This window comes from Chiloscyllium punctatum, chromosome 2, assembly GCF_047496795.1.
Source record: "Chiloscyllium punctatum isolate Juve2018m chromosome 2, sChiPun1.3, whole genome shotgun sequence".
In the NCBI taxonomy this organism is placed as follows: Eukaryota; Metazoa; Chordata; class Chondrichthyes; order Orectolobiformes; family Hemiscylliidae; genus Chiloscyllium; species Chiloscyllium punctatum.
This window is the reverse complement of record NC_092740.1, coordinates 92,737,572-93,314,287: the sequence shown is the minus strand read 5'-3', so window position 1 is coordinate 93,314,287 and position 576,716 is coordinate 92,737,572. Positions and strand designations below refer to the sequence as shown.

At 40.2% G+C, this 576,716-nt stretch overlaps 1 protein-coding gene and 1 long non-coding RNA gene across 2 annotated transcripts; one reads left to right on the top strand and one right to left on the bottom strand.

Moving 5' to 3' along the window:
- Positions 1-108,015: 108,015 nt before the first annotated feature.
- LOC140493387 (uncharacterized) lies at positions 108,016-119,019 on the top strand. The gene is made up of 3 exons (XR_011963662.1): positions 108,016-108,132; positions 116,634-116,725; positions 118,953-119,019. It is a non-coding gene; the product is annotated as an uncharacterized lncRNA (long non-coding RNA).
- A 103,940-nt stretch (positions 119,020-222,959) lies between these two features.
- ntrk2a (neurotrophic tyrosine kinase, receptor, type 2a) lies at positions 222,960-480,763 on the bottom strand. Its single transcript, XM_072585809.1, has 17 exons — positions 480,098-480,763; positions 457,517-457,591; positions 457,350-457,421; positions 446,678-446,746; positions 443,636-443,793; positions 430,348-430,484; positions 429,814-429,949; positions 427,522-427,824; positions 423,042-423,074; positions 420,373-420,476; positions 410,342-410,441; positions 337,330-337,518; positions 318,426-318,556; positions 311,933-312,105; positions 290,235-290,475; positions 228,831-228,989; positions 222,960-227,241 (listed from the first exon to the last, which is right to left on the bottom strand). Exons 1-17 carry the CDS (start codon positions 480,316-480,318, stop codon positions 227,056-227,058), a joined length of 2,487 nt encoding a protein of 828 aa, XP_072441910.1. The 5' UTR covers positions 480,319-480,763; the 3' UTR covers positions 222,960-227,055.
- Positions 480,764-576,716: the final 95,953 nt, after the last annotated feature.

Below are 576,716 nucleotides of genomic sequence, written 5' to 3'. Positions count from 1 at the left end.
CCAGGGTGTCTATTTATCCTATTCATGCCCCTCATGATTTTACAAACCTCTATAAGGTCACCTCTCAGCCTCCAACACTCCAGGGAAAACAGCCCCAGCCTGTTCAGCCTCTCCCTATAGCTCAAATCCTCCAACCCTGGCAACATCCTTGTAAATCTTTTCTAAACCCTTTCAAGTTTCAGAACATCCTTCCGATAGGAAGGAGACCAGAATATTCCAAAAGTGGCCTAACCAATGTCCTCTACAGCCACAACATGAGCTCCCAACTCCTGTACTCAATACTCTGACCTTTCCGTTATTTGATTTTTCAATGCCCTTTTATTAGTCTGTTTCTCAGTTGTATTATTCACCTGCGATCATAAGCACACTTCTTTCCTTATTCAGAGATATCTCAATTTGATTGTTGTCTCTTTTCCCTTCATGGGAATATTCGTTGATTTTACTTAAAATACTTATTCATTGAAGATAGCCCATTATTCGCTTACAGTTTTTTCTTGCAAATCTTTGCTTCCAATTCATTTGGCCTAGAACTTGCTAGAAATCTTGTTAGAAATAAACTGTGGCATCACAAAAAGCTTGTGAGTTGATTGCCTGGTGAGTATTTCAGCTTTGTTTTCCTTCTTTCCAAAGTTTGGATGTTAGTCTCAGGAGTTGGGGAATTAAACTTTTTTTTTAGGATTGAGCAAAAATCCCTGTATTCTACAATACTGGGCCAAACCCCTGAACTTTTCAAAACTTTTTAAAGAAAGGGGGCAGCTGGGCTGAGCTCTGTGAAAAATACACTGACACAGAGATAGCTGCCTGGAACCATTTTTCAGCCCAAAAAGTCCAACTTACACTTCCAAATAAGAGAAAACCGAACACACTAGACTTTTACACCTGGGGCTACCCTTCGCAGACATTATGGACCTATACAGATACCAGACATTCAAGTTCAAGCAATATACATTCAGATGTAGCGGGCATTCAACTTCAGTCAAAATACATTCACAAATACTCTTAACTGTCAGGAAGCCAACTGACAAGTACAGACTTAGCATGAAGATGACAGGCCAATAATCAGTATAATTGTAGGCCCCAATCGCTCCAAGAGCTATCTCCAGATCTACCTCCAGAAGAGGTATCCTGAACAGCTATCTCACCGAGACCTATCCCCATAGCTACCTCCAGAAGAGGTATCCTGAACAGCTATTTCACTGAGACCTATCCCCATGGCTATCTCCAGAAGAGGGATCTCAAACAGCTATCTCCCTGACAGCAATCCTCCAGCAGCTACTCACAGGAGGTGTTGCAAACAGTGATCCCAGAAGACTTACAACAGCTAATTCCAGCAGCTATTTCCAAGAGCTATCTCTTGAAGGGGGATCTCAACAGCAATTCTGAAACCTACTGACATAGGCCTGTTCCATGCCAGGGGAACCAGCAATAACTAACCAAGACCAGCAGACCTAAGAACCGACAACCTCCGAAAACTTCCCAGCTGACAACACGAGGCCTCAGAAGTGTCCTGAAATGAGAAATGACCTGCAAAACCCCTAAACGTAAGCAAAACCAAGTGCTTACCTAATAAGTCCATTCCGCATCCTACCATATCATTGGACACAACCCACACATCGTCCGAAGTCTTTACCAAAGTATTGGGTATGGCAAGGGGGAACAGTCAGCTGTACTTCAAAATGACGCTTTTCCCCAGTGGTGAGCTTGAACTCCCGAGACACTAAAGCTTCTAACCTAGCTAGCTGGGAGGGGAAGGTGGGGTGGTGACAGTGTAGGAACCCCAAGGGTAGGAAGCCTGATTAAAGTTTTCTGCGATTAAAACTACTGTTTAGTTCTAATAGTGTTTAACCTGTATTTGATTTAATAGTGTATTTAATTACTGTCTACTGCATAGTTGTGTCAATTTCACTGTTTATTACATTTGTCTTTATTTCTTGTATTATACTGATCTTTTGTATTTGATAAATAGAGATTCTTTTGCCCTGAAACACCTGTCTACTGCCTTCTTCATTTCACAATCCTAAATAAACATCCACAATCCAGTATCATGATTTGAACCACTTAAAAGTCAGCAAAAATCTGATGGCAAACCAGAAACTTACACATAACAATTGTTGAGTAAAGCATTTCAATTGAGTGACAACAGAAGAGAAATGAGTAGCTTGTGAAATGTTTTTGTGTAATAAGTTTCATTATCTAGGTGGAGAGAGAGCATAGTGGTAATGTCGCTAGTGGCAATGCAGAGGTTCTAGAGAGGTGGGTTCTAAATCCCAGTGCAGCAGTTCTCCAGTTCAAATGCCACAGGGAGCAATGGCACTGCTGATTCTGCAGTTAGTTCCTGACAAAAACCAGGATAAGCTGGATGATGAGCTAACTCTGGTGACTTCATTGGGACTGTTCAGGCAGGTCATTTGGGTGACCAAGTGGAGAGGAGGGGCAAGGTAGAATAGTTATTTCAGTTGCTAGGGACCACTTTTGGGCTCAAGATGCAGGTTTATTGTCGCTTGGCATGGACATCATCCGTTGATGGCAAAATACCATCAGCGGTGGCACAATTAAATAACAACTTTAGGAGCTGTATTGGTTCAAGGTGCATGGGCTGTTTGATCCCTCCCCCACTGTTAGTAAAATTCCAATACAACTACTAGACATTGAGCAGAGCCCCTCATGCGATGCCTGCCCAATTCTATGCTCTCCATCTACCCACAGAGTAGCTAGAATGTGGAGCTCACTCTCACAAAGAGTAACTGAGTTGATTGACAGCTGCATTGAAGGAAATTCTGGACAATATCTGAGGAAGCTGAAAATGTGTTGCTGGAAAAGCGCAGCAGGTCAGGCAGCATCCAAGGAACAGGAGAATCGACGTTTCGGGCATAAGCCCTTCTTCAGGAATAAAGGCTTAGAAGGATTTGTCATTGAGTTTAGATGAAGATAGGTGAGGGGAAAATTCCAAAGAAGATTAAAAGCCAGCATATACCCAATGAGCTGAAAATCCTATTTAAAATTACTTTATAAGAACTTTGCTTCAATCTGGGACTACTCCTTCTACATACTGGGATGCGGTTGAAATGGTGGATAGTCCATTATATAACAGAAAAGTAGATGATCAGCTATTGAAGGTCTGGTGAGGGACTGATTTATTTATTTGCATTCCTGAATCAAGTTTTGAGTTTGATTATAAATAGGTACCCAGAACTCTTGTACACACCCGCTTGGAGAAAATAGGTTTTCTTCTAGAACTCTGACTTGCAACTTGCAACCATAGCAGAGGCTGTTTACCCATTGACAAGTCTAATGCTGAATTCTTTAAAAGAATTGCAAAAGTGAATGCAGTTTAAATCTAAAAATGTATGCTTTCTTAATAAAGATTTCAATTCCCATTCCAAATAACAAACTGTACTTCCTGGTTGGCTGTGTGCTGTTTGTTAGGCAGCTTTCCACTACATGAAACTGAATGGTCACAGCTCTCTTGAGAACAAAAAATTGCTGCTACAGAAGTGAACTGCTGTACTGCACAGTGTGAACAAATTACTGATGTTATGCTCAAACACCATTGTTGCTTGACAGATAGAAACCCTGTGCTCGGCTCAAAATAATCAGGATTTATTTTTGTTAAGATTGCACAAATACAGACTTAGCCATCTGATTTTTAAAATATTGCAGAGTCATTAATGAGGTGTCTCACAGTCACTCATAAGCCACCCACCCCTGGCCCCCCTCCACCCCCACACACAAGCATCTAAGTTTGTGGGGTGAATTTGTACTTGCAGAATTAAATTTTATTTTGCTCAAAAACTGCATGAAACTGTGTAAGAGCCTGTAAATCCCTTTTTAAAAAATAGAATCAGTCTGAACATTGGGGCACAGACAGCTTCACACAGGGAACCTCACACCTTCAATGCAGAACCTTTGCTGACATGGTACCTATTTTTAAAGTTCACTCAAGAATGTAACATTAAAAAAAGTTCTGGGATTTGCATAGGAAAGAACTGAAATCAACGTGGTCATTCTCAAAGATGAGATACTTAAAAAACAATCCAGATCTTTTTCAATTTATAATTTCAGTTGCATCACACTGTGAACCTTTGCTATAAATCCTGTGTTTTATGATCTTATACTCCACAACCACCTGATGAAGGAGCAGCGCTCTGAAAGCTAGTGTTTCCAAATAAACCTATTGGACTATAATCTTGTGTTGTGTGATTTTTAACTTTAATTGTCAGAGTATCGCAGGGAGTGGCACTATTACTAATTGGTGATGTACTTCAAAGTCCCAGTTTCATTTTTCATAATCCAGGGCTGTTAATGCTATATATGTATTTGGTCTCACCTTTTAACATCTTGCTGTCATTATTATACATTGATAAACCCGCGGTGCACTGTTTATACCTCTCCTTCTCACTCTCTGCAGCTTAATTCTCAAATCAATCCTCAGTTATGGCGATCATTACCAGCAAGTTACTGTTGACAAAGTATTGTTGTTAATACACAAGTTAAATATATTTCTTATTTGAGCCTTACAAATAAAAACAACATTGCATTTTTCAGTCAGCAGGGTAACAACCAGTTTGAATTGCTTGAATGAAAAGGTTTATATTGTGACAAAAGTTCTTAATTTTTAAAAAAATTATCTAAACTCATGACTTCATGATAAGTTTTCAGAAAGAATACTGTAAAATTCACTTTGAAAATGTTAAATTTCATTACCATTGGTTAATCTTGAAGCTGTGATGGGAAGACAATGATGAAAGCAAAATATTGCAAATGCTGGAAATCTGGAAAAAAAATGCTGGAGAATCTTAGTAGCTCTGGCAGCAACTATGGAGAGAGAAGCAGGGTTAACATTTTGAGTCTAATATGATTCTTGTTTCGATCAAGAGATACTGCCAGATATGCTGAGCAGTTTCTCCAGAACTTTTGCTTCAGATGGGCGGACAGATTTGATAGAGGTACAGTTTGCTGCAATGCACTCACTGAAACAGTTCCCAGGAAGAAGAGTAATGATATGGGGGTGTATGTATGAACATGACAGGGGAAGAGAGAGGTACGGGACAGAAGAAGCCCAAGGTACCCTTCTGAGGTATCCCTGCGCCCCTGGCCCACAAAGTTTTAAAAATGAAAAAGAACAAACATATCTTGGCATCCTGTGACCAGGACCACAGCATTGTTAAAGTAGTGAATGTGTCCGGATATACCACTGGGATGCAATACTACCTTTCCAATTCAACCCCACTTTTCTAGGGTAGATTACATTTCTGTACCGGAATTCAAGTAAGTCAAAATGATGAGACCAGGAGTACAGTTGGAATGCAATGTGAGTTGCTTCCCGAAATCCCTTTTGTCCACTATCACTTTACACATATCATCCAAACTGTTTTTACATCTTCATCTAGTTTTCTCATTATTCTTCTAATGTGCTGGTGAACTTTATTTTAGCATTATTACAACTCTGAAAAGTGAATATCATACTTCCACAGAATCTGAATGTTATGTGGTTATGGATATTTCATGTGATACTTAATTGGTTATTTGTTTTCTCCTGCTTTAAAAAAAAGTACTTTAGCAAATGGAGTTCTCGCACAGTGAATGTACTAATTAGCTTTGAAGTTGTAACAGAAAGTTGAATATCTAGTCAATTCAATGATTTGTTTCTTGTGACGTGTCTGAAATTGGGCCTGATAGGGGTCAGTTAGGAGAAAGTGAGGACTGCAGATGCTGGAGATCAGAGCTGAAAATGTGTTACTGGAAAAGTGCAGCAGGTCAGGCAGCATCCAAGGAGCAGGAGAATCGACGTTTCGGGCATAAGCCCTTCTTCAGGAATGAGGAAGGTGTGCCAAACAGGCTAAGATACAAGGTAGGGAGGAGGGACTTGGGGGAGGGGCGTTGGGAATGCAATAGGTGGAAGGAGGTTAAGGTGAGTGTGATAGGCCGGAGAGGGGGTGGGGGCGGAGAGGTCGGGAAGAAGATTGCAGGTCAAGAAGGTGGTGCTGAGTCCGTTGGTTGGGACTGAGATAAGATGGGGGGAGGGGAAATGAGGAAGCTGGAGAAATCTGCATTTATCTCTTGTGGTTGGAGGGTTCCTAGGCGGAAGATGAGGCGCTCTTCCTCCAGGCGTCGTGTGGTCAGGGTCTGGCGATGGAGGAGGCCAAGGACCTGCATTGTCCTTGGCGGAGTGGGAGGGGGAGTTAAAGTGTTCCGCCACGGGGTGGATGGGTTGGTTGGTGCGGGTGTCCCAGAGGTGTTCTCTGAAATGTTCCGCAAGTAGGGACACTCTGGGACACTCGCACCAACCAATCCAACCGCCCCGTGGCAGAACACTTTAACTCCCCCTCCCACTCCGCCAAGGATATGCAGGTCCTTGGCCTCCTCCATCGCCAGACTATGGCAACATGACGCCTGGAGGAAGAGCACCTCATCTTCCACCTAGGAACCCTCCAACCACAAGGGATGAATGCAGATTTCTCCAGCTTCCTCATTTCCCCTCCTCCCACCTTATCTCAGTCCCAACCCTTGGACTCAGCACTGCCTTCTTGACGTGCAATTTTCTCCCTTTCCTCTCCGCCCCCACCCCTTCTCTGACCTATCACCCTCACCTTAACCTCCTTCCACCTATCGTATTCTCAAAGCCCCTCCCCCAAGTCCCTCCTCCCTACCTTTTATCTTAGCCTGCCTGGCACACCTTCCTCATTCCTGAAGAAGGGCTTATGCCTGAAACATCGATTCTCCTGCTCCTTGGATGCTGCCTGACCCGATAGGGGTCTCCAATTTGGAAGGGAGTTATCTGTAAGTGCACTGGATCAAAAATCAATGCTGTTACCAAAAATGTTCTGTCTCAAGGATTGATTCTGTCTCACTCTCAAGCTATTCACTTTGATAGGAATCAATGGTTATAGAACTAGAAACTTGGCTGCAAAGCAGTCATTATCTAGGAGCTGAATAGTTTGCTAAACCTCCAGAAAATGCACATGCTTAGCAAAAATGCACCTTTCATTGCATTAGCATGAGCTTAAGTTTGGTAAGGGACACATATATGTGAAACAAATGTTGGACTTTTAGCATAATATTGTTGTAACTTGTGTTGCAGACGTTTCATCCCCTGTCTAGGTGACATCCTCAGTGCTTGGGAGCCTCCTGTGAAGCGCTTCTGTGATGTTTCCTCCGGCATTTATAGGGGTTTGTCTCTGCTGCTTCCGGTTGTCAGTTGCAGCTGTCCGCTGCAGTGGCCGGTATATTGGGTCCAGGTCGATGTGTTTGTTGATAGAATCTGTGGATGAGTGCCATGCCTCTAGGGATTCCCTGGCTGTTCTCTGTTTGACTTGTCCTATCAATAGATGCCTAAGGGAAATACAATGGAATGAGGACATGCCACAACCCAAAGGACTAGCCACATTACCATACATCAAGAACATTTCTGAACTGACAGCCAGACTACTACGACCACTAGGACTCATGACAGCACAGAAACCAACAGCCACTCTCAGACAACAACTCACCAGGACAAAGGACCCAATACCCAGCATGAGCAAAACTAACAAAATCCCATGCAAGGACTGCACAAAACATAGGACAAACAGGAAGACAGCTAATGATCCGTATCCATGAACACCAACTAGCCACGAAATGACATGACCAGCTATCCTTAGTAGCCCCACACGCAGATGACAAGCAACATGAGTTCGACTGGGACAACACTACTATTATAGGACAAGCCAAACAGAGAACAGCCAGGGCATGGCATGGCACTCATCCACAGATTCTATCAACAAACACATTGACCTGGACCCAATATACCGGACAACTGGAAGTGGCAGAAACAAACCACTATAAATGCTGGAGGAAACATCACAGAAGCGCTTCACAGGAGGCTCCCAAGCACTGAGGGTGTCACCTAGACAGGGGACGAAACGTCTGCAACACAAATTCCCAGCTCGGCGAACAGAACCACAACAACGAGTACCCGAGCTACAAATCTTCTCACAAACTTTCAATATTGTTGTAACATTGGTTTACACTAAGGGAAAAGAACCATTTTTAAAATTTCTGAAACATATTTATTCATAAAAATATCTTTAGTATGTATATAATACTAAAGCAGTTTGGTTCTGTACAGTAGCATATGAAGAAACAAACAAACATTGGAGTTTGGCTCTATCCAACAAACAAAACATCCTTACCTATACAAGACTATATTTACATACATTTGAGGCACCAGGAGGGCACAATAATTGATCAAAACCCATTTAAATTCTGCAGAAAGACCTTAGATGGAGGACTTTTCCCGTTGTGCCTTAGTGGCATCTGCCCCAAGCTTTAATGTGTCCTTCAGCGTGTAGTCCTGCACCTTGGAATGCACCGGTCTGCAACATTCAGTTGAGTTCAACTCTTTGCTCTGGATGACAACAAGTTTTGGGCAAACCAAAGAGTGTCTTTCACTGAGTTGATTGTCATCCAAGCACAGTCGATGTTTGTCTTGGTGTGCATCCCAGGGAACCATTGGTAGAGCACAGAGCTGCTCGGGATTACAAAAACCTTTTGCAAAGGCACACTCCAGAATGAGGTGTGTGACGGTCTCTGTCTCCTCTGCAGCCATTCAAGGGCAGCTTGTGGTGATGCAGAGTCTAGGCATACATGAAGGATCGTACAGGTAGTGCCCTTCTCACCACCAGCCAAGTAATGTCTTGATGTTTGTTCAAACGTTCTGGTGATAAGTCATTCTGCCAAATGCCAAACGATGCATCCAGTTTGCTGTCAGCCCCTGTGGCTCATCCATCTGCATCAATGATGCAGTTGAAGCCTCTGGCCAGCATGACTGGCCTGGATGAGGTCAGCAGCCATAGGAGCTGCTGCAGGATAGGCAACTGCTCCCTCATTACCAACAGGGCGTACACATTAATTAGTCTCAGGGAGTGTTTCTCTATGTAATATCTACTACAATGAGGCACCCACCCACCACCTCCTTATCTTCAGAGATGGTGAAGTTACCTCCTTGCAGCAGAATGCCCAGGCCAGAGGAATGGCAATTGTTTCCCCCTAACCAAATCAAAGGCCCATGAGCCCATGAGCTTGACCATTTCTTGTGACTATTGAGGTGCAGTATCCCACAATTCTGCAGAAACAGGAGGTCTGTTTTGACGTTGACCAGGTAAGTCAACATGGAAACACAACATGTAGTAGATTTAATGCTACACACATTAATATTGGCAATTTTAAAATCCATTTTGAGAGTTTATAGAATTATCTGTAGACCCATTGTTCATTGGCCCATGGCCTTGTGACTGGAGGACTCTCTGCTTCCCTGTGGTGGACAAAATATTTGACACTCTCCATGCTAAGGTAGCTGTCCCTTTCCTCCCTGGGGGGAAATGCCCTGATCTGGAATCTTTGGGGCAAGAATGAAGCCAGGAAGGTGTGGTTTGGAGTCCAACAGAAGGCCTGTTGTGCTCTGCTCCTGATTTGGAGCATTGCTGCTCCTGGTTGCCTGAGGTACCCCCGGTTCCCGACTGCTGGAAGTTGGATTTCACAGGATCTCTCACAATGTCCAGTGCTTCCAGATCAATCCTCTCCTTCTCCCCTGTGGAGCTGTGTCTTTTTTTTTTGTTGGTGGCTATCCCTCCACATGTCTTCATTGCCAGAGGAACTGTTGGTGTGCAGCTGCCTCTTTCTGTTTTGCTGTGGGCCTGTGGGGACTCAATATGTTTTCTTTCTCTGGTTGTTTCTCACTGGTATCTACTCCCCTGCCTCATTCATTTCCTTCTCCTCCATTGACTCCATCTGTTCAGGTGGATGTTGAGTCTGGAAGGTTTCATCAAGTACCTAATTGAAAATGAGTTGCTGTTTCTCAAGTTTATGTAAACCCATGACATTAAAGTCTGGAACAGAGTGATATGGAGCAAGGGATGGAATCCTGACTTACAATGTACCCTTATAGAAAGTTCCAAAGAAGGTCTTGCTGTAATGGTCCATTTAAACTTGTCTTACTTAGCCCCCCAATTCAAGTGTTTTTGATAATCCAGAACCTGCACCAATCAACTACAGAAAGGTATTTGAAAATTAAATGTTAAACTTACCACCTTTGGACTTAAAAGTCACATTGAAATATTTTAAAGCAGCAACAAAAGACAGTGCTATATCTTGTCTGGTTTAAAGGATATTACTAATCTCTCTGTACTTCACTTGAGAAAAGGCAAGAAAAATATCACATTTTGAAGTCTTTATATCTAGAAAGGGTCTGCAGCTCAAGTTTGACCATACACGTAATTGGAACGGATGAACCAAATTGTTTAATTAAGGATTTAGTAGTTACTTCTTTAGGTAGTTAAAAGGTGTATAAGATAATCAAAAAGACAAAACCATAAATGAAAACAGATAAATTGTGGCCTGGCTTGCTTGTACCACTATTCCCTTTAAAGATGATATGAGTCCATATCCTTCCTGGTGGTTTTGTGCATTCTTCTGTTTAAAATGCAGTTACTGCATTATTGATTTCCAGGATATGTTTTAAAAAGCATTTACCATCGGCCAATTAGTTACTCCTTAATGCAGAATGTCAAAACAGAGTTATTGATCCATTAATTGATCAATTGATTCATCATTTCCCCCATGTCAGAAGAGGTACTGAGGTTAAACGGTGGAAAGATCGACTACAGTGCTTTGTGGAATCTTGCACTTGATGACAGTTTTTGTTGGAAAACTAATAATATTGGAAGATTATGAATCTTCTCAACTCTATATGCCTGAGTGATAGAACCCTCACTTTAATTTATAAACTGAACTATAGTTCATCACATTTCTTTGTTTGCCTTGAGCCTTTTCAACACACAACTAATCCAATAAACACAAATAAAATGAACATTTACAACTAATTACGAGCACAAGAATGTTTCATGTTGCCATTTCCTTTAACTCTACATTAATTCCACCATTAGGTTCCTGAAATCTCTGACAGGAAGTTTTCAGTTTGTGTTATAAAGGAAAAATGTAAAGTTTGCTGAACATCACCTAAATCAATGTTTAAATCCAGCTCTGAAATTACTCCCTTCTAACTTTTACCATTTATGATTTATCCTAGACAGTTTTGCTTATCTAACTATATTTCTTGGTCTTTGGCCGGAAACTGGAGCAGAGGATGTAATCTTGAAGAGGTTTTTGTCAGCAACTATTTCACTTTTCTTTTTTTAAAGCACATTGAGATTCCTCTGCGACTGGATAAAAATGCTTCTCATTTCCTTTGTATTACTGATGAAAACTGGAGAACACATGCTTAGGTAACGAATATCTTTTCTCTTCACTACTGCTGGTAAACCGTTATATGTTCATTTCTTTTGGGTTACAATAGTGATGCAGCTGCTTATTCCAATACTGTGACAGATGAGTTACACGTGTTTGTGATAAATTTGCAGATTATCCAGAATATCTGATATTTACTGTTGTAAGAGGTTCTATTTCTTTCTGAGATATAAGTCGGTATTCTGAGTCCTGTTCCCTGAATAAGAGATGGTAGTCATGCGAGAGTGAAGTATTATGGCAAGTGAGTTACATGGTAGCAGGATGCAGGTTATTGAATCACTCTAATCATTCGAGTAAAGTTTGAGCGGTTTATCTGGACTCTGACATAATTGCCTTTTTGAACTTGATCTATTAATCAGAAAGCTTAGCCAAGAAAGAAAGGTTAGTGGAACGAGTTTGTATATCTTTTGATTCCATGGTTTGTGCAGAGAGATAGCATAGTTAGTATGTCCTTCAACTCAATGTGAAGTGATATGTACATTTTAATTTCATTATGATGTATACGTGATATGTAACCTAGCAAATTTCAAAGCATTGTATTATAAATCATGTTAATGTTTTTATCTCATTGTATCAACAATTTCCTTTTTTAAAAGCCAGTCTTAGTTTGAATAGAGAAAATCCCATGCTGAAGAAATTATTTAGACAGTCTAAATTTAATTTTAAAATTCTTCTGTATTTGCACTGAATAAAACGTGGCTATTTCAATTCAGTTCTGTATTTTAAGAGCAGGAAGCATACATTACTGGCTGAATTAAAATGATTGGTTGGGGCTCATGGTATGTGTTTACTCGCGTAGAGACGTGAATTTTATGGCTCCCTGGGGGTGTATTGAAGATGAGGACATAATATTGTCCACCACAACAGTGGTGCACTGGTTGTCTCCAACCCGTTGCTGCCTTCCTGACAGATATTTTAACTGCAGCAGGAAAGACATTGGGCAACCCACTTGTGTCTGACCCAACTCAGGCTCTTAAGAGGCAAACTACTAGTCATTCAAGGCCTCCTGCCACAATCTCTGGTATATCTCTCATGGCACCGCGATCAAACTCCAATAACCTGCCTTTTTCCTAGATCTTTTAGTGTCTTTGATTAACAAAAAACAATCATTCGCACATTTAAAATTTAAACTTAATCTATCACCAACAGCCAATTAAATAAGAGAGCTCTAAACCTTACCAGCCTTTCTATGATTTCACAACTTCACTCCTGAAGTTCGGGCTTTAACATTTTCAATCCCTTGCAGTTCTATAAATTCAGCCAGAGAAAGAAGGCTGGATTTTGCCATCCTGTGACTGGCCAAACTGTCTTGCCAGCTGAAAATGGAGAAGGGGTGACCATCAATTTAATCTCCCATGCTGTCATCTGTTTGACAATGGAAACAAGGTGGCGTCAAGTCAACAGTACAGTCAAAGTGATGTCAGTTCAACCAAAATTTAAATGTATGCATCAATTTTCAATTTCCATGCATTTGAAAGCTTCGATGAGGCAACGGGTTCCTGAAAGCTATGCAAAACATATTATGTTAATCAATGTACAAAACAAAGGGAAAATCTGTTGTGGAGTATGTACACTTTGGCAGGCAAGTATAGAATTTCTTGTCGAATTCATAATTACCTGTTACACAATGAGTTGAGTATGCATTAAATACAGTGATATTGAATCTATATTGTGGTGTATTGGAAGCTTATTATGGATGTTTGGTTGAGCACTAAAGAGGTTTATGAAGGTTTATTTCTTTATTTTGACAGATTATTGAACACTTAAGATGGGATTTCTTTCAACTAGAGTTTACGTGATTATGTGCTTTGGTAATAGTTTTATGAACATGCAAAAGGAAACTGTTTTTCAAAAAGGACTTTTAATTCATGATTTTTCTTAAATATTTTTAAAAGTTCTCATGGTGTTATACAACTCATAGGTTCTGTCAATAGTGGACAATGGCTGGGTGCGTACAGAGGATGCCCGACAGATATATACATAGAACATAGAACATAGAAAAGTACAGCACAGAAAATACCCTTTGGCCCACGATGTTGTGCCGAGATTTAATCCTATTGTAAAATATAGTAACTTAACCCAGGCACCCCTCAACTCACTGCTATCCATGTGCATGTCCAGCAGTCGCTTAAATGTCTTCAATGACTCTGCGGCCACCACCACAACTGGCAACGCATTCCATGCATTCACAACTCTCTGCGTACCTCTGATGTCTCCTTTATATATTCCTCCTAATATCTTCAACCTATGACTTCTTGTACCAGTCAATCCTGCCCTGGGAATATAAAGTGCAACGTGGTTGAAAGGAGAGTCATACAAATTATGAGGAGATAAAGGGCAGGCAGCATAGAGGGGAATGAGAGATATGACAGGATATAATGGTTATAGAGGGCCATGGAGATGACAACAGGGAATTAGAGGGGGCATAAAGGTGTAGGAGTTGTATGGAAGGAGTATGGAAAATATGATGGGGTTTGGGGGATAAGTAGTGGCAGGGGAGATTTGAGGTAGTATGAAGGTTGCAGTGGCATGTAAAATAAGTGGGAGATATAAGACTTATGGAATTGACTGGGAAGAGGGAGTGGAAAATATGAAGAGGAATGGTGATATAGTGGGAGCATGGGACATATGAAGGAGAGTGGGTGTGGTGAGAGTTACGCAATCTGACAGTCATAAATTTCAATTCTGTGCATTTTTGTCCAGCAAATGCAAGCAGGGTGGATGCTGGTCTGAATATGTGCCCACCTCTGTTCCATACTATCAACAATCTACAAACAGTTTCATGGATCTTCAACCATTTAGTTTGGCTTTTCTTTGTTATTGGAGGATGGTAGAAAATGATGAAGTGGTGGCCAGGCTTATTGTTGCATTCGTTCCTACGTCCTCACAGATTTCAGATGCTATCAGCCATCTGATCCACCGATACAACTTAACAACAGTTCTAAAATAATTATCCATCTGACACTGTTAGAAGTAGAAAACAGAGTGTCTGCATCAAGCATTTGACTTGACCATGCTGTGCATGCACTGTGGTAAATAATTCACCTCAAGTCTCCCCAGTACATGTTCATCATCTCCAAGGCACAGGTCTTATGTGCAGCTTGGTGGCTCAGTGGTTAGCACTGCTGCCTCACAGCGTCAAGGACCTGGGGTCAATTCTAGCCTTGGGCATCTTTCTGCCCGTGTCTGCGTGGGTTTCCTCCGGGTGCTCTGGTTTCCTCCCATAATACGAAGATGTGCAGGTTAGGTAAATTGGCCATGCTACATTGCCCATAGTCTCCAGGGATATTTGGTTAGGGGTATTAGTCAGGGAAATGTAGAATAATAGGGTCTGGGTGAGATACTCTTCGGAAGGTTGGTGAGGACTTGTTGGGCCAAACGGCCTGTTTCCACACTGTAGGAGATTCTATCAAGTCAAGTGTATAATTGGATACTTTGTATTTGCTTGGGTGGGTGCATCGCATCTCCAACACTGTTTGAGAAGCCTGACACCATTCAGGACAAAGTAACCCACTTAACTGGTACTCATCCATTCACCTTTGACATTTACTCCTTTTATCATCAACATAGCGTACCATCCATAAGATGCACTGCAACAGCTTACCCAGGCTCCTTTGGAAACACTTTCCAAAACTGCAACGACCCGGAAGGAAAAGGGCAGAAGATGCATTGGAAAAACACCAACTGCAGATTCTCATTGCAGCTACACACCATCCTGACTTGGAAGGAATTCTGGAACCCACTTACCAGCAGCACTGTGGGTGTACCTTGAGTCCAAGAACTGCAGCATTTCAAAATGTTTGCTCACCACCACTTTCACAAGGGCTATTAAAGATTGGCAAATTGATGGCCGAACAAGCAGTGTCCTCATTCTGTGAACACCTAAAAAAAGTCTTCAGTCGTGTGGAATGTTCTTTCATAATCTTGGCCAGAGAGGCTTTGATGCTACAGTCCTGATGAAAACCATGCTGATTAGTTTTGAACAGGGAAAGATAGATATAGAATTGGCCTGTAGTGGAAAGGATTGAAAAGTTAAAAGGTTGATTGTTTTGCATTTATGTAATTATGTAATGCATTCTGAGGAAGGGTCACTGCACCGACATGTTAGCTCTGATTTCTCTCCACAGATATTGCCAGATCTGCTGAGCTTTTCCAGAAATTTCTTTTTTGTTTCGGATTTACAGCATTCACAGTTCTTTCAGCTTTTCTTACATAATTATGTTGGGCTGTCATTTTAAGAGTCTGATCATGAGGCATGGTGTCAGTCTTTTTGGAGGGAAGCAGCTCCATAAATTGTACAGCATATAAACTGAAGAGAAAGGAACTGTTATTTTAGAATGTGAAATGGATCAACCAGCACCAAAGATTGTATGCAGAATAGGCAATGTCCAGAAAAGCAGCAGGAGAAATAAATAAATGCCTTAAGTGTGCCAACAGTTAACGTAATCAATGTCCTCTGGAGCTAACTGTTGTATATATGGTTATAAATATTGTTACTTATTTCATTTCAGGAATCTCTGATGCAAAGGAGGAGGAATGTTGCGTATTTCTGTAAATATGGTGGACTGTCACTTTAAGACTCTGATCACATGACATAATAACTGTGTCATTGACTATTTTGGAGGGAAACAGCTCAGTGTAGCTTGCTGTATTGTAGATTTAACACTTTATACACTAAAGTTCCTGCTGTTGTTAAATACTTTGGCCTCTTATCCTTGAAATGGAACAGTGATGACAATGGTTTTAAAGGGATAAGGTAATAACATCCCAGAATTTGTGCAGTTAAAAATGCCAGCAAGAATTGAGTGTTCTAGTTACTCTTTTTTCCATGTTTCAATCTGAACTCTACTATTAAAACAAGGAATATTTAGGGCCCTGTTTGAGGCATGGCAGAAGGAGCTTCACATACCTAGGGATAGTTCAGACACTAGCTGCATAAACTACAAAGGTGTTCTCAACACAGTGACCACATACTCCACTAGAACATGGATATTCAAAATTAATGAGACATCTTCAAGATTTCTGAACTAAAGTATATTCATCTGAGAAACCCAAATACACTTATAAATTAGAGAGAGTGGAACCTTCCAACAATTTTGAGATGCTTGTCTCTCACTTCACTGCACCGTACTGAGGAATTCCATTCTCAAGAAAACCAAGAAATCAGAGTTAACATGTCAGTGCAGTGTCCCTTCCTAAGAATGCATTACATAATTACAGAAAGACACGATCATCCTTTTAACTTTTCAATCCTTTCCACATTTGGTTATATTTGATCAGTCAGCCAAACTCTTTGGAACTATCACTGTGAAATTAATATTTCCTTAGAGACCTTCTGTGAAGTTGGATTTCAGTAACCGAGTAAGCCATGAATCTTCCCCACTTCCCTGTACCAACATACACTTAATACCAGCCCTAAATGTCTTCAAGCCCAATCCTCAATCTTCTTAACCTTGATAAGCACAAACATTACACCGTGAAAGTTGCTCATTTTAAAAAACAAGGCTTTTTCCAAAGTTGCATCATCTTTAGCAGAATTTAATGAGCACATTTGTATTTATTTATAATGTAAAGACCATAGCTTTTTTACTTTTCTGTATTCTTGATTGTGGACTGAAGTGGGGAAGGGACAGTTGTGAAAGCAAGTACTGTGGAAGCAATTGCTGCATGTTTGAAAAGAAAACTGACAAAACTGATTGGAAACTGTGTTTACACTGTTGCTTTGCTCACACAGTGGTGGTATTGTTTGTCGACTGGCCAGCACCAATAAACATACGCAGAGTGGGTTTTGGCCAGCAGCAGATTACTGATTAGTTTGTGGAGTTGTGACCAATTGTGAATGACAAAGGCCATCAGATTTACAATGATTATGTGATTGAGAAGCAGAATAGCTTATGGATATGCATGACACTGGTCGAAGCCTTCATCCTGTTGTAAGGGCACAATGGTGTGTCTTTCTTTCCAGTAAAATACAGAAAGCCTGAAGAAAGCCAATTTATTTTCTCTCACCAATTACTGTAAACTGTGTCCTTTAACGATAAATAGAGAGACTTTGCTGTTAGAGTGCAAATTGCGTGTGCCTCCTGTGAAGAAGCGAAAGAGACTGAAGAATAGAAAATTCTGTGAGTAAAAGGATCAGATTAGCTAGCCCTGTAGTCTAAGGTAATTGAACTGCTGGACGTTATACATTGACAGACCATAGCTGTTTACCTGCTGTTAGAATTTATTTATTCATAATAAATAGTAGTTTTTGTTAAATAATAATAATTTCCACATTCTTTCACTTGCTTTCAGAAGGTCAATGTGGGTCTAAAAGACAGGTAAATTGATGAATTTTGCATACTTTAAATTCTTTAATTTTTGTGACAACCCAAGGAACTGCAGACTTGATTTTCAGCATGTTACACTGGTGAGAATTAATAAATCTGGAATACTCATTCTTATTCTTAATGAGGAACAAAATGAGCTACTTTAAATTTTGTTACATAGCAAATAATGGCTAGAATAAATCATTTTAAATATATTTCTATCCCTCTTATAGATCTGAGTAGTATTCGTAAACAAATAATTGCATGTATTTTACAATTTAGATGGTTATTCTGTGATTGGGCCAAAAAGAGGATTTCCTTGACCTCATTGTGTGGTGAGCCAATTCCATTGGGGTTTGACAAGGTTTGCTAAATTTAAATAATTTATTTCAGGTCCTTGTATGTTTTCCATGTAGGCAGTGCTATGTCAACCTGACGTATGTTGGGAACTCAGGATATAGAAGTTTTTAAACGCATTGTACTTGAAGGGAGTTAGTATTTACTTGCCTGCATCTAGAGAAATCCTAAAACATTGATTATGAAGATTTTGCTGGAGAAGGTGGTCCTGGATAAAGCAGGACATGTTCAGGATGGAGTGGAGTCTGAAACAAGATCAAATGTGCAGCAAGTGCAGACAGCAAAGTCATGAAATTTCCAATGAGCAAAGGCATTTCTTAAATAAAGAAACTCATTCAGAGGAAAGGAATTTCTGTGTCATGGCAAATAATCTAATGTTGTTCATTTTACTTTATTGTCAAATGTTATTGTTCCCTGTTTGATGTTTCCTTAACAATCAATTGATTTGTCAGTCACTAAACTTAAATACGTAGCTTTTCTGTCACTGACCTCCTTCTAAGAACAATACATTTTGGAATTAAAAATTAAAACAAGTCTATAACTAGATTGGCATTCTGATCCTTTGCCACAACAATATGTAATCCTTACTCTCAGTTTTCTACCTCCTGAGGTGACGCAATGGCCTAGTGGTATTAATCCAGGGAACTAATGTTCTGGGACCAAATCCCACCATGGTAGACGGTGGAACATGATTTCAATGAACAAACAAAATAAGAGTTGAACTGTGACAGTTGTTGATTGTTGAAAGTACACTTTGGTTTACTAATGTCTTTTTAGGAAGAAAACTGCCAGCCTTACTTCATTTGGTTGACATGTAACTCCAAGCCCACAGCTGTATGTGGTTGACCCTTAACAGCTCTCTGGGCAATTAGTGATGACCAGTAAATGCTGGACCAGTCAGGATGCCTACACCTTGTAAATTAATTTTCAAAATGTTCTCTACCGATGCCAAGAGCTTGGTTCCAGATCCTTGCAAAGTAATGTTTGTTAACTATTTCTAAAATGGAATTTTATCAGATGCCTTCTGGAAATCCAGATAGTTAGCATCAAAAGGCAATCCATTATGTATGTTCATAATATCTTCATTAAATTCAAATAAGTTTGTGTCAAATCTGATCTGTTCTTATTTGTCCTAATGTTCAGTCACTCTGCACTTAATAACTAGTTTGCAGGCGATAAAATAATAAGTTTCCTAGTTTGTCTTTCCCACCCTTTTTAGATAATAGATTAGCTTTTTCTAATACTGGGGGAAAATTCTTAGATCAAAGGAATGCTGGAAGACCAAGACTAGAACACATACAATTTTCTTATTTATGTGTTTAAGTATCCTGGGGTGGAACCTTTTACATCCTAGAGTTGGCATCTTCAATCTTTTTTTTCTATTACCATATTGCTACTGATATTAAATCCAGTAGATCCTTGCCCTGGATTTATTTTTACTTTTCTTTCTATCTTTGGTACTATATCCTTGAGTAGCTTGTGAACGTATATTACTGTCAGAAGCTATGTGAGTGGAGTGAGGAAGCACCAATTAATGCACAAATTGCTAGCCATATGTAGCTGCAATACATTTAATGATCTTCCTCACCAGAACATGAAAGAGTTTGCGGAAATGTCACAGTTCAACCAATTTGATAGGATTATTTGATTACCTTAATAGTTAAAACACCTCTAGGTGCAATCAGATTATGATTAAATTTAACATTCAATTTGATGGAGTGAAAAATTGGTCCAAGACTACCATGTTAAACTTAAATAATGACAATTATAAGGGCATGAAAGCAGAGCTAGTTACAGTGAACTGAAAATTTCAGTAAAGGGATAGGTCAACAGACATGCTGTGGCAGACTTTTAGGGTATACTTTAGAATTGACAAAACAGATCTTTTTCAATGACAAAGAAAAAACGTCCATGAAGAAGACTCACTATTTGTGGTTTATTTAAAAAGTTAAAGATAGTATCAAATGTAAAGAAAAAGCACATAATTCTACAAAGAATTCTGGACTCAGCAGGGCAGAAGATGGAAAGAATGACAAAATTATTTGGAGGGAAGTAAAATACAAGAGAAAGCTAGCTAAAAAATATCAAAATAGATGTTAATAGTTTCTTTAGAAATTTTATAAATTTTGTAATTTATTTTTAAGATCATTTATTGTAAGTTTTGGTTATTTTACACCATTTTTTGAGGACTGGCTTTGGAATTTTTTTTGCAGCACTAATTAATTTGTGTTTACTTTGGATGACTTTGTGACTCTGCAAGATAAAAGCCTTTGGGGTCCGACGTCTTATCAGAGATTTCTGGAACTTGTTTGTTTAAGATTAGGCAAACACCCATAGTTTAGAGAGAGTTTTATTTAAATTTTGCTCTGAGTTTTGAGCGGTCCCTTGGATAAAGGGAGCTGTATAGACTGCAGAGAAAGAAAGGACATGATGAACTAGGCTACCTTTAACGAAAGAATTAATGTTAGTCCCAGATCAGAAGTGTTGAAATAAACCCAGAAGAGGTTGCTTAAAGCTGAGTATATTTAAACTCAGATGTATAATTCCTTAAGGTGTATAATTGCTTTTAGCAGTTTCAGTCTATATGTTAGTGGATGAGTGACTTAAATCCACTGAGCTATTAAAGACAGGGACTCCAGTGAGTATTATATGGATGGTGCTTTTGGATGCTATGTTTTTGAGGTACTGTGGAAAAGCTGTTGTTTTTATTTTTAATTTATTAAGTAGTCTTTGGGGATTAATTGGTTATACTTCTGTTGTGTTTATAAGACATCCTTGAATTTGTGATATTAGGTGATATTATCTGAATGGCGGCAGTTTAGGAAAAGGGGAGAAGCAACGAGACCTGGGTGTCATGGTAGGACAGTCGCTGAAGGTTGGCATGCAGGTGCAGCAGGCAGTGAGGAAAGCTAATGGCATGCTGGCCTTCATAGTGAGAGGATTTGAATATGGGATAATGCTGTCACTTTAAAAGGTTATTTGTCCCGTGTTCTTTTTTGGAGAAGTTGTAAGGTAGAGGTACCGAACTGGCTACTTGAAGACAAGTTAAGTGAATAGCTTATGATGTCTTAGGGATTTAGAGTTTTTTAAAAAGTTGGAACAATGGAAGCAACCTGAATGGGTCTGATCAGCTCTCACAGATGCAGATTTCTGGGTTTTGTTTTTTTTCAAGTAACATCAGAAGCTGTTTGGGGTCTCAAAAGCTTCAGTGAATACTTTGTGGCTGCTACACTCTCTGAATTTTCTCTTGATGTTTCTTTCTCCTGGTTTGGAGAACTGCATGTAAGAATCTGTATCTGAATTTAACTTTTTGCTAAGGGGTGTGTATTGGGATGTGACTACATTAGAACAGTTAATTAGTAACAGATACTGTACATATTATTCAGGTAAGTTTTCCAATAGTTAAGCTATTCTATATTCCTCTTTCTTTTGTTTGTATTTTAACGACAATGTTTAACTAAATATGTATTTTGCTTAACATCAAGTGGTTTGATGAGTTGCATCACATCCGCAACACAGCATTTCACCTCTAACCTTAAATTAAGAAAAAATTAGGGTCTACTTCTTAAAAATATTTCGAGGGGGTCTGGTCTGGTGCATAACAAGTATAGGAGTAGGAATAAGGCCTTGGTGAGGTCACATCTTTAAGCATTGTGTGCAGTTTTGGCCTCCTAGTTTGAAGAAGAAAATTCTTGTTATTGAGGGAGTTCAGTGAAGATTCACCAAACTGATTCTCGGCTGACAGGACTGACATATTAAGAAAGGCTGGATTGTGGACCGAAGGGTCTGTTTCCATGCAGTATGACTCTAAGATTGGGCTTGTACTCACTGGAATTTAGAAGAATGAGTGGGGATCTCATAGAAACATATAAAATCCTAATGGGACTGGATAGGCTAAATGTGGAAAGAATGTTCCCAATTTTGGCAAAGTCCAGAACTAGGGATCACTGTCTAAGAATAAGTGGTAAGCCATTCTGGACTGAGATGAGGAAGAGTTTCTTCACTCAGAGAGTTGTAAACCTATGGTTTCTCTGGCCAGTTCATCAGATATATTCAGGAGGGATCAAGGGCTTTGGAAAGAAACTGGGAATGGGATACTGAAATTCCACAATCAGCCACAATCATATTGAATGGTAGTGCAGGCTCAAAGGGCCAAATGGCCTGTTCCTGCACCTAGTTTCAATGTTTCTGTGTTAGTTTGGAATGTTCTATTTTCTCTTCATTTATTCTGTAAATGAACTTCTTTTTATTGTTAAAGTAAAATTTACAGCATTGCATGCTTATGTTTCAGTGAGAAATCACAATGTTAAATCCAAAACAAATCAATTTGTGACCTATCAATACAGGTTTTAGTCTGTGACTTGTCCAGCAATAGCATCAGCTGATTTCATAACAATTTTGAAAACAAGAAAGAATTAATGAAGTGAGCTTGAGCCGTATAGGAAGTGAATCTGAGGAATTAATAGTGAAACATGAGAAGATGGTAGATTAATTTAGCAGGTACTTTACATTGGTTGTCACTATATATGCAACCATCCAGAAATAGCTGGATATGAAGAAATGGAAGAGAGGGAGAAAATAAAGAAAATTGCAATTACCAGGGAAATACGACTAAGGAAATTATTGAATCTGCAGGTCCCAGTTCGTGCCATCAACTTCATAACATTTTAAGGAAGTAAGTAAGAAATAAATGTAAACGTTCTAAGTTACAGTGCTTTTTTAACCATGGGCCCACAGTTACTTTACACTGGCTTTCCCCATGAGGGCTTGATTTCTGGGCTGAATCTTTCAATCCCCTTGCCTCTGTGCTGCTGTCTTGCTGTTGACTGCCCACCTGGGCTCACCAGGTACCCCACCACAGGCCAGTAGACTCCTGCTCTGGTGCTGCTTCAGGCCCTCAGCTGCTTCCATGATGATGCCGACCTCAAGAGTTCTGCCCGGGTAAACCTACTGCATCGTGGCTGACTGACAAAGTCCGCACTCTGGGCCCCCAGCTTGCTGCCACTGCCTCCATGACCGAGATCCCCCTAGAAGGTAAGTAGAGTGAGTGATAAACTAAAATTAAAAATAAAATAAAGCGAGAAAGAAGAAAGTAAAAGGGTCAGAATGGACAAGGTCCAGCTTAGAAGCCCTACTCCACTGTCATCTTGGAACTGTAAGAAAGAAATGATGAAAATTCAGTGCAATGAACTTGTGTTGTCTAACACATAGAAGACTGTCAAGTGACCTTATTGATTCTTTTATGAGCAGGATGACAAGAGAGTATAAGTGCAAGGAATTGAGCTAATTGTGGGACTTTAGGCAAATGGAGGAAGGAGGCATTGCCTTGTCTTGTTCCAATCATTTTTTGCAAAGGGCTGCTTTGTGGTTGAGGTGCTGCTAGATAGATCTAAGAGTAGGCCTAGGTGAATACCAACTTTGTTGAGGAAGGCAAGTAGCAACAGGAAAGGGGAAGGTTTTTCTCCCCCAAACCATTAGTTATTAAAGGGGCAGAGATAGCAGCCAGTGGAGTGGTATGCTGCTCCTGTCAGATGTGGGAGATCAGAGAGAAGGTCGACTGTCCCTGGTGACAGTTCAGGATGTCACCCAGAAAGGGGCCGGAATGTCTGCAAACCAAATTCCCAGCTCAGCGAACATACCCACAACTACTGCATCCTTCCTATAGCAGGAACACCAGAATAGCACACAGTATTCCAACAATGGCCTAATCAATATCCTGTACAGCCACAACATGACCTCCCAATTTCTGTACTCAATGCACTCACCAATAAAGGCATGCATACCAAATACCTATCCTGTCTACCTGGGACTCCACTTTCAAAGAACTATGAATCTGCATTCCAGGGTCTCTTGGTTCTGCAACACTCCCCAAGACATTACCATTGGGTGTATAAGTCCTGCCCCAATTTGCCTTTTCAAAATGCAGGCCTCACATTTATCTAAATTAAACTCCATCTGCCACTGCTCAGTCCATTGGCCCATCCGATCAAGATCCCATTCTAATCTGAGGTAACTTTTTTTTTGGCTGTCCACGACACCTCCAATTTTGATGTTATCTGCAAACATACTAAGTGTTCTTCCTACATTCACAGCCAAATCATTTTATATAAATGATTAAAAAAACCCAGCACTGATCATTGTGACACACCACTGGTCACAGGCCTCCAATCTGAAAAGCAACCCTCCACCACTACCTTCTGTCTTCTACCTTCGAGCCAAATTTATATCCAAATGGCTAGTTTGTCTGTATTCCATGTGACTGAACCTTACAAGATCGAGTTTGGGCAGAGATTAAAAAAAAGCACAAGTAATAATTATTTCTTGGAGTAATTTATAGGACCCTTCACAGTAGCTGCAGAGTAGAACAGAGTATACAGGAAGAAATACATGAGACTTGTCTGAAAGATATTGCAATAATCATGGGTGATTTTAATCTTCATGAACTTCACAAATCAGATTGGCAATAGTGTCCTGCTAAATTAATTCATAGAGTTTATTCAGGACAAATTCAGAGGAGTAAATCTGTTGCCAACAAGGCAAAAACTTGACAGCTTGAATATAATGTGGGAAAATGTGTGGTTATGCACTTTAACAGAAAGAATATAAGAGCTAAACGATATTTAAGTCAGGAAAGACTGCAGAAAACTGCCACACAAAAAGTTTAAGGGGTTCATGTGCATGAAGCAAAAAAGCTAGCATTCAAGTTCAACAGGTAAAAAGTTAAGTAAATGGACTGTAAATGAACATGGAATATAAAAGTAGGGAAGTCTTGCTAAAATGATATATGGCACCAGTTAAGCAATGGACCAAATGGCCTATTTCTGCTCTGATATGTTATGATTTTGTGGTCAAGGAAGCAGATTATTTTAAACATGCTAATGTGCCTTAATTGAAGACTAATGGCCAAATGGTAAGGAAATTGCAACGCAACTGTGTGGATGCTTTTTGAAGTGTGAGTGAAACCAGAGATTAGTTATATGACGTATATCCTGCTGATTTATTAGGAGCCATGGGATGCAAGAACAAAACATTAGGAGTTAGAATGGCCCTTCAGCCCCTCAGGTTTGCTCCACCATTCAATTCTATCACGATTAATCTGATTGTAGCTTCAATTCCATTTCCTGGTTCTACTTCAGAAAGCTTAACTCTTTTGTCAGTCAAAAATCTGCCTAACCCAACCTCAAAACAAGGTGATGACCATAATATGATTGGATTTTATATTTATTTTGAATATGAGAAATTTTGGTCCAAGACTTAAACTTTAAATAAAGACAATTACAAGGATATGAGGCCACTGTTAGTTATAGAGAACTGGGGGAACAGATTTAAAATATGACAAGAAAGAAGTTGCAAGCATTTAAGGAAATATTTAATAATTGCCAGCGAGATACTTTACATTGAGAAATAAAGTATATGAAAAAGATTCATTATCCATGGCTAAATGTGGAAGTTAAGGATAATATTAGAATGAAAGAAAAAAAGCATACAATGCTACAAAGATTATTATTTGTGATTGGGAAAATGTTAGAATCTATCATTAAAGCAATAATAGCAAGATATTTAGAAAATCATAACATAAATCAATCACCGCCAATATGACTTTTTTAATGGGATATTGTGTTTGAATAACTTATTAGAGGGAGGTGATGACCCCATGGTATTATCGCTGAACTATTAATGCAGAGACCCAGTTACTGTTCTGAGAATGTGGATTTAAATCCCGCTGAACCAGGTGTAAATCTGGACTTTAGAGGTATCAAGATCACCATGGAACCATTGTCAGAAAAACTGATCTGGTTTTGTTATATCATTTAGATCTGTTGTATCTTTTTTTTAGATTAGATTACTTACAGTGTGGAAACAGGCCCTTCGGCCCAACACGTCCACACCGCCCCGCCGAAGCGCAACCCACCCATACCCCTACCCCTACATCTACATCTACCCCTTACCTAACACTACAGGCAATTTAGCATGGCCAACTCACCTGATCTGCACATCTTTGGACTGTGGGAGGAAACCGGAGCACCCGGAGGAAACCCACGCAGACACGGGGAGAATGTGCAAACTCCACACAGTCAGTCGCCTGAGGCGGGAATTGAACCCAGGTCTCTGGTGCTGTGAGGCAGCAGTGCTAACCACTGCGCCACCGTGCTGCCCTAGTCTGTCTGACGTGATCCCAGAATTAAAGCAATGGGGTTGACTCTTAACTGTCCTTTGGGCAACTAGCAATGGGGCAATAAATGGGTCAAGGCAGCAGACACCAGCATTCTGTGAATTATTTTTTAAAAATCAGCATCGGTGATAGTGAAAGCCTGGCACAGGCTCCCGTATGTTAACATCTTTCATTTCCAACTTTCATTCAGAACATGACTCCTATTTATCTGTTATTTCAGGGAGAGTTCAGAATCATTAATGTCATTACTAATCTGTTGTACTCATAAAACTATATGCTAACCCTTAGTTTTCTTCCCTTTTTCTAGATCATGTAGATGTGTAAAAAACATATTTGGCATGTACAGTGGGATGTGAATTGCATTTTTGTATCATTAATTTATATCCTTTTTTTGTTTATGGATGTTACAATTTAAAAATAATTGACAACATAATTTAATACTTTAAACAAGATCAAAGTTTTTTAAAACAGCTACTGCTAGAAGCTCTTTAAGTAAAGGTTATAAGCTAATAAACACAGATAGATTAAAAGTAAGCAAGAATTAAAGAAATTTATAAAAGTGAAAATTAAATCAATCTCTAAGATTGTTGAAGATCTATTGAAGATCTTGAATATTCTCTTTTCACAGAGATGGGGTTGAAAATTTGAAGTCAGAATTTAGCAGCTGTGACGACTAATGTAGTTGAATATTTGGAGGCTACTCCACAGGCAGACTGAGCAGAATAATTTCTGTGAGAGAGTGACGGCTTCCTTGCTTTGCTTTTATGATGCACAGGTTGGGTGACCTTTGGCAACGCAGTTCAATATAGCAATCCTTGATTTGGTTTGCTTTCTGTTGAAAACCTACCCTCTTTGACAATTTTATGCAATTGCTATATTCTGAATTAAATCAACCCAATAAAAGAAGGCAAATTGGACCGCACTACTGCAGATGACCACCAGCATCTCTTGAGCCGCAAAATCTTACCAAAGAACAGCCAGTGCAGGAAGTGCTAGAGAAGGCAAAGCCTACTATAAAGGAGCACTTCAGACAGGAACTGTGGGTCACATCAGGTGGTCAAATGATTTATCAGGCTTTCTATAGTTGCATAAGCTGAACATGATTTGAAATATTTCAAGTTTCTTGTCTGAATCTTCCAAGACATGACCCTGGCCTGGAATACCTTAGATGTCGGAATTGTATTGTTGATTATCAATAAATAGCCAACACCCAGTGTTATCAGGTTAAGGGAGGCAGGATCAGTGAGTAATTCATTGAGTGATTCCATATTGCTGATTCCTCTGTCCTTTTGTTTTAACATCTGAATTTTGAAATTCCTGTGACCCTGCAGAAATCTAATGATGAACTGAGTATGGAGCAGCAGCCTATCATTACTGACCAAATATCTTAGACCGCTCCATTGATTTCAGTTAGGCTTTTGCCTTAAACTTGCACTAGTTCTGAGGAATTTAGCAGAAACATAAAAAGATAGAAACGTTGCATCTTTGCTCCATGTCTTTTGATATATTTATCTAACAAAATTTTAATGATTTCAGCCTAAAAATATCAGTATTCACAGCCTTTTAGGATTAGAGACTTTCAGATGAACATGACCATTTGTGTGAAAAAGTCTTTCCAGATTTCTTTTCACAAAATTGAAAATCTAATTTTAATACAGTCATAACAATGAAATAGGAAATGGAATATTATGTTAATAAATTTTTGTTTGACTTTGAGGACACTATTTCAAAATTTTAGGTGAAGATGTGTTAATTATTGATTCCTAATCCAGATCATCATTGTTTTTGTCCGAGTTAAAAAGTGATTTAGGTTCCTTCATGTTTGGATTACTACAGTACAGTCAGACATAAACATAAAATTGCATCTTTCGGAAAATAATTTGAATAAAATTAGAAATTAATTGAACTGGGCACATAAAAGAAAATATCAAAAATGCCTTAAATCTGGATCAAATTCAGCTTTTAGAAAATTGATTTTACTTTATTTCATTAACAACTGTGAATTCATATGTGTGCAAGGCTGAATTTCTCAGCTATCTTCAAGACATGCAAAAAATTGAGTTCATACCACATTGGCTACATGTTATTAACTTTACATTTGATTGTATCATCTTTGACCAGGCATTGGGTCATTCAAAAGTCTACATTAATTAGTGATGAGGGCACTTTATTAAGTCAGCACATAGTCAGCGCATTTCCTGTTTCAGACTTACTGCCAAATGTAAGTCACCCATTAATGCACACCTGGTCATTTATTAGTACCTGACCAATTCTCAACTGCAGCTGTTTTGTTGATTTTCCATTGACTAAAAATTATTGTGTTACAAAGTGTATTATCATGTAGCTTTAGTAGACTATGTTCTTTGACCAGAGCACAGAGGGATGATTAATATCTTTTTTTTCTCCAATTATTGGTCAGAGTCTATATATGAAAATTCTTTGCTCCTTAACAAAAATAGTGAAGTTCTGATCAACTAACTTGCTTGAGTTTGATAGCAGAGACAGTTGATGAAAGTAATGTAACTGATGTAGTGTACGTAGACTTTCAAAAGGAACTTGATAAAATGCCACATAATCGACTTGTTAGCAAAGTCAAACTTCATGGACAATAGCAGTGTGGTTAGAAAGTTATTTGAAAAATAGGAAACAGTAGTTGACTGAAGGGAGACATATTATGATGTTCCCTAGGCATTGGTTCTCAAACTGATCTTCTGGATATACTTGGGTATACCAGAAACAATTTCAACATTTTGCTGATGATGCAATCCTTGGATTTCTTCTGAACTATGAGGAGGATGGTAAGCAACTTTACAAGTCATGCTGCTGGTATGGGCAGAGATGTGGTTAGTGAAATATAATGCAGATAAATGTGAATTTATATATTTTAGTGTAAAGAATGATGAGAGGCAATACAATATAAAGGATATAATCTTAAAGTGGTAAGGAATTGAGTATATGTGCTCAAATCATTAAGAATGGAAGGATACATTGAGAAAATGATCAATACAATATGTGGGATCCTGAACTTTCGAAGTACAGGCAAAGGGTAGGATCTTTTGGATGGTGGGATTTCCCTGCCTGCTACTAGTTACTTGATGTTTAAGGGTGTATTCATTGGCTGAAGTTGCACCTCAGAGTGGGTGACAGGTCAGTATTTCCATCAATGCTGGTGTCAGTAATACCACATAATAGACTTGTTAGCAAATTGAAACTTCATGGACAATAGTTGTATGATCAGAAATTGAATAACAGTAAACAGTAGTTGACTGGAGGGAGATATATTATGGTGTTCTCTAGGTATTGGTTCTCAAACTGGATATACTTGAGTATTGACTGAGACCACAGTCAATTCCCAGATTCTAAGTCCCAGAGTTCAGGATTAGATGAACTATGTGAGTCTCATGGCATGAGGGGCAGTGTGGCTCTTGGTTATGGGGATGTGTGGTGTGGAACTTGGTGGAATGGCTGATTATAAAACCATCAGGGAGCTGGCCTTGGGTGACTGGTGGATGTGCCCAATGTGGAAAGGGGTCATTCAAAGAGTTGCCTGAAGTCCAAACAGAATGACCATCCAGGTGTTCACCTTCCCCTGAACTTCTGCCAGCCTCAAAATGATAACTTTATAGAACGTGGATCAGTCTCAAATGGAATATTGTGTCTGATTTGGGGCACTACATTTTAGAAAGAACGTGATAACACTGTAGAATATATATCAGAAATACTTATGACAGTAATTTTAGGTATAAGGCACTGCAGTTATAAGGATAGAAGTAAAAGCGAGGGCTATTCTCTTTAGAGTAGAGAAGATTCAGTGGGAATTTGGCAAAGATAGTTGAAATCACAAGACTCTGGATAGAGCAATTGGAAACAAATTATTTTCATTGTTGAAATCGTTAAGAACGAGAGGGTACCAATTTAAGAGGAATGAAAAGAAATGAAGGCAACATGGGGAAAACATTTGAATGCTGTGAGTGGTTAAGATCTGGAATGTACTGCCCAAGAATGTTTTAAAGTTGGATTCATTTCTGAACTACAAAAGGGAATGCAAAAAATATAAGGACTATGGAAAGATATGAGGGATTGGGACAAGCCGAGTTGATCTTGCAGGGACACTATGATACGGTCATCATTTACTGGTGTCAGAATGACCTGCCCAAATCATCAAACAGTTGGTAAGTGAAATCATTTTTGTCATATGCATATGACATTATACTGGGAATGAGATGTTTCAGGAAACTTATGTGCATTCAACAAAACCCATTTTGCAGCTTTCTTCTCAAATTATGAAATGGAATCCCACAATATGTTATTAAATCATCAGTTGCCATGTCTAAATTCAGATATTGTTATGAAAATGAAAAATAAAATGAAAATGCTGAGATCTGAAATTGGAAATACCAGAATCTAAAGAATATAAACACGGTTTATCATTTTTAGGTATATATAATGTTCTTTTAGGTCTTATGGTTATTACATCAGGACACATTTCAATGCATGTGACTTGAGGGTATAAAGGTTTTCATCTTAGATTAGATCCCCTACAGTTTGGAACAGGTCCTTCAGTCCAACCAACCCTCCGAAGAGTAACCCACCCAGACCTATTTCCCTCTGACTAATGCACCGAACACTATGGGCAATTTAGCATTGCCAATTCACCTGACCTGCACATCTTGGACTGTGGGCGGAAACTGGAGCACCCGGAGGAAACCCATACAGACATGGGGCGAACATGCAAAGTCCACACAGATAGTCACCCATGGTTGGAATTGAATCTGGGACACCTGTGCTGTGAGGTAGCAGTGCTAACCACTGAGCCACCATGCCACTATCTTACACCAGGATCACTTGAAATGTGCACATCATAAGAAAGATGGAACCTTGTTGTAACCAACGGGTTAAATTCAGTCCAGTTGCTTATTAACTGTGAAATGCATCATTTCCACATGATAGCTAGCTGTAATATGCCTGTTGGAACATTTGGTAACACAATATCCACATTCAATATCTTATGCTTCAAAGAATAACACAAATTCTGTCACATCAGTAAAATAATCTGCTGGAGACAAAATCTCTTCGCACCATTCTTTAGAACCTTGAAACAGATTGCAGCAAAAACCTTTGTGCCTCTTTTCTTTGCTCTGCTGCTGATAGATATATTACATTTTTTCAGTTTTTTTTTAGTGGTTAAAACCCCTCAGCCCTTTCAGCATGTGTTTGCAGTAACTCGAACTGAGGTTCAACAGAAAGGATGGATTTACGGGTCAAGCTTAATGTTTAGATTTCAATAGGGCCTCTTGTTGGACAGATTCTCCATCCATTCCTTAAAAGGCCATGGATGAAGGACAGAATCACTGGATGAGTGTGACATTTTAACACCAGCATTTCTGGGTACTTGATTTTCAGAAGTAACCCAGTAAGACTGTTCATACAAGTGTACTAAGTGGTGTACGCATCTTTTGGCCCAGATCAGTAATGGTAGTAGAGAATGAGCAAATTTTGGATCATACTTTGGCTACCTAAGAAAGATCACTGAGATAGCAAGATGTTTCTTTTCTGGGGAGCTGCAAAACTCATTCATCCCTTGGGCTGGTACATGTCTGACACACTTTGTGGCAAAAAGTCAAGGTGGGTAGTTGAGATGCACCTGTAGGGTTCTGGGCTCCTGCCTGGTCTGTGCAAATGGAGTATTTTCCTATTGACCCCACAAACGCATGTATGGTCAATACTAGAGATGGCCAGTACTTGTGCCCTGTAATTTATGCATTAATTTCTATTTCCAATATTATTTCAGCTAGAATGTAAGCTAGTTTTAAGCAGGTGTTAGACTTAATAGACAAAGGTGAAAATGAATTTTCCTTCAAACACACAATCAAATGCTCCTGAATGCTATGTTCCAAACTATAAAATATCTGAACTATAAAATATTTGGAACTGAAACATTTTGATTGATTGTCATAAACTGGCTCCTCCTGTTTGCAATAGCTACTCTCCAATAGCAACCTCTTTTGCATTATATATAACCTTCCATAATCCTTGAAAACAGATGCTTTATCTTTAAATACTTTTCAATATTTTTTCCATGTATAATCTATGGATTTTGTAAGTACCACACAGAATTCATTGATTTTTTTTCCCTTAAAATATTATTCTACTGTCCAGTAATTTAGCAAATGCATTTCAACTCCAATTATGTTCCCTATAATATAAACTCAGTCTGGAAAAGTATTTAGGTAATCAAAAATTCAAATATCTAGTGATAAATATTTGATAATGACAAAAAGTCAGTATGACATGGGCCTAATTTTAGTTTGAGGAGGGAATTTTATTTTTATTTATGGGGTATGGGTATCACTGGCAAGGTTAATGTTTATTACCCTCCCAACTGCCCTTGAGGAGGTGGTAGTGAGCCAACTTATTGAACTACAGATGCTGTCATTGTGTTGATACACCAATATTGCTGTTAGAGAGGGAGTTCCACAATCTGGATGCGGGAATTATAGAGATGTGATGATATAGTTCTAAGTCAGAATGTTGTGGGAAACCTGTAGTTTCATAGCCTGTAAAGTTATGTTTCCATTCTAGAAATCATGGATTAGAGCTGCTGTCAAAGGGGGTTTAACTGCAGTGTGTCTCATAGATGGTACACATTACCAAGATTGTACATCAGAGTGGAAAGAATAAACATGCAATATTGTGGATGGGGTGTTAATAAAGTGGGCTACTTTGTCCTTCATGGTGTCAAGCTCCTTGAGTTGTTGGAGCTGCACTCATTCAGGCAAGTGGAGAGTATTCCATCGCTCTCCTGAATTCTTAATGGTGAACTGGTTTTAGGGATTCAGAAGGTGAGCTACTCTCTGCAGAATTGCTATCCTCTGAACTACTTGTGCTATGGCATTTATATACCTTGTCCAGTTAAATTTCTGATTAATAATGAGCCCTATGTTGTTCATAATGAAGTATTCAGTGATGATAATGCCATTTTAAGACCAGGCAATATGGCTAAATTTTCCTTGTTGGAGAATGCCACTGCCTAACAATGTAGTGCAACTAATACTAATCATTTATCATCACAAGCATGAATGTTGTTTATGCCTTGTTGCATTTGAACACAGCTTCAATATATGAGGCATTATGAGGAAAAAAGAGAATTTAGTAAAATTATCAACAATTATTACCGTTTATGAACTTATAATGAAGAAAAGATCATTGATCATTAATGAAGAAACGGAGTGTGATTGGTCTGAGGATACAACCCTGAGGAACTCCATGAGTGATTCAGGAACATAGGATCTAGGAGTAGGAGTAGGCCTTTTGGCCCTTCAAGCCTCCTGTTCCATTAATAAGATCATGGCTGATCTGGATGTAATTTTAAGTCTACGTTCCTGTCTGTCCTTCCACAATTCTTGACTCTCTTATCTCTCAGTAATCTATATAATTTAGGCTTGATAAAATCCAAGGATCCAGCCTCGTTATTTTCTGGGAAGCGAATTCTCTGATGATGACTCTGAGGGAAAAAGAGATTTTTCTCATTCACATCATAAAAGCAAGAGTTCATATTCTAAGACTGTGTCCCTTGGTGTTCTACTCTCTCCTACAATGGAAAAAACTCTTTAGAATCCATTATGTGAAGTCCTCACAATGTCTTGTATGCTTCAATAGGATCACCTTTTAAACTCCAATGAGTATAGGCTTAGACAGTCCTAATTTCCGCTTCAGCCCAGAAAATGAGTTGCTTCCAGTTGAATTATATCAATAGCTGCAACTATCTTCCTTTCTGCTAGGTGTGACTAACAGCGGCACGGTGGCACAGTGGTTAGCACTGCTGCCTCACAGCGCCAGAGACCTGGGTTCAATTCCCGACTCAGGCGACTGACTGTGTGGAGTTTGCACATTCTCCCTGTGTCTGCATGGGTTTCCTCCGGGTGCTCCGGTTTCCTCCCACAGTCCAAAGATGTGCAGGTTAGGTGAGTTGGTAAATTGCCCATAGTGTTAGGTAAAGGGGTTGCGCTTCGGTGGGTCGGTGTGGACTTGTTGGGCCGAAGGGCCTGTTTCCACACTGTAAGTAATCTAATCTAATCTAATCTAACTTGCCCTGATTCCCAAAGACTTCAATTTTGTTTGGTTCTTTGAGGCCACATTTGGTCAAATGCTTAAGATCAAGGACAACTACTGTTACCTCACCTCTGGAATTGCAATCTTTTCAGCCTTCATCCAAATATGTGCCATGAGGTCAAGTGGAAACTAAGATTTAATGAGCAGTTTTTTTTTGCTGAGTAAATGTCACTTGATTGCAATGTAAACAATACAAATCACTCAGTTGCCAATTGAGAGGAGAATGTTGGAGGCTTTAATTGGCTGCATTTGATTTATCAGATTGAGTGTGAACAGGATATACCTGGACAATTTTCTAGACAGTTGAGTCAGTGCCTGTGAATAGCTATAATGGAACAGCTTAACTAGAACCACAGCCAGCTCTGGCATAAAAAGATTACAGCACTACCCGATGAGATGCTATTATAACCCATAACCTTTACTTTAACCCGACATGGAGTAAATTGAGTTGATTGAAGACTGGCTGCCATGATGGTGATGATTGGACTTGCTTTTATCCCCAGACTCTCTATGAGCTTTTGCACAGAAAGTACTATGGGCCACACATTCAAAAAGCCAACATATTTGTTGCACATTATTGGGGTCTTACCTGGGCAGGGTAAAAAAATCTGAGTCTCTTTAACTTTTCAGACTGAAAAAAGTAAGAATGAGGACTTTGTGTATTAATATCCCCAACAATTAGTATTAAAAGAATGCAACTCCATATTCCAAATTTCAGTATTGGAGAGGTAGCTTAACAGTAAGTAAGTCTTGCAGCACTTTTAAAAGGTACTGAGACTAAAATGGTCAAGCCCTAACCTTTCTCAGAAGTTATTTTCATCTCTGAGTTAGGTACAGCAGTTTCTTCAAATTTAATGTATTTGAATGGTGAGTCAGGTGTGAAATGTCACTTTTGGTGAAGCAGAGAAGCTCAAACTGCAACCTACTGTGTTTAACCACAGTTGCTCTTCAATTTGAATATAATTAATAATCAGTGCTTAAAGTTTCACCATTTTCTTTTTAACAAAATCTGACTCAATGTTTACTTAGCACGAGAAAGAAGAAAGTAAACAAAAATCACAAACAAAAGGGTATTCTGCTCTCTTGACTCCTGGTCAAACAATGACTTGACTTTATAATTCTTATCTTCATGTTCACCTATGTGTATGGTCCAGGTCCTCTCTATCTCCATAATTGCCACCATTCCCTCAGTCCTCCAAGATATCTGAAATCCTTTAATTAGAGCTTCTTGCTCATTGACAACCATTGGTGGCCTAGCCTTCAGTTGCCTGGGCCCCAAGCTCTGGAATTAACTCCCTATACCTCTCCGCTTCTCACGACATTTTCCTTCCTTAAGGCATTTCTTAAAAGTAATCTCTTTGACTAAGCTAGTGACCTTCTGACCTAATATCTTTTTACATGATTTTACATGATGTTATAATGTTCCTCTGAAGCACCTTAGGACATTTCATTGTAGTAAAGATTGTGTAAATAAAAATTCCTCTTGTTGTGGCTTAATGTTTCTTTATGCCGGCTTTGATCAGGGAATAAGCTGACCGCCCTTGAATGAGGTCCAACCATTAAGACCAATTGGGCCTCCCACAGAAACTTTCAGATGGCATCTTTTATGTTCCAATGAAACTTAAATGTTCTCTTTGGAATAAACCTTGTGGCCTTTGCGTGTAGCACTTCCAAGCTTTGGAAGTTTCTCTTGTTTCTTTGGGGAAAAATAGTGTAGTATGAATAATAAAACAAATAATCGGACGCTGTGTCTTTGAGTTGATTATATATCTTTAGCAAATAATTCCTCTTCGCAGATCACAAATATACTTTGTGAATAACCTATTGTAATTATGTAAATGAGAAGAATATATCTAAAATAAAAGTACATCTTTTCATAATAACTTTTATGTATTGCTATGGTTTAGGAATAATTGTCTATATGCAAAAAAGCTACAACTCTATCAAGATGTTAAGTGTCACTTGGCAAGGACCAAGATATGAAAACAATATGAATATTTTTCCAATTACACAATATCCGTAAAACTCACGCAATAACTGGTAGTATGATGGCTCAGGTTACACCCAGTTCATTTGTATAAAGCCTGTTGAAAACATCTGTTCTCAGCTCTGCATCGGCGGGTTAGGAGTTCAAGTTTGAATAAGAAGGTTTGAAAGTGTACCTAATAACAAATCACTCAAAGCATGAGAAGATGCAACCACACTGTCAGAAACAATGACTGTTAGATGAGTTTTAATCAAAGATTCCATCTTCTTGTTCAAAAGGACTATAAATGTCCCATGACATTAACCATTAAGAGTGTATTTAATCCCAAAGTCCCAAAGAATATTTTTGGCAGAAAAACTATGTGTGTCTTGTCTTACCTAGATACACAATTAAAATAAAAAGTCAAATGCCTAAATCTTTTTGAATATTCACCAGATCCATATGGAAATCAAATTGATCTGGACTTTGGTACAGTTAGCAAGGTGAGGTAAACAATATGCACATTTCTCAATTAGGAGAAAGTGAGGACTGCATCAGGAATCCCTGATGAAGGGATTTTGCCTGAAATGTCAATTCTCCTGCTTCTCGGATGCTGCCTGACCTGTGTGCTTTTCCAGCACCATACTCTCGACATTTCTCAATTGCATGTTAGGCAGCAACCTCCCCTCCAAGCCACTCACCAACCAGCCTTGGAAACATATTGCCATCCCTTCAGTGTTACTGGGTCAAAAACCTGAAACTTCCTAATGATATAATGGGTCTACCTATACCAAATGGACTTCAGAATTCAAGAAGGCAGCTCACCACCACCTTCTCAAACGCAATTAGTGATGGGCAATGATTTCTGGTCCTACCAATGGCACCTACATCCCATGAATGAATAAAAGAAAATATCTGGCAAAGACATATTAACTGCAGTTAACTGCAAAAATGAGGTCTCGGTTACCCAGCTCATCCAGAAATTATACTAGAAAGTATTGCAATGAGAGTATCATTGTCGAACATAGAACAACATGAACTTAATTAACTTGGGCAAAAGACATAAACTGAATTCAGCAGGAAAACTTTGGACTTATCCATTCTAGAATTCTGTCAAGAGAGTGATGCTGGAAAAGCACAGCAGGTCAGGCAGCACCCGAGGAGCAGAAAAATTGACGTTTCGGGCAAAAGCCCTTCATGAGGAATAAAGGGTTTTTGCCCAAAATGTCAATTTTCCTGCTCCTCGGATGCTGCCTGACCTGCTGCTCTTTTCCAGCATCACTCTCTTGACTCTAATCTCCAACATCTGCAGTCCTCACTTTCGCCTCATTCTAGAATTCTGCCAAACAATATCTTTGGGACTGACAATGAACTTTTATAAATATGCGGTCTCATTCTTTTAAATGTTAATTATCATTGAAAATTTTAAAAATTAAAAGTAGGTTGGGGACCAGTGAGATTTTTCATCTGGTATGCAAAGTGTCCCATGCCATTAATCCTTAATTATAGTCTATGCTTAGCTTTTATGTAAATGGTGTAGTGCTCTGATCTAATTATGCATTCTATATTCCCAAGAAGTGTTGAAAGACCACTGGAAAATTTCATACAAGACATTATGACAGAGTTTAAATTTGTATATGTCATTCAATTTATATCTCCTCAATCCTATACAGTTTTCCCTCCTATTATCTCGAGATTCAGGCACTATCTGTTGATAATTCTAAGTAATGAGTAGCCAATAGACACTTAGGCACTCTTGTAGTGCAGGATGGTAAGGCCCTATCTCTGAGCTTGGCAACCTGGGTTCCAGTCTCACCTGTTCCAGAGGTGTCCAAGAAGATACGTAAGCAGGTTGATTTTTGAAAAAGATTGAATCCTTTAAACATTGCCTTTCTTCTCTATTTAGCTCTGAATCTCTGATCTCCTCCTGAAAAGAGTTTAACTTTGTTAAATAGTGTGAAGGGGATCATAGTGAAACAGCATTGATTTTACATCTCTCCTAATTTTATTTTTATTAATTTCATTCCAGACGATTATAGATCTGTCCTCAGTCATGATCTCAAGGTGAACCTCACCACAATATTGGCTTCCTGCTTAATCCTGAATTGATCTTCAAACTCCAAATTCACTTATTCCCAAGATTTTTTCCTTTGCAATATCTTTCTAGATCTCCACCTTTCAGTTGACAAAATCATTATGTATTCCTTTAGCACCTGAAGATGGCTCAAAAGTTCTCTTTAATAGCCAACCTCTGTCATCCTTCATAAATTGTACACAAAATATGTTCTACATTAAATAATATTGTATCATGTTCTATAATAAATGTCAACCGTAATACTTTCTTTTCCTCATAAATCTTACTTCATTCTCATTATGACTTCAAATTTAACATTTCCCACAGTCCTCTACTTAACTACCCTTGCTGAGATATTTGTGGCTTTGTGGAGGTTCCACAGCCTATTCAAGCTGGCACTGTGAACCTAGATCTGGAAGTCCTATTCCAATTTCCGACCTATCATGTTAGGGCAACAAGGGCAGGATGTAGCTCACATTTGTGAGAAACCTGAACTCAGGAGACTCATTTAAACTCATGCTGTGTTCAATGTTTCTAAAGTTTGGATAAGATCGAGATGTCATATTATTTAAATAGCCTGTCATATGAAAATTGGAAAACAAACTTCTGTCCTTGCATTTTCAATAGGTGTTTGACGACATAACCCTAACGGATATCAATACAGCATTAATACTGCTGAGCTGCAACCACAACCTATCATCATCACAGTGAGGCATTTTAATTTCATATAATGATTGACAGCTCTGACATTATTATGAAAGGAGTACCTGTCCTTGATTGGAGGTTATGAATTAAAAGGGTTGTATTTATAAAGGATTAAGGGCTTGAAGAAATGTAAATGAGCTTTCATGAGTGTATATCTTTTTCATATACTTTAGTCTGTCCTAGATATTTATGACTTTGTTTATTTCATCCCTGCATGCCCCTGAGATCTACACATGGTAGATATTGGATGAGTTGGCATGAAGAATGTAAGGTCAAGGGTGGTGTATAGAGTTCACGAAATGTCTAGAGATGGAGCTAGGTTTATATATTGGCTATAAGAGACCACGAGGATGCATATAAATTGGCATACGTTGACACTAAATTGGTACAGGGGCAATAAGGATCCAGTGTGTGGGTGAGGAGAATATATTGGCATTCAATGGGCATAGACTAAAGGTGGGTGCCTGATGGAATTGAGACATGAGCCCTAGAGGTCCTAATATTAAACAAAACAATTGGAATGGAATACCACAGAACCAGGCCTTTAGACTAGCCTACCTCAGCACTCATCAGCCTCTGTGGTCTCTTCCAATCTGCATTTGTGTGGCGGACCTGCCTGGGTCACACATCCACCAGCCCCTATAAAACTGGAATCAACAGATTTTTGCTCAGCAAAGGCACTGTGGATTACTGAACAAATGCATGTAGTTGCAACTAAGATGCCAAATGGCTTTAATCTGATTGAATGGCAGAACAAGCTTGTTCCTGTTAGAATCTAAAAGTACGTTTACCCTTGGCAACTGGGAGGCCACTGAGTTTATCAATTGAATAAGTAAATCGTAATCTCTGCCCTGTCAATTCACCCATGTAAGAAATAATTTAATGCTTTACCTCATCGAGCTTCACTTTGCCTTTGGAGAAATTGATAATAAAAGCATGCATAATTTTCAGTTTAGGGAGCCAAAAGAGTTCAATATTATCATTGTATGAAGGGATAGAAGACAATAAGTGTCAGGTCCTGAATAATATTCACACTGTTTAGCAGATGTAACTAACTTGAGTTCATGATAATATTTCTTGAAAAGTTTCTTACATTTTTGAAAATTGTTGCTATTATTGATTATAAATGAACAAATAATGACATTTTATGGTTTCTTGAATTTAAATGACACAGGTTATGGCCCATCTGAATGAATTTAGCAGTGCATATTGTTACTATTTATCCTTATTTTTAAAAAATCACAAATTACAATTTTGAAACACTAATACTGCTACTAATGATACTTTCGGCAAGCTCCCCCATTGCAAAGATGTCCATTCTACAACTTTAGTTCAACTGACAGTCTGCTTTTTTTTTTCTAAATATGATCTCTGTGGGCCTTACTGCCATATCCTGGAGATAAAGTAAAAAATTTTATGGTATTCTTTCCACCCTTGTGAATTGTAAAGTGCCTTTTTATGATCGGGAATCAAAAGGTTGCAGTTGTTGCAACTTTTCAAATTGGGCAATGATTCAAAGTCAAGCACTTTGGGAACCGAGCACTGGACTCTTTTGTTTCTGAATATAGTTAACAATCTGAAATTTGATTGACAAATGTACAAATACTTAAGATCTCTTCTGCAAATGCATCAGTTATTTATCATTTAAAGTAATGTTGATTGATCTGGCAAGAAGCAACAGCATTGTCACTAACTCTCAAAAATCCAAGATAAATAATGTTTGGCTTCACCAGAAAAATAAGGAAAGATTTATAAATGTAAGGATAAGTCATCTTAAAATATTACCAGTCCAATGCAGTTTGAGAACATGCTATGAACTATTATAATTAGAACTGGCATTTCCACAATAATGTCAACACATGTCTAGCCTAACAGGATTTTATTATTTTTTTACTTACATATTTTAATAAAGATCTAGCTTAAATATTTCACTTTAGTATTATTGTTTAAAAGAGCAGTGATTTGACTTGCATGAAAAATACTTACAAGGTTTGACCTTTTAGTTTAACATTAGAGACATAAAATCACTCAAAAAGCAACTTTGGGAAATAAATTAAGAGGGCCCTCTCAGGCTGGATAATATAACAGGATGAAAGGTAAGCTGGAGAAATATCTTTAAAACAGTTGTTCAACTAGTCATTAACAGCGATACTTACTGGCAAGCAATCAGGAAAAAATGTTAATTTTAGAAACCGTCATAAATTATTGATTTCTCCTTAGAAATTAATCTCATTTATTGCAGCCTTACAAACAGTTGTTGATGTATTAAATACGTAAACTATACAGAGTTAAGTTGCAATCAAGTCTGTCATTACACAATCTTAATGCAACATCAAAGTTTTGAGATAAAGGAGGACTGGTCCAGTGACAACCATTGGGAGACATATTTGTCAGATATTTCATCTTTTTTATACAAATATGCTTTTAATTATTTCATATCTTTGACAGTTTATACACACTCTATGACAGGCAACTGTTTTAATGCTCAATTTTCCAGTGATATTTCACTTTCTTCAGACGGTTCAGTAAAACTATGGTGTTAGAAATTCCTTACAGAGGGAATGTTCTGCAGTAATAGTTCATACGAAGCTTTGCTCTAATGGATGTAGTGAGGACATCATTTATCTGATTTTGCTGATATGCCAACCTGAGCAATGTTGAGTGTGAGACAGAGTGATATATTGGTTGCAGGCAGTTTGGTTTGAGAGGTATCTGACAGCGTCACAGGGAATATAGGCTGAGGTGTGATAGTAAGGAGCCTGGTATTAGAAGTGCCAATTCAAATGGATGGAAAGAAATGTGAAGATTAATTACCATTAAAGTGACAACACAGTCATGTAAATGCTCAAACCATTTGTCATTATAAAGAAATTAGGAGACAGCGTAATGGAATGGTAAATGATATGTAAAAGGTTACTGTGGGTAAGTTCAACAGTTGGAGTTGGATTCTATCTGCTGATAGAGGCAGAAATAGGATCAGGGAGAGCAAAGAGCTGTTTTGCAGTAAGTTCAAATGTACAATGCCTTCTTACTTGCTTGCTCTGAACTCACCCTCCTACACTGAATTGCACTTGTGACTTGACCCATCCCCACTCATGTACCTCAAGATAAAATAAAGCGGTAGGAATGCAACTTGGACGTGGCGTGAGTTTCAGAATTTGTAGCCATTCCCACCTATCATTTCCCAAGCCAGAAATAAAACCTCAGGCCATGCTCTGACTTTAAACAATACAAAGCACCAAGTTTGATTTTCAGTATGTGCTGATTAAATTGATTGCAGCATTGGAAGATGATACAATTAACATATCATCCCTGGATGAAGAGTGAGAACATTCAATCTGAGATCCTGCTTCTTACTTCCATGAACAACAACTTGCATTTATAAAGTTGCTTTAATGCAATAAAACATCCAAATATGCTTCAGAGAAGCATTATAAAGCTTTATAAGTCAATATAAGGGCAAAAGTGCAAAGATTTGGTTCAAAGTGCAGGGTGGAATCTTTTGAACCTCTGTCTTTGTCAAAATTATTAAAAGCTCATTTTTCCAACTCTTTTCATTTCTGAAGTAAAGTCATGCCAGACTCAAAACATTAGCATTGTTTCTCTCTCTCTACTGATAATGCTAGACTTGCTGAGTTTCTCCAGTATTTGCTATGCTTGTTACTATTTTGTTTGTCTTCTCATACCAGTTAAGTTCAGATTCCACAAAATGTTGCTAGGCATTTGTTAAGGCTAGCAATGGTATTTTAGAGTTATCAATAAATTTGATGTTGAGTATGGATTGTAAATAGTTGAACTTACAACATTGATCTTAGTGCCATCAACTAGTTACAGTTTGCCTGTCTGTAAATGACCAATTTATCTCAACTGTCTGTTTCCCATCAGTTAGCCAACCTTCTATCTATGCTCATGTTACCCCTAAATCAATAAGCTCTATAAAATAAGCTTTTATCTTGCACCTTATTAAATGTCTTTTTGGAACTCCAAGAACAACAAATCCACCAGTTCTCCTCTATCCACCCAACAGGTTACATCTTCAAAGAACGGTAATAAATTCATCAAACAAATTTCTTTTACGTAAAAAAAAGTCATTCTGCCAATTGTGTTCTGATTTTCTAAATGTCCTACAACTACCTCCTTAATAATGGATTCTAGAATTTTCCCAAATGCTGATGTCAGACTAACTGACTTATAATTTCCAGTTTTCTGTCTCCCTCCTTTCGTGATTATGGACTGTATTTGCAATTATTTTCAAGTTGCCCTTATTGTTAAAGCTTGAACATTCTTTGGATAACTTGTTGCATTTGAATTTGAACCTGAGATTTCCCCATCAGAATAGTAGGTTAACTGGCTATCTGAGGCACCACAAACATAGGCACTAACTCCAAATGTTCAAGTAACCTTTACTTAGATATGTAAATGATGGAGGACTCAACTGTCTTGAAAGCTGAGGATAGATCACAAAGAATAAAGTGAGTTATTTTGTCACAGTCATAATTACGAAGCATGTAATTAGTGATTTCGATAAGGGCTTTTTAAGGGTGAGATGAATGATTGGAAAATTTCTGAGAGATGGTATAAATTTGAAAAGTATGAATCAATCAAAGATAGTCAGCATGGATTTGTTAAGGGAAGATTGTGTCTGGGTTTGTTGAATGCTTTGAGGAAATAACAGGAAGGATAATGTATTTTGTTTTGATAATGGTAGCTATGAACTATCAAATTTTAACTTTCATCATTTAGTTAAGCTGAGGACTTTCATGGACTAAAATGACTTTTAAAAATGCCAAATACTGACCTAAATTACTTGAAAGTTCTTTTTTGCCTAGCACAGAAATGGTGAGCCACATGATCTCTGTCTATAAAGTAACATAAGATTTACACTCTTACTGGTGAACAGCAACAGACCCAGACTCCATGTCCATGTGATCCGACATCACTATAGTATAGCTCTTTCACGCATGCTCACTAACCTCACTGAAAATCAATCATTTTACTCCACATCACACCTCAAGTTCTGTTATAATGCCCATTTTTACCAATAATGTTTAACTATGAATATTGAACTATTTTATTCCATTGTCCCCATCCCTTCATGGATTTGAAATATGAACTCTGTTTCTCTTTCCATAGCTGCTGCCAGACCTAATAAGTTTCTTTAGCATTTTCTGTTTTGTTTCGAATTTGCAGTAGTTTGCTTTTATTTGAAGATTGCTGCCCTTCCTATCCAAGCTTTCCTCTTGAAACAGTAGACTATTGCTCATTAACAATACCAGAAAATTTTTCTTCAGTTAATGGTTCACTCTGTTCTTGGAGTTCTTAACATTTCCTTCAACAGTGTATCTCTGTGTTAAGACATTTGGGTGAGAACCTTGGTTGCTTAATGTTTGTAAACCTTCTGCAAGGCTCTTACTTTCAGCCTGCCAAACATAATTGTGCTGTTTGACTGCTAATAGCTGAACTTGTACTTCAGTAATCTCACTGAGAAAGGCTGAGCTAATTTTTCTTAAGCTTTGTTCTGTTCAAATTCATTTCAATGTTAAACTTTAAACTTTGTCAAGGCAGTCTCTGACTCCAGAAACTCAATATTTTGGTTTTATAGACTGTTGGCTGAACTGACTCTCGCTCCCGCAGCTTGCTGATGGGTTTGTCTTGTAGCCTCCAACTGCAGATCAACAATTTCATATTTTGCATATTAACATGGTCCACTTTGAACTTAATGCTCTCTTTTTCTCTGAATAGCTTTTAAATTAGCAACTTGCAGTTGTTGTACTTCTTCAGAGTACTGAAGGTTTCTTTAAAGGTGTGATGCTCACATCGATGTTCTTTGTGAATGATTACACAGAGTGTTCTATAATATTGGCTTCTGTCCATCCACATGTGGCTCCGTAAACCTTACTTGAACCTTCAATGGATCTGAATTTACTTTGTAGCTCTGAGACCTGTATCTTGCATGATTAAAGATTCCTTTCTAACTTCAATTTCTAGCAATCTCAAATATTGTGGCCATTTTACTAGCTGCAAAAATTTTGAAGCTTCCTTTGCTTTCGTTTATAATTATAAGGTTACTTCCTTGCCTCCCAGCAGTGATCTGGTTTTCCACACTGGGAAGAACTTCTTCATCTGTGATGCTGTAGTTTCTGAACTTTGTTGGCTGGTTTTGGCTATAACATTACTACTTCTTCGTGTTCTTCAAGAATGATGGCTGCCCCTTAGAAGAAGCAGCTGGTTTTCAGGGACAGTGCCATTTAAATCTAAAGATACAAGAAGGTTTAATTTTTCAGATGCTGGTAAATAGACAGATTGTGTAATTATTTCCTTCTCTGTAATTATATACTGAAACAAGGAACCACTGTCCAAAATACCCTCCAGTTGCTGGTCACTGTCTTTGGTGCCTTCTTTCCCTGCCATTTTCAGTTTCTGAATTGAGAGAAATGGAGGATCTGTCTGGTCTTCTTATCACACAATGGCTCGAGTTTCTTTCAAGTCTGCCACCCAAAGCACCTATTAAGCTATGCAAACAACCCACAAGATTATAATAATTAGAACCTATGTACAAAGTCTCTGTAGCCTCTCTTCCATTGTAACCAAGTGAGGCATACGTCTGGCCCCTCATCTTGCTTTTATTACTGTCCTGAGCACCAAAGGTGAATGGAAAATAGCCTAAGGGTTCTTGGCCTCAATCTAGCATAACATTCAAAAGGATCAATACCACACACCTCCATGGCATCTAACTTAAAACTACCTTTCCTGCCTTTACCTGAGTATTTGTGAACCAGATTTTGTTCTGTGTGTCTGCACCAACAGGAATGTCCAATTCCTACTCTGCGTCTTCCACATTCTTCCCTGTGAAGAGTTTATTCTGTACCTGTGATCTCTGCTGCTGGGATTCCCGCAGACTAAGTGGTCCGTGTTTAATTTTCTATTTTCAATCTTTGATCTGATGAGCTTCCATAAAACTGGCTGATGGACCACCTTATGGCTTCAACTTCACCAAATTCCTTCACACATTTGTTGTTAATGTACTCACTTTCAATTTCTGTAACATGTTACTTACTGTATTCATTTGAATACTCCCTGTTGCTTACTCGTTGTGGACCATCTCCTACATTTTTTTTCAGGTCTTGCACTGACTTTCTCATTTTGTGGTTGGTGCCTAGATGTGTTTTGAAGTCTGTCATTGGCTGGCACTTACCGTTACTGAGCTACATTTTTGGTATTTCCACCATCTCTGGTTTCAGATCCCTGGGTTGGCCTCTAGATTTCCTGCAATTGAGCTTCACTTTAGGCATTTACTGTCCATGTCTGGTTCCCTGGGTCTAATCACATTGCCACCAAATAGTCACGTTTGCACAAGGAAACATAGGTCTCATTGAACATTCCCTCCCACCCCCTCGCCTCTGAATTTACAACCATTCAAACAATAATTTGCTTTCTTCCAAATTTGTTGGCTGCTGCCCAGGAAACTCTGGATATATCTCTGGCAGCTGCCTAGAAGGATCCATAGGCAAATGAATTTTGGCTGACAGTGACATTGATAGCCATTGATAATGTGTGGTCATAATGTCAAATTGGCATTAAATCTTTTAACAGACTGTAGGGGTTAGCCACTATCTCACATCTCCCTGAGCTTCCTGCCACATTGCAGTTTGCACTTATCACAGATGCTCAGGACACCAAATCCATGGTTCCTTGAGAAAGGATATAGTGGAGGTAAGGGCTTGTCAAAATAGTGGGAAGCTAAGTTGGTTTGGCTCCGTGAGACATTCCCACCACCAGGGAGGTTTTCCAGGTTTAGACAGGAACAGATATACCGTAGAGGCAGGAAACCAAGCTAAATAATAAAATTCCCAAATATGTTATGGTCTCACCTCATTGGTATTTTGCACATGGCAGGACAGCCCTCCATTCTGTACCAATGTACCAGCTTTATGGAGGCAGTTTCCCTGATGCAATCCTTGGAGCCAATAGACAGAGGCGCTTTACTCCAGGAATCAGAACTCTCCACTGTATCCCAGTGATCCAAGTGAGGGGGCATTCCTTCCACATGAAGAGCTTGATGTCTTTTCACCTCTGAGGGTGCTGTTACGCCAAGACATCCTCATAGTTCCCAACACTACTCAACAACGCTCACTTCTCATTGGTGGTGCTGTCATGGCTTTTAGCTGTCAGTCTGGTGATTGAACCAGCAGAATCAAAACCTTATCTACTCGCTTTAACAGTCTGCTTCAAGGAAGATCATAGTGCACTTCTGACAGTGCGAGCTTGGGACCTTGACTCCATTTACTTTGTGATCCTGGATCTCACAGTAAAATCCTGCCTTCAGTTCATGCCTGTCCAGTGTATGCTCCAGACTAATTGCAGTAGACCCTTCTATGACCAGCTTCCCTATTTACTGTTCTTTGCTCTGCTTATAGAAAGTGAGGACTGCAGATGCTGGAGATCAGAGCTGAAAAATGTGTTGCTGGAAAAGCGCAGCAGGTCAGGCAGCATCCAAGGAGCAGGAGAATCAATGTTTTGGGCATAAGCCCTTCATAATGCCCCCTCACTTGGATCACTGGGATACAGTGGAGAGTTCTGATTCCTGGAGTAAAGCACCTCTGTCTATTGGCTCCAAGGATTGCATCAGGGAAACTCTCTCCGTAAAGCTGGTACACTGGTACAGAATGGAGGGCTGTCCTGAAGAAGGGCTAATGCCCGAAACATCGATTCTCCTGCTCCTTGGATGCTGCCTGACCGGCTGCACTTTTCCAGCAGCACATTTTTCAGCTTTGCTCCGCTGGTGCCTTCTTTGCTGTCTAGCTTAAGGTCTCTGAGCAGTAGGCTGCTACTGCTGGGACTAGTGCTGCTGTCATATGCTCTTATGTCCTTTGCTGAATATAAGGCAAACTAACATTATTCATCCTGATGTGATTGAGAAAATCTGCAAATGTGGGAAGCTGACTCTCAACAAAATAATGTAAACAAATCCTTTCCCACTCAGTTTTACAAAATCAGAAATGAGAATAAAAATTTTTTGTAGTATCTGAGTTTTAATCAGCCCCTTAATTACCGCTATACTCTGTGGCCTGTTGAGTTTCAGGAAGCAGGGAACCTGTGGATGCACTGTTGGATTTAAAGGTCAGTTTAAATATTGCTTCAATTTATTGATTAGCATATGTTAATAGACAACTGGCCTCTTATGAGGGAGTTAATAGTGAGAGTCTACTGATTCAAATTAAGCCTCCAATTTGGTGAGTTATTATCAATATTTTTCTGGTTTTAGCATCGCAGCTGCACCAAGTTCATGACATCCTGCAGGTTAAAATTCCATTCAGGATTCCTGAAATCCTGTGAAAATTTTTAAAATTTATGAACACATATCAGACATTCCAAAAATGGAATTCCCTTCAGTGTCACGATTTGGTGTTTGAGTTGTTGACATTGTGTCCTGCCGCTTATCCAATGATAAGACTTAGTAATTTGTGAAGGAAATGGTTTGAGACCATATGACTACAACTTTTAAGATTTGTAGCTCAGGTTGAGGTTCAGCTTATAAGTTTGCTCACTGAACTGGCAGATTTGTTTTCAGACATTTCGTCACCATGTTACGTTACATCATCAGTGAACCTCTGGTGAAACGTTGGTGTTCTGTCCTGCTTTCTATTTATGTGTCTTGGTCTCTTAAGGTGGGTAATATCATTTCTGGTTCTTTTTCTCAGAGGTTGGCAAATGGGGTCCAAATCGATGTGTTTATTGATGGAGTTCCAGTTTGAATGCCAGGACTCTTGGAATTCCCGTGCATGTCTCTGTTTAGCCTGTCCTAGGATGAATGTGTTGTCCCAGTCGAATTGGTGTTCTTTGTCGACTGTATATAAGGATACTAGTGATAATGGGTCATGTCTTTTGGTGGCTAGTTGGTGTTCGTGTATCCTGGTGGCTAGTTTCCTACCTGTCTGTCCAATGTAGTGTTTGTTACAGTCCTTGCAGGGTATTTTATAAATGACATTCGTTTTGCTGGTTGTTGGTATAGGGTCCTTTATAATGGTAGCCCACAAACCTATCAACATACTGAAACAGCTACTGATGAACCTAAAGGATCCTATACCAGCAGCCATCAAAATGAATGTCATTTACAAAAGATCCTACAAGGACTGTAACAAACACTACAGCAGATAGACAGGTAGAACACTAGCCACCAGGATACACAAACACCAACTAGCCACCCAAAGACCATGACTACTATCACCAGTATACTTACATACAGATGAAGAAGGGCACCACTTCAATGGGGACAACACTAGAACAGGCTAAATAGAGACATGCAAGGGAATTCTTAGAAGCCTAGTATTTAAACCAGAACTCCATCAATAAACACATCGATTTGGACCCCATTTACTAATCTCTGAGAAAAAGAATCGGAAATGAGATCACCCACCTTAAGAGACCAAGACACATGAATAGAAAGTGGGAGAGAACACCAGTATGTCACTGGAGGCTCATTGATGATGTTACCTAGCATGTTGGCGAAACGTCTGAAAACAAACCTTCCAGCTCAGCAAGCTAACGTACAACCTGAACCATATCATTACATTAGATTAATACATGCAGGTATTCACTTAATAACTAATGGCATAAATCAAGAACAGACTTTACCTATGTTTTTCTCTTGGTAGAATTCAGTATCTCATTTGTCAATCGCTGTTAGATTTCAATACTTTCTCCATACATTATATTTCTTGTTTTGACCTGAAAAAACGTTTGTGCAAATTTGCTGTTTTCAAACTCAGCGAGCAAAGAAACTAAACTGCATTGGTGGTGTTTCCTCCTGGTGCATCATTCCCTGTAGCAACATGTCTACCCTGATCAGTGAACAATCAAAACTGTTCAGCACCTTCCCAGTTTCATCTCAGTGCAACAGGCATTCTGTTATCTAAATACTAATCAGTCTAACCTATTGCTTCCTGCCTGGCATTTCAAAAGAAATGATACCTTAAACCCATCTGAGGCAGTTCATATGATTTCACCATTGGTCTAGCCGCTACTTATGCTTCTCCACTATTCCAACCCCTGCCTTTGATGTCAACACCTTACAGAAGACCATGGAAACCTTCTACAAATAATGTGGAATGGCAGCAACTTGTCTAATAGTTTCTGTTTATCCAATAAAATAAGCAATCTCCAATATTACCATATTATTATACATCAAGTCCTCCTGACGCAATTGTTTTCTGATCTACATCAGTAGCTTTTAGGTTTAAACATTATTAGGGTTGAATGATTTGTGATACAGGATGGTTAAAATGATTGAACAAGGAGTTTCTATTTTACTCCAATGTCCAATATCCCTTGAGTAAAATGACAGTTAATTTTGTTGAAGAAACCTTAATATAGTGGAACCACTGGCAGCAGGTGGTGATGATAAACAAAGACACCAAGTGGGGCACGTGGGGAGTTTGTGCCAGAACATCCAGCAGTGGGTGCCAACAGCAAGGGAGGGCACAAAGCAGGGCAGTTGGAGCAGTTGAATAAATGAAAGAGAGACTTAGAGGGAAGGAGGCCTCTTGGGGAGTAGGATAAGACAGACCAGGATTTTCTCAACCAGATATAAACCACAGCCTTAATTCCATCTATATGCTGTGTCATCCTTGTTCGACCTTCATTTCCCTGTATATTTGTAATGACTTACTATTGACAGTCTATATTAATGACTTGGATGCAGAGATAGAAAGTACTATATCCAATTTTTCCGATGACACTAAAATACTTGGGAGAGTAAGTTGCAAGGAAGAAATAAGAAATTACAAATGGATATGGATAGGTTAGGTGAATGGGCCAATCTTTGACAGATGAATTTGAATGTGAATAAGTTATCCACTGTGGTCGGAGGATTAGAAAGGCACAGTATTATCAAAATGGAGAAAAAATTCAAAGAGCTTCAATGTAGAGAGATCTGGATGTCCTTGTGCATGATTTGCAGAAAACTACTCTTCAAGTACAGCAAGTGATAAGGTAGGCAAATGGTATTTGAAATTTATTGCTCAAGGAATAGAGTATAAAAGTAGAGAGGTGTTGCTGCATCTACACAAGGTATTAGTGAAGTGACACCTGGTGTATTGCCTACAGTGTATTGTCCCTTTTACTTGAGGAGGGATGTCGCTGTATTAGAGGCAGTTCAGAGGAGGTTCACTAGATTGATTTCAGAGGTGAGGGGTTTGTCTTATAAAAAGAAGTTGAGTAGTTTAGGTCGATACTCTCTGGAGTTTGGAAGTATGAGAGGAGATCTACTTGAGGTTTATAAGATGGTAAGGGGGATTGACAAAGTAGATGTAGAAAGGATGTTCCCTTATGTGGGGCAATCGAGAATGAGAGGACGTGAAACAGAAGTTGCTATGCAGATCTGGCAGCACCTGTGGAGAGAAATCAGAGTTAACATTTCAGGTCGAGTGGCCCTTCCTCAGAATACAAATGCAAAGGCATAGTTTTAGGGTAAGAGTTTGCAGGATTAAAATGGATGAGGAGAAATTACTTTTTTCAAAAGACTGTGAATTTGTGAAATTCATGACTCAGATGTGGGCTGGATGCCTGGACATTGAATAAGTGTAAGAGGGAGGGAAATAGATTTTTAATTAGTATACGTTTAAAGGTTATGATGGAATTGAGGCTGAGATGAAGTTAGCCTTGATCATATTAAATGGTGGTGCAGGCTCGAAGGGCTGAATTGCCTATTCCTGTTCCTAGTTTTTATGTTCTTATATTTATGTTTATCAATATTTGTTGGGCCTAACTTTAGTCATAATGTACAAATGAACAAGGTGAAACCAATGAAATGTGAAATATTTCCAGTGCAATTTAATTTTAAAAATCCCTTGTGCCGTCCTTGTGCTTTTAAGTATTACATTAATGGTAATATACATGAGCAGAAAAACGATGGCCATGATGCAAAACCTCATTATTGGATGAGGAGGATTTTTTATAGCCCAGCTTTATTTGTTGCTTTGTTAGCTGACTGTGGGTTTTACATTTGAAAAGCTTCCCCCTTGCTGAATTGTAAGTGATTCCCATCGACACCATTGATGCTTAGAATTTTAATTGTAATTGTGAGGGGAGTAGGAAAGGGCTTTGTTCCAGATGGAATGTTGTGAACCATATACAGATGATAACATCCTAACCACTGACTTATATTCTCATCAATCTCACCCTCGAACAACTCACTGATTTCCAATATCTCTTGATTTGAATGTTGATTCTCGTCCTTGCCTCTAAATCCTTCCTCCTTACTTCCACAACCTCTTCCGCTCTATGTCCTATCATTGCATTCTCTGTATCTCTTACATTGCCCTCCTCTTGGTGTCTGTTCCATTTATGGACACTCCTTTTTGCATCCTTATACCAGTTTTTCTGAAACCTTCCCCAGCAATATTGCTTTCTTGGTCTTATAATACAACTTCTCATCATGTTTTTATCTTCTCTTAATCTTATACTTCATTTCTTCTGTCTGGCTTGATGCTTATATGTGCATTATCCTGCAAAGTGCTTTGTTACAATCCTTTGTATATGCAGTGACTTGGGAATGTAAAACATTTAAGTTCAAGATGTTCAATCTCAGCACATGGTTGCATACATATGTGGTTCACACAGTGCACAAATTGCATTTACACCTCTATGATCATTGTAACTTTTGTATCATTCCTATATTTTTTTAAAAATCAAACAACCAGAAATTTCAAAAATGATTTCACTTTTAAAGAATGTCTTGTGAACATTTGAAGTTCAAATTGTCAGAGTATGTGTTTCCAAAATGAACTTTCTTAACAGTGATTTGAAACACAAAGATTGTATGATAGATAAATGGTAACTTTTAAATTAACTCAACTAATTTTGTACCTATAACTTTCACACTAAAAATTCAGGTTTTTGATGTTTTGTTTTGTTAATAATCAGATGCAATGCCAAAATCCACTGTCAGTAGGTAAGAAAATGAAGGAGAAGATAGATAAAGGGAGAAGACTAATGGAAAAGGAAATAATTGGTACAAAAGAGAATGGGGGAAAATAAGAGTTTTTCAGAATTATATTCATACATTTTCCTTATTTGTTGTTATTTTGAAAGAACTGTAGTAACTAAGGATGCCCGACTGGAAAGGAACATCATTTGTTGTTAAAAACCAAAATAGAGCCCCTAGTTGTTGCATACATAGGCTAGTCCCAGCCCAAGACAGGTTATTTCTTTTTCTTTGTGTCCAGAAACGTTCTTAAACAAAACTGAGTGTTTATTTTTTATCTGACTAAATTACCATTTTTTTTGTCTATTACCCACAACCCAGTAAAATTGCCTGTGTTTCCAATTGTATAATTTACATATAAAACCCGTTAAGGGCAATGCAAACCATTATGTTGATGTTGGAGGGAGAGGGGGAAGGTGTTGAATCAAAATAGAGTTATAGATAGATAGATTGGAAAGGAAGATAAGCAATTGTCGCCTGCAGTGCCCACCTCTCTTTAAAGAGATCAAGAGTGTTGGTGGCCACTGCATGCTCTCTCTTCAAGGACACCTGGGCATGAGCGTAACTGCAAAAAAGGGGCAGATAGCAGCTATGGCTTCCTCCATAGCCCACTGCCTTGACCTCTGCTGTTTATAGCCAGCTGACTAGGCCCAGGAACAGGCCTACACCCTTCTGCACCAGATGCCCCCAGAGTGTAAGATTATAGGAAGATTAGTGTTGAAGTGCAACTAAAAGCAGAACAAAAGATCTCTCAAATAACTAAAAATGGGGTGTGATCACCCTCACCCAATATATACATGGTCCAAAGTGCCATAAATTAAACAGATAGGCTGGGAGACAGTGAACCACTGCAATCGGTGGTTACATGGGGCTGTTGCACGTAACACCCTCCATCCCAATGTCCCTGATGAAAGATGGGAGGACTCCCACATAGAGACCCCTCCACTGGGGATTAATTACCAATTCAATTCTTACCTGAAAAGTCTGTTAAGAACAATGCAAACCATCAGAGGGTGGGTGAAAGGTAGACAGAAATGGTAAGAGCTAAATCAAAACAGAGTTAGAAAGGGAGCTAAAGCACTGTATACTCTGTGGTGCCCAATGGGTCCATTTTATTTTAGTTTGTTTTTTTATTCTATCCAGAAGTGTTATCACACACAACCAAATTTCTTTTTCCAACACCAAATCACTGTGGCATTTTTTTTTTGTTTTCAGTGATTAACTGCCACCATTACATCACTCATGTGGCTAACTGGATATTTACATTCAAATCCCATTATGGGCAAAACAAACCATCAAAAATGAGGGAGGGGTAGGTAGAGGGAGAAGTGTCTAAATGCATTTAGATTTTGAGAGGGAATAAAACACTGTATACCCTACAGTGTCCACCTCTCTCCAAAGGCATTGGGAGCATTGATGGATAATACTCCATCTCCAAGGACACCCTGGTCTGAAGGTAACAGCAGAAGAGCAGACAGCTGGCATACATCTGCTTCATAAAGGACTCAGTTGATGAGTTCTAGCTAAGCAGGCTATTGCCTGTTACCAAGGGAACTCATTCTCAACAAGCTCCACACGGAGATTAATGATTCTACATGGACCTAAAATGGGTTATCACAAGAACTGATCAATTGTTTTGAAAAGTGGGTGGGATTTTCTTTTCTATTCATGACAATTTTAAACACAGGGCATTCAACAAGATGTCCAGTAACATAAATGCACATTCTTTCTTTCTTCTTAAGACTATGAAGTGCTCTATTTCTTCTGTGTGTAAAGTTTAGCTTCCATTTTTTACCACTATTCATTCTTGTTCTCGCCCCCATATATCCAAAGGCTGTAATGTGAAAAATTCTTGGAAAAGCAACTAAAATAAATTATGCAACATTCGACGTGGTGTAAAAATATGAAAATTGAATTCATGGGGCACAAGTATAACTGAGAATTTCACTAAAGACAGGCAACGTGAGTTTTCAAACCTTGAATCAACTGACAAAACTGGAATGGAGGAGTTTTCATGACCACAGCATGAATCCAGCAGCCATTGTTGTTCATTGCCAGTGATTTTTGAAGAGTAGGTGGTGCAGAATTGGAGAGATTATCAAATCTTTAAAGTCAGAATCAAACTATGTAACAATGAGAAGCCTCAATAGATATTGATCTCAATAAGTTCAGACACAGCCAAAATCATGTGTGTCATTTTCTCTACTATTTATTAAATTCATTCATTTGGATGAGAGCATTGCTGACTAGGCAAGCACTGTGGCCCATTTCGAATTGTCCAGAAGGTAGTTAAGAGTCAATTACATTGGTGTGGTCTGGAGTCACATCTAGGCCAGACCAGATAGGATGGTGGATTTCCTTCCCTCAAGGACATTAATGAAGCAGATTGTTTTTCCAACCTTTGACAATGGCTACATGATTACAACTAGGCCAGAGTTTTATTTTGGGATGGGAACCAGAGCTACAGATCAGAGGATGGGGTAGCTGGTGAACAGGCAGATACAGCCTGCAGAGAGATTGTGAGGAAGGATAGACAATTGATACGGCAAAGTTGCAGTCAGTGTGATGGGTTGAAGTGTGTCTATTTTAACACAAGAAGTGTCAGGAATAAGGGTGGTGAACTTAGGGCATGGATCAGCACTTGGAGCCACAATGTTGTGGCCATTGCAGAGACCTGGATATCACAGGAGCAGGAATGGTTGTTGGATGCTCCAGGGTTTAGATGTTTCAAAAGGAATAAGGAGAAAAGTAAAAGAGGCAGGGGAGTGGCATTACTAATCAGGAATAGTATCACTGCTGCAGAAAGGGAGGTCATCGAGGAGTTTTGTCTACTAAGTCAGTATGGGTGGAAGTCAGAAACAGAAAAGGAGCAGTCACTTTATTGGGAGTTTTCTATAGACCCCCCCCCCCCCACCCCCCATCCCCAATAGCAACACAGACACAGAGAAGCAGATTGGGAGGAAGATTTTGGAAAGGTGCAGAAGTAACAGGGTTGTTGTCATGGGTGATTTCAACTTCCCTAATATTGATTGGAATCTCCTTAGTTCAAATAGTTTGGGTAGAGCAGACTTTATCTGGTGTGTCCAAGAAGGATTCCTGACGCAATATGTTGATAGGCCGACTAGAGGGTAGGTAATATTGGATTTGGTGTTGGCAATGAATCAGGTCAGGTATCAGATCACTCAGTGGGACAGCATTTCGGTGATAGTGATCACAACTTCCTGACCTTTACTATAGTCATAGAGAGAGATAGAAGCAGACAGTATTGAAAAGTATTTAATTGGGGGAGAGGAATTACAATACTATTAGGCAGGAACTGTGGAGCATAAATTGGGAACAGATATTCTCAGAGAAATGCACAACAGAAGTGTGGAGGTTGTTCAGGGAGCACTTGCTGTGAGTGCTGAATAGGTTTGTCCCACTGAGGCAAGGAAGGGATGGGAGGGTGAAGCAACCTTAGATGACAAGAGATGTGGAACATCTGGTCAAGAGGAAGAAGGAAGCTTACTGAAAGTTGAGGAGACAAGGACCAGACAGGGCTCTAGAGGTTTAAGGTAGCCAGGAAGGAACTGAAGAATGGACTTAGAAGAGCTAGAAGGGGGACATGAAAAAGCCTTGGAGGGTAGGATAAAGGAAAACTCCAAGGAATTCTACACTTATGTGAGGAACAAGAGGATGGCCAGTGTGAAAGTAGGGCTGATCATGGATAATGCAGGGAACCTATGTCTGGAATCAGAGCAGGCAGGGGAGGTCGTCAATGAATACTTTGCTTTAGTATTCACTAGTAAAAGGGAAATTGTCATTTGTGAGGACAGCATGAAACAGGCTGATACACTCAAACAGGTTGACATTAAGAAGGAGGATGTGCTGGAAATGAGGATAGGTAAGTCCCCTGGGCCAGATGGGATATACCCAAGGTTACTACTGGAAGTGAGGGAAGCAATTGCTGCATCTTTGGTGATAATCTTTGCATCTTCACTGTTCATTGGAGTAGTACCAGATGATCAGAGGGTGGCAAATGTTATCCCCTTGTTCAACAAAAGGAATTACGGATGATTCGTTCATACCTTATGTAAGTGGTGGGCAAATTATTGGAGAGGATTCTGAGAGACAGGATTTATGATTATTTGGAAAAGCATAGTTTGATTAGAGATAGTCAGCATGGCTTTGTGAAGGGCAGGTCATGCCTCACAAGTCTTACTGAATTCTTTGAAGCACTAGCTTTTAGATTGCCGCTCCTTCATCAGGTGGTTGATGAAGGAGCAGCGGTCTGAAAGCTAGTGCTTCCAATTAAACCTGTTAGACTATAACCTGATGTTGTGTGATTTTTAACTTTGTATGACCCAATCCAACACTGGCATCTTCAAATCATGAATTCCTTGAGGATGTGACAAAACACATTGATGAAGATAGAGCGGTTGATGTCACATACATGGATTTTAGCAAGCTGTTTGTTAAGGTTCCCCATGGTAAGCTCATTCAGAAACTAAGAAGCCATGAGATACAGGGAAATTTGACTGTCTGGATACAGAAATGGCTGGCCTATAGAAGGCAGAGGGAGGTAGTTGATGGAAAGTATTCAACCTGGAGCTCAGTGACCAGTGCTGTTTCTCCCTTCCCCTTGGACTGACCACTGCCCTTTGTGATTTTTATAAATGACTTGGAGGAGCAAGTGGAAGGGTGGGTCAGTAAGTTTGCTGATGATACAAAGGTTGGTGGAGTTGTGGATAGTGTGGAGGGCTGTTGTAGGTTTCAACGAGACATTGACAGGATGCAGAGAAGTGGCAGATGGAGTTCAACCTGGAAAAGTGTGAAGTGATTTGTTTTGGAAGGTCAAATTTGAATGCAGATTACAAGATTAAAGATAAGATTCTTGGCAATATGGAGGAACAGAGGGATCCGGAGGTTCACATACATAGATACCTCAAAGTTGCCACCCAAGTTGATGGGGTTGTTAGGAAAGTGTACGGTGTGTTGGCTTTCCTTAGCAAGGGGATTGAGTTTAAAAGCTATGAGGTTAAGCTGCAGCTCAATAAAGCCCAGGTTAGACCACACTTGGAATACTGTGTTCAGTTCTGGTCATCTCATTACAGGAAGAATGTGGAAGCTCTAGAGAGGGTGCAGAGGAGTTTTACCAGGATGCTGCCTGGACTGGAGGGAATATCTTATAAAGAAAGGTTGAATGACCCAGGACTTTTTTCACTGCAGCAAAGAAGGATGAGAGGTGACTTGATAGAGGTGTACAAGATAATGAGAGGCATTAATAGAGTGGATAACCAGAGACTTTTTCCCAGGGTAGAAATGGCTATCATGAGGGGGCATAATTTTAAGGTGATTGGAGGAAGGTTTAGGGGAGATGTCAGAAGTCAGTTGCTTACACAGAGTGATGGGTGCGTGGAATACTCTTCTGGCAGTGGTAGTAGAGTCCGAGACATTAGGGGCACTTAAGGGATACTTGGATAGGCACATGAATGCTAGTAAAATGTATGATATGTAGGTTCGTTTGATCTTAGGGAAGGATAAAAGGTTGGCACAACATCAAAGGCCAAAGGACCTGTACTGTGCTGTACAGTTCTATGTTTTATGTTATTCTATGTTAATGGCTGGAATGGCTATAGTGGTATTTACAGGGACAGTCAAATATTTTTACGTGACAAGTGGCAGTGATGATCACCATTATCTTCAGGAATAGGACATCATTAACTTCAGTGTGTGTTCAAGCACCTATCATCATTGACATGACATATCTAAACAGGAAGTATATTATTAATCCACATGGAAAAGGCATGTAATCACATGTGATCAAAGGACAGTTGATTGGGAGAGTGCATGATGAATCAGAGAGCTCACTACACATAGTATCCATAGCTGATGACACGTCCCTCTAATCCAAGGACACGTTGTGAACTGACAGTCTCACTAAGTTATTATGTGTATAAGGTAACACTTAAATATTTTAATCAGCCAGTTCTTTCATGCTAGATAAAGTATCCATGGACATAGACCTAGCATTCCTGTCTTGATGGTGTGAGAGACAGAGAATAACTGGAAAATAATAACATATAGGAGCTGGCAGTAGCCAACAAACAACTACAAGCAAATGCATGAAGTTGTCAGTGACCAGAATTTTAGTGAGTTTTTCAATTAAGCTTGAATTTAAAGATCTGTTTCTATGCTACACGATTATATGACGTTGGGTTTTGGGCCTTACAGTATCATTAGTAGCATCATTGTTTCATTACCTGTTATGTACTTTTAACAGTGATCTGGCCTCAATGCAATCGTCTGGGATATGAAAGAGCTCAAAGCACACAAGGCGCTCCCTTTATATTTAATGTGTTGCTTCCTCAGCTGGTGCAGCACCGTTACCAAGTTGGTGCACGCACACTTAGGCTGAAGTTGAATGAATGATGGCATCATGGCCCTTATTATCAAAGTGCTGCATGTCTCACTGCATGGAGGAGTCTATGCTGTCCTCATCTGCAAGGTGTGTCATCACTGACTGTTCAGAGATTTAAGAACCTTGTCTGCTCCTGATGTTCCCAACATAACTGATTTCTACAACATCCCATGGCCTGCTGCTGGTTGGCTGACGGATGCTTTGACTGTCTTTCTATGAGGTGGATGCAGAAGGAGCATGGCGATTGTTGGGGAGGCAGAGGCTGTATAGCAGCAAGGGCTCTCAGCATTCATATGGAAGCCAGGAGGATCAGAGTTTTTCAGATCCAAATCCATTTCCTGGGAATGAGCAGTTCAACACAACTCTCTTTGTCCTGGCACTCTGTGATCGAACAATGTTGGATGCTTGAGCAGGACTTCAGGCCATCCTCTCCCAGTGGCTGTGAAGTTGACAGCTACTTCACTGTTACTAGCTCCTTCTGGGAAGTGATTTGTGTGGGATCTATCAGTCACACACCGATAAAGTGGCATGGTGGCTCAGTAGTTAGCACTGTTGCCTTATAGCACCAGGGACCCGGGTTTCATTCCAGCCTTGGGCGATTGTCTGTGTGGAGTTTGCACCTTCTCCCAGTGTCTGCGTGGGTTTCCTCTGGGTTCTCCAGTTTCCTCCCACTATCCAAAGATGTGCAGGTCAGGTGAAATGGCCATGCTAAATTGCCCATAGTGTTAGGTGCGTTAGTTAGGGATAAATATAAGGTAGGGGAATGGGTCTGGGTGGGTTAGTCTCTGGAAGTCAGTGTGGACTTGGGCCAAAGGGCCTCTTTTCATACTGTAGGGAATCTAATCTAAAATCCATCAGACCAGAGCCTGATGCCATCTGTGAGTGATTACACTACTTTATTTTGTTTCCTGATGACAAGATCAGAACTGGAAACCCAGGCAGCAGGATTTGAAACCATAGCTAGCTTCCCCCAGGTATGGGGTGCCATTGGCTGCACACATGTGGCACTGAGAGGTCATAACACAATACTACAGAATTAGACACCAGGAAGAGGATCTGTGATCACTGTTTTGACTTACTGGAGATGTGTGGCAGCTGTCATGACTCTTGTATTCTGGAGTACTAATTAGAGTGGTGCCGGAAAAGCTCAGCAGGTCAGGCAGCATCCAACGTCGATTTTCCTGCTCCTCGGATGCTGCTTGACCTGCTGTGCTTTTCCAGCACCACTCTAATCTTTACTCTAATTTCCAGCATTTGCAGTCCTCACTTTTGCCATTCTGTAGTACTATTGTGTATCCAACACATTTAAGGGTTTGGTTGCCTTACAGGGCTGAGGGGACATGGCTATTATTATCACCGTCCTTATGGCTTATGACACAATTGCATGAATCCTGACTGATGCAGAGCACAGATACAATGTTGCCCAAGTTTTAACCTAGCCCATGGTGGAGCAGAAACAGGGCTGCTGAATATGTTGTTCCACTGCCTGGACTGCTCTGCGGTCTCTTCTGTATAGTCCAGAGCGAGTGTACTGCATCATTCTGGTGTGCTGTGCTCTGTATAATTGGAGCAGGCAACAAGGCAGTGTGATTGATGCTGGGAAGCTGAGAAAATAAGGAAAGGAGAACAAGGACACTTGGGAGGTGGAAGATCTTCTTATGTATGACAAAGCTCAAATGCATCAGGCACTATAAGCCAATCAAGAGGTGACTGACAGCTGTCTCCAGTAAATGAGAACGGGGTGCATCATGCAATGTGAATTAGTCATATCATCATGCCAGCATTTTGTTTTCATTGAGAGGGTGAACTGTAGCCTGTATTTGTTTTGTTAGTGTTAGCTTTCACTGTGAATGAAAGCTCTTGTTTTGAATTGTCCGATTGCTTGTCTGTTTTTGATGGTCCCCCACTGGATAAAGACAAGATGCAATTTACAGTGGGCAGTGGGGAGAGAATAGTGCTTGCTTTGAGATGGCTTTGTGATTGCTGTGTCATTACATTGCCAGCACTTGTCTAGGTGCACATGAGCTTTCAAAGATGCAAGGAATATTGGGGTCTTTCTGTGGAAATCCAGACTGGTGAGTTATTTTGGGAATGGTGGTTGATGAGATTGGGGTGGAATCATACATAATAGATGTCATGGAGCAAGGGAGGTAGTTAATGAGGTGAGTTTGGTAAGATAGGGTGAGAAATCTCACCACACCTTACAGCAAAAAAAAACTCGACACAACTAACACTGAGCTAAAACAAAATACAAGATCCAGTCGAACATTTATGAAACAGAAACACATTTCCAAGGAGTATTCATGTGACTTGAACAGCTCACCTTTGTCATAATTATTGCAGCACAAAGACTATTGACAATGATACTGTCACCAAAAGAAAGAGTATTACTGGAATATTTAAAATATCCGACAGTGCACAACTAGGTCCAGTTATCCACAATGGCCTGCAATTAGTTATTCCCAGCGATTCCCTTCTTTGCTATTGATTTGCAAACAAATCAAAGGCCTGATGAATCCACAGACAGAGACATATTTTGTGGCATCTCTAAGGAACCCAACCTGTCAATAAAATAACCACCTCATCTCCAGACTGTTCATTTGGTCTCCTTGACATAGTGGCAAGCCTCATCATGCATTCTGCAGACAATAGTATGATATGAAATGACCCTGAGGTTTTATTAATTTAGCTTTAAACAAGGTCCTACAGCATAATAGATTTTAAAGAGATACAGCTTTTAAAGGAATAGTGGTTATCCAATTAGGGCACATGGGAAATCGTGACCCTATGAAATTAATTATTTCCAGCTACAAATAATGGAGGTAGCAGTTGTATTGTGTATGTCATTCTATTGCCACCCCTAAGTAAAATTTTAGAAATTTAAATGGTACAACTGGCCTCTTAAAGATACCTTGACCTCCTATTAAACATCTGTGTAATTTGTACTTTGCTAAGTCAAGAGGGAACTGACCTTTCAACTCTCAGCTAATTAGGTAAATTCTAAACATGATTCATAGTATGGAGATTTCTTAATGTATTACCAGAACTGTAGAAATAAAATGGGTAAATGTGAGGCCTAGTACATCCAGATTTCCAAGGAGATTTCGCCATTAGTCATCCCCTTATTTGATAATACCAATTATTTAATATCCTATCCCTGGTTGATAAATTCCTTTGCACAATTAATCTGTCGCTCAATTAATCTGTCACACACTTTTCTAGAAAACAATCTTAAAGATCCTTATATTTTACTTGGAGAAAATTCACATCTAATGTCAAGCACAGATAAAGGACAAGTTCCTTTGCATTGCCCTTGTACTTCCAAAGTTTCCTCAGTATGTGGATCAAATACTTTCAATTGTAATGAATTGAAATATTGACAGTTACGACACCACAACTCCTGTACAAAACCAAAAATACTCACATGTGTGAAATCTAAAATCACAGACCATATTTTGCTTGCGCAGAGACATCTCTGCCCTTTTATTGTGCCACATAGATGATTTTGATGTGTTATTCATATATTTTAGATAGTTAATAGAATATTACAAGTTGAATAATTCAACGGTACACCTGAGTGTAAAATAATAGGATTTATTTATGATTCCACATTATCACAGTCTTTTGAGACCCTGTGTTACTAATTAGCCAAAAGCAGTCGCAACAATTGTGATTTATCAAATACTCAACCTCAAAAAAGTTCTTAATTCTCAATAAGTTGTACCTTGGTTAATTTATAATATTGGAGGAGAAAGTGAGGACTGCAGATGCTGGAGATCAGAGCTGAAAATGTGTTGCTGGAAAAGCCCAGCAGGTCAGGCAGCATCCAAGGAACAGGAGAATCGACGTTTTGGGCATAAGCCCTTCTTCAGGAATAATTTATACTATTAAATGATATGATGATTTAACTCTGCTGCACTGATAACTCCTTGTTTGTCTATTTTAAAGCAATAGTTTCAGTGCTGCTACACATCATTACACAAATTGGTATTGGCCACAACCTAAATGGAAGTTATTTCTTTCTCTTACTTAGTATTGTCATTAAGTCTACTCAGCATATTTGTAACATTAGGCAATGGGAAAATGCCACTTGAGCCAACATTTAATTTAATTCATTTTTTCTAACTAGCAATTGACCTGTAATCACAAATTTCAGTTCTACAGCAACAATTATAAAATGATCTTCCAGACACAATTCAGGTTTTTAGTAACAAACACTATAACTGTATAGCTGGGCACCTTTCAAAACTCAAATGAACATAGCAGTAACGTTCGCACATTCATCATAATATCTTATTAGATAGTGACAGGACTGCTGCTACCTGTCTTTGAGCTGTAAATTCTAACATTGAATTATAGATATATACACTTACAAGAAAATTGTACACAAAATCATACCAGCTTTCTTTTTCTCTTTGTCTAAAACATTGCAGGGCTGATTTTCAGTTTGAATACCCATTATGTGGGCATTGAGCAGAGCTATTCATTTGGTGCTGTCTACATAGGCATGATATTCTGGACAGCCTCCTTTTTGAATCTTTTAAACATTGTGGTTAGGTTGTTCTACATACTGTGCTACTTACATTCTGTGTGGAAAAAATAGTTGTGCCAGTGTCCTATGTGCATAACAGGCACTTGCCTGCTTTCCCTGAGCACCCGCCCTGATAATGCAAAGGACCAAGGTAGGGGCAACCTAGACATTATCGTGCTACACTATTAGTTTTAATTGAGCTCCCACCTAATTCCTGATTGAGGAAGGAGATGGATGTTGCCAAGGGGCAGCATGGTGGCTCAGTGGTTAGCACTACTGCCTCATGGCGCCAGGATCGCAGGTTCAATTCCAGCCTTGGGTAATTGTCTGTGTGGAGTTTGCACATTCTCCCAGTGTCTGTGGGTTTCTTTCAGGTGCTCTGATTTCCTTCCATAATCCAAAAATGTGCAGGTTAGATGAATTGGCCATGTTGAATTGCCCGTAGTGTTCAGGGATGTGTAGGTGAAGTGCATTAGTCAGGAGTAAATGTTGGGGAATGGGTCTGGGTGGGTTATTCTTTGGAGGGTTGATGTGTACCTGTTGGACTGAAGGGTCTGTTTCCACACTGTAGGGATTCTATTCTATGAACCTTCTTGATTTTTGGCCACATGCTCATGTACAGAAATAAATTCAATCTATTAAATTAAAATGGAACTTGCAAAAACAATCATGAATGATTTATTCAATCAGAATGCTGTCTATCTTTGGAATCCTCTACCCTACGTTGTTAAATATATTCAAGATTGGGATTGAAATATTTTTAGACAGCAAGGGAATCAAGGAATAATAGGATAGGTGGTAAAGTGGAGATAATATGGAAATTCAACAATTAATTGAAGAATGGAGGAATGACAAAGCAAGATTGAGAGATAATTTGTTCTCCTCCTGCTTCTCTCTCATGTGTCCTTATAGCTTCATGTGCTATCACTTTTATAGGCTTGAAAATCTTCCACTAAAGATTGTGTTGTATTATTAAGACGAGGTAGAGAAGATTTTTGTCTTATTAAAGTAACTGTTTACGTAAAGCCTCTGACATTTTTATAAATATAAAATGTTGTAATTTTGACATGCTTTATGGCTTTGTCTTCAACATTCATTATAAATTCTGTACCCTCACTATTTACCCATCCTATTCAGGATGCAGTCTATTTACAATTTCTGCATCTTGGTTGACCTGGAGCTGAACACTTAATGTTGTTCTCTTCATTGCAAAGATCACCTATTTCCATCTCTGTATCAAGAAGGCAAGCCTAACAGATTTTCGGGTTTCCCAATTAGCACTGATGCTGCCTGGTGTGATTTAGCACTGAATGGCAATTCTCCTAACCTCAGTACTGCATACAGTGTTATAAAAAATTCCCTTTGTCACATCTTCTGTCCATAATCTCCTCCAGCTTCAAATCTTCAAAGATATCTGCACTCCTCCGATTCTGGTCTCTTGAGCATCCTCAATTTTCATTTTAAAAATCCATATTGGTGGCTGTCACATTTCAAGCTGAAAGTGCAGCACTCAAATCACAGATTTAACTGCAGGTCTCACATTATTTAATCCTTCATGGTGGCTAATGTCCTGCCATGTACGACCTAACCCACCACCACCAAGTCAGGTAACTCTATGTGAGTTCTGAACAAAGATTACTGGGCCTGTAAAGTTAACTCTGTTTCCTCTTCACAGATGCTGAGTTTTTCCAGCAATTTGTGATTTTGTTTCTGATTTCCAGCATTGATAGTACTTTAGTTTTTTTGTTTAGTATTCAACTCACTGACATACCTTTTCCAGGTTTGCCCACCTTGAAGAAGTTCATCTCCTCTCCCAGTTAGGATTTCCATTCTAATCTTTTGCCTTTTCATTGTCATTAATTTCACTGTTGCTCCTGGTGTTTGCAGTTATACAGAATGGAAACAGACACTTCGGTTCAACCAGTCCATGCTGACCACAATCCCAATCTAAACTAGTTCCTCACACCTGCATGCCCAAACGTCTCTTAAATGTTATAACTGTACCCACATCCACTACTTTCTCTGGAAGTTCATTCCACATACGAACCACTTTCTGTGTAAAAAAACCACCCTTCATGTCTTTTTTTTAAACTTCTCACTTAAAAATATGCCCCTGGTCTTTAAGTTCCTAATCCTAGGGAAAAGACATTGTCCTTGCCTTATCGGTACCCCTCATGATTTTAGAAACGTCTATAAGATCACACCTCAACCTCCAACACTTCAGCGAAAAATATCCCAGTCTATCCAGCCTCTCCCTTTAACTCAAACGTTCCATTCCTAGCATCATCCTGGTAAATCTTTCTGAACCCTCTTCAGCTTGATAATATCCTTCCTATAACAGGGTGACCAGAACTGAGCACAGTACTCCAGAAGAGGCCTCATCAACGTCCTGTACAACCTCAACATGCATCCCAACTCCTATACTCAATGGTCTGAGCATTGAAGGCATGCAAGCTAAATGCCTTCTTAACCATCCTACCGACATGTGAATCAAACTTCAAAGAATGATGCACCTGAACCTCTAGGTGTCTCTGTTCCACAGCACTACTAAGTGCCCTCCTTTTAATTGAATAAGTCCTGCCCTTGTTTGTTTTACCAAAATGCAATACAACATATTTATCCAAATTAAACTCCCATTGCCACTCCTCAGTCCATGGTATGGAACATCATTGATAATGGACGGCTTGTTTCCACAGCCACATCTCATTCCTCAGTGACTGCCTTCAGCTCAGACTCACCCCCAACTGGATTCCAACTCAAGTTTCATCCTTTGTGTTTTGAATTCACCCATGATCACAATTATTTCCGTAAAGTACAGCGTGTTCTGAAGAAGGGTCACTGGACCTGAAATGTTAACTCTGCTTTCTTATTTAAACATTTCTTATTCAAACAACTGATTCACATATCATAAATTCCCCACCTGGTAGCCCTATCCTTATTTATTCTACAAACTTGTATAGCTGGCACACAATACTTGCCACAGAAAAGATCATGCAACTTATGGGGAGGCTGTCTGATCCTTCTGTGGGAAATCACATCTTGTCAGTGTAATAATATCAACTGAGCAGCTACATTGTCATCCTTGCATTCTTGTAAAACACCTACATGCAAAACCCTCTACTATTTTTGAGTGGGTGAGTGAATTTACAATAAGTGTATATCTCTTCAATCAGCTTCAACATTTTAAATGTAATGGATCACCTATCTCCCCTCTTCTCCATAGTGGTAATACATGACCAACAGTTTTACCATTTTGAGCATGTTCTATATCAGAGCTGTCCCAGGAAGAAACTGGGTTAACAGTGGGGTCGCATGGGCAGAATGAAACCCTATATACTAGCCTGACAAACAGATAAAAAGGCAATAACATTTTGTTTTGCATTTCTCTCTCTGGTTCTCTATCTCCCACACTTCGTCTCAACAATTTCTCTAAGGAAAAAAGATACATGTAACAACTTTGAAAACTTTTCCTGACCTGAAATTTAAGTAATTCTGGAGCATGCTTTGAAATTATCTGAAAACGGAATTAGAATGTAGGGATTTATAGACCTAGATATACTTGTCTGTTGGGCATTAGTAATGGATGCAGATTGAAATGGACTGCATCGGTTGGGAACCCAGTCTTTTTGGTTCCTAGTTAAAGTTGATAATAGAAGCCAGCATGTCTCTATGAAGGTCTGTCCCCTCTGTGATCTTAGACCGGGATTTTTGAAGTTGCAATAATGGCAGAGAGGGAAAATGGCCCTTATGAAATATGTATTTTGAATAATTTAATTCAATAGCTTGATTTTATTTTTTAATAAATTTGCATCATCATTTAAATTCCAATCAAGAAATTTGCATAATGGCACATAAACTGTGTTGCATTTTTATGAATGCATAATGTAAATCAAGTCAACGTTTAACACAGAAACTGTGCATGGTTTTGCTTACATGCAATTATATGTGTCGGAAAAGTGCATGCAGTGAGGTGACTGAAATGTTACGGGCAATGTATGTTAGCAGTCACACTGTGGTTGACGAATCCGAGATAATCGAAGTGTATATTACAGACAGCCAGTAAGCTCCTTCCCTTTTTGTGCTCCACCCATGGTAAACTCTAAGGAAGGTCCCCCAAAGTGATTGCCGTGACATATTACTGCCCAACCCCTCCTCTACCTGCAAATTTGCCTTCCAACTCCTCTCAAAGGAATGTAAGTCAGGCCAGATTGTCTCCATTACCTCTGTGATAATGCATTGAGACTCCTTGCTGTTACCCACATTAAGTATATTTACTTTAAATGATGGGGCAGCACCATTCTTTTCTTCTACTGAAGCTTATCATTTATTGAACTGCAGAGACAAAAAATACCAACTTAGAGACTTCTGGGTTTGATTCTGAAGCCACTGTGGGTTTGTGAATCACATGCTGTGCTGGAGAATCAGACAACACTGTAGCCAACAGATTGATGGAGTTGTTATTCTGCCAAGACAGTTTGTACAGATATGTCTTGCTGTTGCCATTGGAAACATTGCAATGCTGTTTTCAGTTTTTTCCCCTTTTTTCAGGAACAAAACTGCAATTTGTTTTGAAATAGTCCCCACCACTTTCACCTATGTTTAAACTGGACAAATAACAACATAAATTATATGCTGTTATGGCTCACAAGAATATTGCCATTTGCTGATAAGCTCATCACTTATTATGGCAGGAACTGGTGAGTATTTGTACCATCTCATTAACATATTTCTCAAAGAAGCATGCTAGTTCTTTTGTGCACAGATCAGTGCAGAGGTGCAAGTGAGCAGTTTGTTGGTCTTTGCTGTGTCTCATTAGATGAGAATCATGATTCGTGCAGACATGGTGTAACGAAGGGCCTATGCCTGTGTATATTGTTCTATGTTCTATGAAGCATGGCAGAAGGGGCATAATGGATCAGAATTACAGGGTACTGAGTGCCATCAGTGCCTTCCATGTGTATGATCAGGATGAGATTGTTCACAGTCAAGCACTGCATTCAGTGGAACTCTTTGAAATATTCAGTTAGGAAAGATATTCCAGTCAATATTATAAGCAAACAATTTAAATTCATCTATGCCATTCATAATGTAAAGTGGCAAAATGCTGTTAGGATCGAGGTTCCCACTAAGAAGACTGTTGGACATATTAATGGTGATCTCTCACAGGTGAAGACATTTGTCTTCTATGAATCTGAGGATGGTTGCTGAAGATAATTTAGAATCTGCAGGCTTTATGGTGGGTAGGGTATTTGTTGGCACTAGTTTAGTCATATGTTATTAGTCTGGACACAATTTGCTTTTTTTTTCCACTTCTCCCACCATTCCTTTCCACTTCACCATTATTAGTTCTCAAGATACTGGGGTTCTTCACATAGACTCTGCCCTAATCTGGTTCAGTTCAGGATGATGGATCCCTAGAAGTTGATGTTGAAGTTTCATTTCTTCATGGTCACTTGTGGAACGTTCTTGAAGAGCTGCTTTTGTGCTCTATTGTGCATCTATCCTGACTTAGATGGGAGAAAAAGACCTGCTTTGGTGACCTGATATTAGACATCTGAACTCTGAACTATATGACCAGCATAATGAAGCTGATGGTGAATAGCCTTGAGGTTGTGATACCTGCTTGAGGACTCTGATGTTGATACATGTGTCCTCCCACTTCATATGTAGACTCTACGATGTGTAGTGTAGATGATATGATGCCAGTGCATTGAGGATCCTCCTGTACATTGTCCATGTTTCGACAATGTACTGTAAGGTAGGGATCACAATTGCATGACAGACAATAAGATTGGTTCAATTTTAATGTGTTGATCTTCAAACACTCACTTCCTTAGGAGTCCAAAGGCCATACCGACAGGTTTCAGACAATGTTGGATTTTTCATTAATGCCAGCTTTCTGTGAAGGATAACTTCTAAAATACTAAAAGTGTTCTGCATTTTCTAGGCACTCATCATGTAACAATCAATGGGACTGTGCCAATGTATGTGGAGCTCGCTGATGGAGGATTTTGCTCTTCTGAATGTTGAATATAAGTTCTATCCTCCCATCTGCTTCAGAAAATGCACTGATGCTTCAATGTAATTTGAAATGAAGAGCTGGCCTAAGGCAATCACATAACCACTAGAAATTATCGTAAAAACTGATCTGGTTCACTAAAGTCCTGCAGGGAAAGAAATCTGCTATCCTTGATCTAGCTTATATTTGAGTCCACATCCACAGCAATGTGACAAACTCTTGGCTATTATGGATGGAGAATAAATGCTGGCCAGCAGTGTTGGCTACATCCTCTGAACGAAGGGCAGCATAGTGGCTCAGTGGTTAGCACTGCTGCCTCACAGCGTCAGGGACCAGGGTTCACTTCCAACCTCAGGTGACTGTCTGTGTGGAGTTTGCACATTCTCCCTGGGTCTGCACGGGTTTCCTCTGGTGCTCCGGTTTCCTCCCATAATCTAAAGATGTGCAGGTTAGGTGGGTTGGCCATGCTAAATTGCCCATAGTGTTCAGGGATGAGTAGATTTGGTGCATAGGTCAAGGGAAAATATAGGATAATAAGGTAGGGGAATGGCTATGGGTGGGTTACTCTTTGGAGGGTCAATGTGGACTTATTGGGCCAAAGGGCTTGTTTCCACACTGTAGGGATTCTATGAATATAACAAAAGCACTGGAAATCAGTCTTCAACAGAGCACCTACTGTAGATTAATTGGTGCATTAGGGTTGAATGTCGGAAATGATCTAAGCTTTCATTGGGGGATTAAGTTGTTTACTGATGATTGATTAAATAAGCTTCACCCTGAAAGGGAATTTGTCTCTAGTCATTTGGAATATGGAAATTATGAACATTTGAAAACAGTTGAGACAATGATGTTGTTCTACATATTGCAATAATAATAGCATCAGGACTCTAATGAAAGTGCTCACTGATTGTGTTATTCGCTGTTTTATAATAGAGAATGGACATATATGTATTCTGGAGAAAGTGAGGACTGCAGATGCTGAGATCAGAGTTGGGAGTGGGATGCTGGAAAAGCACAGCAGGTCAGACAACAACCATGGAGTAGGAGAGTCGACATTTTGGGCAAAAGCCCTTCATCAGGAATGAGGAAGAGCTCCTTCCCGAAACATCGATTCTCCTGCTCCTCAGATGTTGCCTGATCTGCTGTGCTTTTCCCAACACCCCACTCCCAACTCTGATCTCAGCATCTGCAGTCCTCACTTTCTCCAGAATACATATATGCCCATTCTCTATTATAAAACAGCTCTATTATATACATATTCTGATTAACTGAAGTGCAGTTTAATGAAAGTCTGTTTAAAAATGTGGATCATACTGATTAGGTCATAAAATATATTTAGGAGAAAGTGAGGACTGCAGATGTTGGAGATCAGAGCTGAAAATGTGTTGCTGGAAAAACTCAGCAGGTCAGGCAGCATCCAAGGAGCAGGAGAATCGACGTTTCGGGCATGAGCCTTTCTTCAGGAATGAGGAAAGTGTGCCAAGCAGGCTAAGATAAAAGGTAGGGAGGAGGGACTTGGGGGAGGGGCGTTTGAAATGCGATAGGTGGAAGGAGGTTAAGGTGAGGGTGATAAGGTCAGAATGATAGGCCGGAGTAGGGGTGGGGGCGGAGAGGCTAGGAAGAAGATTGCAGGTTAGGAAGGTGGTGCTGAGTTTGAGGGTTGGGACTGAGACAAGGTGGGGGGAGGGGAAATGAGGAAACTGGAGAAATCTGATTTCATCCCTTGTGGTTGGAGGGTTCCTAGGCAGACGATGAGGCACTCTTCCTCCAGCCATCGTGTTGCTATGGTCTGGCGATGGAGGAGTCCAAGGACCTGCATGTCTTTGGTGGAGTGGGAGTGGGAGGGGGAGGGGAAGTTGAAGTGTTGAGCCATGGGGTGGTTGGGTTGGTTGGTCCGGGTGTCCCAGAGGTGTTCTCTGAAACGTTCCGCAAGTAGGCGGCCTGTCTCCCCAATATAGAGGAGGCCACATCGGGTGCAGCGGATGCAGTAAATGATGTGTGTGGAGGTGCAGGTGAGTTTGTGGCGGATATGGAAGGATCCCTTGGGGCCTTGGAGGGAAGTAAGGGAGGAGGTGTGGGCGCAAGTTTTGCATTTCTTGCGGTTGCAGGGGAAGATGCCGGGAGTGGAGGTTGGGTTGGTGGGGGTGTGTGGACCTGACGAGGGAGTCACGGAGGGCGTGGTCTTTTCAGAACGCTGATAGGGGAGGGGAGGCAAATATATCCCTGGTGGTGGGGACCGTTTGGAGGTGGCGGAAATGACGACGGATGATATGATGTATATGGAGGTTGATGGGGTGGTAGGTGAGGACCAGTGGGGTTCTGTCCTGGTGGTGATTGGAGGAGCGGGAAGTGGAGGAGATGCGGTGGAGAGCATCGTCGACCACGTCTGGCGGAAATTGCAGTCTTTGAAGAAGGAGGCCATCTGGGTTGTTCGGTATTGGAACTGGTCCTCCTGGGAGCAGATGCGGCGGAGACGAAGGAATTGGGAATATGGGATGGCGTTTTTACAGGGGGCAGGGTGGGAGGAGGTGTAGTCTAGGTAGCTGTGGGAGTCGGTCGGTTTATAGTAAATGTCCGTGTTGATTCGGTCGTCCGAGATAGAAATGGAGAGGTCTAGGAAGGGGAGGGAGGAGTCTGAGACAGTCCAGGTAAATTTGAGGTCTGGATGGAAGGTATTAGTAAAGTGAATGAACTGTTCAACCTCCTCGTGGGAGCACGAGGCAGCGCTGATACAGTCATCGATGTAGTGGAGGAAAAGGTGGGGGGTGATGCCAGTGTAGCTGTGGAAGATGGACTGTTCCACATATCCTACGAAGAGGCAGGCATAGCTGGGGCCAAGCGGGTGCCCATGGCTACTCCTTTGGTTTGGAGGAAGTGGGAGGATTGGAAAGAGAAGTTGTTCAGAGTGAGGACCAGTTCAGTCAGTCGAAGGAGGGTGTCAGTGGAAGGGTACTGGTTGGTACGGCGGGAAAGGAAGAAGCGGAGGGCTTTGAGTCCTTCGTGATGGGGGATGGAGGTGTATAGGGACTGGATGTCCATGGTGAAGATAAGGCATTGGGGACCGGGAAAGCGAAAATCATGGAGGAGGTGGAGGGCGTGAGTGGTGTCCTGAACGTAGGTGGGGAGTTCTTGGAATAAGGGGGACAGGACTGTGTCGAGGTATGCAGAGGTGAGTTTGGTGGGGCAGGAGCAGGCTGAGACAATGGGTCGGCCGGGGCAGTCAGGTTTGTGGATTTTGGGCAGGAGGTAGAAACGGGCGGTGCAGGGTTGTGGGACTATGAGTTGGAGGCAGTGGATGGGAGATCCCCTGAGGAGATGAGGTTATGGATGGTCTGGGAGATGATGGTTTGGTGGTGGGAGGTGGGTTCATGGTCAAGGGGGCAGTGGGAGGAGGTGTCCACGAGCTGGCATTTAGCCTCAGTGGTGTAAAGGTCGGTGAGCACCACTACCACCCCACCTCCCTTATCTGCCGGTTTGATAGTGAGGTTGGGGTTGGAATGGAGGGAGTGGAGGGCTGCACATTCCGAGAGGTTGGAGTGGATGACAGGGGTGGAGAGGTTGAGATGGTTAATGTCACGGCGGCAGTTGACTATGAAGAGATCGAGGGCAGGTAAGAGGCCAGCACAGGGTGTCCAGGTGGATGGGGTGTGTTGGAGGCGGGAGAAGGGGTTGTCAGAGGGTGGGCGATAATCCTGGTTGAAGAAGTAGGCGCGGAGGCGAAGGCGGTGGAAGGATTGTTCAATGTCTCGCCGCATGTTGAACTCGTTAATCTGAGAGTGTAGGGAGATGAAGGTGAGGCCTCTGCCAAGAACTGATCTTTCATCCTCAGAGAGGGGGAGGTCTGGAGGGATGGTGAAAGTACAGCAGGGCTGGGAGCTAGGACCTGGTGTGGGACTGAAGCTGGGAGTGGCGGCGGGGTTAGGCGTGGGGACGGGGTTAGGCGTGGGGACGGGGTTCGGCATGGGGGCGAGTTAGGCGTGAAGACGGAGATCGGCGTGGGGGCGGAGACGCATGCGGCGTGGTCGTTGTGCAGGTGAGTGATGTCACTGGGGGCGGAAGTGGCTGTGGCGAAGGCAGAAACAGTGTTCCCGATAGCCATGGAACCCGCGGAGGCCGCGAGTCTGTTGCCGATGGTCTTCCTAGCGATCGTGGAGGCGGTTGTCTGGGCGGTGATCGCGGAGGCTGCAACTATATTTACTTTGTTATGTTTTGAATGTTCCAACTGAGTTGGTTGATAGCAACAGTTTGAAAACAGACCTCTAACTAATACGTTTAAGAATAACAAAGTCCATATGGTTTACATTAGAAGGCAGGATGAGGTATCCTGGTGAATGAATGAGATAGTTCTTATCTTCTAGCCAACAGTGAGAGCAGAAATAAAAATTCAACCTACATCTTCCACTAAATTCTTAGTTTCAGCCAGAGAAGGTGCCAAACAGAGGATGATTCCTCATGTTGTTGCTGCCATTCCAATCTGCAACTTGCAAGGTGCTGAATTCAAAGCATCCTATTCACTTTGAAGGTCACTGAAACTATTGTAGGGATGTCGCACTAATAGCTTTTGAAACAGCAAAGCTGGGGAACGGAGACAATGAACAAACAAGTTTGGAAATGTTTTGAGCAACTGCGGTTTCAACTACTCTAGGATCACAATCAATATTTGTCAAGGCTGGTTGCACCGTTGTTTTCTATTTTGTTGCTGCTATTGACATAAGTGCCAATGTATCCAAGAGATAATATGGAAATAATAAACATTTCTCCATTTTCCTTCTAGCTATGCATAGAAAATATTAACTCTAATAATTTTCTGTGCTGTTAATAGCGGCCAGAAAATTACATACAGTGGATAGCAAACTTGTTAAACACAATTGAAGATAAAGGAGTGAGGTTCACTGAAAATTGGACTTTGGGTCGTGAGTGCTCAGGTCTAGCTTATTTGTTGGCGCTTTCTCAAAATTGTCCAGTCTGTTTCCAATAGGTTGCAGGTAAATGCTAGGAAGAAGGAAGGTGATAGGGCAACAGCCTGCAATGTCATTATAAGGCCAAAAGGAGCGGCCCTAATGGGAATTAATCTTTGAATGGTCTCAGTCATGAGTTTAGGTAGGTGAAAGTGAGGACTGCAGATGCTGGAGATTAGAGTTGAGAGTGTGGTGCTGGAAACGCACAGCAGGTCAGGCAGCCCTGATGAAGGGCTTTTGCCCGAAACATCGATTTTCCTGCTCCTCGGACGCTGCCTGACCTGCTGCACTTTTCCAGCACCATGTTCATGAGTTTAGGTAGGCATTGCCGACAGATGAAGGCCAGCACAAAAGATAGAAGGAAGCTGAAAATACCCTTCAGGTCAGCAGAAATTGAACAGCATAGTTCTAATGCTGGTTGAAATAAGCATGACCTCATCCTGTCAAGTATGAATGGGAAGCTAATTCAAACCAACAGTGTTTGCCAAAACTTGTTGGCAGCTAAGACTCTCCTATTAATTAAAATAGGAATCTATTGCTATCATCTTCTTTCCTAAACAAAGCATTACATTAATATTACACCTTTCAGGACCACCCGAACATACCTTTCAAAACGACTATCCCTGCTAACTAAAAAGGGCTCAGGCAGGAGGCAGATGGGAATACCTACAACTAAAAGTGCTCCTAGTCAATTCCCAGCCTGACCTGAAACACTGCTTCTTGAGTAATACTGGATCAAAATCTTGGAACTCCGTCCTTGACAGCAATACGGATGTACCTACCCCACACAAACGTCAGTGACGAAAGCAATTCATCTTCTCAAGGACATTTAGAGTGGAAAATAAATGCTGGCTGAGCTAGTGATGTCCATATCTCAGGACACAAAAAAAACTAAAATGAAAAGCTGTCCCAATTTGCTTTGCATTCTATAAATTACAGATCTTGTCATGTCCTAGTCAAACTTTTGCACAACTAATAGTTAGAAGAAATTGAAATTCACTTGCTCCCATCAGTTCATTATCATAATATTGTCAGGTCAGAAACTGTTCCCACTCACCCTATCTCCCAAAGTTGCACGAATGGAGCTCAAAGTATGAGTTAACTCAAGAAGCTGAGAGGTTGCTCCAATGATGTGCCATTCCATGACTTGATCAAACAGGTTTGCACCTGGGCAATTTGAATTCAGTGATGAGTAATGGTGAATATAAACAGTTTAGATGTTTTGCAGTATGATTTGATTTGATTTGATTTATTATTGTCACAAGTATCTAAGTACAGTGAACAGTTTTGTTTTGCATCCAGTACGGGCAAATCATACTACGCAAAGTTCATAGAGTGATTGAACAGAGCAAGAAGTACAAAGTTACGGCTGCAAAGAAGGTACACAAAAAATAAGATCAACATTAGATTTGAAATTTGAGAGTTTCATTCAGAAGTCTAATAACAGCAGGGAAGAAGCTGTTCTTGAATCTGCTGGTACACATGTTTAAGCTTTTGTAAATTCTGCCTGACAGAAAGGGGTTGGAAGAGATTATAAGTGGGGTGGGAGGGGTCTTTGATTATGTTGGTTGCCTTGCTGAGGCAATAAGATGTATAGATAGAGACATTGGATGGATGTTTGGCTTGCTTGAAGGTGTGGGCTGTGTTCACAACTCTTTGTATTTTATTACATTCCTAGGCAAAGCAGTTGTAACAAGCTGTGATGCATCCAGATAGATGCATCATAAAAAAAAATTCTACAAAGTTTGTGAGAAGATTTGTAGCTCAGGTGCTGGTTGTTGTGGTTTGGTTCGCCGAGCTGGGAATTTGTGTTGCAGACGTTTCGTCCCCTGTCTAGGTGACATCCTCAGTGTTTGGGAGCCTCCTGTGAAGCGCTTCTGTGATGTTTCCTCTAGCATTTATAGTGGTTTGTCTCTGCCGCTTCCGGTTGTCAGTTCCAGCTGTCCATTGGAACAGCCAGGGAATTCCTAGAGGCATGGCACTCATCCACAGATTCAATCAATAAGCACATCGACCTGGACCCAATATACCAACCGCTGCAGTGGACAGCTGGAACTGACAACCGGAAGGGGCAGATTCAAACCACTACAAATGCCGGAGGAAACATCACAGAAGCGCTTCACAGGAGGCTCCCAAGCACTGAGGATGTTACCTAGACAGGGGACGAAACATCTGAAACACAAATTCCCAACTCGGCGAACAGAACCACAACAACATTCCTTAAAAATTTGGTCATTGACCTAGTTGTTAGGCACAAGAGAAATTAATAACAGCTTTTGCCAAAAGTCAGGGATTGACTTGAACATGTGATCAACCACTCAAGTATATATCGAACATTTGAGCTGAAGTTATAACCTAGGAAATGCAGGAGCTAATTTGAACTTACAAAGATTCCATAAGGAATGATGTGATAAGGACCAGATAATCTGGCTTAGTAGTATTGTTAATGAGTAAATATTGGCCAGGGCAGTGTAAAGAATATATGAAAAAGGTCAATACTGTGAAGTTTGTTTTAAGCTTCATACCCTGTTGTAATAACGATAATCTTGATAAATTCTTTGCTCCATGGGGGAATGCTTTTTCAAGTTGGTTAACCTATTGCCTTTTAGTTCCTTCAATCAACATTGAACTAGAACATAGAAAACCAACACAAATGTTTCCTCCATCTCTTGTGCATGAAGGGTGATCTGAAATTAGACCAAGGTGATCGCAATCTAGTTTCTGGACTTCACTGAGAAAATCTGCCCAATACTTGTTAAGCTGACTTAATAAAATTAGTAAGACATTCTCTTGTCAATATGGAAGAAGGAGAGTTTCATGCTACAATTTAATACTTTAAATGTTACTCCAGATTTGGAATAACTCACATTAATGCAAGATGACACAAAGTGAAACAGTAATGCCATTACCAGTACATATTTCCTTAATGAGCACAAAATTAAACTAAAACCACAGTAGATAATAATTAATGGAGGGGATGGAGATCTGAGAGCCTCACTTTACCTTCTTCAGAAATACTGCTTAATTATATGCTACTCTAGTCAGCAATAAGCCATCCCTGAGTTAAGGACCATAGGAGGGGAAATTATTCCTGCTTACACCTACGAGCTATGGGCAGACAATGCTTTCTGCCAGTAGAACACCCTCTCAAGGTTTAGGGTTATCACTGGATCCCAAGTCAAAGGCAACGCAGACAGCATACCACAGGGCAGGCTGGCACCAAGGACTGGGGTGGGGCTCTGCACCCTCTTCCTTGGTTCCTTGATCAGGCACAGTGTCACCTGAAGAGATGAGACCCCTGCGAGGTCACACTCAACCCCACACTTGTTGCATGTTCCAGTGGCATAGCGAATCCTGCGTTCACTGTTGGGTTAATACCAACACCAGTGGGATGGACCCTGAAGTAGATATTAATTGCCAGTGAGGAAGACAATCCATAGGCCTTCCTGACACCAACTTGATTGAGGTGGAAATGGGATGGTGTCAGTATCCTCACATACTATCTCCCGTCTAATAAATGCCCATCACCACTAAACTTGTCTCAGGAGAGGACATTAAATTCCAACCAATGCTTCTACCTGCACAACACTCAATAAACATACTTTTGAAAACATTATCTGTGATTGTTTACCAACACTATCTAATCTAAATATGATTTGAAGGTGCTGGTGTTAGACTGGGTTAGAGCTGAAAATGTGTTGCTGGAAAAGTGCAGCAGATCAGGCAGCATCCAAGGAGCAGGAGAATCGATGTTTCAAGCAAGAGCCCTTCTTCAGGAATGTCTAACCCATTTCTTGGACTGAGTTAGACAAAGTTAAAGATCACACAACATCAGGTTACAGTCCAACAGGTTTATTTGGAAGCACTAGCTTTAAATATGCTATTTTGAGTTGGGAAATACCTCTTATTCATGCCTAAAGCAATATCTCACAAACATTGTAGTGCCTACATACTGATTAAGTTACATCAATTCATACTAAGAAAAAAAGTTCTCAAGTAATGTGAATTGTGAAAGACAGTGAAATAAACAATGATGAAAATTTTTGATTCAAAGAAGACCAGTAACAGTTTTGTATTTAAGTTATTGCAAACCAGATGCCAAGCCTGCCAGTCATTGAACCTTCTATCATTCTTAATCAAGTTGATTACTGAGATTATTTCTGAAAAGTGAGAAATGTTGCTGGAGCATTTTACCTTGCACTCATCAGTATAACTATAAGAATGCCAAATTTCAAATGATCACAGCAATATACACTACAGGAAGAGGGAGTGCTGATTGATAGGCAAGTCAACTCCAATTGACCAAGGGATTGCTATGGAGAAAGCAATAAGGAACTATTCCCGGCTAATTCAAGAAGATGAAAAATGTGGACATTATCTGAACTCAAACAACCTGCACTTGCGAAAACTAAAACAAAATATTTACTCTTAAACGTGGTCCTCTAATTTAGCAGCATTTGCAGAGCAACCCTGAGCTGCACTCACAATTAATTTGAGACAATCACTTGACATTGTAATGTAGCTCACTTACATTTGTTAGAAGTTACATATATTCATATAAAAAGAGGTATTCACCATGAGCAATAACAATGTTTAAAGCTTGCATATTTTTTAGTCAAGAGTGTGGTGCTAGAAAAGCACAGCAGGTCAAGCAGCATCCGATGAGCAGGAGAATCTTTATCAGGAATTCCTGATGAAGGACTTTTGCCTGAAACATTGATTCTCCTGCAACTCCGATGCTGCCTGACCTGCTGTGCTTTTCCAGCACCACAGTCGTGACTCTAATCTCCAGCATCTGCAGTCCTCACTCTCACCCTGCATATTTTTTAATTACTTCAGAGCTTGTAAAACCCCTAAAGTCCCATTGCTTTCCTTTTTGCTATACCTCAGCCAATAAGAGATGATTTTTCTCCTGTAGTGTGAATTTTTGGAATGTCCATTTTGAAATCTGCCAGTCTTGTGTTTGACCTGATGGGTTCAAGGTAAAAACGTGGGCAACATGCCTCTCTTTTCAGCAATAGTCAAGTTCTGTATTACCAAGTGAGTCAGACTATTCTTTGCAGAACCACAAAGGATGAATAGAATTTATCAGCATCTGATTTGATTCATAGAAAATGTTTATTACTAAATAAAAGTTCATTGGTATCAGGAGGAAGGTATATAGGCACATTTGTTGCTCACTTTATAACCATTTCTTATGATCTCTATGAAGCATGCTAGAAACTTTGTTGGGGAATTCCACACCCTACATGGGTAGGGAGAAGGGGGTAGTTGATGTGTGAAAACGGTATATATCATTTTGCCATTGCAAACAATCATTACTGCATACTCGTAGTTATTGCATTGAAAAATGATTTATTTAATTCTAGTTGAAGGTGTCAGCCAAAAGACAGCAAACAGTGCTGAAGCTTCTGTCGTTTAGCCCATCTTTGTAGGTGGGAGAGATTTTAGTAGTTTGGGCAGCCATGAGCACAGAACTTGGATAACTAAGTAATTAATGTATTATGACTGGTTTCTGAATAAGAACTACAGAATTACAGTATTGTCAGGTAACAGTTAAACATTATTGGAGAGCAAACACTTTCAGTTCATGTTGTTATGAAAAAGTTCTGTCACCTACTCTTACTTCAAAGGGTCCCTGTCACCTAGTCTCCATCAAACTGATGCCTGCATACCATAACAAAAGTTATCTGCTTAATGAAAATAAATCTGAGATTTCCAAATGCAATCTCTGGTAGGAGAATGGTGGAACTCTGGAAGTGCTTAAATGGCTGACCATGTCAATTTATGCAGATTTTCTGGATGTTTTGTTCATCACCCACTGAGGACACCGATGTTTGACAGATACTATGGAAATACAAGGTCATAATTAGCCTGTTTCTAAGTGCATTGGTGCTCATTGCCTCCAGTCTTTAAGATAAGAAACTTAGTTTGGGACCAAATCTAAGAAAGTGATCAATATTGATGTCCCTGAAACCAGTCACCAAAAATACATTGAACAGTTGAAGTACAGTGTTGAATGTTAAACCTTCTATTCTGAAACATCCCAATACCTGTCAGCCCTCAATCCTCTACAGAAAGTCTCCATGCTGTCAGTGGAGCCTTGAGGAATTAGGACTAATCTATTTTGTGTAATTTTGTTCTAAACATACATGAAGAGAAAAAGTAGAATATCACCTCCAAATAAAAGTCCTATGCAGCTTGGCTTTACACCCATCATGTATAAGCATATTTCATAACAAAGTTTTAAATCATCTTAGATCCCATGTCACCATTTGAAAACAATTAATCGAAGTTTGAGGCCGTAGGGAAAGGGATGCTAACAACCACATGGAAATCTTCCACAACAGTGGCATCAGCCCTCTTTTTATGGGAGAACAAAAAGATGCTCAGTTAAAAAACCTCTTAAAATGGAGGTCCCATCACTGGTCTGGACTGCTAAACTTGAATTCAGTTGGCAGGTCAATGTAACTGTTTTCATGGGTATTAATCTACAGCAACTAATGTAAGAGTATCTACCCCACTGTCCCTCTTCCCCACCCTCCTTCCATGCTGCAGGTTTTGTTTGATATGTACAGACGTTTTATCCCTAGCAAGGCAACTATGTTTTTCATGCCAAGACCAATTGTACATAAATCCTGCCTTAATATATATTCCTTCCACCCACATCCTGCTTGAGATTGCTCCAGAAGGGCTACAGATATTCAAATTGTGCATCCTAATTCTTTCCTTTGAAATTTCTCACATCTCCTCTAAATGGATCGATATTTCAATAAAAATCTTGGGTTGCTCTTAAGAGCAGTTCCAAGTTGATCAAGGCCTGTCTATCCTCATCTGCTGTTGCTCTCAGCAACTAGTTTAAATTTTTGTGCATTATTGATTGAAGCTAATGGATTCTGGCGTTTGAAAAAGAAACTTATTTTAATGTTTTCTATAAAGGTGTTAGACAATAGGCTTATTTGTTAGAAAAAGAAGAAAAAGATTGAGGGGTGTCAGGATAAGCTGAATCCTTAGAAACAATACTTTTCCTTGCACTTCTTGGGTTAGTCCTGCTCAGCTAATTATATGTAAAAACATATTTTACTGCTGTGCAGATTTCTTGTTAATGCATTGTATTTATTCCAAGAACATGTCATTGCCAAACACTAAAATGATTCACTCCACAACAGCAGTAACATTGCAGTTCCCAGAACACGAGAGAAATGCACCTCTGAAAGTGATGAGAGCTGAAATAAAGATTTTCATGTATTGAACTGCAGCTTTTCACCAAAGACTTCTCTTACCATCAAGCCAAGGTTAAATACCTGACATCATAAATATTTATTTGAAAATAAATGGCCTCACTTTACCTTTTGCTGATCTCAGCTGGCTGAGGAGTAAAGTCTTCCACTTCCTCAGACAATGCTCTTCGCCCTTGGCACAATTGCCATTTTACACAAAAATCAGCAGGGTCAATCGGGCACAAAAATTCTAGGCATTTGATGTACTTTAAGGGGTCAATAGTCTTACAATTAAAGCACAGTAAACTTACATTAATTAAAATGACTTAAGTAAGTGTAGTAGGCAATTTCAATTTCACTGCAGAATTTTGTACTATCTGGGGAGCAGGAGACATAGCACTGCATCTTCCATTTTTTAGTTATCACCTTAGAATAATTGCCATAATTTAAAAGTTTTCCACTCTCCCATTCTATTGATTTATAGTAGGGCTCCCAGCACTAAACAAATCTGGAGTGAGATTTTCACCACTTGCACTTATTTCAGTTTGTTCCATTTTCTTGCAGATCAGTGCTCATGCTGAATTAAAGTAGTGGAATATTCAGAATGCTTATGTTGATGATGCTTTCTCTCAAATTAGCAATATCTGGCAATTTCTTCTAATACTTGTGCTTGTCTGACAAAAAAGATACAGCTTGGATGTCCATGCAAAAACACTAAGATTGCACCAGGTTCACCTTGGAACATAAATGCCATGTGGTGATGGCCATCTCAATCCCAGAAAGCCTGTGAAGTCTTGTCATTCAAGCAAAAGGAGCATAAGACTAGGTTTAAGGGCACAAATTTCAGTTGCACAATGCTGCAATGGATGTCCACCTCTGTTTCTTGGACGTAGGATGTGCTGCTTCCTACACAATCTGTGCTGTATTGTTGGAGGACATTTGTTTTACTATTGTTGGGGCTGACTTAACTTAAATTGGCAGGAACATGGAATGTTGACTGGTGGTTGAGAGGGGAGAGAAACTGAAATAGAATTAGACAATAAAAAAAAAGGACTGTGAATGGAAGGCAGAGGAAACATAGGCAACATAGGAAAGAAGTAAGATTAACAAGGTGAAATAGAACATATTTTAACAATAGGAACCTGATGAATAAAACAGATGAGCTGAGGGAACAGATAGACACATGGGTGAATGATATCATAACAATGACTGAGATCTGCTGAAAGATGGACAGGTTTGGCAACACAACATTTCTGGTTACACAGTGTCAGATGAGAAAGAGAGGAGATAAAAGTAAGTGGTGGGATGGGGATGAGGGGAGGGGTTGACAGGGTGGGAGGGCTTGTGGGGGTTCACAATAATAATCCAGGAATCAACTACAGCAGTGAAGAGATAATATCTTGGAAGGGTTATCAAATGAGGCCATGTGAGTTGAAGTGAAAAAACACAAAAGGGGCGAGCACATTGTTAGTGAGTATTATAGTCCCTTAACAGTCAATGAGAGTTAGAAGATTAAATATATATATGTAATCACATTTCAGAGACAAGTGAAAATAATTAAGCAGTAAAGTAGGGAACTTCAATTATTTAAATACTAACTGGGATCGTTTAGTGTGAAATAAATGGGGGAGGAAAATTAGTTAAGTGGCATCCAGGAGAACGTGCTTTAGCCAGTACATAGAAAACACAATAAGGGAGAAGACAGTTATGGACCGAACATTTGAAAATGAGCTTGAGCAGGTGGAAGGCCTATCAGTAGGGGAGGTGGTGGATATAACTTAGTTAGATTGAGCATTGTTATGAAAAGGATATTGTTGATGATTGAGAATTAACTAGGTTGGATTTTTCTTGCTTTTTGTGGCCAGGCCATACTTGACTAACTTTCTACTTTGTTGGATGGATATGATATTGTAATATCACCTTCAGTACACTTGCCAGAATGTTATCAGAACCAGTGTTTGTAAAGTACAGTGCCTTCAGCCATTTCTTGACCTCACATGGAGTAGATTTAATTGGCTCAATCTGTGATGCTAAGACATCAGCAAGTGTGGTCATCCACATGGCACTTCTGGTTGAAAGTGGTTGTCTTGTCTTTTACACTGATGTGTGGGGCTATCCCATCATTGAACTTGGGGTTATTTGTGGAGCCTTCTCCACCAGTGAGTATTTTATTTGTCCACCACCATTCATGACTAGATGTAAGAGGAGAGTAGACCTTAGATCTGATTGGTTGGTCTTGGAATAAATTAGCGGTGTCTTTCACATGCTGCTTCTAATGTTTAGTCTTCCTGTGTTGTAGCTTATCCCATATCATGAGCTGCAATCTTGTGCAATATCTTTTTATATGTCACCTTTCTGGACATCCAAATCTCCTATATCTACTAGTTCCTCTTTATCCTCACTGCTTGTTTTCCTTGCTGTATCCTGGAGTTCACTCACAATGTGCTCCTGGGAAATTGCTCTTGGACTTCAATAAGTATTTAATTTTTGCAATATCCTTTATGCTCATACCAGGCAATTCCTTAGTTTACTGTAGTCTGAAATCCATGAATATTGGTTCAAATCCTATGGAGTCACTCGTGGCTCATCTGCCTCAAATTGTTGATCAGGCTGGAAATCTTTAGTTGCCTTCTGTGGTTGCTTGACTGATGAATTTGACTTTATTACATATGCAGCCGTATTACGGGAAGATTGCTGCTCCATCAGTATTGACCATTCTGCAATATCAATTTAGTTACCTGAACAAATAAATGAGCCCAACTGGGTTGTGTTGTTTATCTTGTTTTCAGTATTTGCTTCTTTCCACCAACTTTTTCAGTTTTATATTCTCATCTGTCTTCAGTGTTGACAGGGATGTTTTCCAGTTAGAAAATGCTGTAAAAGCACAGATTTTACAAGGGGTTATGCGATGATCAGTCTTTTTTGAGATTTCTGGCCACCACACTGCTGACTGCACCTGGCTTTACACCTGACAATATCTAAGTGTCCCTGCTGGATTCTTTCGAATAGATCTTCAAAAGGGAAGCTGCTTTAATTAGTCTTTTGTCATGCACTAGTAAGTTACCTATGTTGGTGTTCAAAATAAATTTCTTGGCTGACTCACTGGACTCCTGGTAGAACCATCCTACAACAAAATACTGGCAAATGATAACACAATCTCTTGGTCACTTATTCGTTATCGCTGATTTTATTTAACTTCTGTTGGTTTGTTATCCATTTTTGCATCTTGGCTATATGAAACTTTTATTTTGTGTTAATGTAGGTGATCTTTTTGTTTGGGTTCTGCCATGAACTTAGAAAGCTTCTATGGGTTGCCCTTTGACTGGTTGACTGGTAATGGTTTGTATCAACTAGGTGAAAGTGAGTACTGCAGATGCTGGAGCTTAGAGTCAAGAGTGTGGTGCTGGAAAAGCACAGCAGGTCAGGCAGAATCTGAGGAGCAGGAAAATTGAAGTTTTGGGCAAAAGCCCTTCATCAGGAATTCCTAGTGAAGGGCTTTTGCCCGAAATGTCAATTTTCCTGCCCCTTGGATGCTGCCTGACCTGCTGTGATTTTCCAGCACCACACTCTTGACCGTTTGTTTCTGGGCCACCAACCTGTTGATTGATAACTGTTTGTTTCAGTTGTTCTCCTGGACATGGTAGTACATTTGCTGCCTTCTTGATGAAAATGACCGCAAGACATTTATGCAAGTTTAAAAGTGAGGAATGCTGATTGTGAATTACATGAGCATTTTCACTCTCTTAAGCTACTTGTGATGCATTGTAACTTTTCCCATAGTTAAGCTATTGACAATTATTTCACTGCATCATGTGGTCTCATCTCTGTAGGCTGTAACTTCTCATTCTCCTTTAGTAAGTGAGCTCGTAGAATTATAACACTCACATTTTTATCAAGCTTAGAATTAACAGGATGTGCAATGACATAAACAAGCTAGGTGAATCTTGAGATTGCCAATTTCCCCTATGAATGCCTTAGGTATCTTTTCTAAAGGTGAAGAAGTGCCACTTTAACATCGTTTCTGAGTAAACACATAACATTTTTTCTGCTTTGAAACTGTGTTCTACTTCTGCATATGTTCTGGAAGTGATCCAGAGTCTTATAAGTGCTGCAATGTTTTGTCCTGGCTGGACATTGTCTGTGCCTGTGTCTTTGATTTTCTTTTAAACCTATTTTTCTAATCAACCTGTTCAGAGATGTTATTACACACCCGGACTTGAACATGGTCCTCCTGTGGAACGTGGTCACCTATATCGTGTGTTCAAAAAGAATGGGTACCCAATGAACTGCCGATTTTTCAGCAACAAATCCAAACAAGCAGACAAAACCCGTCCAGAAACCCTAGTCGCTCTCCCCTACATCAAAGACATCTCAGAAATGACTACCAGACTGCTCAGACCCCTTGGTATTGTGGTAGCCCACAAACCCACCAACACACAGAAACAGCAGCTAATGGACTTGAAAGACCCTGTACAGACAACAAGCAAAACTAATGTCATTTACAAAATACCATGCAAGAACTGTAACAAACATTACATTTGACAAGCAGGCAGAAAATTAGCAATCAGGTTACATGAACATAACTAACCACAAACAAACATGACCCTCTCTCACTAGTATCCTTACATACAGACAAGGAAGGACACCATTTTGACTGGGCCAACACATCCACCCTAGGACAAGCCAAACAGAGGCATGCACAAGAATTCCTAGAAGCATGGCATTCCAACCGGAACTCTATCAACAAACGCATTAAGTTAGACCTCATCTACCACCCGCTGAGAAAAAGAACAGGAAATGACATCACCACAGAAAATTACATCACCAACCCAAAGAAACCCAAACATATAAATAGAAAGCAGGAATTATCAGCAGTGCTTCGCCCAGACACCCACTGAAGGTGGGTGATGAAACATTTGGAAATGAACCTTCCAGCTCAGCGAGCAAACCTACATCCAGAACCTCAACCTTAGCTACAAATCTTCTCAAAGACCTGCTTATGGGATTAAACGTACTCTATGGGTATGATCTTTATGATGCAACAGAGATTGATGTGGCTAAATCTTTTCTGCATCCTCTCTAAAGCCTTCACCTGCGTACAGTAAAATACAGAGCCCAGAATTAGCAATATTGGACAGGATTTTATGGATATCTCTCCAACCAGTTGGCTATCCTTCCCTACCACTCCTAGAGAAGGTAAAGCTCTGTGGAACAAAGGTAAGAGATGCCCACAAAGTGCTGTTATTTGCTTCACAGAAGGTTGAGAGGAGATTTGATAAGTGTTCAAACTTTTGGGGAACCTATGCAGTGTAGATTGGAGTAGCTGTTCCAACTGGCAGATTGGTGAGAGCCAGAGGACACCAGTTTAAAGCAATTGGCCAATCAATCAAAGGTGACATAAGGAAAAACACCATGCAGTGAGTGATTAGGATCTGAAATGCACTGCCTGAAACTATGGCTGAGGCAGATCAAATTGGGGCTTCTAAAGGAAATTGGATAAACACCTGAGGAGAGAAGAATTGCACGGTTATGAGTGAATGGTGTGGGAATGGAACTAGCCGAGTTACACTTGCAGAGAGCTGGCACAGACACAATGGGTTGCGGAGCCTATTCTGTACTGTAATTACTTACGGTTCATTTGGTGCATTTTCTTAGCTTTGGATTTCTGTTATAATCAGGCCCAATACATCGAAACTGTGGCTTTTGAAGCTTGCTTTATGAAAGTAATTTGTAAAATTGGCGGAGATACATCACGCAGTGATAATTTTGTATGTTTCCTTTTTGGTAAGGGAACTACAATATAGTGCAAAATTCTATTCTGTAATCATTCATTACAAAGTTCTAATTGAACTGCATTGCAAAATGTTATTTAATTTCTTGACATCTCATTTTCATAAACTTCATTTGCTGTTTTAATTCACAAATGAAGAACAGTTATATAGGTGCCGCTGAGCATTTAACCATTGAGTCATCAAAATGACACATAATCTACTTTGAAATCAAGAGGCATTTAATCTTTTTAATTGGCTGTTCTAGTTTGCATCAATATCTTTTTAGCTCCTTATTATCCAATCTCCTGTGCTACATATTGTCCTGGGAGAAGTGACAAACACATGGTAGTGACTTTGAAGTATAAAAGACCTGCTTATAGGATTAAACATACTCTATGGGGATGATCTTTAAGATGCAACAGCGATTGATGTAGTATCTCTAAATCATGCACTAATCCCCAGTTCTGATGATCTGTAATGAAATCTCTCTGCACACTTATATCAGTTTTGCCTATGTTGACATTAGCAGGTAAACAATGGTGTTTCTCAAACATTTAGCCTGGTATTTAAAAATGCCCCAAAATCTTTTTTAAACTACATTTGAACCTTAAAAGCAGAAGTACTTGCTTCATTACTGAACATGTAATTGTATTTCGCAGTTTGCATCACAATAGTCACACATGTTAATTTTCTGGATGCATTTCCCTAATATGATTAGATTCCTAACTGTTTTATCACTTCATTTTATTACATGGGTATGCGGGGCACAGCAAGGCCAACATTTGTTGTCCAAACATAATTACCCATTTCAAGTAGCAGTTAAAACTCAGCCACCTTAATGTGGGTCTGGCATCACATGTAGACCAGGTAAGGATGACAGATTTTCTTTCATCAAGGCCATTGGTGAACCAGTTTTGTTTGGCCATATATGATACATCATTACTATTAGATTAACCTTTCTTCATACTAGAGACTATTGACATCACTATCTGCTAGGGTGAGGTTGGAACTCATTTGAACCCATCAGAACATTAGTCTGTGTCTATGCATTACTAGTCTAGTGACATTACCACTAAACAACTAGTTCTCCTAAATGAGTACTGATGAGTACTTTGGATAACCAAAAGAAGTGTTTATATCTGACAAAAATATATCATTGGTCTACATCTACTCTTTTTGTTTTCTGTAAAAATAAACATCAAACCTTTTACATCTTCCTTAGCATGTTTCCGTTTACCTATTTATGGGGATATTGCTCTCTAAGGCATACTATGCTGGTTCAACATTGACGACTCATCAACTATCTTTAGGAGGTCAATTTTCATCTTCATGCTCACCCACTTTTTCTTTTGCCAGGCAAGTTTGTTGATGCCATCCATCTGTTTCATGGGAAGCTACTGCTCACAGTGACATTTGCTGCCACCATCCCCTTAAAGTGGAGGAATATAACTCCTACTACTGCCTCTCCTTTGTGGTGGACAAAAATCACTTGCTGGTCGAACTAGAGGAGTCTGTTGTAGTTAGCAAGATGTAGGATTTTGCATGTTAGCAGCAAGTCACAGGTTACATTGAGATGTGAAACATTGTTACAGAGACTTTGATGAGAACCAGATGTTAGGTCTCACTCTTGAGATCCTTAGCTGTTGTGCCCAAAAGTCTATATGACATCATCACGGCAAGTGATGCTTACAGCACTTTTCAGTATTAACCCTTGCAGATCCTCTCAGACCAATGTTCAACAATGAGCAGTCTATCAGTCTCAGTCCATTCAGTCTTCTCTATTTGTGTGAATGACTGCAGCGCTAACATTAGCCAACAACTTCAACATCACTCAAGCAACCCATATGAATGGCACCCGAATTAATACCTTTAACATTCATTCTTGCTATCTGATGCCACAGTCTGGGCGGCACGGTGGCACAGTGGTTAGCACTGTTGCCTCACAGCGCCAGAGACCCGGGTTCAATTCCCGCCTCAGGCGACTGACTGTGTGGAGTTTGCACGTTCTCCCCGTGTCTGCGTGGGTTTCCTCCGGGTGCTCCGGTTTCCTCCCACACTCCAAAGATGTGCAGGTCAGGTGAATTGGCCATGTTAAATTGCCCGTAGTGTTAGGTAAGGGGTAGATATAGATGTAGGGGTATGGGTGGGTTACGCTTCGGCGGGGTGGTGTGGATTTGTTGGGCTGAAGGGCCTGTTTCCACACTGTAAGTAATCTAATCTAATCTAATCTAATAACTATAGAGTGTACCATCTACAAGATCCACTACTGCAACTCCCCACGGCTTCATTGACAGTATTTTACAAACATATTCCTTCTTCCATCCAGGAAAATGAGAGCAGTAGATACATAGGAACACCATCATCTCAACTTTATTGCCATTTCTCTACTATTAAGAGTAAAAGTCTTGGTATTCCTTCCCTAAGAGTTCTGTGACTGTGTATGCAGCATAAGACCAAGAACAATTCAAGAAGGCAGTTTGTCAGCACCTTCAACAGCAATCAGCAATAGGCTGGCATAGCGAATGGAATCTACATGCTATGAATGATTAAAGTTAGGAAAAAAATTAATCAATGATGACATTAAGTAACCACAATAATTGCACTTTAATCAAGTCAAACTGCTTATTGAGGGGTTGTTGTGGCACCGTGGCAATGTTCTTACCTTTAACCCTGAAATCCTGGGCTCAAGTTCCAGCTGTGGTATGTCATAGCACATCTGAATGGGTTGACTAAAAAAATCTGAAGCTTCTAATTGAACATGGTGATTCAAGAAATGAGGGAGAGAGAGACAAGAGGGAAGCTAGTCTGACAATAGTCATTGGGAAAATGCTGTAATCTATTTTTAACAAAGTTTTAAGTAAGCAGATGGAAGATCAAAATATGACGAGGCAGGAAAGACAACCAATTTCTGACAAATTTATTCAAGTTTCTTGACTATGTATAAGATGCCAGGTAATGGGAAACCATTGAATTAGCATCTATGAACAACTAATATACATTGAACAAGGGTGCCACACAAGATGAGATCTAATTGGATTTAAGGATGAAGTGATAAATTAGTCAGAAAAGTTGTGACATTTTCAAGATCTGGCCTGACTCTGTCAGATGTGTACAAAATTTGTAAAACCAGCATTCTCGCACTTTCACAATGCAATTGTCAGCATTTTGTTCGATCCTAACATTCCTGTGGTATTCATGATCTTAATCATCTACACTATAGATGTGAACATTGTTAGGTGTACCGATTGCTCATTTTCATCCTTTGTGTCCTTTGTCCCAGGAGATTGAACAAACTAAAAGATGTACAGAATGTTTCCAACAGTGAGAATTCTTCATCAAGCTTGATGTTCAAGCCCATTGCTGGCATCAAGTTTGATGAAATATTTTGCTCCTTGCAGTCCTGATGTGATCTCTTCCACTTTGCAAGAAGATAGTAATTGCTATTTATTCCTTGATGAAAATCATTGGGATCTAGACAAATTCTTAGCCATCCATTTGGCTTCTCTTTCACCACAATGATTAACTTAATCCAAAGGCTCTTTTACTGTGGTGATCACCCTATTTTTCTTCCATCTTATGGAGTCCTTTTTCAAGCTTAACATTTAGTTTAATCAATAATCAACATTGGGGATGAATCACTGGTTTTTCTGGGTCGACTGTATCATGGTACCCAAAGTATTCAAAGCATCTGACCATCTTATCAAAACAGCCTGGATACTTTTGTACCAGATGTTCCTAAAACATTAGTGGGCATTGTATGTAGATCCTCAAACCATAGGGACGATGTTGAGAATAGCATTAAACGGGAAATTAGAGACACATGCAAAAAAAACAAAATGGTGGAAGAGGATTTCCTGGAATGTATGCAGGATAGTTTTCCAGACCAAAATATTGAGGAACCAACAAGAGATCAGGACCTCCCAGACTGTGTATTGTGTAATGAGAAAAAAAAGGCAATCGAGTTGTTTGAGGCCCCTTGGGGATGAGTGGACATAATAGGGTAGAATTATTCATCAAGTTGGAGACTGGCGTTGATTCTGTGACTTGGGTGCTGAATCTAAATAGAGGATATTATGATAGTATGATGTGTGAGCTGACTTTGATAAATTGAGGAAACCTTCTTAAAAGGATGATGGTGGAAAGGCAATGGCAAACATTCAAAGAGTGAATGCATGAAATGCAACAATTGTTCATCCTTTTCTAGTGCTAGAGTAAAATGAGAAAGCAGGCCAACCCATGGCTTGTGAGGGAAATTAATGTAGTATTAGATCCAAGGAAGAGACATACAAATTGGCCATTAAAAAAACAGACTTGAGAGTGGGTTTTGAGTTCAGCAAAGAAGGACAAAGGGATTCAGTAAAAGGTAGAGCATAGAGTACAAGAGTAATGAGATGATGCTGTTACTTTAAGAGTTTATTTTGTCCTTTTTATTCAAGAGAGATTGTAAGGCAGAAGTAATGAGCTTTCTTTAAGAAAGCAAACGATTTGTGAGGTTTGGTGTTTTTTAAAGTTGTAACAATGGAAGCAGCCTGGATGTGGATAATTCTCTCAGACCAGGCTTTCTATTTTTTTTTTTGGTTCTTAGGTTTAGTTTTAAGCAGAGACCTTTGTGTCCTAAAAGAGTTGGAAGCTTCAGTGAATGTCTCTTAGCTGCTAATTCTTCTGAAATTTCTCTTGATGTTTTTTTCATACTGGATTGGAAAACTGCATGTGAGTCTTTTTCTCAATTTTTCTTGTTGCCAAGGGGTGTGTTTATGGGATATTACTATATTGGAACAGCTAATTAGGAATAGTATTGTCTCTAATATTCGGTTAAGTTTTCCAATCATTAAGTTATTCCAAATTCGTCTTTCTGTTGTTTGCATTTTAGAGTCATAGAGTCATAGAGATGTACAGCATGGAAACAGACCCTTTGGTCCAACCTCTCCATGCGGACCAGATATCCCAACCCAATCTAGTCCCACCTGCCAGCACCCGGCCCATATCCCTCCAAACACTTCCTATTTATATACCCATCCAAATGCCTCTTAAATGTTGCAATTGTACCAGCCTCCACCACTTCCTCTGGCAGCTCATGTCATACACTTAACACCCTCTCACCCTAAAGCTATGCCCTCTAGTTCTGGACTCTCCGACCCCAGGGAAAAGACCTTGCCTATTCACCCTATCCATGCCCCTCATAATTTTGTAAACCTCTATAAGGTCACCTCTCAACCTCCGACGCTCCAGGGAAAACAGCCCTGGCCTGTTCAGCCTCTCCCTGTAGCTCAAATCCTCCAACTCTGGCAACATCCTTGCAAATATTTTCTGAACCCTTTCAAATTTCACAACATCTTTCCGATAGGAAGGAGACCAGAATTGCACGCAATATTCCAACTGTGGCCTAACCAATGTCCTGTACAGCCGCAACATGACCTCCCAACTCCTGTACTCAATACTCTGTCAAGTAAATTGTGTTTTGCTTAACATTGAATAGTTTGACCAGTCACATCACATCTGGAATACAGCACTTCACATCTGCCTTTAAAACAAGAAAAAGTTAGGGTCTGGGCTACCTTCTTAAAATGTATTTAGGAGGTTTGGTCTGCTCCATTACAGTAAGCCTGGGGGGAACAAAACTCTGGCTAAAACATTCTATAGGTATGAGAAGAGAAAAAGGTTGTTGAAGACAATATAGTTCCCTTACAGTCAGAAAAGCAGAATTTATAATGGGGAACAAAGAAATGGCTGACCAACTAAATACTAACTCAATACCAACTAAGTTTGGTTGCGTGTTCACAAAAAAAGGACACAAGTAACATACCAGAAATGTTGGGGAATACAGGTTGAGTGAGGCGAAGGTACTGAAGGAAATCAATATGCAGTCCAACACCGGCATCTCCAAAATATGCAGAGGGAAATGTTGCTGTGAAAATTGATGGGACTGAAGGCTAATAAATCCCCGGGTCCCGATAATCTACTTCCTAGTGTATTTAAGGAGGTGTCCCTAGAAATAATGGATGCATTGGTTGTCTTCTTCTAAGATTCCATAGATTCAGGAGCAGTTTCTACTGTTTGGATGTCGGCAAATGTAATTTATTAAAGAAGGGAGGCAAAGAGAAAACCAGGAATTATATGCCAGTCAGCCTAATTGGAGAAAATGCTTGAGTCCCTTATAAAAGAACTATTAGCTGAGACTTGGAAAGCAGTGACAGTATTGGATAGGGTCAATATGGATTTGCACATGGGAAATCATGCTTCACAAATCTATTAGAATTCTTTAAGGACGTAACTAGTAGAGTTGATGAAGAGGAACCAATGGATGTGGTTTATTTGGACTTTCAGAAGGAATTAACAAAATCACACACAAGAGATTAATATGTAACATTGAAACATGTGGGATTTCATAGAATCATAGAATCCCTATAGTGTGGGAGCAGGCCATTCAACCCATCAAGTCCACACTCAACTTCTGAACAGTATCCCATCCCATACCTCTAACTATCCATTTCCCATGGCCAGTCCACCTAGCCTGCACATTCCTGGACACAATGGGTAATTTAGCTTGGCCAATTCACCTAGCCCGCACATTCCTGGGTATAATAGGTAATTTAGCTTGGCCAATCCACCTAATCTGCACATCTTTGGATTGTGGCGGAAATCAAAGTCTCTGGAGGAAATCCATGCAGACACAGGGAGAATGTACAAACTCCACACAGTCACCAAAGGGTGGAATCGAAACCTGGTCACTGACGCTGTGAGGCAGCAGCACTAACCACTGAGCCACCATGTCTCCCAATTTGATTCACGGTAATGTATTGTGAAGGATGAAAAGCTGACTGGCAGACAGAAATCAAAGAGTAGGAACAAATGGGTCTTTTTCCAAATGGCAAGCAGTGACTAGTGGGGTACTGCAGGAATCAGTGCTAGGACCCCAGCGATTCAAAAAATCTATTAATGATTTCAATGAAGCAACTAAATGTAATATTTCCAAATTTGAAAGTGACACAAAGTTGGTGGCAGGGTAAGCGGTGAGAAGGATACAGAGATGCTTCGATGCTTCAGTGTGATTTGGCCAAGCTGAGTTAGTGAGAAATTGCATGGCAGATGCAGCATCGAGTGGATAAATGTGTTGTTATCCTCTTTGGCAGCAAACTAGGAAGGCAGATTATTATCTGACTGGTCATAAAATAAGAAAAGGGAATGTACAACAAGATGTCGATGTTCTCATAAACCAGTTACTGAAGGTAAGCATGCAGGTGCAGCAGATGATGAAGAAGGCACATGGTTTGCTGGCCTTCATAGTAAGAAGGCTTGAGTGTAGAAGCAGAGATTGCTGCAATTACTCAAGGCCTCACTGAGACAACTCCTAGATTATTGTGTGCATCTTTGGTCTCTCTACCTGAGGAAGGATGCTCTTGATATAGAGGGAGAGCAGCAAAGGTTTACCAGACTGATTCCTGGGATGACAGGACTGAAATATGAGGAGAGGTTGAATCCTTTCAGATTATATTTGTTGGAATGAAAAGAATGGGGGGAGTGTCATAGAAGTATGTAAAATTCTAATAGTACTCAACAAGGTAGATACAGGAAAAAGTTTCCAATGACTAGAGAATCTGGAGTCAGTGGTCACAGTCTAAGGATACAGGGTAAACCATTTAAGACTGAGATGAGGAGGAAAGTCTTCACCCAGAGAATTGTGAGCCTATGGAATTCACTACCACAGAAGGTGGTTGAAGCCAAAACATTGTATGATTTCTAGAATGAATTGGATATAGCTTGGGGCTCAGTGGTGAAGGACGTACAGTTATCATCCTTTCCTTTGAGCGTCCAATTGATTTTTTTGAAATTCCTAGCTATTGAATTTCAGCTTCCCATATGCAGTTAGCATGACATTGCTCAGTTTCTGAGCTGTCCTTGACAAACCATTTGAGGAAAGATTCTTTGCTATTATCTGAACAAGACGATTTTACTCTGTGCTTTGATATCAAGCTCCAGTTTCAGACTTATGACTTATTTCTTACTCTCTGAATTTCTTTTTGCTGAGTAATGTGGTAGACTGATGACACAATGGCTTTAAGAGGTGTATTTTGTTCTTTATTTTAATGAAGAGAGGTAGAGACAGAGGCGCTGAGCAGTCTGATCAAGCTTATAAATTAAACAGCTTGTGAGGCCTTGTGTTTTTTTTTAATTGGAACAATAGAAGCAGCACAAATGGGTGGGGTCAAGCTCCCACAGAACCAGAATTTTATTTTTAGTTTTCAGCAGTTGCTGAGGTTTTGAAGTTAAATGTGGAAGCTGGTATTCCTCTGTCTGTTACAGTTAAAAGCTTGGGTTCTCTTCTTGCTACAAGAATTGCATGTGAGACAATATCTTTTACTGAATTTGCCCTTTGCCAGTGGTGTTTTTGGTGTGTTACTATATTGGAACAGTTGCTGTTTATAATAATTTATTCTTCAGCTAATTTTTCCAATAGAATTAAGTTATTCTAATTCTTCTTCCTTTTGTTTCTTTTTTACCTATTGTGTAAGAATAGTTTGTTTTGATTCAAGCCTGGTAAATTTAACTAATTCAATTGCATCCAGAAAACAAAACCTTTAAAAATAAAACAAAAGTTGGGTCTTGGTTATCTTCCTAATATATTTTGTGGGAGTTTGGTCTAGTCCATAACATACAATGAGTCATTTGATGCTGTTATATAGTTCATATGTCTATTGCATCCTCAAACCCAGAGCTTGAGTACTTTGGCTCTTTTCACTTCTCATTTGCTCAGTTGTTCTATCTTGGATAACTCATTTCCCATCTATTTCTTTGTTCTGCATATCATTTTGCAGTAAATGTGTTTTCTACACAATCTGCAGTTTGATCTGTATGTGGCCATTTCCATCTGTCTATGATCTCACAAGGTCATCCATAGCTGCTGCATATTTCATCCTATCTAGTGTGATGTATAAGTAATGATTCTGTAAAGATTAATGCCGGAGACTGCATTATCATCATCCAATCTGATTACATCATACGGCCTTAGTTTGGGAAATCAGGAAATTAGCTCTGGATCTTGAAGGGAGCAAATGTTTCAACAATGTTCCAATATGGTTTTAATAATAATGTCTACCTTGCCAATGTAACTTGTGCCTAGCTGCTATCATGCAATAAGCTACATTTGTTAATACAAGAACCCCTTCTTGCTAACACCCACATGTTTTTCACTCTTTCATGTGCCAGTTAAGGTGGACTACTATGGACTGCTTTGACTTCACTCTCTTCAGGAAAAATTGCTATACCTTAAAGATGGTAACATGAATATTGAGTAGATTGATTCAGGGTTGTCCAATAAGAGACAATAGTTAAATTGATTCTATGTGCTGAAGATTAGGACAGCTAAATGCTTGTTAGCTAGGTGCTGAGGATTTACTTTCCCTGGTTGCAAAGTCTAAAACTAAAGATTTGGATACAGTATTGGCTCAAGGGTAGAAGACAGAGGGTGGTGGTGGAGGGTTACTTTTCAGACTGGAGGCCTGTGACCAGTGGTGTGCCACTAAGATTGGTGCTGGGTTCACTGCTTTTTGTCATTTATATCAATGATTTGGAGGTGAACATAGGACATATAGTTTACAGATGATGTCAAAATTAGAGGTGCAGCAGACAGCAAAGAAGATTACTTCAGTGTTCAACAGGATCTTGATCAGATGGGCCAATGGGGGAGTCAGTGGCAGATAGAGTTTAATTTAGGTAAATGTGAGGTGCTGCATTTTGGAATGGAAAATCAGTGCAGTCTTATACACTTAATGGTAACGACCTCGGGAATGTTGCTAAACAAAGGTACCTTTAGAGTGCAGGTTCATAGTTCTTAAAAGTGGAACTGCAGATAGACAAGGTTTTGAAGAAGACATTAGGTATGCTTGTCTTTATTGGTCAGTGCATTGACTACATGTCTGATGAAGGGCTTATTCCCAAAACATTGACTCTCCTGCTCCTCAGATTCTGCATGACCTGCTGTGCTTTTCCCGTGCCACACTTTTTGACTCTGATGTCCAGTATCTGCAGTCCTGACTCTCTCCCAGGAGTTGGGAGGTCATGTTGCGGCTGTACAGGATGTTGATTAGGCCACTTTTTGAATGCTGCATGCTACTCTGGTCTCTCTGTTAGGAGGGATGTTGTGAAACCTGAAAGGGTTCAGAAAAGGATGTTGCCAGGATTGGAGGTTTTTAGCTATAGGGAGAGGCTGAGGCTGGAGCTGTTTTCCCTGGAGCATTGGAGGCTGAGGGGGTGACCTTATAGAGGGACAATGGATAGGAGGAATAGACAAGGTCTTTTCCCGGGGTGAGTGAGTCCAAAACTAGAGGGCACGAGTTTAAGATGAGAGAGGAAAGAAATAAAAGGGACCTAAGGGGCAACGTTTTCACACAGAGGGTGGTGCATGTATGGAATGAGCTTCCAGAAGAAGTGGTGGAGGCTGGTACAATGACAACATTTAAAAGATATCTGGATTGGCATATGAATAGAAAGGGTTTGAAGGAATATGGCCCAAATGCTGGCAAATGGAACTAGATTAATTTAGGATATCTGGTCAGCATGGATGAGTTGGACCAAAGAGTCTGTTTCTGTGCAATACAGCTCCCTGACTCTATGACTCTTTGATTACAGACCCAGTCTCAGGCTGTGGGGCATGGAAATATCTTTTGAACTATCTTACCAAACTATCTCATTTGTTATCTACCCTGTCCCTATGGTGCCATTTCTAGCTCGAGCTTCCCATATGCTATTGTTGGAAAAGACCAGCAAGCATGGTGCCTGTTCCATTTTAAAAGGAAACTGTGCACCCAGACGACAGCAGCATTCCAAAGCTTCTCTTCTCAGTCTGGGACATTCATTGAGAAGATGTTGGAGAAGAGACAATGGTGTTGTGATTCTCCAACAGGCACTTGGAGGTCCTGGTGAATGGGATAACCTCCTTCCAGAAGACTGGCAGAGGAGACCCCACAGCAGCAGATCCTGGCAGTTTGGAGTGATGTAATCACCCAGGTCTGTGCAATCTCTAGACACAAATGCTCTCCTTGTTGCTCGACCATGCCTCCTGGTCCAATGGACTCCACTGCGGGGCATATTCCCTCCACTCCAGCTGCAGAGCTTGCAAGTATATGAAGACATAATGGAAGAGGATGAAATAACAAAAATTTTGAATGCAGTTCAGTACACTGTATTTAAAGCATCACATTTGGATAAATTTTATTGATTTTGCACTACATCTGTTTGTTTGAGTTTTTGTATTGTCCCGAATATAGTTGGACCAGCATGATGTCTAACTGCATGTTCACACTGGATGTATCATGGATCAGTGGCTGCATTAAGAGGCTGCCACAGCACATGGAAGCAAGAGAAACATGGTGTCCATAGTGATGTACCCAAGATAACTTAAGGTTTTATAAAAAAAAGTGGCATCTCAGCTCAGACACCGTATTAAAGGTGTGAGGTTAGAGTCTGTCTGTATTCCAACCTTGAGTCAGACTGGTTCTATTTCCAAAGTAGGAATTTATAAAATGTCACATGGATTGCTGCCTACATTGACTGCCTGAAGATTGTGTGCTTTGTGAGCAAAATAGAATATACCTGCAACTACAATTCTGCGAATGTAAGTTCACCCCATACACTTATGTGTGTGTGCACGCATGTGAGGGACAGTGTGAGTGTGTGCATGCATGCACATGTATGTGTGCACACTTGCGTGTGCATGAGTGTGACAGAGTATAAGTCTGTGTGAGGGTGTGCATGTGGCTGTGAGGTCTCCATCGCCAGACCATGGCAACACGACGGTTGGAGGAAGAGCGTCTCATCTTCCGCCTGGGAACCCTCCAACCACAAGGGATGAACTCCGATTTCTCCAGTTTCCTCATTTTCCCTCCCCCCACCTTGTCTCAGTCAAATCCCTCGAACTCAGCACCGCCTTCCTAACCTGCAATCTTCTTCCTGACCTCTCCGCCCCCACCCCACTCCGGCCTATCACCCTCACCTTGACCTCCCTCCACCTATCACATTCCCAACACCCGTCCCCCAAGTCCCTCCTCCCTATCTTTTATCTTAGCCTGCTGGACACACTTTCCTCATTCCTGAAGAAGGGCTGATGCCTGAAACGTCGATTCTCCTGTTCCTTGGATGCTGCCTGACCTGCTGCGCTTTTCCAGCAACACATTTTCAGGTAAGTTGATGTTGTCAGGTACCTGCTCTGACTTCCAAGTTGAGAATTTTCAGCATCTAACTTTCTCACTGCAAGTGATAGGATGTGAAGCAGCATATTATTTAGGAGAGATATGCATTTAATAAGGCCATTAAGAAGCAATAATCCCCCTATATAGGCAACTCACTACTCCCGAATGAGAATCTTGTTTTGATGCCCAGAAAATTAGTAAAAAGATTCAGTGAGTTACTCCTGACGCTGAGATGGCCTTTGGCAAGACTCCTGATGAAGGGCTTTTGACCGAAACATCGATTTTCCTGCTCCTCGGATGCTGCCTGACCTGCTGTGCTTTTTCCAGCACCACTCTAACCGAGACTCTCAAGATTCAGCCACAGCCCATAGCCCATGTCTTTAGACTGTTATAAAATTTCACTCAAAGTGTTTATTATGCTTTCAGTAATATGTTTTTGACATTTGTGGGAATTGCAAAGTATTACATATTGTTGTTCATTTTAAAGGGCTGATTACATTTAGAAGGTACAGTGAAGGGTTAGCACTCTAATGTAAATATGTCAGTAACTATGTAACTGATCACATGATAGAGAGACTTTGAAGAGAGATGCTTCTGTGTTACAATCATAAATTCATAATGAGGTTATGTAGTTCATGGAATATTGAATAATAAGATCTTAGATTCCAAAAACTACTTCTAAGTGATATGAAGTAATTAGTATCTTCCAAACTTCACCATCGCAATAACAGGGATTTACATGATGATATATATACCAAACGTGTTATTAATTAATTACATATTAGTAATATTATGCTTTAAATCATTGATAATTTAGTATTAAACATCGTTAAAATGGGATATTGAAAAGGATTGATGGTTTATGCTACTAAAGCATGGCATTGTTATTTTTGACTCTACTAATAGAGTCATAGAAACAGGCCCTTCAGCCCAACCTGGTCCATGCTGACCAGATTTCCTAAACTGACCAGTCCCATTCACCTGTGTTTGACCCAATCATAAACCAAGGAAACAAAGACCACTGACATTTAAAGTGTAAATGGCTTCTTCATTAGCTGGGTACATTTATAATCAGTGCTAACCAGTCAATTAAAAGAATCTTATGGCATATCTATAGAAAAGGCTGAACTACTAAAATGTCTGGTTTGATAATACATTACTCATATTCGAAAACATTATTGCATTATTGTCTGGTATTTTGCACAATTTATTTTAAATTAGTTGCCAAATTGATAAACACTCTGAATTAATTGAACAGTTTTCAGCTTTTTTGATCAAATTCTGCCCTGTTTCTCTGGTAAACAGAATATTTCTGATTTCTTTGGAATAGAAAAATACTAACAAACTTAATAAACCACTTTTAATTTCTGGTATATTTTAAATCATTGCGACAGGTAGACTTCAGATGTTCCAGGCATAAATGGGTTAGTGAGCTAATAAAAGTCTAAATGATGTGCCTTGGCCAGGTTCCAAAATAAGTACTAGACTGGGACTGCTCATCTTTATTTAATCAAAGCCCTCTCGAAAGGAGCATGACCTCTGTTGCTCAATACATGATGATATCTGTTCATTCCGTTTTGTGTTTTTTTTTAATTCTTTGTTTTACCCCTGAGAAACAAAGCATGGGAAAATAAAGAATCTATTACATTTCATTAACAAATAGGATGGGAAGGTTTTCAGCTTAACATTTGCTTGTTCTCCTAGTTATTTCCCAGACCCATGCACACATAATTTATCTACTGGATAAAGTAAAATAAACCAGCAAACTGTTAAATCTGTTGCCAAGGAGACTGGTAAATGTTCATTATTGTTAATCTTGTTGAGGGCACCAATAAGTGGGTCACTGTGCACTCAATTGGTCATTCTCTGTTGAACAAGTCTGAAAGAGCATAATGTGTTAAGAGGAACCTGCTTCCTTATTCCTATTATTCATTCAGTTTTTGAAGTACTAGATTTCCACACTAAACGCCTCAAAATTTATGCAGATGGTTAATCCAATACAGTGAAACCTACTGATTTGTGAGCACAATAAATTCGAATGAAAAAAGACCATGTGGCCGTCAAGCATGCCAACCCAATGAATCGCCTGATGAGAGATTCTGGAAAATTTTGTCTTGTTCTCTTTGTGTTTAATACAAAATAATATAACCTTAGATTTCACTTCTTTCATTCTTGATTAGTTCCATATCATGGCATGAAATTTCCATGCTCCCAGCTATTTCAGAACAATCATGCTCCTCATTGTCTTTAAACAGATTTTAGTATTTATTTCATAATCTTCATTTACATAATTCAAAACTTTTCATTTTAAGCACAATCCTAGTTTTTTTAAAATTTAGTTTCAAGCATTGCTTGATAATATATTGACCCTATATTGTTGGGTCCAATTTTCAACTTGTCGATTTTTAACTCTTTTATCAATTAATCGCACAATTTTAAAATGAGCATCTTAACATTTTCAAAGAATTGATGCTGAATTCTGTCATTTGTTACACATAACTTCAAGCTGTAGATCTTCATACCCAATATTAATGTTCTTTTGAAGGTAAGGCAGCCAAAGATGCAGTCAATAGACAAGATCTCCTCTGCTTATTGGTTGTGAAATTTACAAACATGTTCTGATTCATTTGGTTTGTGATTCTGTGACAGTCAATACAGCATTTATTTTCTTAACATATCCAAGATGGATTTCATCAAATGGTCAAATATCATTGAGGGTATTTACTTTCCAACATAACCATCATATTTCACAAGCACTTTTCTCCTGGCTTTACAACTAAATTTTATGTTTCATTCTGTAGTACTTCCCTTCAATTCTCCTGCTCTTGATCAGGGTCATGTTGATGTTGATCATTAGCTTTGTGTGTGATCAGGAAGATGGGTACACTTAAAATGTACAAACATGGTAATAGCTAGAGGCTTTTTAGTAGTTGAGTGAGGAACTATTTTGTGACTGTGAAGAAAGTAATTAAACTTATGCTTTACTTACATTCAATACTGCTGTTCATGATTACTGTGTTTATAATTGCTTTTCAAAAATACATCAATATCTTTAGCTAATAGTGTGTAATGTTTTAATGAACGACTCTAAGGTAGTCTGCAAATTTACTGAAATAATCGCTGTTGTGGGGGGGCCCATTGTCACCCCCCACCATTTGAGGGACTCCAAACAAATTAAAAATTTATCAAGTTTTGGGATAACTGTTTTTGTCAAAATAGATGTAATCATTTTCATTACTGGGAATCTGCAGTACTGTCAGCGATAACAAGCAGGTGTGAGTCAACAGTAAGTCTGAGGAACCAGTGCTAACCTCACTTCATGGTCTGGGAGTTCATTGTGAAATTTTGAGAAGATCACATAAATGGATAAATGTAGAATGCAATGTTTAAAATATTACATTGCAAGAAGCTGGAGAGTTCTCTTGTGTAATAAAGATCATAAAGATAAATGTAACTATGGGGAATCTTTGAGTGATGTTCTATACTTGAAACCTAATAGTTAAATACAGTGAAACTAAAGATGGCAGGACAAAAGATATATTGCAGCTGTAAGGAAGCAGGGAGCAAGCAGGTATCTATGTTTTCCATGACAGCCACATCTGCAATACACTTTTCCAGGTCAACGGAAGTGCTGAGCTGCAGTCCAAATTTCAGGCATTGAAACATATCTGAGAGGGCCAAAGTTACCTGGACACTTGGTTCCAGGACAGAATCTTACACTTTAGGCTAGGATCTTCAAATTGCTCAATGGTCAGGGACAAGAGGATGTGATTCTATGAGAAGGAAGAATGAAAATTAAACAATAGCAATGGAGGAACCTTAGCCCTTGCATTTGTTCAACAGGTTCCAGGTAATTCCAAATGTTCATTTTTAAAATGAACACCACACCCCATTATTTCCCTGGGAATTTGAACTCAGCACAAAGTTGATGGGATTGAGGTCTTATTGCAACAAAATGGTCTTTCTTTTTAGGAATCGTCTTTTCAAACTTTGAGTTGTTTTCACTGTACAAAATGTGCCATTGTGAATATTAAGCTTTTTGTCTTTCAATGGTGTTTTCTTGTGAAAAGGATTTTGTCCGTGTTTCTGCACATGTGTACTGTTGCATGAGAAAACATCTGTGAGATACTATAATCTGCTTAGTCAGTAGGTAGACAGATTAAATGTAGATCAGAATATTGTAATATGCTTATTCAGTGCTTAGATGTATGTAATCAAATGACTATTCAATGAAAACATTGGCATTTGATTTACAACCTTAATAACAAAAAAGCTGTGGAAATTTATTTTTTCACTTATTCAATAAACTAGTCAAGAGTATATTTCTGTAATATATTAATCATTAACAATGTTCAATCATGAGCTCGCAGTTTTATTTTAATGATGCTTTAAATTAATAATTAATATTTTAAAAGCACATTTGATCTGTACTTCAGGTACATTTTGAAGTAATGATACCAATCATCAAATCAGATGGTTTGATATTTGACAGCGAGCCCAGAAATTGCAAAAAATGTATAAAATATGTAAAAAATATTAATACTGCAAATAAGGAAAATATATACAATAATTAAAATCTATTTGACGACTTTATTAAATATCTACTTTCAATCTTGTGAATAGTATTAATCACTTCACCAACTTAACAATGGCACTACAGTGTACCTATTAGGTTAGTACATAAGAAACATATCAGAGCCCATTGAATTGCTTATGTGTCAGTAATTTGAGGCAGATAATATTTAACAAGCAAGTTGGAAAAAGCTATGTTGATTAAGATGTCTCAAAAAAAGAGCTTGATAATACTCAGACTGTATGAAGATAAATGATCCAACATTGTTGTGCAGCTGTGGAGTAATAAAAAAGATATGGGATTCATTGAAAAGAAAGGCTTGCATTTAAAACGATTACTTCATGATTATTAGCAATCTCAGATCACTTTACAGCCAGTGACATAAGTTTGAAGTGTAGGCTGTGTATTACTATGGGACATGTACCAACTAATTTGTACACAGCAACGTCCCACAAACAGCAGTGCGATCATCTGTTGTTTTGGGGATGCTTGATGTATATTGACCAATGCACCCTTGATCTTCTTCAAAGTAGTGCCATGAGATTATTTCAATCTTCTGATAGGGCTGGTAGAACACCAGTATAGTGGCAACCAAAAGACAGCACCTCAAACTGTGCACCTTCTGGGCTAAGTAGAATGCCAGCCCTGATTTTTGTCCTCAAACCCTTGAAAGGGATTTGAACTCAGAACCTTCTAACTCCAAGGTAGGTGCACTATGAGCTAAGTCATAGAGCTGGAGCATTTTGTAATCTTTAACTGTTTTCTTGATGCTTCCTTATGGTATAATTAGGGTGACTTATTGAAGGTTTCGGTGGCCTTGGAACAAATATGAATAGCGTCCTTTGCTGGATGACTGCATACATCCTGCAAATAAAGTGAAGGGAATTTTGTGACGGACGTTGGGATGCCAATGTTGGAATAAACAGCAGGCCTCAGGCCTACACTTGTCAGAGTGAACTTGGTCAGTTGCCTCCTATGAGATGCCTTTTTGACTGCTGGTCAGTTATGGATGGTAGATAGGGTCAGGATCCTATCAGAAGGCTGGCTATATTGAAATCTCAGCAGTGCCATTGGAAGATGTGGTCACTGCAGTGGCAGTTTAAAAAAAAACAGTGTAAACCATTGAAAGGTAAACTTTTCCAGAGAATGTCAATGTACTATCTTCACTACTAACAGCACTTCGGTCCATCAGATATTCCCTCCTCGGTTACTGATGGCATAGTTCAATTAACTATGCAACAACAGCCCCTGCAACCCCACCCACATTACACATTTTGGGGCGGAGGAGTGGTCACCAATGGCAAAATGCCAACAGCAACATAAAATAAATAAAACAGTCCTTAATTGTGTCTTTAATTGCATAAGTTATTTGCTTAGTTGTTTGGGCTGGCAACCTCTGCACATCAGTGGTCATCTGATACCAGTGGCAATAAATACCAACATAGCTGGAATGTGAGGAACAGCCAATTTGACTCATGTCACAATGTTGTTTTCAGGCCGTCTGACTCGCACACTAGCTCCTTGGGCAGGTAAAAACATGACCAATAGTTTTATAATGTTCGGTTCATTCCTATGCTCTTCTAAATGATATTTTAATATGTACATTCATTACAACCTACAACCAAATGACTGTGGTGCATTCAAGTATTCAACTAAGACAACATTAAATGAAGGGATGCAAAGTGGTTTAATGGCAGGACTGTACAGACCCAATTTTATTGACTTTAGATATTAATTTACTGCATTTAAAATAAAAGACCCAAATCCAAGTTGGAAGTGGTGATTAAGATTACTTGCCACTTTTTCTCAAATAGTGATGTGGTGATAGCTCATTCTACTTTTCTTTAAAAAAATGAATTCACTGGTCTTTCCTGTCACACAGGTTACAGTGAGACAGCTATTGATGAATCACTGACAAGGAGAAACCACAGACACGACAACTGAAAAGGCAGCATTAGTAAGAAACCAGCAAACCAGAACAATTAGCACAAAACTTGGACTGAAAATTTGTTGGCTCAGTTTAATTGTTAAAATGATTGTTTCAGTGATGAGCATGGGAACAGCTTGACAACTTGTAGACAGAGCTGTTCACCATTGACAACTAAAAATAATGGAGCACAGGACCACAGACAAATTGGAAAATACTAAACTGACTTAACTATGACACAGAATTTAAATGATTGACATTTTCGTATTCACAATCAAATTACCAAATGTATCAAGTCAAAGGGAAAGTCACCAAGGGGGTTTGTCATCAGGGAGGGGATAGTGCCATTGTCAATCAAGGGTGTCCTCCAATCTATATCTCTCTAGTTTTTTTTGTGTCATCCTCATTATTTGTCTTCCCACTTCTTTTTGTCATTGAACATTTAATGATAGTACATTCATGTGCCTCATTCAAGCCATTAATACGAATTGTAAATAATAGTGGCTCCGGTACTGATGCCTGTGGCATCCTGAGAATCTCTCCTTTATCTCAACTTTCTGTCTTCAGTTAGCCAACCTTCTACCCATGCTAATTAATTACCCGCAACACCAAAGACTCTCATCTTATTAAGTAGTGTTACATGCAATACCTCATCAAAGACCTTTTGGAAATCCAAACACTGGTTTCACTTTATCTATCCTGCTTGTTAACTCCTTGATGAACCATAATCAATTTGTTAGTAATGATTCTTCCTTTATGAAGTCATGCTGACTCTGCTAGATTTAGTTGGATTTCTGAATACTCTGCTATTATATTGTTTATAATACATATTCTATACTTTTATAATATTATTATAACATTTTCTCCATGACAGATGTTAATCTAAACTGGCCTATAGTTACCTTCTCTTTGTTTACCTCCCTTCTTGAATAAAATTGTTACATCAGCAGTTTTATAATTCTCTGGGACTTTATCAGTACCTAACAATTCTTGGAAAATTACTACCAGTGCATCCACCACTTCTGTAGCTACTTCCATTAAAATATTAAGATTGAACCCATCAGGTCCAGATGGTTTATTGACATTTAGCCACTAGCACTATTTCCTAGAATTTTTTTTCTCATGATAGTTATTGTAGCCTTTACCTCCCTGTGCCTACAGGTCCTTGATTATTTATATTCTTGAGTCCTCCACCATGAAGACTGATGCAAAGTATTTATTTAACTGCCCTGCCATTTCCAGGTTCCCCATTAATATATTCGTAGTCTCATTTCTAAAGGGCCCTGTTCACTTTGACATCACTTTTCTTTTTATACATTTAAAGAAGCTTTTACTGTCCATTTTTATATTACTTTTTTTTCTCTTTTTTGTTCTTTTTTATTGACTTTTAAAGGTTTAGTAATCTCTGGTTTACCATTTATCTTTCTCATATTTTATGTTTTATTCTTTCAATTTAGCACTATCCCTTCCTGGAATCCTTCTTCTCTTAGACTGGAGGCCTGTGACCAGTGGAGTGCCAGAAGGATCGGTGCTGAGTCGACTATTTCTCGTCACTTATATAAATGATTTGGATGTCAACATAAGAGGTATAGTTAGTAAGTTTGCAGATGACACCAAAATTGGAGATGTAATGGACAACGAAGGAGGTTACCTCAGATTACAAGAGATCTTGGGCCAATGGGCTGAGAAGTGGTCGATGGAGTTTAATTCAGATAAATGCAAGGTGCTTCATTTTGGGAAAGCAAATCTTAGCAGGACTTATACACTTAATAGTAAAGTCCTAGAAAGTGTTGCTGAACAAAGAGACCTTGAAGTGCAGGTTCATACCTCCTTGAAAGTGGAGTCGCAGGTAGATAGGATAGTGAAGAAGGCGTTTGTTATGTTTTCCTTTATTGGTCAGAGTATTGGGTAAAGGAGTTGGGAGGTCATGTTGCGGCTGTACAGGACATTGGTTAGGCCACTGTTGGAATATTGTGTGCAATTCTGGTCTCCTTCCTATCGGAAAAATGCTGTGAAACTTGAAAGGGTTCAGAAAAGAATTACAAGGATGTTGCCAGGGTTGGAGGATTTGAACTATAGGGAGAGGCTGAACAGGCTGGGGCTGTTTTCCCTGGAGCATCAGAGGCTGAGGGGTGATCTTATGGAGGTTTACAAAATTATGAGGAGCATGGATAGGATAAATAGAGAAAGTCTTTTCCCTGGGGTGGGCATAGGTTTAGGGTGAAAGATATAAAAGAGATCTTACAGGCAACATTTTCATGCAGAGGGTGGTACGTGTATGGAATGAGCTGCCAGAGGAAGTGATGGAGGCTGGTACAATTGCAACATTTAAAAGGCATTTGGATGGGTATATGAATAGGAAGGGTTTGGAGGGATATGGGCCAAGTGCTGGTGTGTGGGACTAGATTGGATTAGGATATATGGTTGGCATGGATGGGTTGGACTGAAGGGTCTGTTTCCATGCTGTACATCTCTATGACTCTATGACTCAGAATACATCCCCTTCTTATATTTTAGCTCCATCAAACCATTAAATTTAGGAGCAGATACAGGTTATTAAGACTATTGAATCTGTTCTCCCATTCAATGAGCTCATGACAGGTTTGATAATCCTCATCACTGCTTTCCTGCCTTTTCCTTTGAATCTTTTATTGATTAAAAGTATGTCTATCTCAGCCTTGAATGTACTTAATGGCCCAGCCTCAACAGCCTCTATGATAAATAATTCCATAGATTACAACCCTCTGATGAAATTCCTCCTTGATTCTGTCTTAAATGGGCAACCCCTTCTTCTGAGATTATATACCCTGGTCCTCGACTCTATCACAAGGAGAAACAACATTTCCACATCTAATGGACCAAGCTCCCTAAGAATCTTAATTTACAATAGGGCTACCTCTCATTCTTCTAAAATGTAATGAGTACAAACCCAACCTCCTCATACTCTCCTTGTAAGACAGTCCTTGGTGTCAGCCTAGTAACCTTCTCTGGACTGCCTCCAATGCCAGTATATTTTCCCTTACATGAGAGGCCCAAAACTGTTCTTAGTATTTCAATTGTTGACCTTTATGGATTCTAGATAATCAAATCCTAAATCATTCCTTACTATTATATTTATTCCATCTCATACGAACCAAGTTCTGCCACCATCTTTGTCTTTCAGACTTTTCACATAGTCATATAAGCCTGAATATTCAGTGAGTAGCTTTGATCTTCTTGTAACCATGTCTCTGTAATGGCTGTATGATCATACTCATTAACTTCTACTTATAGTATAAATTCATTTATTTTGTTCTGAATACTAATGTATATTTAATCATGTTGTTGCAGAAATGTAGTGTTTTCTCAAACATCTTAAACTCCTCCAATTCCTGTGTAGTCATTGGCCCAGTCCACATTGCAGTCAATGGCTGTTGAGAATTGGACATGTCCTTAAACTGTGTTAACTCAGTATTCCTTATTTGGCATTACCTGTGTAGCATGAGACCTCATCTTATGGTGTCACATTAGTAATGAACATTCTGCAAATGTTAACAAATCTCTTTAGGAAAACAAAGGTGAAGTCATAAGAATTATCAAGGTCATGATTCATAACATCCTACTCCATTATCAATGCAGTAGTGAAAATGAGAAAGTTTTGGTCTTTGAGGCAATGAAAAACCAATCTCCCATTGAAGGTGGTCAAGGGGATAATGGTCAACTGATCATCATGTGTAGCTGTTCCATGGTCATTGGCCAAGAGGGGTTAGACAGGTGATTGACATAGCATTGACAGCCAAACCCCAAATAAGGTAAATGAATAAAGACATGAGGGGAGGAAGAGACAAAAAACTCGAGGGGAAAGGAGCCACCCTATCTCCTTCAGGGAAGACCAAGAGTTTCCTTTACATCAGCCTGAGGCAAGAACAAAGGTTGTTGGTACTGAGACAACAAAGAATATCACAGAGCACAATGAAATAGCACTGGACCACTGGGACTTGTGCACTGCCTCTATTCCTCCATTCTACAGAACAGCTCTGAGACCAGTAAAGCATTTTCATCAATTACAGGTTGTATATGTATTTTCTTTCCCTAATTAACTAATGTATTACATCGAACTGCTGTTTCTCAATAAACTATCAGAAAATAGTGCTAAATCATGATTGCCTACATTTGGTAACTGTGATCAACAATTGGTGTCAGGAATGGGATCATTCACAGAAAGCTTTAAGTTTGAGAATCTTGAAAGTAATATGTAGTTAACTTAGATTGTAGTTAAACACATATTGAGTAATTCTTAAGTTTCTTCACCAATAGCTTTTACGTTTGCTAAATAGCAATTCCTAGAAAGCTTGATTGTGAAAACCAGGGCAATGGAGCAAAAGATGCAGTAGGAATTATGGAAGAAAAGATAGAGATTATCATTCTATGTTTGATAGACTTTCTAGGGAAGTCCAGAAAGGAAAGATCAAGATTTAAAAAGCCTGGAATAAACTGGCCTACAGTCCCAATGTGTGTGCCTTGCAAATGTGTGCAAAGAGCCTAGGGAAGTTACAAATTTCCAAATGTAAAGTGACAACTTAGGCACTCAGTTACAACAGGCAATAGGAATGTGTAATAAGGCATGCTATAAAAATAAACAGAGAAAATATTAGAACAAAACACTGAGGTACAAGCAGAGAATACAAGATTGACAGGGGAACTAAAGGATGCAAATGGTGTACTAAGAGAATTAATTGGACAAAAAAAAGCATGGCCTTGCCTGAAGCAGATCACATCTCTCAAATAGATGAAATTTAACAACTCCAAACAGCACTTTGCCAAAGAAAAATGCAGTGATAGCTACTTTCTCTGCAAAAAGGATAAATGACCTTGATAGAAACCAGGGAAACGAGCACTCCTCTGCTCTGCCTCTCTGCTCCAGTGAAGCAAAGTCTGTGTGTGTCTAATCACAAAAGCTGTGCTGAAAACTGAGCAAGAGGCAGATGAGAAAGAAATCCTTGCTATTGTTAAAGAGGAGTTCACAACCACACGCAGGCCCCTGTCAACAGCTGATGCTAGGGCATTGTGGGAATAATTGGGTATTGCAATAAATATGAATTCCGATATCCTTCTCCTCATGCTGAAATGGGAAGTGTTTAGAATCTCTCACTGAGTTAGAGAGTGATGTTTTTAAATAGATCTTCCTTGCTATCTACCTTCTTCCTTGACTTAGAAGGAGAACTAAGCTGAGATATTACAGCAAGAGGCCTGCTTAAGGAATTAGAAGAGGACATAAGAAGGGCACTGCAGGAAGCAGATATTGATTTCAATCAAGTATGAGTATCAAATACTCCTGCACTAAAAATCCCAGTGTGTTAGCAGGGAGGCTTCTTGACTGCTATTGAAATGGCCAGTTCGAGGAAGGAGAAGACTCAAATGGGGGTAAATACTGTGACTCTCCAAGTTTCAAGAGCCTCTTTCTGAAAGGGATCCCGCCATCAATCCATAGTACATTGGGCGGGTGTAACAGTAAAACGGTAGTCTGAGATGAGTTGACCCATTATGCTAATATAGCCGAGGGATAGGACCATAATAACCTTTACGGGTGTTTTGGGAATTGTCAACACAGAATCTGTTGACAGCCACTTGCCCAGCCAGAATTCTGGGCCACATACAAATAGCTTGCAAAGAAAGGATATCCAAATTCACTGTTTCCACTGCAATAGGTTGGGTTACTACCTTGTGAGTGTTGTAATAATTACCCACTCCTCCTCCATTATAGGGAAACTCTTACCCAATCCAACAGCATCTGGAGATCATGAAGGCCATAAGACTAAGAGAGAAACTCGACAGTTGGTTGCAGTGACACACAAAATTTCAGACCATTGAATAAGAATGTTTTATAACTCCTACTGCCATCCCAGGGACAGTTAGTATCAGCTCTGTGGTACAATGACTATAGGAGACCAATAGTTTGTATTGTCAGTAGTGAAGGCCTTCAGCAATTAATGCTAGCTGACTCCCCCACAACCATTATCCACAACCCCTGCTCAGACTCTGCAAAAACCTCTCCACAAGTCCTGACAAAGGACAATATAGGGGTTTCTCGCCATCGAGTTGAACATAGATTCAGTCACCAAGAACGAAAACAGCATCAAGCAGAAATCTGCCAACAATAGACAGTTGGTTGCTATCTTGGGGAAAAAAACCAGGCAACCTTGAACATTCCTGGTACAGTGTGGGTGATTCCAGATGATATAGGGAAAAGATTGAAAATGCTCACCCCTGTCTGTCTGCTTCTAGGATGTAATGACGTGAAACTGATGTGCAAAGGTACCAGGGCAGGACTCAGACTGTGACAGATGAGGTAGGCAGAGATCCTCTGATTATGATAAGAAGTCACAAACCTGCATAGTAAAGTTAAAGAATAGCCTGTGAAAACTGATTATATCTGTAGGGTATTCCCATGAATGTTACAAAAACAGCATCCCTTACATTTGACTAGAGACTGTATTGAAACAGGGAATAGTCTGAAAGCGTCATTGATTCAAGACTTTTAAATCTTATTTAATCTAAAATGTTTAAAAAGAGATTTTTAAAACCTATGTAGAAAACTCAATGTTATGAAAAATAAAAGGATTAGCTTGTTTTCACAACATCATTAAGTTTCATTTTGGTAGACATCCAATTTGAACACAGGATTTGGAATGAGAAATAATTTGTTCATATATTCATAATGTTTATTTGAAGGTGGAAAAAAATAATTTTAAAAAGATTTTCCTTAAGACAATAAAAATCTAAAAGACCAGATTGAAACCAACAGAAGACCAACAGTTCTTTAAGCAGAGCACGTGACAGTATGAAATAATGTCACCTGGTGACTTAGCTCCAGCCCTAACTAACAGCTTTTTAAATCTTATTGCATACCTTCTAAGTAGTGAGATGTGTGATTGTGGACTGGACTAAATTCTGCATTTCTAAATTTACAGAAATATTTGAACATTATTAACCCATTGGGCTTCTTCTAGAGCCACATTGGACTTGGTTTTTGTGTTTTTAAACAGATGCAAGTGCACAGCAATGCGTACAGAGTAAAAGAATAATAAGGGAAAGAGAAGGGGTCATTAGGGATCGAAGTAGTAATTTATGTGTGAAGCCAAAAGATGTAGGTAGCATTTTAGATGAATATTTTGGGTCATATTTACTAATGAAAGGAACAATATCGGGATAGAAATCAAGGAGAAAGGCTGTGATATAATAAAGGAAATAAGCTTCGACAGAGAGGAGGTTCTGAGTGATGCTTAAATGTAGATCAGTCTCCAGGGCTGGATGAAATGTATCACAGGTTGTTGAGTGAGTGAGGCAGCTAAGGAAATAGCAGAGCCTCTTGCAAAAATGTTCACTTCCTCTCTGATCACAGGAGAGATGAAGGAGGACTGGAGGATAGCCAATGTAGTAGCATTATTCAAGAAGGGAATAAGGGATAAACCAGGAAATTACAGCCTATTTGTCTAACCCAACAGTAGGGCAACTATTGGAAGCAATTCTGAGGGGCGGAATTAATCTGCTTTTGGAGAGGCGGGGATTAATCAAGAACAGTTAACATGGTTTTGCTAAGGCAAGGTCAGGTCTGACCAACTTCTTTGAATTTTTAGAAAGATGACCAGGCATATAAATGAGGACAATACACTTTTGATTGAGTTAGCTTGGTCTTCAGCCAGGTTTTTGATAAAGTTACACATGGGAGACTGATAGCAAAATTAAGATCCCTTTGGCAAATTGAATCCACAATCAGCAGGAAGCAGTGGGTGATGTCAAGAGGTATTTTCTGACTGGAAGTCTGTGTCCAATGGATTCTGTGCCCTTGATTTTGTGGTTTATATAAATGATTTAGACTTAAACTTAGGAGGGTTGATCTCTACGTTTTCAGATGATACAAGAATTGGTGGAGTGACAAAAAGTGAGGAAGGCAGCCTGAGACTGCAAGTGGGTATATGTGATGAATTTGGACAAGACACAAGACAAGGGAATACATGATGAACAGTCAGATTCTGGAGAGCACCAAGGATCAGAGGGACCTTGTACATGTACATCAGTCCCGTAAGGTATCAGGACTGGTAGATAATGTGATTAAGAAAGCAAAAGGTATACTTGTCTTTGGGAGTAAGAGCATTGAGTTGAAGAGCAGGAAGGTTATGCCGGATCTGTATAAAAAGTTGGTTAAGCCACAGCTAGAGGATCCTGTGCAGTCTGGAGTCCACCTCACAGGGAGGATGTTAGAACTCTGGAGTGGGTGCAGAGGAATTTACCAGCATGTTGCCTGGGCTGGAGAATTTCAGTTATGAAGAAAGATTGGAAAGATTGAAGTTGTTTTCCTCAGAGCAGAAGAGATTGAGAGGGTACATGATTAAGATGTATAACACTTTGATGGGTATAGGTAGGGTTAGACACAAAGAAACACTTCTACTTGGTGGTGTGATGGGGGTATAGATTTTACGTCAGAAGCAGAAGGTTCGAGGAGATGTGAGGAAAGACTTTTCCCATAACTGGGAAAATCTGGAATCTGGAACTAACTTTCTGTAAGGGTAGTAGAGGCAGAAATTGTCATAATATTTATGAGGTATTTAGATGTGCACTTGCGATGTGAAGGCATTGAACACTATAGGCCACACACTGGTAAATGGGATTAGAATAGTTAGGTGGTTGTTTTTGACTGGTGTGGATATGATGGGTTGAAGGACTTTTTTCTGTGATGTAGATCTCTATGAGAGTCTTGCTGTGAGAAGTCTTTGAGAACAGAAGAAACCTGCACCAACTGTGATTACTAATGTCTTCAACATGGGCGGCACGGTGGCACAGTGGTTAGCACTGCTGCCTCACAGCGCCAGAGACCCGGGTTCAATTCCCGCCTCAGGCGACTGACTGTGTGGAGTTTGCACATTCTCCCCGTGTCTGCGTGGGTTTCCTCCGGGTGCTCCGGTTTCCTCCCACAGTCCAAAGATGTGCAGGTCAGGTGAATTGACCATGCTAAATTGCCCATAGTGTTAGGTAAGGGGTAGATGTAGATGTAGGGGTATGGGTGGGTTACGCTTCGGCGGGGCGGTTTGGACTTGTTGGGCCGAAGGTCCTGTTTCCACACTGTAAGTAATCTAATCTAATAAAAGCACTGTATAAAACCTTCAACCTTGGACATAATTGTTTCTGACACTGGGATTGATAAAATAACCTGATACAAGTTGCTTGTTCAAGCATACAATGTGAAATTTAATCAAAGTATAGAGGAACAAATTAGTTTAATTTTTTAAAGTTCAGTTTAAAACTTGTGTCGAGAGTGGGATGCTGGAAAAGCTCAGCAGGTCAGGCAGTATCCGAGAAGCAGGACAATCGATGTTTCGGGCATAAGCCATTAATCAGCAATGAGCTTATGCCCAAAATGTTGCTTCTCCTGCTCCTCAGATGCTGCCTGACCTGCGGTGCTTTTCCAGCACCCCACTCTCGACTCTGATCTCCAGCATCTGGAGTCCTCACTTTCTCCCAGTTTAAAACTAGTGCCAATGGAAACAGCGTAGCTGGTTTTAATTCGTATGAAAAATTGGGAAGGATTGTTTGGGAAGAAATTAATTGACTGCTAATGAAACCTGTTCGTCCAATAACACTGCTGAGGCTATACACAAAAGAACCCTCAAGTCTGGTGTTGCCACATTTGAATATGGGATTGTTTGAAAAGAAAGAAAAGTGTAACTCAACCTAACCACTTTGTTTTGAGAGAAACTTATCTTTTTGTAAGAAAGACCAAACGAGCAGAATTTGGTAATGTTTGAAACCCCACAGTATTATTTGTTGTTTTAAAGGTATAATGAAACTTGCTTTAATCTGTACTTCTCCAAAACTCCTGAATCAGATTGCACGGTAATTAGTGAGCTAGGCCATTTAGAATAAGAGAATAGTGACAAGTGACACAGTTATAAAATGGAAAAGGGAATGACTTATCTTCGATATAGTTAAATGGAACATATCAAGTGAAAGAAAAGTGTAGATGAAATTAAGTTATTAAGATGAAATTAAGCTTTCTGTTTGAGGCATTGCGTACTTTCTCTTGTGTACCATTGTGAATGTTTCTTTTAAGGGAATTGAACTGGATGATTTGATCACAGCCCAGGATATTGAGATCAGATGGAAAGGATACACAAGCTCTGAAAATATTGCCTGAAAGTCAAGGTATGACCTTGTTTTAAGCATGCAAAAATGATTTTTATATCTGAAATAAGAGACACGAGGAAATGCACGAAAGAATAGGTCTCAGACTTGTTCACCTATTGACAAAATGGTTATTGTGGCCAGGAAGAGCACAAAAACATAGTTTAAATAAGGCATTGTCTCATAATTTATTGAGAAACTGACATTAAAACAATCAAAGTGGTGTTGGTGAGATGGGATAAAAAATTTAAAAATTTGGGGTTGGGGCAATTGAAGACTGGGGGGAAATACTTAAGAAATATCCACAAGATCAGTACAAGTGAAATAAGATCTGGTGGGTGTTTTAAATTTATGGATAATCTGTTAATGTAATACAGTATAACATAACCAGCTGAAGATGAGCTAAAGTCCTCAAAAACTGACAATATAGTGTCAAAGCAGAATGAGGGTGAGAACAGGGAGAATTCCAACACTTGGATGTAAGAAAAAAGGAAAGCAAAGCAACAGAAAGACCAAGGGGGAAATACTCCTCTCATTTGGAAACTTATTTTCTGCTTCTGAGTCAACTATGATCGGAAGTTCTGTATGCAACATCACATAACTAAGAGTTAATATTATAAGAAATGGGATCCTCAAGGCTATTTTGCAATTTGATATCCAATTCCCCCTTTGCTTCTAAACCTCAGAACAATCCTAAATAGGATCAGTAACACATTTGGCTAAAATTGTCCAGCTGAACAAATAAATAGAAGAAGAAAGACAAAAGCTCGGAGATCATGCCGAGTATGATTTGTTGTATAATGCCAGTCAGATCCCATGGTTAAGATGCTATCTTCTTCTTTAGTTAGCCATCCAAAGTCTGATATTAATAGTTCTGGTAGCTGTACTATATATGCAATAAATTTAGGAACCAAACTTGCACCTTAGAAGTTAATAGATCAGTTAAATGTTAATTAATGTTAGCAAGATTATTTATTTATCAAAGGGGGCTCTCGAGAACTGGGTGTCCTCTTAAACTGTGGGAACTCAGCTTTCCATATTTGGGACTTCCAGTGTAGCTGTGCAGTCACCTAATGGTGTCACATTAGACACTGGCCTTCTCCAAATGTAACCATATCTCCATATGAAAATAGAGGAGAGGTCATAAGAATCATTAAGGTTTTGACAAACAATCCACCCTACTCCATTGTCAATGCAATATATTAATAGTAAAATGTTTTTTTGTCTTAGAAGGAATAAAAACTAGCCTTCAAATAAAGAAGGGAAGGGAGACAATGGTCATCTGATGTCACGAGTAGCTGTCCCATGGCCATGTGCCACGAAGTGTCTAACATAACCAACCCCCAAAATAAGGTATCTTAACAGAAGCAGGAGGGGAGGAAGAGGCAAGAAGATCCAGATAGATGAGACACAACAGCTCCCTGGGGGAGGGCATGGAGGTTCCTTCACAACAGCCTGAGGGATGATTGGGTCAATAGGGTTGACTTATTCCCTTTCAGTCTGCCTTTGGTTGTTAGCAGCGCCACAGAAAGGGTTGTCAACATTGCTGTCAAGCAGCACTTCCTCAGCAATAAGCTGCACATTGATGTTTATCTGGAGTTCTTCCAAGGCCACTCAGCTCCTAACTGCACTGCATGCTTGGTCCAGACATTCCAGTAGTGAAATGAGAATGACTGCCCTTGATATTCCAGGCAGTATTTGGTTGAATATAGCACCAAGGCATCCTAGCAAAACTGAAGTTAATATGAATAGTCAATTTATGTTCCAGGAGTAATTTGTGATGCTTAAAACAATTTGATTCCAATCTTTTCCCTTTAATGGCTTGTCCTATTAGCTGTCTTTTTGGAGTTTTTCTGGGGTACTTTCCTCTACCCTCTTTTGTGACAAGTTTCTGTTTTCACTCCATGAGATTGGATGTTTGCAAATATTATTCCCCAACATTTAGAAGTCATTAGCACCCTATAAGAGTTGAGCTCTCCTAAACTCAGTGGAGTAATTTTAAGGTAGGATCTCTATTATTGTAGTTTAAAATTGGCAATTGGTAATTTTTTTCACCATGGCTTATTTTTTAAAAAAATTTGATTGAATATCATTTCACAAAGCATTAGTTGCACATGGAAATGATAGCATTTCAAAGCATTCCACTGTGATGGAAAAACTTTGTACTAGATTAATAATTTGTTGTATTAAATTCAGAACCTTTAAAGCATTTTCTTATTAGATTAACTGTTTCTATTATTTGAAATAGTTCAATGCTTCATCGAGGAATCCATGGCATTCAGTGGGAGTGAAATCAGACTGAAATTCGTCACTTCACATGACAAAGTATGCATTATAATTGACTATGTTCAGAAACAATTCTGTTTTTACAGGGAGTACACCTTGGGAAATCAAAGATATTCAATGTTTGAGTTACTGTAACTCAATTTTAATTTAATAGACCACTCACTATGAGTGCTATTCCCTTCTTAAAATGATAGATTGCTGGACTTAACCCATGTCCTTTGGCATTGATCCTCATTATTATTCTCAATGATTTCTTACTATTGTCTGTAAATTTGTAAAACTAATGTATGTTGTTTTGGATTTTTTTCTGTGCTCTCAATAATCTTGAACTTCCTTAGCATTGTCAAATATGATGCCAAGTTAGTATGATAGTCAAGAGGGAATGGAGTGGGAGCAATGGTGGAGGTAAGGAGATGTCACATTATAACAGGTGGATCATCTCCTACTATCTATATTGCATCATTGCCAAAGTTAAAGTTTACCTCAGTCATTATATTTTGGAGTGTTTGTACAAATAGTACTATTGGAGGATGAACCTTTCACTCATTTCAATAGGTTCCCAGTATGCATGGAATCATTATTAGTAGTGTAACGCAGGAAATGAAAAAACCCAGCAAGACAGCAGTTGTTAAAGGAGCATTTTCCACTAAAGAGGAGGTTCTTTGTTTTAGCAGCAAAAGTGATTAATGTAAACAGTGATGTGGGCACAGTTCTACTTTTGATAATGATTCCATGAATCTTGCCAGGTATCAGAGGAGTTGATGAGTGTTGTCCTTTAAAGCAAAAGTTCAAATGCTGGAGGTTAATTAGAAAATGAATACAGCCTGCCAATCCATTTGACCATAGGGAAAATATGCAAGAAATACTCAGGTATCAAAAATGTATGAGCGCAAACATATCAAAATCCGGAAAGACTGTTAATATTTGGATAAAACATGCATTGAATGAACATTGACCCTAAGATTTGTCAATGTTCATCCAATCTCTCATCTTATTTTGTGACAATGATGAATTTGGAGCAAGTCAAAAAGAAGAACTGTTTTAGGGAATATTGATGAAAAAACCTTTATATAACACATTTTCTCCACTATTGTAGGCAAAGGGAGAAAGCACATTTATATATCATGAGGATGCTAGCTTTCAGTGTTCCAACTGAGACCTCAGTGACCATACTTTTAGTGAAGACCGAGAAAGGGTTGTGGGTTTCATGTACTTGCAAATTTATCATTTATTGGGCTTCTGCTATTTGTATAATTGTACATTAAGTTGGCACTCTGGTTGTTGCTATTTGTTAGAATGTCATGGAGATATGAAATATCCCAGTCCCTTAGAGGAAACCAATTTCCTCCATTTAAAAGTGAAACACGCAGCAATCATTGTAATTATCTGTTCAAGTTTTAAACATATTCCATTTGCCAGCAATTAAAAACATTTGCCACATTACCCCTTGAAGAGACATTCAACTGGAAAGGAAAAGAAAAATTGTAAAATCAACCCACCAGGCTGGCTTGGAAAGTTGTGTGCACATGAGCAACAATTTGGCTAAGAACCAAAAGAATCGTTGTGGCTGCAAATTTACTATACTCAGGTTTTTATGAAATCTTTCAATGTCAGGTGGAGGAGAGTTAAAAACAGCTAATGCATTCATGTCACAAGATCTTAGAGGTACCCCAGGTCTTCATTTACCTTTTGAAACAAACAGCAAAAGACCAAATTGACCCTACAATCTGAATTAATTGTCCATGAATTATTACTCTGATATTTTAATGTCAGCAGTTTGTAGATTTGTTAAATGATGGCAAATTTTATATAAATATATTAATTAGTTCTTAAGTAGTACAAACAGAAGAATTGACATTTCCAAGTGACCCTTGAAGAAAAGCAAATTTAAGGGGTAGATCTTAGTTAGCTAGTTTGGATGGCATCTATGTGGTGGTGCAGGGCAAATGCATAATGCACATGTATTGTTCTATATCAATTCAACACTCAAGAGTTAAAAACTCACAGGCTTCACCAGCACACCCACAGCAAATGTGCTGAAAGCCCCAATTGCCAGAAGGGGTGAGCTAAGGTTCAGGAAAGCAGAGACCAACAGCCTGCATCAACATGAGTAAGTCATGTGTTAATGAAGGGGATGTTTGCCTTTCTTTGTGAGTCCCAGAAAAACGTTCTTGCCTCGCTGACTCAACAAAGTCTTTTATTTTCCTAGTCAGGCTTCTTTACAGCTGATTTTGTTCCCTGTTCAGGTCAAGGTTAGAATTTGAGCAGGTCCCAGTGATTTTATAGGACCCAACAGTTTGCGTTCATTAATGAAGAAACAGAAAAAGACTTGCACTTATATAACACCTTACACCATCCCAGGATATTCCTTTAGTCAAATTAATATTTCTTGAAGTGTACTTGCTGCTTTAAGAAAGAAATGTTGCATAATGCCACATAGAAAGACCTAACAAAGGGATAGTGACGGATTTGTTCAAATTTGTAACATTGATTTATATCATTAGTACGCTCATTTATGAGCAGTTATTGACATCCTTCTAGGCATATCTCTCTGTTTTGAGTTTCTGGAAGTGGAGGAGAATTAGATGCTATCTGTCAGACAGGTGCATTTCCACTAGAGACTCAATTTACCACCGAAGTCAGACTGAAATGCAAAATAAAACTAGCTAAAAGCTCTACCTGTAATTTCCGTACATTTCCTCTTTTAAGATGTCATATGTGCAACGTTTTGTTCTCCTCCTTCGGGTTGCATGCTCTTGCCTTCTGTTATGTATGGCTGTCTCTTTCACTCAGATATAAGGGAGCATGTGTTGAAAGGAGAGATGTGAGACTTATGTGCTATCCAAAGGCTCAGCATCTGTGAGTGTGAACATGTAGCATAAGGGAACCTAGCACTGGCAATACACTTTAGGCTATATATTTCTGTCACAGAGTCATAGAATTGTTACAGTGCAGAGGAATTCATTACGCTTATCATGTCTGTGTTGGCTCACCAAATAAGCATTGCATTTAGTGCCATTCTCCATTTTCCCCATTACACTGTGCATTCTTCCTTTTCAGCTAACAATCTAATTCCCTAATGCTTCTGTTCAACCTACCCTCAACTTCAAATTCGGCCTATCTGCGATACCATTGACTCCCATGTTACTTAAGAATTTATCTACTTCTGCCATTACAATACCCAATGACGATTGGGGAAGAAAGTTTCAAAGATTTAAAACACATTAAAACAAAAAATCGCTTCTCCTCTCTGTCCTAAAAGGACGATCTCTGATAATTAAGCAGTGTCATCTAGTTGTAGTCTATCTCACAAAGAACAGAAACACACTTTCAGCATCCATCCTGTCAAGTCCTCTCAAGATCTTATGTCTCAAAAAGATTACTTTTCTCCTGAGAGTTTTCCTCCTGATTCCTATTAATTCCAGTTTGCTCGGGTTCCTCGATGTCATACTTGGTCAAACACTGACTTGATGTCATTCTCACCCGACATCAGAAATTCAACACTTTCGTCCATTCTTAGACTCAGGTTGTAATGAGATCAAAAGCTAAGTGATCCTGACAGCACCCAAACTGAGCATCTGTGAGCCACTTACTGCTGAGCAAGTGCTGCTGACAATAGTGTTGATTGCCCCTTCCATCTCTTAGCAGTGTCCAGTGCCTCCAACCATTTCTTGATATCACATGGCATGAATCAAATTGCCTGAAAACTTGTATCTAAGAAGGTGGAGTCCTCTGGAGGCGGTTGGGACAGACCAACCACTCAGCTGGTTGTGATGTGAATGTCTCAGACTTATATTTTGCACTGGTGTGCTGGGATCCCCAGTCAATAAAAATTTGGATAGTGATGGTGCTGGCTCCAATTGTACACCATTCATTCATAGCTGGATGTGACAGAACTGAAAATCTTCAATTTGTTGGTTGTAGAATCATGAAGTTCTGGCAATCGTGTCGTGTTTCTGTCATTTGGCATGTAAGTAGTCCTGTGCAGTTACTTCACCAAGTTGACACTGCATTTATGATATACCTGGTCCAGGTGGATGATCCAACTTGAGTATATTCTGCATGCTTGCTACTCTCTGCTTCTTTCAACTAATGTTCAACATGGAAGGCTTGAGCTATGGGGAGAGGCTGAATAGGCTGGGGCTATTTTCCCTGGAGCGTCAAAGGCTAAGGGGTGACCTTATAGAGGTTTATAAAATCATGAGGGGCATAGATAGGGTGTATAGCCAAGGTCTTTTGCCCAAAACTAGATGGCATAGGTTTAAAATGAAAGGGGAAAGATTTAAAAGGGACCTAGGGGCAACCTTTTTCATGCAGAGAGTGGTGCATGTATTGAATGAGCTGCCAGAGGAAACGGTGGAGGCTGGTACAGTTATAACATTTATTAGATATCTGGATGGGTATATGAATAAGAAGAATTTAAAGGGATATGAGCTAAATGCTGGCAAATGGGAGTAGATTAATTTAGGATATCTCGTCAGCATGGACCAGCTGGATTGAAGGGTCTGTTTCCATGCTGTACATCTCTATGACTCTATGACTGTATGTGAGAGTAGTGATTCTTTAGCTGGGAATGGGGAAGCACAGAGTGCTAGATGGTAATCAGTCTAAGTTTGACCTGAAAGTATGATACCTTATGAAGTATAGAATCTATATTGATGACACCCAGGGCAGCTCCCTCTTCCCTGCTTACTACTGTTCTGCCACCTCACAGTCTGTCTTGCTGGTAATGGTAGGACCTTGTCTGTAAGTATGGCCATGTCAAGTCTGTTACTTGGTTGATCTGGCAGAACTGTCTGATGTTGCTAAGAAGATCTTTACAGTGGGGTTGGGGGGTGTGGCGGGGGGGGGGGGGGGGTGTAGGGAGGAGAGGAGGGGGGAAGCTGGGTTTGCCTTTATAATTTCTTTTGCTTAGGCTAATGATGGTGGTTAACCACTTTCATTCCTTTTCATTGACTCCTTCGTGGTTTTGAAGCAATTAAGTGGCTTGCTGGGCCACTTCAGACAGCAGTTCAGAGTCAACCACACTGCTGTGGATAAGGAGTCACATTACAGCCAGACTAGCTAAAAACAGCTGACTTCCTTCCCTAAAGGCATTAGTGAACCAGATGGGTTTTTATAATAATTGACAGTGGTTCTGTCTAGCTTTTGACTACAGGTTTAGTAATCGTAGAAATCGCCTGGGCTGCTTGATTATGTATCCAAGGACACTGCTACATTACCAGTGCCTCCCCTATTTATACAGGGAATCTCTACGTACACCACTTCAACTACATTGTCTTCAGCAAATCTCTGTTACCTTTTTAAAACACTTCAGTTAATTCAACACATATTTTCCTTATGACATCCATGAGGGCTTTCTTTAATTAGCCTATATTTGTCCATGTGACCATTAATATTGTCCTGACATATTTTTTTCCAAATGTTTCATCAATGTCAAAATTAACCTATCTGACCTAAACTTGCTGGACATTTCTGTACACATTTTTTTTGAACAAAGGTGTAACATTTGTGATTTTCTAGTTCTCTGGCACCATTCCTAAGAATAAGGAATATTGAAAAATTCTGACTGCAGGACCTGGTTTCTACCTATGTTATTTTTACCAATGTTTTACCAAAAGCTTGCTGTTCATCCTTCTCCCATCAGAGTGGTCTGTAGCTGCTCAGTGCCAACCTTGACCCTGCCACCAGGGAGACACTATGCTATTCTGGATTCATGACTGCTTCTGCACAAACTCCTATCTATTCTCATAATTAGTGAATGAGGTCTCGTGCTCCGAAAACTTGTGATTTCAAATAAACCTGCTTTACTACAACCTGATGTAGTGTGACTTCTGATTTTGTCCACCCCAGTCTTACACTGGCACCTCCACATCTTTTTCAAGTGTAGTCACTGTTGTAATCACTGTTGTAATACAGGTAACAGCAGCCAATTTGAACACATTAAGCTCCTAATACATCAAGATCCTTTAAGTAGCAGGGAGGAGAAAGTGAGGACTGCAGATGCTAGACATCAGAGTCAAGAGTGTGGTGCTGGAAAAGCACAGCAGGTCTGGCAGCAACTGAGGAACAGGAGGATCGATGTGTTGGGCAGAAGGCCTTCATCAGAAAAGGCTTGGTAAAGGGCTGATGCATGAAACGTTAATTCTCTTGTTCCTTGGATGCTGCCTGATCTGCTGTGCTTTTCCAGCAACACACTCTTGACTCCTTTAAGTAGTCACATGATAATGACAACCTGTTTTTGGAATGCTCATTAAGGGATAAATATTGGCTGATACACCAATTATAACACCTCTGCTCTTCACTAAGACAGTGCCGTGGGATCTTTTGCATCCTGCTACTAACTTCAGTTGAGATTTGGCTATTTTCAGTACATCAAACAGAATGAAAGATATTACTCTTATGTTCAATCTGTTTTACAAAACCTCTGTAGGAACTTGGGTGAACATTTGCAGAAGTAAGCGTTTGTGCTATTGTGAGGCAAAAAAGTGAGATTTGTTTATCTGTCGAATATGTGTCAGTTTATATTTTTAATTGCTGTACATTTTTATACATTCGAGTTGTATGGGGCTCACCGGGTGGAGGGTGTTTGATTCCAATCAGTGCTGAGGAGGTCAAAAATGCTGAATTTCAAGACTGAGTCTTCCAATGAAAGATGTATCTGGCACACAATTAATTGGAAAATGTGTCAAAGGTGTGCTATACAAAGTATAAAAGTCTGAAGAATTTGCATCCAGCATGGATGTGACAGGACATTCAGATTCTGAAGCCTGATGTGAAAAATCATTGCTCTCAGCTTTGTCAGATTTGATAGGACAATGTGAGTCAAACTTGTGTTGTAATTCCACATGATAGTAATGTTAGTTCATTACCATACCTCAACCAATACTCCCCATGGTGCCAGAAAGTAAGCTGTGGCAGATTGCCTTTGCTACAGTCAAAGTGCTGCATTGTGCAGCCGGCCCCTCTCAGGATCAAGTTGCTGACCATGAGCATTTTCATAGATGTTATAGATAGTAGCAAGTTTCTACCAGGTATGGTGCAGCAATCTTATCGCAGTGTAATATTTTACAAAAACTAAATCAAAGGCAGCGATTACATACAGCACCCTCTCCAACCCCATTCCTGATTTCAGCCAGGCACCACCCAACTTGCATTGGGGCACAATAACAAATCTATTGTAGATTGTAGTCATCCTGAGTTTCCTCCATCCTGAGTGGATTGCAGCAAATTGCACCTTCCAGACCAACCTCCCCTCCTTTGAAAGCTCAGATTTCCCCTGCTCTGATTGTGGCACAGTTAATACGCTCCATCCAACGTGTGGCAACTCCCATCACCAGCCCTGATTGCAACTTCTAAAATGCGAAGACTCATCAAGGTGCCTCTTCATTCTATCGTTTCCAGATATCGACATCAATTGCTGCAGACAATTCCCAAGCAAATTTGGAGGATATGTGGAACTCTGAAAGGATATTGATGTATTAGTGGAATGGGTGCATGGATGGCAGATGCAGTCCAATGCAGAGAAATGTGAGATGATGCTCTTTGGTTAAAAAAAAACATAGTGAGACAGTGTTAAATGAAAGGGTACTATTCTAAAGGATGTACAGGAGCACAAAAACCTGAGTGTATATTTACATAAGTGGCAGGACAGTTAGAGACAGCTGTTAATAAAGCATAAAGTATATTCTAGACTTCATAGAGTAGATAGAGTACAAAAGCAGGGAGGTTATGCCAAACCTATGTAAGACATTGGTTAGACCTCAACTAGAGCCTTGTGTACAGTTCTAAGTGCCACATTATAGGAATAATGCAAACACGTCAGAAGTGTAGACGTGATTTACAAGAATCATGGAATTCCTACAATGTGGAAGCAGGCCAGTCCGCCCATCGAATCCACACCAATCCTCTGAAGAGCATCTCACCTAGATTCACCCCTACCTCATCCCTGTAACTATACATTTCCCATGGCTAATCCACCTAGCCTACACATCCCTGGACACTATGGGCAATTTAGCATGGCCAATCCACCAAACTTTCATATTTTTGGACTATGGGTGGGAACCGGAGCACTCAGGGAAAACCCAAGCTGACAAGGGGAGAATGTGCAAATTCCACACAGACAGTCATCCAAGACTGGAATCAAACCCAAGTCCCTGGTGCTGTGAAGCAGCAGCACGAACCACTGAGTTACCATGCCACCCAAAGAATGGTTCTACGGTCAAAACATTTCAGTTATGAAAACAGATTAAAGAAAGTAAGACAGCAGAAGCTTAAAAGGAGATTAGATAGCACTTTTAAAATCAGGTGGGGTGTGGATGACTGAATAGGGAGAAACTGTACCCACTCATAAATGGATCAAGAATCATAGGGCACAGTTTTAAATTGCTTTAAAAAGAAACAAATGCAAGACAAGAGAAAGCTTTTTCACTCAGGGAGCAGTTAGAATATGGAATACATTGTCTGCAACTGTGTTGGAGGCAGGTTCAATTAAGGCATTCAAGACAACATTAGATGACTGCTTAAATAGAAAGAATGTGCAGGCTCTCTGGAATAAGGCAGGAGATTGGCACTAAGTTGGAATGCTCAGAGAGCCAATGCAGACACAATGAGCCAAACAGCCTCCTTCTGCACTACAAAATGTGAGTGATTGTGTGAACTCACTTTTAATGAAATTGACATCGCTGTTCTGCAAATTCTGCTTAGTTTAGATTCATGTCAATCATTGGATAATGCCAATTTATTAACCTGACTCCCTGGTTGCACAATTAACATTTTTCTTGTTTAGGGAAATGGATATCTTCATTTATTAATACTTCTAAATGTGAGAGATAATCTTTGACTGGATAAAAAATGTAGCTCAATGAAGTTAATCTGTACTTTTAATTCACTGTTCAGACAGCATTATTAATGACCAGACCACCTTGCTCTACTTCTTTAAGTGAATTGCAACACCAGCATTTTCTCATTTTGCAAATGAATTAATTTTATAAATTTTTTCCAGACCTCACATAGACCACAGTGCAATAACTAAGTGACCAACAATTTTCTGTTTGCCGGATTTTGTTTGTCTATGAATGAATGAATGGGTCCTCTTCCATGATGGGTACGTGACTGAAGATGAAAACATACTCTGATGTACACGTGTCTGCTGAAGAATCCTTCTCACACTCAGCTGTGTCTTATGTTAATGTCCAACATATTTTAAACTAACTTAATAACTTGCTTGCAGTTCTGAGAACAACGGTGCATTCCTGAAACCTTCATTATAAAAATATCTTCGAATTATATGTCAAATAACAGCATCACAACTTCACAACTGCATCACATTCATTCATGGAATATGAGCATTGTTGGGAGGGCCACCATTTATTTTCTGTCCTTAGTTGCCCTTGAGAAGGTGATGGTGACTGCTTCTAGGTAAATCCATAATGGTGTTAGGGCAGGAATCCCAGGATTTTGACCAATTTGATTCTTTTTTATTTTCAAAAGAAAGTTCTCACACTGCCCTATGAGTACTTGTATAATGATATGACTTGGAAAATAACAATATGATTGTTATTTTTGATTGTTATTTATGATTGAATCTGGATACTCATGTCTTTTGCAACTACATTTCTTTGATCTTACTAATGGCAGACAACTGGCTGACCACAAGTCGAGGGAAGGTTTTACAAGGACTATTAAGCTTTCTTTTCCTTCAGAGTTAAGTGAACATGCATTTAGTTTGTTCAACAAATAGTTTTTATTTCTCTGGATGCTAGGATGAGAGGGGGTCAAGGAGTAAATTCTGGGATCTGTCTAGAGGTGACAATAATGAATTAGGAAAGGAAGTAATTGCTGGAGATATTTTTTTAGGATAGGAAAGCATCTCAGAAGGGCAATAAATGGATTCATGCTAGTGTTACAAATCTAACAGATGGAGGTTTGTGATAACAACACATTAAGTGCTCAACTGACAATATCAACAAGAGTAATCATTAGAGTTTAACGTGTCAATACTAAAATCATTCACCACAGTCAGTACAATGGTAATTCCTGATTTGTTCACCATTCTGTCCTGTTCCTAATTATAATGCACTCAGCAAAACAAAATCAAATCATTGATGTTTCTTGAGCAAAATGTACTTGTTGTTACAAGTTTTGGGCCTGCCCTAGATACTTTCTCACATTCAATGGTTTCAGCATTCTAGTAAACAGACTGACCGTGTTATCTTTCTGGAGAGATGCCTCACTGTGGAACTTGGAAAATGTACCAAATCCTCTGTATATCTTAAAAGGGGAGCAACAGAAGAAAAAAAATTGGTCAGTTGAGGTTCACATGAGCACTGTTAATTGGCCTGTTAGTCTCCAAAGGGGAAGATTGTGAAAATGCAAATTGAAGAACATTTCTGTATGTGATTCTTCATGTGACCACAGTCTTGATTTTGTAAGTTTCAGTTCCTTCCAAATTGCTCAGAATGGAAGGGGGAGATACACTTGGAGTACTCCTTGATACATTACTGTATCAATAACGTGGTTAATGCAAAATGTAGATGCCAGTGAGCACTGCTTTCTCATTGTGCAGGCTCCCAGTGGTGGTTGCTGTTCATGTTGCATCTTTTTGATGATTCTCTTTTTAAACATGTCATTGACAAGATGTATCATATTCACCCACAAACTCAACCCTGTAAATGTCTCTTCAGTAACATCTGAGGGCTGGTGCCAAGATTTGGAGGGCACTGATCAATTTCGTACACAGTATCTTCCAAACTCATGACAGCTACCATGTTGAAGGACAAATGAAGCAGAAACATCAAAACACCAATATATGCAGGTTCCCTTCCAAGTCACATGCTATCCTGACTTGGAAATATATCACAGTCCCTTCATAGTGGCTGGGTCAAAATTCTGTTACACCCTCCCTAACAATACTCTATCTGTACATCCATTATGTGGATAGCAGCAGCTTAAGAAGGCAGCTCATCACCACATTCTCAAGGGCAACTCGAGATATTGTAATAAACGCTGGCCTAGTCAGCGACACCCACATCCGCTGAATGAATAAAAATCTCTTAACCCAGTCACAGTACATTAGATGTAATCACTTCAAACAACAGGCTGTCAGTGAGAAAGGAATCTACCCCAGCCAGAATCCATTCACCTGGAATGCACTAACCATGAACATACTTGGGTTGCTGGTTAATTGAAGAGATTGATCATTTGATAAGTCATTATTTTTAAGCAACTGTTTTACCCAGACCAGAGGGATAATCCGAAAAGACGCTGAACTGGCAAGATGCCTGTGGAGGAGTGAATCTCTCTCTGTCAGTCCACCCATCTCAAAAGCTCAAATCCTGTCTGTCCATGTTTCACAGATAGAAATTTTAAAGAACTCAAACGGACAGCTGCTGTCTCCAGAAGAAAAGATAAATGGTCCATCTACATCTTCAAACTGCTGCAGTGCCAAAACTAAAAGGACCACCAAGCTTAGCCTGGATCCACTCAAATCATCAACCTATGCAAACGGTAAAAGTTTAATCCTTACCAGGCTTTACAATATTACCTAATCTACCTCCATATTCTGTAACATTTTGGAATGCCTATGTATTTGTACTTGAAGTATGCATGTATGTTCTTGAAAGTTGCAACATCTTTATTGTTTTACTTAGACTGGATTAAATCCAAAAATGTTATTCTCTTAATTAAAAAAAAACTCGAGAAAACCTATATTTGTTTTCATGGTGCGAACATAAAAGACTCAATGAAACACTTACTGAATTAACAAGCATGTTCTTGGTTCTAAAAGTGTTGCAGTCACAGAAGTTGTGGGGAAACAGGGAAGTTATTTGACCCTTCCTCCCCCCTTGTAACAGAAAAGCTAACAAACTTGTAGAATAGCCATGTAAATTGAAAATGAATTCTAATATAAGTTGCTTTGGAAGTTAACAAATCAATATAAGTGCAAAGCAAGCCCATATTGACGTGTATTTGTTGACAACAAAATCCGAGAGAGAGTAATAATGTTAAATTTAGGTTAGTAAATATTTAGAATTCTGGCCTCTACTTTTTAGATTGCTTACAGTGTAGAAACAGGCCCTTTGGCCCAACAAGTCCACACTGACCCTTCAAAGAGCAGCCCATCCAGACCCATTCCCCTACACGATGGGCAAGTTAGCATTGCCAATTCACCTAACCTGCACATTTTTGGACTGTGGGAGGAAACCCACGCAGACAATGTGCAAACTCCACACAGACAGTTGCCTGAGGAATTGAACCCAGGTCTCTGGCAGTGTGAGGCAGCAGTGCTAACCATTGTACCACCGTGTCACTTCTTATAGCTCACTGTAGAACCATCAGAAACTGCAAAGCAATAGACAAAAAATGATATCAGAACCGAATAGAACTTTTTGTGGTCTTTGGGTGGTGGCATAGTGGTAATAGAATGGACGCGTAGTCCAGAACCCTCAATGAATGTTCTAGCAACATAGGCACAAATCCCATCATTTGGAGTTTAATTCAATAAAAGTCTGGAATTTTAATAAAAACTGCATTAATGGTGAACATTGTTGTGAAAGCCCATCTGGTTCAGTAGGATCAGTTCACTGCTGTTCACTCTGCTTACACATGACTGTGTAGCGATGCACAGGCTGAATTACATCATCGAGTTTGCTGATGATACAACTGTAGTGAGTCTTATCAGCACGAAAGGGGAGTCAACATACAGAGAGGAGGTACAGCAGCTAACCAACTGGTGCAGAGCCAGCAACCTGTCTCTGAACATGGACAAAACAAAAGAGATGGTGGTTAACTTCAGGAGGGCACGGAGCGACCTCGCTCTGCTGGACATCGATGTCTCCCCCCATGGAGATCGTGAAGAGCACCAAATTTCTTGGTGTACACCTGGCGGAGAGTCTCACCTGGACCCTCAACACAAGCTCTATAGCCAAGAAAGCCCAGCAGCATCTCTACTTTCTGCACAGGCTGAGGAAAACCCACCTCTTACCCCCATCCTCACCACATTCTACAGAGGGTTCATTGAGAGTGCCCTGAGCTGCTGCATCACTGCCTGGTTCAGGAATTGCACCGTCTCGGATCGTAAGACACTACAACAGATAGTGAGGACAGCTGAGAGGATCATTGGAATCTCTCTCCCCTCCATTACAGGCATTTGCACCACACGCTGCATCCAAATGACCCACACACCCCTCACTCAAACTCTTCTCCCTCCTGCCATCCCACAGAAGATACCAGAGCATTCGGTCTCTCATGGCCAGACTGTGCAAAGGTTTCTTCCTCCAAGCCATCAGGCTCCTTAACACTGTATAAAGGGCCTCTTTTCCTATCTGAAATTCATTGCATGACTTTGAATTGCTGCTGGAAAACTGCCTATTATTTATCATTCTTCTATTACACTGTAACTAATGTGTTTTGCACTTCTTACGCAATTTATGTTTTGTGTGATTGTTTAGTTTGTGCTGTCCATGTAGCACCCTTAGTACTGGAGGAATGCTGCCTCGTTTTTACTGTATCTGTTGTATGTGGTAGAAGTGACAAATAAAAAACTACTCTACTCTACTAGGTGCTTTAAGGTAGGAAATCTGCTATTATTACTTGATCTGGCCGTCTTTACGGTATGACTCCTGACTCCAACAATGTGGTTGACACAATGTGGTTGCCCTCTGGGTAAATATGGATGGATAATAAATGCTGACATAAGCAATGACACCAATACAGATTGTTCTGCTATAACGCACATTTCGTTAATGCAAATTCGTTGTAATGCAATCGACAAATTGGGGACACTGTTTCTAAAGCACGAACTTTTAAAACATGTGATGACTGTAGCGTGATTACATCGTCAACACTTCAAGCACAGTTTCTAAAGTGTGATTTTTCTCTAACACAAGGCTTGCACAAGAACGCAACCATTGTGTTATAGAACTACCTATATCCCGCAGATGAATAGAAATAAAAATTGAAAGAGAACAACTATCAGGACAAAATGAACAGGTTGGGCTGTTTAAAAAAGACCTGATCAGGGTTAATAAAATTATAGAGGGTTTTTATAAATGCAATTGAGAGGTAATATTTCCACTAGCACAATGGTCCAAAGCCAGAGGCCATAGATAAATCATTAGGAAAATTTCCTGTATTATAGGTTAGGCAAGCAATCTGATACTTTAGAAACAGTAGAGGAGTTGAGAGAGGTAGTAGTGAAGTAGTGCTTAGTATCGTCAGCGAATATGTGGGAATTGATGCTGTGTTTTTGGATGAGGGACAGCAAGGAGATTAGAAATAGAAGAGGGCTAAGGATGGATCCTTGAGGCCACCAGTGATAATGCTGGGGAAGTGGGGATAATAACCATTCCAGGGGATCAATTGGAATAGGTAATGATGGAGCTAGGTGGTAGCAGCCCCACACTGCTGGATAATTATAGTGAGACATTGGAAGAAAATGGATTGGTCAACTTTGTGGAAGGTTGCAGACAGGTCTAGAAGAATGAGGAATGTTGGTGTAGACCACAGAAACTTAATAATACAACAATGTCTAAAGCACCCTTGCATATACCCTTGTGTATTACTGAGATGCTCTTGGCTGTCGTGCTCAGACTTTGGAGAAAATGAGGGTCCCGCTAAACAATGCTCCACTGTACAATGGATAGAAACTGAAAAATGAGGCAGCTTCCAATACTGACAGAAATAGGAAATGGGTGGGAAGCCTTTGAACCGAGTCCCAATCCAAATCGTCTTTCACCGTCAACCCTTCCATGACAAGTCATACTTGTTATGTCAGAGAACACTCTTTAGCAGATTGGTGGGATAATGAATGGTCAAGGCCATTCACATAAGATGGCATTGATAGAATGCAAGGCCTTGGTGAAAGCCTGTAAGGCTGAAGGCAATATTTGATGGTCTGTGCAGCTGTCCACACTTCTCTCTGAAGAAAAGATCAACTCACTCATGCTTGACATGGACACCTCCAATGTCTATCGAGCCATATCTGCTGTAATACCTGTCAGAGCATTGTACCTTTGCTGCTGCTGCTGTTCAAAAAGCATTGTCTTCATTGATGGCCCACAGGGACTGCATAGTATCTAGCTGAGCACACTTTGGAGAATCCTCTGCCCTACAGCATAGACTCTCCACTGCTGGGATAAAAAAAAGAAATGCAGATGTTTGAGACATGAGACAAACAAAAAAACAGATATTGCTGGAGAAATGCAGCAGGTCTGACAGCATCTGTGGACAGAAATTAAGACTTAATGTTTCAAGTCTAGTGATCCTTCTTGAGAACTGCTGGGCCTGCTTTTGAAATTGCTCACTTGTGAAGTGTGAATCATCATCTGATAATGGAATTATATCCTTAACAGTCCTATGGAAGTGTGAGTGTATGAGCTGGTGCACCGTATCTGTGTAAGTTTTGATGTCTCACCATCAGATGGAGTGAGTCCCTCCAAGGAGATGGGATCATTACCAGAGACCTCAAATAGCCCACTTCTGGAAACGTGAAGGCTTTATTGAGATGCATGCAGAAAACTGAATGCTGTGAAGATTAAAATACATAAAATTATCAGTATGCAGATTAAATTATACCAGCTGTTGACATCAGATCAACTTGGCTGTGTATTGTGCCATGTCTGACTGATAGTTAATTCTGTCACCAGTTAACAGCATGTCCTTACTTCCTCATTCTGAAAACCAAACACACCAAAACTTCATTCATCTCTCACACCTTCCCTACACTGTCTGTGAGCTGTGAGAACAGGAGGGAATAGAAAATGATTTTGTAGCCATTTCTGGTGTTGTCTGCTCCCTTCTGAGAGCAAGGAAAGTCAGGAGTGAGAGTGTGTGTTCACTTTATGGATGGACAGTCCTTGTTTTGGGACCTTACATTAAGATGAGTGCAATTCACTGACGTAGATGGACGGATGAGCATGTGAGAAAATGCACAGAGAGGGTGCAAGATGGTGAGGTTGATATGGCAAATGATGCATTGAACTAGCTTTGATATGGTGCACAGAGGAGGTTAATGCACTTCAGGAGATAGGCCAAAGTACCATTGATTTCACACTGTTTGCCTTGCTGCGGTCATTGATTCACATTTTGCATTGGGTTGAGAACTTAACACCATGGTCCTCCTCCAGACCTCCAGGTCAACATTGAACTTCACAATCATTGGCTCAGTTGCAGCCTTCTTCCTTCTGCCATGAAGGTACAGTATACCCTGGATATTGTTTTGAAGGAACATGCTACCTGAATGTTCCCAATAGTACTCCCAGAACAATCTATCCTGAAGTAATGACAGCTTTTGTCAGTCTCAACTTCAAAAGCACAGCCCTTTCAAATTCCTTAAATTGCACTGTCCCTTTAATTGCAGGAACTGAAATAGCATCATTATCACATCCAATGATGTTAAATTTGTCAAAAGTAGTCAAATTTGTCAACAGTAGTAGGGATCCAGGTTCAATTCCAGCCTTGGTCAACTGTCTGTGTGGAATTTGTGCATTGTCTCTGTGCTTGTGTGGGTTTTCTCCTATGCTTTGTTTTCTTTCCACAGTCCAAAAATGTGCAGGTTAGGTAGATTGGCCATGCTAAATTGCCTATAGTGTCCAGGGACGTATAAATTAGGTGGATAAGCCATAGAAAATGATGGGTTATAGGGCAGGGGTGGGTCTGGATGGGATGCTCTTTGGAGAGTCGATATGGACTTGTTGGGCTTGAATGACCTGTTTCCACACTGTAGGGATTCTGTAATGAGGTGGCTAAGTCAAATGCACCAAGAACCATGCTGCATGTATATCCAGATTCCACATATGCTCAGGACACCCTACCCTGTCCCAACTTGTAGTGTCTTGACATGGAAATCTAGACATTTATCATTTCTGGCAGCACAAAGAAAGGATATTTACTTATATTTTACGTCATTGTTCAGTGTCTATCAAGTTTTATCAGTCAGAGCAACTAAATACAGTAAGATCCCAAGTAGCATATGTTAATGAGGTATCTGCCTGAGTCTTTGACACAGCATCAGTACACCATGGGGTTGTATCAGAACAGTTTGATTTAAACTCTCAGGATAGAGAAATTAAAACTCTCTTCACCCCAGAAACCATGAATAGACTTAATCTTGGACAATTTGTAAATTACGTGCAATGAAAATTAAACAATATTATTGACAAATATGATATTCATTAGTATTTTAATTGCTAGTTAATATATGAAAATGATCTAACTGCATTGAGATTCTTTTCCCATTACTTAACACTGCAGTTAACAGATTTGGCATCTTTAGTGTTTTGTTTATAAAGCTACATGTAAACACTATTTAGTGTATATTTCAGAAATTAAAGAAATATAGAAACTTTGCTTTAAAGATTGGCATCGATGTAAATGCATTTTTTACCACTATCTGATCTTTACTGTGGTTATCTTCCTCCTGGTTACAAATCTATGGAGAACATTTTGTCCAAGGCATACCATTTTGTCACAATCTCTTGAGTTTTATGTTGTTCAGAAGGGCAATAGGGTACATCGACCATGTAATCATCAAGTTCATAGTCAGGTTTGATTCTCTCAGCGCTGTTTGCTGAGATGGCTCAACCGTGCTGTCAGATGAAGGATTGTACATTTCCAGAGTATTGAAAGGATAAAAGTTAAACAGCTTGGAATGTTCTTGAAGCTGCATGACTGTACCTGAAGTGCATAGAAACTATGGTAGAAGCAGCTCAGAAAATCTATCATTAGGGCATTGCATGCAAATTGCTTTGCTAATTCTGAGCTCATTTTTCCCTTGAGTCTTTTTCAATTAATTGATTGACACCACGCAATCTAATTCCTTTTTATAAAAATAAGAGGCAGTATTTTACACTGTCATCCAATTTTCCTGTGAATGAAAAGCCAGGAAAATCAGATTTTTCCAATTAGAATACAGGAGGATAATATATGAAGTATTTAAATTATACTCCAAATTTTCTTTGAGCAAAGCAATATGAAATTCTGTCACAGTTCTCTCACCAGCATCCAAATGAACTGAGTGCTGTATTGGTGTTGGCACTAAGGAAGCATTTCAATATAAAGTTTAAGTGGAAATACTCCATCCAGACAAGCATATGCAGGAAGGAGGAACGGTCTAGAAGAATATCTTAGCCTGATGGAGTCATTATGGTACAGATGGAAGTCATTCAGACCACTGGGTCTGTGCCAGCTCTCTAGAGAGCAATCCAATCAAGCCCATTCTCCACTTTATCTCCCTAGCCTTGAACTTATATTTTAATCAAATGCTCGTCAATTGTGCTTTTGAAATCTTTCATTGTCTTCGCTTCGACTGCCTTTATAGGTAGCAAATTCCTGGGCATAATCACTTGCTATCTAACACAGTTCTTCAAAGCACCCCCTCGCACCTCTTGCCCCAAAACTTAAATTGGTGTTCCCCTATCCTTGTGCTATTAACTTGTGGGAATAGATGTTTGTCAACTTCACATCTAAACTTATCATAATCTTGTAAATGTCTACCTAACCTCCCCTCAATCGCCTTTGCTACAGGAGAACAGTCCCAGATGCTCAGCATAACCATGCAGCTAAAATCTCTCATCTCTGAAACCTTTTTGGCAATTAACTCTGCAGCCTCTCTCAAATGGATCCATCATGTTCTTCCCAAAAGATGATGATCACTAAGCCCAATACTATGGTTACTATCTAGTCTAAGCTTTATGCTGAAACAGTGCTGAAGAAGCGTCACTACATATGAAGTGCTAACTCCTTCTGCTTGCAAATGCTGCTAGACCTGCTGAGTTTCTCCAGCAAGTTCTGCATTTGTTTCAGATCCTTAGCATCTGCAGTTCTTTGTTTTATTTTAAAGCTTTATACAGGTTTAGCATAGCATTTCATCTTTTGTACTCAATGCCTCTATCTATCATGCCCAAGACCTTATATGCTTTGTTAGTTGCTTTCTCAATACGTCCCTCACATCATGTTTCTCCATCCTGTATTCATTTTAAGAACTGTGCCATTTACTCGATATCACTTCTCCCCATTTTTGCAACAAATTACTTCACTTTACACCTCCTTTTCTACTAACTGCCATCTACCACTTGTCTTCACATTCTGATAGGCTATGCATATCTAGTAGTTGTGATCACTAGGCTTCCCTAATTGAAATCATCAGCAAATGTTGCATTCTAATATCCAAGTTATTTACTTCGATCAAAAATAAAGTTTAGTCCTTGCTTTGACCCTTGGGAAACACCACTGTCTCCCATCCTCCAGTTTAAAAAATAAACATTTACCGTTGACGTTGCCCACTTTTTTCTGACCTTAAGACAATGTATTATCCAATTTTGTATGTGACTTAATTTTGTTAACTAGACTTTCATATGGTATTTTGTTAAGGACCTTTTTTTCTCAGAACTCCCTTGGTTGTTAATGGCAGAATCTAAAGAATTGGCAGATTGCTTTTGGGGAAATTAGAAAAAGAATGCAAAGAATAAAACAATCAATATCATCACCAATCCATTTATGCAACAAGGGACCAAATTATTTGGGTCCTGGACCAGATATCGCTAAATACGACTGGAAGAATTGAGGAATAGTTAGAAAATCAGGTAGGATCCATAAGATGCACATTTCCTATTTGAAAAACAAAGCAAGCTCGAGAATAGGATGGACAGAATTTGTCCAATAAATGGCCTAAGTTTGAAAAATAAGTTGCAACCAGAAGATGATTGTACTTTCATTGTCATGTCGAAAACCTGATTGGAAGTCAATCATTTGGCAGGTTACTCACTTGCCACATTACTCATTTCCAGTCAGGTTTTCGACATTGCAACAAAGCACCTCCAGTGGTCCAGACTCTGGAAAGTAACCGGCGTTTAGATCACTGAAAGAAGAGCTCACAGGGAAGGTGAAACTTAAATCTTCATCTGATACTACTCAGGAAGGGAGCTGAATCAATAGTTTCATTTAGTCGGCTACATAGGGGGCAGATTGAGATTGGTTCATGAACTTCAAATCTGGACCCAAAATACTATCTTTTCATTCCACCAAACTTCACCTCTCTAACACCAGCAGGAACTGAAAAAAAACCTCATATAAGAATGGGCATCCCCTGCAATTGGTTAAATAACTTGAACTCGACCTTCCTTTGTATTCTCTGTAGAAGTATCAGTGATCTGTGATTCCTGTTCCACCGCAGTTCCAAAAGTGTCTTCGCGTTGTTGGTTTTTGGACTAGTGTTGTGCAAATAAGAAGAAAATATTTTTTGGAAGCAATCAAGGATCAAAATCATGTTGCTCAACAGTCAAAACACTTCATTGCTCAGATTACTGACTGTCCGAACAAGTCATTGCACTATTTGAACCTCTTTGATGCTTAATATCACATGCTTATAAAAGGTTTAAAAAGCGAAATAACTGCAGATGCTGTAAATCAGAAATAAAAATAAAAATTGTTTGAAAAGCTTATCAGTTGTGGCAACATCTGTGGAGAGAAATCAGAGTTAATGTTTTGGATCAAGTGACCCTCAGAACTTTTGTTTCTTACAAAAGCTTTGTTACTCTAAATTCAACAGCACTTTTTTTTAGAATTTCTCATTTTAACTTTTACTTAATTTCAAATATTAGGAAATTCATAATTTCTAATGCAAAAATAGTTTTGGATGCTAAGTTTAATATATTTATTCAGAAGGATAAAATACTGATCAGACAGAAGCAAAATTAAGCCTTCTCATCGAAGACATTGAGCATTTAACTAAACAATCTGTATGTAGTTTTTCTATGTTTTGCAGAACAAGGAATCAGTTTATTTCAGCACTGTATACAATACCATCATATTTGATATTTCTTCACTTACGACAATACGGAAACGGCTGACTAATGAACACTCGTATTTACGAATGCAAGCCTACACGTTGTTATAATTTTAAAGACCTAAGGATGCAAACAGTTCCTGTACTTTCCATGTTCTGCATTGTGTTCTGACTTGCGTACAAACCAACTTGAGAACGAATTCCAAGATACACCCTGTTTGCAAATCGGGGACTTCCTGTATTATCATAATAAATGGTAATAATAAACCATGTTATATTGGCATTTCAATTGATGCAAGAGAAAATAATGACTGATCAAAGATTGAGACAAGTTGTTTCTAGTGGTGCAGTTGTTTCTAGTATATTTTCTTCTACTAAATGTTTTAAAATGTAACAGAAAATCCATTACCCATCTCTGTAATCAGAGAAATAGCTACAAATTGTTCCAGATCATAACAGTTGAAAGTAAAGGCGAAAGTTGATTTATCTTCTTGTACAATATGTCAATTCATTGCATTATTTCAGGCTGCACACACTTGCACATAGGAAACCTGAAACAAAATACATATTCATTATGCTGAACAGTACTTCCGATACCAGTAATTCAGCTAATTAAGTTGATAGCCTATTGACATGCAGTATGAACAACATGAAACGTTGCCATAGGTAAACCAAGTAATTTTCCAGTTTAATTAGAAAGGCTGTAGTTAATTTGAAAACTAATATTAATTTTAGTATTAAACACCCTTCTATACGTATATAGTTTGGCGTTGGACACATGTAGTCTTTGCATTTCAGCTATTAACTTTTGCAAGCATGACCAATATTCTGTTTTCTTGCAACACATGATTTATTATGTCCTGCAAAATGGAACAGATTGTTCAGATCCTCTTTATTTGCTTCCTCCAATCTCTGATTTATCTGCTTTTCTGTTTCTCATCTGTCCTTTCTGTAATGAATGGGGTTGGAGGGTGGGTGGGATGGGATGTGTTACTCCCCAGGGTGGATTGAAATTTATCTTCCGAATTGCAGTAAAATATGTTGCCTGCAAAATACAACTCAGCAATATTATCAAATAGTGGAGTATCTTTATAATTTTAAATTTAATAGATAGCCATGATAAACATGGAATAACGGTTTTGTAGTTGCAAAATATGAAAAATAAAGGTTTGGTAATGAATATTACATCATACATTCACCCTTTGCACCATTACTATTCTAACATGCATTATTTCGAGAAATGTTTTGTATGATTCACCAATTCATGCATTTTATTATATGCAGAGAACATACTAGGCTCTTAATTTCCATAAGGTTCTGTTTTATAATCAGCACCTTATAATGTTGTGGTCATCCACTGGGATACCTTGGGTAAATTCACTGACATCAATCCTTTTTGGTGTGTCACTGTGGGAAGGATGCCTACACAGTCTTCTGCAGAAGACAGACTCATTCTTGGTGAGCAGAATAGATTTATTACTTATTACTTGATTGTTGTTTGATAGTCTATTACTTGAATATTGCTGAAAATTGATACATTTCTTAGAGTAATACCTTCACCAATTAGAGTTAATTTGCCTGCTTTACAATTAACAAAACTTAGCAGTTAAAAGTCAATCATCATCTAACTCATGCAAACTCCATGGCAATGCCTTTACGAATCAGAATACACTTGCCAATCAATCAGCACTTTTATCTCATGTAGCATTAATGGTGTTTTGTATTCTTGTGAATTTCCCTGAAGAGTGCGAGATGTAGAACTTCAACAAAATGTATCTTTTCCAGCAACATTACTTACTAGTCATGTTACATCTGAGCTACAGTATAGTCCCTTGCGAGACATCAAGTTCAATATAACAGTAAATACACATTGCTGCTACTGAAATATTCTAGAACTAAAACCGCTAGAAAACTGAGCAACTATGACTCTCATTAACTCCTCCCAGGAAGAATCCTATGTATCTTGATGAATGGAACTCATCTTGTATTGTCAATTAACCCTTTCAGGTTATAAGCACTCCCACCATTGAAACTACACAACATTGCCCTTGATATTTTATGATCTGGGATCCAGTTAACTCAGGTGCCACGAAGGCCAATGGGCCATTCAAAATAGCCCAAAGAGTATTTTAGCTGTGATAGACTTGGGGCCTGCCTCTTTACTGTGCTCCAGAAAGTAGAAACAAGGAAAGCAAACTATCACTGAAAATAATGGCTTGGGATGAAGACTCATCAAATGGTCAAAGACCTGCCTTTGGGCAGAACATACGTGAATTAATTTTTTTTATTTGCATATGGGATCTGGGCATCACTCGTAAGACCAATGTTTATTGTCCTAGAACTGAGTGGCGTTCTAAGCCATTTCAAAGGGAAATTAATAGTCCACCACAGTACTGTGTATCCAGAGCCACATGTAGACCAGACCAGATCAAGATGACAGACTTCCTTCCCTAAAGAACATTAATGAATTAGATAGGTGTTTTTAAAAAATTGGCAATGATTACATGGTTGACATTATGCCAGTTTTAAATGCTGATTTTGAAAAAAAAGACTCCACCATCTGTCGTAGTGGGATTCAAACCGACATCTCCAGGACATTAGTCTTGAATTCTGCTTTACTATTCAGTGGCATTACCGCTACCCCACTGCCTCCCTAATTGAATTTCATGATGTGTGCATTATTTTATACCTCTTCAAGCCTACATAGGAAGAGCCCTGTTCAACATACCAAGAAAAATTAGAAGCAAGATTAAAGTTCATTAAATGCCAAGAGAGTGTTAAAATGTGAAATAGTGTGTTAACATCAACATAGTCAGCTGAAACAGGAATTTCAAGGATAATTTTTCAGCTTTGCTCCCCAGATTAGGCCATTTTCCTCTTGGGTAACCATACAGAAATTTGAGGTGATATGACTTATTTTTTATTAGGTCCATTGAAATTAATAGTTGGAAAATTAAGTGCCTTAGATAGCCCAAACTTTAATATGTGTTTGACAGGGCTTACAATCAAGATATGGAGTTGAAAAATGACTCCTTAAGTACCTTAAACTGATATGAGCATAAGATTGTAGCTTGAAAATGCTGTTACATCATTTATTTTGCTCTCCGTTGATCCCTTTCCTGAAAAGAGCTGCAGTGTAAGGGACCAACAAATTAAAGAAACAAAAGGTGGAATTTAATGTTGGCAATAGGAGTCTAGATGGTGGATTCAGGCAGCATTGGTATCAGACAGAAGCAGCTGGTTGATCACAATCACAAGGTGGCTTGTCAGTTAAGAGTTAAAGGAATGTTAAGAATTAAATGGCCCCTTGAAACAGCAGTCAGACCTGTCATTGTAGATAGCACAGATCACCAGGCAAACCTCCAAAACAGAAAGTATCAAAGAGATCCTAGAACCTTCATTGGCCACGATTATACACTTCATCTCCAGGATGAGCAGCATTCAATCTTGGAAATAGAGCAAATGTCTGTCATCAGGCCTATAATGCTGAGAAATATAGGATGATCCTATCAGTTAGCGATGCCTCCCTGGACGTTCTCCTCCAGGTAGCACAAGAACAGTGGGAGCATTGATTCTCATGGACAGAAAGAAGACAGCCTGCTGTGTATGTATGCGGGCCTGTGTATCTTTGCTTTGATAGATCATAGATGGTCCAAAATGGAATGAGGTGCCTAGAGTCTCCTTCAATGTCCCTTCAACTCCAAAAGATGCAATTAATTGAAACAAAGAATCTAATAATGACCATAAAGCTTAGTGGATTGTCAGAAAGAAAAACATCTAGTTGACTAATTTCAGACACTCAGAAGGTAGACAGTCTGGATTACTGGGTGTTTTTCATGTCGGAATATGTAACAGGATCAGTCCTAGAGCCTTAATATTTACAATCTACAATAATAACTTGGCAGAGGAGGGCAGAGTGTAATGTATCCAAAATTATTGAAGATACAAAGTAGGTGGGAGGGCATGTTATGATGAGGACATAACAAATCTGCAAGGAGATAGATTGATTGAATGGAAAAAAACTTGGATAATAAAATGTAATGTAGGAAATTATGAGATCATGCAATTTGATAGGAAGAGTTAAAAGGCAGACAATTATTTAAATGGAGGGAGATTCTTAAAAAGTGTGTTGCAGCGGGTTTTGAATGTTCTTCTACATGAAGCACAATTAAGTGGGCAAGTGGAATTTTGGCCTTTATTGTTGGGGGTTTGGAGTTTACAGAGGATTCTTGTTACAATTGTACGGGATGTTAGTGAGACTACACCTGAAGTGATACGTACAACTTTTGTACTTGTATTTAAAAATGTATATACTGGCATCAGAGGCTGTTTAAAAGAGATTCACTAGGTAGATTCCAGGGATGAAGGGGTTGACTTATCAAGAAAGACTAAACAGGTTAGGCCTTTGTTCATTAGAATTAGAAGAATGAGGGGTCAGCTTATTGAAATATATAAGATTTTGAGAGTGCTTGACAGGGTAAATATTGAGACAATGTTTCTACCACTGTGGAAATTGTGAACTTGGGGACATAGTAACAGAATAAGGGGGTGCTCATCTAAAGTCAAGATGAGAAGGAATTTCTTCTCCTCCAGGTCTGGAATTCTCTACCTCAGAGAGTTGTGGAGGCTAAATCACTGAAAGTATTTAAAGACTAAGTAGATAGACTGTTGGAATATCAAGGAGTTGAAGACTATGAGAATTTGACACAAAAGAGGAATTGAGGCCTGAAACAGATCAGCTACAATCTTTAAAAAAGGCAGGCAGGTTTGAGGGGTCAAATGGTCTATTTCTGCTCCTATTTCTTATTTCCTTATGTGTCCCATCTGAGACCAATACTTGTTTGCCGAGGTTCAGTATTCAAACCAGCATATTGTGTTCCAAATATGGTCTGACCAAGGTGCTGTATGACTGTGCACAATCTCCTTACTTCTTTATTTCAACTCTTCCCCTCACCCTAATCTTAATCCTAACCCTAACCACATCCTTAAACCCAACTGAAACTTGTCATCGTCAGGTTTTGATTTGTTCTGCTGATTTGTGTATATGGCCTAAATCTCTCTGATTCTCTACAGCGAGAGGAATAGGAGTAGATCCTTCATTCCCTCAAGTCTGTTTGAGCTTTCCATTGAATTCGATCATGATATGTAACTCAGTTCAATCTATCCGCCTAACTCCACCATTAATGAGCACAATAAAGGGCAGATAGCAGGAAGTCAAAGAGGAATCAGTGACTAATTCTAAGTGCTTTATTTGCATAGAAATTAATTATGAATTGAGTTGCAACCTGTGGAAACAGCGTAGCTCTTCCTAACAGTGAATAATTAAGAACAACATGTTTTTCATATTAATGTAGTTTTAGCAATTTCACGAATTATTTACCAACATATTTATCTCTACTTCATGCATATATTTAAAAGATGAATGGAATATGAAGCAGATTAATTAAACTGTCACATTCATATCCAAATGTGCTTTTATCAGACATTGTGAGTGAACATTTTCAATGAGCAGTTCAAGAAGGAAACAGAGCCGGGGGGGGTTGGGAACTGGAGGGATACTGGCACTGGGGAGTGCGTCAGTTTCAAAGTGGTAATTCTGGTGCCAGAAGGTATCACCATTGTAGGGGCAGGGTGGCCACTTGACGCAATCTAAAAGTTCATTTAGTGCTTATGAAACGGGAAGATTGGGGTCTTTCATACAGCTCTGTAAGAAGGTCAGCAGGGCAAAGAAGACTGGGCATGGGTGCACTTGGTGTTGTACTGGTGCCAATGGGGGAGAAAGTACTTAGTGCCTAGACTTTGAATGTGATTGGTTAAGTGTTTATTTTGTGTTTGATTATGTCAGTCTATTTACCATTGATGCTCATTGGTGCTTGTTTGGTTATGTCTGGATGTTGCCTAAGAGAAAGAGAACAAAACTGTAGAAAGACCTCAGAGCCAGAGGTTAAACATGGAACAGATATTTGAAAGCATTGTTCTGGACCAGACCAAACCTCCTGTGAATATGTCAAGGAGATAAACTAGATCCTAATTTTTATCTTATTTAAAGGCAAGTGTGAGGCGCTGTGTTTGAGATGTAATTTGATTGGTCACACTGCTCGGCTTTATTCTTATCCACAGTTAAAATGCAAACAAAAGAAAGAAAAATTAGTATAACTTTAACTCTGTTATAAAACTTAACAGAATAATAACAATTTAACTACTAAACAACAACTATTCCAATAAACATGCTCTTGGCAAAGGCATAGTCATAAAATAGACTGTCTCACATGCAATTCTGGTAAGGACAGCAAACTCTAGGTTTTTAAAGTTGTGGTGGTGGGGGGGGGGGGGGGGGGGCGGTGTGTGGAGAGAGGGAGAGAGAGAGAGAGAGCAAAACAGTTTCCACAGCCAACTTCAAAACTCCAACAAATACTGGAAGCTAAAATAAAGCCCTGGTTTGGTAGGATATTTACTCCACACATTCATGTTGCTTCTGTTGTTTCAACTTTTTAAAAAATCCAAGGCCTCACAAGCTGTTTACTTTATTGGCTTTGAACAGACAACTCAGTACCTCTGTCTCAACCTGTCTTCATAAAAAATCCAGAACAAGGTTAACCTCTTATAGCAATAATATCTGCCCCCTTAAAACAAAGACTCATCAATACACAAAGATCACTTCATTTTTAAAAACCTTTTATCTAATTCTATCAGTACACTACAATACCTATACATTGCATTGACTCTAAGCATGCAAACATTCAAGACTATAGACCATTTCTGTTGATCAATATTCAACTTTTTGGAAAAGTACCCAATGGGTCTTTCTAGCTTCTTGTTGTCTTCTCACAAGAGTATGGCACCAACACCCATATCACTCGCCTCAATAGCCACGGTGAATGGCTTTGCGTAGTTAGGTGTAGCCAACTCACTCTTCCATCCACTGAAAGTTTGTGCACTTCTTCAACAAGTTGTCAGTGCAGCAACCACACCACTAAGATTTGGAATGTATTTTTGATAAATACCATTCAGTCCTAGGAATTGTAGTATTTCCTTCCTCATCAATGGTATGGGAAATTCCTTGAAAACCTTTGTTTTCATATTCAGTGGGGCTATCTATCTATGTCCAATGACAATGGCCTAGGAATATGACTTGGACTTTTGCAAACTCACTCTTAGCCAGGTTTATCACCAAATCTTTTATTGAAGGTGATCGAATAATTTCAGTAGATGCTCCAAATATTCCTTCTGTGTGTTAATAAAAATCATCAGGTCATCTACGTACACCACACAGTTGTGTAATCCTGAAATGACTTCATTGGTTCGTCTTTGAAATATAGCTGGTACATTTTTCATACTAAATGGTGTAACTTTAAACTAGTAAAGTCCGTTTGATGTCACAAAAGCTGAAATTTCCTTTGCTGTCAAAGGTACCTGCCAGTATCCTTTAAGTAAGTTCAGCTTCAAAATATAAGTTGCTTGTCCAACTTTCTCAATACAATGTTCCAGCAGTGAAATAGAATATCAATCAGTTCTTGTAACTGCATTGAATTTGCAGTCATCAGTACATATACATTGGGCTACATCTGGTTTTGGCACCATTACTATGGGTAAGTTCCATTTGCTGCAACTTACTTCGATTCTATTGCCTTTGAGCATGCTTTCAATCTCTTTTTAACCTGTGTCAATTTTAAAGGGTTAAGTCAATAAGGATGTTGCTTAGTTGGAACAGCATCTGATCTCAACATGATGCGTAATCGTGTTAGTACTTCCCAGCTTATTCCCACATGTGTCTCCATGTGCTTATGGGCAACACAGTTAGCACTGCTGCCTCAAAGTGACAGGGACTCAGGTTCAATTCCAGCCTCTGTGTGGAATTTGCACATTCTCCCCATGTCTGTGTGGGCTTCCTTCAGGTGCTCCAGTCTCCTCCCACAGTCCAAAAAAATGCTGGTTAGGTGATTGGCCACACTAAATTGCCCATAGTATCAAGGGATATGTAGGCTAGATGGATTAGCTATGGGAAATGCAGGGTGATAGGGGAGGGGAGTGAGCCTAGGCAGGATGCTGTTCAGAGAGTCAGTGTGGACTTGTTGGATCAAATGGCCTATTTTCACACTGTAGGCATTCTAGGAACTCTTTCAGGTCATTTCAATTTTCATCTGGAAAGTAACTAAATAAACTATCTCAATTTTTGAAAACTTCCTCATTGTGCAAGTTAATTTGTGGAATGTCCAATTCAGAATGCTCTGGAGTGGTTCTTCACTCTGTGTTGTAACCAATAACACATTCTCCTTTTGATTTCCTTCTCTATCAAAATGTTGTTTGAACTTATTCACATGACACACTCCGTGAGTTTTCCTTCTTTGCATTAACTACAAAACAGTAACTGCTCCAGTATAGTAGCTTCCCATAAACACACCTTTGGCAAAGGCAAAGTCAGTGAAATAGATTGTCTCACATGCGATTCTGGTGGAAAGCAAGAACCCAAGTATTTTAGCTGTAGGAGAGAGAGAGACAGCTTCCACAGCAAACATTGAAATCCCAACAACTACTAGAAGTTAAACTAAAACCATGGTTCTGTGAGAGCCTAACTCCACCCATTCATGCTGCTTCTATTGTTTCAACTTTTAAAAAGCCAAGGCCTCACAAGCTGTTTAATTTATTGGCTTGGAACAGACCACTCTGCACTTCTGTCTCAACTTTTCTTCATTAAAAAAAGAACAAAATATACCTCTTAGAGCCATAGAATCATCACAGAATTATTAATAAAAGCTGTTACATGCACAAAACAACTTGTTTTCTTTCTATAGTTCCCAGATATAAAATATACAACAAACTGCAACCCCTGAAAAGTAGGATATAAAATTTAGGGACCAGAATGATAAAGTCAAAAATATGGCTGTCCACCCTGAAGCAAGGTTCCAGTCATAGCAAACACAGTGGTCAGATTTTGTGCTGTAGGTTGATGAGAGGCAACAAAGTTCAGAGGATGGGTAAGTGGAGGGCTTGGGAAGGAAAAGGTAGAATGGGATCAGAGGTTACCCCACATTTTAGGATTCTTCATTCAAAATGAAGTTATCAGGAAATGACTGAGATCCAGTGTCGCAGGAGATTGTGACTCACTAAAGCACAAGGTTCTCGATATCTATAACCTCATTGCCAAAAAATGCTACAGATCACATCCTGTCATTACTGAGACCTTGAACTTCTTATTTCTGCCTGCTTCCAAGGGTCAGCTGTAGACCTTAATGGAATCTCAAAGATTGTTGTACACCACTGCATCTCACTTGTCATTTATATTTTATTTACCAGAACTTAACAGAACATTATTTTAATTATAGGCAACCTCACAGAAAGAAATGGAATTGAGTTTTGCCTCCAACACAAAATACCCCCAGATGTATGGCATTTTCAAGTTCATCCTTGGGGCCATCTTGAGACCCAACAGGCAGCTAAAAAGATTCATCAGTAGGAAAGATTTTTATTCCCTTGGCTTACAGCTGGTCTCAAATGAAACTGAGAAAATCCTGGACTACTGAAGGCATGGAATGTAATCCAGTTCAAACACTAATGTCATGTTACACCCAAAATGTTCTTCAAATAGTATAAAAACTAGTAAACCTGAAGCAACAATAGGTGTGAGGGACAAAGTCAAGGTGAAATGATACAAAGCCAAAATTTCACTTTGATAAAATTGCCAAGTCATAGCCAGAGCTGAGCATTGGACAACCAATCAGAGTTTATGTGTTCCACTTTCTCAACAAAAGTCATCCCATTGGCAATTTGGAATCTGGATGGAATAGTGGCCACCGGAAAAGTGGAAGAACAATATGCATATTTGCCAGTGGGAGTGCTGCACAATTGGTTGTTTCTGGATCATATTTTCCAGGGAATGGCAATCTATGCAGATTGCGACGCTGAGCCTTATTTGTCTACTAAAGAGAGGCTTTAGAGAGGAGAGTCCAGTCAGAGCTTTTTCTGAAATTTGGAGCCATATTTCCATTCAAATTTCCCTCATTCAGTAGAACTGTCAGGGGAAGGCAAACCATGCCTCTTTCCACAACAGTGAGCTGCCCAATTCTAAAGTTTATATGTCCACAAGCCACTTTGACTGCTGTCAAATAGTAAGTACATAAGGTAAATGTGAGGTCAGGGCCCTGAGAGGGTAAGGTGCTAGGTAAGTAGCATTCCAGCCGAGTAGGGGTATGGTGCCAGGTAATATGCTAAGTGATAGATTTCCAGAGGATAGGGTAGCAGATGCAGTGGATGCCAAGTGAGTAGGGGGTAAAGTCCTAGGGTACAAGGGAGGTAGGTTTGTGTTGCAGTGTTTGGGGTAGGTTGGGTGGCTGGGAGAAATTAAGTCTGGTGGGGATTGGGTGATGATGGCTATCAGATTTTGAGGATAGGTGGCAGGAGAATTTGAGGGGGGTAGGGAGGCAAATGCAGTCCAAAGCAGGAGAATGGGTGTGGGACCGAATCACGTAAAGTTTGTAAGGCCAGGGGTCTGTATGCCAAGACAGGTGTCAGTGAAGGAGGTTGGCAGCAGGAGAAGGGGATTGGTGTCAGGAACGTGTGCAGAGCAGAGGAAATTGAGAAGCAGGAATGGGTCTGGATTGGAGGAAACAAAGTCAGGTCTAGAGTGGTTGGAATGGGGGAAATCAGATCCACAGCAGGGAAAGTGGACACCATTCTGTTGCAGGGAAAAGGGGAGCAGGTCCAGAGACAGGGAAGGAGGATCAGGTCTATAACGGAGGAAAAGGCGGTCAGATCTGGACAGGGAGTGTCAAGTTAGGGTCTCAGGGGCGTGCAGTAATAGCTATGTGAGGTAATTAAGGGATTAGTTGAATAGTTACTCAGGAGTTAGACCATGTTTTGACAAGTCTAGTTTTCCTGAATTACTATTTGATTAATTTCATTGCAGCCTTCCTGTTTCTGTGATTTAAATGGATACTTTCAGAGAGCAATAAGTACAGGGGAATGCCAAAGTGGAATCTTCACTTTCCTCAGCAATTTCCTGGGAGTCTGCTATAATGGTGATTCTATAGTGCCCCCATGTGCAACTCCCATCTAAACTGAATTAATCATTGCCTGGCCATTGGAATAATCGGGCTATGAATACAATGCATGGATACAGACTGATGAAAATGGAATTGGCTGGAGTTGACTTTTTTTTTAATGAATGAACTTTTTTTAAAACATGCATATTGGTCAATTTATCTAATTTGTAATTGCAAATTATATTATGTGCAATTTATTTTGTTTTGTCTCTGAAAAGGGGTCTGTTTGGAGAAATGCAATTGTACCCTTAGTGTACTGGATGGCTTGCCATGTAATCTTTGCTTCTGCTGCAAGACCGTTTGATACGCAGTCTGTGACAACTGTTAAATACATATCACTTGTAATATCTGTTACTTAAAACATGAGCAAAATAGATTTCATGCTTTATGAATAACCATCAGGTCTCGATGCAATCATAATGCGTCTGTAAAGCGTTTGAATTGAGTGCGTGACACCTTGCTCAGGATCTTTTTCAAATTATTACTTGTGCTGTTTCACCTCAACTAGATATGGTTCTCGCCCATTCACCTCCTCCATTTTATAAAATTCTAAATGAAACAGTAAAATCAGAAAATGGTAGTAATGCTGCAAAACTTTAAAGCTATTTATTGCCAAGGCTACAATGCAGATCTTAAACCTGATGCATTTGGATGTGAAACAGAACAGAATGACAACTCTGCTTTTTTAAAATTACAGCTTACTCCATTGACAGCCAAGAAAATGATTTACTTCAGTAGTATAAATTCCTAACAATTCCAGTCAGTTTGTTTCCATAACATTCCAAGTACATGTACACATATAGAGTAAATATTTAGCCAAATCCAAATGAAAGATAGGTACAGTCTCATATCATGTGTCCACTACAGAAAAGAAAAAAAGTTTAAGCTAGGATTAGCTTTAACGTAAAACAATAAATGCCAGGGGCTTTTAAGTTATTTGCTTGACATTCTATTGTGGATATCACGTTAATCATGACATTATATTTTCCTCATCTTTCATTCCATTCTACTCTTAACAAGAAGAAAATATTCATTTGTTTATTGATCTAGGTAATTAGTTTATTCTTTTGTCAAATCAGAGATAAAATAAAAGTGAATTTGATCTTGATGATGTGCATGGGAAGAAAATGTGTACAATTTCCTCCATTCATTAATGTTCCTAATTATGTATTAAAGTGTAGTTTTTTTTTGCTTTAACATTCATGAAGGCATTGTCAACTTTTTCAAAGAAGAAATGCAGACTGTTAAACTTATATTGCTTGTTGCATACTTATTAAGTGCAATTAAAAGAAAATTAGGATGTTTACTGAGGATTGACTGGCAAATACTGTGTGCATGTCAGATATCAAGAATTCACTGCAAGACAGTGTGTTCACAGATTGTAAAGAACAAAGAACACAGGTCTGCAGGGGATGATTTTCAGGCAGGGTGGGATCAATGTACAAGGAGCTCGGGTAAACACAATTTCAGATTTCATGAATTCAGTCAGGTTGGCTAATTTTAATAGCATTGCCTCAATTACTTTGTATATTCCCAGGACCAGTGAAAATGACTTCAGCAACAGTGGGCAGAGTGAGAAATGATTAGAGTGGTGCTGGAAAAGCACAGCAGGTCAGGCAGCACGGAGGAGCAAGAAAATCGACGTTTCGGGCAAAAGCCATTCATCAGGAATAGAAGCAGGGTGCCTGCAGAGTGGAGAGATAAATGAGAGGGGGAGGGGGTGGGGAGAAAGTAGCATAGAGTACAATAGGTGAATGGGGGTGGGGATGGAGGTGATAGGTCAGAGTGGAGGGTGGGGGAAGGTAACAAGATACCTCGAGTGAGAAATGAGAGCAGGGGAAGTTGAATGCTGGCTGAAATCCAAAGGAACAGTGATCCGGCTACAAGTATATTCTGGGACAGGACAGGTTGTCCAGCTCTGATGCTGGTCGAGGAGAGGGAAAGGAACACCAGGACTGAGGGACTTCTAATTTACAAGATTAAATTTGAGGATTACTGAATAAAAGAAAAACTGCTGTTGAAGCTTTTTGTCATGTACTTATTAAGGCCAGATCCAAAAACACGAAATTTTAAATGTAGAAATAATTTGTAGTGTATGAGATAAAGGGTGCTGATTGGTTGATAGTTGGACACCGATTGAGAAGTTACCATGAAGATTGCACGAGTTCACAGTAAAAACAAGTAAATTCAGTACACATACAATGGGCCAAATGGCCTCATTCTGCATTGTAATCATTCTGTGATTTTCCCAAGCTGTTGATTGATTAAATGTAAAAAAAAGCCAGTCAAATCTGCTTGAGGTGTTGCTGTTGGAATTCACCAGAGAACAGTTACCTCCAGGCGATTGTTTGTTTGAAAAGGTATAATGCCTAAACATACTCCATCTGTTTGCAAAGGGCAGTGTATTGCATGTTTATTAGCTTTGTAGTTTTGAGTGAAGCACATTGTAACTTCAAATGGTAATTGTAAATTGGTTGTTAGTGTAATTCATAGCACATGGAATTGTTCAGTAAATGCTGTCTAAATATGGAACTGCTCCCACTATTGGACAGCATGGGTACAATATTCTCCTTCCTGAAAATGAGAAAGATGGTGAAAAGGGGAAATAATTGGGTGAGTTGGCCCTGGTAAGATATTCATCCACTTCTCATCACTCCAATAATTATGTTGTGTGTGAGAAGGTCCATGGATGACCTACTCAACCTGCAATCAATTAAGGTCCATATTTGGTCAATTAATGGCCACATAAGGGCCTCAACTCAGCTTACCACATTTTTAGTTACCTCCTGCCTATTGCACAATAAAGGTGGCAAGTTTTCTGACTGGGAAACTAAGGCATTCTGCCTGCCACGTTGGTGAAAACTTCCAACTGCCCAAGCTGGAAGTAATTAGAGACAAGGATAGGAGGGCAGGGAGGTAATTTCTGACCCCCAATCTCTCCTTCCATTGAAACCCTGACTCCATAAGAAGAGTTTAGAATTTACTTACCTTCTCCCCAAGGGATCCCCCAATGGGTAGGCCTTGAGTGACACTCATTCAGACCCAAAGCCTCAAGCCTTTGGTTGGCTGATAGAGCTTGGCAGTTTCTGGCAATCTGGGACAATGTTTTTATGGTCTGCAATAGCCCAAGAAGCATACCTATGCTGTGTTTGTCAGCTTTTGATGAGTTAATTGTCATATGATAGATAAGGTTTTCTGGGCTGTGGGAAGAGAGGCTAACATATTTGTCGCCACCTAACACACTTACCCACACAATTCAACAAAATGGAAAGTTGTGACTTTTCTTCTGACATTTGAAGCGTTGGACTGGTTGATTGAGTATGCTTAGGGCTTTTGCCTGAAACATCGATTTTCCTGCTCCTCGGACGCTGCCTGACCTGCTGTGCTTTTCCAGCACCACTCTAATATTGACTCTAAACTCCAGCATCTGCAGTCCTCACTTTCGCCTATGCTTAGAACACTGCCTACTGTGAACAGTAAGGGCCTTGCTGATTGATATGATCCACCGGGAAATAAAACAAATACTCCTGTTCTCATACTGACGTTACTGCGCTAAATAGAAAGTATTTTTGACTTGATGATGATGTCCTGTTAGTAAAGAATTCCATTTGTATTGCTACTCTGTAGTAGCAGATGAAATGACTAGCTTTCCCTTTTGAAAAGATGTTTGGGGTGGCACTGTGGCTCAGTGGTTAGCACTGCTGCCTCATAGCACCAGGGATCCAGGTTCAATTCCAGCTTCAGGTGACTGTCTGTGTGGAGTTTGCACATTCTCCCTATGTCTGTGTGGGTTTCCTCCCAAAATCCAAAGATGTGCAGGTTGGGTGAATTGGTCATGTTAAATTACCTATAGTGTTCAGGATCTATGGGTTAGGTGCATTAGTTAGGCATAAATGTAGAATAATATGGTCTGGGTGGGTTACAATTCAGAGGGTTGGTGTGGACTTGTTTGGCCGAATGGCCTGTTTCCACACTGTAGCGATTCTATGATTTGCCTTTGACAAAACCATGTTGACTCTGCCTAATTATCTTGAATTTATTCAAATGCCCTGTTATAACATCTTTAGCAATAGTTTGTAACTTTTTCTCTACATCAGATATCAAAGGAACTGACTTGTAGTTTCCTGCTTTCTGCATCCCTCTGTTTTGAATAAAGGTATTAAATTGGCTATTTTCCACTCAGAATGAATTTTCCTTGAATCTAATGTGTGTGTGCGTGTGTGTGTGTGTGTGTGTATGTCTGTGTGTGTGTTGTTTAATGTGATGCACCATTCCATTTTTCCTTCTTTTTACGTGAAATTGTGTCCAAGTGCTTTCGCATGCATGTTCTTAAGAGATTATATAGTAAAAGGTGGGCATGGAGAATTCTTGAGTGCTTTCTTGACAAAGTATTTCTTTGCACAATGTAAACACAGCTGATTCTGCCTGAGACCAAGATACAGCCTTTTGGGTTACAATTGGAAGGCTTCTTCTGACCCCTTTTCTCTTTTCTGGATATTATCAGCCGCCTGTTGTTTCCATCTTTCTGTTGATATTTTTGGGAGTGTTTTCCCTGAAATATTTTACTTTGTTTAAATGCTACTGATCATTTCTGTAAAAGAATTTCAGACGCTTTGAGGTAGAGTGTAGATTCATCTGCTCAATATCAGGTACAGAGTAGCAAAGATTGGACATAGAAAACTTGCCACTATTAGAAACATTGATTTATTAGAATATGTCATATTCTGTCATCTGATTCTCATCTTTTGTGGGTAGGCTGAATATCAACCATCAGGTGAAGGCAGGATTATTTTAAAAATGCATTTATTTAACACGTTAGCCAGTTGGTAGCACCTCAAATGCAAGGTTCCTGCAGTGCAAAGAAATGTTGTACTGTTGGAGATGCTGTATTTTGTTTGACATGCTAAAACATAATATTTTTGGGTAATTATAAAATATCCCATTGTGCCTTATCGGAGAAGAGGCAGTTCTTTTGAAAGAGTTAATATTTGAGCAATGCTGAGATCCGGCCAGTTTGATGACATCATACAGCCTCTGGGTGGAGAATCAGTTGGTTTCTAGCACGGTCTCCAGTGGAGACAGATCAGTATTATCTAATTGTATTAGTATTAGTAATTGTCAAGATGCCAAATAATTTATATAATCTGAATATCATTGCTGTGATGTAATAAACTACATTTTGTTGTTCTGCTGAGACTTAGTTTGGTCCATTCTCCACCACAGGCAAATGAACAGTCCCTTTGACTGGTTCAAGAAGGTAGTGGCATAGTGACAATGTCACTAGATGAATAACCCAGAATGCCAGACCAATGTTCTGGAGATTACTGTGGGAAAGACAAATTTGAATTCAATAAAAATTTAGAATAAAAAGCTAGTGACATGTAACTATTGTCATGAAAATCCATCTTGTTCACTAATGCAGTTTAGAACTAGAAATTTGCTTTCCTTCCTTGTGACCTACATGTAATTCCAGATATACCCATATATCTGGCCAGCATTACCCATATCCCCTAAATGAGTATTACAAAAAACAACTACAAGCTACCAAAAGTTTGTACTCAAGCATCGTATCAGAATACCTCATTGCTTTATCAGTGTGCAGATTCGGTTAATGTTATTAGCATGTGCGATGTTCTTGTTACTGGATTAGTGGTGCTGGAAGAGCACAGCAGTTCAGCAGCATCCAACGAGCAGTGAAATCGACGTTTCGGGCAAAAGCCCTTCATCAGGAATAAAGGCTTTATTCCTGATGAAGGGCTTTTGCCCGAAACGTCGATTTCACTGCTCGTTGGATGCTGCCTGAACTGCTGTGCTCTTCCAGCACCGCTAATCCAGTATTTGCTTTCCAGCATCTGCAGTTATTGTTTTTACCTCGATGTTCTTGTTATCCCTCCCAATATATGGTTGACAACAAAAGAATATCTGGCAATGGTCACATTGCTGTTTGGAAGAGTTTTCTAGGTGCAAATTGGCTGCCAAGTCTCCTATAGTGACTACACTTAAAAAAGTATATGAGTACAAGGTAAGAGTACAGAACAGCAGTTTGCTTAGAGGCTTAGAACAGTAAAGGGCAAGTCAGGGTTAGTAGGCTTTCGCTCTTGGAACTTAGAAATGTTCTGTGAAATGTCTAAGCCTGGACAGCTAGCCATGAATGTGAGTGATTCTTTTAATAAGTGTTAGGGCTATGGAAGATCATATACAACACACTAGACACTATAAAATACAAGAGCTAAGGACCTGACATCAATCTGGCAATACTACTAATGGTACATGTTCCTGACCTAATGACACCACTAGCCAAGCTGATCAAAAACAGCCACAATTCTGACATTTACCCAGTTACATGAAAGCTTGCCCGTGTATGCCCTATGCAAAAAAGCAGAACAAAACTAACCAAGCCAATTACTGTCCTATCCACTCTCGAACATCAGTAAAATGAAGGACTGGGTTGTCAAAGTTCTACCAAGCAGTACTTACTCACTAATAACCTACCCACTGACACTCAGCTCCTGACATCATGGACAAAAGAGCTGAACTCCAGAGGTAAGCTCAGAGTCATAGCCCTTGACATCAAGGCTGCAGTTGATCAAGTGTGACAGTAAGGAGGCCCAGCAAAACCAGAATCAATGGGAATCAAGGGAAATCGCTCTGTTGTCTGGATTCACACCCAGCACCAAGGAAGATAGTTTGGGTTGTTGGAGGTCAACAATATCAGGACCTCATTGCGCATTGTCTACCAAACCATCTTCAACTACTTCATAAACTTGGGTGGTAAATAATTTTTTTGTCAGATAATTGTCTGGCAATGATCATTTTAAGCATGAAAGAATGTAACTATCCCCCTTTGAGATTTAATGACACTATCATCACGAACCACACTACCACTATCCTAGGAGTTACTATTAACCTCATAACTGGACCAGCCGAATAAATACTGCTCCTATACGAACAGGTCAGATACTGTGGGAAGTATTTCACTTCCTGACTCACCCAAGCCTGTCTACCATTTATGAGATACAAGTCAGGATTGTGATGGAATACTTCCAATGAATGCAGCTGCAATACTCAAGAAATTTGACATTGTCCAGGACAAACTGCCTTCCTTGTTTGGTACCTACCACAATATTCATTACACCATCGACGCACAGTGGCAACAATGTGCACTGTTACAAAATACGCTGCAGTAACTCACAATACTCGTCTGTCAGTACCTTCCAAGCTCATGAATTCTACCATCTGAAAGGACAAGTGAAGCAAAACATATAGAAACAGCACCAGTTGTGAATTTTCCCTTCAACCCCACAAGGTCCAAACTGAGAACTATATCATCATTCCTTCACTGTCACTGGGTTAAAATCCTGAAACTAATTTCCTAACAGCATTGTGGATATACCTACGCCACATGAATTGCAGCAGTTTAACAAGGCTTCACACCACCACCTTCTTAAAGGTAATAAGGAATTGGCAATAAGTGCTGTATTGGTCAGTATTGGCCACATCCCATGAATAAAGCATTGGCCACAGGCTTCAGAAGATGCTATTCAGATTCCCAAACCGATTTGCTGAATTACGTCGAAAGGTTCTCATGGAATGTTTATGGTGTGCTATGTTCCTGGTATTACAGACGAGAGAGTAATCGAGTAATGAGCATATCATTGAGTGTTATGTCTCACCTAAAATGAGGAGATAGGAGAAAATAATGAACCGACACAAGATATTGCAGAGCGCCACAGGGAAGGTACTGTGCTTTACATATAAATAAAGGTCAGGACTCACAAATAAAGGGACAATTCACATGAACTTTACTGACACATTCATGCAATTAAATAAAGCTTCAATACTCTGCAGCCTTGCTGCTATGTCCTCTATTAACTTGACTATCTTTTTGATCCAATAACGTGGACACTGTTCCATGGGCAATGTTTTGATCTCCCACAATGTGCTCTTACCCATCAAATCCTAGGATGGAGCTAGGGTCCCCTGGTTCAAAAGTCTTCCAAGAGATACAAAGAGAATTTAGGTGTTACTACTAAAATTTTCTTCATGAATGCAAAATGAATCGTGCAAAAGTTCAGAATTTACAATGTAAATGTCAACCCTAGTTCTTGATAAATAACAGATCAACAGATTTGTAAGTCAAGATATTATTATCCTCAATGTAAATGTTGTCATGAGGAAATTAATTTTTTCATGCTATTATGTGTTTTGATGTACAATTCACACCAAGTTGGCACAAAAGTTTAAGAAGCATCAGGTCAGAATCAGGTGACAACCTCTCCTTGTATATAGCTCAGTATACACTCAAGGATGGAATTTTGGATTTTAAAGCAAGTGCTGGATGGTGGACCATTGAATTACTGTAATTCATTGTGTTTTTTTTTCATTATTCATTTAGAGATCAATTGGGCTTCTGCTAATGATACAATATTTTGGACTGTAGCATGAGTCAGTCCTACTGCCTACTGAGTCAGTATGGGTGGAAATAAGGAACAGTAAGGGAGCAGTCACCTCATTAGGTGTTTACTACAGGCCCCCCAATAGCAGCAGGGAAATTGAAGAAAGCATAGGTTGGCAGATTTTGGAAAAATGTGAATGTAGTAGTGTTGTTGTTATGGGTGACTTTAACTTTCTCAAAATTGATTGGAACCTCCTTCGAGCAGATGGTTTGGAAGGAGCTGTTTTTGTAAGGTGTGTTCAGGAGGGTCTCCTAACTCAGTATGTTGACAGGCTGATGAGGGGAGAGGCCATTTTGGATTTGGTGCTCGGCAATGAGCCGGGGCAGGTGTCAGATCATGCGGTGGGAGAGCATTTTGGTGATAGTGACCACAACTGCCTCACATTCTACATAGCTATGGAGAAGGAGAGAAGCAGGCACAATGGGAGGATATTTAATTGGGGAAAAGGAAACTATGATGTTATCAGACATGAGTTGGGAAGCATGGACTGGGAGCAATTGCTGCATTGAAAGGGCACTATAGACATGTGGAGACTGTTTAAGGAACAGTTGTTGTGAGTGATGCATAACTGTGTTCCTCTGAGACAGGCAAGAAGGGGTAAGATAAAGGAACCTTGGATGACGAGAGCGGAGGACCTTCTCGTCAAAAGAAAGAAGGCAGCTTTTGGAAGGTGGATGAAGCAAGGGTCTTGCTCAGCTCTAGAGGATTACAGGTAGGCGAGGAAGGAGCTCAAAAATGGTCTGAGGAGAGGCAGGATGAGGCACAAAAAAGGCTTGGCAGGAAGGATTAGGGAGAATCCAAAGGCATTTTACACGTATGTGAGGATTAAGAGAATGATCAATGAAAGAATAGGGCCGATCAGGGATAGCGTAGGGAAATTGTGTATAGAGTCTGAGAAGGTAGGGGAAGCCCTAAATGAATTTTTTGCTTCTGTCTTTACAAAAGAAAAGGAGCTTGTAGTGAATGAAACCATTCAGGAGCAGGTAAGCATGCTGGAACGGATAGAGATTGAGGAAGCTGATGTGCTGAAAATTTTGACAAACATTAAGATTGACAAGTCGCCAGGGCCAGACCAGATTTGTCCTTGGCTGCTTTAGGAAGCGAGAAACGTGATTGCTTCGCCGCTTGCGAAGATCTTTGCATCCTCGCTCTCCACCGGAGTCGTACCTGAGGACGGAGGGAGGCAAATGTAATTCATCTCTTCAAGAAAGGAAATAGGGAAATCCCCGGCAATTACAGACCAGTCACTCTCACGTCTGTCGTCTGCAAGGTATTAGAAAGGATTATGAGGGATAAGATTTATGAACATCTGGAAGAGCATGGCTTGATTAAATGCAGTCAGCACGGCTTTGTGAGGGGCAGGTCATGCCTCACAAATCTTATTGAGTTCTTTGAGGATGTTACGAGACAAGTTGATGAGGGTCGAGCGGTGGATGTGGTGTATGTGGACTTCAGCAAGGCATTTGATAAAGTTGGTAAAAACAATGACTGCAGATGCTGAAAACCAGATTCTGGATTAGTGGTGCTAGAAGAGCACAGCAGTTCAGGCAGCATCCAAGTAGCTTCGAAATCGACGTTTCGGGCAAAAGCCCTTCATCAGGAATAAAGGCAGTGAGCCTGAAGCGTGGAGAGATAAGCTAGAGGAGGGTGGGGGTGGGGAGAAAGTAGCATAGAGTGCAATGGGTGAGTGGGGGAGGGGATGAAGGTGATAGGTCAAGGAGGAGAGGGTGGAGTGGATAGGTGGAAAAGAAGATAGGCAGGTAGGACAAGTCCGGACAAGTTATGGGGACAGTTACTGAGCTGGAAGTTTAGAACTAGGGTGAGGTGGGGGAAGGGGAAATGAGGAAACTGTTGAAGTCCACATTGATGCCCTGGGGTTGAAGTGTTCCGAGGCGGAAGATGAGGCGTTCTTCCTCCAGGCGTCTGGTGGTGAGGGAGCGGCGGTGAAGGAGGCCCAGGACCTCCATGTCCTCGGCAGAGTGGGAGGGGGAGTTGAAATGTTGGGCCACGGGGCGGTTTGGTTGATTGGTGCGGGTGTCTCGGAGATGTTCCCTAAAGCGCTCTGCTAGGAGGTGCCCAGTCTCCCTAATGTAGAGGAGACCGCATCAGGAGCAATGGATACAATAAATGATATTAGTGGATGTGCAAGTAAAACTTTGATGGATGTGGAAGGCTCCTTTAGGGCCTTGGATAGAGGTGAGAGAGGAGGTATGGGCACAGGTTTTACAGTTCCTGTGGTGGCAGGAGAAAGTGCCAGGATTGGAGGGGTTGTTTGGGGGCGTGGACCTGACCAGGTAGTCGCAGAGGGAACGGTCTTTGCGGAAGGCAGAAAGGGGTGGGGAGGGAAATATATCCCTGGTAGTGGGGTCTGTTTGGAGGTGGCGGAAATGTCGGCGGATGATTTGGTTGATGCGAAGGTTTGTAGGGTGGAAGGTGAGCACCAGGGGCGTTCTGTCCTTGTTACGGTTGGAGGGGTGGGGTCTGAGGGCGGAGGTGCGGGATGTAGACGAGATGCATTGGAGGGCATCTTTAACCATGTGGGAAGGGAAATTGCGGTTTCTAAAGAAGGAGGCCATCTGGTGTGTTCTGTGGTGGAACTGGTCCTCCTGGGAGCAGATACGGCGGAGGCGGAGGAATTGGGAATACGGGATGGTATTTTTGCAAGAGGTAAGGTGGGCAGAGGTGTAATCCAGGTAGCTGTGGGAGTCGGTGGGTTTGTAATAAATGTCAGTGTCAAGTTGGTCGTCATTAATGGAGATGGAGAGGTCCAGGAAGGGGAGGGAGGTGTCAGAGATGGTCCAGGTGAATTTAAGGTCAGGGTGGAATGTGTTGGTGAATTGCTCAACCTCCTCGCGGGAGCATGAGGCAAAGTTCCCCATGGTAGGCTCATTCAGAAGGTCAGGAGGAATGGGATACAGGGAAGTTTAGCTGTCTGGATACAGAATTGGCTGGTTGACAGAAGACAGCAAGTGGTAGTGGAAGGAAAGTGTTCTGCCTGCAAGTCAGTGGTGAATGGTGTTCCACAGGGCTCTGTTCTTGGGGCCTCTACTGTTTGTAATTTTTATTAATGACTTGGATGAGGAGATTGAAGGATGGGTCAGCAAGTTTGCAGATGACACAAAGGTTGGAGGTGTCATTGACAGTATAGAGGACTGTTGTAGGCTGCAGCGTGACATTGACAGGATGCAGAGATGGGCTGAGAGGTGGCAGATGGAGTTCAACCTGGATAAATGTGAGGTGATGCATTTTGGAAGGTCGAATTTGAAAGTTGAGTACAGGATTAAATACAGGATTCTTAGCAGTGTGGAGGAACAGCAGGATCTTGGTGTGTAGGTACATAGATCCCTTAAAATTGCCACCCAAGTGGACAGGGTTGTTAAGAAAGCATATGGTGTTTTGGCTTTCATTAACAGAGGGATTGAGTTTAAGAGCCATGAGATCTTGTTGCAGCTCTATAAAACTTTAGTTAGACCGCACTTGGAATACTGTGTCCAGTTCTGGTCACCCTATTATAGGAAAGATGTGGATGCTTTGGAGAGGGTTCAGAGGAGGTTTACCAGGATGCTGCCTGGAATGGAGGGCTTATCTTACAAAGAGACGTTGACTGAGCTCGGACTGTTTCTTTGGAAAAAAGAAGGAAGAGAGGGGACCTAACTGAGGTGTACAAGGTAATGAGAGGCATCAATAGAGTTGATAGCCAGAGACTTTTTCCCAGGGCAGAAATTGTTAACACGAGGGGTCATAGATTTAAGCTGTTTGGCGGAAAGTATAGAGGAGAGGTCAGAGGTGGGTTCTTCACGCAGAGAGGTGTGAGAGTATGGAATGCATTGCCAGCAGCAGTTGTGGAAGCGAGGTCATTGGGGATATTTAAGAAACTGCTGGACATGTATATCGTCACAGAAATTTGAGGGTTCGCACATTAGATTTACCTTACATGAGAATCAATGGTCGGCACAACATTGTGGCCTGTTCTGTGCTGTACTGTTCTATGTTCTATGAATTTCAACCCCTCAAAATAGTATAATAGTCAATCCCATAAATTTAACCTTAAAAAATAGTCTAAAAAGATTGATATTTACAAGAATATATACGGTAGGAACATAAAATGTAGGCTGCTTCTGATTCTCCATGATGGTCCCACATGTATGCTTTCTGCTTGTGACTACTCAGATGTGGGACTTGAGTAGATTCAGCATGGACTCAAATGAGCTAAGCACGGACCTCATGGTGACAGTAACTAGTGAGTTCAGAGTGGACATGGGTGAGTCTTTAGTTTTCCATGACAAGCATGGGACCTGGCATTGGAATCGGCGGCTGCTGCATCTGTGTAGGTGATGCCAGTGAGGTAGGCCCAGCGGCAAAAGTAAGTGCCCGAGCATTAGCAACTTTGTCAGTGGTTGAGCCTGGTGCTAGTGGCTGTGAAGCGGTGGTGGAAAGGCATCTCAGTGACATCGATGAGGTGGGCCCTGCAGCAAGAGATAATGCTCTGACACTGGTGGGTCCAGTGCTGGCGGAGAATCAGCCCAGCAGTGAAAGATGGCACCTGAAGAGTGGTGTCTTCAACGTTGGTTGGTTCCAGTGTAGACAGCGGCAGTGGAGGAGGGATGGTGGTGTAGGCGACGTTGATGATGACTGTCCCAGGATTGTTGGACTCTCTTTAAGCTATATCTTTCTATTTCTTTTCTTATTCTTAAAACTATTCAAAATGGTGCTGAATCATAGTGTCAATGGAAAAGCTTTTCACTGTATTTTATTGTTTTTGTCGCTGTATAATACGTGTGACATTAAAATCACTAATTAATTCATTCAAAAGTGCCATTGAAGAGTCAGCTGACGGGACCAGATCTTACACTGAAAGACTGCAGTTCCTGCCACAGGCAATTAGAATCCCTACAATGTGGAAACAGGCCCTTCAGCCCAACAAGTTCACACTGACCTATTCCCCTATATTTACCCCTGACTAATAACCTACACCATGGGCAATTTACCATGGCCCATTCACCTGCACATCTTTTGGAATGTGGGAGGAACCTGGAGCACCCGGAGGAAACCCAAGCAGACGTGGGGAGAATGTGCAAACTCCACACAGTCACCCAAGGCTAGAATCAAACCTGGGTCTCTGGCACTGTGAGGCAGTAGGGCTAACTACTAAGCCACCATGCCACCCCAGATGTTGCTGCTTGGCTCTGTTATCAAACACTGGGTTGGCAACACTTTTCGAATGGCTTATCTCGCACATCACCATATACAAGATGCTAAGGAGAGTATTTGTGCAACCACATTGGCAGATTGCTCTCTCATGTGGCACTGCAGCTAAGTTCTAGGAAAGACTTCACAATTACTAACTCTCTCTACAATCTCCATTCTTATTCCCTTGTTCTGGTGGATAGGTCCTCCTATTACACCTTGCCCAGTAGCTTGGAGGAGAACCAGTATGGAGGCATTACTGAACTATGAACCCACCCAGAATCTTGTCTCTGCCACTGCTGCACCAATCTGTTTTCTGCTGTTTTCTCTTTCAGTTTATTTTACTGCAGTATCTAGTCAAGACTGCTGACACCACCAGTGGTGTGACCTCACATTACCACTGTCAGTGCTACCCTGTCAGTCATCCTAGAGGGGTATTAACACTGAAATATTGGTTTAGATCACAGTGAAGGAGATAATTTTTGCATTGGGAGCAATTGCTTGGATGATGCTAATGGGCTGACTGCTATTTAAAGTGGTAACTAATGCTTGTCAGCAATTTAAGAGGCAGCAGAATTTTTTTGATGAATAGCACAAGACCAAACTTTACTTTCGAATAACAACTAGCTGATAGGGAGTAAATAAGCAGGAAATTTGAACATTAATAAATAATATTCCACATTTTACTTCCATATGCTGCTGGAGGTTTGATGAAGATACTTGAAACATATTAAGAGACTTCCTAGGACATATTGTTCAGGCTTCATCAGAGCAGTCTTCTAACATTTATTCTAGATTTTCTCTGAGGACTGTGGCTAAAATGAGTGAATATTGTGCTCCTGCATCTTATTTGTAATTCTGTTAGAGTCACCAGATGATAAGGAGTGCTGGTCAGCAATATCTGATCCTCCTTGGTCTTCAGAGGAATGGGAGGAAACATGAGGCCAGAAGCAGCAACTTTGGCTGCTGCAGGAGAGGATGAGATACATTCCTGCTAACACATTCCTTTCCTTCTCTTGACCTGTTCCAGCAGGACCTCCAGTACAGTGCTATCAAGCTGTGCAACTTTCACACAGTCTCTGAACTATGGAACCAGCTGCTGTTGGCTAAACCTGCCACATGTTTTGGCAGCATGGACAAATTTTACAACTCCGTTCCATTGGTAGCAACATTGCATGTCCCAGGGTAATTTTACGAGAGACACTCAGTTAAGAGGCAGCTTCTGGCCTCACTGGCCAATGAAGGAGAGCATGTAGATTGTGGAGGTGGGAACGTGAGTTAGTGTGCATGACATCTTGAAGACATCCATCAGCATTTCGAGTGAGATTGTGACTGGTGCACGAAGAATGAAGGAGGGCTTGACAAAATGATGAGCAAGCGCTTTTACTTCCTCACTACCAACACTATCCTGTGCAGAGGATTAGATGGAACTTTTAAAGCTGATTCCTGCTCAGGTCTGTTCAGACAATCTCAGGTTTGCTAATTTAGTGTTCGAAGGAGAAAGTGTGGACTGCAAGTGCTAGAGAGTCAGAGTTGATAAAATGTGGCCCTGTGCTTTTTCCAGCACCACACTTTATCAACTAGTTTAGTGTTAGATTTGACTTATCTATTATGATGCTCTGACCAGTTGGTCTTCATGTGCCTTTTGTTACTGTGAATTACAACCAGATGAGGAGAAGAAATTGATACCTCTCGGGGAGAATTAAAGCTACATATTTTAAGAACCCCTAGAGACGTTGTGGTATTAGACTTTATACTTGGATCCACAGTTTGTTTGTGAAGTTCAGTGCAATGTTGACAACATTACCAGAAAAGTGCTGCTTTTTGGTTGCTGATAATCTCTAATCAGCTTTCCACTGGTTCAGGTCTACTGCCATTCCAACACTGGAACCACCTCTGGGAAGTGTGCAAGGAAGCCAGAAAACACAATTCTATTGACACACCCTCTTTCTCCAAATTTTCCCAGGCCTCTGCCTCAAAATATTCTTCCTAGTCCCTGAGAAATTACTCTTCACATGACACTCAGTGTATTCCACCCTTCGGCTGAAGTGAGTATGTGAAATCCACATAAACTACTCCAGGAAAATTATTTCTAATCAATGCCAAAGTGTTCGTCCTGCAGGTATCTGCTTTTCTAACTGAAGGCATGCTTAACTCATCAGGTAGCTGTTGGATTTGGAGCGAAAACCAGATGTTCAAATCGATTTGCCTTCTTAGCATGTCATCTACTTAGTTTGCACTCTAACACCAAAATTCACCCCCTTTATTTAGTGAAGTATCAACTTTTAATGTCAAAACAATTTATTTGGACTATACCCAAGAATAAAAGAATCAATTCCAAAACCAACGGAAATAAAAATGCTTAGTTCTTTTTCAAGAAAGTTGAGGACATCAAATTTCAGAAAGACTGAAGCTCATACAGAAAGATTTTTCCTCTATTAATGCAAATCAGAATCTTCCCTTCCATGGATTCCAAATCACACATGTGGGGTGACATTTGCCTTAACTCATTGGCAAAACGAGTAGCAGTGAGACAGTCATTAATGGATAAAAAAGTTCAAAAAGGTTGAAAAACGAGTTGTTGATTTATTATAGCCCCTAATGTAATACTGCCTAGTGTACCTTGGGTTATTGATCTCAATACCAGTGTTATGAATAGGAGGAAAATTGAATGAAACTCCATTCACTTCCTGTATCTGTAGTCTGCTGTGTAAGTATCACTACTGCTGTTCAGCAGCAGATTTCCAAAGCAAAATGCATTGCTGCTTGACCCCTGTTCAAATGGGTGGTGTGGAGTTATGAATTAATTAGATCTTTATTTTAGGAATAGCTACTGAGCATGTGCGAGAGGTCCTATGTTAAGTGATGTCACCTCACATGGAACTGAAGCTTGGATCAGTAGGTCCCAGAAAATGTCCTGTCTTATCATTCTTTGGAAATATTTATGTTTCCAAAATTATTCAAATGAGTATCAACCTCATTGAAATAACTCCACAGAGGCCAGTATCCTGTTACCAAGTCACCCTTTATTTACACATAAAAGGTGCTTGACTTCAGTCCTGCCTCTTCAAAAACAGGTCTCAGAGTGTTGGAATCTCTGATACTCCTTTTTATGTCAACGAGGGCTCCCTGTTTAGATCCGGTTAACGGCCCAAATAGGGAACTCATATGCTGGCTGACCTTGTTACACGCATTGCATCCCTCCCCCTCTGAGTCTGCAAACAGAGGCTGGTCTTTTCTCTTGGAGAGCCTCCCAGACATTTTAGCATTGGCTTAGATTCTTCCAATTCTTCTGATCCGGGACCTTTCCTCTTGAGCCAGGAGCACCTCAGTAGAATTTCACCCTCTTCATCCAACATCATAGGCATTGAGACGGCTACATTCACCATTTCCATCTCTGATTCTGAGGATTCGTCAACACCTGATGGAGAGGGTGAATTCATAGGTTCTGGCGGCCTTTCCTACTGTTCCAAGGGGTAGGGCCCATTTTGCTCCTGCATTGTTTGCAAATTCACAGCTTTCGTATGGTTCACATGCTTGTTCAAGAGCGTTATACCTACCCAAACGTTGTGCATCACTGGTCCTGACTGCACATTGACCATTCATCTTACCCATGTGGGGCCATTTTCATATTTTCATGATTCTTACACCCAACTTCACCACCCCCCCCCCCCCCCCCCCCCCCGCCGCCATATCAATCTGTCTCTCTCGCTTGGTGAAGTCTTGTGTCTGGTATTAGTATTCCTGATGCTGTTTCACCACCCCCTTAGGTCTGGGAAGATCAGACTTAAAGTGATGCGGAGTGTTCTACCAATGAACAATTCTGGCAGTGCTATCTCTGCAAATGGAATAGTCCTATAATCAAATAAGAACATTGACAACTTGATATCTAGCAAGGCTGTAGGTTGTTTCTTCAAGCAAGTGTTTAAAGTTTGAACTGATCTATCTCTCAGACCATTGGCTGATGGCTAGTGTGGAGCTTTCCTTATGTATTAAATCCCATTTGACTTTGGGAATTACCCAAATTCCCTGCTGGCAAACAATAATCAATTATCTGTGACCAATACTTCTGGGACTCAGAGTGTTAAAAAAGATGCATGTAGTTTTTCTATCCCTGTCCCCATATTTCATGAATGAAACCTATATACCACTTTGTGTGGGCATCTACAAAGACTAAGAACATTGAAACCATGATAGGACCTCCATAGTGCAATCAAGTCCAAGGTTTACCCAGCCATTGCCATGGATATTGTGGAACTGCTGGCTGTATTGTCTTGCCCCTGTTGGCACTCTGGGTACTGCCTCACCAAAGTCTGCATGTGGACCTTGTAAACATCTTCATTTTGGAGACCCCACATGACCTTGGTGTAGTTTAGCCAGTAGTTGGTGGTGACCCTTGCTTGAAGCAATCAGTCGAGCCCCCCATAATAACATGCTATCCTTTACTGTGAGCTGGTCTCTCTGGGCCCAAAAAGGTTTCAGTTTTAGTTACGATGGCCTTACGCATTTCCTGCATCACCACCAGTTGTTTCAGTTTTGAAAAGATTGAATCTTTCTGCATCCAAAGTCTTATGTTGTCAGTTGTGACTGGGGGTGTGTCCAAAAAATTTAATATCATCACAGACTCTTCCATTAGGGGATCCACCAATGGTGTATCCACTAATGAAAGGCAGCTCAATGCATCTGCATTTGCTACTCGGTCTCCTGGACGCTATTCTAACTTATAATTATAAGCACTCAGTATTAGAGTCCACTGCTGAATATGACACAAAGTTGTGGGTGACACTGGCCTTTTCCTCTTTAAACAGATGAAGTAGAGGTTTGTGGACCATGATTATCACAAATTTTTGTCCCTAAAGATATTGTGGAACTTTCTGACTCCAAATATAACCGCCAAACCTTCTTTTTCTGTCTGTGTGTATTTATGCTCTGTATTGGCCAAAGTCCTGAAAGCATATGCTATTGGGCGCTCCTGTCCATTGGGCCAACTATGAGCTGAGACCATGCTGATACCATACAGGGAGACATCGCATGTCAATACCAAATCTTTCTTGGGATCATAGGATGATAACTGTTCTCTACTTCACTGACAGCTAGGGCTTGTCTATGCAACCATTTCTAAGTCTGACTCTTTAGAAGGCCAGAGTAAGTGTGAACTTTCTGTAACAAATTGCCATTCCAAGGAATGACCTAAGCTCCTTGAAGACATGGGAGCTGGGACACCTTTGCTCTCTCTCATTTTATGTTCCAACGGGTGTAACGCCATTTTGCTGATTCTGTAGCACAAGTAAGTCACTTGGGGGCTTGGAACACACATTTTCTCCCTACTTAGACATACATCTGTTGTGGAAAAATACTTTAGGACTATCTCCTAGTTCTCTAAGTGTTCCTTATTAGTTTTCCTGTTATTAAAATTTCATCTAGGTAAATGGCGACCTGAGATGGACCTTGCAAAATGTTCTCCATCATCTTTTGAAGAATTGAATAGGCTGACAATACCCCAAATGATGGAGTTGTATATTGGTAAAACCCTTAAGTAACTTAATCTGGGAATCCTTGTCTAAATGCAATTGCAAGTAAGTGTGGCTCATGTCCAGATTCAAGAAGGACAGGCTCCTGCCAGTTTTTGCATATAACTCCTCCATCCAAGGGACTGGGTATTTATCCAGCTACAAAAGGTGGTTGACCTTTTGTTTAAACTCCCCACAAAGATGAATTGATCCATCAGACTTCAAAATCGGTACAACCAGTGCTGTCCCTTCCACAAACTGGACTGGTTTGATGATTCCTTCAGTTTCCTGTCTTCTGACTTCTGCCTGTACTTTTGCTCATAATGCACTGGGCAGAGCTTACAGAATCATGGTATAGCTTCCTAGTCAACATGTGAGGTAGCTTTGGCTCCTCTGATAGTCCCTCGATCTTTGTGGAAGACTTCCGGGTATTTAATTAGAACTTCACTCAGGCAGCTATTTTCTAATTGAAAAATGTTGAGCCAATCCAGATGAATTTCCTGCAACCAAATTTCACCCCATCAAGCTTGGGCCTGAATCTTTTACTACAATCAGTGGTAACTGGACCTGCTGCTTTTTATAAGAAACCGAAATCAAAGTTATACCCTTAATCCGTAAAGGCTTCATAGTATAAGTTCTCAGATCAGCCGAGATCTTGTGCAAATTTAATGACTGGAGTCCAGAGCAAATTTTGTTAAAAACTGATTCTGTGATCACTAATTCAGCTGCTCTGGTCTCGGCCTCCATTAGAACTGATAACCACTTAACCTGACATTTATTTTGATTGGAACTGATTTGGATGTTGTTAAGTACTGTAATTGTTCCAAACCAGACGTAGATGGAGTTTCCAAGATATGAACTCTCCTGCATACCGGCCTATGCGTTATCTTACTCAATTTAGGTCTAGTAGGACTCCTTTGCTGTTGTGAGTCCACATAACAGCAGCACCTGCAATGACTTACCAGCCAGGATTCTGAAGAAAATTTTAACTATTTGGATGAGGCATGGCTTTGTTTTGGGATTTTGCTGTGGGCCGACCTAGAGTTGCCCTGATCAGGATATGTCCTGAGGGAGGCTATGCCTGCACTCAAGTGATGTTCCCAAACTGACTCAGACTGGTGGGGGTGTCCAATTCCACCAAAATACCCTGTAACTCGTATGCTCCACTTGCCGCTTTTTCCAATGATAAAACTGGTTGTAGTGCCTCTTTGAAGTCCAGTTGTGCTTCAGCTATTACGCATTTTTGCGTAGTTACATCATTAATCCTACATATCAAATGGTCTCTGAGCATCTCATTAAGAGCTAAAACAAAATCACGGGCTTATGACAGTTGCCTTAATCTCGTCAAAAATCCCCTAGTTCTTGAATTACCTAGTAAAACAATAGAGTCTCTGAATTAGAGGAGGTTTGAGTCATTATATTCCTAAAGTATGTCCGTCATTCTTGAAACAGTTTATTTAAAAATGGCACAGAACTGATATAACTTGTATGGCTAGGTTGACTGTATTTACACTCTTATTATGAAAATGGATGCTTGCATGCTAAGTTTTGCCACAGGGTACAACATCACTTTAAAATTTGATGAATTTCAATATCATATAGTTTTAGATAAGATGCATTATTTGTTGCAATGTGACATTAACTCTCACATGCTGCATACAAGGTGAAGTAGACTTTGTTGAAAGACAGAAGAAAATGTACAATAGCACTTAATCGATATCATAAAAAATGAGATAAAATTACATTTTAGCTTGTCTTATTCGCCAGCTCCTCACAAAGGTTAAAGACCCAATACCGACATCCAATGGGACAAATGTATTCTACAAGATACCCTGCAAGGACTGTGAAAAACACTATATTGTACAAACAGGAAAATAACTGGCCAGGCGAGGGCACGAACATCAGCTCACCAATGCCAGACACGACCAGTACACTGTATTTCCAACTACACAGACAACAAAGGACACAAATTTCCTGATGAAGGGCTTTTGCCTGAAACGTCAATTTTCCTGCTCCTTGGATGCTGCCTGACCTGCTGTGCTTTTCCAGCACCACTCTAATCTTGTCAAATTCAACTGGGACAATGTAACCATCTTAGCATTGGCTAAACAGAGAGAATTCCTTGGATCCTGGCTCTCCAACCAGAACTCAATAAACACATTGAATTGAAACCCATATGCAGCCCACTCAGATACAGAACCAGAAGCACCAAAAGACAGAGACAGACAAATACCAGGCAGGACACCACCAATACCGTAGCGAAGACGCACTGATGATGTCGCCTTGCAAGATGATGAAACGTCTGCAGAAAACCACATCAGCTCAGCAAACGACTCTACAACCTCATCCATCATCTGAGCTACAAATCTTTGCAAATACTGTAAAAATTAATATTTTTAAACTTATGCATGTGCTTCCTCGGTTGTCTGCCCAAAATAAGGTCCAACCCACCGTACCATGACCTTCACCATGAGCAGGGCAAAGAGACCAATCCTGATTAAAGCCCAGCCAGAACAGGATTACCATCACTTTCCAAAGTGCTAGACTACAACATGCGTAAAAAAGTGCAGGTTGTTGCAGCAAAGTGGACTCCTCAGTGCTGCAACAACCAACCAGCACGTTTTTATGCATGTTGTAGTCTAGCACTTTGAAAGTGATGGTCAAAGTAGCAATTTCCTTTCCATCGCATGGATTATCTTGAATTTCTCCCACTTTTATTGTCTACTGTTGGCCAATGTTGGAAGGATTTGATAAGTTGATACTCAACCACTTTGGCCCCGTTATGAATGTGCCTTCTTGGCCATCAAGTTTGGAGTTGAGATATGAATCTGGAGCCTCTGGCTTAGAAGTAGGACTTTACTCATTGTACCAGAAGACCTCGACGCTTGTATGTAAAGATGGTTATGTCATGTCCCTTTTTGGCTGTAACTTTACCTGCCTGACTTTCCTAACTTGTCAGGATACTTCTAAAATACTCTTGTTATTTTTATCAAAAAAACCCCAAAGAACCACAGACGCTGGAAATCAGAAACAAAAAATATAAATTTCTGAAAAAACTCTGGTAGCAAGCATGGCAGCATCTGTGGAGAGAAAGCAGAGTTAACATTTCGTGTCCAGTAATCCTTCCTCAGAACTAAAATGCAGTTCTAAAGAAGGGTCACTGGATCTGAAACATTATCCCTAGTTATTTTTATGTTATTCTTCCTTTCTAACATGTCACAGATAAATTTGATTTATCAGTATGTTTTAACAAAATATACCTGACCATTACAACTTTGGATATCTTTATAATAATCATGACAACCATGTCCACATTTAGAAAATAATAGTGAGAATAAGAGAAAAGTGATGTTTGAGCTGAAGGAATTTTAGAGTTTGGTTAGCCGTAGGACTGCAGCTTTATAAAATGCTATAACTGACAGCGACCAATATTTTAAGAGATCTTTAAAGAAAAGTAAGAATTGAGGATGACGCCCAGTCTGCAAGGATACATGACTGGGAAACGATAGGGTTAAAGAGAAACTAAAGGGGAAAGAACTAAAAATGAACATTAGTGTGCTAGAAGATATTCTTTGTTACCAAGTTATTCATCACTGCAAAGATACATTCTGCTATGGGAAAATAAACTTCATTTATTTTAAATATGAAACTCTAGCCTTTTTCAACTTGTAAGATTCTGCTTACTTCTGTCTTTTTTGTGGGATTTGTAGAGAATTCCTTATTCTAATTCTAATCGGGCCAACTTACACAGCTTTTTTTCTGATATATCGATGACTGTATCTGTGCTGCTTCCTTCTCTCATACAGAGCTGAAAATATTCAAGAATTTTTCTTCCACTTCCCACTCTTCTCTGATCTTCACCTGTTCATTTCTGACTCTGGCCTTCCCTTCTTTGACATCTTTGTCCCTGTTCCAGGAATAGGCTGTTATGAACAACATAAATAATTATTTGACAGTACAGAGTTGTAAGATGTGGCGCTGGAAAAACACAACTCCAGGCAGCATTCGAGGAGCAGGAGAATCGACGTTTCGGGCATAAGCCCTTCTTCAGGAATGAGGCTGGTGTGCCAAGTGGGCTGACCTAAAAGGTAGGGGGGAGGGAATTTGGGGGAGGGGTTGTTGGGAATACGATAGGTGAAAGGAGGTGAGGGTGAGGGTGATAGGCCAGAGAGGGGGTGGGGGCGGAGAGGTCGGGAAGAAACGTGGGTTTCCTCCGGGTGCTCCGGTTTCCTCCCACACTCCAAAGATGTGCAGGTCAGGTGAATTGGCCATGCTAAATTGCCCGTAGTGTTAGGTAAGGGGTAGATGTAGAGGTAGGGGTATGGGTGGGTTACGCTTCGGCGGGGCGGTGTGGACTTGTTGGGCTGAAGGGCCTGTTTCCACACTGTAAGTAATCTAATCTAATCTAATCTAATCTAAAGATTGCAGGTCAAGAGGGCAGTGCTGAATCCGGGGGTTGGGACTGAGATAAGGTGGGGGGAGGGGAAATGAGGAAGCTGGAGAAATCTACATTCATCCCTTGTGGTTGGAGGGTTCCTAGGTGGAAGATGAGGCGTTCTTCCTCCAACTGTCGTGTGGTTAGGGTGTGGAGATGGAGGAGGCCAAGGACCTGCATGTCCTTGGCAGAGTGGGAGGGGGAGTTAAAGTGTTCAGCCACGGGGCGGTTGGGTTGGTTGGTGCGGGTGTCCCAGAGGTGTTCTCTGAAATGTTCCCCAAGTAGGCGGCCTGTCTCCCCAATGTAGAGGAGACCATATCAGGTGCAGCGGATACAGTAAATGATGTGTGTGGAGGTGTAGGTGAATTTGCGATGGATATGGAAGGATCCATTTGGGCCTTGAAGGGAGGTGAGGGGGGAGGTGTGGGCTCAAGTTTTGCACTTCTTGCGGTTGCAGGGGAAGGTGCCGGCAGTGGAGGTTGGGTTGGTGAGGGGTGTGGACCTGACGAGGGAGTCGCGGAGGGAGTGGTCTCTCCAGAACGCTGATAGGGGTGGGGAGGGAAATACATCCCTGGTGGTGGGGTCTGTTTGGAAGTGGCGGAAATGACAGAGGATGATACGATGTATCAGGAGATTGGTGGGGTGAAAGGTGAGGACCAGTGGGGTTCTGTCCTGGTGGTGATTGGAGGTGTGGGGTTCAAGGGCGGAGGTGCGGAAAGTGGCGGAGATGCGGTGGAGAGCATCGTCGACCACGTCGGAGAGGAAATTGCGGTTTTTGAAGAAGGAGGCCATTTCGGTAGTTCAGTAGTGGAATTGGTCCACCTGGGAGCAGATACGGCAGAGACGAAGGAATTGGGAATATGGGATGGCGTTTTTACAGGGGGCAGGGTTTATAGTAAATGTCTGCGTTGAGTCGGTCACCCAAGATAGAAATGGAGAGGTCTAGGAAAGGGAGGGAGGAGTCTGAGACAGTCCAGGTAAATTTGAGGTCGGGGTGGAAGGTGTTGGTAAAGTTGATGAACTTTGCAACCTCCTCATGGGAGCATGAGGTAGCGCCAATACAATCATCGATTTAGCGGAGGAAAAGGTGGGGGGTGGTGCCGGTATAGGTGCAGAAGATGGACTGTTCCACATATCTGATGAAGAGGCAGGTATAGCTGGGCTTGAGTATTGCTGGAGAAAACAACAGACTCTGTGGAAGCTGTTCATCTTACATTATGATAACAATTCATAAGATACTAATGCAAAAGGAAAACAGCATCAATAATGTTTTAGAAGAGAGTGCAGATTGGTATAGGTGTTACCAAGGAAAACGCTTCAGTAAGATGGTGACCAACAATTAATTGAGAAGCTTTGTTTAAATTTGAAACCAGACAGCTTGAGTTTGATTAGTCAAAGTATTTCCCTGGAAAATGAATCAGGAAATCATGGTGACCTATTTTCTTGAGCTGAAGTATGCACAATGTGTGTGCATGATCTTTTTATGTCTGCAAAGAAAGGATTCTGTGTACAAATATATGTGTATGATAGGTAGAACAAATGAGTATTATGAATATGAATTTCAGTGCAGGTGTGATGCTATGTTGCATGTCTTAACAACTGGTGGATTATATAAGATGGAATATTCTTTCATTTTTCACAATAAACAAGATCCTGACTGTATCTAACCAATCTGCTCACAGAAAACTCCTGACCATCTGTCCAACATTTATATGATTTCATGGTTAGACAGCATTTGCTAAGCAATCCTGAATGTGCAAAAGTGTGATACACTCGCACATATATTAATACTGAAGGTCTTGTTCCGTAAAATCAGAAACAACCTGTACACACAACTGGGGGGTGGGCAATGGCTTAGTGGTATTATTGTTGGAGTAGTGAAGAAGGCATTTGGTATGCTTTCCTTTATTGGTAAGAGTATTGAGCACAGGAGTTGGGAGGTCATGTTGCAGCTGTACAGAACATTGGTTAGGCCACTGTTGGAATATTGCATGCAATTCTGGTCTTCTTCCTATCGGAAAGATGTTGTGAAACTTGAAAGGGTTCAGAAAAGATTTACAAGGATGTTGCCAGGGTTGGAGGATTTGAACTACAGGGAGAGGCTGAACAGGCTGGGGCTGTTTTCCCTGGAGTGTCGGAGGCTGAGGGTTGACCTTATAGAGGTTTACAAAATTATGAGGGGCATGGATAGGATAAATAGACAAAATCTTTTCCCTGGGGTCGGGGAGTCCAGAACTAGAGGGCCTAGGTTTAGGGTGAGAGGGGAAAGATATAAAAGAGACCTAAGGGGCAACTTTTTCACACAGAGGCTGGTACATGTATGGAAAGGGTTCCCAGAGGATGGTGGTGGAGGCTGATACAATTGCAACATTTAAGAGGCATTTGGATGAGTATATGAATAGGAAGGGTTTGGAGGGATATGGGCCGGGTGCTGGCAGGTGGGGCTAGATTGGAGTGGGATATCTGGTTGGCATGGACTGGTTGGATCGAAGGGTCTGTTTCCATGATGTATATCTCTATGACTCTACTAATCCAGAGACTCAGATAATGTTCTGGAAACCAAGATTCAAATCCCACCACAGCAGATGGTAAAATTTGAATTCAATAAATATTTGAAATCAAGAGTCTAATGATGACCACAAATCCATTGTCAATTGTCAGGGGGAAGCCTAAATGGCTTGCTAATACTCTTTCAGCGAAGGAAACTGCCATCCTTACCTGGTCTGGCCTCCATGTGACTCTTGACCCATGGCAATGTGGTTGACTCTTAGCTGCCCTCTTGGAATGTAATAAATACTGGCCCAACCAGTGATGCTCTCACCCAAGGAATGAATATAAAAATAAAACACTCTATACCTGTTTCAACTCAACAAAATATGTGAAACTATTGCTGGGTTCATTTTTCAGTGCAGAGCCTTGAACAATCTGAATCAGCCTGCTTGCTTTGAAATTCAAACAAAACTTGGCAGTTAAATGTCAGTCAACACCCAACTGGTGCATTCTCCATTGTAATACAAAGAAACGTTGATTATCCGAAGGACATGGGCAGGGAATATTTTGTTCGGTTAATCAAATGCCGGATAATCGCTGCCGGATAACATAGGTAGCAAAGTATTGGGACCCTGCGATCATGATTGGATCATCCGAAACTGAATGCTGGATAATCAAGGCTCCTCTGTACTTCCACTAATCAGAGTCTACTTGCCAAGCAAAAAGCATTCCCTTTGAATACAGATTGCATGCTGCTTTCTCTCTATATTTGTATTGTTGTGAGCTGTCCTGAAGTTTACAGAATCTATGAAAAGCCTAGATAGAATTTGCTTTTTTTGTGTTCAAATACTATTAAATAAAAATTTAAGTTCAAGGGTGAGTGAAAATAAGTTTTCATTTGTTTTAGTTCAGTCAAGGTCAGAAAGTAATTTTGAACATTTACTTCAAAAAAGCATTAATAAGAAGCCATGTGATTTCAGCTAAATAGTCAGCAAGCCAACTGGAGAGTTAATTGCTGTTTTACAACCAACACAGAGAGAGAGAGAAGGCAGAAGTAGAAGTGGAGGAAGAGGCAGAGGTGCTGTTAAAAGAGGTTTCCAAGTATTTAGGTTTGGTAGAGTTGTAGAATTCCTACAGTGCAGAAAGAGGCCATTCGGCCCACTGAGTCCTGCACTTACCCTCCAAAGAGCTTCCCACCCAGACGTAGACCGCCCCACCCTATCCCCATACTCCCAGTTTCTCCTTCTCTGTCATACATGTACCAATGATGCAGCCCTCCACAATGGCAATTCTAGCATGTTTTCTTCTTTCATCAATGTAGGATCCCCTTAACTCGGGATGACGGGTCTTCAACTGTGTCCTTCAAATCTCTACATTTTGACCCTCACCCCAGCCCCTCTGTTCCAGAAGCACAATAGGATTCATTTTGTCCTTAATTTGGACTGCACCAACATCACTATTTAAAGGATCAAACTCTGCCACTTTTGGCATTTATCCAGCACCAAACACATCTTTCCCTCTCCTGTCAGCATTCCATACGAATCATTCCCTTTGTGGTACCCTGGTCTACTCTTCTGTCACCACTAACAGCTCATCCTTATCCCAGGGCATCTTCTCATGCAGTTGCAGGTGAATCATAGAATCCCTACAGTGTGGAAACAGGCCATTCAGCCCTACAAGTCCACACTGACCCTATGAAGAATAACCCAACCAGACCCATTCCTCTACTACTCTACATTTACCTGTAACTAATGCATAACCCTGAACATTATGGGCAGCATAGCATGGCCAATTCACCTAACCAGCACATCTTTGGATTGTGGGAGGAAACCGAGCACCAGGAGGAAACCTGCGCAAACACGGGAAGAATGTGCAAACTCCACACAGACAATCGCCCGAGGCTGGAATCGAACCAGGGTGCCTGGTGCTGTGAGGCAACAGTGCTCACCACTGAGCAACTGTGTCACCCTAGCTGGCATTTTATCTCCTCACTGCTGAAGGCCCCAAACATTCCTTTCAGTTGAAGCAGTAGTTTCCTGTACTTCTTTCAATTTATCTTACTTTACTCACCGTTTACAAAGCAGTCCCCCTATCTGGGGAGACCAAATACAGATTGGGTGATTGCTTTGTGAAACACTTCCACTCAGTTCATAAACCTGACCATGACCTTCTGCCTTTGTGTTGTTACAATTCACCACCTTGCTCTCATGCTCACACTTCTGTCCTTGGCCTGTAGTAGTGTTCCAGTGTAAGAGTAGGCCCTCAAACCTGCTCTACCATTCAATAAGCTTTTGGCTGATCTGCCCCAAGGTCTCAGCTCCTCTTTTGTGCCAGCTCCTCATAGCCCTCAACTCCGCAATATTTCAAAGGTCAATCTGCCTTGTCTTTAAAGGCTTTTAGTGATTTAGCTTCCATAAGTCTCTGGGATAGAGAATTCAAGGAGAAAGTGAGGACTGCAGATGCTGGAGATCAGAGCTGAAAATGTGTTGCTGGAAAAGCGCAGCAGGTCAGGCAGCATCCAAGGAGCAGGAGAATCGATGTTTCGGGCATGAGCCCTTCTTCAGGAATGAAGGGCTCATGCCCGAAACGTCAATTCTCCTGCTCCTGGAATGTTGTCTGACCTGCTGCGCTTTTCCAGCAACACATTTTCAGGGAGAGAATTCAAGACATACACTGCTCTCTGAAATGTAATTCCTGTACATTTCAGCTTCAAATGAATGTCCCCTTACTCTGTAACTATGTCCCCTAGTTCAAAATTCCTCCACTAGTGGAAACATCTTCTTAACAAGTCTACCCTGTCAAAAGCCTTCAGAAGCTTGGATGTTTCAACACAACCCCTCATTCTTCTAAACTCTAATGAATAAAGGCTGAAACTGTTTAGTCATTTTTGATAGGTCAATCCATTCATCCCAGGAATCAGCGTAGTGAATCTCTTTTGAACTGCGTCCAGTACCAAGATATTCTTTCTTAAATGCCGGGACCAAAAATGTACATCTACGTATGGTTCTACATACAGTCATCTGTGACACCTTTAATGTCTTGTTTCCATTACCCGCTAACTTTTCTTTGACATGCCCTGCTGTTCCATTTGCCTCTCTGCATCTTTCCACTTCTTTTCAGTTCTGAAGAAGAGCCATACTGGACTCAAAATGTTAATTCTGTTCTTCTCTCAATAGATGTTGCCAGACCTGCTGCATTTCTCCAGCACCTTGTGTTTTTATTTCAGTTCTTCAGCATTTGCAGTGATTGGGTTTTCATTAGCTTGTTATAATAGATAGTGCCAGCTGTGAGGAATAGCAGGGGGGTTGTTAACCTCTTGTGTTATAGCTGATATTTCGATTAATCAATATCACTACAATAGATAACTGCTCACTATCACATTGTTGTTCAACATGGCACAGTACTGATTCATTAGCCAAGGGAGGACACCACGTGGTAATCAGAAAGAGATTTCCTTTCTCATGTTCGACCTGAAGTGATAAGACTTCATGGAGTCTGGAGTCAATGTTGAGGATTCAAAGGACAACTCCCTCTTGACTATATATCATTGTGCCACCACCTCTGCTGGGTCTGTCCTATTGGAGGGTTGGGTAATGAGAAGGGTGATCAGGGTGATGTCAGGTCAGCTGGGTGTAGTTTTCTGGATAATCTTTGAGCAGAAGTGAGACAGAATTCTTAAATTCTCCAACTTCAATGGAGTTTTTTCACAGTGTTCTTAGTGCAGGAGAATTGAACATTGGAAAATTCAGTTTTCCTGGCAATTCCAATGGTGTCAGCTATGTCAAAGATTTTTGATGGTCCCAGTGTAAAACACAGTATCTGGCTATCAGAATCCCTGGCCTCATGTTTGAGTTTGGTAATCTTTCATCAGATGATCCACAGATGCTGTCAGCCCTGCAGAGCTATTCCAGGATTGTTTGCTTTTCATTTCAGAATTCCAGCATTTGCAGTATTTTGCTTTAAAAATGGCCATAGTGCAGGAATTTGTCAAAGTAAGTCAATACTCATGTCTTATCCTCACCCAACATCCTTGAACCTAAACTGTGCATTAGGAATGTTTAAATAGTGAATAAAAAAACCGAAAGAACTGCAGATGCTGGTAATCAGAAATGAAAACAAAAATTGCTGGAAAATCTCAGCAGGTCTGGCAACATCTTTTCTTTTAAGATTAGATTACTTACAGTGTGGAAACAGGCCCTTCGGCCCAACCAACTCTCTGAAGAGTAACCCACCCAGACCCATTTCCCTCTGACTAATGCACCTAACACTATGGGTCATTTAGCATGGCCATTTCACCTGACCTGCACAGCTTTGGACTGTGGGAGGAAACTGGAGCACCCAGAGGAAACCCATGCAGACACAGGGAGAATGTGCAAACTCCACCAGACGGTCGCCTCAGGTTGGAATCAAACCTGGGATCCTGGTGCTGTGAGGCAGCAGTGCTAACCACTGAGCCGCCATTCTGTGGAGAGGAGCCAGAATTAATATTTCAGGTCCAGTAGTTTTCCTTGCCATCAGGGTATGGAGACTAACAACTCCCCTGCCAACAAATGGATCATCACCTAAACAATCAATTTGAGGTGCTCAGAGTTTCAACCAAGAATACTGTGCAGTTTTTATTGAGAAACCTGGAGAATTAATAGTATAATCCCAGATAGGGAAAACTTAAATAAATTCAGAAAGAATGTAAGACTTCAATCATCATAGAGGGCAGATAGATTTTCAAAATAACAGGGAGATAGAAGAAGCTTTTTCCCCTCCACATCACTGCCAGCCCCCACATGGCTCAGAACAGATATTAGAAACACTAAATTCAAGAGACCAGGCTCTAACCCACATTATACTCCATCCCATAATCCCATTTCCAAATCTGCCTCCATCCCACATACAAATTTTTCACTCCCTTTTAAACTCCCTCCATGCTATCCATACCTCAACTAGGAGAAAGGTAAACAATTTTTTCATGCAGACTAGTGTACAAGGATAAAATTACTGCAAATGCAGGAAATCTGAAATAAAAATGTAAATTTATGTAATGTTCAGTTGAACTGGCAGTTCTACAGAAAGAGAAGCAAGCTAATACTTGGGGTCAGTGACCATTTTTGTCAAAATTGAAAATGTTTTGAGTTTTAACAACTTTTAAAGAATTAAAAATGAAGGAAAAAAGAGAGGTGAGGAAGGGATGAAAGGAAAGGTCTGTGCTGGGTGGAAGGCAGGAGAGATTAATTGGTGGTAGGAGAATTGTTCAAGGTAAAGGGCATAGTAATAGGACATACAAAGCAGCAAAAGATGAGATGTAAATGGCCGTAGCAGAGTCATTACCAACAACAGCCAAGAGAAAAATGTGAGCAAAGATTATGATCTGAAATTATTCCACTCAATATCAAGCCTGAAGACTGTAAGGTTTTGAATTGAAAAGATGCTGTTCTTTGAGCTTATGTTCAAATTTATTAGATCCGGACAGGGTACAAGAGCAGTAAGATCAGAGTGGAAGTTGGATGGAAAATTGAAATGACAGGAGATCAGAATTTTGGAATCCGACTTGCAGACTTAATAGAACTGTTCTACAGGCTAAGTTAGGTCCTCTCACTGTAAACGAGATCATTTAAATGAGTAGCAAGAACAATAAGTTAAATGAAAAATTGCAAATTACAATGCCATCATGATCCCTGGGTATGTCCTGTACCACTGGCACTCTAACCCTGACAGTGATATACGGCCAGGAGGGAGCTACTCTCAGTACTGACTGTGGACTTCAAGAAGTCTCATGACATCAGGCCAAACAGGGGTAAGGAAACGTTCTGCTGATTATCACATACTGCACTCCCACAACTGGTGAATTAGTGCTTTCCCAAATTGGACAGCACTTGGAGGAAGGATCGAGGGTGGCAAGAGTGCAAAATGTATTCTGGGTGGGGGAGTTCAATGTCCACCTTCAAGAGTGGCTCAGCAGCACCACCACCACCTGAGCTGGACGAGTCATAAAGGACAAAGCTGCTAAACTGGGTCTGTGGCAGGTAGTAAGGTAACCGACAACAAATCAGAACTGACGTCGCCCTTATCAATCTGCTTGCCACAGATGTAGCTGTCCATGACAGTATCAGTAAGAGTGACAACCGCACAGTTTTTGTGGAGACAAAGCCCCTTCTTCACATTGATAACACCCTCCATATTGCTGTGTGGCTGTATCCCCGTGCTAAATGAGACAGACTTAACAGGTCCAGCAATTCAAGACTGGGCATCCATAAGGTGCTGTGGCCATCAACAGCAGCAGAATTGTACTCCAGTACAATGTGCAAACACGTGGCCTGGCACATTGCCCATTCAACCATGACCATCAAGCTCAGGGATCAATTCTGGTTCAATGAAGTGTGCAAGAAGACATGCCAGAAGCAGCACCAGACATACCTAACCATGTAGTGTCAACCTGGTAAAGCTACGAAGTAGGATTACTTGCATGCCAAACAGCATATACTCAGCTCCAGAAGTCCTTTCAGCCTTGATGGGTAATAGCATGGAATTTCTGCAATGATGTGAGAGTGACTACACTTTACATCCAGCTGTTATTGACCAAATGTGGTAACAATGAGCTCCAGCAAAACTGAAGTCAATGAGAATCAAGGGCAAATCTCTCCACTGTTGGAGCCATAACGAATACAGAGGAAAATGGTTGTGTAGTTGGAGGTCAGTCACCTTAGCCCAAAGCCAATTCTGCAAGGTTTTCTCACATTAGTATCCTCGGCCCAACCATCTCCAGGTCATCGTTGACCTACTCCATCATAAGGTCAGAGGTGGAGATGTTTGCCAGCAAATGCACAATGCTCAGCATCATTCATGACTCCTCAGATGCTGAAGCAGTCCATGCCCAAATACAACAAGACCTGGACAATATTCAGACTTGAGCTGACAAATGGCAAGTAACATTTGCGCCACACAAATGCCAGGCATTAACTGTGTCCAAGAAAGGAGAATATACCATTGTCCCTTGAAATTGAATAGTATCACCATCACTGAATCCCCCTTCAACAACAGCCTAGGGGTTACCATTAGTACAGACTGTACTGGACTAATAATAGTGGTTGAAGAAGACAGCTCACCACCAACTTCTCAGTAAAACTAGGGGTATACAACAAATGTTGGCCCAACCAACAATGCCTACAACCTGTGAGTGAATTAAAAGTAAATTGCTGTTTCACTTTAAATGAATGCTTTGGTCCTAGATCGTAGGAAGAACAAAGAAAATTACAGCACAGAAACAGGCCCTTCGGCCTCTAAGCATGCGCCAATCCAGAGCCTCTATTGAAACCTGTGGCCTATTTTCTAAGGATCTGCATCCCTCCGCTCCCTGCCGATTCATGTATCTGACCAGATACATCTTAAATAGCGTTATTGTGCCCACCTCTACCACCTCCGCAGGCAACGCGTTCCATGCACCCACCAACCTCTGCGTAAAGAACTTTCCACACATATCTCACTTAAACTTTTCCCCTCTCACTTTGAAATCATGACCCCTGGTAATTAAATCCCGCACAATGTGAAAAATCTTCTTGCTATCCACCCTGTCTATACCTGTCATGATTTTGTAGACCTCAATCAGGTCCCCCCTCAACCGCCATCTTTCTAATGAAAATAAACCTAATCTACTCAACCTCTCTTCATAGCTAGTGCCCTCCATACCAGGCAACATCGTGGTGAGCCTTCTGTGTTACCCTCTCCAAAGCATCCACATCCTTTTGGTAATGTGGCGACCAGAACTGTACGCAGTTTTCCAAATGTGGCTGAACCAAAGTGTCATACAACTTTAACATGACCTGTGAACTCTTGTACTCAATACCCTGTCCGATGAAAGAAAGCATGCTATATGCCTTCTTGACAACTCTATTAACCTGCATTGCCACCTTCAGGGTACAATGGACCTGAATACCCAGACCTCTCTGTACATCAATATTCTCCAGGACTTTTCCACATACTGCAGAGTTTGCTCTTGAATTTGATCTTCCCAAAATGCATCACGTCGCATTTGCCCGGATTGAACTCCATCTGCCATTTCTCCGCCCAACTCTCCAATCTATTTGTATTCTGCTGTATTCTCTGACAGTCCCCTTCACCAACTGCTACTCCACCAATCTTAGTGTCATCTGCAAACTTACTAATCAGATCACCTATACTTTCCTCCAGATCGTTTATGTCTATCACAAACAACAGCGGTCCCAGCATGGATCCATGCGAAACACCACTGGCCATAGTTCTCTATTTTAAGAAGCTCCTCTCCACTCCTACTCTCTGTCTCCTGTTATCCAGCCAGTTCTTTATCCATCTAGCTAGTACACCCTGGACCCCATACAACTTCACTTTCTCCATCAGCCTACCATGGCGAACCTTATCAAATGCCGAAGTGAAGTCCATGTATATGACATTACAGCCCTTCCCTCATCAATCAACTTTCACTTCCTCAAAGAGATCTGTTAAATTGGTAAGACATGGCCTTCCTTGCACAAGACCATGTTGCCTATCACTGATAAACCCACTTTCTTCCAAATGGTATTATGAAGGTGAAGAGGTTCAGTACCTTTAAGAGAGTTGAAAAACTTGCAAAGACAAAGCATGGAAAGGCCATAACAAGTTAACAATGTGGCACTTAGTTGAAACAGCTGGCAGCATCTGGGTTGCCATGAAACAAAATAAAAATCAAATTCAGCCAATCCATTTAAATTATGCCCAAAGCTACTAGAATCCAATCAAATTTGAATTTAGTATTTTGATAATATTAAAACCAATGAAACAATCTGATCTTTTAGGGTACAAAACTGTACATTTTGAACAACTAGGGGGAAAACTGCCAAGCCACCAACAAGTGCAGACTGCCAGCTCTCTGAAAGGAACCTGTCCATAAGAAGTTTGCGCAGCAGAACATCGAAAAGACGACAGAGGAAAATGTACAAAAGAGAGTTGACAAAGCTGACTGGTTTTGCAACATGATTTTTTTTCATAAATCTTAATTGGGATTTTTTTATCAGAATAATAGTGTAGAGTGAGAGGTAAAAGACAGGCTTAAGAGAAAGTAGTTATAAATTTGTTGTTGGTTTTAATATTCTCTGTTGGACTGGGTGAATCTTTTCTATGTTGCTGGTTTAAATTAGCAGAGGGATTTACCCCATGTTGTAACAATGGGAATAAATCCTATCCCTCAGTATCTTCTCTAGCAGCTTCCTTACCACTGATATCAGGCTCACCGATCTATAATTACCTGGATTATCGCTGCTATACTTCTTATAGAAGGGGATAACATTAGCAGTCCTCTGGGACCTCACCTGTGTTCAAGGATGCTGCAAAGATTTCTATTAAGGCCCCAGCTATTTCCTCACTTGCTTCCCTCAGTAACCTGGGATAGATCCCATCAAGACCTGGGGACTTGTCCACCTTAATGCCTTTTAGAATACCCAACACTTCCTCCCTCCTTATGCCAACTTGACCTAGAGTAGTCAAACATCTATCCCTAACCTCAACATTCGTCATATCTCCCATCTTGGTGAATACTACTGCAAAGTACTTGTTAAGAATCTCATCCATTTTCTTTGACTCCATGTGTAACTTTCTTTATTTGTCCTTGAGTGGGCCAACCCTTTCTCTACTTACCCTCTTGCTCCTTTTTTAGAATAAAAGGCTTTGGGATTTTCCTTAACTCTGTTGTTGTGGTTCTGTTCGCCAAGCTGGGAACTTGTCTTGCAAACGTTTCGTCCCCTGTCTAGGTGACATCCTCAGTGCTTGGGAGCCTTCTGTGAAGCGCTTCTGTGCTGTTTCCTCCGGCATTTATAGTGGCCTGTCTCTGCCGCTTCCGGTTGTCAGTTCGAGCTGTCCGCTGTAGTGGCCGGTATATTGGGTCCAGGTCGATGTGTTTGTTGTTAGAGTGTGTGGATGAGTGCCATGCCTCTAGGAATTCCCTGGCTGTTCTCTATTTGGCTTGCCCTATAATGGTAGTGTTGTCCCAGTCGAATTCATGTTGCTTGTCGTCTGTGTGTGTGGCTACTAAGGATAGCTGGTCATGTCGTTTTGTGGCTAGTTGGTGTTCGTGTATACGGATCATTCCCCAGCTCCTACTGAATTTTGGTATAGTTGACCTTCTCCCAGTTTAGCTCTCTTCCTTTAGGACCACTCTCATCTTTGTCCATGATTATTCTAAAGCTTAAGGAATTGTGATCACTATTCTCAAAGTAATCCCAGACTGAAACTTCAACCATCTAGCTGGGCTCATTCCCCAACACCAGGTCCAGTATGGCCCCTTCCTGAGTTGGACTTCTTGCATACTGCTCTAGAAAACCTTCCTGGATGCTCCTTACAAATTCTGCTCCATCTAGGCCTCTTAAAACTCAGTGAAGCCCAGTCAATGTTGGGAAAATTAAAATCTCCTATCACCACCACCCTGTTGCTCCTACATCTTTCTATAATTTGTCTACATATTTGTATCACTATCTTACGCTCACTGTTGGGATGCCTGTAGTACAGCCCAACATTGTTACCGCACCCTTCCTATTTCTGAGCTCTGCCCGTATTGCCTCACTGCTCAAGTCCTCCATAGTGCCCTCCTTCAACACAGCTGCGATATCCTTTCTGACCAGTAATGAAAGTCCTCCACCCCTTTTTCCTGCCTCTCTATCCCACCTGAAGAATTGATACCCTGGGATATTTTTTCGCCTCAACAAAGCCTCTGTTATAGCAGTAACATCATACTCCTAGGTACTAATCCAAGAAGAGAAGCAGGTAAAATGGCAGGTGTTGCACTTCCTATGTTTATGCAAGAAGGTTCAGATGGAAGATGAGATGTCAGCACTTTATTCCTGATTCATTTAGAACCAGGCCAACTCTTTATTATAGTAAGATAAAGAGCAATGTGTGTAAGATTATCACATTGGTCTTTCCAGTTATTAGCCTACAGGTAAAGAAAAGTTGAGACAAAATTTACTTCATTCAACATACATTTCTGGCCATAATTCTGCATGGATATCTTTTAACGCCTATCGCTATTGCACTATACATGGCAGAATGATAGAATTTGGTTTTCCATTGAGCATAGACAATTAAGTAATTTCAAGCAAACATCAGAAATACTATTGAGCCAGATTTTCTATGCTTTCATGATTAAATCATGAATAATTAAAATCTATTTAATTACAAAATAAAGACTTGAATTTACATAGCACCTTTTATAAGTTCAGGACTTCCCAAAATGCTTTAGAGCCAATGAATTAGGTTGAAATGGGGCCATCGATGAGAATCAACTGGCACACAACAAACTTTTCAGGCAGCCATGTGATAATGATAAAGTCATCATAGACTTACTGCTCTCTCATTTGAGAGAGCTAACTAGTGGCAGTTTAATCTGAAGATCATCACACTTGAGGTGACGAGAGGTTGAGATATGAGAGGCCTTCAATATAACCTGCACTATTGGCAACACTCACCAGCCATCCAGCCAACTGAGCTAACTGACCCCTGACAGTCAGTTTTCAGTAATATTAATTGAAAGATAGCTGTTGGACAAAGGGATACCTCTCCTGCTCTTCTTCAAAATAGTGCCAGGGTATCCTTCATATTCACCAGAGACAACTTATTGGAATGCTGCTTATCTGAAGGAAGATAAATACTTCCCCTACACCCTACACCAAAGTATCACCCAATTACATTTTTGTGCTCATATCAGTGAATAGGACTTGAACCCATAAGACCAGAATGTAGCCACTAAACCCAATTTGTGGCAGAACTATTAATTCACTACACTGATTCTTAAAAATATTGTTGATTCCATGGAAAGCTAAACTAAATCTTTAAACAATGATGAATGGTAATGAAAAACTATTTCTAGACATTTCTTTAACGAAATGCATACCATGCATTGTGTGCTCATTCAGAAGACAAATGAGTTTTCTAATGGCATGAAAAATAATCTGTCCTTTGTTTCTGATGAGCTTTCACTAAAAGTAGCACACCAAAGCTCAGTCCTTTTATCTTGAAACACTGCTTTCTCTGTAATTTAATGACAAAATGCTAGCTTTGCTCTTAACAATTACAGTACAGTGAATTTAATGTTAATGCATTGTGAGTAAAGTATATGTTTTATTCTACTTTATTTTGTTGTCATTGATGTATTTTTGTTAGCTTATTCTTTTTCTTGATTTTACTGAAATGCTATGGTAACCAGTTTCTTGACAAGGCATGTACTACAGGGCACAAATTCAAAATAAGACACAATTAGATTCCAGATAAAGACAGCAATTTGTCCCATAAACTGACTGCTAACAATAAGTAAGTTTGAAGTGATACTTAATCTGCAAAATGTTTGTCCAAGTTGTTTAATCTAGAGATACATTTGCCAAGAAATCCTTTCCAAGTTTAGCTTGGATGCATGCACATAATTTAATAGCTTGTCAGTACAAAGGGTCAGAATCATTTTGATGAGGTAATGGTATTGCTTATATTGGAAAGGTTTCTAAAGTGGTCATCCTTCCTTTCTCTTAACTTTTTAAAAGCTGAAATTGTCTTTGTTTTGTTCTCTCTCAAATCCAATACATAGCTTTCGGATTCATTGTTAAAACATTGTCCACCTCAACCTTAATCTCTGCGCAGCTGTCGCAAAATGCTATCGCTATTTCTTAATCACTTCAAGGCTTTGTAATACCCTTCTTTCCAGTCTCTCCATTTCTATCCTGAAGGCCGATTTCCAGTGTAGACAGTTTGCACAACTGATGGGAAAATGAGGTTCCATGACCATCCTGACTTTCAATAAAGGCAGAGCCTGTGCAAAAGACAAGGTTGAAATATTTGCATTTGCCTTCAACCTAAAGTGCTGAGCATGTGTTCCATATTTGTCTCCATCTGGGGTCATTTTTTTTAAATTATAAGTCCAAGGGTTGTAAGTGTTACAAACTAGACCAGCATCCCATTCCCCATCCCTATTTGCCCTTGAGATGGTGGTGGGGAGGCTCCTTGACTGTTGCAGAGTCCATCATCTGCTGGCCCATCATCACAGATGCCAGGGTTCAGCAAATTCAATTCACTCCTCATGATATTAAGAAATGGCTATGACTATCCTGATGCAATAGAAGTTGACAGTTCCATTGTCATCTTGTTCATAGTCCTGAATGAACTCTGTCCTTAGCCAAACTGTTTGAGTACAGCCACAGCACTGATTTCTATCCTGCCTAAGAAGTAGGTTGCCCAGATATATTTGGTCCATAAAAGAACGGTGAGTCCAATCTATTCAATTATTGTCCCTTTCAGTATTATGACATTAATCAAGTGAGATAGAATATTATCAAGAGTTCTATAAAATGGCATTTACTCAGCAATACTTCTCTTAATTTTGGATTCTGTTAGGATTACTTGGCCCCAAACCTCAGTTAAGTCTTGGTTCAAATATTGGCAAAAGAGCTGAACTCAGAAAAGAGGTGAGAGTGAGAGCCTGAACGTGGCATCAAGTCTCTGTGACTCGTCACATATAAATACACTTCACATTTCGTGCACTTTCACATGAGACTTTCAGTGGTAAGTCAACTTTTTGTTGAAGTTGTGGTGAGTGGGAATTATCCTTGACAAAATTTGCAGTGATAACATGCTTAACAAGAAGGCTTTTCTAATAGACACAGGTAGAAGGTGGTCCATCAATGACTCCTCCTCTTCCTTCCTTCAGACGTCACTGTTTCCACTTCTGGTGATAGGATGTCCACCAATATCCACTACAAATTCACTGACTCCATCAGGTTACATTGAGTAGACTTCTTCACTCACTTTCTCTAAGGATTCCATTCTATTCTACCAGTTACTCCATCTCCATCTCAACTGTTCTGATGATACTACCTTCCCCTAGGATGATTCAGGTATGTCACCTTTTTTCTTCAACCAAGACTTCCTTCCGTTGTGAGTGACAGAGCTGTCAGCTGTATCCAACCCATTTCCTGCACATCTGCCCTAACATCTCTTCCTCCCTCCCAGAACAATAGTAGTGTCAGTTTATCCACACTTTCCAACCCACCCTTCCCCCCACCTCCTAGTTTCTGCATTCAAAGGATTACCAACACACCCCTCCACAGTTTGCATTCTACAGGGACCTTTCCCTTTGCAACACCATGGTCTACTCCTCCATCACTCTTAACACTAATTTTACTTCTTTCAAGTTGCTAAGCTACAATTCCAGTACCCGAGGCAGGGTTGAAGCATTTGTAGCCAGCTTCTACGAAGAGTGCTGAGTAGAAGATCCATCCCGGCCTGCTCCTTGGTCACAGCAACATAAATGCTAGATTTTAGTCAATTTGATTCATTCCACGTGATATTTAAGAAATGGCTCAAGGCACAGGATGCTCTGAAGCTTATATCCTGTTTCAAGATTCCAGGTTTAAAAATGTGCCGCAAATCTGGCCTCACTCCAGGCACAGCATTGCCATCCACTTCACAGTATGGAAAAATGATCAAACATGCCCCGTCTTCACAAAGCAGGACATATCCAATCCTGCTAATTACCATCCCATCTCTTTACTCTCAATTATAAGCAAAATGATGTAAGGGCTGATTGACAGTGCTACCAAGGAGCATTTACTTATCAATCACCTGCTCACTGATGTTCAGTTTGTGTTCTGCCATAGTCACTCAGCTCCAGACCTCATTACCTTGGTTCAAAATTGATCAAAAGAACTCCCAGATGTGAGGTAAGAGTGACTGTGTCTGACTGTGTGGAATCAGGCCGTAGGACAAAGCAGCCCAATGATTGTCATCATGTTTCCATCAAGACACAGTGGAAGTGAGTACACTTTAATTTCAACTGATATGAATGCAAGAAAAGTCAAAAATGAGAAAAATGATTTTCCCTTCATTCATTTAAAAATATCAATTTCCTCATCACGAATTGTAGTACTCATTAGACTGATCCCAATCAAACTTTCTTCACTCGTTCAAAAAGCAGTTTTACATGATTCAAGTTTTTCTGGTTTGCATTTAAATCCTGTCATCCTACTTCCTTGGTATACTTTGAAGTGTAATCATTCAAAGGTTTGCTACATGAAAGTGTTTAGAAAAATCATCAGACATTTTCCTGTTCACTAAACAAACAATTGATATCGAGCTTATCTTGTGGCAGGATATGAACAGGTTTGATATTGGAATAGACTGTTTGTTGTCTGGCTCTGTAAAATTAGTTTTTGACTCAGGCTTGCCCTTGCTCAAAAGATTGTTCTCTCTTTCCCATGCAGTCCCCACCTGTTCTGCAAAAAATGAGTTTACAGAATATACATAGCCTCAATTGCTAGTCTGAAGGAAGGACCACAGATGGTGCACTTGTTGGAGGAGGTTGGCACCCACCAAAAAACCCCAAACTCTAAATAAGAAAGAAAAGAGCTTCTGTTTTTGACTGAGTACATTTAAATAACTGCAAGACCACAATTAACTTAATGACAGTTGAAGGCTAGTTCATATTAATATTTTACTGGCAGTTGACATGTTCCATATCAATGTAAAATAATATATCCTAATCCTATAAATGAAATTCTACAGGCAAAAATATACAGATGCAGTATTACATTTGCTCTGTTACGATACTGCCTATATTTCAAAATACATAATTGATTATAAAGCACTTTGAAATGTCCTGAGTTCATGAAAAGTGCTATATGAATGAAAGCTTCTCATTTTTTATTACCTCTGAGTTCATGGCTTTGGTGTCAAGGCAGGCTTACAACCCAAATGTATGTTGACTTTAATCAAGTTTTAAATAGCACACGCAATGGATCATCGTGTGCAGAGAGAGCCTGCCACTTTGGCTAGTGACCATACTAACAGTTCAGTGCAGCCATCCCTACCTTTCAGAAAGGATGCTTTTTCACTAGTGGGTTTCACAGAGCAGGAATCCATAATTTTGTTTACAGAGTGCAGACATGAGATACTTGAAAAGAGGAGTCAAACAATATTCTACAATCAAATGAGATACTATAGCCTATGTCAGAATGAAGCAAGCATGCTTAGCAATAAAGTGTTTCACACTGCAGTACCTGACAGTAAGTTGTGATAATTCAATTATATTTTGAACATAAAACAATAACAATGATTACATTTTCTTTATCTATTGAAATGTAGTGTTGTATTTTAATATAGGAATGTAACGAGTTCTTGCTGTAGAAAGACCTGTCAGACCTTTATGTCATACACTCAATACGAGAGATGCAAAAATGTCAATTTTCACAAGGAGCACCAATTTATACTCAATGTAAAAGGTAATGCTGATTAGTTGAGAAGTAGATTCTGATTAGTCAAAGCGTCGCCATGGAAAATGTGCTAAGAACAATTATATTCTGACCTTTGATCAAAAGATAGGTCAACTCCAATTGAGGCACTGCCACAGGAATACACATACAAACAATTTTTCTCATGCTATTGTTTATTAACAATACCTTCCATGTAAGATTCTGTTAATTCATTTTTTAGATTAGCATCAGTCTAAACATTATGGCAAAGACAGCAGCACACAGTGGGCTAATACCTTCAACACTTTATCTGGGCTGACACCAATTGTTAAAGTTCACCTGAGAATGTAACTTTTAAAAAAAGTTTTGCGATTTACATATGAAAGAAGTGAAACCAACATGATCATTCTAACAGATGAGGGACTTAACAAACAATCAAGGTATTTTTCAATGTATAATTTCAGTTACATTGCACTGTAAACTTTTGCTATAAATTTTGTGTCTGACAGCTGTGTACTCCACAACCACCTGATGAAGGAGCAGCGCTCTGAAAGCTAGTGCTTCCAATTAAATCTGTTGGATGATAATCTGGTGTTGTGTGGTTTTTAACTTTGTACACCCCAGTCCAACACCTGGCATCTCCAATTCATGACTGAATTCCAAAGATGAGTTGAAAGTGATGGCTCTTGACCTCATTGCTGCATTAAATCAAATGTGGTATCAAGGAGCGGTAGCAAAACTGGAATCAATGGGAATCAGGAGACAGTCTCTGCTGGTTGGAGTCATGAGTGGCACATATGAATATGGTTGTGGTTGTTGGTTGATCAGCTTTAGTGGCTGACTGCATTTATGGTACACAGTGAGCAATGATCTGATTGGGTAGGCATTAACTCATAGGACAGTTTTGATGCACCCAAATTGGCATCAGTCATGCATGCTGAGTAACCTAAATATGAGGGTGCTTATAAAATCACTCTCATAGCATGCGGAGCTCTAGGAATCCAAACGTAACAATGATGGTCTGCTTCTGGTAGATAGTTGTAGAGATCCCCTTGTGGATTTCTCAAACAGGGCATTGAGGAAAGAAAAATCATTAGACTGCACCATTTCAAAGTTGAATATAAGCATTGAACAAAATCTGTTAGAGTGTGCAAGGGAGTTCTTACCCAGAGCTGCAGTTTCAAATCTAGCAAATGTATCATCTACATATTGGAAATATGCAAGGTGCACAAGGCAAGTGGTCATGTGGAAAGTGGTAATGCCACTGGTCTAGTAACCTAGACCAGGCCCATCCTGATCTTTTGGGCCATGAATTCAAATCCCACCACAGCAGCTGGTGGAAAATTAAACTCAGTTGGTAAAATCAGAAAACTAATCTACTGGTGAACATGACACTATCATTGATTGTTATAAAAATCCACCTGGTTCATGAATATGCTTTAGGGAAGGAAATCTACCATCCTTACCCTATCCAGGCAACATGTGACTCCAAATCCACAATAATGGTGTTAACTTTTGACTGTATTCTTAAATCACCTGGCAAGTCACTCAATTTCAGGGTAATTTGGGATTGTCTACAAATGCTGGCATCACCAGTGATGCTCATATTCTATGAAAGAAAGAAATTCCAGACAAAATACATTGATAAAAATGTTTGAGGGTTTAGAAGTGATACCATGACAACACCATGTATTTGAGCATCCATGGTGTTGTTAAAGATCATCTCTACTGTGTAAATTGCTAAGTTCCTTAATTCAATTAATGAAAGTTCAGACAATGATGACACTTCTAGATTGCCATGATATAGTGATGCAATGCAAATGTCAATGACTACTTTGAACAGTATGTTCGTTGCAAAGCTCAAAAACATGGTGTTGTTATCAATTTGCAGGATTTGTTTAGTCTTTGTGAAGGTCAAAGAATCATTCACCATGCATATAGAAAACCAGCTCAAAACTGGTTGTACCAACTCCACTTCTGGCCAATTTATCACTCAAAGACAAGTGAGGGGTTAAAGGGCAATGCATACACATATGGATGCAATAAAACATAAGGCCATTCCAGCACTTGGCAGCTAATTACTCTCTTGAGAGTCTAACAAACAATTTTTTTAAAGCTTTTGTTCAAGCAGGCCAATATTGGTGTGCAAAATTAATTTTGTGTCCAACATTTGGGGTGAAAATAGCCTAGTGGTGTTATCGCTGGGCTGTTAATCTAGACACCAAATAACATTCTGGGGACTTGGAATTCAGATCCTGCCATGGCAAATGATAGAATTTGCATAGAAAAGAATATGTAGGCTAGAGAGTTTAATGATGACCATGGATCAATTCTCAATTGTCAGAAAAACCCACCCGGTTCACTGGTGTCCTTTCGGGAAGGAATCTGCCATCCTTAGTTAGGCCTATATGTCACCCCAAATCCACAGCAATATGGTTGACTCTTAACTGCCTCTGGGTAATTAGGGATGGGTAATAAATGCTGACCTAACCAGCGATGCCCTCATCCCATGAATGAATGTGAATATAAAAAAGACATTAGATGTGATTTCACAATTAGACAGCACTTAATGATCTATCCAGAACATGCTAAGAATCACAACTCTAGCCAATTTAAGATTTTCAGTTCGCTGACAATGCAGCCCAAATATACTTACAAGAAGCTATATATAGATACACAGGATAATGTCCTCAGAAAGATTATGAGATTCTTGATGAGGAGCTTTTGCTTGAAAGGTTGACTCTCCTGCTCCTCAGCTGCTGCCTGACCTGCTGTGCTTTTCCAGCACCACATTCTCAACTCTAATCTCCTTACTTTCGCCTCAGAAAGATTATGTCCAGGCATAATGTCCTTTTCAAAAATAAAAGCGTGAGACAACCTGTTTCCTGGTACATTCTCCATGGCAATGCCTCAACCAATCAGAGTACTTCTGTCAAAAAATCAGCATCCCTCTTCTTGTAAAGTATAAATTACTTTTCCTTTGAAATTTAATATTCTTGTTTCTGTCCTGATAAGTGCAAGACAAAAGCTTCCACAGCTTGTCTCTTCATTTCAGCAATATGTAAGTTCTGTACTAACAAATGACCATAAAGATTTATCTTGAAAAATATTTTTACGACATTTTGTGCAAAACCCACAGCTCCAGTACTGTTTTAATGTGTTATGGCTATTCATTTGAAAAGAGGATTGTTGTAACTTTCTTTTTTATAAAAATCTTCCTTTTTTATTTCATATTTAAGAGCTTTATCATGCCATAAAAATAAGTTGTAACCTGATGCTGAAAATTTTGGTGGTGATGATTTATGAAAGTAGCTGTCAGCCCAAAACAACAGTGGGCAGCTGGTGGTTGGTTAAACCATAGGGTAATACTGGTATTGTTATTTTTATAATCTATTCCATATGAAGCCAAAAAAAGCTAAAATTTAAAATTAAACTGGGTTCAGCACAGTCAGATCATTGTACAAATAATAATAATTGTGCATGTTCAGGCATGTATTGTATTTGAAGTTTCAGATTTGGACCTGCAACAGAAGTACTACTGAATTGAATGGTTTTAAGTGTATTGACATAAGTACAATACTCAGCTGTAGAATGGAGCTTTGCAGTATTTAGCTGGTATTTTAGAATATAGGGGTCAGTTAGTTCAGTTGGCTCGCAGCTAATGTGTGCAACAGATTAATGCCAAATGCATGAAGTTCAATCCTGTTCTGCAGGGCGACTCAAGGCCTGCCTAACCATAATAAAATCAGGTCATGTATCCATGTTTGATTAAATGGTTGCCAAGGACCTGCGTTTGGACAAAGAACTCCAATAAGCAGAAGAAGAAGTTTATCGATACATATTACAAGCAATGAGCCTCAGCTGTTAGTGATGCATACAAGAACATTTTGGGTTTGTTACCCACAATTTCACAATCTCTGTAGTTCTACATAGAACATAGAACATTATAGCGCAGTACAGGCCCTTCGGCCCTCGATGTTGTGTCAACCTGTCATACTAATCTGAAGCCCATCTAACTTACACTATTCCATGTACGATCATATGCTTGTCCAATGACGACTTAAATGTACTTAAAGTTGGCGAATCTACTACCGTTGCAGGCAAAGCATTCCATACCCTTACTACTCTCTGAGTAAAGAAACTACCTCTGACGTCTGTCCTATATCTATCATCCCTCAATTTAAAGCTATGCCCGCTCGTGCTCGCCATCACCATTCTTGGAAAAAGGCTCTCCCTGTCCACCCTGTCTAACCCTCTGATTATCTTATATGTCTCTATTAAGTCACCTCTCAACCTTCTTCTCTCTAATGAAAACAGCCTCATGTCCGTCAGCCTTTCCTCGTAAGACCTTCCCTCCATGCCAGGCAACATCCTAGTAAATCTCCTCGGCACTTGTTCTCCTGCCTATTTTTAGAGAATGCTACCAAAAGCAAGAAGAATGGCAAAAAAATCCTTGTTGCAAGAGTCTTATTTCTGTTGGTGTTCCTGGGCAGATGTGGTTTGCATTTTCCTATTGGGGTAGGGAAGGGAAGGTTTCTTCAAACCTATTTTGCTAGTTCTCCTTGACTTCAGATATGGTCACCTAACAGGATAGTCATTGTGGACTTCCTAGTTAGGAGTGGATGAAAATTCCATCAGAGTGAATGTACACATATTAATGCACCCAATGCATTACAATTGTATATTTGTCTTCTTTGTGTGTGGAACATGAGTGACCAACATTTATTGCCCAGAGGGCAGTTAAGAGTAAACTAAAAAACTGTGGGTCTGGTGTCAAATGTTGACCAGAATGGATCAGGATGTCCAATTTCCTTCTCTGCAGGAATTAGCGAACCAGATAAGTTTTTACAGCAGTCAACTATGGTCACCATTAGGCTAGCACTTTTCAAGATTTTTGTTCAATTCAAATTACACCACCTGCCATGATGGAATTTGAATCAATGTCCTGAAACATTAAACTATGTCCTGAATTATTAATCTGGATTACTACCACTAGGCCAGTATCTCTGCATTAAGCAGAACAGAGTGAGAAATGAAACACACTATTCCTGCTTTTCTCACCCTCTGGGCAGGAGATAAGTTCACCTGCCAGTCTGTGTCAGAAGCTTTCTTTCATCTCATCTGGTTAGGTTAGAGTTAACCTGGAAATCTGTGCCAGCCAATTGAATATTGTTGTTAGACAGTGGTTTGTTTTGTTGTATTTTGCCTTTACTGTGGCTATTTGTAAGTCTATTAATATCACAGAACTTAACGTTCCGTGCAGAATAAGTATTGTTTTGAAATATCACCACAGATTTATTGTGAGTCTTGTCATGATTTTCAACCATTCAGAATTTCTGTTCATTCAATGTCTAATTGGATGATCATGTTTGATTATGGGAAGCTTTCTACTGCTGTTTTCAAGACAAACAGAAGTCAAATGAGAAAACTAGTAATCCCCCCAACCCTGCCAAGGCCCCCCCCCCCCCCCCCCCCCCCCCAACCTTAGTACAGCTGAAATTCACCAAAGATCCTCACACATCAGCTTCCAACACATGACCACTTCCACCTAGAAGGACAAGAGTAACAGATCCATGGGAATACTACCACCTTCAATGTCCCCTCCAAGCTACTCACCATTCTGACTTGGAAATAGATTGCCATTCCTACACTGTCACTGGGTCAAAATCCTGGGATTCTCTCCCTAATGGCATTGTGGGTCAACCCACTGCAGGTGGACTGCAGCAGTTCAAGAAGGCAACCCACCACCACCTTCTCAAGGGGCAATTAGGGACAGGCAATAACTGCTGACCCAGCCAGCGACACCCACACTCCACAAATGAATAAATAAAGTGGACTCAGCTCATTACTATTTATAGATTGGTCATTAGACTCATTGACTAAAAGTAATAAGAACATAATAATTCATAAATATTTGCTTATTCTTTGTTTCAGTCTACCAGATGCTGCAAAGCTAAATTCTAATTGTTAACTGGGCACATTACAGGAATCTCAATCAAAGAACACAACTGCAGGAGTTCCTCAGAGTAGTATCATAGGCGCAACCATCTTCAGTTGCTTGATCAATGTCCTTCCGCCATCATAAGATCAATGTCTGCTAATGATTACAAAACATTCAATACCATTGGTGGCTCCTCAGATAATGAAGCAGTCCACATCCAAATGTAGCGAGACTTGGATTGCTTCAATTTTTGGATGGTTAAGTGGCTAGTTACATACATGCCACACAAGTGCCAGGCAATGACCAAGTCCAACAAGAGAGAATGGGTGGGATACTGTTAAGAGGGTCAGTGTGGACTTGATGGGCTGAATGGCCCGTTTCCACACTGTAGTGATCTATAATTCTATACGAGCAAGGCAGCAGATCCTTGCGAGCATCAACCCCAACAATTTACCTGCAATCCTGACACACACCATCCTGAGTTGAAACAATGTTGCTGTTCCTTCACTGTCACTTAGTCAAAATCTTGAACTTCATTCCTAAGAGCACTTGAGTGTCCCTGCACTCAAAGGACTGCAGCAGTTCAAAATGGCAGCTCACTCTACATTCTTCAACACAATTAGCAATGGATAATAAATGCTGACATAGCCAGATACAGCCACATCCCAGGAGTGAATAAAAATAAATAAATAATTTGCAGTGGTTTTAGTGAAGGTTGGAAGCTCATCTCAGAGTCAAATATGATATCAAGGTTGTAAACGATGTGGTTCTAGCTCAGACATTTGCCAGGGAAATGGACAGAGTTGGGGAAAATAGTTTGTCTTGTGGACCAAAGACAAGGACTTTGATCTTCCCAGAATTTCATTACAGGAAATTTTTGCACAGCCAGTACCTGATGATAAACAAACAGTCTGATAATTATTTATAGTGTTCAGGGAAATGGTGAAATGAAGACAGGTATCATCAGCATCTCTGTGATATTTGATGTGTTTTCAGAAAAGGTCACTCAGCAGCAGAATGTAAATGGAAAATAGGAAGGGGCCAAGGGTAGTTCTTTGTATGACACCAAAGTTAGTAATGTAGAAGTGGAAAGAAAAGAAAGGAAAAAATGGGAACAGGGCCAAGGGAGTATGAGGTATGTCTCCGAGACAAGATGAGCTTGGGAAGGTCATGATGGAAGATGAGAGAGAAGCTAGAGAAAATTGTGAGTTCAGGGCTAGGGCAAAGAGGAGCTAGAAAGAAAGTCATATGTTGTGGAGTTGTGGAAGAGAAAACAGTGGCAGAACCAGCTAATCAAATCACAGCACAGGAACCAGGCCCTTCAGTCCTCCAAATAGTCTCAATCTTAGTGGCAAAAAATGTCATTAGCTCCTTACACTTATTGTTACAGGTGAGCATGGAGGAGATGGGGAGATGGGTTTAAAAAGATAGATTACAGTAGAAAAAGGAATGATGTGGAGGAGCAAGGGGTGGACAAAGTTAAAACTCACACAACACCAGGTTATAGTCCAATAGGTTTATTTGGAAGCACTAGCTTTCAGAGCACTTCTCCTTCATCAGAGAGATGTCAAGTAAGATCATTATAGTGTCATGCAACTGAAATGATACATTGAACAAATCTCAACTGTTGTTGTCTTTCAACTTTTAGAATATGTTGCAGGTTGAAGTTCATTAATAAATAAATCCTAGAACTTCTTTTAAGTCACATTCTCAAGATAACTTAAGGTTTTATAAAAAAAAAGTGACATTTCAGCTCAGACAATGCATTAAAGGTATGAGGGTAGAGTTTGTCTGTATCCCAATCTTGAGTCAGACTAGTTCTATTTCCAAAGTGGAAATTAGAAAATATTACATGGATTGACTGTCGGCAGGTTGTGTATTTTTTGAGCAAAATAGAATGCATCTGCAAATATATTTTCTGCAAATACAAATTCACCCCAAAGATTTAAATGTGTGTGTATGTGTGTGCAGGAGAGAGAGAGAAAGAGAAAGAGAGAGAGACTGTGCATGTGAGTGCATGCATGTGAGTGTGAATGCACATGAGAGAGTTTGTGTTTGTGTGTGTGCAAGCTTGGTAAAATGTGTGCATGAGTATGATGGGGAGTGCGTGAATGGATGTGAATGTGGGGGGTGTATGTGTGTGGCTATGACAGAGACTACGTGTATGAGAGAGGGTCTACGTGAGAATGTGGGTATGTAAGGGTGTGTGCATGTGTACTTCTGTGTGTGTGTGTGAGAGAGAGTGTATAGCGTAGTGGTGTCACCTGTAGTGTGACACGTACCCATGAGGATGACCTCAACTGGGACCTTGGGTTCTGTGTCTTATGGTCCTGATTCACAACTATCTGATGAAGAAGCAGTGCTTCCAAATAAACCTGTTAGACTATAACCTAGTGTTGTGTGATTTTTAACTTAGAGAAAGGAATTTAGTGGTTACCTCTGTATTCCAGGGTGATTGTGGAATAATGAACAGTTTGGCAGATGAGAACAAAATTAAATATTACTTTATGTTGTTTCACCAGCTCTGGCAGTGAATGACTAAACCAGTTGCCTGTCAGATTAGTAGAGGTCTGACTGCCTTGGTCTTAAGGGATTGGAAATGAGACCCTCATTAAGAACCTTCCATAACTGCTTCCAACACTGGGAAAAGATTCTTCCAAAGCTCATTAACCACAGCAATGAAGGATAAAGTTTCTTGGGTTAATAGGTACTTTCTGTTTTGGGATACAAGCTATAATTATGAGATCTAGTTTCTTGAGTCACCCACCGATTGGGGAAGGCTGTATTAATTTTGACTCCAATTGGGCAGTGGGTTCACATGAAGGTCAACCGTGGGAAACCTGCTGGGAGGCTTGTAACATTCTGCTCATGCGCACTGGTTTGGAAGTCAGAACAACTCTGGCATTGAAGATCAGTCAATCTGATTCGGAACTATCCAGCATTGTGCATAGAGTCTGCAGACTATAATAAGCCTGATTGTGTAAATTTCTGTGTAAATTTTGGTTAGACCAGCTAATAAACTTGCTATTCAAATGTTATATCTCATAGCGCAAGGATCAGGTTTTCCACCATTTCTGAAGGAGATCAGCGAAGATAATTTGCAGCATTAAGATAATATTTCTGTTTCAACAGAAATTTGCATTCCACAGATCCTCGAAGAACTCTATTTCAGCTTGTTAAATAAGGACATTTTATGAAACTGGGCAAGCTTCAAGTGTCTGCACACTCAGTACTTCTGTTAACACTATTCCTAATGAAAGGTTGGCAAACGATTGATGGAATATATTAGCATTGAACAAGGAAGAAAGCTGTAGGTGAAGTTAAATAGCATTCGGTGAGCTTGGCATTGATCTTAAGATGATTTCTATTGACATCATTTGTAAAGCTGCTATTTGAGTCAGCTGTTGACTGATGATTAAGTATAATTATTTAAATGTATAAGGGCCTGCAGTTTGCAGCTGTTTTAGCTGCAGGTGTTTCCTCTCGTCTACGATGGCTACCCTTCTCTTTCGAAGTATTAATGTATCAGTCTACACCAATATATCAAGATGTAACTGAAGCTTAGATTGTATACATTGTAGATTTTTTCATTCAGAAAACAATTATCTTCCCATTTTATTTCTGGAATGTCTGTAAATACTATTGTTCAATGTCTTCTGTTTCCTTTCGTTTCTGTCTGAAATGAAGAAACAGAAGAGCTATTTTAAATAACTTGGGAGAATATTAAAAATAATTTAAAGGAGTGCTGCCTTCATGATTCGCCTCACTGATAAACTCGTGCTAACACTGACAAGTGAAAAAAGGACCAGTTGTCTGGCCTCTGGTGTAAATCAGGCAGAGTACGACTCTACTGACCCTGACAAGAATGCAGATCAATTTGTCAGTTCAGCTAATTTTCATGCCTTGACCTTCACAGAAACATTCTTGATACTGTCTGAGCATCCCAGAAGCATCAGGGGAGGAGGAGAGTATTGTGATGCTGCATGGGAGAATCCTATTGAAACTGAGTGCAGTTCTGATCACATCACTACAGGAAGGATGTGATAGGACTAGAGGGGGTACAGAGGAGGTTCACGGGGATGTTGCCGAGGATGGCGAAGTTAAGTTATAAGGAGAGACTAAATAGGTTTGGATTAATTCTTTAGAGCAGAGAAGAGCTGAGGGGGGGGGACATAATTGGGGTGTATAAGATTATGAAGGGTATGGATAGGGTGAGTAGAAAGCAGCTGTTCCCCTTGGTTGAAGGATCAATCAGAAATGGGCAAGGTTTTAGGGCAAGGGACAAAGCATTCAGAGGGGATTTGCTCAGGTGGTGGTGGGAATTTGGAAACATTGCCTTGGAAAGTAGTGGAGGCCAGTAACCTTACAATTTGAAAAATGTATTTGGATGAGCACTTGAAATATCATAACATTCAAGTACATAGGACAAGTGCAAGAAATTGGAATTAGTGGTAGCTATGTTGGTGCCAACTCAGTGGGCTAAAGGGACGTTTCTATGTTGTATGACTCTACTGTTATAGGCCTGAAAGGTCTCCTGTCTGGAGATCTCTTTTTTGCAACAAGGGTGAAGAATTCTTTTCTCTCTCTCAACAAGTTGTTAGAGTATGGATTTCTCCTTTGCAGAAGATAGTGGAGGCTAGGTCTTTGATTTTACTCCAGGCTCAGGTATATAGATTTTTGATAAACACTGAGGGCAAGAGATTTTGGGAGGCTGACAGTAGTATGGAGATGAGATCACAACCAGATCAGCTATGATCTTATTCATACTGGACCAAGATTGAAAGGCCAAGCGGTCTCATCTAGTTCCTAATTCCTCTGCACTTATATCCCCAAACTTTAAGCTTTCACAAGCAGAGGCAGCGGCATCCTGGCAATCCCTGGAGAATCCTTGATGAGTACATTATGCTTTGTTTTCACTGAGAAAGATACAAGACATATTCCAGAATTAAAGATCCAATTAGGGTAAGGGAGAATGAGGGCTTGAAAGAAATTGATATTACTAAGAAGGTCATACTGGAGAAATTAATGGGACTGAAAGTCAAAAAGTCTCCAGGCCCTGATATTCTACAATCTGGAGTGTTGAAGGAAGATTTTTTTTAGAGATAGTTAATGCATTGGTGAGCATCTTCCAACACTCTATAGATCTCCTAATGATTCCTATGGATTGGAGAATAGCAAATGTCGCTTTGCTATTTAAGAAAGAAATGTGAAAGGAAACAAGGACCTACAGATGATTCAGCTTTACATCAGTAGGGGCTAGAATTTATTACAAACATCCTTGGACATAATCTGATTGGACATCAACAGCATGGACTTGTGAATGGGAAAACTTGTTGGAGTCTCTTTGAGGATGTTACTAACAAAATTGATAAAAGGCAGTAATAGTATACTTGAAATTTCAGAAGGCTCTTGATAAGGTCCCCCACAGAAGTTTAGTTAGCAAAATTAAAGCACATGAGTTAAAGATAATGTTCTGACATGGATTAAGGATTGACTAACAGATAGAAAACAAAAAGTAGACATAAACAGGTCATCCTCACAATGGTAGACTGCGACTAGTCAATACCACAAAAGCCTGAACTGTTCACTATGTATTATACATAAATATATCAATACTGAAGAGCTGATGATCAGATGTAATATTTTACCATACACTAATGATGCAAAACTAAGTGGGAATGTGTGTTGTGAGGGAGATGTAAAACAGCTTCAGGAGAATTTGGACAGACTTAATGAGTGGGCAAGAGCATGGCATATAATGTGGGAGTGTGTGAGATTTCCACTTTAGGAGGAAGTACAGCCGGTCAGAGGCTACAGAGTGTAGCTTTATAAAGTGACCTGGTGTCCTCATTGATAAGTCATTGAAGGCTAACAAGCTGCGAACCTTTAGGAAGACTAATGCAATATTACACTGTGTTATAAGAGCATTTACATTCGGGAGCAGGCAGGTTTTCCTTCAGCTCTGCAGAAGTTTAGTTAGACCATACCTGGAGTTGTCAAAATCATGTTTCATTTTATAGCACTGAGTACCACATTATAAATTTTAAATGTCAAAAAGACCCTTTGAAAGCTACTATGAGAGGGCAAGTACGCAAAACAAATGAGAGGGTGAGAGGGCAGTGCTGCATGCAATATTGAGCATGGTAGACCATGAGCCTTGATGGGAGCTGGCTACAATGGTTGAGGTAGAATGAGTGTGAGGTCACAGAGAGAAGATGGTGGCACTTCCCCTTGCAGAGTCCAGAAGGTCATTCTTTTTGCGGTCTTGCTGCACATTCCTCCAAACCATGGGCACCGCATGGACCTTGGTGGCTACTTCAGGCCAGACTGGCAGTGTTTGACATACTGCACAGGTGAATTTTATATCTGATATCTGTGCTGAGAACAGGAGAGAGGTGCCATGGTTCATGCCTAATGCGGTAAACAGTGAAAAATTGCAAGAAATAGCATGTGAGCGCAGGCAGAGATGAACTGTCCATGAAATTCTCTGACATTGACATTTCGCTGATTTTTAGGTAATTTTGAAATTTTGATAAATTTCAACCCAATATATTAGATATTCATTGAAATGAAAACATGATCTATGTTTTAAAGTGATTAGAGAAATTTTACAGCCCATTATAGGGATAACTACAGGTTAAGGGCTATGTTAAAAATAAAAAGGTGCTAGCCCGCCATCTCCTATCGACCCCAAACTACCCTCGTTCTTTACCGTGGGTAGGTAATCTATCAGCCAGCCAATCAACTTTAGGCCTAATGAGGCCCTTAACTGGTCAAATCTTGGCCAGTTAAAGACCTGTTCTGTCTCTGCCGTAATAACACATGTGATGAGAGAAGACAAGACAAAGGAGGCCTTTCTGGCACTTTTCCAACATGAGCTAAAAGGCAGGAAGGAATGAAGGTCTTCTGTGCCCATCATTATCTCTCCTCCTCTTTACGCCTTCCACACAGGCCCCTAAAACTCTCCCCCACTAACCCTGAATAGGGGAGCCTTACCAAAAAAAGCATATAAATCCCCAGGATTGTTTGTCATCTCAATAATTGCCAGGCAATTACTCAGCTGCTGGCCAATTAAATTAGCTGACCGCTCTCAGGCAGGATTTACTTACACTTAGGTTGGAAGTCCCACTTTCCCCTTGATGCTGCTGCCACTAGTGTATCATTGTGGCACAGCAGCCTTTTTAAATCCGCCTACTTGGGCCAATATTTGCAGCTGGTGGGAGGGGAGAGGATATCTAAGCAAGTTGTGCTCCCATGAAATTTATCCCATCATGAAAATATTGTATTGGACAATAAACTTTCTCTACAGCCTATGCATGAGGTAATATAGTAGCTATAAAATTAAATGTTAGAAAGTGATTGAGGGAATAGAATAAAACTGAACATTATTTCAAATAGATCTTTTTCTAAAATAATTTTTAGACATTATGTTTGATTAAAATTCTAGTGCCCTTCAAATGTTGCTCCAATCAGATTTAACTTCCACCAGCAAAATCCACCATGGTGACTCCTTGATCTGAAAATCTCTAAATTTCCCATTGAATCTATACTATTCATTCTAAACAAGAAACAAACTCTCAAAAGCGTACTACTTTTGAACATAAAATTGTCCTTCTCCACTCTTAACAGGAATAATTGTTTTATCAAAGGGCACCTGTGAAAAGCAACTGAGGAGCATTCTGGAGAAGTCGGCGCATTCATTATGACTGCTGATTTCGAGTAGAAACCTAATCTTGATCATCACCTAGAAAAGGGAACCAAAAAGGCTGACCGGAGCAGGTACTAACCTGAGCACAGAGCGTTGACTTGATCCATTTCACAGTGAGTGTTGTGGGAGCTGCACTTCATCACATTACAGGTAAAGAAAAGTAAAATGGATTATGAAAGGAAACTAGCTGAGAATATAAAAACAGATAGCCCAAGTTTGTACGAATATATAAAATGAAAAAGAATGGCTAAGGTAATCATTGGTCCCTTAGAGGTTAAGAAAGGAGATTTAATCATTGGAAGTAAGGAAATGGTGTCGAAGAGGTATTTTGTGTCAGTCTTCACAATGGAAGACACAAATAACATGATAAAAATAGATGACAATGAGGCACTGGCAGGTGAGGACCTAGAAACAATCATTATCACTGAAGAGGTAGTGTTGGGCAAGCTAATGGAGCTGAAGATAGACAAGTTTCCTGCCCTGATAGAATACATCCCAGGATACTAAAAGAGATGGTGGCAGAAATAACAAATGCACTCCTGGTAATTTGACAAAATTCACTGGACTCTGGGGCTGTTCGAGCAGATTGGAAATGTGACGCCACTGTTTAAAAAAGAATGCGGATAAAATACAGGTAACAATAGGCCTATTTAGCTTAACTTCTGTAGTAAAGAGAATGCTTGAATCTTTCATCAAGGAAGAATTAACAAGACTTCTGGATAAAAATTGTCCCATCAGACATAGGTTCATGAAAGGCCGATCATGTTTAACTAATTTACTGGAATTCTTTGAAGAAATTATGAGCATGATGGACAATGACGAATCATTGGATGTGGTGTATCTGGATTTCCAGAAAATATTCAACAAGGTGCCCTGCAAAAGATTACTGTGTAAGGTAAAATTGTGTGGTGTTATGGGTAACGTATGAGCATGGATAAAAGAATAATTAACTAACAGAAAGCAAAGAGTGGGGATAAATGGCTGCTTTTCGGGTTGGCAATCAGTGACTACTGGTGTACCTCAGGGATCAATGTTGGGACCGCAATTGTTTGCAATTTACACAGTTGATTTAGAGTTGGGGACCAAATGTAGTTCATAGATAACACTAAAATGAGTGGTAGAGCAAAGTGTGCAGAGAAGGCTGAAAGGCTACAGAGGGATTTAGATAGGTTAAGTGATTGAGCTAGGGTCTGGTAGTTGGAGTACAATGTTGGTAAATATGAGGACATTCGTTTTGATAGGCATAGCAAAATGGGCTATTATTTAAATGGAGAAAAATTGCAGCATGCTGCTGTGCAGAGACACTTGGGTGTTCTTGTGCATGAATCACAAAAAGTGAATTTGCAGGTGCAGCAAGGAATTAAGAAGTCAAATGGAATATTGTCCTTCTTTGCTAGAGAAATAGAGTTTAAAAATTGGGAGGTTATGCTGCAGCTGTGAGGTGCAGGTGAGGCCACACCTCAAGTACTGTGTACAGTTTTGGTCGCCTTACTTGAGAAAAGATGTACTTGCAGTGGAGAGGGTGCAGAGGAGGTTCAGTGAATTGATTCCAGAGTTGGCTTATGAGGGTAGAATGAGTAGACAGGGACTATATTCATTGGAATTTAGAAGAACTGGGGGGATGGTGGGGGTGGGGGGGGAGGGAAATCTTATAGAAACATATAAAATTAGGAAGGGAATAGATAAGATAGAAACAAGGAGGTTGTTTCCACTGGCGGGTGAAACTGGAACAAGGGGGTGAAGCCTCAAAGTATAGAAGAGCAGATTTGAGACTGAGTTGAGGAAGAACTTCTGTGGAATTCCTTGCCCAGTGAAGCAGTTGAGGCTATCTTGTTGAATTTTTAAAGGCAAAATTACATAGATTTTTGAACAGTAAAGGAATTAAAGATTATGGTGAGCGGGTAGGTAAGCAGAGCTGAGTCCACAGAAAGATCAACCATAATCCTATTGGATGGTGGAACAGGTTTGATGGGTTAGATCGTCCACTCCTGCTCCTATTTCTTATGCTCTTATTATGTTCTAAGTTTAAAAGAGATATTTTGGAGAGAAGGACTCCTGATCAACAAGCAGTGGTCAGGAATTTCTTTTTCTTTAGCTTCAATTTCAATCAACCCAATACCCACAAGGTTTTAGAGTAGGAGGATTTAGGTTAGTGGTAGAATATTATTACATCACTGGGATTTAGACTGTTGTTTACAGAATAATGTATTGAATATTTTGTAGTTAGAATCTAACACAAGAGACCATTTAGTTGGGCAGTCATTGGGTAGTGTGCTTTTCCAGCAAAATTTGGGAAATCAGAGATGGTGCAAATGTCCCAGACAACGACATCTGTAAAAAGTGTGTCCAATTGCAATTCCTGTCAGACAGCATGGATCAGTTGGAGAGGGAGTTGGACACACTTAGGAGTATGCAGGAGGTGGAAAGTTCACAACACAGAATTTTCAAAATATGGTCACAGTCATGGCTCAGGCAGGTGGATGGGTGACTGTTAGAAGGGGCAGTGCAGGAGTCCCCTGTTGTTATCACCTTCCCTAACAGCAGGGAGTGTCAAGTAAGTAGAGCAGTAGTAAGAGGGGAACCTATAGTCAGGGAGACAGATAGGTGTTTCTGTGCTTCAAAAGAGATTCCAGGATGGTGTGTTCCTCCTTGGTACCTGGGTCAAGCGAGGGTGAGAAGCCAGAGGTCATGGTGCACATTGAAACTAATGACACAGGCAGGAAGAGTGACAAGGTCTTGCAAAGAGATTTCCAGGAATTAGGTAGGAAGTTGAAAAACAGGAACTCTAAGGATATAATTATGGGATTGCCCCCTGTGCCACATGCCAATGAAGGTACGAATGGGAAGAAATACAGTTAAATAGTTGGCTAAAGAGCTAGGATGGAGGGCTTTATGTATGTGGATCATTGGGAGGTCTTTCAGGACAAGTGGACCTGTACAAGAAAGACAGATTGCACCTAAACTGGAGGGGCACCAATATCCTGGCAGGCAGGTTTGCTAGTGTCACTCGAGAGGGTTTAAACTAGTGACAGGGGGGTGGGAACTGGAGCAATAGGTCAGCGTGTGAAATGGCCGAGGAGGAGTCAGAGACTAAGGGGAAGAAGAGACAGGGAGAGGTTACTGAGCATGGCGAGACTGGTCGACTGAAGTAACTTTGAGCTTGGATTAGAGGAACAACTTTTTCACACTGAGAGTGATTTGTATGTGGAATGAACCAACAGAGCAAGTGGTAGATGCAGGTACAGTTCCAACATTTAAAAAACATTTGGTGCTTGATTAGGAAGGTCTTCCAGGGATATGGGCCAACTGCAGACAAATGGGACTAATTTAGTTTGGGAAACTTGATCGGCATGGATAAGTTGGACCAAAGGGTCTATTTTCATGCTTTATGATTCTATGACTATTATTCTAGTGCATATAACTATGATGTTGTAGCTATTACTGAGATTTGATTGAGAGAGGGATAAGACTGGCAGCTTAACATTCTGGGATTTAGATGTTCTGGTGTGATAGAGAGGGATGTAAAAAAGGTGGATGAGTTGCATTACAAATAAGGGAGAATATCACAGCTATTTACATTGGAGGGCTTATCCAACAAGGTCATATGGGTACAGCTCAGAAATAGCAAGGGTACAGTTCCTTTGAAGAGGTTTCACGACAGGTGTCCCAACAGCCAGTGGGAGACAGAAGAACAGATATGTAAATGGATTATGGAAAAACTTAACAACAACAGGGTTATTGCAGTGGGAGTGATTTTAACTTCCCCCCCAACACTGCCTTTGTGCCAGGGGCATGCATAGGGTAGGAATTTGTTAGGTGCATCCAGAATGGTATTTTTTTAAAAATCTGTAAATAATTCAACTAAGGAAGGGGCCATATTAGACCTGGTATTTGGGAATGAGCCTGGCCAGGTGATTGAAGTTTTAATGGGGGAGTATTTTGAGAACGGTGATCATAATTCCATAAGTGGGGGAAGACTAACTATGACAATATTAGGCAGGACTGGTTAATGTAGATTGGAGCGACTGTTTGAGGGTAAGTCAGCATCTGTCATGTGGGAGTCTTTTAAAGGCAATTTGATTAGAGATCAGGACCAGCATATTCCTGTGAAAATGAAATTTTAAAATGGCATTGTTTGGGAGCCATTGATGACAAGAGAAATTATGAGCTTAGTCACAAAGAAAAAGAAAGCATAAATAAGGTTAGGAAATTGATGACAGACAAAACCTTTAAAGAATATTAAGAAAGCAGGAAAGAACTTAAACAAGAAGTTAGGAGGGCTAGAAGGAGCCATGACATGTTCTTGGCAAAAAGGATTAAGGAAAATCCTAAGGCATTTTATATAGATAGAAGGAGCAAGTGGGTACCTAGAGAAATGGTAGGTTCACTCAAGGACAAAGGAGGGAATTTATGCACGGAGCTGGGGGAGAAAGTAGATGATGTCCTAAATGAAAAATTGCATTGATATTTACAAGGGTGAAGGACATGGTAGATGATGAGTTTCAGGAGGAGTATGTTGACATTCTAGAATATATCAATATAAAAAAAGAAGAGATGGGTGTTTTGAAAAGCATTCAGGTGGATAAGCCCCCAGGTTCTGATGGGATTCCATCCCAGAATACTCAAGGAGACAAATGATAAAATTGCTGGGATCTTATATGAAATGTTTGCATCCTCTTCTGTCACAGGAGAGATTCCAGAAGACTGGTGAATAGCCAATGTTGTTCCTTTATTTAAAAAGGGCAGCACGGTTAATCCAGGAAACTACAGGCTGGTAAGCCTTACATCAATGGTAGCGAAATTATTGGAGAAGATTGTTAGGGATAGGATTAGAAAACTATAGACGTATTAATAGCATTTTACATGGCTTTTGCGGGGAAGATCATATCTCACAAACTTGATTGAGTTTTTTGAGAAAGTGAGAAAAGATGATTAGGGCAGAGAGGTAGATGTTGTCTACATGTGCTCTCGCAAGGCCGTTGATAAAATCCCCCATGACAGGCTGAAACAGAAGGTAAAGGTACATGGGATCCGTGGTGAGCTGGTGAAGTGAAAACAGAACTAAGTTGGTCATAGAAGACAGGAAAGAGTGATCAAAGAGTATTTTTCTGACTGGAGATCTGTCACCAGTGGTGCGCACAGGGATCATTGCTGGAATCCCTATTGTTTGTAACTGAAGGATAATATAGGTTGTCTGATTAATAAATTTGCAGATGACACAAAGATTGGAAGAGCTGTGGATTGTGAAGAGGATATAGATAAGCCAGAGTCTCAAGCAGAGAATTGGTAGATGGAATTTAATCCAGACAAATGCAAGGTGACACATTTTAGAAGGTCTAATGCAAGAAGAAAGTATACAGTAAATGGCAGAAATCTTAGAAGCATTAACACACAGGTCCACAGTCACTTACAAGTAGCAACACAAGGGGATAAGGTGGTCAAGAAGGCATATGGCATGCTTCAATTTATCGGTTGGGGCATAGAGTATAAAAATTTGGAAGTCACGTTATAATTGTATAAAATGTTAGTTAGGCCAGATTTGGAATATTGTGTAGAATTCTGGTCACCACACTATACAAGGATGTGAAGGCTTGGAGACTGTACAGAAATGGTTTACCAGGAAGTTGCCTGATTTGGAGAGTATTAGCTGTGAGGAGAGATTCGACAAACTTGGCTTGCTTTCACTTCATCGTTGGAGGCTGAGGGACAACCTGATAGAAGTTTACAAAATTATGAGATAAATGGATAAACAGAGTCTTTTTTCCCAAAGTAAAAATGTCAATTACTTGGAGACATAGGTTTAAGGTAAAAGGGAAATAGTTTAAAAGGAGTTGAGTTCTAGATTAGAGTGGTGCTGGAAAAGCACAGCAGTTCAGGCAGCATCCAAGGAGCAGAAAAATCGACGTTTCGGGCAAAAGCTGTTCATCAGGAATAGAAGCACTATTAAAGGAATTGTGAAAGGGAAGCTTTTTACACACAGGATGATAAGTGCCTTGAATGCACTGCCAGGGGAGGTGGTGGAAGCACATACAATAGCAACATTTAAGAGGCATCTTGACATGATCCAAGAATAGGAAGGGAATACAAGGTTATGGACTGCATTGAGGCAAAAGGTTGTTAGTTTAGAAAAATGTTATTTATTGGCACACACAGGCTTGGTTGAATGTAGAGCCTGTTCCTCTGCTGTACTGTTCTTTGTTCTTATTTTTCATAACTCAAAATGCACCTTTCCTTTTCTGCAAGTCACTGTGGAAAGATGTGGAACCTTTCACCTGATATTTCAATTGGTTTCCATTTGATTTTCTCACACAATGGTGGCCATTTGATGGCCACCAGATTACATTTGTCTATCTCTGAGTGGAGGAATTTCAAAATATCGCTAGCTTGTGAAGTCGAGTGTTTGTCACAACGGTTAATTAGTAGCTTTCACTTGAGATGTTGATTTTCTTATCTGTATTGAACAATAAGTAAACTGCATTTTACAGCCTGGTCATTATTCAAGTTTAGCAAAGATCTCTAGACAAACCTACACCTCAATCTCTTAATACATTCACCAGAAATCCAAAAAATATTTGTGTCAGACTTCACATGAAACATGATATTAAAAACCTGTGACTGGGTGCAAGACTGTCTGAAACAATTAGCAACCAGATTGCAGAGTGAATTTGCATTGAAGAATATATCTCATCAATGCATAGATCTTGACAACAGATTAGATTTGCACCTTTATCATTTCATCTTTGATTGCTGATAAATTGAGCAAGGCATCTCAAAAGCATCTGGTAGCAATGTAACCCTCTTTTTTTGTACTGCATTGCTATTTTGTTTACTATGTGGCCAACTTAAAGAAGATTGTGCAGCAGTTCATAAGTTATAGACATCCTGCTGGGAACTTGCAGCTTGCTGTGCGGTTATATAGCTCAGATGGAACATGGTACCATCACATGAATAAGACAGATCTGCAGAAATTGAAAAAACACAAATGGAAGTCAGCCATTTATAATACATGAGAATACCCTTTGGTCCTCCTTTTGTTATGTACATTTCTTATTCTGCGAACATTTTTCACCCATTGCTCAGATTATGAACCTATATCATCAGTGTTGATCTTGTAGAATATAAGAACCTGCTTTCCAAAAATTGTAATTATGGGAAGGTCAGAAGTAAAAGAATTACTTTTCCTGCCATCTGTTAAAATATATACATATAAATAAAATTCACAAGGATGAATAAAATCTGTATAATCTGTATATTCTATTAATGAAAGCAGAGTCGGGATGTTTGCCTGGATCGATACGCTTGAGAAGGGATGAAGGAAAATCTGTTTTACACATTCCCGGCAACAAAAGGAACTTGAGAAGAAAAGAAAAATACTGCAAATACCAGGAACTGGAATAACTTATTATATTAGGAAAATCTTAATAATGGCTAAATCATATTAAACTAAAGCTAAGCTGCAGGAAGATGGATAGACTTTATTAGTCTAAGACAGCTGATAGCCAAGGAAAAATCTTGTGAGCTATGGAATTAGCAGAACAGAGTCTTTCAATATTGAGATAAGACACCATTAAACTGCAATGAGTGATGCACATAAACTTTAATCCTTCAGATTCAGTAGGAATTTTCTGTATTTCTCCAGACTATCCTAGGTACCCCATTTCTCGTTTCTTTCAGCCTGTTCACATTCCCTTGTAATTCTTCAAAAGTTCTCTCCTTTCTTTTTCTGTACTTACTGCAAAATAGCTTTGTTTCATATCTGTATTTGAACAAAAATGATGGAGTGGAACAATACTCAACTTGTTTGATGAAGTAGGAGAAAGTAAGGACTACAGATGCTGGAGATCAGAGCTGAAAATGTGTTGCTGGAAAAGCGCAGCAGGTCAGGCAGCATCCAAGGAACAGGAGAATCGACGTTTTGGGCATGACCCCTTCTTCAGGAATGAGGAAAGTGTGTCCAGCAGGCTAAGATAAAAGGTAGGGAGGAGGGACTTGGGGGAGGGGTGTTGGAAATGCGATAGGTGGAAGGAGGTCAAGGTGAGGGTGATAAGGCCGGAGTGGGAGTGGGGGCGGAGAGGTCAGGAAGAAGATTGCAGGTTAGGAAGGCGGTGCTGAGTTCAAGGGTTGGGACTGAGACAAGGTGGGGGGGAGGGGAAATGAGGAAACTGAAGAAATCCGAGTTCATCCCTTGTGGTTGGAGGGTTCCCAGGCGGAAGATGAGGCGCTCTTCCTCCAGCCGTCGTGTTGCTATGGTCTGGTGATGGAGGAGTCCAAGGACCTGCATGTCCCTGGTGGAGTGCGAGGGGGAGTTGAAGTGTTGAGCCATGGGGTGGTTGGGTTGGTTGGTCCAGGTGTCCCAGGGGTGTTCTCTGAAATGTTCCGCAAGTAGGCGGCCTGTCTCCCCAAGATAGAGGAGGCCACATCGGGTGCAGCGGATGCAGTAAATGATGTGTGTGGAGGTGCAGGTAAATTTGTGGTGGATATGGAAGGATCCATTGGGGCCTTGGAGGGAAGTAAGGGGGGAAGTGTGGGTGCAGGTTTTGCATTTCTTGCAGTTGCAGGGGAAGGTGCCGGGAGTAGAGGTTGGGTTGGTGGGGGATGTGGACCTGACGAGGGAGTCACGGAGGGAGTGGTCTTTTCAGAACACTGATAGGGGAGGGGAGGGAAATATATCCCTGGTGGTGGGGTCCGTTTGATGAAGTAGGCCACCCACTGTGTTCATTTGCAGTAAGAAGAGGATGGTCATCTTTGCCTTCCCCAGCCATCTTTCCCAGAGATCAGCCATTCTGATGGAAATAGCAACCAGGCTCAAAGAATGAATTTGGTGGTTCCCCTGAGTGTAGTCCTCAGTCGCAGCCCAACCCTCCCAGTTCCTGCTTTCCAGTTGCAAGTGGAGTGAAAGTTGCAAAGCAGTGACCAAAGTGGAAGCTAATTGTGTACTCAAGGGCCTCAATTGGCTGAAGGGTGAGTGGGCCGCCCAATGCTTTAATGTGGGGACAGGTTGGGGTCAGCAGGAAAGTAGTAGACTGGAACCCATTTTATTCTATGTGTCCCCAGTCTTTAAAAGCACTAACATAGTGAGAGGTACTTTGCTATTTCCCTTGAGTTCCAGCTCGTCTTAACAACAATGACAACCTACCTTTACATAGCAACTTAATGTAGGAAAATTGATAAGGTACATTATCGGAGTGAGTACCAAACTAAAATTGATACCGAGGAGCATTTAGGTTTAGTTGCCAAAATCATAGTTATAGTTGTACTTTTTAAGAACCATCTTAAAGGAAGAAAGAGTTAGAAAGTTGATAAGGCATAGAGAGGAGGTTCTAGAATTTAGGACCCAGGCATCTAGTACGGATGCCATTTTTGAACCAAAGAAAATAATCCCAATATTTCTGTGACAGAGCACATTACAATACAAAAGGAACTTTAAAGGATTGACATTATCCCTATCCCTGGACTACCCACTGGATAGTAAGAGGTTGAACACTTCCATGAGTTATGTGTGTTGCTCCTGAGAACTAAACAGTGAAATGAGAAAGGAATTCTCCATATTGGGAGTTATACTTTCTCGTAAGGAATCAATGTACTCTGAGGACAGTGAGATGAATAAGATGTACCAGCTTCAAGGGAGGTGCAAGGGTTTAATCAGATACATAGCAGGCCTGGCAGGCTCAACACGATTTTTATTAAATAAAATTGATGAGCTATCTTGAAAGGGAAAGAGTGAGCGACCTTTTGTGTTGCCAAGCATATAGTGTCCCAAGTACTGGAGTTACTGAATACATGGGAGAGGTATGTTTCAGAATGCATTTGAGGGTCACAGGGTATCTACCAAGCTCATGCAAACCTCAGATTGATGAATTTCAGCTCTCTCACTTCTCGTCTGCCTTTTTTCTGGTTGACTAATATTTTATAACATTTATTATGATGTTAGCATTTAGAACACTTTATTTTGCAAAATAGGTCAATGAGAAATATTTTCCATGCCTGCTAAACAGACTTCTGAAGACTAGGGTCGCAGCAGCAGAATTAGCAGAAAAAACTTTGACATTGCTAATGTGACAACAGGCCGCACTATTCATTTATAAACCGGAATATCATCTCTTATGTAATGGTTTAGAAATAATTGCATTAGTTGCTATTATATTTTCCGAAGAGCTAACATTTTAAAAAAAATACATGGATCGTCAACTCTAAAGATAAAGATAGCTTGTCAACCCAAAATTAACTAAATGATTTTTAATTAAACAGAGTTCTTTAAAAAATCCATCAGGAAGAATGGCTTATGATTGCAAGATAATATATTTGAATGAGTGTAACTTGATCAATTTGTGTATTTGTTTCTGAATTTCAACTTTTGAGAGTCACATACTCAGGATTAAAGTGCATTTATTATTCAGGGAAAATATTTGTAAATTGAGTGACCTGTAGAAGAAATGATAAGATGTGATAACTAAAAACAGTCTCTAAAAAAGTATTTGATTTTTTGCAGAAACTGTTAATTTGTGAATGGTGGCTTTGAAAAGTATTTGAGAACTTTTATCATTTGGTAATCTACTTTTATGTAAGAAGAAATGACTTGTAATTATATAACAACTTATTACAGTTGTGGAATGAGGATAAAAAGATCCCACACATTTGATCTTTGGAAGAAACCAGTTGCACCAAAGTTTAATGCAGCTATAACCTTGTTGGTCATAGGATGGACACCTGCCCCTGCAGCTAATGTCCCATTTCAGCAGTTGACACAATTCTGTAATAGTGTACTGGGACATCTTCAGTCTGGATTGACAATAACCCTCACTAATCTAAAGGAAATGGCATTGAGGATAATAGACTCTGAGCCTCCTGTATCTCCTTCATATCCTGAGGGGACTTTCAGTTGTGACTTCTTCAAATGGAGGCCATTTGACAGTCATTGGAAGTTACTGCTCCACCTGGGCTTGCTGGCGCATTTATTGTCTGTACCTTTGTAGCACACTGCAACTGAAGTGACGATCACCCTTGCTGTGGTTGGATGCATTATTCACATTTCCAATGAACCGCTGTGGGGGAATATCAGAAACAGAACACGTGCTTTGTAATATGAACAGTCAGCATTCATATTGCACACAAATGCCAGTCTAACATGGTTCTTGATATATGGAGCACTCCAACTAGAAGAACCATGGGATTCCTGTACATGGACATTTGACATAGAGGACCTTAGACAGAATATGAACAGCATATGCCATATCACACAAATACAGTAGGTGTTTGTCACACAGTAGGTTAGTGAAATGTTGTCTCTACCCCCACTCAATATCACCCAAGAAAGGTAGCTGTAATTTAGAGAATGTTGATGTCCATTTACAGTTTAAGGTGAGAGGAAATCAGTTCCATGCTCTTGTGCTGCCTCTGAGACCTTTAATTTTCTTTGTGAATTGTGGTCCATAGGTGACACTTTTAAGGTTTCATTTGGTTACTTTTGCTTCACAGAGTTGATTGTGATCAATTTGTAATGACCAATCGCATTGACAAAATTGTTTGCGGCCAGTATAGTTGGTTATTGCATGCATTTCACATGAAGAGTTTTATCATTACTAGATATCTTTAACCCATACTGTGTAAGTGTCTGCTGAATTCCATGAGCTATTTAAAGGGCCTCACATTGATCAGTCCACATTCACAGGGAAAAGTGCTTACAATACCGACTCCAGTTGTGATGGCAGTTATATTTCATTTCTATTGCGTATTTACAATTTAGATGAGGCTGCAAGGTAACACGTGTAGCACAGTCAGTCACTTCATCAGCTTGTTAGTCCAGGTAACTTGCCAAACCTTCATATTCTTTTCATCCTTACATTCCATGTTGAAACCCATCAATTCTGAGGTTCCATATTATCCCACACAAGTTTTTCATTTTGTTCAGTATTTGATCATGTAATGTGGGCTTCATTGGCTACTTCAGCACTTATTGCCATTCGCTTATTGCCAGAGGGTGGTCAAGAATCAACAATAATTGTTATGGGGTCTGCAGATACATGTAGGACTATCCAGGTAAGGAAGGCAAATTTCCTTCCCTAAACGACATTAGTGATCTAGATAGATTTATTGCAAATAGCTGCATGTTTGCTATTTGGCTAGCTTTTGATTCCAGACATTTTCTTTATTAAGATCAAGCGTCACCATCTACTCTAGTGGAATTTGTACCTGTGTACCTTCTGGATTGCTAGCCTAGTGACATTACCCCACGACTTCCCTCTTCATTTGCCAACATTACTTCTGAGTCCTGGACCTACAGCTTATCCTTGGCAATCATTGTGATTCTTTGTCTTCCCATCAAGGTCAGGGTGCTGCTAATCATTGATAACACACCCCTCCTACAGCAACCTGTGCTCTCCATTGCATTATTGGCTCCCATCCTTATATGTTGAGTCACTCCATGTCATAATTATTACCTGCTTCCCATCCTAGCATGCATCTTCAAATCCTCACGATTGACTTCCCCGACATTCCTACCATAGCTGTAGCCTTTGATAACATAGAACATAGAACATGACAGCACAGTATAGGTCCTTTGGCCCTCGATGTTGCACCGACCTGTGAAATTAATCTGATGCCCATCTAACCTGCACCATTCCCATTATTATCCTTATGTATATCCAATACCCATTTAAATGCCCTTAACATCAGCGAGTCTACTACAGTCGCAGGCAGGCCATTCCATGCCCCTACTAGTTTCTGGGTAAAGAAACTATCCCTTATATCTGTCCTAAATCTATCACCCCTCAATTTAAAGCTATGTCCCCTCATGTTAACCTTCACCATTAGAAGAAAAAGGCTGTCACTGTCCACTCTACCTAATCCTCTGATTATCTTATACATCTCGATACCTCCCAACCTTCTTCTCTCCAATGAAAAAAAACCCTCAGTTCCCTCAGCCTTTCCTTGCAAGACCTTCCTTCCATACCATGCAACATCCTCGTAAATCTCCTCTGAATCCTTTCCAAAGCTTCCACATACTTCCTATAATGCAGTGATCAGAACTGCACACAATATTCCAGATGCAGCCTTACCAGTGTCTTATATAGCTGCAGCATGACATCGTGGCTCCAAAACTCAATGCCCCTACCAAGGATAAGCTGTAGGTCCAGGACTCGGAAGTAATGTTGACAAATGAAGAAGGAAGTCGTGGGGTAATGTCACTAGGCTAGCAATCCAGAAGGTACACAGGTACAAATTCCACTAGAGTAGATGGTGACACTTGATCTTAATAAAGAAAATGTCTGGAATCAAAAGCTAGCCAAATAGCAAACATGCAGCTACATGCAACAAATCATATATCTTCTTAACAACCCTATAAACCTGGGTGGCAACTTTCAGGGATTTATGCACCTGGACGGAGATCTCTCTGTTCATCTACACTGCCAAGAATTTTACCATTAGCCCAGTACTCTGCATTCCTGTTACTACTTACAAAGTGAACTATCTCACACTTTTTCACATTAAACTCTGTTTGCCACTTCTGAGCCCAGCTCTGCATCTTATCTATGTCCCTTTGGACCCACAACATCCTTCAGCACTAACCACAACTCTAGCTATCTTAGTGTTATCCACAAATTACTAACCCATCCTTCTACCCCCACCGCCAGATCACTTATAAAAATGACAAACAGCAGTAGCCCCAAAACAGGTCCTTGCAGCACACCATGGTACCTGAACTCCAGGATGAACATTTCCTATCAACCACCACCCTCTGTCTTCTTTCAGCAAGCCAATTTCTGATCCAAACCACTAAATTACCTTCAATCAATAACCCTCGTGACGTTCATTGAACAGACCATCCATATTACCTGTTGCCCACCCCCAAAACTGACATGGAATGACAGTCTTGACTGATGAGTGACCAGATTATTGACTGATGGCTGTCTGCTGCCCGCAAACTGACTTCATGGCAATCCCTTTGCTGACTTCACACTGATTGTGGCTGGGCCCCTGACTGACAATAGTCCCCCTTTGCCTTGATAGACTATTCCCCTTAGACTTTGAGAAATGGCCATTTGGTCAAAGCACATGCTTGTAAGCTGTTGGTGCATGGTATAGATGTGGCAGTGATTTTACACAGTGCAGCACAGCAACATGTCCAATCCCTTGACTGACCACTGCTGTCAACAATTACAAGGTAATAGTCTTGCTGTGTGCTAAAAGGCAAAGTAAGACTGAAGTATAGTGAGAATGTAAGTTCTGAATGAGATAGAAAAATGCTAAAAGACAAGGGATGACATTGTCAAGTAGTTATGACCTGAATGAACACAAAGATTAGATTCACCCTGCTCTGATGCATGAACTGGGTGACTCACTGTGTAAAATGACCTAGTTGCAGCATTACAATGAATAGTGCTCCAAAGTGCAGCAGTTAAATGGATAACTGTATTCTCAGTCAGTCATCTGTGTAATAGTGTGTTGAGACTGGTCCGTACCTGATGCCAACCTTTTTGACTGCCCATGGATCGTACTCTGAGGGGTTGGGTACGGTTGGCCAAGATGGAGTCTGGGAGCAGCAAATGGGGAGCCATAAACATAAGGTCACTGCTTTAATGTTCATTTGGGAATTATTACTGTCTACTTTCTCTCTGTCAGCTGGGAGAATAGCAAATTGAAAACAATTGAGGCAAGCATAGGTACTAATAAACTTTTACTGCATGAAAATGGTCCTGTACCCACTCAGAGTCTCTTCTTGCCATTCAAACCTTGGAAGAAACATCAGACATGTTTTGTATTTGTCAAGAATCTCATTTTTCTGATCACTCAATAGTTTCCAGTGGATCTGTTGTGCCCACATTCTTCAGGGGCTGGGAAAATTCTGCCCAACATTTATGCCCAGATAGACAGGACCTTGATTTGGCATCTCAGCCAAAAGATGGCAGCTTTGATTATACAGCACTCCTCCATTACAATGTTGATACAGTCAAACACTGGAGAAAACTTTGAACCGATAACTTTATGACTCAGAGCAAAGGCTGTTACCATTGAAACTAGCTGTTGCAACTCCTTTATGGACTATTTTTGCCAGTGTTAATTTATTCACCTTTAAGATACTGTCACCATAATCCCAGCAAACTGTAGGGCTGTTCTCTTAGAAGAGAGAGATGGCTCGTGTGAGTCTAATTGAGGATCACCATGCCTGAGGGAAGAGGCAAGATTGAATAAGTGAGGCCTCCATGGTAACCTCAACTCATACAGGAATTGAACCCATGCTTTTGATGTCATATTGCATCACAAACCAGCTGTCCAGCCAACTGAGCTAACCGACCCCTTATTTTTCACATATAACCAAAATCTAATTGATAACATAACTGGTTCTTTAGCCCACAGTGACTTGCATGAGCATATGGACTAAGAATTTCCTCTGGGGACCTTTTGATCAGCCGCTGTAAGTGCAGTGGAATCTCAGTATTGATTATTTGGTATTATCGGAGGCTACACTTTATAATGTGAAAATTATGCATGACAGACACATTAAGACACAGGACTTTAAAATAATTGATTTATAATTTTTCATAAAAAAACAAAAATGCTGCAAATAGCCAACAGCATTGTGAGCATTTTCAGGGAGAAATAAGAGTTAACTTATCCTTTCTAAAAGAAAATCATACATTGAATGTGGGCATCGTTGGCTGAATCAGTATTTATTGGCCTTTTCCTGTTGCCCAGGCCAGACTGGGTTAGGACAACAGATTTCCTTCCATAAAGGAGTCCTGAATCAAATGAGTTTTACAATTTCAGCAAGCATGATGACCATTCGACGAGCTTTTCAGTCCAGATTTTGTTGAATTCAAACTTCACCCTCTGCCACTGGGGGATTCAAACATGTTAGCTGATGTCCACAGAAGAATAGCCTGGAACTCTGGATTACTCACCCAGTAACATTACCACAACACTACTGTTTCCCCATAACTTACAGTTTTCTGATTTCGAGAACAATAGTGCTTAGAGATATAACAGTTTTTAACTAAGCAAAGTACTCTCATGCCATAAAGGAGTACAAATCGAAAGCATTCATTCACGTTTTTCTCTCTCTCGCCCCCATGGGTGTTGGACACTGCTGAGTATTTCACTGAATTTCCTGCTCTTATTTCAAAGTTCATGGTACTTTGCTCTGGTATGTCATAAATTCAGAGGAAAATTTCAAAAACAATGAATGGCGCACACAATCTGCCAGTTTGTACACCAGTTTTAATGCTTGGTTGCTGTGTTCACACCAAGTACTGTATATGTTTACAGGCATATTATTTCATCTGCATATCTATATAAACTTTCCTCTAAACACAATTCTATTAAAACAGCACCAAATACATGTTTCTGATGGCAATGTTTATTGTAAGACAGAATTTTTCCATTGAATTTGTTGTATCACAAGAAAGTTTCCATTTCAATTTGAGAAACTGGTCACATTTCAACATACAAATATATAACACAGTTACTTAGGCATCATCTAAAAATCAGCCAAGTGCTACACAGACTATTCAAGAAAGAAATGTGTACAACAGACTGGAATGGAAAAAAACGGCAAAGCCTCCAATAAAACAACATCATGAGGCTGATTTGGGCAGCAGGCTGCTCAAAACCAGACATGTTCAACTTTTAAACTGATTTTTGTATAATTAGTGATCCTCCCAGCCCCACAAAATTCCACCTGCCACAGAGCTTCCTTGAGAATGCCTGTCCTCATTGTCATTCACTACCTGCATTGGGTGAGGATCATGAAGAATCTACTAGTTTTGCAGCCTTTGCCAACAACAATGGAGTCAAGGCACAAGTGTGCCAACTGTCATGGCTTTGGACCAAGCCCATCAAACAAGTGCTGGGCATGTTTCTTCTGGCTTGTGCTCCATAGAATCAGACACATGATGACAATCTTCCCCCTACAAGTCTTAATCTCAACATCTGTGTAAAGTTTTGTGAAAGACAACACAAAAATGCCTTCAGTGGTTTTGTTTTTTTAAGACAACACTGAAAAATATCATTAATCAGAACAAAAGAAGATATAAAATTATATTAAATATCAAGATGAATTTAAGAAAAACAAAACACCAGGTCACAGTTTCAGTTCCAAGAAGTTGGTAAAATTTGTCTTTGTGCATTAGGACACAAAAATCTGCCTTCCTAATGCTGTAAAGAGCGACAAGTAAATTCAAATAGAGGGAGGATTGGCTTATTGACACTATCCTGCCAATCACTACCAGTAAGAAATGCATTAAAACTGAAATATCTATCAATCTTTAAATTGTTGAAACTATGTTCGTACACATGATTAAAAAAAAAGAAGCTAAACCACACTGGGACTGTCTTTGGCCTGATTGGAAGCTACTCCCAGTATTGTAATGTTAAATTAAATTAGCTGTGGTTCACATATCCTTCGATGTTGCCTGTGCTTTCTCACCCAACAAAAATCCAATGTGTAAGAAGTCAGTTGCTTATTAACAGATAAAATATAATCACAGCATAAAACTTTTAATCAAGTGTGAATATAGCTAAAGATTTCTCCAGGCTCTGGTGACAGTATTTATTTTAACAGAAGCAATCCCTCTTTCAGTGCCTTTGTCCAAATGTTGCTAATGCACCAATCTCTGTAAAATGTTAAAATTAGTTGATGTCAGGCATGTGTTAGTAACGAACCTAAAGCACTGTCATACATTGGATGCCACACTTCAACATCCACAGAATGCACAAAAATGGTTCAGAGAAGTTAGCTCATTTGCTGAGTTATTTTAAACCTGTTATGACAAACATATGCCACAGTTTATGGCCGCTAAGCATTTTGAGATTTCATCAGCAAATGTTGAGGCTTTTATTCTTCTGTTTCAATGTTTACATCCATTGCTTTTTACAAAAGGATTTGTAAGAGCAGAAAATGATAAATTGTAAGAAAGAAACATGATTTTATTAGCATAATAGCTAATATGTATTTTTGAGTGGCATTGACATTTCAAATGGTCAGAAGTTTTGAACTTCATAAAAAAATCTTCTTGCTGAGTTCAACTTATAACAAAACTCACTAAATTCTTTATAATCTTTATACATCTTTACTAAGATTTGGAATCATTATAATGATGTTTGTGAGCCTAAATGTAGATGGAAGGCACACCCTTCATATCATTGGAACAAAATGATACTGGAATATATGAATAAGTTGAAGTAATTCAGTCCTTCAAAGTAGTTCCCCATTCAAATAGAGCATCACCAATATCTACATTACCTCCATTTACCTGTATTTGTTCCATACCCTTTAACACTATTGCCTAAAAAATCCATTGATCTCAGGTTGCTTGGTGGATCATCCTAAGAATATCTACAATTATCCGTTATGTTATCCTTCATATCTAGGGGATGTAAATGCCTTATTATATGCTGCTGAATTGCTGTAACTCTGTCAGTTAAGGATTCAGCTTAATGAATCTATCAAAATCACAAATGAACAGCAGGACATAGTGAAAAGTAATCTGTGCCATTTATATACAACTCAGATTTTTTTGCTAATTAACAGCCATTCGAATCCTCTTAATTAACAAAACATTAATAACAAATAATTAATAACTTATGTAAAAAAATAAAACAATTTTAAATGAAACTAAAGGTATTAAATTATTAAATATGTGGTCATTACATTTAAAAAGTTGAATGGATATCCTATATAGACCTCCTCAAATTTTTGAGAAAACAGAAACACAGACAAATTCTAAGAACAATCCAAGGCTTGTTGCTGAATGCAGTTACAAGTTACAACTGTGCCCCCTCACAGAGGGAGTATGGTTTTAAAGGAGGGAACATAAGGTTTTGACAGATTGGGTGCTTATTTTAGTGTGAATTTGTCAAACTAGACAAGAAATCTAACCTAGGGTTCCCCAGCATCACAAGATAACTGAGACTTATACGTCAACAAGCTAGACATGAGGCATCAACCATCATTCCACACTGCAATGCGTCCATCCTCTATCTGCCAGAATATTACTAGTGATAAAAAAAATTAAGCAAGCAAAGGACGCTGAGAATGGAGATAGCAACGCACCCTAGCTAAGGTTAAGTTTTATGTGTTAGTTATCATGTGTTAATTATAGAATCACTTCTGTCTACCCTAGGGACTTGATTTCACTGTTTCTTTACAGATTATATGATCTTTACAATTTTTGTCCATATTCCTGTATTTCTATCATCCCATCATACTGTTAAAGCATAAGACCATTTCCTGGAAGTAATGGTCTCCAATTGGGGTTCTAATTAAATATATGTAACACCATTATGGATAACATTCTACATCTAAAAGGTGTACAAGAAATGAGCAATATTTGTACATACATTATGGTATTAGGATCATGCACAATTATATTTCACTCACATACCTAAGGGAAAGAATGCTTTAGGATAAGTACATTTTCAGATGATTTGCCTAGACAACTACAAGTGCTGTGTTATTAAAGTCAATCACCTTCAGTATTTGACCCTGAAATTAATACTGAACATTGCAACACACTCCAGCCTGAAGCTCAGAAAGCCTGTCTGGAGGCTGCATTCACATATTGGTTGTTGCACATTGTTAGAGATGCCCAGTTCACAGCAAATTGTTGCATTACACTTGGTTCTTTGTGAGACATGTTATCCAATGCAAAAAAAAAACAGAGAAAGCAAGAAGCTGGGAACAGTTTCTGTACCATGGGCTTGAATGAAGTAGCTAAATAACAGCATGTATTCAAAGTAAGTTTTCGAGACTCCAGTAGCAAAGTTGAAGCCTATTAAATTATCAGTATGCAGTAAATCATGACATAATGCCTTCCTTCACTGAATTAAAAATATTTTTCATATACATTGATATTTCCTTAGTTTCAGCTAAGATTTGTTCATGGCCTGTGGAATATATGCAGTTGTATCAATTGTTTTCCTTGCTAAGTGTTGCAGCTGGGTATTTATGATTCACAGTCATCTGTTCTTCCCTTTTTTTCATCCAAATCAAAAGCAAGTCACTTTAAATATTTGTGAATTGCACTAAGAAATTTTGACTGTCTTCAGCAGAATTATCAGTTAGATTAAGGCCTGAGTTTAGGCAGAGTTGCAAATGAGCAAAAGCCAAATCAATTGGAGTGAGAATGATAAAACTCAAAGTCAATAATGCATCTACAAATGGAGAAGTTTGACCATGTTGCTCTTTAAAGCTTCTCCTCATTGCTATTAATACTGTCAGGAATCAGAGCACGTTTCTTCATAATGCAGCAACAATCTCGCACGCACACGCACGGCAACAATTGTGAAAGTGATGCTTAGCCAAGAATATCCAGATAGACTGGGGAGGCCTTTGCCAATGTTTGGAGGAGACTGTGAATTTCCTTGATGTTGAGCCTCATGTGTGGTTCACGCTGCCAGCAACCAAGCATTAGGTCATACACCTCTTTCGGGCAGGTTCGAGGGCGTTGAAGCACACGGCCTTGTGTGATGCATTCAATAACCTGGTGGAAATATCAGAGAATGTTTGCATTAATAATGATTTTATCTTCACAATTTGAGAAACGTTTTTTGCAACTTTGATACATTTGATCCATTATTGTCCTTTTTACTTCAATGTCAGGCTAGATGTCTGTAGCCTAGATACTAGACATAATCCTGGCTTGCCTACAATAACCACTTTAGCCAGTCCGAAGAAGTGACAGAAAGTATCAACCTCTCCAAATTCCTTTCCCCTAGTATTTGCTTACTATCTAGATAGAACACTGAGCAAACAGTAAACTTGCAATGATCACTACTGTTACAAAGTTGAAAGCATGTACTGTACTTTTAAGAGAGAGTGAAAGCTGGCAAGCACCTGCTGTTTTCACAGCAGATCAAATACAATCAGTTTAAATTATGCTTTAAGATACTATAACCCAATCGAATTTGAATTTTACTGTTTTGACAACATTGAACCTTATGAGACAATTCGATGTTTGGAGTGTAAAAAGCAGGCATTTTGGACAGTTAGCCAGCGAAACAGCACCATCTTCCATTGGAACGACTGCTATCTACCACACGCTCTCTTTTTCGTATGAAACATCTTTGCAGCAGAAGACCAAAGATGACCCAGGGAGATCTACAAACAGAGGAAAATCTGTACTGTCTGGTTTTGAAACTTGAGTTGCTGTAAATTTAATAGTGGCTTTATTGGATCAGTATATTGGATCAGTTATAGATTGGGAGGTGGTTTACAAACCTATAAGAGAAAGAAGGCTTAGAGTTCTAAATAGTTGTTGTTTAATGTTCATTTTAGAGTTAAAGAATAAAATTGTTATTTTTCCTTTAATAGTGGAGTTTAGGTAGTTCTCTGTCACTCATACTTTAACACATTACAAAGCAAGGTGAGTTTTTCTTTGTGTTTTTGCAGAAGGGTTTACTGCCATGTTGTAACACTACTCTTTGGCACCATAACACTGAGTTTTCCTTACTGTCTGTCTTATTTTGTTCACATATCATTCTGTCATCTAATTCGACCCACTATTAGGTTACACACTCAGATCATTATATGCACACTGTTCATTGCAATTACATTCAAAAAGAAAATAAAGGAGATAGATTTAAAGTGAAGAAAAAATCTTGAAGATTGCCAACATCATTCTTAAAGGAATTGGCAGACACAATATTTTCAAAACTACTGTCTGTCTTTTCTCAAGTCCTCATTTCTGAGAGTTGGGCCATGGACTGCCATTGGATTGGTCCAAGGTTATGTGATGTAGCTGTTTGCCACTGCCTTCTGCAGGATGGCTGACCAGAAAATTCACCTGCCTCAGGCAAATTGGCAGCATTTACAGGCTTCTAATTCACTTGCCTGGACATGTTCTTTGGCCCACAAGTCCTGACTTGGAACTCAAACCTGAGCTTCTGGCCCAGAGGTAGAAAGCTACCACTACACTACAATTCCAGCAACCTTAAATTGCTACAAACAATTACTAAATTCTGTATTTTCAGGTAACATATGAATTAAGAGAAACAACTGTACTACAAAGGGATGCTATAACAAAGAATGGCTGCTACCTTTTGACTAAAGTTCATAAAACCTAACACAAACCTCATTGTTTGATAGCTGATACCAAGGTTGTTTTCCATAGGTAAAGATTTCCCATAACACCACCCCCAAACTCCAGACATCACTTTCAGTGGTGAATCTCCTGTACATAATGCTCTCAGGGGGCATCCAGCGAATTGGAAGCATGGTATGACCACCAACCTGAAAAGGAACAAAATTAAATGTCATTCAACCTGAATAAGAGTTATTAAAGAGAATTCAATGCATCAAAACTGAGCTTGGAAAAACAGTAGTGAGTTGGGCAAAAATACAATCTACAACCACACTTAAGACATACTATGAATGGGTATGGCACTGATCTGAGACTGAAAGTTATACAATGTTTGTCTAGTTTTAGTCATTAGGACTATGAACTTGAACCTCTACCAAGGATGCCAAACTAGACCTCTACCAAGGAATATGATTCACACATTTTGGTTTAAAAACTGCTATTCACCACACACTCTCTTTTTTGTATGAAACATCTTTGCAGCAGAAGACCAAAGATGACCCAGGGAGATCTACAAACAGAGGAAGATCTATACTGTCTGGTTTTGAAACTTGACTTGCTGTAAATTTAATACGGGCTTTACTGAATTAGTATATTGTTATAGAGAGGGAGGTAGATAACAAACCTTTAAGAGAAAGGAGGCTTAGAGTTGTCAATAGTTGTTGTTTAATGTTCATTTTAGAATTAAAGAATAAATTGTTAGTTTTCCTTTCAATAGTGGGATTTAATTAGTTCTCTATCACTCATACTTTAACAGATTACAAAGTGAGGTGGGCTTTTCTGTGTGTTTCTGGCAGAAGGGTTTAACCTGAACTTAAAAATAAACATGGTTCTTTATGTTTAAATTGGTTTAGTGACCTGCCTGACCTTTCTTGACATTAATTTCACTTCTCATTTTCTTCCAATCTTAACAGCATATTGTTTTTATAAAGTGATTGACTTTGAAAAGTCATTTACTTTATCAGTATTTTTTGAATTTTGCTTAATTATGCAAGTTCTTCTACATTTCTGGAAATATGAGCTTCTGTAGAACAAGACGGACCAGGACGTTTTTTTAATACAGGCAGGATCAAAGGCCACCCAGCCAAACAGCATTTATCGAAATTACCAGCTATCATCTGTATCTTAGCAACACCAACAGTGAGCATGTATCTGGATTATTGAAATTGTTCAAAAATTGACATATTTTAGTGGTGTTTTATTGCCAAAAATAGGAGCAGTTTCAATGCTATGAATGTGGAACAAGTGTGTGCTGCAATTGTTTTCTTCCTTCTGACAACTTTGGATTAATATTTTGTGTACTGCCCCACACATAAATGAAAGGAGAATCTGCATACACTGAAGCAGTATCAAACATTCAGCCTAGCTATAAATGCTTAGAAATAAACACTCTACCGTTTATATGCAAGAGCAACATTGAATAAGCAAAATACAAATATACATTTTTCATTTTTGTTCATGCTTTTTTAAAAAATTATTTTCCTCATGTTCCTGGTTCCTTCCAAAGCTGGAAGAGCACACCAGCCAGGAATCTTCTCAGAGTTGCTTCTTCTTTACTGCCATCATTTGACAGATGTGTAGCAGAGCTCTTTCACAAAGAATTTCTAAGGTGTGCAGAAAGAACTATTTGACCCTCCAAAGAGCATTCCACCGAGCCCCAGCCTCCTATCCTATTCCCATAACCACACATTTACCAAGACTAATACACCCAGCCTACACATCCATAATCTCTACAAACAATTTAGCATGGCCAATCCACTTAATGTGCACATCTTTGAACTGTGGGAGGAAATCAATGGAAACCCATGCAGACATTGGAAGAATGCGCAAACTGCATACAGACAGTTGCTCAAAGCTGGAATCAAACCTGGGTCCATGGCGCTATGAGGCAGCAGTGCTAACCACTATGTCACCGTGTCATCCATCTTGCCAAATAATCCCACTAACCACCCTGCTCATACAGGTCAGCATCATGGATAGGCTCTGGATTAGTGGTGCTGGAAGAGCACAGCAGTTCAGGCAGCATCCAAGTAGCTTCGAAATTGACATTTCGGGCAAAAGCCCTTCATCAGGAATAAAGGCAGTGAGCCTGAAGTGTAGAGAGATAAGCTAGAGGAGGGTGAGGGTGGGGAGAAAGTAGCATAGAGTACAATGGGTGAGTGGGGGAGGGGATGACGGTGATAGGTCAAGGAGGAGAGGGTGGAGTGGATAGGTGGAAAAGAAGATAGGCAGGTAGGACAAGTCCGGACAAGTCATGGGGACAGTTACTGAGCTGGAAGTTTAAAACTAGGGTGAGGTGGGGGAAGGGGAAATGAGGAAACTGTTGAAGTCCACATTGATGCCCTGGGGTTGAAGTGTTCCGAGGCAGAAGATGAGGCGTTCTTCCTCCAGGCGTCTGGTGGTTAGGGACCGGCGGTGAAGGAGGCCCAGGACCTCCATGTCCTCGGCAGAGTGGGAGGGGGAGTTGAAATGTTGGGCCACGGGGCGGTTTGGTTGATTGGTGCGGGTGTCCCGGAGATGTTTCCGAAAGCGCTCTGCTAGGAGGCGCCCAGACCAAACCATCATCTCCCAGACCAAACCATCATCTCCCAGACCATATAGAACTTCATCACCTCAGGAGATCTCCCACCCACAGCTTCCAACCTCATAGTCCGGGAACCCCGCACTGCCCGGTTCTACCTCCTTCCCAAGATCCACAAGCCTGACCACCCTGGCCGACCCATTGTCTCAGCATGCTCCTGCCCCACTGAACTCATCTCTACCTACCTCGACACTGTCCTATCCCGCCTAGTCCAGGAACTCCCCACATACGTTCGAGACACCACCCACACCCTCCACCTCCTCCAAGACTTCCGTTTCCCTGGCCCCCAATGCCTCATCTTCACCATGGATATCCAATCCCTCTACACCTCCATCCGCCATGACCAGGGCCTCCAAGCCCTCCATTTTTTCCTCTCCAGACATCCCCAACAGTACACTTCCACCGACACTCTCATTCGTTTGGCCGAACTGGTCCTCACCCTTAACAATTTCTCCTTTGAATCCTCCCACTTCCTCCAGACCAAAGGGCTGGCCATGGGCACATGTATGGGTCCCAGCTATGCCTGTCTCTTTGTTGGCTACGCAGAGCAGTTGATCTTCCATAATTACATCAGTACCACTCCCCACCTCTTCCTCCACTACATTGATGACTGCATTGGTGCCACCTCGTGCTCCCGTGAGGAGGTTGAGCAATTCATCAACTTCACCAACACGTTCCACCCTGACCTTAAATTTACCTGGACCATCTCTGACACCTCTCTCCCCTTCCTGGACCTCTCCATCTCCATTAATGACGACCGACTTGACACTGACATTTTTTGCAAACCCACCGACTCCCACAGCAATCTGGAATACACCTCTTCCCACCCTACCTCTTGCAAAAATACCATCCTGTATTCCCAACTCCTCCGCCTCCGCCGGATCTGCTCCAGGAGGACCTGTTCCACCACAGAACACACCAGATGGCCTCCTTCTTTAGAGACCACAATTTCCCTTCCCACGTGGTTAAAGATGCCCTCCAACGCATCTTGTCTATATCCCGCACCTCTGCCCTCAGACCCACCCCTCCAACCGTAACAAGGACGGAACATCCCTGGTGCTCACCTTTCACCCTACCAACCTTCGCATAAACCAAATCATCCGCCGACATTTCCGCCACCTCCAAACAGACCTCACTACCAGGGATATATTTCCCTCTCCACCCCTTTCCGCCTTCCGCAAAGACCGTTCCCTCCGCGACTACCTGGTCAGGTCCACACCCCCCTACGACCCACCCTCCCATTCTGGCACTTTCCCCTGCCACCGCAGGAACTGTAAAACCTGTGCCCACACCTCCTCCCTCACCTCTATCCAAGGCCCTAAAAGAGCCTTCCACATCCATCATAGTTTTACTTGCACATCCACTAATATCATTTATTATATCCGTTGCTCCCGATGCAGTCTCCTCTACATTGGGGAGACTGGGTGCCTCCTAGCAGAGCGCTTTAGGGAACATCTCCGGGACACCCGCACCAATCAACCAAACCACCCCGTGGCCCAACATTTCAACTCCCCCTCCCACTCTGCTGAGGACATGGAGGTCCTGGACCTCCTTCACCGCCGCTCCCTAACCACCAGACGCCTGGAGGAAGAACGCCTCATCTTCGGCCTCGGAACACTTCAACCCCAGGGCATCAATGTGGACTTCAACAGTTTCCTCATTTCCCCTTCCCCCACCTCACCCGAGTTTTAAACTTCCAGCTCAGTAACTGTCCCCATGACTTGTCCGGACTTGTCCTACCTGCCTATCTCCTTTTCCACCTATCCTCTCCACCCTCTCCTCCCTAACCTATCACCTTCATCCCTTCCCCACTCACCCATTGTACTCTATGCTACTTTCTCCCCACCCCCACCCTCCTCTAGCTTATCTCTCCACGCTTCAGGCTCACTGCCTTTATTCCTGATGAAGGGCTTTTGCCCGAAACGTCGATTTCGAAGCTACTTGGATGCTGCCTGAACTGCTGTGCTCTTCCAGCACCACTAATCCAGAATCTGATTTCCAGCATCTGCAGTCATTGTTTTTACCATCATGGATAGGCTAACATCCTGCTCATTAAATATATTAGGGCCCCTTTTAATTCTGATCATGCTTCACAAGGGTGTGAAGTAAATCAATTCCAACATGGCAGTCTTGTCTGTAAACTTATACTGATGCCACAAAGCTTTTGCCCTTCCAAAAATATTATTATTAGTTGAAGACCCAAGACAATCTCAGCAGCAACAACGATGCTCAATTGATCCATAGAAATCTATTCCAAATGGTTTTAGTTATATCAAAGAGATATACTTTTATTTATGATTACAACATATATCAGGTCAATGTTATGTATTTGCTGTACTTTGTCTACCATTTGCACAAAGTGGAAGTAACAGTGTACGATTCCAATCACTTCATTTTACTTCAGTTTAAATAGTTGGATAAAAATGGGCTGATGTTATTTGGCTTGAACACCAGCAAACACTCGATTCCATTGCACAACTCAAAGGAGAAAGCAGCAGAGAACCATATTGCTCAGATTATGCACAACTTTTGTTACACTAGAACTTCTCCAGAAGTAAGATGGAATATTTGTGCTTGGAATAAGTGAGGTTCCCAATGTACATTCATGAATAAAGGTCCATTTCTGTATAGCAGCCAGAAGGACTTGTGGTCAGCCAATGTTACTGTCCTGAGAGATTGAGTTTATGGCTATATTTTTAGGCACAAAGCCTTATTAAAGGGTACTCATGTTCCAAATATATGTCGAGTCCATGATCATTCTGCAATAATGGCTCAAAACCCCAAAGTATTAAGACAGTTTTAACCATTAATACAATCTTGTTTTTAAAAAAAAGATGACTATTACAGAGATAAAATAACTGTAGGACTAAGTTCTGTGGTTTATTTGCAAAAAGCTTTATATGGCTCTAATGCGATGCAACACCTAAAGGTGTAAAAGGAATTTCAAACAAAGACGGTATGACTTGAGATAGGGATCCCCTGCTCAACAACATGTAATCCCTACATATTAGGTTGAAACCTTCGAACAGAGTTTGTATTTTTCTTTTTGAAGAATACAAATTGAAGGTTGGGGGCTCAAAGGTCAGTTTAGACTATACTGGGTTGTGCTAATGGGCAAGAATGCTGTTATGTGTACCAGCCTGTCATCATGTATTTATGTGCTGTTAAGGTAACAGTCAAAGAACTATCTCCTAGTCTATCCTATGTTACAGCTAGATGCCAGCTAGCTATAGCCAGAGAAAAGCACCTTGCATAACAAAATGATCCTTTCTTATGCTAAGTGCTAGAATTCATTCACTGTTGAAAGGAATTAAAACTACAAAATCTCAACCATTCTGTAAAACTAAGATTAATGTTAACACTACTGGTAAACTTCATTGGAAAGGCCACAACATCGTACTCTGTTCTTTGTGAACAATTCACAGACTGATTGGTATATCTTATGCTTAACGTTTTATCCCTTTGGATTCGCCTCTTCTTTTTAATTGATGTTTTTGTAGTAGCATAACTAATTCCTCTTTCATTTCGTAATTAATAACTCACTCACTGTTAACTCAGGAAAGCCTGGTTAAACTGGTTCATTTTTAAAACAGAAGTTCTCTTGCAAATGGGAGAAAGGTAACCACATGGGAAGGGATCCATTTTTAAATTCATCATGTTGCAATCATCCAAGGAAGGCAATTGAATGAAAATGTGGAGCCAGTTAGTCCCTTATCCCTTGGGAGCTTAACCATTTGAGTTATCCGGCATGGAAACATAACAATTTGGGGAAGTGGGCCTGGGTGTAACAAAACTGAGGTCTTGGCCAGGATCTCAAAGTCATAAAGTCATGTAGCATATAAACAGGCCCTTCAGCCCACCATGTCTATGCTAAGTAACAAACACTGAACTACATTAATCCCATTTACCTGCACTTCATCAATAAAATATTATTCCCTGACATTTTAAGTGCACATCTAGATACATCTTAAATGTTGAGACAGTACCTGCCTCATCCACCACCCTCTCAGGCAGTACTTTCCATAATTCTACCACCCTCTTGGTGAGAAAGTGATATCTCCAATCGCCTCAAAACCATTTGCTCCTCACCTTAAACGTATGCCCTCTGGTCTTAGCCATGAAAAGATTCTTGTGATCATCCAGGTTTATGTCTCTCATAATTTTGGATACCTCAATCAGAACCCCTTCAGCCTCCTCTGCTCCAAGAAAAACAAACCCAGCCTATCCAGGCTCTCTTCATAACTTTTCGTCACAGTGAATCTCCTCCATACCATCTCTAGTGCAATCACGTCCGTTCAATAGTATGACACCAGAACTGCGCACAGTACTCCATCTGTGGCCTAACCAATGTTTTATAAACTTGTAACCTTGCTCCTAAATTCTATGCTATAGCTAACAAGGCAAGTACTTTATATGTGCTGATACCTTCAGGAATCCATTGACTTATACATGAAGATTCATTTGTTCCTCAGTACTCCTTGGGACCAACCATTTATTGTGTATATCCTTCCATTATTAGTGTCATAAAATGCATTTAGAGAAAGTGAGGACTGCAGATGCTGGAGATCAGAGTTGAGAGCACGGTACTAGAAAACCACAGCCGGTCAGGCAACATCCAAGGAGCAGAAGAATCGACATGTCGGGCATAAGCCATTAATCAGTAATGAGGCCTGTGGGCTAAGGGGCTGAGAGATAAATGGGAGGGAGTGGGCCTAAGGAGAAGGAAGCTGAGAATGTGTTGGCCAAGGGGCTGAGAGATGCATCCCCTCACACAATTAACTTCCAGCTGCCATTGCTCCTGTAGCCTGGCAGGAGTGTAGCCTGAGAGCATACTCCTCACTATCATCAATATCACCAATTTTTGTGTTGTCAGCAAATTTACTATTTATATCTTACTAATTATATCCCGTCACAACAATCAAGTTAGATAAGGCAGAGCCACAGAAAATTATTCGCAACCTTTCAATAATGCGCTCACGTAATATATGCCCATAAGAAAAGAGGAAAAGAATTAGAACCCAGAATTCTTGCATTAAATCGCTGTCATATTCATATTGCTTGAAATCAACCTGAAGACTCTGGTCTTATGCAAGATTGCTATCCAAGATTGCGTAACATTGCTATTCCAGCATGGGTTTCACGAATTAAATCAAAAATGCATTCACTGATCGAATAAAACAAACCAAAATCTTTTCTTAGTTTTGGATTTAAACAGAGTTATCAGTTAATGAAGGGAAATCTGTGATCATCTATAAATTTGCTTCGCTATGATAGCCACAACACATTCATTTTCTACATCATATCCTCAATTTAAAGGAAACTTTACTTTAGAATTTTCGGGATATTTCTTTAAATAAAGTAGCAGTTTTTCAATGTGCTTGTACTTCCTCCTTCTGGAGGACAATCACCAACATACAGCCTTCAGGTCAGAATGTTATGGATTGTCAGGATTCCCATGTTAACTAGAAACTGCTCTATCAATGGTGGGCAAGAGAGAATGATTATTGTCAGCTTGTCACATGACCCCATTTTTGATACACCAACAAAAGCCTTTTATCTAGGCCCTGGCTGGAACCGAAAAAACATTCAACTGAGTAAGCAATCTTAAGATTTGAAACAGCCATCTTCATTTAATTGCCAAGAACTGAGTTACTTGATCTAAAGGCAGCTACACAGCTACAAAACAAGATGACTGCAGCACTGAGCAAGTGTGAGACTTGTATTTTAATTCAGATGAACAAACAACCGATTTAAATAGATACTGCGAAACAATCAAAATTGATTCTTCTTTATCATCACTGTAAAAAGATAAAATGCGATATCCCACAATCCTCCTTCATCCTATTGACTAACATTTATGTACATTCAGGAACTTAAATATAACAATAGCCTTGAGCCTTCACAGAGTGATTAATTGTCCAATGGCTCAAGCCTCATTAAAAATTAAATTCGAGCTCTCTGCACACTTTGTTATTTATATGTCAACCTAGTTTCAGCAGTTTTTGTGGCCTTAAATATTAATGACTGTCCTATAATCTCATGGAAGTTGCCCTTTTAGAATGAGCAGTGTCAATAATCTTCATTTTATCACTTCTCTTGCAAAAACCGCTACAACCAATGTCACTCTCTCGTCCTGAAGAAGGGTTGCTGGACCCAAAACATTAATACCGCTTTGTCTCCTCAGCTGTTGCCAGAGCTGCTGAGTTTTTGCAGAATTTTCTGTTTTTGTTTCACTCTAACCGTCTTTGCTGTAGTGATGAGAATAGTGCATTTTCTCTCAGTTGGTCAAAACATGTCATTTTGATTCCATTATCCTAACTAACTTGGAGAGAAAGGGCAATGAGCTCAACAACATTGCTGAAGTTTGCAGAGAACAGTGTTTTATTGGATTTTGCTAACTTTAGCAGTATCTGCTCTGCTTTATTTTGCCTTTGTCTGTGATCCAATACTGAAAGTAGATAGGACTAATGATTGCCGGGTTGCAAATGGCTACAGATTCACTTTGAAGTGGTGCCAGGAAATGATTTGATTATATCAAGCATATCTAAGTTTGCCTGCTGGTGAATGACCGCAGCTTTGCTGATAATATCAAATAAATCTACAGCTTTGTTGGGAATGGAACACACGATATGCACTAAGTGTCATCATAAATGATATCAGGTAATCGCTAAATTCCTTATTTGCAGCAGTTTAATGGAGTTGAGAAAATAAATTTATAGTTTAGGAAACACAGCATATCCAAACTAATTTATCCTTGTTATAAGTAACTGGCTCTGCTCGTAATGACTGCAAATGTTTGAGAATTACTCTGAGGCTATGCAGGAGTGTCAGATGGTGATGCTGTGGCTGTTTAAATTACCACACTGTTCAATGTCAGGTCACTAATGTGATGTCTTGGGAACAAGTTACAGTATCAGTTCCAAGTTTCACATGGTCCATACACTGGCTTTTGCAGCTCAGCAAGTCACAGCAGACAGCAAAGCTGTTTTAAAGTCACGTTATCCAAAAGAGCACTTTGTAATTATCTAAACAATTTTTCAACAGTTACTCACAAAATGTGGCATGAGAAATTTGTCTTAAAGAGATGGGCCATAAATTTGGGTGAAGGTAAAAACGAAGGTAATAATTTTCTCAACAGATAAGTCATCCTGGATGGCACGGTGACTCAGTGGTTAGCACTGCTTCCTCTCAGCACCAGGGACCTGCGTTTGATTCCAGCCTCGGTGTGAGACTGTCTAGATGGAATTTGCACATTCTCCCAGTGTCTGCATGTTTTTTTTCTGGGTGCTCCGGTTTCCTCCCACAATCCAAAGATGTGTAGGGTAGGTGAATTGGCCATGCTAAATTGCCCATAGTGTAGGCTAGGTGCATTAGTCAGGGATAAATGTAGAATAATAGGGTAGAGGATTGGGACAATGTAGGTTACTCTTCAGAGGGTCGGTGTGGACTTGTCAAGCCAAGTGGCCTTGTTCCACACTGTAGAGATTGTATGATACTAAAGGTTTAGTGACATTGTGGATAGTGTCATAGCTTCTGTGTCAAAAGTTGCAGATTTGATTGTTATTTTGGGACTTCAGGGTGATGAAAAATGTGCTCATAACACAAACAAATAAGTTGATTGTTAGCAGACAAATCCTTCCAACGTATGCAACACTAAGGGAATAAGAACAAGGTAGACTCCTGGCCAGCCTTGCTCAATGCAGAATGGCACCCCTCTAGCTATAGTGTCTTGCTTCAGGTTAGTGACCTGTTCCAGGAGGAATAAACTTCAGATCACAGACATAAGCAAGTGCTTTGTTGCCCTCATGCATCTCTAGACATGAGCAGCCTCCAAACATCTGCCTCCAGAAATGAAACCATTTCTGCTGAGACTAGTTGTATTACGGTATACTACTGGAATACTGATAAGAGAGCATATGAAAGCAGATTAAAACTAATTTATGCTGCTACAGGCCAGTTAATTTCTACCTGGTTTTGTACTTATCCATACTGGTTTTTCCCTCTGCTGCCAGGACTGAAAGCAATGGGACTCTGTGTAACATTATCAGCAGCACCCAACTGGTCAGCAGCCGTAGGGACCTTCTCTCATTCAGAAGGCCAGCATCTTAACTGCCTTGGCAGCAACATCCATAGGATTCAGGAAACTGTCCTTAATTTGTCACCTAATTAACAGCCATTCCACCACCACTTTTGAGATCTTCAACTTCCACTTCCCAGTTCACCTTTAGGAGGGCAGATAAAATATAGTCCAAATTCCAGTTCAGCACAGGAGTTCTTTATGTCAACAGAGAACACCTATATCTTCACCACTATTAATGTATAACGGATCAGAGAGACGCACCTATTGTATTGCTTCTACTTCTCTAGACTATCAGAAGTGCCAGAAACTAAGAATCCATTGTTGTAAGACTCTTAAATGCACAGATCATATTTCTGAAATGAGTAAGGAACATGATAATATATTGTTTAAGACTGCCAACCAACACATGTGCTCCAGCTTTTGAATTCATATCTTGATAGTACTCCCCTGAACACATATATACAACTGCTGCTGGTATTGGAGGGAAAGGTCAAGTATGTAGAGTCTATAAAAAGATCACTATGAATCTGACAGCAGACCTAGAAAAAAAAACAAATTATATAATGGTTAATGGAAAGCATAGCTAATTTGGTTCTGATCAGAGACAGCAAATAATCGTAAAGTAGCAAGTGTTAGGGCTTACTATTTATAAGGGTTTTACAAAAGTACACTTTGCCTCTTGAATATATACTCTGTGATGTCGAGGCCAAGACAAAAGTAGAGAAGAGACAGAGAACATTTTGCCTCTCTGTGAGTGAACAGCACTCCTTTAATTAAAAGAGAGAGATGTGTACCAATTTCATTGAGAAAAAGTAATCTATTATGAATTTGATCACATTAGATTGATAATTTGGTCTGATCCTAGTCCCCTGACAAAATTGCAGATTTGTGGGGGTTAAACAGCAGCAAATAAACACAACTCTCAGTGTTACACTTAGGCACTACAGATTTGCTGTGGAAATTCACTTCTGAATAGTTAGTGTGTTCAAAGTATCCTTCATTTCCAGAAGTACTGCAATATAAGTAAGAGGAGGATAGACGAAGTGCTGAAAATCGTCTTCACCAGATGTTACCACTGGGATCGTGTGAATGGACCACACTGCTGGCTATCTTTACGCCAGTGAGGATAATAAGCATTTCTACATGTCTAAGCACAAAAACAAATAAAATAGTGTTTGTGCTTTAAAATGTGATAGAAGCAGAATCAAATTAATTACCACAGATTCAAGAACAGCATCTTTCCTGCTATTATCAGACTTATGATCCAACCTTTCATATGTTAAAGTTGGTCTTTCTCTGCAACTGTAACACTAATAGTAGTCCCCTGTACCCACGGAGGATATATTCCAAGACCTACCACGGAAGCCCGAAATTGCGGATAGGTACAAACCCATTCACTCAAACGGGAGACATATCTACCCGGCAGCCTCCTGGTCCCTGGTTCTGGAACGTTTCCTTTTATATCTTTGTGCCACAGCAAACCACGGCTTACTGAAATCGTGGAAACCAGACCCGTGGATATGGGGTGGCACGGTATTCTGCATTCGGTTTTATTACCCTGATGTACTTATGTAAGGTATGTTTTGTCTGGATAGCACTCAAAACAATGCTTTTCCTTGTATCATGGTACATGTGACAATAATAAATCAAATCAAAATAAATTACTGGTGTTGGCATTGTTTTGATTCACTGAACTTATGATTGGCAAGAAGAACTGCATTCTGATGCCCAAAATCCAGGTCAGTGCATCTCATATATGCAGGCAAATCAGGGTGAATAGCAAAGATAAAATGAAGCCATTTTCAACTCTAACCACTGAGGCCAGTTGGTTTCTGCCAGTTCCCACATTTGCTCACAAATCATGGGCAGCTCGTAAAAACTAATGGGTAGCTAACTCTATTAAGGAAGAAAATCCTCAGATTCTTTTCGGGAATGTTAAGTGGGAACTTTAGAGGCTTTTTTTGTAGCAGGAGCTTGTCAGTTCAGAACTTTTGGAAGAATTTGTGCTTGATTCAGTAGTTATGGAGGCATGTTGACTGTTGTTCCAAAGTACTGTCTCTTTTGCGTTCCTGATGCAAGGTGCACTTTTCTTTGAAGATGCTACTGCAAACCCATTACAGCCCCCATCATACCCAAGTAACTGCCTTTAGAATTGGTGAGCACCAGTGGCACAGTGGTGAGCACTGCTGCCTCACAGCGCCAGACACCCGGGTTCAATTCCCACCTCAGGCGACTGACTGTGTGGAGTTTGCACATTCTCCCCGTGTCTGTGTGGGTTTTCTCCAGGTGCTCCGGTTTCCTCCCACAGTCCAAAGATGTGCAGGTCAGGTGAATTGGCCATGCTAAATTGCCCGTAGTGTTAGGTAAAAGGGATGGGTCGGTGTGGACTTGTTGGGCCGAAGGGCCTGTTTCCACACTGTAAGTAATCTAATCTAATCTTCAACCGGAAGCACATTGCTTACTGATTTTGCCAACCACATTTTAATAAATGCCCAGGAACAAGATCAATTGGATCTCATTGCAATTGCTTGGGACAGTCTTTCTATATCCAACTGATCAATATGGAACATTAAAATCTACTCCATCATCATCCAAATGTTTTTCTATCCTTTCTATCTGGAAAGGAATCCATAAGACTACATATTTTGAAATAGTGTATTATTTTCCAAAAATACCTATTCAAAAAAAAGGCTTCAAAAATCTGAAAAGCATTACAAAAATACAAATAGGAATAGGTCACATGATCCAAGGGGATAAAGCTCATCCTCATGATTTGTCATTCTCGCCATATGCCCAAATCTTTTCTCTCTTCACAAATACCACCCTTTCAACTCATATTATTTGAAGATTGATTCTACAAGTTCAGTATTCTTTTTTGTAAAAATACTTCCATTTTGATATTCCTATCTTCCCAATATTCATTTTGGATCACTTGGTATTCGATAATGAACATTTCACCTGGGGATTAGTTTTGCTAATCTGCTTTATAATTTTGAATATTTCAGTTAAGTCTCCTGTTTTCTAAAGAACTAAAGCTCTCCTTCAGAATTTATGTCCCCCAAAAATCTAATAAGAAATTATACATTTTTTCTTACTTTAAATGCTCTTTTCCCTGTTCCCTTATTTTTACCTAATCTGAGATTAGGGTGTATTTTACTATTCAATTACTAAACCAACATTGTCTTAATCAGAGAAAATTTGATGAGTCCCTATTCTCCAGACATCAATTCACCTTTTGCCCTTTATATCTATGCAACTGACACTTGTGTAAGAGCCATGGAAAATTATTCTCAATTCATCAATAATGCTCTTGACCCGTATTTAATAAACATTATGAATGTGGAAGATCTCACTAGCGGAAAAAAATTGCCTATTTACTGCAGATTCCAGTTAGTGATTCTGGGCTATAAGCCATTTTGTGTTAAAATCATTACTCAAATCTTCAGTTTTATGAAAACAATCTTTAACACACAATGAGTGTAAAACTGGCTTACATCATCCTACTTCGAGGCGAGGTGTCCACACCCTGCCAGTAAAAACAATTAGCATTCCAATCCAGTGTAGAAGAAATTTACAGTGTCTTTGTTGGGTGCTTCCCTTCATCTCCACCTCTGTATGTTTTTGTCTCAGAAAGATTTGTCTTAAAGAGGTATTATGTTAAAAAAGAATAGCTTTGAGAATGTAAAATTTTTGAAGTGGCCTGGGAGATTCTGCACCAAGTGTTCATCTTAAAGTTTCACATTTTGGTCATATTACTTTTGCATTGTAGTGTAAGCTTTTGCAATGCATTCAGGTAAATCTAAATAATCCAAAATCCAAATGAATCTGACAATTCAAAAATGCATTTTCATAGACTAAACTATTAGATACTCTTCTGTTAAAAATACCCACAATTTCTGTTTTTACTTTGTTGTACTTGAATACACCAGCTTATACAGCAATTCCTGATGCACCACTTTAAATACAAAGTATTAACCAATCATTTAGTAGTATTATTGACCACATGGATAATAGGCTGACTGTAAATTAGTTACCAATATCAATGTGCTATTTTTGGTCAGTGATGATACTGGAATTGCCTAAGAACATAGCATGAAAAGAAGTTGCTAATGGTTGCAGAATAGATTTAGAGTGGGCGAAGTTGTGAAAAATATGGGTCTGTATTTTCAACTGCCAACAAGGATGGGTATGAGGCTGAATTGGAATCTATGTTCCAAGAGAAGGTGGAAATGGATCCTGCTGTCTTGGGGATAATTTGTAATATTTAAAGACCTTTTGGGTCGGTGCAGATATCAGACATCCCCTCACTACTACTTAAGGTCTGTAAGGAACTTGCTAAATGGCCTGTTGGGAGCAGAATGGTATTTTAAATCCTTTTGCTGAGCAAAGCCAAATGGTCTGGTGCATGTTAGGGCAAGCTGTCAGGGTCCCCTCAGAGAAAAAGGAAGTTTGTTTCCATCTGTGACTTTTTTTTGTGAAACTTGAGGAATCAACCAACACTGGAACAAATGTTGCACCTCAACTTAATGTCTGTGACCAATTTGTGATATTTTTAATTCCCCGTCTTTTTCACAAACTGCAGTTTCCAACAAAGCTGCTGTCTGCCTTGCGAGTTGGCACCAGTCATCGCCTGCCTACCAGAAGTGTGGCTCTAGTCACTTTGAAAATCCAGTTACAGCAAAGGGGGTCTAGGGTTATACCAATATACAACAGATACAAAGTAGAAGAAGAAAAAGAAAAGGTGCTTGGTTGATGAAAGGATAGGGGATGTGATACCAACAAGGGAAGTGTGGCAGAGAGAAGTTGGCATTATACTGTTTAAATATGTAGGTCAGATGTCTAATGCCTGCTTCAACATTGTTTCCAAGGCAGTCAATGTTGACTGTCTCAAGACAATGAAAACTAAACAATACACAAGTGAAAAAAGACAGATAATTATCATCAGCGTGCTAATGACTACCAATCCAAAATTTGAGGTTCCTGTCTTCTGTCCAAATATTTAAACCTACCTACTTCGGCAGCCCTAACTTCTTTACCCAGGGTTAATTCCTGAAAATGTTGCATAGCAGTTAATTTCTATAGAATGCCATGTGACTTGGAGGGACCCTTGAAGATCAGAATACTGGCAAATCGCCTGCACACCAATGTTTCCATAGGTCATATAGTTCTGTCTCTGGACATGGCCTATTCTCTGGGGTCAAAGTCATTTGCTTTTTTAAGCTAGGCACTCTGACTATTTCCAAGCGGTTTGACTGAAAGGGGCTGTAGCAGACTGCAGAGACTCACCAAGGAACAGTGTGGTTAGCTGCCTTAGTGTTGACTGCAAAAAGTTCAAAATATTAATAAAGGTATGAGATATGATCAAGAACTAAACTTTGTTGTAAAAACAATGACTGCAGATGCTGGAAAGCAAATACTGGATTAGTGGTGCTGGAAGAGCACAGCAGTTCAGGCAGCATCCAACGAGCAGCGAAATCGACGTTTCGGGCAAAAGCCCTCTTTTGCCCGAAACATCGATTTCGCTGCTCGTTGGATGCTAACTAAACTTTGTTGTCCACTGCATCACAGTCATAGTTTATGGTGACCTCAAAATTGATTCAAATAATTGCCCTTGCAGCTTACTGCCAATTAATATAAATTTTGTATGCAAAAACCTTTATATGTTTCAACCTTCCCATAAACAAACAAAAACAGGAGAAATTAAATAGTGAAGATAGCTTTCAGTGAATCAGATTTATGGCTTGTTTTTCGAAGGGAAAGAGTTGCTTTGACCCATGATGACCCTAGCTAATTAAGCGCAGCCCCAGTGCAAACAACTCAATTTATTGACTTAAGACTCTCCCAATTATAGTATGGCTTGGCCACAAACTATACTGTCTTGCGCAAAATGGACTTACTGGATACAGAATTTCATTCAGTCTGGGGGGGGGGGGGAGGGGGGGAAGAGAAGGAGGGGTAGAGAAGGAGTGGGGGGGATGAACTGAACTGAAGAATAAACATTGACATTTATGTCTGTAATATGCGCCTGCTTGTTAATGAAGGAAACAAATTAGCATCAGCGCTCTAAAGTAGAATTTCATCATATTTTTTTAGCTTCATCACTACTTCAACAGTTGACAAAGTGAAATAAAAATGAATTCTGCAGAATCAGATCAAAGATTTCTTTAAACCAAGCTTAATGGGAGGGGTAAAACCTAATAATTAACTTTTGCAGGATGAGGGATAGATCCTGGAGTACTCAGAGATTCCTGGGATGAGGGGACAAAAGAACACATCCCCTAACCTGCTGTTTGCTTGTCACTGTGCCTCAAGTCACTGAATTTTAAACATCTACTTTCTGCTAACTTGCTCTTTCATCCAAGGTCGAATGTTGAGTGTCAGACTTCTAGATCCAAACGTGAACATTTTTTAAAAATAATTAAACAGACTGAACATGTCATATTGCTAATTATAGAATTATTTAATCAAAAAAAGTTACAATGATTATTTCATTAATTACAAAAACTGATTTAAGGAATTAATTTGCATATTTTTCATTGATTTTTCACCTAAAGCTCCTATAAAGAGCAAACTCTGAGCCAACGCCATTTTCTCTCAGTTATTTTCCTGTTTACACCATTTTTTTTGTGCCAAATCAGAGATACTGTACTTGTGAAGGAGTTTGATCCTCAGTGGGGGGTTTCTTTTCATTTTGAGTTGCCTTTGTGCTTTATTTAAATTTGCAGAGATCCCAACATAATTGTCCAAGAAACTAATTGCAAGTTTCTCGTGATTTAGAAGTAACTGGTGTTGAATGATCATTGATGGAGGACAGCAAATAAAATTGGACCTAGAAACTGATTAGATTTTGCAAGAATGATGCCACCTTGTTTTTTTTTCTTGTTAGCCTGGGAATTTACCCAACTTCTTTATTTCTTTGGTGAATGCTTTTTCAATTTTCCATTCACTCAAAGACTTCTGCGTAGTTCAATGCACCTCTTTGTCTTTTTATAAATTGCAGCATAGGTTCAAATTATTTGTTGTTTCATTTGTATTTTATTTGATTGCTTACCACCTTTCTTTAAGCATACTTATAGTCTACATTCACTTCTCTACTTATGTATCGGATTCATCTTGATTCAACTCTTTTACTCCACCAATCACTATTGCCTTTTAAATATATGTACATAAAGAATTGCACATTGATGCAATTTATCTATTTGGACTATTAATAAAACAAACACTTTATTACACCTCATTTATATGATTATTTTAAGTTGATTGCATGTTAATTCTATTACTGTCCCGGTTTGTACTCCGATTTTCATTTATCCTTATATGAACAGGGCAGCTAGCTCATCTGTTGCAAACTTTACCTTGCTTCCAAATTAGGTTAAAACAAGGACTGCAGATGCTGGAAACCAGATTCTAGATTAGAGTTGTGCTGGAAAAGCACAGTAGTTCAGGCAGCATCCGAAGAGCAGGAAAATTGACATTTCAGGCAAAAGCCCTTCATCAGGAATCTTGATGAAGAGCTTTCGCCCGAAACATCGATTTTTCCTGCTCCTCGGATGCTGCCTGAACTGCTGTGCTTTTCCAGCACCACTCTAATCTAGCTTCCAAATTCATGGTGTTCAGAAGTGGAGTGCCAACATTAGAAAGATAATCTGTATAATGTGCAGATACAATCTGCATAATGTGGAAGGTCAACATAGGGCATGTAAAGTCATCAAAATCTCAGAGGGCCATAGGCTGCTCTTGCATGATAGAGAGATGATTGGTGGTGAGTTTAAGCCGAGGATCACCATGTATCAGGTAAAGGGAGAGATTGAGATGGTGTGACCTTAGCTTGTGTGGCAAATTAACTGCGCTGTTGGTGTCACTCTGCATCACAAACCAGCATCCAACCAATCTAACTGGCCCCCTAACATATATAACTTAATTGTGACTAAATGTATTATGCAAATTACCAAAGCATGGCCTGATCTATATGATGGTTTATTTGGAAGCACTAGCTTTTTTGGAGGGTTCCCATGTGGAAGATAAGGCGCTCTTCCTCCAACCGTCGTGTTGCTATGGTCTGGCGATGGAGGAGTCCAAGGACCTGCATGTCCTTGGTGGAGTGGGAGGGGGAGTTGAAGTGTTGAGCCACGGGGTGGTTAGGTTGGTTGGTCCAGGTGTCCCAGAGGTGTTCTCTAAAATGTTCCGCAAGTAGGCGGCCTGTCTCCCCAATATAGAGGAGGCCACTTCGGGTGCAGCGGATGCAGTAAATGATGTGTGTGGAGGTGCAGATGAATTTGTGGTGGATATGGAAGTATCCCTTGGGGCCTTGGAGGGAAGTAAGGGAGGAGGTGTGGGCGCAAGTTTTGTATTTCTTGCGGTTGCAGGGGATGGTGCCGGGAGTGGAGGTTGGGTTGGTGGGGGGTGTGGACCTGACAAGGGAGACACAGAGGGAGTGGTCTTTTCGGAAGGCTGATAGGGGAGGGGAGGGAAATATATCATTGGTGGTAGGGTCCGTTTGGAGGTGGCGGAAATGACGGCGGATGACACGCTGTACTCTGGAGGTTGGTGGGGTGGTAGGTGAGGACCAGTGGAGTTCTGTCCTGGTGGAAAAGCGCAGCAGGTCAGGCAGCATCCAAGGAGCAGGAGAATCGACGTTTCGGGCATAAGCCCTTCTTCAGGAATGAGGAAAGTGTGTCCATCAGGCTTTGGAAAAGTGCAGCAGGTCACCACCCCTCTCCACTTCTCCACCCCTCTCATCCACTCTAACCTCTCACCCTCGGAACTCCCTCCATTCCAACCCCAACCTCACTATCAAACCGGCAGACAAGGGAGGCGCAGTAGTAGTTTGGCGCACCGGCCTTTACACTGCTGAGGCTAAACACCAGCTCATGGACACCTCCTCCTACTGCCCCCTTGACCATGACCCCACCTCCCACCACCAAACCATCATCTCCCAGACCATCCATAACATCATCATCTTAGGGGATCTCCCATCCACCGCCTCCAACCTCATGCTCCCACAACCCTGCACCGCCCGGTTCTACCTCCTGCCCAAAATCCACAAACCTGACTGCCCCGGCCGACCCATTATCTCAGCCTGCTCCTGCCCCACCAAACTCATCTCTGCATACCTCAACACAGTCCTGTCCCCCTTATTCCAAGAACTCCCCACCTATGTTCGGGAGACCACCCACACCCTCCACCTCCTCCATGATTTTCGCTTCCCCGGTCCCCAATGCCTTATCTTCACCATGGACATCCAGTCCCTGTACACCTCCATCCCCCATCACGAAGGACTCAAAGCCCTCCACTTCTTCCTTTCCCGCCGTACCAACCAGTACCCTTCCACTGACACCCTCCTTCGACTGACTGAACTGGTCCTCACCCTGAACAACTTCTCTTTCCAATCCTCCCACTTCCTCCAAACCAAAGGAGTAACCATGGGCACCCACATGGGCCCCAGCCATGCCTGCCTCTTCGTAGGATATGTGGAACAGTCCATCTTCCGCAGCTACACTGGCACCACCCCCCACCTTTTCCTCCGCTATATCGATGACTGTATCAGCGCTGCCTCGTGCTCCCACGAGGAGGTTAAACAGTTCATCCACTCTACCAACACCTTCCACCCCGACATCAAATTCACCTGGACCGTCTCAGACTCCTCCCTCCCCTTCCTAGACCTCTCCATTTCTATCTCGGGCGACCGAATCAACACGGACATTTACTATAAACCGACTGACTCCCACAGCTACCTCAACTCCACGTCCTCCCACCCTGCCCCCTGTAAAAACGCCATCCCATATTCCCAATTCCTTCGTCTCCGCCGCATCTGCTCCCAGGAGGACCAGTTCCAATACCGTACAATCCAGATGGCCTCCTTCTTCAAAGACCGCAATTTCCCCCCAGAAGTGGTCGACGGTGCCCTCCACTGCATCTCCTCCACTTCCCGCTCCTCCACCCTTGAGCCCTACCCCTCCAACCGCCACCAGGATAGAATCCCACGGGTCCTCACCTACCACCCCACCAACCTCCATATACAGTGTATCATCCGCCGTCATTTCCGCCACCTCCAAACGGACCCCACCACCAAGGATATATTTCCCTCCCCTCCCCATCAGCGATCTGAAAAGACCACTCCCTCCGTGACTCCCTCATCAGGTCCACACCCCCCACCAACCCAACCTCCACTCCCGGCACCTTCCCCTGCAACCGCAAGAGATGCAAAACCTGTGCCCACATCTCCCCCCTTACTTCCCTCCAAGGCCCCAATGGATCCTTCCATATCCACCACAAAGTCACCTGCACCTCCACACACATCATTTATTGCACCCGATGTGGCCTCCTCTATATTGGGGAGACAGGCCGCCTACTTGTGGAACGTTTCAGAGAACACCTCTGGGATACCTGGACCAACCAACCCAACCATCCTGTGGCTCAACACTTCAACTCCCCCTCCCACTCCGCCAAGGACATGCAGGTCCTTGGACTCCTCCATCGCCAGACCATAGCAACACGATGGTTGGAGGAAGAGCGCCTCATCTTCCGCCTAGGAACCCTCCAACCACAAGGGATGAACTCAGATTTCTCCAGATTCCTCATTTCCCCTCCCCCCACCTTGTTTCAGTCAAATCCCTCGTACTCAGCACCGCCTTCCTAACCTGCAATCTTCTTCCTGACCTCTTCGCCCCCACTCCACTCTGGCCTATCACCCTCACCTTGACCTCCTTCCACCTATCGCATTTCCAACGCCCCTCCCCCAAGTCCCTCCTCCCTACCTTTTATCTTAGCCTGCTGGACACACTTTCCTCATTCCTGAAGAAGGGCTTATGCCCGAAACGTCGATTCTCCTGCTCCTTGGTTGCTGCCTGACCTGCTGCGCTTTTCCATCAACACATTTTCAGCAATTGAGTAGACAGGGCAAGATCAGGAGGCTGAACCAATCAGTAATCAAAGAGAAGAAGGAAGGGAGAGATATATATAGAGAGAGAGACAGACACAAACAGACAGAGACACCAAATCAAAAATTTACAGATCCAGTTGAAATAATCATAAAATGGGGAAAATAAGAGTAAAGAAAAAAGGTGTGGTAAGAAAAGCAATTGATTGGAAGTAGACAAGACAAGCTGGTATGGCAAAGACATGGAAATTGTCCCACCAAAGATATGTATTATCTTTAATATAAAATGAAGGGGCATTTTCAAACATTATGTTATAGAAGAAACAACAGGCAGACCACTCAAAAAGAAAAACTTTTAAAAGAAAACTGAGTCAATTAAATAAAAGTTCCAACTAGATACTGAGACACCCTTCTTAGGAGGAAATTTTTTAAAATAAGTGAAAATTATTTCACTGCAGAGATTCTGGTAGAAGTTTAAACAAAAACCTTTACATTACATACTAGAGGAGCAATTTGAGTTCCTTCAAAAGTGGAGCAATTACAAACATATGAATTAGGATAGCAGAAAGCCATTCAGCAACTTGAGCCTGTCCGCCACTCAATCAGGTTACAGCAAATCTGATTCTGACCTGATAGCCCTAACTCCACATTCTTGTCTATCCTATAAACCTTTGACTCATTTGTTAGTCAATCATCATGCAAAAGCTACATGGTCCAAACAGAACAGAGCTGAAGATTCTGAGACAACTATCAACTATCAAAGCACACAGAGACAAAGTAATTACTGAAGTACTGTACAAATTCAAGATCAGAGTTATTCATTCATTCTTATGCAAAAAGTTGTATATTAATAGGAACGGTTTGGAGGGGTAGGGCCAGGAGCAGGCAGGTGGGACTAGTTTAGTTTGGGATTATGTTCAGCATGGATTGTTTGGACCAAAGGATCTGTTTCCATGCTGTATGAGTATGACTCTTTGAATTGAATCCAATTCACAGAATAGGTGAAGTAAAGAATTGTGAAAGGTTAATCAAAAGAGAAAACGAGTTGGTGCTCAGGAAAAAATAACAGTTGCATAAGAATACATTTTGACCTTGCACAATTCAACAAAGCTGTGAAAGGAGAGGTCCATCAAATAGCATCAGTAATTGACAGTTTAGCTTAATCAATGAAGAATTTAATATTCTCTAAGTTAACAGTGGATTCTATTAAATGCCATGAAAACAGCAATCTAAGCTTCTCACGACATGCATAACCCCATTTGAAAGATTCTGTTTTGACTTTCCTTTGGAATAATATCAACACCAGGAATCTTTCAACAAACAACTTCAAACATTTTTAGAGACCTTACAAGGAATTCTTTACCAAAAATGGTTAATGTGTTGATAGATGGGCCCACTCAAGTTGAGCATGAGGTGAGAGTTCAGTGCAGAAAAGACTAGAAGTGACAGGATTGACGGTTAACTGTATGTATGAGATTTCATTGTTGACAGTCAGATTTCTTGGTCACGTAGAGAGTGCATCCAAAATAAAGATTGGTCCGTTGAAGGATCATTAAATAACTTGCAGCTCCAATGAACATTATGGTGATTCAAAGGTTCATATAAAAAATGTTGAATCAAGTATCAAAATTTCCAAAAGAAAACTTAACAGAGCTCAACAAGCCAAGACACCAATTGTTACACAAAACAATGAATGCTGTTGAGAAGCAGCACATCAGACATCTTTTGAAAATTATCAAGGAGAGGCTGATGTAATCAGGGATAGTAACATATTACTATCTAAAATTACCTATAATTATTGCAGTCAATACATTCTCTGCAAGATTGAGGGCAAATGTTTTCAGGTTCAAAAAGATGGAAAACGCAGACCAGTCTATTACGTAGCATGGTTATTAACTGACATAGAGGAAAAATGCACAGTAATTGAAAAGAAGCATTCACAAATTGATGAACATGTAAAAATTTTGCAGATCTTACCTAGGTATCCACATAATGATAAAACAGACCGGAAATGTTTAGCCCCACGGTATCACACTTGAAAGATCTTATATCAATACCATCTAGCATTCAAAGTTTCAAATTAAAGTTGGTGAGGTTTAATATGTAGCACATGTTCAATGGAAACAACATAGAAACTTGGAGCAGAAGTAGGCCATTCAGCCCTTCAAGCCTGCTCTGCCATTCAATGTGATCATGCCAATCCTCAATCTCAATGCCATATTCTTACATTCTCCCCATACACCTTGATGCTTTTAAAATCATTTTTTCCCCTATCTGTTTCTTGAATATATTCAGTGACTTGGCCTCCACAGGTTTAAGTGGTAGTGAATTCTACTCGTTGAAGATCTTTACCTCATCATAATTCTAAATATTCTACTCCATATTGTGAGATCGTGTCCATGGGTTCGAAACTCCCCAGTCAGGGAAAACATCCTCCATGCATTCTAGTAGGTCCAACTTGGTTAGAATTTTATATGGTTCAATCAGATCCTCTCCCATCCTTCTAAACTCTGGTGAATACAGGCCCAGTCCAATCAATTTCTCCTCACAGTCCTGCCATCTCCAGTTTCCACCTTGTGATTTTACGATGCACTCCCTCTATAAGTATATCTATTCATAGGTAAGGAGATCAAACCCATACCTCCCCATCACCACCGTCCAAGGCCCAAAAGGATCCTTCCACATCTGGCAGAGATTTTCCTGCACATCCAAACACCTCATTTACCATGTCCATTGCTCTCAACATTGCCTCTACATTGAGAAGACAGGATGCCAACTCGCAGAACATTTTAGGAAACATCTCTAGGACATATGCACGAAACAACAATCCGTCCCATGACCAACCACTTCAACTTGCCCTCCCACTCTGCCAAAGACATGCAAGTCTTGGGCCTTCTCCACTGCCAAATCCAAGCCACCTGACGCCTGGAGGAAGAACATCTCATTTTCCGCCTTGGGACCCTCCAACCACTCAGCATCAATGTTGATTTCACCAGTTTCCTCATCTCCCCTTCCCCTACCTCATCCCAGATCCAACCCTCTTAACTCGGCACAACCCTCTTGAACTGTCCTATCTATCCATCTTCCTTGCCACCTGTCTGCTCTACCCACCCCTCCAACCTGTCACCATCACCCACTGACTTCCATCTACCTATTGCCCCACAACCATCCTCTTACTTATCTTGCTGCCCCCTTCTCCTCCCTCACATTCTCAATGAACAGTTCGTGTCCAAAAGGTTGGTTCTCCTGCTCCTTGGATACTGCCTGACATGCTGTGCTTTTCCACCGTCACTTTTTTTGTCTCTGATTTCCAGCATTTGCATGTCGTCTCTTTCTCCCAGATCAAACCTGCACTCAATATTTCAGTTGTGGTCTCAAGGCAATAAACAGCCATGTGTTTGCCCATTCACTCAACTTGTCTAAATTGCCTTGAAGCTGCCTGGCATCCTTCTCATAACAACACAACACCCGTTTGGGTCCTCAGCCAACTTGGAAATGTTGTATTTGGTTGCCTTGGAGGAGCGCAAATGCATTTTCATTTATTGAAATAGTGATTTCAGAAACAATTGAATTTGTGATAGAATTCAGGGAGTTTGCTATAATAACAGATTATACACTACCAGTAACTACATGAAAACTGAGTGAAATCAGAGACGCTCAAAAATCATGATGTGGAGGTGTCGGTATTGGACTGGGGCGGACAAGTCTTGAAGGCCATCTTGGATGAAAGGACACTGTACATCAATCACTAGACAGGAATGTTCCCTCCCAGTTGGGGAACATTTCAGCAGATAAGGACATCGGCCTCAGATCTTTAGGTAAGCATCCTCCATAGCAGACTTCAAGATAAACAACAACGCAGAATCACTGAGCAGAAACTGATAGCCAAGTTCAGTGCCCATGAAAACAGGCTCAGCTGTGATCTTGGGTTCATGTTGCACTACATGTGACCTCACCACACTGTTCTGTATCTATGAAATCTTTGTTACTGTCCTGTTCTGATACCATAACCTTGATAACTTATGATTCCTCTATGTTAAATAGATTGTACAATTTTGGATTAGACCCTCAGTCATTTGATTTGTCTTAAGTTATTTTTAATTTTTTGTAATTATCTCTATACCTTAATTAATTAGATGATAGATCATTCGTTCACTTGTTATTCAGTTGTTAACCCTTTACTCACACTGTTTGACACTCGATCACCTTCAGAGACTTAATATTCAGCCCGTCGACACTCCACTCACACCATTTGTATGATCGTTTGATTCTCTCGGATTATAAATTCTGTGCATGTGTGTCATCTCCTCATTTAACCTGACGAAGAGGCATCCAAAAGCTTGTGATTTCAAATAAACCTGTTGGACTATCATCTGATGACTTCTTACTTTGCTCAAAAATAAGACAAGGAATGTAAGCAGATTAAAGAACTTTCTGTTAGAGGTAGCCAACATGTATAAAGCATCCAGTCATATCTTGAAACCATATTTCAAGCAGAGAGTCCACTCAGGAGTGATTGACAATATATTTGATGATAGATTAGTAGTCCCAAGAATACTGAGTTTTGAGAATTTATGTTAAAGTCAGCAGGTCTGGCAGCATCTGTGGAGATAAATCAGAGTTAAGTGACCCTTCCTCCAAAACGTCAACTTTGATTTCTCTCCACAGGTGTTGCCAGACCTGCTGAGCTTTTCCAGCAATTTCTGTTTTTGTTTCTCATTACAGCATCCACAGTTCTATTGGTTTTAATTTACCTACATTTAGGCATTGTAAAGTGTAGAGTCAGAGCATGGTGTTTGGTTTGATGGTTGGGTCTCTTCATTTCTTTGGACAAAATGATATCCAAACATCTCACATGTTCAATTCACAAACAAGAATCAAAAGTACCTTCTACTTGTACAAATTCTGTTCAACAACATCCAGAAAACCAACGTTTAAATGAGAAAACCTTATTCTCCGCAAATGAGAGGAGAATTAGAGACAATAAATTTGTGAAGAGCCTCCAATGTTTAATAATGAAAGAACACACAGAGGAAAAATAACAAGAGGAGAACACAAAAAGAGAAAGTAAAATAAACTTTTTTCCCCTCCTGGGTTAATGTTAAATTTTCTACTGTAGGACAAAATACAAAGAAGTTTAGACTGACTCAAGAAATGTCATAAAGATAATGCGTATATCTGAAGAATGACTTCTACTCCTGTTTACTAAGATATATAGGCCAGCATTTCATTAGCCTTTTGATTATTTCATATATGACATGGGGACATATATTTTAGGAGCAGGAGTAGGCCATTTGGTCCTTTATGCCTTTGTCACTATTCAATATGATCATGGCTGATCAGGTTGTGTTCCCAACTCCACTTTTTGGTTTACACGCCATAACCATTGACTCTGTTATCTATCAAAAATTTGTCCAACTCTGGCTTAATTTAAATACCCAGCCTCCAATCCTTGCTGGGGAAGAAAGTATCAAGCACTAATAAGAAATAAAAATCCTTATTTTGATCTTGACCAGGAGATCTCCATCTTAAGCTACTTTTATTGAAGGCAGCTAACGTCCATTTAATTAATATTGTGTGACTTCCATCCATCTCCAGCACAACATTCTACCTCCTTGAGCAGCCTATCAGTATGAAACCAACTTTGCAGTGCCAGTGGGAGCAATGACCATTGCTAGTGCTAACAGTTGAACTAAGGCAGTGGTGTGCAGCGATAGACCCAGACATCTGTGACCTCACTAGGATAGGTTGGCAGCAAGGGAGAGTGAGGAGTGCTTGTTGGATGGGGCAGGGAGAATGTGGATGGTAAAACTATGGGAAGTGGTCTCTGACTAGCACCAGAAGGTCCACGATGGAGGCTTTCTCTGCTTCTTTAATTAACTAGAAGCCCACAGAGCTAAACATCCCAGCCTACATGTTGGTTGCTGATCTCTCACACCAACTGCTATATCAGAATTTCACCAGGATGCGGCTTTCAATTGGACGCTAGCGGCCCATTTGATGGCCACAAGCCTTTGGCAGGCAACCCACGTTAAACCACCCACACAGCTCACAAAGTCATGCAGGGCTGAAGGTCTGGTGGTGGGTAGGCCGCCAAAGGCATAGTGCCATTCGATTTTTGCTCACCCGCCTGATTTTCCATTCACAGGCAGCCTGTAAAATTCAGCTCCAAGTTGCTGTTTGCTACTTTGATATAGCCCAAAAATTTAGACTCTTATGAAAATTAATCTTTATCTTCCTTAAAACAGTCTCTACAATTTCTAGGTATTTGTTAAGGCAAGGAAAACAAGTTCTATCCATGCACCAGGCAGTATTCATGTTCTGTAAATATAACTGCCGATACAGAAGGTATGCTTGTGTGGTACTGCATACTAATCTGTAAGCTAGAAATGGTTTTCTCTGAATTGTCTGTTATATCCCTCTTCCTAGATGCTGAGATTCGCTGCCATGGAAACAAGAGCTCTAAATGCGTAACTGCCCAATATCAATACCACCAGCACATTCAACAAGTGGATTTCAAGGAAAATAGTTGGTCACCATCTAACACTGCTGCTGTTTCAAGATAAAACCACCAATAATGAAACAACTGGAAATAAATATCATTTCTAATTAGAATTAATTTTGTTACAACATTTCCACTTTATAGTACAGATGACAATTTTCAAACTGACAGATCATGTTTCTGTCTGCATGTACCAGGGAGAAGCCTTCCATTAGCAAACTATTAGTGGGTGTTGAGATAGGCTCGAGCTAAACAGGCTTATTTTGGAGAAAATATATAAACATATAACAAAAATATTCTGAATAAATCATATTTTGCAGTGATGATTATATTCTTATCTATCTGCTCTCAAACTTTAGGACATAATTAACCCTGTAAATTCAGAGGAACAAACAATAGTATTGCTTCTTAATGTGTAGATTTCAAATGATAACTTGTGTTTTATTACAAAAGCGTAAGAGGGTTGTCAGCAATTGCTGCTACTGAAAAACAAATCCCCTGACAAAGTATCCTGTTTCTAACTATGATACAAGTACCAATACCTGACACATTGACAGAAAAGTGGAACATTAGATAAATTAATAATTTTCAACTTCTTGGCCACGTCTGAAGCCATTTTTTTGAAGAGAACGAAACCTGCTGCTAGATCAGTTGGAACTACTCTAATGGCTTTTAGTTTTAAAAATGTTACAGAATTAACTCAGCTCAAGAAAATTTAATTATGTGCCAGATGTTTCAGTCTAACCAGAGGTCGCAAATTATACAATTCCATCATTATAGTCCTGAATTTGACATATCATGGCCAGGTGCTGTTAGTATAAAAACAAACTAGCCATTCTTAGCTCAATATTTGTAAACTAAACTAAACCAAAAGGATGATACTAGAGCTGATGTTACTCAGCTTCTGACCCCATTACAGGCTTGGTCCAAGCATGGATAGAAGAAGTGATTGCTCTTGATATCAAGGCCATATTTGACCGAGTGTGACATCAAGAAGTCCTAGCATAGAATCAATGGAAACCAGAGGAAATCTCTCCATTAGTTGGAGTCATACCTAGCATAAAATAGATGGCTAGGTCAAACATCTCAGCTCCAGGGCATTCCATTCCAACCATCTTCAACTGCTTAATCAATGATCTTCCCTGACCACAAGATCTGAAGTGGGATGTTCACTGATGATTGCACAATGTTCACTGCTCTTAAGATATCAAAGCATACTGTATCCATATGTAGAAAGATACAGACAACATTTGGAATTGCAAGGATTATTGGAAAGCAATATTTGCACCCAAAGCTTCAGGGAATTTCCCCACAATCTATGTCCTGTGGGTTACCATTGTTCAGAAACTGGATTGGAACAGCTATGTTAATACTGTGGCGGCTAAAGCAGAGTATAGGCTAGGAATCTTGTGATGAATAACTCATCTTCTGACTCCTCAAAATTCTCTCCATTATCCACAAAGCACAAGTCAGGAGTGTGATGAAATCCTCCCTACTTGCCTGAATGAGTGCAGCTCCAACAATACTCAAGATGCTTGACACCATCCATGACAAAACAGCCTGATTGATTGGCCCCACATCCACAATCATTCACTCCAACACACAGTGACAACAATGTGTACTATGAGATGCACTGCAGCAACTCACCAAGTAGACAACACTGTACAGCGTGTAACCTCTACTACTTATAAGGACAAGGTCAGCAGTTTCATGGAGCAGATACATGCTACAATGCAGTGCCATGACTTGCAGTTCGCAATGGCTCTTTCCCAGGAACAGATTGCCGTGAGATCATGATGGCTTCTGTCACATGATTGTATTGCTGCACAGGTATGGTAAACTATTGTTCAGAGAAATTTGCATATGAGAAACAATGGTACATATATCCACCCAGAAGAATGCCATCTCACTTCCGGTTGCTTTCGAGTTTGTTATATGCTTACTTCTGACCTTATAGAGGTTTATAAAATCTTGAGGAGCATGGATTGGATAAATAGACAAAGTCTTTTCCCAGGGTGGGGGAGTCCAAAATTAGAGGGCATAGGTTTCAGGTGAGGGGGAAAAGGTATAAAAAGAGACCTACAGGCAACTTTTTCATGCAGAGAGTAATGCATGTATGGAATGAGCTGCCATAGGAAATGGTGGAGGCTGGTACAATTACAACATTTAAAAGGCATCTCGATGTGTATATGAATAGGAAGGGTTTGGATGGATGTGGACCAAGTGCTGGTAAATGGGACTAGATTTATTTAGGATATCCAGTCAACATGGACGAGTTGGACCAAAATATCTGTTTCTGTGCTGTATATGTCTATGAATTTATGACTAAGTAATATTCAGCTCATTCATTCTTCCTCATATTTTCCCACATGAACTTCTATCTGCCAAGTTTCTATATCTTTTTACAGTTCCTGTCATCCCACCTCTAGCATTTCCAACTATTTTTGTTTCATCCACAAACTTGGCCCATTAATTTTCCTCATGCAAGAAATGACAGTTGACTAGTCATCCTGAAAATGCTCCCTTAAACAAACTTTCTGTCTCCTATTAGTTAGCCAATCTTCTGTCCATACTAATATCCTACCCCCAATATTAGGACAACAGGTCAGCATTCGTTAACTGCCTCTTATCTTAATAAGTAGCCGAACATGTGTGATATCTGTTCAAACACCTTCTGAAGATCCAAATACATCCACAGCTTTCCCTTTATCCATCCCGTTTGTTATCTCTTCAAAGAGTTCTAGTAAATTTGTCAGGCCTGATTTCTTCTTCAGGAAGTCATGCTGACTACACTGAAAAATAATATATTTCTAAATGATCTAATCTCTTTACAACTGATTCTAACATTTTCCCAATAACAGATGTTAACTGGTCTAAAGTTACCTGTCTTTTTTTTCCTCTTTCCTTTTTTAAATAAAGGTGTTACATTGGCAGTTTTCCAATCTTTTGGGACTTATGCAGAATCTAAGCATTCCTGAAAGATTATCACTATCTCTGTAGCTACTTCCAGTTATCTGTAAAGCCACAAGTGCAGTTAACTAATGCTGACCTCTCGTCCAAGTATTTATAGTGAGGTAAGAAGGAGCAGGAGAATGGCTGAAGAGCCTTTCATGCCCTGGGATACAATTTGGCAGGATTTTGTTCTCACATTTTGACTGGCTACCAGACCAGAAGCACAAGTGAATAAGGCCTAGTTGTCAATCCTTGGGGACATTTCCTGGTAATTTGGAGGTTCAGGCTACAGATCAATCTTGCCAGTCGGGACGGGTTGAGGGTGGGGGTGGAGTTGGTGACTTAACACACTCATGGAGCAGGTGATAGATAGGCTCTGTGCAGAGGATTTTTTGTGATTGCAGGGCAAGCTCTAGATTTTGGGTTGGTACAACAAATGACTAACCTCAGCAGAGGCTATAAGCAAGGCTACATTCATAAAAGGATGATTCGGAGGTGCTGGTGTTGGACTGGGATGTACAAAGTTAAAAATCACACAACACCAGGTTATAGTCCAACAGGTTTATTTGGAAGCACTAGCTTTTGGAGCACTGGTAGTACTGATAAAGGACCTGATGAAGGAGCAGCACTCTGAAAGCTAGTGTTTCCAAATAAACCTGTTGGGCTATAACCTGGTGTTGTGTGATTTTTAACTTTATAAAGGGAGGTTATCGACTTCCTTGTTCCTCTTGGTCCACAGGAAGTGTTAGAAAATGCACTGTACTTGAGTCAACAGCTCCTTCTCCATTCATAAGTAAACTGCCATAACCTTAGCAAGGACTTCTATGGGACCCTGATTTCAATATGTTAATAAAACCACCTGAAGGATTTCTATGGAACCCTAATTTAAATATGTTAATAAAACTTCCAAGCTGACACACGTGTACGCTTCACCAGTCACTGGGGTGAAATTGAAGGTAGGCATGTCAGATTCTGACTAGTGTCACATTTTGGATTTACTAGGTTTTCATGCCCCCTCCTGACTTTACTCTGCCCATCATGTTGTTGTGGAGAGACATTCATATCCAACCCATTCAGTTAGATTGTTATTCTTAGCAATGTCATATGTGGCACAAAGCATTGTGTTGCAGGTTGGGTACTGGATTGAAGGACTTGTCATTCATTTAAATGTGGGAGAAGAGTAATTAAAGCACTGGTGAGGGAGATACAGTGCGTCAAACAAGAGAGAATGTCCATTATGAAATGTGATCAATTGCAGCGGTTCTTGAGATTTCATCAGAGTGATACTCACCCTGACGGTCTCCTCCACATAGTGATTCAATCAAAGCAGCTGAAGCCACTTACCCAGGAAGATCCAGATCCAGGTCTTTTTGAATGACAAAAATGTACAAAGATCAGCAGAATACAGCAAAAATCAGTACCACTAATTGGGTCATGAACTGAAACTCACTGCAGAACTTCTCCCACCAGGTTCTCAAGAGCATAAAATCCTGTTTTAGTATCCGATTGAAAACTAGATTGATTATATGGTAAAGGCAGTTATAGCACTGCTCTGCCACTATTATGGAAGCTTTAATAGAGCGAGTATCAATGGCAGCAAAGGGAATATTATGTTGTCCCCAAACAATGGCTTTCTTCCTTCCAGGAGACTTTATATTCTATCACAAGCAGCTTACTTTTGATACTCAAAGAAATTAATCAAGTTAATTTTGACAGTTCCTTTTCCTGTGGCCTTAATCACTAAGAAAGGTGAAAGCAGTGTTATTTTGGGATCACCTCCAAGTCCCATATTATCCTGACTTGAAATACCCCATTACTTCACTGCTGCTAATCAATATCCTGGAAGTTTGTACCTCTCATTATTGCAAGAGAAATTTTGCTGCAACAACTGCAGTATCTTAAAATGAAAGCCAATTGGCATTACCTCAGGACAACTAGGGATTGGTAAAAAATGAAGTCTTGCCAATATTGCAAATATTCACAAAACAACTTCTTTTTAAGACTGAGCACTTGTTCAGTAAGACCAGATTGTTGACTACGAGAACTGACCAAGTTATGAAGGTGCCATCTATAGCAGCCTGAACTTTGGTTAATCTGGATGATCCAATTGTGCTGATATATCGCCAAAATGAAAACATTACCCAATTCCCCAACTTGCTTACAAAGTGTATCAGTACCTGACACATGAATGCAGAGTGTGCCCATAAGGAACCAGTTAGATTGCCTTTTTCTCAACTGCCCGTAAATTTAGCATCTAGCTCAGCGAGTAAACCTGTGCATGTTATTCCAAGTGTGGTTCCATAAGCTCTTTGGACGTATTTATTTTCCCTGTCTGTAATTTGTGTTTTATTTCCCTGGTTATACATGCTGGGTTTTTGCACTTCTTTCCAGTAATTTTATGTTTGGATCTTTCCAATCAAAATTCCATCTGTGCTCAGTTACCGAAATAGCTCTTTACAAGGTCATAACAATCCTCTGTGATTGACTGTAGTAAACAACCTGTCTATATCCCTCTTAACTTGCCTGCAGCCTTTGACATGGCACATACAGCTGGACGAGACTGCATTCACTTGGTTTCATTTTTATCTGTTCAGTCCATCTTATCACTGTAACCAGCTTGAGCACTAGAACACTCCAGGATTTCCAGATTTCTTCATTTCTAACCTCTTGGATATCTCCAACCTTGATTGCTCCACTATTGGTGACTGTGCCTGAAGCTGTCTTGGTCTTCCTTCTCAAGACTTCTCCACATTTCTACTTTTCCACATTTATGAGGCTTCTTAAAACCTACTTCTTTAACCAAGCTTTTGGTCAGCGCCTTACATGGTTAGGTGAAATGTTGAGCTTGATAAAAATCCTGTATTGTGTTTTGTGGCATTTTATGGCTGTAAATTGAAAGAGAGGAATGTTCAACAAGACCTGGATGTCCTTGTGCACCAGTCACTGAAAGTAAGCATGCTGGCCCAGCAGGAAGTAAAGGTTGCAAAAAAGGAAGTATTTTGGCCTTCGTAGTGAGGGGATTCAAGTTCAAGAACAAGGATGTCTTACTGCAATTATACACAGTATTGGCAAGGCTATACCTGGAATATTGTGTGCAGTTTTGGTCTCCTTATCTGAGGAAGGATGGACTGACATATGAGGAGAGATTGAATTGATTACTGTTATTTAGGAAAGTGGGGGGTGGTGGGTGGAGGAGGTGGGGAATCTCTTAGAAACCTATAAAATTCCAACAGGAGGAGACAGGTTAAATGCAGGGAGGATGTTTCTGATAGTGGGGAATTCCAGAACCATGAGTCCTAGTTTAAGGATAAGGGGTAAACATTGTGGGACTGAGATGAGGAGAAATTTCTTCACCAAAAAGTGGTAAGCCTGTAGAAGACATTACCACAGAAAGTGGTTGAGGCCAAAACACTATGTGTCTTCAAGAAGGAAGTACACCCAACTCATGCGGCTAAAGGAATCAAGGCACATGGAGGAGGGCAAGATTAAAAGTATTGTGCTCAATGATCAGCCATTACCATATTGAATAGCAGAGCAGACTCAAGGGGTTGAATGGTCTACTCTTGCTCTTATCTTTGTTTCTATGTTGGTCATATTAAAGACTTTATACAAATGATTGCTTTTGAGTATGTTAACTCTTCTTTCTGCTAAGCTTTTCATAAATAACTCCAGATCCCACATTATGTTATACCCTGTATCCCACAGAAATTTATTTTATACTCCTACCAGTTATTTCCTTTCTTTGATCTCAGTTGCACTGGATTATAGTATCTAATCTCTGCCATTCATCTGCCAGTTTCTTAATAACTTCTTATACTTAGGTAGCCTTTGATCTGCAAGTTATAACATATCCTTCCCTCAATTTATTACTATGATCAAATTTTTATTTAATTTCCTGTCTCCAAATCCTCTGATGTCCAGAGCAGCAAAACCTAGACTTAAGTCCTTGATTGAGTTTTTTAAAGAAGTAACAAGGAGGATTGATGAGGGCAGAGCAATAGACATAATCTATATGGACTTCAGTAAGGCGTTCGACAAGTTCCCCATGGGAGACTGGTTAGCATGGTAACATCTGAGCTGAAAATGTGTTGCTAGAAAAGCACAGCAGGTCAGGCAGCATCCAAGGAGCAGGAGAATCGACGTTTCGGACATGAGCCCTTCTTCAGGAATCCAACACATTTTCAGCTCTGATCTCCAGCATCTGCAGTCCTCACTTTCTCCTAGCATGGTTACATCTCATGGAATACAGGGAGAACTAACCATTTGGACACAGAACTGGCTCAAAGGTAGAAGACAGAGGGTGGTGGTGGAGGGTTGTTTTTCAGACTGGAGGCCTGTGACCAGTGGAGTACCACAAGGATGGGTGCTGGGTCCACTACTTTTTACCATTTATATAAATGATTTGGATGTCAGCATAAGATGTATAGTTAGTAACTTTGCAGATGACACCAAGATTGGAGGTGTAGTGGACAGTGAAGAAGTTTACCTCAGATTACAACAGGATCTTGGTCAGGTGGACCAATGGGCTGAGAAGTGGCAGATGGAGTTTAATTTAGATAAATACAAAACACTGCATTTTGGAAAAACAAATCTTAGCAGGACTTATACACTTAATGGTAAGGTCCTAGGGAGTGTTGCTGAACAAAGAGACTTTGGAGTGTAGGTTCATAATTTCTTGAAAGTGGAGTCGCAGGTAGATAGGATAGTGAAGGTGATGTTTGGTATGCTTTCCTTTATTGGTCAGAGTATTGAGTACAGGAGTTGGGAGGTCATGCTACAGCTGTACAGGACATTGGTTAGGCCACTGTTGGAATATTGCATGCAATTCTGGTCCCCTTCCTATCAGAAGGATGTTGTGAAACTTGAAAGGGTCAGAATAGATTTAGAATAGATTTAGAATGATGTTGCCAGAGGTGGAGGACTTGAGCTATAGCGAGAGGTTGAATAGACTGGGGCTGTTTTCCCTGGAGCGTCAGAGGCTTAAGGGTGACCATAATTAGGCTTATAAACTCAAGAGGGGCATGGATAGGATAAATAGACAAAATATTTTCCCTGGGGTGGGGGACTCCAGAACTAGAGGGCATAGGTTTAGGGATGGAGGGGAAAGATATAAAACAGGCCTGAGGGACAACTTTTTCATGCAGAGAATGGTACATGTATGCAATGAGCTGCCAGAGGAAGTGGTACTTTTGCAATATTTAAGAGGCATCTGTATGGGTATATGAATAGGAAGAGTTTGGGGGGATATGGGCCAAGTGCTGGCAAGTGGGACTAAATTAGGTTGGGATATCTGGTCAGCATGGATGAGTTGGACCGCAGGGTCTATTTCCATGCTGTACATCTCTATGACTCTATGCTGACCAAATTTCCTAAACTGCACTAGTCCCATTTGTCTGCATTTGGCCCATAACCTTTGAAACCATTTCTTTCCATGTATCTGTCCAAATGACATTTTAAATGTAAATTGTATTCACCTCTACCATTTCCTCTGGCAGCTTGTTCAATACATGCACCACCCTCTGTGTGAAGTAGTTGGCCCTCCGGAACATATTAAATCTTACCCCTCTCCATGCTGCCCAGGACTCTCCAGGAATGCCTTCCAGCCTACTTTCATGATTAGATTAGATTAGATTCCCCACAGTATGGAAACAGACCCTTCGGCCCAACAAGTCCATACTGACCCTCCGAAGAGTAACCCACCCAGACTCATTCCCCCGCCCTGTATTTATCCCTGATTAATGCATCTTACACTATGGGCAATTTAGGACGGCCAATTCACCTGACCTGCACATCTTTGGATTGTGGGAGGAAACCGGAGCACCTGGAGGAAACCCATGCAAACACAGGGAGAATGTGCAAACTCCACACACACAGTCACCCGAGGCTGGAATCGAACCCGGGTCCTTGTCACTGTGAGGCAGCCATGCTAACCACTGAGCCACTGTGCTGCAGGGGCAGTTTGGAGTGTTAACTCAAAAAAAAAATTTTGGAAATGTTGCAGAGTTTAATTTGGTGTTACTCAGTAATTAAGAGTGTAATTAATTCTGCACAACAACTGGAAATCCCATCACCCCTTCGATCTCACCCAAAGACATTCCCATGGGAACCGACCACTCCTAGAGCTGGATTAGTGGTGCTGGAAGAGCACAGCAGTTCAGGCAGCATCCAACGAGCAGCGAAATCAACGTTTCAGGCAAAAGCCCTTCATCAGGAATAAAGGCAGTGAGCCTGAAGCATGGAGAGATAAGCTAGAGGAGGGTGGGGGTGGGGAGAGAGTAGCATCGAGTACAATGGGTGAGTGGGGGAGGAGATGAAGGTGATAGGTCAAGGAGGAGAGGGTGGAGTGGATAGGTGGAAAAGAAGATAGGCAGGTAGGACAAGTCAAGGAGACAGTAACTGAGCTGGAAGTTTGAAACTAGGATGAGGTGGGGGAAGGGGAAATGAGGAAGCTGTTGAAGTCCACATTGATGCCCTGGGGTTGAAGTGTTCCGAGGCGGAAGATGAGGCGTTCTTCCTCCAGGCGTCTGGTGGTGAGGGAGCGGCGGTGAAGGAGGCCCAGGACCTCCATGTCCTCGGCAGAGTGGGAGGGGGAGTTGAAATGTTGGGCCACGGGGCGGTTTGGCTCTGCTAGGAGGCGCCCAGTCTCCCCAATGTAGAGGAGACCACATAGGGAGCAACGGATACAATAAATGATATTAGTGGATGTGCAGGTGAAACTTTGATGGATGTGGAAGGCTCCTTTAGGGCCTTGGATAGAGGTGAGGGAGGAGGTGTGGGCACAGGTTTTACAGTTCCTGCGGTGGCAGGGGAAAGTGCCAGAATGGGAGGGTGGGTCGTAGGGGGGTGTGGACCTGACCAGGTAGTCACAGAGGGAACGGTCTTTGCGGAAGGCGGAAAGGGGTGGGGAGGGAAATATATCCCTGGTGGTGGGGTCTTTTTGGAGGTGGCGGAAATGTCGGTGGATGATTTGGTTGATGCGAAGGTTTGTAGGGTGGAAGGTGAGCACCAGGGGCGTTCTGTCCTTGTTACGGTTGGAGGGGTGGGGTCTGAGGGCGGAGGTGCAGGATGTGGACGAGATGCGTTGGAGGGCATCTTTAATCACGTGGGAAGGGAAATTGCGGTCTCTAAAGAAGGAGGCCATCTGGTGTGTCCTATGGTGGAACTGGTCCTCCTGGGAGCAGATACGGTGGAGGCGGAGAAATTGGGAATACGGGATGGCATTTTTGCAAGAGATAGGGTGTGAAGAGGTGTAATCCAGGTAGCTATGGGAGTTAATGGGTTTGTAAAAAATGTCAGTGTCAAGTCGGTCGTCACTAATGGAGATGGAGAGGTCCAGGAAGGGGAGCGAGGTGTCAGAGATAGTCCAGGTAAATTTAAGGTCAGGGTGGAATGTGTTGGTGTAGTGACCCGGCCACTCTTCCCATTCAACCCCCCCCCGGCCACTCTTCCCATCCAATCCAATCCAAATTACAACACTAGCATCTCTATGACTCTATGACTAGCAGCCACTCAACTCTATCACAATAAAGTCTATTCTATTCTATTCTATTCACAGCACTATAAAGGGTTATACAAAGAATAAAATTGGATTGAACCCTGATTTCAACACAAGCAAGGTCACATCAAAGACTCATCCAGTCCCTAACTCCTTCAAAATCCTCCTCACAAACATCTGGGGACTTCTGCATAGACCAGGAGGGTTGTCCTACAACATGGTCAAACAGCCAGACATTGTTATACTCCCAGAAGCAAACCTTTCAGATAACATCCCAAATTCCTCCATCACCAATGCTGAGTATATTATATCCCACTGGCAGGACACACTCATTGTAGGTAATGGCACGGTGATACACTATAAAGAGGAAGAGGTTCTGTGAGTCCTCAATATTAACTCTGGATCCAAACGGAGTCTCACCACATCAGGCAAACATGGAAAAAAACCCACCCTGATCGTCATCTATCGCCCTCTTTCAGCTGACAAATCAGTGCTTTTACATGTTTAACACCACTTAAATGGAGCACTTGAGGGTTGCACAAGTTCAGAATGTTCTCGATGTCGGAGACTTAAATACTCATTACCAAGAGTGACACCACTATTGACAAGCTGGCAAAGTCCAAATGATAGTAGGTGCCAGACTGGGTGTCTGCAGCAGGTGATGAGAAAATCAATATAATGAAAAATCTACTTGACCTTGCTCTCACAAATGTAGTATCACAGTTATATCTGTTCATGCCAATATTGGTAGTACTGATAAATGTTCAGTCCTTGTGAAAACAAAATCCCATCTTCACATACAGGATATTCTCAATCGGAGTGCATTGTATCACCACCAGACTAAATGGATTTGAATCTAATTAGTAGCCCAAACTGGGAATTCTAGGGATGATATGAACCAGCAGCAACAACAGAATTGTATTCAATCCCAATGTGTCACATCATTACCATTCAGGTAGAAGATCAAACCTGAATAAAGCCAAATGCACTTCAAAGGTTATTGCCAGTTTATCATCCCAGTTGAGCAGCTAAAGATTTGTGTTCCAGAACTAGCCATACCTCTAGGCAAGTTGTTGCAGTGTAGCTGTTGACATCTATCCAAAGAAAAACACAAGTTGTCTGCAAAACATAGGACGAATCCATTCTGGCTAATTAAAGTCCCATCTGTATAAACCCAATCATATGCAAACTGTGTTACTGACAGACATTGTTAACAAGAGGACTTATTCATCAATAACCTAATACCACTGCACAATTCTGGGTTCCACCAGGACAAGTGATTTCCAGAGAGCACTTAAACTAGATCCAAAAATGAGCAGAAATGTAACATTTCAGAGTCAATGTGAGAATAACTGCCCTCAACATTGAGGCATCATTTGAACAAGGAGAAAGTGAGGACTGCAGATGCTGGGGATCAGAGCTGAAAAATGTGTTGCTGGAAAAGTGCAGCAGGTCAGGCAGCATCAAAGGAGCAGGAGAATTGACGTTTCGGGCATGAGCCCTTCTTCAGGAATGAGGAGGGTGTGCCAAGTAGGCTCAGATAAAAGATAGGGAGAAGGGACTTGGGGGAGGGGTGTTGGGAATGTGATAGGTGGAAGGAGGTTAAGGTGAAGGTGATAGGCTAGAGAGCGGGTGGGGGCGGAGAAGTCAGGATGAAGATTGCAAGTCAAGAAGGCAGTGCTGAGTCTGAGGGTTGGGACTGAGAAAAGGTGGGGGGGAGGGGAAATGAGGAAGCTGGAGAAATCTGCATTCATCCCTTGTGGTTGGAGGGTTCCTAGGCGGAAGATGAGTCGCTCTTCCTCCAGGCGTTGTGTTGCCATGGTCTGGCGATGGAGGAGGCCAAGGACCTGCATGTCCTTGGTGGAGTGGGAGGGGGAATTAAAGTGTTGAGCCACGGGGCGGTTGGGTTGGTTGGTGCGGGTGTCCCAGAGGTGTTCTCTGAAACGTTCCGCAAGTAGGCGGCCTGTCTCTCCAATGTAGAGGAGGCCACATCGGGTGCAGCGGATGCAATAAATGATGTGTGTGGAGGTGCAGGTGAATTTCTGATGGATATTGAAGGATCCCTTGGGGCCTTGGAGGGAAGTGAGGGTGGAGGTGTGGGCGCAAGTTTTGCATTTTTTGCGGTTGCAGGGGAAGGTGCCAGGAGTGGAGGTTGGGTTGGTGGGGGGTGTGGATCTGACAAGGGAGTCGCGGAGGGAGTGGTCTTTCCGGAACGCTGATAGGGGTGGGGTGGGAAATATATCCTTGGTGGTGGGGTCTGTTTGGAGGTGGCGGAAATGACGAAGGATGATCCGATGTATCTGGAGGTTGGTGGGGTGGTAGGTGAGGACTAGTGGGGTTCTGTCTTGGTGGCAATTGGAGGGGCGGGGTTCAAGTGCGGAGGAGCGGGAAGTGGAGGAGATGCGGTGGAGAGCATCGTCAACCATGTCTGAGGGGAAATTGCGGTCTTTGAAGAAGGAGGCCATCTGGGTTGTTCGGTATTGGAATTGGTCCTCCTGGGAGCAGATGCGGCGAAGGCGAAGGAATTGGGAATATGGGATGGCATTTTTACAGGGGGCAGGGTGGGAAGAGGTGTAATCCTTCTCCTTTGATGCTGCCTGACCTGCTGCGCTTTTCCAGCAACACATTTTTAAGCATAATTTGAACAAGTGCTACTTCAAGAAGCCCTAGCAAAATAGAAGATATTGGAATTAGGGGAAAAGCTCTTTAATGGCTGGAATCATTACTGGCATGAAGGAAAATGACAGTGATTATTGTAAGTCATACTACAGGAATTCTTCTGACGAGTGTCCTTAGCCCTATGATCTTTCGCTGTTCCACCAAATGACATTGCCTGTACCATGAAGTGAGAAATGAAGATGTCAAATGATAATTACAGAGTATTCAATTTCATTCAAGGGTCAAGTAATGACCATCTTCAACAAAACAGACTAAACGCATTACTTTAACATTCAACAGGATTGGATGGATCTCCCACCTTCATAAAATCACAAATCATTTAGGCACATTAGGGAATCATTTGACTTTTATCCCTAACAATTGTTTCTTGAAGCTTCTTATTGACTAAAAACCTATTTGGATCAGATATGTAAATATTGGGGGTACAGCATTAGGCCAGAAGCTGGCTACTCTGTGTAACTCACCATCCAACTTCCCAAAGTATTTTCATCATCTACAAGCCACAAGACTCTTTGCCTGAATGAGTGCTACTTCTCCAAAATCTAAAAGGCTTCAACACTATCAAAGACAAAGCAGCTCTCTTGACTTGCATTCTATGAATCAACACAGTGGTGGGGCAGGGTATACCATCATTAAATTCACTGGGCAATTAGCAAAGCTCCTTTTATGACACTGTCAAAATCTGAGCTCTCTATTGATTGAATGAACAAGGGCAACAGCCATATAGAGCCACATGTCACCTGTGAGTTCCTTTCCAAGTTTCTTATCATCCTAACTCGGAATGATATCATTATTCCTTAGTCATTTTTTAGCCAAATTGTACAAACTCTCTACTGAACAAGACAAGACTAATTTCAACTTATTCAAGAGCAGGAGGGATAGGCAATAAATGCTAGCCTTGCCAGCAATTCTGACAATCCATGAATGAAGAAATATAACAAAGACTCTGTTCACAACTATCTTCTGCTTGATGCTTTGTATTTATATAATTCCCAGAAGAAACTAAGCAACAGTTTCAATGATAAAACTAAGCCATGAGTGCAAGGGATATAAGAACCAGAGAACACATTGCTTTCTTGATAAAGATCTTATAAAATTGATGAGGAAATCATAACAATGAACTTACATGAGAAAACGTTTTCAAGTATTATATTAAAAACATCTGCAATTCTGTAATTGCCTTGGAATGAAACTGCTGTCTGAACAAATGAATTACAGATCTGTTACAGACAGTTAATTAGAAACTCAGCTGATTTCTGAAGATATGGGTGAAGGCGATGTGTAATAATAGATAACATAACATTTTATTTCATCTACATGATTGAAGCTATTGTGTGTTAATAAAGTTTGCTACTAATTTAAGAACTGAATTTTAAACACAAACTTTACAAATTTAATTCCACTTTTCTCCCTCAATATTACCTTATTCTTACTGCTGTTATTCCAGTTTCATATTTGACAGCCACAACATTAGTGGAATGGCAGGACAAACTTTTACGAATCTTCTACTTAGTTTGATATCCAAAATACAACCATTGTAATGTAGGCAATTGTCATTAGTATATAAAACATGGTAACATACTCCAACCTCAAATGGGGTCAGCAGGAGATATCAACACATCCACTCAAATACTACTTCTGGAAGAATATAGTCAAATGTTGTTTGTCTCAGCTGATTGTTCACATATAGTCACAATGATGAGCTATCCAGTTTATACAATAACTAGATCAGAAGATTACTGATCTGCCTATTTTATGACATATATGAGTGTGTTATCATGAAGAGAGTTTCATGACCAGTAATTTTGTTTGTAAAAGGTTTGTATTTCATCACTCACAAAGCAAATGTTCCAATTAAAAGCATTAAACAGCAAGCTTTTTCAGAGTTTTAAACTAAAGCTGATGATTTATTCTTACTACTTGTTATGGAATAATACATTTCATTCATTCATCTCGCACACATACACAGATTGGATACAAATAAAAGTATTAGATTGTTAATGCTTATAATTGTCACAATCCTTTCCTTCACTGGCCAACAATTTTGTGACTGAAGCTGATGTTTTTACTGAAGTGAAGGCTTAGTAAAAGAATGGATGACAGCTCACTACAAGATTTCCAGGAGGTTGATTCTTAGGTGAACTTGAAGTTGGAACTGGTTTGGGAGAATCCTATGCTATCAGGATCTTACTCTTTCAAATATTGCTTTTTGTTAACCATGACAGCTTGGAGTAGTTACAACAATATCAATGACTTTCAGTGGAATTCTCAATTAGCTGCAGAAAGCTTCTTGCTGATTTAAAAGCCCACAACAAAATAGCTTCCTCACTATGAAATTTCCACAGTTTCAAAGTCCTCTTTCCAAACAAAACATGGCATGTTGATGATATATCCTGTGTTGTATTTAACACCTTGAAAGTTTCAGGCAGCCATTTTAGGTTGCATGAGGGACAATCATAACATAATGGAAAGAGGGTAGGATCTATTCAGTCAACTTGCACATATTGAATATCAATGTTCTCTTTTGTCCAGGATGAAAAACAGAGAGACAGGCCAGCTAGAATACTAAAGTTTCTTTATGGAGATCTTTCCTGAATAAAAGGATTTGTGAATTTTCTGAATGGCTGTGAATGGCTGTAAAATTTATTCAAATAGAGGGTGATCTGAAGCTCAAAATGCCAAAGATCACATGATTTACGCTAACCATCTAGTAGCCTGTTTATGTCCAATTTCTGCAAGTATTGACTGAAAACTATAATATATTAGGACATGACAGTATCTAAATTCATCTAGAGTGAAATCTGTCAGTGAATTATTTTTGTCAGATTGGTGACGTGTTTGGATGTATTCCATTTTCTGTTAAGAGATATAAATTACATTGTAAAAGCAAAAGAAAGTGTGATATGATCTAACTAAGAGATTAAAAATAGCACACAGGTAAAACATTTACCCTGATAAAATTCTATATGACTAATTTAATGTCATTTTTAACACTTTGTTCCTGGATCTAATCAGTTCTCCTTCTTTCAGTTCATATGACAGCTCCTACAGACAAAGAGATTTGTAACCATTCTATCACTGGTGGCTAAGAAATAGACATAGCCTTAAATGAAGCAACAGATTCTCCTGGCAGACCTACAATTGAAATATATGTTATATTGTTATACTGATTTTGGTAAAGAGCCAGGGGCTGACTGTCATGTGAATAAATATCCCAGAGTGCCACATTCACTGTTGGACTGCAGTCTGGAGCCGAGTAACAATGTACCAGTCCCACCGAAAGTAATGAGAAATTCACTCAACAAAGCTCCAGCATTTCTGTGTCTAAGATGTAAATATTTTGAGTTTATTAGCAACCAGAAGTCAGAACATGGTAGCAGCAGTTGTCCAAGACTAAAACACACAAAAAAAATTAAATTTCAACACTGAGTTAAATTGAAAAACTCAACCCAAATTAGGTCCAAAAACAGATACTGAGCAAAATGTGCACAAATGAAATGGTCACCATCACAGCAATGAACACACAGCTCCAGCTCAGACTTCAGAGACTGATATTGCCCAGGCATTTGAGAAGTTTAAACAAAAGTGTAGATTAGCATTCGGTTGGTTTCTAAAAGGAACTGGGAAAGTAGAAAGGGTCAGTTACATTATTTTGTTAACAGGAAAAAAAGGTTTCCATTTGTTTAATAGCTGGGAGTTGAGTGAAGTTGACAGCAGAAACTCAGATAAGATCTTTGTAAATTTCGGCACACCTCTCCAGCCAAACTCAAAAAATCAACTCTTCAACATGAATTTCATTGCTTAAGGCAGGAATCAAGTGAGTCTGCTGAGAGTTTTACATAGAGGAAGCCATTGAAACATCAGCTCATAGGCCTCCCTATAGATCAATGGATATCATAAACAAATGACAATTTTGTGTGGTGGGGAGAGAGAAGAAGTTGCCTTTGCAAATGTAAACAACCATGGACGTTTGCAGAGACAGTCAAGTCTCGGATTGAAGAAATGTATCCCACAGCTATCTAAGAGTCTTGGGGGATTTATCCTGGCGTGATGAGAGGAAGAATACCGGTATGGTGATTTACTGATGGTACAGGAATTAGGTATTACAACTCACTGGATTAGTAAGCCCTGCTATTTCTGGAGTTGTACCAAATCTTAAAGCTTTTTTGTTCCAAGTATCTGCTTTTAGACTAAAGTTAATAGAAAGAATGTACTAAACAATAATTATTTATTCAATACAAGTAACTAGACTATATTGATAGGTAAACAGATATAAACCATTGGCATATAATATTACTAACTAAAAGTCCAATCGCGTTTTAAATCCACCCTCCCTTTTATGTACACACACACACACACACACACAAATAGGGAAAATATGTTATTAGTAGAAGCAGACAAATGGAAAGTCAATTCAGTATTCTTCGCTTCTCAGGACCGATACTGAAAAGAGCATTCTTCAGGCTGGCCAGATACCTTGTAGTTCAGATGTTCTTCCACTGCTGTCGAAGAAGTATAGAATAACTGGTGCACTTGGAAAATGTCTCTGATTTATCAAATCCCAGCTTGCAGCAACGGCTTAGAAAAGGTAAGTAGTTTTCTTCAGGTTTAAATTGATTTTTTGACTGCAGAAAATGGGCAGTTGTGGGCTGGGAGAAGATCTGTGCATGTTTTTACCTCCTCTGTCTCTGTAGCCAGTTTCCAGCTCCAAGCTGCTCAGCCATCCAAGAACCAATGGCACAGTTGTTGGCAAACAAAAAGTTTCTGTCATTGATAACTGTACTAGTTCGTAGACCAATCAACTTCTTGTTGCCAGCAGGAACTACTTTAGTGACCAATGCTCAGCAGCAGCAGTGTGTACTATCTACAAGATACACTGCAGAAATTCACTAAAGATCCTCAGACAGCACCTTCCAAACCAATGACCATTTCCATGTAGAAGGACAAGGGCAGCAAATACATAGGAACCTACAAGTTCCTCTCCAAGCCACCCACCATCCTGACTTGGAAATATATTGCTGTTGTTTCACTGTCACTGTGCCTATAGCAGTTCAAGAAGGCAGCTCAAGACCATCTTCTCAAGGACATCTAGGAACAGGCAGTAAATGCTGTCCAGCCAGCAAAGCCTATATCCCAATGAATAAAAAACTACACACCTTCAGCTCCCCGGTTGGCTCCAACCTGAATGTCAAGTACTGCTTGCTCAAACAGTTGTTTCCAATGCCTGCCATGGCTATCCGGTTACTTGCTTTCAGAACTGTAGCCACTCTTTTAAGCATTAGTTTTTAAAACAATTCTCTCTTATTTTAATACCCAGTTTTGAAAACAAAAAAACCATAAACCTTATGTTTGAAATGCTCCAAAAATTGAGTGAAGTGCCAAAATTGGTTACTCAGAGTAACCACTTAACAAATTGGGAAAATGCAACCCCCACTGAAAGCAGAGACCAATTGTGGATTGTTTGCTGAAGACTGTGATTCTGTTTAGGGTATAATGAATGATAAGTAGAAAAGGGGAACTTCTTTTACGTAATTCAAAATATGTTGCTGAAATAACACTTAACTAAGTGTTATTGGTAAATTATTACAGTAAAAAATCTTAATTCATCAAATTTTGCTGCATTATACTTTTAAGCCTTAACTACAAATTCAGATTTCTTTTGAATCACTGCTTGATCAGCTCATTTGGGGCTCTACATTCCCTGAGGTACAAAAAGACTTTATTGGAAAAGACAAGTCCAAATTATTGCAGGTTTGAGACACTGCCAGAGCATGGGAAGCAATGGGTAGACAGTTTGAAGATATTGACTATTTAAACAGCTAAATTTTACAGTTAAGTAAGGAAAAAATGTAGCAGAGTTGATACAGTGAAACAACCAAAACTTTCAGACAGTGAGAATGATGTGCAAGACTGTGGATGACCACAAGTTGACACAAATAAAAAAAACTATCCTGGATGTGGATTGAACTGCATACCTTATGGAAAGGCAAATCATTGGAAAATGATGTGTGGAACTACAAAAGATAGTAGACAAATTATAAGAGAGGGCAACTAATAAGTAAAAGGAACCACAGTGTCCATACCCTGGAAGATTTAATTCTGGGTATTAGAAATAAGTTATACATGTAGTGTAGATTATATAACTATTCTAAGACTGTAGGCAAGAATTTATTGCAGTTTATTCAAAATCTTGAAATCCTATGATTTTATTCTCCTAGAAGTCATCAAGAGCTCACCGTTTGTCTACTTTAAAAGTTACTGGTCACCAACCAGATCATAACATAATTTAGCGGTGTGCACTTGAATCATAAGTTTGACAATCTATTCTGGGATCATAACATAACATGAGAAAGTCATTCCTGAAAATGTGAATGTAAACGGATACCCAAGGAAAAGTACATTAAAATGGAGCAATATTGTGTTAACAGTAAATGGGAAAGAACTGAGATTCAATAGCGAGGGTCAATCCAAAGCAGAGGGACACAAAGGGAGAAAGTGATAACTGTTTTGTCCACCTCATTTAAACAGATGGCCCTGCTATCCGACAGTTGAGGAGTTGTGATATGCTGCAGTTTATCTCAGTAACACACGATGAAACATCAAGGTATAACAATCCATCATCCAGCAAAATTAACACCACAAAATTGAGTTCAATTAGAGATTAAATCATCAACATTGAAGAGTTGCAGATGCTCACTCAGCATGCAATTCCGACAGTCTGATAAAATATCAGAAAGACAGCGTGTAATACACATCGGTCTATCAGAGATAATGGATGAATTTTACTGTTTTTGGCTGACAATTCCATTGAGCTTCATGGCAGCCTTCTCCATGTGAGGTGTTATGGGTTCTGTCACTGCATCTTATTGAATTTGTCTTATATTATTATTACCTACCCTGCCCCCATGGCATCTCTCTCATTGATTCGTGCCCCATTGTACTACTCGCCATACCCAGGCCAACTCAAATTTGTCTGGATATCCCAGAATTGACTCGCACTGAGGCCATTTTCAGAAAGCTGCTGTTCACCCGTACAAATACCATAAGTACTTTTCCCAGATATGGCAGAAAATGGAAAATAGTTTTGAGGGCAGGCACATGAGGGCAGGATGGAGAAGTGCAGAGGCATGATGTTGTCTTCCCTCAGGACACTGGACCATGCCAACCTGCTTTAAGATTGTCACCTGAGTCAGCACAGTCTCTACCATCTAGAGGAAGGCACAGCACTGCAGCAAGGAGGTTAATGACTTTCTGCACTCTGCCAGCTTAAGTTCCACCATCTTACCTCCCATACTTCACGTTGACTCTATATGTGCTCCTGTACCCACCTCTAACCAAAGCTAATATTTTACCACTCCCAATATTGCCTGCAACAACATCTCTCACTCACTGTCAGCCACACCAAACCCAACAAGTACTAACCGTATATCTCATTTGTGCTGCCAACTCAATAGGCAGGGCCTGGTGTTGTGGCCTCCTTCCCTGGCACTGAGTGAAGTCAACATTGTACTAAAGGTAACAGCTGTGCCACCCACTTTCATCCATTTTAATATTCATCTTCCTGTAATTCCAGAAGGAAAGCAGCCCAGAAAAGGGCAGAAAGAATCAAGGCAGGTGGTTGGTAGCCTGACATTTCACTCCTGGCCTGTTACAAGGAGAGAATCCTGAATCTGACCATGTGGAACAGCTGACTGATCATGTTCAAGCCCATGGACTGGCATCAGATGCGGTCCTTCACTCGCCATGCTAGGACTCCATGAGCAAAGGCTATCTCCCTTAACTTGATTGAGGACTGCTAACAATCAAACTTTGTGTCTGAACAGCATGACAATACAGCAGTAATGAGAATCTGGAGCATCTGGTTGAGGAACAAGACAAAGTAGGGTTGCTGTGAGCATCCAGATAGGCTGAAAGTGAGCCCAGAGAGCAAAAGCACATCACTGAGATACAGCCTAGTGCATGTCCCTGAGCATAAAGTGTCCTTACTGAAGCATTACACTGACAGCAGAAACGTACTGAAAGTGGATTGGAGATATGCCATGACTGTTCTTAAAGGGTGGTCGTGAAAAATGGGGTGTGTGTGGTTGGTGTCCATGGAGCAAACCCTAAGATGCTGTTGTGTCATGACAAACATGGAGGCTGTCTGCAACCAGCAGATATCAGATGTTAGGTAATCAATCTGAGCTCTATGCTGGGAGTTCTTGGCATCTAGTTTGCTCACATTGTGTGGTAGGATAGCAAACTGCATATTAATGAAGTGAAACCTGCAGTTCATAAGATTGTTAGCATATATTGTTCAGGCTCCTGAAAAATTCCACCTGACACCTGACGAGATGATGGTGTTCTGGTTATGGATCTAGAGTCATCATGATGCAAAATGATACAAAATGATGCATGAGAAACTTCTCCAGAGGCCACGTGGGAATAGGGAAGAGTAAGTTCAGAACCAGATCCACTAAGACTGTGTGCAACTGATGTCTGCATGCAATGTATACCAGAAATACAGAAAACACACAGCCAATGAGAGCTACTGAAGTACCATCCTGACTATGCCACACTGAGAGAACTGACTCATTCACACACAAATAAGAATAGCATCTCATGTTGTATACTATTATCCTAAGTTCCCTTTATCCAAAAAGTGAATGACTGGACAGCTATAGCAATCATCTTAACAGCACTAGTCTGTCTTTCCAAGCAAGGGAGTCTTGAAAGAATAATCTGTTAATAGTTGCTTTGTAGAGAAGTTAAGGAATTCACAGAACAGTGTGGGTTGAAAATCATGATCTTATCACCTCATTAACTGTGTGAAGGCACAGCGACAATGAGGACACTCTCAAAATATGGAGAGACAAAGGACATCTTGCCCTAGTGTCTCTCTGATCAACACATCTCAAGGCTTACATGAAATCACCTGCAAGGAAGCTGAATGGAAGAAGACATAAGTCAGCCATTAATGTCAAGGTAAATGAAGGTCAAAGCATCTCCAAACATGTTAAGTTCTCGCCTGAGCAATAGAAATGTACAGAATCCAAGAATGAAAACCTAAAACCCAACATAAGTTGCTGTTAAACCTGAGACTCCATGATCTTACATAATTGAAAGCAAATTAAAGCAATAATCTTTCTTAGTTTAGAAACAAAAGTAATAACGATTGTAACAGTTAGACCAATCGAGGTTAGATGTAGAATAGATCTAGCAAATCGAAACTGGATGCATTTGAGGTGCCTAAAGAAGTAAAATAGTATTTGACCACAAATTGTTTATTGTGCTTTTGACAAGTTGGGTGAGGGGGCAAATGCAAGGCAGATGAAGTATAACGTGAATAAATGTGAGGTTTTCGACTTTGGTAACACAAACAGCAAGGTAGATTATTATCTGATTTGGTGATACATTGGTAAAGGTAGTGTTGCAATGAGAACTGGGTATCATTGTACACCAGCTGTTGGAAGTTAGCATTTAGTGTAACAGGCAGTGAAGGAGGCAAATGGTATTTTGACCTTCATAGTGAGAGGTTTCGAGAATAGGAACAGGGATTCTTGCTGAGACCACACCTGGAGTATTGGTCTTTACACCTAAGGAAGGATGGCCTGACTATGGAGGGAATAAAATAAAGATTTACCTGATTGATTCCTGGGATGGATGGTCTGATGCATGAAGAGCTTATGGAGAGTATGAACAAAGTTAGGACTTTATTCATTGTAATTCAGAAGAGTGAGTGGGACCTCATAGCAATCTATAAAATTCTAACAAACTAAACAAGGTAAATGTAGGAAGGTAAACATCAGGTTGTGTTCCTGTTGACCGGGAACCCAGAATTAGGCATCATATTTTCAGGAGAAACTGAGATGAGGAGAACTTTCTTCACCCAGAGAGTGGTAAGCCTGTGGAAATCTCTGTTGCGAAAATAGTGTAGGCCAAAACATTGAATGATTTCAAAGAGTTAAATATAATTCTTAGGGCTAAAGGGATCAAAGGGTATGAGGCAAAAGCAGGAACAGTGTACCGAGCTTGATGATCAGTCATGATTATATCGAATGGCTGAATGGCCTACTTCTGTTCCTATTTTCTATGTTTCTAACTTCATGGTCCAGTGAAACCCAACTTCATTATCACCAATAAGCTGGGGAATGAACCCTGTTCATCATGAGGTGCAGGACAGCATATCTGAAAATGAGGCGTCAACCTGATGAAGGTGCAACACTGAACTATTTGCAAACAGCAGAAGCAACAGGTGATAGACAACCTCACAACCAATGTGATCTAAGCTCGGCATGGTGAATAATGAAATTATTAAATCAAACTGAAGCTCCACAAAAACCCCCATCTTCAATAATAGTGTGCCCAGCATATCAATATAAAAGACACACCAAAAGCATTTGCAAATATCTTCACTAGTAATCTTCAAGGAGAAAGTGAGGACTGCAGATGCTGGAGATCAGAGCTGAAAATGTGTTGCTGGAAATGTGTTGCTGTGTGCAGCAGGTCAGGCAGCATCCAAGGAGCAGGAAAATCGAAGTTTCGGGCATCAGCCCTTCTTCAGGAATGAGGAAAGTGTGTCCAGCAGGTTAAGATAAAAGGTAGGGAGGAGGGACTTGGGGGAGGGGCGTTGGGAATGCGATAGGTGGAGGGAGGTCAAGGTGAGGGTGATAGGCTGGAGAGGGGTGGGGGCGGAGAGGTCAGGAAGAGGATTGCAGGTTAGGAAGGCGGTGCTGAGTTCGAGGGATTTGACTGAGACAAGGTGGGGGGAGGGGAAATTAGGAAACTGGAGAAATCTGAGTTCATCCCTTGTGGTTGTAGGGTTCCCAGGTGGAAGATGAGGCGCTCTTCCTCCAACCGTCGTGTTGCCATGGTCTGGCGATGGAGGAGTCCAAGGACCTGCATGTCCTTGGTGGAGTGGGAGGGGGAGTTGAAGTGTTGGGCTTCGGGGTGGTTGGGTTGGTTGGTCCGGATGTCCCAGGGGTGTTCACTGAAACGTTCCGCAAGTAGGTGGCCTGTCTCCCCAATACAGAGGAGGCCACATCGGGTGCAGCGGATGCAATAGATGATGTGTGTGGAGGTGCAGGTGAATTTGTGGTGGATATGGAAGTGTCCCTTAGGGCCTTGGATGGAGGTAAGGAGGGAGGTGTGGGTTCAAGTTTTGCATTTCTTGCGGTTGCAGGGGATGGTGCCAGGAGTGGAGGTTGGGTTGGTGGGGGATGACTCCCTCCCACCCCAGACAAACACACACAGACAAAGACCCACATGCACACAAATATTTTGTGTGGTGAATTTGTACTTGCAGAGTTACATTGCACTTTGCTCAAAAACTGCATACATTCATGTTGAACTCAGCTCAAAAACTGCATGAATTTATGTAAAACTCCATTATCTCACTTTTTAGATTAGAATCAATCTAAACATCAGGTCATAGACAGAGAACACAGGGGGCTAACACCTTCAACATATTGTCTAGCTACCACCATTGTTAACAGCTAACCTGAGAATGCAACTTTTAAAAAAAGGGTTTTAGTGATTTTCACATGAAAGAAGTGAAACCATCACCGTATTCTAACAGATGAAAGGCTTAACAGACAATCAATTTTTCAATGTATAATTTCAGTTACATCACACTGCAAACTTTTGCTATAAATTCTGTGTTACGAGCGAGCCCTCCGCAATCACCTGATGAAGGAGCGTCGCTCCGAAAGCTAGTGTGCTTCCAATTAAACCTGTTGGACTATAACCTGGTGTTGTGTGATTTTTAACCTAGTAAAAGGAAGATGACTGTGATAATTAGAGGTCAATCATCTCTGCCTCAAGATACTATTTTAGTCTTACCTCAAGGTAGTGTGCTGGGCCCAACAATCTTGAGATACTTCATCAAAGAGGTTACCTCAATCATAAAGTCAGAACTGGGGATGTTCGTTGATGTTTGCTCAATGCTCAACACCAATCATGATTTCCCAGATACTGAAACAAACCAGATCCAAACATAGCAAGACCTGGATAACATCCAGATTTGGACAAATAAGAGACACGTTACATTTGCGCCAGAGAAATTTCCCGCAGTGAACATCCTGGGAGCTATGATTGCCCAGAAATTGAAATGGACCAGCCATATTAATACTGTGGCTACTGGAGCACTCAGAGACTAGGAATTCTGCAGTGAATAGCTCACCTCCTGAATCCCCAGAACCTATTCACTCGTTACAAGGCACATATTGGGAATGTGATGGATTCTTTCCACTCGCTTGCATTCGTGCAGGTTCAACTTCAGTCAACAAGGTGAACATTATCCAGGATAAAGCAACCTGTTTGATTAGACCCCATCAGTATTTTAAGCATTTACTCTCTTCATCACCAACACAACATGGGAGTTGTGTGTTTTATTCATCAGATCACTATAGCTGCTTGATAAACCTCCTTCATTGGCACCTTGGACATTTACCTTCTACAAGGGCAGCAAGTGCATGGGAACATCAGTATCTGTAAGTTGCCCTTCAAATCATGCAGCATTCTAACTTAGAATTATATTGTCACTCTTCTTTTATTGCTGGGTCAAAAGCCTTGAACTCCCTTCCTAACAAGACACATTCCTATCCACCAGGCCTGACTGTCTGCCACCTTCCTTCCCACTCCACTGTCCTTACCAGAACCAATCTCCCTTCTCTCCAGTACCCTGTTCCCCACTGCTAAACCTCACCCCACCCCCATCCCTGCAATCAAATCTGACACCACCCTGCCCAACCCTGACATACCCTGAGTACACCATCACTTACCTGGCAAGTTATGCACTTGTGGCCTTCCACTTAGTATCCTGGCACCTTGCTTACACGGTACCCTACTCACCTGGCATTCTACCTGCCTGGCACCCTGGCCTCTCATTGCACTGTCACCCTAACTGCACGCTTACCTCTTCACAGGAGTTGTCACTGTCATCAGCTGTGTTGCTGGACATTTTAGTCATGAATGCAGCATTTACTGCCATGACAATGGAGGTGTAGTTTGATTTCTCCTGACAATTCTGGATTTCAGATAGAGTCAGGATTAGAATTACAGGCCAAGTTATTTGTTCAGAGAAATTATATCTTGTGTGTCATATTCACAACTGCACTGCACTCATGTGTTGAGCATTCAGCTGCCACATGGAGAAACTCCAGCATTCTGGAGTTAAAAATGTGATCATTTCCTTCATTTTGGAAACCAGAAGATATAACAATATGTGGATATGGGAAAGTGTTTAAGTTACATTAGAGTGCTTTTTTTAGATAGTATGATGATGAACTTCCCTTTAAGCTGTTTTACAAAGGTTTCCATCCATCTTCTGTTGAAACAGATGAATCCCATGGAACATTACTAGGCTAATACTACTGCAGTATTTCATTGAACATATAATAATAAAAAGTGTTTTAATTGCAGAAAGCCTGTAATTCCTGGGCTGTAGGAGAAAGGGACACAATGGCAATGACCATTAGGGGGAGTTGAATTTCAAGTAAAATCTGGTTGTGCCAGTTACCTGCCTTGTTAGTTTGAGCACTTCAAAACTTTGTTGGAAATGGTTGCTGTCAGATCATGTGTCATTTGGACAGAGTGGGATGGATAGTAGGTGAGCCAGAACTTGTGGAGAAAACACAGTTCTATACTCCATCCGACCATAGTGAAGCACCTCAGCTAAACAAAATCCTGATGGAAATGGGCCCCATACCTTTGGGAAATGCCATTCTCCCCATGTCAACAAATAATTTCAATTTTGGCAGGAACTGTCAGGTAACATGACACTAAGGCACCACTGTAAAGTTCATGACCCTTAGTCCTACCAAATCGGTCACCTTATTTTGGGAATTCGACGGGGTCAGTGATATAGAAGACATAGTTAGAGTCCCAGAATCAGAAAGAGCTGTACAGCATGGAAACAGATGTTTCGGCCCAACTCATCCATGCCAACCAGATATTCTAATTTAATCTACTCCCATTTGCCAGCATTTGGTCCATATCTCTGTAAACCCTTCCCATGCATGAAACCATCCAGATGCTTTTAAAATGTTATAATTGTACCAGCCTCTACCACTTCCTCTGGCAGCATATTCCATACAAAACCCACTCTCTGCGTGAAAAAGTTGCCACTTAGGTCCATTTTACATCTTTCCCCTCTCCCCTCTAGTTCTGGACTCCCCCAGCCCAGGAAAAAGACCCTGTGTATTCACCCTTTCCATGCCCCTTGAAATTTTATAAATTTCTATAAGGTCACCCCTCAGCTTCCGATGCTCCAGGGAAAAATAACCTCAGTCATTTCAGCCTCTCCTTAGAGCGCAAACTCTCCAATGCTGACAACATCCTTGTTAGTCTTTTCTGAACCTTTTCAAGTTTTATAACATCCATCCTACGGCAGGGAGACCAGAACTGATCACAGTAATCCAAAAGTGGCCTTACCTGTGACCTGTACAGCTGTAACTGACCTCCCAATCTCTATATTCAATGCACTGACCAATAAAGGCAAGCATATCAAATGCCTTCTTCACTGTCCTGTTACTTGTGACTCCATTTTCAAGGAACTATGAACTTGCACTCCAAGCTCTCTTTGTTCATAACCTTACCATTAGATGTATAAGTCCTGCCCTGATTTGCCTTTCCAAAATACAGTACCTCACATTTAAATTAAACTCCATTTTCCACTCCTTGGCCTACCAGCCCATCTCATCAAGATCCCATTGTACTCAGAGGTAACCTTCTTGCCTGTCTACTACAAGACCAACTTTGGTGTCATCTGCAAACTTATTAAACATAAAGTTCTAAATTGGTAAGGCCAATTTTGACTGTATAAGGCAAGAACATTCAAAAGTTGAGGGGGTCAGATGTTTGCAGGTAGAGGTAGCTGGTAAGTGGAAATCCAAATGTTTACATCCAAATCTTTTATAAAAATGACAAAAATCAGTGGACCCAGCACCGATCCTTGTGGCACACCACTGGTCACAGGCTTCCAGTTTGAAAAACAACCCTGCAGCACTACCTTCTGTTTTCTACCTTTGAGCCAGTTCTGTCATGTATTCCATGTGATCTAAACTTGCTAACTAATCTACCATGCGGAATCTTGTCAAATACCTTACTGAAGTCCACATAGATCACGTCCACTTCTCTGCCCTCAACAATCCTCTTCATTACTGCTTCAAAATTCAATTAAGTTAATGAGACATGAATTCCCATACACAAAGAAATGTTGCCTATCCTTAATTAGTTCTTGCCTTTCCAGCTACATATAAATTCTGTCCCTCAGGATTCCCTCCAACAACTTGGCCACCACAGATGTCTGGCTTACTGGTCTACAGTTCCCTGGCTTTTTTCCTGATCACCTTACATAAATAGTGGCACCACGTTCGCCAACCTCAAGTTTTGCGGCACCTCACCTGTGACTATCAATGAAACAAATATCTCAGCAAGGGGCCCAGCAATCTTTCCCCTAGCTTCCCAAAAAGTTCTAAGGTACACGCGATCATATCCCCGGGATTTGTCCACCTTATGTGTTTTAAGACATCTGCTGCAAGATGGACACTTTTCAAGATATCTCTATTTATTTCCCCAAGTTATCTAGCTTCCATATCCTTCTCTACAGCAAGCATTGATGCAAAATGCTCAATTAGTATCTCAGCCATCTGCCGCAGTTCCACACAGAGGTGGCCTTGCTGATCTTTAAGGGAGAAACTGAGGACTGCAAAGCTGGAGATCAGAATCGAAAAGGGTATCACCGGAAAAGCACAGCAGGTCAGGCAGCATCCAAGGAGCAGGAGAATCAACTTTTCAGACAAAAGCTCTTCATTAGGAATATTCTCTCCCTTGTTACACTTTTGACCTTAATATATTTGTAGAATCCCTTTGAATTCTCCTTAACCTTATTTGCCAAAGCTATCTCATGTCCCCTTTTTGCCCTCTCGATTTTTCTCGTAAGTAAACTTCTACTGCCGTTGTAGGAATTCATTTGATTTCTGCTGTCTATACCTGACATACACTTCTTTCTTTTTCTTGACCAAAACCTCACTTTGTCTCGTCATCCAGCATTCCCTTCAACCACCAGTCACACTGTCTCAGGATTCTCGTTATCTCATTTTTGAAGGCTTTCCACTTACCAGCTACCTCTGCCTGCAAACATCTGACCCCCTCAACTTTTGAATGTTCTTGCCTTATACAGTCAAAATTGGCCTTACCAATTTAGTACTTTAACTATTAGATCTTGCCTATCCTTTTCCATCACTATTTTGAAACTAATAGAATTATGATCACTGGCCCTCCTGACACTCAGTCACTTGTCCTGCCTTATTTCTCAAGAGTAGGTCAAGTTTTGCATCAAGTAGGTACATCCACATACTGAATCAGAAAATTTTCTTGTACACATTTAACAAACTCCTCTCTATCCAAGTCCTTAACAGTACGGCAGTCCTAGTCTATGTTTGGAAAGTTAAAAGCCCTGACAATTATCCTCCTATTATTCTTACAGATAACTGAAATCTCCTTAAACATTTGCTTCTCAATTTCATGCTGACTACTGTGGGGTTTTTGGTACAATCCTAATAAGTTGATCCCCCCTTTTTTATTTCTCAGTTCCACCTAAATAACTTGCCTTGTCGTATTTCCAGGAATATCCTCCCTAAGTACTGTCGTAACGATATCACTCGTCAAAAAATGCCACATCCCCTCCTTTCTTGACACCCCCCCCCACCACCTTTCTATCTTTCCTATAGTATCTATACCCTGGAACATTAAGCTGTCCTGTCAATCCCAGAGCTACGTTTCTATAATAGTTTTGATATGCCAGTCCCAAGTTCCCAACCATGTCTGCCTTACTGTCAGGCCTCTGGCGTGGACATAAATACACTTTAATTTATCATCCCTACATTGTCCTCTGCTTTGTTCCTGCCTGCCTTGGCTTTTTGACTCACTCCTTTTCCCAACTGCACCAGTCTCAGACTGATCACTTTTCTCACTACCTGCCTGGGGTCCCTCCCATCCCTTATTAATTTAATTCCTTCCGAGCAGCTCTAGCAAATCTCACTGCAGGTAGTAGACAGGTACATTACTCCCCTTCCAATTCAGGTGTAATCTGTCCTTCTCATATAGGTCACGACTACCTCAGAAGACATTCCAATGATCCAAAAGTGTGAACCCTTTTATCGCGCACCAGCTGCTCAGTCTCGCATTCATCCGCTCTATCCTCTCATTCCTACCCTCATTCGCTCATGGCACCAGGAGTAATCCAGATATTACTACTCTCAAGGACCTACTTTTTAAATTCCTGCCTAATTGCTCCCCTCAAAACCTCATCTTTTTCTTGTCCTACACTGTTAGCTCCAATTTGTACAATGACTTACAACTGGTCCCTCTCCTCTTTGAGAGTATTCTGCACCCTCTCCGGAATCTCCTAGCTCCTGGTACCAGGGAGGCAACACACCATTCTGATGTCTGGTTGACCACAGAAACATCTGTTTGTGCCTCTAACTAGAGCATCCTCTATCACAATTATTGCTTTGAACTTGTTGTACCCCTCATTACCCCTCATTATAGTCTTGCTACCAGAAAGTTGGCTATCGGAGCTACATTCCCCCTAGAGTCCATCATCCCCCAACATTTTCCAAAACAGCATATTTATTTGAGATAGGGATAGCCACAGGAGACTCCTGCATTACCTGCCTACCCCCTTTTCCTCGCAGTAACCCATCGATCTGACTGCATCTGTGGTTTTTCTCCCTTCTTGAAACTGCCTTCCATCACACCTGTGATTCCTGTAAATTCTTCGTTCCACTAACTGCCAATCCAAACGATACAATACAATTTGCAACCAAACACACTTCCTGTAGACATAATCATCAGGAATATTGAAAGTCTCCCTAATCTCCCACATCAGACAGGAAGAGCACATTATTCTACTAAATACCATCTTTGCAACTTAACAGTCTACAGATCTGGAAAATAGCAGTCTTACTGCTCTAGGATAGCTCAGTATCTACATTTTATATTCTATAAAGTTTAATCGAGAGACAGATCTCATTAAAACATATAATAAAAAAGAACCGTAGATTTACAAAAACAAAGTGAGGTTACATTTTTTAAAAAAGTCACTTAGCTGCTCCCCTGCTGTGAGCTTCCCCACACATGTTTCTCTAAGGTCAGCTGTGAATTTCACTGTATGTTTATTTTTTTCTTGGAACAAACTCTGATATCCAGAGTTTCTAGACAGCAGAGGCAGTCAGCTGTGCAGGTCTACTTCTCTGTTTGTTTCACCCTCCATCTGCTGTCTCTCTCTCTCTTCTTCCTTTTTTAAAGTACTGTTGTTTTGATCTCTTTCTTTTCCAAAGGTCTAAAACAATGCAACAGCTTGTAAAGCAGTAAGTGTAGTTCCAAAAATGTGAGAAAATCAGCTTCAATACTGATTATACCTCAAAAAAGAAGCAGCTCTTACAGCCACAACTTTTTCCCATCCTTCATCTTGAATTACCCAGAATCCTCTCTGTCTCTACAATCCCCTTCAGCTCAAAACAGACAGATATCTGCACTTCTCTATTTCTTGTTTTTTAAAGATTCCCACTGTTTCAGCTTTTATAGTAGTGCCTTCAGCTACCCACACCCTAACATCTGCAATACCTTCTCTAAAGTTCTCTTTTCTGTTCTTTTGTTTTTTTTTCCTTTTTTAAAGCCTATTTTGTTGATTAAACAAGCTTTTGGCCATCAACCAAAGGGTACTCCGAGGTTTGTGTGTAATTTTTCTTGATTAATGTCCTGTGAAGCACCTTGAGATGTTGCATTATGTTTAAGGTATGATATTGACACGAGTTCTTGTAGTTCATGCTATTCAAATGCACATGTGAGCATGTCCACTTCAAAGTTATGATTGTGTTATGATAATAGGATAACTCTCAATTGTTAACCTATCTTTCTTCTTTTCAGGCGCCCTGTATAGGTGACATTTCAATTTATTTTGTTTCTGATTTTCGTAGTAATTACATTCTAATCACATTAGTTAAAATGAACAGTGTTCGATTCTTTCCTTATTCTGATGTTATCAAACTACAAAAGTAGAGGTGATTATGGCTCAAAATCAATAATTGCTCAGAGTCCAGCCTGGAGTGGGGGTAGGTAGTATTGGAGTAAGCAATGGGGCAGATTCAGGTTGGAATTTTCCACTACTAAGTCCTACAGAGGCACAAAGAAGAATAATCACATGCATCAATTAGCTAAAACATCAACTTGAAATGGAAAACCATCACAGGTGAACATACCATATCTGAGGTTTTACAGTGTTCCTTATTTTGTTCTATTTAGATCCAGATGGAGGGTTGATCAGTTAAACGTTATTACAGTATAGTTTTGGTAATGCATCTAGCATAGGCTATAAAATACAAACTAAAGAAAATTCAGTATTTCAGTCCAACGTTCAGAATCTGGTTAATCCAATAAACACAGGTCTGCCAGTCAGCAAGTCAGAAACAATGGTTGAAGTGATGAATGAGTTAATTCAAATGATGATTTGGTAAGGTTCATGAATAAAGTATGGATGGTCAGCCTGACTGTGGTGATGTCACACAAGCTACTGCGGATAGCTTTTTTCAGTAACAATGGGAGATCTTTGTAATAAGCTGTAGAACCTTAGGAACATAAGAACATTGCTAGTTTATTAAGACTAACATTGAATTGCTCCAATCTGTTTCACTATTTGATTAAGTCAAAGCTGATTTATAAGCTTACTCATCCGCCCATAACCCTTCACAAACTTTTCAATGCTTGTTTACAAATTTTTAATTCAACAAGTCTCAGTAATCAAGAGTTCCAGATTTCCTAATATCCACTGTATAAAACAATATTGTAGGGGTAGAGAGACAGCACAACACAATAAGATGAACGGTTGTCTTCTGTACATTAACTCTCCCATGATTCTATAAAAAGTGCTTTCTGACTTCATTCCCTCATGGTCAAGCTGTAGTTTTAAAGTTCATTCCTTTGTTCTAGACATTGATACTGCTGTTTCTAGCATGTTGCAGATAAAGCCATTGCAAGGCCAGGAATACTATTACAGAATTAGAGTGATTATTTACCGTTCTAGAATATTTATTTAATTTAACCTATTAGTTTGTTACTTAGAGTCAGAGAGCACAGTACAAGGCCTTAGGCCTATTAATTCTACATCAGCATATCTACACTCATCCCACTTATTTCCAGAGGTCATAAAAGTGATTGGGATATAGTGAAATCACAATTTTCACTTACCCGATAGTAATCTGTGCTGTACACATCTCTTGACATTCCAAAATCACCAATCTTCACCAGTAGGTTTTCTCCCACCAGGCAGTTCCGTGTAGCCAAGTCACGGTGAACAAAGTGTTGAGATGCCAGATAGACCATCCCTGCTGCTATCTGCATTGCAATATGTAGCATCTGCGACTGAGTCAGCTCTGCCATTCTGTTGCACTGGCCATCATTGAGGAATACAGCATCAGGTCCATGAGACCTGGAGAGTAAGAAAAAAGGGAATTAAAATTGTTATTGTGAGCAAAGTAGTGTGATGGGATTGATGACAATCTGGAATTTACTCATATATAATCACAACTGTGATTGCACACTTTCACCCAGCAGTGCATTCCCCCTGCGCATGTTTCTTCACTTCACCACAGGACAGAAGATGGGTGTAAGGACAGAGAGTCATAGAAGTCTATGGAGAAGGACTCTTTGACTATTGAGTCTGTGCCAGCCAAAAACAAGCACCTAACCATTCTGATCCCATTTTCTAGCACTTGGTCCATAACTTTATGTGCTTTGGCATTGCAAGTGAACATTTAAATGCTTCTTAAATATTATGAAGGTTTCTGTCTCTACAATCCTTAAAGGCCGTGAGTTCCAGATTCCCACCACCATCTGGGTTAAAAAAATATTCCTCACATTCCATGCTCCTTACTTTAAACCTATGCCCCTTCTCATTAAATGCTTCACCAGGGGAAACATTTCTTTCTGTCTACCCTGTTTATGCCCCTCATAATTTTTTTATATCTCAATTATGTCAGCACCCCCTCCCCCCAATCAATTTCCTCTGCTCCATTATAATCAACCACAGTCTGTCCAATTTTTCTTCAAAACTGAAACTTTGCAGTCCAGGCAAGATGACTCTTCACCGCCTCCAGTGCAATCACATCGCTCCTATAATTTGGGTTTCAAAACTGCACACAATACTCTAACTGTGACCTGACCAACTTTTTATATAGTTCCAGCAGAACCTCCATACTCATAAACTTTATACTTGAGCTAATAAAAGTAAGAATCTCATATGCCACCTTAATCATTTTATTGAACTATTATACTAATTTAAGGGACCAATGGGTGTGCACACAAAGTTCCCTCTGATTTTGGTGCTTCCCAGGCGCCTAATGTTCACGTGTATTCCATTGGCTTGTTTGTCCTGCCTAGGTGCATCACCTTGCATTTACCCAGATCGAATTCCATTTGTCGCTGGTAAGCCCATCTATATTCTCCTGTAATCTAAGGCTAGTCTCCTTAATATTTACCACTGCACCAACTTTTGTATCATCTATGAACTTACTGATCAACCCTCCGATATTTGAGTCTAAATTGTTTATATATACTACAAACAGCAAGGGCACCAACACTGATCCCCACAGGGTCCCCACTGTCAACAAACACCCATTGGACATTACCCTCTGCCAATTCTGGAACCAACTTGCCAAATTTTCTTGATTCCAATTGGCAATTACCTTTGCTCTTAACCTCTTATTTGGGACTTATCAAAAGCTTTGCTGAAGTCCAAGTAAACTGCATCAAATACCTGCCCTCAAGTACACATCTTGTTACCTCTTCAATCAAGTTGATCAGATTTGATTTCTCGTCAACAAAACTATGCTGACTATTCTTTAATTAATCACTGCTTCTCCAAGTGCAGATGAAGTCTGTCCCTCAGATTTGTTTCCAACAGGTTCTCCACCACTGAGGTTAGACTGACTGGCCTGTAGTTTCCTGGTTCTTCCCTTGCTTCCCTGGTCCCACACTGGCATCCTCCAATCCTCTGACACCTCTGCTGTAGCCAGGGAGGTACCACAGAAGTGAAGATTTTTTGGCACTGTTTATATTTAGAAATAATAAAAATGATCTCTAATCACAGTCCAAGTATTAGATCTTCCTGTTCACCCGAGCAATTCAAAATGACATTGGATGCATATTAATTCAAGTTAAATAATCTCAGCAATAAGGATGACATTTTATATTTGAGAGGGAATGTACATTTGCTTCTTTGTGATTAATTCAGCAAATTCTTTTTCAGAATAAAATACAAACATGAATAAATATAATTTTATTTACAGTGTAGTGGGAACACAGAAAAAAGCCAAAATTGAAATTAATTATTTTTACATATCTCCAGGCATAGCATTAACTGGCATTTTGAGGAAAATAGTTCCAATCTTCGCCACTCTGTGCAGAAGAAGTGCATTCTAACAGCTCTCTTGAATGGCCTTGTCCTAATTCTGAGATGATGTTCCCTGGTTTTAGAATTGTCAACCAGTGGAAATAGTTTATCTTTATCTACCTTGCCTTTCTATTTTAATATCCTGAAGACCTTCATTAGGTCACCCTTTAACCTGTTACACTCTAGAGAATAAAGGCTTAATTGGCCAAATCTCTCTTTATAAATTCACACCTGAAGTCCAGATATCATCTTTGTAAGCCTGTATGGAATTCCCTCCAGGACCATAACATCCTTCCTGAAGTGTACTGCCTAGATCTGCTCACAGTTCTTGAAGTGGGATCTAATTAAGGTTTTGTATAATTGCAGCGTAGCATCTGGATCCCTATTCTCCAGCCCTTTAGCATTACATTAGCCTTCTTGACTATTTTCTGCACCTGTTCATGGCATTGAACCCCCATATACAATTGGATGCTGACAATATTCCCACTCTCGGCCTTCAGTGAGCCAATAGTACTCTTAACTACAACATCTCTCATTGCATTTTATGTCCCTAGTAAGTTTCCTTTCATAATCCTTTTTAACTGCTTTTGTAAGTTACGATGTGGCATTTTGTTAATCTTTGGATTTGCCTCATTCATGGGATTTGCATTTTTATAAGCCCTTTCTTTTAATTTTATGCTGTCTCTTACCTCTTCGATGTTCCTGACTATTTTTTGAGATAGCATGTTTCCTTCTCATGGGCACCTGAGGAACTCGAGCAAAGTGGTTCTACAGTTACCATTATTGGCTTTTATGATGCAAAGGAAGCTGGCTATACATAAAGTTTTACCACAGCTATTGGCCAATTTTCCCTGATAACTTCACGCATCACGACCATCTCTACACTACCAATGATCCCAGTTTTGCTCAGGTTGTTCCTGATATGGCTAAATTATTTTAATGGTGAAAAGGTTACTTTTCAGCTCTCCTTTGATATTCAGCACCTTTGGTCATGTCTGATTCAAGGTTGTAGACAGAAACCAGACTAAAGAACAGTAAGAACAAAAGGCTCAAGCAGGAATGAAAGCATTGCAACTGCTTCCTCACATATTTCCTGTGTCAAGGACATCTGCTTTAATACTTATGGGCAGCATCTGTTAAAAAGCAACAACCTTCTGACACGCTGCACTTTCCTATGATTAGTGATACAATAGATATTTAGGACAAAAAGGATTTATTTGTGAAAATTATCCTCTTGCTGAATTTTTCAGTCATGGTGGCGAGCTGGGAATGTGTTATAAGCCATTAAACACATAAGTGTATTGGGCAGAATCTTCCAGGCCTGTCTGAAGAGTTTAGCAAAGTAGAAGGGAAAAATAAATTGGGCAAGAAGCCCAATTCAGTTTGCTAGCACCATGTTAAAATTTGGCAATTTGGTGAGTCCGGTTTCCCAACCTTGACCCTGGCAAAGTCTCTTGCACTCATTAACATGTTATGAATATTCATTAACACTCAATCCACTGGGGTTATATTGATGGTCACAATTTTGTTACTACAAAGCAGAAAATATGTGTTCACATATCCAGGCATTTGAGGTCTGTACCTGGTGCGGTGTGCACTTTTTTTTAGCAGGGCCTCTGACAGCAGGTGGCAATAGTGGAGGAGAGCAAATCAGTTCCTCGGGGTCCCTTCCTGAAGGGGGTTACGTTTTTGGGGTGGGACTGCAGAGGATGAAGTGAGAGGCAATGGGCATAACCTATCAGTTGGAAGCTTCTGATAACTGGAGAACCAGGAAGGGGAATTAGAGCAAGCATGCAACTGCTGAATACTTAACCAGACAGATTGGTGGCATACTTAAGCTTCTTGGTGAAGAGAGAGACAACAAGACAGGAGTCAGGAGCTGAAGCTCCAGTTTGGTAAATTAGCATTGAAGAGCTGAGCTTAGGTGAGCAATCTGGGCAAAATCTTAAGTTCAAAGCTATGAAGAGAGAAAGATCTCCTGGGACACAAGGTAAAAATGGTGTCATGTGATCAGGGGAAGTTAGCAATAGGAGGTTCTCCAAGTGAGGCTTAGAAACATAAAAATAGGAGCTGGGTAGGCCATTCAGCCTTTGAAACCTGCTGCACCATTTGATGTGATATGGCTGATCATCCTGCTTTCTCACCATATCTTTTAGCACTAAGAAATATACCTAACTCCTTCCTCAAACCGTTCAATACTTTGATCTCAACCACTTTCTGTGGCAGAGAATTCTAGCTCTCTTGCATTCTCCAGGTTATCATAGTCCTAAATGGCCTACACATACCCTTAGACTCTGACCCCTGGTTCTTGACTCCCAGGCCATCAACAATACCCTTGCTACATTTATCCTTTTTAGTCCAGTTTTAGAATTTTATTGGTTTGAAATTTACTCCCCCTTCCCTACCCCACCTCCAATTGATTCTTCTAAACTCCAGTCCTAATTGATCCAGTCTCTCTTCATATTTCAGTCCTTCCCAGCTCAGGAATCAGTTTGATAAATCTTTGTTGCACTCCCTCCATAGCCAGAGCATCCTTCCTCAGATAAGGAGACCTAAACTGCACACAATACTCTAGGTGTGGTCTCGCCAAGGCTCTGTACGGCAAGACACCCCTGCTTCTGTACATCTCAGCATGGGTCCCTTAGAGTAGTGTCCTAAGCCTAATCATCTTCAGTTGCTTCATCAATGACCTTCCTTCCATAAGGTCAGAAGTGAGGATGTTTGCTGATGATTGTAGGATATTCAGCACCATTCACAACTTCTCAGATATTGAAGCAGTCCATCTTCAAATGCAACAATATCTGTACAATATCCAGGCTTGGGCTGACAAGTGGCAAGAAACAATCATGCCATATAGATGCTGGGTAATGACCATCTCCAAAAAGAGACAATCTAATCACTGCCCCTTGACATTCAATGGTGTTACCATCACTGAATCCCCCAATGTCCTTGGTGTTACCACTAATCAGAAACTCAACTGGACTCATCACATAAACACAGTGGCTACAAGAGCAGGTCGGAGACTAGGGATACTGAGGCGAGTAACTCACTTCCTGATCCCCCAAAATCTGCCCATCATCTACAAGGCACAAGTCAGGAGTGGAATGGGATATTGCCCACTTGCCTGGATGGGTGCAGCCCTAGCAACACTCAAGAAGCTTGACACTATCCAGGACAAAGCAGTCAACTTGTTTGACACCACATCCACAAGTAATCACTCCCTTCACCACCAACATTCAGTAGCAACAATGTGTACTATCTATAAGATACAATGCAGAAATTCACCAAAGATCCTTAGACAGCACCTTCCAAACCCTGACCACTACCATTTAGAAAAACAAGGGCAGATATATGGGAACACCACCACCTGCAAGTTCCCTCCAACCCACTCCGCATCCTGATGTGGAAATATATTACCATTTCTTCACTGTTTCTGAGTCAAAATCCTGGAATTCCATCCCTAAGGGCATTGTAAGATGACTCGCAGCTGCTCACAAAGGCAGATCATCACCTTTTGAAGGGCAGCTAGAAATGGGCAATAAACACTGGCCAGTCAGCAATGCCCACATCCCACTGGTGATTTGAAAAGAAACTCAAATCCTCTCATTTTGAAAGCCAATATGCTTTCATCACCTGCTGCATCTGCATGTTTACTGTCGGTGACTGCTGTACAAGGACATCCAGATTTCATTGCATTTTCACCATCCCAATCTATCAGATTTCAGGTAATCCACCTTCCTGTTTTTGTTGCCATAGTGGATAACCTTTTATTTATTCACTTCATCTACCATGCATTTGCCTACCCACTCAAGTCACACTGAAGCATCTCTGCATCCTCCTCACAGTTCACCCCCAACCCAATTGGCGATCACGAACTCATCACCAATTTGCTTAAAGATCAGGAGTTAAGTCTACAACATATTGATAGATCTGCAACTTGGGCAAATATCTATTGTGAATAACTCATTCCTCTAAGTTTAGCTTTCTCATTAATGTCTATTAAAGATTCTTTACCAATAGCATAAATAATCCCACCTTTATAATCTTTGTGGTGTGCATGTGTTTAAATTGCTTGTGACATGCTCTGTCATGCTACTTAATGAGATTTATGGTCCTTCAGAATGGGTCTTGGAAGGCTTTCTGTGGTTTTAGGATTGCCATCTAAGGAATGCAAATTGTCTGGGGAAACCATCCTCCTCAACATTCAGCCATAATGGCTCCTAGCAGGAAAGTTATCTAGGGCAGGCAGGACTGAGGTGTCTGAGCCATTAAAGCTGCTGGATGAATGGTACTTCTGTTTCATCATCAAAGTTAGAGCAACTGATAAAAATCTGATGCTTTATATAATATGTGACACTGAGATTTTCCTGAGAGGGAAGACAACTTTTGTGATTTTCTGTCTTATTCCATCCAATCCTTTGCTGAAAACTGCTCAGATTTCTAAATGTTCTCCCTGTTATAGTGAGGAGTCAGAGACCTGACGCTGGCTCATCTGAGTGTTTGTTTGAAATCTGTTTGTGTTTTCACTGTGAACTTTGTCACATGTGGGAGAGCCAGACTGTAGTGCACTATTGTGTGGCGGCTAATTATATTTATCATTCACCGTGCGAGATATCTCATGGAGATGCCTTCCACCAATTTCCTGTTTGCAATCGTGTGCAGTGGCAACCTCACAATGCTAATTCTGACTCATATGAGCATGAAGCATTAAGTAGATAGTGGTGCATATGCTGACAAAGCACAGGAGATCATTCTTCCTTTTGCATTACTGGAGTCAGGTTCTCTTTTGTCATCCCTAGGCAATGATCTTGGTTGTTTCTTTGGTCCTGGCTGGCTTTCCCAGTCAGTTTAACGTACTGTTACCATCCCTTGGGAAATTACATACCTACTGTCCCTGATGACTTACCAGAGAACATTTGGTGAGGTATTGCTGAATTGTGGGGTGACTTCCTGTCTGGTATCAGACATCTTCAGGGTTAGGTGGGGCAGCCTGTAGAGGCTAAGCAATTATCTTGACTTTAAGAGTAAAATGTCATCTCGGTGCCTTTAAAGGTACCTGTAAATTAAGGCCAAACATCCTGACAGGTGAGAACGTCTTGTCTGCCTGCTAAACTGTTCAATTTTTGACTTGCACAATTTTGCTTTTAAAAATATAAGCACATGAGAAATTCCAATCCATCCAAAGGAGAAGTACCTCCTGCTTTTAGACCTATGTGTACACTTGGTCTACAAAATAGAAGATTCTGACCAGTGACACAATAGCTGTAAAAATAGGCTATCAATTTTTGATCATCATTTGATTTAAGTTCCTGGTTCTGTTTACTGTACTAAAATGGTTTTATGAAGGGAAAATCATGGAAAAAACACTGGCTAAGAGAACTGCAGTGATTACCTGATCACAAAATTAAGCCAGTTCATTGAAACTACTATGTAATCAAAATAACTGAAACCAGTCTTTCAGAATTATATATCCTGCTTAATTGACCTATTGCTGGAAATTACACATTGGGATAAGAGTCACCTGCATTTTATTTAGCTTGGAGGAAAAAAGACAAAGCCAGACATGGGAATACACAAAGAACTATATTTCAGACAACAGCTTTTGGGCAGAGTGTGAAAAAATGGATTTTCTAACAGCATAACTGGAAGTTTGCTCACTGTCTCCCTGGTTTAATCTTATGGCTTGTTTGGCTAAGTAATAATTACATTAAGATACACAGATGGCTTTTCTCCATTGGGCAAAGTGAGTTTTCTTGTGATATCATCCTAAATTCACTTCGCTAACTAACCATCTAGCCCACTCCTATGACATCCCTCTCATCCAATGATAGCCCAGTTCTACCATTGTGTCTGGAAGAACTTGCTACTGCCAGGTGTCTGGGTGCTGGAGCAGCATCCCTGTCAGTTGCACTGTCTTTAAAGTGCTATTGCGCACCCTGTTAGTCTGGAGCTGTCCTGCATAGAACATAGAACATAGAACACTACAGCACAGAAAAGGCCCTTCGGCCCACGATGTTGTGCCGAACATTTGTCCTAGCTTAAGCACCTATCCATGTACCTATCCAATTGCCGCTTAAAGGTCACCAATGATTCTGACTCTGCCACTCCCACAGGCAGCACATTCCATGCCCCCACCACTCTCTGGGTAAAGAACCTACCCCTGACATCCCCCCATATCTTCCACCCTTCACCTTAAATTTATGTCCCCTTGTAACACTCTGTTGTACCTGGGGAAAAAGTCTCTGACTGTCCACTCTATCTATTCCCCTGATCATCTTATAAACCTCTATCAAGTCATCCCTCATCCTTCGCCGTTCCAATGAGAAAAGACCTAGCACTCTCAACCTATCCTCGTACGACCTATTCTCCATTCCAGGCAACATCCTGGTAAATCTCCTCTGCACCCTCTCCAAAGCCTCCACATTTTCATTAAATGAGGTGACCAGAACTGCACACAGTACTCCAAATGTGGCCTTACCAAGGTCCTGTACAGCTGCAACATCATCTCATGACTCTTGAATTTAATCCCTCTGCTAATGAATGCTAATACACCATAGGCCTTCTTACAAGCTCTATCCACCTGAGTGGCAACTTTCAAAGAGCTATGAACATAGAGCCCAAGATCCCGCTGCTCCTGCATCTTACTAAGAACCCTACCATTTACCCTGTATTCCACATTCTTATTTGTCCTTCCAAAATGGACAACCTCACACTTGACAGGGTTGAACTCCATCTGCCACTCCTCAGCCCAGCTCTGCATCATTTCTAAGTCCCTTTGCAGCCGACAACCGCCCTTCTCACTATGCATGCTTTGTGATATTTGCCGTGGACATGTCAGAGAAGAGAAGCTTTATGCCACTTTTCTGAATAGGTATCTGGAGGCTCCTCTGCATGAAGTGGTTTAGAGGAGGGTGTCCTCTTCCTCTAGGATGCCTGAAGAGGTCAATACACCATACGTTGTCACCCAGGTCAGTGCAGTCTCAATTTTATCTCTGCTACTACACCCACTTTGACTGAGGTTCTTGCTCTACCACTCTCTCAATTTGCTGTAACGTTTTACATCTCTACCTCTCACCCTCTCCAACCCCTCACACGACTGAACCTGCAGGGAGTTGATTGGCTAGATTTGCAATGCGAAGTGATACCAACAGCAAAGGTTCAATTTCCTGGCTGAGGTTACCATGAGGGTTCCACTTTCTCAACCTTGTCCCTTACCTGAGGCATGGGACTCTCTGGTTAAACTCTCCATCTATCTGATGAAAGAGCAGTCCTATGGTTCTTTGCTGAAGAAAACCTTGCAATGGGTTCCATAATTTTGACCAGCACTACACGTCATTGAACTGCGATAAAACTATGTATAAAAAAAAATTTATTGCAGCCAACTGAAAAGATTTAAAAGAGGGGAACTTATTCATCCGTCCTCATAAGAAGTAGGAAATTATACAACTGCTTTCACACTTTTGGATATTCCACAGTCAACATGTTACTTTTTAAGATGTACTGACTTTGGCTTTATCGGCAAACTGAATCATTGGCTTGTGCACAGCAACATAGTGAAAAACAATTAATCTATCCTTATGGTGTTGATCAAGGATCAGGGCATGGGAGAATTTCCTGTTTATTTTTGAATAGTGAAACAAAATCCTTTGCATCATCTCTAACTTTGATTTTTTAAAAATATAATTTATTCATTTATAGAATGTGGGTGTCGCTGGCTGACCAGCATTTATTGCCCATCCCTAGCTGCCCTTGAGAAGTTGTTGGTGAGCTGCCTTCTTGAACTGCTGCAGTCCACCTGCTGGGTTGACCCATGATATTAGGGAGGGATTTCTAAGATTTTGATCCACTGACATTGAAGGAATGGTGATATATTTCCAAGTCAGGATGATGAGTGGTTTGGAGGGGAGCTTCAAGATAATGGTGTTCCCACAAATCTGCTACCCATGTCCTTCTAGATGGAAATGGTCATGGGTTTGCAAGGTGCTGTCTGAGGATCTTTAGTGAATTTCTGCAATGCAGCTTGTAGATAGTATACACTGCTGCTACTATGCATCGATGGAGGAGAGAGAGGATGCTTGTGGAGATGTAATGATATCACCTTAAACAAAGAAATCTTCCTTCAGTACTACATCAAACTGACTTTTGAAATTTATAACACTGAGTTATCAAATTGAGAGGCAGCTTTAAGCTTACTGTTCCACACCAGCCAAGAGCAGATTCTCCTGTGTGAACATATTAATGAGCAACATGTGTAACATTTGCACTTCAGTAAAGACATCCTCATCCACCCTTTTCTGCAAGATACAATTGCAGCCTCAGAACTGGTAAGGTACATATTTCCAGTATTTGTGAAGGTGGCTGTGGCAATGAACTTTTATGTACCTGGCTCGTTTTTGGCTGGAGGTATCTTGCAGTTTGCCATTTAATGTTGTTGAATATTCAAACAGAGCTAATTATGTTTTCCCTTGCTGGAGCTAGTATGTAGCTTTGAGAGTTATAGCTTTCCTCCTGGTAATGGGTGCCACTGAATATCATATATTTGCTTTGTGGCCACTGGGTTTTAACTCTGCTCAATGCTACAATTAAAGTGCAAAATGTGGGTTGTTTGAGACCATACACAATACAATGTGCAGATCAATGCCTTGCAACCTGGTTGCAGTCATTATAACATCATTCTGCAACAGTCCACTGTGCCATTTCACTCATGATATTGAGAGCGTGCAGCATCACAAACCAAGACACATGCTCGGCTGACAGCTTGAGGGCTCCTCTAGAGCGGCCTCGGCTGTGGAAACTTTGTTTCAGCTTCCCAATACTGCATTATAACAAACCAAGTTATGGCTACTGGATGGTCAGAGGCATCTGTTGACCATTCTGACGCTGACTCTGAGGCTTAACCTATGTAAATATGCTCAGCATGCATGACATGAAATGTGACATAGCAAAGTATTGTCATGGTGAAATAATACTTGCATTGCCTGGACCAGTCAGGAGGAGGCCTGCAGTGATTGGCAGAGTAGGTTCTAATGATTTGTGATAGTCTACATGCTGCACAATCTCACCAACAGTAGGGGATAAAACTTGCAATCAGATCAATGGGAAGGAACTGAGCAGGAGGAGTGAAAAAGAAAGTCCATTGGAAATTTCAGCAAGCCCTTTCTGACTGACTCATCCAACTGCAATCTCAATTCCACATTCACCAATCTGACCTTCTATTTATTACTTGGCCAGTGTTGCTTTAGTCTTTTCAATCACAATACAAAAACATAAGTTAACAGGGAGAGGTTGAATAGGCTGGGGCTGTTTTCCATGGAGGCATAAAATCATGAGGGGCAGGGATAGGATAAATAGATGAAGAACTAGAGGGTATAGGTTTAGGGTGAGAGGGGCAAGATATAAAAGAGACCTAAGGGGCAACATTTTCATGCAGAGGGGGTGCATGTGTGGAATGGGCTGCCAGAGAAGGTGGTGGAGGCTGATCCAATTGCAACATTTAAAAGGCATTTGGATGGGTATATGAATAGGAAGGGTATGGAAGGATATGGGCCCAGTGCCGGCAGGTGGACTAGATTGGGTTGGGATATCTGGTCAGCAAGAACAAGTTGGACCAAAGGGTCTGTTTCCATGCTGTACCTCTCTATGACTCTCTGAGTCTAACAGAAAATAAATAGTTCAAACCAAATTTATAGACCAAATTATCTTGTATTTCACAGAAATGACAATTAATGCCAACATCCTTGTATAGTTAACACACACCACATGCCATGGTCCTGTTTTGTCTGGGTTCCTCCCAGCAAAGCCAATCCATTTTTAACCATTTGCACTTACTCTTAACATGTTTTCTTTTCTCTCTCTCTCTCTCGCACTGCCCCCCACCCCCCACCCCCCCGTCTGTCTCTCTCTCTCTCTCGCACTGCCCCCCACCCCCCACCCCCCGTCTGTCTCTCTCTCTCTCTCGCACTGCCCCCCACCCCCCACCCCCCCGTCTGTCTCTCTCTCTCTCTCGCACTGCCCCCCACCCCCCACCCCCCCGTCTGTCTCTCTCTCTCTCTCGCACTGCCCCCCACCCCCCGTCTGTCTCTCTCTCTCTCTCGCACTGCCCCCCACCCCCCCGTCTGTCTCTCTCTCTCTCTCGCACTGCCCCCCACCCCCCCGTCTGTCTCTCTCTCTCTCTCTCTCTCGCACTGCCCCCCCCCCCCCACCCCCCACCCCCCACCCCCCCGTCTGTCTTTCTCTCTATTAACAGCATAAAAACCACCATTTCTCAGCAATGTTTGATTCTGACAAAGGGTCACTGGACTTGAAAGCTTTTAACTCTGTTTTTCTCTCTATAGATGCTGCCAGATGTGCTGAGTTTTTCCAACACTTTGTTTTTGACACTTGTGTTATTCCCTTGTTACTGTTTTCCTCGAGGCTTTGTCTGACCTAGTGTTCAGCACAGTCTGAACCTCGTACCTACAGCATAGCTGTGACTTCAAGTAGGGAAGATTACAGATTAATTTGAATATTGACCTCTTACATTTCCAACTGACAGCAGTCTGGGCTGGTTGGCTGACAGGCAAAAGCAGGAAGGGCAGATACTGTCATGCTGAAAGAGGACAGCAGCTTATGCTCCACGGGACCACTACCATCCCCATATGGCAGTATCTCAACAACCCTTGCAATCTGGTGGATAGCAGGTTGCTGGATATTACAACAGTCCGGCAAATCCTTGTGAAATATTTGTAACTGCAGCCATGACAATATCAATCTGAGCTTGCAAGGTAGAAAATTGAGCTTGCATGGAAAGCTTCATCTGCAGCGCTCAGATATGAGGATGGATTTTTGTAATTCCAATGTTTGTGATTTTTACGATCCAAAATGACTGCAGGCATAAATGAGAGTCTGAAGAGAGAAACCAGCAGATTGTCACATCTAAGTGTCTAAGAAACTTTTAAAAAATTTATCTTGTGGGATGTGGGTATTGTTGGCTGGCCAGCATTTATTGCTTGTACCTCGTTGGCCTTCAGAAGGTGGTGTTGAGTTACCTTCTTGAACTGCTGCAGTCCACCTCAAACAAATTTGGCTGTGATCTCTTGTGACTACAAAGAATACAAAGGACTGATGACTCCTCCTCAATGGTAAGCCATCCATGTACATATTATGATGCAAACACGTTTTGTATTTTTGCCTTTGAAGGATACACAAAGGCAAAAATTAAAAAGTTAGTTTGGACTGTATTGGATTGGGTTATTGAGAACTGTGTGGTAATAAGTGGTAGATGTTTGAGTTGGAAGTGAATTGAACAGTTGTTGAGGGTTGCAACGCATTTGATGGGTTGCAACATTTAAAGATGAATGCACCAATCTTGACCACTTTGGTGCAAACAATGCACTGTTAGCAACACTATATCTAGAATCTTGGGTTTAATCCTGAGCATTGATCTCTGCCTATCTGGTTCCACTGCCTCCTGAGAGCTTGTCTGGAAGATCTCCTGGTTCTCAATGGATATAGTACATTTTTAATCCCCTGCACATTCTTGATCAATGTTCCCTTGGCATTTCTGAAATATCTCCCATGTTGGACTGTTGTCTATCTTTCAACTGTAGACTTACATCAGGGACCTGGACCAGCCACAGAGCAATTCATTGTCAAGAGCTGCAGCTTGACATTTGGTAGTGCAGGGTGGCATTACCTGACGCAAGCGGACAGTATGCTCAGTACCAAGTGCTACTTACATCACAAACAATGAGTGCAGGTAAATTCTCCATCATGGTCCCTCTGTTTATATTCAGAAACAATCAAGTTTAGACACCATGTAGATCAAAAGTTTTTAGCATCTGAATTTTCTTCTTTGATTGTGAATTTTATACCAAGTCTCTGGAAAACATTTTGCTATGTTGTAATTATTTGGTTGGATCAAGTGAGAATGTTCCTTTAAAGACGCCATGTGGGCTGCAATAAATTTCAGTAATTAGAAGAGCATGTGGTTGTCTTGTTTTATGAATATGAGGGATCATTTTTGGAAATCCCCAGATGCAGATCAAAGGGAAAATGATACCATTGAAATTTTATTTGCTTAATATACCATTCAGAGCTAGTTGTATTTTTCTGTAGGTTAGAAACTGGATCTTCCTGTGCTCTCATTTAACAGGCGCAAAATAAGTGCAATCCAAGCTGATTTTTAGTGACCTGCGTCAGAAGCTACCTTCAGGGTGTCCAACCTGATATATTGCGGATCCCTTTACCAGTGCCTGAGGCAGTCCCCTAAAACAGGCTTTGGGTCACTTACATAGAGAAATTATGGCTCAATAGATTCCTTGCAGAAATTAGATTGCAATAAGCGCAGTTTGCTCAACTCCAGATACATCAGTGACTGCTAATTTATTTTTAATAGAATTTTCAAAAACATCAAAAGGTGGAATCTTCTGGGCTGGGGACAGCAAGCCTGAAAGCAGGAGGGGAATTAAGTTAAGTGGAATAGTGGCTGATAAGAACCCTGTTGCCTTTGAAAGAATTAAGTTGTGGGTAAGAAGGCCCAAATCTCCACCTTCGCACCCCACTGCCAATTGAGAGCCTTAAGTGGTCAGTTCTGGAACAACCAGCCTGAATGGTATGCAGTTCCTGGTCAATTCACCCTCACCCTAGCTCATCCTTCCAATAGGAGAAAGTGAGGACTGCAGGTGCTGGAGATCAGAGTCAGAGTGGGGTGCTGGAAAAGCCTGACCTGCTGTGCTTTTCCAGCACCACACTCTCGACTCATCCTTCCAAAAGGAAACCCACCAGCAACTAAGTAGCTGTTGATTGCGAAAAGATGTGGTGGACTTTTCCATCTCCATAAGCCTTGGCTTTGCTTCTTTGAAACTCCTCCTCTTTTCAGATCTGTGTTAAAAAAAATGATAAGCTACCACCCATTGTTGTGAAACTAAGAAAAGTGGCAGTGCTCCCCTGACAGTATGTCTGTATTTAATATCAGAGTTTGAATGTTTACTTAATCAAACAGCCCTTCTAGAGCTATGAGCTCAACTAGTATATTTAAGACATAATGTACTCCTGGAGTGTCAATTGATTTCGATAGAAATGGTGTACAGGGATATGGACAAAAGGCAAGAGATTGGCACGTGATAATACAACTGGTGCAAGAACAATGAGCCCAATGGCTTTTTTTGTACCATAACAATTCTGTGATGCTGAGACTTTGTCTTGATAAAGTTTTACTTTTATTCTAACTATTCTATATCTAGATAGGTTTTTAAAAATTTTGTTTTCATCATTTGTGCAATGATGATCTATTGGTAAATAAGATCTGTTGCCTTGAGTGATTGCATTTCAATGAATGACCACTACATTAGTAAAATAAATATGACCTACCAAGCCAACTCTCATTCTGGGATCTGACTTGTCAGTAATAATATCAATGAGATCAGGACAATATATCTCTGTATTTTGGGTATTTGTAGTATGGGCATGCCAGCTTACCATAATGTTTGAGCTGCTGTTCATGATAGAGACAGTGACAGCAATTTCAATTAAGAAATGACAGGGCCTGCTTGGTTTCACATGGTAAAGAAAAAAAACACTTCCTGATCTAAGTGGAAGAATGTTTTGTAGTTAATAAGATTTGGGTTTTCAATTTCCCCCTTTCTTGGGCTGGCAAAAAGGGGAAATAATTGGGTGAGTTAGCACTGGGAGAAACTCTCACCCTTCTCACCACCACTGCAATTAAATGCTGGGCAAGAAGGTCCATGGGCAAGTTTCAACACTTGCCAGTCAACTACACCTCTTAAGTGTTCGATAGATGACCATCTACAGGCTTCAACCACATCCCTCTACAAATACTTGTCTTGCTGGTGGGTGAGAAAGGTAGCTGGTTTCCTGACTTAGATATCGGGGACCCGAATGCTGAGATTAGGAAGCGGGCCCCCAATTTGCACTAATCGGGAGACAATTGGAGGCATGAATGGTGGGAAAGGAGGTGGCCTCTGAAATATTAGATTAGATAACTTACAGTGTGGAAACAGGCCCTTCGGCCCAACAAGTCCACACCGACCCGCCGAAGCGCAACCCACCCATACCCCTACATTTACCCCTTAGCTAACACTACGGGCAATTTAGCATGGCCAATTCACCTGACCTGCACATCTTTGGACTGTGGGAGGAAACCAGAGCACCCGGAGGAATCCCACGCAGACACGGGGAGAATGTGCAAACTCCACACAGTCAGTCGCCTGAGGCAGGAATTGAACCCAGGTCTCTGGCACTGTGAGGCAGCAGTGCTAACCACTGTGCCACCGTGCCACCCACGTATTCTTTTATAAGCCCCCAACCTGCAAGAAGAGGAAAAAAATGATTTACTGCTTTGTTGTTGGATGCCTCTAGAGTGATGACCTTCACAGAGAATCAAATGCAACAATCCACAGAGTGCATCTGTCCCTAATTAATAGCGGCCAGCACATTCAGGATGAAGTAAAGATGGTGAAAAAGTTTGCATCATCCCATTCAGCCCTCAATTAAGTCCATCAAATAGCTCTCCAATGCTTGGATACCAGGGAAGTGTGCATGTGGACTCTAAACGGGAAGATGGACAACTGGAGCATGGAATAGGGGACTTTGTTCTGCCTCTGTGCTCATGCCAATCCTCATTCATAATGTCTTGTCCTATTTGACAATATGCCCTTCTGTGTTTAGGTGATGCAGCCTTTGAAGGGGATTTTTCAACCTTCCAAACAGAGGATGTCAGCTATGAGCAATTGATCAATCAGAAAGAGAAAGTACAAAGTTAAAAATCACACAACACCAGGTTCGAGTCCAACAGGTTTAATTGGAAGCACACTAGCTTTCGGAGCGACACTCCTTCATCAGGTGATAGTGGGGGGCTCAATAGTAACACAGAATTTATAGCAAAAATTTGCAGTGTGATGTAACTGAAATTATACATTGAAAAATTGATTGTCTGTTAAGCCTTTCATCTGTTACAATACAGTGAAAGCTTCACTTCTTTCATGTGTAAATGACAAAATCTTTTTTTAAAAGTTGCATTCTCAGGTTAGCTGTTAACAATGGTGGTAGCTAGACAATATGTTGAAGGTGTTAGCCCCCTGTGTTCTCTGTCTATGACCTGATGTTTAGATTGATTCTAATCTAAAAAGTGAGATTACAGAGTTTTACATAAATTCATGCAGTTTTTGAGCTCAGAGTTCTACATGAATGTATGCAGTTTTTGAGCAAAGTGCAATGTAACTCTGCAAGTACAAATTCACCACACAAAATATATGTGTGCATGTGGGTCTTTGTCTGTCTGTGTGTGTCTGTGTGGGGTGGGAGTTGTGAGTGTGAGAAAGTGTGTGTGTGTGTAGTGAGTGCAGAGTGTCTTAAGTCTGTGAGGGAGTGCATGTGTGAGTGTGGGAGTGTGTGTGTCTATAAGGGTGTGTGTGGGTGTCTGTGTGCGCGTCTGTGTGTACCTGTGTCCATGTGTATGTGAGAGTGTGTGTGTGTAGGAATATCTGTGTGTGTGAAGTATTCCCACTGAAGTGTTCCCCAATTGGGAGGGAACCCTCCTGTCTGTTGATTGTTGTGCGGTGCCCATTCATACGTTGTTGTAGCCTTTGCTTGGTTGCTCAGGACATTCAGCCTCGGACCTTCGGGTGACCATCCTCCAAGGTGGACTTCAGGACAGGCAGCAGAGGAAAGTGGCTGAGCAGAGGCTGATAGCTAAGTTCGGTACCCATAGGGAGGGCCTCAACCAGGACATTGGGTTCATGTCACATTACAGGTGATCACCATTGCACTACACACACACACAGATATTCCTACACACACACACACTCTCACATACACACAGACACAGGTACATACAGACGCGCACACAGACACCCACACACACCCTTATAATCACACACACTCCCACACTCACACATGCACCCCCTCACAGACATAAGACACTCTGCACTCACTACACACACACACACACACACACACACACACACACACACACACTTTCTCTCACACTCACAACCCCCACCCCAGACAGACACACACACACAGACAGACAAAGACCCACATGCACACATATATTTTGTGTGGTGAATTTGTACTTGCAGAGTTACATTGCACTTTGCTCAAAAACTGCATACATTCATGTAGAACTCTGAGCTCAAAAACTGCATGAATTTATGTAAAACTCTGTTATCTCACTTTTTAAATTGGAATCAATCTAAACATCAGGTCATAGACAGAGAATATAGGGGGCTAACACCTTCAACATATTGTCTAGCTACCACCATTGTTAACAGCTAACCCGAGAATGCACTTTTAAAAAGAGGTTTTGTGATTTACACATGAAAGAAGTGAAGCTTTCACTGTATTGTAACAGATGAAAGGCTTAACAGACAATCAATTTTTCAATGTATAATTTCAGTTACATCACACTGCAAATTTTTGCTATAAATTCTGTGTTACGATCGAGCCCTCCGCAATCACCTGATGAAGGAGCGTCGCTCTGAAAGCTAGTGTGCTTCGAATTAAACCTGTTGGACTCTAACCTGGTGTTGTGTGATTTTTAACTTTGTACACCCCAGTCCAACACCGGCATTTCCAAAAGAGAGAGTAAGCAGCCTGCATTGAGCTCTGCTAATTCCACACAATCTGTATCCCATAGCTGAAGTGGAAACTGTAAGTTAGAAGATCTTAGAACTCTAAGATAGGTTATTTACCTTACTTTTCAACACAGTGTTTGCATTGCCACATTTCTGTTTTGTAGGTATATGCCTGCAGCCTGATGTGTAGTCTTCTGCCTTGTGAAGAATGGTTTGACACTGATTAGTAGCAAGTAATCATTGACTGTGAGAGAGATGGATTACAGATTGTCGGATTGCTTTGTATTGATGACTAGGGGGCACAAAGGGTTCAGAATTATGTGTCAAGTGACTATACTCACTTAGTTTAAGCAAAGTATTCCTGAATCAGATTGTTCCAACATCCCTGAAGTTTTGGAAGGCAGCTATTGGTACCCTCACCACATTATGTTCCTGATCCCCTTTGTTAATCTTCCTGTTGTTCCTCCTCTTCTAAAGAAACAGAATGTTCATCATCTTCCACATCTGGAGTTCCAGTCTGCATTGCTGCTCAATATTGTGCAAGGCACAGCAGACCCCCATCATTCTAGAAACCATGACCAATGGATACTGACAGAGATCGATAGGGTTTTGTGGTACAAAGAGAATTTACGGATATGAGAAGCTGGAGTTGAGTCAGAAGATCAGTCATGATTGTATTCAAAGCTAGAGCATATTCAAATGGCTATCACCAACTCCAGTTTTATGAAGAGTTCTCCCAAATCTGTACACACAACTCGATCATAATACAGCAATGCAATTGCTTGCTTGAAGACAGCTCTGGCATTCACATAACTTTATTTGTACATCTCTTGAGTGTTTGTTTTTTGGGATTCTTAGTTTACATCAGCCATATGTCTGGAGAGTCTCCACAAAGATGATCACTGATACTGTTTTAAGATATGAATAGTTCTGGAAGACATGGCTGGCACAGATTGAATGCATCATGACAATTTCCTGGGATCTTGCACACAGACATACTGGATGACAGGTTGCAAATGAGCTAAACATTGATCAGTGGAAGCCTTTTGGTTGAAGATGACTTCAGGGTGATCTGGGACCAAATTGATAATCGTGTCTGCAGTGATCGATCCCTTAGACTTCTGGGAAGCCAGTCAGAGCTCTAAGTGCCAACTCATTTTACCTGCCCACATAAGTTGAAATATGTACCTAAATGTTGAGGCAAATACATAGCTCTGGTGAGATGCTTGAAGCAGCAGCTTGTGAGATTCTGCAAGTATCATCACCTTAAATACTGTGTGGCTGTAATAGATATGTCCACCTGGTCCACTTGGCAGGAGAGCTTCTTCCAGAAGGTGACAAATATCAGGGACCTTCTAATAAGAGTCTGAGTCTCTTGAGGAATTGGTGCTCAGTCCAGAAAACCTCTACTCTACCTGTCAACATTACGTTAGGAGTATTGTCTCCCAAGAGATGGGGCTCTCGCACGGAACATCTCTGGGGCACACGCACAAAACAACCCCCACTGCCCCTTGGCTGAACACTTTAACTCCCCTTCCCATGCCATCAAGGACATGCAGTTCCTGGGCATCCTCCACTGTCAGACCCTTACCACCCGATGCCTGGAGGAAGAACGCCTCATCTTCTGCCTTGTGACCCTCCAACCACATGAGATCAATGTGGATTCCACCAGTTTCCTCATTTCCCCTTCCCCCATCTTATCCCAGATCCAACCTTACAATTCAGCACCTCCCTCTTGACCTGTCCTACCTGTCCATCTTCCTTCCCTCCAATCCACTCCACCCTCCTCTCTGACCTATCACCTTCATCCTCAACTTCATCTACCTATCGCATTCTTAGCTACCATCCCTCCAGCCCCTCCCCTTCCCATTTTTCTCTCAGCCCCTTTGGGCCACCCCCTCATTCCTGATGAAGAGCTTATGCTTGAAATATTGTTTCTTCTGCTCCTCAGATGTTGCCTGATCAGCTGTGCTTTTCCAGTACCACACTCTTTGACTCTGATCTCCAGCATCTGCAGTGCTCACTTTTTCCCAGTTTAAAAATATACCTCCTAGCCTTGACATTCTCCACCCTAAAGAAAAGACACTTGTTATTCACCTTATCTAGACCCTTCATTATTTTATAAACCTTTATAAGATCACCTCTCAACTTCCTACTCTCTAGTTAAAAACGTCCCAGCCAATCCAACCTCTTTTTGTAACTCAATCCTTCCATTCCTGGTAACATCCTGGTAGATCTCTTGTGAACCTTCTTCAGCTAAATGTCCTTCCTATAACAGAGCGACCAGAACTGGACACAGTACTCTAGACGAGGCCTCATCTACTTCCTGAACAACCTCAACATAATGTCCCAACTCCTATACTCAAAAGTTCTGAGTAATGAGGTTTTTTAAAAGTCTTTAAACATAACAGTTTTTAAACTTAGGTACCTCCGTTTCTCAGGTCTCTTTGCCCACTGCCCTTTTATTTGTTTTCTGTAGCACGTTCAGGAAGCTGAGAAAATCAGTGAACAACATTGTCAGAATTCAAGATTGGAGAAACAGATAATGACCAGTTCATGAATATATGTAGCTGATTCATCTTTTTTCTAATAGGGTTTATCATGAACTGCAATCAAGTTCAATTTAAAGGTGAAAGTTGACAGGTTCCTGCTGGATTTTCATTAAATGGCTGCTTTCACTTTTAATATATTAATCAAATATTTTAATTTGTTGTCTGCTCGGAGCCCTCCCACTTTGAGATTGTAAAATTCTACCCATTTAACCTAGTGTCTCTTCCAGAGATGATGACTGATCTGCTGAGAATTTCCATTTTTGTTTTGGATTTCAGTATTTTTCTCTGTCCTGCTTTGGGGTAGTTTTTCAGCAGTAAAACATTAGTAGCATAGTAACAATTTAGAAACTTGCAGTTTTCTAAACCAACCTGAGAAATTTGTTGAGATCTCCATGCTTCATGTATTCAAAAACCATAATGAGGGGGTCACCTTCCACACACACACCATAGAATGTCACAATGTGCTCATGCTGCAGGTTGGTCAACAGCTCCGCTTCACGATGGAAGTCCTTGCGTGCGTTGTCACTGGCTTCTTTCAATGTCTGTGTGTGAAATAACAAGATCTCTTTCACAAATGCCTTTTTCAGTTTGTTGTTAGATGACACTAGATGATATCATGCAGCTCCGGACAACAAAGCGTACAATATGCATTTTGAGAATTTGGCACTAGCGAAGACTTAACAAACAGGAAGAAATGCCAGATTTATTCTGGATATCTGTTCTCCTAGTTCCAACTTAAATAGTCTGCATGTCCTTACCTGCCCTGTGTCATTTTTCAGCTGAAAGGGAGGACACGCACAGGCAGCTACGCATAATCATCTACTAAGTGTCCTAAATTTTATTAATAAATCTGATGGGAAGCAGTCTATAATATAGCTACACAGTTAGTGAATACACTGGTATGATGCTCCAAAAATGCTCAGATTCTGGAAAAGTTCCAGAGGACTGAAAAACTGGCAATGTAACACCATTATTCTTAAAAAAAGGAAGGACTCAATAAACAGATAACAATATACCATGGAACACGTTAGGAGTCGATTATATGGGATGTAATTGCAGATCATTTAGAAATGCATTATATGATCAAGCAGAGCAAGCATGGTTTCATAAAGGGGAAATCATGCCTAACAAATTAACCAGTATTATTTGAGGAGGAAATAAGCAGGATAAATGAAGTGGAAGTAGTGGATGTAATATATTTAGAATTTCAGAAGGTATTGGATAAGGTAACACACGTTGGATTCATAAGATGAGAGCTCATGGTATTTGAGGTACTATATTAGCATCGATAGAGAATTGGCTAATCAATAGGAGACAGCTGGGGTGAAGGGGAGATTTTTAGGTTAGCAACCCATAACTAGTGCACCGCCATAGGGCTGGGGCCACATAATTTACAATATACATTAATGACTTGGATGAGGAAAATGAATGTCTTATCACCACTTCTGCAGAACTCACAGAATTAGATGGGAAGGCAAGTAATGACGACGACAGAGTTTGTAGAGGGATATAGTCAGGTTAAGAGAGTAGGCAGAAACCCAATTGGAACATAATATGGGAAAAATGTGAGGTTATGCACTGTGGTAGGAAGAATAGAGGTGCTGAATATTATTTAAATGGAGAAAGACTGGAGAAAGCTACAGCAGAGGAACCTGCGAATCCCTATGCATGAATCACAAAAAGCTTGCAGCCAAATTGTGTGTATTAGAGAAAGCAAATGGAATTTGTTTTTCATTTCAAAAGGAAAATGGCATGTAAAAGTATGGAGATGTTGCTAAAACTATTCAAGATACTACTGAGACCACAGCTGGTATAGCTTTGTGCTTCTTATCTAAGGCAAGATATACTAGAATTGGAGGCATTTCAGAGAAGGTTAACTCGGCTGATACCAGTTATGCAGGGAGGAGAGATTGGGTAGGTTAGATTTGTACTCATTCTCACTTAGAAGAATAAGAGGTGATCTTATTGAAACATATAAAATACTTATGGGGAGGTGTAGGGGAGTGACAAAGTAAATGCAGAGAGGTTATTTCCTTTTGTGGAAAATTCTAGGACGAGCGGTCATACTCTCAGAGTAAGGGGTCACCCACTTAAGCCAGAGGTGAGGAGGAAATGTTTTTCTGACGGGAGAGAATTTGTGGACTGTCAAGGCTGGATCATAAGTAAACAGCACGGTGGCTCAGTGGTTAACACTGCAGCCTCACAGCACCAGGGACCCAGGTTCGATTCCAGCCTCGGGTGACTGTTTGTGTGGAGTTTGCACATTCTCCCTGTGTCTGCGAGGGTTTCCTCCAGGTGCTCTGGTTTCCTCCCACAGTCCAAAGATGTGCAGGTCAGGTGAATTGGCCATGCTAAATTGCCCATAGTGTTAGGTGCATTAGTCAGAGGGAAATGGGTCTGGGTGGGTTACTGTTCGGGAGGGTCGGTGTGGACTTGTTGGGCTGAAGGGCCTGTTTCCACACTGTAGGCAAATGTAATCTAAACTCAAGGCTGCATTAGACAGATTTTTAATCAGTAAGGGAATTGAGGGTCATGAGGAAAAAGCAGGAAAGTAGAGTTGAAGATTATCAGATCACTCATGATCTCATTGAATGGTGGAGCAGACTGGATGGGCTGAATGGCCTAACTCTGCTCCTTTGTCTTATGGTCAAATTGAATGTAAATGAGTGATTTGGGTTGGTACATGCTGCAGTCCCAGTTGAGACTGTGAATTAGTAACATACACTGGCACAGGTATCAAATATATCATTACTTTTTGGGATTATTATTCTAATTGCCTTGGTGTTAATATTTTTACCACAAGCACAACTCAACTTTTACTATGACTATATTTTGAGATATTTCATGTTCTAGAATTGCACAATAAATGCAATCAATCATTAAGGAAGGAATAGCAGCATTTTTGGAAAATCAGGATCTAATTAAGCACAGTCAGTATGGCTTCATGAAAAGGAAATCATGTCTAACTAACTTAGAGTTTTTCAAGGAAGACCTAAACCAGAATGGATAGTCAGGAACTAGTAGATGCACTGTATTTGGACTTCCAGAATATATTTGACAAGATACCTCACAAAAGGTTGAGTCGTAAGATAAGAACCAAGGTATTGGAGGTAGTATATTGACCATGGATAAATGTGGCTAATTGGCAACAAAAAGCAAGTAGGGATAAGGGGAGCTTTTCATGCTCACTTCCCATGACCAGTGGGATTCCACAGGGATCAGAGCTAGAACCACAAATATTTACAATATATGTTAATGTCTTGGAAGAAGTAGCAAATATATTGTAGCCAATTTTGCAGACAACACAAAAATAGGTGGTAAGGCAGGTTGTGAGAGTGATACAAACAATTTACAGAGACATATTGACAGGTAAGTGGGTAAAAAGTTGACATATGGAATATAATGCAAGAAAATGTGAAGTTGTTCATTTTGGAAAAGAGAACAAATGAACACAGTATTACTTTAAATTGAAAAACAAACCTGCAGAAAGCTGCAACACAAAGGGACTTGGGGGTACTTGTGCATAACAAACAGAAAGCTAACACACAGGTGCAACAGGTAGTGAGGAAGGCTAATGGAATGTTGGCCAATATTTCGAAGGGTTGGAGTTTAAGATTACAGAAATCTTACTGTAACTGTACAAGTTACTTGTGAGGCCATATCTGGAGTACTGTGAGCAGTTTTGGTCCCCTTTTCAAAGGAAAGATGTCATTTCATTGGAGGCAGTTCAGAGAAAATGGACTAGGATGATCCCTGGTATGGAGGGACTGTCTTATGAGTAAAGGCTAAACAGGTTGGAACTCAACTCACTCGAGTTTAAAAGAATCAGTTGATCTCATTGAAGCATATAGCATTTTTAAGGAACTTAACAGTATAAAGGTTGAGAGGAGATTTCCCCTCACGGGAGAATCTAGGATCAGTGGGCATAGTCTTAGAATAATGGGACACCAAATAAAAACTAAGATGAGGAGGAATTTCTTTTGAGATTGAAGCTAATAGGACTCTGAAGGGACTTGACTGGGTAAATAGAGTCATAGAGTCATAGAGATATACAGCATGGAAACAGACCCTTCGGTCCAACCCGTCCATGCTGACCAGATATCCCATCCCAATCTAGTCCCACCTTCCAGCACCTGGCCCATATCCCTCCAAACCCTTCCTATTCATATACCCATCCGAATGCCTCTTAAATGTTGCAATTGTACCAGCTTCCACCACATCCTCTGGCAGCTCATTCCATACATGTACCACCCTCTGCGTGAAAAAGTTGCCCCTTAGGTCTCTTTTATATCTTTCCCCTCTTACCCTAAACCAATGCCCTCTAGTTCTGGACTCCCCAATCGCAGGGAAAAGACTTTGTCTATTTATCCTATCCATGCCCCTCATAATTTTGTAAACCTCTATAAGGTCACCCCTCAGCCTCCGACGCTCCAAGAAAAACAGCCCCAACCTGTTCAGCCTCTCCCTATAGCTCAAATCCTCCAACCTTGGCAACATCCTTGTAAATCTTTTCTGAACCCTTTCAAGTTTCACAACATCTTTCCGATGGGAAGGAAACCAGAATTGCACGCAATATTCCAACAGTGGCCTAACCAATGTCCTGTACAGCTGCAACATGACCTCCCAACTCCTGTATTCAATACTCTGACCAATAAAGGAAAGCATACCAAATGCCTTATTCACTATCCTACCTACCTGTGACTCCACTTTCAAAGAGCTATGTTTCTCTTCATGGGACAGTCTAGGACCAGAGGGCATAACCCCTTGGTATAAAGGCCACCAATTTAAGATTGAGATGAGGAAGAATTTCTTGAGAGTTGACATTCTTGGAACTCCTTGCCACAGAGAGTTGTGGAGGCAGGAGCCTTGTATATATTTAAGGCTGAGATTCCCAATCAGTAGAGAATTAGAGGTTATGCAGAGAGTGCAGGAAAATGGACCTGAGGAATGTCAGATCAGCCATGATCCTATTGATTGACAGAGCAGGCTGGAGAGGATGAATGGGTTATTCCTTTACCATGGTCATATGGGTTACATACATTAAATCGCAAGGATACATACCAGTGAGTTCTTAAACTGAATGACAGGCTAGCGCTTTTATATTACCTTATAATGTCAAAACATTTCATAAACAAGTTGCTCCAAAGTAAATTGTTGATGTTTATCTTGACAAATCTATCAACCATCTAAAATACATCAAGATTTTTAAAACCTCAATGTGATAAATAAGCAGCCAACTAATCACTTGCCAGGAATATTGATGTGTGTCCAAACCTCTTGCTTTTTCTTCATACATTGCAATTGGATGTTTAGCAATTCCTGAAAACCCCAGAATACGTTCATAGGACTTGAATTTAATATCTCATTCGAATAACAGCAACTGTTACATTACATCACTTTTAACATTGAGCATCATCCAAGAGACTGGACACAACAACTTCTGTCAGTTGTATTATCAACTGCTCCATTTTAAAAAATTCAGTCATGAAATGTGGATGTCTCTGGCTGGTTCAATATTTTAATACCCATCCCTAAATAGCCTGATGGTGCTGAGGTGCCTTTTAGATCTGCTGAGTCTATTTTGTTCAGGAACACCCACAACGCTGATAGTTTGAAGAGCTTGTAATATTTATCAATAAGATATTGCAGATGACAATGTGCTGCAAAATAATTCAACAAACTTCATTTAACCTCTACACGTCTTGTTTGTTCTGTAATTCAATGCCATGTCAAAACATACTGCACAACAATGTGTTATTAGTTTTTTAAAAACATATACTTTGAAAAGAGTTGTATTAGATTCTTGGTCACAGCATAAACCGTTACATGCAAGATACATGGTAGAATCCATAAAGCTTGATTCTATTTCTCAATTCACTGTTAACAACTGTCACTGCAATTATTTATGTCTGTGCATGTCCAGTACATCCACAAGTTCCCTTCCAGAAATGCACAAGAGAAGGGATTAAAAAGCTAAGTGCAACCCAAGTCTATCTGCGCAAATCTATTCCAGCTCTACTAGGCTGCATTCAACTGGCTTCTTTGTGCATGTACATAATAAAAACAGTCTCTTGCTAAGTGCTGGAAGCTCATTGCGAATAAGCAAAGCACTAACTCCTACGTCTTATAGTCTACTAAACTCACAATTTCTTTCCTTAATTCAAGAGACCCTGGTCATATTGTCTTCTTTTAAAAGTAAAATATATTGGAACTGGAAAAGGTATCTTTTCAAGAGATAGTTTGCTGCAGAAATGTACTTATCGCACATCAGAGTTTTCACAAAAATGTTGGAAAGTATGAAGTCTATGTTCAAACATTTCAAATTGAAATGAAATGTTATGGAATGTTGCTTTATGGATTAAAGTTGCAAGTGCCTCAGCACAACAAGTTGTGCAAGATGCATCTTGAATGGCAGCTGTTGTATGAGCAATGACCACGGTGGAATTTGTAATCTGAACAATAAATTATTAATTTAACAGGAATGTACAGCAAAAGGGATACAGTAAGCAAGAATACTTACAGAGAGCAAGTGGGCCTGGTTTTCAATTTCCATTCAGCAGACAAATATTCAGAATGGAAGGCAGTCCACTAAGTGGAATCGACTGTGTGCATCCCACTATTCTCAGGTTCCCATGTTTTCCATGAACAATTTGGCCAAGCTGGTCTACTCTCATTGCCATATGAAACCAGGCCATATTTTTACATCTATGAGTGAGATCATGTGTCATGCTCTTTTGACATTGCATTAGTCCTACTAAGCCCAATTTAAAAGATAACTGAGACTGATAGCTAGACAAGCATTTATCACAAGGAGCTTCAGATCAACCCATAAATTAATAATTGAAATTCTATAGTACTATACCTTCACTGCCACCAAAGTTTTGTCATCTTCTGTGCAAAGGTTATGACATTCAGCAAGAAATACTTTGCCAAAGGCTCCTTCACCCAACTCCCTCTTCAGGACAATATTGTGCCGTTTGATGTTTCGGACAACTGTCAATAGATAAGAATTATTGTATTACTCTAATAGAAACTAAACAGCCATTTCTTCTAATGGTTTCTTCCAAGTATAAGAGGTAGACAAGTTTAATTGCTGTGCCTAATAGAAAGGCCCACAATTAAGAGAGGTGCAAGTCAGAAGATTAATCGAACTATGGATTTAAAAAATACTTCACTGGAGTAATTTTAATTGACTCACATTCCACATTAACTATTGCAGTAGTACCAATACTAGATACATATGGTACAACAGTAATGGCATCCTGTTACCTTACTCAGCAAAACAACACAAGTGTTTTACTCATGCTTCCATGCAGGTGGGAAGTTATATCATGTCACAGCTATTGCATGTCCACATTTTTCACTTTGTAATCATATTACAAAGTACCTGGGCAGGTTGATGCTAACTCCATGTTTTTAATTAATCATAATTTTAACTTGAATTGTGTAACTTACATTCCTGTTCACTTCATCAACACTATAGTTAAAGTGCCTTTGAAATAAATTCAAATTTAACAATGCCATGAAGATTTCTCCTGTTTTTAACATGGTGAAAATTCAGATACTGGCAACTAAAGGAAAAATTATCCTCACCATCTCAAAAATTCAGGAAATCAATTGCAGGTAAAGTTCAATAATTATTTGGTGCACTACCCCACACATTCTTTGATTTGTCCCCATTCAGAAATATTTCACAGAAATATGTTAGTGTTTCACATTACCAAAAGCAAATGCTATTTCCTTCTGAAAAGCATTGTAATGTTTACAACATAGTTAGCATGTTAGAATGAAAACAGACCTGAAATGTTATGATAAAGGTAAAGGTAAATGTTATAGTTTATGGAGTTCAATAAATAAATTCTTTTTTTTAATAGCTCTAAGATTACCATATGAAACATTTTATTTAATTTCTGGATCTATTTTTAGTATCATGTAGACCTATTTAGTTCCACTTCCCCGCCTCTTATAACATTTAGCCTCAATATTTTGATTGCATGAAAAACCTGGATGCTGCCTGAACTGCTGTGCTCTTCCAGCACCACTAATCCAGAAAGAAATTATTTAATCCTCGCCAAATGAATAACAGAAGACTTGTTTTTACAGACTATGTTCATTCCTGCTTAATACAAGGATGGACCTCACAAGGTTCCTCACAAAAGGTGAAGTCATATGATAAGAGCCCATGGTGTATTGGAGATAGTGTATTGGCATGGATATAGAATTGGCTTATGTGCAGGAAACAGCAGAAGGAGATAAAGGGTTTTCCTTCAGGTTGTGCAATTGGTAACCAAAGGGATTCCACAGGGATCAGTGCTAGAACCACAATTATTTATACTGTATATTAATGTCTCGGAAGAAGCAAGCAAATATACTCAAGGTTTGGTAGAAGATTTGTAGCTCGGGTGCTCGTTGTTGTGGTTCTGTTCGCTGAGCTGGGAATTTGTCTTGCAAACGTTTCGTCCCCTGTCTAGGTGACATCCTCAGTGCTTGGGAGCCTCCTATGAAGCGCTTCTGTGCCGTTTCCTCCGGCATTTATAGTGGCCTGTCTCTGCCGCTTCCGGTTGTCAGTTCGAGCTGTCCACTGTAGTGGCTGGTATATTGGGTCCAGGTCGATGTGTTTGTTGATAGAGTCTGTGGCACTCATCCACAGACTCTATCAACAAACACATCGACCTGGACCCAATATACCGGCCACTACAGTGGACAGCTCGAACTGACAACCGGAAGCGGCAGAGACAGGCCACTATAAATGCTGGAGGAAACAGCACAAAAGAGCTTCACAGGAGGCTCCCAAGCACTGAGGATGTCACCTAGACAGGGGACGAAACGTTTGCAAGACAAATTCCCAGCTCGGCGATCAGAACCACAACAAGCAAATATACTGTAGCCAAATTTGCAGACAACATGAAAATAGGTGGAAAGGAAGCTTATGAGAGAGATACAAACAGTTTAAGAGACATATTGATAGGTTCAGTAAGTGGGCAAAAAGTTTGCAAATGGAATATAATGCAGGAAAAAATGAAGTTGTCCATTGTGGAAGAGAGAACAAAAGAACAGAATATTATTTAAATGGGGGGAAAAAAACTGCAGAAAACAGCAACTCAAAAGGACTCAGAGTAATTGTGCACAAAACACAGAAAGCTAACACAGAAAGCTAACACAGAGGTGAAGCAGGTAGTGAGGAAGGCTAATGGAATGTTGGCCCATATTTTGAGGGGTTGAAGTATAAGATTAGGGATATCTTACCATAACAATACAAGCTGCTTGTGAGACGATATCTGGAGTACTGTGAGCAATTTTGGTCCCCTTTTCTAAAGAAAGATGTAATTTCATTGAAGGCAGTTCAGAGAAAGTTGACTTGGATGATCTCTGGTATGGAGGGTCTGTCTTATGGGTAAAGGCTAAACGGGTTGGAACTCAACTCACTGGAGTTTAAAAGAATGAGAGGTGATCTCATTGAAGCATATAGCGTTCTTAGGGAACTTGACAGGATAAATGCTGAGAGGATATATCCCCTCATGGGAGAATCTAGGACCAGTGGACATAGTCTTAAAATAATGGGGCACCAAATTAGGACTGAGAGGAGGTTGATAATCCTTGGAATTCCTTGCCACTGAGAGTTGTGGGGGCAGAGTCCTTGTCTATATTTAAGGCTGAGATAGATTCTTGATTAGTAGGGGAACTGAGGGCTGTGGTGAAGGTGTGGGAAAGTGGACGTGAGGAATATTGCTCAGCCATGATTGTATTGAAGAAGGCTTGAAGGGCTGAATGGTGTATTCCTCTTCCTATTTCCTACCGTCTTATAACTGAAAGGTAACTTAGAGCAGCCATTTGGAAATTTCTTGACTTTTTTTGATCAAAAAGTCATTAAACTGAAATATTAACTCTGTTTCTCGCTCCACAGATGCTGCCAAACCTACAGAATATTTCCAGAGTTTATTCTTCATTTTGACTTCCAGTATCTGCAGTATTTTGCCTTTGTATTCATGTCTCCATTTGTATATAAGTGAATAATATGGCTGCTGAGAGAAATTGGAGGGTGGAGCATAAATAATGAAAAGGTAAAGATACATTATTTAAACTAAATAATTTTAAACCTTCATCTGGGACACTGGGTGGCACGGTGGCACAGTGGTTAGCACTGTTGCCTCACAGAACCAGAGACCCAGGTTCAATTCCCACCTCAGGCGACTGACTGTGTGGAGTTTGCATGTTGTCCCCGTGTCTGCGTGGGTTTCCTCCCACAGTCCAAAGATGTGCAGGTCAGGTGAACTGGCCATGCTAAATTGCCCGTAGTGTTAGGTTAGGGGTATGGGTGGGTGGCGGGTCGGTGTGGACTTGTTGGGCCGAAGGGCTGTTTCCACACTGTAATGTAATCTAATCTAATTGTTGAAATGGCGATTTTGAATGTATTTTGGACCGTACTGATCTAATCAATCATGGATTCAAATATGTGGTAGCGGAAAGAAAAGAAAGCAAAGAAATAGAAAAGCAAAAGAAAATGTTATTGTAATAAGTGATCTTTTCAAGGATTTTCTCCAGTAGCCTAATGGTTTTGTTAACTCCGTTCTGTGGCACTGAGCCAAAAAGACCACAAAGATTCATCTTTGATCTGTGGTAATTTATTAATTGTGATGGAGACACAACAATTGGTTTCAAGTTTTAGGATTGGGAATATGCAATAGTGAGTGGATCCTCTTGGAGAATATTGTGAACCTGTTTGGATAGGATTAGGATGAAACATGCTGACTCTAGTGGTCACAGTAGAAGATTTATAAAACACAACCTGGGTGTTCACTTTCTATCTGCAAGCAATGAAGCTGAATTTCATAGATATGCCAACATTTTAGCTTGTACCAAATAAATCTCATAATTACAATGTTTTACCATTACTAGAAAAACCCAACTGATATATCAATGTTCTTCATGGAAGGGAACATGCTGGCCATATTGGTCAGGCATATATCAGACTGATTCAGATTGCAAGGTTGATTCTTAATACACTAGGGATTAATGTAACCCAAGTAAAGATGAAATCTATAGAAATTAGGTAAAATGTTCTCAATTGGCTGGAGTCATCACTAGTGCAAAGACAGATGAATGTGATTGTTTGAGGCAATCACATCAGTCTCAGTACATTAGTGTAGGAGCTCACAAAGCTTGACCATATTCAGCTATTTCATTAATAGCCTTCCCACCACTATTAGGTTAAAAATGGGGAGCGTTAGTAAATTATTGCACAATGTTCAGTTCTATTTGCAACCACTGTAATACTTGAGATCTGTGTTCATATTCAGCAAAACTGGACAACATTCAGACTTTGGCTAATAAATGACAAATGACATGGACACCACACATATGCTAAGCAATGAATACCTCCATTAAGTGTAAATCACATCTTCTCTCTGTGAAATTCATTGGTACTACCATCACTAAACTCAATGTTCCTGGTCATCATTGATCCAAAGATAAACGAAACCAGCCATATACGTCCTAGAGTTATAAAATCAGCTAGAGATCAATGGTAACTTTTACTCGGTTCAGACTGTGAGAAGTGAGATTTTTCTCTGGATTTCATAATCATGAGGTTGAATGCAGTAAAGTTTTTTTTAAAATCTAGACTATAACCCCAAATCAAAGACTATTCAATTTGAGTGCTGATTAGAGAAATCAAGTGTGGAGTCAAGAGTTTGCACAAGGTATTTGGTAGGATATTTCCTATTGAATGGAGTCTCAATAGGTTGGGGACTTCTGATAACTTTTCCAAATCTGTCCCAACTTCACGTAACCTAAGTGGGTTTGTCATGCATTTTAGACTCCTTGCATAGTTCGTATTGTCAAGATGGAACCCAGGTACGTAAGCTAATATTCCGACTGGTGTTGCAGCCCAGAAGAGAAATCCAGGAGCACCCCAAACATAAGATCCATTGCTTACCATTTGACTGTTCCAAGACAGCAGTGGAGGCAGTGTCATTGAAGATATTTTTAAGGGTCTCTGAGTTTTAAAAAAGTTTCTTAATTGTCAAAAGAATCAAAGATATAGACATAGGCAGGAAAGCAGAGTTGACACTACAGTAGATCAGCTATAATCTTCTTGAATGCTGGAGGAAGCCTGAGGGTCCAAAATGCCTTCTCCAAGTATTAATTCATTGGTTTATATGACACCATTCACTGAAACTGATACTTTCAGCAGGGAAGTGTTTGACCTGGTGGACTGGAGTGACGGGTGGTTGCCTTCTCCTACAATGATGAACTCAAGAGTTTCACTGTCTCTTTCTGAAAGTACTGCAATCATCGTCATGGCAGTCTAGTATCTATCCAGTTTGCAGAGGATCATTTTATTACCTCTCTTCTTTCACACTCCCTCTTTCCTGTTAAATACTCCTTTTTCATAAACAAGTAATTTATTTTTTAAAGTATTTATGAAATCTACTGAAAACATCTAAAATTGAAATTTAAAAATTTTAAAATTTACTTTGCCAAAAGTAGATCTGAGTGGCTGACTGTAGTGTTAATGGTAATCATTCTTTCAAATGTGTTATCAAGCAAACCTAACCTGCAAGAGGTAACTTCTAGTTTTTAGGTTGAATTAGAAGAAGTGTAACAATAAGGTTGAGGTTACTTACATTTTGGAATTTGGTTCAGTGTTCACTGCTCATATTGAATAATATCCTGATAATTTTTTGTGGTGAATTTCTTCCTCTCCTTGCCATTTCTGAATCCTGCCATTCTTGAACTCCACACTATGATACAAGTTTAGGATCCAAGGACACTTTTTGATTTGGTTTATTATTGAGATATGTACCAAGATACAGTGAAAAGTATTGTTTTACATGATATCCAGGCAAATCATACCTTACATAAATATATCAGCATAATAGAACAGAATGCAGAATATAGTGACACGGCTACAGAGAAGATGTTGAAAAAGAACTACTCTAATAAATGAGAGGTCCATTCATAAGTCTGATAACAGCAGGGAAGAAGCTGTTCTTGAAAGTGTGAGTATGTGTTTTCAAACTTTTGTATCTTCAGCCTGATGGAAGAGGGTGGAAGAGAGTATAACTGGATTGGGATTTATTACGTTGACTGCTTTCCTGAGGCAGTGGCAAGTATTGATGGAATCAATAGATGGAAGGGTGGTTGGCGTGATCTCATCATAAACCTAAACAAACTAGTAAGCTATTTGACTGTAGAGGCATAACAACTGAATCTACGGCTGTGGGTGGCACAGTGGCACAGCGGTTAGCACTGCTGCGTCACAGTGCCAGAGACCCGGGTTCAATTCCTGCCTCAGGTGACTGACTGTGTGGAGTTTGCACATTCTCCCCGTGTCTGTGTAGGTTTGCTCCAGTTTCCTCCCACAGTCCAAAAATGTGCAGGTCAGGTGAATTGGTCATGCTAAATTGCCCGTAGTGTTAGGTGAAGGGGTAAATGTAGGGGAATGGGTCTGGGTGGGTTGCGCTTCGGTGGGTCGGTGTGGACTTGTTGGGCCGAAGGGCCTGTTTCCTCACTATAAGTAATCTAATCTACTACACTAACATTCATGACTGCACAATTCTAGCCAAGATCTCCAAAAGGTAAAGGAACATAAACTTGTTTGTTTTGTCTCATTACCTCTGAACTATGTCAACAAATATTAAAAGAAAGCCTTAGATTTTGATCCTAGTTATTGATCAGTGGCTTCTATTGGAAATATTTAATATTTAATAGGAATACCAAGACTTTTTCATTGAAGAACACTTAACATCAAATATCAACAAATTATTTAATATTTATGGTTAATTATTATGATTCCATGTGCTGAGTAAGAGACATTGGCCCCTCTTGTTATATTGCCAATTACCAACTTATTGTTGTTTATTTCAAACCGCATTTGTGACCTTCAATGTCTATGCTCTGAGAGTGTGTGATCTATTTACAGTCTCCACAATCTGAATATCAGCACTCAAGTCTCAGATTTAGATACTAGTCACATACAAAAAGCTGTCTGCTACTCTAATGATGCTGCAGGACTTTCACATCCACATTATGCATCCCCCTTCCCCAAAGACCTGTGCAATTTTGTAAGTATGACATTAATGGAGTACTACAGAGTTCGGGGTCTGCAATATTTCATATTTACAGAGGCCATAAACATCATGTTCAGGCAGTAAAGATATGTCAACAAGCAGTTGAAGCCGCAAATGAAATCCTCCCAAGCTCTGACCTGCAATTCCCTTAATCACAGCCTGGTTCAGCAGAAAATGTGGTAGGGTTCTGTGTAAATTCTAACCATTGCAACACATGGAGTTACAACTCCATTCCACAGTTTCAAAAGAGCAGAGTCCAGAGTGAACTGAATTTTCATTGTAAATTGATTGAAAAGGATTTAATAGACATCCTCCAAAGTTATAAAAATAGCTAACAAGATACTAAATCCATCACAGCTAATGGCAATAACCTATCTCTCACTGAGATTCCATCACTATCAGTTAGAGAAGGCCTTTCTTTCACTGCAATAGGTGACCTCATTCTCCACAGGTTTTTTTTATTAACATCTTTTCGAGATATCTTAGCATGTTCCTTTTATTTCATGCCAATCAAATACAAGGCTGCAATTTGGAAACTAATGGCTCGCTTTTGAAAACAGCTAAGTAACACGACCCATTCCTACTGCCAACTCAAATGAATTAATGCCACTGTGACCATCACAGCCACTTAGTCCTTTGCAGAAAGGCTTTGGAATTTCATAATTGGTAAAGTATTCAATTACCAGCACATCTTGATAAAATTCCCAATGAGCAAAATAATGTGGGTCTCAATTGTCGAAGGAGGATTATAGTCCAATGTAATTATTTTAAAATAACTTGGCAACTTTACAGTCAAGGAGTTGTAATGATTTATATAAAGATGTATATTCGGTCATGAATGATTCATGGAAATGCTGTTGATTGGAGAAGTCTCTTCCCATACTAATTCACCTTCTCATCAGAAAAGATTTTACCACCATAATAATTCAATCCATTAGACAATTTGCATTTTAAACTTCATTCAAAAACTGGCATATGAGAGTTTTGTATATGGAATCACAAGTAGGTTTCAAAGTGAATATTTTGTGTCAGTGTTCACTAGTGAGAGAAACAATATGAGGATAGAAATCAAGGAGAAGGACTGTGATGTACTTAGAGAAAGTAGCATTGACAGCGATGATGTTCTGAGCAATTTGGCCAGCTTAAAAGTTGATAAATATCCAGAGCTGCATGAAATGCATCCCATGTTGAATGAGGCAAGGAAGAAAATTTAGGGCATTGGCAATAATTTTCAATTTCTCCCTGGTCTTGGCAGAGCTTCCAAAGAACTGGAGGACAACCAATATGGTGGTACCATTATTCAAGAAGGGAACAAGGGGTAAACCAGGAAGCTATCAGCCAGGCAGTGGTGGGGAAACTATTGGAAACAATTCTCAGAGACAGAATTAATCTGCAGTTGGAGAGGCAGGAATTAGTTAAAAACAGCACAGTTTTGTTAAGGGGATTCATATCTGACCAACTTGGTTGAAGAGATACCAGGTATGTAGATAAAGACAATGTATATAATGTAGTCTGCTTGGACTTCAGTAAGGCTTTTAAGAAAGTCCCACATCAGAGACTGATAGCATAGGTAAGAGTCTATGGGATCCAAGGAAATTTGACTAATTGGATCCAGAATTGACTGAGTGACAGGAAGCAGAGGGTAATGATTGAGGGGTTTTTTTAGTGACTGAATGCATGTGTCCAGTGGAGTTCAACAGGAATCAACGTTTAAACAGTTTGGACTTGGATGTATGAGGCTTGATTAGGAAGTTCACAGATGATGTGAAACTGGTGGGGTGGTAAATAGTGAGGAGGATAGCCTTAGATTACAGGACAATGTAGAAGGCTAATCAGCAGTAAATGGAAATTGATTTGGATCAATGCAAGGTGATACACCTGGGAATGACAAACAGGGCAATGGATTACCTGATGAGAGGTAGGACCCTGGGAAGCACCAGGATCAGACAAACATTGGTATACATGCCCATTAGTCCCTTAAGGTAGCAGGGCAGCTATAGAATGATTAAGGAGTTATGTGGAATATTTATCTTAGTTAGCCAAAGCATAGAGTTTAAGAGTAGGGAGACTATGTTGGAATTGTATAAACATTTTGGTTAGGCTGCAGTTAGAATACTGTGTGCACTTCTGAAATTCCCATTTTTAGGAGGCATATTTAGATTAGATTAGATTCCCTACAGTGTGGAAACAGGCCCTTCGGCCCAACAAGTCCACACCGGCCCTCCGAAGAGCAACCCACCCAGACCCATTCCCCTATATTCACCCCTGGCTAATGCACCTAATACTACTGGCAATTTATTATGGCCAATTCACCTAACCTGTACATCTGTGAACTGTGGAAGGAAACGGAGCACCTGGAGAAAACCCACGCAGACACGGGGAGAATGTGTAAACTCCACACAGACAGTTGCCTGAAACAGGAACTGAACCAGGTCCTTGGCGCTGTGAGGAAGCAGGGCTAACCACTGAACCACCGTGCCGCCCCTATAGAAGATCTTGGGGTTCAAAAACCTTGGAGTTAGAGATGATGCTTTGTATGAACCATGTGAGAATTGTCTTTGTTCTATCAATGAAAATGAATTGTACCATTTTCATTCAAACATTATTTGTCAGCTAATGTGTGTTTAACTTTACAATAATATTGCGTTTGACTCTTCAGTTCCTTTTGTTGCAGAACTCTTTCTTCTTTTGGTTTCTATAAGGATTTGAACACCTCGCTTTACTTGTTGATATGAAGTAGAGTGAAATACTCCTTTCAATCCTGAACACCAAATATCAGCAAGGAATACTGCCTTTGAAGAGAGCACAGCATGAGTTTACCAGAACAACAGAAAGACTCCAAACTTTGCATCATGAAGTGAACGAACTTAAAGTAGGATTGTATTTACTGAAATAATGATGGTTGAAGAATGATGTACTAAAATCCTCCAAGATATTAATGGAACCAGAGAAATCATTTTTCCTGATTGGAGTGTTGAGGACGAGGAAACAAAGTCTAAACAAGAACCAAATGGTGACAGAAATTTGGAATCCATTTGCAAATGGAAATTACATATTCTAAAAAAGTGCCATATTCTAATCAAAACATTAACAGTTTCACTCTGCACAAATGGTTCCGGGCTTGCTGAGTATTTTCAGCACTTCTTTTTTATTGCAACTAAAATTAATAGACTTATGCTAGCCCAAGGTAGTAAAAGATATGGGGAGAAGATAAGTGCATGGAGTTAGGTCACAGGTGTACCATCAACCCACCATATGATTGCACTGGAGACAGTGCAGAGAAGATTTACCAACATGTTGCTTGCTCTGAGAGTTTTGGTTATGAAGAGAAATTGGACAGACTGGATTTGTTTACCTTGGAGCCGAGGAGACTGAGGTGGGGAATGGGTGGGATCATAATTGAGATGTATAAAATTGTGAGGGGCATAGATAAGATAGACAGAAACTTATTGTCTTCGTGGGGTGGGGGGGTGGGTGGAATCAATGACCAGGACCCAGTTTAAAGGAAGCAGCAAGAGGTTTAAAGGGAATGTAAGGAAATGTTTTCATTTAGAGTGGGAATCTGAAACTCACTGCCTGCAAGGTTGGTACAGGCTCATAATATTTAAGAAATCCTTGGATCTCTTTGTGATGTTAAGGCTATGAGCCAAGTGTTGGGAAATGGGATTAGAATAGTTTGATGTTGGTTTAACCACTGTAGACTCGATGGGCCAAAGGACTTTTTTCTGTGCTGTAGACCGCTATGACTCTGTGGCTTTGATCAGCTTCCCTGTAGGTTATTTTTGTGAACATGTATCATGATCTTTCAAATCGCTTTCAGCTAAGATGGAGAAGAAACGATGTTACAGAGTGAAATATTGCTCAGCATTTTTGTTCTGAACTTTCTCCTCCACTGTTTATTTAATCTACTTTTTCTCTGCAGATTTAAGATTATTTAATACAGATTTCAAAGTTGAAAATGAAACTCAAGCAAGTACCAATATAAAATATAATGAAAAGATCTAACCTCATAGCACATGAAAAGGGCCAGTCATTCAAACAATTATTTTAAAATTAATTCCCTAGCAATTATCAGGATAAGGTCACTTCTCATTTTACAGACATGAAGTGTAGACCAGATGTCTTCATTCAGCACAAATCCTCCACTATTTTATATTTAGACTTATTGGCTAGAGAGGTTATAGTTGGGGCTTATGTTGGGACACAAGTTGTCTTTAAAAAATTACCTTTATATAATGCCTTTCATGACCTCAGACTGCCAAAGTGCTTTAAAGCCAATTAAGTACTGTTGAATAGTAGTCACTGTTGTACATAAATTTCAGCCCTAAGATCTATAATACAGAAGTAGAGAGACAGAAAACATAAACCAATCTGCATTACTTTCATTGAAAGCTTAATTTTAATGTGAACATTTTAGATTGATCCTGCCATAAACAAATCAGGCATATCTGCTTTGTAACTTTTTTAAAAATTCATTCATAGGACATGGGTATCACTGGCTGGCCAGCATTTATTGCCCATCTTTAGTTGCCTTTGAGAAAGTGGTGGAAAGCTACCTTCTTGAACTGCTGCAGTTCATGTGTTATAAGGTGATGCACAATACCCTCTGGGAGGGAATTAGGATCCAGCGACAGGGAAGAAACAGCTATGTATTTCCAAGTCAGGATTATGAGTGGCTGGGAGGGGAACTTGCAGTTGGTGATGTTCCCAAATATCTGCTGTCTTCTCCTTCTAGAGGGAAATGGTTGTGGCTTTGGAAGGTGCTGTCTGAGGATCTTTGATGAATTTCTGCTGCTACTACGTGTCAATGGTGGAGTGAGTGGATGCTTGTGGATGAGGTACCAGTCAAGTGGACTGCTTTGTCCTGGATAGTGTCAAGCTTCTTGACTGTTGTTGGAGCTGCATCCATCCAGGCAAGTGGGGAGTATTCCATTGCACTCCTGACTTGTCCTTGTGGATCATGAACAGGCTTTGGGGAGTCAAGAAATGAATAACTTGCCACAGTATTCCTAGCCTCAGTATTTATGTGGTGAGTGGAGTTGAATTTCTGGTCACTGGTCAATAGGATATTGACAGTGGGTAATGGTAACACTATTGAATGTCAAGGGGTGGTATTTAGATTGCCTCTTATTGGGGATGGTAATATACCTGGCATTTGTGTGACATAAACATTACTTACTGCTTATTAGCTGAAGTCTGCATATTTTCCTGTTTTTGATGCATTTGAAAATGGACTGCTTGATATGAAGCTGAATTTTAAAAACATTTGATCTTTAAAGGAAATGTTAAGCTTTTGTTTGTTTTGGAATGTATTTTAGAATAGACTACTATGAAAGTTTGTTGGTATTTTGCAGAAAAAAAATCAAAACACATGTGTTGAGAAAGAACTGTCTGCAACTCAGCGAGAGTATTTCATGGTTAAGATGAACAAACACATCATCCTCTAAGGTGGGAGGACGTGACCTTAACTCTCATTGGCAATGCCATCTCTGTCGATATCATCACAGTAAAGAATCTGAAACAAAACTTGTTGTTTGCTGTCTCTCAATTCAAGGATGGCTTATGCTCAGTGTCACAAGTTTCTGCAGTCTTCATGTGACTTTACAGGCCAATTCTCGACCCACAGATCTTTGTGTACAAGAGGCAGGATACAGTGGCAGAGATGGTGGGATCTAGAATGCACCATCTGCTTCCTTTTTCTTTTCTGCTGCCACTTTGTCTAATTATAAAGACATTGTGGCTCAAAGCAAGGTACAGCTTGATGGACAAATTGTCACCATTCTAGTCAATTAGTAGCAATCTCCTTTCAATTATTGATATCAAGGCAGTTATGTTTCAAAGAGAGCAGGATATAGGGCTCTATATCCTGCCTTATTCACTCACCCAATTTACCCAGGTTCAGGCCTCAATGATTGCACCTGTGTGGCCACTAAGGAACTGATTAGCTGTCCAGTGTCCAGAAGAATTTCTATTTCCTCAGAAAACAGGCTGCAATGATAACAAGATCTTACCCTTTGTGTGCACTCAATTTCCTGGCAGCTGCCATGACAGCTTCATTCCACACCAGCCCAGGCTGCCTCAGCACCTCATTCCAACTTTAACTTTGCACATCAACCCTAAGATCAAGGAAAATTCCTTAAAGGGATGGTTACTGACTTGTTTACCAGAGTTCCATTCAGGGGCACAGAGGTGATACATTCAATGCACCTGGTCAATAGGACACCCATTGAGATGCCCATCTAACTTCTGACGATGCACCTCCAGTTCCTCGTCCAGTTAGGTACGGCCCTACTGTACACTTGCGCTGCATTCTCTAACACATAGCCCTTTGGAATGATGTGGACCTTGAAGGCAATGAGCCCACAGACAGACAGTTGTTACGAAAGGAGCAAAAACAGGAGCTGAGCCAGGAGGAAGAACTGGAGGTAAAGGAAGATTATACTGAACAGAAAGCTGCTCCTCCTACCTGTGAAACATATTACCAACCTCCTTCATGGCCTGCACTGTTCCATCCAAGTCACCATCAATGAACTAGACATTTGGATCCCTCTAAAGTGAAGGCTTTGGAACTAACAACAGTTCTCTCCATCATGATACTTAATTGGGCCAGTTAGAATGTCTAACTAGAATCAGAAGTCTATGGCATGAAAAAAGGCCCCTCAGCCCATTAGAAATGAATCTTGCAATTCATCTGACTCACTTCCATTCCTGCTGTTGTTGGCTCTTTAAATGGAAAGTATTCCTGCTTCCAAAGCAGTTACTGGCTTAGTCCTGTGAAAAGTCAGAACTTTTAATCAATTTGTCACTAGGCAAAATCAAATGCAGTTCCTGCTTCCTGCCTCCATGAAAAAAATTTAGGAGATTAACTACTTCTGAATGAAAAGACAGCACTGACAGTCATCACTTGCCCATTATTTTTAGATTGAAAATAGAATTATGCTTGTTGAATGAAGTATTGCATTTGATCAGAAGAGCATTTCAGACATTCCCTTTTAAGCAAGAATGGTTTTGATTTACACATCATACTTTAAGGAAATTAAAAGCTGACTCGTTCTCCTCCTTGAATTGTTGCTGATAAATTTAAAAAATGGTGACCTGATATTGACCAAAACTTTTTCCTGTAGCTAACATTATTCTTTGAAGATTTATTTACCTCGTTCAATTTTAGGTTTGGTTAAAAGTAATAAAACCGGGTCTAGTGAAACAAAACAGTAAAGAATTCTTTTTACACTAATGGAGCTAATTGATTTTGTGTAAAATATTGCGACTGCACTGGATCTTGCTGCAATGTAGATACAGTGTTATTGAAATTCCTTTCATCTTCTCATCATCAATAACCACTCCATATGCAACCATCCATGCATGATTTACAGGCAGATCTATCAAACTGAGCTCACTTGTATTGGCATATTAAAACAGGGAATCATTAGAAGGATTCCTATCTTCTGCCTAGCCTTTAAACTTTGGATGGTGCTGATTTACATCTTGCCCTGACTACTGGTTTATGCATAAAGTTTTCAAAGAACACAAACTCAACTGTATCAAAAGTGTACAAATATTCAAGTTCTTTAAGGATTACGTTGTACTGGAGAGAGACTTAAGGCAAATCTAAAATAGCATGATATGCATGTTAATTCAAATGTTTTAAATTAATAACATTTAGTAGCTAAAATAGAGCCTCAGACCAAAACATTGTACTTGAATTTGCCCCCTTGCCGCAGTTGTTTTATCCATGTATCTTTCCAATTTATTAAAGGGAAAATATAAATATAAAAATTGACATTTGATAATGTGACATTTTGTTATACAATGTACAATATACAATAAAAAGTGTTGATAAAATACTTTTATCTATTCTGCCCTGCACTTTCCCACATTCTACAGAATATGCAATAAAAAAAGAGGGAAAAATCATTAGCCAGCTTTCCTCAGTTCCCCAGGAGCAGACAATGCCTGCAGACAATTACATGTGTGCAAGAATTTCTTCAGTGAAAGAGTCAAAGTGAGTTGGGTAGGTAGTCAAAGCATTGTCTGTTCTCAGGAAATTCGAGTAAGTGTATGCAATGCTGCTCATTAGCAAAATGTATCACCCTTCGATGAAATTTAACTTAACTGTGGACACTACTGGATTTACAGTCAATTGTATATAATGCCTTTTTTTTCTGTTGATTTAAATTTAACTGAATGTCCAGTACCAAAAGTAACCACTCACTCCAAAGATGTCAGACATGGTTCAGCCACTAGCACTATTGTTTCTGGGTCACAAGAGTCTCGGTTCGAGTACACTAAAGACAGAGTAATGCACTGTTGTATGTGCTGCCTTCCAGATGAAATACTAATCCAAGACTCCATCTACCTGTTTGAGTGGATGCAAGAAATCCTATGGCATTATACTTAAGAAGCACAGGACCATAATCCATGGTGCTCTGGCCAATATTTACCCTTTAATCCACATCACCAAGTAAATTATTTGGCCGTTATCACATTGCACTTCGTGGAGTTTTGTTGTGGGCATCTTGACTGCTATACTTTCGACCATACAACAATGACTACATTTTAAGAGTACTTCCTTGGCTGTAAATTGCTATATAATGTTTGATGGTCATGAAAAGTGCAAGAAAAAGTAAATCTTTTTTTTATCAAAGTCTCAAAAGCTTTGGTACAAAGCAACCTGCTTCATTAGTTCCCAAGGATGCTTTGGAGTTGGTGTAGCTACATCCCAGCAAGAGTGTTGTCTCTTTGAACAGAATCCTGGAGATAAAATGGGAAGTCATTGCAAGGGTAGCAGATTTTTACCTCGTTTTTACCTTAGCAGATTATTAGTCCAGAAGTGTTCAATACAATCAACTAATAGATGGTCCGAGTTTGATTATCTAAAGTTATTGTGGTTTCAGGCAGTATGCCACTTCCAATTATGTTACAGCTGCGGTCCATTTATCATTTCCTAAAAAGGTTTAGACATGTTTACACAGGGTTTGATTTAGAAAATCAACAGTGCAAGCACAACTTAAGCTCAAAATTGTGCTTTATCTTACCTTTTTGTCCAAATTGATCTGCATGTCGCTGGACATAAAATGTTGCCAAATATCAATTAAATTGGGAAGCATTTTAGAATGTTTCTTAAAACTTTTTCTTGTAAAAAAATGAACTTATGTTTAGGAATGGTAACTTGGTGCAGTTTATTAAAATGGGTATAACATGAAAAAAATCTTTTAGATGGTGTGATTAGTTCACCACCTGTAAGTAACCTCATCCTAAAATAACTTGAAATTACTTCATAGTTTTTCAAAGAGCTATTGAGTAGTTATACCAGTATTCAGAAATCAGTTACTTAGCAAATAAATATAACTTGCACAGTCAAAATCTTTTGAACATGTCTATTAGTTTCCTTTGCTGAAAATGTGTTGCTGGAAAAGCGCAGCAGGTCAGGCAGCATCCAAGAAGCTTTTCCAGCAACACATTTTCAGCTCTGATCTCTAGCATCTGCAGTCCTCACTTTCTCCTATTAGTTTCCTTTCACTTGAATGTACTAATTTAATCTTAAGAGCCTCCTTGAAGGATTGCAAACAATTGAAATTCGTGGAACTTTGTAATGGCGATTAACCTGATGAGAGGCCATGCCCATTTGAGGATAAAGTTAAAAATCACGCAACACCAGATTATAGTCCAATAGGTTAATTTGGAAGCACTAGCTTTCAGAGCATTGCTCCTTCATCATGTGGTTGTGGAGTATAAGATCATACGGCACGAAATTTATAGCAAAAGATTACAGGGTCATACATTGATAAATTGAACAAACCTGGATTGTTAAATCTTTCATATTTCAGAATGCAGGTTTCAGTTCATTAATATGTAAATCCAAGAACTTATTTTAAATCACCTTCCTGAGATAACTTAGGGTTTTATAACAAAAGGTGACATCTTAGCTCAGACAATACATTAAAGGTGTGAGGTCAAAGTCTGTCTGTATCCCAATCTTGCATCAGACTGGTTCTATTTCCAAAGTAGAATTTACAAAATATTACATGTATTGACTGCCTGTAGATTGTACATTTTTTGAGCAAAATAGAATGTATATGCAAATATAATTCTACAAATACAAATTCACCCTATAAACCTGTATGTATGTGTGCATGCATGAGACAGAGAGTGAGTGTGTGCGTGTGAGTATGAACTCAAGTAAGAGAGTGTTTGTTTGCATGTGTAAAAGCTTGGTAAAGCATGTGTGTGGGTGTGATGGAGTATAAGCCTGTGAGAGGGTATGTGCATGGGTGTGAGTGTGAGGGGTGTGTGTGTGTGTGTGTGTGCGTGTGTGTGTGTATGAGAGAGGGCCTGTGTGAGTGTGTGAGTATGTACGAGAGTGTATGTGTGTGTGTGTGTGTATGAGAGAGGGCCTGTGTGAGTGTGTGAGTATGTACGAGAGTGTATGTGTGTATGTGTGTGTACATAGTGTAGTGAGGTCACCTGTAGTGTGACATGAACCCAAGGTCCAGATTGAGGCCATCGCCATGCTACCGAACTTGGCTTTCAGCCTCTACTTGGCCACTTTGTGTTGTTGCCTAACCCAAAGTCCATCTTGAAGGACAGTCACCCGAAGATACAAGGTTTAAAGGTGAAAAGCAGAAGTGTAGGGAAGGTCTTGGTGAGGTGCTCATCCTCATTGATAATGTGTTGCAGACTGTGAAGACCATGGTGTAGTTTCTTGGCTCCTGGGCAGGCTAGTATTCGGCAAAGTGGCCGAGCACCCCAGAGGCTGATGACCAAGTTCAGTACCCATGGGGATGGCCTCAACTGGGACTCAATCTTGAATTCATGTTAAACTACAGGTGGTCCCTTTGTCTCTCTCTCTCTCTCTCTCTCTGTCTCTGTCTTTCTCTCTCTCTCTCTCTCTCTCACACATACACTCTCTCTCATGTGCACTCACACTCATGCACACACTCACTCTCTCTCTCTCTTTCTCTCTCACATGCATGCACATACACATACAAGTCAATGGAGTGAATTTGTATTTGCATAATTATATTTGCAGATACATTCTATTTTGCTCAAAAAATGCACAATCTGCAGTCACACAATGCAGGCAATCAAACAATGTAATATTTTGTAAATTCTACTTTGGAAATAGAACCAGTCTGACTCAAGACTGGGATACAGACAGACTCTGACCTCATATCTTTAATGCTTTGTCTGAGCTGAGATGTCACCTTTTGTTACAAAACCTTATGTTATCTCGGGAAGGTGACTTAAAAGAAGTTTTGGGATTTACATATTAATGAACTGAAACATGCATTCTAAAAGATGAAAGACTTAACAATCCAGTTTTGTTCAATATATCACCGTATGACACTGTAATCTAAAAATTATGTGTCTTATGAGCTTATATTTCACAACTACCTGATGAAGGAGCAGCGCTCCAAAAGCTAGTGCTTCCAAATAAACCCGTTGGACTATAACCTGGTGTTGTGTGATTTTTAACTTTGTCCACCCCAGTCCGACACAGGATCCTCCACATCATTCAAGGATAATGTACTTCGTGCTTAAATGTTCTGCTATCTGTTATGCTTGTTTTGATGATGTCAGGCATATTCCATTGAAAAAGCAATGTTACGTGGTGGAAACTCCTCTTCAGTGCAAGCATACACAATGGATTACATACATTCACACTTTGCAACGTGTTGATAATGAAATACTCACAAGTATCAGGTTTGAGTAAACCATGAGAATTCCTGAAGTACTGCGGGTTTTCAATCACAGGAATCTTTGTCATCCCAATGATAACTGCATCGGGTCCACCTTCTGAGGAGGATGGAGTGTTGCTGCCATTAGTTACATGATGTAATGGACTGGCTGAATCATCATCAGTGCTGATTACTGAAGAAGGACCTGGAAGTAGTTTACATTCATCAAACCTATATATATAACAATGTAAATACTTCAATAGCAGAATTAATGACAAAAATAGCTCAGATCACCAGTCTATAATTTTTGAAGAAAATAAATAGATTTTGTTTGTTGAATATCTGTACACTTTGAAATATTTCATGTAAATACTGGAGAATGAGATATTAATTGGATTTCTGGAGCAATACATTATCAGTCCTCAAAGATTAAGCTTTGCTATTCCCCACTTAGCAAAAGAACACTGTGATAGTAGCAATAAACACTCTCCATTAATATTACTATTAATAGTGCACAATCCAATTTAACTGCTCTACATGCCAACATATGGCATATAGTGGGCGGCACGGTGGCACAGTGGTTAGCACTGCTGCCTCACAGCGCCTGAGACCCGGGTTCAATTCCCGCCTCAGGCGACTGACTGTGTGGAGTTTGCACGTTCTCCCTGTGTCTGCGTGGGTTTCCTCCGGGTGCTCCGGTTTCCTCCCACAGTCACAAAGATGTGCAGGCCAGGTGAATTGGCCATGCTAAATTGCCCATAGTGTTAGGTAAGGGGTAAATGTAGATGTAGGGGTATGGGTGGGTTACGCTTCGGCGGGGCGGTGTGGACTTGTTGGGCCGAAGGGCCTGTTTCCACACTGTAAGTAATCTAATATAACATGCAGAAACTGTTTAAAAAAAAACTGCCACACATTCAAAATGGCTGGCAATTCAAAAAGAAGTGCAAAGCAAAGCAAATGCAATGTCCATAAGCTTTAGAATGAAAAAAAAGGTAATTTTCCTTTTTGTTACATTTGCTTTCAAAACTTTTAATGGTGTTTTGGATCACATGGCAGAATTTAGTATGTTGGTCTACAAAATATAATAGCACATGAAATGTAATTACAATGAGAGTGCGTTGAAATATGAGCTTGTCTTGATCAAAGGTCCAGGAACATCCAATATTTCATCAGTCTTGTTAATATACAAGGATGAATAACAGGAACATAAAAATGCACTTTTGCTCTAAATTTAGATATTTCGAAAGAGAGATGTGAGCATAATTTATTTCATAGAGTTTGACAGACAGCATCTCTGGAAATATAGATTTTTGATATTTTCTGATTTTCAAAAGCAAGCAGTCTGCTTGCTTTTGAAACCAAAACTAATGGTAAATGAAATGCATTCAATGCTCAGTTGAATCTGCCAACAATACTAAATCATCCACACAAAAAGCATACATTTGAAAAGTGCCCAGAAATGATGCTCCAAGACATTTTTATAATAACACTGATGAAGACATTGATCTGGACCAGTTGCTTTGAACAATTTTACCTAGTATTTCTGTTCCAAGAAATAACTTCAAAAGCTTCAGCCTTGCCTTTATAAAGACTGAAAACCAACCAGCTCTTCTTCCAAGGTATGGTGATAGACTCAAGAATCATTGAGAAAATTCATTTGTGATTTTATTGCACAACGAATGTAAATAATATTTTATAAAACTGGTCATAAGACAGATAATGATTTTTGACAATTATGAACTCTAACAATTCTGAGCAATTAAACACTCATCTTCGGAAGTGCATCCCCATTGCACTAATTCCACTACTTCCAAACTGACTAACACTGCATCTGCCATGGTTGAGATAGTTTGTTCCATTATGAGCACAATTGTGAATAAAGCTAAGAAATAGATTTGTTGAGATCTGAATTAATTCCACTTAAGGCCATTTATAGTGGAGAGGAAAAAAATCGCAATTCTGAACTTAACACTGTCTGAGCTAATATCCTATCATGAAAACATTTCTTTCTTTCTTAAAATTATGTTTCAAGCCACAATATATTGAATGCTGCTCTATTTAAAACAACATAACATGCAATGTCACAACTGTTACATTTTCCCAGTTACTAGATCTTAAATATGAATATAAGGGTTCCAATTGGTTCTCCTCTCAGTGGCTAACTATTCATTAAGGTGTAAAACTGAACCATCCAGAAAAGTCCCAGGCTGAAAATCTGCTCCAACACTGAACATAGACAGTGTGGTGATGAAAACACTATACTTGTTCTCATGGGCAATAAAATCACCCAGGTTTCTTATTCAGTTGGTCTGTCTGACAATCCCAACTATCATGGAGGAGAAAGTGAGGACTGCAGATGCTGGAGATCAGAGCTGAAAATGTGTTGCTGGAAAAGCGCAGCAGGTCAGGCAGCATCCAAGGAACAGGAGAATCAACGTTTCGGGCATAAGCCTTCCTGAAGAAGGGCTTATGCCCGAAACGTCGATTCTCCTGTTCCTTGGATGCTGCCTGACCTGCTGCGCAATCCCAACTATCATGCATACATATGGTTGGGAGATCAGGACAGGACCGCAGTACACCCATATGATCAAATAATCTGCTGGCATTTTCCTTGTTGAACACAAAATCAATGAAGAAATGCTGTTGCTTGGTCTCACGCTCACAGCCACCTGCAGAGATATTGTCATGGTATTTAGTGGTTAGATATTTAGTGGTTAGAATAATGGCAGAATCTGCAAATGGTGAGACATTGGGCATGAACAATATGCAGCCAGGGTAGGGGTTTCAAAATTCTAAATCACCACAGGGCAAGTTTGCAGATGCGACCTGTTACAAACATCCACCACCTGACTCCAGTTGGAAAACCTTTAGAAGGAAGTCGGGGTATGCACAATGAAATACTTGGTACAATTGTCAGGCCTGCTTGAATTCATCAATGTCAAGAATTTTGCGCAGGACATTGCAAAAGGCATTGATCCCATCCTATCCAGCTTAGAAGTGGAGGGGGGGGGGTGGTGGGGGTCAACTCAATTACCACATTGTGTGGACCTAACCATAGTATCCAATGTTTGATTACTGATACCTGAGTTTCTATTTCACTACAAGCAGAAACCTTGCATTGTCAGAGTGCTACAGTAGTAACTCAGAAGTTATGCAATGTCAATTTGCTTCTGAGGCTGCTCATCCTTCTCCATGGAGGTGTTATGAAATTGAAAATATGTACTGTACCTTTAAGAGAGTGTGGCAAGCATGTAGCAGGCACAAAGTGTACTGGAAATTGAAAGATTTCATTTTGGCTGTAACCTAGATACCTCGTTGTTTTCACAGCAGTTCAAATTTAACTCATTAGTTTAAATTATGCCCCAAGATACTAAAATCCAATTGAATTTGAATTTTACTGTTTTGACAACATCAAACCAATGAGACAATCCAATGTTTTGAGGTAAAAAGAGCAGGTATTTTGGACAGTTAGCAGAGAAAGAGCACCACCTGCCACTGTTCACATAGACTGCCTGAAAACTCTCTTAAAGAAGAAAGTAGCTTTTTCATGTGAACCATCTTTTCTAGATTAGATTACTTACAGTGTGGAAACAGGCCCTTTGGCCCAACAAGTCCACACCAGCCCGCTGAAGTGTAACCCACCCAGACCCATTCTCCTACATTTACCCCTTCACCTAACACTACGGGCAATTTAACATGGCCAGTTCACCTAACCTGCACATTTTTGGATTGTGGGAGGAAACCAGAGCACCTGGAGGAAACCCATGCAGACACGGAGAGAATGTGCAAACTCCACACAGAGTTGAATTGAACCCCAGTCTCTGGCGCTGTGAGGCAGCAGTGCTAACCACTGTGCCACCGTGCCGCCCACATCTTTGCAGCAGAAAATTGAGGATGACCCAGAGAGATCTACAAACAGAAGAAGATCAATGCTGTCGGATTTTGAAACCTGAGTTGCTGTAAATTTAATAGGGGCTTTATTGGATCAGTATACTGTTATAGACTGGGAGGTAGGTAACAAATGTTTAAGACAAAGAGGCTTAGAGTGGTAAATAGTTATTGTTTAATGATCACTTTTGGAGCTAAAGAATAAAATTTTTTTTAAAGAGCGAAATGTGGATAGTTCTCTGTCACCCATACTTTAACTGATTATGAGGCAAGGTGAGCTTTTCTGTGTGTTTGATTTAATTAGCAGAATGGTTTACTACCTTGTCGTAATAGTTTGGGGGCTCGGGCCCATGACTTGGACAAGTTTAGACAGATCTAAGCTGAGATTTGGACAGATTTGAACAGATTTGGGGTGTGAAAGATCTCAGCAGATTTAAACAATGCCAATTAGTGTCCAAAATCTTTAAATAAAATGTAGATGAGACAATTTGTTTGATTTTGGTGACTTGTGGTTGGTTAAATTAAAAGTGAGAGAAATGGCTCTCAAAATTGCTAAAGAGGTTCTGAGGTTTGAAGATGACCCCCAAATGTTCCAGGAAGGTTTAGGTGGAACGAAAAAGATCTTACTTTTAAAATTAGCAAAGAGGTTAGAATTGGGTTTAACCAAGGACAAACACAAAGCTGAAATCATAAGGGAGTTACTCAAACAAGTGCAGAAACAGACAAGTGCAGTAGAGTTAGAGAAACTTAAGTTACAATTGAGGAAAATTGAGTTACAAGATAAAGAGAGAGAGGAAAAAGAATGGGGAAAAAGAAAGAGAAAAAGAGAGAAGAGAGGCAGTCATAGAGTCATAAAGTCATAGAGATGTACAGCATGGAAACACGCCCTTCTGTCCAACCCATCCATGCCAACCAGATATCACAACCCAATCTAGTCCCACCTGCCAGCACCCAGCCCATATCCCTCCAAACCTATATACCCATATACTCATTATATACCCATCCAAATGCCTCTTAAATGTTGCAATTGTACCAGCCTCCACAAGAGAGAAAAAGAGAGAGATTTAAACAATGCCAATTAGTGTCCAAAATCTTTAAATAAAATGTAGATGAGACAATTTGTTTGATTTTGGTGACTTGTGGTTGGTTAAATTAAAAGTGAGAGAAATGGCTCTCAAAATTGCTAAAGAGGTTCTGAGGTTTGAAGATGACCCCCAAATGTTCCAGGAAGGTTTAGGTGGAACGAAAAAGATCTTACTTTTAAAATTAGCAAAGAGGTTAGAATTGGGTTTAACCAAGGACAAACACAAAGCTGAAATCATAAGGGAGTTACTCAAACAAGTGCAGAAACAGACAAGTGCAGTAGAGTTAGAGAAACTTAAGTTACAATTGAGGAAAATTGAGTTACAAGATAAAGAGAGAGAGGAAAAAGAATGGGGAAAAAGAAAGAGAAAAAGAGAGAAGAGAGGCAGTCATAGAGTCATAAAGTCATAGAGATATACAGCATGGAAACACGCCCTTCTGTCCAACCCATCCATGCCAACCAGATATCACAACCCAATCTAGTCCCACCTGCCAGCACCCAGCCCATATCCCTCCAAACCTATATACCCATATACTCATTATATACCCATCCAAATGCCTCTTAAATGTTGCAATTGTACCAGCCTCCACAAGAGAGAAAAAGAGAGAGAATTTGAACTTCAGAAGTTGCAAATTAGTCAGCAAAGTCAAGTCAACAGGATGGAGATTAAAAGAAAATTTAGTGATATATACAAAATGTTAAAACACTGCCATATTTTGATGAGAAAAATGCCATAGCCTTCTTTATTTCATTTGAAAAATTGGCTAGGCAGATAGAGTGGTCAGAGGACTTGTGGGTAATGATATTTCAGATTAAACTGGTAGGCAGAGCTGATGAGGTATTTGCAGTGCTGTCCGATGAGGGGTCAAGACATTATGAAGAGGTTAAACAGGCTATTTTAAGTGCTTATGAATTGGTACCAAAAGCGTATAGACAGTGGTTCAGAAACATAAAGAAGGAACCGGGTCAGACTTAATTTAAGTTCGAAAGAGTTAAACATAGTCATTTTGATAGATTGGTGTGGATATTACAAATAGATAAGAGGCTCTAAGAAAGATTATTCTACTGGAGGAGTTTAACAGCTCACTTCCAGAAATGATAAGAATTCATGTGGCTGAACATAAAGTTCAAGAAATGAGAGGATCAGCAGAGATGGCAGAAGAATATACATTGGTGCATACGGCAAAGCTTAGCTTCTGGCAAGAATTTCATCCTGTGAGGAATAGAATTTGGGAGAAGGGGAGATCCTACACTATGAAACAAAGTGTAGAGAACACTGGTAATTGTTTATACGTGTTAAAAAAGAAGCCCAAGAGGGTGAAAAAGAGGAAAAAGGCCGAAGGTGTAACGGAGTGGGACATTGAAAATTACAGTGCCGGTGGTTTAAAAAGGGAACAGAAAGTGGGACACATAAAGTCACAGTGCTGGTCGCTAAAGAAAGACACTGTGGGAAAAGATGTGGTGAAAGAAGCTGAGCCAGTGGCATTAGTAAAAGTAGTAAAGGAGACACAAGAAGAGATGAGGAACTGCAGGAGAGTGCACAGCCTAGGCAGGGGCTGGGTATAGAGTTTGTGCCTGATCTGTACAAAGAATTCACTTCTGTGGGTAAAGTTTACTCATAAAGAACAGGGGGAGAGAGGAAGGAAGTTATAATTTTGAAAGATGCAGGATCTAACCAGTCTCTAATCTCAGAGATGAACGTATTTGCACTCTTTCTGATCTGTTACATGAGGGAGTGGTAATTTGTTGGATAGATGGACAGGAATTTAGCGTTGGAGTGCCAACTCAAAACTGGGGAAGTAATAGTGGGAGTGATTGACAGGTCAGTACCAGGAATCCAGTTTGTTCTTGGGTATGATTTAGCAGGATCCAAGGTAGGAGTGACACGCCTTGGGAGATGCCCAAAGAAGACCAGGGAGCTAAGAATTTAAAAGAAAAATACCCTGGTATTTTCACAGACTATGTAGTAACAAGATCTTACTATCATAAGTCACAGCACAAAGCAAAAACTAAAGAGAAAGATGAAGGAGTTGAGGCTCAGTTAGCAGATACCATTTGACGTAATGGTGCAGGATAAATCTGAACGGCAGAGGGTCAGACAGAAGTGTTTAGTCTTGAAAGGCTAACGGACTTATAATAGAAAGACGAGACAATAAAAGATCTATATGTTGATGCATACTCAGAAAAAGAATCAGAATGTATTCCCAAGGGTTATTATCTGAAAGATAGAATCCTGAGATGAAAATGGAGACCACAGCAGGTTAGTGCAGAGGAGAAATGGGCTGAAGTGCACAAGATTGTGTTGCCAGTAGCATACAGACAGGAAGTGTTATGGCAGCATGTGAACTACCAGTACAAGGTAACCTAGGTGTACGGAAGACTCAGGCTAAGGTACAAAAGCATTTGTATTGGCCTGGAATGCACAAGGATGTTGTTAACTTTTGCCATATATGTCATACATGCCAAATGTAAGCCATAGGCAGTAATAAAACCAGCACCTTTTTGCCAATTCCCGCATTTGAAGAACCATTCACATGGGTTACGATTGATTGTGTACGTCTCCTTCCAAGAGTTAAAAGTGGGAACCAGTACCTGCTAACCATAATGGATGTGTCTACCAGATTTCTGCAGCCAATTATGGAGGTTTCGGCAAAAAGGGTGGGAGAGGAGTTAATAGCTTTCTTCACGCAATACAGGCTATCAGAGAGATTCAATCAGACCAAGAGTCTAATTTTACTGCTAGGCTGTTTAAGGAAGTCATGAAGAGCTTTAAATCAGGTGCATTTCATCCTGAATCCCAGGGACCTTTAGAAAGGTGGAATCAGACTCTGAAGACCATGTGAAGAACATACTGTCAGGATTACCCGAATGATTGGGATAAAGGTATCCCTTTTCCTTGTTTGCCCTTAGAGATGTCCCAAATGAATCTACTCAGTTTTCTCCCTTTGAGTTAATATTTGGACATGAAGTGAGAGGGCTTTTGAAATTAATTAAGGAGAAATTGACAGGACCGAAGTCAGAGATCTCACACTTGGATTATGTATCAGATGTGAGGGAGAGATTAAGTCTTTAGGTGAGTTAGCTAAGCAGCACCTGAAGAGTGATAGCATAGAATGAAGCAAGTGGCGGATAAAAACTGATACGGACATTTTCCCTTGGGGATGATGTATTAATATTGTTACCAGTGTTAGGAGATCCCTTCAAAGCCAGGTTTAATGGTCCCTGTCAAATTGAGAACAAATTGAGTCAGGTAAACTATCTGGTAAAGATGCTGGATCGAAGAAAACAGTATTGGGTATGTCATGTGAGTATGTTGAAACCTTATTATAACAGAGAAACAGGTGTCAGTGACTGCCTGACAAAGTGAGGAATGAAATCCAGATATTGTAGTGTTTGATATGCCTCAAAGTACATTAAACAATGAGGAAGTCATTGCAGAGTGGGATAGGTCAGTAAACTATTTGTCTCAGGAGCAAAGAATGCAGTTGAAATGTTTATTGCAGCAATATGAAGACATATGCAGGAATAGGATGGGGAGAGCTAATGCTATTGTGCATGAGGTAGATGTAGGTAATGCTGTTCCAATAAAATAACATCCCTGCAGGCTTAATCCTTTCAAAGCCATACAAGTCCAGAAGGAAGTGGACGGGATGCTCAACAAAAATAACATCGAACCAAGCCAGAGCGAGTGGAGTTTGCCAATTGTCTTAGTTCCCAAACTGAATGGGACTCAACGATTTTGTGTGGACTATCGGATGGTCAACACCATAACAAAATCGGACTCATAACCAATACCAAGATTGGAGGACTGCAGGAGAAAGTTTGGACAAGGCAGTTACATCACAAAGTTGGACTTACTGCGTGGTTTTTGGCAGGTGACTTTATCAGAGAAAGTGAAAGGAATTTCTGCATTTATAACCCCCACTTTGGGCTATATCAATTCAAAATAATGCCCTTTGGAATGAAGAATGCACCCACCACATTCCAAAGACTCATGAACAGAGGCTGGATTAACAAACTTTGCAGTCTATCTGGATGATGTAGTGATCTTTAGTGAGTCCTGGAAAGATCACATGGTACAGTTGGCAGAGCTCTTTGAATGATTAAGAGAAACAAAACTGGTAATAAACATAAAGATAACAGAGTTCACAAAAACAGAGGTGACAATCTTGGGACAAAACATCAGTCATGGAAGGTTGACCCCAAGGAACATGAAGACAAAGGCCATCGAAGAATTTCCACAACCAACCTCGAAGAAAGAGGTGCTTCAACTTTTGGAACTAAGCGGATTCTAGTGGCATTGTTAACAAATTTGCTGAAGAAGAATACAAACATTTGGTGGACAGAATAATGCCAGGAGGCATTTGACAATTTAAAAGCAGTATTAACCACCCCACCAGTTTTAGCTACACCAAACCTTTTGAAACCCTTCAAAGTTGCAATCACTGCTAGTGGCATAGGAATTGGAGCTGTACTACTACAGGAAGCTGATGATGGAATTGAACTGCCAGTTGGTTACTTTCCAAAGAAAGTCAACACCCACCAGAGAAACTACTCTACCATGAAAAGGAATTATTGAATTTGGTACTGGCCTTACTACATTTTAATGTGTATGTTAGAGACAGTTGTGTACACAGATCACAATTCTCTTACATTCTTGGAACAATTTAAAGTCAAGAATATCAGACTATTTCATTGGAGACTTTCAATTTACAAATCATACATGATTCAGGTCATACGAATGTGTTAGCTGATACGTTATTGCTGATTTAATGGATAAAGTATAGATAAGATTGAACAGATACCAATGTTAAGTAAAAATGCATGCAGAAGTTAATATGAACTGAGATTAATGTCCTACGTATTCCATGGTAATAGGGTTAAGAATTAGAAATGAAACAAATGAAGCCATCTTTTCATTATAATGGTTCATTTTTTCTTAAGGGGGGAGGTGTTATGAAGTTGAAGGTGTATACTGTACCTTTAAGAGAGAGTAAAAGTTGGCAAACACCTGTGATGTCACAGAATGTGCTGGAAAATTGAAAGGTGGAACATTTTGGCTGTAGCCTAGATACCTCATTGTTTTCACAGAAGTTCAAATTTAACCAATCATGCCCCAAGATACTAAAACCCATTCACATTTGAATTTAATATTTTGACAACATTGAACCAATGAGACAATCTGATGTTTTGGGGTAAAACAAATGCAGGTATTTTGGACAGTTAACAGAGAAAAGGCATCACCTGACATTGTCAGACAGACTGCCCGAAAACTCTCTTAAAAAAAGTGTCCTTTTCATATGAAACATCTATGCAGCAGAAGACTGCAAATGATCCAGTGAGACCTACAAACAGAGGAAGATCACCACTGCATGGTTTTGAAACTTGAGTTGCTGTAAATTTTATAGGGACTTTATCGGATTAGTACATTGTTATAGAGTGGGAGGTGGGTAACATTTTTTTTAAGACAGAGGAGGCTTAGATTTGGAAATAGTTGTTTCATGTTCACTTTTGGAGTTAAAGATTTTTTTTCTTTAAGTAGTAGAATTTGGGTAGTACTCTGTCACTCATACTTTAATAGATTATGAGGCGAGGTGAGCTTTTCTGTGTGTTTAGTTTAATTAGCAGAAGGTTTTGCTGCTATGTCGTAACAAAGCTATACATCTTGTTACCATGTTTACAGATGCAGGTGCACAAAAGTGTTTGCAGTGTGTCATATCAGTCTAGTATTTTGTTCCCTAAGTTTTATTAGAATTGGTTAGTGTACCCATGGAATCCTATCCTGATCCAGTTCTCAAAGCATTGTAATTGGTTTTAATAAGCTCACATTTTTGATAGAATGAACCTGAACCTTCTACCTCATGCAGATTTATGAAATGTAGGAGATATGTTTGTGTTCTTTGAATCTGCAGCTGCATGCAAGAATTTTTAATATTTGACATATTCAAGATCACTTTTGAGATTGAACAATCTATGAACTCCCCTTTCTCAATGCTCCAGTTTAGAAATCTAACAGGTTCTCCTGTCTACAACATTCACCAGTCAATACACACATTGGAATTCATACAATTGGTGCACTATAAAATTCGACTAAATAGGGTACTAGCCATTTAATCATCTTGCAAGCTTTACAAAGAAAATAAGACTATAAAATGCAAGAACAGAAGTAGACATTTAGCCTATCAAGGTTAACAACAGGTTAAGGAAGCTTTTTCATGCTGCTATTATGCGATGATTGCACAAGTGGTTTTCTCCACAAACAGGATGTTGCCATCTGTCCAAAAGAACATGCTACCCACCAGATAATTGAGCAATACTGTATACAGATTTCAGTGCTGGTGACACACCAGGAATGTACAGTGTACACCCCAATGACTGACCAAATCAAAACATGTGTTCCTTCAGTTGCTCCTCATAGACAAAGTACAACATTCACTCAATCAGCAGATACCTGCAAAACCCATAGTAAGATAAAACAATTAACAGCTACTGTTAGACAGGGTCGACAGTTGGGCTGCACTCAACAACCTCAACAATTCTGAGTGCAAGATAAATAGCTTTGGCAATAACTCTCCCTTTTCAGAGCTATTCCAAGTTCTTCACTTGGATTTTGAGAAGCCCCCCGACACCAACCCTGGGGAAGTGACAGTAGGGTTCCATGGAGCACAAACATACAGTTCTCTCTCAGGAAAACAGTATATCACTTCCCACTGCTACCATTCCTCAGTGTCTTTGTTGTTAGCAGTCAATTATCCAGCCAGGACAATTGCTGTTAATCTGAGGCAGTGCAATCCAAAGATGGACCCTCAAAATCCAGAAGCTGCTTGTGGCTATTCTTCAAACCCATCCTCAGTCTTTGCCACTGGAAGTCTGCAGCCTTCCAACAGCAACTTTGCAGCCAATGGGACAGGACTGCAAAGGAACATGACAACAAGCAAAGGAGCACAAGGAATACACAAGCATGATTAGTTGACATTTGTATTCAATATATTATGCTTTGCTAGTTTGTAATAGTTCTAATTTTTGCATTTTGGCCAAATGGACATTGTGATCAGAAACAAAGGGAGAGTAAGGTGAAGAACTGTTGCTGAATGGGGATTTGGGTTGTACTTACTGGTATTTCACTTGAGTTGATCAGGGACAACCCAAACTCCAGCTTTTTTGGTTTGGGAGTACGGCTTTCCTTTTATGTACTCTGACATGGATTGGACACTGGTGTCATAAGCTATGCCAGTGAATGAGAGCCTTGGTCACTCAGCAGTCACTCTTTGGTTTATCAGGCTGAATCAAATGCTGACAAAACAGCAAACTATCCTAGGATGTAGTTATCGTGACTGTGGCCTCGATACCAAGCACTGAAATGCATGTTTCATTGCATGTGGCACACCTCATGATAGTTAAGCAAGTGCAATTCCTTTTGAGATTTTCAGAGTTCATGAAGCAGCATACATGCAATTAATGCCACATTACTCCATGGGGGAGCCTGCAATCCTTGTAAAGCTGCATACTTGATATTTTGTCAAAATTTTGTATATTGCACTTACCACGACAATTAATGGAATTACCATTGCTAAGGAAAAAACAATACTTATACTGTGTTAGAGAAAAGTGTTGATTCTCAATTCCAAAGACCAACATACTGGATGTGAAACATTAACTCTGTTTGTCTCTCCACAAACACTGCCAGAGCAGTTGAGTTTCTTCAGCATTTTCTAACTTTATTTCAAATCTCCAGCATCTGCAGCATTCTGTTTTTCTAGTTCAATTAGTTTGAGGTTAGTAATGGTAGAATCTAAAGATGAACCACGAATTGAATTTTATACTGAGGCAAGTTTATGAAAGTGAGATATGATTTGGCAAATATGGTCTGGAAACAATTATCACAGGTCCATCAATATGAGCAGTTGGAAGTATTCAAGGCGAAAGTAAAGAGGATTCAGGATCAATATGAATCCCACAAAGAAATAGGATGAATTTGCTAATCTCCATTCGATTAAAGGTTAAAGAGGACCAAAGTGGGATAAAGCACAAAAAAGGCAATGGCAGATAACAAAAGCTCAATTCTGGCAAAAGCTCAGAGCAACATTGAAAATGAAGGAGTGAAATGAAAGAGAGGAAATCAAAGCGAGGACCTAACAAATTATTGGCAAGTCAAGTCAAGAGAAACCTAAAAGCCATTGTATAAAAAGATCAAGAGTGAAAGGTGTAATTAAGGGAATGTTAGGACCAATTAGAGACTGTGGGCAGAACCTTTTATTGCATCTGGTTCTTGCCTGCCAGCTGGCTCTTCCACAGGAGACCTGCAAAAGCCACAGTAATCGAGCATTTGTGAGGCCATTGGCAGGTTTGCAGTGGAATCAAGACCCTTGGCCAGACATTCTGCCAGGCAAGAGGCCAACCAAAGGCCAGTCAGAGGCCACTCAGTGAAGTCGTCATTTAAGGCTAATGTGGAAAATTGTAACTTTTTTTTTGTTGCTGTCAAAATGCTAATTTGCTTTTCATTCTCTCTGTATTTTCCCATTTTCTTGCCGTTACTCAACCACACCAGAAGATGCCATCCTTTGTTCCCAAATTTGATTTGATGCTATTGTTTTTCAAAACAAATTTTGATCTTTGGTTCTTGTTGATGCTGGCTTATCGAATACTTGTGATTCAACATTCTGGTAGGTGGTATTGGTTCTTTATGTCCTAGTATTCTAGTCGGAGAGTATAAATGCCTGGTAGTCCAGCCATTATCACACTTACAAGTGATCAGAATAGTGATTCACAATAGCTCCATCAGGGACAAATGTCCCAACTTTGAAATATGTTTGATCCTGTCTTTACTCCTCCGTTAACCTTGATTATCCAGTTGTACAGTCCTGTTCAACTTCCCTGATACCTCCAGTTGGGAAAATGTTGCTTGTATATTACTGAGGGCTTAACCAAGATTAGTTTTGGATTTTGATAGTTATTGAGCGTGCTAATTAGCAAACAACTGATTTCAAAGAAGTTAATGGCATTGAGAAATTGCAATTTTGAAAATACATTAATCATTGTTTACCAAAAATGTATTACATTGGTTATCTGGAATTGTCTAACATAAATCAAATGCTAATTTTGGAAAGATTGTACAAGTACTGTGTCATTCTGATTAAATGGGGTCGCTTAATTGTTTGTCAATGTCAAAATGAGCAATCACTCTGTCACATAGTATTGATCTTCTGTACCAAAACATTGCTCCACATTTTACTAGTTGCCAAGATCATATTCCTTTATCTCACATTTCTCTACTGTCAGTAGGTTTCTCACTTCAGAGCCCTGTGATGCAATTCCATAGGAGCAACAATTTTCTAATGCCTTCCCCGATTTTCCATTCCTCACACAAGTCTAGGCAGAATGTCAACGTACTATTTGAGTGTGACAAACACATGTGCCCTCCTGATGTCATGTATTCCTTTCTGGAAGCATCCCTGAATACTGATCAGGAGTTGGTTCTTTCTCCTTCTACTTCCCAGTCAAAATAGCAAGTTTACTTCTTCAACTGAAGCATTGTAAAAAATTGCAAGGCTAATCCTATGTTTTCTGCTGGAAATGTGAAAGTGTGAGAATTGCCCTCGCACTTGCACTCCCTACATTTCAAGATGATTTTGTGTCTTCATAGCTTCAAAATAACCAGATTGTAACTGGCAGAAACATAATGACTGTCAAATTCCTACTGCAAACTCACTTTAGTCTCATTACAGGACATACAAGGAAATTTAGCTCAAAGCAGATTTCATGACTGCAAGAAAATCTGACCTCATTTGGCGTCTAAAGTTACAGCATTTAAGATTATTTTTTAAAAAAGCAGAGACAAAACTAAAGAATGGTGTTTATCAGGAAAAATAAGGCACCAAACCTCAGACAGATCATTGTTCGCAGCAAACTGACCGGCTTTCAGGACAGCACCATACAACCCTGTCACGGTAGACACTGCAAGGCGTGTCAGAGTGTCGACATAGATACCACCATTACATGTGGGGACACCTCCCACTGTGTACCTGTCAGTTACTCATGCGACTCGGTCAATGTTGTTGATCTCATACACTCATTCTGACCCTCTCTCATACACAAGCTCTCTCTCATACGCTCACACATACACTCCCATACTCAGACATGCACCCTCTCACAGACTTATATACCCCTTTAGACTTACACTCACACACATACACACACTCTCTCACAGACACTCATACCCCCCTACACACACACACACACACACACACACAAACACACACACACACACATTTGTGGGGTGAATTTGTACTTGCAGACTTACATTTTATTTTGCTCAAAAGCTGCATGAATCCATGTAAGATTCTGTCAATCCTTTTTTTTGGATTAGAATCAGTCTGAACATCGGGGCACAGACAGCCTCATACAGGGCACCTCACACCTTCAATGCATTATCTGGGCCAACATGGCATCTATTGTTAAAGTTCACTTGAGAATGTAACTTTAAGAAAGTTCTGGAATTTACATATGAAAGAATTGAAACCAACATACTCATTCTAAAAGATGAGAAAGTTAACAAATAATCCAAGTCTTTTACAATGCATAATTTCAGTTGCGTCACACTGTAAAGTTTTGCTATAAATTCTGTGTCCTATGACCTTATACTCCACAACCACCAGATGAAGGAGCAGCGCTCCGAAAGCTAGTGTTTTCAAGTAAACCTGTTGGACTATAACCTGGTGTTGTGTGAGTTTTCACTAGGAAAAATAAAAACTAAGAGATTCTGGTCAGACCTCTGGCCCACCGTACAGATGGAGCAGCTCATTATTAGGATGAGCTTCAGTAGCTTTGGTACAGATATTGTAGAATGACCCAAGGTTCAGCGGGAAACAGTAGTGTAGCCATAATTGGGCAGATAATGAACATGTCACCCCAATATGTACACATGCTGAAAGCAAAAAGCCATTAGAGCACAAATGGACATAGTGCGTAATCATGATCCTTGATAGCATTGTATAAACACTAAGCACAGTTATTTGACATTATTTTATCTATTTATTTTGATGTTGGTTTATTTTTATAATTTAATTTCTTGTAAACTAATAGGTCAAGTGATTATGTCTAAATATATTGCATAATTCTAATTTAATACACAATGTAATTTCAATATAATAATCTATTTTATGGTACCAAGTCATCCACTATTTATAAACTCCACATTACCACAACTCTGACCCACCAACCCAATAAACCTACGTTTAGCCAGAAAGCATCATTTTATTTTTTAAGTTGTACCATTTAGAAGGCCAAGCTTCTCCTATTATGCAGACACAATTTATTTCATGCTCTCTGAAAGAGACAGTTTAGGGCAGGACAACAGGAGAAAGTGAGGACGGCAAATACTGGAGAGTCAGAGTCAAGAGTGTGGCACTGGAAATGCACAGCAGGTCAGGCAGTATCTGAGGAGCAGGAGAGACGATGTTTTGGGCATAAGCCCTTCATCAGGCATGTGAGGTGGGGAGGCGGTGAAAGGGGCTGAGAGATAAATAGGAAGGAGGGTGGGGCTGGGGGGAAGTAATTTGGAAGGTGATAGGTAGATGCAGATGGAGGGGTGGATGGTGATAGTTCAGAGCGGAGGGTAGAGTTGATAGTTGGGAAGGAAGATGGACTGGTAGGACAGTTCAAGAGGGCAGTGCCGTATTGGAGGGTTGAATCTGGGATACGATAGGAGGAGGGGAGATGACCAAACTGGTGAAATCGACGTTGATGTCGTGTGGTTGGAGGGTCCCAAGGTGGAAGATAGGGCATTCTTCCTCCAGACATCCGGTGACTTCCATCCCACCTATCCGCTCCACCGTCCAGTCCGACCTATCACCATCACCACACCCCCACCTGCATCTTCCTATCATTTACCAAGCTAGCTTTCTCCCAGCCCCAACCCCCTCCTATTTATATCTCAACCCCCTTTCCCTGACCCCCACATCCCTGATGAAGAGCTTATGCTCGAAACATCGACTCTCCTGCTCCTCGGATACTGCCTGACCTGCTGTGCTTTTCCAGCGTCACAAAACAGTATTAATCTATTGCAAGGAGGAACTACACACAAGAAGATTTAACTGCTGAAGTGTTGCACCAGTCATTCACTCACTTAGTAGTCATAAAATATTTTAATTCAACTGCAGCAATGGGAAAGCTTTGTTTCCCCAAAAGTATTCATAAGTTTCTAAACTAAAATTATTAAATTACAAGCATACTAACTTCATGTTGCCTGCTTATTTCAAGAATTTCAGTGTTAACCAGGTTGTTGATTGCCATCAGTGGATGGGAGGGCATATGGTGAGCAGTGGCTGGGCTGTACTGCTTAAAGTTGAACTGCAATGTGGCTGCAGCAGGTACTGGGAGTTATTTCAGAGGTGACTTCTGAAGAAGGCCACAGATGAAACAGTGATGCTTTCAAGACTTCAAAGGTTGTGCTCGAGGCCTTGACCAAAAAACTGGTAACTTGCATTTGCAGGAGACCTGGAAGCCCTCCAGACAAACAACCAAAGGGTAGCGGAAGCAGAGAATTAGTTGATATGTAACATGAATCAAGCCCGAAGGCACTGTATGCGGTATTGCCTGAAGTCCACACACAAGTCGGCAAGGTCAATGAATACATCTTCAAATGTCAAACCCTGCCAAATGCACCATCAGTTGCCCTACTGCTCAATTTACCAGATTCTCATCACCCACCTACCCATAATCTCTGCCAATCAGCAGACTTGTTGAACATTAATAGTTACACTCCACACAGCTCACATCTACATCTCAAAGGATATATATTTCCATCTTTTCACTCAAACAGATCTTATCACACTCTCTGAAATACTTCATTCCTTCTTACAGGACATGGTTGTGCACAACTGGAAGCTGCTGCTAACCAGTGTGGACAGGGACTGCATGTCCCACTCCAAGTGGCAACTGTTCACTCTCCCTGTCAGGATGTATCCAAAGAGGAATGGCAGCTTTCAAATTCATGTCTGAGTGCAACTGTTTCATATTGAAGCCCTGCAACCAGCATAAAATTCTATAATAACTGCCACATCACTCTCTGTAGATTATTGCAATTTAAAACAACACAAACCTTCAAATATTTGCAGAATTGGAGTAACAACCAGAGAAAACCAACTAGCAACTAACCTACAAGTAGCTGATGATCTTTTTAAATAGTGAAGATGGGAGTTCCTTTTTCTGGCTGAACATGCATTTGATTGTCGATGGTGAGATGGAGCATTGCGATTCAAGGTTGCACCATTGGTATCAAATCAGTGTTGCAAGCTCAATTTCATATTTCTGTCAGGTATTAACTGCATATGAATGGCCTTCAGCTTGACTCACTCTAAAATTCTGTGCACAGATGCATGTGATTTTGGAGTTCTAAGTGCACATTTGGCAGCCAAAAAATCCCACAGTCCAAAGCTGTGCAGGTCAGGTGAATTGGCCATGCCAAATTGCCCATAGTGTTGGGTGCATTAGTCAGAGGGAAATGGGTCTGGGTGGGTTACTCTTCGGAGGGTCGGTGTGGACTGGTTGGGCTGATGGGCCTGTTTCCACACTGTAGGGAATCTAATCTAATCTAATATTGCAGTTTATTGCCCCAAATTCCACGGCAGTGTTGCTTCACAGCCCAGTCAGGCTGTCAAAACAGGACACTGTGATTTTAATTATCCACTTTCCAGTTTAGCAGGAATGTACTTATAAAATGCTCATGCTTATCAAATCATCCAGTAGCTGTAAAACTGTCGATGGTCATTATTTGATAGATGTTTGTGCTAAAAGGCAATCACAGGTCATGGCCCCTATATGTTATCATAAAATAATGGATGGGACAGTGGCGTATGAGTTACCAGCAATCAAGTGAAAACCAGAACATATTGAAAATGCAACAGCCCAAATGACAGATTACCAGGAGCAGAAGGAATGGCCATTGAAATTCTAATAATTGCTATCCAATTATATTTTTACTTCTAGTTTTTATTATCAAATTTCTTCCTGCCTACTCACTCATAAAGGAGTTAACACTTAACTAATGGAGTAATTCATTGCTATCTCTTCTACCCCACCCAAGTTAGGATTAATTCTTGCATGAATCATAACAGTGAGAATCAGAAGGCAAGAAATTCAAGCCAACCCTTACTGGCCAGCACTAATCTGCCCTCATCTATGATTTATGTCCAGGATTGTAAGTGACACAAAAATCATCTGTTTGTAGCTCTGCTGATTTTCTGACCACATTAAAATACTGTTATCACGTGGAAAATGATAATATTATTTATTATATTATTTTACAATGAAAAAAAGAAAAAATAATCACGTTGCTTACTGCTTATTTTTTACATTTTAATGCAGTATGACATTTCTGAGAATTGGAAAAATAGTATCACGTATGTCACCAATTATACATCGCTTGTCATTATGAGAATCAATTTGCTTTGGAGGATCTCTGTGATGAATCGCTGTATCAAAAACATATCTATAATACAATACTGCATCTAATAATGATGTTTGAAAGTGTTGAAACATTTTACACTTCCTTTTCAGAATTTTCCTGACTCCTCGTCAGGCTTAGACCATAAGACAATAAGAAGCAGACCATGCAGCCCATCAAGTCTGCATCATCATTCAATGAGATCATGGCTAACTTGATAACCTTAAAATCCAATTTCCTGAGTTTTCCCCAGAACCCTTGATCTACTTCCTAATTAAAGATAAGTCAATCTCAGCCTTGAATATACATTGCAACCCAGCCTCTCCAGCTTGCCGTACTAAATAATTTCACAGATTTACTATTCAGTGGGAGAAGAAATTCCTCCTCTCCTCTGTTTCAATAAGGTTACCTTTCATTCATCTAAATTCCAATGAGTACAGGCCCTACCAATTTAACCTCTCCTCATAAGACAGTCCATTCATACTTGATATCATTCCCTGGACTGCCTCCCTCACGAGTATATCTTTCCGTAGATAAGGGAACTAAAACTGTTCACAGTATTCAAATTGTGATCACACTAGCATTACGGCATAAGGCTACAGATGCTGTAAATCTGAAGCAAACACAGAAAATGTTTGAGAAACTCAGCCAATCTGGCAGCATCTATGGAGCGAGAATAGAGTTCATGTTTAGAGCTCAGTATGACTCTTCTTCACAACTGAGTTTCTCCAGCATTCTTTGTTTGTGGTCTAACTGGTGTTTTGTATAGTTTTAGCAAAACTTCTGCAGATTTATCCCCTTTTGAAATAAAGGCAAACATTGCATTTGCTTTCCCAATTCCCACTGTTCTCAGATGCAATTTTTTTTTGTGATTCATGCACAAAGATTCACAAATCCCTCTCTCTGTATGTTTCAGCAGTCTTTCTCAATGTGAATAATATTCAGCTCCTGTATTATTCCTGTCAAAGTGCACAATCTCTCATTTCCCACATTATATTCTATCTGTCAAGTTTTAGCCTACTTGCTTAACATGTCTAAAAACTTCTGTAGACTCTTTGTGTCATCCTCATCACTTATTTTTCCACCTAATTTTGTGAAAGTTAAAAACTAGACTACAGTATATTCACTTTCCTCATTCAAGTTGTTGATATGTTGTAAACATATAATAATAGATGTTACTCTAACTTGCCGATACTTACCAATTTTTTTATCTCCTCTTTTTAAATAAGGTTGTCACTTTGTAAGTTTTCCAATCCTCAGGGACTTTTTCAAAATCTAAGGATTCCTGGAAGATTACTACTAGTGCGTTCACTAACACCATAGCTACTTTCCTTAATATCCTAGGGTGCCCCATTTTTCTCTAATATAGCTGTTGTAGTTTTTTAAAATAGCAATGTGGGTGTTGCTGGCTGGCCAGCATTTATTGTCTGTCCCTAGATACTCTTGAGAAGGTGGTGGTGAGCTGCCTCCTAAAATTGTTGCAGCCCTCTCCCATTTTTGCCCCTTGATTATTTAGTGTTCTTAAAATGCTATTATTGCCTTTTACTGCAAAGACTGTAGCAAAGTATCTGTTCAACCCCTCTGCTATTGCTGGCTAGACATTATTGTTTCTGTATCCTCAATCTCATTCTTCAAAGTTTACCATTTCCCTCTTCTTTTTTAGGTCATCTCCTGTTGATTAACAAAAAGCTTTACCAATCTTCTGGCTTACCACTAATTTTTGGCAAATTATTTCAATCTGATGATATCTTTAACTTCCCTGGTTAATCATTGTTGACTTATCCTCTTTCCAGAATCCCTGTTCCTCACTGAGATATGTCTTTGCTCTGAGCTATGAACTATTTCTTAAACATTTGCCATTGTTCTTCAACTGTCTTTACTGCTAAACCCCTTTCCTAGTCCATTCCAGCCAACTGTGTCCCCATTCTGTTGTAATTACCTTTATTTGTGCTTAGCAGTCGCTTCCAACCCGAGTTTTTTGCTTTCAAACTGAATGCTAAAGTCTACCATGTTATGGTTACTGCTTTCTTGGGGATCTTTTACCCTGAGATCATTTATTAAATCTGCCACATTTTACATCACTACATCTAAAATAGCCTAATCCCTAGTTGAATCCAAAACATTGTTCCAGGCAACTATCATAATTACACTCTCTGAATTCTTCCATACGACTACCTTTGTCAATTTGATTTCGCAATCTACATTAAGATAGAAGTTACCCTTGCTTAATATACTGCCTTTGTTACACACTTTCATTAACTCTTGATTTATTTTTTATCCCATCATATAGTGACTGTTAGGCAGCCTATAGACTACTGCTGCCAGAGACTTCTACCCATTTATATGTACCTACCTACCTTCACAATGTGTTCTTTTTATGTTTCCCTCTCAATTTGTGTGCTGTGAAGGGCCATTCATGGTTGATTGCACACCTGGAGCTTATGGCATCAAAAATAGGAATCCCAGAAGGTCTCAGCAGTGCTACATATTTCCATTGCTGGTGAGCTCAAAATGGCATGAGAGAAGTACCATGATACTTGATGCAAATATACTGAGGTCAGAAGCAGAGAATTGCATGCGATAACTCATTAAAATTCAGGGAGGGAAAACCTCCATGAAACTCCCTGAAATTGACACTTAGCTGAGTTTGGGTGAAACTCAGCCCAATGTTACAAGTCAACTTGCCATTTACATGTTTAAGCAATTGTTTCTACTGCTGATCAGGATAGACCCATGGGCCACTAAAGATGCAAAACTCTTGTGTGGATCTCTACCTCTCTTTCTAGCCAACTTGCAAGTTTTGAACCTTGACTACCAATTCTGACCATCCAGGTGCTCTAAAAGAACAAAGCAGAAGCGACAGCCACGAGAAGAGCAGAAAAAGTGTCTGGCTACATCTTTAGACTGCCTCAGCAGCTACCAAAAGTTGGCAAATGTTACCCAGCCAATATCACTGGTCTACCTCATTCTGTGATTCCTCATGCCTCCTGCAGGTCCTGGCTATACCCAATGCTGACCCCAGGAGTAAACTGGTTATTTTTGTTAAATGGAGATTAATTAAAAGTGTTCAAATTATTAATAATTTGTTTCCAGCAGCAGAGACATTGGTAACCAGATGAGACCCCAAATCCCTGAATAATCACACTGGACTCAAAACATCAACACTATTCCTCTCTGTCCGCAGATGCAGCCAGACCTGCTGAGTTTCTCCAACATTCTATGTGTTTGTTTCCGATTTCCAGCATTTGCAATATTTTGCCTTTATTTGACACAGATTTAAGATTTTTTTTAATGTAATTGGAGTAATTGGCAAATGAATCAAAGATGATATGAGGAACATATGATCTGGAACAGGCTACCTCAAAGTGTGGTAGAAGTAGATTTAAGAATAGTTGAAAGGGAACAGGGTAAATACCCAAAGTGAAAACATTAGCAGGGTAAAGCGTAGTTAGATAGGCCAGATGCATTAGACCTAATGGTTTCTTTTTCTGTATAATTTTCTTATTTTATCTTCTTCTTTAAAATATAAGTTGATAAATTAGACATACTTATGTCATCTTGACTATTTGTCAATGACATAACAGGTAATCAAGTCAATTGTATAGTTTATATCTCTTTCACGTTTTGCTTCCATTGAAGTGAACAGAAATACAAATCAAGAAAGATGTAAAATTGGCTGTCAGCTCATAATTACCTGTTTACACTATCAATTCAAATGTACCTCACTGCAAGTTAAAGTCATAACAACACATGCAAATGTTGGAGTTGTAGAACCTTACCTTTGGATAATACTACTGATTGTTGAGGATATCAGTTTATATTTCAGTGAAGCTGATCTTAACTATACAACCTTTAATTTTGGATGATGAATTACAGGCTATTCAGACAGAATATTTTTCACATGCCATCAATTTGAAATATTGGTCGGTTGAGGTTATAAGACAGCCCTGAAGAGGGTAAGGAAGAACTGGCTTACACTCACACTGTCCTTGATTCCAGGATTGTGGCAAGAAGTCAAATCCATCGCAGATATCTCTATTGCACCTAAGTCATTAAATTTTGTCTTCAATTTTTCTGAGGAGATCTGACTGGATTTGAAAATGAGACATTTAATTAATCTCTTCTGCATGCTGTTACCTTCAGTTGTCTGGAAGCAGGCAGTGGTGACAACAGACAACATTGGAAAATGAATTGCAGGGGTTAGCTTTATTAGATAGAATTATTCATGTTTTGTAAAGCTCTTCCATTCATGGTTAAACAAAAGAAGGAAAGATGGACATAAGGCTGGTCAGAAGAATATAACATCAGAAGACAGTATGAGGCTTGAAGAGAACTGAGAGTTAGGATGCAACAAAATCATGCAAGAAACTATGGACAAGAAGTTTGAATACATCAGAGACCTCAGACCACATGCCTTTCTGAACAGCTTACTTTAAAATTTCACTGTTACTGTTGATCGAACAAAGGTCTCAAGCTTTTATTATCAACTTTTATCCAACATTTATTGTTAAAATATTATTTCTGTTCTATTTGATCCATAAAGCTGATCTCCTGTGTTTTCTGATTGTTTTTATTGTATGTACTTTTCTGCTTAAAATGTTACCATTTAAACCAACCAACACAGAATTTGAATGTTTGCCAAAAGCAAAGCAGTAAACAGCTTTGCTCAAGGCCTTGAAACCAAGAGCCTTATGTGAACCAAGAGCCTTAAGACAAGCTGCAAAGCACATGGACTAGTAGATACTGTTTACTCTTGAATAATTTTTAAAATACAGTGGTAAAATGTTCCCCCAAAGCAAGAAATGTTATTTAAATTCAGCCTCTGGGAATCCTGAAAATCAAACATGGGCATTGCTGACCAGACAGGGAGTAAAATTGCCTCACAGCTGAGACTTGACAAAAGTTGCAATTTATTTTTCATGAGTATAATCTTATTATTTTATTTGTTTGAATTTCCTACACTTAAGTCACTTTGCACTTCTAAGTAAATTGGAATACTTCACATTCATTTCTCAATATTGTTACTTCACAATTCTTTCTAGGTGTACTGGCATAAATCATAAGACCAAAAGACAAAAGAGCAGAAATTAGACCATTCAGCCCATTGAGGATGCTCTGCCATAATATCATGGCTGATAATATTTTTTAAACTCCATTCTCCTGCATTCTCCCTGTAACCTTTGATCCCCTAGACAATTAAGAACCTAGAGACATTTGTTTCTAATTAAATCAACAATTTTAATAATTTTATATGTCATAACATTATAACCATTACTACAATATAATCCAGGATTTAAAGACAGATTGAGTGATCCTTATGTACACATGAGGAGTCTAAGCATCTCTGGAATTCTAAAATGGGGAATTCTAAGCACTGAGAATGGTTACCTCAGTGAGGTTTATTCTGCCACAATATATCTAGGAAGTACAATTTATTATGAGATTTAGTTTAACTCCAATTACTCCCAGGAGGGGGGATCAATTAATTTTAACCAAATATACAGCTGGTAACATTAACTTAAAATTATTCCTAGCTGAAGATTGAGGCTCACAATAAATTCAACAAATAAACATCCCCCATCAAGAAGGTCAAGGTAGTAGAACCATTATAGAATTATAACCATGCTACAGGTATATAAAATTCCTATTAGGCCGCATTTGGAGTACTGTGTGCAGTTTTAGTCACCACACTACCAGAAGGACATGGAAGCTTTAGAGAGAGCGCAGAAAAGGTTCACCAGGTGTTGCCTGGTCTTAAGGGCATTGGCTATGAGGAAAGGTTAAAAAGACTAAGATTGTTTTCAGTGGAAAGACAACAGCTGAGAGGAGACCTGATAGAGGTCTACAAAATTATGAGAGGCATAGATAGGGTGGGCAGTCAGAGGCGTTTTCCTAGGGTTGAAGATTCAATTTCAAAGGGGCAAAGATTCAAGATGCAATGGGGAAAGTGAAAAGAAATGTGCGAGGGAAGTTTTTCACGTAGAGAGTGGTAGGAGCCTCAAATGCACTGCCAGCAATGGTTGTGGATGCGACATTTAATAGGCATTGGATGATCATGTGAATAGGGAGGGAATAGAGGGATACCGACTCAATAAGGGCAGAAGGTTTGGTTTTTAGTTTAGTTAGGGCATGATGATCAGCACAGGCTTGGAGAGCCAAAGGTCTGTTCCTGTGATGTACTTCTCTTTTGTTCTATTGTTCTTATTGTTATCGGAACGAAATGTTCATAAACGACATTGCAGGAAAATCAGCACCAACTATTAAGTGGCTCATCGGCGTCTAAGTGGAAAATTTCAGCATTGAAGATGGGTGGGAGAGTGGTCCTGAGGCAAAGCGGGGTGTTATTTACATAAAATCCAAGAACCAATACCAGTCACAGATGAGTTGGAGGTGGTGAAGAAGTAAAGCAGGACATTAATGCAATCAGGTTAATGAGGCTATGTCTCACAGATTTTAGCAGCCAGGGGAATTTGGCAGCAGCAGGCTGGGACTTTCATGCTCATGAGAACATGGCATTCGAATGAATGTGAGAGTTACATATTCAAATAGGTAAACATATTTTTCAACACTGCTGAGAACCAGGAGTAGCAGGACCTTTGATGCAGTCATTGCCAAATTGCAATGAGCCCTGAACAAAATCCACATTTGGGCTGTCAAGTAGCAATAACATACATGGCATTCAAGTGCCAGACAATGACCATCTCCAACAAGACAAAATGTAACCATCATTCCTTGACGTAAAATGCCATTATCATTGCAGATTTCCCACTATAAGCATCCTGGGGTTACTATTGACTAGAAACTGACTTAGTCATATAAATACTGTGGCTGCAAGAGCAGGTTAGAGACTATGCATCTTGCAGTGAGTAACTTACCTCATGACCCCTAAAGCCTATTCACCATCCGTGAGGCACAAGTCAGGAGTGTGATGGAATCTTCCGACTTGCGTGGATGAGTTCAGCTCCAATAATATTTGAGAAGTTTGACACCATCCAGGGCAAAGAATCATAGAATCCCTATGTACAGAAGCAGACCATTTGGCCCATTGAGTCCACAACAATCCTCTGAAGAGCATACGACCCAGACCCACCTCATCCCTGTAATCCTGCATTTCTCATGACTAATTCACCTACCTGCACATCTCTGGACACTATAAGTAAATTAGTGTGGCCAATCTACCTAACCTGCACATTTTTGGACTGTGGGAGTAAACTTGAGCACCCCAAGGAAACACATGCAGGCACTGGGAGAATGTGAATTGAACCTGGTTCCATGACACTGTGAGGCAGCAGTGCTAACCACTGAGCCACCGTGCCACAACCTGCTGGATTTGCACCACATCCATAAGCACTTACTCAGGACCACCACGGATGTTCAGTTCCAGCAGTGCCTACCATCTACCAGATACACTGTAGAAATTCACCAAGGCTACTTGGACTGCATCTTCCAAAGCCATGACTACTATCAACTAGAAAGGAAAAGACAGCACCACAACCTGCAAATTACCCTCAAAGCTCCTCACCAACTTGATTTGGAAACCATCTGATACCAGGTTATCGTCCAACACGTTTATTTGAAATCACAAGCTTTCAGAGCACTGCTCCTTTATCAGGGGAAGTCACTTCATCTGACAAAGGAGCAGCACCCCAAAAGTTTGTGATTTCAAATAAGCCTGTTGGACTATAACCTGGTGTCATGTGACTTCTGATTGTGTCCACTCCAGTTCAACACCAGCACCTCCACATCATGGAAATACATCACCATTCCTTTAATGTTGCTGGATCAAAATCCCTAATTGCATTTTAAAAGTTTTCTTCATGGGTTATGGGTGTCACTGCCTCCCCATGGTGGGGATATCTAAGGAAATGGACAGCAGTGGTTCAAGGCACCACCATCTTCTCAAGGGCAACTAAGGATGGACCATAGTTGCTGACCTAGCCAGTAACACTACATCCCAGAAGTGAATTAAAACATGGGCACTTTCCGAGTGTTATTGAAGCTGGTCAACTGTGATCTGTCTGTCGTCCTTCCTCTGATTGACCAGTCATACCCACCAACCCTTAATCTTCTTCATACTACAATTAATTGAACTTCTTCCCCAATAACTGATGCAGCCTACTCAGATCTCCAGCTGACCCATGATCCCATCAAACCTGTCAATCTCTCTCTTCCTCCTTCTTATCCAAACTTCCCAGCTGTGTCGCTCTACTGGACAAATAGGGTTTAATGAAATTCATGTTATTAAACTCATCAATACGCATTGCCCAGAATTCTGGAATTCTAGTATCCAATTAGCCTTTTCAATTATGTGCTATACTTGCATACTAATATTTCAAGACTCATGCACCAGAACATCTAAATCTTTGTGTATTTAGAAATTCCATAGTTGTTTCTCATTTAATACTACTTTTTTTATTATTTCTACCAAAGTCAAAACCTTCACATTTCCCCACATTACATTCCATTTGCAAAATTTCTGCCCATTTTCCCAAGTTATCTAGATTCTTCATGGCGAGGAATCACAGTAACGGCTGCACAGCGGTATCAACAAGTTTCACCCCAAGCTTACCATGGGCTACTCTTCAGAATCAGCTTCATTCTTGGTCACACACATCTCCATCAAGGACGGACACCTCAGTTCTTCATATTACCTCAAGCCCATGGATAACCTCACGATGCTGCACTTCTCTAGCTTCCACCCTAAACGTATTAAAGAAGCCATATCTTACGGAAAAGCCCTGCACGTTCACAGGATGTACTCAGATGAGGAGGAACACAATGGACACTGAAATATTTTGAAGGACACCTTCATAAGAACAGGATATGATGCTCAACTCATCGATTACCAGTTCTGACATATCACAGCGAAAATCTGTAACAGCCTCTTCAGAAGACAGACACAAGATAAGGCCGATAGAGTATCCTTGATCATCCAATACTTCCGTGCGCCATGTTCTTCTTAGCCTTCAACATGCCATTGATGACGATGAGTGTCTCGCCAAGATCATCCACATGTCTCCACTTCTCACCTTCAAACAACCACCAAACCTTAGACAGGCCATTGCTCACAACAAACAGCCTTCAGGACCACAGCACCAGACAACCTTGCCATGGCAATTGCTGCAAGACATGTCAAATCATTAACATGGTAACTATCATCCCATGTGAGAACACCACCCACCACAGAGATAAAATTACAAGAATTAAAAATAAGGTGGTGCTGGAGACAAAATATATGACTGGAATAACATGATAGATATAAGGGTCGTATGCTGAGCATTTAGCCAAAATTATAAGTATTCCAAAATTGTACAATCAAATAAAGGTAGAGAGGTCATAACAATTTATCAATGTGATGATGTCAAAAGAGAACAGTAAAGAAGATTTTACAGGTACAGAATAAAAAGCAGATACTCATGTGACTCGACCAATGTTGTCTATCTCATACACTGTAGGCAAGGATGCCCTCAGGCCTAGTATATTGGTGAGACCATACAGACACTACGACAATGGATGAATGGACACAAACAACAATGGCCAGACAGTAATGTTCCTTCCCACTTCAGCGATCGAGGACATTGAGCCTCTAATTTTCAGGTAAACACCCTCCAAAATGGCCTTTGAGATAAACAACAACGCAGAATTGGCAAGCAAACACTGACAGCCAAGTTCCATACCCATGAAAGACCACCTGTAAAATCTTCCTTTGTCCTCTTTTGACACCATCACATTGATACTTTGTTATGATCTCTCTCCCTTTATTAAGTTGTACAGTTATTCTTAATAGCACCACCATATTCTTAATTTTTGTAATTATATCTCTGCCTTATTTAACTGGATCATAGGTCATTGCTTCGCTTGTTATTCAGCTGTTGACATTTACTCACACCATCTAAGACCCTTGGTCACTTGCAGAGACGACACTCCACTCACACCAATTTTATGATCTTTTGATCTGCCTGCCCTTGATTTTCGCTGCCTGTAAATGCTATGTCTGTGTCCTTCTCTCACACTGCACCTGATGAAGGGGCTGCACTCCAAAAAGCTTGTGATTTCAAGTAAACTTGTTGGACCATAACCTTGTGTGGTGTGACTTCTGACTCACTCACTAGAGGCAAACACTCATTTTAAAAATCAATTTCTTTTTAAAATATCAGTAGAAATACCTTCTATCAATTTTACATTCCTAGCTAACTTCCTCTCATATTCAAATCTCTTTTGCTTGATGAACTATTTAAGCTATGACTGCCAATCTGAGTTTTCCAATTTATTTGTAGATTAAAGTCACCCATGGCAATTGCCATCCTGTCGTCACACATAGCCAACATTTATTCTTGTATATTTTGTGTCACACTGTCATTACTGTTTGGGGGCATGTAAACTACTCCCACCGGTAATTTCTTTCTGCTACTGTTCTCATTTCCAAATGGATTCAAATCCTGATCTAAACCAAGGTCATTTCTAATTATTGCACAAGTGCCATCTTAGATTAATAGGACACTTTCTTCAACCTAACTTCCTATTTTTCTGGAATGTCGTATACTCCTCAATATTGAGGATACTGAAGCCATGTCTCTCGAATGGCTATCGGATCAATAATTACTTATTTCAATGTGTTCTATCAATGTATTTACTTTGTTATGAATATTATCTATATTCACATATAATGCCTTTAGCTTTGTTTTCATTAACTTTGTAACATCTTAATTGTTGACCTATTCCTACCTTTTCCTCTCTGTCCCTTCCTGTCATTCTCTGACACTCATTTCCCCCATCACTATTTTCCTCTCTTCACCTTGTATCTCTTACAACTACATTCATTGTGCTTCTCTAAATGAATCACTTCCTGTACCATGGTGCCATGGTCAGTTTCATTGTCTGCCCTGTAGCTCCCACTCTCAACCAAACAAGGCTGAGAGAACCTTAAACCTATTGGACAATTGCAGAGGCTGACACTCTTGTACACCTGACTTCAGGGTCTATTTACTTGCCTCATACATGCATACTGCTGAAAATGTGTTGCTGGAAAAGCGCAGCAGGTCAGGCAGCATCCAAGGAACAGGAGAATCAACATTTCGGGCATAAGCCCTTCTTCGGGCTTATGCCCGAAACGTCGATTCTCCTGTTCCTTGGATGCTGCCTGACCTGCTGTGCTTTTCCAGCAACACATTTTCAGCTCTGATCTCCAGCATCTGCAGTCCTCACTTTCTCCTCATACATGCATACATTGACCAAATCAGAAGAACCTATTCTCAGACATGTGACTGTCCCCGGTATAAAGAAGCCAGGTAACTTTACTCCTCTCTGACACAGTGTGTGCAGTTTAGCTTCTAGCTCATAAACTCTGAGGTGAAGCTGCTGGAACCTCAAACACTTACTTCAGTCGTATTTACTTTGGATCTCAATGGTATCCATGAATTCTCTAATGCTGAAGATTTCACCTAAACTGCCATCCTTAATGAGTTTAATTATTCATTTACTTATTCTACCTTTCATATATTCTATTAACTTCAATATCTATTGGCGTTCTGTGTTAAAACTTAAAAGTGGAGAAGAGTTTAACCACCTACCAAGACTCACCAAACAGCCAACTCCTTTCTCTGTAGTACAGCAGAACCAATGGCAGTCAGTTCCAATGAATCTAGCTCTGTCTCCGACAGTTTGTTCTATTCTTGCCCACTCCTCTTGGCAATGCTGATGACTTGTATAAGAGTCTTTGCTGAATACCTGTCTCAATGAATCCTCTTCTTTCCTGCTCCTCTAGTTAACTTAAACATTGCTGAAAGGAGACGAGGGGCTGCCTCTTACCAGAGATTAAATGAGTGCCACTTTTTTTAAGATTAGGTTCCCTACAGTGTGGAAACAGGCCCTTAGGCCTAACTAGTCCACACCGACCCTCCAGAGAGTAACCCACCCAGACCAATTCCCCCTAACTATATGGACAATTTAGCATGACCAGTTCACCTAACCTGCACACATCTTTGGACTGTGGGAGGAAACCAGAGCACCCGGAGGAAACCCACACAGACACGGGGAGAATGTGCAAACTCCACACAGACAGTTGCCCGAGGCTGGAATCAAACCCGGGTCCCTGGCGCTGTGAGGCAGCAGTGCTAACCACTGAGCCACCATGCCACCCTCTTGTAGCAAGTTTTACAGAGGGTTTCTCTCCATGAAATCCAGTGAGTTTTCCATTTGACCAAACTCACCTCATTATCTTTGCACCATACCCCAATGGCACCTTCTTGTTCAATTCTCCTATTTGACACAGACAGGATTCATTCACAACTGCCAGGATCTCCCTGGTTTACGACCCTGGTGCCATGCTTGAAACCAAGCCATGCATCCAGTCAGGCATTGTCTGTCTTTCACTGTACACATCATGGGAGAGCAACCATACACCAAAGCATCTTAGAGCTCCATAAAGCAGCTGGCTTAGCTAACACTTCGTTGACCATAAAAGTGTGCTGTTACATGGAGGTTTCTCAGTAACTATTCTTGTGAAGCTTCCTAACTTTCAAATGCAGCAGAAGCACAATAATTCTTGAGGATATAAGCATCGTTAAGACTTCCAGCATATCTGGAGCAGACCTTAAAGATACAGTACTGATGATCACAAAGGACTGGAGCATTAATGGAATGGAACATTTTCCTACTGATAAATTCATCTGTGTTATGAATGGTCCTTTAAGTGTAACAAATGTGCAGTCTATAGTGCCCTGCACATAGGGACAATCAGCTCTTTTGGAAAAGACTACTGCATTGTTGTAGCATTGACCACATCATGGGGAGACAAGATCATGTGGTATGGTGTGGCACAAAATCCATTGGTAAAGCCTTGATACATTTATAGTCAAGGACTGAGAGATCGTACACAGGTATTCAGTGGATCCTAGGAAGCAGCCATTTGCATAAACGTTTAGCGCAGCTTTCACCTTGATGGTCACTGGGAAAGGATGGCCATTCACCCTGTCAGGTCATAGGCCTTGCTCCAGAAGTTGGTGTAATTCTGTGATAATGCCCAAGGACATTCGTAGCCAGTGTCAACTCTGCCTCATTCAGGTAGAGGAAATGGGATTGAGGGTGATAGACTGTGGACCTCCCGTGCAGACAAAGAGGAGATAGCTCATGGTCCTTGATTTTCCAGCAAATCAGTTCTTCCTCTATCTTTTTGCACCCTCATTAGACCTCAGCAGGATGTGAACCATTACTCGTGGCTAGTTCCATCAGCCACATTTGCAATAAAACTGTATGGTGAACATATAAAAAAAAAGACCAAGCCCTTAGTAATATGAATAATCAGCATTGTGCTGATTATAGATATGGTGCAATCTGACAAAGTAGCCAAGAATTCCTCTCCATAGAGCTTTGACGTAAGACCTTAACTTGACAAATGCATCAGCAGTCTTGTCACAAAGAGACAGTAAGAACTTGATAGTGCTGTATGAGTACTGAGACTTCATCTTCCCAGCTTCACATCACCCTTGAAAAGCATCAATTACTGATAAGACTTGTATTGGTTAATATTTATAGTTTAAGGTGAGAGGAAATCAGCCTGTGACCCTTGGCACGGTGTAAATTCTTGGACTGTCTGTCTTTTGAGGCTCACATATTTTAAAAACAAGTATGATTGTGTTTGTTTCAAAGAATGAAACTGCAATGACAAATGACATAGTCAAAATTGCTTGTGACCAGCATTTGTACCCCATACAATTGGTCACTGCAGTTATTTCACATGCACAATGCTACAATTATAGATTACTTCTACCCGTCGTGTGGAAGTGCCTGATTCGTACAATTGCCCATTAAGGGTCTTACGTCACTCTCAAATAGAGCCTGGTCCCTCAGGCAGTTTATAAAACCTCTGATTCCACCCATTCTAGCTGTGATCGCAGCCATTTTCCATTTGCAGTGCTCATTTTTGAGCCAAGTGAATTTACTGTAGGCACAAAGTCATGGGCTCAGCCCTAATCAAGAGGCCTCTGAACTACAATATGCTTTTCATCCTGGCATTCCCTGGGCAGCCCATCAGTACTGATTCTTCATGTTTCCATACACTATCTGGAATTATATCATCATTGACTCTCATCATTAGTCCGAGGCCCAGCACTACACCTTCATGCTGCAAAAAACTCACTTGAGGCCACCGTGATATTAACTGCTGACAAACCCCCTTCTGCATTAACCCATGTCCTCCCATATAGTGTCACCTCCCTTCCTTATGTGTCAAATTATCCCCTTCATCATTCGCATTCCTTCTAAATCCCATATTGCTGCCTCTAATCCTCACCGTTGATTTCCCCAATTTCCCAAACACAACAGTATCCCTGATAAATCCCTATTGACTTCAACTCAAAAGATCTGCAGCACTGACACCACCTCCCCACACCATCCCCTCATCCCCCCACAACCTACATGGACAGGAAGCTGACAGAAGAGTAACCAGCCCCAGTAGATGTGTCTGCTGCTTCACAACTGGCCTACCACAACCCTCCTGACTGTTTGCACTAGACATGCAGGACTGGCCATGGCTCACTGTCTGAAATTAGAGTGATGCAGAACCCCTATTACCAGCCCAATGGATGACTGACTGTGTCCAAATCCCTGGACTGAGATTAGACTATTATAATTTGTATTTTTTTATTCCGTGAATGGAAAACCTTTTATGTTCATCAGGGTTAGGAACATTAATGCTAATGAACACAGCTACAGACAACTTCAAGCTCATTTTGTTTTATTCTTTAATGGATATGAGCATCCCTGACAAGGTCAACATTTATTGGCTATCTTAAATGCCTTTCAGAGGACAATGGTGAACCAGATGCACAGAAGAATTTCCTACCAATGTTCTTTAATGACCAACCTCAGAAAAGAATTGGTCATGTTTTCCATTTTTGAAAGAGCGAGCAGTTTTGATTCAGAGTGAAAAATTCAAATGAGTGCCGTTTTTAGTTAAACGTACCAGACAATTGTTTTCTCTTAACAGTATTACAGCTCGCATTGGATACTGGGTAATCCAAGATGGAGGACGGGAACAATTTCTGGCTGTAAGAGCTGCTCCATTTTTTTGAGGTATTTTAGGTGCTGGAGGTGATTTCCTCGAATTCCAGGAGCAGAAATTACTGTTTTATATGCTGTTGCATTGTGAGAGAGAGAGAGAGTTGAATTCGTGTATCTCTGGACATTGGAGTGCATCTGGGAAAATTAACAAACAGTGAAATTCACAACTAATCTTAGAGGAACTGTTGGGCGAAGTTCACAGCACAGAATCAGATAAGTTATTTGTTATTTTAAGTCTGTCCAACAGAAAGGCTGCAGTAGTGAGTATAGTGGATTCTTTCTTGATTATATGGTTTTGGAGATAAGTTTCTTGATTAAACTTAAAATATAAGCCATAACTATTAATTTAACCTGGGGCTATGTTTGTAGAGGAATACGACGGTGTTATTTTCTGGGTCTGTAGACTGTGAAAGAACAAAAATGGCTGTTGTGGTGATATGTACTTCTTGTCAGATGTGGGAGTTTAAAGAGAGTTTAAGGGTTACTGCGGATTATATCTGCCATAAATGCTGTTGGATGCGAATCTTATCAGATCGAGTGGATCGGTTGGAGAGACAGATAGAAGCGATGAGGAATTTGCAACAGCAACACTATGTGATGGATGGCAGTTATAGGAAGGGGGGAAAAGTCTCACATACAGTCACATAGATGGGTTAACTCCAGGCAGGGTAAGAGAGGTAGGCAGCTAGTGCAGGAGTCTTTTGTGGATATACCCATTTCAAACAGGTATGCTGTTTTAGAAAATGTAGGGGGTGATGGATTCTCAGGGGAACATAGCACGAACAGCCAAGTTTCTGGTATTGAAACTGGCTCGAATGCAATAAGGGGTATGTCGGCTTCCAAGAGATCAATTGTGTTAGGGGATTCTGTAGTCCGAGGTACAGACAGGCGTTTCTGTGGCCAGCAGAGAAAAAGCAGAATGGTGTGTTGTTTCCCTGGTGCCAGGATCAAGGATGTCTCGGAGAGGGTGCAGAATATTCTCACGGGGGAGAGGGGCCAGCAGGAGGTCATTGTCCACATTGGAATCAACGACATTGGAAGGGAAAAGGTTGAGATTCTGAAGGGAGATTACAGAGAGTTAGGCAGAAATTTAAAAAGGAAGTCCTCATGGGTAGGAATATCTTGATTACTCCCAATGCTACGAGCTAGTGAGGGCAGGAATAGGAGGATAGAGCAGATGAATGCACGGCTGAGGAGCTGGTGTATGGGAGAAGGATTCACGTTTTTGGATCATTGGAATCTCTTTTAGGGTAGAAGTGACCAGTACAAGAAGGACGGATTGCACCTAAATTGGAAGGGGACTAATATACTGGCAGGGCAATTTGCTAGAACTGCTTGGGAGGATTTAAACTAGTAAGGTGGGGGGGTGGGACCCAGGAAGATACTGAGGATAGGTCTGAGATGGGTACAGCTGTGAACAGAAGTGAGTCAAACAGTCAGGGCAGGCAGGAACAAGGTCAGACTAATAAATTAAACTACATTTATTTCAATGCAAGGGGCCTAACAGGGAAGGCAGATGAACTCAGGGCATGGTTAGGAACATGGGACTGGGATATCATAGCAATTACGGAAACATGGCTCAGGGATGGGCAGGATTTGTAGCTTAATGTTCCAGGATACAAATGCTATAGGAAGGATAGAAAGGGAGGCAAGAGAGGAGGGGGAGTGACATTTTTGATAAGGGATAGCATTACAGCTGTGCTGAGGGAGGATATTCCCAGAAATACATCCAGGGAAGTTATTTGGGTGGAACTGAGAAATAAGAAAGGGATGATCACCTTATTGGGATTGTATTATAGACCACCTAATAGTCAGAGGGAAATTGAGAAACAAACTTGTAAGGAGATCTCAGCGATCTGTAAGAATAATAGGGTGGTTATGGTAGGGGATTTTAACTTTCCAAACATCGGCTGGGATTGCCATAGTGTTAAAGGTTTAGATGGAGAGGAATTTCTTAAGTGTGTGCAAGACAATTTTCTGATTCAGTATGTGGAAGTACCTACTAGAGAAGGTGCAAAACTTGACCTACTCTTGGGAAATAAGGCAGGGCAGGTGGCTGAGGTGTCAGTCGTTTTAAAATCGTGATGGAAAAGGATAGACCAGATCTAAAAGTTGAAGTTCTAAATTGGAGAAAGGCCAATTTTGACGGTATTAGGCAAGAACTTTCGAAAGCTGATTGGGGGCAGATGTTTGCAGATAAAGGGATGGCTGGAAAATGGGAAGCCTTCAAAAATGAGATAACAAGAATCCAGAGAAAGTATATTCCTGTCAGGGTGAAAGGGAAGGCTGATAGGTATCGGGAATGCTGGATGACTAAAGAAATTGAGGGTTTGGTTAAGAAAAAGAAGGAAACATATGCCAGGTTTGGAAAGGATAGATTGAGTGAATCCTTAGAAGAGTATAAAGGAAGTAGGAGTATACTTAAGAGGGAAATCAGGAGGGCAAAACAGGGACATGAGATAGCTTTGGCAAATAGAATTAAGGAGAATCCAAAGGGATTTTACAAATATATTAAGGATAAAAGGGTAACTAGGGAGAGAATAGGGCCCCTCAAAGATCAGCAAGGCGGCCTTTGTGTGGAGCCACAGAAAATGGGGGAGATACTAAATGAATATTTTGCATCAGTATTTACTGTGGAAAAGGAAATGGAAGATATAGACTGTAGGGAAATAGATGATGACATCTTGCAAAATGTCCAGATTACAGAGGAGAAAGTGCTGATATCTTGAAATGGTCAAAGGTGGATAAATCCCCAGGATCTGATCAGGTGTACCCGAGAACTCTGTGGGAACCTAGAGAAGTGATTGCTGGGCCTCTCGCTGAGATATTTGTATCATCGACTGTCATAGGTGAGGTGCTGGAAGACTGGAGGTTGGCAAACGTGGTGCCACTGTTTAAGAAGGGTGGTAAAGACAAGCCAGGGAATTATAACTCGGTGAGCCTGACCTCGGTGGTGGGCAAGTTGTTGGAGGGAATCCTGAGGGACAGGATGTACATGTATTTGGAAAGGCAAGGACTGATTCGGGAAAGTCAACATGGCTTTGTGTGTGGGAAATCATGTCTCACAAACATGATTGAGTTTTTTGAAGAAGTAACTAAGAAGATTGATGAGGGCAGCAGTAGATGTGATCTACATAGACTTCAGTAAGGCGTTCGACAAGGTTCCCCATGGGACACTGATTAGCAAGGTTAGATCTCATGGAATACAACTAGCCATTTGGATACAGAACTGGCTCAAAGGTAGAAGACAGAGGGTGGTGGTGGAGGGTTGTTTTTCAGACTGGAGGTCTGTGACCAGTGGAGTGCCACAAGGATCGGTGCTGGGTCCTCTACTTCTTGTCATTTACATAAATGATTTGGATGCGAGCATAAGAGGTACAGTTAGTAAGTTTGCAGATGACACCAAAATTGGAGGTGTCGTGGACAGCAACGAGGGTTACCTCAAATTACAACAGGATCTTGACCAGATGGGCCAACGGGCTGAGAAGTGACAGATGGAGTTTAATTCGGATAAATGCAACGTGCTGCATTTTGGGAAAGCAAATCTTAGCAGGACTTATACACTTAGTGGTAAAGTCCTAGGGAGTGTTGCTGAACAACGAGACCTTGGAGTGCAGGTCCATAGCTCCTTGAAAGTGGAGTCGCAGGTAGATAGGATAGTGAAGAAGGCATTTGGTATGCTTTCCTTTCTTAGTCAAAGTATTGATTACAGGAGTTGGGAGGTCATGTTGCGGCTGTACAGGACATTGGTTAGGCCACTGTTAGAATATTGCGTGCAATTCTGGTCTCCTTCCTATCAGAAAGATGTTGTGAAACATGAAAGGGTTCAGAAAAGATTTGCAAGGATGTTGCCAGGATTGGAGGATGTGAGCTATAGGGAGAGGCTGAACAGGCTGGGGCTGTTTTCCCTGCAGCGTCAGAGGCTGAGGGGTGACCTTATAGAAGTTTACAAAATTATGAGGGGCATGGATAGGATAAATAGGCAAAGTCTTTTCCCTGGGGTCGGGGAGTCCAGAACTAGAGGGCATAGTTTTAGGGTGAGAGGGGAAATATATAAAAGAGACCTAAGGGGCAACTTTTCTACGCAGAGGGTGGTACGTGTATGGAATGAGCTGCCAAAGGGTGTGGTGAAAGCTGATACAATTGCAACATTTAAGAGGCATTTGTATGGTTATATGAATAGGAAGGGTTTGGAGGGATATGGGCCGGGTGCTGGCAGGTGGGGTTAGATTGGGTTGGGATATCTGGTCGGCATGGATGGGTTGGACCGAAAGGTGTGTTTCCATGTTGTACATCTCTATGACTCTATGACTCTATAACGTACCTTCATTCAATCAGTCTAGATGAGACTTGAATGGAAGTTCTAGAGAAAGGACAACATGTCGTCCAAAACCTCAATGATGAATATATTTTTGTCAATTATCCCAATGCTTACAGAATGATGTCTTGTTAATGCAAATATGCATACATATTATAACATGGACTACATTTGCAAACTGACAAAAACTTTGGACCTTTTAAGACCTCACAGCAACCAAAAGGACTTTACAGCCAATTAGGTACATTTTCTAGAAGTGTATTTACTGTTGTAAAATCAAACACCACAAGATTGCCAAGGTGATTCCTGTAGTATTTAAAGAACATGGTGCAATTTGAAGGGATAAATTATCATACCTCTTCTTAATGTCATTGGTGGGCTGCAATCACTGAACTTGATAGCTCACCAACATTAGGATTGAAGCAAGGAGGCTAATTTTGATGATTCTTTCATGCACCTCATCTGGACATTGGATGTTAAAAGGATTGGAGAGAAATATGGGGTGAAGGAACATTCATCACTTTACAGAGGCTGGCACAATTTACTTTGGAGCCAGTAAAGGTATTCATGTACCTCCTAGCCTTATATAAATGTAAACAAAAACATTGTGATTGAGCTGGTTTCAGCATGACCTTTCAAGACAATTGATTAACTCTCTCTTCTAAACTCTACTGAATTAAACTCTTCTAAACTCTTCTACTCTCTACTGTGTGTATGGTGTACTCTCTGCTTGTTAGGGTTTCAAAATTGAATTGGGCTCCATCTGTGCATCATCAAGTGACCCCTCTCCCTCCTTGCCCACACCCACACCCTCCCCCTTGGAACAGTTCGGAGCCTGGGCTTCCCATGTAGAGGCCAGATAAAAGTTGTACTGTCAAGTCAGAAAATGGGGAGGCACATATTCACTACAATTTTCAAAGCAACAATTCGTCCCACTCAGTTGAGGCTGAGAAACATTGATCCTTATATTGTTTTCAGAAGTACATACATCGCACAAAAGCACAGTGTTTCCAAATCTATTTCAGAAGTAGGCACTGAAAAGGCTATGAATAAATACTTGCAGTGTGGAAGTCAATTGGCTTTTATCAGGTTAAACATTGGATGAAGTAATGTTTGACTCCATTGGACCAGAGATATCAGAGGAAGGAGCGCTACTCATGGAATCTCAGCTGCTTTATTGTATCATATTTTACATCTGTAGGAGACATTGGAAAACCAAGTCAAAAAACAACACAACCTGCCAGGCTAGGCACACCCATGTCTGAGGACTAGCTGTTAATTCACAGCTCGGGCTATAAGCACTGTGGCATTCATTACTTCAAATCACAGTGCTAAAGGTTGTGCAAAGATACCATGTGAAGTGTGTTACAAATCAATGATAATTATTGTATAGTTGTCGAGCATTTGACAGCTATTCCTGGATGACAAAAACTATGATAATCTGCCAACCAAGATAACTTGCATAAGCAACATGATCTTGCTATTTTCAGGAGACTAAGAAGAGGTAGCTCTACAAAGATCTTGGTGAGGACTGTCTCCTTTGATGTCAAGCAATAAACATCTATGTCCCATAATCCTTTCCAATTGTTACCCACAGGAGTTAACATTCCAGTGAACAAATAGGTTCCTATTTTTCACCATCAGCTTTCCATCATTCCATCAGTTTCAGCACTGAATCAATGCCAATGCATGGCAGATTGTTATATAACTCAAACTTTTTCACAACTAGATACAGCCTTGTCCCTAATAGTGATTTTCATCTATATGATTTTCCTGCCATTCCAGGTCCCATCTTCACTTCCCTTGCCTCACACCCCAACTGCCATTAAATAGGTGCTGGACGGCATTATGACAACACATCACAACCCTGAATTGCTTATATATTTAACAATTTTGTCATCCATTAATTTTTTTTTTATGAACCTACTTTTCTAATCAACCTGTTCAGGGAAGTTATTACACACCTCTGGAGCAGGTTGGACTTGAACCTCTCAGACCAGAGGTAGGGACACTACCAATGCACCATGAGAGGGACCCTTAATGCATGCGTTTTAAAAAAATTAAAGCTCCCACAATACCACTGCACCCAACAGGTCCCATATATCCACACATACATATACATGCATACATACATATATATTTAACTTTTAAGTACAACCATACATTATTTAAAAAAAAGACATTCAATGCAAAGATGGCTGAGGATGTAAATTAAGTAGATGTCTAAGATCTCCATGTGAATTACACTGAGTCCTGAGAAAGCATTGTAGAATGTTGTGCTTGAAGAGTGTCAAGATTGCTATCTAAAATTACACTTCAAAGTGAGAGATGCCATTCAAAAAACTAAACTGTTGTCTCCTGTGGGCTGTGTTCCAGACTGCAGACATGATGAGGTGAAAGGGAGACAGTTCTGGGTGAAAAACATGTTTATGTTTTCCCCTTCCATACGTACACAAGAAAGAGGATTACAGCTAACTAAAACCCCTGGTCTCTGTCTGCTAAAAGGCTAACATATGCTATGAATGGCCACAACTGAGAACTCCCACTAGACATCACAATGTGTGCAGGTTAAAAAAAAGCCTCTCTGAATGCTACAAGCAAGTTTTCAGCAAAGCTACTAGTGAAGGAAACTAAACCAAATCCTTTCAGAACCAAAAGTCTCCAAACAACCATTCAACTGCCAAAGTTAGCATGACAGTAAGGCTGCAATGTTTCACAATCTGTTTGTCACAGACAAACTAAAGACACATCTGTATATTCTATTTTCTTACCTTTTATTCTTTGGAGTCAACCTTTTCCAATATAGGTGTATATATGCCATATTTTGTTATCTTTTCCTGTATTTTACATAGCTAATAAACTCTTCCTTTAACTCAAGAAAGCCAGATTAAATTGGTTTCACTTAGAAGATAGTCTCTATGACAGAAGGGATCCTTTTTTAAATTAACCTTATTGCAATCAACTAAACAAGAGGTTGAGCAAAGGAAGGATGCCAGATAATCCCTCCTCATCCAAATGCATAAGTGTTATCATGGCATCACATACAGAATTGTAACCAATCAAGGACCCTTGGCAAAGAACAATTCATAACAAATGGAGTGCTGCAGCCATGATATACTACATGAATCTTGTCTGCATACATTCAACATTGGTGTGCCAACTCATTAACATGATCCCAGTTGCTCCACTTGTAGGACCTTCTGTTTGAAATAGGGCTGGCAATATGGTAGCAAGCCAGAAAAGCTTGCAATTGCAGGTTAGCCACTAACCTTCTGGTTGCTTTTAGCTAGCATTACTCATGGAATCATTTACCTGTAGAAGTCCTGAGTGCCTGAATGACAATGTTAATAAGACTGATGCATGCAAATGGAATAACTTGCATCTAATGGTGTTGAGCTTGGAGGCAGGAAGGACATTCGACTAGGCGGGTGGTGGTGTACCCAAGCCACACTGCCATCCACCTGCATGTGCATATGTTCTGTGCAAAAAGGTCCATGTTTCCCAACTCACTGCCAATCCCAGTTAAGGACAACTAAAGGGCCTTGGCTTGGCATTGATCGAGATTAAAATAGACAGGCTGGAGGCTGGAAGAACACGCCAGGCCAGGTAGCATGAGGAGGTGGAGAAGTCAACGTTTCAGGATGCAGGCAGTTCTGTCCTCTAGTGACCTTCACAATAGTTGTTACCCTGCATGTAACTTGTCCTCTGAGGGGAGAGGGGAGATAGGGAGTAGTGCTTGATCAAAGTTAACCAATGCCGTTTGATGACCAAAAATCAGGCAGGGTTTGCGTACTAGAAGCCATCATCCCTCAAACCAATATGTCTCCCTCACTGGCCTCACCACAACTCCCAAATGAGGAAGTCCGTCTCTCCCAAAAACTCCCAAACTGGTAAAACCTCTCCCACCCCATCACTTACCATTATCCCACTGCCTCAGCGATTCTGGGACTCCAGCAAGAGGTCTTCTGGACCAACTTCAGCCTCATCCGCAGCTCTCCTGAGCATAGGTTTGTTACCCTTTGATTGGCCAGCAGTTCTTGCTGCTTGGAATTTCTGCCCCTGGGGTCTTGATTCCAGTGGAAAGCCCGCAGGTGACCTTGCCACTGCCTGTTTGATGTGTGGTTTGGCAGGCCTTCTTTGGAAGAGACAGCATGTTCTCCCATTGGCTCTTCAGCTGGCAGTGAGACTCAAAATGTCTCAGTAAGAGTCCACCTGTCACCTGGGGATTCAGCATTAGGAACTGCACAGAGGAAGATTGTCTCCATTATTTCTTCTTTAAAATTATAATGCATTATTCAAGCATAAGTAGTTACACAGCCTCGCAGCTCTCATCACCACAACATTTCAGTTTGTGTTTTTGTCATTAATAGTTTTATTTTATATTCCAAACCAGCAGCACGCATGCTTTGCTCAATTCATCCTTGTTCTTGTTAGGTACTCTTTAAAAGCATTTTTGCACACATTTGGTATGAATAGGCTTCCTGGCTGGTCAATAGAAGGCTTAACTAATCTAGGAATTTCCAGTGGAAAAGGATTTTGTGTGAAAAGGTTCCTCCATTCAGTCACTATTGGGTCCAGAGGTTCTCCATAGTTTCCATAAAAGCCTTAAGCCAAGCACAAACAATATAGACGTTTTTGTTTGTTTCCCTGACAAATAAAAGCTTAGTTTTATTTGAAACCATGTATTATTCAGAACCATTCCCGGAAGAGAAAGTTTAAAGGATGAGTGAAGCACAACAATTCTTTAATTTCACTTTAAGAAGTGCCAATGTCAGTTCTGACAACCTCAAATTAATTCTAAAAGTTCTTCTTGCTTCTCTCAGCAAGTTATTAATCCTACTGACAGCCTGCCCAAACCTCTCTCCCACACATTAACAGCCAACCACATTCACACATGCATACCCATCCCCCCACCACTAAGCTGTTTGATTCTTTTCCAAATGAATTATAAAGGGGTCTTTTACCCCCACCCCCAAAACCTGACAAGAATAGTAATAGCAAAATGAAAAGCCCAAGGAGAACAACACTGAATTGAGTTCTTTCTTTTCAAAAATCTGTTCCCTTGCTTGAAACCACAGATGTAGGGCAGATGCTCTGTTCTGGAATTTTCAAATGGATGAATATTTCGTTGCAAGTAATTGCTACATAAATGGGCAGACGTTAAAACATAGGGAGAGAAATTATTTTATCTACACATATTTCTAGATTTTCTTATTAATTATTACTGTTGTCATTAATGAAGCACAATTTTCATTTTACCATGGAAAAATACCATCATTGTCCTCTGTAGCAATTTTAAAAGTTAAAGGGCAGATTTAATACCTCACCCAGGAGTGGGTTGGGAGGTGAGCTGAAGTGGCAAGTTCAATAACAGGGTGAGAAGATAAGACATGGAGATCCTATTGTCTTCCAAATTGTCACCCAGTGGTGAGCTCAAGAAAGGGTTTTCAACTCAGAGGCCAATTGAGACATATCAGTGGCTGTGTGAAGGACACTCAATCATGGTTGTTCATCTACCAATTGTGTGCCAGTAAATGTTGACTTAGTTCCAGCTTGGTGGGAGTATGGGCTTGCTCCTCTTTCTTGGCCACACTGAATCTAACAGATGGCAGTAGAGGGATAAGCCCTATTCATTAAACATTAGTCTGTCATGGCTTCCTAACTGATCCTAGTGACTTTGCTCCACTTACCTTCAGCAATAGGCTTGGGCCTACTCAGTGATGGCAGTGGTCACTGCTACCACTGGAACTGGTTTATGAGGAGTTGCCTCCTTCTAATTGGTCATCAGCTCTCAGAAATAGAACATCCACCTTGCAGAAGAAATTCCTCAAAGGAATTGCCCCAGATGAGGCTAGAACCACAATGGCAGCCAGCAAACTGTCTGGCTGGGGTTTCCCTACATGGTTTCACCAGCTCTCCAGTCAATGGTGGAGCCACCATGATGATTACTAGGTACTACCTAAACATCACTGCCATTAAATATTAGCATTTATTTTGGTAAATCTCCCTTGAATGACCTTTTTCATCATTTCATCAGAAACCTAATATTATGTTTGGTCGTGTAAAAATATTTGATTTTCAGCAGACTACCATTTTAATTATATGCACAAAATTATCTGGTACACTGTATGCATGCATGTAATTTATAGAACAAACTGGAGTAAACTGACTCAGGAAATGTACCAATATACTTTATAAATAATACCTGTGGGTTAATATCTCTTTTTTTAGTACTTTACCAAGCAAGAAATTGGCATGTTACCTTTGAAGCTGTGCAATATTGGCACAGGATAAATGAACGCAAAGTGAGATAGAATTTAGTGAGATGCATCATTAAAAATAAGATTTTCATGTGGAAGGTCAAGAGCGATTTTATTTTTTATTTCCAGTAGATGGTTCAATTTGCCATTTCCTCTCCAAATTGGCTGCATTTGTTCAGCTACTGATTGATTGGGTGAGGGCAAGGCCAAAAACTGTAGTTCAGACTCACCTATTCACAGGCAATGTCACAGACAGTGACTGTCTCAGCTAATGAATTAGATGTGAATTTGAATTTTATCTTATACAGAAGGTTATGATCATTTTGAATGAAACTCACATCTTCAATGCAGGGTCTTTTTGTCAAGAGCATATAATGTTTGACAATTTTATTACAAAACCATAGCAGCATCTAACCTGCAAAATAATTGTTTGTTTGGTGATATTAATTGCTGTTTTAGATTCAAAAAGATGAATTAGGAAGCAGATTTTTTTGAGCTTTTATTTAGATAAGGCAGCTATACCTTACCCTTTTAAAATCTATTTTAAAAAGTGTTAATATCTTAAGTTGTGCCTCTGAATCTGAATTTATTCCCAGTTGATGGTGAAATTGTGAGGTGTAATTACGTCCATTTTCTACTATTTCTTATAATCTATTATTGCCTTTTATGTTTGAAGATTATGAAGTGTTTTTATATCAAACAATTCAAACTTTATACATAATAATATACATACAACAACAAAAAGAACACAAGAATGTCAAATAATAAGATCATAATCATATTCCAGGAGGTGGAATCAATAGCAGCCATAAACAAAATGGAATAAATAATAAGATACAACCAAAACAAAAAGTACCATTGCTTTATTGGTGGCATTTCAAGCAAAATAACAAAATGAAAACAAAATAATTAAAACCTAACAACATGAAATTTAGAAAGTTATTTTACAACCAGGACTCTGCTCTGAATCAAACATAAGAGAAAAACATATCCAGCAAGTCTTATGGGCCATTACTTTAATTATAACCCTCGCCATGTAGCACTGAGTTGACCCATCAAAAGGAAGTGCAGTGGAGCAACAATAATGAAGTCAAATGTGTAATTCGTTTTAGCACTTAGAGCTCACTTTAGTCATGCAATTAAAGAGGCAGTATCCCTTTTGGAACATTTCCTTAAAATCAAATCTGCATGACAGCCTTCTCCACTTGTTTCACCATTCCACAATATGCCGTTGTCTTCCTATAAGATTTAACAAAAGAAAAATGAAGATAGGCTGCAAAACTTGTCTGATATTCACTGGAGAGTGAAAAGGTTTATTTTTTCATTCACCCCACTCCCTCCCTCCAAAGATATGTGCCTTGCTTTCTGTGAATAGACAGAAATAAGGTTACAGATCCCAGGTATGGTTTATTTTAAATTAGTTAAATGTTAAATGTTACATTTTATAACATTGGGTTCAGGCTTTCTACAATGTGGCTAGAGTGCTCAATGCTGCAGAAGTGAATTTAAGATTATCAGCCACGTGAATTAAAGTAACCAAAATGCTTTAATTAACACATTGTTACCATTGAAAGCCAGTTTCTCTATGTTCCTTTGCTGAGGAGCTGTTTTGTACCTCATTTGGTATCTGTGCTACAAAACATGGTAGCTTTTAAAAAATTTAATCAATCTTTTTGAATAAATGCTTAATAAATCACCAATCATTTTAATAAGTCTTTAGTTTCTCCATAATATTTGATTAACATATTAACATCTGATAACTGTTGATCTCTCAGAAATATATTAAGCATTCCCAACTGATTCCTGGGATATTTCTTCCCAAAAGTCCTTCCTTTGTCTCATGTTGAGTTAGTTTTATGGTACCTATAATTATCCAGAATTTTATACTCCAGCTTCTTGATTTGTAGTACCCAACTCTCTACCATTCAGTAACAGTAAAAGATAAACTCGTTGCTGATATGTGTGCAGGCTTGCAGGCAAAACAACTAAGTGTCTTTCAGACAATGTCATTCAAGTCATTTTCTGGAAGAGGCTTTTAATACCACGCTGCAAAATCCAGAAACACTTATATATGGAAGATCTTTGATACAAAACAAAATACAGTATTTAAGGATTTTGCAATTGGAGGAATGTGTACCTGCAATAGATAATGAGAATACTATTTTGGAGATCATCCCCCTCAAACAGCTTGTCCTATTCATTGGTACGAATGGATGCAAATTGCTGCAGGGCATCCTGGCTTTTGGAGCTGAATTCCTGCTATGCAGATTCACGTCAGCAACACTGAATTCTCAAAATCTTCTCATACAAATAAGTGTTTGTGAAGTCTGGACTCTGGACAATTTGCAAAAAAATCTCAAATCTAAGACTGCATTATGAATTCCCATGGTTAATCTAATTATTAAATATGGTAATTGTTCCTGTTTTTTTCTTTCAAGTATGTTTGAAATTGTAATATACTTTCCTACATGTTTTCTCTGGTCTTGACGTTTTCAGTTTTCAACCCTAAATTCTTTTGCAAGACTTCAAACAATGGAACTTGCTATCTCATTCAACCTTCCTCCTGTCTTAGATGTCATCTCACCCCACCTTCTTGATATGGCATGACTTTTCTGGTAGACTGAATCCTATGTTGATGGCATTGACTCCGACTTGACAAATTTTCTTAATTTAAAAAAAATGACAAATAATACTTTGCTAATCTAGAGACTGGCAACATATTATTCATAACTTAGACCATTTGGTTGTGTTTGCTCATCTTGAAAGTTTTATGAAATAAGAATGCAAAAAAAAAGTTTAATTTTAGTTTTTGCAAGATAGTTAATTCACTCCCTTTTCTTGCACTCGTTCATGCTATATGCACTTTACTGATCAGGCCAACACCTGTTACCCTATTTGCCCTTGAGAAAGTGGTAATGAGCCTGTTTCTTGAACTGCTGCATCAATGTGGTGTAGGTACATTCACAGTGCAGTTAGGAATGGGGTTCCATAGATTTGACTCAGCAAACACATATATAGTCAATAATTAATTGAAAAATAACAATTATAGCATTGTACTACCAACATATCCCTCATGGTGCTAATTGTAGTGGGAGCTGGATCACATATTTAAGGACAGATATAGGTACTATCTAACACTCAGTATTTAATTTGGAAACTAAAATGTAGCCATATCTAAATCATATTTCTGATCCTGCTTGTTTTTTAAAAGAAATACTCACCTTTATTTGACTTCTCCACTGGAAATTCCTGGACAGAGGCCTTCTGTTACGAATTTGCCCAAGGATTCCAGAATCCAGCAGCAAAAATGAATATTGTAGAAATCATGCTACCCATTAATGTACTGCACTATTCCAGTAGACATCTTGACAGCTACTGTGAGAAGGTAGGTGAAGGGGTAAAGTAAAACATGTGTGGACAGGGTAGGGTTCCAGATGAAAGAGATGGGTACTGTGACATGATGTCAAGAGTGTGGTGCTGGAAAAGCACAGCAGGTCAGGCAGCATCCAAGTAGCAGGAGAATCGACATTTCGGGCACAAACCCTTCATCAGGAACGTTATGCCCAAAACGTCGATTCTCCTGCTCCTCGGATACTGCCTGACTTGCTGTGCTTTTCCAGCACCACACTCTCGACTCTGATCTCCAGCATCTGCAGTTCGCCCTTTCTCCTACTGTGACATGAAGCTAGGTAAGCAGATGAGCATTTAGAAAAGGTCAAGGCATCAGGGGCAGGCAGAGGATTGTGCTGCTTCAGGTCATAGGGACGTTTCAGGTAGTGTCAACTGTGGAGAGAGCTGTTGAGTTGGGGTGAAGAGTGTGGGTTGGGTCGGGGGTGTGCATGATTGGGTTGGATTGGGGATGTGCATGTTTGGGTTGGGTTAGGGATGTGCATGTTTGGGTTCGGTCGGGGGTGTGCATGTTTGGGTTGGGGGGTGTGTATATTTGGGGTGGGTTGGGGGTTTGGCTGTTGGGGCAGGTAGGCTCAAGGTTAGGGGAGCGCAGGACTGTCTAGGGGAAAAGATCATTGTTGAATCAGAAGTTTTCACATCGGGTCACATTAAGAGGGTGTTGAGGCAGGTCGGGATCTGGGGGAGATTGAGTGTGGTTGAGGGATTGAGAGTTGTGGGCAGGTTCAATTTGGGAGGAAATATCTCAGGTTAGGTGGGTGTCAGGTTGCAGGGAGATGCTGGGCCTGACGGGATAAGAATGGGGTGGAGGGACATGTGTAGCTCAGGCTCAACCAACAATATTGTGTCAGGATTTGGGTGTTGGCTATCCCAGGTCCTTGGTGTGTTTGAAGAGGGGATAGTGTTGGGGTTCACAGAGGTGAATCAAGTATTCAGTCCAGTACTCTCCAGGAGTTAGAGGAAGGTTTTAGTCCTCTAACATTTCTTGTGTAACTATTATACTTCATCAGGCATTACCCTCCAAATTCTCTGGCTTCAGGCTTTTGTTCAGAGAGCTCCAGGCTCAGGGGAATTGCCCCATTAGAATTTTCAATTTCCTGGCAATTCCTTTGGGATCAGCTGTGTGGGATTTCCATACGGTGCAAAAGTGTATGTTCTGTCTACACTGCTGCAACAATTATCTGGCCACTGGAATATCTATACCATTATGTCTAATGCATGTATTCATTTCCATGGCTCATTTCGAAACTTAACTTTGACAGAGATCTTCAGATTAAATTAACATTAGCTATTCATTCTTTTTCTTTACTTAAAAGATGTATTTGGGCAGAACTGAAAAATAAGAAAGGGATGATCACCTTATTGGGATTGTATTATAGACCACCTAATAGTCAGAGGGAAATTGAGAAACACATTTGTAAGGAGATCTCAGCTATCTGTAAGAATAATAGGGTAGTTATGGTAGGGGATTTTAACTTTCCAAACATCGACTGGGACTGCCATAGTGTTAAAGGTTTAGATGGAGAGGAATTTCTTAAGTGCGTACAAGACGATGTTCTGATTCAGTATGTGGAAGTACCTACTAGAGAAAGTGCAAAACTTGACCTACTCTTGGGAAATAAGGCAGGGCAGGTGACTGAGGTGTCAGTGGAGGAGCACTCTGGGGCCAGCGACCATATTCTATTCGTTTTAAAATCGTGATGGAAAAAGATAGACCAGATCTAAAAGTTGAAGTTCTAAATTGGAGAAAGGTCAATTTTGACAGTATTAGGCAAGAACTTTCGAAAGCTGATTGGGGGCAGATGTTCACACGTAAAGGAATGGCTGGAAAATGGGAAGCCTTCAGAAATGAGATAACAAGAATCCAGAGAAAGTATATTCCTGTCAGGGTGAAAGGGAAGGCTGGTAGGTATAGGGAATGCTAGATGACTAAAGAAATTGAGGATTTGTTGAAGAAAAAGAAGGAAGCATATGTCAGGCATAGACAGGATAGATCGAGTGAATCCTTAGAAGAGTATAAAGGAAGTAGGAGTATACTTAAGAGGGAAATCAGGAGGGCAAAAAGGGACATGAGATAGCTTTGGCAAATAGAATTAAGGAGAATCCAAAGGGTTTTTACAAATATATTAAGGACAAGAGGGTAACTAGGGAGAGAATAGGGCACCTCAAAGATCAGCAAGGCAACCTTTGTGTGGAGCCACAGAAAATGGGGGAGATACTAAATGAATATTTTGCATCAGTATTAACTGTGGAAAAGGATATGGAAGATATAGACTGTAGGGAAATACATGGTGACATCTTGCAAAATGTCCAGATTACAGAGGAGGAAGTGCTGGATGTCTTGAAATGGTTAAAGGTGGATAAATCCCCAGGATCTGATCAGGTGTACCCGAGAACTCTGTGGGAACCTAGAGAAGTGATTGCTGGACCTCTTGCTGAGATGTTTGTATCATCGATAGTCATAGGTGAGGTGCCGGAAGCCTGGAGGTTGGAAAACGTGGTGCCACTGTTTAAGAAGGGCGTAAAGACAAGCCAGGGAACTATAGACCGGTGAGCCTGACCTCAGTGTTGGAGGGAATCCTGAGGGACAGGATGTACATGTATTTGGAAAGGCAAGGACTGATTCGGGATAGTCAACATGGCTTTGTGTGTGGGAAATCATGTCTCACAAACTTGATTGAGGTTTTGAAGAAGTAACAAAGAGGATTGATGAGGACAGAGCAGTAGATGTGATCTATATAGATTTCAGTAAGGCGTTCGACAAGGTTCCCCATGGGAGACTGATTAGCAAGGTTAGATCTCATGGAATACAGGAAGAACTAGCCATTTGGATACAGAACTGGCTCAAAGGTAGAAGACAGACGGTGGTTTGTGGAGGGTAGTTTTTCAGACCGGAGGCCTGTGACCAGTGGAGTGCCACAAGGATCGGTGCTGGGTCTTCTACTTTTTGCCATTTACATAAATGATTTGGATGTGAGCATAAAAGGTACAGTTAGTAAGTTGCAGATGACACCAAAATTGAAGGTGTAGTGGACAGCAAAGAAGGTTGCCTCAGATTACAACAGGACCTTGACCAGATGGGCCAATGGGCTAAGAAGTGGCAGATGGAGTTTAATTCAGATAAATGCGAGGTGCTACATTTTGGGAAAGCAAATCTTAGCAGGACTTATACACTTAATGGTAAGGTCCTAGGGAGTGTTGCTGAATAAAGAGACCTTGGAGTGCAGGTTCATAGCTCCTTGAAAGTGGAGTCGCAGGTAGATAGGATAGTGAAGAAGGCGTTTGGTAAGCTTTCCTTTCTTGGTCAGAGTATTGAGTACAGGAGTTGGGAGGTCATGTTGCAGCTGTACAGGACATTAGTTAGGCCACTGTTGGAATATTGTGTGCAATTCTGGTCTACTTCCTATCGGAAAGATGTTGTGAAACTTGAAAGGGTTCAGAAAAGATTTACAAGGATGTTGCCAGGGTTGGAGGATTTGAGCTATAGGGAGAGGCTAGACAGGCTGGGACTGTTTTCCCTGGAGTTTCAGAGGCTGAGGGGTGACCTTATAAAGGTTTACAAAATTATGAGGGGCATGGATAGGATAAATAGACAAAGTCTTTTCCCTGAGATTGGGGAGTCCAGAACTAGAGGGCATAGGTTTAGGGTGAGAGGGGAAAGATATAAAAGAGACCTAAGGGGCAACTTTTTCACGCAAAGGGTAGTACATGTATGGAATGAGCTGCCAGAGGATGTGGTGGAGGATGGTACAATTGCAATATTTAAGAGGCATTTGGATGGGTATATAAATAAGAAAGGTTTGGAGGGAAATGGGCCTGGTGCTGGCAGATGGGAATAGATTGGGTTGGGATATCTGATCGGCATGGACAGGTTGGACCGAAGGGTTTGTTTCCATGCTGTACATCTCTATGACTCTATGTATCTGGTTATTGATATCTGCTTTAATTGTGATCCATTGGTCATTTGTAAATATGGCATTTGAGTCAATCCTGTACAAGCATTACACGTTTTAAATGTGAATGATTATTGGACACAAAAGCCCTAGTTTTAAACCTGGAGCAGGAACAAGGGTGCAAGGGCCAAACAGGTGATAAGTGGTATGGACACCAGAGTGTGAGATCCTGGAGATTTGATTCCATTGATATAGCCAACCAATGACTACCTTCCAATTGATATGAATGAGTTACTATTTGTCAAATATAAACGGAGGAATCATGTCAAATCACTAGCTGGAATTTACAGAAAATGTCTCTGGCAAGGTAAATAAGGAATTGAGGAAACGTTGGACAAATCCACAATTGATTGAAGGGAATGGGGAGGGAGAACCAAGAACTGCAGAGACTCATTCTGATTTCGATCCAGTCAAAATAGTAAGGTAAGGAACACGTCAGGAAAACTTAGCAACCCCACCCCACCATTTACACTGTTTCCATAAGGTGGGAGTGTGTTTAATTTTTTTTATTTCTGCAAATGAATTTTTCTTTTGCAATACTTACATGGTTGAAACATGATGGGAAAGCACAAATATTAGAAATAGATCAGATCTACCCATTTTCTTGCGCTCTGACTAGAATAATCTCATAAAACTCATAACATCACAATTACTGAACACTGCTGTAGCACAGTCATATTTTTGTGAACATCTTTTTTTAATATTCAAAATATTTCAGGACTCCAATAAAGATAAAAAAGTGTTGACAAATATATGCATCTTCCATGTTATGAAAGTTATGTTTAGCTTAAATAGAGAAGCCCCACACAGTAAAATTGTTCAGGTAAAATGGACTAAAATAATAATAATCAGTAAAGCCCATATTGAAAATGCAGCATTTCTTCTTATGATAGAAGAAATAAGAGAATCAATGAATCTCTACCTGTCCTTCTATTAGTGTGGAAAGGAACACTCAGGGAAACCTCGCAACTCAATTCCACCATTTACAGGTACATTGTTTCCATCAGTGAAAACACATTTCAAAGTAGGTAAAGTCAAGTAGGTCACATGAATTCAGCCAATATGATTTAATCTAACAAGTAATAAACATTCAATAACATCTTCTAAAGTGCAAACTGCTGTCTAATTAATACTCCATCTGGTGGATAAACTGCTATTTGTAATATTTTGATTAAATGGACTTTAGTCCTGCAATCAATCATAGGCAATTTAATCACTTGATTCTGTTACCCTGGTTATATCCCAGGCATGGATACAAATATTGTTATTACTTGTAATTTTGCTTTTTAACTTTGAACAATTATTAGACAATTCTGATGCAATGCACGATCATATGTTTAACATGGATTTACATATGTAGAAATATGTACTGTCATTCGGCATCTGAACATTCCTCAAAACAGAAATTAAACTAAAATTTTCTAAATTCATTCTAGTATTGCTTCAGGAAAACCAGATGACCAAAAGTCAAGAGGGTTCAATACTTTTGTTTGGATAGTGCCTTGGTATCTTTAACATGAACCTGAATATTTGAATTCATTAGATTAGCCAACCAAAGACTGCCTTCCAAATGACAAGAATGAGTTATTATGAGGGAGGAGAAATGGAGGAACCATGTCAGATCAGTACAGAAAGCATCTCCAGCAAGGTAAATAAAGAGGACACTGAACAAATCCACATTTGATTCAAGAAGGAGAGGGGGAGGACAAACCTAGAACTATGGAGGCTCATTGCATCATCCTGTATCTGGTTTTAGTTAAAGTGGGGAGCAAGGAAAACCTCAGAAACACATAGCAATCCCACCCTACCATTTACACTGTTTCCACCAGATGAGAGTGGGTTTAAAGTTTTCACTAATTTTTTTATTAATGAAAATGAATTTTTCTTTTGCCTGAAACAACTTGGAACTGCACAAATATTAGGATCTCCCTGAACATTGCTTTCCACTGGCAATACAATGCTTTCCTGCAATCTGAGTTTGGATTATAAACTGTGTGTAAAAAGATGTAGATAAACGGTTGTGTTCCCAGTCATTCACTAAAGCTTACAGTAGTTTTAACGTTTTTCATTGTTTCATTTGAAAAAATCCAGACCCTGGAATGGATTCAAACCTGTAATCTTCTGATACTGAACCACGAGTCAAATTGACTTGCTAAAATTGTACCCCTAACATAGACTTGATATGATAAAACATGCATTCAAACACTGAGCGACCACTTGCAGCTAATCTTGTGCAAAGATACTGATTAGCAAAAAGCTATTCAAAGGTTATTAAACCACTGTAATTTCGATTTATAATCATTACTATTTACTGTTACTGGAGTTTGGATGCGTGATATTTGATTTGTTATTTATTGCAGACTTATTATGGCTACTGGTTAATTCAAGTGCTAGTTTATGAGCCTATGGATAGCATTTCCTCCACTGAATATCCCAATGACCTTCTGCAGATGTTTATTCATAAAAAATTGTTGCCAATTCTTGGGGGTGGTTAAAGTAATTAACTACCATCAATCATGGTTAACACTGCTCATTGCCATTACAAAAACCAAAGAACTGCAGATGCTGGAAATCAGAAACAAAAACAGAAATTGCTGTGAAAACACAGCAGATCTGGCAGCATCTGTGGTGAGAAAGCAGAGTTACTGTTCTGGGTCCAGTTCGGAAGAAGAACCTGAAACACTGACTGCTTTCTCTCCACAAGTGCTGCTAGACCTGTTGAGATTTTAACACATGATCCAATAACAAGATTTTAATAATAAAATTAATGGACTTCGAGGTATTTAAAATATAACTAAAAATCAAATGTTTCTGCATGTGTGTGTTTAAGGGAGAAGGAAAGGGTCTGTGTGTGGAAGAGAAAGAGTGTGAGTGCGGCAGGGAGGGAGACTGTGTGTGTGTGTGTGTGTGTGTGTGCCTGTGTGAGAGAGAGAGAGAAAGAGAGAGAGCATTTGGATGAGAAAGGATCTGTGTGAGTGTGATTGTGTGTGAGAGTATGTATGTATGTGTGTGCTTGTGTGTGTGTGAGTGTATAGTGGAGTGGGGTCATCTGTAGTGTGACATGAGCCCAAGATGATTCCCATGAGTACAGCCTCAACCAGGTTCTTGGGTTCATGTCACACTACAGATGACCCCACTACACTACATACATATACACACACACACACTCTTACACAAAATTACACACATGTGCTCCCACAGACCCTCTCTCATATGGTCTCTCACACTCACATGCACACAGTCATATGCACACACTCACGTACAAGTCTATGGGGTGAATTTGCATTTGCAGATTTGTATTTGCTTTTATATTCTATTTTGTTCGAAAAGCACACAATTGGTAGGCAATCAATGTGACATTTTATAAATTCCTACTTTGAAAACAGAGCCAGTCTGACTCAAGGTTGGGAAACAAACAGACTCTAACCTTTGTCTGAGCTGCCACTTTTCTAATATATTGATAAAACATTAAGTTATTTCAGGGCTGTGACTTGAAAGAAATTCTGGGATTTACATATTAATCAGTCAAAACCTGCATCTCTATTCTAAGTGACTAAAGACTTAACAGCAATCTAGGTTTGCTCAATATATCACATTAGTCGTATGACACTTAGATCTTTTACTATAAATTCTGTGTCCTATGTTCCCATCCCACTAGCTACCTGACAAAGAAGCAGCACTCCAAAAACTTGTACTTCCAAGTAAATCTTTCAACACCAGGACTATAACCTGGTGTTGTGTGATTTTTAATTCTCTGAAAGAAGAAGAAGTGTTGTAAGTTCAGTTTTAAACATTTTTCGTCATGTCAGGAGGAGCAAGCCTTCAACCCGGACCCAAAAGTAAAGTCAGCCTCTCTGTTGCTCCTTCCTATCCAAAAGATCAATCTGAAACCCCATTCATTGCTGAACTCTAGTGGGTACCGGATGTTGAACAATCGGCAGTTTGGTATCTGCCTGTCCATGCCTAATTCAGGCAGGTGCTTGTTCTGTGTGATGAAAATAAGGCCTGACTGCTTTATAGTCAAGTTTCTTAGTCTGAGATTTAAAATACCTTTTGCACATCAGCTTTTATGTACTAAGCATTTCTAAGCGTTCTCATTGACTGAAATTTAATTTTGAATCCTGCTATAACCATTTGGTCTATTTGGTGAAAATCTTTGTGGAAATGATGAATGCTGCTTGTTTGGTTGGAAAACCTCACAAGCTGAATTAGCACAGACACTTCATGCTGAAGTACTTTTAGGGTAATGATTGTGTCTTGACTTGTTACAATTCAGTTCTCTCACAAGGTTGGCCACAATAGATTGCTCATCGCATACTCCCACTTACTATCTCATTATATTTCAAGATTTAAACAACAAAAATATCCAAAGGGCACAGATAAGGATGGAACAAGATTACACATTCATGTTTATCACACTGATTTCTTTGTGCCTACTTTTTTTTTAATTCTTAAGATTTCAGGAATTGGCATATATTCATAAATTTTGACTGGCAACATAAAATTTGAACAATGCTTAGGGAAGAATCCATTCAAAGATGTGGTACATTTGTACTGCTGCCATGCCTTTTTGTCAGCTTCGGCTCAGTTGATAGCATCTCATCTGTGTCAAAATGTTCTGGGCCCAGATACCATTCCCCTATCCAGCACAAAATCTATATGAATACTTTTGGGCAGGACTGAGAGATTGCTGTTTTGCAGATGAGATATTAAATGAAGGCCACCCTCCTGTTCTTGCAGATGGATATAAATTATTCCAGACAACTATTTCAAGGAAAAAGTGCCTTATCCTGGCATATAGTTGTACACTTCAACTGACACCTCTCAAAATAACATTACATGTCAGATTATTGTCTGTGGGAGTTTACTGAATGCAAATTGGCTATCTCAATTCCAATATTTCAGCAGTCACAGCACGTCAGTGTTTAATTGACTGTAAAGAGTGTACGAATGTCTTGAGGGTCTAAAAGTTATTATATAAATACAAGTTTTCTTCTTAAAAGGTGAGAATAATGCATCACCATGATGTCTGAGAGGAATATGGACCAAATACAGGCAAGTGGAACTAGTTTATTTTGGGAAACTAAGTGGACATGGATGAGTTGGACTGAGGGTCTGCTTCTGTTCTGTTTGATTCTCTGACTCGATGATTGAGCTCAGATGCAGACATAAGAGCATAATAAATAAAAGCAGCAGTGGGCCATTCTGTCCCTCACACCTGTCTCATCACTCAACAACATCATGGCTGACCTGTCGCAGGTCTCAGCTTCTATTTCTTGCCAGCTCAACATAGCAGTAAACTCCCTAATATTTCAAAAATTGGTTTACCTCCCCTTTAAATATTTTTAGTGATCCAGCCTCTACAGCTCTCGGGTAGAAACATCCAGCCATTTAACAACCCGCAGGAGAAGAAATTTCTTCACATCTCAGTTTTAAATGCTGTATTGTGCTGTAACTATGTCTCTTCGTTTGAGATTACCCCATTAGTAGAAACACCTTCTCAACATCTACCCTGCCAAGCCCCCTCAGAATATTACATATTTCAATAAGATTATCCCTCATTCTTCGAAACTCTCATGAATAAAGCTTTCTTTAGCTATTCTCGATAAGTCAACGCCTTCACTCATTAATCAGCCTAGTGAATCCCTTTAGAAAAGCCTGAAAACCAGTGTCCCATTTTTAAAACCAAAAACTGTATACTGTACTTCAGGTATGACCTCAACAACACTCTGTACAATTACAATAAAATTCCACTTGCCTGCTTAATTACCTGCTGCATCTGCAGGTTAAGTTTTTTTTTGTTTCATGTACAAGAATACACAAACCCCTCTGTCCTGTACTTTTTGGAGTCTGTCCCCAATTAAATAATAAGGTAAAAACAATGACTGCAGATGCTGGAAATCAGATTCTGGATTAGTGGTACTGGAAGAGCACAGCAGTTCAGGCAGCATCCAAGTAGCTTCGAAATCGACGTTTCGGGCAAAAGCCTGATGAAGGGCTTTTGCCCGAAACGTCGATTTCGAAGCTACTTGGATGCTGCCTGAACTGCTGTGCTCTTCCAGTACCACTAATCCAGAACCCAATTAAATAATAGTCTGCTTTTTGAATCTCTGTTCAAAGTACATGGCATGATACTTTTCTACATTAACCTCCATCTAGAAAATTTTAACCCACTCAATCAATCTCTCTACATCCCTTTGCATATTCTTTATTCACAACATGCCCTCTCACCACTTTTTGTAACATCAGCAAATTTGGATATATTACATTCTGCTCCCTCCTCCAAATCATTAATTTACAGAGGAGCCTCGATTATCCACATTCAATTATCTGAATTTTGGATTATCCACCAAGATCGCAAAAGTCCTGATGCTTGGTTAAACTATGTTATCGGGCATTCAATTATCCAGAATTCAATTAACCGGATGAAATTCTCTCTGCCCATGTCCTTCAGATAATTGAGGTTCCTCTGTAGATAGTAAATACTTCAGGCCCTGTGGCTGATTCTTGTGGCATTCCTCTAGTTATGTCTTTCTAACCTGACAAAGCTACATTAATCCTGACCCTGTCTTCTGTGTGTTACTAATCCTCAATCTGTGTTAATACCTTACCCCCAAAACTGTGAGCTCCTAATATATGCAGTAATCTTTCACAGGGCATCTAATTGAACACCTTCTGAAAATCTAAACACACTACATCTACCAGTTCCCCTTCATCAACTCTGTTTTTATATCTACAAAGAACACTCGCAAAAAAAAGGACAGGACTGGAAGTTTAATGTTGCATGACACAAATGCTACAGGAAGGACAGAAAGAGAAGCAAGAGAGGAGGGGGAGTGGTGATTTTGATAAGGGATAGCATTATTCCTGGAAATATATCCAGGGAAGTTATTTGGGTGTAACTGAGAAATAAGAAAGGGATGATCACCTTATTGGGATTGTATTATAGATCCCCAAGTGGTCAGAAGGAAATTGAGAAACAAATTTGTAAGGAGATATCAGCTATCTGTAAAAATAATAGGGTAGTTATGGTAGGGGATTTTAACTTTCCAAACATAGACTGGGACTGCCATAGTGTTAAGGGTTTAAATGGAGAGGAATTTGTTAAGTGTGTACAAGAAAATGTTCTGATTCAGTATGTGGACGCGCCTACTAGAGAAGGTGCAAAACCTGACTTACTCTTGGGAAATAAGGCAGAGCGGGTGACTGAGTCGAGGAGCACTTTGGGGCCAGCAACCGTAATTCTATTCATTTTGAAGTAGTGATGGAAAAGGATAGACCAGATCTAAAAGTTGAAGTTCTGAACTAGAGAAAGGGCAATTTTGACAGTATAAGGCAAGAAGTTTCAAAGGCTGATTGGGGGCAGATGTTTGCATGTAAAGGGATGACTGGAAAATGGGAATCCTTCAGAAATGAGATAACGAGAATCCAGAGAAAGTATATTCCTGTTAGGGTGAAAGGAAAGGCTGGTAGGTATAGGGAATGCTGGATGACTAAAGAAATTGAGGATTTTGTTAAGAAAAAGAATGAAGCATATGTCAGGTATAGACAGGATAGATCGAGTGAATCCTTAGAAGAGTATAAAGGCAGTAGGACTATACTTAAGAGAGCGATCAGGAGGGCAAAAAGAGGACATGAGATAAGGAGAATCCAAAGGGTTTTTACAAATATATTAAGGACAAAAGGGTAATTCGGGAGAGAATAGGGGTCCTCAAAGGTTAGCAAAGTGGCCTTTGTATGGAGCCGCAGGAAATGGAAGAGACAATAAACGAGTATTTTGCATCAGCATTTATTGTGGAAAAGGACATGGAAGGTATAGAATGTAGGGAAATAGATAGTGACACCTTGAAAAAGGTCCATATTACAGAGAAGGAAGTGCTGGATGTCATGAAATGCATAAAAGTGGATAAATCCCCAGGACCTGATCAGTTGTACCCGAGAACTCGAGGGGAAGCTAGGGAAGTGATTGCTGGGCCTCTTGCTTAGATAGTTGATCATCAATAGTCACAGGTGAGGTGCCAGAAGACTGGAGGTTGGCTAACGTGGTGCCACAGTTTAAGAAAAGTGGTAAGGACAAGCCAGGGAACTATAGACCAGTGAGCCTGACATCAGTGGTTGGCAAGTTGTTGGAAGGAATCCTGAGGGACAGGATGTACATGTATTTGGAAAGGCAAGGACTGTTTAAGGATAGTCAACATGGCTTTGTGTGTGGGAAATCATGTCTCACAAACTTGATTGAGTTTTTTGAAGAAGTAACAAAGAGGATTGATGAGGGCAGAGTGGTAGATGTGATCTATATGGACTTCACTAAGGTGTTCAACAAGGTTCTCCATGGGAGACTGGTTAGAAAGGTTAGATCTCACAGAATACAGGGAGAACTAGCCATTTGGACATAGAACTGGCTCAAAAGTAGAAGACAGAGGGTGGTCGTGGAGGGTTGTTTTTCAGACTGGAGGCCTGTGACCAGTGGAATGCCACAAGGATTGGTGCTGGGTCCTCTACTTGTCATCATTTATATAAATGATTTGGATGTGAGCATAAGAGGTACAGTTAGTAAGTTTGCCAATGACACCAAAATTGGAGGTGTAGTGGACAGCAAAGAATGTTACCTCAGATTACAACGGAATCTTGTTCAGATGGGCCAATGGGCTGAGAAGTGGCAGATGGAGTTTAATTTGGATAAATGTGAGGTGCTGCATTTTGGGAAAGCAATCTTAGCAGGACTTGTACACTTAATGGTAAGGTCCTAGGGAGTGTTGCTGAACAAAGAGACCTTGGAGTGCAGGTTCATAGCTCGTTGAAAGTGGAGTCACAGGTAGACAGGATAGTGAAGAAGGCATTTGGTATGCTTTCTTTTATTGGTCAGAGTACTAAGTACAGAAATTGGGGAGGTCATGTTGCGGCTATACAGGACATTGGTTCGGCCACTGTTGGAATATTGCGTGCAATTCTGGTCTCTTTCCTATTGGAAGGGTGTGTGAAACTTGAAGTGGTTCAGAAAAGATTTGCAACGATGTTGCCAGGGTTGGAGGATTTGAATTATAGGGAAAGGTTGAATAGGCTAGGGCTGTTTTCTCTGTAGCATTGGAAGCTGAAGGGTGACCTTATAGAGGTTTATAAAATCATGAGGAGCATGGATAAATAGACAAAGTGTTTCCCCCTGGGATGGGGGAGTCCAGAACTAGAGGGCATAGGTTTAGGGTAAAAGGAGAAAGATACAAAAGAGACCTAAGGAGCAACGTTTTCATGCAGAGGGTGGTACGTGTATGGAATGAGGTGCCAGAGGATGTGGTGGAGGCTGGTACAGTTACAGCGTTTAAAAGGCATCTGGATGGGTATATGAATAGGAAGGGTTTGGAGGGATATGGGCCGGGTGCTGGCAGGTGGGACTAGATTGAGTTGGGCTATCTGGTCTGTATGGATGAGTTGAACCAAAGGTTCTGTTTCCATGCTGTACATCTCTATGACTCTATGTCTCTATAATTCTTCAAACATGATTTCACTTTCAGAAAACCATGTTGGCTTTGTTGGATTGCATTAAGCCTTTCTAAATGTGCAGTTTATAGGGGAAGAGATGTGACGCACCTGACTATATTAAGTATCCTCTATGTATTGAAAGAAGTTTGATAGTGACTTTCCCCTTTTCAGACTGTACCATGGAAAACTATACTATATTTGACAAAAGCCCAATAATTCCAACAGCATTATTTCTTCTTTCTGCTGTATAACTCAAAAATAAATAAACCTCAAATATCTAGAACAAGCCAACCACCCCATGTTAATTTTAAGTGTATTATTAAAACCAATAAAAACACAGAAATAAACCTCACACCATAAATATCTTTGTAGCTCTTCACTCTAAAGAACAGACTGGTACAAGTTTGCATCACAAAAAAAAAATTCTTAAGCAGGATATTCTTCCAGCTTGTAATTTTACAATCAATGAAGAAAAGCATAGCCTTAACATGCTGTATTGCTTTTCTGATGCAGGTGGACAGACAGACATAGCAGAAGATATTTCTGACCTTGAAACTGATTTATTGATTATCTGGCACTCCCCTTAACAGAGAGAAAATTGAAACCAGTGCTGCTGAATCATTAATGAAGACATGTGCAGTGTTTTTTTCATTACACTAAGCATTTGGCTATTACGCTCACTAAACTTTGTCCTCTAATAAGATCTAAATAGCATTTCAGTGAGAATACTTCTCCTTGTTTCCTCCTTTTATGTTCATTAAACCTCACCAATACCTCCAATAAACTTACGTAAGCCTTTACACAGAAACTCAACATTGTTATAGTATTTAGTTTCTGACGATATAAATAATTTTGTAGTCTTTCTCCAACTCATCTCCCGCTCCCAGATAAGCATTAAATCATGTTTTTAAGTACAGCATTACTAGTCAGATGTCATTTTTCAAAGGTTCAAAGTTCATCAGAATCGATTTTAGGGTAGGATTTTTGTTGTTTAATTTCCTGTACAATATTGGAGGCATAGTAGTGAATTATCATGGCTGTAGGCTTACTGAATTTGATCAAAGTAAATCCAAGCTGTAAGTATACCTTCATGATTTAACTATTTCACTAGAAAAGACAGGAAATAATATAAAGCTTTTGTACTTGATTGAATTTAACTGAGAGCTACAATTTGTAATCCTGTAGTACCTATAACGTAGTAAAGCATCAGAAGACACTTCAGAAGCACCTCATCAAATGAAATTTGGCACCAAGCTACCTATTAAGGCAGATGATATAAAGCTTGGTTATACTATATTGATTTCAGTGAGTACCTCAAAACAGAAAAGATACAGTGATTCAGTGAGGGAATTTAACTTAGGGCCTTGGCAGCTGAAGGCACAGCTATCAATTGTGGGGTTTATTTTTGTTCATTCATATGTAAGTAATTATCACCCATCCCTCATTACCCAAGAGAAGGTGATGGTGATCTGTCTTTTTGAGAGCAACTGTGGCTTTTGCTAGCCCAATTCAGGGGTCAGTTAAGAGTTAAGAACGTTGCAGTGGATCTCCAGGATTGTTGTCTCCATAGGATGGTAAAATTACCAGTTGCTATTTCCAATAGTGACTGTTTCAGTGTTTTGAAGAGATGCTGGTATCTCCCTTCATTGGAAAGACAAGCCCTTTCTCAACAATTTTCTTGGGGCTGAAGATTTTGATTGAAATTGGAAAGGTGCAATTTAAAAAAAGAGAGACATAGATAGCTTCAAAGATTTTCCTTGTCTTGAGGAGCTGACAAGGGTTTTATGTTCTCTACTTTACTTGGATAAGGACATATTTCTGTTTGGGAATTAAAAAGAACTAAAAAGTTTTCTTGTTATTCAATCAAGGGATGTGGGCTTTGCTGACTGGCCCTTATTCACCACTTGAGAAAGTGGTAGTGAGCTGCCTTTTTGAACTCCTGTAGTCCATATGGTGTGGGAACCCCAAACGGTGCTCTTCAGGAGGGAGTTCCAAGATTTTGTCCCAGTGGCAGTGAAGGAATGGTGACATAATTCCAAATCAGGATGATGAGTAACTTGGAGGAGAAATTGCAGGTGGTGATAGTGATCCCATGTATCAACTGCTCTTGCGCTTCAAGATGGAAATGGTTGTGGGTTTGGAAGGTGTTGCCCTTGGGCCCTTGGTGAATTCCTGCAGAGCATCTTAGAGATGGTACACATTGCAGCTGCAGAGTATCAGTGATGAAGGGAGTGAATGTTTGTGGATGTGATGCAAAGCTTTGTCCTTGATAGTGCCAAGTTGATCTGTGACATAACGATGTGACATTTCTAATTGATCAAACCTTCATGCAGATTATAGCCATGTTCTTGCGTTGTTCTTCTTACCATACCACAGGGATGTAATGGTGATATAGATGCATCCTGGTACATTAGATGCACTACAGTCCCTGTGAGCTCGAAAGAAATCTTGGCTGACATACAGTCTGAAGGGAAGTCATTGAAAACAGTATCACCCAAATTGGGTACAGAATGTTGTGACCTCTTGGGAGTCCTCCATTAGATGCATTGACCAGCAACCTTGCTTGCAGTTAAATGTCATGAAGTATTTTGCACTTGCAAATCTCAGCACTGACTCTTTGGAAGTGGATATTTTGGAAGAGCAACACACCAAAGCTGCACTTAGGAACTGTGGATCAATAATCCATCCTTCTTTACGATGCATGTTAGTGAGCAACTCCAGTCTGTGCACCTGTACTCTTTTAATGTTCCATCTCAGTCTTTTTGTCTGTGTCAATCCTCAATTCGTCTTTGATGCATCCATTATATTTATGTATGTCAATGGACAGGTTGGCATTCTCCTTTGAATACAATTTGTAGCTCCCTTGAAACTTCCAAATTTATTGAAATGTTCTGGATACATCTTTGTTTAATCATAAATGGAAGTGATAGGCAATATGTCTGAGATTACTTACTCAAAGAGTAAAGTGTTGCATTTCCCAAAATTGAAAGCCATGATAAAGCACAGCAAAAGAAACATTTATAAAAGCAAATAGAAATAACTAGTCTTAGGGAAAGCTGCTACTGCCAACACTTGCTTGGCATATTCATATTCACTAACAACAATGAATGATAGCTGTGTGTTCTCCAAGACAGCAGAAGTAGATATTTGCTAAATTGTTTGTTCCATTCTGTTGCTTTTATCATTCAAATTATTAAAAGTTCATCTCTGCATTCACGGTGAATGCATCAGGAGCTCACTTTAAATCAATACACAGAGACTTTGTTACATAGCCACAATGGAAAAGAAAATTCCAGTCTAATAAAATTGTGGTTTCTTTCTGAAGCAATTGCTAGGTCTGAGTACATATTTAAAAATAGAGCTCTATGCACTGAGCAATCTCATTTTGTTGACCTATATTTAGTACAGATGACATCCAACAATGGAAAAAATGGAAACTATAATGGATGGTCTGAAGAAATCACAGGTTATCTGAATTTGCCATCCTTGTCTTGCAAGGGTGTACAGTTTCCCCCTAGATCATATTAAGGTTTATAGATTTTATATTTTATAATAGTAGCTTAGCCTATCCTACAATATATATTTACACAAACTGCTTTCAACTTATTCTTAAAAGATGTAAGTCATTGTTTTTCACACAAGATTGTTTACAGATGGAAAATGAAATAATGAAGTTGTTACTGTTCATGCAACATCAAACTCTCACTCAAAAGTAAAGGTGAATACAAACATACTAATTAAGTACTGAAGCTGATCATTTGGCCCTTCAATCCTGCTCTGCCATTCAATTTGATTATGGTCAACCTATTTGTGTTTTGAATTCCAGATTGCATATTGATTAATAAAAACAGAAATTGCTGGGTGTAGTCAGCAGGTCTGGCAGCATCTATACAGAGAAAGCAGAGTTAACATTTTAGATCTAGTAACCTTTCTTCAGAATATTATCTCTGTTTTCTCTCCATGGATGCTGACAGACATGCTCAGCACTCTCAGCAATTTCTGATTTTTGTTTCCAATTTCCAGGATCTGCAGTTCTTTGATATTTTTGTCTGCTCGTAATAATCTTTGACCACCTTGCATTTCAAAAATCTATCTACCTTTACCTGAAAAGTATTCAATGATCCTGCCTACACTGCCTGCTGAGATAGAGTGTGCCAAAGTTGCATAACTCTGTTAGAGACGACATTTCTCAACTCTGTTCAATAAGATCTATCCCTAATTTAAACCAGCAGCTCCAAGTCCTGGACTTACCCACAGAGGAAGCAGCCTTCAGATATTCACCTTGCCAAAACTGATTAGGAAGTTAAAAACTTATATCAACCACACCTTAATGTTCAAAACTCTAGTGAGAACAAGTCCATCCTTTCCAACTGATCATCATAAGATAACCTGTTCATTCCTGATTTCAGTTGAGTAAAGAACATTTGATTTGCCTCCCAAGTATTTACATTTTCCTTAAATAAGGAGATCAAGATAGTATACAGTATCAAGATGTGATCTCTTCAATGCCCCTTATAACAGAACATTCTGACTTTTATGTTCAATACCTCTCATAATAATGGGTTGCATCCCAATAGCATTCTTGATTTAAAGCAAAATACTGCAGGTACAAGCAATCTGAAATAAAAGCAGAAAGTGCTAGAGAAACTCAGCAGATCTGGCAGTATCTGTGGAGAAAGAAAAAGTTAACATTTAAAGTTCCATTTCTCTTCTTCAGAACCAGTCTTGGCTATGTACTGTACATGCGTGCTAATGTTTATGATGAACTAAAGTTTCTACACCCATCTACACTTCAGAATTCTACAGTTGCTTTCTATATAAATAATATTCTGCTTTTTTGTTCTTCCTGCCAAAGCAAACAAATTCACATTTTCCCTCATAATACTCCATCCACCAGGTTGTTGTCCACTTAGTCAACATATCTATATCTTCCTACCACATTATATGCCCTCTTCATAACATTGTTTCCTACCTATCTTTGTGTCATCCTCAAGTTTGGTTGCCATGACTTTACATCTCTCATCTAAATCATTGATAAAAATTATAAAAAGTTGAGGCCTCAGCACAGACCTCTGCAGGAGGCTTTGGAAAATGATCCATGTATGTGTGTGTTCTGTTTTCTATTAACAAGCCAATCTTCTGTCCATGCTAATATGTTATTCTCAAACCTTGTGCTTCCATTTCATGCAATAACTATCCACATGGCACCTTGTCAAATACCTTCTGGAAATCCAATTACTTTTATTCACAGCATATACTACTCCTTCAAAGAACTCCAAAAACTGTTAAATATGATTTCTCTTTCACAAAACTATGCTGAAGCTTCTTGATTACCTGGAAGTTTCTAAGTGCAGTCCTCAATGATCGATTCCAAAACCTATGGTACTCGTGTCTGCTTATGGGGGTGAGCTGAGGGTTAGGTGGAAAGATGGTGGGAGGATGGTGGAAAGAGCTGGTTTATTTTATATGAACCTCTTATCAAAACAACAAGTAGTGCATATTGACTTTCCATTTAAATGTTCACAAGAGTTTCTCTTCTACCACAATTTCTTTTGGGACATCAAACATACTGACAACTGACTGTATAAAATTACTCGCTCTGTTGTTCCCTTTGGTACTTTAATGATGGTAACAACTTTGTTAAGATATATCCCCAGGAATATTTCATGCACACATTCATTCAGCAAGGGTCAGGGACTCTAGAAAATCAGCATAAATTCAGGCGTATCATTAAGTGCTTTAAAGCAGAACTTCTCGCCCTATCTCAATAGGAAGTCCTGGTTAGGGTTGGCCAGAATTTCTGTAATCCCAGGAATGTCAGCTGAGACTTGTAGATGTTCCAGAACTACAGAGAGTCCAACCATTCCAAAGAAGTCCAACTATTTCTGTGGGTGCAGTTTTCAGAAGGCGTTGAGTAGCTGTTAGGGGACTGGAATTCAAGAGGCCATGGGAGCATTAAAGGGGAGAACAACAGTAGGGAGTTGGACAGATGCCTCTGATTAAGCTCAGGAAATCAACAAAGAAGATCCTTCCCTTGTCCGGCACTAGTCTTCACAGCTGAAGCTGCCATTAACTGATCACTTACGGACCTCAATCAATCCAAGGGGAGGTAGATGCCTGACACCTCCAGCAACCACATAGATTTTCAGACAGGTTACGGATGTTTACAGCCATTGCATGTTCACAATGGTGGAACTGATGATGTAAGCTTAAGAGCTGTGTGCTTTATGTTTACATTTTATTCATGTAACGTTTTTTTAACATTTCCACTTGCCTATTTCCAACTATTTTAAGCATGGGTTGACCAGAGGATCAAGAGGAGAAAGTGCATGGCAAAATTCCAACTAGGATGGACCTGAACCATTGGCATTTTAAAAACATAACAGCCACAGTATTAAACTCATTACTAAAATGAATATTCAATGGGTTCTACCCTGATGCACAAGAGAAAATATACCAATGAGATGTACATATAACCAGATGTATTAACATATACAATCTCACGACGTTGTCAAGGTGGTATGTATCAGATAAGTAATTTAAACCATTGCTTGCTTTTACCATTTTGCCATTTCTGCAGTCAGGGATCAATTGAAAATAAGTTTACTCTGAGTCTCAGATTTCTTATGGAGGTGGAATGCTTGGATCAAGAAATCTCTTGACTTGGGAACCTCTTTTCTATGGAAACAAGTCTCATAAACACACATTTTCCATTCAACTGGGAGTGGCAGGTCAGTGATACAATCAAGCCTTCTACTTTTGGAGACTATTTAGAGGCAGTCTTGAAAGCAGACCAGCATTAAGGCAACTGATCAGGAATCTTGCCTTGGTTCTCCTACCACTGGCCAAGTTTTAAACAGGTTGTTAGACCCTTTGGCCTGCACCACTCACCTCCGTCCACCTCTGTTCTCATTCATAACCTATGATAACTCCATGCTACTTCATTCCTCCATGCTGCTTGCATATCTACCTCATACCTCCTCATGCCATCCAAACAGCCCCTTATACATTATCCACTATGAACAGATCTCAGAAATCAGGTGGAAATGAAAATAATATTAACCTTCCAACACTGTAAGAGAGATCTCACTTATCCACACTTGATATTGAAATCAAATCTTGTTCTTAAAACTCATTTAAAATTTTAAATTCCCTCAAGTGATCAGTCTGTTTTAAAGACTAGCAAAATTTTCTTTAGTAACTAAATCAAAGACAGTACTCTTAAAGCTATCAATTAAAATGTGAACTCAGGCAACTAGTTGAAAAAGCAATTATGGAGCTTTTAAAACTCAGCCAAGGATTCATAATGGATTTAGATGAAATGACAGACCTTGGGAATTATCAACAATGAAGTTTATTAAAACTGTAGGAACAGATGGTAATCTTTCCTTTTCTAAGTTTCAACAAATGACCTGACAAAAAATATACTTTAGTAATGGATTTAGTTTTGCTTTGTTTACTCTAACAATGAGGTTCATTGCTTTTAATTTTCAATGGATGCAGATTTAAATGACTCCAGATCATGGCACATTAGCAGGCCTTACCCACCATTTAAGCATGATAAAAATGATCAGCTATGAATTAAGGCAAGCTTAAAGGACTAAGTGGCCTGTTCTATTCCTATGTCTTTATGTCCATTCCATCATTTTGTGAATCACAACAGTGAGTTAAGGTCCTTGGAACAATGAGAATGAATTTAGCACAATAGTTGTTGGCAAAACTCAGGTTGGACAGCATCTCTCAGTAGTAAGCAGAGTTAGTCTTTCAAATCCGATGATTCTTCATCAGAACCAATTCCAATGAAAAGTCACTGGACTTGAAATGTTAACTTTGGTTTTTCTCCACAGATGCCATCAGTCCTGCTGAGTTTCACCATCAAGTTATGTTTTAGACTCAGATTTCCACCATCTGCAGTTCTTTGTTCTATTTTACTCATGTAAATGACCCTGATGAATTTGAGCTTCTCAAATGTGTGTTTCATGCCTGATCCTTTCCTCTTGCCAGCAAAATTCGGAGACCCCACCCACTATTTCTAAAGGCCTTCAGAGTTGGCCTAACTCCACGAAAATTCAGTCCTAAATGTACATTCATAACCTGTCAAAGAAGTGCAACACTAAGTGGATAGAAAATTATCTTATCTGTGGATCGTGGCTATGTTTGAGGACACATATTAGCTTGCTTTAGGACAGCACCCAGAAGGGGAAAGGTTGCCAGTCTTCTCCGAGCCACATTTGGACTTTCTCAGACACATATCTTTTACATAAGACAATTGGACTAGTCAAACGGTAAAGCTAGAGCAAGGTTGATTATGGTAATGGCCATGGTCCAATTTTTCATCAAGAATCAGGTCTTGGAATTTGATTTACTGAGGTGCAGGAACCATCAGAAATGAGAAGTTAGAACTGGGTTATTCAAAGTAAAAATAATACATACCAACTGATACTGGACAGAAAACACCTTGATTTTGTCACATAAGGATCTTACACTCCCTGAGCTAAGCTTCTAGGTGTAGTAATTGTAAGAAGCTCAACTAGATGAACCTCATATGATCTTAGTTCTCTGATTGGGGTTGTTAATCTGATCTAATCAGGGAGCCCTGGCTGAGCCCTAGATTAGATTAGATTACTTACAGTGTGGAAACAGGCCCTTCGGCCCAACAAGTCCACACCACCCCGCTGAAGCGCAACCCACTCATACCCCTACATCTACCCCTTACCTAACACTACGGGCAATGTAGCATGGCCAATTCACCTGACCTGCACATCTTTGGACTGTGGGAGGAAACCGGAGCACCCGGAGGAAACCCCCACAGACACGGGAAGAATGTGCAAACTTCCCTGTGGCGGGAATTGAACCCGGGTCTCTGGCGCTGTGAGGCAGCAGTGCTAACCACTGTGCCACCATGCCGCCCTATAAACAAGTATGTCAGAAGTTCTGTTCACCCTGAGAGCTGGTTCTGAGGGAACTGGATCAGTCTCAAGGGCTCTCGAAAGAGGAACCTCAAATATCCAAACGAGATGGACGGGCACTGTTTCATTCGGATAATTGATTATTTGATTAATTGATTCAATGCCTCTCCTCTGGGGCTTAGAGTTTTCTGAAGTTAGCTTTTTCCTCCGTCTGCCTGCCTTGGTCCCTCTCTCTATCCCAGGGTTTGTTTCTGAGCAGACACACACTTGTCTGTAAGAGATCTGCAGCATTGCTGAAGCCACCTAACCACACCACCCCCCCCCTCCTCCACATCCCCCCCCCCCACCCCACAACAATTCAATGGGATTGACACAGTGAGTACTTGCTAAGTCCACTCCCCATTCAGGAGACTAGGCAGCAACACACCACACGTGAGACCCCACTCCCCCGTCCGCCTCAACCCCTGCCCTTGGACAGCCCCCAACCCCATTCATCATGCCCCCATCCACCCCATCCCAGTCTCGTCTGCTCCCCCAACCTCATCCAACACTGCCCCTGTCCACCACCACGCCAGCCCTCATCTGACCCCCAACCCCAACCAACCCCACCCTCGTCCACCCCAAACTTCATCCAACACTGCCCCGCCCTCCTGTCTGCCCCATCCCTGCCCTCATCTGCTCCAACCCCCCACCCTGTCCACTTCCACACCACCCTCATCCACCCCCAACCCCATCCAACACTGCCCCTGCCATTCCCCAACCTCAGCCAACCCCACCCTTGTCTGCCCCCAAACTCATCCAACACTGCCCCCCGCCTACCCCCATTCCCACCCCATCTGCCCCAAAACCATCCAACACCACCCTTTCCATCCCCACCCAGTCCCCCAACCCCATCTAATCCCACTCCCTCGTCTGCCTCCCAATCCCGTCCAACACCGCCCCTCCGTCAGCCCCATCCATTTGTTCACACCCCCCACGCTCCCCTGCCCGCCCACGGCCCCACCCACTGTCCGTCCACCCGAGCGTGCCCCCCCTCCCCCTGCCGACCTGGCCACCTCCCACCCCCCTCCCTCCAGGGCAGCCAGACTGGATACCAAAAGTAAGACTGCTGCTGCCTTTGGGGGGGTGGGGAGTCTCAAAATAGCACACACATACACACACACGCGTGCGTGTGCGTACAGACACACACACACAACGTTTTACTGCAACCTTTTGACAGGTTCCACCTGCACAGGGCAATGTTGGAAAAATGATCTGGGGAGGGGGGGGGTTAAGGGTACATCACTGTGTAGAACTCCAGGGAAGGTGTGAAGAGAGAGAGAGAGAGAGAGAAAGAGAGAGGGGCAGGAGGTCAGTCATTTGGAGACAGTGCCTGGTCTCCCATCGATGTCCAGCACGGTTCTCGGCAGTATTTCAGTAAACCAACTTCACTTCTAGTCATTGTAAACAAAAGACGCAATCACCTCTTTGATGTAATGTTTCTATCGGGACCTTGAGATCTTTTTCAGATAGTCTGAAATTTGGATAATTGATATTTGGATAATCAAGGTTCCTCTGTACTTGTAAATAAAGGCTGACATGATGATGGCATACTGTCCTCTATGGAATTATTTCACCACACATTTGATAATATCGCAACCTCCTTCTTGAACTCGAATGTTATTACCTACACAGGATTCTCTACTTTTCTTCTTGTTATTTTTGTGATTTTCTTCTTACTTTTGAGGTAGAGCATACTTTTTCAGGCACAATTGATTCCCCAAGAGGCACAATTTACTTTCCTTGCACTTACCAATCTGGGTAAGTAGTGATGAAAATCATAAAGCAGAAGCAATTGGGTTTAAGTGACTATTATCCACATGAAGTAACTTATCAATTGTGAGTCATCCATTCCATCCTTTAGAAGGGGAAGGAAAGTGACATTTGCCTAAACTTCCATATGAATTTTAAATATTGTTCACCTGGCTCAGTTGGAATTAAATAACAGAGGAAAATTCATACATAACTGGCAAAACTTTACATGAAATCCAACACACCTATGAGGTGTTGCGTTTAATATTTGACTCATGTATTGAGTAGAGGTTTGATAATAGTGCACCAGTTGAATGCAGTTAGTAAATTCCAATTCCAATGATTATCAGTTGCTGACTGAACTGGTACCTCCTGACTCAGCATAGATAGAACTTTATTTCCAAGATGTCATTTTAGAAAGAGTGTGGCTGCCTTACCTTTCATTCCAAACTTGGAGTGTTTTCCAAACTTGAGAATTATTAGCATTAGTATCAGTCCAGTGCATGCCAAAGCTGCAACCCCAACGACAACATATACCTGAAATACAAGAATGTTAATATTAGAAAACATGAATATTTTCTTTAAAATTTGACTGTACATTATCCTTAAGTATCCTGTCTTATTCTGTAAGTGTAAACTGTTGATTGTGCTGTAAAATATACTTAAGTTATTCTTGTTTACTAAAGAATGTTACACTAGTTGAAGGGCTGGTGGGGTGAGCGGGCAGGTTGGGGAAGACGGCGGGGGAGAGTTCATCTGGGACAAATGAAGTCCTGCATTCCCGTTCCTGTTCCTCACAAAAGCAAGAAAGCACACTGTATGACTTTCTCTGGGACCGGTTACTGTGTGACCTGGATTGGCATGGCATTGGTATGAATTTTCAGGCCAGAGTTAAAATTGAGATCAGGTGTGAAAGTTGCCATCACACTGAACATACATATACATTTATAAAGTCCCCTTTGGCTTTGGTGAGTGTCCATGCCACCTGTTTAGGAAGATGATGTAATCCTGGTAAGTAACTCAAGGCATTTGAATTCCCGACTGTCTGGTTTCAGCCAATTGGGCAGGCTTAAAACTGTCCCTTCAATGTTTTTAATATATTTTATAATATTATTTTCTAGATCTTTTAAAATTCTAAATTTTAGATGAAATTCTAGTGGAATAAGTGTTACTTCCAACTTTAGATATCCCCCATCCTTGCAAGGAACTCCTCTGTTAGGTTTCCCCTTTTCCCTGCCTTCGATGTTTCTTCTTTAGCCACTAGCACTTGGGATTTCTCACACAGGCACAAATCAATAAGCAAAGGTTTACAACTATAAAAAATAATAAATACCATTTTCCAATATCATGCGATCATGTACTTAAACCTCCAGGAATACCCTTGGCTTTGTTAGATTAGACAAATTGTCTCAGGCCTGGCAAAGGTTCTGAAATGTAGACAAATGTGTCTCTGAAATAGTAGCTGAATATCGAATTCCAACTGTGCACAATGCTTTAGCTTGTCCTCAGTTTTATTGTAACTGTATTTTGAGTATATCAGGGTTGTGAAGGGTGTGCCAAAGGCCTGATTTTAATCACTGTACCTGACATTGTACAGTGAGAGCAAGGCAACAGTTGGAAAAAAATGACAGAAGTAAATAGATCACTGACTTCCCAGCTGAGCCTGCCTGCTGTTATATTGTGCAGAACCCTATTTAGGCATCTAACTGGGCAGACGTTTCATTATTTAATAAGAATTGTGAGTCCTTTGATATTTTTTGGTGCACATCACCTGCTGAGCACTGGATCCGATCACTCCACCCTCACCTACAATGCTGAGAATGCTGGAATACAGAAATTTTGGAACAAAAATGCATATATTTTTGCTGGCAAAGATATTGAGGGATTTGGAAATAAGATGAAATTGTTGAGATACAGATCAATCATGATCTTATTGAATGGTGAAATACGCTTGCAGATTGGATGTCCTATTCCTGTTCGGACTGTTCTTATATTACAATGTTTCATTTCAAGGAAACAGACATAGCTAGAACCAATATCTCTTTTAAAAATCACACTAAAGATCTTGTGAAATAATAAAATGTAATTAATTTGTTATCTTATGGACAGCAGTTCAACCGTATATGCTTCTCCTTTTCTTGTTGCTTACATCCTCCTTAATGATGCTCTCAATGCCCTATCAAGCAAGCTTTTAACTTTTCTGTAGGTCCATGCTCAACTAATGACCCGACAGACTTGCCATTTTCCCAGCCCAATGGTACTCAGAAAACATCAGCAGTTCTCTCTTTAAATAAAACTGAACACTGGCTACAGATTCAGAACTACACACTGATTTCTAGGGACTCCAGAAGCACTTGGTGGAAAACTAAATAAATAGATATCCTTTATCCATGCCCGAAGCCAGTCATTGTACTATGCAAACACGTGACCTAATATCCATTTCTAGTCCATTTTGCACCTATAGCAGGATATGACAGTGTTGATTATCTCTGGGAAAAACAACGCTTAACAACACAAGAATTTAAAATAATAAGTATACTATCATCAGTGCATCACCTGGTCCAGAGAGCTCTGACCTCACATCCTGTGACTCTGGTTTTTGTGGCAGTCTCCTCAATCTCCTCCTCAGACCCAGGCTTGTCCTCCAAGCACCTTATTCTGATGGCGCTCTTGGGTTCCCAAAAACACAGCAGCCCTTCTTCCTCGACTCCTGACAGCACTTCCATCGCACTTTGAGGCCAGCCATACAAAGCCCCGCAATCTTACTCCCAGCACGTACATGAAAATTGGTGCATGAACCTGTGTGGATCCTAATGATATACAATACACATGATAAAACCCCAAATCTCAGACTCTTCAGTCCTCCCAGTTTGAGTGTGGGTTCTTAGCAGTCTATGGAAAGATGCCCAAGAATGGACACTGCCAAATTTCTGGGCCAGGTGTCTTGCTGATGACATTGGGCAAGTACTCCAATCCATCATCCTACTGCCCAACCAATGTATGGCAAGTATAAAAATTGAGTTGAAGTGGTCTAGGTGCACAGTGGTGATGTCACTATGTTCAAATCCCACTTGCATCAGAGATGGGTCATAACTCATCCGAACAGGTTTGTTAAAGTATCTAAAAACTGACCTGTTGGTGCTAGTTCTTAGACCCACCCTCCATCAACTCTTAGCAAAAGTCAAATCTGCATGCTTCTTGGTAATGTGTATGACATGCATAGAGGCGCAAATGGTATTTGTACTTTCTTTACAAGCTGAAGGGCTGAGTCTAGGACACAGAGTATTTTCAGTCACTGTGAGCATTCATGGATCTGTTACCTGCCTGTCAGAGCGGCACATCTTCAGGATCAATTTTCTGGAAGGCAACCGAGATGCAGCTGCCTCAGAGTTTGATTCAGAATGGCAAGTAGCTGAGCAGGAGGGAAAGTCAAACGTGCACCACCACAGCTGGAGTGGCAGGTTGTGTCTGAGGTTTAAGCCAGCTTCATGGGATGATTAAGTGAAACAGCTGCAAGGAAAGTCTGAGGGAACCGACAATATGTATATACCATGATCATGGACTGAGAGAGTAGTGCCCACATGTTGTCCATGCAAGGACAAGCCCCTGTCCATGGATGCATTCAGGCTTGCACCAATGAAATGGTCAGATTGAGTATTTTCTCATTCTACCTTGATCTTCTGCTGTGCTCTCCCCTCTTCTTAATATACAAGGACTGCACACAGCATAGAGCCCATGCACCACTGTGAAAAATTATATTTTGGTAGAAAGATTTACTTTCTAAATTATCTTAATTGGTTTCCCAATGTTGATCTACAACTTGTCAGCAGAGGAATCAGTCCACTTGTAATAAAGCAAGTAAAGGCAGGAACAGGTCGTTGACACCAGCTGGCTTTGTTCACTCTCACATCTCCAAACCAGCATCTAAAAACCTGTTCGAATTCCCACAGAGGATCCCTGCATATGTGAAATCATATCAGCTATTCACACATAGAACTCTGAATACTCAGTGCTGCTTTGAGATCTGGACAAATTGGAGTTATCAGATCATGCTGACAATACAACATGGATGACTCACATTAGTCAACATTATGCCAAAAGCCACACTTATTTCCTAAATTAAGGTAACAGGGACATCAATATTTTATCACTGGCAACACTGGCTTACTTTATACATAATGAAATACATTGTCATCGCTCTTTATGGGCTAATGAAGATTGGTGCTCTGTTGTGTACTATAAGTTGGTGGTAATTTCATTATTTCAGGTTTATTACTCTATTCAGTTACAGAGTATGGAAAACTCATGAGGCTAAATCTTGCTTGTTTTTGGCTAAGTGCCAGTTGCAGTCAGTTTTTAAGAAGGGTTTTTTGTTGCACGGCTTAACAAGTTTCCCTGCAGTATTGCTTCATTAACAACTTGCCCCACCCATATAATAGTCCTCTCACCCTATTCTATCCCCATTTTACCATGTACTGGTAAACTGAACAACTTACAGAACAACTCACTACTGCTACCGTGGCCAGGAATTCACCAGTATCGCTGGCATCTTTGAGAGATCATTGTGCTCCCGGATAAGAACTGCCATGTCAGAACTGCCGGACTATGTCCTGGACACCGGAAAGGGAAATTTGGAGACCTGCTTTGCAGGCAGGCACCCAGACGTCCTGCTTAAGGGGGTGGTACACTATCTACAGTTATGTAATTCCTAAATTCTCTGTAGTCCAAATGAATGGACCAAATAGTAACAAACATGCAAATCATTACTTCGTCAGTTTTAAAAGAACAAAGGTGCTATTCGTGATTACATACACTAATAAGGTGAAAGTGACAGCCCTCGGCATCAAACTTACATTCAGCCAAGTACAGCATCAAGGAGTCCAAGCAAAACTGGAATCAATGGGCATCGGGGGCAAACTCTCAACTGGTTGGAGTCATACCTGCACATGGGAAGATGGTTGTGGCTATTGGATTCCAATCATCTCAGCCTCAAGACATCTCTTCAGGCGTTCCTCAGATAGGTAACTTAGGCCTAACTATTTACAGCTGCTTCATCAATAGCCTTCCCTCCATCACAAGGTGAGAAATGGGGATGTTTGCCAATGATTGTATAATATTTAGTATATTCACTACTCCTCACATACTGCAGCTGCCCATGTTCAAATGCAACAAGATCTGGACAACATCCAAGCTTGGGCAGAAAAGTGGCAAGTAACATTTGTGTGACACAAATGCCAGGCAGTGACCATCTCCAATGACAGGTATTTTAACCACCACCCCCTGACATTCAATGTTGTTACCATCACTGAATCCCACACTATCAAAGTCCTTGGGATTACCATTGTCCAGAAACTCAAGTAGACTTGCTGTATTAATAGAGTGGTTGCAAAACCAGGTAAGAGGCTAAAATACTGTGGCGAATAACTCACCTTCTGATTCCTCAAAGCCTGTGTACCATCTACAAAGCATAAGTCAAACGTCTGATGGAATATTCTCCATTTGCCTGGATGAATGCAGCTCCAAAATTCAAGAAGCCTGACACCATTCAGGATATAGCCCCCTGCTTGATTGGCACCACATCCACAAGCATCCACACTCTCTACCATTGATGCTCAATCGCAAAACTGTGTCCTATCTAAAGATGCACTGCAGAAATTCAGAAGTATCTCAAGTGACAGTGGCGGAGCATGTGGGGAACAGTTCATAAGGTTTAGGATAATGTGAGAAGATGACATTGGTCAATCCAGTGTAAGAGTAATCATCTGGTGGAAAGCAGATTTCAGTGAGGGCATGAAGACAGCTGAGACAGGGAGACTAGAACCAAAGTTTGGTGAGAAAATCATAGTCAAGAGTGGGTGCTGGAAAAGCACAGCAGGTCAGGCAGCATCTGATGAGCAGGAAAATCGATGCTTCAGGCAAGAGCCCTTCATCAGGATCTCCAGCATCTGCAGTCCTCACTTTCTCCTAGTTCTCCTGCTCCTTGGATGCTGCCTGACCTGCTATGCTTTTCTAACACCCTACTCCCAACTCTGAGCTCCAGCACTGTGGTCCTCACTTTTCCCTGAGAAAAATAATAGCTGAGCAATGGGTTACTTTAAAATAGGATATTATTAGGTATATTCCCTCAAAAGGAAAGGGTAGATTAAACAAATCCAGAACTTCCTTGATGACAAATGAGACAGCAATTAAAAGAAGTAAAAGTGTGACAATGTTTACATAAATACAGTTGAAAACCAAACTGAACATGGAAGTTTGAAAAGAGAGGCTTAAAAGTAAATATTAGCAAAGAAATCTCTGAAAAAAGACTGGTAGCTAACATAAAGGGAAATGCCAAAGTCTTCCACAATAGTAAAAGAGCAGTTGAACTGATTAGGGAGCAATAAACGGATTTATGTACAGATACAAAAGGCAAAGCTGAGATGTTAATACATTTCATTTGTTTTTACCTACTAGGAAGATTACATGTAGCCCATAGTGACAAAGGAAGAAACTCAGTCGAGACCGATTTATAATTTATAAGGAGGAGTTATTGCATAAGTCGATGCTTAAAGTTGACAAGGCATTGGAATTGAATGAGATACACCCCAAGATATTGAAGAAAGTGAGAACAGAAATTGCAAAGGGACTGGCAATTCCTTTCAATCCTCCCTGGCTTTGGAGATGGTGACAGAGAATGAGCGAATTGTAAACATTATGGCCTTGTTCAAAAATGCTGTAAAGGTTGCCCTCCTAACTACAGATCACTCAGTTTAACCTCAGAGATGGGTAAACCCTTAGAAATTATCCATGATCGAATTGTTTGCCCGGCAGAATAATGTGGATTTATTTGGAAGAATCAGCGTGGATATGTTAAGGAAAAATTGTGTCTACCTAATATTCTGGAGTTTTTTTCAAGAGGTAATAAAAAGATTTGGAGAGGAAGGCTGGTGTGCATGGACTTTCAGAAGGCATTTGACCCAATGCCACACAACTGATTGTGACAAAACTTATGTATTTGAGAATGGAAGGGATAATAGCAACATGTAAAAAAGATTGGCCAAAGGATGAGAAATGAAGAGTGATGTTGAATGGGTATTTTTCAGGCGGAGTAAGGTTTTTGGTGGAACTCCCCAGGTGTGAGTATTGGGAGACTTGCTGATCCTGTTATATAAAGATTTTGCTATTCAAAGGTGTTTTAGAAAGTTTGCTATGGAGAAAAAAAAATGTAAATTGTAAGAAGGATAGTGTAGAAGTTGAAAAAGACATTGATAACTTGGTGGAGTGGGTGGATAAGTGACAGATGAATTTCAATGTGGAGAGCTGTGAGATGATGCATGTTAGCACAGAGAACATGGGTAGAGTATAAAATAAAAGATGCTATCTATAGAGTGTTGATCAACACATATGTATGTTATTGAAGTTTTCGTGAAAGGTAGTGAGAGCTGCACATAAAGCATATAACAGTCTATGCTTTGTAAAAATAGAGTACAAGGGCAAGGAGTTAAGAAGAATTTGTGTAAGATATTGGTTAGACATCCGCTTGAGTACTGTGTTGAGTTCTGAGTGCCATGCTATAGGAAGAATGTGAATGCATCGGAGAGAGTACAGAAGAAGTTTATGACTACACTAAGTTAAAATACTGAGAGAGCCGGGGCAGATATGATGGGCTGAGTGACCTCCTTCCAGACAAATCCTGTGATTCCATGATTCACAATAAGCAATGGGTAGAAGTGTTTCTTATGTTGATAACACAAAGAGAAAATAAATTGAGTTAATAATTTTTCATTAATAAGTTTTTTACAGTATAATTGCAGATTATGTACATAGCTTCACAGAACAATTCAAGATGCTTAATTTGTTCTTGGTCTCTTCGAACCAATTTGGACTATTTACAAATGAGCCCTGAGAATCAACATGATCAATGCCATGAAGTTGCAAAGATGTAAAAATATTCAATGAAACCATTTCAATAACATTTTAAATAATGGATCCACTGGGAATATTAACAGTACATGCTCCCGGCACTGAGGAAATTGAAATTAAGTATTATTTGCATTTTTAATTTTAGATCAATGAAGCTGCTCAAACTCAGAACCCCATTTGACATCAAATTAAAATAATGTCAATGAATATTTTTTTTAAAATTCTGTAGATGAATGAGTTGCTGCTTGACAGTTTCAGGAATGGAGGCCAAGCTGTGACTGCAATGCTACAAGAGCTCCAGTGGTGAATATCTACAGCACAGATACATTTTCCAATCTATTACAGGATTTCTTTGGTATCACAATGGTCAGAAAGGTATATGCTGATATGTGAGGCCATTCAACTCACCCTTAACTAAAACCTATCTCATTCTATTCCAGCACTTTTTAATCATTATTATTCAAAGATGGGATATAGGCTTCACTGGCTGGGTCAGTATTTATTAACTATTCGAGGAGAAAGTGAGGACTGCAGATGCTGGAGATCAGAGCTGAAAATGTGTTGCTGGAAAAGCGCAGCAGGTCAGGCAGCATCCAAGGAACAGGAGAATCAACATTTCGGGCATAAGCCTTCCTGAAGAAGGGCTTATGCCCGAAACATTTATTAACCATTCCCTAGTTGCTGTTAAAAAAGTGGTGGTGAGCTTCCTTTTGATCTATTGTAGTCCATAGTTGGTGTAATTACACCCACAATGCAATTAGAAGGGAGTTCCAGAACTTTGGCCATAACACTGACAGTACAATTATATGTTACTGACTCAGGCTGATGGGTGACTTGGAGAATATCTTGCAGGTGATGGTGTTGGTGGTTTGCATGCATTTGCTGTCCTTGTCCTTTTAGATGTTTGTGGATTTGGAAGATGCTATCTAAGGAGCCTTGCTAAACTTCTCTACTGTCTCTCAGATAGTATACATTGCTGTTACTGAGCATCTGTGGTGGAGGGAGAAATGTTTGAGGACATGTTGCTTTGTGCTGGATGGTGTCAAGCTTCTTTAGCATAGTTGAAACTTCACTCATTCAGGCATGTGGGGAGCATTTCATTACATTTCTGACTTGTAATTTACAATTAATGAAGGCTTTGGGAGAAAGGGAGTTATTCACTCCAGGATTCCCAACCTGTGACCTTCTGTTGCAGCAACAGTATTTATATGGCTTGTCCAGTTCAGTTTCTCGTTAATGCTAAACCCCAAGATGTTGCTAGCAATGCTAATGCCATTGAATGTTAAAGGGCAATGGTTAGATTCTGACTTGTCGGAGATGTTCATTTCCTGGCATTTGTGTTATGTTAAAAAAAATCACTTGCTGTGTGTGAGCCCAAACCTGGATATTGTTCAGTTCTTGCTACATTTAGACATGGACTCCTTCAGCATGTGTGAAGTAATGAATAGTGCTGATCATTGATCATCAGCGAAAATCTTCCCTGCTGATCTTATGGTGGAGGGAAGGTCATTGATGAAGTAGCAAAAATGCTTGGGCCTAGGTCAACCACCCTGAAGAACTCCTGTAGCATACAGATTAGTGAGGATGAGGTCAACTGTGTTTTTGTTACATTGTTTCCTTCATCACCTGGCACAGACCCAATCTAATGCGATTCAATTATTATTCCATAAAATAACTAGGTGACACAAATGATGACACTCTTCCCTCTGAGTCAGAGGCTGTGGATTCAAGTCCCATTCCACAGAGTTGAGCTCATATTAAAGGCTGGTAATTAACTACAATACAGGGATGGACTCAAAGCTCTTCGATGAGACATTAAATTTAGGACGGTTTCACTTTTTCCAGTTGGGTAAAAAACAACTCAGGATTCCATTTTTATGAAGAACTGGGGAGATTTCCCCAACGTCCTTATCAATATTTATTCCTCAATTACATCACTTTATACAATATTTCACTTTTGGAAATTTGCCATACTGTTTCTTACACACCAACAGTTTTAACACATACCACTGTATAGAATTGTGGGCACACTGAGGTCATAAAACATGCTATATAAATACAAACCTTTTTGCTTGTTTTCATATAGCCATATGAAGCAGTCTATTGGGCATTAGACAATAGACAATAGACAATAGGTGCAGGAGTAGGCCATTCTGCCCTTCGAGCCTGCACCACCATTCATTATGATCATGGCTGATCATCCTCAATCAGTATCCTGTTCCTGCCTTATCTCCATAACCCTTGATTCCACTGTCCTTGAGAGCTCTATCCAACTCTTTCTTAAACGAATCCAGAGACTGGGCCTCCACTGCCTTCTGGGGCAGAGCATTCCACACAGCCACCACTCTCTGGGTGAAGAAGTTTCTCCTCATCTCTATCCTAAATGGCCTACCCCTTATTTTTAAGCTGTGTCCTCTGGTTCGGGACTCACCCATCAGCGGAAACATGTTTCCTGCCTTCAGAGTGTCCAATCCTTTAATAATCTTATACGTCTCAATCAGATCCCCTCTCAGTCTTCTAAACTCAAGGGTATACAAGCCCATTAATCTCTTGCTATTGTACTTACAGCAATGCCATCCTCCATTGTCTTTTCTGTGACATTAGGTGGGCCAATTGCAGTTGAATTGTCTGAGGTCACACCGAAGATATCCACAAACTGGTCATATGCATCTGCAATTGAGAGATATAAATATTTCAAGTCTGTTAATACCAAACTTAACAAACTGACCATAGTGTGTTTATAAGAACATCATACATTTATTTCTGAGATATTATTATCCAATGTCATTCCACTTTAATGGTGTTTTGACAGTACCTTCTTAAAGTCTTATATTCTCTACATGTGCACCCAACCTTCTTAACTTATGAGTAACTTCTTTCCTGTATGTTATGAACACAGCCATACACAGACTCAACAATTGTCAACTCATTACTTGGCCATAAATGGTGATTCAAGTATCCAGTATTTTTACTTAAAATATGTTTTCCTGTAAAAGAATTTCATGAAACCTCCTTACTTTCTAATCATATTTGAAGTTTTATGATATGGAACTTTGGAGAGTGTACAGCACAGAGGTAGGCCTTAAGTGCCAATGCTGGGGTTTATGTTCTGTACAAGCTTCCATCTATCCTGTAATTATGGACATCATCACATCCTTCCATTCCTTTCTCCCTCGAGTACTTATAGGCTGGATTTAAAATTATTTCAACTGGGGTGTCATTACTTTAATTGTATTCTATGCTGTCAGCAAATAAAACTGAAATAAATTGGTCTGTGCACTTGCACAAGATCTGACTGTAAAACAGTCCATTCTTTCACTATTAGATCAGACATGATACATTTCTGTATTACAAAACCAATGCAATAGAATGCATTAAACTTTTTCCTGAATAGCATCATTATAATTTATAATTCTTCACAAAGATCAATTCAAATGGTGTTGAATTGGCTCTGATAGCCTTTAAAAATGGTGAGTGGATCTGGATATACAGATCCTGCCCCAATTCTTTCAGATCCCATTTTGCCAGCAGCCAGGGGAAGGATATGATTCACGTGGGTGGGAAATTTGAAACTCAATGGAGCCATTTGAAATTAGTGCTGAACTCAAACAGACCCCTTTTTTACTATTCCAAGGGCCTTAACACACAGTCACAAACTTACGAAGGAGGCTGATGTATGCTTGATAGGCAGGTAAAGTCTGAGTTTATTTATGATCTGAAGTTATTTAAATCCCCAGCCATTTAAAAAGTAAAACAAAAATAGGCTGCAGATTTCAGCTCAGGCAAAGAAGACACCCTCTCTAAGAGTACATTGATTGACAGGGTATCTGGTGTAGCTTCAACAAATCATAAGCCATCTGTTCATACAGTTTGGGCAGACTTCCATTAAGATTTCTCAAGATACCCTCCAAAAACAATTTTCTCCAGAGGAGTATTGTACTGACTTTTTGATTTACAATTTTAAGAAACTCTTAAGGATTATCTGCCTTTTAAGGATTAGCGAATTGAAGATCATTATCAAAATGGATGGATCAACTGAGGGGATTTAAAATTTTTGAATGGGCTTTACGAATGGGAGGTTATTTTTCAGTCTCAACTTTTATTCGTGAAAGTTCACTTAGACTGTTAAATGTTTATTTTTCATCTCCCCATAGTGGAGACTGGTGGACACTACGTAATTAGTTATGAAGGAGGCATAGGGCTAGTTAGTGGATATATAATATTCTGGGTGTAATGAGGGCATGTTGAGGTAAGGGATGACATGACTTTAATACAACAGAATAAAAGTCATAGAAAACAATGGGAAGCCTTCTAACCAGCCTGCCATATTATTTGTCTTGCCACATCACTTACATGCCTCAGCGGTTGCCTCCAAGCCACCTCTGGATGTAATGGGACTGATTTTATCTCATTCCAATCTACCTGGAATTGAAGTGTGGAAATGGGGCCCTTTTAAATGTGACAGGTCTGCTGAATCAGGAAATCTCTCGATTCCCCTATTCCATGGAGTTCTTAAAAATGAAACATGTAAAAAATGTAAATCTAAGTAACAGTTTCTTTCTTAATCTATTATATAAGGTTGGTTCACACATCCATTTTGATTTCCCATTACAAAGAGTCTTGGTACTGAACTCGATCAAAAGCTCAAAACTGTAATTTATTACTGGAACAGCTTGTCATTTGCAATGATTTCTACACTCTCCAAAATTTCTAGCCGTGCTTTTTGCATCACATTACAAGTCTAGACAAATTCATTATCTGCCAAAGCAGTGTGAGCTGCAGCAAAGATTTGAGATTATGCTGTTTTTGTGTAATGAACACGTCTTACTAAATGAATTAGAGTTGCAGATTGCTCGGTTTTCAGACAGGCCAAAAATGATCACCCGTAGTTGACAACTTGATAATTATTCAGAATATCTTACACTGACTGACTCAATTTACCATTTAGTTTTGGTCTCAGCTAGGGGTTGATATTATGCACTTAAAGGGGATGCAATTCTACTCCAAAAACAGAAAAAATCTCCTCCATCACTCATGGAGTGATGATTTTAAGTAAAATTAATAGTTTATTTCCCCAACTATTATCAAATTAAAAATGAGGTGTTGCATGATCTCTTTGTAAAATGAATCTGTTTGAAAACTTATTCAAAGTTTTTGAAGTACAATGTTTCCATGGATAATTTTCTCAAATTTAAATCTTACAATAATTAGGAAGATATTGTACACCAAACTTACCATAAAATCCAGGATCTGTAATTGGTTCATTGCCTAAATTTTAAAAAGTACACAATCAGGTACAAATATATTGGAAACACAGATTTCAACAGTTAGATCATCAAAGTTCAGAAATGTAAAGCCAAGGAAAAATAAAGGACCATTTTCTTAATCAGCTCTATGTCCCCACTGCACTACCCTTGGGATTATGAGGGCTTTCCATTCAGGCCTAAATGAGCCCTCAAAAGTAGTAGGCATTAATAATGTGATGTGGCAGGAGAAGTCTAACTCACTCTTTTGAGGGACCATATATTTAGATTAGATTAGTTTAGATTACTTACAGTGTGGAAACAGGCCCTTCGGCCTAACAAGTCCACACCAACCCGCTGAAGTGCAACCCACCCAGACCCATTCCCCTACATTTACCTCTTTACCTAACACTACAGGCAATTCAGCATGGCCAATTCACCTAACCTGCACATTTTTGGATTATGGGAGGAAACCGGAGCACTCAGAGGAAACCCACGCAGACACGGGGAGAACGTGCAAACTCCACACAGTCAGTCGCCTGAGGCGGGAATTGAACCCAGGTCTCTGGTACTGTGAGGCAGTAGTGTTAGCCACTATGCCACAATTTGAATATTTAATAAGGGTTGAAGGATTTTGATCAAAGCCTCTGCTATCTCCTCTGGCTTCTCTCATTGTTCTAGCGTATTTATCAATGAATTTGTTTAATTCCAAACTCTTTTCAATACTCATCACTGACAAATGTTTTGGAGCATCTCTTAGTGTAACTCCAGTCTATTTGCATCATCATTTATAAACAAAATTGCAAAATATTTACTACTTTACATATGTTTGCATCCATAATAATTAGACTTTATGACCAGGATTTTCCCATTTTTTGACTGAACGTTAGCATGAACATGTTCAGTGGCATCTAATATGCTACCCCATCTGGTGAGATAGCTCTTAGAATTATGCACATTTAGATGGTGTACAGGCAAGTTTTGTGCCTTTTCAAGCGTCTTGACACTGAAGTGTTAGATTGCCAGAAGCTGGTGGTCCATAAGATTGACTTATCAGCGTCTGGATCCCAAGGATCATTGGTCGAGGCTAACTCCATGAGGTTCCTAACAGCAAGAACATTAGTTCTTTACTTCTTCTTGCAGGGTGGAAAGGATGATCAGCAGGTTCAGAGGCAAGACCTCTAGTGGCTCTCAGAGATCAACTGTCCCCAGTTGTCCCAGACTTGGGTAAGCAAGTGGCCCTAGTTACCCATTTGAGAAATAAACTGTTTTTTTCACCAGTAACAAAGCCAAGTATTTTGAAGGTTGACAAGTTGAGGTCCTTAGGTGGACATTGATTAACTATTTAAGGACCTTATTCACAAGTCAAGTAAGTGTCCCATGGACCTTCTCAACCAATAGTTAATCACTGAGATGGCAAGAGGGGGCGAGTTTCTCCCAAGGGCCAATTTGCTGAATTATTGCCATTCTCACCACCCCTCCTGCTACCTTCATGGAGGCAAAATGCCACTTTTTAATTTCTTTCTTAAGATGCTCCGCTGTCTTTTTCGATAATCTTTTACTAACATGTTTAAATATGTAATCAAGTAGCCTTCTCTCATATCATCCTTTAGTTGTTCTAATCCTCCTTTTATCTGTGGTTTTAATAAAAACTAAACACAACTTTATTCAAAATTATTTTTAGTGTCATTCACTTTAATTTTATGTCACTTCCCTTTCAAGACTAATTTTATTTTTAAATCCTTTTTTTTGTCTAATTAATTCTGTTCTTTTTGCTTCACAGAATATATTGAATATGCAACATGGACTCAAAGAGATCTCACAGCTGATCCATCAACTTGTTCTCCACCTATACTGGCCAATTAATTTGGATAATTAATCCTTTTCATCCAACAGCACTTCACTCTTCTACTATTCCAGCTACTTTTTATAAATCATTATTCTCGTCCTTTCTTAGACTAAATCTAACTAAGTTTGGGTAATTTTTCCAAATGTTCTCCTGCTCCCATATCAGTTACTTAGCTCACTATCGAGAATTTTTTTACTATATGTTTTCTTGTATGGTCAGAGACAAAGTGGTGCCCACATTGACCTCCTGCATTTCAGTTAAAAATCACCCACTAGAACTGGCCTGTTGTCCTTGCAAATTCTGTTGTAAAATGTGCTTATTGCCTCTTCCAGTTTGTCTTCCCTATTTGATGCCTTGCAATGGACACTAACAGTTTTACCATTTCTTATCCTGTTTCTGAGTCCAATCATTTGGATTCCATCTTAATATAAGATCCAATAAAATCCTTCCTTGTCATTGTTACCTATATTTTCTCCCTCATTGTTCCTGAAAACCTAATTATCAGAAGTCCTATCCAAATGCAGCCCATACGACATTCTATTGATCAATAGTTTTTAATACTTCTTGACAAGTGGAAAATTAATAAGAATTATCATAAAAAGTTGAAAAAAATGTGTGAAGAATCTAGCAAACCAAGAACCTGTGAGTATCAAGTTAATACCTGGATTTGTTTCAAAATAGCAACCTCACTCAAAATGAGCTTCCTGGAAATGTTTAAACAACTCCAGAGCCAGAACTTGAGATGGACTTATCACTTATAATTACTTTCTTACTTTGTAGGATATGAGTTGAGTCATGTGTTGCATCACCTCATACTATCTTTTTATCAACTGCGAAATCAATATTATATGTTTGAAAGAGTTACCCAATGTTTTTAAATAATTAGGTCATTCTCCAAGCCGGAACATTAGTGATTTGCAGATATGACCATGAAACAAAGAGTTTATTACAGAGTAATGGTTTCTCAATTTCTGGTTGATTCCAATATTATAGCTATCATTTCTATATTATAGCTGTCAAGGGGGCATAGCTTTAAATTAAGGGGGGGTAGATATAGGACTGATGTTAGGGGTAGGTTCTTCACTCAGCGAGTCGTAAGTTCGTGGAATGCCCTGCCAGTAGCAGTGGTGGACTCTCCCTCTTTATGGGTATTTAAGCGGGCATTGGATAGGTATATGGAGGATAGTGGGTTAGTGTAGGTTAGGTGGGTTTTGATCGGCGCAACATCGAGGGCCGAAGGGCCTGTACTGCGCTGTATTCTTCTATGTTCTATGTTCTATGAAGTATAACTTCATGGAAGTCACCACAGTGACATGCAGCGCTGAAAGTAACATTACTGGGAACCTCAAAACTGAGAAATGAAGATACTCATTGTAACTGACAGATCATTGGCTTGGAAATCACAAGGTGAAAATGTAGATTTAAGAAAGGAGTAATAGGATTGTGTACAATGTTAAAGTAATTTGCTCCCAGGGTTGCTGGGAAATATGAAAAGTAATATAAAATATCATGTTGATAAATTGAAACAAAATAAATGAGAAAAAGAAAAATCAAATTAATTTTTCAAAAGAGTGCAATAAGCTTTGGAAAAAAAGATTTGGGAAACAAAGTTAGTTAAATATGAATCACTACAAATATTTCATGTATAGAATGGTTTTATTCCATTAATGAATTATATGTATCTTCAATTAATTTCTTCCCCAATAGGAGGAACAAAATATTGTAAATATTGTTTCAGTTGTTCTTGTATTCCTTGTCCAGTAATTGAAGAATGTAGGGTAGTAAAGCTACACCTAAATACCAAAGATTTGCATCATGTGCATGTCAACCTAGGCAACAGTCTAACCCTCTGATGTCTGAATGGTGTCCAAAAAGTCACCATTTAAGCCTTTGCACAAATAAAATATTACATATTGGTATTATTTCATACTTAATTTGTGGAGAGAAGTGTGGTGTTAACCAGTATTAAAGTTTGTATAATAATGCTCTATCTGCAAATAATTCTAGCACATACAGTGTTTATCCCACACTTTCCAAAAGCTGGAATGTTCAGCTGAATGCTGAATATGATTTGCAACCTGATACATTGACCAGAAACCTGTTGGTGCCATCAGATGTTACAGAAGCATTTAGTGAGGTGGGGACAAAATAAAACTTGTGCGCAGACTCAAAACATTAGTTTTGAGAAATCAGTGGAAAGGAGTGGAATATTGGGCAGGGTGTGTTACGAGCAGCAAAGGCAATGCCACCTGTTCTGCATCTCCACCCAAGGCAAATTGCACCTCTTTTTAAATTTTGTGCACTAATCAAGTTAGCTTGACATTTTTGCATAATTATTCATCACTGTCTTCACAGATTCTTGACTATGACTCACCAAAAACTTTGGATTTGTTACTATTCAAAAGCACGTTTAGGAGATGACTCTCGTATGTACCTCTCTTACGTACTTTACATCTCTAAAACTGAGAGAGATTTTGCGCTACTGTCGTTGACACCCATTGGTTGGATATTGAGACTGCTGAATATATCTAATTAACAATTCCCTTCAAAACTGAATATAGGCACATAGAATGGTAGCGAAACAAAGCAACAATAGTAACAACAAACATAAGAAAATACCTACCTGAACCAGGAGGATGGTGCATGAAATGAGCATATATTGTGCCCTTATCTTGTCCTAAATCATTATAAACATATAGAGTATAGTTCCCGTTGTTCAGATGGGTCGGATTGTCCAGCTGCAAGCAACCGTGTTGCTCACTGATATTTTCCTCATGAATTTGTGTCAGTATAAAATCTGTCTCATTCAGAGGATAATTATTGTGGTACCATTGAATTTTGGGTGGTGGGTTGCCTGTTACGCTGAAAGGAATGCACCAACGGTGGTCTGGAATTGCCTCACCCAACAATATTATTCGAGGAGGAACTGGAGAGAAACAAATGATGTTAGTTAAACCTGAAGTTGTACAAATGCAGTGAAAGATATAGAGTTACCAATAATGTGTGAATGTAATGTCTTAAGAATTAATTGAAAAGAAACTCATGCCTATCCATTCATTCTACCACTGGAAGGAAATTTTCAAACATTTTACCTTGCTGTTTTGAATATCCTTCATATAATTTTTCACCTCACCCTCACTCATTGTGTCTTTAAAAACCTTCTCAGGTTGAATCTTTCAATGTCTCCTTTCAATCACTCCCTCCAAGACTCAGTATCTATGCCTTTATTAAACTCTATCTGTGAATTGACTTGCCAATATTTTTTCTTTATGTTATACATGATGTAAATACAAGTATTTTCTATCCCAGAAAGTACAATGCGTAATACTTACACTAGGCAAATTAGTTCATAGTATTGCATCAATTGGCCTATTATGGACAGGGGACAAAATTATTCTGCTATATTCTGCTACAGGAGTGCAGCAAAACTGGTACTGGTGAAAACAAAAAATGTTGGCGATCACAACGGGTCAGGCAGCATCCATGGACAGAAAGCAAGCTAACACTTCAAGTCTACATGACTCTTCATCACAGCGGTACCGGTGACCTGTTCCCTCAATACTACCAAAGTTTTTAGGGACAGAGTAGGATTAAACAACATTAAAAAATGACTATGCAGTGATCTATGTTTCTTAAAGTCAACCAGAGGAAATAGAAAGGATATGTAGCTGCAAGTTGATCTGATGAATCTATCAGCAAAACACCTTACTAATGTCATTTCAATTGAGATTTGGAGTGGACTGAGGATTATATTTGCAGATGGCACATTTCCGCCATACGGACCAGAGAGTAGCAGAATTAATATCTTACTTTTCTGTCAGGGTCTGCTCTTGTATGTGATATGTGCAGGAAGTAAGCACATGGACCATTGAGCCTGCTCTCTTATTTAATACTATCATGGCTGATTCCTTAACTGGTCTATTCTTTCCACAGATGCTGTCCCACCTCTGGATTTTTTTCACTGTTTGCTATTTTTCTTCTGAAGTTTCCTTGAATTGAGGAATCATTTATTTCTTGTATTAATGACCTCTTTAAGTAACATATAAGCACTTTGTCTTTAAATTATCAGTATTCATTGATTCGTTCCATAATGGGCAGAATTTTAGTGGGGTCTGCTGCAGTGGGCAAGATAGTCAAGGGTGCGAACAACTGCATGGGAAGCACTAAGTGTGTGGAAGGAAGAGTCAACATGGGAAAGCTACCTACTGGTGGCAGGAAATCAGGCCACTGTGATTTAATGCTGGCTGAGGAACTATGTGATAATCTGTTGGGTGTGCCAATGCAAACAAAAGGGAATTCTCATTCTCAAACATTCAGTGTCCAATCAAGTGACCCAGCAATAGGAAGGGGAGGAGTCCACTGAAATATATCCCCTTAGCTTTGCTTTTGACCCACTTCTGGTCTTCACTATTCACAGCCTCCCTCCTGTCTTCATTATGCCTCATTTGCCACTCTTGGTGAACCAGCATCAATCCTTGACAAAGGCTCCAGTGTAATGCCATGGCTTTTGGTGGCATTGCTAGCCCTGGAAAGCTTCTGCTCCAAGGTTGATCATCAGCTCTTGAGGGTGGCATTTCCAGCTTACTTGGATCTTCATCGCATTGATCTCTACATTGACCAGATAAGTGCCAAGATTACCTTAACATTGCACTGGCCTCCAAAAGAATAGCTATGAATAGTTCCTACTGGTTCTCCAACAGTGGCAACATACCTGTCAAGTTCTATCCAATCTTTTTAACAGCAGAGGGTAAAATTTGCATGTTGCAGCTAGTTAAGTAATTGAAAATGATGTGATTTGAAAATTTGATATTTGTTTTATGATTCGCACACATAAGATTCCATCAGCACCAGTCATGAACATGCTTGTTGGTGTAAAAGTATCAAAATATAAATTGAATATACTATGCATACTTACAGAGAACTGTTAGATTGACAAAAGCCTTAGATTCTCCAACTATATTCTCTGCTGTGCAGATAAGTTGCTGTCCATTGTCAACTCCAGAAATGTTGCTGAGCTTTAATATTATTGGTGGTCTGGAGGTTTCTGCCGACTACGAAGAGAAATAGCATGATGTCACTCACTAGATTATTCTTTAAACCTGAGAGTTTCCTATTCCAGCTAGTGTGCAGTAGGCCCATCACTGACAACTTCCCATGAGAAAAGTGGGCATTATGTTTGAAAAATGACTTTCCATTGACCTTAAGAAACAGGAAAAATGGACAAGCGGGAGCAGTCACTGTGCAACCATATGCCAACAAAACAGTGCCATAGCAAATGGTCTTATTTTTCGAGAAACGTGGTAAAATCAGAGAGAAAAGAGATAAAAGATGGGAGCCCAATAGAACATTTCCCAGGTCCCACATCCCTCCTTTTATTCTTATTCATAGTATAACATAAAATGGTAAGTGGTGCTGAAAATGTTGGCTTTTGACAGCATCATGATTATACCTGGTAAGTCGAGTAGAGAATGCGATTTTGCCAGTCCACAGTGGGAATTGGGTGGCCTAGAGCAGTACATTGTATTGCAGCTTCTCCCCCTTCAATCACAGTAACATTTGTAATGTTTACAGAAGCTTTAGGCAACTCTGTAAAATAAAGGATGAGAAATTACAGGAAAATTATCATATGAGTAATTGCATCTCCCAAAATGCCTTAATACTGAAATGGATAGCCAGAGATGGACAATAAATGCTGGCCTCAGGGCACATGTGGTACAGTGGTAGTAACCTTGCCTCGAGATGAGTGAAAAAGGAATAGTGCATGAAATTGGCCTGAGGAAGTGAATTGAGCAAATTAATTAGCCAGTTTCTTCAGCTACTTAGTGGATGACAGTAGATTTATTGAAAAAATAGCAAACTGAAACTTTTGAATAAAAGTTGACAATACAAGAAATACTCAGGCAGTAATGCAAAAAATGTAGAAATAACAACCAACATTTCAGGTCAACAGAACTTTATTGCTTAACTTACTCCACACTATTCACTCCTCATTCGCAGTTACAGGATGAATCAATGTGCCTTTGATTTGTTTGAGTTTGGTCAATCAGATATTTGATTGTTCATTAAAGTGTTAGGGAACTGGAGCTGGAGTTGGATGAACTTCGGATCATTCGGGAGGCAGAGGGGGTCATAGATCGGAGCTATAGGGAAGTAGTAACTCCAAAGATGGCAGATAGATGGGTGACAGTGAGGGGGACTGGGAGGAAGCAGCCAGTGCAGGGACCCCCTGTGGTCGTTCCCCTCAAGAACAAGTATACCGTTTTGGATACTTGTGGGGGGGACGACTTACCAGGGGTAAGTAACGGGGCTCAGGCCTCTGGCACGGAGCCTGTCCCCGCTACTCAGAAGGGAAGGGTGGAGAAGAGCAGAGCAATAATAATTGGGGACTCGATAGTTCGGGGCACAGATAGGCGGTTTTGTGGGAACGAGAGAGACTCACGTTTGGTATGTTGCCTCCCAGGTGCAAGGGTACGTGATGTCTCTGATCGTGTTTTCCGGGTCCTTAAGGGGGAGGGAGAGCAGCCTGAAGTCGTGGTCCATATTGGCACCAATGACATAGGTAGGAGGAGTGCTGAGGATGTTAGACAGGCTTTTAGGGAGCTAGGTTGGAAACTCAGAGTTAGAACGAACAGAGTTGTTGTCTCTGGTTTGTTACCCGTGCCACGTGATAGAGAGTCGAGGAATAGGGAGAGAGAAGAGTTAAATGCGTGGCTACAGGGATGGTGCATGAGGGAGGGATTTCGGTACTTGGATAACTGGGGTTCTTTCTGGGGAAGGTGGGACCTCTATAAACAGGGTGGTCTGCACCTGAACCTGAGGGGCACCAGTATCCTTGGGGGGAGGTTTGCTAGTGCTCTTGGGGGGGGGTTTAAACTAACTCTGCAGGGGCATGGGAACCCAGACTGTAGCTTTAGGGTGCAGGACCTGGAGTGTAGGGAGGTTAGGAATATGGCATCAATCTTAAAGGAGGGTGCCTGTAAACAGAAGAGTGGCTTGAAGTGTGTATACTTTAATGCCAGAAGTATACGAAATAAGGTAGGTGAACTCGCAGCGTGGGTTGGTACCTGGGACATCGATGTTGTGGCTATTACGGAGACGTGGCTAGATCAGGGACAGGATTGGCTGTTGCAGGTTCCAGGGTTTAAATGTTTTAGTAGGGTCAGAGGTGGGGGCAAAAGAGGGGGGGGTGTGGCTTTGCTTGTCAAAGATAGTATTACAGCGGTGGAAAGGAAGATGGACGAAGATTTGCCATCTGAGGTAGTTTGGGTTGAGGTTAGGAATAGGAGAGGTGAGGTCACCCTGTTAGGAGTCTTTTACAGGCCTCCTAATAGTCCTAGAATCGTTGAAGAAAGGATTGCGAAGATGATTCAGGAGAAGAGTGACAGTAATAGGGTGATTGTTATGGGAGACTTTAACTTTCCTGATATTGATTGGGAAAGCTATAGCTCAAGTTCGTTAGATGGGTCAGTGTTTGTGCAATGTGTGCAGGAGAGTTTCCTGACACAATATGTAGATAAGCCAACAAGAGGTGAGGCCATACTGGATTTGGTTCTGGGTAACGAACCAGGCCAGGTATTAGAACTAGAGGTAGGTGAGCACTTTGGGGACAGTGACCACAATTCGGTGATTTTTACTCTAGTGATGGAGAGGGATAAGTGTGTACTACAGGGCAAGAGTTATAGCTGGGGGCAGGGAAATTATGATGCGTTGAGGCATGACTTAGGATGTGTGGATTGGAAAATTAGATTCCAAGGCAAGAGCGTAATTGATATGTGGAACTTGTTCAAGGAGCAACTATTGAGTGTCCTTGATAAGTATGTACCTATCAGGCAGGGAGGAAAGGGTCGTGTGAGGGAGCCGTGGTTTAATAAGGAGTTGGAATCCCTTGTTAAATGGAAGAGGGCGGCCTTTGTAAAGATGAGGCGTGAAGGTTCAATAGGGGCGATTGAGAGTTATAAGGTAGCCCGGAAGGACCTGAAGAGAGAGCTAAGAGCAGCAAGGAGGGGACATGAAAGGTCCTTAGTTGGTAGGATTAGGGAAAACCCTAAGGCTTTCTATAGGTATGTTAGGAATAAAAGAATGACTAGGGAAGGAATAGGTCCAATCAAGGATAGTAATGGGAAGCTGCGTGTGGAGGCTGAAGAGATTGGGGAGGCGCTGAATGAATACTTTTCGTCAGTATTCACTCAGGGACAGGACATTGTTGTCGATATGAATACTGAGGCACGAATAAGTAGAATGGATGGCTTTGAGATATGTAGAGAAGAGGTGTTGGAAATTCTGGAAAGGGTGAAAATAGATAAGTCCCCTGGGCCTGATGGCATTTATCCTAGGATTCTCTGGGAAGCAAGGGAGGAGATTGCAGAGCCATTGGCCTTGATTTTTGTGTCCTCTTTGTCGACAGGAGTAGTGCCAGAGGACTGGAGGCTAGCAAACGTGGTTCCCTTGTTCAAGAAGGGGAGTAGGGATAATCCTAGTAACTATAGGCCAGTGAGTCTCACTTCTGTTGTGGGCAAAGTCTTAGAGAGAATTGTAAGGGATAGGATTTATGCACATCTGGATAAGAATGATGTGATCAAGGATAGTCAGCATGGTTTTGTGAAGGGCAGGTCGTGCCGCACAAACCTTATTGAATTCTTTGAGAAGGTGACTAAGGAGGTAGATGAGGGGAAAGCGGTAGATGTGGTATATATGGATTTTAGTAAGGCGTTTGATAAGGTCCCCCATGGTAGGCTACTGCAGAAAATACAGAGATATGGCATAGAGGGTGAGTTGGAGGTTTGGATTAGGAATTGGCTCTCTGGAAGAAGACAGAGGGTAGTATTTGATGGCAAAGGTTCATCTTGGAGTGCCGTCACTAGCGGTGTTCCGCAAGGATCTGTTTTGGGACCATTGCTGTTTGTCATTTTTATAAATGACCTGGAGGAAGGGTTAGAAGGTTGGGTGAGCAAGTTTGCGGATGATACGAAAGTCGGAGGAGTTGTAGACAGTGAGGAAGGATATGGCAGGTTACAGCGGGATATAGAGAAGCTGCAGAGCTGGGCAGAAAGGTGGCAAATGGAGTTCAATGTAGCTAAGTGTGAAGTGATTCACTTTGGTAAGAGTAATAAAAAGATGGATTACTGGGCTAATGGTAGACTACTTGGTAGTGTGGAAGAGCAGAGGGATCTTGGTGTCCATGTACACAGATCTCTGAAAGTTGCCACCCAGGTAAATAGTGCAGTGAAGAAGGCATATGGCGTACTGGCTTTTATTGGTAGAGGAATTGAGTTCCGGAGTCCTGAGGTCATGCTGCAGTTGTATAAGACTCTGGTGCGGCCGCATCTGGAATATTGTGTGCAGTTTTGGTCGCCATACTATAGGAAGGATGTGGAGGCACTGGAACGGGTGCAGAGGAAGTTTACCAGGATGTTGCCTGGTATGGTAGGAAAATCCTATGAGGAAAGGCTGAGGCACTTGGGGTTGTTTTCATTGGAGAAAAGAAGGTTTAGGGGTGATTTGATAGAGGTGTACAAGATGATTAGGGGGTTAGATAGGGTTGACAGTGAGAACCTTTTTCCACGTATGGAGTCAGCTATTACAAGGGGGCATAGCTTTAAATTAAGGGGGGGTAGATATAGGACTGATGTTAGGGGTAGGTTCTTCACTCAGCGAGTCGTAAGTTCATGGAATGCCCTGCCAGTAGCAGTAGTGGACTCTCCCTCTTTATGGGTATTTAAGCGGGCATTGGATAGGTATATGGAGGATAGTGGGTTAGTGTAGGTTAGGTGGGCTTTGATCGGCGCAACATCGAGGGCTGAAGGGCCTGTACTGCGCTGTATTCTTCTATGTTCTGTGTTCTATGTAATTATTTCTTAATGAAACCAATTGCTCATTTTATTTAGATCCTTCAAGTGTACCATACTGATGTTTAACAGTTTTGATTTTTAGAGTTTAAAGATATCATACAATAAATGCAGTCATATTCCATGATTTAGATGGATATACATTTAACACAAATCAAAATAGCATCAACCACATGTGAGTTTCACGATAGCTTTATATCAATATGGTCATCTTGGCCGCAGTTTTGAACTGTGTCCCCTTGACACTGTATTGGAAAAAGCATCCCATCATGCAAGGCACCAACTATTTCAGAATGTATAATATGCTGAAAGGGTTAGGAATTGGACCTTGTTATTCCATGCCTGAGATGTCTAAAAACAAATAAGGCTATTTAGGTGCTAATTCTTCATACGTTTTAGCATAGTACCTTTAGCTGTGATTTTCCTCTAATTTTCAACTATGTCACATGAGCCATTAATACTTTAATGCCTTTGTTTCTTTGACTGTTCCTTCCTGAACAATTCTGACCTTTATTTTGCCCAAAATACTGCTCTGTTCTCAAGCCTTGGCATTCCTCTTGCTGTTTTTGAATTTATCCTTTCCCTGAATTCTTCTACTGCCTTCTCCATTCCTTGCCACTTCCTTAGTTTACATGAAATACGTACCCTAGTTATTTGATTCATCAAGTCACTGATTCCGGCCCAATTTACGTGGAGCCCATCCTGCCTAAACAGCTCTCTCTTTTCTTAACAAAACACTTGCTGACTCCACCAGTCCTTCAGAGACACATTAATCTTCTAACTTATGGCAGCTGGTTCATTACTGAAGAAAAAAATCAAGATTTTGTTTTTCAGGAGCTGCCTTTTAATTTGCACCCAGACTCCTCAAAATCTTTCTACAGAATATCATTCCTAATTCTACCTATCTTGTTGGATCTTACTTGGAGAATGATAACTAGATCCTCCCCCCGCACTGTAAGTTCATCTCCAGCTTTGGGACATGTCTTTAAACCAAGCACTGGACAAGCACACAACCTTCTAAGTTGCTGGTCAAGTTGCAGGAAGCAGTATTTATTCACTTGACAGTACTGTATCTTATCACTATCACATTCCCATTTCACATCCCACACTTGAATCACCGCCTGCACCATTGGTCAATTTGCTCACGCATCCTGCAATCCTGCAAGTTACCAGTTCTTCAGCTGGAGAAACGAATACAGATCTGAGATCAACAACAGGAAGGAACTGGTGTCAAAAAATATATCAGTCAAGATCATTTAATGCAAACATCACAAGGTGTTAGAGGCAGGAATCAGACAGCCTTAAAATCCTTGCAAAAAAAAAAACCATAAACATATGACCCTGGCCTTGGAGAACAGCAGAGAGTCATGAAAAGTCCTGTAAATATCCAAGAAATACACACTCCAGTAAAGAGAAGGGAGAGTGCAATAGGCCATCAACCTCGGAAACAAAGTAGAACAAGACCAGGGAAAGCTGTTATAACTGCCTTAGAAACTAACCCTGTAGTGTTTGAGACTTGATGAGAGATTTGCAGTAATGAGTTAAGGGCATGAGTCTAAGAGATCATGATGTAATGATGAAGTTAGGTCATGTGATTGGGGGAGAGAGAGAGAGAGAGAGAATGCTCTAAGCTCATGTAGAACTCTAACTGTATAAATACTTTGTCTGTAAATTATAAGGTTCCTGTTGAAATGAACATAGACTGCAGCAGTCACTTAATAGACAATCAGGCTCCTCACACCTCATTAGGAAGGTGAAATATCGGTCACTTTCTGGAAAATTAACCTGGACTGTGCAGTGCTCTGAAATCTGTAAACGATCCCAAATGCTAAAATGTTATGTCCATAAAACCCAACCCTAAGACTCTGTAGAAGGATGGCAAAAACAAATGTGAGAGCCAGAGATTCATAGTTTAATTTTGCCACCTCCAGCATACAGTTTAAATAAACAGCCCAAAATGGAATACAAAAGTCATGCTGATTTTAGCATCACAGGAATTTTAATCACTCTTGTCACAAAAAAATTAAGGAGTCAACTTCCTATATTGTCTCGATGAGTAACTGGTCATTCTCTGTGAAATGAGCGACAATGTTAGTTGGATGAAAAGCATCGGCGTCATCTGACAAGAATTTGACACCAAGTATATGATTAAGGTTTTTTTTACATTTTTAGCGCTAAGTTTATTTGAGAAAGGAGAACTCAACCTGAGGAAGTCTTAAGATTTTATTGATACAGTATTAGAAGTGCACTATTGATGATCTTCTTGTCTTCTGCAAAATAAGTGTTCAGAACATAGGACCATAGGAACAGAAATAGACCATGCAGCCTCTCCAGCCTGTTCCGCCATTCAATGAGATAATGGCCCATTTGGTTGCCTAACTCCACATAGCTGCCTCCACTTATTTCTAACTTGGGCAACTTTGCAACTATACATTAACAAGCAAACTTCTTCATTAGCAACACCTCAAAACACAGTAGGATGTGTGTGCATAAATTTTCTGATTTGGAGATTCCAGTGTTGGACTGGGGTGTACAAAGTTAAAAATCACACAACACCATGTTGTAGTCCAACAGGTTTATTTGGAAGCATTAGCTTTCAAAGCGCTGCTACTTCATCAGGTGGTTGTGGAGTATAAGATCGTAAGGTGCAGAATTTATAACAAAACTTTACAGTGTGATGTAACTGAAATTATATATTGAAACAGACCTGGATTGTTTGCGAAGTCTCTCATCCTTTAGAATGACCATGTTGGTTTCAGTTCTTTCATATGTAAATCCCAGAATTTTTTTAAAGTTACGTTCTCGAGTGAACATTAACAATAGATGCCATGTCAGCCCAGATAATGCATTGAAGGTGTGAGGTGCCCTGTGTGAGGCTGTCTGTGCCCCAGTGTTCAGGCTAATTCAATTTCTAAACAAGGGATTTACAGAATCTTACATGGATTCATGCAGTTTTTGAGCAAAATAAGATGTACAAATTCACCCCACAAACCTACATATGTGTGTGTGTCTGTGTGCATGAGGGTGTGTGTATGCAGGGGATGGTGGGGTGGGGTTTGAGTGTCTATGAGAGAGTTTGTGTATGTGTCCATGTTTAAGTGTGAGTGAAAGGAGTAGAAGGTCTGCGTGAGTATATGGGTCTGTCGGAGTGTGTGTGTGTGTGGTGCAGTGGGGTCACCTGCAGTGTGACATGAACCCAAGGTCCCGGTTAAGGCCATCTCCATGGCTACCGAACTTGGCTATCAGCCACTGCTCGGCCACTTTTTGTTGTTGCCTGTCCCAAAGTCCGCCTTGGAGGATAGTCACCTGAGGGTCCGAGGTCGAAGGTCCCAGACCGCTGAGGCATTCTCTGACTGGGAGGGAACACTCCTGGCTGGTGATTGTTGTGCGGTGTCCATTCATCTCTTGCCGTAGCCTCTGCTCAATTTTGCCAATGTACCATGCCTCAGAGTATCCTTGTCTGCAGTGTATGAAATAGACAACGTCAGCTGAGTCACATGAGTACCTGCTACATACCTGATGGGAGGTGCCCCCACGTGTAATGGTGGTATCCATGTCGACATTGACAAGTCTTGCAACATCTAATGTGACAAGGTTGTCCTGAAAGCCGGGCAGTTTGCTGCGAACAATGATCTGTTTGAGGTTTGGTGGTTGTTTAAAGGTGACAAGTGTGAGGAAGATCTTGGCATGGTGCTCATCCTCATTAATAATGTGAAGAACATGGTATAGTTTTTTGGCTCCTGGGAAGTACTGGACAACGAAGGGTACCCTGTCGGTTGCAGTTCGTGTCTGTCTCCTGAGGAGCTCAATACAGTTTTTCACTGTGGTTGATAAGTTGAGCATCATACCCCGTTCTTACGAGGGCATCCTTGAGTACTTCCAAATGCCCGTCACATTCCTCCTCATTTGAACAGATCCTGTGTACAAACACACACACTCACACAGACCCTCTCTCATACACAAGCTCTCTCTCATACGCTCACACATACACTCCCACACACCTACACCCTCTCACAGACTTCTACCCCTTTATATTCACACTCACACACATACACATACTCTTTCACAGGCACTCATACACCCCCCCCCCAACCCACCCCCCTACCACACACACACACACACACACACACACACACCCGCATGCACACACATATAAGTTTATGGAATGAATTTGTACTTGCAGAATTACATTTTGTTTTGCTCAAAAACTGCAGAAATCCATGCAAGATTCTGTACATCCCTTGTTTAGAAATAGAATCAGTCTGAACACTGGGGCACAGACAGCCTCACACAGGGCACCTCACACCTTCGATGCATATCTGGGCACCTATTGTTAAAGTTCACTTGAGAATGTAACTTTAAAAAGGTTTTGGGATTTACATATGAAAGAACTGAAACCAACATGGTCATTCTAAAGGATGAGAGACTTAACAAACAATCCAGGTCTTTTCAATATATAATTTCAGTTACATCACACTGTAAACTTTCGCCATGAATTCTGTGTCTTATGATCTTATTCAACCACCTGATGAAAGAGCAGTGCTCTGAAAATTAGTGCTTCCAAATAAACCTGTTGGACTATAAACTGGTGTTGTGTGATTTTTAACTTCATAATCTTTCTATATTTGTGGATGAGGCGAATTTTTGCACCAGTGCTAATTTATTTTAAGTCAAAAGTTGATCTTTCACAAACAAAGAAACACAACAGATAGCAGAAGTAGGCCATTTAGCCCTTCAAGCCTGCTTCACCAGTGAATAAGGTCACGCTCCAGATAGTAGGCTATACTTTTTTCTCTATCTGTCTGTCTGGATGTTCTCATAACATAAAGTTTTTGTAAGAGAAGATGTCTTGTTTGCTGCTACTGAAAAGTTCCAGTGCATCCAGGCAACAGTGTGAGAAGGGACATGGCCAAAGTAAACAAATGTCCAGAGTCCACAATGGCCCATACCTTCAAACCAGAAGATCATCGGTGCTGAAGTATATACTGGAGTTGCAATGGCAAGACCATGAGAAAGTTCCAACACAGTGCACTCTACAGGGATTGCCCAGGAACTCTGAATTAGTGCAGGAGAATTTGAATAGTTCTGACTCACTTACCTTAATACTTAACCAGATAACTTTAGAGGAATTAAACTTGCTCTAAACCTTGGCTAACTATTAAACTGGCCTCATAATACACCACTAACATCCAGATTACTTCTACCAACCTCAAACAGGAATCCAAAAACCTCAATACAAACTCTCCCACACCAACCCAACCGCCAACCTCCCTCCACCCAAGTGCATGACATTCCTCCAACTGGAAATTCCTTATCCTAAGCCCTCACCCATTTACTTGCCACCCTACCCTGCACCATCTGCCATCCTACCTCCACACTCACTTGCCACCCTATCCATCTGGCACTGATACTGCTTTCCAACTTGGCAGATAATCCTCTCACCCACCTACCACCCCAAAACCTCACCATCTGCCATCATCCTCCCTTCCCCTCACCCACTTACTACTTTATTCTCTCTATCAACATATCACCACTCCCCACCCATCTGGCACCTACCCCAATCCATTTGGCACCAAGGCCTCTTATCTGCCTGTCACAATAACCTCCAAGTGCAGAGCCACTGACTGTTCTCCAGCCCGACACCTGTACCCCTCACCCACTTGTCACTCTACTCCCCCATGCACATACAACTAAACTCTCACCAACCTATCACCCTCCCCACTCCACCGACATGGTACTCTATCTCTCACATGCCTGACAGTCTGCACAGCACCTGCCTGACTCCATTAACTCACGTACCATACAAATTTATCCTCTTTCAGTAGTTGTCAGAGTGTTTATAGCACCTTGAAACCCTAGATCATGACAACTACTGCCGTGAAAAAGGCCATGAGCAGCTGCTGCATGAATTGCAGTATTGCTTCACTTATGAAGGCTTATACCTCAGAAATTTGACCAGAAATCCTCTGTAAAGATAAGTGGGCAACGACCAGCTCAGATCAGAGGGACCTATGGAGTGTTTGTGTTCGTGTTTTGAGTATATAAGTTTGTGTATAAAGAACAACATTTTTTGTACGGAGCAAAAAATTGACCTGCGTCTATATAGAATCCATCACAAATGGCATTGCGTTTAGTTTGGCATTTGATTTTTAGGCAAGCCTATCAGTAACATGGAAAAAAGACGGATGAATAAAGTTGTGGTTCAGATTAGCCATGGTCCAATTCATTGATTGACCAAGCTCTAGAGGTTAAATGGCCTGTACAGGTTATTATTATTCCCTGTAGTGAAGTGTGTGGTCTCCCAGCAACAGCTGTCCTTGACCCATGGCAAATGTCAGGGCCCATCTATTGGAATTACATTAGGCAAGAAGCCAGGACTTAACTCTCTGCTGCAGTATGTGCTGGCATTCTGATGTGTTGTACCAGTTCAGTGGTCCATACTAAAGTTTGCAATTGATTTGATGCTGTAAATAAGTCATTCCAAAGCATCTGGCTTCTATCCATAAGGTTCTATATTATCTAAGGTTCCTTTATTAGATGTCTCAATACTAGTTCACTGCAAGTATTTTGATAATGTTTAAGTGAAGAAAGGTAGCAAACGTTCTTAACAGTTGGTTCTGGTAGATGACTTTAAATTTAAATTGAGTCATAATTGTGTTTAAGATCTTATTTTAATTACCCCACTTGACAGAATCCAGCTGGAGGGGACAGTTAAAATAACTAATGTCTATTACCTACCAATTCCATTTCCTTACTGCCACGTCCCCATATTCACTTGCTCTTTTTAGCAGGCAAGTGAGACACCAGAATAAAGGGTGAGAATTCTGCTTAAAATATGCAGCTTGACTGCACAGATGTGGTCAGGGTATAATCAGCAACCAAAAGCCCAAGGCAGGGAAGTAGAGCCTGTGAGAAGCGGAATCCTGGTGGAGAAGGCCCTGAGGCAACTTTAAAATTTAATTCTCAGATTTTCTTGAAGGCCACAAGGATCACAGAAGGGAGCTTGGGGCATCCCTGGAATAGAACTACCCACTTCCCTGCACAATCACAGCACACTTTCCCAGAGCTCCGATCCCTCTGAGCCCAAACTTTTCAGAACTACCCCTCTATCGCAGCCTTCTCTTGAATGTAGTCCCGCATTCTCCCAGACAACTGCTGCAGAGTGTCTCACAGCTCCCACTCTGTGGTCTCCAGCTGTTTGTTTGTGGCATCAGGCTATATTATCGGGTGCCAGGCAGGGTCTGGGTTCAGGTGGCAGATTGGTACAGAGGGCAGGGCAGTGGCTGAGTGGTTGTGGTGTTCAAGGTGGTGTGTCAATGAGAGGATTGTGTGCCAGATAAGGTAGAAGATTGCAGCATTTTATTTAAAATTAACCTCTTCCATTAAGATCAATGAAGCGTCCACATGCTCTACTCTTTCTCCATTTGTAACCATCGCAACTTAATTTTTGTCTGTGACCTATGGTGTTTTCATTAGGCCTCTATAAAACAAGACAAGTGACAGAATTAAATTCTACCCTTGGGAATGAGCAAAGGGGAGGGAAGTTTGCTGCTGTAAGACTGGGAGGAAAGACATGTGCATGTCACTTACTCCCATGTCCCCGATGAAGTCAAGTGAGGGGTAATTCAAGAACTTCAGAGGGAAACGGAGAGCCTCAAGTGAGCAGTTAATGGCCCAGCAAGTTTGTCAGATTCCCAATAGGATCAGTGGGGGAAAGAGAACTCTCCTGATCTGCCAGCCTGTGTGGGTCACTGAGGACCCCGGCAGAAAGGTCTGTCTTCTCTGTAAGATCCTCTCCTCACCGCAACAACAGCCACCTCCCAATTTCTGAGGCTGGATTTAATCATTCTGACAAGCCTGATAACCCTACTTTAATCCTAGGGCCTTTCCATTTTGCCTGCTAGGACGTGCTACAGTATCAGCAGAGACCATCGCTTTCGGTGATGCTGGTGATTGAAGAGCTGCCAATCCTCCTGAGTTTGGAATGATGATATGGAGATTGTCCATTTAAAGGAGCAGAAGCATCGGCAGCAATGGACATTCAATTCCATCAGAGCTTTTGAAAATAACTACAGTCAGGTTGTCTCCCTCTTTCCAAGCAGTGGACAAGGTCACTCTCACAGGCAATAAATTCAAAAGAGGGGTACATTCTTAATTTATTTCCTTTTCAACTATGTGTTTGTTTATAACCATTCCAACTAATCTCAACTTATTGCTACTGATCTAGTAATTTATTTGCTTTAGCAGAAGTAATTTAAGCAACCTAATGGTTTCTTAGGACTCTGTATCTAACAACACAGGACTCTGTAACCAACAACAGTGAGCTCTGTACCTCATAACATAGTGATCTGTACCCACGCTGTAGGGGTGTAAACCTTTTAACAATATCCAAAAACATAGGGCTCTGCATCCAATATCATTTAGCCCTAAATTCCAAATATAGGTGTCTTAACCTCTTAATGTGGGACTGGTGTCCTATACCAACAACTTTACTAAATTTTCATAATTACCCCCAGTTATATTTTAAGATCAGAGCAGTGTTAATGTTCCATTTATTCTTCATTGCCATCATTTTTGAGTACTAACATTGATTATTAAATCATTAATGTGGCACTAAAAATAAAAGGCAATTGCAGCAGCAAGTTATTAAATATTCTGCAATCAATAAGGACAAAGCACTGGTGGCATTCACAAATGACAGACAGGGCAGGGAATCTGTACAAGATACTCAAAGATCTCTGAATACTTTAGGCACATGTTTTCCTTCTTAAACCATTGATAATCCTTAATTTATTCTTACTTCTTCTACTCTTGTGCTTTATTTAACAGACCTTTAACCATCACCTGAAGGGAAAAATTCACACACAATGCTTTTAGGAAAAATGACAGTACCACAGTCTGGGATCTTCATGTATGATAGGGTTATCCTCCAGTCATTCTCCCCTCGACATGTCAGGTTCTGAACGTCTAGAGTGGCCAGGTTATTTTCCTGCCACAACTGGATCCATGCAATACCACAAGAGCAGAGGAATGGGTTTTCTGTTAAGATCCTGGAGGAAAGAAAATATTTTACACACACTTTAGTATCACCCAGCATTAAAGTATTATGTATATGTTTAGATTTTATTTAGATAGTTTACAAGGTCTTTATGTAAGACCAGTCAAACAATTTAGATCATATTACTAAATCAGACATATTTGGAGAAACTCAGCAGGTCTGGTAACATCAGTGGAGAGAAAGCAGAATTAAGGTTTTCAGTCCAGTGACACTTTGAAATGTTAACACTACTTTCTCTCCACAAATGTTGTCAGACCTATTAAGTTTGTTCAACAATTTCTGTATCCGATTCATATTCTCAGCATCTGCTGATGTTTGTGTTATTATAAATCAGGTTGAGATTGCTAAGTCAGGGCTAAGGTAATGAATGGTAGGTGTACTACTCCATTTAATTTACCTAAATTACTATGTTTAGAAAAAAGTTTAAAATAGGAATGAAGGGTAACTGTAATAAAGTGATCACTTTCTTCTCATTGAGTTAGTTTCCCTCCGGATGTGAAAGAAACAAGAAAGTTAAAAATGAGCAAAACTAGATGTACTTTGAAAGAAGAGAATACTGAGGTGCAACAATTAAGCTGGAAAGGCCAAATTATGCTGGCAGGAGCAGTACACAGGCCCTATTCATCTCCAGTCTAAACTGCATGGTTGATGCTAATTTTTTGGCAGACAAGTGGAAGCAGAGTTTTGGTTGGTAAGAGGCTTCTCCAACAGTTAATCAAAGGAACGGTTACCAAAGCTCAACTAAAGAGAGGGTACCAGGAGGCTGTGATTTTGGGGAACAGGGAGTGGACAAAGGACGCCTAAGGATTCTTGGTGGGTCCTCAAGGGTTAGTCCTGCGCAGACTTGGGATGAAATTCAAGAAGGACTCTGTTGATGTATAATAGAAGAAAGACATTGCTATCTTACCCAGAGCAGTTTCTTTACTGCTTAAAAGCACCAGTTTGAGATTTTAACATGTGGGAAGTCAATGGACCTGATACAGGTATGTCACTGCTGCCTGTATCTGATTTTTACAAATCAAGCAAGGTGAAAATTTCAGCTGTAGGTGCTAAAGTTTGCAATACTAGTACTCAACCTCTGGGGTCATTCTTCAATCAAGATTCCTATTCTCAACTACATCTTCACTGTGAGCTTACATCTTCATTCCTGCAAAAATTCTTCCAAGCCAGGTAACAACTACATTTGAATCAACTACACGTTGATTTATTTCAGTACCTATTTTGTTACTGTTGCATGTGAGGAACATACTCAAAAGAAATACTCTATTGATTAGTTGTGAAATTGCATAAGCAGAAATTCAAATATCTGTTTCATTAGGTTATGACCAGGTGTTACTAAGGATTCCAACTAGTCAAAAGCCATTCTAAAACCCACAATGGATGCAAAGTTAAATTCAGCTCTGGAACCTTTCACAGCCCAGAACAAAAGCTGCTATTGGAATATCAGATAGGATAAGTAACAGCAAAAAAATGCTTTAATGCATTTAATAAGGAAAAAACACAATAAATGCTATAATCTAATGCTAGTAATGGACTCAACTATGGCTGCTTAGCTGATCAGAAGCAGTTCAAATGCTAATCTCTGCTTGATACGGAAACTAAGACGATAAATGCTAAAGCCCACGAGGAATATATACATTCTCAGACATCATGAAGTGAACAGTATCTACAATGTAATCAGAATAGAGGTAAAGTTCATAAGGATGGAGTAAAATCTCCAGGGTGAGAATAAGCAAAATGAGATAATACTTGAATTATTGTTATAAATTACTTCAAATGCATTTGTTCTCTTGAATTAGTATGGTTTTTGATTCTATGCATGCATAATTTTGTAAAATGTTATGTATAGCTTAATGTTCATTGGAATTCTGTTAATGTTACATCATACATTGAGATGTAACTGTGATCGATGCAATAAAACGATTGAAAGTGCATTTAATCAAATGTGTTTCTGTTTATTTTCACATTTATAACACAGTGTTGTACTATCAAATTAAAAAGCCTACTTTTGAAACTGTACAGCTGCATAAAATGAATATCCTCATCTAGACGTAACTAATTCCATTAAATAAATGCTTTCTCATCACAAAATAATTTCTCAGAAGTAATAAATCATTCCAAAACTGGCTATTTTAAATATATATTGCGGCATGCTTAAAATTAACAATCACAGTAACATACAAGCCAAATTAACCAATTAGAAAACAATGGTATAGAACTTGTAAGAAATTTAAGAATATATTACCGAATCAAAAATCAACAGTGACCAATTTGCTTCAATATTCTCTGGGGAAATGGTCAAATTATATTTCCATTAAGAAAGGAAACTTGGATTAATGAGGTGTTGGTTCTATTTATAATATCCATAACATTATTTACCACTTACTCTCAAGGGTAATTTTGCTTTCTGTTCTAATCTGACCAGAGAGTTATGGGTCTCCAAAGCTGGCATTTCTGATTAAAGTACAGAAAGCTGCTACAGAGTAGAACAAATAAAAAGTTTGGTTATAAAGCTTATAAGTAATAAAAAATCAGAAATTAAATTACTGCACAAGTAATTTGCATGGTAAACAGAGGCATTATCAAACCAATACTTATTAGTTCATATAATTATCTGTCTGCTGCTCAGATTGAAGCATTAACCTCTTCAGAACAGATCAATAGTCTTATTAAATATTGGACAGAAGTAATTTCAAATGAATGTGTTAAACTTCCTCAAGGCAGCATCTCAATTTTTAGGTTATTGCCACTAAATTGGTAAATATACTTTTATTTCAATTTAGTAAATAATTCCATGTTGTCAATGTGTTAATATTTTGGTGCATTTGAAACCTTTACGTTAATTGTATTATAAATGTTTTTGAAAGGCCACTTACAAATGTGTCAGTTCCAAATATCGAAAAGGCTTCCAGGACAAGCTTGAAAATCTATTATTGGCAAGGTTGCTGAAATAGAAATAGAAGTAAGTTGTTAGAGTTAGTTCTAACATTTAGGGATGCTGAACTTATGTTAGCAAACTAATACTTGACATGGTCACATGATATTTTGTCAACTATTTAAAGTAGCATCAATATGTTTTATTTCAAGAGTTCACATAACATAGAATGATAGAATCATAAAATTCACAGCTGAAAAGGCGGCCATTCATCCCAATGTGTCTGCATTAGCCAACAAGGAGCTATCCAGCCTTACCACTCTTTACAACACTCAGCTAGAAATGTGGAAGGCAAATGTTATGTTTGCCTTTATTGCAAGAGGATTCAATTACAGAAGCAGGACTGTCTTACAGCAGCTGCCCTCGGTATTGATAACACCATACGTGGAGTATTCCGAAATGTTTTGATCTCCTTATCTGAGGAAGGACATTCTGGCTTTGAAGAATTGCAATGAAGGTTCACCAGACTGATTCTTGGATTGGCAGGGCTCCACAGAGGGCTGTATCCCATCACCAAGTCACTCTTTATTTACATGTGCATAGTCCCTGTGTTTGATGAATGAATGTTGTGTATGTCCAGCCACTTTAAGTGGGTGTCCACACAATGAATAAAAACATTGAGCCCATAAAAGGACCTGCATTGTTGACATGAACCAAGTTCAGGATTTACCCAGCCATTCGCACAAATGTGAGGGAGTCATTTTTGGTCATTTTTGTCCTTGCTGGCAGTCTGGGCACTGCCCCACCAGATGCAACTTCTCACAAACATCTTCATTTTGGAACCCCCTGGATAATCCTGCTGGAGTTCTGCCAGTATCTGGCAGTGACCTTTACTCGGGAAAATCACTCTTGCTCCTCCCAATATGCCACCCTGTACTGTGATCTGGCCTCTCTGGGCCCAAAAATGTTTCAGCTCTGGTTGTTTCCCTCATAACCACCAGTTGTTTCAGTTTTGCCAGGCCTGGATCTTTCTTTGGCTAAAGTCTGATATTGTTAGCTGTGGTTGGAAGTGTGTCCAGAAAATTTAACCCATTATGGACTCTCACAGTGGTGGTACCATTGGCACTGTATCTGCCAGTGGGAAGTACTCAATACATCTGAATTTGTAACTTTGTATCCCAGATGGTGTTCCAACTTGTAATTATACACATTTTGTATGAGAGCCCACCGCTGAATTCATCCTGAAGCTATGGGCAACACTGCCTTGTCTTTCAGTAAATCTAGCAGGTATTTGTGTTCTGTTATTATTTTAAATTTATGTCCCTAAATGTATTAGTGGACTTTCCAGGGTGTGCACTTTCCTGGATACCGGTGTAAGATTCCCTTACTCAATTTAGATCAAGTGGAACTCTTTTTCTGCCTTGAGTCTGCATACCGGCAGCAACTGCATTGGTTTGCTGGCCCAGATAATGAAGAAACAAAATGGTTTTTGGGATCTTGCTGCAGATTGACCTCGAGTTCCTCTGCTCAAGATTGTCCTGAGTGAAGCTATGCAATTGCCTTCATTCGTGGTGTTCCCCAAGTTCAATTGGACTGAAGAGGGTGGCCATTCCATTGGAATACTCTACAGCTCACATGCTGCACTTGCCACATTTTCCAATGATAAAGCCAGTGGTAGTGCTTCTTTTAAGTCCTGTTGGGCTTCAGCTAGTAGGCACTTTTGCTTGGTTACATCATTTATCCCACATACTAAATGGTTTCTCAGCATCTCTTTAAGGATGAAACCAAAATCTCATGCCTCTGACAGTCATCTTTACCTCATCAAAACTCCCAGTGCAGATTCCCCTGGTTCTCAAATTGCTGAGTAAAACCAATAGCATCTCAGAATTAGAGGAGGCTTGGGTTTATAATATTCCAAAACTAAATTCATCAACTCTTGAAAGGTTTTAGCATCTGGGGAAAGTTAGGCTACTAATAAGCAAAAGAAGCTGCAGGTCCACTCATTACTTTCCAACTGCCTCAATGTCATTTGCCCAAAAAAAATGCTTTCCACATACTGGGCCCAGTCTTCAATGGCAGGATTGGATGAGTCAAGCTTTCCAAATAACCCCATGAAGCCAGAAATGTTTATCCTCAACTCAAAGACAACTGTTGCAAGTGAATTTCTTAGCAGCATGCTATTCCCTGGTTCCCAGTGAAATAACTCCACAGAGGCTGGTATCCATCATCAAATCGTTCTTTATTTACACATTGAGCATCTTTGACACTGATCCAGCTCACTCAGAGCTATCTCTCAGAATGAACAGTGTATGTTACACTTCTGCTTTAATCTGTCAGCCAGGCCTCCCTGATTGGGCCAGATTAACAGCCCCAACCAGAGAACTCATATTCTTTGAGGTTCACCTGGCTGACCTCGTTACAATCACTACAAGGGGTGTTGCATATGTCAGTTCAATAGCCAAGAGACTGGGCCTCTAGATTGCCTGCTTTGCTCAATTCAGAAACAATGTTATTGAACTGGACTTGAGGGTCTTGTTGGACCAATGGACTAGACCAGGAGCAGCACCAAGGAACTCATAATTTCTGACCCTCCACCTGTGTAGAGGAGGTTGAAAGGAAGAGAAGGGTTCATTCTCCACAGAATTAGGTAGTCAAGATATCATCATGGGTGGTTTCTGTACCATCACTGACCACCAAGCAACAATGTGAATCTCATTTAACAAGGGGAACCTTACCAGACAGTGAAGGAATAGCAAGGAACAGACAGAACAAAAATATAGCACTGACACTTCATTTCACACTCAGCCATCTGCTCAAATGCCAACATTATCTTTGAGGATAAATTACATGCAGGGTTTCAATCTGATGAAATGCCTGACACAAACAGTCTACAGTCAGGACAAGGGCTAAGGATAGTGCAGTTTTCAGCTTCACAAAGAACAAGGTTCTCATGGATTCTGCTGCAGAGTGCTTAGACGAACAAATGAATGCAGCAGTCGACAGAACAATTCTGATGCATATGCAGTTTGTTGGGAAGTCTGTCAGAAAGCTTGCTGCCAATGTCAAGGACATGGAGGAGTTCAGTACCAAATTGTGACAGGATTTTGCACGGAACTTGGAGGCTATTGTTTCCAGGGCTCAAAATTGTGTTGCTAGAAAAGCGCAGCAGGTCAGGCAGCATCCAAGGAACAGGAGAATTGACGTTTCGGGCATAAGCCTTTCTCCAGCATCTGCAGTCCTCGCTTTTTCCCTTCTGGCTATTGTTTCCAGCATACAAGTAGTGACCAGATTCACTTGCAAAAAGTAGCTTTCAATAAAGCACAAGCAGAAGCCAACCAATAGCAATGTGCTGTAGTTGAAGATCCGAAGTACTATCACACAAGTTCTGCTTACTATCATGGAAACTGGGGACAATTAGGCATCACAAATGGGTGTTATAGTGCACTGAGTTTTGCAGGATGTGATCAAGCATGCTATTAAGATTGCTGATGTATCACACTGGAGAGATGCCTGTGGTTCCCTGGACCATAAATGTGCTGTCCTCATTCAGGAAGACTACTCCATGTTGCTTTACCAGTACCTTGCTTTTGGCCTGTCAGCCAGATAACCCAGACTGCTGAGAATCATGCCGAGATTCTACAGTTCAAACACAAGCCTTCTAGAAGCTACAGTTGTTCGAGGCTGTCCTTCAACTATCTGCAGTCTCCACATTAAAAGTCAGCAAACTTTCACCAGTCATGTTATAGCCACTGAAGTGGAATTTGCATAGCAACACCAGGATATGATGCATGGAAGTCAGATAGTCAGAATGCACACGGGTGATTAGTTGAGTTTCATGTGCAATATGGCATGATGTTCTTTATATATTTGGTTTGGAATGTTCCCAATGTTCTCATAGTGTCAGCTTTTATTTTTTCCCTTGAGAGCAAATGGACATTGCAATGGTCAGTGACACGAGGAAAAGTAGACATGGGTCAGTTGGTGGAAGGGAGATTGCAGTAGTGTTTACTGGTATCATACTCAGACGCATTGTTCACAGAGGCAACCTGGACAGTAAGGGGTCAGATTTCCTCCTCACTTTGTCTTTTTCCTCCTCCTATTGCAATTGCTTGCTGCTCAGCATGTCACTGGTGGTGAGGGCTGCCCCCTCAAGACAGCTTTCACAGCTTTCAGTAGACTACTGTAACACATGGCCTGAAAAGTTTATCACTTGATTACATACAATAAGCACCACACAGTATGATACTAGGCAGACTTGGTGAGAGTAAAATAGGAACCTCATGAGAAATTGACCTAAGGCTGATTGCTCCTAAAATTCTTGTAGTACCACTTAGTCTATTCCTATAACTTGCAAATAGTTGCAGAGATGCAATAAACTACATTTTGTTTATTCTACAAAACCCATTAGCTCCAAAAGTGGGTCTCTTCACACCACACACACTTAAAACAGCAGAACAGGCAACATGATGGTCAGCATGGGATTTGAAGATGTGAACAGAGAACAGGGGAAGTCACAAGCCCAGTCATTTAAAACAGGTAAGCATTCGGCAATTTAAAGAAGTGAGCATTCTAGTCTAATTCTGAAATTTTTGAGGTGACTCCATTTCAGTTGCAAAAGGCAGGAGGTCATCTCTTTCTGCAGCGAAAGCATCAGAATTCTCTATTAAAGTCACAAAAAGCAGGAAAATCCTGCAGAACAGCAGTAAAGTGCTGGAGAACTGTCATTATAGCAAAATAAAAATATTTAAGTAAAATAAGATAGGAAGCCATAACCCTAGAAACAGTATTGTTAGGAAAATTTAATTTCAAAGAAGGCCCAGAAAGAATACAACATTGGACACCCTGGAGAAAACAATTACTGAGATATAGAATGGCTTCTAAAATAGATGCTAAGTCAGAAGCTGAACAAGTAAATACACTTTTGGATACATTAAGAGTATAACAGATGATAACATTGTTCACCAAAGGGATAATAGATGCACAATACACATTTAAAGACATACGGGTATTTCTCCTGTAATGTCATAATTGTGTTCCAGTGATACCTCACTTAATAGAAGATCATTTAATAGAAATAAAGAGGCCTATGGGAAAAGTGGGGTTAGGGGCAGACCAGCAAAAAATATCACTCATGATCACTCAAAAATCACCCAAAAAGTATAGCACAGCCTGAATGAAGGCTGAAATCATATTAATAACAAAACAAAAGTAAATTTAACACAATACATTTTTTAAAAAATGTAAGAAAGCTGCTCTCTGTGCAGTCCCTCTCACAGAAAGTTGATGATATCGGCACATGCACAGGACAGCATGAAAACTGGAGTTCACATCATGCACGTACAGAACGGCACAGATACTTCAGCGCTGACATCGCGCATGCGCAGAGTGGCATGAAGACTGATGCCAACATTGCACATGCGTGGACACTGGCGCATGCGCAGAACGGCACAAGGATTTCAGCATGCACATTGGCACATGTGCAGAATGAGGCGCACAAACTAATCCCAGCTGGAATCACGTTATTGCCAACAGAGGTAAGCGTTCTCCAAGATACTGTTCCTTAATTCTTCAGCGACGATATAGCCAAATCCCAGAGCGACCTGTACTGAAAGCCTTTGTCAATTGCTTCAAGCTCAGAACTAACAAAATTGTTGAAAGGATAAGTTGAAACAGAAGAATACAGCAGCTAGAGGAATCTATAGAAATCCATAGATGACTTTATTAATGGTCTCTACAGATGTGGCGAGATGTAACAATAGTGAATTAATATCATAATTCATTAGACTGATTGCAATAGGCATTACTGACAAGTCTTTCTCAGATTTATTGCAGTCCAAAGAAGACCTGACTCGAGAGAAAACCATTTAGATGGTGAGGGAGCAGAGGTCCAGTAATAACACAGATCAGTTCAAAGGGGAGGAGCACAGGATGTCTTTGGAATTCATTCAATTCCTAAGATGCAGTGATTAATCAATGCTGTGGGTAGGGCAGACACTAGACATTAGAAGTACTTGTTAATTGCTGTGGAGAAAAGAAACCTCATAAGCAGGATCAATGCGGCATAATGAAATAAAGGAAGTTCTGATTCCGAGTACTAACAGACTTTGAGAAGAAAGACAAGTGGTGAGGCAGTGCTGACATTGTATCTCACTTGAAGCAACTGGAGAATCTGGGATTTAATTGGGGCAGATTGCAGCACAGCACAGTGAACAACTAGTCATAGCAAGTTCAAGTCACACACCAAACACCAAGATGACTAGGAAGGTTGAAGTTCAAGTGAAATACCTTCCAAAGAAGAATCCTGAACAGCCATTAGTATCACATTAAGCAAGAGGAAATCTTCAGGTAATAAATTTGAACAGGTAAACAAATTAAGATTCACCAGTAATTCATTCACTGAGAAAGAACATGAAAGTCCAAACCAATCAGCAAGTTGAAGTAATACGTTTTTAATTTCAGCACATGCAGATTGAGAATAAAACCCATCGATGCAAAATGAAGATTCAATACACCCAATTTCAAGAAGGCAGCATTAAGGTGTCAATATTTAAAGATTTATGATACTGCAAAGAAAAAAAGTACTTGCTCAAGAAGAGATAACATCCTTCTCAACAGAAATACAACAGATGAAAAGTCCTCCAGTTCAGAAGAGAACATTAGACCACAGGAAGACAGCATAAAGCAACTAGATTAGATTCCCTACAGTATGGAAACAGGCCCTTCATCCCAACAAGTCCACACCAACCCTCCAAACAGTAACCCACCCAGACCCATTCCCCTAATCTATATTTATCACTGACTAATGCACAGAACACTATGGGCAATTTAGCATGGCTAATTCACCTGACCAGCACATTTTTGGATTGTGAGAGGAAACCAGAGCACCCAAACAGACATAGGGAGAACATGCAAACTCCACACAGACAGTCATCCAATGTAGGGATCAAACCCAGGTCCTTGTCACTGTGAGGCAGTAGTATTACCCACTGAGCCACCATGCACCCCAACTGCTTTCAGCCCAACAAACTAGCAATTTTCTAAGTCTAAAGAGAACATAATCAGGGAGGATAGTTAAGCATCCAGTTAACCTGAATTTTCCAATCAATGGTTTGGTGTGGTAAATGGGGCAGTGGTAAATTAAACTATATAAACAAATGTATAACAATAATTACAGAAAAATGCTTGGGGAGTTTCAAAATATGGGTCTGAAAGCGTTACCACTTGATTAAATATAATAAGTACCACCCACTGTGACGGTATCAGGTGGACTTTGTGGTTAAGCAAAACAGGAATCTCATGGGAGATGAATCTAAGACGAGGTCCTCCCAACAATATGGTATTAATATCTAGTTTATTCTTATAATCCATAAATGATCGTAGGTATACAATAAACTGCACCTTGATAACTGCAAAAGACCCTTCCTGTTAAACAGAAGGTAGTTACTCTTGCACACATTAGGACTTCAGAAAACCCCAAAGAACTGACATATTTTAAAAATACAAATAACAACACACATAATAAAATGTGACACCTACTCTGATGATTTCTGCAGAATTCTTACAAAGCAATTCCAGGAATGGAAATAGTATTTCGGTACACCACTGGTATGCTGTATCACAGCACCATAGCTTTTACTGCTTGCATGTACTGCATGTGAGCTTGGGTTGTGCATCTAAGTCATCAACTATGCCATAATTAAGGAGCCCTTATCATTCAACAATCACTCTTTGGTTTGTTTTGATGGCTCAAATATACCTAGGACAGGGAGCAATACTAAGGTACCAAATATTGATTTGCATGATTTGTTGCATATGGTCACACATTTGTTAGACATTACAAGAGTCACTTTTTTATATTCATCCACAGGATGAGGACATCACTGTCTCAGCAGTATATATAGACCTCCCTAATTTCCCAGAGGGCCATTACAAGTCAACCACATTGCTGCGGATCTGGTGTCACATGTAGGCCAGACCAGGTAAGGGTAGCAGTTTCCTTCCCTAAAGGACACTAGTAAACTAGATGGGATTTTTCTGATAACTGACAATGATTTCATAGTCATCCATAGATTCTTTAATTCCAGATTTTTTAAAATTGACATCAAATTCCAACATCTGCCACGACGAGACCTGAATCCAGGTCCCAAGAACATTATCCTGGGTCTCTGGATTAATAATCTGGATAGTTTTAATAGTCATTTATATTGGAAAGAGGGTACAATTAACATGCTGCACTTGCAAGGTAATGACACCCTGCACCATTGGGAAGCCTACAGTTCTAGCAAAGCCATGAGTCCTTATATGTTCCATACTTTATTCAAAGCTCTGAATCATAAAACTACAGTTGCAGATAATGTTTCAGATTAATTAATTGGAAGGGGGTTCTATTAAAGGGAAGTCTTAAAAAATCAAAAGAAACAAGAGACCAGAGGTTTAGGGTAGTGCACAGCCATCAAAATGTGACAGGAAGTGGCAAAAAATATAAGCAGAAGAGTCTTATTGATCATATGATGAAGTTGAAACTCCCCCTGCACAGCACAAGCAGGCAAATCTCATCAATGTATACACCCCTGCCATAACCAACCCTGATGAAGCTAGGAATAATTTTATGGTGGCCTCTCTCCTTGATTGGTTAACTCAGACAAGTTAGTCATTCTTCACAACTTCAACATGAGAGATCACCAGCCATAAGAAGGGGGTCACAGGAAAAGATAGGATTAGCCACAAGGCAACAGCAATGATACTCTCTTGCAGAAATACATCTCTCTGACTCTATTGTGTGGGAATGAGCAGGTAATTACCAGCACAGTTTTCCACTTCCCTAATCACAACAAAGCATCTTGGATACATCCCCTCTGTAGACATTAGCATCTAATCAATTATGTTATTACTAGGCAAAGGGAGAGGAAGAATGTACATGTAACAAAAGCCATGTGTGGCATTGACGGTGACCATTGTGTTATCATTTCAAGTTAAATATAAATTTCTATTCCTCAGAAACCCACAGGAAATGAAGGCCCAGAAACATCTCAAAGTCTCTCACTCAGATAAGGAGCTATGAGATATCCTCTCTCCAAGAAAAATAAGAGTCATCTGTGTTTAGTGAAAATGAACACTCACTACATTGAGAATGACTGAATGATCTTCAAGAATATATTGCACTCCAGTGCTCTAGATGTCCTTATGTCCATCTCTCATGAGCATCAAGATAGTTATGGTATAAATAACAAGGAATCCACAAATTATTTGAGGATGCTCAGGCTTCACTTGGAGTTTTAATATCAACTTTGAGTTCTGATGATGAGTCATCGGACTCAAAATGTTAATTCTGCTTTCTTCCCACAGATGCTGCCAGACCTGCTGAGTTTTACAAGCAATATAGGTTGTTATTTCAGATCTCTGGCATCGACGGTTCTTTATTCTATCTTATTTGTCTAATTGGTGTTGGAAATCCTGAATGGAAGATCTGGGCCTGTATTCATAGCTTGTGAGAGTAATGATCCACACGGATAGTACAACCTGCAATGTGGTGCTATGATGTAGCCTATAAACGCAATGTTACAGATTGATTGACAGTGAAGGGCTCTGTGACAAATGTTATAACCTTGCCATACATTGCTTACCTTGTTTCATATTAGACTCACTCCAGCAAATACTGAAACTATATGTAGGAAATAATTCATTTCAGAGGCATTATTAATACTGAAAATATTAAAATTGTAGCATAATTACTAAAATATTATCACACTATAAAGTGTAATACAATTGTTTCAAATGCATGCATCTAAGTAGTTTAAAAAATCTAGGAAAACTGGTCTAACGCCCATGACAGTAATTCTGCAGTTGATTTATAGAAAAAGGGGTCTGAACTAACAGATTGTAGGATTATTCATCATCAGCCAATGATTTTCTCCTTCGGTAAAATGGTACAGGTACAGAGCTGTATTCACTTTTATATAGGTCTCCTTTTAGTGTTTGTGCCCTTAGAATAGGTTTTCAAATCAATAAGCCAGCTAACTAAATTTTGGGTGTTCTAATTGTATTGGTACAATGTTTTGAATGTTATACCAAAAATAATGTTGGTCCGAGAAAGAAAATGTAAAACTGTTAGAAATGCAGAACAAGTGACCCAGCATCAAAACGGCAATGATGGATTCATGTTTATTCTGAAGGAGGAGGTGAATGCACATCTTATCAACCTGCCCTGGTCAAATTGAAAATACCCATTTAAAAGGACTGAACCATACAAACAAATACATTTCAAATGTATTAACCACTGTCAAAAAAGAGGTTGGTGCCATGAATTTCGAGTGGGCATTCTCTTGATTGTCTGTCACAGTTGATTCATGGAAGCACTAGTAAAGAGATGCAAAGGGCATGAAGTCTGAGGACCAGCTTCACAGATACCACTCTGCACCTTGGCACCCTTAATCGCATTGATCCAAGTTGAAAATACTGGTATGTGACAACAGGTTCAGAACTAGATAATGATCATTTATCAAATATCTTACCACAGTCATGAAGAATGACCACTTGGGGATAGTACATTGGCATAACCAGTTATCTTAGAACTTGGGCGTATTGAAAAATGAATGGTCTCGTGGAGGATAGAGGGAGCTCAACATTTGGCAGAGGAAAAGTTGTCAAGGGGAAAAAAGACAATCATGACTCACATGTATTGAAGTCGAGGGTTATTAAGGAATCCTTGTCGTGAAATAAATGTCAATCCACAATTAACCAATGTTCTAGAAAATGAAGAAGATTTCAATAAATAATTTTTTCATGAATAGCTTTCAAGTATCTAAGAAATACAATGATTTAAATTGTTGGAAATACTCACAGATTTCTCAGTCCAGTGTAAGGTTCCATGTCGCGTTCATTGATACCTGACAGATTGGGTTGATTCGCAATGTAGCTGTTGAACAAGAAAATGTAATGTTAGCAATTACCCGAATTATTTTAATGGAGGACTTTATTAGTTGATCGTAACTTGATTTTTTTTTGCTCAGTCACTAGTTCAATTTTAGTCTAAACAGTTTAAAGAGAAAACATTCATAAGAGACAGTTTTAAAAGTGAAAGGAAGTAAAATATAAATATAAACTGTTTTTCAGGAAATATTTAACAGTAACCAAATGCACAGTGTAATTTTATTATAATACAACAGAGAGCTAGCAACAAAAACTATTTTAATAGCTTCAGCTGAGAATCTTTGATTGGTTCAGCTTGTCCTTGGGCCAAACAGTACAGTGGAAATGAATTGTGATTTTCTGATTTCCACCTCTGTTTTCTACTTCACTGACAGAAGTTATAACTTGGGAATAAGGTTATTGATATCAGGTTATGAAGCAAAAATAAAGTAAGTTTTTCTGTTATGTGTGTCTCAGGACTGAAATTGGTGCTATTTCCACAGCCGTTTTCCAAAAATAAACCCTGCGCAACCACCTGGAAATCTCAAATTCCAATGAGTGCTCAAATATTCTAATGTTGAAATATAGCAGGAAGTTTTCCCAAAATACATGCAGTCACCAAAATCCAATAACACTCTTCAAACATCCAGCATACAAATTTAATCACAGTTCCAGCTTTATTTGCAATCAAGGATAGGTCAAATTTCTCAATAAAATAAAGAACTGCAGATGCCAGAGAACTGAAGCAAAAACAAAAATTGCTGGAGAAACTCTACAAGGTATTTTTCCCTCAATCCTAAAAGAAACATACTAGTGACTCCATTAGTAGCAAAACAAATTCCAAGCATTATACATGTCTCTCTGTTATTATTTCAGAAATTACAATTAGTCTTGCTTGGGCATGTGTTGTTACTTCTGGATAACATAAAATCTAATTCACATATATGCACAAATGCTGCAGAAATTCACAGAAGTGGAAGCATGAACAGAATTGAAATATGTAGGAATTCAAGTGATGCAGAGCAATGTTCCCTCTAATTTTCCTTTGCTGTGCAATGCTATTTTTTTACGATACATGGTCACTTTTAATAAAGCTGAGCAGTTTCTTATATGTACAGTTTTCAGGGACTGCTGCTTACATGTGACCTGTTTGTCCCCAGCATGAAGCAATCCAGATTTCCACACAGCCATGCATCCACTCAGCTTAGAGGAAACATTGGTGGGGATATTCACCAATGCAAAATGAAGTATCAAATCCATAAGTCAAAGATTAAAACTGTAAAGATTATCACCGGAGGGTTGTGTATTGCACTTTATCCATAATGTACTAGTAAGGAAACCTGCTGTCCTGTACAGGCTGCCTGGTATGTTTATTTTTATTCAATCACACCATGAGGGTGTTGCTGGTGAGGCTAGTATTTATAGTCCATTCCTAAATTGCCTAAAGGGCAGTTAAGAGTCAACCACAATGCCATTGGTCTGGAGTCACATGTAAACCAGACAACAGAAGGATGGCAGTTTCCTTCCCTAAAGGACATCAGTGACCCCAGATGGGTTTTTCGACAATTGACATCAGTTTCTTGGTCATCATTAGATACTTGATCCCAGATTTATTTAACTGCATTCAAATTCCACCATCTGCCATGGCAGCACTCAATCCAAGGTCCCCAGATCAATACTAGGGTCTCAGATTAATAGTCTAGTGATAATACCATTAGACCATTGCCTTCCCTGACTCCAGACCAACCGTAATGTGGATAATTCTTAACTACTTTCTGGAGTGAGTTGGTAAGTGATTTAATTGTAGCAAACTGTTACAAGAAACAATAAGAATAAAGTCTGTGGACTAGCTGGCATCAATCTAAGGAGACAATAAATGAAGGTGTACACAGCCCAGTCAAAGCAATATATTTCTTCTCACTAGTATTTGAGGAGATGTTTATAATTGGGACAGTTGTCCAACAACTTAGTCAAACAACAGCCTGACATAGTTACCACAGAATCACACCATTCACCCACATCTGAGATTTCTCTATCACCATTCTAGGTCTGTCCTGCCTAATCAGCAGAACAAACCCACCAGAAGCGGCATCACAACGATATACAATTGGGAAGGAGTTGTTCTGGGGGGTCTTTGACAATGAATCCAAATCCCACAATGTGTCTAGGCATCAGACCAAACATGAGCAAGGAAACCTCCAAGTAATACCTACTCATTGCAACTCCTCTCCTAGAACTAACCTGATATCAATAGCCTTATTCCCAAGTTATAACTTCTGTCAGTGAAGTAGAAAACAGAGGTGGAAATCAGAAAATCATAATTCATTTCCACTGTACTGTTTGGCCCAAGGACAAGCTGAACCAATCAAAGGTTCTCAGCTGAAGCTATTAAAATAGTTTTTGTTGCTAGCTCTCTGTCGTAAAAAAAAGCATTGCACAGCAAAGAAAAATTAGAGGGAACATTGCTCTGCATCACTTGAATTCCTACATATTTCAATTCTGTTCATGCTTCCACTTCTGTGAATTTCTGCAGCATTTGTGCATATATGTGAATTAGATTTTATGTTATCCAGAAGTAACAACACATGCCCAAGCTAGACTAATCGTAATTTCTGAAATAATAACAGAGAGACATGTATAATGCTTGGAATTTGTTTTGCTACTAATGGAGTCACTAGTATGTTTCTTTTAGGATTGAGGGAAAAATACCTTGTAGAGTTTCTCCAGCAATTTTTGTTTTTGTTTCACTTCTCCGGCATCTGCGGTACTTTATTTTATCGAGAAATTTGACCTATCCTTGATTGCAAATAACGCTAAAACTGTGATTAAGTTTGTATACCGGATGTTTGAAGAGTGTTATTGGATTTTGGTGACTGCATGCATTTTGGGAAAACTTCCTGCTATATTTCAACATTAGAATATTTGAAATGGTATCTGTTCAAGTTGAACAATACTTGAATGAAATATAGAGTTTGTAAGGCCAGAGAACATCCTAGGTGTTGGCGATTCAAATGCCTATCACCAAGAGTGGCTCAGTAGGACAACTACTGATTGCATGACTAAGTCCTGAATGAGAAATCTGCCTGACTGGAATTGTGGCAGATTCTGGAAGAATCTACATGAGAGACTAAACTTTTATGACTTTGTCATTCTTAATTCACCTGTTGCAAATATATCTGTTTATGTCAGTTTCACTACAAATGACTAGTGAACAGTTTTTGCAAATAGCAAGTCCTGTCTTCATACTGAGCATACCATCAATTGTACTAGGTGGCAATCCCACCATTCTAATGGAATAGATTCAGAAATTGGGTACCCATGACACACTGCAAGCTACCAGCGGCAATAGAAGTGTAGTCCATCACAACTGATAATCTCATGTTCTGACATCCCCCTCATTCAGCACTGTTATCAAGTCAGGAGATCAACCATGATTTTTTTTATTCATTTATGGGATGAGGGCATCACTGGTTAGGCCAGCATTTATTGTCCATCCATAATTGCCCAGAGGGCAGTTAAGAGTGAGTCTGTGGACATTGCTATGGGTCTGGAGTCACATATAGGCCAGGCCAGAAAAGGATGATAGTTTTCTTCCCTAAAGGACATTAGTGAAACCAGATGGGTTTTTCCGACAATCAGCAATGGTTTTATTGCCATCATTAGACACTTAATTAGTAGTGCTTGAGAGCAAACCAGGAGTGGCACCAACCAAATATAAAGATAAGGTGAAGAGAATGTCTACAACACAGGTCTAGTAAAATTCTTAATGATTAAAGTAAGATGCTATAAGATTATGCTAAGTGACTCGACCACCAGTGAATGGATCACAGTGAAGCTCTGCAGGTTGTTTACATTCAGTCATGAGTGGTGGTGGACGATTCAGCAACTAACAGTCGCAGAGGAGAAAACTTGTGTTAATGGAAGGGCTCAAAATCGATTAGGATTGTCTGATTGCTGATACCTAAAGTTGACAAGATACCAGGAATGGATGACAGGCTTGGGAGGACACTGAAGGAAGTGAGAGTGAATATTGTTAAGGCACTGACTGTAATCTTTCATTCTTCCCTAGGTTCAGTGGGACTCCAGTGGGACTGGAGAACTACAAATGTTATAACCAAAAATGGCTACAAGGATAAGCCCAGTCAGGTTAACTTCAGTGATGGGGAAACTTGTAGAAATAATTATTTGGGATAGAATCAGTAGTCACAAGGAAAAAGGCGGGTTGATTCGGAGAGTCAACATAGATTTCAAAAGGGGAAATAATTTGCAACTGATTTGCTGGAGATTTCTTTTTGAAATAGCATAGAAAGGACCATTGAGGATAATGCTGTTGATGGGATGTATATGGACTTTTAAAGAGCCGTTGATGCAATGCCATACAACAGATTTGTGAGAAAGAATAAAAAGATCAGTAGATTAGGTGAGTGATAGGAAATAGACAGTAGTGGGTCAATGGATATTTTTCAGGGTGGAGGAAGATTTGTAGCCATGTTCCCCAGGGACTTGGTATTGGAACCATCACTTTTTTTCCTGAGTGAAATAAGTATTGGTGTAGGGGACAATTTCAAAGTTTATCAATGACATGAAAATCAGATGCATTGTAAATAATTCTAATTAATCTGTTCAAACATGTTATGACACAACCAGACCAGTTGAGACTTGAATACAGACATCTTAGCCCAAAGACAGGGACACTACCATTGCAGCACAACAGCACCATTGAAAGTAATGTAAACTGTGAGGAGGACAATATTTAACTAAAACAAAAAGGGTGTAGGCAAGTTGATGGAGCGGACAGATAGCTGGCAGATGAATTCAATGTGGAGAAGTGTGAAGTGATGCATTTTGCTAAAAAGAACATGGACAGGTAACATAAAATAAGAGTCAAAATTCTTAAGGGCAGAGGCACCTGGGTGCATGTGCGCATTACTGAAAGTGGCAGAACAGGCAGAAAGAACAGTTAATAAAGATTACAGTATCCAGAGCTTTGATAATTGGGGCATAGTGTACGAGAGAAAAGAGGGTACACTGAGCTTATACAAGACACTTGTAAGAGCTCAAGTATTCTGTATAGTTCTGGGTGCCATATTATCAGAAGAATGCGAACATATTGGCGAGAATGCAGAAAAACAGTTTCAGGGTTGGGAAACTTCAGAAACGAAGATAGATTGCATCGTTGGAACTGTTTTCCTTACAGAGGAGAAGGCTAACTGGGGGTCTGATAGAAATTTTCAAAATCATGACAGGGCTAAATAAAATAAATAGGGAGAAACTGTTCCTGCTGATAAAATCATCAAGAACAAGAAGGCACAGATTTCATGCGAATAGCAAACTTAAAGTGAGAATAAGGTATTTCACACAAAAAGTGTTCTGGATCTGAAAAACACTGCCTGGAAGTATGATGGAGGAACTTTGAATTGAGGTATTCAAGAGAACATTAGAGGATTACTTAAATCGAAACAATATGCAAGAGCATGAGGGAAGAGGCAGAGAATATCACAATGCCATAATGCCAGTGCTGGCATGGTGAGCCAAATGGCCTTTCTCTATGCCATAACACTTCTGTGATTGTGTGATTCTACAAAGGGGTGCACAAGCTTCATTAACATTCCTACCATCAGTCGTAGCAGGACATAGCATTAATACAAGTGACAAAGTGAAAGGGTTAGAACCATCTTCAGCCATAATTGCAGAGTGGATGATCCATCTTGGCCAACTTCTAAGACACCATGATCATGTACAAAGAAAGATGGTTGTGGTTGTTGGAGGTCAATTAACTCAGCCACATGATATCTCTGCAGGAGTTCCTCATGGTGGTGTGCAAGGCTTAGCCATTTTCAGGTATTTCATCAGAAACAAATAATGGGTCAAACAAGGTAGTAATATTGCAGCAACTTTCTCTGTTTTCATCACAACCATATCGTACCTCACCTCCAGCAAGTTACAAATCAGCATGGAAATAATCTGCAGAACAGATGAGAAACTTCAACCAATGCCAGGAATGGTTTTCAACATTAACTCAGCTGGTTGGTATTTGCCAGTTATACTGCAGAATTTATTGCTGAAGAATGTCCACTGTTTCTATTTTATGAAAGAAGCAATGGTCTATATAGAGGAAATAGCAGTTTTAAAGGTGCGTTTGAACACCCTGAACAGTCACACCCACTCCCAACCTGTGTCACTGAGAAACACAGGAAAACAAAGACAACTCAGGAAAAGTTAGAGTTAAATTAGAAACTTCAATTTACTTTGTGCTATGCTATTTCATATCCACTGGTAGTCATCTGTGATTTAGTAACCAGGACCGAAATTATGAATCAGAGAAACCTCCCTTTATGCACCTTCAGAATAGATTTTCCCAGTCTGAAAAATTATTTATTGATTGATTGTTATAAAAAATCAAACAGGATGTCAGGTGTCACAGGTGGGTAGCCCATTGTTGTAGGAATTGGTTTTAAATATATCCTAGACTGACACAAAAAGTTATCTTCCTCTACAAGCATTGAAGTTTCCACATGCTTTGTTTACAATTGGTACTTTCAAACTAAAAGAGACATGACAGGTCTTCTCAGCAGAGTTCTCCCAAACAGCCACCTTCGCTTCAGTGGAAATTAGCAGAAGCACCCTAACTAGACTAGAGAATCCCTAAAGTAACTGCCAGGAATAGCAAACTTTACTTAATGAAAAGTAGACAAGCAACTCACTCTACTGCTGGATAGGATATGTTACTTGGAGATCGTTAATTAAGGAACATTGTTGGTCACAATAGAGAGTCTGTGCATTACTTCAAAATGCTTATTACAGATTCTAGATCATACTCTTACAAGGTGTCTAACCTTCTGGTGTTAACATTCCTCGCTTAGTTCACCATTATTCATAATGTGGAGGTGCTGGTGCTGGACTAGGGTGGACAAAGTTAAAAATCACATGATACCTGGTTATAGTCCAACAGGTTTGTTTGGAGGTACAAGCTTTTGCAGCACTGCTCCTTCATCATTCATATTCACATTATTCATAAATATTCACAGAAGATCAAATGACCTCATTTTGTTTGCAGCCAATTCATGATTTTATCATAAGGGGAGGTTCCATCTTGTACTATAAAATTTACTGATTAAGTTAAACTGTGTGATCATGTGACAAGGATCAGCTAGATTGAAAGGGTTAAAAAGGATTTGGACAATTTGAACGTCTGATTTAATCTAGACGAATAAAAAGCAGATAATGCACACCAAAAAGGAAACATGAACTTTGTTCATAAAGTAATATTGCTTTGAAAATGCACTTTGAAATGATCATGTATAAGCATTTTGTGTAGACATCTGAAGTTCTTTTTTCTCTTTTTAATAAATATGCTAACTTGTTTGAAATAAATAGGAAAATTAGGTGATTCTGCCTAGGATTTAATCATTACTACTGTGTAGTATAAGTCAAAGGTGACTTTGTTTTGGAGATCTATAAATGGATGTTTTCTTTCCCATTTTTCATTGAGATAAGGAATCTGAACTGTCATTAATTATGAAGACCAATTCTAATCAATGACACATATTTAATGCAAACATTCTATAATGAATTTAGCCTTGAAAGTAATCACCAGAGGATCTGCCACAAACTGATTTTCTCTGATTTTAGTCAAGATGCTCCCATAAGGCAAATTTGCATAGATATGTGACATTATCTGTTTAAACACCTGTTGGGTTTTTTTTTATTTTGCAGACTGGTGAGATGGAATTCAAACACTCTTCTTTGCTGCTGTAGAGATCAATAATTGATAACTTAGCAATCATTTAATCATTATCAACCTGGAAATCACTGTGATATTAGCAGTCAAGTGTTTAATGCACTTACACTTGCATGTGATATCTCTACCTCCTATATTCACATTGGCATTAGCCCATTTAAATAAAAGAGTAACACTTTTGCTAAAACAATAGAAAATAAACAATGTATATTTTTAATGTGATTGTCAGAGGATGTTCATGTTTTGGAATAAAAGTAAGTGGTCTTGATTTTAAAATCTCAGTTTGAGTAACAGAAGTTTTGCAGTTGGTAATATGCAACCACTGGATTAGTGATGCTGGAAGAGCACAGCAGTTCAGGCAGCATCCAACGAGCAGCGAAATCAATGTTTCGGGCAAAAGCCCTTCATCAGGAATAAAGGCAATGAGCCTGAAGCGTGGAGATTGCTGCCTGAACTGCTGTGCTCTTCCAGCACCACTAATCCAGTATTTGGTTTCCAGCATCTGCAGTTATTGTTTTTACCAATATGCAACTACTGTTAATCATTAATGTTTATGGTGTTGGAGTGAGATTTATTAAGGAAATTATAAAAGAAAGAAAAATGGCAAAAAAAGTGACAGGATTGGGCATTCTGTCCTGTGTAGTGTATAGTTAATAGAGCTGAGTATCCATTGTGATGGAGGGATTTAAATGTGTACAAATTCTCCACTGCATAAGCAAAGAGGTTCCTAAGAAGGAAATGAGGGAGCAGTTATATCACCAAAAAGTCCAGGAAGATTCTCCAATCAGAAAAAAAGGATTTACCATCAAATTAAGAAGGAAGATGGATTCTCTATTTAAAATAGATGGGTGGTGATGGGTAAAAGTTTCCACAAGTATGACAATGAGAAGGAAGGTGGACTCTAAAATGCTAATAGTAAGGGTGAGAATTTCACTGTATTGGAAAAGATGGACAGAGTAGGAAAAATATTGGGAAAGCCAAAATGCCAAAACCAAAATAACTGTGTCTGGGAAGCCTATATTCCCCAGGATATATTCCAACCTTTTAACACATAGCGAAATTTCCTCTCTTCTGTCAGAGGATAAGCCGATCAGGACATCATCGGTTACTCTGACCACTGTGGCCTCAAGCTGCCTCAGGACTTATTGGTTCACAGGATGGGTTCACCACAAAGTACATAGTGCAGCTGCTGACAAATGTCAGAATACTCAATACAGCACCAACTCTTTTCTATCCTCCATGAAACAAGAACAAGAATAATGCACAATAGAAAATGATTTGACCTGATGGTCCTGAGGCAATTTGTAAAGTTCAGGTACATTTTAATGATGATTTAGACAATTTTTATATTTATTCTTTCATGGGATGTGGGCTTGCTGGCAAAACCAGAAGTTATTGCTATTCCTAACTGTCTTCAAGGTCAAAAGGTGTTGCATGACCTCCGTTTTCTGTGAATTCCATGTGGTGTTGATACACTCATAGCACTGTTTGGAAGGGAGTTCCACGTGCAGGGTAAGGGTTATGTATAAGGAAAATGAAAGAGGCCAGAGTTGAAGGAACAAAGAACTTTTGACATAGAAGATTTGGAGATGTTTGCCCACAGCACAGCCATTAAAGGATTTTAATATTTTAAATTGGAGCAATTGGTTATCGGGTAAACAATGTTAGTCAGAAAAGAAAGTTGGAACAGGTCAACAGATTTTCAAAAGGGTTGCGACAGTACAGTTGCAAGAAATGACATTTATGGAGATTGAGGGAAGACAGAATGGCCAGGACAGCATCAGAAGAGTGGTGAGATGAAATGAACATAGATAAGACATTCCATATCTAGGTTAGCAAATGAAGAACAAGCACTAATAAAGAGTATTGCTGGATAAGACAAACTTCAGTCAAGTCTGAATTAGCCTGAGCACCTTCACCAAACGAAGGAAGAAAATTGGAGGAACTGACTAATTGCCTGACTGTCCAGCAGGAACCTTGTGATTCAGTTAACTGTAGCATATCACTCAAGTTTCATTTTCAGGTTAGTAAAGGCACCTGAATGAATAGAAACATAAAAAAAAAGGAGCAAGAGTAGGCCATCCAGCACTTTGATCCTGTTTCCTGATTCAATATGACATGGTTGATGATCAAACTCAGTATCCTGTTCCAGCTTTCAACCCATACCCTGTGATCTTTTTAAGCCTAAGAACTACTTCTAACTCCTTCTTGACAACAGTCAATGTTTTGGCCTTAACTACTTTCTGTGACAGAGAATGCCACAGGCTGTGTGTGAAGAAAAAAATTATCTTTATCGTAGTCCTAAATGGCCTTAGACCATAACCTTAGGTCCCTGGTTCTGTACTCCCAGGACATCAGGAATACCTTTCCTATGTTTACGCTGTCTCGCCCAGTTAGAATTCCACAGGTTTCTGTGAGAGCCCACCTCATTCTTCTAAAGTCTTCCTAACCAACTCAGTCTCTCTCTCGATGTCAGTCCTGCCATCCCAAGAATCAGTTTGGTAAATCTTGATTACAGTCCTTCCATGGCCAGAACATCCTTTCTCAGATGAAGAAACCAAAGTTGTACACAAACTCCAGGTGTGGTGTTGCCAACACCCTGTACAATTGGAGCAAGACATCTCTGCTCATGTACTCGAACCATCTTGCTATGAAGGCCAACATACCATTTCCCTTCTTCACCACGTGTTGCTTACACAGTGGCATACTCAATGCTAACTATTTATATTATATATTAAACTATTTGCTGATGCAGATAATCATAGTCACAATAATCATACACATTGCTCATATTCATAGGTATTTTAAATTTAGCAATCAAATTACAAACTTTGATTATCATCCATATTCCGATTTGTAAACAATTACTCACAAGTAATTAAGGGGAGGCCATTATGTAATGGTATTGTCACTGGACTCGTAATCCAGAAAGCCAGGTAATACTCTGAGGACCAGAGTTCAAATTTGACCACAGCATACTGGAAATCATATTTTTTTTAAAATCTGGAATTAGAAGTCTAATGATGACCACGGAACCTTGGATCATCGAAAAAAAACCATCTGGTTCATTAATTCCCTTTAGGGAAGGAAATCTACCATTCTTACCTGGTCAGGCCTATATGTTACTCCAGACCTAGAGCTGTGTAGTTGACCTTTAATTATCTCCTATGCTGACATAGTCAAACTCAGAATCATACTTTGCAATGTCCCAGAAACCATCATTACAGTCTCCAGGTACATCCTGTCCCACCAGCAGGACAAACCCACTAGAGATGGCAGCATGGTGGTTTGTAGTTGATAGGGAGTTACCCTGGGAGTCATTTACCCTGGACACCATGGAGTCTCATGGCAAATATGGGCAAGGGAACCTTGTGCTGATTGCCACATACCATTCTCCTTCAGCTGATGAATCAGTATTCCACCATGTTGAACAACACTTAGCAGAAGCACGGAAGGGCACAGAATGTACTCTGAGTGAGGACTTCAATGTCCATCAACTAGACTGGTTCAGCAGCACCACTACTGATTGAGCTAGTTGAGCCCTAAATGACATAGCTGCTAGACTGAGTCTGCGGCATGTGGTGAGGAAACCAATAAGAGGGAAAGACATACTTGATCTCATCCTTACTAATCTGGCTGCCAAAATGTATCCGTCTATGATAGAATTGGTAACAGTGACCACCGCACAGTACTAGTGGAGGCAAAGTCCCGTCTTTGCCATCATGTTGTGTGACACTACCACTGTGCTAAATGGTGTAGGTTTCAAACAAACACGATGTATACAGATGTATAAAGCATCATAGGTGCTAGTCTTTAGCTAATTCGATTCACTACATATAATATCAAGAAACAGTGGATGTACTGAATGCTACAAAGATTATGGGCCCTGATGATATTCCAGAAATCGTACTCAAGGTATTTCCTCCAGAACTTGACATGCCCTAAGCCAAGCTGCTCCAATAGAGCTACAACACTGGCATCTACCTGACAACATGGTAAACTTCCCACACAAATCCAACCCAACCAATTACCAATCCATCAGCATACTCTCAGCATAATATGATGGACAATGCCATCAACAGTCCTATCAAACAACACTTGCTTAGCAATAACCTGCTCACCTAAACTCAGTTTGTGTTCTCCCAGGGCCACTTGGCTCCTGACCTCATTACAGCCTTTGGTCTAAACATGGTCAAAAAAACTGAAGTCCAGACAGATGGTGTAAGTGACTGATATCAAAGCTGCATTTGACCAATGAAGAGAGAATGGATCGGTTAGGACTATATTCATTGGAGTGTCGATGAATGATGGGTTGTGTCTCATAGAAACCTATAAAATTCTACCAGGACTAGATGGGATGACAACAGGAAGGATGTTCTTGATGATGGGAGAGTCCAGAACCAGGTGTCACACTTTAAGGATACAGGACAGTCGATTTAGGACTGAGGTGGGGAGGAATTTATTCACCCAGGGAGTGGTGAGCATGTGAAATTCTCTGCCACATAAAGTGGTTGAAGCCACAACTATGAATGTTTTCAAGAAGGAGTTTGAAATTGTTCTTAGGCCTATGTAGATCAAAGGCTAAGGGGGACAGGGTACTAAACCATAGATAGGAGCAGGAGTAGGCCACTCGACCCAGTGAACCAGCTCTTCCATTCAATATAGTCATGGCTAACCATTGAGCTCAACATCCTAATCCCATCCTCCCCCCATATCCTTCGATCCCTTTAGCCACAAGAGCTTTATCCATCACAATCTTGCAAACACATCATGTTTTGGCCTCAAATATCTTCTGTAGCAGTGAATTTCACAGACTCATCACTCTCTGCATGACACAATTTCTCCACATCTCAGTCCTAAATGTTTTACCTCTTATACTTAAACCATGACCCCTGGTTCTAGACTCCCCCACCATCAGGATTAGATTCTTCCTGCATCTAATCTATCTCGTCTTGTTAGAATTTTGTAAGTTTCTATGACAACCCCCTCATTCTTCTAAATTCCAGTGAATAGAATCCTATTCACTGACTCAATCTCTCCTCCTACATCAATCCTGCCATCCCAAGAATCAATTTGGTAAACCTTTGCTGCACTCCCCCTTTAGCAAGAACATCCTTCCTCAGAAAAGAACTCCAAAACTGCACATGATATTCTAGGCGTCACCTCACCAACGCCCTGTATAATTGCAGCAAGATATCCTGCTCTTGTCCTGTCCTGAGTTGGATGATCAGCCATTGATCATTTTCAATGGTGGAGCAGGCTTGAAGGCCAATCAATTTGTTCTACTCTTCCTCTAAATTTGGATTTGATCTTTCCTAGAACTGATTTGGACTGTATACATTTCACAAAGTGATGTGAATCCTAGAATTAACCTATTTATTGAGTCATTTCCAAATATTATTCTCTACGTTACACTTAGTTGTCATGTCTGTCAATCATTTTACTCCTCTGAACCTAACTTTACAATTCTACACAACCACTTGCTTGGCAACCAAAAACATTCAATTATCACATGAGCTTAAGGAGATTGATGTTTAGCTAAAATGAACCCTCAGACCCTTAGCTTTGCACTTTCTTGGCACATGCATTACTTCTACAGGGAATGGGTGCACTAAGGAATTGCTATGTTAGACTTCTGTGTAATTGCCCTGTTACACTTGTGGGTTTTACTTTTTTTGTCCTACATAAATTTGACTTCACACTCTCAGGCTCAGTCATGGATGTCACCTAGCTCTTCCTACTATTGCATATTTCAATAAAATTCATAGCTTGCATTGGTAGTGAGCAATGTAATTTAGTTTCATTTAAATTCTGCTGCTACTCTTTCCAATTGTGAGATCTGCCTTGTATGTGGAAGAATAGCAATACCCTACTTCATGTCTTAGGTTTTAAGTTCCAAGTTAACTACGAGAATAAGCAAGTGATAACAGGATCAAATGTCTATATTTTACAATAATTGTTAAATTAAGATGGCATTATAATAGTAAATAATAAGAAATTACTATGCGTAACCATAAGTAACTTCACTGCATTATATTTTCTTTTCACCCTAACTATGAAAACTATCCAGACTGAACACCACCCCTCAATCTTCCAAACAAACGCTTGCTTTGAAAGAAACAGCTGATAAATAGCTCCAGTGCAATGTCTGGGACCTATTGAATTCAAACCCAGCCAATAATCAAACATAAAGTTCAGTAAATCACGCAATTGTTCTTTTTCTCTATTTAAATTTAATGGTTTGGCTTCTTCCTTTGGCAACATCCTGACAGCAACCTGACTAGCTGTGACAACAAATACATCAAGTTGGCCAGCTCCTTACACATCCTCAGAGAACAAAGCGAGCCAAAACTGAATAAGTCACAGTCAGATTGACATGAAGTCACTATTACCACCTCGTATACAAACTCTTCATGATTGTAGGAAGGCATGAAAAGTCAATTCTGTGAGAAGTAAGCAATATAGCCTTGTCAACGATTTAAAATTAATTATCCTTTACCAAACAATTTTATATTTCACAATTCATAAACTCTGACCATCTGTTATATTCATTAATGTAACATCAAAATACAAAGACAAAATGGGACAACAGCTTCAACCATTTACTTGGCTACCAATGTACTTGACATATTGGAGATATTCACCAATCATTACACATGAGGATCACCATAACCTAGTTATGACTTTATCATTCTTGTGTAACCATTTAGTGTGATTCATGGGGATATTCCATTTATCTATTTGTACATATATTTTTGAATCCATTGTATTTCAAGTGATAGAAAGAAGGAGAGTGTTTTTAAATGACATTTCTGTCCACCTGTTTGGACATGTTACCAAACACCTTTGGGACAAATGGGTGAACACCGCCACTGCACTGGAAAAGTCTTACAGGATAGTTTCAATCCATCAACCTTTTGGTTACAGGTTCAGCAAGTTTTGCTGTGCTACTCTCCTGGTAGGGTAGCAATTTCTTGCTGATCAGGAGCTGGAAAATATAGACATTTTCTAATAAACTTGTTCAATGTTATTATTACACACTTTTGGATCAGGTGAGACTTCTAACCTAGGTCTCCTGCCTCAGAGGTAGGTCAACCTGAAGAACCCATAGCAGGGAAATATAAGCACCTACCAATCTGCAAACTTACCTCAGCAACAGTAATTAACCTATAATTGACCCATTACTACAATTGGTATTTGTGGCTTTCAACACGCAGTCAAAGTCAAGCACAACTGCACCTTTGCAACATAGAGTCATAGAGATGAACAGCATGGAAACAGACCCTTCAGTCCAACCTGTCTCTGCCGACCAGATATCCCAACCAAATCTAGTACCACCTGCCAGTACCCGGCTCATAGCCCTCCAAACCCTTCCTATTCATATATCCATCCAAATGCCTTTTAAATGTTGCAATTGGACCAGCCTCCACCACTTCAAGAACTGGCACGCACATTTTTCACTCAACTATGCCTTGCCTCAGACAGTAAACCAATTCAGCGACCATAAAACCTGACTAATTATGATCAATACTACAAAAATAATATTTCATTCCTTGATTAATAATATTTTCAATTAAAAAAAAGCAACAGCTAAACTGTTCTTTTGCTTTGATCTGAAGCCACACATGGACACAATAAATACCATTCAAGATTCAAGTGTCAGACCTGAACGTGTCCCCATCCAAGATACCATTCCTTTTTGTTTCCTGTTCAGAGCATGTCCAGCATCATTCCAATCTGGTACAACACTATAGGTTTTAAAGGTGCCTTGATGATCTATAGAGCCATCAGGAAACTTTATGCACATTATAAGAATTTCTAAAATAGTTATGGAGAATATAGTCACATCTGTGCTCTTGTAACAGTAATAATTGGTTCCTAGGAGTGTACAGCTCTGTGTAAATGTCAAAGAACATATAAAGCTCTGCAGTTGCAACCCCTTGAAATGAATCAGGCAAATGTCAGTCTATAGTATACCAAATCCTCGATTTCTTCAAGAGGATAGGGGCATGGACCCACCGCAGCTAACAAGAATTGAGGATACCACTCCTAATTAAGTCTGCTATGTACCACCGAAGGACGACAGGATCAGACCGGACAAGCCAATAAGAAAAAGATAGGGTCTGGGGCCAACTTTGCAAATATGTGGATCTGTGGGTGGCCAATCAGCAGATAAAGATGACTGAGTGTACAACTCTCAACTGTGAGCTGAACATCAAAGTTAAATGCCAGTAGTTGTCGTTTCAGTTCAACCAAAGACACAAAGGTATATATATTTTCCTTTTCATTTCTTAAACACGATGATAAATGTGCTTTCTGAATCATTACTTTGCATTATGTTCCATGTTCAGAAGGTCAGCTTTAATCCTCCAGCTGCACTTTCTTATCATACTCCTATACTTTGACAATTTTACTTACCTTTAGGGTTCAATCATTATTTTACTTTAATGACAATACCATAAATAATTGGTGATCAGTGAAATAAAGGTACTAAGGTCTCTAAAGAAACAAAATTCAATCATTTTCATTTCACCTGTAGAACAACAATTCTTATCTTGTCTGCAAATTACATTTAAAATTTCTTTTCACCAATCACAATTTTTGTAGATTCGACATTAATCAACTGCATAAGAGCCAGCACAAGTATGATGGGTTAAATGGCCCTCTTTTGTGCTGTGAATTCCACAGTTCTGAGGAATGGCTTAGCCAATGTCAGTGGAACTCTCATGGTCAATGATAAGGTCACACAGAGAGAAAACACAGGAAACTACAATTTCATGCTCATACAGTAGGCAGTGTTCCTCTGAGTCAAGCTTGAGGTACATTACTACTGTAGTCTACAACCAAAGTGCTGCTAATTTCATTCTATACATATCCACAGAGAAGTTTTGATGTTTTCCACAATCTCTTTGGTTATGTTCCGACTATTCTAAATTTGGTTAAAATAAAAATCTTGACATGAAAATAGCAGAAGCTGTTTGTTATCATTCCATTGCACAAAATGGGTTGTCTTCACTTATGTTTCTCTGATGAGTTACCAAACTCCATCAGGATTCCTCTCCTCATTTTACTTTCAGCAATAATATATTGACCAAAATTAATAAAATGGCTGACTAGAACACTTAAGCTTTAAATAACCTCAACTGAATTACAAAATATCCTGTCATTGGAAACATTGTAATTTGACTGGTTCATCACGTGTTTTAAGAGGGGAATTCCTTCTCTGCGTCAGAATAGAATATAACAAATGTAATGAATCTCTTTTTTGGTTTATAGATCAAGCACCATAAAATATGAAACATTTATCAGCCAAAAGTCACGACAGATAGTTATTTAGTCAATTATTCTATTTATGTGTGTTATATGCATAAACAAAATTGCAGGGGATTTCACCACCTTTGCACCCCCCCCCCCCCCCCCACCCTACCCCACTCTCCATTTTTTCCTGCATGACTTGTTGTTGCCACTAGTTAAGATTATATTATACACAAAAACATTATTTCAGTGTCATGATTAAGATACAGCTAAGTCTCTCACAACATGTCGCCACTTTGAGTTGTAATAAATTTGAAGAATCTTTTACAAAATCTCTTCTCTGTTATTTACTTGACTGGATTCAACAAATCACAGCAATGGCCATAATTTTGTTAACAAGTACATTTAATAGTTACACCTATCCTCCTTGTCACTCACATTACTGCTTTATTCTTTTCAATCTTGCCTGAATGTTTACATTCCTCATAATATAATTGATTACATAATCTCTCTCACTCTAATTCTATCCTGCTTGTTACCTTGATTCTTTTACATTTTATTTCATTATAACATCTGGATGTCTGTCTGAATAGTTCCGTCTTCTCTTTCAATCCCATTTATTTCATCATTTTTTCAGTTTTCTTTCTTTTCCTCTTCCATCACTTTCCCTTTAGCAAAACATTAGATTTCTCAACATAGGATAATGTCTCAGAGCAGTTTTCCATGAGTATATGGTATACATTCAGTACAGCCATTGCATCTTTTTCTTAATGTGTTTAGATGGCAATGTCTTTCCATTTAAACAATGTCTTTGAGAGCTTGTTCATTATTCTTTAGCATACAATAGTCCTATCAGTTTTAAATGCATTTTATTCAGAATTTTATTACTGTATTATCTTTCTTTTCTTAATCCATGTACAATATCTTTCTTTTACTTATATATCCAGCCCTTCTTTTCTTCCCTGAACAATATAAACTTTGTTTCCTATCTTGTTATTTTCTCTGTCAGTCAATGTATTTTCTTCTACACCTTCATAAACTGCATTGTTCATTCTTTCTCTGTTCTCTATGATAACGTTTCCTCATTGGATGTCATTATGTCTCGCACTTTCTCCACTCTCTACAAGAGTAGCCACTCTTTTCTGTGTTTCTTTTCCTGATATTTCATGTGCATCTCACTGATTCTCTTTCAAATTCACAAAGGTATTCTTGTATTGATGCTCACTCACTTGCAGTTTTCTATTTTCACTGGTCTTCCCCCAGTCAATTTGTAAAGCTTAGCTGGATGGAAGACTGAATAAACTCCCTGTCTCACTGTGTCTTAGATTGAAACTTGAGCAAATCCAAATCAGAAAATGCAGCACAATACTTCTTTAATAATTTAAATCTCGACGCTCAAGATTGTGGAATGCTGCCAATTGAAAAAAAAATAGAACATTTGGATACTTAAACCATGAGCTAAGGATAAAAGGGTGAACTAAACAATACAAAATTAGTGCATTTTCAAAAGGTACAAATTTATCAGCATTATTTTGAAAATACATACATGTAAATTCACAGCTTGTGGTGGTTTGCTTTAATGCAGTTCTCTAATTCTGGAACTGGCTATTTTCAGAACAATCAGGAAGTTGACAGCCATGGTGCACTTTCAGTATATTAATTTGATCTTTGTTTTTGCTAATTAATTGCAGCAACATTACATTTCAAAATTAAAAGGTTGACAGAAGTATCAATCCTGCAATGTAGGGAAAGTGGTTTAATGAAACTAATAATTATTATCCAATCATTAGTTGTGAGGCTTTCATTTGGCCGACTATCTGTTAAAACATTTCAACTGTCTTATAAGCAGATTGATATTTTTCATCACTTATCTTGTGATTAATAGTCACCCACTCAGTAACTGAGCCTTCTTTAAAATGTTGAGTTTCTTGCAAGACACTGAGCATGGTCACCACAAGCAGCATTGGTTATTTTGCAGTTTTAGATGACCTTCATTCTAGAAGTGTTTCAACACCTATTCAAAAGGTGACACAATCAATGAGGGTAACATTTACATTTACCAAATACTATTTATAACAATGTATAAGCACAGCTTTTTTTTCTCAAAGCCAAGGACTAGTTTTGTGCACAGTATCTTAACCCAGAGTAATATTGATTTTCATTTAGTTATTTGCACATCCAGCTTGGCCCCATATGTAAACATAAACTTATGAAGAGTCCTGAGTTCTGTGGGAATAAATATTTTGCTGTTCTTATGTGTTCCAAACTTTACCACAGGTATATATAACTTTGTGATAACTTGGCATTTTTCAGAATCCCACTTTATGTTACTCAAAATACTATTTTAAATTGGAATTACCGCAGGTTAAATTAATAATATTGGAGAGTTTTAAAATTATCTCCATGAAAATATGATTTTTTAAATCAAATCATTTTCAAAAGCTTTTTATTGTTTTCTGCACTATCAGGTAGTGGGCTAGTGATTCATTTCAGTAATGTCTTATCTTGTGTTCCATACACTGAAAAACTATTATTTCTAATTACAGTATTGATGAGTGTCTAATTTCATTTCTAATCTTGATTTTTATCCTGCTTTTTTAGAAAGATGCAAGTAAACATTTGAATGGGACAGGTGCAGGTATAAATGGAATAATTTTCATGGAATTGTTTTGGGGACTGGCTAACAGAGAATTCTGTCCATGGGCTGTGAAGGCCAGGTTGCATGATAGAGCTCTAAAGATGAATGAATATTCTGGAGTTTATTTGATTATCTTTGGGGATCTGCCAGAGATAATGTTTCCTCTGCAGATTAAATGGGAGGAGTGAATTCACAATTTAACTAGTCACTGAATGAGTTCTCCGTGCCAAAATGCCTCGCTGCTTTCTGAGCTGGTGCTTGCTTATCGGAAACAAGACTGACTTTGAATTGTGGTAACACGGATATTTTGCCCTTAGTCTACGAATATTCGTTCAGTGCAACTGGCCGTTTACATCATTTGCAAGTAGTCTGTGATATTCTTGTGGTCACCTCAAACTCTGGATGGATCCCTCACTGTTTTAGGTAGTGCCAAAAATGTTTGCCCACAAAGTAAAGACACGAACATGAATGTTGTTAACCAGGGAAATGCCTTCACACTTATTAATATAATCCAATCTCGGCACCTGATGAACTGAAAAGTGCAGCTTGAGGATTTGACGACAGAGGGTTATCTGTACTTTAAGCTAATTCTGAAGAATCGATATTAATCCAGCAGTAAAAGTGAAAGCCGGGACCATGGGATTTACTTTGGAGTTCTCGGTCCCCGTGGCCACAATCGGCTGAACTCGAATTTTGTTGGGCCCAACACCGTCTCGAGAGATGGGTTTTAAAGGATTTCTTGTCACTAAATAATATATTAAAATGACAGATTAAAATCTATCTATGCAAATTATCTGCGATTGCTTCTGTTTATTCACTGCAAAGATATGTTGGCATGATATGTTTTAGAGGGTTTTTTGTGCAACAAGGAGACACTGAGAGGAGCCAGTTTGCACACATTATCCCGGGTGGGCTGCAGCAACGCTCCAATAATCATGTGCAGTCCTGGCTGTGAGCTCAGTCTCTGACTCTGAGTCAAACCTGTGTTACTCAGGCTCAAACTGAACCATGCCAGGATGGAGGGGGAGATTGTGGAGGGAGAGTGTAGAGGAACGGAATCGGGTAGGAACTTTGTGGATAGAGAGAGTCTGGAGGGACAGAATGTGTTGGAAACAGTGATGATGGGGGAGGGGGGGGGGGGGAAGAGTATGGAGGAAGAGGAGATGGAGGAAGTATGGAGAGACAGCGAGAAGGGCGTGAATGCTGAGCTTAGTGAAACAATACGTAGTGTATTGAGTGTGGAGGGAAAGGATGTTGAATGAGACTGGAATGACAAAGTGGGGAGGGGAGAAAATGTGGAGGAAGATAGAATAGATGGATAGAATGTGAAGGGCGGAAAAGTGCAAAGAGAGGGAGTGAATGTAAATAGTGTGAAGGACTGAAGAAGGGAAGGACTGCGGATTGATGGAGTGTCGACGAACGAAGAGAAGAGCAACAGAGTGGGGCCGAGTGAAGAGATAGAGAGTATAACCCGAACAAAGTTCAGAGAACAGAGGGGAGAGGGGAACGACAAAGGCTGGAGGGAGACAGGGCGTTGGGAAAGAAGATTGGTATTGGATATTGGAGGGTGTGGAGGGAAGAGGGAGGATGATGTGGGCACAGATTATGGAGGGACAGGGATTTGGAGGGAGGGTGGGAGATGGTGGCAGGCGGGGAGAGGCTGGGGAGTGGGGGGGGGGGCATGGACGGTGAAGGCATGGAAGGGAAGATGGTCTGGATGTAGGAGAAGGAGAGAAGATGGACAATGGAGGGAAGGCAATGGAGGAGGAGGATGCGGGGAAACTTTGATCGGATGGGAATCTGTCAGCTCCGTGAGCAGAAAACCCGAATGCAGTTCCCGGATGAAAACGGCGCCAGTTAAAGTCACCTCTTTCTCAGAAGACAGAGTGAATCATTCCTTTCCGCAGATTCGGAGGTCAGTTTGAAAAGTTTTCAATTTCAATAAAGTACATAAACAAACAACACGTCTTCTCCTTCCACCGGAAACTTGGAAAGCAAAATCAACCAAACTGCTGTCGCTCAAGGGGAAATGGGAGATCTCAGGCAGTTAATACCATTCGAATCATGATATAATTCAGAAAGACACAAACAGAAATGAAAGGCAGGATAAACATGATATGAAGTTTTTGTTTCAGTGCAACAAGTACTTTGGTCCCCTAAGAGTTATAAAGATTTTCTGGATAAAAAGGTGATCGGGCTGTAAGAGTAGATGGCGAGTAACAAAACATACTCAATGTCGACTCGAACCATCAAACCTAAGATGCATTTTAAAAGCTGGCTAGAGTGAGCAGACGGTAATCTCCAACCATGAACCATTCATTTCCAAATAAGCAACACTGTTATCGAGACATGCCGTGATTCTTCATGTTCAGGTGTGACATGATCTTCTTTTAGATACCAGCGAAGACAAATATGATTATCTTAACAAAATTAACTAAAGTCGAGTCTAATGAGAGCTCGGTGTAAAAATGATTGGAAGGTTGTCCACAATCAGCCTCTGTTTTCAGTCGGAACATTTGCAGGTTCGATTGAGTATCGGGGAACCTTGACTGCTCAAGGCGACAAATACTTGGGCTTGAAATAAAGCGGAACCGTGTATTTGCCAAAGGGAAGTTGGATTCGGCTTGTGAAGTAAATTCCTAAAGGGATTCTCGCTATTGGTACCTGTTTCTCGATTTTTTTTTTAAAAAAAGGACTTGGGGAGAATGCGAAACGGAGTTGTTTGGATTGGTTTGTTTTGATCTAACGGTTCATCCTACAGTGAGAGATGAATTATTCTGATGGTGTTAGCCGGCTAATTTCAAAACAGCTCAATCAAACAACTAACTGAGATTGCCCGTGTTTATTGCTACTGACCGGCCTGCCCAGTCGGTACTCACATTTCTGTGATGTTCTCCATCTCAGCTGCGGACGGCAGCACCGGGAAAGCCACGATGCCGGGTTCAGTGCAGGTGATCCTGGAGCCGCTACATCTGCAGGAAGCAGGGCAGGCGAGAACCAAGCTGCTGAAGGCCAGCATCGTGCCGAGCAGCGCTAACAGCAGACTGGCTACAGTCTTCCTGAGGCTAGGGCAGCAACACCTCGGAGATAAAGAAGCCATCGTCAGCTCGCCTCAGCTCCACACTCCAGATCGGGAGCGACTCCCCAACAGAATAATAATTAAACAAAAAACAAGAGGCGCAGATCCGACCAGCAGAGTGTGGCTTTGTATTCGCTGTCAATCTGGAATAATCCGTAGATTGTGAAGAGAGAGCAGCGCGGTCTCAGTGACTGTGATCTGCTGCATACATAGACAAACAAGGTCTTTAAAACGATGTCTTCCGTTTGTAAATCCCTGTCAAGGGGCTTTCTCTGTCTGTCAACTAACGGAGGGGGGCAATCCGAAATGTTGGTCGCGGTACAGAGGGAGCCGCTGCTGCGCTGTGGGAACCGCGTCCACTATGTGAGGTTCCGGGAGAGGTGGAGAGAGAGGGTGTTCTCTTGGCACTGGGGCATTCTTCCTGCCGCAGTGGTCACTCACTCACTCAGTTAGTCCTTACCACCAACGTCCCCCCCACCCCACCCCCACCCCCCCAAAATGCCTGATGCTGCCAAGGGGGGCTCTGTCCGGGATTCTTTAATCCTCTCCGCCCCCAGCCTCCCTCCCCCTTTCCCAAACCACCCGCCACCTCAGTCAACTATTCGATTTTTTAACATCCAATTCGGGAAGCTGCTGTACATGACGTGCGGCTGACGCACGAAAGGGGATGAAGGAGAGATTTTTTTTGAGCACCCCCCCCCCCCCCCCCCCAACACACCACACAAAAAAGAAAAAAAACTGTAAAAAGCGAAGAAAGTAAAGAAGCCGAGAAGCAGTGTAATGTGACGGTGGTTGGCAATGAAGTTGGAAATGTACTGCCCACCAAGGGAGACTCTGATCTCCTGCTCCAAACCAGCTCCCTTCTCCCAGGGGCAATACCGACAGCCACAAACCAACAGAGTGAATGATCTAATCTCCCGACTCTTCCTCACAAGCACCGTCTCATAAACAATCTAGCTGCAGTGTGTGTGAGGAATATGTAATCCGGAAAATTGACTAAACAAGTCTCCCCCGTTAGAATGCGCCTGTGCCAAGTAGTGCACATCAAATCGCCCACTGCCGCTGTTTGTTGGACTATCGTTGATCTTATCTGAAGGATAATCACATCTCAGACGATTCAAATCCAGTCAAGAAATTTGATTTCAAAGGTTTTGCACTGATTTGAATTTCGCTACCCGTAACTGATACATATCTGTGTATGTGGATCTGTATGTACATGCATGAGTGTAGATTTGTAGCTGTGTACACATGTATGGGAATGTTTATCTATATTTGTTTGCATGGCGATATCATTGTGAGCTGATGTGTGTGTGGATGTGTGTATCTGTATGTGGGGGTTTACAGTGTGTGTCTGTGTATATCTAAGTGTGTGGACATATAAACATATCTGTATGTGGGTATATCTGTGTGTGGTTAAGTATATATGAATGAATGTGTATATATCTGTATGTATTTTTGTGTGTATGTGTACCCGTGTAAAATTGTGTGGATGTGGGGCTGTATTTGTATCTACGGCTGTAGATCTCTGTGTGAACCTGTGTTTGTATTTCTGTGTATACCAATGTATGGGTGTTTGTATGTGCATATTTCCGTGCATGTGTTAATTTTGGTACCGCAGCACTTGAGTCTGTCATGGACATCACAATCTTCGACGTAGATAACAACCAGTCGAATTTCTAAAACTGCTAATATTACCCGCAGATATTGAATTACAGCCTTGGTCAGAAATGATACCATGAATTCTCATATAGACGTGATCGAATTCCTACATTGACTTTTAAATGGGGTCTAATAAAAGAACATGTCTGAAAGGCGTTTGGGTTATTACGAACAGTTATTTTTTTCCTCCAAGTATGTTGAGATAATACAAAAAATACATTTCACAAAAAGCTCCCGTCCTTGTATTACTGCTTGCAGCAACAGCTCTTTAACACTGATCTTTTCAAACAGGAAATGCAGTTGTCCGCGCATAACACCCCACAATGTTCATAACTGGATGGTTAATAATTTTGCCCTAAGTGTTGCCGTCTCTGCCCTCCCTCTCTCATTGCCTCTGTTAATTTCACTATCCACCCCCGTCTCTCACACACGCGCAACTCCCAGTGAATTTTCCCGCAGTGATTTCGCACTTTGCAGCAATCCAACAAGCAAAGCTCTTTCCGAGTCCCGCCGTCTGACGAGCTGGTCTGACACCTCCCGGACAACAGGGCAACTGCAGCTTCCAAAAATAACCCCCACTGCAGCCCCGACCGTCTGCGGCGGGGAGCATCTTGCTTGCTGTCCTCCTTCCCTTTCACCCCGGGATAGTTTCCTTCAGCAACTGCAAACCACATTCAAGCGAGCGCCTGCGGGGGGGGGGGGAAGAAAATGAAAAAAAAGGAAGCAAATGAATTGCACATTTTCTAAATCACAAGCGAATGATCATTAAACATAAATTAACACATAAAAACGATTCCAAGAGTGCTAGACGACATCCACATTTCAACATGTATTTGGAAGGTGCAAGCATCAATTTAAATTCAAACAGGAAACGATCTTAAAATGCTTGGATCTGGGTGTCACCCGCGATCGGTAAAGGGGCAAAATGAAACAAGCCATCAGACCTACAAGACAGAGGCTTCGAACCGTTAAAACCAAGTCGAGTATTCTGTAAAGTCAAACATTTCAGGAAGGCACAAAGTGAATAATTAATCTAATTGCTTATCCGGAACATATAATGTTACAATTCAATATTCAAAGCTGCGAAAAATCGTTAAAATTACAATATTTTTAATGAGAATGACTAAGTCTGACAGCAGTCCGTAAAGTTTTGGGGGGTTGTGGGCAGATTCTCTGCAGTACTATCCCCAAATCAGACGAAGTGGTCCGACAATCGTTATTTCTGTTTCTCCCGGGATCATCTATTAATTCTCTCACTTGGTCCTGGTGACAAACGCTAGCTTCCTCCAATGAATAAAGCTTTCCAAATAGACACAGCAAAACCTCTGGACTGGAATAAAAACGAACAGACTTTTTTAGAGACAACAGTAAGCCATGAAATATTAGGAACAAAGACACACTTAAAAGAGAAATTGATAAACCCCTGGGAAATCATCCAACTCTGACCTTGCCTTAACTAATCTAGGTCAAAAATCAAACAGGTTATGTCACTTGAGCATCTTCACATCATCCATTAATCTAGTGATGGAGCCCTCATCCATCTCTTTGATACTTCTAGATTGAACGATTCAAATGTTCTCCTGTCTGTTCTCTATCATAACGGTTTACTTTAAGTACAGTGAGGTGACAGGCCTCAAGCCTAATCCAGCCAGAACAGGGATTGTACCCTGCATTATTGGGATTTATTGTTGGTGTTGTCAGGGCCAGAGGCAGAAAACAGGATGTTATAGACAAGGTAGCCTGACCTCAATCGTTGCTAAGATTTTAATTCATTATTAAGGATGTGACAGTTAGTACTTGGAAGTGGATGGTAAAATACGCTGAGTCAGCACAGCTTCATCAAAGGGAGGGCACGCCTGACAAAATTGTTAGAGTTCTTTTAGGAGGTGTCAAGCAAGTAAAACAAAGGGAAGCCAGTGAACATAATCAAATTGGATTTCCAGAAGGCCTTCGACAAACTGTCACACAGGAGGCTGCTAAATAAGGTAACAGCCTATGATGTTAGGGCCAGGTACTGGCATGGACAGAGCATCGGTTGACTGGCAGAAGGCAGAGAGTAGGGATAAGGGGGTCTTTTCCAGGATGGCAGCTCGTGACTAGAGGAGTTCCACAGAGGTCGTGTTGGGACCACCAACAATTCACTTTATACATTAATGGTCTGGATGAAGGAACTGCAGGCATTGTTGCTACATTTCCAGATGACACAGAAATAGGTTCAGGGGACAAGTAGTGTTGAGAATGCAAGGAGGCTACAGAAGGACTTGGATGGGCTAGGTAAGTGGAAGATGTGGGTAATCTTTTGTTTTACATTATGCACTTTCCTAGGAACTTTATAGAAGAAATACTTTATAGAATCCCTACAGTGTGGAAAGAGACCATTCGGCCCTTTGAGTCTGCACTTACCCTTTGCAAAGCATCTCACCCAACCCCAGCTCCAGCTGCAGCTGCCAACCCTATCCCCATAACCTCACATTGCGCATGGCTAACCCATCTAGCCAGCACATCTGTGGGCTGTACAGGACAATTTAACAAGCCAATCCACCTAACCTGAACTGTGGAAGGAAACCAGTTCACCCAAAGGAAACTCACGCAGACATGATGAGAACATGCAACTACACACAGACTGTCACCTGAGGCTGGAATTGAACCTAGATTTTTAAAAATTTATTCACAAGGTAAGAGCCAGAGGATAGTTAAAAGTCAACCACATTGCTGTAAATCAGGAGTTCTGTGTAATCCAGAACTGGTAAGGATGGCAATTTCCTTCCTTAAAGGACATTAGTGAACCAGATGGATCTTTCTGCAATTAACAATGGATTCATAGTCATCTTTAGAGTCTTAATTCCAGATTTTCATTGAAATAACATTCCACCATCTGCATGGCTGGATTCAACCCCAGGATTCCAGATTATTACCTAGCTCTCTGGATTACCAGGGCAAATATATTATCACTAGGCCATTGCTTCCCATTGTGAGGCTGCAGCGCTAACCATTGAGCCACCATGCTGCCCAAGACCAAAAGAATAAAGACATTGACTATTTTCTAAAAGGGGGAAGGGTTCAGAAATCTAAAACACAAAGGAACTAGTTCAGGATTCTTTTAATGTTAGCGTGCCTGTTCATTTGGCAGTGAGGAAGGCAAATGTAATGTCTGCATTCATTTCAAGAGGGCTAGAATACAAGAGCTGGGATGTACTGGTGAGGCTGTATAAGACTCTGGTCAGAATATTGTGAGCAGTTTTGGACCCCATATTTAATGAAGGATTTGCTGTCTTTGGAGGGGATCCAGAAGAGGTTTACAAGAATGATCCTGGGGATCATTCAGTATGAGGACCGGTGGAGGTTTGTACTCGAATTTTAGAAGAATGAGGGAGCGATGTAATTGAAACTTACAAAATACTGAGAGACCTGGATAGACTATACTAGAGAATGTTTCCACTGATATGAGAGACTAGGATCAAGGGGCACAGCCTCAGAATGAAAGGACAACCATTTAAGCTAGATAAGGAGGCATTTCTTCAGCCAGAGTGTGGTGAACCTGTCAAACTCATTGCCACAGAAGGCTGTGAAGGTCAACTCATTGAGCGTATGTAAGACTGAGTAGATAGGTTCTTGATTAGTTGGGGGACCAAGGGTTATGGGGAGAAGGAAAGAGAATGGGGATGAGAAACATACTGGCCATGTTCGAATGATGGAGCAGGTCAAAGGGCCAATTGATTTAAGTCAGCTCCTATATCTTATGGTTTTATGGTTTAAGTTCTTTGACAGCAAAATATTATACAGATAAAGTTGTTCAGAAATGCCACTGTCTTACCCTAATAATAACTGATCATTTTAGTAATATCAATATGACTAGGATGGTGCTACATGCTAGATGTTTAAGCTAATCAGTACCTCTCACACCCTTCCTGAACTTTGACAAATTGAGAAAGTAAAACTAATCATCATCTTTAAAAAAAGAAACTGATGATCATGCTTCATCATTTCCATTTTTAAGAGCCTGTGTTCTGATTTATAAATAGATAAAATCATGCCAGATCTTTTTATTGGTGCAGGATATATAGCTTTCAACACTAAATTTTCTGGCCGTTTTTCAAAGTTTTCTCCTTGTCTTAGTCTTTTTTTAGAAAGACAAGATTTGTCCTCAGCAATTAGTCATAATTTTGTTTATTTGTCTGGATTGTTTTTCATGGATTGGTTCTGCTACCATTTTACTCAGTTCTGGTTTTCTCTAAATTCATCATTTTTAAGCCAATGAAACCATGAATTTATTTTTGATAGGCCAGGTCTACTAGTGGTGATCAGTGTTCAATTTGTAGATTATGTTTCTTTATCATATTACAACATTTTAAATTTAAAATCCATTACAACCTGAATCTGTTTTTTTGCAGACTCATTCCTTGTCTCTGATACCCTCTTCAACTTGTCGTCATTGGCTGCTTTTCTGGAAGTTCTGTTTTTAGCGTACCTCCCAGTTTTCACACTGCTCTGCCTGAGTGTGTAAATGTATTTCTTTTGCATTTTCCTTCTCCACGTACGGCAGTCTCAATGTGCTGCTGCAGTGCTGTTGTAACATTAAAAACAAAGCAATTCCAACTGGGCAGAAACATGAAAAGTGGATTCATAATTCAAGTCAGGCCCCAATTTGAATCAGAGAACAAAATGCAAAGCCATCAAACTAGTCCAGACAGCAGGAACAGTTCAATATATGCAGTTATCTGTTTGATCCAGTTTTGTGTGGTAACATAGCTTTACTCATATCCATGTTGCCAGCATGTGATGAACTATGCATCAGAGTCATGAGCTGTAATGTCAAAGGATAGCCAGTAAGTACTTCATAACAGTGGTAAAAATGCTGATGGCATACTGGATTGGCACAAAATAAGTGCATCATGGCTGTTTCTCTGTATGACTATGTGCTGTATATGATCACTTATCAGCCATACACTGAAGGAGTAAAGTCCCTGCCAGTTTAATGGTATCTCAGAATAGATGTGCACTACACTCAAGATGACCTGTGTTCAGTTAATGGACCCTTGTAGCATGGAGAAGCCTGCAGTCATTGCAAGACACAGAGTCACTGAGTCATACAGCATGGAAACAAACCCTTTGGCAAAATCTGTTCACGCAGACAGCTTTCCTAAATCAAACTTGCCCCATTTGCCTGTGTTTGGTCCTCTAAACCTTGCCATCCATGTACCTGTCCAAATGTTTTTATTAAATGCAGTAATTGTACACACCTCTACCACTTGCTGTTGATAGCTAGTTCCATGTACACACCACTCTCTTTGTGAAAAAGTTGCCCCTTGGGTTCCCTTTAAATCTTTTCCATCTCACCTTAAATTCTCTAGTTTTAAACTCCTCAACAGTGGGGAAAATATCATGGCTATTCACTTTTATCATACCCCTCGTGATTTAAATACCTCTGCCACCGTGTGGGCAGCATGGTGGCAGAGTGGTTAGCACTGCTGCCTCACGGCGCCAGAGACCTGGGTTCAATTCCCGCCTCAGGCAACTGTCTGTGTGGAGTTTGCACGTTCTCCCCATGTCTACGTGGGTTTCCTCTGGGTGCTCTGGTTTCCTCCCACAGTCTAAAGATGTGCTAGTCAGGTGAATTGGCCATGCTAAATTGCCCGTAGTGTTAGGTAAGGGGTAAATGTAGGCGTATGGATGGGTTGCGCTTCGGCGGGTTGGTGTGGACTTGTTGGGCCGAAGGGCCTGTTTCCACACTGTAATCTACTCTATATATATATAAAGTCATCCCTCAGCTTCCTACGCTCCATGGAAAATAATCTCAGTCTATCCAGCCTCTCCTTATAACTCAAACCCACCAGTCTCAGTAACATCCTTGTAAATCCTTTTGGATCCATTCTAGTTTAATAACATCCTTCCTGTAGCAGGATGACCAGAAATGTACACAATACTGAAAAAGTGGCCTTACCAATTTGTTGTACAGCTGTAACATGATGTTCCAACTGTTCCATTCAATGCTCTGACCAATGGAGGCAAGTGTGCCGAACACCTTCTTCACCACCCTGTCTACCTGCAATTTAACTTTCAAAGAATGATGTACCTGCACCCTTAGGTCTCTCTGTTGGGCAACACTCCACAGGGCTCTACCATTAACTATATATGTTCTGTCCTGGTTTGTCTTATCAAAATACAACACTTCACATTTATCTGCATTAAACTCAATTTACTATTCCTTGGCTCACTGGTCCAGTTGATCAAGATCCTGTTGTACTCTTAGATAAGCTTCTTCTTTGTCTGCTATACTACCAATTTGATGTCATCTATGGACTTACTAATAATGCCTCCCATATTCTCATCCAAATCGTTTATATAAACGACAGTGGACTCAGCACCGATTCTTGCAGCATACTGCTGGTGACAGGCATCCAGCCTGAACAATGACCCTCTATCACCACCATCTGTCTCAAACTGTCATGCCAGTTTTGTATCCCATTGGCTAGCTTTCCTTGGATCTGATGTGATTTAACCTTGCTCATCAGTTTACCATGTGGAACCTGTCAAAGGCCTTAATAAAGTCCATGTAGCCAATGCTTACCATTTTGCTTTCATCTATCTTCTTGATCCCCTCTTCAAAAACTTAATAAAGTTTGTGAGACATGATTTCCCATGCACAAAACCATGCTGACTATCCCTAATCAGTCCTTGCCTTCCCAAATGCACGTAGATCCTGCCTCTCAGAATCCCCTCCAACAACTTACCCACTACTGACATTAGGCTCACTAGTCTGTAATTCCCTGGCTTTTCCCTGCAGAGTCTCTTAAATAAGGACACCACATTATCCAGTCTTCCAGCACCTGAACATGGCTGTCAATGATATAAATATCTCTGCTAGGGGCCCCACAATCTTTTGGAGAAAGTGAGGACTGCAGATGCTGGAGACCAGAGTTGAAAAATGTGGTGCTGGAAAAACACAGCAGGCCAGACAGCATCCGAGGAGCAGGATTCTTTCCTATATTCCAAGGACGTCTTGGGATACACTTGATCAAGTTCTGGGAATTTAGCTACTTTTATGGGTTTTAAGACTTCCAGCATCTTCTTTTCGGTGATACAGACACTTTTCAGGACATCGCTATTTGTTTCATAAGTTCCCTAGCTTCCATGTATTTCTTTACAGTAAATAGTGATGCCAAATATTTGTTTAGGATCTCAACCATCTCCTGCAGTTCCACACATGGATTGGCTCATTGAACTATGTACCACCAGATGTCCCAAAGCCCTTTACTGCAAATGAAGCACACCATGTTGTAAAGTAGGAGCGTTGAAAGTGTTCAGCAGTAATTGAACTTAGTATGCTGATAAAACCCAGTTAGACCTGAGTCAACATAGTATAAGGTGACACTTTGGAAGGTGTTACAATGGAATTGACAGTGTAAGAGTGGAATGTGTTAGCAATTCACCAACTGTTTATTGGTTGCACCCAGATGGAGTGGGAGGGAAAATCTCAATAGTACCACCCTCTGGGAGAATGTAGAATTACTGAGTTTAGGCAACTTTTGAATTTCTGCACTCTTCCCCATCTATGCAGACAGACAAAGTTGGTGTCAGTTTCAGTGGAGTACACTCAATCCTTGGGTTGTAAATGGGTTCAGTTCTGGAGCCCGTTCACAAGTTGATTTGCAACCAAGTCAGAAACAATGCAGGGCTACGTAAAGCAACTGTTCATTCCTACGGGACATGGTCGTATGTTGGGTCTTCATAATCATAGGAGAAAGTGAGGACTGCAGATGCTGGAGATCAGAGCTGAAAATGTGTTGCTGGAAAAGCGCAGCAGGTCAGGCAGCATCCAAGGAGCAGGAGAATCAACGTTTCGGGCATCAGCCCTTCTTCAGGAATCTTCATAATTATACCCCTTTATGGGATTGCATTCGGCAGAACAAGCATTCAGAGGCATGTTTGCAAATTGCACCACCCTCCCCAGCCCTCCATAATAGCAGCAAACACTGGTACCTTCTTTAGCACTGCAAAATCTGGACGAAAAACATGTTGAGTGGCTGTATAGTTTGCAACTTAATTTTAACACAGGTAAGTGTGACATAATACATTTTTAAAAGAAAAATAGATCCAGTAGAAAAAAAAATCTAAGAAAAAGGATTTGGGAGCTTGATACACCAATCATTAAAACTAGAAATACAATGAATAATGCATTTAAGTAACAAACCAAACAGATGGATACATTTTTAAAGGGATAGGGTGCCAGGGATATATTCTGGCTCAAATATTCAGGTCAGTGGCAATAGCAGATACAGTGCTGCTGACTGTGAAGCTTTCTCTGGCCTGATGTTATTACCCATTTGCAACTGGCACTTTTGGTCCTGGCTGAAGCAGAAATGGACCAGCAAAACCTTTCATGCAAAAGATCAGCCAGGACGGAGAGTTGAGAAAAGGAGGACACATGCTTTTTTTTAATGGTTCTAGCTGCTGTACGCAGCAATGTTTCTAAAACTCTCAAATCTTTGAATAAACGAATGCATATTAGTGAATGCGTGAGTAAATGGGTGTGTGAGTGAATGGTAAGAGTAAATGAATGGTTGAGTAGATGAGTGATAGGTAAGGTGGATGAGTGAATAAGTTTGGTGAGTGGGTGAAGTGGGAGAGCATGTGTGTACTCAGGTTGAGTCAGGACATTAATCAGATAGCCAGGATGTTGGTCAGATGCAGGGGGATATAGGTTGGGTTGTGCGAGTAGTTGGGCAGCCAAGGCTGATTGGCAGTGCTCAGTTGAATTATGCCATTTATTCTTTATGTTAGACCAAATATTAAATTGTTTAGCATTTCACAGGATAGTTCCTATATATTTTGTCTAAGTCTTTCATCCTGAGTTCAGTGTTGGAAACATTCACAGGGAGTTCAAGGCCAGCAGGTGTCAGCCCATTGAAAGCTTAAATTTCCAAACCTATGTAGGTACCAAATGTAGAATCTGAATATGCACCTGTCACCTTACATCCCAGTTCTGATGATGTGGATTCCAGAAGATTTGGGTCATTATGCTAGACTTGTAATGAACCTTGGTTAGATTATGCTCTGTGTAAATGAACAATTCTCATTGCCATATTATGACAAGGATATAGAGATACTGAAGAGGCTGCAGAAAAGACTTGAAAATATGATACAAGAAATTCAAAGGTTCTGTACACAAAGAAAGGATGAACAAGCTAAACCTCTTTTCTCCATTAATTAACAAAGAGACAAAGGTAGGTGAGGACCTGGAAACAATCATAGTCATGAAAGAGGTAGTGTTGGGCAAGCTAATGGAGGTAAGGGTAGACAAGTCCTCTGGCTCAGATGGATTGCATCTCAGTGTACTAAAAGAGATATCCAGAGAAATAGTAGATGCACTTGCGGTAATTTTCCAAAATTCGCTGGACTTTGGGGCAGTTCTCACAGATTGGAAAACAACACATGTGACGCAACCATTTAACAAAGGTGGTGGACAAAAGATAGAGAATTATACACAGGTTAGCTTAACTTCTGTAGTGGGGATAATGCTTGAGATTAATATCAAGGAAGAAATAGCAAGGCATCGAGATAGAAATTATCCCATTGGACAGATGCAGCATGGGTTCATGAAAGGCAGGTCATGCTTAACTAATTCTATGAAGACATTATGAGCACAGTAGTCAATGGGGACCTGTCGATGTGGTGTAACTAGATTTCCAAAAGGCATTCGACAAGGTGCCACCCAAAAGGCTGCTGCATAAGAGAAAGATGCATGGCAGGACAGGCAATATATTAGCAGGAATAGAGGATTGGTTAACCAATAGGAAGCAAAGGCTGGGGATAAATGAGTGCTATTCTGGTTGGCAATCAGTGACTTGTGGCATGCTTCAGGGATCAGTGTAGGGACTGCAATTATTCACAACTTACATAGATGATTTGGAGTTGGGGACCATGTATGGTGTGTCAAACATTGCAGATAACATTAAGGTGAGTGGTGGAGCAAAGTGTGCAGAGGACCGTGAAACTTTGCAAAAGGACATAGATAGTTTAAATGAGTGGGCAAAGGTCTGACAGATGGAGTACAAAGTTAAAAAATGTGAAGTCAGAACAGTAAAAAGAACTATTATTTGAATGGTAAAAAATCGCAGCATGCTGCTGTGGAGAGGGACCTCGGTGTCCTTGTGCATGAAACACAGGTCTGCAGGTACAACAGGTAATTAGGAAGGCAAATGGAATTTTATCCTTCATTGCTAAAGCGATTGAGTTTAAAAGCAGAAAGGTTATGTTGCAGCTGTACACGTTGCTAGTGAGACCACACACCTGGAGTACTGCGTGCAGTTACTTGATAAAGGATGTACTGGCACTGGAGGGGGTGCAAAGGAGGTTCACTAGCTTGATTCCAGAATTGAGGGGGTTGGCTTATGAGGAAAGACTGAATAGACTGGGATTATATCATTGGAATTTAGAAGAATGAGGGGGAGATCTTATAGAAACGTATAAAATTATGAAGGGAATAGATAAAATGGAAGTACAGAGAATGTTTCCACTGGTGGGTAAAAGTAGGTCAAGAGAGCATAGCCTAAAAATTAGGGAGAACAGATTTAGGACTGAACTGAGGAGGAGCTTCTTCACCAGAGGCTTGTGAATCGATGGAATCCCCTGCCCAGTGAAGTAGTTGAGGCTTAGAGTCATAGAGTTATAGAGATGTACAACACAGAAACAGACCTGTATGGAAGTTTGATCGCTAAGCTGGGAAGTTCATTTTCAGACATTTTGTCATGTAACATCATTAGTGAGCCTCTGATGAAGCACTGGTATTAATGACCCACTTTGGATTTATGTATTTAGGTTTCCTTGGGTTGGTGATGTCAGTTCCTGTGGTGATGTCATTTCCGGCTCTTTTTCTCAGAGGGTGGTAAATAGGAACCAAGTCGGTGTGTTTGTTGATAAAGTTCTGATTGGAGTGCCATGCTTCTAGGTATTCTTGTGTGTGTCTCTGTTTGACTTGCCCTAGAATGAATGTGTTGTCCTTCCTATCAGTAGATAAGGATACCAGTCATGTCTTTTTGTGGCTAGTTGATGTTCATGTATCCCGGTAGCTAGTTTTCTGCCTGTTTGTCCAATGTAATATTTGTTATAGTTCTTGCAAAATATTTTGTAAATGACATTAGGTTTGCTTGTTGTCTGTATGGGGTCTTTCAAGTTCATTAGCTGCTGTTTTAGTGTGTTGGAGGATTTGTAGGCTACCATGATGCCAAGGGGTCTCTGTAGTCTGGCAGTCATTTGCAAAATATCTTTGCTGAAGGGGAGAACGGCTAGGGTTTCTGGCTGCGTTTTGTCTGCTTGTTTGGGTTTGTTGCTGAGACATCGATGGACTGTGTTCATTGGGTAACCGTTCTTTTTGAATACTCTGTATAGGTGATTTTCCTCTGCTCTTTGTCGTTTTGTGTGTTGCAGTGTGGGGTGGTTCATTGAAATAATGTTCTAATTCAGCTTCATTTGTGGGTGTTGGGATGTTCAACTTTCCAGCTCAGCGAGCAAACTTACATACACAGAAAAAGACCCTTAGGTCCCATGCCGACCAGATAACCTAATCTAATCTAGTCCCATTTGCCAGCACTTAGTCCCATATCCCTCTCAACCCTTCCTATTCATATACCCATCCTGTTACCTTTTAAATGTTGTAATTGTACCGACATCCATCACTTCCTCTGGTAGCTCATTCAATATATGCACCACCCTCTCCGTGAAGAAGTTGCCTCTTAGGTCCCTTTTAAATTCTTCCCCTCTCCCCTAAACCAATGTTCCCTAGCTCTGGACTCCCCCCCCACCCCAGGGAAAGACCTTGTCTATTTGCCCTATCCATCCCCCTCGCGATTTTGTAAATCTCTATAAGGTCATCCCTCAGCCTCCGACGCTCCAGGGAAAACAGCCCCAGCCTGCTCAGCCTCTCCCTGTAGCTCAAATCCTCCAGCCCTGGCAACATCCTTGTAAATCCTTTCTGAACCATTTCAGGTTTCACAACATCCTTCCTATAGAAGGGAGACCAGAATTGTATGCAATATTCCAAAAGTGGTTTAACCAATGTCTTCCCCCAGTAAATGCTTTCAAAGCTAAGATAGTTATTTTTTGAACAGTAAAAAACTAAGGGATACAGTGAGAGGGTGGGTTAGTGGAGCTGAGGCCCAGTAAAGATCAGCCATGCTATTACTGAGTGGTGGAGCAGGCTTGAAGGACCAGATGACCCACTCCTGGTCCTAGTTCTTATCTTTTTTGTAAAGGAGCAATTGAGATGTGAATTGAAAATTCTGAAAGGTTTTGATAAATAAACACAGAAATGCTTTTCTACTTGTGCAGAAGAGAAAGAAAAAACCTAGCGACTATCTGTAAAAGATTAGTAACCATAAAAACCACATAAACAATTTGAAGCAAATGTCTTTACTCAGAGAACAGCAAGAATATGGAACTTAGAGTCATGCACCATGGAAACCGACCCTTTGATCCAACTTGTCATTGCCGACCAGATTTCCCAAACTAAACTCGTTTTATTTTCCTGAGTTTGGCTCATCTCCCTCTAAACGTTCCTTTTTCATGTCCCTGTCCAAATACCTTTTAAACGTTGTAACTGTACCTGCAACAATCACTTTCTCTGGTAGTTCATTCTATTCATGCAGCCCCCTCTGTGTGACTAAGTTGCCAAGTCTTTTTTAATTCTTTCCCCTCTCACCTTAAACATATGCCGTCTAGTTTTAAATTCCCCTACACTAGGGAAAATACTTTTGCTGTCCACCTTATCTGTACCTCTCATGATTTTGTAAACTTCTTTTAGGTCACCAATCAACTTCCTATGCTACAGAGAAAAAACGTTCCAGCCTATTCAGCTTCTCCTTGTAACCCAAACCCTCCATTTTCTGCACACTTTCCAGTTTAAAGTATGGATACGTTAACAGGGAGGATCCGTGCATAAAAAAGAAGAGAGTGGACCAGACTGTCCACTTATGATCTCCCTGTTGTAGAAAAGATATTGTTAAATTGGAGAGGGTTCAGAAGAGATTTGCCAGGATGTTGCTGGGAATGGAAGGTTTGAGTTATAAGGCTGGGACTTCTTTCACTGGAATGGTGGTTGAGAGATGACGTTATAGAGGTTTACAAAATAATGAAGGGTATAGATGAGGTGAATGGCAGATGTCTTTTCCTTAGGATGGGTGATTTCAAGACCACGGGGCATATTTTTAAGGTAATAGGCAAAAGAGTTAAAAACAACATGACGGGCAATATTTTTACACAGAGAGTGGTTTGTGTGTAGAATGACCTTCCAGTGAAAGTGGTAGGTGCAGGTACAGTTACAGCATTTATAACACATTTTGATCAGTACATAAATAAGAAATGTTCAGAGGGTTATGCACTAAGTGCAGGTAGGTGGGACTAGTTTAGTTTGGGATTATGGTCGGCATGGACTGGTTGGACTGAAAGGTCTGTTTTTCGTGCCGTATGGCTCTGTGACTATAACTAGATTAAAGTGCTCATGGATTTGGAAGGTGCTGTCCAAGAAGTCTTGATGAATTTCAGCAGTACATTTTAGAAATGGTACGCACTGTTGCTACTAAATGTCACTGGTGGAGGGAGTACTGAAAAACACTAACTAACCAATGGGCAAAAGTGAAAGGAAATAATCACAATGAATATCACTGGAGAAAAGGTGTGAGGGAAACTAATGGAGCTAAAGACCATAAGACTATAAGATAGAGGAGCAGAATTCAGCCCATTGGGTTTGACCCATCATTCAATAGTGGCTGATATGTTCCTCAACCCCATTCCCCTGCCTTCTCCCCATAACCTTTGATCCCCTACTAATCAAGACCCCATCTATCTCTGTCTTAAATACACTCAATGACTTGGTCTCCACAGTTTTCTATGGCAATCAGTTCCACAGATTTACCACACTCTGGCGGAAGAAATTGCTCCTCAACTCAGTTCTATAGGGTGTAGCCTTCGCTCTGAGAGTGTGGCCTTGGGTCTGGTCTGTCCTACTTGAGGAAACATCTTTTCCACATTCACTCTATCCAGGCCTCTCAGTATTCTGTAAGTTTCAATGAGATCTCCCCTCATCTCTCAAAGCTCCATCAAGTTTCGATTCAGAGTTCCCAACTGCTTCTTGTATGGCAAGCCCTTGATCCCTGGGATCATTCTTGTAAACGTTCTTTGGACCACTTCCAATGCCAGCATACCCCTCCTTAGATATGGGCCCAAAACTGCTCACAATGTTCCAAATGTGGTCTGACCAGAGCCAATACAGCCTTGGTAGTACATCTCTGCTCTTGTATTCCAGACATCTTGAAATTAATGTAAATATTGCATTTGCCAACCTAACTGCCATCTGAGCCTGTATGTTAGTCACAGGCGAACCCTGAACTAGGACATCTAAATCCCTTTGTGCTTCAGATGTCTGAAACCTTTCCTCATTTAGAAAATAGTCTATGCCTTTATTCATCCTACCAAAGTGTATAACCTCACATCTTTCCACATTGTATTCCATCTGCCACTTCTTTGCTCACTCTCCGAGTGGGCCACATCCTTCTGCAGACTCTCTGCCTCCTCAACTCTACCTTTCCCTCCATCTAGTTCCTTGATAAGTTCCTTGGACCGGATCGAATGCATCCTAGAATGTTAACAGAAGTAGCTAGAAAGGTAGTAGACACACTGGTAATAATCTTCCAAGAATCCTTAAATTTGGGAAATGTGCTGGAAGATTGGAAAACTGCCAATGTTAAATTTTTTTTAAAAATGGAAGGAGACAAAAAAAAACCAGGTTAACTATAGGCCAGTTTACATAACATCTGTTATTGGGGAAATATTAGACTTTTATAAAAGATGTAATAGTAGAGCATTTCAGAATATAATATGATTAGGAAGATTCAGCATAGCTTCCTGAAGGGAAAAACCATACCTGACAAATTTATTAGAATCCTTTGAGGAGGTAATAAGCAGGGCAGATAAAAGGGAAGCAGTGAATCGAATAGAGTTAGATTTCCAAATGGTAAGACATTTTCATAAACTAAGAGACCATTATGTTGGAGGTGGTATCCTTGTATGGATAGAGGAGTGGTAAACCAATAGAAGGTAGAACACTGGTACTGGGGTAGTGGAGGACATTTTCAGGATGGAAGCTTGTAAATAGTAGAGTGCCACAGCAATCAGGGCTCGGATCACAATTATTTACAATATATATTGACGACTTGGATAAGGAAAGTGAATGTACTATAGTTAACATTGCAATGGCACAAAAATTGGTGGGAAGGCAAGGTAGTACAAAGAGTCTGCAGAATGATATGTATAATTTAAATGAGTGGGCAAAAACTTGGCAAATAGAATATAATGTGGGAAAATATGAGGTGATGCACTTTGGCTGAAAAATAGAAGAGCTGAATACTACTTACATGAAGAACAAGCGCAGAAAGGAGTTGAGAGTTCCTGTGCATATAATTTCAACAAGTTCAGCAGGTAATAGGGATGGCAAATGAAATCTTGGCCTTTTTTACAAAGGTAATGGGACACAAAAATAGAGAAGTCTTGATAAAACTATACAAGGCACTAGCTCAACAACACCTGGAATACTGTGAACAGTTTTGGTCCCTTTGTTAAAGAAATGATACCCTGGCATTGGAGGCACTACAGAGAAAGATAACCAGACTGCTCCTGGGGATGAAGAGATGTTCTTATACTGAAATGTTGAGTAGGCCGGGCCTGAACTCACAAGAATATAGAAGAATGAGACTTTATTGAAGTTCATTGAAACATACAAAACTCTTAAGGATGACAGGATTGATGCCAAGAGGTTGCTTCCTTTTGTGGTAGAGTCTAGCTCCAAAGAGTATAATCTCATAGTAAGTGTTAACTAGTTAGGATAGATATGAAGAGGAATATAATGTCTGAGAGGGTATTGAATCTCTGAAATTCTTTACCACAGACAGCTCTAGACATCAGTTCATTAAGCATATTCAAGGCTGAGATAGATTTTTAATTAGTAACAGAATCAGGATCATAGAGTAAAGGGAGGAAAGTGTAACTGAGGATTTTCAGATCCACCATGATGTCAGTGAATGACAGAGCATACTTGATGGACCTATTTCTGAATCTATGTCTTATGGCCTTGTGACTGAATATTTGGGGATGTGATGCAAATCAAACAAAGTGTTTTGTCTTAGCTGGTATCAAGTTGGAAAGTTGTTGAAGCCATCCAGGCACATGGATCGCTCATCACACTCCTGACTTGTGCCTTACATAATGGAGGTAGGCTTTGAGGAGTCAAGCAGTGAGCTACTTGGCGTAGGATTCCTTGTCGCTAATTTCTTGTTATAGCCACAATATTATATGGCTCGACAGCTCAGTTTCTGGTTAACGGCAAACTCCTAGATGTTGATGGTGTGGAATTCAGTGCTGATAATGCCATTGAATGTCAAGGAGTAATGGTTGAATTCTCTCTTATTGGGGATGATCATTGCCTGGTGTGGATGCCGTTTGAGACTTGTCAGCCCAAACCTGGAATTTGTCCAAGTTTTGCTGCATTTGGAGAAGTCAAGAATGGTGCTGAACATTGCACTATAATCAGTAAAAAATCCTCCTATGATAGAGCAGCTGAAGATGATTGAACTGAGAAGACTGTTCTCTTTCTTTAAAGGATACAGTATATGCTTCAGGCAGGAGGTTCAGGGTCATCATCATGTCCTAGGAGGGGGACTATGTCAATCATTTTTGGGGACAGAGTGCCTCCCTTCTTCAGTTTACCTACCAGGCTGCCTCAACATAACTCAAGCAGAAAATTCGACAATTTTCTGAGGGGTAAAAACAACACAGATATTAACTTTGTGGCTGATTCTTGCACAATCTAAAATGGTGCACAGTCAACAACATGCCTGCAGCCTAATGTCTATGTGTACAGTAGTTGTTGTATAGGTGTATTGTTAAGGTTTTCTCTGTTTCTAGAAACAACTAAACGTCCTCCCCGTGTCTGCGTGGGTTTCCTCCGGGTGCTCCAGTTTCCTCCCACAGTCCAAAGATGTGCAGGTCAGCTGAATTGGCCATGCTAAATTGCCCGTAGTGTTAGGTAAGGGGTAAATGTAGGGGTATGGGTAGGTTGCGCTTCGGCGGGGCGGTGTGGACTTGTTGGGCCGAAGGGCCTGTTTCCACACTATAATCTAATCTAATCTAAAAGTAATCTAATCTAATCTAATCTAAAAATCTCACAGTATCTATGCTTCAATTGATAGATATGTCAAACTGTTTATTTGCTTCATAAACATTACTTGTTAATTCTTAAGGATTATTTTCACTCAATTATCTGTCGTGCACAAAGTAAAGCAATGAAACAAGGCTGCTGAATTCTCTCTCCATAGTGTTTAGTGAATGGTGGATGTAATTATTAAGATTTCATTATATGACAAGAGCATAAGCAGTCATTCAAGAGCCTATTCTGTAAACAGCCTTGGATTTGAAATGGTTTTAATACTTTGCTTGGGTATAACTGCAACTTCCATCCCAAACCATAAGTTCTTTAAAAAGTACAAGTGAAATGGAGAATATTAACCTTGTCCCAACACATATCTCAGCCTAATTTCTGAAATATCCTGATTACTTTGCAAATATGATGATTTTAACATTTTATATCTTACATTTTATGCTTTCTCTTAATGAGATCAATAATGTTAGAATAGATTTGCCCAGAATTATATTCAGGTTACCTACTTTCATTGTCATAGGTTGCTTAGAATTAACAACTAGAAAAGATCTCTGATCCATGTGCAATAATTGTATTTGAACTCAAGATTTGTAAATGAAAGATTAGGATCTAACACTCTATAACATCCAGTCCCTTTACAATTTTAAATAAATAGTTGTTTGGTCATGCAGAACTTGATTATTGCTGAAAATAGTCACATTTGTCAATGCTTTTCACTAGCACTCCTCAGGGAAGTTTACAAGAATATCAATTTAAGGGGAAAACTGACAATTGTGTTGGATGAGAGGAGGTAGCTCATTGGTTGACAAATGGTTTATGATTGGTAGGGGCTTTGTCATGCAACATGCACCAATCAATGAAAACTGACAATTAACAACCAAGGTGACACTCATTGGTCAGGACATTACCCTGAGAAAATAATCAGTTAGCACCTATTTTGTGAACTTGAAGCAGACATACTGCATGTACATGCTCTTTTTGTCTACAAAGAACAAGACCCTCTGTATTAATATTTGTAGCTTCCAGTACATGCAAGTAAAACCTGACTGACAAGCTTCAATTGATTTAGCACAATTTTGAGCACACTCAGGATTATCCAGCAAATGTGGTCCATTGGAAAATCACATCTAATGTTTGACATTGTGTTGTGAACATTTCCAGTGTGGGCTGGTTGTGTACGGCCAGTGCCTTGCTGACACCCACTTGGATTTGCTGTTTAATACACTCTGCCAGTGTTTGGGATTAAGGACCTTCATATCCGGCATCCCAAAGGCACTAAAATTCATAAATCAGTTCATTCATTTGCATGATAGGGAGAATATATTTTTGACTCAACAGCAGTGTCTGATTATTGGCAATGGTTTTGCTATCAGATTCCTGCTAGGACCAGCACTCACAAACATCCTTGTTGGATTCCACAAAAAACTTGTTTTAAAAGAAATGACATCTAACTTTCTATATATTGCATAATTTTGAAATGTCAATAATATGGTTTGAGAAGTTTTTTTTACCTCCTCTAGTTTTGTACTTAGATCACTTGCTAATTCCCTCAACATTCTTGACAGACTGTGTTTATTTCTTATATAGACTTCTAACTTGAGCTGAAAATGCTATTTGATAATATTCTCTCAGAACTTTCTGGGAAGGTTTTAAAATGGAGGCAATTGCCATAATGGGTGAAATTTAGGATTGCTGCTATATTAACTTGAGTTGGATTATTGCTTCACACAACTAAGTCAATTATGGTGGAATTCCCTGTGAATGTTTTGCTTGTCATCTCAAAGGTTTAAGTTCTCACACATTTAACAAGGTCACATTGTGTTGTTTGGGAGCTTTTGAATTCTAATTGGTTCCTATTTTTATTAATGTTGAGATAACACACCATTCTCTTTCCTATTAGCTGGCTATGAATTTTTTAAAAAATCAGCAATATGACTTCTAGCAGTCATATTTATTTGCTGTGCCTATTTTTAACTGTCAAATTAGCCTTGGTTTAAAACATAAACATTATAATTACCCAGTGATGACAGAAAAAACAGCAATAAATAAATATAAGACCATAACACACAGGAGCAAAAATTAGGCCATTCAGCCCATCATGTCTGCTCTGCCATTCAATCATGGCTGATAAGTTTCTCAACACCATTCTCCTGCTTTCTCCCCATAACCCTTGATCCCCTCGACAATCAAGAACCTATCTATCTCCATTTTAAATATACTCAATGACCTGGCCTCCACAGCCTTCTGTGGCACTGAATTCCATTGATTCACCACTCTCTGGCTGAAGCAGTTTCTCTTTAACTCTGTTCTGAAAGGTCTTCCCTTTACTCTAAGGCTGTACTCTCGGGTCCTAGTCTCTTCTATCAATGGAAACATCTTCCCAACATCCACTCTGTCCAAGCCATTCAGTATTCTGTATGTTTCAATTAGATCCCCTTTGTCCTTTTAAACGCCATCGAATATGGCCCCAGAGTTCTCAAACGTTCCTCATATGTTAATTCTTCATTCCTGGAACCATTTTCGTAAACGTCCTCTGAACATGCTCCAGGGCCTTCCTTCCTGAGATATAGGGCCCAAAACTGCGCACAACATTCCAAATGTGTTTTAGCTAGAACATTATAGAGCCTCAGAAGTACATTCTTACTATTATATTCAAGAACTCTCAAAATAAATGCCAACATTGCACTTGCCTTCCGAACTACTCACAACCTGCAAATTTATCTTGAGAGAATCCTGGACTAGAACTCCCGAGTTTCTTTGCACTTCAGACTTTAGAATTTTCTCCCCATTTAGAAAACAGTCTATGTTTCTTTTCTTCTTACCAAAGTACATGACCTCACACTTTCCCATGCTGTACTCAATCTGCCTCTTCTTTGTCCACTTTCCTAAACTGCCCAAATCCTTCTGCAACCTCCTCAATACTACCTGTCCCTCTACCTATCTTTGTATCATTTGCAAACTTAGTCAGAATGCCCTCAGTTCGTTCATCTAGATCATTAATGTATAAAGTGAAAAGTTGTGGTCCCAAGACTGACTCTTACAGAACATCATTTGTCAATGGCTACCATGTAACAATAAAGTCTGCAAAATGACCATTATCAATAACTAATTATTAATCCACTGTATCAAAGCAATCAGAACTCAGAATTATCTTTGATTTCAGTAAAAATAGCTAGTTACTTGCTCAGATTTTTTCTTTTAGATACAGTCTTTTAAATGTTCTAAATGCACCTTCATCTATCACTTCCTCTGGCAGTTCATTCCACATAAGAACCACCCTATGTGTGGAAAAAGTTGCCTCTCTGGTCCTTTTTAAATCTTTCTTATCTCATTATAAAGATATGACCCCCAGTTTTGAATTCCTCCACCCTAGGGAAACAACTTTTGCCATTCACCTTATTTATGCCCCTCATGATTTTATAAACCTCTAGGTTCACTCCTTAACCTCCTGTGCTCCAGTGAAAAAAGTCCCAGCCTATCTACCCCCTCCTTATAACTCAAACCCTCCAGTCTTGGCAACATCACGGTGAATCTTCTCTGAACCCTCTCCAATTTAATAATATTCTTCCTATATGGAGTGACCAGAACTGTATACAGTATTGCATCATACTCTGAAAGGACAGTGATTCTGGAATGGTTTATCATGTCAAAACAGAAATAGTGTTAAAAAAAATGTCATGGACTCTCTCCCAGAAGCTTCCAAAGGACAAGTTCGTTGAACAAAAAATACTTTTGAAGTGTCTGCAAAGGAGACAGCATATACGTCAGTCGAGCAAAAGGTTGAGGCTGCAAAGATCACAAGGTACCTAAGGATATAATACTCTCTACATTCTCACAGTGACTACACTAGAAATACTTCATTGGTTGTAAAGTACTTTGGGACACTCTGATATCATGAAATATACAAAAGGATACGTACTTTGTAAATTCAAATATTTGTTTCCTTTTGGGTCAGATTTCTCTGGAAGTCAGGATGCCATAAAATGGCATCAAATATATTTTGTGCGGAAATCATACTTTAGTTTTCCCTTGTGGCCCAGAGACTGGCTAGTCATTTCATTTCTGTTGCTAATGTCTGACAGCAATACATTGATCCCATACTAACTGTCAAGACTGCTGGGAGGTGGGTTGGTGCATTCTACTTAACTACCCAAAGATGGTTGGAGAAATCTACCTTAACAGAATTCTGCAAAACCATTCTACTAATTCTCTGGCTACAAGCATTGTGGAGAAAGCATGGCTATGCATTTGAAGATAAGTAACATCTTTATTGTAATGTGCATGATTTAGAACAAATGTATAGAAAATTCAAGGAAAATATTATTGATACAGCTCTTCCTATTACTATCATAAATTTTACTGAATGAAAGATTGCTCCATTTCTGTCGTTACCCAAATTTAATTTACTATGCTTGGTTCAACAATCTGTCTCAATCTCAAAAGGCAGGCGCACATATATAATTGAACTATGCAATAATATAAATATTCCCCCACTCAAAAATCTCTCTTATCTTCCAGCTTGTACCTGATTGAGGTTCTACTGTTCGTTTATTTAGAAAACTTAAACCTCACATTATAATCATTTCTTTCTTGTTGAGTTAAATGTTTACCATCTGTTTTGGTTAAGGCTGATATTCCTGAATAACATAACCATCTGTTAATAAGTCCTAATCCCTTCAGGGTAAAGTTTAGTGCCATCAAATCCTTATCACTACTCATCTGAAGACAAAGGTCAAATGCTTTATTAGAAGAAACAAGGGCTATCTTGACTTTTTCCCCAGGATAGGAAAAATAATTGAGTACCATTAATTACAAAAATGCCTCATTTGAATCAATCAGAATATTCATATGGACACATGAAATCTAGGAGTTGAACATATATTAGTTTATGAATTTCTCAGAGTAGAATTGTACTGCATGTGTTGTACCAGTTTCAAAATAGCAGTCTCAGATTTGGAGATCTATGAGTTATTTGGCAAACAAAGACACTAAAGAATTGCATTTTAACTTGCATGTTAATTGCATTTAAAAAAATGAATGGTTTAGTCAAAGACAATTCATTTTGATTTGCCATGGGCACCACTTCATTGATTTGGAAATATATTGCCATTTCTTCAGAGTTGCTGAGTCAGAATCCTGGAATCACTTCCCAACAGCACTTAGGAGGAGCCTATATCAAATGAACTGCAGCAATTCAAGAAAGCTGCTTCTCAATGGGAAATAGGGACAGGCAACAAATATTTGCCCAGCCTGTCAAGTCCATAACCTATGAATGAATTTTTAAAAATAGTCTTTACCAAACTTAGTATGGTGATGCCTATGTAAACTAAAAGCCTTTTTCCTCTCCGCAGTCTGTATCTCTTCATCTCTGCCGATCCATTTACATGTCCAGATGCCTTATAAAAATTGCTATTCTACTCGCCTCCGTCATCTCCTGCGGTAGCGTATTCCAGGCACTTACCACCCTCTCTGTGACACACTTGCCTTTCACATCTCCAGTAAACTTGCCCCCTTTTACCTATTCCACCTAGAAAGTGACATTTCTCCCATGGAGAAAACACGACTATCCATTCTATCGATGCCTCTCATGATTTTGTAAACTTCTATTATGTTGCCCCTCAGTCTTCAACATTCAAGTGAAAACAAACCAGGCTTGTCCAACCTCTCCTCATAGCTAATTCCCTCCAAAGCAAGCAGCATCCTGGTAAACCATTTCTGTGTCATCTCCTTCTGATAGTGTGGTGACCAGAAATGTACACAATATTCCAAATATGGTCTAACTAAAGTTCTATACAACAGCAACATAACTTGCCAATTTTTATATTGTGTGCATCTTCTTGACCATCTTATCCACTTGACACATTCAGGGAACTGTGAACCTATATGCCGAGATCTCTGTATGTTAATGTTTCTAAGGGTTCTGCCATTTACTTTTACTTTCCCCCTGCATTAGATCTTCCAAAATGCATCACCTTGCATTTGTCTGGATTAAATTCCATCTGTCATTCCTGCACCAAAGTCTCCAACCTATCAATATCCTGCTGTATCCTCTGACAATCTTCATCACTTTCTGCAACTTCCCCAATCCGCAAACTTGCTAATCAGGCCACCTACATTCTTCTCCAAATCATTTATATGGAATATTGCAAGCAATTCTGGCCTCCCTCCTATTGGAAGGATGTTATGAAACTTGAAAAGGTTCAGAAAGCATTTACAAGGATGTAGAGCTGAAAATGTGTTGCTGGAAAGGCGCAGCAGGTCAGGCAGCATCCAAGGAGAAGGAGAATCAATGTTTCGGGCATGAACCCTTCTTCAGGAAGGAAGAGAGCTTCTTCAAGGAAGGCATCCTTGCAAGAGGATTCGCAGTAGGTTAAAATCTTCTTGGAGAAAGTCAGGACTGCAGATGCTGGAGATCAGAGCTGAAAATGTGTTACTGGAAAGGTGCAGCAGGTCAGGCAGCGTCCAAGGAGCAGGAGAATCGACGTTTCAGGCATGAGCCTGAAGAAGGGCTCGTGCCCGAAATGTCAATTCTTCTGCTCCTTGGATGCTGCCTGACCTGCTGCACCTTTCCAGCAACACATTTTCAGCTCTGATCTCCAGCATCTGCAGTCCTCACTTTCTCCTTTTACAAGGATGTAGCCAAGGTTGGAGGATTAGAACTACAGAGAGAAGCTGAATAGGCTGGAGCTGTTTTCCCTGGAGTGTCGGAGGCTGAGGGGTGCCCTTATAGATGCTTATAAAATCATGAGGCATGGATAGATTGAATAGACAAGGTCTTTTCCCTGGGGTGGGGGAGTCCAGAACTAGAGGGCACAGGTTTAGGGTGAAAAGGGTAAAATATAAAAGGGACCTAAGGGGCAACTTTTTCACAAAGAGGGTGGTGCATGTATGGAATGAGCTGCCAGAGGAAGTGGTGGAAGCTAGTACAATTGCAACATTTAAGAGGCATCTGGGTGGGTGTATGAATAGAAAGGGTTAAGAGGAATATAGGCCAAGTGCTGGCAAATGGGACTAGATTAGGTTAAGATATCTGGTCAGCATGGAAGACTTGGACTGAAGGCTCTGTTTCCAAGCTGTACGTCTCTGACTCTATGATACACAAAACTGGGTGAGAAGATGAACTGTGAAGAGAATGCAGAGAAGCTTCAGTGTGATTTGACCAAGTTGAGACAATTGACAAATTCATGGGAGATGAAGTATAATGTGGATAAATGTGGGATTGCCCATTTTGGTCCCAACAACAAGAATGACATATTATTGAAATGGCAATAGGTTTGGATAGGAGATGAGCATGACTTGGGTTTCTTTGTATGCCAGTTGCTGAAAGTAAGCATGCAAGTCCATTATAGAATAAAAAAAGGCAAATGGTATGTCAGCCTTCAGAGCAAGAGGATTTGAGTACAGGAGCAGGGATGTCGATGCAATTGTACAGGACATTGGTAAGACCCATAGTTGGAGTATTGTGTGGAGTTCTGGTCTCTTTATCTAAGAAAGGATGTTCTGGCTATGGAAGGAGTGCAATGAAGGTTTACCAAATTGATTCCTGGGTTGGCAGAACTGACATATGAAGAGAGACTGGGTTGTTTAGACTGGACTTAGGTTCTTAGGTCTAAGCGATCAAGGATGTAAGGAAAAAGCAGGAACAGGATACTAAGTTGGATGATCACCCATTGAATGGCAAAGCACATTCAAAGGAATGTGTTTTTATTTTTTATGTTTCCATGTCTCTCACAGTTCTTTTGCCATTGAGCACAGACAGAAGCTTGCCATGGTTTATAGCAGTCCTCGGTCAAGTCAAAGGAAATTATATTTGATGGAGGGGGGAAGGTTTCTAGCTCCTGATACTGATCTAGAGGCTTAGCCACAGCCAGTCAGCTGCTCAAAGCAGTCACAGTCTGGGTCCCCTCATAGTAGTCCGATTTTGGGGTGTTTTCTTTGTGCAGTGAGAGAAAGGCAGGTATTAAGGAAGATGGAAATGGGTGGCTGTTACTTCTGGTACTGGTGGGGAGGTGTCCCAATTGAGTGAGTAGGCAGCTCAGAGGACATACAGGGTTAGTGATGCCAGGGGTGGATTACAGCAAGGGAGGGAAAGTGTTGAACGTAATAGTGAGAGTGTTAGGGCATGAGACTTATTTGAAGGTGGGAAAGAGGAGTGAGTGTGAGAGAATGGAGTGTAGATGGTGTCATATACATTGGTGGAGAAGGGTATTGACCTTTGTCCTATACTGCTGGGCATCAATGAGCTGGCTGAGACTGTACGGACCCCTGTGGCCACGTCGACCAGACTTGTGTCATGGACCCCACTCCTGCCATGAACAGGATAAATATCAGGAAATGTGCCAGACAAGCTCTGGTCTGACAGCATTTTTCACAACAACAAAGATCTTTTGGCATACTAGTCATGATACAGCCTCTGGACAGAAACTTTGAGTTTAAATCCTACTTCAGGACTGGTGCATTCATAACATGGCCAAATAGATTGATTATTAGTTTGTAAACCTTTCCAGTGTACCAGTTGTAGGCACAACAACCATTTAAATATGGCACCTGTGGCAGGGATGTCAGACATTACCAGGTGTGGCAAGTTGTGCTGTATATGGAGAATGGTAAAATGGGGCTTGAATCAGATGAGAGGGATGCCACAGATGTGGGGTCTGTAGTTACTGAGGTTTGGTAAGTTGCAACATGAAAACTCAGTAGGCGTCAAGGAGTGAATGCTTTCATGAAACTCGATGAACTTGACACTTAGCCAAAACAAAATACAGAAAACAGTCCCATGAGTTGATAGACATAACATTCTAATACAACAACACACAACCACCACTGATTGAAACGTATAGGTTTATGAAAGGACTGGACACTCTGGCAGGAGGGAACATATTTCCGTTGATGGGGGAGTGCCGAACCAGAGGACACAACTTAAAAATACGGGGTACACCATTTAGGACAGAGATGAGGAGAAACTACTTCACCCAGAGAGTGGTGGCTGTGTGGAATGCTCTGCCCCAGAGGGCAGTGGAGGCCCAGTCTCTGGATTCATTTAAGAAAGAATTGGATAGAGCTCTCAAAGATAGTGGAGTCAAGGGGTATGGAGATAAGGCTGGAACAGGATACTGATTAGGAATGATCAGCCATGATCATATTGAATGGCGGTGCAGGCTCGAAGGGCTGAATGGCCTACTCCTGCATCTATTGTCTATTGTCTATTGTCTAATTCTGTCAATTATACCAATATACCAATGGTTGTCCAGTAATATGCTATGCTTAACACTTGAAAAATAATACTAGAGAGGGAAATCAAAGATCATTCAAAGTGTCATGCAATGTTATCAAGCTAATTCTTCATATTCTCCCAAAGTGCCTGGAATTGGGAATTGTTTACTGACATGGATAGAAAACTAGTTGGCGGACAGGAAACAAAGAATAGGAATAAACGGGTCATTTTCCAAGTGGCAGCCAATGACTGTTGGGATACGACAGAGATCAGTACATGGACTTCAGATATTCAGAATATATATTGATGACTTAGAAGAGGAAGGGAATGTAATATCCCCATGTTTACAGGCAAGACAAAGCTGAATGGGATTAGATGTGATTAGAATAGTTTGATACAGACTAAATAGGTCGAAGGGCATTTTTTCTATGCTGCTGATCTCTATGACTCAGTGGGTGGGAGGATGAGCTGGAAGGCAGATGCAGAAATGTTTCAGTGTGATTTTGGCAAATTGATTGAGTGGGCAAATGCATGGCAGATGAAATATAATGTAGTTAAATGTGAATTCATCCTATTTGGCATAAAAACAGGAAATTAGATTATTATCTGGATGTCGATAGACTGATAAAGGGGGAGGTGCAATGAGACCTGGTATCCTTTTACACCAGGCACTGAACGTAAACATACAGATGCAGCAGGCAGTGAAGAAGGGGAATGGTACATTGGTCTTCAGATCAAGAGGGTTTGAGTACAGGAGCCGACATTATGTACTTGCTTTCAACCAACTAATTTTGTATCCATACTGCTACTGTCACTTTTGTTCCATAAACTGTAACTTACCCACAATCTTTTCTGTGATGCTTCATCAACTGCCTTTTGGAAGTCCATGTACACTACATCAAAAGTTTTATTGTCAGCAATCCTTTCTGTTACCTTATCAAAAAGCTCGGTTGTTAGTTAATCATGATTTTCCATTAACAAATCTGTGCTGTCAAACCATTATGTTTGCTCTGAAATTATTGTTTAAGTAATGATAAATGAGATGGATTTTGTTTATTATGCTTTTTATAACAGAATTAATTTTGGGTCAATACCCTTAGAAATGACAAGCATTTGAGCTCATTTCTTTTCTTTCTCTTCAGGTGCCATGCTCTCAGGGGGCATTGGGAACCACAGGCTTCCACTGATTGGTCCCTGAATATACTTGGCAGAGTACATTGCCTTCTGCAAGATGGCTGACCAGGAAATTCTCCTGCTCTTACTGCTGGCAACAGGTATTGCAAAGATTTACAAGCAAATAATCAACCAATTTGGCCATCTTATGATTGGTTCAGTCCGGAAGTGCGATTTGAACTTGTGGCTTCTTCCCAGAGATATTCGAGAAAACAGGAGGCATAGTTTAACAGTAAAGGAGAGCCCATTTAAAACAGAGAGAAGGAAACTTTTATTTCTCTCAGGGGCTTGTAAGTCTTTAGAATTCCCTTTCTCAAAAGGCAATGGATACAAAGTCTTTAAATATTTTTAAGGCAGAGGTAAATGGATTATTGATTTGTAAAAGGGTGATAGATTATGAAGGATATACAAGGGTGTAGAGTTGAGGTTAAAATTAAATCAGCTATGCTAAAGGGCCAAGTGACTTACTTTTGTCCCTTGTTGTATATTCGTAGTGTGCTGCAAGACCTCTGTTGTAAACTCATTACCATAACATAAGGAATGTGGTTTCTTTATTTACTTTGATTACTATAATGTATATGTTTTAAACTGCAGGTTTTATTTTTCTATACCAAAAGAAAGTAGGGCTGGTTTCCCAGTACACAACTCCCAATTCCATGCACTTTAATTTTACATGCTGAGGGGCATAGATAAATTGAACAGGCAGGGTCTTTTTGCAAGGATAGGGGAGTCCAAAACTAGATGGCAAAAGGTTTAAGGTGAGAGGGAAAGGATTTACAAAGGACCTGAGGGGCAACCTTTTCACACAGAGGATGGTGCGTGTATGGAATTACAACATTTAAAAGACATTTGGACACGTGAGTGAATAGGATAGGTTTAGAAGGATATGGCGGAGGTGGGTACTGCAGATGCTGGAGCTTAGAGTCAAGATTAAAGGGATATGGGCCAAATGCAGGCAAATGGGACTAATTCAGTTTAGGATACCTGGTTGGCAAGGACGAGTTGGCCTGAAGGGTCAGTTTCCATGCTGTATGACTCTATGACTCTATGACTCTATGAAAGAAGACAGACAGTACTGATGAACTGTTGTTTTTGGTCTAAAGTAATGTACTGGTGGGTTGCCCCAAAGGTTGGAGCTATGTTTCCTGCAACATGTTATTCTCCTATAACACATGTTTCATCAACACGATTTGGCTGTAACGCGATTGGTGATTTGGGGAACAGTTTTTTTTAAATGTGAACTCCCATTGACTATTACATGAGTCTGTGAGACCACGAACAAAGGAACTTGAGGGGACGGAGTGGCTTCTAAGCGTATGTAAAATCAATCTGGGACAACCTTTCTTACCAACAAACAGAAAACCTTATCAATTTATGAGGACCTAAGGAAAACAGATGAAAATCCTGCAGATGTGCTTGTCTTCAGTGCTAATAAAGATTGGTTTTCTGGATTTAAGAGCCACTATACTTTTCAAAACGTGAAGTTATGTAGTAAAGCTGTCAGAGCAGATGAGGAATGCGCACTGTCATTTCCTCCCATTGATTGAGGAAGAAGGCAACACCTTAGATCAAATCTTCAATTTGGACGAGACAGGTTTATACTGAAAGTGAATGTCATCCAGAACCTATGTTTCTAAGAATGAAGCACACCAGGTTTTAGGTCACAAAGGATCATATGACTGCGTTTTTTGGCTGCCAATGATAGTGGAGTCTTAAAGCTTAAGCCTGTGTTGGTGTACCACTCTGCCAACCTGCGAGCCTTGAAAGGTTACCTTAAGCCCACTTACAGTGTCTACTTCAGGTCAAGCAAAAGAGGTTGGATGACGGCGCAATTTTTTTTCTGACTTTATTGTTGATGTTTTTAGAAATTATTGCAGGAGAATAAATTTGGATTTCAAGATTCTCCTCATTTTGGACAATGCACCAAGCCATTCACCCACCATCGGTGAGCTTTTTAAAAACATTAAAGTACTATTTCTACCGCCGAACACAATCTCTTTCATTCAACACATGGACCAGGGTGCATTAGCAACTTTTAAAGCTTATTATTTGAGGCACACATTCAAGAAGCTGATTTCATTTACTGAGGGGAATAATGAGGACAGTATTCTTCAATTTTGGGAGGACTTTAACATTAGGAATGCTATTGCCATCATTGTGGAGGCCTGGGGTGATGTCAGTGAGGATTGCCTGCATGTAGTTTGGTGGAAGCTTCTCTTAGATTTTCTTCATGATGTTAAAGGCATTGAACCATCAGAGGAGCTTCAAGCAATCAAAGAACATTGTATCACTCTTGCAAAGCAAGTTGGATTTGAAGAAGTGGAGTTTAGGAATACAGTTGCCACTTCTCAAATCCAACTTGCTTTGTAAGAGCGACACGATGTTCTTTGATGTTGAGAAGTTGCTTGAGCCCCATTGTGAAGACTTCTCCACAGCTGATCTCCAACAACTTGTTGTTGCGGGGGAAATTGAAGCTCAAGATGAAGACACTGAAGTCCAGGATGCAGCACCACAAGAACTTTCCACTTCTTTTTTTCCTTCTGTCCTGAAGCAAGTTGAGAAGCAATTGCAGCTCTTAGAAGACAATGACTACAATGCAAAATGCAGCAGGATCACTCTTCATGGCATAAAGATGTATCCAGTACCCTATGAACAGCTTCTTCATGAAAGAAGAAAGATGGCAAAGCAGCAAAGACTAGATGCCTTTTTTTTTAGCCAAGCCCCCAAGAAAGAGTCTGAGGATGATGAACTACAGCCATCCACTTCAGGACTAAATATTTCCTTTCGTCGTCACCCTGCGCCCAGAACTGTAAGTAATGATGATGCTGACGATGACTCTCATCCCTTGTCTTAATACAGTGCTGTAACTCAGCAAACTCAGAAACCCCCTTAAGTATTAAATTTACTATATTATTTCATTAAAATATTTTATTTGAAAATTTACTTAGACTGTGCTAACATTTCTGTTAGGCTAACTACTATTTTTGTTACAATTTTTACTGATCTTATGCCTAAGGGTAAAACATCCAACCATGCTTTACCCATAGGCTCTGTTATTTCTATTGCATGATTTTCTATGACATTAGCTCTCGTAGGAATGCAACTACATGTTATACCTGAACACACTGTTTTCTTAATCTATAGTAATGACCTAGACTTGGGTGCATAGGCAGAATTTCAAAATTTGTGGTTAGCACTAAGGTTGGAAGTATTGTGAATATAAGATTGATAATGAATTCTTCAAATAGGCATACACAAACGTGTGGAATGAACAGATAAATAGCAAATTAAATTCTATACAGAGAAATTTTCTTTTTCTTTTTCCAAGATGATCGAGGAAAGGCAATGTAAAATTAAGGATACAGTTCCAAAGGCCATGGAGAAGCGTGGCGACCTGAGGTCATATGTGCACAAAACATTAAAGGTACAGGGTAGGTTGTAAAAGTGATTAATAAACATAAGAATGGATGAAAAAAGTATTAGGTGTAGACCCTGCCTCCAGTCTTGTCTGCTACTCTATTCAATACAATCTTTGCCTCCATCTTTGGCTTTAACTTTACTTCCCCATATCTCTTGATTCTCTGAGAGACCAAAAGTCTGTCAATTTCAGTGTTAGGTCTATTCAACAATTCAATAAGTATCCACAATATTGTGGGGTAGAGAATTCCAAAGATTCCCAGCAAATTGTGTGAAGGAATTTCTCCTCATCTCAATCCAAAATGATCTATATCTGACTTTGACATTGGGTCTTTTGTTCTAAATTCCACCACATTGTAAGGCATATGAGACTCTGGGCTTTATAAATAGAACGCAAATAAGAGGAAATTATGAAAACTTGATTTAGAAAATATCTTGTCACTGCACTCCACAAAGCATGTGAAGGCATTAATGTGCAGAAAAGGTTCACAAGAAACTTTACATGGATGAGTAATTTCATTTGTGTGCATGGATTGAGGAAGCTGAGTAATCTTGTTGGAGCAGAGAAGGTTCCTGGTTCAAACTCCTTACAATTTTAAATACCTTTATCAAATCTTCTCTTCTCACATCTGCGCTGTTAAGATCCCTCAAAATCTTATGTTTCAATGAAATCACTTCTCACTGTTTTAAACTCCAACAGATACAACCTAGCCTCTCTAACCTGTTGTCATTAGTGAACCACCCTCCCCATTCCAGTTACTCATCTAGTAGACATTTTCTGAACTGCCTCTAATGCATCTATATTCACTGGTACTTGCATGCTGCCTCACAGCACTAGGGACACATATTCAGTTCCATCCTTGAGTGACTGCCTATGTGGGGTTTGCATGTTCTCTCTGTCTCTGCATAGATTTCCTTCCACAGTCCAAAGATATACTGGCTAGGTGGATCAGCCATGGGAAATGCAGGGTTGCAGGGATATGGCAGGTCTGGGTGAGATGTTCTGGGAAGGTCAGTGTGGGTTTGATGGACCAAAAGACCTACTTTCATACTGGAGGGATTCTTTAAATAAGGTGACCAATACTGTGTGCCATACTCTAGTTATGGTCTCAGCTATGTCCTGTTTAACTAAAGCATAAGATCACAACCTTTGTATTCAATTTCCCACATAATATATGATAGCATTCATTGCTTTCCTAATTACTCGCTGTACTTACATGCTAATCTTTTACAATTCATGCATGCAGACACCAGGTCTCTCTGCATTTCAGAGCTTTGAAATCTTTCACCTTTTAGATAATATGCTTAATTTTCAGCACTTCTGCCAAAATGGACAATTTCATACTTTACCACATTTTACTCAACATCTTTGACTTTTCATTTAATACTCCATTAATAACTCTGTAATTCAGAAGTAGCCTCAGTCCATTGTCAATTATCAATTGCCATTTAAAAAAAACTCAGGAAGTCTGCTATCCTTACCTGTCTAGCCTACATGTGACTCCAGGTACATGGAATTGTTTGTGATTCTTGACAGTCCCGGGTATTACTTAGAAAGCCATTCAGTTGTATCTGACAACTACAATAGCAACAATTAATAAAACCAAAGTAACTATCCTGCATTGGTCTAGGCATCAGAAACAGTCTGACTCTGTTGAACCTGCTAAGTTCTTCTTACTAATACCTTGGAGTTTATGCTAAATTTTGAGTAGTTGTCCCACAGACTAATCAAACAACAGTCCATCATAGTCAGAGACATTGAATCATACTTTATAGACAATATCTCTCCATTCTCACCATCCATAATATGCCCTGTTCTCCTGATCAAACAGAACCACTAGAGATGGGAGCATAATGACACACAGTCAAAAGGGAGTTGTCCTCAACATTGCGTCTGGGCGTAATGAAATTGGCATCAAAGTCTATGCTAACTGCCCGTACCTCCCCTCTCTCAGACCACCCAACAAATAATGAGTCTGTATACCTTGATATTGACTACCAATTAGGAGAAGCACTGAAGATAGTAAGGACACAAATTGAACTCTGGATGGGGTATTTCAAAGTCCATTATCAACCATTACTGAATGTGTTGGATGATTCTGAAAGGACATAGCTGTTGACTGGATCTCTGGCAGGTTGTAAGTGAATAAACAAGAGAAAATGTATTTGACCTCAATCTAGTTAAAAAATAAAAGTACTGGAGAAACTCAGCAGGTCTGGCAGCATCTGTGGAGTAAGGAATAGAGTCAACATTTTGAGTCCAGTATGACATTTTTCAGAACTTATCAGTTTAATTGTTACAGAAGCATCTTCCATGACAGTATTCAGAGGAATGACACCTCGCAGTTCTTCACCTCACAGAAAACTAAGTCTCATCTCCATAATGAGGATATCCTCCATCATATTGTGTGGCACTATTATTGGAAATTTGGGCCCTCTTTAAAACTGTGGTCTCTTAGTATTCCATATTCAGCATTTCCTGTCTAGTATGTGATTTTATCTAACAGTATTACAGTAGTAACTAGCCCTCTACAAGCATAAACAAAAGATGCATTAGGTGCCACACCATCTTGTTATTTTTGAAAATGAGAAGGTTTGTTCTTGGAAGGAATGAAAACTAAGTTTCAAATGGAGGTGGGAACGGCACATTGATCATCCTGATATCATGAGGAGCTGCCCATGGTCATTGGCTGAGATGATTTTGACAGGTGATTGACACAACATAGATGGCCACCCCCAAAATAAGATATAGCAATAGGGAGAGATGAGAGAAAGGATCAAGGGGAATGGGACACAATTTTCTTGAAGAAGACAAGGAGTTCCTCTAAATCATCTTAAGGGAAAAACAAAGAAAAGCCAAAGATACCACTTCAAAACCACCTCCCTCACAAAAAAAGTCATGCATAATTTAGCAAGCTACTTTTGAGAAAGATTGTAAGTATTTTCTGCAAGAAGAAACAAACAGAATTTGGTCATGCTTGAAATCACAGTGTGATTTTTGATCTCAGTTTTAAAGCTATTATGAAAACGCCTGATTAAACTGGACAGTAAAGTTTTTCCAGAGCCCCTAAATCAGATAGAATGGACCTCATGGGATACTGCACTTAGAATATTGTGCACTTGGAGTATTGTCTTCAGTTTTGCTCACCTTGCTATAGGAAGGATGTTATTAAACTGGAAAGAGAGCAGAAGAAATTTACAAGGATGTTGCAAAGGTTACATGGAGATGTTGGACAACCTAGACATTTTCTTTAGAGCATGGGAGACTGAGGGGGGAGCTTATAGAGGTGTGTATGATCATGAGAGGCATGGATTGGGTGAATGCACTCAGTCTTTTTCCCAGGGTTGGGGAATTGAGGCCATCAGCTTAATGTTAGGGAGGAAAGAATAAAAGGGAACCAGAAGAGCATCTTTTTTACGTAGAGGGTGGTATGCATATGAAATGAGTTGTAAGTGGAAATGGTTGAGGTGGGTACACTAACAACATTTAAAGGACATTTGGACAAATACATGGATAGGAAAAGGTCAGGAGTGTGTGGGCCAAGTGCAGGGAAATGGGGTTAGCGTGGATGGATATTTTGGTCAGCATGGACCAGTCTGGGCCAAAGGGCCTGTCTCCATGCTGTAGGACTCTATGACATTTACTCTATAATAGAGAAAGGACAAGTAACACAGCATCAAATGAGAAAGAGAATAACTCATCTAAATGTAGTTAGGTGGACTGTAATGGAAAATATCGATGAAATTAGTTATTAATAGCATTCTCTTGGAGATAATGTATGCCCTTGCCCATGAAGCTTTTCTTTAAGAGAACCAAATTGGATGATTTGGCTAGCATCCAGGAAATTGGGACCAAATGAGGAGGAAATGCATGCATCCCTGTGACCAAGCTTTTAATCTTTCACAAATATCCCCTGGAAGTCAAGAATGCATGGCATGATTATAGGATATTGATATACACATCCAGAAGTAATTGTTGTATCTGAAGTGACTAACAGGAGGGAATACATGGTGAAAATGGAACTGAAAAACATTTCTCAGATATGTATATATTTGATAAAATGGTTATTGTGTGAGAGAACATATTTGAAATGATCAACATTTCTACCCTGATAATGGGATAAATTTTAAACGGATCTAGAAATTCAAGATTCAGTATTGAAGGTCATAAGTTGCAAAATATAGGATTTGACCACAATCTATAAGCTAATGGCCCAGTATACCTCCTACTCTACAATTACCTTCAAGCCAGGGGATCAATATGCAGTGCAGGAGAACATGTCAAGAGCAACAACAGGCATATTAAAAATTAGGTCTTAGACCTGGTGAAACTACAGAACAAGACTACTGCAACAGCAACAGCAAAAGTAGTATGTAATTGAAGGAACTGAGTAATTCACTGATAACTGCAGTCTTACTACATCCAGTTGTGAAAGTGGTGAATAATTAAAAAACAAACTCGAGGACCATGGTCTGCACATATCCCCATACTCAGTGATAGGGGAGTCCAGCACATCAGTGCAAAAGCTATTAAAAATAGCTGAGAGCATTGAAAAGGCTATGAACCTTGACATCATGCTAGTAAATGGTGGTCAAGACCCAGCCATGCCCCTAGACAAGCTGTTCCAGTAAAGCTACAAACTTTCATCTATTTGGCAATGTAGGAGCAAATTGCTGCAGATGTTGGAATTTGTCCAGAAAACAAAAAGTGCTCTGGAGATCTCAGCAGGTCAGGTAGTATCCATGGAGAGAAAGCATGTTAACATTTTGAGTCTAAATTATGTTATCTTGCTTTCTATCTATGGATGCTGCCTGATCCACTGAGATCTCCAACATTTTTTGCCTTCAGTCATCTATGTGGCAGTGTAGAAAATTGCCTATGAATGTGCTGCCCACAACCATCAGGACAAATCCAACATTGCCCATCTATCTTCATCTGTTTCAACAATGACTTTCCCTCCACCATGAGCTCAGAAGTGAGGATGTTTACTGATGATTGTAGAATGTTCAGCACCATGCTTAACTCCACAAATATTGAGGAGTCCATGTGCAACATGACCTAGATAAAATTCAGGCTAGGGTTGTTAAGTGGCAAGTATCATTTCCACCACATAAGTGCCAGCCAATGACCATTTCTAACAAAAAGTAACCTAACCATCTCTCCTGTAACTTTCTCTTTCTTAATGGAATATATCTTATTGAGAGTTCCTTAATTGTGTGTCACTGTAGTTCTACCATGCTACCTATTATTCCTTTTATCCAGTTCACCTATGTCTTCAAAAATTTGCAATTCCCTTGTTAAAGCTTAAGACTTTGGTTTAGAATCCAATAGATAAATGCAGACTATTAACGTTGAATCCCCAAAGACATCTCACATTAAAGTAGCCAAATTCACAGAAATATGCAAAGGATTTCTATAGACTTGAACCAAAACAAGACAAAACACTTTAAAAATGCAAGGTTGCCTTCTAATGTCAAGGTGAAAAAGCAAGAGAGTTATCCCCGGACAATGTGAAATCCGAAAACTCTTGAGCATAAGAACTACTGGAACAAAGACTTCAACACAAGACCTGCTATGCAAAGGGCAGGATTGAGCCACCTCCTCACACTTCCCCAACTACATCAAAGGATCACAGGGGAACTCTGTATGGACCAATAAAATATTTTGTAAAAATGCATTGTCCCTATTATGGATCAATAACTAGTTTTGATACAGTTAACCTCCCTTCCTATGAGAAGCTGCGATTGTAAGCTTGTGGCTTTTACTACAGAGACATTCTCTATCATCAGCAACTTTCAGAAAATAAAATTCTCTTTCTCTCTGGAAGTTATGCCTGATTGTGCAAAAAATGAGAAGTAAGGGAAACTGGCTGTGAACTGAGATCCTTATAATAACTGCAAAAGGTGCTACTACTAACTACATCCAAGAAAACAGCTTAGCAACATCAGGTTGATTCAAGAAAACCTAGTTGACTGGCTCCTTGGTGCTCACAGCAAAACATAGCTAACTACATTTTTAATTCGAAGAGGTGTAGTCAAGAACTTAAACCTTTGTTGTGATCAAACGAGAAAGATGAGTAAAGGGATGCCAGTTAACTTCTTCTCAACCCAACAGGTAGGGAGAAGGAGGAAGTTGGTCAATTTGTAATGGAAGCCACAGACAATGGCAGTGGCCATTACCTTACATTTCTGAGTCATTGATGTTAGATATCAACATGTAAGAGTCAATGGAAGACTTGATAGAGGTGATGCTGAAGCAGGACGAAACATCATCATTTCCTAAAATGAAACTTGACATACTTTTGGATAATACCATGAGGGGAAGCAGGTCAGAGAAATAGAAGAGGGACAATGATGGATCATTGAGATATGCAACAACAATTTGTATTCATATTGTGTGTTTCATGTATAAAACCTCTCAAAGCATGGCACATCACAGGAGCATTATAAAACAAAACATAACAGTGATCTGCATAAGAAAGCTAACAGTACAAGCACAGGAACAAAAAAGCTATTGTAAGTGATTTTCTAGCTATGTTTGGATAGCTAGGAAGGTAAGTGGGTGAATGATAATCAAAGACATTGGTGGAAGATGGCATCATCAATTGTAATAAAGGCTGCAGATAGGTTGCAGTTTAAGGAGAGATCATTTAACACAGTCACATGGTTGACATACACATTTTAGAGTTATAAGAGGGATGGAATCTTAATTTGAGGGTTTCAAATATAGGGCAAAATGTTCCCAAGTTTTGCAAGCATTTTGTGGTTGTCTGAAAATGTGTCAAACATCCAATTCTTACTCATAGTAAAAGACCCAACACTCTGCATTGGGCACCTAAGTGGACACCAGAAGGCCTTCATCTTGACTGAGGACCCAATGACCGAGAATTGCATAGTCCAGAAGCTAAAATACTTGCCACTGCATGGAGGCAGCCATGGCTGCTGTTAGTACACCATCACTCAGAGTGACAGGATCAAGAAGCAAACCATTAAAAAGTTGTTGATGGGGCCAGGAGGTCTCATGGGATGAGAACCATGAGGAGAATGGAGGTCATAGAGAATAGAAGAAAGGGCATGGAGGTCTGTCAGTGGTCATATACTACCCATTTGTTTATGCCCCAATCATGCAAAAATAATTGCAGAGTGAGAGACCCTGTTCCATTTGACAGACAACATACACAGGTTTACCAGTCAGATAGACCCACCTGTCAGTTGTCATGCAAAAATTGCATTCCAAGCAGAAAGTGGTCCTTAAGTGGTTGTTAATTGGCCACTTAGGGATCCTAAGTGGATGCAGGGTGGGAAGATCGGCGATGGGCTTACCCGCCCAGATCTTAATTTTGTGAAAGCAGGAAGGCATTGGGTGTAGGTCCCATTGAAAACCAGCTTATTTTTCAGACTCCTTCCCCGCGCCACCTCCTCCCCCCCACCTCTCCCCTCTCCTCCCCGTCACCCAACCCTGTCCCCAAATCTCCTGCTGGCTTGGAAACTTCAACCCACAGGGCTGCAGGCAAATGGTCATGAATGTTTGAGTAAGTAACAGGATTATAAGGTTTTGGAGAGGAAAAGGAGGTCAGAGATGGGATGGACGTTTGTAAGAAAAGAAATTCCAAGGACAGCCTTTTGAAGGGAATGTTCAGAAGAGTTAGTTTTAACAGAAGGGGACCAGTACCTGAGAAGAGAGAATCATTCACACTATCAGCGAGCACCTTTGTTTTTTTCAACCTGTATGGATGGAGTAATTAAAGTCAATTACAACAAATGTTCAACAATCTCCTATGAATTTTTCCATCCGTTTCCCAATTCCTTGCTGAAGTCCATTGAAAATCTTGAGAGCAAAAGAACAATGAGACTAAATGGTTTTCACAGCACAAGACAATGCTTCCTGTACTCAAACTCCATACCATCTGACGAACACAACCATAGTTTTATTCTTTAACACAAAAGCAACTTCAAAACCATATTTCATATTGTAATGGACTACTGATTTTTTTTACATTTGCATTTTTTTGCATTTACACAATGTACATTTCATTCTTGAATATCGACACATAACACATTATCCCCTGTGTTTTTTCTTTAGTTATGTAAGCATTTAATTTCAATATGTGCAAAAATAAGATTTCTATCGTTCTTGATGATGCACTATCAAGAGATAACAAAATGTATTTATTTAAGTTGTGAATTTCCAGAGGAATATGTTTAATTTGAGGCAATTCAGTGAAACAGTTATCAAAACCTCCAAGAGGAGCTAGTGTATGGGAGAAGGATTCACATTTTTGGATCATTGGAATCTCTTTTGGGGTAGAAGTGGCCTGTACAAGAAGGATGGTTTGCACCTAAATTGGAAGGGGACTAATATACTGGCAGGGAAATTTGCTAGAACTGCTTGGGAGATTTAAACTAGTAAGGTGGGGCGGGGTGGGGGGGGTCGGGGGGGGGGGGGGGGTGGAGGGGGAGGCGGTGGGACCCAGGGAGAGATAGTGAGGAAAGAGATCAATCCAAGACTGGTACAGTTGAGAACAGAAGTGAATTAAACAGTCAGGGCAGGCAGGGACAAGGTAGGACTCATAAATTAAACTGCATTTATTTCAATGCAAGGAGCTGAACAGGGAAGGAAGATAAACTCAGGGCATGGTTAGGAACATGGGACTGGGATATCATAGCAATTACAGAAATATGGCTCAGGGATGGGCAAGACTGGCAGCTTAATGTTCCAAGATACAAATGCTACAGGAAGGATAGAAAGGGAGGCAAGAGAGGAGGGGGAGTGGCATTTTTGATAAGGGATAGCATTACAGCTGTGCTGAGGGAGGATATTCCTAGAAATACATCCAGGGAAGTTATTTGGGTGGACTTGAGAAACAAGAAAGGGATGATCACCTTATTGGGATTGTATTATAGACCCCCTAATAGTCAGAGGGAAATTGAGAAACAAACTTGTAAGGAGATCTCAGCTATCTGGAAGAATAATAGGGTAGCTATGGTGGGGGATTTTAACTTTCCAAACATCGACTGGGACTGCCATGGTGTTACAGGTTTAGTTGGAGAGGATTTGCTTAAGTGTGTACAAGACAATTTTCTGATTCAGTATGTGGAGGTACCTACTAGAGAAGGTGCAAAACCTGACCTACTCTTGGGAAATAAGGCAGGGCAGGTGACTGAGGTGTCAGCGGGGGAGTACTTTGGGGCAGCGACTATAATTCTATTCGTTTTAAAATCGTGATGGAAAAGGATAGACCAGATCTAAAAGTTGAAGTTCTAAATTGGAGAAAGGCCAATTTTGACAGTATTAGGCAAGAACTTTCGAAAGCTGATTGGGGGCAGATGTTCGCAGTAAAGGGATGGCTAGAAAATGGGAAGCCTTCAGAAATGAGATAACAAGAATCCAGAGAAAGTGTATTCCTGTCAGGGGGAAAGAGAAGGCTGGTAGGCATAGGGAATGCTAGATGACTAAAGAAATTGAGGGTTCAGTTAAGAAAAAGAAGGAAGCATGTGTCAGGTATAGACAGGATGGATCGAGTGAATCCTTAGAAGAGTGTAAAGGCAGTAGGAGTATACTTAAGAGGGAAATCAGGAGGGCAAAACGGGCACATGAGATAGCATTGGAAAATATAATTAAGGAGAATCCAAAGGGTTTTTACAAATATATTAAGGATAAAAGGGTAACTACGGAGAGAATAGGGCCCCTCAAAGATCAGCAAGGCGGCCTCTGCGTGGAACCACAGAAAATGGGGGAGATACTAAATGAATATTTTGCATCAATATTTACTGTAGAAAAGGATATGGAAGATATAGACTGTAGGGAAATAGTTGGTGACATCTTGCAAAATGTCCAGATTACAGAGGAGGAAGTGCTGGATGTCTTGAAACAGTTAAAGATGGATAAATCCCCAGGACCTGATGAGGTATACCCAAGAACTCTGTGGAAAGCTCGAGAAGTGATTGCTGGGCCTCTTGCTGAGATATTTGTATCATCGATAGTCAAAGGTGAGGTGCCGGAAGACTGGAGGTTGGCAAACGTGGTGCCACTGTTTAAGAAGGGCAGTAAAGACAAGCCAGGGAACTATAGACCAGTGAGCCTGACCTTGGTTGGTGGGCAAGTTGTTGGAGGGAATCCTGAGGGACAGAATGTACATGTATTTGGAAAGGCAAGGACTGATTCGGGATAGTCAACAGGGCTTTGTGTGTGGGAAATCATGTCTCACAAATTTGATTGAGGTTTTTGAAGAAGTAACAAAGAAGATTGATGAGGGCAGAGCAGTAGATGTGATCTATATGGACTTCAGTAAGGCTTTTGACAATGTACCCCATTAGAGACTGATTAGCAAGGTTAGATCTCATGGAATACAGGGATACAGAACTGGCTCAACGGTAGAAGACAGAGGGTGGTGGTGGAGGGTTGTTTTTCAGACTGGAGGCCTGTGACCAGTGGAGTGCCACAAGGATTGGTGCTGGGTCTTCTACTTTTTGTCTTTTACATAAATGATTTGGATGCAAGCATAAGAGGTACAGTTAGTAAGTTTGCAGATGATACCAAAATTGGAGGTGTAGTGGACAGCGAAGAGGGTTACCTCAGATTACAACAGGATCTGGACCAGATGAGCCAATGGGCTGAGAAGTGGCAGATGGAGTTTAATTCAAATAAATGTGAGGTGCTGCATTTTGGGAAAGCAAATCTTAGCAGGACTTGTACACTTAATGGTAAGGTCCAAGGGAATGTTGCTGAACAAAGAGACCTTGGAGTGCAGGTTCATAGCTCCTTGAAAGTGAAGTCGCAGGTAGATAGGATAGTGAAGAAAGCGTTTGGTATGCTTTCCTTTATTGGTAAGAGTATTGAGTACAGGAGTTGGGAGGTCATGTTGCAGCTGTACAGGACATTGGTTAGGCCACTGTTGGAATATTGCATGCAATTCTGGTCTCCTTCCTATCGGAAAGATGTTGAGAAACTTGAAAGGGTTCAGAAAAGATTTACAAGGATGTTGCCAGGGTTGGAGGATTTGAGCTATAGGGAGAGGCTGAACAGGCTGGGGCTGTTTTCCCTGGAGCGTCGGAGGCTGAGGGGTGACCTTATAGAGGTTTACAAAATTATGAGGGGCATGGATAGGGTAAATAGACAAAGTCTTTTCCCTGGGATCGGGGAGTCCAGAACTAGAGGGCATAGGTTTAGGGTGAGAGGGGAAAGATATAAAAGAGACCTAAGCAGCAATGTTTTCACACAGAGGGTGGTACGTGTATGGAAAGAGCTGCCGGAGGATGTGGTAGAGGCTGGTACGATTGCAACATTTAAGAGGCATTTGGATGGGTATATGAATAGGAAGTGTTTGGAGGGATATGGGCCGGGTGCTGGCAGGTGGGACTAGATTGGTTTGGGATATCTAGTTGGTGTGGACAGGCTGGACTGAAGGGTCTGTTTCCATGCTGTACACCTCTATGACTCTATGCATCTAAGTAGTATTTTTTTCAATGCTTTTCCTATCTCCCCAAAGTTTTTATTGTAATGCATGGGTTTGGAGGGAGAAAGTAGTGTGCTGGGAGTCCTCTAAGTGAAAATAGTATGCTGGATTAGACTGGAATAGAGGTCCCCTAGGAGAAAGTGAGGACTGCAGATTCTGGAGATCAGAGTCAAAAAGAGTGGCTCACGAAAAGCACAGCGGTCAGGCAGCATCTGAGGAGCAGGAGAGTCGACGTTTCGAGCATAAGCTCTTCATAAAGCATAAGCTCTTCTTCATTCCCAATGAAGAGCTTATGCTCGAAACGTCAACTCTCCTGCTCCTCGGATGTTGCCTGACCGGCTGTGCTTTTCCAGCACCACACCTTTTGACTCTGGAATAGGGGTCCTTCAGCCAAAACCATTAATAAGTTGTTTTGCAGTGTTCATAAGTCAAACATGAAAGGCAGTAACAAGTTGTGTGACTCTGCAACCAGCAACATTCTTGTCAATTCAAAGCATGAATGAAATGAAAGGTAAATTGGACAGGAAAGAGGGTTTGAGCAACATGAATAAAGGGAAACAGAAATTGGTTTTGCACTGAGTACAAACCATCCAACTGAATGCAAAAGATGTTTTTAACAGCTGGCACACTGAGAAAAATACCTAATTAACACAGTAACATCAAAAAAACAAAATTTTCTTTAATCTTTCTGTTAATTCCCTTCGGCTCAAATTAGATAGCTGAATACTAATTTGGTGTTAACTCATTTATTTTAAATGGGCTAACACTTCTGGTAAAAAAAATCAGGGAGATGCATTAAACATTCATACAGCAGTATTTCACAGTTTAATTTCAAGTTTTTACCTTCACAGCTTTCTTTTCCCCAGACATTTTTCTATTTTCATCACAAAACAGTTCACACTGTTGATTGTTAATGTTATTGTAACTTCTTCCTCTGAAACAATAATCGTGATGGATAAAGTTTATTTATCGTTATCTTGGCTGTGTGTAAAGTAAAAGCCTGCAATAGTTGTTGTGGTAAGAAAAGTATCCCAGTGTGGCTAAGTATTAAGGAATGACAATCTTTCTGGAGAGGTTACACAAAGGTCAGAATGTCTGTGGTAAATAAATAGTGAGGTTAACCTGAAGTGTTTATTAAGAGGTTGAAGTTATTATTGTTCAATGTGGCTAGTGTGTGCTGAGTATGCACTATCATGCTATGCCAACTCTTCAATGTTCACTGACACCATTGCAGATAAAATTTGAATAACAGAGGACAGAAACATTGACCTAGAGTTTCTGCGACAATGTACCAATATTGTCAGAGCTATTTATCCAGCTCAAATAAGCTGGAATTTTCAAATGCATACTAGATCCTATACAAATCAGTTTTCTCCAACCAATGCATTAGTTTAAACAAAAACATTCAGTTTTAGCTCATCCCACCCACAGGCCATCCAGATTACATAAATAACGGCGGCAATTTTCTGTTAACTTCACCCTGTTACATGGCTTCAGTGAGGCTTAAATAACTCAGGTTATTTCAGGTATTAGTGTACTCATATGTGCCTTATAAAAACAACTGAATGTACTTTCCTTATGTTGGTAACTAACTAATGTACACCAAGGCAACTAGTAAACAGTTCTTCGAGGATTTTTGGGCAGAAGGATGCTGCTTCCAGCCCCTTGTTTTGACTAGGTTGGAGAACCCACTTAGTTTGCACTGGTAGAGGATCATCTACTGCTGAGTTTTAACAAGAAAAGGTTCTTGCCTCAAACAAAATGTAGTTTATTGAATGATAAAAATTAGGTACAAGTTACTAAGAAAAATAGTGATACAATGAGTTTAATTTACTCTGTGGATATTTGTCAGCCCTCCATAAGACCTTAAAATCGAGCAGTTTAGAAGCTTCACAATTCTCCCAGAAGATCTTCCTTCAGATTTAGAAGATTAGTAAGGATTTGGCTTGCTGAGTTAGGTTTTATTCTTGACCCTGCATGGTCCACAAGGTCCCTCTCTGCTGGAGGACATTTTATTTCTTAGATGTCTTTTATTAAGAATGGCATTCCTGTTAAACCAGGTAGTCAATCCATTACCTTATTAGAGGATATTTAATCACCTGCATTTCTGTCACAGAAGACCACTTCTGCACTGAAACAGATAGTTGTCCCATAATAGTATGTGAGAAATTTATAGACCCTTAATCTCACGCATTTCCACCATGGAAGGTGGCTACTCAGTAGAAACAAGTACTTACTTCTTTGTACTAGTCTGGAACTCTGAGTCACTACTTCCTGTTATGTTACCATGTCTTGAGTCTGTGGAAACTGCTGTGGCTTTCATGGAGTCGTAAGCTGTTCATATTCATTTTATCTGAAAAATGTGTTGCTGGAAAAGCGCAGCAGGTCAGGTAGCATCCAAGGAGCAGGAGAATCGACGTTTCAGGCATAAGCCCTTCTTCAGGAATGAGGTGGGTGTGCCAAGCAGGCTAAGATAAAAGGTAGGGAGGAGGGACTTGGGGGAGGGGCATTGGAAATGCAATAGGTGGAAGGAGGTTAAGGTGAGGGTGATAGGCCGGAGAAGGGGTGGGGCAGAGAGGTCGGGAAGAAGATTGCAGGTCAAGAAGGAGGTGCTGAGTCCGAGGGTTGGGACTGAGAAAAGGTGGGGGGAGGGGAAATGAGGAAGCTGGAGAAATCTGCATTCATCCCTTGTGGCTGGAGAGTTCCTAGGCGGAAAATGAGTCACTCTTCCTCCAGGCGTCGTGTTTGCCATGGTCTGGTGATGGAGGAGGCCAAGGACCTGCATGTCCTTGCAGAGTGGGAGGGGGAGTTAAAGTGTTCAGCCATGGGGCGGTTGGGTTGGTTGGTCCGGGTGTCCCAGAGGTATTCTCTGAAACATTCCGCAAGTAGGCGGCCTGTCTCCCCAATGTAGAGGAGGCTACATTGGATGCAGCGGATTCAGTAAATGAATGTGTGTGGAGGTGCAGGTGAATTTGTGACGGATATGGAAGTATCCCTTGGGGCCTTGGAGGGAAGTAAGGGGGGAGGTGTGGGCGCAAGTTTTGCATTTCTTGCGGTTGCAGGGGAAGGTGCCGGGAGTGGAGGTTGGTTTGGTGGGGGGTGTAGACCTGACGAGGGAGTCGCAGAGGGAGTGGTCTTTCCGGAATGCTGATAGGGGAGGGGAGGGAAATATATCCCTGGTGGTGGGGTCTGTTTGGAGGTGGCAGAAATGGCGAAGGATGATACGATGTATCTGGAGGTTGGTGGGGTGGTAGGTGAGGACCAATGGGGTTCTGTCCTGGTGGCGATTGGAGGGGCGGAATTCAAGGGTGGAGGAGCAGGAAGTGGAGGAGATGTGGTGGAGAGCATTGTCAACCACATCTGAGGGGAAATTGTGATCTTTGGAGGCCATCTGGGTTGTTCGGTTTTGGAATTGGTCCTTCTGGGAGCAGATGTGGCGGAGGCGAAGGAATTGGGAATAGGGGATGGTGTTTTTACAGGGGGCAGGGTGGGAGGAGATGTAATCTAGGTAGCTGTGGGAGTCAGTCGGTTTATAGTAAATGTCCGTGTTGAGTCGGTCGCCTGAGATAGAAATGAAAAGGTCTAGGAAGGGGAGGGTGGAGTCTGAGACGGTCCAGGTAAATTTGAGGTCGAGGTGGAAGGTGTTAGTAAAGTGGATAAACTGTTCAACCTCCTCGTGGGAGCACGAGGCAGTGCCGATACAATCATCGATGTAGCGGAGGAAAAGGTGGGGGGTGGTGCACCGCAGCTCCTCCACTTCCTGCTCCTCTGCCCTTGAACCCCGCCCCTCCAATCCCCACCAGGACAGAACCCTACTGGTCCTCACCTCCCACCCCACCAACCTCCAGATACATCGTATCATCCTTCGTTATTTCCGCCACCTCCAAACAGACCCCATCACCAAGGATATATTTCCCTCCCCTCCCCTATCAGCGTTCCAGAAAGACCACTCCCTCTGCGACTCCCTCGTCAGGTCCACACGCCGCACCAACCCAACATCCATTCCTGGCACCTTGCCCTGCAACCGCAAGAAATGCAAAACCTGCACCCACACCTCCCCTCTCACTTCCCTCCAAGGCCCCAAGGGATCCTTCCATATCCATCACAAATTCACCTGCACCTCCACACACATCATTTACTGCATCCGCTGCACCCGATGTGGCCTCCTCTACATTGGGGAGACAGGCCGCCTAATTGCGGAACGTTTCAGAGAACACCTCTGGGACACCCGCACCAACCAACCCAAGCGCACCGCCACTGAACACTTTAACTCCCCCTCTCACTCCGCAAGGACATGCAGGTCCTTGGCCTCCTCCATTGCCAGACCATGGCAACATGACGCCTGGAGGAAGAGCGCCTCATCTTCCGCCTAGGAACCCTCCAACCACAAGGGATGAATGCAGATTTTTCCAGCTTCCTCATTTCCCCTCCCCCCACCTTATCTCAGTCCCAACCCTTGGACTCAGCACCGCCTTCTTGACCTGCAATCTTCTTCCCAACCTCTCTGACCCACCCCCACTCCGGCCTATCACGCTCACCTTAACCTCCTTCCACCTATCGCATTCCAATGCACCTCCCCCAAGTCCCTCCTCCCTACCTTTTATCTTAGCCTGCTTGGCACACCATCCTCATTCCTGAAGAAGGGCTTATGCATGAAATGTCGATTCTCCTGCTCCTTGGATGCTGCCCGACCTACTGCCCTTTTCCAGCAACACATTTTTCAGCTCTGATCTCCAGCATCTGCAGTCCTCACTTTCTCCATGTTCATTTTATGTCAGCAAAGCTTTACTTTAAATCAATTTTGTGAACTCTTTCCTTCAACTGGTTGATTCATTTATCTTCTATGATTACCCTTCTGGTGAACTCAAAATGTTCACATCCTCTGTTGCGCTACTTGAGGAATGCTGCTGATTTAGCTCTGTCAGAGAATTGATGATTCTTCTTTGGAAGATGAAAAATTTAAATATTCCTTTTGAACCTGTGCCATTTCATCAGCCAATTTTTTTTCATAGGTGATAGGACAGTTTTCCACTTCTGACATTCATGAATAATTGCAAACTTCACAACGAGCTTTGAGATTTTCAATTTCACTCGAGATCTTGACATTGCAAACTACAGCTTCCAGCAGACCCTGTGCCACCAGGCCTCATCTGAAGACAGGACTGTAAATGACCACAGGGATTTTGGTGGGAGTGTTTGCAAGTGGAAAGATGCAAGAGCTACTGTTAACCTCAGAGATTTCTCACATCAATCTTCTGGCTACATTTAAGCACTGTCAATTTTTTTTGCAGGAAAGTACCTATAAACTTTTGCAATCAAGTTGGCAATCCTCCCAGATAGTGTGTGGCTTTTCAGCTGCCTCCAAGTCAATGCTGCTAGCAAGCCTTGAAAGATAATTTGGGAGCATTTAAAAACTAGTCTTTTGACCTCATTTTGTTTGAACTCTTGTTGTTATGTGTTCAGAATATCTGTGTTGTGGGACAGTGCTTTGGAGGTGGGATGTTTTGGCTCTATTGGAATTGCTGATGATTTAAAAAGCCAATTTACATATTTAAAATATAAATAAGTCACTAATGTGTAAAAGTACCAAACCCTTACATAGCACAGTGCCCAGAGTTTGATAATAAAACTTGTGTTCTGAGGTCAACAATAAGATTGTAAGATCTTATACTCCACAACCACCTGATGAAGGAGCAGACGCTCCGAAAACTAGTGCTTCCAATTAAACCTGTTAGACTATAACCTGGTGTTGTGTGATTCTTAACTTTGTACACCCCAGTCCAACACTAGCATCTCCAAATCATTTTGTACCAATATCACCAAACTTGTGGCGTTTTCTAACAAGCGATTGTTGATAGCAATTTCTAAGTGTGAATTACAGGATGTTGGTGAAGCCACTTTTGGAGTACAGTGTACAGTTCTGGCCACATTGCTGTAGAAAAGATATTATTAAACTTGACAGGGTGCAGAAAAGATTTACAAGGATGTTAATGGGACTGGAGAGTTTGAATTGTAAGAACAGGATGGATAGACTGGAATGCAGGAGGTTGAGAGGTGACCTTATAGAAGTTTATAAAATCATGAGCAGCATGGGTAAGGTGAACAGCAAAGGTATTTACCCCAGGGCAGGGGAGTTCAAAACTAGAGGGCATAATTTTAAGATGAGACGTGAAAGATTTAAGAGGGACTTGAGGAGTTTTTTTTTTCAGAGAGGATGGTTCGTATGTGGAATGAACCGTCAGAGGAAGTGGCAGATGCCAAATTCACAAAACATTTGGACAGGTACATGGTTAGAAAAGGGTTAGAGGGATATAGGCTAAATGCAGACAAATGGGACGAGCTTAGTTTGGAAACTTTGGTCAACTTGGGTCTGTTTCCATTCTGTATGACTCTATGACTTTACCCCTGGCCATCATGCCACTGATTGAGCCCTGGCTGTGTACACAAAGAACTTCAAATTGTATACTTTCTAGCACATACTCCCAAAGGGAAGTTGGAATAACTGGCCTTCTTTCATGCAATAATAAGTCAGCTATGATTGTGAAACATTTTTGATGATCAAAGTATGTATTTTCAGCCAACTCACTAGATTTATGGTTTGGCCATCCTTCAGCACAATGGCAACATAACCTTCATCAGTCTTTTGATCTTGTTGAAGTTAGTTGAGTTTGTTTTGGCTTGCTGGCAACTGGTTCATCTCAGCCATGTGAAACGTTTCTATTATGCCATCATTGTTAATCTCAATAGATTCTTTCTGCTTTTTGTCTTCCAATATGAGTTGAGGAAATCCAATAAAATCTTCTACCAGTTGTTGCATTGCTAAATTTTGCTTGACTAATATCACTTGAATTGTATTGGCATAACTTGGTTTCTTTTAAATTGTTCATTGTTTATTGGAACTAGTTAAACATCTCTGCTACTTAAGGAAGTGAGAAGTGTTAATTATAAATCACTTATATTTTCAACAGTCCTATACTCTTTATGTCCCAGAGTGATTTGCAATGTACATTTAATCTTGAAAGTTATGCCATTTGAACCATGTAGTCTTATCTCTGTATGCATAACTTCTGTTTCTTCAGCTAAAGTAATTTGATGAAACAGTTATCTAGCTATCTGATAAAACAGTGACATTTGCTCCTGTATCAAGATAAAGCTAATAAGATGTCTATTGACATAAACCCATTTTGACAAACTCAAGTTGATTAAATCACCGATTCCTGCTAGTAATACAATGGATATCTTTTCTAAACTCATGAGGGGCATCGGTAAGGTGAATAGCAAAAGTCTTCTTCCCAGGGTAGGGGAGTTCAAAACTACAGAGCATAATTTTAAGGTGAGATGAGCAAGATTTAAAAGGGACTTGAGCGGTTGGAGATTCTGTCACATTCGTATCTTTGAGCAGTTGTTTGACATTTTGCTACTCTGTAGTTGTATTCTACTTGTACTCATCTTCTAGATGTGATATATAATTTTACAAATGTATCATTCTTTTGTCATAACTGGGTACTATGTATGTTTCTAGGGCCATTTAATTCCCCAACTTTTATACAGACTCTTAGTACCTCCTGTGGGGTGTATCATGACACTTTAGCATGACTCGTGACTCTTTAGAATGTTCATATATGATCAAATGGATGTGGTCCATTGCTGACCTGTGATGGGTGCAGCTCCAACAATACTCAAGAAGCTTGATATCATCCATGACAAAGCAGCCCACATGACTGACATCACATCCACAAAAATCCATTCCCTCCAACACTGATGCTCAGCAGAAGCACTCTGTACTATCTGCAAGATGCACTACAGAAATTCACCAAAGATCCTTAGGCAGCACTTTCCAAACCCATGACCACTTCTGTCCAGAAAGACAAGGACAGAATATACATAGGAACATGACTAATTGCAAGTTCCCCTCCCAAGTCCCTCACCATCCTGACTTGGAAATATATCACTGTTCCTTCACTGTCACTGTGTCAAATCCTGGAATTCCCTCCCTAAGGGCATTGTGGGTCAACCTACAGTAAGTACACTGTAGTTGTTCAAGGAGGCAGCTCACCATCACCTCCTCAAGGGCAGCTAGGAATGTGCACTTTATGCTAGCCAGCTAAGGACTCTCAAATCCACAAATGAATTAAAAACATATGTTTGTCATCCTCCTCTCAGGATTTGTCTGTGATTTTGCCAGGGTTTCTGCTTTGAAGATCATCTGAATAACTTTCTCCAAAGTCAAGTCTCTTTTAAACTGTAATAAACCTGCCAAAGACACATAATAGTTCGAACAACAATTCCATCTTATGAATTCTGATTTCAAAGTAGAACAATGGTTTAAAGTATGAATCTCCAATTCTTACCAAGTCTGAAATGTCTCCTAAGTAGATTCCACCTACTTTAGCTTTTAAATTGTTCCTTTTGTTACTTTTTTTTGTGACTTTCACAGTGTTACAAGCATGGTATAAAGTATGTCTATGGCCCTTGATACGCTCTGCTGGTCACAATGGGGACTTTGCAGGTAGAAGAATACTGCCACTAACTTTATTCCTTGACTAGGTCTAAGGGCTTAATTAGTTAACAGTGCTAGAGAATTGACTATAGTTTCATCTTAGCAGGAAGAGGGTCTTGTCTGGTTTACTGTTGAAATAACTGCACAGAAGCCGATATCCGGTCACCAAGTCACCCTTTATTCACACATGCATACTACATGACCAATTAGCTCAAAGCCAGTCCCTAGACTGAGGAGACCTCCTTAATCTCCTGTTTATTTACTAGTTTTTTTTCTCTCTCTTTATTAGGAGACTCTCTGAACCTCCTGTTTATGTTTTTTTCCACTGCACAGTAGTAATGCTTTTTAAAAAAATTATATTTTAGGAGACTGACTGAATCTAATCGGGTCATAGAGTCATAGAAATGTACAGCACGGAAACAGACCCTTCAGTCCAACTCATCCATGCCAACCAGATATCCTAAATAAATCTATTCCCATTTGCCAGCATTTGGCCCATATCCCTCTAAACCCTTCATATTCATATAACCATCAGATATATTTTAAATGTTGTTATTGTACCATTTCCTCTGGTAGATCATTCCATACACACAACACCCTTTGCATGAAAAAGTTGCCCCTTAGGTCCCTTTTAAATCTTTCCCCTCTCACCTAAAACCATTGCCCACTAATTCTGGACTCCCCCGTCCAAGGGAAAAGATATTGTCTATTTACTGTATCCATGCCCCTCATGATTTTATAAACCTCTATAAGGTTAGCCCTCAGCTTCTGATGCTCCAGCGAATATAGCCCCAGTCTATTCAGCCTCTCCCTATAGCTCAAATCTGCCAATCCTGACAACATTCTTGTAAATCTTTTCTGAACCCTTTCAAGCTTCACAACATCTTTCCAATAGGAAGGAGACTAGAATTACATGCAATATACCAAAAGTGGCTGAACCAATGTCCTGTACAGCTGCAACATAACTTCTGTGGCAATGAGTTTCATAGATTCATCACTCTCTGGCTGAAAAAGTTTCTCCTTATTTCCGTTCTAAAAGGTCTTCCCCTTAATCTAATGCTGCGCCCTTGGTCCTAGTCTCTCTTTCCAATGGAAACATCTCCTCTGTCCAGGTCATTCAGTATTCTGTAAGTTTCAATCAGATCCCCCCTCATCCTTCTAAACTCCATAGACCCAGAGTCCTCAAACATTCCCCATATGTTAGGTTTTTCATTTCTGGGACCATTCTTGTAACCTCCTCTGAACACACTCCAAGACCAATACATCTTCCTGAGATATGAGGCCCAAAAGTGCAAACAATACTCCAAATGTTGTCTGACCAGAGCCTTATAGAGCCTCAGAAGTACATCCCTGCTTTTATATTCAAGATGTAATATGGATATTTTTCAAGATATCACTATTTATTTTCGTACATTCTGTATCTTCCATGTCCTTCTCCATAGCAAATACGGATGCAAAATACATCATTTAGTATCTCCCCCATCTTCTACGATTCCACACATAGGCAGCCTTGCTGATCTTTAAGGGGTCTTATTCTCCCCCTAGTTACCCTTTTGTCTTTAATGTATTTGTAATGATTCTCCTAAACCTTGTTTGCTAAAGACATCACATGTCCACTTTTTGCCCTCCGATACTCCGACTGCCTGAATATTCTTCTAGGGATTCACTCAGTCTCTAGTGTTTATACTTGATATGTGCTTTCTTCTTAACCTTGACCAAAACCTCCATTTATCTAGTTAACCAGCATTCGCTACACTTACCAGCCTTATCCTTCACTCTAAGAGGAACATGCTGTCTCTGGACTCTCGTTATCTCATTTTTGAAGGATTCCCAATTTCCAGCCATCCCTTTACCTGCAAACATCACCCCCGCACCCCCCCCCCCCCCCCCCCCCCCCCCCCCCACACTCAACTTTTGAAAGTTCTTGCCTAATACCATCAAATTAGCCTTCTTCCAATTTGGAACTTCATCTTCTAGAACTGGTCTATCCTTTTCCATCACTATTTTAAGATTAATAGAATTATGGTCACTGGCCCCAAAGTGCTCCCCCATTGACATCTCAGTCACCTGCCCTGCTTTATTTCTGAAGAGTAGGTCAAGGTTTGCACCTTCTCAAGTAGGTACATCCAAATATAGAATCAGTAAGTTTTCTTCTACACACTTGACAAATTCCTCTCCTTCCAAGCCCTTAACTCTATGGCTGTCCCGGTCTATGTCTGGAAAGTTAAAATCCCTTACTATTGGCACCCTATTATCTGTATAGGTAACTGAAATCTCCTTACAAATTTATTTCTCAATTTCCAGCTAACTCTAGGGGTGTCTATAGTACAATCCCAATAAGATGATTATACCTTTCTTATTACTTAGTTCCTTCCAAATAGCTTCCCTGGACATATTCCCCAGAATATCCTCCTCATGCACAGCCATAATGTTATCCCTAATCAAAAACACCACTCCCCCTCCTCTCATTGCACTCCCAGCCTTTCTACCCTTCGAATAGCATTTGTATCCTGGAACATTAAGCTGCCAGTCCACTCTATCCCTGAGTCACATCTCTATAATTGCTATGATATCCTATTATTCCCAACCATGCCTTGAGTTCCTCTGCCTTCTCTGTAAGGCCTCTTGCATTGAAATAAATATAGTTTATCAGTCCTACATTGTTCTCTGCTTTGTTCCTGCTTGCCTTGACTGTTTGACTTGTTCCCTTTCCCAACTCTACCAGTCTCAGACTGATCTCTTTCCTCTTTATCTCCCTGGGTCCCAACATCCACCTTATTAGTTTAAATCCTCCTGAGCAGCTCTAGCAAATCTCCCTGCCAGTATATTAATCCCCTTCCAATTCAGGTGCAATCCATCCTTCCTGTACAGATCACGTCTACCCCAGAAGAAATTCCAATGATCCAAAAATGTGAACCATTCTCCCCTATACAAGATCCTCAGCCTCTGCTCTATCCTCCTATTCCTACCCTCACTAGCTCATAGCACTGGGAGTAATCCAGATATTACTACCTTTGAGGGCCTCCTTTTTAAATTCCTGTCTAACTTCCTATATTCTCTCCTCAGAATCTTGTCCTTTTCTCTTCCTATGTCATTAGTTTTAATGTGTACAATGAACTCCTCTGGTCCCACTCCCCTTTGAGAATATTTTGCACCCTCTCTGAGCTATCCTTGATGCTGGCACCAGGGAGGAACACACCATTCTGATGTCTCACTGTCATTTACAGAAACATCTGTTTGTGCCTCTGACTATAGAGTCTCCCATCACAATCAATCACTGGGGACCCGATGTACCCCTCATTACATTAGAGCCAGTCTCGGTAGCAGAAACCTGTCAGTGCTACATTCTCCTGAGAGTCCATCAGCACCCCACATTTTCCAAACAGCATACTTTCTTGAGATGGGAGTAGCCACAGAGACTCTGCACTGCCTGCCTCCCTCTCCTACCTTTCCTGGAGACAACCCATTTACCTGTATCTATAATTTATATCCCTTCCTGTAACTGCCATCCATCACACCACCACCCCCAGCTTCTGTAAATTCCTCATTGCCTCTAATTGCTGCTCCAACTGATCCATGCGTTCTGATAGGATTCGCAACCAAACATACTTCCTGCCGACATCATCATCATCAGTAATGTGGAAAACCTGCCTAACCTCCCACATCCAATAGGAAGAGCGCATCACTGTACTAAAGGCCACCTTTGCAGCGTAACAATCTACAGGTCCAGAAAATAGTACAGTCTTACTGCTCTAAAAACACTGCTCCAGGCTAATGTAGTACGTATATTCTTATATTTTTAAAGTTTAATCAAAAGGCAGATCTCAATAAAATCACATAATCAAGAAAAGAACAGACTCTACTCACTATTGTAAATTTACAAAAGAAAAACCGTAAGGTTATTCTTTAAAACTAGCCATTTAGCTGCTCCCTCCTGTGAGCTTCCCCACACAGATTTATCCAAGGTCAACTGTGAATTTCGCTGTCTGTTTATTTTCCTTTAACAAACTCTCATGTCCAGAATTACTTGAAACCGCAGAGGCAGTCAGCTGTGCAGGTTCACCGCTGGGCCAGACAGTTGTGCAGGTTTATTTCTCTGTTTGTTTCACTTCCCATGTGACTATTACCTTTGTCACTCTTTCTCCTTTTTAAAGTGCCCTTTTTGGATTTTATTTTCCCCATAGTTCCAAAACAATGCAACAGCTTATAAAACAATAATTAGTGCTCCTAAAATTCAAAGAAATCAGCTCCAACACTTAAAATATCTCAAAGAAAGGAGCAGCTCCTGTTTTTTTTTTTCCCCTTTCTTTTTTTCTTTCTTTTTTTCTTTTTTTCACTGCATGATCTCCTGGTTATATTTTTCTTTTTAAAATTTAACCCCCACACTACCGCCTAACTGCGGTAGTGCTTAATTTTTATCCCAGCACCCATGGTGTGTGTGTGCAGGTGTGAGACACAGTGAAAGACACAAGGTGCACGAATCTTTATTCAAATTTCCACCACCAGGAAGCAAAGAAACACCCGAGTGGCCAGTGACAAGCACTGCCCTTCACATCAAAGGGCAGTGCTGTGTGATCAAAACAGTGAAGGGGAGGGTAGGGACTAAATCAAAATAGAGTTGGAGGGGGAAATAATGCACTCCACTCCCTGCGGCGCCCACCTCTCCCTGAACAACGTCATAGTGAATGAGATCCATCTGGCCCTGTTTCCAATCACTACAACTGGCATGATAATGGACATGTACAAGTTATATTACGAACATTGAAGCTTAGGAATAGGAGTAGGCCATTCAGTCTGAAAAGACTTCTTCACCATTCAATCAGATCATGGCTGACCAACGATCTCAACACCATTTTTCCACACTATCCCCATACATCTTGATGCCATTAGTCTCCAGAAATCTGTAGATTTGTGTTTTGAACAATCTCAGTAATTACATTTTGAAAATATTGGTGGGGGCAGAGAATTCCAATAATTAAATCTTTTAAGAGGGACAGGACTGACAAGTCATTATTATGGAGTTTTATTGTTTTAGATGAGATAGTGAGGAAGGCAAAAGAGGTCTGAGTTATACAGAAAAGCTGGATAGGCTGCAAGGTTATTTCACTGGAGCATAGGAGTTTGAGAGGTGACCTTATAGAGTTTTATGAAATCATGAAGGGTATAGATAGGGTTAATGGCAGGTATCTTTTCCGTAGGATGGGGAATTTCAAGACTAAAGGGTATATTTTTAAAGTGAGAGGAGAGAGATTTAAAAAAGACATGAGGGGCCATTTTTATGTATAGAGGGTTGTTCGCATGTGGATGTGGTGGATGCGGGCACAGTTACAACATTTACAACATTTAAAAGGCACTTAGATAAGGACATGAATAGGGAAGGTTTGGAAGGATGTGGGCCAAGAATGGCAGGTGTGGCTAGTTTAATCCAGTCCATTCTCTGCATGGACTGATTGGACTGAAGGGTCTGTTTCTGTGCTGTATGGCTCTATGGCTTAATATTAACAAGAAAAGACGGTAACTAAAGATAAACTATTTCCAGTGGTTGTGCATCCTAGCATTAAGGGGAATAGTCTGAGAATAGTCTTAGGGCCAGACCATTCAGGACAGATGTTAGGAAGCACCTTTTCACACAAAGAATGTAGAGGTTTGGAACACTCTTTCACAAACAGCAATTGATGTTCATTTTAAATCCGAGATAGATAATGTTTTGTTCAGCAAAGTTATTAAGGAATATGAGCCAAAGGGCATGTATATGGAGTCAGGCCACAGATCAGCCATAAACATTGAATGGTAGAACAGATCCAAGGGGCTCAATGGTCTACTCCTGCTCTGATGTTTCTATGATGCTCCAGTTATGTCGTTCCACAGATATTGCCTTCTCCCTGCATGTCACTATGGTAAAAACAGCAGTCCTCACTATCTTTGAGTTTAAATTCATTTCATTCCATTAGACTTTAAAAGTGGTAACTACTATATCCTTTCCACAACCTCTTACTATCTTTTAAGCATATAAGATTCTCAACCTAATAGGAGAATTATCATTATCAAAATACAAAATTTCTGATTTTAGCTTATTTACTCAACTTTGCACTTCTGATACTCTCCTGCACCTGGGTCCTGAGGCTTCACCCAACCCTTTCAGCTATTCAACTGAGCATGTTAGGATTTTTTAAAAAGTGTACAACATATTGCAAAGATCACAGGGAGCCAAGATTATGCAAACAGAAATCACTGCAATATAGCTGACAAGTAGATTTCACTTAGTTTAGAAGCAATAAGTCCCTCTTTTGCAAATGCAGTTTGGGAGGAAATAATAACTGTTCAATCTAATATCGTAGAATGGTTATGTGCAAAGGCAATGATATTTAGTATTTTGTGTGCATGCAGATTCTCTGCAAAAGCAACTCATCTTGACCCACTTTCTCCACAGATAAAAATGCAATTTTGCTTTAATAGCCTCCTTTGATTTTGCCTTTGTCATGTTCTCAAGCAGATCCTTCCAGATCCTAACCACTTGTGGATTTTAAAGTTTTCTTCACGTCACTGTTGATGCTTTTTGTGATTTACTATGCATTAATTTGATTCAAATATGCCACAAAAAATTGGTTTCTTCCTGAGTTAGATATCTGAAGTTTATTAACAACACGACGAACATGCAATAATATCTCAGACTTTTTCTTAATTGCAAAAATTATACTTTATTCATTAAAAAAAACTTTATCGATGTTCACAGATATTAAAGCAGTACCATACAGTCTTTATGTATCAAGAAAAACAAACATTTGAGTTTACCATTCCTTGCGGTTGCAAGGTTCTATGTTTATTGCTGTTACTGTTCATTACACATACATATAGTTGACTGACTACACCAATTCCATTACACTGAAACAGTGACTGCAGAAGAGCTGGGATATCTTTATACTGAAATATCAGCTGTCATGATGTCATGTGACTGCCTTAAAGTGATACAAATATGATAGGAGGATATATGTGTTATCAATTCCCAGTCCTGTGTGAATCACATACATGGGACTTTCATCAGGCTTCTTTAATGAACTCAAAATAATCAATTTATTATGAAACAGAAACCATCCTTAAAAACAAGTTGCTGTATTGATTAACATATAAAATATAATTCAGAACTAGAACTTTGTAACCTTCTAATCCCAACACAAAAACATTCAGACAACACAAAAGACAACGGAGACTCTGTGAAGATGATAGTTTAGAATATAAGAACACGAGAACTAGGAGGAGGAGTAGGCTGTCTGGCCCTTCGAGCCTGCTCTGCCACTTAATAAGATCAAGGCTAATCTTTTCGTGGACTCAGCTTCACTTACCCACATTTTCACCATATCCCTTTAATTCTGTATTCTTCAAAAAAGTATCGACCTTAGCTTTAAAAGCAATTACTGAAGTAGTGCCAACTACTTCCCTGGGCAAGGAATTCCATACATTAACAATTCTCTGGGTGAAAAAGTTCCTTCTCAGTTCAGTTCTAAATCGGCTTCCTCTAATCTTGAGGCCATGCCCTCTTGTCCGAGTTTCACCTACCAGTGGAAACATCCTATATATTTCTATTTTATCAATTCCCTTCATAATTTTCTATGTTTCTATAATATCCCCCCTCATTCTTCAGAATTCCAATGAATATAATCCCAGTCTACTCAGTTTGTCCTCATAAGCCAACCCCCTCAACTCCAGAATCAACCTAATCAACCGAGTGAACCTCCTCTGCACCCCTCCAGTGTCAGTATATCCTTTCTGAGTAAGGAAACCAAATCTGCACACAGTACTCCAGGTGTGGCCTCACCAGCACCTTGTACAGCTGTGACATTACCTCTCCGCTTTTAAATTCAACCCCTCTAGCAATGAAGGACAAAATTCTATTTGTCTTCCTAATTATTTGTTATACCTGCAGACCATCCTTCTATGATTCATGCGCAAGGACACTTGGTCCCTCTGCAAATCAGCATGCTGCAACTTTTTAACCATTCAAGTAATAATCTATTTTACTGTTACTTTTACCAAAATGTATGATTTCACACTTATTAACATTATATGCCATCTTCCAAACCTTTGCCTACTCACTCAATGTGTTCCTCTGAAAGTTTCACATCCTCTGCAGTTTGCTCTGCCACTCATCTTAGTGTCATTGGCAAATTTTGACACAGTACACGTGGTCCCCAACTCCAAATCGTCGATATAAATTGTAGATAATTGTGGTCCCAGCACCGATTCCTGAGACACACCACGAGTCACTAATTGCCAGCTAGAATAGCACTCTTTGCTTCCTGTCAGTCAACCAATCCTCTATCTACACTAATACTCTACCCTGGAGCTGAGTCCACAAAAGAAAGAAATAAACCTTTTTGCCAATGGTCTGAAAAACAAATGTTGATTTTTGATGAATACATATAGTCCACTGGGGCTTTTATTAATGGATTCAAATTTCTGACAGCCATGGACGGATGGAAGATTTTCTAAAGAGAGCTTTGATTTGGATGGAAATCAAGATGGGTCTAAATCTCTGGATAATTGTCACAACTCTGCTTTTAAGGGCTGACAAGGAATTCAAAGTACAGAAACATCGTCAGATTCACAAATCAGCTTCAATCAAGAGAAGGAGAGAGACTTACAGCTTTACTCCAGCTTTTGGGTTTTTCTTCTTGAAAGGGTTGCTAAGCCACCATTAGCACAGATACACTTTTCTGATAAAGCCATGTTTTCTGTAAAGTAAGGGCAATAAATCTCATCTCTTATCTTTCTAATATTTTTGCCTGGCTACTTTTGCAAAGTCATGTGATTTTCTGTAAGCAGGATCAGTGCCCATCTCATTTCCACAAAAACAACAAAGTGTCCCTTCAAACGTTTGATAAAATTTTAATACAATGAGATTCCAAACAGTTGAATACCTCTCAGTTTTCACATAATGTAAGTATATATTCCCACCAGTACACACAAGCTTGTCTGATCTGAACCTGTATTGAAATAAAACGTTCTACCTCTTCCCTTTAAAAAATGGAAATCCTTTCAAGGGTGCATATACAAACAGTCTCTCTACATTCAGATAACATTTTTTTGGATATAAATATGACCAGATCTAGTTCTAATACAGTTACCTTAATATGGTAGTGTGGTTTCACTCTATGGTATGTTGTTGTGGATGCATGTATATCATTTGCCGCAGATTTGTGGCTGTTGGCAAAACATGATATCTTCAATATTTGTGTATATCTCCTTCCACATGAGATTCTTCTGAGTGACAATGCAAGATGATGACTAATTGTGGTGATTGACAATTTCACCAAATTCCCCACTGTGCAACAAATTAAAAATAAGGCTCGTGCAATGGTTGTTGGCACATTTACAATCATATGCAGTATATTCAGTGTACCTCGAAAACCTTACCCAACAACTGTCTGTTGTACATAAGACTTGAGCAGGAAATAGAGTTTTGAACATATTACCTCTTTTCCTCACTACCCTCAGTTGAATGGTCTTGCAGAATGCATTGTTTATACTACAAATTTTGCGATCATTAAATGTGAACTGATGTGCCAAGTTTTTTGAATAGCTATATTGAAGCTATGTCCTATTCTCTTGACAATGATTTACCCTCACTTGCACATCGTATGTTTGGAGGACAGATCTACACAGTTCTTCCTTCTTACAATCTCATACTCTCACTGTCAAACCGCATGTGCATGACACATTGTTGGTAAGAAGGGGAGAAAGTGGTACAAGAATATGACTAATGAACATGCAGGCAATTATCCCAATTTGATCCAGGACAAAAAAGTCCTGTCTGAGATGTTCATGCAAACACATGGGATTGTGTACAGTTTAGTTTGTATGACATGGCAATGAGCAATGGTTAAATCCTGCAAAGGAATTGACAACACATCCAAATTGCACATCACCATCCACCAACAGCAGTAAGGAAAATTACACCAGCAAGTAGAGCATTTACCAATGTATGCACTTTCCAAGAGAATTACTGTAATCAATAAGTGACTGTATGAAAAACAAAAGAAAATATGCTTTATTTAGTCATTTGACAGTACAAAAATTGAGTATTGCGGATAAAAGACATATTTTGATAAAGCTTATCATCTTGTACTAATCAGGACAATCCACAACAATACCAATTCAAGGGGAAAACCAATTTATAGTGCATAAGAGGACCATGTTGATTGTGTTGGCAAGTAGAAGTACTGCCATGATGAATGCATTCATTAATGTTGATTGACAGTTAACTGTCAGACTTTTTTAAAATTAAAACTTGGCCGGTTGGCTGTGATTGGTTATGGCACTGCCCAGCAAATGGTTGTCACCTATTTTGTTGAGCTGAAACAGACATAGGGTGCATATATATTCTTTCTGTCAGCAAAGAATATGATCCAGTGTGTTAGTATATGTATGTTCCTGTATATGAAAGTGCATCACACTGTGAACATGTCGAACAATCCTAAATTGGTTGTCAGCATGATATTTTGCAAACTCAAGATCGTCCAGCAAATATCGTCAATGTCAAATAAATAGTATTTGAATGGACCAATGCCCACTCCATTCTTTTAAATTAGCGTATGGAATTCTGAAACAAGTTACAGGAACCAGGAATTTCCTCAGAAATGTACCAATTTTACTGGAATTTTTAATTTTTTTCATGGTACTAGGGATTTGCTTGCAAAATCAGCATTTGTTGGCTGTCTCTAATTGCCCTTAGGAAGGTGATATTGAGATGCCTTCTTGAACTGCTGCAGTTTTACTGCCACAGGTACACCCGCAGTGCTGTTAAGAAAGGAAATTCAAAGAGGATCTTGAACTTACTCCCTGTGATATTGGAGTAACAGGAACGTAGTACCAAGTGAGAATGGTATGTGACTTGGAGCGTAATTTGCAGCTGGTGATGTACCCATACATCTGCATCTTCCTTGGTGATAGACATCATGAGCTTGGAAGTCACTATGAAGGAGAATTGGCAAATTGCTGCAGTGCATCTTGTTTACAATTTGCATCATTGTCACAGTACACTAAAGTTAGTGGATGGGATACCAATCAAGTGGGTTGCATTGTCCTGAATGGTGTAGATCTTCTTGAATATTGTTGGAACTGCATTTATTTAGGCATGTGTAGAGTATTCCAACACCCTCCTGACTTGTACCTCAAAGATGATTTATACGTTTTGGGAATTCAAGAGATAAGCTAGTAACTACAGATTTCCAACCTCTGACTTGCTTGAAAATCACTTCACTCTGAATATGCTATACTGCTCCACGTCTTTAGCATGCATCTAGTCCTGTGTTGTAGCTTCACCCAGCTGGCACCTCATTCTTAAGTATTTGGTTCTGTTCACGGCCTGCTCTCCTCCACTCTTGAACCAGGTCTGACCTCTGATTGTAATTGTAGAATGAGAGATACGATCGGTCATGAGGCCACACGTTGTGATTACTACAATTCTGCTTATGATGCCCACAACCCCTCAACGGGATGTACAATTATGGCTGATAGATCTATTCTGAAGCTATCTTATCCAGCACAATGACTATGCCAAGCAGCATGATGAATGACTTTGGGGCGAAGCCTCCACAAGAAGGTGAGATTAAATATCTTTTTCTCTCTTGATGGTTCCCGCATCACACATTGCAAGCCCAGTCCAGCAGGTTTGTCCTTCAGGGTAATTATGGTGATGGTAATTATGTCCATCACCATAATTACTGATGCTACTGAGCCACTCCTGGTATTAAAGTCCTCCACCCAGAGTACACCTTGTATTATTACACTCTCAGTGCACAGGCACACTCGCACACACTCTTTAAGGTCATAACATTTTATGATTTTCCAAGCTTTAGTAACAGGCTGGTAGTAGAAGTCACAAAGAAGGGGTGAATCAAATCAAAATAACTCTCAAAGCATTGTTGCTGTGGAGTAGATGTAGGATCAGCGTGAGGAAGGTTATTTCACAAATTCCTCTCTGAGCAAATGTTTCCTTGTAAAGGATAAATGAATACAAAATGACCGCTATATAATTGTGGACAGAGGCTTTATTCCTACAAGAGTATCTTAGACTTTTCAGTGCTAGGCTGAGGTCTGGCAGTGTTCTGGGTTTCGTTTCATCTTTCATGGAGAGAAACATGTTAGGTCAAGCAAATTTTAACACAGTTGCCTTTTTGATAACAATTCTGGCTATTCTGCAAGCCTTATAATGGCCTCATTATATTGGATGTTCACTTTGAATAATTTGTTATTATTTTCTGAAAAATAAAACTAAGTCTAGCCAAAGTCATCCATTCCACATCCACAAGATAAAGAGCATTCCATAAAATCTGTGACCATCAAGGTATCTGTTGTGGAAGGATTTTCGAACCCTGGAGCAATTTTGTGATCATGACACTGAACAGCTCCCCACTGGCCATAAATAGCACAGTGTGAGCAGAGTTAGTTAGTGTGAAATTTGGTTAGATTGATTGAAAGAAACACATGCAGGGAATAGTCTTTTAATAGTATAATAGTGAATTAAAGGCAGACACAGAGCAGCTTATCATGTATAGTAATATTTATTATTAATATGCAAAAAGCAAAGTTCTAATGGAACCTGAGACAGTTTTTCATCCTGCCTTTTCCCCAGTGAGCCTGCTCTGCACCTAAACTCTTGGATATTTGCATAAAACCACATGACAAAAGATGGTGACCATGATAGGATTCAATCAAAAATCAGAAAAAGTTGTGAAGATCAAGAACTAAGTTTGAATGATTTGGTGAAGAGAAGAATTCAAAAAAACTAACTTGTCCAAAGGATAATTGGTTGAGCTGTATCATCAGCCAGCAGCCAACAAAGCAATGGAACAGCTGTGAAGGAAAAATCTCCAAACAGAAAATTCCTGCAGAAAAACAATCAAAAACAGATGCAAGTCTATAAGAGCTTTTTCCAACATGTAATAGAGGGAACAAACTTTCAATAGAAAAGCAAAAAACAATAGGAGAAGTAAAAGCACATTAGCAACCAAGGGAATACATCCAGATCAACTACCCACAAAAAGAGGGTGAAAACGAAGCACTCAAAGTAGATTTGATCGCTTCAAGGGAAACCCAAAAACATTAGACTGGAAAATAGAGTTCTGGTTGACATTTAGTATTTATAGAAAATTAATTAGAAAATTTGTCAATAAACAAATTAAGAATATCCTTCAGCCACAGGCTTAAGATACATCAATTAATGAGGAGAAATGGCTTCATGGTATTTTTGCTAGACAATGAATCTGGAGATCCAGGTAATAATTCTGGGGACCTGAGTTTGAAACCTACCATGGGCAGATGGTGGATTTTGAATCAAAAAATATCTAGAATTAATGATGACCAACTGTTGGGGAAATACTCATCTAGTTCACTAATACCCTTTAGTGAAAGAAACTGCCATTCTTACCTGGTCTGTCCTACATGTGACTCCAGGTGCACAGCAATGTTAAGAGTCAACTGCGCTCTGAGTAACTAGAGATGAGCAATGAACGCTGGCCCAACCAATGATACTTATGTCCTGTGGATGAACAAAAAGAACTACACTTCTTGGAATCTGAATGTTCAGAGCCGTAACAGTGAAGTTTGTTAAATCTATTCTTTCAAAAATTGAAGTGAGAATACAAGTTTTATTCAGCAACTAAGAAGTTTATTGACTCTAATTGAGAAAGAAATAGCAGAGGAACAAAAGCTCAACCCTGGTCACACGATGTCAAAATTGGTACAATAATACCTCAGACGCAGAAGAAATCAGCATGAATGGCATCATGGTAGTCATCTCTCATACAATCAATGTGAATCTTATTGGCTGACACTGTGTTAAGAAAGTTTCCACTCAGATTTGTTTTAATATCCTTTAACCATTTTGGAAAAAGCAATATCTTCATTCATCTTACTGATGATGCCATACTGATGCAGAAAGACTAAAGCTTGCATTGAATGTATTATTTAGAACAACAAAAACTTAAACAGCTTTCAATTCTAATACTTTAACAACAATCTGTATTACAATAAAGATTCAATAACTTTGGTCAACAAGAAATACAACAAGATGACAAAATGAGCACAGTGACAATGAGTCAAATGAGTGACAAAAAAGAGCTCAAGACCCAAAGAATCATCATCCAGATCAAGAAACTAATCAGTAATTTCAAGTCCCTATCAACTATCAGTGAATCAACGTTTGTGAGAAGATTTGTAGCTCGGGTGCTCGTTGTTGTGGTTCTGTTCGCCGAGCTGGGAATTTGTGTTTCAGATGTTTCGTCCCCTCTCTAGGTGACAACCTCAGTGGTTGGGAGCCTCCTGTGAAGCGCTTCTATGATCTTTCCTCCAGCATTTATAGTGGCCTGTCTCTGCCGCTTCCGGTTGTCAGTTCCAGCTGTCCGCTGCAGTGGTTGGTATATTGGGTCCAGGTCGATGTGCTTATTGATTGAATCTGTGGATGAGTGCCATGCCTCTAGGAATCCCCTGGCTGTTCTCTGATTGGCTTGTCCTATAATAATAGTGTTGTCCCAGTCGAATTCATGTTGCTTGCCATCTGCGTGTATGGCTACTAAGGATAGCTGGTTGTGTCGTTTCGTGGCTAGTTGGTGTTCATGGATGCGGATCGTTAGCTGTCTTCCTGTTTGTCCTATGTAGTGTTTTGTGCAGTTCTTGCATGGGATTGTGTACACTACATTGGTTTTGCTCATGTTGGGTATCGGGTCCTTCGTTTTGGTGAGTGAATGCAACAAAATTCACCAGTATTAATCCTTCCACCTGAAAAAAAAATCAAGCTTTTAGATCCATTTCATAGCTCAGCAAATTGGCAAATGTGGAATGCAGAATTTCTAAGCTTTCAAACAGTTTAAGTATTGAACACCTAATCAAGTATAGAACAAGTCAGCATACTTCTCTGCTACATAAGAATGACATTAGTTCATGAATTTGTATCAAGAGATTGGTTAGAAACAAATTACATTCAACAACCTTGCAGCAGGTTTTGATCACACTTCAATAAAAGAAATCAAATCCCTGGAGACTCTGTAGATAATTTCATTAATGATCTATTATACTATTTGAACCATGCAACTATGGAAACTAACAATAAGAGCTCATTTGCAACAGAATCGTCATTAGTCTCCAATATAAATCAGGGATGTTGTGGTTCTGTTCGCCGAGCTGGGAATTTGTCTTGCAAACGTTTTGTCCCGTCTAGGTGACATCCTCAGTGCTTGGGAGCCTCCTGTGAAGCCTGTGGCAGAGACAGGCCACTATAAATGCCGGAGGAAACAGCACAGAAGCACTTCACAGGAGGCTCCCAAGCACTGAAGATGTCACCTAGACAGGGGACGAAACGTTTGCAAGACAAATTCCCAGCTCGGCGAACAGAACCACAACAACGAGCACCCGAGCTACAAATCTTCTCCCAAACTATAAATCAGGGCTGTTTAGATCAGTTGCCTGGATAGCTGCATTCACAAAACAGAGTAATGCCAACAGCACGTGTTCAATTCCTAAAACTGGCTAAGGTTGCCACAGTATATTCTCCTTCTGATGATCCTTCTCCCCTTGACTGTGGTGTGGTGACCCTAAGGTCAGACCACTATCTCTTATGAGAGAGTGGGATGATGGTGACTTTACAGTATTTATATAAATCATTTGCTGAAATTCTTCAACCATATGAATTAACAGTCCAAATAGCAATGGATACATAGAAAGTTGATGAGGTGATAAAGGAGGCATTTAACATGCTTGCCTTCATTACTCAGACCTTTGAGTATGGAACTTGGGATGTTAAGTTGCAGGGCCGGAGGTGAGGCCATTTTTGGAGTACTGTGTACAGTTCTGGTCACCCTGCTATAGGAAGGATATTATCAAATTGGAGAGGGTGCAGAAAAGATTTACAAGGATGTTACTGAGACTTGAGGGCTTGAGTTTGAAGGATAGGCTGGGACATTTTTCACTGGAATGTAGGAGGCTGTGAAAAGACTTTATAAAAGGTTTATAAAATCATGAGGGGCATAGATAAGGTGAATGCCAATAGTATTTTCCATTTGGAGTAGCAGAGTTCAAAACTAAAGGGCATATTTTTAAGGTGAGAAGAGAAAGATATAAAAGGGACTTGAGGGACAATTTTCTTTCACTGAGGGTGGTGCGTATATGGAATGAATTTCCAGAGAAAGTGGTAGATGCAGGTACAGTTACAACATTTAAAAGATATTTGGAAAAGTACATGAATAGGAAAGGTTTCCAGGGATATGGGCTAAATGTAGCAAATAAGAATAGTTTAGCTTGGGAAACTTGGCCAATATGGACAAGTTGGACTGTTTCCATGCTGTATGACTATAAATACAAGTTAGTAAATATTCCAGAGAGCATTTTAAGCTTTCACCAAAGGGATGCAGACCTTTCATTTGAAAAACATACCATGAATAACAATTTCCATGGAAAATCTGAACACTAATGCTGCAGCCTGATATCACAGGTGTGGTGAGACAAAACTATCCATCCTTACATTATAGAAAAAGAGGTCACTTCTCAATGAGGTGCTATAGTCTAAACAACACACCAAGCATCAAACCAAATCATTAATAAGCTGATATGGATATTCATGTCTACCAGTAGAGCCTTGAAGAACTGGTTGATATGCAATGCAATAACTTTCTTCGCATAAGAAACAACTTCCTATGGAAAATCAATACTATTCCTTCCCTAGGAGAAATTGAACAGATGCCTAATATTGATTGACCAGGAGTCATCCATGTACGTGGTTATCCAAATAAATTTAGGTAAGGTACCGGTGTCGATGGCATAGTTATCATGGTTAATACCCATGGTTGGCTGAAGTGAACACACTGCAACTTTAATTTAAAGCTGTGTGCAGCCAGAGGTACCATACCTATAATTAAAGAGCTGCTGCACGCTGTACTGACATTGAAAGATTACACATATGAGGAGAAAACATACATCAGTCACCAGCAATCTTCCCTATTGTGGAGGACGGTGTGTTTTGCCCTCAACCTCCAACGTAGAGCTCAAGAACTCTCAAATGTTGCCAAAAGCAATTTTGAGCACCAGTAACCTAAAAGGTTATGGAAGTAAGAAAACCTGGAATGTCATATAAAGTTACTTTGAAAGCTGACACCAATTCAATAGGTGCTCTTTCCATAAAGGAAGGTCCTTTACAGAGAAACAAAAAAAGCAATTGAATGACATGGTCAATATGGACCAACCTCACTCATGACTAAACTAAATGAGGCTCAGATATGGCCATAGCTCCCAAGACAAATGGTTCAACACAAACTTGTCTGGATCTCACAATGTAATAACCAGATGTTACAGAAACTCATCTTGTATCTACAAATGATGACATTTTGTCTAGCTTTGCAGCAGGAGAATAATAACAAATCTAGAAACAAATAGTGGATGTTGTCAGGTCCCTCTGATGAGACGTCTCAACTCCTCACCAACATCATCACTCAGTTGAGTTAATATTGTTCCAGTAGATTCCCCTTTGATATTACTATTGCACTGGAGATTTACCAATGCACAATGTCCAACATTTTGCAGGGATTAGATAGTGGCATATGCCAAATGCATAATATTCTAATACAGACAAATACTACCTAGCTCTAATGATCCCTGTAAGCTTCATGGCTGCACAGCAGCTGAGAAACTTCTCATACACATCATCATATGCCAGCAGCTGAGAAACTTCTCATACACACCATTATATGCCATATGATTTCTACTCTGGTTCAAACCTACCATGCACAAAACTCAGAAGTTCAAGTAGGAACAATTAAAATTAGAAGGCATTGTCCTGCTTTGGGTAAAGAGATTACATAATGTGTTGAAACATTTACAAGCACCTTACTTACAGTGAACGACAAACATGAATTTTGAAGAGATTCCACTTGTTTTCAAGGTCACACCATCAGCAATGATGGGATAGAAACTGATCCCAAGAAAATTGAAGTGGTCAAAGACTTCCTGACTCTAAAGTTGATGCACAATCTACAATGATTTCTGGATAAGGTAAATCAATTGGCTACATTTTTACCATGGGGACAAAGTGAGAACTGCAGATTCTGGAAAAGGGCTTCTGCCCAAAACATCGATTCTCCTGCTCCTTGGATGCTGCCTGACCTGCTGTGATTTTCCAGCACCACACTCATGACCCTAAATTTTTACCACACCTTGTATTACAGAATTTCTTACTTAAAGAAGGCACATTTGAATTGGGACACACAATAACAGCAGGTTAATGACATCTCAGAGAGGGTGCAGAATGTTCTCAAGGGGGGAGAGGGGCCAACAGGAGGTCATTACATACATTGGAACCAACGACATTGGAAGGGAAAAAGTTGAGATTCTGAAGGGAGATTACAGACAGTTTGGCAGTAATTTAAAAAGGAGGTCCTTGAGAGTAGTAATATCTGGAATTCTCCCAGTGCTCCGAGCTAGTGAGGGCAGGAATAGGAGGATAGAGCAGATAAATGCATGGCTGAGGAGCTGGTGTACAGGAGAAGGATTCATATTTTTGGATCATTGGAAGCTGTTTTAGGGTAGAAGTGAGCTGTTCAAGAAGGACGGATTGCACCTTAATTGGAAGGGAACTAATATATTGGCAGGGAGATTTTCCAGAGCTGCTCAGGGTGATTTAAACTTGTAAGGTTGGGAGTGGGGTGGGTTACCCAGGGAGATTATGAGAAAAGAGATCAATCTGAGACTGGTACAGTTAAAAAAAGAAGTGAGTAAAACTGTCAGGGCAGGCAAGGCAAAGCAGGAACAAAGTAGGACCGATAAATTAAATTGCATTCATTTCAATGCAAGAGGCCTAACAGGGAAGGCAGATGAACTCAGGGCATTGTTAGGAACATGGGACTGGGATATCATAGCAATCATGACTCAGGGATGGACAGGACTGGCAGTTTAATGTTCCAGGATACAAATGCTACAGGAAGGACAGAAAGGGAGGCAAGAGAGGAGGGGGAAAGGCGTTTTTGATAAGGGATAGCATTACAGCTGTACTGAGGAGGATATTCCAGGAAATACATCCAGGGAAGTTATTTGGTGGCCAGTTTTGTGATGTAAACTTCACATCATCATAAAAGAAGGGTGCTGAGTGCATCAGTTTTTGCTAGAATTACATCCAAGGCTCCTCTGTCATCAAGGATATATTCGTCTTTGACGAGTAAATATAATTTCATATTCATTGCAAAATAACATACTTCAAAGGATTTATCAAGGATATTTAGGCCTAAACATATGCAGAGCAAGAACACTAGGGAGTTTGATGACCAGCGGTCTCAAAATTATTTTTGTGCATTTTGTTGTTAATTATAATTCATGTGCATTCACATAATGAATGGAAAGAAGCTCTCTTTACTATAAAGTTGCCAGATGGACCCTGGGCTTACATGGAGATTTATTCTCACCTCACTGTGCTTGATTACTACTGGAAATAGTTTGAAATTAAAAAGCTGACATTAAAACCACTGAAATAGTTGTGAGAAGTTTGTCTCCCAAAGCATTCTGAATGTCATTGCTTCTGACAACAGCCCACAGTTTGCAAGTGAGATGGTTGAAGAATTTGCAAAGATACTGGACTTTTAACATATCAGAGTCCACCTAAATATCCTCAATCCAATGGAGAGACAGACTGAGCTTCTTAGACAGTAAAAACTTTGTTGAGGAAAATCTGGATTTTCTTTTTACCCTGCTCATTTCTGGTCCATCTCGCTCTCATTAAAGTTGTCCCCATCAGAACTGTTAATAAGATCCATATTAAGCACTTAACTTCCAATATTTCCAAGCAAACTGATTCCAAAAGACAAGAACAGATCAATTTAGATCTCTTCCATGAAGAAACGGCAACTCCTGAATAGGCAGGTACAGATAATAAATCTTAAAATGTTAAATAATAAAGAATAAATAATGCATTAATTGTTGCCAACTTTGGAAAATGAACAAGCGATCAGGATAAAGAGCCTCCATGGAATGGGTAGAATCAGAAAGAAACCCTCTGGACAGCACTGATATTAACTTTCAATACAACCAAATGTGTTGTTCATCGCAACTACCATCACCTTGACACAATGTTCTGATCTACTCTCCCTAACGCAGGAACCGGCTGCTCAACGGTCAGTGTGCCATAAAGCACCACTAACTTTGTCTGATCCTTTGTTTTGGCTACTTTGAGGCCATCAAATCAATGAACTCCCTGATCTAATGGAAGCCCTGCAGAGAAAAACAGTGCACACCAACTTTACCTCAAGTATTTCTCTACCTTGTCAAACTTTCCTGTTACAAATGTCGACACAGATTAATCATGTCAAAGACTTGTCAGAGGTGGGAGGGAAAAGCATAGAAAATATATAGTAAACATTGATTGAATTTTTTACTGTCATGCGTATTCAATATAAAATACAGATGATAAATTGAAATATATCATGCATTGGTGGTATTTCCATTCAGTTAAAATAAAGAGAAGATAATTTAAAGAGATTCCAAATTTTCCTTCAACTAACTCATTTGAGAATGTATATAAACGTTAACCTTTTTTATGAAGCAGGGGAAAAAAGCTTGGTGAAGTGTATTATCGAAGGGTTTTAGCACCCTGGAGCAACCTAGGGATGATGCCATGGAAGGACTCCCCACTAGGCATAGATAACACAATTCCTGATGAAGGGCTTTTGCCCGAAACATCGATTTTCCTGCTCCTCGGATGCTGCCTGACCAGCTGTGCTTTTCCAGCACCACTCTGATCTTGACATAGATAGCACAATGCAGATGGTTTTAATATGAGAGATTGAACTTAATTAACTTAAAGAAACACATGTATAGAATTGTCCTTCATAATGTAAATCTAAAGATTAGAGCATGCTATATCTTAGGTTACTATGTATAGTATATTTAATCTTCATATACATTGGACAAAGTTCTAAAGAATCCTAAACTGGAAACTATATTTGACTTTGCCCTCTGGCTGCTGATGGCTGATCTGATAGTTCTCAACTTCACTTTCATGCATTTTCCCCATTGCTGTGATTCCACTACTGATTAAAAATCTGTCTATTACAGCCTTGAATTTATCTCATGCCTTAGCCTCAAAAATTCCATAGATTTGCTACTTTCTGACAGAAGAAATTATTTCTCATCTCGGTCTTAAATTAGCGCACTCTTATTCTAAGACTATGCCCTCTAGTCCGAGACTACCTCACATGGGGAAACAACCTTCCAAAAGAGTAGCCACTGCACTTAATTTCTTTACAATTACTCACTTCCAGGCACTGAATGAGGACCTACATGTTATTAGTTAAAGAGCCACATGTCACTATGTAATGGAAGTTCTTACTAGATGTTAATGGTATGGAAGATCTTTAAATTGGGGAAATTGAAAGGGGCCCGATAAGATACTCATAGCTATATGACCACAGTTAAAGGTATTGGGAACACAACTGTTCTGTCATAGTTGACTGCGCAAACATGTTGCTTAGTAAGGTTCATACAAAATATGATAAATTGAAAAGTTCACTTTGGGGGAGGGGTTGTGGAGTTGAGAATGGATGAGAAAGAATAGAAAGTTCATTCATCAGTTAGATGAGAAAACATAGGAATGGCAAAAAAGTGCCCCACAACTGAAAGAGAGATACCATTGGTAGAGCTTCACATTAATCTTCATTCTTCTGTTTTCCTCATTGTCTTTGAAACAAGAGACATTCTCACAGGGAAAAATAAAGTTTGACATGATCAACTGTGCAGGATCACAGCAATCACTTCCCAAGACCTACTGTCAGGAATGCAGACTCAACTTAAATTATCCCAGGCAATGCTGTTGAAACAAATGTCTTCTTCTATCTATAGATTTTTTTTATATGTGGCCATGCATAATTGATTTATTTGTAATGAGAAAAGTTACACTGGGGCCACAGGTTGGAAGTTCATACTAAATCGCTGTGCTATATATAAGTAACTTGTTCACTGAAAAGTAAGATTGCATCTGTTCAAAATTTAATGCGATATAAATGGAATAATGAAAATATTATGCATGGCTATAATGCCTTCTTAAGTAGCAGTTGCAATCAAGAGCTTTATGAAGTTGGCAGTACAGTCTACTCTTTTAACTGGCATTGAAATAGTACTAGCTGAAACTAAATGGACTAATGTTTTATGATAAATGCACCAAATTCAAGGATAATGCTTTCATCGTTGTTACCTTAGGTTTTTTTAGTTGACTTCCTTGTGCCTATAAATCTAAAGATCTGAATATCTGACGAGTGTTTAAGAACCTGATAATCAGGAAGATAACAAAAGGATAATGTTGCCAATCTTGAGCATTTTGACAGGTAAGTGCAAATGCACATGTCATTAGTAGATATTGAATTGAAATATATATTTTTTTGATGCAGGGATTTAATTTAGGGATCTGCAAAGTTAAGTCGACCCAAATATTGACCATCGTGAAATTGTTGTCCCCACCTTACAGTAATTACTTAATTATCATTATAGTTTCATTTTTGAGATGTGCAATTTTAAATTAAATGAATATTGAATGAATCAGATATCCCCATTGCAGCTAAAATCTGTGGTTAATTTCTGTCAAATCTTTATCTTAAAAAAATTTAAATTTTATACTCTATAAACTGAAATACTTTATATTCTTAAATTCTGCTATTTGTAAATGAAATAAAGTTTTAAAAGAAAATAAATGTAAATATATGAAGAAATATACAAACCTACCTCCTACCGACTGCCATCTCCCACTTGCTGTCTCTCACTCGTTCCCTCTTTAACTTTCTCACCTGACTACATACTAATCATCCTGCTCACAACCTTCCTTCTCATCACCTCTCTTGCTTTGTGATCCTTCCATTCAGCACTCCTCCAACTAGTTGTCTCTTCTAGTCTAAAATTAAATTTAAAAACTGCAGAGGTTGGAAATCTGAATTATAAACTGAAAGTGCTGGAGAAACTCAACATGTCTGGCAGCATCTATAGAGACAAAATCTGAGGTGGTGTTTTGCGGACTGTGAATCCTCGTCAGAACTGAAAGCAGCTGAGAAAATGATGCTACTTATACTGATTACAAGAGTGAGTGTGAATCAAATAGATGGTAATGGCACACAGAGAAACAGTGTAAAAGGGAAAGATAGGCAAAGGGCTTGCTGATGATAAGTCAGGAGAGATGTATGCTGAATGGGTGCTAATGGGAAATGTGAACAGATGAAAATGCTTGGTTGTGCTGGGACTCTCTCCTGACTTATCATCGGCAATTTCTTTGCCTACATTCCCCTCCCCTCCCTTGTCAGCATTCTCCAGGGACTATTTTCTCTGGGACACCCTAATCCATTCCCAACACATCCCCACACTCCCATGGCACTTTTCCATTCAGTCTCAGAAGGAGCAACACTTGTCCATTTACGTTCACGCACGCCGCTATTCAAAGTCCCAGACATATATAGAATCCCTACAGAATCCCTTCAGTGTGTATCTGGTGGTGGCAGTAATGGCAGCTTGTGACCATTCGGATGCAGAGGTGGGTAGGGTGAAAAGTGAGGATGGGGGATTTTATCATATTTTTTGGGAGGGCACAGAAGGGGTGAGGGGATAAGTGCAGGAAATGGATCAGTCATTGATGGAGACCCTGTCAACAACAGTGGTGGGGAATCCTTTGTTAAGGAAAAGGTGGGCATGTCTGATCCTGTTGTGGTATCAGAAAAGATGTAACTGAAACACAAAAACTGGGAGGAGAGAATTCAGTCCTCACTGGAGGCAGGCTGTGAGATTGTATATTCCAGGTAACTGTGGGTTTCGGTAGTAATGGGTATTAGTAGTCAGCATATCCTCAGAAGCGAAATCAGAGATGTCAAAAAGGGAAGGGAAGAGATGAACCAGGAAAAAGTGAGAGAATTATGAAAATTGGAAGCAAACTTGATAAATTTTTCCAATTCTGGACAAGAAAGTGAAGCAGCACTAATTATGTCAGTGATATACCAAGGAAAGAGTTGTGGAGAAGGACCAGAGTAGAATTAGAACAATAAATGTTCCACATTCGCCACAAAGGGACAGGTATAACTGGGGCATATGTGGGTACCTATGGTCACACCTTTTACTTGGAGAAGGTGAAAGAAATTAAAGGAGAATTTGTTCAAAGTGAGGACAAGCTCCTCCAATCTTAACTCCTCTCACACCCCCAGACAAGGTTCCCAAGTTAGGATCATAGAATCATTCAATTCAGAAAAGGACCTTTGGCCTATCAGTCCTACATTGACTAAACTATGCTAAATCCACGCTTTCCAGCACTTGGCTTGAATGTTCCTTCATTTCAAGTGCTCATCCACATACTTTTTAAAAGTTATGAGGTTTTTCTGCTTAACTATTCACCTAGGGAGTACATTCCAGATACCTACCACTTTATGAATGAAAAAAGATCCTCAAATTCCCTCTAACCCTCTTGCCTTTCACCTTAATATTATACCCTCTTTTTATCAACACATCAATGAAGAGGAACACTTGTTTTCTGTCCACCCAGTCTTTGCCCCTAAATCCTACACACCTCAGTCAGGTATTCCTTCAGCCTTCCTTGCTCTAAAGAAAACAACCCAAGCTTATCCAGCCTCTCTTCATCACTAGATTGCTTCAACTCGGGCAGCATTCTGGTGAATCTCCTCTGCGTCCCATCCAGTGCTATCAGTGTGGTGGCCAGGACATAATAGTCCATCTGTGGGCCAACCAAGATTTTGTACTGCTCTGGTATAACCTTCCTGCTCAGAGTCTAAGCTGTAACTGAGTGCTGCTTGACTAAACAATAATGTTTTGGAGTTGGTTAGAAACAGGGAGTTTCGTAGTGTAATGTGCAAAGAGTAAGTGGTAATTAATCTTAATTTCAGGAAAGTTTTCAAGATAGATTAATTCTTTAATCTATTAAGTAAAAGTTGCTCTGTTTGACTGGGTGTAGTTTTAAGATTAGAGTGGTGCTGGAAAAGCACAACAGGTCAGGCAGCATCCAAGGAGCAGGAAAATCGATGTTTCAGGCAAAAGCCCTTCATCAGCCCTTCCTGATCTTCCTGCTCCTTGGATGCTGCCTGACCTGCTATGCTTTTCCAGCACCAGTATAATTTTGACTCTAATCTGCAGTATCCATTTCTGCCTGGGTGTAGTTTTAGTTACATTTCTTAAACAGGAGTCAACTGAGTCACTCTCAAGTGAAGTGGGTTAACTAAACGATTGCTTGATTCAGTTCAGAAACATTGTTGTTTTGGGGCTTATTACAAGGAGGTAACCTCAGTGATGCTTGCTGCACTCTGAGTGCTTTGGAGTTTGGTGAAAACAGGAAGTTGGGAGAAACAGGGAGCAGGTGAGGCTGAAAGACTGAGTACGAAGCTCAGTCTCATTCTGCACAGTTCAGAAAGTGGAATGGTTCCAGTGGGAACAGCCAATTGGTAAATCATAGCTGAAAAGTATTTTCTTATAGTTTTTTAAAGTGTAATATATTAGTTTAAATAAAGGTAGGAACTTCTGTTTATAACAGAAGTGTTTGAAGTGAAGTAAAGTTGCAAGCTTAATTGAATTCCCATAAAGAGAATAACTAGCTTAACTTACAGAGGTCATGATTGTAGTGTAATGCGAAAAAAGGAGTGCTTCTACCATTTCTGACATGTCCCACCTTGTGCAATAGCCATGTGTGCAAGAAATGTGTCCTGCTAGAGCTATTGGCCAATGTATTTTCAGAATTGGAGCTGCGGTGGACCCATTGTGGAGCATCCATAATGCTGAGAATGTCATGGATAGCATATTTAGCAAGGTGGTCACACCGCCGCTGAGGATTATGCAGGCAGAAAGGGAATGGTGACCATCAGACAAAGTAAAGACTCAGGAAGGAAGTGCAAGAGTCCCCTGTGGTCATCCCCCTCTCAAACACATATACCACTTTGCATACTGCTTTGGGGGGGGCCTGGGGGGGGGGGGCTCTCAGGCAAAAGCAGCAGCAGCCAAGTTAATAGCACCATGGGTGGCTCTGCTGCACAGAAGGGGAGGAAAACGAGTGGCAGGGCTATGGTGACAAGGGATTCAATAGTAAGGGGTACAGACAGATGTTACTGTGGCCGCAGGCATGAATCCAAGATGGTATGTTGCCTCTCTGATGCCAGGCTCGGGAATGTCATGGAGCAGCTGCAGGACATTCTGGAGCAGGACGGAGAACAGCCAATGGTCATGGTACACACTGTTACCAATGACATAAGTTAACAAAGGGATGAGGATCTGAAAAATAAATATAGGCAGTTAGGAGATAAATTAAAATGTAGGATCTCAAATATAATAATCTGAAGATTACTCCCAGTACGTGGCAGGGGAAGTGGTGCACCAGGGAGGGATTTAGATTCTTGAGGCATTTCTGAAGAAGGTAGGACATAAACAAGCCTGACAGGTTGCCTTTGGGCTGAGCTGGGACAAATATCCTCACGGGGACTTATGCTAGTTCTGTTGGTGAAATTCTAAACTAGTATAACAGGGGAATGGGAACCAAAGTATGGACTTAGATGGGTCAGATTCAGATCAGGGAATGGGAGGTAGAACAGAAACTTGGCTAAAGGAGGGTCAAAATTAGCAGCTCCATATCCCTAGATATAGAGTTTTCAGACAGGATACAGCATATTAGTTAAATAATCAATTAGTTTTGAGAAGGGATGAGATATTGATCAAATTAACAAATGAGGCTTTATGGGTTCAGTTTAGGAATAGAAAAAGTGGCAGTCACACTACTAGGAGTATATTAGAGAACCCCAAATAAGAGGGAGACAGGAGAACCTGTATTCAGCCAAATTTAAGCCTGTAGAAATACAGATGCTGGAATGCAAAGTAGACAAGCAGGAGGTTGAAAGAACACAGCAAGCAAGGCAGCATCAAGAGATGGAGAAGTCAACGTTTCGTGCATAACCTTTCTTCAGCAATGGGAGTTGGGGTAGGGGGAGCTGCAGATAAAGAGAGGAAGGTTATGGGTTATGTGTGGAGAGAGGCATAGAGGGGTGAGGTAGTGATAGGTGAATACAGGTGGTGGGTACGATCTGGTAGATTGACAGAAGGAATGAATCCAGTTGGTTGCTGGAGGGAAAGGTTGATTGGAAGGATGGAAAGGAGGAGGCAAGCCTAGAAAGGGAGTTGGGGGATGGGTGGAAATAGAAGACTAAACTAAGAGCATTTTTCACCAAGCATCTCAGCCGGGCCCATAAGGGTAAGCCTGACCACTACCCCGCTCCCTCCACCTCCTTCTCCTTCCCACTCCCTCTCTGATATATCCGTCCTCAGTCTCCTGCATTGCAACAGTGAATCAGACCACATCTTCCACCTGGGCAGCCTACAGTCCAGAGAACTCAACATTGAGTTCCCTGATTTCAAACATCCTTCCCTAGCAGCCTGGTCAAAAAAGTAAAAGCTCTGGGATACAGGATATTGCGCCGCATTAGATCCAAAGTTGGCTTAGTAACAGGAAACAAGAGATAATGGTTGTGAATAGAAAGCTGTTTCAAGTAATGTTCCACAGGGCTCAATGTTCAGACCCCTGCTGCTTGTTTTAAATATTAACAATTTGGATTTGAATGTGGGGGCCACAGTTGTGTTCTGGCTAGTATACAGAATAGCTGTAAATTCCAAAATAGATGGGTTGATGGAATGGGCGGGAAGTGACAGATAGAGTTCAACTCTAAGTGCAAGGTTTAGTGAAACCTCTTAGGGAGGTTAAACAGTAAAGCAAAACAATAAATATCGTGAGAGGGGTAGATGAAGTTGGATTTCAGCGTGCAAGTGCACAGGTGCCTAAAGGAAGCAGTATGAGCAGATATGATTGTACATAACATATATGGAATGTTCTCTTCATTGGCAGTGGTATAGAATGCAAAAGTAGGGAGATGACGAAATTGTAAAGCCAATAGTGAGGCCACAGCTGGAGTATTGTGTGCAGTCTGGTCACCGCATAATGGGAAGGACATAAGTGTTCTGAAGAGAGTGCAGAGTAAATTTCCTAGAATGTTGCCACGGCTGGAGAATTATCATTATGAGGAGAAATTGGAGAAGTTGTGTTTGTTTTCCTTGGAACAGGGAAGGCTGTTGGGTGACATGAGTGAGGTATATAGAATTTGATGGTTGAGATGGAATAGACAGGAGGAACCTGTTTCTCTTGGCAGAAAGTTCAAGAATCAGGGTCACACATTCAATTTAAGTGGCAGAAGGATTAGAGGGGCTGTGAGGGAAAATCTTTTTTTCTGCAGAGGGAGGTACATGTCTGGAATTCGAGTTGGCGATGGAGACAGAGACACAAAACTCTTTTAAAAAGTACATGAAAATGCACCTTAAGTGTTGTCAGTGCTGGGTTGTGAGCTGTGTGCATAAAGGGAATTAGAAAGAGTATCTTGGTTTCTTTGGGTCAGCATGGGCATGATGGACTGAATGGCCATCTTCTGTGTTGCATGTTTTCTGTGATAAAAGCAAGTGAGCTGTATGCTGCCTTATTTACCCTATTAAGCCAGCTTGCCACCTTCAGGAATACGTGGTGAAGCATTTCAAGATCCACATATTCCTCTGAGTTTGATAGTGTCCTCCCATTCATTGAGTATTCCCTTGTCTTGTTGTTTCTTCCAAAATGTATCATCTCACACTTTCTTCAGGGTTAAATTCCATCTGCCATTGGTCTGCCCATCTGAGCAATGCATCTATACATTCCTGTAAACTAAGACTTTCTTCGTCTCTGTCAACCACCCAACCAATTTTTGTGTTATCCACAAACTTATTTATCATTCCTTCCACATTCTCATCTCCACCATTAAAATACATCATGAACAAAAAGGGACCCAGCTACAAGGCACACAAACAACATTCGACAAACACCCTCTGTCTCCTACTACAAATTTTCAACCCAACTTGCCAAGTTATCCTAGATCCTATGTGCTTTTATTTCTTAGACCCTCCCTCAGCCTAGACTCCCCAACAATCCTTCCCAACATCCCAAATATATCCTACAACCCTCAATCTAATCTGCAAATCCATTCTGAAACCTCCTGCAGATCTGACTACCACATAGGGGAAGCACGGTGGCTTAGTGGTTAGCACTGCTACCTCACAGCACCAGGGACCTGGGTTCGACTCCCACCTCAGGCAACTGTGTGGAGTTTGCACATCCCCCCCGGGTGCTCTCGTTTCCTCCCACAGTCCAAAGATATGCTAGTTAGGTGAATTGGCCATGCTAAATTACCCTTAGTATTAGTTGCATTCGTCAGGGGTAAATGTAGGGGAATGGGTCTGGTTGGGTTACTCTTCGGAGGATTCGTGTTAACTAAATGATCTGTTTCCATACTATAGCAAATCTAATCTTTCCCCAACTTCATCTTGATCAAAGTTTCCCTGATCAATCCCCAGTCTTAAATCATGTATCTAGCCATCTAACCATGAGCCATTTTGCTGCCCTACCCACATATCACTGTACCTGCTGCCAACCTACAAACCTGCCCACTTGGCCTATCCAAACTAGGCCAACAGCACTTGGGGACCCTACAGCCCAAGATTCTGCAGTCCTCACTTTCTCCTAATCACATGGGCTGCTTTCAGCACAGCCAATCAATTTTCATCCCCTATATTGGTCCCTTCATCAGCTTTTCTAGCTTCCTTTATCACATTGTCTGGCTAACTGTCTTTCTCTCCCTGTGGGCTCCATCGCCACCTATCGCTTACTCCTTTACACCATCTTCAGCATAAGTGCCACTTTCTCCTAGCTACTATAAGTTCTGAAGAAGTCACACTGGACCTGAAACAGTAACTCTGCTTTCTTTCCACAGATGCTGCCAGATCTGCTGAATTTCTCCAGCTACTTCTGTTTTTGTTACCTTTCAGATAGTTACATGTGACTTTCTTGATCTTTAGTCACTCTCTCAGAACATTAGAGTCAGTGTAGTGTTTAGTCAGTCAGTTTCGTGTATACACTGTACATAACATCAGTAAGCACATGACCTGACTATGTATAAGTCTGTTGTATTATAATGTGCACACCTCACTGGGATAGCATGCTGGAAATCAAGCCCCACTATTCACAGAGTCAACACAAAAATGAAAGATTTTTTAAAAAGTGTGGAAAATTCCCAATTTATCTGTCATTATGGATCCAGGCTAATAAAGCATAAGATAGATTTCTGAACTTGACTCCTAAACTTACCCCTACACCCACATGCAGACAGACCTAAAAACAAATCACTTGTGGTGTGGGTGGTGGGATAAACTGGAATGATCGCTCAATGGCCCCTGTTCGCAGGGTTCACTGAGTTGATCCTTTTAGCTTGCCCGGATTTGCTGCTCCTTGGTCTACCTTTCCAGGTAGCTTCTCTTGCAGGAAGCACAGAGCGATTGGATCACAATTCCTTGTGCAATCGTACACATGTTGTGAGGCTTTCCAGCAACATTGACACCTAATCCAATTTTGAAGCTATATGGTCTTCACAATAGTTGGTGGTGTTAACATCATTCCCATTGAATCCTTGTAGCTGCTGGGAGGTTCCACACACACCATTTAGTGTGCCAATGAATGGCATCCATTCCTGGAAGCCACTGTCACAATAGACTCCAGAGGTCCTACAAAGTAGCAAAAACCTACAAAACATTGATTGTTATCAAACTTCAATACATCAGTGTCCCCAGGAACCCTACCTTTGTGATATGCTATATTAATTAATGTATAGGTATTTCTCCAATCACATCATATAGACTGGTGTTTGACCCGAGAAACCACCTCACTTACCGTTCTGTATTAATCTCTGTGCTGCATACTCCAGATCCAGATCATGGGAGAGATGGGTGTGTGGGTTTTGCCTCCCTTGCAATGTTAGGGTCTTGGTCGCAGCCGAAAATGGAGGCAGGTAGTTTTTGATGTGATTACCATTAGACAGTTGTGTTTGATCGTAGGGAAAGGCCTGAGCCTAAGTAAAAATGGAAAAGAAACTTGCATTTATAAAGCAACCTCCATGATTTCAGAAGATTCCAAAATGCATTAGTCAATCAAAAACTTCTAGAATTGTAGACCCGTGTAAGATATGGAATCAGAGCAACAAATCCATGCACAGTAAGGTCCAACAAATGTCAATCAGGTAGAACACCAAATCATTGGTTATGCTGATGCCAGTGTTAACAGCTTTCCCTCTTAGTCTGTGTTGCTGCTGGGAAACTCCATGCATGCCACTTATCATGTCGATGGATAGCATCCATTCCTGAAAGCCACTGATGATAGACAGAAGACCAACAGAATCCCCACTTAACTTCAAAATTACAATAGGTTATATTTGTTTACTTGGAAGACAAAATCCTAGTTTACCTATTGGCATGAAAGTCAACAGATCTTGTCTTCCAATATCCACCAAATAATCTTGATTGATACGTAGAGATGTATAGCATGGAAGCAGACCCTTCGGTCCAACCTGTCCATGCCGACCAGATATCCCAACCCAATCTAGTCCCACCTGCCAGCACCTGGCCCATATCCCTCCAAACCCTTCCTATTCATATAACCATCAAAATGCCTTTTAAATGTTGCAATTGTACCATCCTCCACCACTTCCTCTGGCAGCTCATTCCATACATGTACCACCCTCTGTGTGAAAAAGTTGCCCATTAGGTCTCTTTTATATCTTTCCCCTCTCATCCTAAAACTATGCCCTCTAGTTCTGGACTCCCTGACCCCAGGAAAAAGACCTTGTCTATTTATCCTATCCATGCCCCTCATAATTTTGTAAACCTCTATAAGGTCAACCCTCAGCCTCCGACACTCCAGGGAAAACAGCCCAGCCTGTTCAGCCTCTCCCTATAGCTCAAATGGTCTAACCCTGGCAACATGCTTGTAAATCTTTTCTGAACCCTTTCAAGTTGCACAACATCTTTCCGCTAGGAAGGAGACCAGAATTGCATGCAATATTCCAACAGTGGCCTTACCAATGTCCTGTACAGCTGCAACATGACCTCCCAACTCCTGTACACAATACTCTGACCAATAAAAGAAAGCATACCAAACGCCTTCTTCACTATCCTATCTACCTGCGACTCCACTTTCAAGGAGCTATGAACCTACTCTCCGAGGTCTCTTTGTTTAGCAACACTCCCTAGGACCTTCCAATTAACTGTATAAGTCCTGCTAAGATTTGCTTTCCCAAAATGCAGCACCTCGCATTTATCTGAATTAAACTCTGTCTGCCACTTCTCAGCCCATTGGTCCATCTGATCAAGATCCTGTTGTAATCAGAGGTAACCTTCTTCGCTGTCCAGCACACTTCCAATTTTGGTGTCATCTGCAAATTTACTAACTGTACCTCTTATGCTCGCATCCAAATCATTAATGTAAACAACAGAATGTAGAAGACCCAGCACCGATCCTTGTGGCACTCCACTGGTCACAGGCCTCCAGTCTGAAAAACAACCCACCAGCACCACCCTCTGTCTTCTGCCTTTGAGCCAGTTCTGTATCCAAATGGCAAGTTCTCCCTGTAACCCATGAGATCTAACATTGCTTACCAGTCTCCCATGGGGAACCTTGTCGAACGTCTTACTGAAGTCCATATAGATCACTTCTACCGCTCTACCCTCATCAATCCTCTTTGTTACTTCTTCAAAAAAACTCAATCAAGTTTATGAGACATGATTTCCCATACACAAGGCCATGTTGACTATCACTAATCAGTCCTTGCCTTTTCAAATACATATACATCCTGTCCCTCAGGATTCCTTCCAACAAGCTGCCCACCACCGATGTCAGGCTCACTGGTCTATAGTTCCCTGGCTTGTCTTTACCACCCTTCATAAACAGTGGCACATGTTAGCCAACCTCCAGTCTTCCGGCACCTCACATGTGGCTATCAATGATACAAATATCTCAGCAAGAGGCCCAGCAATCACTTCCCTAGTTTCCCACAGAGCTCTTGGGTACATCCGATCAGGTCCTGGAGATTTATTCACCTTCATGCGTTTTAAAAGGTATCTGGATGGGTATATGAATGGGAAGGTTTTAGAGGGATTTGGGCGAAGTGCTGGCAAATGGGACTAGATTAGGTTAAGATATCTGGTTGGCATTGACAAGTTGGACCAAAGAGTTTGTTTCTGTGCTCTACATTTGTCTGACTCTATGACCGAACAGGAAAAGCAAATGTAGTCAGGCAGAAATTCTAGCCTTATTGCATTAAATTTGTTTAAGTCTATTTAATATTTAAGTAATGACATTACGTTTGACATCTCAAGTTGGTTAGCAATATCGTACAACCTTGGCTGTTGCATCTAATTGTCTCTCTCCTTTATTTGACACAGACAGTGGTTAGACTCAAGCTGTTGCTTTCTATACAGCTTGGCTATTTTTCCTTTTGGTTCCTGGTCTGGTTAAGTTCCATAGCTGTCTAGAAACTTGTAAACTCATTCATCATTCCTCATCCTAACTGGTATGAAGTGGAATTTCTATCCCGGTTTCCTGACTTCCTGCCATATCCTTAACAGAGGACAGCAGTAGTGGGTGGGGAGGTTGCAAATATGACTGTACAAGAGACTGGCCAGACAAATAAACAGTTCAGGAAGTGGTTAGTACTGGGTAAGGTTCAGAAATAAGTGGAAGCAATGCAAGTGCAAGAATTTAAACACAAAGAAAATACTTTTAGATTTCTGCCATGGTGGGACTGGTGAGCTGGGAACACAAAAAAAAACTTTGTATAATGAAAGATGGGAGCAGATCTTTAGTTAATGATGGGTGAGTGATTGTACATTTGATATCCATTTCAAAGTTGATGGTTATAGAGTCATAATTTTGTTTACTTTGTCATGAAGCAACTTTGGTCTTACCAGATTATATTTTGTTTGTTGTATTGATGGTAACATTTCTTTCAGATTTCTCTAATGCTGAAAGCAGCAATAATGAAACATAAGTACATTATGATACCCACAAACATATATCCTGCTGGAACAGTGTCAATGTACAACCCCATTAAAGTTGCCAGCAAATTTAGTGGGCAAATTGCCCACATTAGGTCTATAATCAAATCAAGTGACAAAGACATGAAAGTTTAATTAAGTACTCTGGTTATGTTGCATTGGAAAACAGGTCTACCATATGAATTGGTTTATCTACCATCCTCCCTGTGCATTTAAACTGACATAAGTGATGCAAACAGGTATCATCAATATACATTAATGTACTTCCCCCAGCAATTCTCTGTATTAGAGGTAAACTTATTATTTGAGATCACAAAATTTTTTGAGTGTATTTCAAGCTAGGAACTAATGTCATGGATGAATCATCTTGGAAATACATGAATGATGGAAGGAAGCTGAGTGTGAAAAACATTAAACAACAAATTGCAGAAAGTTGAAACTTTGTGCCAATGAATTCAACATAAATTTTAATTCTGTGGTCAGCAGCAAAACAACAAGTGCTCGACAATAACCACCAAGAAATGTGCCCACAAAAACACAATGATTTTTGCGATGTCGGTAATGAAATGGGGGAAGCAGCCAATTACATTTGTGGTCTCACAGAGAGCAAACTAGGAAGTGAAAAACACCAGCTATCCTTCCATTTCAATTTTGTTCTCATAAAGGAAATAGATGACTGAGATACATGTGTGGGATTAAGATATAAACCGAAATAAAGATAAATGACTTAAAAAGTTTACAAATCTGGTTTAATTACAATGAAGAAAACTGTTGTGCCCTAAATATAAAATTGGTGTGTCAGAGCAATGAAAGCTTTTCATCAGTAATTACGAACTTCATATGCTGTTTAAAAACCCAACTTTTTAAATGGGTGTAACATTTTAAGAATTTTTAAAGCTAGACTTATAGCTTAAAAGTAGGAGTTCTTGATCATTCAATAATTTCTGATTAATGACAGTTTGCAGTTGGATATAGAATCACTGATGCTAAGCTCTAGGTTTCCATGTTTTACAACATATGTGCACTTCAAAAGGTGCGGTTGGCTTCTGAAGAATAATGATGAGATAAGATCATTACTAACAGTTTCACTGAGCCATAAACAACTAACTAAAGATCACATGGTAAGTACAGATGAGGAATGACATATAGCTCATCTTAATTTATTTATCCAGAGATATCCTGAAATCCACTCGCTGTAGTATACAGGTTTTCCTTAAAAGTTCAGAGTTTTTGTCTCCATTACAACATTTAAAATTTTATCCTATGTTGATTGTGTTTTTGGGTGAAGGAGCACTTCTGGATGTCAGTCCAAACATTACATGTTACCAGATTGAATGGGCGTCTCTCAGGGAGTGTAACAAAAACATTAGAAATATTGAAAATTGTAGGCATTTAGATCAATTTTGGTTATGGATCCCCCCCCAAATAATGGCATTTTAGTTAACTGGTGTATAAGATAATCAGTACCAAAAGGGGAGGGGAGGGTTTCCCTCACATCACTGGTTAGGTTGCACCTATCAAGATATAAAGGGTTGTCCCTAGGAGGAGCTATCAGTGTTCAAGTTTTATTCAGATAACTTAATATTACACCAGAATGTTTCAGTAACAATAATGTACAGTTACTCATATGTACAGACTGAAGACTTAACAAAGACCAATGTGTCTCAGATGTAATGCAAGAAGCTATTAAGTACTGTGAAATAAACTTTTTTTTTATAAAGATGGGTGCTTTCTTCAGCAGAAGATTTCCAGTGGGCATTCTTCTCCATTTGATCTCAATAACATTGGCGGCAATAAAATCTAGCCAAGGTATCTCGGATAGGTTCAGTGGATGACCACAACAAGTACCATGCTGGCACAGTTGCTATCTGGAAATATAACATGCTGACAATAGTAAGAATTTTGCCACATAAGGCAATTGGCATTAATTATTTACTTCAGCACCAAGTCTCCTCCATCTTCAGATAAGAGGAAATTGTTCCCAATCAATTTTAAGACCACTGCTATTTTTGAAATCTATTAAGATAGACTTCCATGTATGGGGTAACAGTTTCACAATTTGCAGACAGCACAAAACATTAAAGTGCAGTGAACTGAGAAAGATGTAAACTTAAAAGGACTTCAACAAGCTAATCGAATGGATGAACATATGAATTTTTTTTTAAAAAGTGCGAAGTGATATGTTTGAGGAGAGAAATATAAGACTTCAAGAGAAACAGATACTGCTGATTTCTGATATCAGTGAGCCCTAAACAACCTTGTGGCTACACTCAGCACAGAAGATTACTTCAGAGAATAATAGAAAAAATATTTTAGACCTGACAGAAAACATACAGAAACAGAAGAAATTGGCAGCTCTAAGGCCAGCACACAATAGTCTGCGGGAGCAAACTAGAATCAGATGAGCCAGTGAAACAACCAGATATCAAGGATTGCATGAACTAAAATAAAACATTTCCTTAGTACAAAGGGGTTACCTTAAACAGCAGTGAATCAAGCTGAAAGGGCAGTAATTTTGAAAGGTTGCAGCTCCAATTAGGTGTCATTGCCATATCATGCTGCTACCATGAAGCAGTGCTAAAGAAATGAAACTAAAGGGTCACCATAAAATAATTTGTCATGTTGGGATCAGAGAGTCAGGAAAATTTATAACCAAAATAAATGAGCATTGGACAATTCAAAGAAGTATCAATTTCTGATCTAACACAAATGGGTTTTAAGGAGATGAGAATGGGAATGTTAACAAAGCTCTGAAGCACAAAGTAATGTCACTTTTAGCTGGAAAGCACAAGAAATTTCTAATACAAACTGCAAAGCTGGGAAAGCCCATCATTATTGCACAATAAAAAATCTATACAGAAGCTGTGGCATCAGAACAGCATGGTCAGATTTAATTTCAGAGATGAGCTAAATAAAACACAAAATTCAACATTGTAGAGAAAACAATTTCTAAGGTACAGAATAGTTTCCGAACTGGAAACTAAGACAGAGCTGAACAAGTCGACAAACTTTGGTACACAAATGCTGCTATTGCTCACTGAAGGGGTGTACATGAAGAAGCAGACAAATTTGAAGAGGAATTGAAAGCCTTTGACAATTATTTCAACAGCAAAAATAAAGAATTCTAGAAAGGGCAAGACTTATCAAAAGTGTACAACCTCCAAGTGAATGGATTAATTCATCATAATAGGCTAGTGGAGATATGGGACAATGGTGACTTAAAGTCTGAATTCCTTTGAGACTAGATTGTTGTGGACATAACTGATTAGTCTTTTTCAGATTTAATATAGTCCAAAAAAGACCTGAATCTAGAAACAGCCATTCACATGGTAAGTGAAACACAAGTCTAGAAGAAAAACAGATGAATCCAATACAGAAAAGTTTACAACTTGGTACAGGAAACCATTGGATTACATTCACTTTATAAAGTACAGAAACACAAAAGACAGAGGAGATAAGCTAGTGCACTGGGTAAGACAGAGACAAGGCTCTAAAAATCCATTCCAATGCTGTGGAGCAAAAAATAAACAGTGTCCTGCTTAAAACTGAATGCTATTATTGGAAGGAAGTAGTTCTCTTTGAGAAAACGTGCAGAAGCAAGAGTCAACCACAAAAAGCAAACAATTAATGACTTACTCACAAAGGGAAAAATTATGGAGAACAGTCTTCAGTAGAAATTAAACCCAAAATTTTCATTGGAGAAATCAGTGGCTTGGACCAAATAATGTCAATGGGAATCTACAATTTTGAGTTGGATATGAGAGCCAATATTGTTAGATAGCAAGTATTGCTTGACAAAGCACTGCTCACAGCCAACAAAAGTTCAGCTCCAAGGTCTGGGGAACATTACATGTAACATTAAAGGCTATGAGCAATTCTCCCATGTAGGGAAACTAAATACTAGAAACCCTATAAATTATGTAGGCCGGTGTATATTGACCTCAATTTCACTCAAGAGGTGCCAAGTTAAAAGCTAAGAAGGTCCTTTGGAAAGGAATATACCAATTAGGGATGGGGAGTTTCAAAACTGAAGACAGCATTTCATTGAACAAAGATACTAAACCACTAGGTCGTTACACATCTTAGAGGTAAAAACAATGACTGCAGATGCTGGAAAGCAAATACTGGATTAGTGGTGCTGGAAGAGCACAGCAGTTCAGGCAGCATCCAATGAGCAGCGAAATCGACGTTTCGGGCAAAAGCCCTTCATCAGGAATAAAGGCAGTGAGCCTGAAGCATGGAGAAATAAGCTAGAGGAGGGTAGCGGTGGGGAGAGAGTAGCATAGAGTACAATGGGTGCGGGTTTGTTTCACGACATGGTTGAAGAGCTTCAGAGCAGAGGAAATGACCTGGGAGTTGCAGTGGGAGAGGGACTCCCTGAGATTCTTGTAGAGAGAGGAGGAAAACTTCTTACATCTTATACAACTTATACAAGTCAATAAGGCAGAACGTAGAAAAACTCAACATATCCACAACTGCCAAGAATCTAGCTAAATTATCCAAAAGCAGAGTTTTCATAAAACAGATGCAAATAGTGGATTGTGGCAAATGCCATTGGATAAGCAATTGCTCACCTCATTCATATCTCTATTTTGTAGTATTCTTCCAAGAATCCAGCGATTCTGGAAAATCCCACTGTCAGTGTAACACTGTTATTTAAAAAGGGAAGGAGACAATAATCAGGTAACTATAGGCCAATTAGCTTAATGTCTGTTATTGGGAAAATAGAGACAAGTTGAATGAGTAGGGAAAAACTTGGCAAATAGTATGTATGTTGGGAAAATGTGAGTTAATGCACTTTGACAGGAAGAATAGAGGAGATGAATATTATTGAAATATCGGAAGCCTATAGAAAGTTGGAGACATAATGCACAGAAACAGACCTTTCAATAGAGTCTATTGTAAAGGATGTAATATGTAGAGTATTTAGAGATACATAATATAATCGTGCAGAGTCAACATGACTTCATGAAAGGACAATTATGCCTGACAAACTCATTAGAGGTCTCTGAAAAGGTACTAAACAGAATAGACAAAGGGGTACCAATAGATGTAATATATTTGGATTTCCAAAAGATATTTGAAAAGGTACCACATGTTAGGTTACTTAAGATAAGAGCATAAACAGTCGTAAGAAGTATATTAACATGCATAGAGAATTGGCCAGCTAGTAGAAGACAGTTGGGATGAAGGGGACATTTCTGATGACAACCTGTAACTATTGAAGTGTCACAGGGATCAGTGCTGGGCCATAAATATTTACAATATACATTGATAGCTTGGATGACAGAAGTGAAAGTACAATTACCAAATTTGTGGACAAAAAATAAGTAGGAAGTCAATTCATGAGGGTGAATTAAAGAATCTACAGAGAGACTGAAAACAAACATATTGGAAACCACAGAGCTGATGAAGAGTCATCCAGACTCAAAATATTAGCCTCCTCTCTCTCCTCCGATGCTGCCTGACCTGCTGTGATTTCCAGCAATTTCTGTTTTCAGTACAGATTCCAACATCCACAGTAATTTGCTGCTAATCTACAGAGAGATATAGACAAGTTGAATGAGTAGGGAAAAACTTGGCAAATAGTATGTATGTTGGGAAAATGTGAGTTAATGCACTTTGATAGGAAGAATAGAGGAGATGAATATTATTGAAATATTGGAAGCCTATAGAAAGTTGGAGACATAATGCACAGAAACAGACCTTTCAATCCAATTCGCCCAAGCCGACTAGATATCCTATATTAATCTAGTCCCATTTGCCAATTGGCCCATATCTCTCTAAACCCGTCCCTATTCATGTACCCATTTGAATGTCTTTTAAATGTTATAATTGTACCAACCCCCAACACCACCTCTGGCAACTCATGCCATACACACATCATCTTTTGTATGAAAGAGGTGCTGCTTAAATCCCTTTTAAATCTTCGCCTCTCACCATAAACCTTGAACTCTCCTACTCTGGGAAAAAGACCTTGGCTATTCACCCTATCCATGCCCCTCATGATTTTATAAACATCTATAAAGTCATACCTCAGCCTCCAATTCTCCAGGGAAAATAGCCCCAGCTTATTCAGTATCTCCTTTTAGCTCCAACTCTCCAACCTCAGCAACATTCAAGTACGCCAAGCACCTTCTTCATTACCCTGTCGACCCACTGAACCTACATTCCAACGTCCATTTGTTTGGCAACACTCCCCTGGACCTTGCCATTAAGCAGATAAGTCCTGCCCAGTTTGCCTTTCCAACAAGTAACACCTCACATTTATCTAAATTAATCTTCATTCGCCACTCCTCAGCCCATCAGCCCATTGGAGTACATGTTCTACTCTGAGATAACCTTTTTCACTGTCCACTTCATCACCAATTTTGGTGTCGTCTGCAAACTTACTAATCATTCCTCCTATATTCACATCTGAATCATTTATATAAATAATGAAAAGCAGTGTACTCAGCGCTGATCCTTGCAGTACATTGCTAGTTATAGGCCTCCAGTCCGAAAAGCAACCCTCCACCACCCTCTGTCTACTACTTTCTAGCCAACTTTTAATGGCTAGCTTTCCCTGGCATCCATGTGATCTAACCTTACTAACCAATCTACTATGTGGGATCTTTTTGACTATCTTGCTAAAGTCCATATAGACAACACCTACCACTCTACTTCAATCAATCCTCTTTGTCACTTCTTCAAAAAAACCTCAAATAAGTTACTGAGACACAATTTCCCATGCACAAAGCTACATTGACTATCCCTAATCTGTCCTTGGTTTATCAAATACATGTAAATCCTATCCCTCAGAATCCTCTCCAACAATTTATTCACCACTGATATCAAACTCACCAGTTTATAGTTTCTTGCTTTTCATTATCACCTATCTTAAATAATGGTGCCACATTAGCCACCCTCCAATCTTCCAACACCTCACCAATGGCTATTAATGATACAAATATCATTCAAGCTATGGAACAGACTAGATGGGACAAATTATCTATTCCTACCTACACATCTTATGGTCAATCAGAGTTTCTGTCTGTTGGCTGTAAATGAGATGTGCAGTCATCACGAAAATTGCTATTAAATGCTTGTATTTCTTTCATCTCAAATTTGGAACATCATATTCATGACTAGTTATATCTTTAATGGACAGATAGTTGCCTCATCTACTTTTAATTGTTCTTTGAGTCAGTGCCTGTATCTACTAAGGTAAGGAGGAAGAAAGATCCTTTATCATTTAAGAATTTATGAACAATGAGATTTGTTGTTTTTATTGCTCCAATTCTCTCACCTGCCATTACTGGTGTGATTGACTGGAGTTAATGTTTCAGGATTTGGATGATATGGGAAAGATAGAAAGGGAAAGCAAGAGAGGGGGTGTGCTGTTTTTGATCAGGAATAATAATCCCTATACTTAGAAAGGATATTCCTGGGAATACATCCAGGAAAGTTGTTTGGGTGGAACTGAGAAAGATGAAAGCAATGATCACCGCACTGGGATTGTACTATTAACCCCCAAATAGTCAGAGGGAAATTGAGAAACAAATTTGTAAGGAGATATCCGTTATCTGTAAGAATAATAGGGTGGTTATGGTAGGGGAATTTAACTTTCCAAACACAGACTGGGACTGTCATAGTGCGAAGGGCTTGAATCGAGAGGAATTTGTTAAGTGTGCACAAGAACATTTTCTGATTCAATATGTGGATGTACCTACTAGAGAAGGTGCAAAACCTGACCTACTCTTGGGAAATAAGGCAGGGCAGGTGACTGAGGTGTCAATGGGGGAGCACTTTGGGAGCAGCGACCATAATTGTATTCGTTTTAAAATAGTGATGGAAAGGATAGACTGAATCGAAAAGTTGAAGTTCTAAATTGGAGGAAGGCCAATTTTGACTGTATTAGACAAGAACTTTCAAAAGTTGATTGGGGCAGATATTTGGAGGTAAAGGGGTGGCTGGAAAATGGTAAGCTTTCAAAATGAGATAACGAGAGTCAAAGGCAATATGTTCCTATTAGGGTGAAGGGCAAGGCCAGTAGCTGTAGGGAATGCCAGATGACTAGAGAAATTGAGGTATTCGTCAAGAGAAAGAAGGAAGCATATGTCAAGTATAGACAGCAGAGATCGAGTGAATCCCTAGCATAATATAAAGGCAGTAGGAGGGAAAAAAGGGGACATGAGATAGCTTTGGCAAATAGGTTAAGGAGAATCCAAAGGATTCTACAAATACATTAAGGACAAGAGGTTAAATAGGGATAGAATAAGGCCAAGTAAAGATCAGCAAGGTCTCCTATGTGCAGAACCACAGAAGATGGAGGAGATAATAACTGAGTAGGTTGCATTCGTGTTTACTGTGGAGAAGGACATACAAGATATAAAATGTGGGGAAATAAATAGCAACAGTTTGAAAGATGTTCATAGTATAGATAAGGTGGTGTTGGATGTCTTAAAATGCATAAAGGTAGATAAATCACCAGGACCTGATCAGATGCACTCTAGAACTCGGTGGGAAGCTAGGGAAGTGATTGCTGGGCCCCTTGCTGAAATATTTATATCATCAACAGGTGAGGTGCCAGAAGACTGGAGGTTGGCTAACGTGGTGCCACTATTTAAGAAAGGTGGTAAGGAAAATCCAGGAAACTATAAACCAGTGAGCCTGACATTGGTGATAGGCAAGTTATTGGAGGGAATCCTGAGGGACAGGAATTTACATGTGTTTGGAAAGGCATTCCAAATTCCCTGATTAGGGGTTTTCAACATGGCTTTGTGCATGGGAAATCATATCTCACAACTTGATTGAGCTGTTTGAAGAAGTAACAAACAGGATTGAGGGCAGAGTGGTGTACATGGTCTATATGGACTTCAGTTAGTCTTTCAACAAAGTTCCCTGTGGGAAACTGGTTAGCAAGGTTCAGTCACATGGAATATATGGAGAACTAGCCATGTGGATATAGAGATGGCTCGAAGGTAGAAGACAGAATGATGGTGGAGAGTGGCAATTCAGACTGGAGGCCTGTGACCAGTAATGAGCCACAAGGATCGGTGCTGGATCCTCTGCTTTCCATCATCTATATAAATGATTCGGATGTGAACTTTGGAGGTATAGTTAGTAAGTTTTCAGATGACACCAAAATCGGAGGTGTAGTGGACAGCAAAGAAGGTTATCTCAGAGTTCAATGGGATCTTGATCAGATGGGTCAATGGACCAAGGAGTGGCAGATGCTGTTTAATTTAGATAAATGTGAGGTGCTGCATTTTGGAAAGGAAAATCAGACCAGGACGTGCTTAAGTGAGGAACGTTTTTTTGGTATGCTTGCCTTTATTGATCAGTGCATTGAGTGTAGGAGTTGGGAGGTCATGTTGTGGCTGTACAGGATATTGGTTATGCCACTTTTGGAATACTGCGTGCAGTTCTGGTCTCCCTACTACAGGAAAAATGTTATGAAACTTGAAAGGTTTCAGAAAAGATTTACAAGAATGTTGCCAGGGTTGGAGGGTTTGAGCTACAGGGAGAGGTTGCATAGGCTGGGACTATTTTCACTGGAGGTTCAGAGGTTGAGGGATGACTTTATAGAGGTTTATAAAGCCAGGAGGTGCACAGATAGGGAAAATAGACAAGGTCTTTTCTCTGGGGTAGAGGAGTCCAAAACTAGAAGGCATAGGTTTAGGGTAAGAGGGGAAAGGTTTAAAAGGAACCAAAAGGGGCCTTAAGGGTGCCTTTTCCACACAGAGGGTGGTGTATGGATGGAATGAGCTGCCAGAGGAAGTGGTGGACACTGGCATAATTACAATATTTCAAAGGCATCTGGATGAGTATGTGAATAGGAAGGGTTTAGAGGCTTATGGGCCAAGTGCTGGC

What these genes read in the sequence shown, in the direction of transcription:
- ntrk2a (XM_072585809.1), bottom strand. Translation starts at nt 480,318, where the DNA reads ATGGCTTCTTTATCTCCGAGGTGTTGCTGCCCTAGCCTCAGGAAGACT. An exon ending in ATGGAGAACATCACAGAAAT is followed by an intron (nt 457,592 to 480,097) that starts GTGAGTACCGAC and finishes CTTGTTCAACAG; the next exon opens with CTACATTGCGAATCAACCCA. An exon ending in TTCTCTACTCGACTTACCAG is followed by an intron (nt 429,950 to 430,347) that starts GTATAATCATGA and finishes TTCTCTTCGTAG; the next exon opens with TCGGCAGAAACCTCCAGACC.